The 575,438-nt window shown below is 45.4% G+C and overlaps 8 protein-coding genes and 3 long non-coding RNA genes across 13 annotated transcripts; 2 read left to right on the forward strand and 9 right to left on the reverse strand.

Annotated features, from left to right (window-relative positions):
- Positions 1-47,263: 47,263 nt before the first annotated feature.
- On the reverse strand, positions 47,264-53,236 carry LOC147646465 (maestro heat-like repeat-containing protein family member 7). Of its 2 annotated transcripts, none has more exons than XM_086873398.1 (16): positions 52,606-53,236; positions 52,351-52,506; positions 52,017-52,081; positions 51,755-51,907; positions 51,417-51,565; positions 50,965-51,112; positions 50,528-50,715; positions 50,301-50,438; positions 49,908-50,022; positions 49,599-49,736; positions 49,209-49,385; positions 48,917-49,072; positions 48,657-48,758; positions 48,331-48,433; positions 47,994-48,050; positions 47,264-47,703 (listed from the first exon to the last, which is right to left on the reverse strand). In XM_086873398.1, the coding sequence occupies exons 1-16, from the start codon at positions 52,727-52,729 to the stop codon at positions 47,504-47,506; spliced, it is 2,169 nt and encodes a 722-aa protein (XP_086729524.1). In that variant the 5' UTR covers positions 52,730-53,236; the 3' UTR covers positions 47,264-47,503. The 2 variants fall into 2 exon arrangements, with proteins under 2 accessions (XP_086729524.1, XP_086729525.1); XM_086873399.1 differs by having other exon boundaries at positions 52,017-52,075; positions 52,606-53,195.
- Positions 53,237-80,187: 26,951 nt separating this feature from the next.
- LOC147646466 (maestro heat-like repeat-containing protein family member 7) lies at positions 80,188-401,615 on the reverse strand. 2 transcript variants are annotated; one of them, XM_086873401.1, is made up of 17 exons: positions 400,985-401,615; positions 400,730-400,885; positions 400,396-400,460; positions 400,137-400,286; positions 399,799-399,947; positions 399,347-399,494; positions 398,910-399,097; positions 398,683-398,820; positions 398,290-398,404; positions 397,980-398,117; positions 397,590-397,766; positions 397,298-397,453; positions 397,038-397,139; positions 396,566-396,668; positions 396,230-396,286; positions 227,863-228,150; positions 80,188-80,338 (listed from the first exon to the last, which is right to left on the reverse strand). In XM_086873401.1, exons 1-16 carry the CDS (start codon positions 401,106-401,108, stop codon positions 227,951-227,953), a joined length of 2,166 nt encoding a protein of 721 aa, XP_086729527.1. In that variant the 5' UTR covers positions 401,109-401,615; the 3' UTR covers positions 80,188-80,338; positions 227,863-227,950. The 2 variants fall into 2 exon arrangements, with proteins under 2 accessions (XP_086729527.1, XP_086729528.1); XM_086873402.1 differs by lacking the exons at positions 80,188-80,338; positions 227,863-228,150; positions 396,230-396,286; ... (2 more) ...; positions 397,298-397,453; positions 397,590-397,766 and adding exons at positions 227,708-227,861; positions 292,080-292,370; positions 292,661-292,717; ... (2 more) ...; positions 293,582-293,737; positions 293,874-294,050 and having other exon boundaries at positions 400,985-401,574.
- Positions 96,219-98,467, reverse strand: LOC147646467 (uncharacterized). The gene is made up of 3 exons (XR_015281857.1): positions 98,261-98,467; positions 97,204-97,281; positions 96,219-96,540 (listed from the first exon to the last, which is right to left on the reverse strand). It is a non-coding gene; the product is annotated as an uncharacterized LOC147646467 (long non-coding RNA).
- LOC147646468 (maestro heat-like repeat-containing protein family member 7) lies at positions 121,763-129,486 on the forward strand. The gene is made up of 16 exons (XM_086873397.1): positions 121,763-124,140; positions 124,240-124,398; positions 124,668-124,732; positions 124,842-124,991; positions 125,181-125,329; positions 125,634-125,781; positions 126,031-126,218; positions 126,308-126,445; positions 126,724-126,838; positions 127,010-127,147; positions 127,361-127,537; positions 127,678-127,833; positions 127,992-128,093; positions 128,317-128,419; positions 128,700-128,756; positions 129,047-129,486. The coding sequence occupies exons 1-16, from the start codon at positions 124,017-124,019 to the stop codon at positions 129,244-129,246; spliced, it is 2,169 nt and encodes a 722-aa protein (XP_086729523.1). The 5' UTR covers positions 121,763-124,016; the 3' UTR covers positions 129,247-129,486.
- Positions 230,441-231,700, reverse strand: LOC147646469 (maestro heat-like repeat-containing protein family member 7). Its single transcript, XM_086873414.1, has 5 exons — positions 231,559-231,700; positions 231,122-231,309; positions 230,895-231,032; positions 230,502-230,616; positions 230,441-230,458 (listed from the first exon to the last, which is right to left on the reverse strand). Exons 1-5 carry the CDS (start codon positions 231,697-231,699, stop codon positions 230,441-230,443), a joined length of 600 nt encoding a protein of 199 aa, XP_086729540.1. The 5' UTR covers position 231,700.
- Positions 277,603-286,032, reverse strand: LOC147646470 (olfactory receptor 14I1-like). The gene is made up of 3 exons (XM_086873379.1): positions 282,406-286,032; positions 279,718-279,808; positions 277,603-278,633 (listed from the first exon to the last, which is right to left on the reverse strand). The coding sequence occupies exon 3, from the start codon at positions 278,608-278,610 to the stop codon at positions 277,678-277,680; it is 933 nt and encodes a 310-aa protein (XP_086729505.1). The 5' UTR covers positions 278,611-278,633; positions 279,718-279,808; positions 282,406-286,032; the 3' UTR covers positions 277,603-277,677.
- On the reverse strand, positions 294,269-295,105 carry LOC147646471 (uncharacterized). Its single transcript, XR_015281867.1, has 3 exons — positions 294,968-295,105; positions 294,574-294,688; positions 294,269-294,401 (listed from the first exon to the last, which is right to left on the reverse strand). It is a non-coding gene; the product is annotated as an uncharacterized LOC147646471 (long non-coding RNA).
- Positions 295,199-297,210, reverse strand: LOC147646472 (uncharacterized). The gene is made up of 4 exons (XM_086873382.1): positions 297,015-297,210; positions 296,681-296,745; positions 296,422-296,571; positions 295,199-296,232 (listed from the first exon to the last, which is right to left on the reverse strand). The coding sequence occupies exons 1-4, from the start codon at positions 297,208-297,210 to the stop codon at positions 295,663-295,665; spliced, it is 981 nt and encodes a 326-aa protein (XP_086729508.1). The 3' UTR covers positions 295,199-295,662.
- Positions 308,163-310,336, reverse strand: LOC147646473 (uncharacterized). Its single transcript, XR_015281862.1, has 3 exons — positions 310,205-310,336; positions 309,148-309,225; positions 308,163-308,484 (listed from the first exon to the last, which is right to left on the reverse strand). It is a non-coding gene; the product is annotated as an uncharacterized LOC147646473 (long non-coding RNA).
- Positions 337,785-352,004, forward strand: LOC147646474 (maestro heat-like repeat-containing protein family member 6). The gene is made up of 17 exons (XM_086873384.1): positions 337,785-338,199; positions 338,901-338,957; positions 346,771-346,926; positions 347,196-347,260; positions 347,370-347,519; positions 347,709-347,857; positions 348,162-348,309; positions 348,559-348,746; positions 348,831-348,968; positions 349,247-349,361; positions 349,534-349,671; positions 349,885-350,061; positions 350,198-350,353; positions 350,512-350,613; positions 350,837-350,939; positions 351,220-351,276; positions 351,567-352,004. The coding sequence occupies exons 1-17, from the start codon at positions 337,785-337,787 to the stop codon at positions 351,764-351,766; spliced, it is 2,514 nt and encodes an 837-aa protein (XP_086729510.1). The 3' UTR covers positions 351,767-352,004.
- Positions 401,616-466,970: 65,355 nt separating the features above from the next.
- On the reverse strand, positions 466,971-473,043 carry LOC147646475 (maestro heat-like repeat-containing protein family member 7). The gene is made up of 16 exons (XM_086873403.1): positions 472,457-473,043; positions 472,202-472,357; positions 471,868-471,932; positions 471,609-471,758; positions 471,271-471,419; positions 470,819-470,966; positions 470,384-470,571; positions 470,157-470,294; positions 469,763-469,877; positions 469,453-469,590; positions 469,063-469,239; positions 468,771-468,926; positions 468,511-468,612; positions 468,038-468,140; positions 467,701-467,757; positions 466,971-467,410 (listed from the first exon to the last, which is right to left on the reverse strand). Exons 1-16 carry the CDS (start codon positions 472,578-472,580, stop codon positions 467,211-467,213), a joined length of 2,166 nt encoding a protein of 721 aa, XP_086729529.1. The 5' UTR covers positions 472,581-473,043; the 3' UTR covers positions 466,971-467,210.
- Positions 473,044-575,438: the final 102,395 nt, after the last annotated feature.

A 575,438-nucleotide genomic window follows, 5' to 3' on the forward strand; every position in this document is an offset into this window, starting at 1 on the left:
TTTGTGAGATGTCTTTGGAATTTTGTAATGTTTGGAGAAGATTTAGGGAATTTTGTGAGGATTTTCCAGAATTTTGAGGGGCTTTCAAGAATTTTGTGGCAGTTTTCTTGACTTTTGTGGAAATTTGTTGAGATTTTTGTGAGATGGTTCTGGAATTTTGTGGGATATTGAGGACATTTAGTTAATTTTGTGGGATTTTTCTTGAATTATGTGGACATTCGTGGACATTTTGTGGGATGTTACAGGAATTTGGTAAGGTTTTCAGAAGATTTAGGGAATTGTGTGGGGCTTTTCCAGAATTTTGTGGGATTTTTCTTTGATAATGTGAAAATTGGTGGAGGTTTTGTGAGACGTCTCTGGAATTTTGTAATGTTTGGAGAAGATTTAGGGAATTTTGTGGCATTTTTCTGCAATTTTGTGGAATTTCTCTAGAATTTTCTGTGATATTGAGGAGATTTTGTGGGATGTTTCTGGAATTTTGTGGGATTTTTCTAGGATTTGGAGGAGACTTGAAGAATTTTGTGGGATTTTTCCCTAGATTTTGTGGAAATTGGTGGAGATTTTGTGAGATGTTGCAGGAATTTGGTTGGGTTTTGAGAAGATTCAGGGAATTTTGTGGGATGTTGCGGGAATTTTGTGGAATTTCTCTAGAATTTTGTGGGATATTGAGGAGATTTTGTGGGATTTTGTGGGATGTTTGTGGGATTTTGAGGAGACTTGAAGAATTGTGGGGGAATTTTTTTAGATTTTCTAGACATTTGTGGAGATTTTGTGGGATATTGCAGGAATATGGTTGGGTTTTGAGTAAATTTGGGGAATTTTTGAGATTTTTCTGCAATTTTGTGGGATTTTGTGGGATGTTTGTGGGATTTTGAGGAGACTTGAAGAATTTTGTGGGATTTTTCTTGAATTTTGTGGCAATTTGTGGACATTTTGTGGGATGTGGCTGGAGTTTGGTAGGGTTTTGAGAAGATCCAAGGAATTTTAAACCATTTTCCTGGAATTTTGAGGATTTCTCTTGAATTTTGTGGGATTTCGAGGAGACTTGAAGAATTTTGAGGGAATTTTCTTAGATTTGGTGGAAATTTGTAGACATTTTGTGAGATGTCTGTGGAGTTTTGTAATGTTTGGAGAAGGTTTAGGGAATTTTGTGGGTTTTTTTTAGAATTTTGAGGAGCTGTTCAAGAATTTTGTGGCAGTTTTCTTGAATTTTGTGGAAATTGGTGGAGACCTGAAGAATTTTGAGGGAATTTTCATAGATTTTGTGGAAATGTGTGGAGATTTTTTGAGATGTCTGGTATTTTGTAATGTTTTGGGAAGATTGTGGGAATTGTGTGGGATTTTTCTGGAATTTTGAGAGGCTTTCAAGAATTTTGTGGGAGTTTTCTTGAATTTTGTGGCAATTTGTTGAGATTTTTGTGAGATGGTTCTGGAATTTTGTGGGATATTGAGGAAATTTTGTGATTTTAGTGGGATTTTTCTTGAATTTTGTGGACATTTGTGGAGATTTTGTGAGATGTTGCAGGAATTTGGTAGAAATTTGAGAAGATTTAGAGAATTGTGTGGGGCTTTTCCAGAATTTTGTGCGATTTGGAGGAGACTTGAAGAATTTTGAGGGATTTTTCTTAGATTTTTCTGGAAATTGTTGGAGATTTTGTGAGATGGTGCAGGAATTTGGTTGTGTTTTGAGAAGACTGAGGGAATTTTGTGGGATTTTTCCTGGAATTTTGTGGAAATTCTCTAGAATTTTGTGGGATATTGAGGAGATTTTGTGGGATGTTTGTGGGATTTCGAGGAGACTTGAAGAATTTTGTGGTATTTTTCTTGAATTTTTTGGGAATTTGTGGACATTTTGTGGGATGTGGCTGGAGTTTGATCAGGTTTTCAGATGATTCAAGGAATTTTGTAGCATTTTCCTGGAATTTTGAGGATTTCTCTCAAATTCTGTGAGATTTGGAGGAGACTTGAAGAATTTTGAGGGAATTTTCTTAGATTTTGTGGGACATTTATGGAGATTTTGTGAGATGTCTGTGGAATTTTGTGGGATATTGAGGAAATTTAGTGATTTTTGTGGGATTTTTCTTGAATTTTGTGGACATTTGTGGAGATTTTGTAGGATGATGCAGGAATTTGGTTGTGTTTTGAGAAGATTCAGGGAATTTTGTGGGATTTTTGTGGAAATTTTCCTGGAATTTTGTGGGATATTGAGGAGATTTTGTGGGATGTTTGTGGGATGTTTGTGGGATTTGGAGGAGACTTGAAGAATTTTGAGGGAATTTTCTTAGATTTGGTGGAAATTTGTGGGGATTTTGTGAGATGTCTTTGGAATTTTGTAATGTTTGGAGAAGATTTAGGGAATTTTGTGAGGATTTTCCAGAATTTTGAGGGGCTTTCAAGAATTTTGTGGCAGTTTTCTTGACTTTTGTGGAAATTTGTTGAGATTTTTGTGAGATGGTTCTGGAATTTTGTGGGATATTGAGGACATTTAGTTAATTTTGTGGGATTTTTCTTGAATTATGTGGACATTCGTGGACATTTTGTGGGATGTTACAGGAATTTGGTAAGGTTTTCAGAAGATTTAGGGAATTGTGTGGGGCTTTTCCAGAATTTTGTGGGATTTTTCTTTGATAATGTGAAAATTGGTGGAGGTTTTGTGAGACGTCTCTGGAATTTTGTAATGTTTGGAGAAGATTTAGGGAATTTTGTGGCATTTTTCTGCAATTTTGTGGAATTTCTCTAGAATTTTCTGTGATATTGAGGAGATTTTGTGGGATGTTTCTGGAATTTTGTGGGATTTTTCTAGGATTTGGAGGAGACTTGAAGAATTTTGTGGGATTTTTCCCTAGATTTTGTGGAAATTGGTGGAGATTTTGTGAGATGTTGCAGGAATTTGGTTGGGTTTTGAGAAGATTCAGGGAATTTTGTGGGATGTTGCGGGAATTTTGTGGAATTTCTCTAGAATTTTGTGGGATATTGAGGAGATTTTGTGGGATTTTGTGGGATGTTTGTGGGATTTTGAGGAGACTTGAAGAATTGTGGGGGAATTTTTTTAGATTTTCTAGACATTTGTGGAGATTTTGTGGGATATTGCAGGAATATGGTTGGGTTTTGAGTAAATTTGGGGAATTTTTGAGATTTTTCTGCAATTTTGTGGGATTTTGTGGGATGTTTGTGGGATTTTGAGGAGACTTGAAGAATTTTGTGGGATTTTTCTTGAATTTTGTGGCAATTTGTGGACATTTTGTGGGATGTGGCTGGAGTTTGGTAGGGTTTTGAGAAGATCCAAGGAATTTTAAACCATTTTCCTGGAATTTTGAGGATTTCTCTTGAATTTTGTGGGATTTCGAGGAGACTTGAAGAATTTTGAGGGAATTTTCTTAGATTTGGTGGAAATTTGTAGACATTTTGTGAGATGTCTGTGGAGTTTTGTAATGTTTGGAGAAGGTTTAGGGAATTTTGTGGGTTTTTTTTAGAATTTTGAGGAGCTGTTCAAGAATTTTGTGGCAGTTTTCTTGAATTTTGTGGAAATTGGTGGAGACCTGAAGAATTTTGAGGGAATTTTCATAGATTTTGTGGAAATGTGTGGAGATTTTTTGAGATGTCTGGTATTTTGTAATGTTTTGGGAAGATTGTGGGAATTGTGTGGGATTTTTCTGGAATTTTGAGAGGCTTTCAAGAATTTTGTGGGAGTTTTCTTGAATTTTGTGGCAATTTGTTGAGATTTTTGTGAGATGGTTCTGGAATTTTGTGGGATATTGAGGAAATTTTGTGATTTTAGTGGGATTTTTCTTGAATTTTGTGGACATTTGTGGAGATTTTGTGAGATGTTGCAGGAATTTGGTAGAAATTTGAGAAGATTTAGAGAATTGTGTGGGGCTTTTCCAGAATTTTGTGCGATTTGGAGGAGACTTGAAGAATTTTGAGGGATTTTTCTTAGATTTTTCTGGAAATTGTTGGAGATTTTGTGAGATGGTGCAGGAATTTGGTTGTGTTTTGAGAAGACTGAGGGAATTTTGTGGGATTTTTCCTGGAATTTTGTGGAAATTCTCTAGAATTTTGTGGGATATTGAGGAGATTTTGTGGGATGTTTGTGGGATTTCGAGGAGACTTGAAGAATTTTGTGGTATTTTTCTTGAATTTTTTGGGAATTTGTGGACATTTTGTGGGATGTGGCTGGAGTTTGATCAGGTTTTCAGATGATTCAAGGAATTTTGTAGCATTTTCCTGGAATTTTGAGGATTTCTCTCAAATTCTGTGAGATTTGGAGGAGACTTGAAGAATTTTGAGGGAATTTTCTTAGATTTTGTGGGACATTTATGGAGATTTTGTGAGATGTCTGTGGAATTTTGTGGGATATTGAGGAAATTTAGTGATTTTTGTGGGATTTTTCTTGAATTTTGTGGACATTTGTGGAGATTTTGTAGGATGATGCAGGAATTTGGTTGTGTTTTGAGAAGATTCAGGGAATTTTGTGGGATTTTTGTGGAAATTTTCCTGGAATTTTGTGGGATATTGAGGAGATTTTGTGGGATGTTTGTGGGATGTTTGTGGGATTTGGAGGAGACTTGAAGAATTTTGAGGGAATTTTCTTAGATTTGGTGGAAATTTGTGGGGATTTTGTGAGATGTCTTTGGAATTTTGTAATGTTTGGAGAAGATTTAGGGAATTTTGTGAGGATTTTCCAGAATTTTGAGGGGCTTTCAAGAATTTTGTGGCAGTTTTCTTGAATTTTGTGGAAATTTGTTGAGATTTTTGTGAGATGGTTCTGGAATTTTGTGGGATATTGAGGACATTTAGTTAATTTTGTGGGATTTTTCTTGAATTATGTGGACATTCATGGACATTTTGTGGGATGTTACAGGAATTTGGTAAGGTTTTCAGAAGATTTAGGGAATTGTGTGGGGCTTTTCCAGAATTTTGTGGGATTTTTCTTTGATAATGTGAAAATTGGTGGAGGTTTTGTGAGACGTCTCTGGAATTTTGTAATGTTTGGAGAAGATTTAGGGAATTTTGTGGCATTTTTCTGCAATTTTGTGGAATTTCTCTAGAATTTTCTGTGATATTGAGGAGATTTTGTGGGATGTTTCTGGAATTTTGTGGGATTTTTCTAGGATTTGGAGGAGACTTGAAGAATTTTGTGGGATTTTTCCCTAGATTTTGTGGAAATTGGTGGAGATTTTGTGAGATGTTGCAGGAATTTGGTTGGGTTTTGAGAAGATTCAGGGAATTTTGTGGGATGTTGCGGGAATTTTGTGGAATTTCTCTAGAATTTTGTGGGATATTGAGGAGATTTTGTGGGATTTTGTGGGATGTTTGTGGGATTTTGAGGAGACTTGAAGAATTGTGGGGGAATTTTTTTAGATTTTCTAGACATTTGTGGAGATTTTGTGGGATATTGCAGGAATATGGTTGGGTTTTGAGTAAATTTGGGGAATTTTTGAGATTTTTCTGCAATTTTGTGGGATTTTGTGGGATGTTTGTGGGATTTTGAGGAGACTTGAAGAATTTTGTGGGATTTTTCTTGAATTTTGTGGACATTTGTGGACATTTTGTGGGATGTGGCTGGAGTTTGGTAGGGTTTTGAGAAGATCCAAGGAATTTTAAACCATTTTCCTGGAATTTTGAGGATTTCTCTTGAATTTTGTGGGATTTCGAGGAGACTTGAAGAATTTTGAGGGAATTTTCTTAGATTTGGTGGAAATTTGTAGACATTTTGTGAGATGTCTGTGGAGTTTTGTAATGTTTGGAGAAGGTTTAGGGAATTTTGTGGGTTTTTTTTAGAATTTTGAGGAGCTGTTCAAGAATTTTGTGGCAGTTTTCTTGAATTTTGTGGAAATTGGTGGAGACCTGAAGAATTTTGAGGGAATTTTCATAGATTTTGTGGAAATGTGTGGAGATTTTTTGAGATGTCTGGTATTTTGTAATGTTTTGGGAAGATTGTGGGAATTGTGTGGGATTTTTCTGGAATTTTGAGAGGCTTTCAAGAATTTTGTGGGAGTTTTCTTGAATTTTGTGGCAATTTGTTGAGATTTTTGTGAGATGGTTCTGGAATTTTGTGGGATATTGAGGAAATTTTGTGATTTTAGTGGGATTTTTCTTGAATTTTGTGGACATTTGTGGAGATTTTGTGAGATGTTGCAGGAATTTGGTAGAAATTTGAGAAGATTTAGAGAATTGTGTGGGGCTTTTCCAGAATTTTGTGCGATTTGGAGGAGACTTGAAGAATTTTGAGGGATTTTTCTTAGATTTTTCTGGAAATTGTTGGAGATTTTGTGAGATGGTGCAGGAATTTGGTTGTGTTTTGAGAAGACTGAGGGAATTTTGTGGGATTTTTCCTGGAATTTTGTGGAAATTCTCTAGAATTTTGTGGGATATTGAGGAGATTTTGTGGGATGTTTGTGGGATTTCGAGGAGACTTGAAGAATTTTGTGGTATTTTTCTTGAATTTTTTGGGAATTTGTGGACATTTTGTGGGATGTGGCTGGAGTTTGATCAGGTTTTCAGATGATTCAAGGAATTTTGTAGCATTTTCCTGGAATTTTGAGGATTTCTCTCAAATTCTGTGAGATTTGGAGGAGACTTGAAGAATTTTGAGGGATTTTTCTTAGATTTTGTGGGACATTTGTGGAGATTTTGTGAGATGTCTGTGGAATTTTGTGGGATATTGAGGAAATTTAGTGATTTTTGTGGGATTTTTCTTGAATTTTGTGGACATTTGTGGAGATTTTGTAGGATGATGCAGGAATTTGGTTGTGTTTTGAGAAGATTCAGGGAATTTTGTGGGATTTTTCTGGAATTTTGTGGAAATTTTCCTGGAATTTTGTGGGATATTGAGGAGATTTTGTGGGATGTTTGTGGGATGTTTGTGGGATTTGGAGGAGACTTGAAGAATTTTGAGGGAATTTTCTTAGATTTGGTGGAAATTGTTGGAGATTTTGTGGGATGTTGCTGGAGTTTGGTAGGATTTTGAGAAGATTGAAGGAATTTTGTAACATTTTCCTGGAATTTTGAGGATTTCTCTTGAATTTCTTGGAATCTGGAGGAGACTTGAAGAATTTTGAGGGAATTTTCTTAGATTTGGTGGAAATTTGTGGGGATTTTGTGAGATGTCTTTGGAATTTTGTAATGTTTGGAGAAGATTTAGGGAATTTTGTGAGGATTTTCCAGAATTTTGAGGGGCTTTCAAGAATTTTGTGGCAGTTTTCTTGAATTTTGTGGAAATTTGTTGAGATTTTTGTGAGATGGTTCTGGAATTTTGTGGGATATTGAGGACATTTAGTTAATTTTGTGGGATTTTTCTTGAATTATGTGGACATTCATGGACATTTTGTGGGATGTTACAGGAATTTGGTAAGGTTTTCAGAAGATTTAGGGAATTGTGTGGGGCTTTTCCAGAATTTTGTGGGATTTTTCTTTGATAATGTGAAAATTGGTGGAGGTTTTGTGAGACGTCTCTGGAATTTTGTAATGTTTGGAGAAGATTTAGGGAATTTTGTGGCATTTTTCTGCAATTTTGTGGAATTTCTCTAGAATTTTCTGTGATATTGAGGAGATTTTGTGGGATGTTTCTGGAATTTTGTGGGATTTTTCTAGGATTTGGAGGAGACTTGAAGAATTTTGTGGGATTTTTCCCTAGATTTTGTGGAAATTGGTGGAGATTTTGTGAGATGTTGCAGGAATTTGGTTGGGTTTTGAGAAGATTCAGGGAATTTTGTGGGATGTTGCGGGAATTTTGTGGAATTTCTCTAGAATTTTGTGGGATATTGAGGAGATTTTGTGGGATTTTGTGGGATGTTTGTGGGATTTTGAGGAGACTTGAAGAATTGTGGGGGAATTTTTTTAGATTTTCTAGACATTTGTGGAGATTTTGTGGGATATTGCAGGAATATGGTTGGGTTTTGAGTAAATTTGGGGAATTTTTGAGATTTTTCTGCAATTTTGTGGGATTTTGTGGGATGTTTGTGGGATTTTGAGGAGACTTGAAGAATTTTGTGGGATTTTTCTTGAATTTTGTGGCAATTTGTGGACATTTTGTGGGATGTGGCTGGAGTTTGGTAGGGTTTTGAGAAGATCCAAGGAATTTTAAACCATTTTCCTGGAATTTTGAGGATTTCTCTTGAATTTTGTGGGATTTCGAGGAGACTTGAAGAATTTTGAGGGAATTTTCTTAGATTTGGTGGAAATTTGTAGACATTTTGTGAGATGTCTGTGGAGTTTTGTAATGTTTGGAGAAGGTTTAGGGAATTTTGTGGGTTTTTTTTAGAATTTTGAGGAGCTGTTCAAGAATTTTGTGGCAGTTTTCTTGAATTTTGTGGAAATTGGTGGAGACCTGAAGAATTTTGAGGGAATTTTCATAGATTTTGTGGAAATGTGTGGAGATTTTTTGAGATGTCTGGTATTTTGTAATGTTTTGGGAAGATTGTGGGAATTGTGTGGGATTTTTCTGGAATTTTGAGAGGCTTTCAAGAATTTTGTGGGAGTTTTCTTGAATTTTGTGGCAATTTGTTGAGATTTTTGTGAGATGGTTCTGGAATTTTGTGGGATATTGAGGAAATTTTGTGATTTTAGTGGGATTTTTCTTGAATTTTGTGGACATTTGTGGAGATTTTGTGAGATGTTGCAGGAATTTGGTAGAAATTTGAGAAGATTTAGAGAATTGTGTGGGGCTTTTCCAGAATTTTGTGCGATTTGGAGGAGACTTGAAGAATTTTGAGGGATTTTTCTTAGATTTTTCTGGAAATTGTTGGAGATTTTGTGAGATGGTGCAGGAATTTGGTTGTGTTTTGAGAAGACTGAGGGAATTTTGTGGGATTTTTCCTGGAATTTTGTGGAAATTCTCTAGAATTTTGTGGGATATTGAGGAGATTTTGTGGGATGTTTGTGGGATTTCGAGGAGACTTGAAGAATTTTGTGGTATTTTTCTTGAATTTTTTGGGAATTTGTGGACATTTTGTGGGATGTGGCTGGAGTTTGATCAGGTTTTCAGATGATTCAAGGAATTTTGTAGCATTTTCCTGGAATTTTGAGGATTTCTCTCAAATTCTGTGAGATTTGGAGGAGACTTGAAGAATTTTGAGGGATTTTTCTTAGATTTTGTGGGACATTTGTGGAGATTTTGTGAGATGTCTGTGGAATTTTGTGGGATATTGAGGAAATTTAGTGATTTTTGTGGGATTTTTCTTGAATTTTGTGGACATTTGTGGAGATTTTGTAGGATGATGCAGGAATTTGGTTGTGTTTTGAGAAGATTCAGGGAATTTTGTGGGATTTTTGTGGAAATTTTCCTGGAATTTTGTGGGATATTGAGGAGATTTTGTGGGATGTTTGTGGGATGTTTGTGGGATTTGGAGGAGACTTGAAGAATTTTGAGGGAATTTTCTTAGATTTGGTGGAAATTGTTGGAGATTTTGTGGGATGTTGCTGGAGTTTGGTAGGATTTTGAGAAGATTGAAGGAATTTTGTAACATTTTCCTGGAATTTTGAGGATTTCTCTTGAATTTCTTGGAATCTGGAGGAGACTTGAAGAATTTTGAGGGAATTTTCTTAGATTTGGTGGAAATTTGTGGGGATTTTGTGAGATGTCTTTGGAATTTTGTAATGTTTGGAGAAGATTTAGGGAATTTTGTGAGGATTTTCCAGAATTTTGAGGGGCTTTCAAGAATTTTGTGGCAGTTTTCTTGAATTTTGTGGAAATTTGTTGAGATTTTTGTGAGATGGTTCTGGAATTTTGTGGGATATTGAGGACATTTAGTTAATTTTGTGGGATTTTTCTTGAATTATGTGGACATTCATGGACATTTTGTGGGATGTTACAGGAATTTGGTAAGGTTTTCAGAAGATTTAGGGAATTGTGTGGGGCTTTTCCAGAATTTTGTGGGATTTTTCTTTGATAATGTGAAAATTGGTGGAGGTTTTGTGAGACGTCTCTGGAATTTTGTAATGTTTGGAGAAGATTTAGGGAATTTTGTGGCATTTTTCTGCAATTTTGTGGAATTTCTCTAGAATTTTCTGTGATATTGAGGAGATTTTGTGGGATGTTTCTGGAATTTTGTGGGATTTTTCTAGGATTTGGAGGAGACTTGAAGAATTTTGTGGGATTTTTCCCTAGATTTTGTGGAAATTGGTGGAGATTTTGTGAGATGTTGCAGGAATTTGGTTGGGTTTTGAGAAGATTCAGGGAATTTTGTGGGATGTTGCGGGAATTTTGTGGAATTTCTCTAGAATTTTGTGGGATATTGAGGAGATTTTGTGGGATTTTGTGGGATGTTTGTGGGATTTTGAGGAGACTTGAAGAATTGTGGGGGAATTTTTTTAGATTTTCTAGACATTTGTGGAGATTTTGTGGGATATTGCAGGAATATGGTTGGGTTTTGAGTAAATTTGGGGAATTTTTGAGATTTTTCTGCAATTTTGTGGGATTTTGTGGGATGTTTGTGGGATTTTGAGGAGACTTGAAGAATTTTGTGGGATTTTTCTTGAATTTTGTGGCAATTTGTGGACATTTTGTGGGATGTGGCTGGAGTTTGGTAGGGTTTTGAGAAGATCCAAGGAATTTTGTAGCATTTTCCTGGAATTTTGAGGATTTCTCTTGAATTTTGTGGGATTTCGAGGAGACTTGAAGAATTTTGAGGGAATTTTCTTAGATTTGGTGGAAATTTGTAGACATTTTGTGAGATGTCTGTGGAGTTTTGTAATGTTTGGAGAAGGTTTAGGGAATTTTGTGGGTTTTTTTTAGAATTTTGAGGAGCTGTTCAAGAATTTTGTGGCAGTTTTCTTGAATTTTGTGGAAATTGGTGGAGACCTGAAGAATTTTGAGGGAATTTTCATAGATTTTGTGGAAATGTGTGGAGATTTTTTGAGATGTCTGGTATTTTGTAATGTTTTGGGAAGATTGTGGGAATTGTGTGGGATTTTTCTGGAATTTTGAGAGGCTTTCAAGAATTTTGTGGGAGTTTTCTTGAATTTTGTGGCAATTTGTTGAGATTTTTGTGAGATGGTTCTGGAATTTTGTGGGATATTGAGGAAATTTTGTGATTTTAGTGGGATTTTTCTTGAATTTTGTGGACATTTGTGGAGATTTTGTGAGATGTTGCAGGAATTTGGTAGAAATTTGAGAAGATTTAGAGAATTGTGTGGGGCTTTTCCAGAATTTTGTGCGATTTGGAGGAGACTTGAAGAATTTTGAGGGATTTTTCTTAGATTTTTCTGGAAATTGTTGGAGATTTTGTGAGATGGTGCAGGAATTTGGTTGTGTTTTGAGAAGACTGAGGGAATTTTGTGGGATTTTTCCTGGAATTTTGTGGAAATTCTCTAGAATTTTGTGGGATATTGAGGAGATTTTGTGGGATGTTTGTGGGATTTCGAGGAGACTTGAAGAATTTTGTGGTATTTTTCTTGAATTTTTTGGGAATTTGTGGACATTTTGTGGGATGTGGCTGGAGTTTGATCAGGTTTTCAGATGATTCAAGGAATTTTGTAGCATTTTCCTGGAATTTTGAGGATTTCTCTCAAATTCTGTGAGATTTGGAGGAGACTTGAAGAATTTTGAGGGATTTTTCTTAGATTTTGTGGGACATTTGTGGAGATTTTGTGAGATGTCTGTGGAATTTTGTGGGATATTGAGGAAATTTAGTGATTTTTGTGGGATTTTTCTTGAATTTTGTGGACATTTGTGGAGATTTTGTAGGATGATGCAGGAATTTGGTTGTGTTTTGAGAAGATTCAGGGAATTTTGTGGGATTTTTCTGGAATTTTGTGGAAATTTTCCTGGAATTTTGTGGGATATTGAGGAGATTTTGTGGGATGTTTGTGGGATGTTTGTGGGATTTGGAGGAGACTTGAAGAATTTTGAGGGAATTTTCTTAGATTTGGTGGAAATTGTTGGAGATTTTGTGGGATGTTGCTGGAGTTTGGTAGGATTTTGAGAAGATTGAAGGAATTTTGTAACATTTTCCTGGAATTTTGAGGATTTCTCTTGAATTTCTTGGAATCTGGAGGAGACTTGAAGAATTTTGAGGGAATTTTCTTAGATTTGGTGGAAATTTGTGGGGATTTTGTGAGATGTCTTTGGAATTTTGTAATGTTTGGAGAAGATTTAGGGAATTTTGTGAGGATTTTCCAGAATTTTGAGGGGCTTTCAAGAATTTTGTGGCAGTTTTCTTGAATTTTGTGGAAATTTGTTGAGATTTTTGTGAGATGGTTCTGGAATTTTGTGGGATATTGAGGACATTTAGTTAATTTTGTGGGATTTTTCTTGAATGATGTGGACATTCATGGACATTTTGTGGGATGTTACAGGAATTTGGTAAGGTTTTCAGAAGATTTAGGGAATTGTGTGGGGCTTTTCCAGAATTTTGTGGGATTTTTCTTTGATAATGTGAAAATTGGTGGAGGTTTTGTGAGACGTCTCTGGAATTTTGTAATGTTTGGAGAAGATTTAGGGAATTTTGTGGCATTTTTCTGCAATTTTGTGGAATTTCTCTAGAATTTTCTGTGATATTGAGGAGATTTTGTGGGATGTTTCTGGAATTTTGTGGGATTTTTCTAGGATTTGGAGGAGACTTGAAGAATTTTGTGGGATTTTTCCCTAGATTTTGTGGAAATTGGTGGAGATTTTGTGAGATGTTGCAGGAATTTGGTTGGGTTTTGAGAAGATTCAGGGAATTTTGTGGGATGTTGCGGGAATTTTGTGGAATTTCTCTAGAATTTTGTGGGATATTGAGGAGATTTTGTGGGATTTTGTGGGATGTTTGTGGGATTTTGAGGAGACTTGAAGAATTGTGGGGGAATTTTTTTAGATTTTCTAGACATTTGTGGAGATTTTGTGGGATATTGCAGGAATATGGTTGGGTTTTGAGTAAATTTGGGGAATTTTTGAGATTTTTCTGCAATTTTGTGGGATTTTGTGGGATGTTTGTGGGATTTTGAGGAGACTTGAAGAATTTTGTGGGATTTTTCTTGAATTTTGTGGCAATTTGTGGACATTTTGTGGGATGTGGCTGGAGTTTGGTAGGGTTTTGAGAAGATCCAAGGAATTTTGTAGCATTTTCCTGGAATTTTGAGGATTTCTCTTGAATTTTGTGGGATTTCGAGGAGACTTGAAGAATTTTGAGGGAATTTTCTTAGATTTGGTGGAAATTTGTAGACATTTTGTGAGATGTCTGTGGAGTTTTGTAATGTTTGGAGAAGGTTTAGGGAATTTTGTGGGTTTTTTTTAGAATTTTGAGGAGCTGTTCAAGAATTTTGTGGCAGTTTTCTTGAATTTTGTGGAAATTGGTGGAGACCTGAAGAATTTTGAGGGAATTTTCATAGATTTTGTGGAAATGTGTGGAGATTTTTTGAGATGTCTGGTATTTTGTAATGTTTTGGGAAGATTGTGGGAATTGTGTGGGATTTTTCTGGAATTTTGAGAGGCTTTCAAGAATTTTGTGGGAGTTTTCTTGAATTTTGTGGCAATTTGTTGAGATTTTTGTGAGATGGTTCTGGAATTTTGTGGGATATTGAGGAAATTTTGTGATTTTAGTGGGATTTTTCTTGAATTTTGTGGACATTTGTGGAGATTTTGTGAGATGTTGCAGGAATTTGGTAGAAATTTGAGAAGATTTAGAGAATTGTGTGGGGCTTTTCCAGAATTTTGTGCGATTTGGAGGAGACTTGAAGAATTTTGAGGGATTTTTCTTAGATTTTTCTGGAAATTGTTGGAGATTTTGTGAGATGGTGCAGGAATTTGGTTGTGTTTTGAGAAGACTGAGGGAATTTTGTGGGATTTTTCCTGGAATTTTGTGGAAATTCTCTAGAATTTTGTGGGATATTGAGGAGATTTTGTGGGATGTTTGTGGGATTTCGAGGAGACTTGAAGAATTTTGTGGTATTTTTCTTGAATTTTTTGGGAATTTGTGGACATTTTGTGGGATGTGGCTGGAGTTTGATCAGGTTTTCAGATGATTCAAGGAATTTTGTAGCATTTTCCTGGAATTTTGAGGATTTCTCTCAAATTCTGTGAGATTTGGAGGAGACTTGAAGAATTTTGAGGGATTTTTCTTAGATTTTGTGGGACATTTGTGGAGATTTTGTGAGATGTCTGTGGAATTTTGTGGGATATTGAGGAAATTTAGTGATTTTTGTGGGATTTTTCTTGAATTTTGTGGACATTTGTGGAGATTTTGTAGGATGATGCAGGAATTTGGTTGTGTTTTGAGAAGATTCAGGGAATTTTGTGGGATTTTTCTGGAATTTTGTGGAAATTTTCCTGGAATTTTGTGGGATATTGAGGAGATTTTGTGGGATGTTTGTGGGATGTTTGTGGGATTTGGAGGAGACTTGAAGAATTTTGAGGGAATTTTCTTAGATTTGGTGGAAATTGTTGGAGATTTTGTGGGATGTTGCTGGAGTTTGGTAGGATTTTGAGAAGATTGAAGGAATTTTGTAACATTTTCCTGGAATTTTGAGGATTTCTCTTGAATTTCTTGGAATCTGGAGGAGACTTGAAGAATTTTGAGGGAATTTTCTTAGATTTGGTGGAAATTTGTGGGGATTTTGTGAGATGTCTTTGGAATTTTGTAATGTTTGGAGAAGATTTAGGGAATTTTGTGAGGATTTTCCAGAATTTTGAGGGGCTTTCAAGAATTTTGTGGCAGTTTTCTTGAATTTTGTGGAAATTTGTTGAGATTTTTGTGAGATGGTTCTGGAATTTTGTGGGATATTGAGGACATTTAGTTAATTTTGTGGGATTTTTCTTGAATGATGTGGACATTCATGGACATTTTGTGGGATGTTACAGGAATTTGGTAAGGTTTTCAGAAGATTTAGGGAATTGTGTGGGGCTTTTCCAGAATTTTGTGGGATTTTTCTTTGATAATGTGAAAATTGGTGGAGGTTTTGTGAGACGTCTCTGGAATTTTGTAATGTTTGGAGAAGATTTAGGGAATTTTGTGGCATTTTTCTGCAATTTTGTGGAATTTCTCTAGAATTTTCTGTGATATTGAGGAGATTTTGTGGGATGTTTCTGGAATTTTGTGGGATTTTTCTAGGATTTGGAGGAGACTTGAAGAATTTTGTGGGATTTTTCCCTAGATTTTGTGGAAATTGGTGGAGATTTTGTGAGATGTTGCAGGAATTTGGTTGGGTTTTGAGAAGATTCAGGGAATTTTGTGGGATGTTGCGGGAATTTTGTGGAATTTCTCTAGAATTTTGTGGGATATTGAGGAGATTTTGTGGGATTTTGTGGGATGTTTGTGGGATTTTGAGGAGACTTGAAGAATTGTGGGGGAATTTTTTTAGATTTTCTAGACATTTGTGGAGATTTTGTGGGATATTGCAGGAATATGGTTGGGTTTTGAGTAAATTTGGGGAATTTTTGAGATTTTTCTGCAATTTTGTGGGATTTTGTGGGATGTTTGTGGGATTTTGAGGAGACTTGAAGAATTTTGTGGGATTTTTCTTGAATTTTGTGGCAATTTGTGGACATTTTGTGGGATGTGGCTGGAGTTTGGTAGGGTTTTGAGAAGATCCAAGGAATTTTGTAGCATTTTCCTGGAATTTTGAGGATTTCTCTTGAATTTTGTGGGATTTCGAGGAGACTTGAAGAATTTTGAGGGAATTTTCTTAGATTTGGTGGAAATTTGTAGACATTTTGTGAGATGTCTGTGGAGTTTTGTAATGTTTGGAGAAGGTTTAGGGAATTTTGTGGGTTTTTTTTAGAATTTTGAGGAGCTGTTCAAGAATTTTGTGGCAGTTTTCTTGAATTTTGTGGAAATTGGTGGAGACCTGAAGAATTTTGAGGGAATTTTCATAGATTTTGTGGAAATGTGTGGAGATTTTTTGAGATGTCTGGTATTTTGTAATGTTTTGGGAAGATTGTGGGAATTGTGTGGGATTTTTCTGGAATTTTGAGAGGCTTTCAAGAATTTTGTGGGAGTTTTCTTGAATTTTGTGGCAATTTGTTGAGATTTTTGTGAGATGGTTCTGGAATTTTGTGGGATATTGAGGAAATTTTGTTATTTTAGTGGGATTTTTCTTGAATTTTGTGGACATTTGTGGAGATTTTGTGAGATGTTGCAGGAATTTGGTAGAAATTTGAGAAGATTTAGAGAATTGTGTGGGGCTTTTCCAGAATTTTGTGCGATTTGGAGGAGACTTGAAGAATTTTGAGGGATTTTTCTTAGATTTTTCTGGAAATTGTTGGAGATTTTGTGAGATGGTGCAGGAATTTGGTTGTGTTTTGAGAAGACTGAGGGAATTTTGTGGGATTTTTCCTGGAATTTTGTGGAAATTCTCTAGAATTTTGTGGGATATTGAGGAGATTTTGTGGGATGTTTGTGGGATTTCGAGGAGACTTGAAGAATTTTGTGGTATTTTTCTTGAATTTTTTGGGAATTTGTGGACATTTTGTGGGATGTGGCTGGAGTTTGATCAGGTTTTCAGATGATTCAAGGAATTTTGTAGCATTTTCCTGGAATTTTGAGGATTTCTCTCAAATTCTGTGAGATTTGGAGGAGACTTGAAGAATTTTGAGGGATTTTTCTTAGATTTTGTGGGACATTTGTGGAGATTTTGTGAGATGTCTGTGGAATTTTGTGGGATATTGAGGAAATTTAGTGATTTTTGTGGGATTTTTCTTGAATTTTGTGGACATTTGTGGAGATTTTGTAGGATGATGCAGGAATTTGGTTGTGTTTTGAGAAGATTCAGGGAATTTTGTGGGATTTTTCTGGAATTTTGTGGAAATTTTCCTGGAATTTTGTGGGATATTGAGGAGATTTTGTGGGATGTTTGTGGGATGTTTGTGGGATTTGGAGGAGACTTGAAGAATTTTGAGGGAATTTTCTTAGATTTGGTGGAAATTGTTGGAGATTTTGTGGGATGTTGCTGGAGTTTGGTAGGATTTTGAGAAGATTGAAGGAATTTTGTAACATTTTCCTGGAATTTTGAGGATTTCTCTTGAATTTCTTGGAATCTGGAGGAGACTTGAAGAATTTTGAGGGAATTTTCTTAGATTTGGTGGAAATTTGTGGGGATTTTGTGAGATGTCTTTGGAATTTTGTAATGTTTGGAGAAGATTTAGGGAATTTTGTGAGGATTTTCCAGAATTTTGAGGGGCTTTCAAGAATTTTGTGGCAGTTTTCTTGAATTTTGTGGAAATTTGTTGAGATTTTTGTGAGATGGTTCTGGAATTTTGTGGGATATTGAGGACATTTAGTTAATTTTGTGGGATTTTTCTTGAATTATGTGGACATTCATGGACATTTTGTGGGATGTTACAGGAATTTGGTAAGGTTTTCAGAAGATTTAGGGAATTGTGTGGGGCTTTTCCAGAATTTTGTGGGATTTTTCTTTGATAATGTGAAAATTGGTGGAGGTTTTGTGAGACGTCTCTGGAATTTTGTAATGTTTGGAGAAGATTTAGGGAATTTTGTGGCATTTTTCTGCAATTTTGTGGAATTTCTCTAGAATTTTCTGTGATATTGAGGAGATTTTGTGGGATGTTTCTGGAATTTTGTGGGATTTTTCTAGGATTTGGAGGAGACTTGAAGAATTTTGTGGGATTTTTCCCTAGATTTTGTGGAAATTGGTGGAGATTTTGTGAGATGTTGCAGGAATTTGGTTGGGTTTTGAGAAGATTCAGGGAATTTTGTGGGATGTTGCGGGAATTTTGTGGAATTTCTCTAGAATTTTGTGGGATATTGAGGAGATTTTGTGGGATTTTGTGGGATGTTTGTGGGATTTTGAGGAGACTTGAAGAATTGTGGGGGAATTTTTTTAGATTTTCTAGACATTTGTGGAGATTTTGTGGGATATTGCAGGAATATGGTTGGGTTTTGAGTAAATTTGGGGAATTTTTGAGATTTTTCTGCAATTTTGTGGGATTTTGTGGGATGTTTGTGGGATTTTGAGGAGACTTGAAGAATTTTGTGGGATTTTTCTTGAATTTTGTGGCAATTTGTGGACATTTTGTGGGATGTGGCTGGAGTTTGGTAGGGTTTTGAGAAGATCCAAGGAATTTTAAACCATTTTCCTGGAATTTTGAGGATTTCTCTTGAATTTTGTGGGATTTCGAGGAGACTTGAAGAATTTTGAGGGAATTTTCTTAGATTTGGTGGAAATTTGTAGACATTTTGTGAGATGTCTGTGGAGTTTTGTAATGTTTGGAGAAGGTTTAGGGAATTTTGTGGGTTTTTTTTAGAATTTTGAGGAGCTGTTCAAGAATTTTGTGGCAGTTTTCTTGAATTTTGTGGAAATTGGTGGAGACCTGAAGAATTTTGAGGGAATTTTCATAGATTTTGTGGAAATGTGTGGAGATTTTTTGAGATGTCTGGTATTTTGTAATGTTTTGGGAAGATTGTGGGAATTGTGTGGGATTTTTCTGGAATTTTGAGAGGCTTTCAAGAATTTTGTGGGAGTTTTCTTGAATTTTGTGGCAATTTGTTGAGATTTTTGTGAGATGGTTCTGGAATTTTGTGGGATATTGAGGAAATTTTGTGATTTTAGTGGGATTTTTCTTGAATTTTGTGGACATTTGTGGAGATTTTGTGAGATGTTGCAGGAATTTGGTAGAAATTTGAGAAGATTTAGAGAATTGTGTGGGGCTTTTCCAGAATTTTGTGCGATTTGGAGGAGACTTGAAGAATTTTGAGGGATTTTTCTTAGATTTTTCTGGAAATTGTTGGAGATTTTGTGAGATGGTGCAGGAATTTGGTTGTGTTTTGAGAAGACTGAGGGAATTTTGTGGGATTTTTCCTGGAATTTTGTGGAAATTCTCTAGAATTTTGTGGGATATTGAGGAGATTTTGTGGGATGTTTGTGGGATTTCGAGGAGACTTGAAGAATTTTGTGGTATTTTTCTTGAATTTTTTGGGAATTTGTGGACATTTTGTGGGATGTGGCTGGAGTTTGATCAGGTTTTCAGATGATTCAAGGAATTTTGTAGCATTTTCCTGGAATTTTGAGGATTTCTCTCAAATTCTGTGAGATTTGGAGGAGACTTGAAGAATTTTGAGGGATTTTTCTTAGATTTTGTGGGACATTTGTGGAGATTTTGTGAGATGTCTGTGGAATTTTGTGGGATATTGAGGAAATTTAGTGATTTTTGTGGGATTTTTCTTTAATTTTGTGGACATTTGTGGAGATTTTGTAGGATGATGCAGGAATTTGGTTGTGTTTTGAGAAGATTCAGGGAATTTTGTGGGATTTTTGTGGAAATTTTCCTGGAATTTTGTGGGATATTGAGGAGATTTTGTGGGATGTTTGTGGGATGTTTGTGGGATTTGGAGGAGACTTGAAGAATTTTGAGGGAATTTTCTTAGATTTGGTGGAAATTGTTGGAGATTTTGTGGGATGTTGCTGGAGTTTGGTAGGATTTTGAGAAGATTGAAGGAATTTTGTAACATTTTCCTGGAATTTTGAGGATTTCTCTTGAATTTCTTGGAATCTGGAGGAGACTTGAAGAATTTTGAGGGAATTTTCTTAGATTTGGTGGAAATTTGTGGGGATTTTGTGAGATGTCTTTGGAATTTTGTAATGTTTGGAGAAGATTTAGGGAATTTTGTGAGGATTTTCCAGAATTTTGAGGGGCTTTCAAGAATTTTGTGGCAGTTTTCTTGAATTTTGTGGAAATTTGTTGAGATTTTTGTGAGATGGTTCTGGAATTTTGTGGGATATTGAGGACATTTAGTTAATTTTGTGGGATTTTTCTTGAATTATGTGGACATTCATGGACATTTTGTGGGATGTTACAGGAATTTGGTAAGGTTTTCAGAAGATTTAGGGAATTGTGTGGGGCTTTTCCAGAATTTTGTGGGATTTTTCTTTGATAATGTGAAAATTGGTGGAGGTTTTGTGAGACGTCTCTGGAATTTTGTAATGTTTGGAGAAGATTTAGGGAATTTTGTGGCATTTTTCTGCAATTTTGTGGAATTTCTCTAGAATTTTCTGTGATATTGAGGAGATTTTGTGGGATGTTTCTGGAATTTTGTGGGATTTTTCTAGGATTTGGAGGAGACTTGAAGAATTTTGTGGGATTTTTCCCTAGATTTTGTGGAAATTGGTGGAGATTTTGTGAGATGTTGCAGGAATTTGGTTGGGTTTTGAGAAGATTCAGGGAATTTTGTGGGATGTTGCGGGAATTTTGTGGAATTTCTCTAGAATTTTGTGGGATATTGAGGAGATTTTGTGGGATTTTGTGGGATGTTTGTGGGATTTTGAGGAGACTTGAAGAATTGTGGGGGAATTTTTTTAGATTTTCTAGACATTTGTGGAGATTTTGTGGGATATTGCAGGAATATGGTTGGGTTTTGAGTAAATTTGGGGAATTTTTGAGATTTTTCTGCAATTTTGTGGGATTTTGTGGGATGTTTGTGGGATTTTGAGGAGACTTGAAGAATTTTGTGGGATTTTTCTTGAATTTTGTGGCAATTTGTGGACATTTTGTGGGATGTGGCTGGAGTTTGGTAGGGTTTTGAGAAGATCCAAGGAATTTTGTAGCATTTTCCTGGAATTTTGAGGATTTCTCTTGAATTTTGTGGGATTTCGAGGAGACTTGAAGAATTTTGAGGGAATTTTCTTAGATTTGGTGGAAATTTGTAGACATTTTGTGAGATGTCTGTGGAGTTTTGTAATGTTTGGAGAAGGTTTAGGGAATTTTGTGGGTTTTTTTTAGAATTTTGAGGAGCTGTTCAAGAATTTTGTGGCAGTTTTCTTGAATTTTGTGGAAATTGGTGGAGACCTGAAGAATTTTGAGGGAATTTTCATAGATTTTGTGGAAATGTGTGGAGATTTTTTGAGATGTCTGGTATTTTGTAATGTTTTGGGAAGATTGTGGGAATTGTGTGGGATTTTTCTGGAATTTTGAGAGGCTTTCAAGAATTTTGTGGGAGTTTTCTTGAATTTTGTGGCAATTTGTTGAGATTTTTGTGAGATGGTTCTGGAATTTTGTGGGATATTGAGGAAATTTTGTGATTTTAGTGGGATTTTTCTTGAATTTTGTGGACATTTGTGGAGATTTTGTGAGATGTTGCAGGAATTTGGTAGAAATTTGAGAAGATTTAGAGAATTGTGTGGGGCTTTTCCAGAATTTTGTGCGATTTGGAGGAGACTTGAAGAATTTTGAGGGATTTTTCTTAGATTTTTCTGGAAATTGTTGGAGATTTTGTGAGATGGTGCAGGAATTTGGTTGTGTTTTGAGAAGACTGAGGGAATTTTGTGGGATTTTTCCTGGAATTTTGTGGAAATTCTCTAGAATTTTGTGGGATATTGAGGAGATTTTGTGGGATGTTTGTGGGATTTCGAGGAGACTTGAAGAATTTTGTGGTATTTTTCTTGAATTTTTTGGGAATTTGTGGACATTTTGTGGGATGTGGCTGGAGTTTGATCAGGTTTTCAGATGATTCAAGGAATTTTGTAGCATTTTCCTGGAATTTTGAGGATTTCTCTCAAATTCTGTGAGATTTGGAGGAGACTTGAAGAATTTTGAGGGATTTTTCTTAGATTTTGTGGGACATTTGTGGAGATTTTGTGAGATGTCTGTGGAATTTTGTGGGATATTGAGGAAATTTAGTGATTTTTGTGGGATTTTTCTTGAATTTTGTGGACATTTGTGGAGATTTTGTAGGATGATGCAGGAATTTGGTTGTGTTTTGAGAAGATTCAGGGAATTTTGTGGGATTTTTGTGGAAATTTTCCTGGAATTTTGTGGGATATTGAGGAGATTTTGTGGGATGTTTGTGGGATGTTTGTGGGATTTGGAGGAGACTTGAAGAATTTTGAGGGAATTTTCTTAGATTTGGTGGAAATTGTTGGAGATTTTGTGGGATGTTGCTGGAGTTTGGTAGGATTTTGAGAAGATTGAAGGAATTTTGTAACATTTTCCTGGAATTTTGAGGATTTCTCTTGAATTTCTTGGAATCTGGAGGAGACTTGAAGAATTTTGAGGGAATTTTCTTAGATTTGGTGGAAATTTGTGGGGATTTTGTGAGATGTCTTTGGAATTTTGTAATGTTTGGAGAAGATTTAGGGAATTTTGTGAGGATTTTCCAGAATTTTGAGGGGCTTTCAAGAATTTTGTGGCAGTTTTCTTGAATTTTGTGGAAATTTGTTGAGATTTTTGTGAGATGGTTCTGGAATTTTGTGGGATATTGAGGACATTTAGTTAATTTTGTGGGATTTTTCTTGAATGATGTGGACATTCATGGACATTTTGTGGGATGTTACAGGAATTTGGTAAGGTTTTCAGAAGATTTAGGGAATTGTGTGGGGCTTTTCCAGAATTTTGTGGGATTTTTCTTTGATAATGTGAAAATTGGTGGAGGTTTTGTGAGACGTCTCTGGAATTTTGTAATGTTTGGAGAAGATTTAGGGAATTTTGTGGCATTTTTCTGCAATTTTGTGGAATTTCTCTAGAATTTTCTGTGATATTGAGGAGATTTTGTGGGATGTTTCTGGAATTTTGTGGGATTTTTCTAGGATTTGGAGGAGACTTGAAGAATTTTGTGGGATTTTTCCCTAGATTTTGTGGAAATTGGTGGAGATTTTGTGAGATGTTGCAGGAATTTGGTTGGGTTTTGAGAAGATTCAGGGAATTTTGTGGGATGTTGCGGGAATTTTGTGGAATTTCTCTAGAATTTTGTGGGATATTGAGGAGATTTTGTGGGATTTTGTGGGATGTTTGTGGGATTTTGAGGAGACTTGAAGAATTGTGGGGGAATTTTTTTAGATTTTCTAGACATTTGTGGAGATTTTGTGGGATATTGCAGGAATATGGTTGGGTTTTGAGTAAATTTGGGGAATTTTTGAGATTTTTCTGCAATTTTGTGGGATTTTGTGGGATGTTTGTGGGATTTTGAGGAGACTTGAAGAATTTTGTGGGATTTTTCTTGAATTTTGTGGCAATTTGTGGACATTTTGTGGGATGTGGCTGGAGTTTGGTAGGGTTTTGAGAAGATCCAAGGAATTTTAAACCATTTTCCTGGAATTTTGAGGATTTCTCTTGAATTTTGTGGGATTTCGAGGAGACTTGAAGAATTTTGAGGGAATTTTCTTAGATTTGGTGGAAATTTGTAGACATTTTGTGAGATGTCTGTGGAGTTTTGTAATGTTTGGAGAAGGTTTAGGGAATTTTGTGGGTTTTTTTTAGAATTTTGAGGAGCTGTTCAAGAATTTTGTGGCAGTTTTCTTGAATTTTGTGGAAATTGGTGGAGACCTGAAGAATTTTGAGGGAATTTTCATAGATTTTGTGGAAATGTGTGGAGATTTTTTGAGATGTCTGGTATTTTGTAATGTTTTGGGAAGATTGTGGGAATTGTGTGGGATTTTTCTGGAATTTTGAGAGGCTTTCACGAATTTTGTGGGAGTTTTCTTGAATTTTGTGGCAATTTGTTGAGATTTTTGTGAGATGGTTCTGGAATTTTGTGGGATATTGAGGAAATTTTGTGATTTTAGTGGGATTTTTCTTGAATTTTGTGGACATTTGTGGAGATTTTGTGAGATGTTGCAGGAATTTGGTAGAAATTTGAGAAGATTTAGAGAATTGTGTGGGGCTTTTCCAGAATTTTGTGCGATTTGGAGGAGACTTGAAGAATTTTGAGGGATTTTTCTTAGATTTTTCTGGAAATTGTTGGAGATTTTGTGAGATGGTGCAGGAATTTGGTTGTGTTTTGAGAAGATTGAGGGAATTTTGTGGGATTTTTCCTGGAATTTTGTGGAATTTCTCTAGAATTTTGTGGGATATTGAGGAGATTTTGTGAGATGTTTGTGGGATTTTGAGAAGATTGAGGGAATTTTGAGGTATTTTTCTTGAATTTTGTGGCAATTTGTGGACATTTTGTGGGATGTGGCTGGAGTTTGGTCAGGTTTTCAGATGATTCAAGGAATTTTGTAGCATTTTCCTGGAATTTTGAGGATTTCTCTCAAATTCTGTGAGATTTGGAGAAGACTTGAAGAATTTTGAGGGATTTTTCTTAGATTTGGTGGAAATTTGTGGGGATTTTGTGAGATGTCTTTGGAATTTTGTAATGTTTGGAGAAGATTTAGGGAATTTTGTGAGGATTTTCCAGAATTTTGAGGGGCTTTCAAGAATTTTGTGGGAGTTTTCTTGAATTTTGTGGAAATTGGTGGAGACCTGAAGAATTTTGAGGGAATTTTCGTAGATTTGGTGGAAATTGTTGGAGATTTTGTGGGATGTTGCTGGAGTTTGGTAGGATTTTGAGAAGATTGAAGGAATTTTGTAACATTTTCCTGGAATTTTGAGGATTTCTCTTGAATTTCTTGGAATCTGGAGGAGACTTGAAGAATTTTGAGGGAATTTTCTTAGATTTGGTGGAAATTTGTGGGGATTTTGTGAGATGTCTTTGGAATTTTGTAATGTTTGGAGAAGATTTAGGGAATTTTGTGAGGATTTTCCAGAATTTTGAGGGGCTTTCAAGAATTTTGTGGCAGTTTTCTTGACTTTTGTGGAAATTTGTTGAGATTTTTGTGAGATGGTTCTGGAATTTTGTGGGATATTGAGGACATTTAGTTAATTTTGTGGGATTTTTCTTGAATTATGTGGACATTCGTGGACATTTTGTGGGATGTTACAGGAATTTAGTAAGGTTTTCAGAAGATTTAGGGAATTGTGTGGGGCTTTTCCAGAATTTTGTGGGATTTTTCTTTGATAATGTGAAAATTGGTGGAGGTTTTGTGAGACGTCTCTGGAATTTTGTAATGTTTGGAGAAGATTTAGGGAATTTTGTGGCATTTTTCTGCAATTTTGTGGAATTTCTCTAGAATTTTCTGTGATATTGAGGAGATTTTGTGGGATGTTTCTGGAATTTTGTGGGATTTTTCTAGGATTTGGAGGAGACTTGAAGAATTTTGTGGGATTTTTCCCTAGATTTTGTGGAAATTGGTGGAGATTTTGTGAGATGTTGCAGGAATTTGGTTGGGTTTTGAGAAGATTCAGGGAATTTTGTGGGATGTTGCGGGAATTTTGTGGAATTTCTCTAGAATTTTGTGGGATATTGAGGAGATTTTGTGGGATTTTGTGGGATGTTTGTGGGATTTTGAGGAGACTTGAAGAATTGTGGGGGAATTTTTTTAGATTTTCTAGACATTTGTGGAGATTTTGTGGGATATTGCAGGAATATGGTTGGGTTTTGAGTAAATTTGGGGAATTTTTGAGATTTTTCTGCAATTTTGTGGGATTTTGTGGGATGTTTGTGGGATTTTGAGGAGACTTGAAGAATTTTGTGGGATTTTTCTTGAATTTTGTGGCAATTTGTGGACATTTTGTGGGATGTGGCTGGAGTTTGGTAGGGTTTTGAGAAGATCCAAGGAATTTTAAACCATTTTCCTGGAATTTTGAGGATTTCTCTTGAATTTTGTGGGATTTCGAGGAGACTTGAAGAATTTTGAGGGAATTTTCTTAGATTTGGTGGAAATTTGTAGACATTTTGTGAGATGTCTGTGGAGTTTTGTAATGTTTGGAGAAGGTTTAGGGAATTTTGTGGGTTTTTTTTAGAATTTTGAGGAGCTGTTCAAGAATTTTGTGGCAGTTTTCTTGAATTTTGTGGAAATTGGTGGAGACCTGAAGAATTTTGAGGGAATTTTCATAGATTTTGTGGAAATGTGTGGAGATTTTTTGAGATGTCTGGTATTTTGTAATGTTTTGGGAAGATTGTGGGAATTGTGTGGGATTTTTCTGGAATTTTGAGAGGCTTTCACGAATTTTGTGGGAGTTTTCTTGAATTTTGTGGCAATTTGTTGAGATTTTTGTGAGATGGTTCTGGAATTTTGTGGGATATTGAGGAAATTTTGTGATTTTAGTGGGATTTTTCTTGAATTTTGTGGACATTTGTGGAGATTTTGTGAGATGTTGCAGGAATTTGGTAGAAATTTGAGAAGATTTAGAGAATTGTGTGGGGCTTTTCCAGAATTTTGTGCGATTTGGAGGAGACTTGAAGAATTTTGAGGGATTTTTCTTAGATTTTTCTGGAAATTGTTGGAGATTTTGTGAGATGGTGCAGGAATTTGGTTGTGTTTTGAGAAGATTGAGGGAATTTTGTGGGATTTTTCCTGGAATTTTGTGGAATTTCTCTAGAATTTTGTGGGATATTGAGGAGATTTTGTGAGATGTTTGTGGGATTTTGAGAAGATTGAGGGAATTTTGAGGTATTTTTCTTGAATTTTGTGGCAATTTGTGGACATTTTGTGGGATGTGGCTGGAGTTTGGTCAGGTTTTCAGATGATTCAAGGAATTTTGTAGCATTTTCCTGGAATTTTGAGGATTTCTCTCAAATTCTGTGAGATTTGGAGAAGACTTGAAGAATTTTGAGGGATTTTTCTTAGATTTGGTGGAAATTTGTGGGGATTTTGTGAGATGTCTTTGGAATTTTGTAATGTTTGGAGAAGATTTAGGGAATTTTGTGAGGATTTTCCAGAATTTTGAGGGGCTTTCAAGAATTTTGTGGGAGTTTTCTTGAATTTTGTGGAAATTGGTGGAGACCTGAAGAATTTTGAGGGAATTTTCGTAGATTTGGTGGAAATTGTTGGAGATTTTGTGGGATGTTGCTGGAGTTTGGTAGGATTTTGAGAAGATTGAAGGAATTTTGTAACATTTTCCTGGAATTTTGAGGATTTCTCTTGAATTTCTTGGAATCTGGAGGAGACTTGAAGAATTTTGAGGGAATTTTCTTAGATTTGGTGGAAATTTGTGGGGATTTTGTGAGATGTCTTTGGAATTTTGTAATGTTTGGAGAAGATTTAGGGAATTTTGTGAGGATTTTCCAGAATTTTGAGGGGCTTTCAAGAATTTTGTGGCAGTTTTCTTGAATTTTGTGGAAATTTGTTGAGATTTTTGTGAGATGGTTCTGGAATTTTGTGGGATATTGAGGACATTTAGTTAATTTTGTGGGATTTTTCTTGAATTATGTGGACATTCGTGGACATTTTGTGGGATGTTACAGGAATTTGGTAAGGTTTTCAGAAGATTTAGGGAATTGTGTGGGGCTTTTCCAGAATTTTGTGGGATTTTTCTTTGATAATGTGAAAATTGGTGGAGGTTTTGTGAGACGTCTCTGGAATTTTGTAATGTTTGGAGAAGATTTAGGGAATTTTGTGGCATTTTTCTGCAATTTTGTGGAATTTCTCTAGAATTTTCTGTGATATTGAGGAGATTTTGTGGGATGTTTCTGGAATTTTGTGGGATTTTTCTAGGATTTGGAGGAGACTTGAAGAATTTTGTGGGATTTTTCCCTAGATTTTGTGGAAATTGGTGGAGATTTTGTGAGATGTTGCAGGAATTTGGTTGGGTTTTGAGAAGATTCAGGGAATTTTGTGGGATGTTGCGGGAATTTTGTGGAATTTCTCTAGAATTTTGTGGGATATTGAGGAGATTTTGTGGGATTTTGTGGGATGTTTGTGGGATTTTGAGGAGACTTGAAGAATTGTGGGGGAATTTTTTTAGATTTTCTAGACATTTGTGGAGATTTTGTGGGATATTGCAGGAATATGGTTGGGTTTTGAGTAAATTTGGGGAATTTTTGAGATTTTTCTGCAATTTTGTGGGATTTTGTGGGATGTTTGTGGGATTTTGAGGAGACTTGAAGAATTTTGTGGGATTTTTCTTGAATTTTGTGGCAATTTGTGGACATTTTGTGGGATGTGGCTGGAGTTTGGTAGGGTTTTGAGAAGATCCAAGGAATTTTAAACCATTTTCCTGGAATTTTGAGGATTTCTCTTGAATTTTGTGGGATTTCGAGGAGACTTGAAGAATTTTGAGGGAATTTTCTTAGATTTGGTGGAAATTTGTAGACATTTTGTGAGATGTCTGTGGAGTTTTGTAATGTTTGGAGAAGGTTTAGGGAATTTTGTGGGTTTTTTTTAGAATTTTGAGGAGCTGTTCAAGAATTTTGTGGCAGTTTTCTTGAATTTTGTGGAAATTGGTGGAGACCTGAAGAATTTTGAGGGAATTTTCATAGATTTTGTGGAAATGTGTGGAGATTTTTTGAGATGTCTGGTATTTTGTAATGTTTTGGGAAGATTGTGGGAATTGTGTGGGATTTTTCTGGAATTTTGAGAGGCTTTCAAGAATTTTGTGGGAGTTTTCTTGAATTTTGTGGCAATTTGTTGAGATTTTTGTGAGATGGTTCTGGAATTTTGTGGGATATTGAGGAAATTTTGTGATTTTAGTGGGATTTTTCTTGAATTTTGTGGACATTTGTGGAGATTTTGTGAGATGTTGCAGGAATTTGGTAGAAATTTGAGAAGATTTAGAGAATTGTGTGGGGCTTTTCCAGAATTTTGTGCGATTTGGAGGAGACTTGAAGAATTTTGAGGGATTTTTCTTAGATTTTTCTGGAAATTGTTGGAGATTTTGTGAGATGGTGCAGGAATTTGGTTGTGTTTTGAGAAGACTGAGGGAATTTTGTGGGATTTTTCCTGGAATTTTGTGGAAATTCTCTAGAATTTTGTGGGATATTGAGGAGATTTTGTGGGATGTTTGTGGGATTTCGAGGAGACTTGAAGAATTTTGTGGTATTTTTCTTGAATTTTTTGGGAATTTGTGGACATTTTGTGGGATGTGGCTGGAGTTTGATCAGGTTTTCAGATGATTCAAGGAATTTTGTAGCATTTTCCTGGAATTTTGAGGATTTCTCTCAAATTCTGTGAGATTTGGAGGAGACTTGAAGAATTTTGAGGGATTTTTCTTAGATTTTGTGGGACATTTGTGGAGATTTTGTGAGATGTCTGTGGAATTTTGTGGGATATTGAGGAAATTTAGTGATTTTTGTGGGATTTTTCTTGAATTTTGTGGACATTTGTGGAGATTTTGTAGGATGATGCAGGAATTTGGTTGTGTTTTGAGAAGATTCAGGGAATTTTGTGGGATTTTTCTGGAATTTTGTGGAAATTTTCCTGGAATTTTGTGGGATATTGAGGAGATTTTGTGGGATGTTTGTGGGATGTTTGTGGGATTTGGAGGAGACTTGAAGAATTTTGAGGGAATTTTCTTAGATTTGGTGGAAATTTGTGGGGATTTTGTGAGATGTCTTTGGAATTTTGTAATGTTTGGAGAAGATTTAGGGAATTTTGTGAGGATTTTCCAGAATTTTGAGGGGCTTTCAAGAATTTTGTGGGAGTTTTCTTGAATTTTGTGGAAATTGGTGGAGACCTGAAGAATTTTGAGGGAATTTTCGTAGATTTTGTGGAAATGTGTGGAGATTTTTTGAGATGTCTGGTATTTTGTAATGTTTTGAGAAGATTGTGGGAATTGTGTGGGATTTTTCTGGAATTTTGAGAGGCTTTCAAGAATTTTGTGGGATTTTTCTTGATTGATGTGGACATTCGTGTAGATTTTGTGGGATGTTAAAGGAATTTGGTTGGGTTTTGAGAAGATTTAGGGAATTGTGTGGGGCTTTTCCAGAATTTTGTGGGATTTTTCTTTGATAATGTGAAAATTGGTGGAGGTTTTGTGAGACGTCTCTGGAATTTTGTAATGTTTGGAGAAGATTTAGGGAATTTTGTGGCGTTTTTCTGCAATTTTGTGGAATTTCTCTAGAATTTTCTGTGATATTGAGGAGATTTTGTGGGATGTTTCTGGAATTTTGTGGGATTTTTGTGGGATTTGGAGGCGACTTGAAGAATTTTGTGGGATTTTTCCTAGATTTTGTGGAAATTGGTGGAGATTTTGTGAGATGTTGCAGGAATTTGGTTGGGTTTGGAGAAGATTCAGGGAATTTTGTGGGATGTTGCTGGAATTTTGTGGAATTTCTCTAGAATTTTCTGTGATATTGAGGAGATTTTGTGGGATGTTTCTGGAATTTTGTAGGATTTTTCCTAGATTTTGTGGAAATTGGTGGAGATTTTGTGAGATGTTGCAGGAATTTGGTTGGGTTTGGAGAAGATTCAGGGAATTTTGTGGGATGTTGCTGGAATTTTGTGGAATTTCTCTAGAATTTTGAGGGATATTGAGGAGATTTTGTGAGATGTTTGTGGGATTTTGAGGAGACTTGAAGAATTTTTGAGATTTTTCTTGAATTTTGTGGACATTTGTGGACATTTTGTGGGATGTGGCTGGAGTTTGGTAGGATTTTGAGAAGATTGAAGGAATTTTGTAACATTTTCCTGGAATTTTGAGGATTTCTCTTGAATTTTGTGGGATTTCGAGGAGACTTGAAGAATTTTGAGGGAATTTTCTTAGATTTGGTGGAAATTTGTAGACATTTTGTGAGATGTCTGTGGAATTTTGTAATGTTTGGAGAAGGTTTAGGGAATTTTGTGGGATTTTTTTAGAATTTTGAGGAGCTTTTCAAGAATTTTGTGGCAGTTTTCTTGAATTTTGTGGAAATTGGTGGAGACTTGAAGAATTTTGAGGGAATTTTCTTAGATTTGGTGGAAATTTGTGGGGATTTTGTGAGATGTCTTTGGAATTTTGCAATGTTTGGAGAAGATTTAGGGAATTTTGTGAGGATTTTCCAGAATTTTGAGGGGCTTTCAAGAATTTTGTGGGAGTTTTCTTGAATTTTGTGGAAATTTGTTGAGATTTTGTGAGATGGTTCTGGAAATTTGTGGGATATTGAAGAAATTTGGGGATTTTTTTGGCATTTCTGTGGACATTCGTGTAGATTTTGTGGGATGTTGCAGGAATTTGGTTGGGTTTTGAGAAGATTTAGGGAATTGTGTGTGGCTTTTCCAGAATTTTGTGGGATTTGGAGGAGACTTGAAGAATTTTGAGGGATTTTTCCTAGATTTTGTGGAAATTGTTGGAGATTTTGTGGGATGTGGCTGGAGTTTGGTCAGGTTTTGAGAAAATTTAGAGAATTTTGTGGGATTTTTCTGGAATTGTGTGGGAAGTTTGTGGGATTTTGAGGAGACTTGAAGAATTTTGGGGGATTTTTCTTAGTTTTTTTTGGAAATTGTTGGAGATTTTGTGAGATGTTGCAGGGATTTGGTTGTGTTTTGAGAAGATTTAGGGAATTTTGTGGGATGTTGCTGGAATTTTGTGGAATTTCTCTAGAATTTTGTGGGATATTGAGGAGATTTTGTGGGACTTTGTGGGATGTTTGTGGGATTTTGAGGAGACTTGACGAATTATGGGGGAATTTTTTTAGATTTTCTGGACATTTGTGGAGATTTTGTGGGATATTGCAGGAATATGGTTGGGTTTTGAGTAAATTTGTGGAATTTTTTGAGATTTTTCTGCAATTTTTTGGGATGTTGTGGGATGTTTGTGGAATTTTGATGAGACATGAAGTATTTTGTGGGATTTTTCTTGAATTTTGTGGCAATTTGTGGACATTTTGTGGGATGTGGCTGGAGTTTGGTCAGGTTTTGAGAAGATTGAAAGAATTTTGTAACATTTTCCTGGAATTTTGAGGATTTCTCTTGAATTTCTTGGAATTTGGAGGAGACTTGAAGAATTTTGAGGGAATTTTCTTAGATTTTATGGAAATCTGTGGACATTTTGTGAGATGTCTGTGGAATTTTGTAATGTTTGGAGAAGGTTTAGGGAATTTTGTGGGATTTTTTTAGAATTTTGAGGAGCTTTTGAAGAATTTTGTGGCAGTTTTCTTGAATTTTATGGAAATTGGTGGAGACCTGAAGAATTTTGAGGGAATTTTCGTAGATTTTGTGGACATGTGTGGAGATTTTTTGAGATGTCTGGAATTTTGTAATGTTTTGAGAAGATTGTGGGAATTGTGTGGGATTTTTCTGGAATTTTGAGAGGCTTTCAAGAATTTTGTGGGAGTTTTCTTGAATTTTGTGGAAATTTGTTGAGATTTTGTGAGATGGTTCTGGAATTTTGTGGGATATTGCGGAAATTTAATGATTTTTGAGGGATTTTTCTTGAATTTTGTGGACATTTGTGGAGATTTTGTGAGATGTGGCAGGAATTTGGTAGAAATTTGAGAAGATTGAGGGAATTGTGTGGGGCTTTTCCAGAATTTTGTGGGATTTTGAGGAGACTTGAAGAATTTTGAGGGATTTTTCTTAGATAATATGGAAATTGGTGGAGAGTTTGTGGGACGTCTCTGGAATTTTGTAATGTTTTGAGAAGATTTAGGGAAGTTTGTGGCATTTTTCCGTAATTCTGTGGGGCTTTTCCAAAATTTTCTTTGATATTGAGGAGATTTTGTGGGATGTTTCTGGAATTTTGTGGGATTTTTGTGGGATTTGGTGGAGAGTTGAAGAATTTATGGGATTTTTCCTAGATTTTTTTGGAAATTGGTGGAGATTTTGTGAGATGTTGCAGGAATTTGGTTGGGTTTTGAGAAGATTCAGGGAATTTTGTGGGATGTTGCTGGAATTTTGTGGAATTTCTCTAGAATTTTGTGGGATATTGAGGAGATTTTGTGGGATGTTTGTGGGATTTTGAGGAGACTTGACGAATTATGGGGGAATTTTTTTAGATTTTCTAGACATTTGTGGAGATTTTGTGGGATATTGCAGAAATATGGTTGGGTTTTGAGTAAATTTGGGGAATTTTTGAGATTTTTCTGCAATTTTGTGGGATTTTGTGGGATGTTTGTGGGATTTTGAGGAGACTTGAAGAATTTTGTGGGATTTTTCTTGAATTTTGTGGACATTTGTGGAGATTTTGTGAGATGGTTCTGGAATTTTGTGGGATATTGCGGAAATTTAATGATTTTTGAGGGATTTTTCTTGAATTTTGTGGACATTTGTGGAGATTTTGTGAGATGTGGCAGGAATTTGGTAGAAATTTGAGAAGATTGAGGGAATTGTGTGGGGCTTTTCCAGAATTTTGTGGGATTTTGAGGAGACTTGAAGAATTTTGAGGGATTTTTCTTAGATAATATGGAAATTGGTGGAGAGTTTGTGGGACGTCTCTGGAATTTTGTAATGTTTTGAGAAGATTTAGGGAAGTTTGTGGCATTTTTCCGTAATTCTGTGGGGCTTTTCCAAAATTTTCTTTGATATTGAGGAGATTTTGTGGGATGTTTCTGGAATTTTGTGGGATTTTTGTGGGATTTGGTGGAGAGTTGAAGAATTTATGGGATTTTTCCTAGATTTTTTTGGAAATTGGTGGAGATTTTGTGAGATGTTGCAGGAATTTGGTTGGGTTTTGAGAAGATTCAGGGAATTTTGTGGGATGTTGCTGGAATTTTGTGGAATTTCTCTAGAATTTTGTGGGATATTGAGGAGATTTTGTGGGATGTTTGTGGGATTTTGAGGAGACTTGACGAATTATGGGGGAATTTTTTTAGATTTTCTAGACATTTGTGGAGATTTTGTGGGATATTGCAGAAATATGGTTGGGTTTTGAGTAAATTTGGGGAATTTTTGAGATTTTTCTGCAATTTTGTGGGATTTTGTGGGATGTTTGTGGGATTTTGAGGAGACTTGAAGAATTTTGTGGGATTTTTCTTGAATTTTGTGGACATTTGTGGAGATTTTGTGGGATGTGGCTGAAGTTTGGTAGGGTTTTGAGAATATCCAAGGAATTTTGTAACATTTTCCTGGAATTTTGAGGATTTCTCTTGAATTTTGTGGGATTTCGAGGAGACTTGAAGAATTTTGAGGGAATTTTCTTGAATTTTATGGCAATTTGTGGACATTTTGTGGGATGTGGCTGGAGTTTGGTAGGGTTTTGAGAAGATTCAAGGAATTTTGTAACATTTTCCTGGAATTTTGAGGATTTCTCTTGAATTTTGTGGGATTTCGAGGAGACTTGAAGAATTTTGAGGGAATTTTCTTAGATTTTGTGGAAATTTGTAGACATTTTGTGAGATGTCTGTGGAATTTTGTAATGTTTTGAGAAGATTCAGGGAATTTTGTGGGATTTTTCCTGGAATTTTGTGGAATTTCTCTAGAATTTTGTGGGATATTGAGGAGATTTTGTGGGATGTTTGTGGGATGTTTGTGGAATTTGGAGGAGACTTGAAGAATTTTGAGGGATTTTTCCTAGATTTTGTGGAAATTGTTGGAGATTTTGTGGGATGTGGCTGGAGTCTGGTCAGGTTTTGAGAAGATTGAAGGAATTTTGTAGCATTTTCCTGGAATTTTGAGGATTTCTCTTGAATTTCTTGGAATCTGGAGGAGACTTGAAGAATTTTGAGGGAATTTTCTTAGATTTGGTGGAAATTTGTGGGGATTTTGTGAGATGTCTTTGGAATTTTGTAATGTTTGGAGAAGATTTAGGGAATTTTGTGAGGATTTTCCAGAATTTTGAGGGGCTTTCAAGAATTTTGTGGGAGTTTTCTTGAATTTTGTGGAAATTTGTTGAGATTTTTGTGAGATGGTTCTGGAATTTTGTGGGATATTGAGGAAATTTAGTTAATTTTGTGGGATTTTTCTTGAATGATGTGGACATTCGTGGACATTTTGTGGGATGTTTGTGGGATTTTGAGGAGACTTGAAGAATTTTGAGGGAATTTTCTTAGATTTGGTGGAAATTTGTAGACATTTTGTGAGATGTCTGTGGAGTTTTGTAATGTTTGGAGAAGGTTTAGGGAATTTTGTGGGTTTTTTTTAGAATTTTGAGGAGCTGTTCAAGAATTTTGTGGCAGTTTTCTTGAATTTTGTGGAAATTGGTGGAGACCTGAAGAATTTTGAGGGAATTTTCATAGATTTTGTGGAAATGTGTGGAGATTTTTTGAGATGTCTGGTATTTTGTAATGTTTTGGGAAGATTGTGGGAATTGTGTGGGATTTTTCTGGAATTTTGAGAGGCTTTCACGAATTTTGTGGGAGTTTTCTTGAATTTTGTGGCAATTTGTTGAGATTTTTGTGAGATGGTTCTGGAATTTTGTGGGATATTGAGGAAATTTTGTGATTTTAGTGGGATTTTTCTTGAATTTTGTGGACATTTGTGGAGATTTTGTGAGATGTTGCAGGAATTTGGTAGAAATTTGAGAAGATTTAGAGAATTGTGTGGGGCTTTTCCAGAATTTTGTGCGATTTGGAGGAGACTTGAAGAATTTTGAGGGATTTTTCTTAGATTTTTCTGGAAATTGTTGGAGATTTTGTGAGATGGTGCAGGAATTTGGTTGTGTTTTGAGAAGATTGAGGGAATTTTGTGGGATTTTTCCTGGAATTTTGTGGAATTTCTCTAGAATTTTGTGGGATATTGAGGAGATTTTGTGAGATGTTTGTGGGATTTTGAGAAGATTGAGGGAATTTTGAGGTATTTTTCTTGAATTTTGTGGCAATTTGTGGACATTTTGTGGGATGTGGCTGGAGTTTGGTCAGGTTTTCAGATGATTCAAGGAATTTTGTAGCATTTTCCTGGAATTTTGAGGATTTCTCTCAAATTCTGTGAGATTTGGAGAAGACTTGAAGAATTTTGAGGGATTTTTCTTAGATTTTGTGGGACATTTGTGGAGATTTTGTGAGATGTCTGTGGAATTTTGTGGGATATTGAGGAAATTTAGTGATTTTTGAGGGATTTTTCTTGAATTTTGTGGACATTTGTGGAGATTTTGTAGGATGATGCAGGAATTTGGTTGTGTTTTGAGAAGATTCAGGGAATTTTGTGGGATTTTTCCTGGAATTTTGTGGAATTTCTCTAGAATTTTGTGGGATATTGAGGAGATTTTGTGGGATGTTTGTGGGATGTTTGTGGAATTTGGAGGAGACTTGAAGAATTTTGAGGGATTTTTCCTAGATTTTGCGGAAATTGTTGGAGATTTTGTGGGATGTTGCTGGAGTTTGGTAGGATTTTGAGAAGATTGAAGGAATTTTGTAACATTTTCCTGGAATTTTGAGGATTTCTCTTGAATTTCTTGGAATCTGGAGGAGACTTGAAGAATTTTGAGGGAATTTTCTTAGATTTGGTGGAAATTTGTGGGGATTTTGTGAGATGTCTTTGGAATTTTGTAATGTTTGGAGAAGATTTAGGGAATTTTGTGAGGATTTTCCAGAATTTTGAGGGGCTTTCAAGAATTTTGTGGGAGTTTTCTTGAATTTTGTGGAAATTTGTTTAGATTTTGTGAGATGTTTCTGGAATTTTGTGGGATATTGAGGACATTTAGTTAATTTTGTGGGATTTTTCTTGAATTATGTGGACATTCGTGGACATTTTGTGGGATGTTACAGGAATTTGGTAAGGTTTTCAGAAGATTTAGGGAATTGTGTGGGGCTTTTCCAGAATTTTGTGGGATTTTTCTTTGATAATGTGAAAATTGGTGGAGGTTTTGTGAGACGTCTCTGGAATTTTGTAATGTTTGGAGAAGATTTAGGGAATTTTGTGGCATTTTTCTGCAATTTTGTGGAATTTCTCTAGAATTTTCTGTGATATTGAGGAGATTTTGTGGGATGTTTCTGGAATTTTGTGGGATTTTTCTAGGATTTGGAGGAGACTTGAAGAATTTTGTGGGATTTTTGTGGAGATTTTGTGGAAATTGGTGGAGATTTTGTGAGATGTTGCAGGAATTTGGTTGGGTTTTGAGAAGACTCAGGGAATTTTGTGGGATGTTGCGGGAATTTTGTGGAATTTCTCTAGAATTTTGTGGGATATTGAGGAGATTTTGTGGGATTTTGTGGGATGTTTGTGGGATTTTGAGGAGACTTGAAGAATTGTGGGGGAATTTTTTTAGATTTTCTAGACATTTGTGGAGATTTTGTGGGATATTGCAGGAATTTGGTTGGGTTTTGAGAAGATTTAGGGAATTGTGTGGGGCTTTTCCAGAATTTTGTGGGATTTTTCTTTGATAATGTGAAAATTGGTGGAGGTTTTGTGAGACGTCTCTGGAATTTTGTAATGTTTGGAGAAGATTTAGGGAATTTTGTGGCGTTTTTCTGCAATTTTGTGGAATTTCTCTAGAATTTTCTGTGATATTGAGGAGATTTTGTGGGATGTTTCTGGAATTTTGTGGGATTTTTGTGGGATTTGGAGGAGACTTGAAGAATTTTGGGGGATTTTTCTTAGTTTTTTTTGGAAATTGTTGGAGATTTTGTGAGATGTTGCAGGGATTTGGTTGGGTTTTGAGAAGATTTAGGGAATTTTGTGGGATGTTGCTGGAATTTTGTGGAATTTCTCTAGAATTTTGTGGGATATTGAGGAGATTTTGTGGGATTTTGTGGGATGTTTGTGGGATTTTGAGGAGACTTGACGAATTATGGGGGAATTTTTTTAGATTTTCTAGACATTTGTGGAGATTTTGTGGGATATTGCAGGAATATGGTTGGGTTTTGAGTAAATTTGGGGAATTTTTGAGATTTTTCTGCAATTTTGTGGGATTTTGTGAGATGTTTGTGGGATTTTGAGGAGACTTGAAGAATTTTGTGGTATTTTTCTTGAATTTTGTGGCAATTTGTGGACATTTTGTGGGATGTGGCTGGAGTTTGGTCAGGTTTTGAGAAGATTCAAGGAATTTTGTAGCATTTTCCTGGGATTTTGAGGATTTCTCTCGAATTCTGTGAGATTTGGAGGAGACTTGAAGAATTTTGAGGGAATTTTCTTAGATTTTGTGGGACATTTGTGGAGATTTTGTGAGATGTCTGTGGAATTTTGTGGAATATTGAGGAAATTTAGTGATTTTTGTGGGATTTTTCTTGAATTTTGTGGACATTTGTGGAGATTTTGTGGGATGTTGCAGGAATTTGGTTGGGTTTTGAGAAGATTTAGGGAATTTTCTGGCAATTCCTGGAATTTTGACGATTTCTCTTGAATTTTTTGGGATTTGGAGGAGACTTGACGAATTTTGAGGGATTTTTCTTAGATTTTGAGGAAATTGGTGGAGATTTTGTGAGGCGTCGCTGGAATTTTGTAATGTTTGGAGAAGATTTAGGGAATTTTGTGGCATTTTTCTGCAATTTTGTGGGCTTTCTCTAGAATTTTCTGTGATATTGAGGAGTTTTTTTGGGATGTTTCTGGAATTTTGTGGGATTTTTCTGGGATTTGGAGGAGAGTCGGAAAATTGTGAGGGATTTTTCCTGGGTTTTTCGGAAATTGGTGGTGATTTTGTGAGATCTTGCAGGAATTTGGTGGGGTTTTGAAAAAAATTTAGGGGATTTTGTGGGTTTTTTCTTAAATTTTTTTGGAATTTGTGGAGATTTTATCAAATGTTTCTGGAATTTGGTTGGGGTTTGAGAAGTTTCAGGGAATTTTTTGTATTTTTGTGCAATTTCCTGGGATTTTTCTTGAATTTTGTGTATGTTGAGAAAACGTGAAGAATTTTGTGGTGTTTCACTGGATTTTTTTCTGGAATATTTCTGGAGTTTTTTCAAATTAGATTTTTGAGATATTTTTGGAATTTAGTGGAATTTTGTGTAATTGCATCAGATTTTTCTGTAATTTCTGGGGGTTTTGTGGAATTTTGTGAATTTTTTAAAGAATTTTGTGGGATATTTAAAAACTTTAGGGATTTTTGTGGGATATTTCTATTATTTTGTGAGATATTTCTGGAATTTTCAGGATTTTGAATCTGTTTGGTGAATTTGATGGTATTTTTCTGGAATTTTGTGGGCATTTCAGTAGGTTTTGTGGGATTTTTGTGGAATTTTGTGGAGTTTTTCTGGAATTTTGTAGGATTTTGAGAACAATTGGGGCAATTTTTATGAAGATTTTGATAAAAAAGCTGGGAAAAAAAGTGTTAAAACTGCTGAAATTTCAATAAACAAAGGAGAAAAGCAAAATCATATAAAGGGACCTAAACTGCGCGCTAAATCCGCATAGTTTGGCCTAACATCAGCCAAATGGGGTTAAAATCATCCCAAGGAGTCCCAAGTGCAACCACCAGGGCATAAAAATGCCCAAAGCGGTGTCAAACCCACTCCAAATGGCCTAAAATCACCCTGGGATCTCCCAAATGGGTGCAAGGTCCACCCTGAAAGTCGCTGGTTTTGCCTCAAATCACCCAAAGGGCCCCAACATCAGCCAAAGTGGCCTGAAACGCCCAAAAGGGACCTGAAATCACCCGAAAAGGGCTCGGTTCCAGCGGCACCGGGACTGGGAGCGAGACCCAGATGGAGACCGAGACCGAGACTGAGGCCTAGAGCGGGCCTGAGACTGGGACTGAATCCGGCACCGGCACCGAGAGCGGCACCGCTCCGGGACCGGGACTGAGACCGGGACCGGCACCGCTGCGCCATTGAGATCGACACCGGGACCGGAATCGGCTCCGGGAGTGCCCCGGGACTGCTCCGAGACTGAGAGCGAGGGCAGCACAGGGACTGGGATCAACACCAGGAGCGCTCCCAGAGCAGAACAGGGATCTCCGAGTGTTCTCAGTGTGGGAAGAGGTTTCCCAACAGATCCATTCTCTTCCGTCACTATCGGATTCACAGGGATGAGAGGCCTTTCCGCTGCCCCGACTGCGGGAAGGGCTTCAAGCACAACAGCAACCTGGTCAAGCAGCGGCGCATCCACAGCGGGGAGAGGCCCCACGAGTGTTCCCAGTGTGGGAAGAGCTTCTCACAGAGCTCTCACTTGACCCGACACCAACGGAAGGGAAGCCCTGCGAGTGCCCCGAGTGCGGGAAGAGCTTCATGCGCTGCTGCAGCTCCATCCCTCACTGGAGGAGCCACCTTGGGCACATTCCCTGGGATCCACCTTGGCAATACACCTGGCTGCTTATCCTTCTCCTTTGGCCACAGTTTGCTTCTCATCTCCATCTCTTTGCACTCCAAAAGCCAGGAGGGATCCATCTGTCACCTCAGAACAACTCAATCCCACGCAAAACAGCTCCATTTGACCCCAAAAGGGCTCGATCCCAACTCCAAAGGGCTTGTTCCACCTCAGAAAATCTTAATCCCAGGCTAAAAGAATGGATCTGAAGAAATGCAGAATGTCATTTATAACCTACACAACAGTAAGTGAGTAGAAATTTGCTCCTTGGAAGAAATGCTCCAGAGTATATAAAGATACAATATTGGGTTTCAATTACTTATGCTGAACAGCACTGGAAGAAATCCAGGTTGGAATTCTAATACCATTTCAGAGTGTCTTCATTCCTGCTCCTCTAAGAACATAAAAGCAATGATGCATTGACAGTCAAGGCAATGCACGATAAATGCAGTCTTAGGAAAAACCTTGAGATAATCCAAGTAAATTTGGAGAGCACACATTTCTCTATATGTTGTACAGTTCCAGACATATTGTTGTAATAAATATCTTTCCCATGGCATCAGTAATTACAGGAGCATGCAAGTAAAATGAGCATTGCCCTCTCCCCCACCAGTTTTACTCTTTAAATAGATCTTTTAGAGATCAATGTACTTATCCAAAAGAGGACTGAGGGGTTATTTGATCATAGTTTCTAACTGCCTTCTCAGGGTAAAAGTACAGGATATGAAATAACTCTTTCATCTAGCAGCAAACAATACTATGGGTACAAAAGATACAAAAATTCAGGAGAAAATACTTATCAAACTTTTTTTTTTTTTTTTTTTTTTGTAATGTGGAGTGAATGGCCAGTAAATCAAAACATGAAGAAAAGAGTAGATGCCTCATAACTCAATGTCATCAAAGCCAGACTGAATGCTTCTGTGGAAAATCCCAAGCACTAGGTCTAAGTTGTGGCCTTGCAATCAAAACTAACCGATGTGACTGGCCCTAATCGCTTGTGTCTTTAAAACCAACTTCTCCCTCTAATTTGCATTTCTACCTTGCCTTGTATAATGCTGATAGTTTTCATTCACCTATTGAAATACTTCTTCCATTCAAAGCAATGTATGTACTTGACCGTGAGAAATGCACAAACAATGCTGGGAAATATTTTCATATGTATCCTCTAATTTGGACAAGTAGATACACGGATAAAAGCTGAGATGGGCCAAATAAATTTAGCAGAAGCATGTGAGGACATAATCAGCAGAGTCTGCTGGTGATGCAGAATTGTAGAGGTCAACACTAAGAAAAAAAGTCAAGCTGGACACAAGTATAGGTTTGGACAGAAGTGGGGGGAGAGCAGCCCTACAGAAAAGGATCTGGGGGTGTTGGCTAAAGAGGAGTCAGCAGTGTGCCCCCAGGGAACGTCATGCTGGGGCAAATGAAACACAGCATCATTAATTGGTCAAAAGGGGGAATTACCCAGCAGTGCTGGCAGCTGGGGGAAATGAGGCTGAGCAGCAAACTCTTTGCTCTCTCCAAACACCTGAGGAAGGCAAGGTGCTGATCTCTTCTCCCCGGTATCCAGTGATAAGACAGATGGGAATGGTTCCAAACTGAGCTAGATGAGGTTTAGCAAGCATTTTTATCAATAGACATGGGTCAAACACTTCCTAACAGGCTTCCTAAAGAGATGATTGATGGTTCCAAGCCTGTCTGTTTGAGAGGTACTTGGACAATGAGCTGAATAACATTCTTAACATTTTGCTCAGCCCTGAATTGATTCAAGCAGCTGAAGGAGGCCATGGGACTGCTGGAGACCATGGATAGGATCAGAGGGCTGGAATACCTCTCCTACGATGACAAGCTGAGAGAGTTTGGTTTGTTCAGCCTGGAGAACAGAAGGCTCTGGGGCAACCTTAAAGCACCTTAAAGGGGGGCTCCAAGAAAGCTGGAGAGACTTTTAAAGGACATGTAGTGATAGGATAAGGGGAAATGGCTTGAAACCAAAAGAAAGTACATTTAGATGAAATGTTAGAAATTCTTTAGGGTGAGGCTGGTGAGGCACTGGAACAGGTTGCCCAGAGAAGCCGTGGGTGCTCCGTGCCTGAAAGTGTTCAAGAGCAGGCTGGACAAGGCTTGGAGTAACCTGCTCTAGAGGAAGGTGTCCCTGCCCGTGGCAGCGTGATTGGAACTAGATGATCTTCAAAGTCCCTTCCAACCCAAGCCATTCTATGATTCTGTCATTCTATGACTGGTGTAGGACTCTTCCAACTGAAATAGTTTTTTCCACTTTTTTTTGTTGTGTGACCTTCATGACTCACTGCTCAGCTCACTGAGGCAATCTGCCTTCCCAACAGGAACAGAAATGGAAAGCCCCATGAAACACTCATCTTAGATGATTTCACACAGCTCAGTCTCCTGGGAAAATACGGCTAAGCAGCTTTTCCAGTCCGTGCACAGTTCTTCATTGACATAATGCATGAATTTGAAGCAGGGCCATCACCTCAGGGTTACTGTAAACTTCCAGACATGGGTGTCACAAGAAACATCGGACTCATATTTGTATTCCAAGTCCATCAGTCTAAGAAAACAGATCTCCTTGCAGAACCACTCTATATCTCAAATATTGAGCTGCCTGCCTTTGCAGGAATAGCTCAAATTGTTCCTGTGTGAAGAAATGCCCTCATACGTAACTTAAATATATACTTTTACAGGAACTTGATCTCAAAGTATGGCTGAGTGGAGCACTTGGTGCTTAAAATGGCAGCAAACTTGTGTTAGTGCTATTCACAGATAGATCCATCCCGAGCAATTCCTTTGATCCTTAACTCTTTCACACTCCCATCCTTGTCATCTCCCTACTTAGCTGCCTACAGACACTCCATCTTAAAATTCAAATAGTTATGTTATTGGAGACACCTTTAATTTTCTGACACCTCTACTTCTCTGACACCTCTACATATTTTTCTTTACTGTTTGCCACAGACCCTGGAGCACTGTCCCATTCCTGCCCCTCCCTCCTCTCCTCCCCCCAATCCCAGACGAAAAATCCTATTTTAAGAAAAATCCTATTAAGAAAAAATCCTATTTTTTCTTACCTTCTATCCTCTTGTCTTTTTCCACCTCCATATATGCATCTAGAGACATACACACTATTTTTGTTTGGCTGTGGAAAGTTTGTCTTTTCAGTTCTTTACAAAGTATTTGAAAAGGTAGCATTTTTTTGCATTTAATTAAAGGCCATAAAATATCCCAAATGATGCCTTAGAGAAAAAGGCAGCAAACACTGTTGAAAGTCCTGGCTTGTGGTCACTGATGGAAATCCAGCCCCTTAGCCCAAGTGGAAGGGGCATAGCCCATGTATTTGGAATGACAGTTCTGTGTTCTCTTGGTTAGATTGTGCTCCTGTTATGGAATAAACTGATGAAGTCCTCCAAGAAAGATGAAGCTGTGGTTGGTTGTTTGGGCTTTTAAAAATGATGATTTTTAAATGACACATTGTGGCATCTCCCTATGGCCACAGACTTGCAGCCAGAAGTTACACAGAAAAAAAGGACTGTAGTCTGTCTGCTTTCAAATGTCACACCTGCACTGTGTGAAGAACTCCTGGTGACATTGAGGCCATTTAATTTTGGACCATCTATTCCTGTTATATGGCAGAGACTAATAACTTTGAACAGTAGCACAGGTCCCGGCAGGTGCCTTGTTTTCCTTGGGCAGCCTTGGCGAGGGGCAGGAGCTTGTGGGCACAGGTGGCTGGTGTGCTTTGTGTGCCTTGTGTGCCTGGCCTGGTGTGGGTTTTGTGCTTTGTGTGGCCTGTGTGCTGCTGGCTGTGGCTCCGAGTCCGCTGTGGCCATAGGCAGCCCTGGTGGCCGGGCTGTGTGCTCTGCGTGTCTGGGCTGTGTTGGTGAGGCTGCGGGGCACGGCAGGAAGGTGAGCGCTCCTGAGAGGGGAAGCAGCGCCTACGGCCAGAGCGCCCTGAGAGCGCCCGATCCCGCCTGATCTCGGAAGCTCAGCAGGGTCATGTAAATCATGTAGGACTTTTCTCCTAACATGAGTATCCTGGGGATTTCTCAGAGCTGTTTTAAAGGAAAATACAGGACAATGTCCTGGATTCCTTCTTTATGTTCCTAGAAAACCTTCTGCTAAGCTGCTTGCCTGTGTCTTCACTATCTAGCCTGAGACTTGGGTGACTAATCCTATTAATTAAGGCAGCATTATGATTAATAGCTCCTTGGATCAGTCAAAGGTAGATAACATGTTGGAGTCTGAGTGTGTCCCCTTGTTTTTAATACTTAGTTCTAGGATTCAAAGAAACACTGAATTTCATATAATACGAAATTCATGAGCATGTTTTCATGGTGATACATGAAAACAAATGTTAAAGTTAGATAGGAAAAGTGTGAGTGTGTAGATTAGAAAGTTTTCTAAATCACGGGGTGAAAAAGTAGTTTAGAGAACAAGAGACAAGATGGAGGATTTAGGGTTTTTTTCTCTTGTCCTTCTTCTTTCTTCTTCATGTTCTTCTCCTAGGGGTTTTTGGGTAGTAGGAGGTGATTAGATAGAAAATACCGTAGTGCAGCACACAGGTGTTGGGTCGTTGGGTCACTAAGAAAAATAACTTCCTGCAAAAGCTTACTAAATCTCCACCATTTCCCACTAAATCCAAGAAAAATCCCTCAAAATTCTTCAAGTCTCCTCCAAATCCCACAAAAATCCCACAAAATTCCAGAAACATTCCACAAAATCTCCTCAATATCCCACAAAATTCTGGAAAAGCCTCAAAAAATTCCAGAAAAATCCCACAACATTCCCTATAACTTCTCAAAATTCTACCAAATTCCAGCAACATCCACAACATATCCAAAAATGTCCACAAAATTTCACAAAATCCCACAAAATTCCAGGAAAATCTGATGAAATTGTTAGCATTCAGGAACACACATCATCACAGAATGATTATATGAAGGTGCTTTATTGAAGAGCTCTGGGTGTCAGAGATCAAAATCGGACCCATCTTGGTTTTGAGTTGAACATGTTTTATACTCTATCGTTATACAACTTAGATATTAATTATTAAGCTTACACTGTTCTACTGTATGCATTGTTTTTACCCAAGCATGGATTTCTCGTGTTCCCCTCTCAACCCCCTAACATTGTTCCTCATGTTCTTTAAACAATAATTATATCTAATCACATCTAACAATTCTATCATTTATCATATATTGATTACACAGGTGCAGTTTCACATGATCTTTAGCAAGCACAAGGCCTAACATTTCCAGGGCCTACTTTTCCCAGGGCTTGTCAAGCCTAACTTTCTTTCTGAGTTCCCGAATTTCCTAAGATTTTAAAATGTTTTACGATCACCTCCAGATACAAAGAGTCCTGCCTGAACAGTCACAGAGCTACACCTGTTTTTAACTGTAACTTTTATAAATTTTTCCAGAGCCTGCTGGCTGTGTTCAAGGTTTTCTCCCTATTTCCTCCCTAGTGCACATTCTCCAGAAACTCTGCTTTTACATCCTTTTGCATTGATTAAAGTTACCTGCAATGACGAGTCAATCCAAACCCTGGGAAAACTTGAACTTAAATGTGTACCTAGGCAAAATATTTACCTCCCACATCTGAAGCCATGAGCTGCCAAGTACTGTCCCCACTGTCATACCCTGTCCCCTGGAGCTCTGCTGATGCCATTTCAAAGGGGTTGCCAATGAAAACAAGTTTGAATATTTTTGTAGTTTCCACATTGGAATTAAAAGCCTTGACTAGAAAAATCACAAGTCAAGATTTCTAGGATTCTTCCATACCAAAGCTGTCATTCTCACCCTGGATTTTAGAGTGTCTGAACAGTCAGACAAGGTTTTAGTTTTAGACACTACAGACAAAGTCCCTGCTGTTCAGCGATCCCATTCCATCAGCATATAGTCCTGATGATTCCCTTAGGCAGGAGCAGCAAAGGCAAGAATGAGCCAAACAAGCTGTTCCTGTGTTCTCATGTCCGGCACAGCAGTAACTGGGAATTCAAGAATGGATTCAGGAGACAATGGGTGCACAGGGAGCCACCAAGGCTTTGGGATGCTGAAATGGACCAGCCTGGTGCCAGTGCCCGGGCTGCACCGCGCTGAGCTCCAACTGGACAATCTAACAAGGGTTGAATGGACACACCATGGGCCACTGGAGACTCCTACTCCTAGTTCTGCGAGCTACACTATTCACCTGTCATTCACCAGATGATTCTTTCATCTTTGCTTGAAATCCAGGAGAGGAAAAGGTCAACATGGAAAAGTGTTCTCCCAGTTCTAGTGACACCTTGTGCCTGCATACCACCTGTGCCCATGGCAGGGTGGCTGGAGACTGGATGATGTTGATGCTACTTTGCAACACCAAGTGCTCAGGGATTCTGGGATTGCCCAAGTGGAGAGCAAAACTGAGCCGTGTAAGTCCCTGCTTTTTTTCAGCGCATGCTGCTTCTTCCTTTGTTCCAAGCAAGTCCAGGATTTGGTTTCATGTGTCTTTAAGGTGCCTGGACAGATGAGAGGGAGGGCAGCTGCCCCATCAGACTCTCTCTCTCTCTCTCTCTCTCTCTCTCTCTCTCTCACTCAGGATGGTGCCAATGCCACTGCCTTGGGACACCTGAGTGTGGAAGGCGAGCTCGCCCTCAAGCACGGCCATCCAAGTCAGTCACGGGCACAGGCTGCAGCTGAAGCTGGCAAGTGTTGCTGTGAGGCTGCAAGTGAAGAGAAAGCCATTGTGGCCAACTCTGCTGAAGCCTTTTGCCAAAGCAAAGGCAATTGTGCCCACAGCCTCCCCCTGTTTGGCACTGGGCTGCTGCGGACGCCTCAGTGCGCAGGTGCCGACGTTGGGGCTGCTGCTGTTCCTGGGCACACTCTGCTGCTGTTTCTGTGGGCTCCAGAGCCGCTTGGGCAGCAGCCACTGGGCAGCCCTGCTGGAGGAGACATCGCCACCCTCCCCATGGTGGAAGCAGCTCTGTGGGCCCCGAGCTCTGTGTCAGGGGGGCCTCGGTCACAGCAGCGTGGCCTGGGCAGCCGCGAGGGCCCGGGCTGGCCCCCAGCCCTGCCTCTGCCCACTGCCCCTTCCTGGAGGCACCCAGTGGCCGTGGCCTGGCAGCACCCCCTGCCCTCCATGTCCCCAGCCAGCCCAGCCTGGGCACCTCGGGCTGTCCCCACCCTCCCGCTGGGGTGGTGTCCCAGCCTCCAGGCCTTCTGCTGCAGGCCTGGGGGACATTTTGGGGCAGCACCGGAGCAGCCGGGTGTCAGGGACCAGGCGGCTGCCCGGGGGCTGCTTATGGCCCTCTGACACCCAATTCCTCAGGGCTTCCCACCACCCCGGCTCCTCCAGGGCCTTCTGTCCCCTTGGAACCTCCTGCCACCCACTCCCTCACATATCCCCCTCGTGCCTTCCCACTGCCTTGTCCCGTCTGGGCCTCTGCAGCCCCTCATCCCTTCACGGCCGCCCAGCACCCCGTGCCCTCAGGGGCTCCCCCAGCCTGGCCCGGCAGCAGCGCCGCAGCCCCACAGGAGCTCCAGCAGCTCCTCAGCCATCACGGCAGCAACACACGGGCAGCAGGACACAGATGGCGCTTCCTGCCTGCCACAGGGCTTGTGGCTTCAGCACAACCACCAAAGGCCAAGGGGCTTCTGGCCATTTCCCCTGCACCACTGCATGCCCCGGCAGGTTGCTGAACACAAGAACCCTTTTCCCTCTCTTCCCCTATGCCCCTCACACCCTGGGCAGCAAAAGAAAGGTCTTGGGACTCTTGTGGTTTATAACATATCCTATATTATTTACATACTAGATGGAAACGAAACGAAGAAAAGAACAATCTCTATGAAAAAAAAAATAACAGATGGCCCATGTGGCCCCAGAAGATAGAGCCTCTCAGCCCTAACATATCCTATATTATTTACATACTAAAAAGAAAAAAACAGAAGAAAACAATTCTTATGAAATTAAAAATCCTGGCTTGCCCAGGTGGCCCCAGCAAACAGAACGTCCCAAATCATCTCTGAGCACATCTCCAGCAGTGCAGCCAGCCCAAGCCCGACAGACGAGGCCGTGTCCTCCATGCCCTGAGGATTTGGTCTTGCATCCTCTGCAGGATGGAATATCGGGCACTCTGGATGGCCCGGAGGACATACAGCGTCTCAAGTGCCAGGTCTGACACGGCACCGCTTCTGTCCTCCGTCAGGCGTTCGAGGGCTGCAAGAGAGACGAACAGAGCCACGGTCACACCCCAGAGCTGTGGGGGCCCAGCGAGAGCCCCCTGCCAGGGCCATGCCAGCCGGCTCTTGCCTTGGCCAGGAGGGAGCAGGGACCAAGGGGGTCAGCCCAAAGCTGCTGGCCACAAATGCCCCACGTGGCCCTGAAATCTCACTGTGCTCTGCCCACGCCATCCCTCATCGGGACAGGGAGCAGAGCCCTCCACAGCCTGGCCAGGGCTTGCAGCTGCCCCCGACAGCCACCGCTGTCAGCCCGCTGCCATGGCTCACCTCTGCACAACACCTGGAGCTCTGCGTGCTGCCCCCTCAGCTGCTCCCCGGCCATCCCTGAGAACACAGAGCCTGTCAGGGTCCCAGCAGCACAGCTCCCTGCCAGCGGCGCTGCCAGCCCTGTGGCCACACGGCCTCCTGCCCCGGCAGGGATCAGCCCGGGCCCTTGCCGCACCCTGACTCAGCCCAAGGGCACGGCTGCCAGAGGCCGGCAGCAGCAGCCCCGAGGGCAGCCGGGGCTCCAGGGCGCCGGGCCCGGGTGCCGCTGCCGGCGCAGCAGCCGGGGCTGGGGCCGAGCTGCGGCGGGGCGGGGAGGGAGCCCGGGCTCGGGACTCACCGATGACCCTGATGGCCGCCGCTCGCAGGGTCTCCTGTGGGTCCTGCAGGTACTGCAGGGCCCGGCGCAGGTGCTCGGCCAAGGGGATCCTGTGGTCGGCCAGCTGGAGAAAGCGGCAGGAGGGAAGGGTTGGCGCGGGCTCTGCCCCTCGGCCGGGCGCTGCAGCCTGCGGCCAGTCCCGGCCTCCCGTGCCCGGCCAGCCCTGAGAAGCCGTGCGGCCCCCGGGTGCAGCAGTGGGCAAGGGCACAGCTGCCAGCCCCACACACTGAGCACCGGGGCCAGGGGGCTTCTCTAGCCTTTGGCTGGCACTTGCAGACTGCCCTTACCACGAGCTTGGCAAACTTCCACAGTTTCTCCTTCCTCACAGGTTTTTCCAGGTCTGGCCTCTTCAGAAAGCCAGCCGCGCGAAGGAGCGTTGTCCGAGAGGCCTGGGGAGCAGCAGAGAGCCGCAAATGGCCCCACAAGCCAGGGCACAGGAGTGTCCCAGTGCCAAGGGCTGGAGGAGGCTGCAGCCTGCAAGCCCGCGTCAGGGCAGGAGGCAGCTGAGCCCCCTGCCAAGGCGCAGCAGCAGCCCAGGAGTCCTCACCTCTGCCACATGCCGATTCTCATCTTGGCAGTGGAAAAAGAGTGGGAGCAGGCTCTGGTACACTCGTTCCTTCAGGGGCTTTCTTCCTTCTTCTTCTGCCGAAGACATCACTCTTCGAAGGAGAGACATGGAGAGCAGCTGCACCTGGCTATGGGGCTGTATGAAAGGAAGGAAGGAAAAATGACCTCATCATTGGCTTCTTGTGGCCCACATTGGCGCAGGCCTGCAAATGCACAGGGCACAAAGTGTCCGGGCAGCAGGCAGTGGCCGTGGCTGGGGCACAGAGCCTTACATTGTCCAGGAGTTTCAGGAGCGGCTCAGCCAGCTGCAGGGCCCTGCGCCAGGATATTGGGGTGTCTTCATCCGTGAAAATATAGCTCAGGAGAGCAATGCTCATCCTGGCCACGTCACTGTCCAAGTCCCACAGGAGGTGCACTAGTCTTCCTGTCAGGCTCTGAATTCTTTCGGCCTGTGCAGAACACAAGGGTGTGAAAGCCCGGGCAGCTGCTGCAGGGCCCAGAGGCCAAAGCCCTTTCCCAAAGCACTCGGGCAGCTGAAGCAGGAGGCAGGAGAGCTGGGAGGAGCTGCCTCAGCGCCCAAGGCAAAGGCCAGCCAAGGCCAAGTGACAGCATTGCCCAGCCTCATGCTGCCCACACGGCTTCAGCTGCTGCCCCCTTCTCACCATGGAGGGACGGTCCCTTAGCAGGAGGAGAGCCCTGAGCACCTGGTGATGCATGTCTGTGGAATTGTACCACAGGTACTTATACAAGATGTCCATTAGGCTGTCACCACAGTCACTCAAGTCCAGGCAATCTAGGAGCTGAAAGGCACAGGGCAGTGAGAGGGGAGCCGGCCGCAGGAGCCTGGAAGTGCGCAGGGCTGGGCCCAGGCAGCAGCACAGGGCGCGGGTGCCGTCGCAGGCAGCTGTGGCTATGCAAGGGGACAGGGCTGGCAGGGAGCTGAGCAAGGTAGTGCTGGCCATCAGACTCACCTCCACAAGGAATGCCATGGCAGAGACATCCCAGAGTGGCAACGGTTTGCTGAGCACCTCAAGCAGGTAGCTTAAAATGCCTTTACACAAGTGGGCGGATGCACGGCGCATTACCCTGGAAGGCAGAAAATGGCACAAAGAGTCTCAGCAAGGGTGCGAAAAACCTCTCCCAGGACTGATGGACACAGTTGTCCTATTGCCCCAGCACCCTGTGAGGGGATGTGGGCCCGTGAGATGTGGCTGCTCCTGGGCACCCTCCTCTCACAGCCTTTTGCAGTCTCCTTGGCCATCCCTCGGTGACGAGGCCCTCAGGCCCATGGCCACGGGGACTGTGGGGGGCATCCCGGGCAGGGGGCACAAATGTCAGAGGCAGTGGGGAGAAGGGGGGCTCACCTGGCCAGCAGACCCACGGCATAGTGGTGGGTGTCAGCACAGAGCAGCGTGTCCCAGCCACGCTTGCGTTCCATTGCCACCACCACATGCTCCAAGTGGAGACTGCAGAGCAGGGCCTTCAGGGTCTGCACTGCAAACCTGTGTGCACAGCAAAGCCCAGGTGACGCTGGGAGCGCTGGCTCCGAGGCTCGGGAAGTGGCAGGGACAGGAGGAGTGGCATGGAGCACCTGTTGGGGCTGGTGGAGAGGCCGTGTTGCTCCTGGCATTCCTTCCAGAAGGTATGGACGTCCTCTGTCATATACAAAGTACTGAAGTACGTTTGGAAGAGCAGATGCACGAAGAGGCGGGGGAAATAGACTGTGAGGATCTGTGGGCAACAGGGCCCCTGGAGGATCTTCCACATCACCAGAGTTGCCTGCAGAGGACAAAGCAGCCCGAGACAGCGCTCAGTGCCGGGGCGTCCGTGTGGCAGGGCCTGAGCGTGGCAGGGAGAGGCCGGGGGAGACGCAGGGGGAGCAGCGGGCCTGGTGGCCCTAAAGCTGCCCCTAGGCCAGGTTTGTGGCCAGTGCCTGAAGCAGGGAGATGCAGTGGGGGAAGGAGGCAACAGAGCTGCTGGAGAGGCGGCCGGCCTTGCGGTGAGCAAAGGCCAGCTCCAGAAACTCACAGTCAGGGAAAAGACAGCCGTCTTGTCCCCATCAGAGGTGCCCAGGTTTTTCTGCGGCCAGCTCCCCACCACATTGACGAGGAGCGGTGTCACTTCCTCTGAAATCCAGGGTGAGAGCAAGATGGTCGTCCACATGGCCATAGCAGCTCTGCGGGGTCAGACACAGCACCGTGGGCTGGGCAGCAGCGGGAAGCTGAGCTGGCCGCCAGCTCTGCCTGTGCCCACTGGCCCTGAGCGGCAGCAGCAGCCAGGCAGCCCAGCCCTGTGGGGACAGGCCCCTGAGGGGCAGGCTGGCAGCACGGCAGCGGGCTCGGGGGCCGACTTTGTAGCAGGGCTGGCAAAGGGAGCAGCCAGAGGGCCCTGCAAGTCTGTGTTGCTCACAGCCCAGGGCCGGGCTGTACAGGGTGATGGGCTGGGGAGCCCTGAGGCCTCGGGGCAGCTGGGCCCCATACCTGTCACACGTTGGGGCCACCCGCAGGAGAGTGATGGCCACATCATCGGGCTCTGCCTCGGCCACTTGCATCAGGGCCCAGTCCATCCTGTGCTCAGCAGCCTCATTGGCCATGAGCCACTGGTGGATGTACCTCACCACGCCGGGCACCTGGAGAAGGCACAGGGAGACTTGGAATGCTAGCAGAGGGAGTCAGCAACGTGCCCAGCTTCTTCCCCAGACAAGTGCTTCTCTTCCAGCACGCTGCCATGGGCTCAAAAGCTCCAAGTGAGCAACAGGCGTGGCTTGGGAAAGCCAAGCAATTGCTGGAGGATCAAAGGCTGGCCACAGGCTGCTTACTTGCTCTGGATTGAAAAGAGCCGTCTCTACAAGCAGATCCAGCTGGGCAGCGCTGCTCTGTTCTACCAAGACCTCTGAGGATGTCTTGACCTCAGTGTCCATAGTCAAGCTGGTGTCTTCCTTGCCAATTCTCTTGATGTATTGGTAAAGAAACTGTAGGAGAAGGGCAGGAAGGCAGGGAAGTTGCATGGAGTGCTCCAAGTGCGGTGCTGGGCTGAGCAGTGCCAGCAGGCCCAGCGCAGGTGGGGATGGCTGCAGGTACCTGCGCTGCTCTGCGGAAGCGGCCACGGGCGGTGTCCTGCTCTTGTGTGCCGTCCATGGCTGCATCTGGCAAAGAGCAGCCAGAGCTGAGGTGCTGCAGGAGAGGCCGGAGAGCACAGCCCAGCCCTGCGTTCCCCAGGCAGGGACAGTCCTGGGATGCCCCAGGGGATGCAGCACGGCCACTGCTGCGGGGGCAGCCCCAGCCCCTTTTTTGTGCTGTCCATGGGTGTGTGTCCACAGGACAGTGTGGGATGGGATGAGATGGGATGCAATGGGATGGGATGGGGCCAAGATGGCCGCAGGCACCAGCCCTGTGGCCCAGCTCTGCCACTCACCCTCCTCCAGCGGCTGCAACTGCTGCACCTCTTCGGTCTCTGGTGCTGGGGCAGCTCCAGGGCCTTCTTCCTCTTCTTCCTCTTCCTCCTCCACCCAGGCCAGCTTGGGCACTCTTGGGGGTCGCTGCTCCGTATCTTCTTCCAGACTCTCCAATCCTTTCCATAGGAACAGCACCAGGGGATGGCATGGCATGGAATGGGATGGGGCCAAGCTGGCAACAGGCACTGGCCCTAAGGCCGAGCTCTGCAACTCACCCTCCTGTGGTGCCTGGAACTCCTGCACCTCTTCAGACTCCTGTGCCAGGACAGCTCCAGAGCCTTCTTCTTCCTCCTCCTCAAGCCAGGCCAACTTGGGCACTTTTGGGGGTCGCTGCTCCATGGCAGTGACTGGATTTATGGCTGCTTGCAGGAGAGATGGCTCGGAAAAGCTCGGAGTCAACAAGTCCTGCAGTCGTGCCTGGAAGGCACCTGCAAGACTCAAGTCCTGGCAAGATTGCAAGACAGCGAGTCCTGCACTTGGGTCTTGAGGGCTCCTGCCACAAGGACAGGAGGCTCCTCGACAGGGATTGTGGTCTGGTCTCAAGGGCAGAGACTGCAGGGATGGGCGACACGTCGGAAAAGCTCCGGGTCACCAAGTCCCACGGTCTGCCCTCAAGAGAACCTTAAGAAGGAAGGCTCAGCAAGGCCACAGGTCAGCAAGACCTGTGGTCTGGCCTCGAGGTCACCTGTAGGAACAGTGCTTCAGAAAAGCTCCAGGTCCGACACAAAGGAGTGCGCTGTGCGGGGGCTCCTCACAGCACCGCTCTGGCGCGTCCTGACCCGTCGCGTGCACCGAGCACTGTGGCGTTGCCCTGTCACCGCCAGCTCCTATGGCAGCACGTGTCACAAAGGGCCCTTTGACATCTGCTCCCGTTGCCACCATCCCACGGTGACCGTGCTGCAGCGTGTCACAAAGGGGCCTTGCACACCCTGCCCTCCGCCCTGGGGCCGCCCCCATCCCCCCCCAAGTGGCCCAGCTTGGAAGGAATCCCTTGCCCAAAGTGTCTAAGACAGCCTGACGGGATCTTTAGGAACAGCTTGTTAGAAATGAAATGGAGCCAAATTTATCAATAAGAATTTTATTGAAAACTTTGTAAAATTTACTCATGGAAATGTCTCGGTGTTGAGAGACAGGTGTCTGCTAGGGAGGGCAGGAGCCTCCCTTGGAATGAAAAATGTAGACCCCCCTCCCTCCGAATTATGATAATCTTGAAATCAAGGGGCTCTCAGGCAGAGATCTGGGGATAGGAATGACAGTTTTTTACTAATATTTATAACCAGGCAAACAAACAACAATAACTACAGCGTTAGCAAGAAAACAGAGCCAGGGACCCTGTGACAGCTTTCTGGGCTGAGACGGGAAAGGATGGAGGAGAGGCTTTGTTTCACAAACCCCCTCGGGTTGGCAGTCAGTGCTGGTGCTCCTGCAGGGCTCTGAGGAGCACTCAGCTGGAACAGCAGGGATGAGCTGAGATCCCGGGCCAGTGGCTGAGGTGGATCAGCAGCTCCGTGGCGGTGGCTGGCACTGCCACACGTCCCGGCAGGACAGGGGGTGCGAGGCCACCAATGAAGAGGGAAGAAGGAGAAGAAGCAGCAGCTCCATCTGGGTGATGGCGAAATTCCCTTCTCCCCACCACAACAGCTCTGTACCCAAAGTGTTCTTCTCCGAAGCTGAAGAAGCCACCAAACTGTCCCCACCCTCCCCTTTTCCTGCCCCCTTCCCCCCCTGGGCCCAGCCAAACTCTTTATCTTTCCTCAAGCACCCACCAAGTACCCGCAGTTAAGTTTTCCCTGCAAGTCATGAGTAAAAATTCCACAGGCAAGCCAGAACTAAATAGAAAATAAAGGACACCTAACCCCCAACACCTGTAAGTTGTATCTTGAGAGTCAGACAGGATCTTTGTTTGCCAGAAACACCTCTGAAGTTTAATCAAGGCATTAGTCATCAAAATTATTTTGAAAATTTAAAGATCAAAGTAGCCAAAATACTCAATGTAACTAATTGCTGGGTTTGTTCTCAGCTCAGGTTGGGAGGAATGGGGTTCCCTCGGAGGGCTCACCCTGTGGGGTGGCCAAAACTCTGTCAATGGGCTCTGACTCGTAACGAATCCAGTGCAGGGACACTCAGAGAAAACTGTGCTGTGGAACACAGGAATGCAATTATCAGTTTTACAGGATTGACTGAGCTTTCCCTTCCGGTAGAAACCAAGCCCTGTTCTAGCTGGAGGCCACAATGTGAAAGGATTTCTGTGCTTTACCATCACAAGCTTACTCATCCTTTTTCCTCACCCTCATTCACGTTAGGAACAATAATTCTGTTGTCCATGGAGCTGGCACCTTTTGAATTCCAGAATAATGTCTCCAAGGTCCTTTGCTGTTCAGCTTTAATGCGCTGTCTGTGGCTAACAAGGCTTGCTGGGGTCCTTTTCCCTTTGGCTGGAGAGGTGCCGGGTCCCAGTCCCTGAGGGACAGCCAGGCTCCTGTCTGGAATTGGTGTGGAAGTCCCTCAGGGTCACATCAGCCTTCACATGGAGCCCTGTGGATCTGAGCATTCTCCAAAGGGGCCGTTGGGGCAAACAGGGAGATTTGGTCTGGCAGGGTCTGTAAAACAATATCCCATCCCATCGACTTGTTCTGGCAGAGAACACTTGGCTGCAGGGACATATTCCCATTGTTCCTGCACAGGTCTCATGATTCAAACAGTGTTGTTTTTGCCCAGAGCTGTTCCTTCAGCTGGCTTGGGAGGGCCATTTGGCCTCTGGACCCACACTCTGGCTCCTTTATTAGGACTGCTGGGTCCAAACTCTTTTTATCCACAAATGGAGGCAATTTGAAGTGGATATTCTTTCTTCACAATTATTTTTCCAATTGCGATATCAATATTTCTTCTACCTTGTCATGGGGTTGAACAATCAAATCTTGTTCACTATTGTTTAACAGACTTACTTCAATTTCTCCTTGATAATCTGCATCAATTCCTCCTCCCATGACATGAACCCTTTGCAACGCCGAGCTCCAATGAGCAGTTATCAAACCAAAGTGTCCTGGAGGAATCTGAATTCTTATTCCTGTATTGTAAACTCTCATTTGCTTCTGATTTCTCCTAATGAATTCCAGTGCATGAAGGTCCAGCCCTGCAGCCTCTGGGGTGGCCCTGGCAGGGGCCATCACAGCCAGAACAATTTCCCAGGCAGTCCAAGTCTCACTGTCCATGGCTGTGTTTGCAAATTGGGTGCAGCCGTGCACACCCAGGGGTTTCCATTTCCCAGTGGGCCCATGGTTAAGGGCATGGAGCCCATCTGGGAGATGGGTTCTCCACCGGGACAGGTTCCCATCTCCCCATTTTATCAACTGCTCTTTTAACAATTGTTCAACCAATCCTGCAGCTTGTAGATAGTGTGTTACATGAAAAACCCAGCAGTCTTAATCACTGTGTTTTTCCCAGGAACAGACAAAGCATTCCACATCACAGCATCGGCAAACCCTATAAAAATAGCCAGTTTTATCCCTTCCTCCTTTATTCCTTGTATACAGTTCACAATGTTTACCATTGACATTTGGGTCTTTGCTAGTCCTTTTTTGTAGGGTATTTTAGTGTTACAGTGAGCAGCCAAAGGTAACAAATTGGAATTGTCAGCATTATTTCACATTATCGATTTTTAGTTAAATATATAAATATATATTACTGTGTTGTTATTACTATTATTATTGTTATTGTTATTGTTATTTTACTTGGACAAACAAGCCTAGGGTTGGAGAGCCACTCCAGACACTGGGAATTGCTGCAGGTGCCTCCAGCCACAGGTGAGGCTCCAACCCCGCTGTGAGAGAGGGCCCAGCTTTGATAGTGCTGAATAAACAAACTGACAGCACTTCTGGTGTGGGAACATCTGGTTTCATCCTCCTCTTGCGTCCCTGCCAAAGCCTGGCCAGGCCTCAAGGAGGAACCAAGGGGGTTGTCTCTGACCATACACCCCAAACAAGGCCAGATGTCAGATTTCATGGCCTTGTCTGGCTTCTAAACACAGAAAGGTCAATCCATGTTTCATTGATGAGTGGATACATCTATCACAGTGTTCATGACCATGAATATTTCAGTAATGAGCAGATGGACAGATAACCCTTGGTTGGAAGGTTCATTCAGAGATCACCTTTGGCTCAGGGCCTGTTGTTCAGGCCTCACTCAGGGCCTGTTGTGCAGACCTTGGCACTTCAGAAACGAGGTTTAGCGGGGGGCTTGACACTGCTGGGTGACTGGCTGGACTGGATGAGCTCAGAGGTCTTTTCCAGCAGAATGGATTCTATAATACCAGGATTCTATCTGCTGCATTCAGCTAGGTCCATTACTTAGCAGCATTACTTTAGTCCAAAGGCCCCCTCTTGCTCAGCTCTTGTGGCCTGAGGCTTCAGCTCCTTCAGCTCCTGGTGCTGAGCTGCTCAAGCTGAAGGAGACCACTCGGAGAGAAGAATAAGTTCATTCAATTCCTTCTGGGACACGGAGAGGGGAAATGTGAAAACAGGAGCATTGTTTGGTGTGGCCTCCTCTCTGCTCTTCACACTTTCAGTGCTTTGAACCAGCCAAGAGCTTTCTCCAGGATTCAATGAAGCAGCTGTTCCTGCTCCCAGCTCTGGCTCTTCCCAGTCTCTGACCTTGACTGGTTTTGTCCCTCTTGCTGTGCCCTCTGTTCCCCCAGGGGGCTGCCCCAGACTGAGGGATCAGATGCAGGCACTGCTGCTGCTCCCTCGGGACCAGCCCCAGTTTGGTTGTTGCTGTCAGTGCCAGCAGAAGCCGTGGCTGGAGCAGCGGGTGCTGACAGTGCCCCAAGGCCTGGGGCTGGAGGGGTCCCTGGGCTGGGGCTGGGAGGGAGCTGCCCCTTGTTCTCCCTCTGCCTCCCGCAGAGATGGGCCGGGCACAAGTGGGGCAGCAGAGCCAACAGGGAGCCTGCGAGTCTCTTGCAGCCGTGCCTGTTCAGAGTTTGGCCTTGGAGCTTCAGGTGGGCAAAGGCAGCTGCTCTGCTCCCTCTGCGTGTGCCCGTGTTCAGCACTGCTGCTCCATCAGTCTGTGCCCAGCAACGGGGAAAAGCCTCAGCCCTGCAGGGCCAGGAGCTGCTGGGCTCTGCCTGAGCAGCTCAGCCAGCGGGAAGGGAGCTGCTCCACACGGGAACCAGGAGCAAAGGACATGCCTTTTCTAGGACATGTTTTCTGTAAAAAAAACCAACAAAAACAACAAAAGCAAACAAAAAAACCCCGAAAAAAATATGAAAGATAAAAATTACCCCCAAAAATGTAGTGGAGAATCTTCTATAACACTGGAGTAAGAAAGAGGTAACTGATCTTTTGAAAAAGAGAACTCAGCTTTGATTTTAGTTCCTTAGTTTGTACCCGTGCTAGTGAAAAGGATCCATTAGCTGCCTTCCTTGAGAGATTTTATGGATGTTTTCCAATATTAAGATATTTTACACTGCAGTTAAATGAATAGAAAATTGAAATACATGTTCTTCATGACTGTGTCTTGAGTGTAAAAATTTTGCAGTTTGAAACTTGGACCTAAATGATGAGTTCGGCGGGAGAAATGCAGCACTCAATATGAATGATCAGCAAGTCTCATTTATTGGTAACTCTAAAACCACTTATATAGCATCAATAATTAGGCTCATACATAGTGCAAAAGCAAGCTCATTATTGGATATTTCATTTAAGGTCAACTCCACCTAATTCAACATTCCTGTGATCGCTCATCTATGCTGAATTCTCATTCTTCTGATCACAGCATCCTGTTCTCAGTTAACAGTTATCACTAAGGTCTTCCTGACCTTCAACATCTCACACCAACTGTACTCCATTGTCTCATTCTTGCTCAGCTAACTGCTGCATGGGAACATGATTCTCTAGCCATTCCTCTGTAATTCCCCTGTTTTCTTTTTGTACTAACAAAACTGTAGAAGTAGCCCTTTTCATCATGTTTTGCAAGCGTTGCAGTATGCAAGGAATAAACAGTAACACAATCACAATGATCAATATAACAACAATTGCCATTTGTGCCAAATATTTTAACCATCCTGTGAGACCTAGGGATTGAAACCATTCCTCTAATGGATTTGTTTCCATGGTTAATATTTTCATATTGTTCTGTAGTTGTCGGAGATGAGCATGAATAGACACTGAATGGTCAGAAATATTCATGCAGCACATCCCATCAAAGTCTTCACAGCCATGGCCCTGTGCTAATAGCAAAAAACCAATAGCAGCTCTATTCTGCAATACAGCACGCCTAACACTCTTCATATCCAAAAGCAAATCAGAGAAAACCTTTGATGTAATATTAAACTGTTTTCCTGTCCAACATGCCAGTCGTCGTAACTGTGTTAAGGCTTGAGCACTAGATACTCCAGGTGTAAAAATAGATGACACAATCACTGTAGGACGTTCCCGAAGTTCAACCTGATCCTTGCATTCTGGCCCCAATTGGAACACACTTCTCTTTGTTCGTAACCTGGTTCTATTGGCTCCTAATAGTTGCTGTATAGTGGGTGCAAACAATGTCAATTTCCCAAAATAACAAGGCCCTCCATAAATGTTTGCTGGCAGTCCTTGCCATGCACGATCTCCACAGATTAGAAAAATACCAGGTGGTAATTGTAGAGGTGAACTGCTAGAATTTACCCTGTGAGACCAATTGCCACAGTATGCATCATTATTCTGCAAATACATCAAATTTTGTGGAGAAATATTTGTACCATTTGGCCCATGAGACCTTTTTGCATGATTGTTCCTAGCCCAATTGACAAAAGTTAAACAATAATTGCTAGGGGTTGAGCCTAACAGTCTTAACTCTCGTGGCTCTGACCCGGTAACATTTAAACCTGTAGCAATGTACCAAATTTGAGCACCAATGGGATTTGCTGGGATTAAACCTGTGTCACAGATATTGATCCTGAATTTACCTGATGGAATTTCGCATAATGTTTTGTTTGCTTCTTCGGGCGTTTTCCAATTCTTTGTCCAGTTTTTAAACATTGTGGCATTGAGTGAATCGCCTAAAGGTGTACCCACTAAACAAGTTCGAAAAGGATCTGAAGGGGTGGCCATTGAAAGGCAAAAATTATCCTGTCCAGTTTGATTAGCCCACATTATCCACATATTTTGTCTCTCATCAATGTCAATCAAAAACCCTTCATTTCCCTTTATCATGGTAAACCACCATAACAACCTGATCAGAGGTAGTCCTTTAAGAACCTTAAAAGGATTGTGGCAGTTCAGCCAGCATCTTGGCTGGATCCCATGTGAGATCTTGATTCCCTTTTCTTTTACCCCTCTGCCTCGCCCGTCGATTCGGTTGCTTCGAACCACGGGCTGTTCCATCTTCTCAGCAGCAGGGATAACTTTTAGGGAAAGACCCTTTCTCTTGAGACTGCCGTTCTAAGAATTGCTCCCAATTTTTATTTTTTACCCCTGGAATATCACACCTGACCTGTGTAAGTGTTTTATGACAGCGCATTGTGGTTATTTCAATAATATACGGTAAAGGGGTATTAGGATGATAACAATAATTTTCTGGGTTTATCCCAAAAGCAAAAATCTCCCACCATCTATCAGATCCTTTTTCAAATTGTCCTGTTTGTATACCTTCCTGTAATGCAACCTCAGTGAAATTTCTTTCAAAGTTGTAACACTCTGTACAAATCCCTCTTGGGGATCGACCCCACTTAGAATGTGTCCACCACTTTTCTTTACACACCTTACAAATGTAACATACAAAAGAATAACATTCACACTCTGGTACTGTATACAAGATTTGCATGTGAGAGTTCATCAGATCCCGTCTCTATGTTGATGGTAGAGAGCGAGAAGTATCTGCAGAATTTTCTGGATCAGCTGAAGGTAAATCCCTGGGATCAGCAGGTTTAGTCCATCGGCTCGGCACCCAGACAGGCCCTGTGGGGGTAGACACACAAAGATAACCACGTCCCCAGTACAGTACCTTGCTGGGACATCCCCACAGTCCTGTTTTTGGATCTTTATAGACCAATCGGTTTGCCCTAGCATTTCTTTCTCCTAAACCCACATCCCATTTGTGACTACAAATATGGATAATAGCAAAGGCAGCAGTCCTCAACTTTACTGCTCTTTGAAGCTGCAAAAACAGTTCATATAAACAAGGATTTTTTACTTCCTTTATGTCTGCTTTTTCAATACGTTCACTCACTCCTGCAACATATAAAGAATCAGTTACCACATTAACAGGACCCTTAAACTGCACCAAAACCCAAACAACAGCGACTAATTCCAGAGTTTGTAATGTGTCCTCCTTTTGAGCTGGAATAATGTGATGATTCCATTGTCCTTGTGAATCTTGCCACGTAGCAGCAGCTGTGCGAGATTTCTTTCCAGCATCAGTGAACACCGTTGATGCCCCTGGTAACGGCAAAATGATCGTTTGGGCTTTTCAATCCAATTCTGCTGGCCTATCCATCGTAGTGGTATTCGAGGCACCTCCTCAGTACTGACCACACTGCTGTTGTCAAGCAATGCTTCTTGCAGTGTGGAGCTGTGAATTAAATACCAGTCTAAAGTGTCCTTTTTTATTGGTATCTGAATGACAGCTGGATCTGCACCCATAATTTGTCACAATCGCTTCTACCTTTGTTTTATTAAATCTGCTAAAATTTCAATTTTTTGAATTAAGGTATGTCTCTGTTGTAGTGGTGGCAACAACCACTCTAATACCCATATCTCCCCTGTTTCCTTTTGTTGCTGTGTTAAAGCACCGATGAGATGTTGAGGTCCAAACCATACAGTAAGGTTAATGTCCAAGTCTGGATCTCGCCTACAAACAACACCTGTCTGGATACAGTCCATTATTTTATTGAGAGCTTCTTGTTGTTCACTGGTGACCTGTATAGGTGCTGTAGGATCAGTACCTTTCAACAAAGGTCATAAGGGTTGTGAAAGTTCATTAGGAATACCCACAACAGGTTTAAGCCATTGTAAATCCCCCAGCAATCGCTGAGCATCATGAACAGTATGAAGTGACATGTTCAATGACAGTTTCTTAGGGGCAACATACTGCTCAGTTAAAGTCCCCCCGAGATATTTCCATGGGGATGACTGCTGTATTTTCTCAGGTGCAACAACCAGTCCATTCTGAAGTAGTTGTGTTTGAATGTCCTTAACTTGTTTATCTGCAAAAGGTTGTGACTGAGCAAAAAGAATATCATCCATATAGTGATAAATAATGGCTGTAGGCCATCGAACACGTAGTGGCTGCAAAGCATTATCAACATAAAGCTGGCACAAGGTAGGAGAATTACGCATACCCTGTGGTAAAACTGTCCATTCAAATCTCTTGTCTGGTTCTGCTCGATTTAATGAGGGCAAGGTAAAAGCAAATCTGCAAGTATCCTGTTCATGCAGTGAGATAGTGAAAAAACAGTCCTTTAAATCAATTATTAACAAGGGCCAATCTCTTGGCAACATTGCAGGATTGGGCAAAGCAGATTGCAGTGCCCCCATTGGCTCCATTTGTTCATTTACTGCACGTAAGTCGTGCAGCAATCGATATTTTCCAGATTTCTTTTTTATAACAAAAATAGGGGCATTCCAAGGACTTGTTGACAACTTTAAATGTCCTTGTTGATATTGTTCCAGCACTAATTGATGAGCTTGCTGCAGACTTTCCCTTTTTAAAGGCCACTGTTCAACCCGTACTGGTTCCTGAATTATCCATTTAAGTGGGAGTGGGAAAGTCCAAACAATGGCCTCTATTCTAAAGGGTGCTCATTGGTCAAAGTAACACCAAGTTGGGACAAAATATCTCGCCCTATTAGACATTGAACCTTGTCTGGTAATGGAACAATTGACAAAACAGAATTGATGACCTTCCCATCTAATTGAATCTGGATTTGTGGAGACCTTTTTGCCAAAGTTAAGCCTCCCACCCCTGTAACAGTAACCATACTGGACAACAAAGGCCATTCCTGGGGCCAATACTGTGGAGCAACAATACTTGAGTCTGTCCCAGTATCCAATAGTCCTTCTAATTGGTGGGATTCTCCGTTATAATTGAGAACAACTTTTTGCTTGGGTTGAGTCTTTAAGCCCAGGGTAAGCAATGTAAGTCCTCCTGTAGAACCAAATCCACCCGTACCCCGTGACTGATTTTTCAGTGGTGTCAATTGATGGGTATATTGTGGTACTGGCACCAGTTGTGCAATTCACTGTCCCTTATCAATTCTGGCTGGTGGTGCCAGTGTATATGCCATGATATATATTTCACCAGAACAGTCCACATCAATTACTCCAGGTAAAATAAACAATCCCATTAGACTAGCAGATGAACGTCCCAACACTATTGCACCCACAGCTTTTCCATTTATTATCACTGGTCCCATAATTCCCGTGGGAATCTTGTAGGGCTGAGATGTCAATAAATCCACAGTCACTGAGGCTGCCAGGTCCAGGCCGAGGCTCCCTGCTGTGGCAGGCTGGAGGGAAGTTGCACTGATGTTCTGGCAGCTGCTATTTGTGTCCTGGCGCGGCGGCTTCTCGCGCTGACCTTCCCGTTTCCCGATCTCCGGCGGCAAACACTATCAGTGTGGGTATTGGAGCGACACTGATTGCACCAAACAGATGGTACAGTACATTCCTTTCGAATATGTCCAAGGTTGCCACAGCAAAAACATTTGAGTCGGGAGGCTGGAATCCTGCCATTGTTGGTTGTAGCTGCTTGTAGGGGTGCAAGAGCTGCTAAAACCTGACTCTGATTCGATGCCAGTTCTTTAATTGCCTGGGCTAACATTGCCTGTGAGCCCACCGGTATATTAGACATCCTCTCTAATGCCTCCTCAATAGTCCAATTAGCATTTAGGGAATTTAAAACTGACCTGGTTGCTGGATTACAATTCTGTAATGCACATTGTTTTAATAATGCTCCCCTCATATATTCAGGAACACCTGCCTGTTCTATAGCTGCAGCTGCTTTATCAATAATTGCTCCAAATGGCTCATCTCGCCCTTGTTTAATACCCATATAAGATGGAATACCTCCTGGCTCCTTAATCCGATCAAATGCAGCTCGCACTAACCACATTCCTTCTCTCAACTTATCTGGTCCCAAAATAGCTTGTGCTTCCACTTGACTATATGCTCCTAATCCCCTAAGTTCTTCCAAAGTTAGCCCATGCAGTGGATCACCTGCCTGTCTTTGCACATTTACACTTTCTTGGCAATAAGTTTGCCAGTGTGCATTAAACAACAACTGCTGATGCTGACTAAGAATCAATTTCATAATACTCCTACAATCTGCAGGCAACAAAATCTGTGTACCCCACAAATAATCAATCATCTGTCTAACCGGTTCACTGGTCACTCCAAACTGACTGACTGTAGATCACAACTGTGATAACCATTTCCAATCTAAAGCTGTAATTTGAGCTTGTATTCCTCCCCCTTGCATCGGTGCAAAGGTTACAGGACATGCTACTTCCAATACAGCATCTGCTATTTCCTGATCTCCTTCTTGCAAAATATTCCGTGCTAATGCAGCCCATGTCTCCCTTCTTTCCCGTGCAATAGCCTCACCTAACTCACGCCCTACCCCAGGGACAGATTTATTTCCCATAGGGGAGGATGGTAACGGTGCCGAAGGCTCCGTTCCAGAATCAAGGTTAGTGGGTGAAGGAATTGGAGATGGCACAAAAGGATTAGCAGCGGCAGCAGGGGTCAGTGACTGCGTGGGGGGGGTCAAGATTACTGTGTTCGTGGCGGGTGGCAATGGACACTCATTAATTCCCTCTAATAATCTATTTTTTGACATGCTGCAGATGCCTTTGTAGCAGCTGCCTGTTCAGCCTGATACTGCAAAAGAACATTATGAACTGTCTGCCACAGTTTTCTCAATTTTTTAGCAGTTTTATCATCATCTAAAGTAGCTTCCCACAATTTATCTCCAAACTTTCGCCACTCACTTAATTCATGGACTGTATGGGGATTCTGAAAACAGCCCTGAGCATACCCATAAGCAAGAAGTCCAGGGAGCTCCTTGAGCAAATCAAAATCTTTAACCTGTCGCTATTCTAAAAAGCAGGTAAATAAATCATATGCTGCTTGCCTTTCCATCTTACCGTCAGCGCTGTTGCAGCCCCTACAAGGTTTCGGCAGCACGTTACAGCAGGACTCTCTGAGGTTGCCTGGGCGCGGCACCGTTGCTGTGTGATCAAAGCTGTTGCTGCAGAGGACCCGTCCCCTGACACCAACTCCCTTGGCCGACTCCAACTCCTTTTTAAGGTCCCAAAGGTCCCAAAGGTCCCAAAGGTCCCAAAGGTCCCTGCTGTTCGGGCGCCATTTGATGAGTTTGGCGGGAGAAATGCAGCACTCAATATGAATGATCAGCAAGTCTCATTTATTGGCAACTCTAAAACCACTTATATAGCATCAATAATCAGGCTCACACATAGTGCAAAAGCAAGCTCATTCTTGAATATTTTTATTTAAGTTCAATTCCACCTAGTCCCACATTCCTGTGATCGCTCATCTATGCTGAATTCACATTCTTCTGATCACAGCGTCCTGTTCTCAGTTAACAGTTATCACTAAGGCCTTCCTGACTTTGCAACATCTCACACCAACGGTACTCTACTGTCTAATTCTTTCTCAACTAATTGCTGCATAGGAATATGACATTTGCTAGCTAGCCATTCCTCGATAATATCCCACAAATTTCTAGAGAAATTCCACAAAATTCCTAAAAATCCCACGAAATTCCCTAAGTCTTTTCAAAACTAAACCTAATTCCTGCAAGATCTCAAAAAATCTCCACAAATTTCCAAAAAAATCTAAGAAAAATCCCCCAAAATTCTTCAAGTCTCCTCCAAATCCCAGAAAAATCTCACAAAATTCCATAAATTTTCTCAAAAGCCAACAAAATTCCTGCAACATCCCACAAAATGTCCACCAATTTCCACCAAATCAAAGAAAATTGCCTCAAAATTCTTCAAGTCTCCTCCAAATTCCATGAAATTCAAGAGAAATCCTCAAAATTCCAGGAAAATGTTACAAAATTCCTTGGATCTTCTCAAAACCCTACCAAACTCCAACCACATCCCACAAAATGTCCACAAACGTCCACAAAATTCAAGAAAAATCCCTCAAAAATCCTTCAAGTCTCCTCAAAATCCCACAAACATCTCACAAAATCTCACAAAATCTCCTCAATATCCCACAAAATTCTGGAAAACCCCACAAAATTGCAGAAAAATGCCACAGAACTCCCTCAGTCTTCTCAAAACCCAGCCAAATTCCTGCAACATCTCACAAAATCTCCTCCAATTTCCAGAAAATTCAGGAAAAATCCCACAAAAATTCATTAAATTTCCTCAATATCCTACAAAATTCCAGAACCATCTCACAAAATCTCTACACATTTCCACAAAATTCAAGAAAACTCCCACAAAATTCTTGAAAAGCCCCTCAAAATTCCAGAAAAATGCCACAAAATTCCCACAATCTTCTCAAAGCATTACAAAATTCCACAAACATCTCACAAAATCTCAACAAATTTCCACAAAATCTAAGAAAACCCCACAAAATTGCAGAAACATGCCACAAAATTCACTCAATCTTCTCAAAACCCAACCAAATTTCTGCAACATCTCACAAAATCTCCACCAATTTCCACAAAATCTAGGAAAAATCCCTCAAAATTCTTCAAGTCTCCTCCATATGCCAGAAAATTCTAGAAAAGCCCCACACAATTCCCTCAATCTTCTCAAATTTCTGCCAAATTCCTGCAACATCCCACAAAATCTCCACAAATGCCCACAAAATTCAAGAAAAAATCCGAAAAAATTCATTAAATTTCCTCAATATCCCACAAAATTCCAGAACCATCTCACAAAATCTCCACACATTTCCACAAACTAAAGAAAAGTCCCAAAATATTCTTGAAAAGCCCCTCAAAATTCCTAAAATATCCAACAAAATTCCCACAATCTTCTCAAAACATTACAAAATTCCACAGACATCTCCCAAAATCTCCACCAATTTCCACCAAATCCAGGAAAAATCCCTCAAAATTCTTCAAGTCTCCTCCAAATCCCACAAAATTCTTGAAAAGCCCCACACAGTTCCCTAAATCTTCTCAAATTTCTACCAAATTCCTGCAATATCCCACAAAATCTCCTCCAATTTCCAGAAAATTCAAGAAAAATCCTTCAAAAATTCTTCAAGTCTCCTCAAAATCCTACAAACATCTAACAAAATCCCACAAAATCTCACAAAATCTCCTCAATATCCCACAAAATTCTGGAATACCCCACAAAATTGCAGAAAAATGCCACAAAATTCTCTCAATCTTCTTAAATCCCAACCAAATTCCTGCAACATCTCCCAAAATCTCCACCAATTTCCACAAAATCTAGGAAAAATCCCTCACAATCCTTCAAGTATCTTCCAAATCCCACAATAATCCCACTAAATTACAGAAACATCCCACAAAATCTCCTCTATATCAAAAAAAATTCTGGAAAACCCCACAGAATTGCAGAAAAATTCCTCAACATTCCCTCAATCTTCTCAAAACCGTACCAAATTCCTGAAACATCTCAAAAAATCTCCTCCAATTTCCAGAAAATTCAAGAAAAATCCCACAAAAATTCATTAAATTTCTTCAATATCCTACAAAATTCCAGAACCATCTCACAAAATCACTACACATTTCCACAAAATTCAAGAAAACTCCCACAAAATTCTTCAAAAGCCCCACAAAATTCCAGAAAAATGCCACAAAATTCCCACAATCATCTCAAAACATTACAAAATTCCACAGATATCTCCCAAAAATCACCACCAATTTCCACAAAATCTAAGAAAATTGCCTCAAAATTCTTCAAGTCTCCTCCAAATTCCAAGAAATTCGAGGGAAATCCTCAAAATCTCCAGGAAAATGTTACAAAATTCCTTGGATCTTCTCAAAACCCTACCAAACTCCAGCAACATCCCACAAAATTTCCACAAATGTCCACAAAATTCAAGAAAAATCCCACAAAATTCTTCAAGTCTCCTCAAAATCCCACAAACATCTCACAAAATCTCCTCAATATCCCACAAAATTCTGGAATACCCCACAAAATTGCAGAAAAATGCCACAAAATTCTCCCAATCTTCTCAAATCCCAACCAAATTCCTGCAACATCTCACAAAATATCCACCCATTTCCACAAAATCTAGGAAAAATCCCTCAAAATTGTTCAAGTCTCCTCCGAATCCTACAAAATTCTGGAAAAGCCCCACACAATTCCCTAAACCTTCTCAAATTTCTACCAAATTACGCAGACATCCCACAAAATCTCCACTAATGTACACAAAATTCAAGAAAAAACCTACAATATTCATGAAATTTCCTCAATATCCCACAAAATTCCAGAACCATCTCACAAAATCTCCACACATTTCCACAAAATTCAAGAAAACTCTCCAAAAAATTCTTGAAAAGCCCCTCAAAATTCCAGAAATATCCAACACAATTCCCACAATCTTCTCAAAACATTACAAAATTCCACAGACATCTCACAAAATGTCTACAAATTTCCACAAAATCTAAGAAAATTCCACAAAATTCTTCAAGTCTCCTCCAAATCCCACAAAATTCAAGAGAAATCCTCAAAATTCCAGGAAAATGTTACAAAATTCCTTCAATCTTCTCAAAACCCTACCAGACTCCAACCACATCCCACAAAATCTCCACACATTTCCATAAAATTCAAGAAAACTCCCACAAAATTCTTGGAAGCCCCTCAAAATGCCAGAAAAATCCAAGAAAATTCCCTCAATCTTCTCAAAACATTATAAAATTCCACAGACATCTCGCAAAATCTCCACCAATTTCCACCAAATCTAAGAAAATTCCCTCAAAATTCTTCAAGTCTACTGCAAATCCCACAAAATTCTGGAAAAGCCCCACACAATTCCCTAAATCTTCTCAAATTTCTACCAAATTCCTGCAACATCCCACAAAATCTCCACAAATGTCCACAACGTTCAAGAAAAATCCCTCAAAAATTTATTAAATTTCCACAATATCCCACAAAATTCGTGAACCAGCTCACAAAATACCCACACATTTCCACAAAATTCAAGAAAACTCTCCAAAAAATTCTTTAAAAGCCTCTCAAAATTCCAGAAAAATCCCACACAATTCCCACAATCTTCCCAAAACATTACAAAATACCAGACATCTCAAAAAATCTCCACACATTTCCACAAAATCTACGAAAATTCCCTCAAAATTCTTCAGGTCTCCACCAATTTCCACAAAATTCAAGAAAACTGCCACAAAATTCTTGAAAAGCTCCTCAAAATTCTAAAAAAATCCAACAAAATTCCCTAAACCTTCTCCAAACATTACAAAATTCCACAGACATCTCACAAAATCCCCACAAATTTCCACCAAATCTAAGAAAATTCCCTCAAAATTCTTCAAGTCTCCTCCAAATCCCACAAAATTCAAGAGAAATCCTCAAAATTCCAGGAAAATGTTACAAAATTCCTTCAATCTTCTCAAAACCCTACCAAACTCCAGCCACATCCCACAAAATGTCCACAAATTGCCACAAAATTCAAGAAAAATCCCACAAAATTCTTCAAGTCTCCTCAAAATCCCACAAACATCCCACAAAATCCCACAAAATTGCAGAAAAATCTCAAAAATTCCCCAAATTTACTCAAAACCCAACCATATTCCTGCAATATCCCACAAAATCTCCACAAATGTCTAGAAAATCTAAAAAAATTCCCCCATAATTCTTCAAGTCTCCTCAAAATCCCACAAACATCCCACAAAATCCCACAAAATCTCCTCAATATCCCACAAAATTCTAGAGAAATTCCACAAAATTCCAGCAACATCCCACAAAATTCCCTGAATCTTCTCAAAACCCAACCAAATTCCTGCAACATCTCACAAAATCTCCACCAATTTCCACAAAATCTAGGAAAAATCCCACAAAATTCTTCAAGTCTCCTCCAAACCCTAGAAAAATCCCACAAAATTCCAGAAACATCCCACAAAATCTCCTCAATATCACAGAAAATTCTAGAGAAATTACACAAAATTCCAGGAAAAATCCCACAAAATTCCCTCAATCTTCTCGAAACATTACAAAATTCCAGAGACGTCTCACAAAATCTCCACCAATTTTCACATTATCAAAGAAAAATCCCACAAAATTCTGGAAAAGCCCCACACAATTCCCTAAATCTTCTGAAAACCTTACCAAATTCCTGTAACATCCCACAAAATGTCCACAAATGTCCACATCATTCAAGAAAAATCCCACAAAATTAACTAAATTTCCTCAATATCCCACAAAATTCCAGAACCATCTCACAAAAATCTCAACAAATTTCCACAAAATTCAAGAAAACTGCCACAAAATTCTTGAAAGCCCCTCAAAATTCTGGAAAATCCTCACAAAATTCCCTAAATCTTCTCAAAACATTACAAAATTCCAAAGACATCTCACAAAATCCCCACAAATTTCCACCAAATCTAAGAAAATTCCCTCAAAATTCTTCAAGTCTCCTCCAGATTCCAAGAAATTCAAGAGAAATCCTCAAAATTCCAGGAAAATGTTACAAAATTCCTTCAATCTTCTCAAAATCCTACCAAACTCCAGCCACATCCCACAAAATGTCCAACCATTTCCACAAAATCTACTAAAAATCCCTCAAAATTCTTCAAGTCTCCTCCAAATTCCACAAACATCCCTCAAACATCCCACAAAATCTCCTCAATATCACAAAATATTCTAGAGAATTTTCACAAAATTCCAGAAAAATCCCACAAAATTCCATAAATCTTCTCAAAACACAACCAAATTCCTGCACCATCCCACAAAATCTTCACAAATGTCCACAAAATTCAAGAAAAATCCCTCAAAAATCACTAAATTTCCTCAATATCCCACAAAATTCCACAGGCATCTCACAAAATCTCCACAAATGTCCCACAAAATCTAAGAAAATTCCCTCAAAATTCTTCAAGTCTCCTCCAAATCTCACAAAATTCAAGAGAAATCCTCAAAATTCCAGGAAATTGCTACAAAATTCCTTGAATCTTCTCAAAACCCTACCAAACTCCAGCCACATCCCACAAAATGTCCACAAATGTCCACAAAATTCAAGAAAAATCCCACAAAATACTTCATGTCTCCTCAAAATTCCACAAACATCCCACAACATCCCACAAAATTGCAGAAAAATCTCAAAAATTCCACAAATTTACTCAAAACCCAACCATATTCCTGCAATATCCCACAAAATCTCCACAAATGTCTAGAAAATCTAAAAAAATTCCCCCATAATTCTTCAAGTCTCCTCAAAATCCCACAAACATCCCACAAACATCCCACAAAATCTCCTCAATATCCCACAAAATTCTACAGAAATTCCACAAAATTCCAGCAACATCCCACAAAATTCCCTGAATCTTCTCAAAACCCAACCAAATTCCTGCAACATCTCACAAAATCTCCACCAATTTCCACAAAATCTAGGGAAAAATCCCACAAAATTCTTCAAGTCTCCTCCAAACCCTAGAAAAATCCCACAAAATTCCAGAAACATCCCACAAAATCTCCTCAATATCACAGAAAATTCTAGAGAAATTCCACAAAATTGCAGAAAAATGCCACAAAATTCCCTAAATCTTCTCCAAACATTACAAAATTCCAGAGACGTCTCACAAAATCTCCACCAATTTTCACATTATCAAAGAAAAATCCCACAAAATTCTGGAAAAGCCCCACACAATTCCCTAAATCTTCTGAAAACCTTACCAAATTCCTGTAACATCCCACAAAATGTCCACAAATGTCCACATCATTCAAGAAAAATCCCACAAAATTAACTAAATTTCCTCAATATCCCACAAAATTCCAGAACCATCTCACAAAATATCAACAAATTTCCACAAAATTCAGGAAAACTCCCACAAAATTCTTGAAAGCCCCTCAAAATTCTGGAAAATCCTCACAAAATTCCCTAAATCTTCTCAAAACATTACAAAATTCCAAAGACATCTCACAAAATCCCCACAAATTTCCACCAAATCTAAGAAAATTCCCTCAAAATTCTTCAAGTCTCCTCCAGATTCCAAGAAATTCAAGAGAAATCCTCAAAATTCCAGGAAAATGTTACAAAATTCCTTCAATCTTCTCAAAATCCTACCAAACTCCAGCAACATCCCACAAAATCTCCAACAATTTCCACAAAATCTAGGAAAAATCCCTCAAAATTCCTCAAGTCTCCTCAAAATTCCACAAACATCCCACAAACATCCCACAAAATCTCCTCAATATCCCACAAAATTCTAGAGAAATTCCACAAAATTCCAGAAAAATCCCACAAAATTCCCTAAATCTTCTCAAAACACAACCAAATTCCTGCATCATCCTACAAAATCTCCATAATTGTCCACAAAATTCAAGAAGAATCCCTCAAAAATCACTAAATTTCCTCAATATCCCACAAAATTCCACAGACATCTCAAAAAATCTCCACAAATGTCCCACAAAATCTAAGAAAATTCCCTCAAAATTCTTCAAGTCTTCTCCAAATCTCACAGAATTCAAGAGAAATCCTCAAAATTCCAGGAAAATGCTACAAAATTCCTTCAATCTTCTCAAAACCCTACCAAACTCCAGCCACATCCCACAAAATGTCCACAAATTGCCACAAAATTCAAGAAAAATACCACAAAATTCTTCAAGTCTCCTCAAAATCCCACAAACATCTCACAAAATCTCCTTAATATCCCACAAAATTCTAGAGAAATTCCACAAAATTCCAGGAAAATCACACAAAATTCCCTCAATCTTCTCAAAACACAATCAAATTCCTGCAACATCTCACAAAATCTCCAACAATTTCCAAAAAAATCTAAGTAAAATCCCCAAAAATTCTTCATGTCTCGTACAAATCCCACAAAAATCCCACAAAATTCCAGAAACATCCCACAAAATCTCCTCAATATCGCAAAAAATTCTGGGAAAGCCCCACAAAATTGCATAAAATGCAACAAACTTCCCTAAATCTTCTCAAAACATTACAAAATTCCAGAGACGTCGCAAAAAAATCTCCACGAACTTCCACATTATCTAGGAAAAATCCCTCAAAATTCTTCAAGTCTCCTCCAAATCCCACAAAATTCTGGAAAAGCCCCACACAATTCTCTAAATCTTCTCAAATTTCTACCAAATTCCTGCAACATCCCACAAAATCTACATGAATGTCCAAAAAATTCAAGAAGAATTTCTCAAAAATCACTAAATTTCCTCAATATCCCACAAAATTCCAGAACCATCTCACAAAATCTCCACAATTGTCCACACAATTTAAGAAAACTCCCACGAAATTTATAAGCCTCACAAATTTCCAGAGAAATCTCACAAATCCCCTAAATCTTCTCAAAACCCAACCAAATTCCTGAAACATCCCACAAAATCTCCATCAATTCACAGAAAATCTAAGAAAAATCCCCCAAAATTCTTCAAGTTACCTCAAAATCCCAGAAAATCTCACAAAAATCCCTAACTTTTTTCAAAACCCTACCAAATTCCACCAACATCCTACAAAATGTCCTCAAATATAAAAAAAATTCATGAAAAATCCCACAAAATTCCCTAAATCTCCTCAAAACCTTAACAAATTTTAGAAACATCCAACAAAATCTACACAAAGGTCCACAAAATTCCAGAAAAATCACACGAAATTTCCTAAATTTTCTCAAAACTCAAAACATTTAGCAAATGCCCCAATTTCTCATCTCCTATGGAATATTTTTGTTTTGGAGGCAAATTAAATTGAGATACATTAACTTTTAAAGATATTAATGCCATTGTTCTTTGCACTTCTCAAGCAATCTGTCGAGCTGTCCAGTCTGCCTTTCAATTCCCTTCACAAATTTTGGAGTTTCCTGATTGGTGTCCTTTGCAGTGCATAATTGCGACTTGTTCAGGTTTTGTATTGCTTTTATCAATTGCAGGACTGCATCTTGATGTTTAATGTGTGTACCTTGAGAAGACAGCAGTCTTCTTTCTTTCCACAGCACTCTGTGGACATGCACTACTCCAAAGCACACTCTGAGCCAGTCCAGATGTTTCCCCTTTTCCCTTTACTCAATTCTAGTGCTCTGCTTAAGGCAACCAGTTCTGCCCTCTGGGCAGATGCATTTGCTGATAATGCTTTTGCCTCCACTATTGCACTGACTGTTGTTACCGCATATCCAGCGTATCTGGTCCCGTTCTCCACCAAGCTGCTTCCATCTGTGAATAGCTCTCACTCTGGGTGCTCCAGTGGGATGTCTTTCAGGTCTTCTCTTGCCAAATAGGTGTCCTCTATTACTTCTACACAGTCATGCTCTAATGGGCCTTCTTCAGTTGTGGTACCCAGGAACAGAGCTGCATTCAAGAGGTCAGTTGTCTTTAGTGTGACATCATCCTGCTCAGTCAGGATTACCTGGAATTTCATCATCCTGCTTGGAGATAGCCAATGGCCCCTCTTTTGTTCTAAAACAGTGCTCACCATGTGTGGCACAGAGACATCTATGTGTCTACCCATGGTGAGTTTCCTGGCTTCTTGTGGCAGCATCACGCTGGCTGCAACTGCCCGCAGGCATGAAGGCCATCCAGCACTCCCCTTGTCAAGCTGTTTGGAAAAGCAGCCTACCGGCCTTTCCCAGCTTCCCAAACCTTGGCTCAGCACTCCCAGTGCTAGGTGTAGTCTTTCATGCACAAACAGCTGGAAATCTTTGGACAAATCTGGCAATCCGAACGCCGGAGCAGTTGTCAATGCCTCCTTCAGTTTGAGGAAGGCCTCCTTCTGTGCTCTGCCCCAGGTAAACGGCTGCGTCTTCTGGGCCTCATCCAGGGCTTTTGCAATTAGTCCATAGTCCATGATCCACAGGCAGCACCACCCTGTCATCCCAAGGAAGACTCGCAGCTCATGCACGTTCTGGGGTTCTGCAATAGCACAAATAGCTTGAATACAATTAGTACCCAGCTTACATTGCCCTGGTGAGATTTCACATCCCAGGGAAATCACAGTCTGCCAGGCAATTTGTGCCTTTTCTTTCGACTCCTTATATCCTCCCATTCCCAGCTGATTTCAAATTTCAATTGTTACCTTTATGCAGGTTGTTTTCTCTTCTGTAGCTATCAGTATATCATCAACATACTGTAACAGCAGGTATTGTTTTCTTGGTACTTGCCCGTTCTCGGTCCAAATCTCCAGCTCCTTCCCCAGCTGGCTTCCAAATAGGGTTGGACTGTTCTTGGATCCTTGTCAGAGTCATGTTCAGGTGAGCTGAGTTTTCCTTCCTATTTCTGGATTTTCCCACTCAAAGACAAACAGTTACCTACTTTTTTTGTCAAGGGGTATGCAGAAAAAGGCATCTTTTAAATCAAGTACAGTAAACCATTTCTCTTTCTCTTTTATAGATGTTAACAATGTGCAAGGATTAGCTACCACTGGGTAAATATCTTTAGTTATTCCATTTATTACTCTCAAATCCTGCACTAGTCTTTATTGGTCAACACAGAAATTTGGGCTCCAGTGTTAACTACAAAAGTAAAAAGTGGATGTATAGGACCCACTATTATTGAGAAACAGCTCAGACTATTCAGCCTAGTCTTCACAGAAGTATGGGGAACATCGTTTATTTCTATCTTTAGCACACTTTTATAGGGTTTTACAGGGTCCCCGGGCTAAGCAAGTTACTCTTGGTTAATCCACACAGGTTTACATTTTTTCTCTTATACACAAGGATATTGTTTTGCTTCATTCTCTCTGCTTCAGGAAAGTTTCAAGGACATGAGCCTTTAATATCACGACTTATACCAAAGGCTGGTTTGTGCAGACAGGCCTTTACTAAAATATCATGCCCACCTTCTGTTCAAATATTCTCTACACACTATTGCTGTAATCAGTATGTCTCCAGTTTTGTTATCTCTAGTGAGCATTTGAAATAAAAGCAACCTCTGCCTCTCTGCTCACCCATGAGAGGCACAGTTCCCAGTTTCCCTGATTCTGAGGCTCTTTGGGCTCCAATCCCAGAAGCTGAGAAGGAGACGGCTTTGGCTCACAGCCCAGAGCCTGTGGAGCTGTGCTGGGTTATCCAATGGGGCATTCCATACAATGAACTTGGGACAGTGCCAATTAGAAACAACTTCACTCAACTTTGAAGTGAGAAGCCATCTATTACCTTGCTGGGGACCCCCTTCTTTATCTCCAGTGACCACCAATACTGGCAGTGAGAGATTTCTTTTCTCTTGTCTGGGTTTTCCTTAAGAGAACCAATGCATCTAACACCTTTGCTTTCTCTGATTTTTCTTCTGCCATTTTTACAGGTCCATCATTTCTACTGGAATGAATTAGCTCTTTTGGAGGGTAAATTTGATTCAGGAGAGAGGTTTCCCCCTCTTCTTTCCTCAATTCTTTGCTTAAAGCCAGTTTTTGGAGCTGCTGTAAAACAAGCTCCCAAAACTGAGCAGAGTAGAGTTTGATTTTTGACCAATTTAAATTTTCTTTCATCTTGTAAAGAACACACTCTATCAATCACATTTTCCAAATTAAACCAGTAACTAAGCGCCTGCTTTTCCCCTCCCGGAGAAGGTCTGGCATTGTGTTTTGCTAACAGAGCATAAAATGCAGCTTTAACTTCTGCACTGCCCTTTTCAGTCATTTTTACAAAGGGAAAACCACTATAGGGAGGTATAAACTTCAATTATAAACACACACACACACACACCCACACCCACACCCACACTGCTTTTTGCTTCCCTGTGTGGGTAAAAAGACCAAATCTGCTCGGGAGGCACTCTTTCAGTTTAAAATTCTGATTGTCTCTTTGCTACACCAAGCACTCAAAATTCATACACACAACAACAACAAAAACATTCCCACCCTTTTGCACTAAGAGATCATTTGTGAAATTCTGCAGACAGAGCCCTCAAGTGAGTGTGGGGTGCTTTTCACCTCGGCGTGTGCAGTTTGTGGGAAATTCGAGTTGCCCCCCTTGCTTTCTAGACACCGCTCACTCTCTTGGGAGTGTCGGGCTGGGTGCGGCTGGAGCAAAACATCTTTCCCCTAATACAGACTGCACAACAAACCTGCAGCCCCTTCTGTCTGTCAGAAATCCTGTCCGTGACTCCAGTTTAAATGTCATGATTCGCTAACGCCAGTGGGAGTCGCGAGAAGTTTCTTTGATCTCAGAGGACAAAAAGAACACAAAAAGATTTCAGTTGAAATCACAACAGCAATAATGTACATTTATTTTAGTGACAACAAGTGTTATGTGATAGAGGAGGGGGAGAGAGAGAGAGAGAGAGAGAGAGAGATAAAGAAAACAAAGTAAAGAAAGAGAGCAGAGGAGGTTATCACTACCAACAGATGAGATGGGGACGCTGGAGTGTTTTTCCATGGGGAGATCTCGCCAAAATCAATTTAGCCTTATGGAATTCTTCCCCAAAGTGACCTTGTTTCCAATGTGCTAAGAAGCACCCCAAAGGAGAAGTTCCTGCTATGAGAGCATTGCTGCCCAAAACCCCTTTAAGCTTCTCCATGTCACAACTACAATACACCACAAATGCCGAACCTGCAACGCTTTCGCAGTCGTCTGACGGACGGCGCCCAGGCAATCCCAACAGGAATTCCTTTAGCCCAACCAAGCGCAGCTTTTGCTGCGTCTTATTGGCAGGCACCCAAACCAAAGTGAAAGCACCTTACCTCTTCTCCTGGGGACGCTGTGAGCAGCGCAGACGGTCGCGGCCGATGGGCTCCCCGAGAATCCCTCGGTGCCGGCTGGAGCAGGATCGGGTCGCGAGCTCGCTCAGCAGCACTCACAAGGTCCCATCTGGGTCACCAAAATGTTAGAGTTCAGGAACACACATCATCACACAATGATTATATGCAGGTGCTTTATTGAAGAGCTCTGGGTGTCAGGGGTACACAGACCCAAATCTGACCCATCTTGGTTTTGAGTTGAACATGTTTTATACTCTATCATTATATAACTTACATATTAATTATTAAACTTACATTGTTCTATTGTATGCATTGTTTTTATCCAAGCATGGATTTCTCGTGATCTGCCCCAGCCCCCTAACATTGTTCCTCATGTTCTTTAAACAATAATTATATCTAATCACATCTAACAATTCTATCATTTATCATATATTGATTACACAGGTGCAGTTTCACATGATCTTTAGCAAGCACAAGGCCTAACATTTCCAAGGGCCTACTTTTCCCAGGGCTTGCCAAGCCTAACTTTCTTCCTGAGTTCCCGAATTTCTTAAGGTTTTAAAATGTTCTACTATCACCTCCAGAGTGACACAAAGAGGCCTGCCTGAACAGTCAGACAGCTACATCTATTTTTAATTTTAACTTTTAGAATTTTTTTAGAGCCTGCTGGCTGTGTTCAAGGTTTTCTCCCTATTTCCTCCCTAGTGCACATTCTCCAGAAACTCTGCTTTTACATCCTTTTGCATTGATTAAAGTTACCTGCAATGACCAGTCAATCCAAACCATGGGAAAACTTGAACTTCGATCTCTACCCAGGCAAAATATCTGCCTCCCACATCTGAAGCCATGAGCTGCCAAGTACTGTCCCCACTGTCATACCCTGTCCCCTGGAGGTCTGATGATGCCATTTCAAAGGGGTTGCCAATGAAAACAAGTTTGAATACTTTCATAGTTTCCACATTGGCATTCAAATCCTTGACTAGAAAAATCACAAGTCAAGATTTCTAGGATTCTTCCATACCAAAGCTGTCATTCTCACCCTGGATTTTAGAGTGTCTGAACAGTCAGACAAGGTTTTAGTTTTAGACTCTAGAGACAAAGTCCCTGCTGTTCGGCGATCCCATTCCATCAGCATATAGTCCTGATGATTCCTTTAGGCAGGAGCAGCAAAGGCAAGAATGAGCCAAACAAGCTGTTCCTGTGTTCTCATGTCCTGCACAGCAGTAACTGGGAATTCAAGAATGGATTCAGGAGACAGTGGGTGCACAGGGAGCCACCAAGACTTTGGGATGCTGAAATGGACCAGCCTGGTGCCTGTGCCCGGGCTGCACCGCGCTGAGCTCCAACTGGACAATCTAACAATGGTTGAATGGACACACCATGGGCCACTGGAGACTCCTACTCCTAGTTCTGTGAGCTACACTATTCTCCTGTCATTCACCAGATGATTTTTTCATCTTTGCTTGAAATCCAGGAGTGGAAAAGGTCAAAATGGAAAAGTGTTCTCCCAATTCTAGTGACAGCTGTGCCTGCACACCACCTGTGCCCATGGCAGGATGGTTGGAGACTGCATGATGTTGATGATACTTTGCAACACGAAGTGCTCAGGGATTTTGGGATTGCCCAAGTGGAGAGCAAAACTGAGCCGTGTAAGTCCCTGCTTTTTTTCAGCACATGCTGCTTCTTCCTTTGTTCCAAGCAAGTCCAGGATTTGGTTTCATGTGTCTTTAAGGTGCCTGGACAGAAGAGAGGGAGGGCAGCTGCAGCACAGGGCTCCTGCCCCGTCAGTCTCTCTCTCTCTCTCTCTCTCTCTCTCTCACTCAGGATGGTGCCAATGCCGCTGCCTTGGGACACCTGAGTGTGGAAGGCGAGCTCGCCCTCAAGCACGGCCATCCAAGTCAGTCACGGGCACAGGCTGCAGCTGAAGCTGGCAAGCGTTGCTGTGAGGCTGCAAGTGAAGAGAAATCCATTGTGGCCAACTCTGCTGAAGCCTTTTGCCAAAGCAAAGGCAATTGTGCCCACAGCCTCCCCCTGTTTGGCACTGGGCTGCTGCGGACGCCTCAGTGCGCAGGTGCCGACGTTGGGGCTGCTGCTGTTCCTGGGCACGCTCTGCTGCTGTTTCTGTGGGCTCCAGAGCCGCTTGGGCAGCAGCCACTGGGCAGCCCTGCTGGAGGAGACATCGCCACCCTCCCCATGGTGACAGCAGCTCTGTGGGCCCCGAGCTCTGTGTCAGGGAGGCCTCGGTCACAGCAGCGTGGCCTGGGCAGCCACGAGGGCCTGGGCTGGCCGCCAGCCCTGCCTCTGCCCACTGCCCCTTCCTGGAGGCACCCAGTGGCCGTGGCCTGGCAGCACCCCCTGCCCTCCATGTCCCCAGCCAGCCCAGCCTGGGCACCTTGGGCTGTCCCCACCCTCCCGCTGGGGTGGTGTCCCAGCCTCCAGGCCTTCTGCTGCAGGCCTGGGGGACATATTGGGGCAGCACCGGAGCAGCCGGGTGTCAGGGACCAGGCGGCTGCCCGAGGGCTGCTTATGGCCTCTGACACCCAATTCCTCAGGGCTTCCCACCACCCCGGCTCCTCCAGGGCCTTCTGTCCCCTTGGAACCTCCTGCCACCCACTCCCTCACACATCCCCCTCGTGCCTTCCCACTGCCTTGTCCCATCTGGGCCTCTGCAGCCCCTCATCCCTTCACGGCCTCCCAGCACCCCGCGCCCTCAGGGGCTCCCCCAGCCTGGCCCGGCAGCAGCGCCACTGCCCCACAGGAGCTCCAGCAGCTCCTCAGCCATCACGGCACCAACACACGGGCAGCAGGACACAGATGGCGCTTCCTGCCTGCCACAGGGCTTGTGGCTTCAGCACAACCACCAAAGGCCAAGGGGCTTCTGGCCATTTCCCCTGCACCACTGCATGCCCTGGCAGGTTGCTGAACACAAGAACCCTTTTCCCTCTCTTCCCCTATGCCCCACACACCCGGGGCAGCAAAAGAAAGGTCTTGGGACTCTTGTGGTTTATAACATATCCTATATTATTTACATACTAGATGGAAACGAAACGAAGAAAAGAACAATCTCTATGAAACAAAAAATAACAGATGGCCCATGTGGCCCCAGAAGATAGAGCCTCTCAGCCCTAACATATCCTACATTATTTACATACTAAAAAGAAGAGAAAAATGGAAAAGAACAACCCTTATGATATCAAAAATCCTGGCTGGCCCATGTGGCCCCAGAAGACAGAGCCTCTCAGGTCAGCGCTGAGCACATCTCCAGCAGTGCAGCCAGCCCAGGCCCGACAGACGAGGCCGTGTCCTCCATGCCCTGAGGATTTGGTCTTGCATCCTCTGCAGGATGGAATATCGGGCACTCTGGATGGCCCGGAGGACATACAGCGTTTCAAGTGCCAGGTCTGACACGGCACCGCTTCTGTCCTCCGTCAGGCGTTCGAGGGCTGCAAGAGAGACGAACAGAGCCACGGTCAGATCCCAGAGCTGCGGGGGCCCAGCGAGAGCCCCCTGCCAGGGCCATGCCAGCCCGCTCTTGCCTTGGCCAGGAGGGAGCAGGGACCAAGGGGGTCAGCCCGAAGCTGCTGGCCACAAATGCCCCACGTGGCCCTGAAATCTCGCTGTGCTCTGCCCACGCCGCCCCTCATCGGCATAGGGAGCAGAGCCCTCCACAGCCTGGCCAGGGCTTGCAGCTGCCCCCGACAGCCACCGCTGTCAGCCCGCTGTCCTGGCTCACCTCTGCACAAAACCTGGAGCTCTGCCTGCTGCCCCCTCAGCTGCTCCCCGGCCATCCCTGAGAACACAGAGCCTGTCAGGGTCCCAGCAGCACAGCTCCCTGCCAGCGGCGCTGCCAGCCCTGTGGCCACACGGCCTCCTGCCCCGGCAGGGCTCAGCCCGGGCCCTTGCCGCACCCTGACTCAGCCCAAGGGCACGGCTGCCAGAGGCCGGCAGCAGCAGCCCCGAGGGCAGCCGGGGCTCCAGGGCGCCGGGCCCGGGTGCCGCTGCCGGGGCAGCAGCCGGGGCTGGGGCCGAGCTGCGGCGGGGCGGGGAGGGAGCCCGGGCTCGGGACTCACCGATGACCCTGATGGCCGCCGCTCGCAGGGTCTCCTGTGGGTCCTGCAGGTACTGCAGGGCCCGGCGCAGGTGCTCGGCCAAGGGGATCCTGTGGTCTGCCAGCTGGAGAGAGCGGCAGGAGGGAAGGGTTGGCGCGGGCTCTGCCCCTCGGCCGGGCGCTGCTGCCTGCGGCCAGCCCCGGCCTCCCGTGCCCGGCCAGCCCTGAGGCCCGGCCAGCAGCCGCTGGCGCCGGGCTCTGGAGGGGGCAGAGGGCCGGCTGCTGCCCGGGGAGCCGCGGTGCCGGCCCGGCCCGCAGCCCCGCTGGGCCGGGGCTCCATCAGCACCCGGCTCGGGGCCACAGGGGGCTGGAGAAGAAGCCGTGCGGCCCCCGGCTGCAGCAGTGGGCAGAGGCACAGCTGCCAGCCCCACACACTGAGCACCGGGGCCAGGGGGCTTCTCTAGTCTGATGCTGGCACTTCCAGGCCGTCCTTACCACGAGCTTGGCAAACTTCCACAGCTTCTCCTTCCTGACAGCTTTTTCCAGGTCTGGCCTCTTCAGGAAGTGAGCCGCGCGAAGGAGCGTTGTCCGAGAGGCCTGGGGAGCAGCAGAGAGCCGCAAATGGCCCCACAAGGCAGGGCACAGGAGTGTCCCAGTGCCAAGGGCTGGAGGAGGCTGCAGCCTGCAAGCCTGCGTCAGGGCAGGAGGCAGCTGAGCCCCCTGCCAAGGCGCAGCAGCAGCCCAGGAGTCCTCACCTCTGCCACATGCCGATTCTCATCTTGGCAGTGGAAAAAGAGTGGGAGCAGGCTCTGGTACACTCGTTCCTTCAGGGGCTTTCTTCCTTCTTCTTCTGCCGAAGACATCACTCTTCGAAGGAGAAACATGGAGAGCAGCTGCACCTGGCTATGGGGCTGTATGAAAGGAAGGAAGGAAAAATGACCTCATCATTGGCTTCTTGTGGCCCACATTGGCGCAGGCCTGCAAATGCACAGGGCACAAAGTGTCCGGGCAGCAGGCAGTGGCCGTGGCTGGGGCACAGAGCCTTACATTGTCCAGGAGTTTCAGGAGCGGCTCAGCCAGCTGCAGGGCCCTGCGCCAGGATATTGGGGTGTCTTCATCCTTGAAAATATAGCTCAGGAGAGCAATGCTCATCCTGGCCACGTCACTGTCCAAGTCCCACAGGAGGTGCACTAGTCTTCCTGTCAGGCTCTGAATTCTTTCGGCCTGTGCAGAACACAAGGGTGTGAAAGCCCGGGCAGCTGCCGCAGGGCCCAGAGGCCAAAGGGCTGTCCCAAAGCACTCGGGCAGCTGAAGCAGGAGGCAGGAGAGCTGCGAGGAGCTGCCTCAGCGCCCAAGGCAAAGGCCAGCCAAGGCCAAGGGACAGCATTGCCCAGCCTCATGCTGCCCACACGGCTTCAGCTGCTGCCCCCTTCTCACCATGGAGGGATGGTCCTTTAGCAGGAGGAGAGCCCTGAGAACCTGGTGATGCATCTCTGTGGAGTTGTACCACAGGTACTTATACAAGATCTCCATTAGGCTGTCACCACAGTCACTCAAGTCCAGGCAATCTAGGAGCTGAAAGGCACAGGGCAGTGAGAGGGGAGCTGGCCGGCAGGAGCCTGGAAGTGCGCAGGGCTGGGCCCAGGCAGCAGCACAGGGCGCGGTTGCCATCCCAGGCAGCTGTGGCTATGGCAGGGGACAGGGCTGGCAGGGAGCTGAGCGAGGTAGTGCTGGCCATCAGGCTCACCTCCACAAGGAATGCCATGGCAGAGACATCCCAGTGTGGCAACGGTTTGCTGAGCACCTCAAGCAGGTAGCTTAAGATGCCTTTACACAAGTGGCCAGATGCACGGCGCATTACCCTGGAAGGCAGAAAATGGCAGAAAGAGTCTCAGCAAGGGTGCGAAAAACCTCTCCCAGGACTGACTGACACAGTTGTCCTATTGCCCCAGCACCCTGTGAGGGGATTTGGGCCCTTGAGATGTGGCTGCTCCTGCGCACCCTCCTCTCACAGCCTTTTGCAGTCTCCTTGGCCATCCCTCACTGACGAGGCCCTCGGTGACGAGGCCCTCAGGCCCATGGCCATGGGGACTGTGGGGGGGCATCCCGGGCAGGTGGCACAAATGTCAGAGGCAGTGGGGAGAAGGGGGGCTCACCTGGCCAGCAGACCCATGGCATAGTGATGGGTGTCAGCACAGAGCAGCGTGTCCCAGCCACGCTTGCGTTCCATTGCCACCACCACATGCTCCAAGTGGAGACTGCAGAGCAGGGCCTTCAGGGTCTGCACTGCAAACCTGTGTGCACAGCAAAGCCCAGGTGATGCTGGGAGCACTGGCTCTGAGGCTGGGGAAGTGGCAGGGACAAGAGGACTGGCATGGAGCACCTGTTGGCGCTGGTGGAGAGGCTGTGTTGCTCCTGGCATTCCTTCCAGAAGGTATGGACGTCCTCTGTCATATACAAAGTACTGAAGTACGTTTGGAAGAGGAGATGCACAAAGAGGCGGGGGAAATAGACTGTGAGGATCTGTGGGCAACAGGGCCCCTGGAGGATCTTCCACATCACCAGAGTTGCCTGTAGAGGACAAAGCAGCCCGAGACAGCGCTCAGTGCCGGGGCGTCCGTGTGGCAGGGCCTGAGCGTGGCAGGGAGAGGCCAGGGGAGACGCAGGGGGAGCAGCGGGCCTGGTGGCCCTGAAGCTGCCCCTAGGCCAGGTTTGTGGCCAGTGCCTGAAGCAGGGAGATGCAGTGGGGGAAGGAGGCAACAGAGCTGCTGGAGAGGCGGCCGGCCTTGCGGTGAGCAAAGGCCAGCTCCCGGAACTCACAGTCAGTGAAAAGACAGCTGTCTTGTCCCCATCAGAGGTGCCCAGGTTTTTCTGCGGCCAGCTCCCCACCACATTGATGAGGAGCGGTGTCACTTCCTCTGAAATCCAGGGCGAGAGCAAGATGGTCGTCCACATGGCCATAGCAGCTCTGCGGGGTCAGACACAGCACCGTGGGCTGGGCAGCAGCGGGGACCTGAGCTGGCCGCCAGCTCTGCCTGTGCCCACTGGCCCTGAGCGGCAGCAGCAGCCAGGCAGCCCAGCCCTGTGGGGACAGGCCCCTGAGGGGCAGGCTGGCAGCACGGCAGCAGGCTCGGGGGCCGACTTTGTAGCAGGGCTGGCAAAGGGAGCAGCCAGAGGGCCCTGCAAGTCTGTGTTGCTCACAGCCCTGGGCCGGGCTGTACAGGGTGATGGGCTGGGGAGCCCTGAGGCCTCGGGGCAGCTGGGCCCCATACCTGTCACACGTTGGGGCCACCCGCAGGAGAGTGATGGCCACATCATCGGGCTCTGCCTCGGCCACTTGCATCAGGGCCCAGTCCATCCTGTGCTCAGCAGCCTCATTGGCCATGAGCCACTGGTGGATGTACCTCACCACGCCGGGCACCTGGAGAAGGCACAGGGCGACTTGGAATGCTAGCAGAGGGAGTCAGCAATGTGCCCAGCTTCTTCCCCAGACAAGTGCTTATCTTCCAGCCCACTGCCATGGCCTCAAAAGCTTCAAGTGAGCAGCAGGCGTGGCTTGGGAAAGCCAAGCAATTGCTGGAGGATCAAAGGCTGGCCACAGGCTGCTTACTTGCTCTGGATTGAAAAGAGCCGTCTCTACAAGCAGATCCAGCTGGGCAGCGCTGCTCTGTTCTGCCAAGACCTCTGAGGATGCCTTGACCTCAGTGTCCATAGGTCTGGTGTCTTCCTTGCCAATTCTCGTGATAAATTGGTAAAGAAACTGTAGGAGAAGGGCAGGAAGACAGGGAAGTTGCATGGAGTGCTCCAAGAGCAGTGCTGGGCTGAGCAGTGCCAGCAGGCCCAGCCCAGGTGGGGATGGCTGCAGGTACCTGCGCTGCTCTGCGGAAGCGGCCACGGGCGGTGTCCTGCTCTTGTGTGCCGTCCATGGCTGCATCTGGCAAAGAGCAGCCAGAGCTGAGGGGCTGCAGGAGAGGCCGGAGAGCACAGCCCAGCCCTGCGTTCCCCAGGCAGGGACAGTCCCGGGATGCCCCAGGGGATGCAGCACGGCCACTGCTGCGGGGGCAGCCCCAGCCCCTTTTTTGTGCTGTCCATGGGTGTGTGTCCACAGGACAGTGTGGGATGGGATGAGATGGGATGCAATGGGATGGGATGGGGCCAAGATGGCCGCAGGCACCAGCCCTGTGGCCCAGCTCTGCCACTCACCCTCCTCCAGCGGCTGCAACTGCTGCACCTCTTCGGTCTCTGGTGCTGGGGCAGTTCCAGGGCCTTCTTCCTCGACCTCCTCCTCTTCCTCCTCCACCCAGGCCAGCTTGGGCACTCTTGGGGGTCGCTGCTCCCTATCTTCTTTCGGACTCTCCCATCCTTTCCATAGGAACAGCACCAGGGGATGGCATGGCATGGAATGGGATGGGGCCAAGCTGGCAACAGGCACTAGCCCTAAGGCCGAGCTCTGCAACTCACCCTCCTGTGGTGCCTGGAACTCCTGCACCTCTTCAGACTCCTGTGCCAGGACAGCTCCAGAGCCTTCTTCTTCCACCTCCTCAAGCCAGGCCAACTTGGGCACTCTTGGGGGTCGCTGCTCCATGGCAGTGACTGGATTTATGGCTGCTTGCAGGAGAGATGGCTTGGAAAAGCTCAGAGTCAGCAAGTCCTGCAGTCGTGCCTGGAAGGCACCTGCAAGACTCAAGTCCTGGCAAGATTGCAAGACAGCGAGTCCTGCACTTGGGTCTTGAGGGCTCCTGCCACAAGGACAGGAGGCTCCTCGACAGGGATTGTGGTCTGGTCTCAAGGGCAGAGACTGCAGGGATGGGCGACACGTCGGAAAAGCTCCGGGTCACCAAGTCCCACGGTCTGCCCTCAAGAGAACCTTAAGATGGAAGGCTCAGCAAGGCCACAGGTCAGCAAGACCTGTGGTCTGGCCTCGAGGTCACCTGTAGGAATAATCCTTCAGAAAAGCTCCAGGTCCGACACTAAGGAGTGCGCTGTGCGGGGGCTCCTCACAGCAGCGCTCTGGCGCGTCCTGACCCGTCGCGTGCACCGAGCACTGTGGCGTGGCCCTGTCACCGCCAGCTCCTATGGCAGCACGTGTCACAAAGGGCCCTTTGACATCTGCTCCCGTTGCCACCATCCCACGGTGACCGTGCTGCAGCGTGTCACAAAGGGCCCTTGCACACCCTGCCCTCCGCCCTGGGGCCGCCCCCATCCCCCCCCAAGTGGCCCAGCTTGGAAGGAATCCCTTGCCCAAAGTGTCTAAGACAGCCTGACGGGATCTTTAGGAACAGCTTGTTAGAAATGAAATGGAGGCAAATTTATCAATAAGAATTTTATTGAAAACTTTGTAAAATTTACTCATGCAAATGTCTCAGTTTTTGGAGACAGGTGTCTGCTAGGGAGGGCAGGAGCCTCCCTTGGAATGAAAAATGTAGACCCCCTCCCTCCGAATTATGATAATCCTGAAATCAAGGGGCTCTCAGGCAGAGATCTGGGGATAGGAATGACAGTTTTTTACTAATATTTATAACCAGGCAAACAAACAACAATAACTACAGCGTTAGCAAGAAAACAGAACCAGGGACCCCGTGACAGCTTTCTGGGCTGAGACGGGAAAGGATGGAGGAGAGGCTTTGTTTCACAAACCCCCTCGGGTTGGCAGTCAGTGCTGGTGCTCCTGCAGGGCTCTGAGGAACACTCAGCTGGAACAGCAGGGATGAGCTGATATCCCGGGCCAGTGGCTGAGGTGGATCAGCAGCTCCGTGGCGGTGGCTGGCACTGCCAAACGTCCCGGCAGGACAGGGGGTGCGAGGCCACCAATGAAGAGGGAAGAAGGAGAAGAAGCAGCAGCTCCATCTGGGTGATGGCGAAATTCCCTTCTCCCCACCACAACAGCTCTGCACCCAAAGTGTTCTTCTCAGAAGCTGAAGAAGCCACCAAACTGTCCCCACCCTCCCCTTTTCCTGCCCCCTTCCCCCCCTGGGCCCAGCCAAACTCTTTATCTTTCCTCAAGCACCCACCAGGTACCCGCAGTTAAGTTTTCCCTGCAAGTCATGAGTAAAAATTCCACAGGCAAGCCAGAACTAAATAGAAAATAAAGGACACCTAACCCCCAACACCTGTAAGTTGTATCTTGAGAGTCAGACAGGATCTTTGTTTGCCAGAAACACCTCTGAAGTTTAATCAAGGCATTAGTCATCAAAATTATTTTGAAAATTTAAAGATCAAAGTAGCCAAAATACTCAATGTAACTAATTGCTGGGTATGTTCTCAGCTCAGGTTGGGAGGAATGGGGTTCCCTCGGAGGGCTCACCCTGTGGGGTGGCCAAAACTCTGTCAATGGGCTCTGACTCGTAACGGATCCAGTGCAGGGACACTGACAGAAAACTGTGCTGTGGAACACAGGAATGCAATTATCAGTTTTACAGGATTGACTGAGATTTCCCTTCATGAGATACCAAGCGCTGTTCTAGTTGGAGGCCACAATGTGAAAGGATTTCTGTGCTTTACCATCACAAGCTTACTCATTCTTTTTCCCTCACCCTCATTCACGGTAGGAACAATAATTCTGTTGTCCATGGAGCTGGCACCTTTTGAATTCCAGAATAATGTCCCCAAGGTCCTTTGCTGTTCAGCTTTACTGCGCTGTCTGTGGCTAACAAGGCTTGCTGGGGTCCTTTCCCCTTCGGCTGGAGAGGTGCCGGGTCCCAGTCCCTGAGGGACAGCCAGGCTCCTGTCTGGAATTGGTGTGGAAGTCCCTCAGGGTCACATCAGCCTTCACATGGAGCCCCGTGGATCTGAGCATTTTCCAAAGGGGCCGTTGGGGCAAACAGGGAGGTTTGGTCTGGCAGGGTCTGTAAAACAATATCCCATCCCATCGACTTGTTCTGGCAGAGAACACTTGGCTGCAGGGACATATTCCCATTGTTCCTGCTCAGGTCTCAGGATTCCAACAGAGTTGTCTTTGCCCAGAGCTGTTCCTTCAGCTGGCTTGGGAGGGCCATTTGGCCTCTGGACCCACAGTCTGGCTCCTTTATTAGGACTGCTGAGTCCAAACTCCTTTTATCCACAAATGGAGGCAATTTGAAGTGGATATCCTTTCTTCACAATTATTTTTCAAATTGCGATATCAATATTTCTTCTACCTTGTCATGGGGTTGAATAATCAAATCTTGTTCACTATTGTTTAACAGACTTACTTCAATTTCTCCTTGATAATCTGCATCAATTCCTCCTCCCATGACATGAACACTTTGCAAGGCCAAGCTCCAATGAGCAGTTATCAAACCAAAGTGTCCTGGAGGAATCTGAATTCTTATTCCTGTATTGTAAACTCTCATTTGCTTCTGATTTCTCCTAATGAATTCCAGTGCATGAAGGTCCAGCCCTGCAGCCTCTGGGCTGGCCCTGGCAGGGGCCATCACAGCCAGAACAATTTCCCAGGCAGTCCAAGTCTCACTGTCCATGGCTGTGTTTGCAAATTGGGTGCAGCCGTGCACACCCAGGGGTTTCCATTTCCCAGTGGGCCCATGGTTAAGGGCATGGAGCCCATCTGGGAGATGGGTTCTCCACCGGGACAGGTTCCCATCTCCTCGTTTTATCAGCTGCTCTTTGAACAGCCTCTTCAGCCATGGAACCAATCCTGCCATTTGTGGATAGTGTGTTACATGAAAAACCCAGCAGTTTTAATCACTGTATTTTTCACAGGAACAGACAAAGCATTCCACATCACAGCATCAGCAAGCCATATAAAAACAGCCAACTTCACCCCTTCCTCCTTTATTCTGTGTATACAATTCACAAAGTTTACCATTGACATTTGGGTCTTTGCTAGTCCTTTTTTGTAGGGTATTTAGTGTTACAGTGAGCAACCAAAGCTCACAGATTGGTATTGTCAACATTTTTTCACATTATCAATTTTTAATTTTGGATATAAATATATATTACTGATTATTATTATTATCATTATTATAATTATTACTATTATTATCATTATTATTATCATTATCATCATCATCATTGTTGTTTTTGTTGTTTCACTTGCACAAACAAACCTGAGCTCAAGACTAAAACCTGCTGTACCTTCACATGGGAACATTCCAAAAACAATTGTTCCTTCTCTTGGTGCTGTTTCCAATGTGCTGTTAACAAAATCCATCCTCATCTTCCCAAACCCACAAGTTCTTTTCCTTTTTCCACATGCAATTTTTGGCTGCATTCTAAGACTGATTTACTAAAATATGGATATGATCTAGTATCACTATCCAACTGAGACAAAGACTCTTGAACTGGTTTAGGGTTAAAAAGTGTATGATTATTAGCAGCGCTGGGCCGATGTGTCAGATCACCCCTTAATACACACGGCCCCGAATACAGGTGAATACAGGCTTTTTATTTCCAGAAATATGGAACACAAATGCATATTCATAACCCCGTTGCCACCCACACTCTGCTTCCTATGCTAATTAGGAAAAAAGCAATTAAGCATGCGTAGTTTGTTCCTTGAAATGGGTTGGTGGTCCTTTTATGAGGAGGGGTGAGAGAAGGGAGGGAAGCGATATGGCTCTTCCTCCTTCTGACCTTTCTACCTTTTCAATGCAAAGTGACAAATGGACCCTTGGCTGGGCTCCTAGTTTCATGTCTTCCAGGAGTTTCTGATTTGCAATTCTCTTCTGTTCTTCAAGTTCCTTACCAGATTCATTGCTTCTCATTATAAGCCCAGCTGAACAAGCATAGAGTTGACAGACAATTAGTTATTAGCCAATGATTAACCTCTAATTTTAGCAAAGCTTCTCTAGCTCCCTTTAATTTTAGCAAGGCCCATCTATTTATTTTGTTTAGATTTAGCAAGGCTTCTTTCTAATTAAGGCCTCGGCTTGTCTAAATTCTTAAATTCTTCAAAGTTTATGTCTCAGAGTTTTGACTGCTTTAAGGATCCAATGGAACCTCCATAGCCCCTGGCACCCCCAGAGTTCTGGCTGAGATGAAAAGATGAATGGGGAAATAAAGAAACACCTTCTGAAGCTGGTGATAGAAACTAAGATGCCAGCTCTTGCCACTGGCTTGGGCAAGAAGAAGGGCCAGACCCAGTGGGGATACTCAATTATCTCCCTTTGAACTGATGATTAGAATTCCTTATCCTGGTAATCCTCAGCCTTGAGAATTACCTGGGGGTAGGGATAAAGGATATCTATTGGAAACAATATGTAGCCTGGATAGTGTCTCTTGTAAAAGCTCTTTGACAAGAAGCTCAGCTAGCACAGAGCCTGCCTTTAGACTTTGCTGTTCACAACATCCAGCCAGGAGATTGAGTCCTAGTGAAGGAGTAGAGAGAAACAGCAGCAGCAGCAGCAAAGTAGTGTAGACCTGTGCAAGTGTTGCTGAGCACAGAAACAGCCGTCAGGAGAGCTGAACACGGGTAGAGCCATCCCTCTCGAGTCAAGGTCTCTAAGGCCCCAGAAATTCAGACATCTCAGCTAGAGGAGAAGCTCGGCAGGCTGCCACTGATGCTCCACAAGAGGGGACTGGAGCAGTAGCCAGGCCATCAACATCAGGGGAAGCCCCGTGTGCCTCCCACAGCCTGGCTGCTGAAATAGTTTGTGTGGGCATCCCTTCTCTCAAATCTCCAGTCATTAGAGGCCAATCCTCACTGTCATTGTTTTCTTTATGTTAAAGCTCTTTCTGTGCCTTCACTCGCCTCTACAGGTCATGTAAAGAGAACATGAAAGTAAAAGTTAGGAAATTAAATTACACCATTAAAATGTTTGCCTTAAGAATCTTACCTTGATATTGTCAGCCACTTGAAGTTGAAGCCAAAAGTAGAAAAGTAGTTTTTAACCATAAGAGAAGAAGTAGCAAATCCTTTTACCTGAAAAATTGTGAAGTCTGTGGAAGGCCAGGAAGATCTGAAGACTGGCTGTGGGTGGCCAGCCCAGTCAAACCTAACCAGTGAGTTAAGTCAATAATAAACAAGATTTTCAGATGAAGAAGGAAGTCTATGGTGGCTTCATTCTTCTGAAAAAAAGCATTTGTTGTCTAAATAGAACAAGAAGCACATACGTGGGAAAAAGCATTTCTGACTAGACTTTAGGTTCAGAGTGTTAGACCCCCAACTTCCCTCCTTATAATTGTTTCAGATATCAAGGCAAATAGAATCAAATGTATGTTAAGTTCACTACCAGCAGCTAAGCAAGGTGTTCCTTCCATAATTACCAAAAAGATTTTGAAGGCTATAAAGCAGAGGGGAAAGAGAAGGTTTTTTGGAGCCCTTATTTTTAAGCTGCCCCCAAAACAATTCCATAAGCAGGACACGTGTTGTCCGTGACGATCAGTAGAAGTAGCAACACTGAAACAAAACTTAAATCCTTTGTAATAGGTTCTGGTCCAGATCCAACAAAACAGATTTAAATGGAACTGCAGGTAGAAGCCTCGTGTGAGAGCTTAGAAATGCAAACACTGTCAGCAGAAGAAGGGAGAGTGTGGCAAATTAAATGATAGCTAAAAGGTGGTGAAAGAAATTACAAAAGCAATAGGAAAGTTAACTCATGTATCAGTCCAAACATAGAAAGAATTGAGAATAAGACATGTTTTTGTGGTTATTTAGTAAACTGTGGGTTTAAGAAATGCTTTTCTTGTGCTGTAGCAACTCTTATCTTTTAGCATGCGTGATCCCTTGCTTAATACAATTTCTGCAACATTTGATAAAGAGGATGCAGGTAGTAGCCATAGCTACTAATCCAGGAATAGCTACAAAAGGACAGAAATTGATGTCACTACAAATAATTGCAAAACAAAAAAAAAAAAAAATCGAGGAAAAGGAAATAAAGTCAATGATAACTAAAGTTTGTACAGACAATTAGTAAGAAATTTTTTTAAAAAAGAGAGGTTGAGAGGAATGAGAGATTTGTCTTTAAAAACAAGCTGTGGGTCTGCTAGTAAATAAAACTAGCACTGAGAGATAAAAGAAACAATGGGAAGGATTCCTCTGATTGATGAATGGAAAAAAGATATTTGCCTTTACAAACAAACTGTAAGTTTGCTGATAAATGAAATTTGATATTGAAAGATGAAAGAAACAATGGGGGAAAACCATAAATTCCAAAAGAATTAAAAATGAAGAAGGAGGGTTATACATTAGAGGGGAATCTTAGGTATCAGGCACTCTGGGGAGTCTGGACCTCTCAAGTACCTCAGCCAATGGGGAAAGAGACAGGGACGTGGCTGGGAAATTCGGATAAAAAGGAGGCTGTGTCCTCCAAAAATTTGAGAGACCCCAGGAGAATGGCCCATGGCCTCTCCCTTTATTCAAATCAAGTAAAAGGACTCCTCTGTCTCCTTTTTAGACATGCACCTCTGGTGTTTGTAGATGAATTTTCCTGACAAGGCCAACAACAGACTGAAATGGAAAAATCAGCATCAGAAACGTGTGAGATGGAAAACTTTTGGCTGTTTGAGATAAAAAATGCGGACTAAAAATCTCTATGGCAAAGAACAACCTTTCTCACAAGGGTTACTGCAGAAAAAGTGATGCAGGTGTTGGAATGACAGCCAGTGCCCTCAGCAAAGACAATTCCCTGTCCTGTGGGCTCCATAAACCACACGTGAACGTGGCACTCATCCTGATTAATCCCAAAGCACTTCTCTGCAAGAAGCACTAGAGAAGTGCATGGGGCAAGAGTTCTGCAAGTGCCAGGTTCTCGTGCAGCAGAAAAGTTGTAAAATCGGAAAGATTCTAGCAACCACAAAAAATCCATCATTTATGGCTTGTAAATATTCCAGTGAATCTCAGTTACTTCTGGGTAAAATCAAACACCAAGTAGGTTTCATAACAAAATCCCAGTTTGTCTGTTCCTGTTTGTGGCAGAGGATGAGGTTACAAGCTGGCCAGCTGAAGAAGCCAAGGAGGATCTCCACTTCCCTGTCATATTTTCCTACTGACACAGGAATGAAGACCAAGAATTTGGCTCATTGGAGGGGTAAAACCAGAGGATGGGTGAGGGTTTACATCCTAAGACTTCCTTTGCTAGAGTACAAACAGTTTAGCTGTGTGTGGATCTCCTTGCTAAACCTCTTTGTTTCCAAACTCCATTCCTCCATGGCAGAACTGAACAAGCTCCGTATGTCAGAGCTTCAAGTTCCAAGCTGTGTGCTGAGTTAATTGTAATGGATCCATTAGCAGTGCGTGGGGTTGCTGCCATGAGGAGCTCAGGTGGCTTCTTGAGATGAAAATCAATGTGCCCTTTGTCCCAGCTCCATGTGTCCTGGGACAGCCCTGGCTCCACGGGAGCACACGGAGTGTTCTCGTGCCATTTCTAAATGAAAATTGAACCTCCTCAAGAAGCCAGGCCAAAGTCACCAGACAGCAGTCACAAAAAGGAATTTAGGCACTTTGCTGGGTGTTGATCTAACAGCTACCACCTTCCCAAAGTCCAGGCTCCACTAAACAAGGCTCTTTCCTCTGTCAGCAGCCTTGCACTTGGTTGTGTTTGATACACGTACAGAAGAAGAAAAAGCCACTTGCACTGTGGAAACATGAGCTGCAGCTGTGCAGTAAGTTGTGCTCAGTAGCTGACCAGCTGATTTAATTCTGAGTGGGTATTAGACAGAACATACTACAATAAAATTTCACAGGACAGCTATCAAGTATCCAAAAAATGCAGTATTATGTTATTTTCTACCTCCAGTATTGCCAGCACACAGCTTAAGGAAGAAAGGTATTTACCAACCAGCACAAAAGAAAAAAATAAAAATGAAAAAAGGATTTTTAAGGATATCACAGCAATGGCCACCAGGCATTTTCCAGCTTTGCAGGCTATCAGTTCAAAGTCAATCTAAACAAGCCAGCATATGTCTAGCAAGAAAGAAATCACAGTTCATGTGTGCTCCTAAACCCAAGCTTTGCAATATCAAACATGGATGGTATCATTTTCCAGCTCTCAATAGAAGTGTCATAATTTATATATAAACAAAACCTCATGCATAGAAATAGATTAGTAAGGTAGGTAGGTGGGTAGGTAGGTAGATAGATAGATAGATAGATAGATAGACAGATAGATATTGAAAGAAAAATACACTGACAATGCAGAAAGAGATATTTGAATGCACTTGCCTGTATAACTTTGTACAGAAAGGGATGGGGAAGTGAGAGGTTATTCTTTTCCACACATGGAAAACCCTCTTTTTTCCAGTAGAATCAGCTTCCTCCCTCAGTGACCACCAGGCTCCCTGAAGACCCCACCAAGAAGGCCCTGTGATCCCCATGGCCTGTGCATGCAGCACTTCAAGAAAGCAATGCCTGCCTCTTAATATTACAGGGGTGTTCAAGAGATTTATTCCCAGCCATGGTGACAAGATGAAGAAACTGAAGTCAGTTACTGCAAAAGGCCTGAACCAGCAGCACCACAAATCACAGCCAAAAGTAGCAGGTCCCACACGGTGTCCCACAATCATGGCCCAAGCGGCCGCAGATCCTCCTTCAACCCCGGCTGCATTGCAGTCCCACTGAGCACCAAGAAGAAAAGGGCCTTTGTGAGAGCAAGCAAACTTAACCCTCTGCCAGGACACAAATTCAGAGGGCAAAAAATTGAAAAACCCCACAGCATCAGCCACACTTCCCAATGAGAAGGGTTGGAACTCTCTGCCCCTCCACACTTCCCCAGCAGGTTTACAAAGGGAACTGAGATCTAAGCTGTGCCCTCCAAACCAACAGAGCCATCCTCCCTTCAGGGTGAGAAGCCATGGCCTCAGTTCCAGCCCCGGGTGCCTCCTGTGCCCCAGAGAATGGCTGTGGCTGTAAATGTGTGTTTGGCCGCAGCACAGGGCCAGGGTGAAGCTCGGCAGCCTCATCAGAGCCCACGGCCACGGCCCTTCCCTGCCGGGGCCCTCACCTGGCCCGGCCCGGCCCGGCCCGAGCAGCCCGGACTGGCCTCAAGGGATGGGCTCTGCCTGCCCGCTGTGCCCACAGGCCGGGCCCAAGGGCTCGCAAGAGGCTTCCTCCCAGCTCTGCAAAACCTCAGCCAAGAGTGTCCCCTTTGCTGTGCTGAGAAGAGGAAAAAACCCTCTCAATTTCACCCCACTGCACACCTCATGGGGGATCCCTGCACACCTTAGCAGAGAGCCCAAATTAGCTCTGGGTGCCTCATGAGGTGCAGGCCCAGGTGATGCCACTGAAGGAAATGTGCCCTCACAGCCCAGGGACGCTCAGCATGGGCTCCCCCAGCCCCTCGTGGCCCCACCACTGGTCATGGCAGCCCCTGCCTGGCTCCTGCCTGTCCACACTTTGGACACCCCCGGCTACTCCAGGACATGGAGCTCAGCAGGGGCTGGTGCCATGTGGGCTTTGCTGGTGGTACCATCCAGACACTGAGGTGAAAGCTCCATCTCTTTATTGGAACAAAAACCATGGGCCAAGCCCTGCTCAGGTGGACAGGGGCTGCCCAATTTCAGTCCTGGCCAGGTACCAGGGCCAGGAGGCTCAGGGGCAGAGGCTCTCACTTTGCAGGTGTGGGTCTTGGGACGCCCTCAAGACAGGGATGGAGCCACAGCAGAGCAGAGGGAGACAGAGGTGAAGAGTGGGGATGAGAGGTCAGCTTCTCGGTGATTAAAGTCTTTGGCTGCTGTTCTGAAGGTGCAGAGGTGCTCCTGTGGAGAGAGGAGGTGGCTGAGGCCCCCAGCTGCCGCTGGCACGCAGGGACCCTCCTGCACAGCAGGGCCCAGAGCGGCCAAGGCTCCCCAGCACGGCTGGAGCTGCTGGCACAGCTTGGCCCAGCTGGACAGCTGCCCCTCAAGGCCCCGGCGAGCAGGGGATGGCTCTGGGCAGGGTCCCTGGCCAGGAGCGGGCCCCAGAGCGCCTCTGCCTTTCAAGGGCAATCTCGTCCCCGCTCTTTCTCCTGCCCACCTTGCTTTGCCTCTGCCCGCTGCTCCTGGGGCTGCTCTTGGCCAGGCAGCCTCAGTGGCAGCCAGCACTGGCTGCAGCCCCAGCGGGCTCCCCAGGACAAAGCCCAGCAATTAAGAGGCCAATTAAAGGCCTGGGCAGCAGCAGAACTCTTGGCAGAGTTATTTGGGCAACTAAGGACTAGTCACAAGTGCACAGCAGCGTCACTGGGAGTGCTTCCTGACTGCTTGAGGCCGAGATCAGCAAAACACTCACCGTTTTCTCTTCCAGCAATACCAGATTCCAGCATAGCACATCAGCAGGAAAAGTGCTCCACCAGCCACAGTGGCCATTAACTTAGTCAAACCATGTGTTCCCTGGTAGAAAACTCTTCTCATGCTCTCCCAGATCTTCTGAGCATGTCTTGTGGTGCCGGCTGCATCTGTGGGAGCAATGGGCAGCGTGAGCCTGTGCTGTGCTCCACTGCTGAGCTGGCAGCACGCTGGATACGGCCAGGACGTTCTCTGTTTCCCCCAGAGCTGGGGCCTGCAGGCACCTTGCCACCCCTTGGCACAAGACTGCTCAAGCCCTTGAGCTTGCATGGCACAATTTCTCTGTGCTGTGCTGGTCTTGTCCAGGCAATACTTTGCAAAAACATGGATAAGGATCAGGAAAATGCCCAGGCTTTTGAAGCTGCTCCACGGCCCTCCATCCTCCAAACAGCCCCTACACCTGATCTACCCTGAGACCGGGAAATTGCAGGGGATCTCAGGGTGTGCATGGCCTGTGCTGCTGTTTGGGCTCCCTGTCAGCTGATGCTAAATGCCTTCCTGCAGAGGCTGGGGAGAAGCTGCAGCCAGGCCAGGCTGGGAAAAAGCCTTGCAGGCCAGGAAAGCAGCAGTGGAGCAGTGAGGCTGCCATGGATCCCTTCCCGCTGTGCTGGGCATGGCGTGTCCAGATGTGCAGAGAAAGCCCCCGGCTGCTGAGTCTCAGGAGAAGGCTGAGGGACATGGACCCACCACGGCATCTCTCCAGATCACTCAGGATTATGTCCAGATGTTTGAATTCCTCCATTGGTCTCCCAGAAGGAAAGGCTTTGACCTACCCTCATCATCTTCCTCATTATCAGGCTCAGTAACTGATATGGACTGGGAATCCAGATCATCTTCATCATCAAGTTCATCTGCAAAGAAAGGCAGGGCAGAACAGCTCCCGTGACACTGCTGAAAATTCTCCTTCAGGCTGGAGTGGCAGTGAGTGCACCTGGGTGACTGGTGCCCTCCAAGGCACTCCCTCATCTCTGCCTTGCACTCCGGAGCAGGAGCAGGGGGACCACGTGCCTGCAGTGGGCCCACACTGGGATGGAAAGAGCCCCTTGCATGGCAGTCAGGAGAGGAAGGACTCCCTGGAGCTGCCAGCAGCTCTGAACTGAGCCCCAGGCAGGGCCAGGGCTTGGCAGCAGCAGTGGGAGCAGCTCAGGCTCCCTGGGGCTGGCAAAGGAGCCACACAAGGCACAGCCCTGGGGCACAGCCCTGGGCCTGGCCCCTTCCCTCTCTGCTCCTCTCCGTGGCTGCACAGAGCACATGGAAGGAGACACTGGCATTGCACACGGGAAGAAAATTGACAGCTAAATGCTCCTTCCTCCCACTGACAGCAATGCTGTGGGATCACTCAGGGCTCCAGAAGGGAGCAGGGCGACATTTCCAGAATCCATCAACCTTCAGACTCTTAAGGGAAATGGAACGTGAGAGTGCTCTTGCCACATTGACACTGATTATTCTGTGTGGAAAGGGACATAGAGAACTTGCCTCCAGCGTCTGGCAAGGTCTTCAAACCACCATTAACCAGCACTTTCAGATAATCCATGTCATGGTCCCAATCTAGAAGGCAGCACACATCAGAACCATTCCATGGTGTGCTGAGATCCCCTTCTGCCTTAGGGAACTGGGCACTGCAAGGGGTTTGGGTAAGGCTGTGGGAGCCAGATGTCAATGGACATGGCCAAAGCTGCAGAGGGGCCTGGGGAGCTCTGGGCTGGCTCTGGTTACTCTCAATACCCTTTCCATGCTCTGTGCAACATCCCTGAAGGGCAGGCACAGCCAAGCAGCAGAGATGGCAGCTCAAGCCTCAGCAGGGCTCAGGCCCAGAGGCACAGCAATTACCTCCTGTGACTGTGCCTGGCATGGCCTCCCTTCCTGCAGCAGAGGCTGCCCATGGGCCACTGCTTCCTCCGGGAAACGCCGCCTTCAGCAGAGCTTTTTGATCGTTCTCTGGAGAAAGGAAAAGGCACAGGTGGATCAGATGGAACTGAGAGTAAAAGGTCTTAAAATCTTAGAAAATCTGGGGACTTAGAAAGTTGGGTTTGGAAAGACGTGGGACAAGAAGGCCCTGGGAAATGTTAGGCCTTGTGCTTGCTAAAGATCATGTGAAACTGCACCTGTGTAATCAATATATGATAAATGACACAATTGTTAGATGTGATTAGATATAATTATTGTTTAAAGAACATGAGGAACAATGTTAGGAAGCTGGGGGGGATCACGAGAAATCCATGCTTGGGCAAAAACAATGCATACAATAGAACAATGTAAGTTTAATTGTTAATATCTAAGTTGTATAACGATAGAGTATAAAACATGTTCAGCTCAAAAGCAAGATGGGTCAGATTTGGGTCTGTGTACCCCTGACACCCAGAGCTCTTCAATGAAGCACCTTCATATAATCATTCTGTGATGATGTGTGTTCCTGAGCACTAATTTCATCAGATTTTACTGGAATTTTGTGGATTTCTCTTGAATTTTGTGGACTTTTGTGGACATTGTGTGGGATATTTCCAGAATTTGGTAGAGTTTTGAGAAGATTTAGGGAATTTTGTGGGATTTTTTTCTGGAATTTTGAGGGGCTTTTCAAAAATTTTTTGGGGTATTGAGGAGATTTATGGAATTTTGTGGGATTTTTCTGGAATTTTGAGGGGCTTTTCAGGAGTTTTGTGGGATATTGAAGAGATTTTTTGGGATGTTTCTGGAAATTTGTGGGATTTTTGTAAGATTTTGAGGAGACTGGAAGAATTTTGAAGGATTTTTCTTAGATTTTGAGGGAATTGGTGGAGATTTTGTGGCATGTTTCTGGAATTTGGCAGGGTTTTGAGAAGATTTAGGGAATTTTGTGGGATTTTTCATGAATTTTGTGGACATTTGTGGACATTTTGTGGGATGTTGCTGGAATTTTGAAGGGTTTTGAGAAGATTTAGGGATATTTTTTTATTCTTCTGTAATTTTTGGGATTTTGCTGGAATGTTGTGGAATTTTATGGAATGTTTTAGAATTTTCTGGAATTTTGTGGGATTTTGAAAAGAGTTGAAGAATTTTGAGGTATTTTTCTTAGATTTTGTGTTAATTTGTAAAGATTTTGTGGGATGTTTCCTGACTTTCGTGAAGTTTTGAGAAAATTTAAAAAATTTTTGGGGATTTTTCTGGTATTGTGTGGGGCTTTTTTTGAATTTTGTGGAAATTTGTGGACACTTTGTGGGATGTTTGTGGAATTTTGTGGGATATTGAGAAGATTTAGGGAATTTTGTGGCATTTTCCTGGAATTTTGAGGATTTCTCTTGAATTTTGTGGGATTTGGAAGAGACTTAAAGAATTTTGAGGAATTTTTCTTAGATTTTGTGGAAATTGGTAGAGATTTTGTAAGATGTTGCAGGAATTTGGTTGGGTTTTGAGAAGATTTAGGGAATTTTGTGGGATTTTTCTGGAATTTTGTGGAAATTTGTGGACATTTTGTTGGATGTTTCTGAAATTTTGTGGGATATTCAGGTGATTTATTGAATTTTTTTGGATTATATTGGAATTTTGTGGAATTTATCTGGAATTTTGTGGGATATTGAGGAGATTTTGTGGGATGTTTCTGGAATTTTATGGGATTTTTGTGTGATTTTTGTGGATTTTGAAGAGACTTGAAGAATTTTGAGGAATTTTTCTTAGATTTTGTGGGAATTAGAGATTTTGTTGGATGTTTCAGAAATTTGGTAGGGTTTTGAGAAGCCTTCAGGAGTTTTGTGGGATTTTTCTTGAATTTTGCAGAAATTTGTGGGATGTTTCTGGTATTTTGTGGGATATTTGTTGTCTTTTAAGCAAGGCAGACACCCTGGTTCCAGGAACAGCACGGTGGCCAGCATCTTTGGCCACTCGGTCCATTACCCACGACACCAATGTGATGGATGGCAGAATGGCGTTTATTGCTGGAGAATTTGACATTTTATAACCGAGGGTCACTATGTCAGTCCCATCTGCTTTCATCACAGCCAGGTGCTGTTGGCCAATTGCAGGGAGCATTACCATGCTCTGTGGAGGAGGGGGGGTTACTATCTTTCCGTTACATCCCGATATCTTCCGAGCGCTGGGCCTTAGCTTCCACACAACATCCCACAAAATATCCACAAATGTCCACCAAATTCAAGAAAAATCCCACAAAATTCACTAAATCTCCTCAATATCCCACAAAGTTCCGGAAACATACCACAAAATTCAACAGAAATTCTACAAAATTCAAAAAACATCATACAAAATTCTGGAAAAGCCCCACAAAATTCCAGAAAAATCCAACAAAAATCCCTAAATCCCCTCAAAACCCAACCAAACTCCTGCAACATCTCACGAAATCTCCACCAATTCCCACAAAATCTAAGAAAAATCCCACAAAATTCTTCAAGTCTCCTCTAAATGCCACAAAATTCTAGAGAAACTCCACAAAATTCCAGGAAAATTCCACAAATTTCCAAGAAAATGTCACAATATTCCTTAAACCTTCTCAAAATTCTTTCAAATTCATGAAACATCCGACAAAATCTCCAATTCCCACAAAATCTAAGAAATATTCCGCAAAATTCCACAGAAATTCCACAAAATTGCAGAAGAATCCCACAGAATTCCTTAAATCTTCGCAAAACATTACCAAATTCCAGAGACATCCCATAAAATGTCCACAAATGTCCACAAACTTCAAGAAAAATCCCACAAAATTCCATAAATCTACTCAATATCCAACAAAATTTCAGAAACATCCCACAAAATCTCCACAAATTTCCACAAAATTCAAGAAAAATTCCACAAAATTCAAGAAAAGCCCCACAGAATTCCAGAAAAATGCCACAAAATTCCCTAAATTTTCTCAAAACCCTTCCAAATTCCAGAAATGTCCAACAAAATCTCTAATTCATATAAAATTCAAAAGAAATAAAAATAAACTTTTGAAAATCCTACAAAATTCCACAAAAATCTCACAAAAATCCCTAAATCTCCTAAAGACCCAACCAAATTCCTGCAACATCTCACAAAATATCCACAAATTTTCACAAAATCTAATAAAAATCCCTCAAAATTCTTCAAGTATCCTCCAAATATGAAAAAATTCAAGAGAAAATTCCTCAAAATTCTACAACAATCCCACAAAATTCCCTAAATCTTCTCAAAACCCAACAAATTCCAGAAACATCCCACAAAATATCCACAAATTTCCACAAAATTCAAGAAAAATGCCACAAAATTCTTGAAAAGCCCCACAAAATTCCCGAAAAATTGCCTCAAAATTCCCTAAATCTCCTCAATATCACACAAAATTCCAGAAACCTCCCACAAAATCAGTACAAATTTCCACAAAATTCAAGAAAAATCACACAAAATTCCCTAAATATCCTCAAAACCAAACCAAATTCTAGAATCCTCCCACAAAATCTCCATAAAATCTAAGGAAAGTCCCTCAAAAGTCATTAAAAGCCCCACAAAATTCCAAAAAAAATCCCACAAAATCTCCTAAATCTTCTCAAAACCCTACCAAATTTCAGAGACATCCCATAATATCTAAACCAACTCCCATAAAATCTAAGAAAAATCCTTCAAAATTGTTCCACTCTTTTCAAAATCCCTCAAAATTCTTGAAAAGCCTCACAAAATCTCCAGAAAAATCCCACAAAATTCCCTAAATCTTCTCAAAACCTGACCAAATTCCAGAAACATCCCACAAAATCTCTACAAATTTCCACAAAATCTAAGAAAAATCCCTCAATATTCTTCAAGTCTTCTCAAAATCCCACACAAAATCCCCCGAAATTTCAGAGACATCCCACTGAATTCTTAAAATTTTCTCAAAATATCAAAAAATTCCAGACAAATCCCACAAAATTCACTAAATCTTCTCAAAATCCCACAAAATTCCAGAAACACCCACAAAATTCTGAAAACCCCTCAAAATCTCACAAATTTCTTGAAAAAACCCATAGAATTCCCTAAATCTTTTCGAATACCTGTCAAATTTTAGAAACATCTCACAAAATCTCCATCAATTCCTACAAAATTCCAGAAAAATCCCTCAAAATTCTTCAAGTTTCCTCAAAATCCCACAAATCTTAGAAAAATCTCACAAAATTCCGTAAATATCACACAAAATCTACTCAATATCCCACAAAATTCCAGAAACATCAAACAAAATTCCAGAAACATCTCACAAAATCTCCAATTCTTTCAAAATGTAAGAAAAATCTCTTAAAAATCTTCAAATTTCCTCAAAATCCTACAAAATTTCAGAAAATTTCACAAAATTCCAAAAAATCCCACAAAATTCCAGAAGCATCACAGAAAATTCTTTAAATTTTCTCAAAGTCCCACAAATCTCCAGAATAATCCCACAAAATTCCTGAAATCTTCTCAAAACCCTACCAAATTCTAGAAGCATCCCACAAAAGCCCAACAAATTTCCACAAAATCTAAGAAAAATCTCATAAAATTCTTCAAGTCTCCTCCAAATCCCACAAAATTCCAGAAAATCCCACAAAATTCCAGTAAAATCTGATGAAATTGTTGGCATTCAGGAACACAGATGATTTTTCCCCATGGCTGCTGTGGGGAGTGTGGCCATTATCTGAGCACAAAGCTGCAAGCTGCTATCTTTCCCTGCCTTTAGTGGCAGCCTGTGGTGAAACTGAGCAGCGGCACAAAGTGCAGGCCAGGCAGGGAGCGGCCTGGCCCGGCAGCCCCGCTGTGCAAGGCCCAGCCAAGCCTCTGAGAAGGGGCTCCTGGCACTTGCCAGTCTCCATCCTCCCCGGGAAGCGCAGAGCTGCGGCCAGCCCCGCTCCCCTCCTGTGGCCTTGGCTGGCCTGGGGGGAAGGAGGCTGAAGCTGAGCCCTGCTACCTCTTCAAAAGGCGCAAAGCAAAGAGAGCCAAGAGAAATTGCCGGCCTTAGGGCTTCAAGTGCTGTTCCCAGCTTGATGGCACTTTGCAATGGGCAAAACTGCTGGCACTTCTCAGCAATGGCCTCTTATGGGCCAGGAGAAAAACTCCTCTCAGCCTCCAGCAGCTTCAACTTCCTTAGGTGCTTCTCTTTGTTTTCTGAAGTGTCAGTCCATCAGACGTGGCATTTTGGGAAAATGTAGGAAATTTTGTGGGATTTTGGTGGAATTTTGTGGATTTTTTCTGGAATTTTGTGGGATTTTGATGAGATTTAGGTAATTTTGTAGAATTTTTCTGGAATTCTAGAGGATTTTGAGGAGATTTCAATAATTTTGTGGGATTATTCTGGAATTTTCTGGAATTTTGAGGAGGTGTATGGCATTTTGTAGAAGTTTTGTGGAATTTTGTGGGATCCATCTGGAATTTTGCAGGATTTTGGGGAGATTTAAATAATTTTGTGGGATTTTGAAGAGGTTTAGGGAATTTTGTAAGATTTTTGTGGAATCTTATGGGATTTTGAGGAAATGTATGGAATTTTGGGAATTTTTCTAGATTTTTGTGGAAATTTTCTAGATTTTTGTGGAAATTTTGAGGATATTTAAATGATTTTGTGGGATTTTTGTGGAATTTTGCGGAATTTCTCTGGAATTATTTTGGATTTTGATGGAATTTTGTGGATTTTTTCTGGAATTTTGTGGGATATTGAGAAAATGTAAAGTATTTTGTGGGATTTTTTCTGGATTTTTGTAGATTTTATGAAAATTTGAAGAATTCTGTGGCATTTTTGTAGAATTATGTGGGATTTTTGTGGAATGCTTGGGATTTTGGTGTCATTTTATCAGATTTTGCTGCAATTTTGTAAAATTTTTCTTGAATTCTGTGGGATTTTTGAGTAATTCTGTCAGATTTTACTGCAATTTTGTGGATTTTTTTGTGGAATTTTGAACAATTTTTGTGGAATTTTGTCGGAATTTGAAGAGACTTAAGGAATTCTGTGAGATTTTCCTGGATTTTTGTGGACTTTTGTGGGATTTTTGTGGAATTTTTCTGGAATTTTGTGGAATTTTGAGAAAATTTCAATATTTTTGTGGAATTCTTTTGGAATCTTGTAGGGTTTTTTTGAATTTTATGCAATTTTGAGAAAATTTAGGGAATTTCCAGGCAATTTGGGAAACCGTGAGATTTTTCTGAAATTTTGTAAGGATTTTGAGGAGATTTAGGGAATTTCATGGAATTTTTTCTGGAATTTTGTGGGATTTTTGTAAAGGTTTGGGGAACTTAGTGGGATTTTTGTGGGATTTTTTCTGGAACTTTGAAGGATTTTTCTTGAATTTTGTGGATTTTTTCTTGAATTTTGTGGGTTATTTCTGGCCGTCTGTGGAAACGAGGAGATTTTGTGGTATAGTTCTGGAATTTGCTGGGATTTTGAGTAGATCTAGGGAATTTTGTGGAGTTTTTCTGGAATTTTGCGGTAATTTGAGGTACGTTAGAGAATTTAGTTAAGTTTTTGTGTAGAATTTTGTGGATTATTTGTGGAATTTTTTGAAAGTTTTCAGGAATTTTGTGAGTTCTCTGAAACTTTGTGGGTTATTTCTGGCCATCTGTGGAAACTGGAGGAGATTTTGTGGTATAGTTTTGTGGAATTTGGTAAATTTTGAGTAGATTTAGGGAATTTTGTGGGATTTTTTCTGGATTTTTGTAGATTTTATGAAAATTTGAAGAATTCTGTGGCATTTTTGTAGAATTACGTGGGATTTTGTGGAATTCTTGGGATTTTTGTGTCATTTTATCAGATTTTACTGCAAATTTGTGGAATTTTTCTTGAATTCTGTGAGATTTTTGTGTAATTTTATCAGATTTTACTGGAGTTTTGTGGATTTTTTTCTAAAATTTTGAACATTTTTTGTGCAATTTTGTAGAATTTTGAAGAGACTTAAGGAATTCTGTGACATTTTCCTGGATTTTTGTGGACTTTTGTGGGATTTTTGCAGAATTTTTCTGGAATTTTGTGGAATTTTGAGAAAATTGAAATATTTTTGTGGAATTCTATTGGAATTTTGTAGGGTTTTTTTTAATTTTATGCAATTTTGAGAAAATGTAGGGAATTTTGAGGCGATTTGGGAAATTGTGAGATTTTTCTGAAATTTTGTGGGATTTTGTAAAGATTTGGGGAATTTAGTAAGATTTTTGTGGGATTTTTCTGGAACTTTGAAGGATTTTTCTGCAATTTGGTGGATTTTTTTCTGGAATTTTGTGGGTTATTTCTGGCCATCTGTGGAAACTGGAGGAGATTTTGTGGTATAGTTCTGGAATTTGCTGGGATTTTGAGTAGATCTAGAGAATTTTGTGGAGCTTTTCTGGAATTTTGCGGGAATATGAGGTAATTTAGAGAATTTAGTTAAGGTTTTTTGTAGAATTTTGTGGATTATTTGTGGAATTTTTTGAACGTTTTCAGGAATTTTGTGGAATTTTCTGAAATTTTGTGGGATTTTGAGGAGATTTCAAGAATTTTGAGGGATTTTTGTTGGATGTTGTGGGAAATTGAGGAGATTTAGGGAATTTTGTTGGTTTTTTGTGGAATTTTGTGCATTTTTTCTAGAATTTTATGGGATTTAAAGAAAAATTAAAGAATTATGAGATTTTTCATTAATTTTTATGGAATTCTGGAATTTTGTGGATTTTTTTCTGCAATTTCATGGATTTTTTCTGCAATTTGTGGGATTTTAACAAAATTTAGAGAATTTTGTGGGATTTTTGTAGGAATTTTGTCAGATTTTACTGGAATTTTGTGGGATTTTTTTATTAATGGAGAAGACAATGAATATTTTGCCAAACCTCCTTTCAAACAACAAAACTTGGGGCAGCACGACAGAAAAGAAGAAAAGAAAATCTTCCCCAGTTAGAACAGAGCCAGAGTCCCACCATTTTCCCCTCCACTTTCATTTCTTTTCTACATTTAGAGGCAAACCTTCCATCTCCAAAAGCTTCCATCTCTCACTTCCTGATGCCGTTTGCCACCCTTTAGCCTCGACCCCCACGGATCTGAGTGCTGTCCATGTGGGGCTGGGGATGCTCAGCCTGGAAAGAGAAGGGGCTGGGGAGGCCTCCCTGCAGCTCTAGGAAAGATGGGCACAGAGAGGAGAAGGCTTTCAACTGCAGAAGTGAGATTGAAGTTGGATCTAATGCAGCTGCTCTTTTCCACTCAGGCTGCTGGGCCACTGGCCCAGGCTGGGCACAGAGGCTGGGGATGCTCCATCCTTGGCAACATCCAAGGCCAGCTGGGAGCAGGGCTCTGAGCAACCTGTTCTGGGGGAAGATTGCTCAGCTTGGAACAAGATGGTCTTTAGGGTCCCTTCCAAGCCCAAGCACCCAGGGATTCCATCATTCTAGCATCTCCCTTGTCCACTTCAGCCTGGGCCTGGGCTCCTGGCACTGATGTCACAGTGCACGCTCCAGCTAGAACTTCCAGCATCCAGCAACGGCCACAACACAACCCTTGGCTCCTTGTGTCAGCACGCTCTTCACCCTGCTCCAGGCCTACCCCTGTCACCTTGTTGTCACCTGCTCCCTCATACCCCCAGCAGTCCCAAAAGCTCCCCGTTGAGTGCATTTTGCTCTCCATCCCTGCAGGATGTCTGCATTTGCTCCAAAGAAGGTATGGTACTATTCCACGGAGGTGGACACCCCGCAGCTGCCTGGCTGGGCTGGAGCTCTGTGGGATAGTGTGGGAAAGGGACCCCACTGGGAGATTTTGCTACCTCTGCAGGCTGTCACAGACACAGAGGAGGAGATGGAGATGGATGTGAAAGAGATGGAGGAAGAGATGGAAGTGGATTCACAGATTGATACAGAAGAGGACATGGAAGTGGATGGACAGGAGACGGGAGAGGAAGAAATGGAGGTGGACATGGAAGAGCACATTGAGGAGATGGATATTGATATGGAAGACGAGGAGGAGGACATGGTGTTGGGATGAAGACCCATGCCAGCAGCAGAACAGGCAGGTGCTCCCCACAGGCAGAGTGGGTCCCCTGCTGCCACGCTGGGGCTGGGCTGGGCACTCCCTGCTCAGGGACACGCTAGCCCATGCACTGGATTCTGCTGGCCATCCCTGGCCTGGCCTGGGCTTGCTTTGGGCCACACAAGCCCTGTTCCAGTGCCTGGGCCACAGCCCCCAGCCCCAGCCAGCCTCACTTCTGGCAGCAGAGTCCCACTGTGCCAGTGTCCCAGCCTGGCAGCACATGGAACACCCCTCCATGCCTGACTGCACTGACCGTGCTACTTGTTTTTCTTCCAGGACTGAGGCACATCCCGGACACAGATGCCACCCTGCTGTATATACGTTTTACAGTTGTTGTGTTCTGATAGACGTTTTGGAGTTTGCTGTAGTGTTCTGTAAATACGTTTCATGTAGTTTTGTTAGATATGTTCTTAGGCAAATAGGTTCTATAGTTCATTGTTGTTGGTTTTGTTACCAAGGCTTGGATGTCCCTGCAGGAGCTGGCACAGCCACCCCAGGAGTGGGCTCCCTGTGCACAGGGGGTCCCACTGACAGAGCTCACCCTCTCCTTGCAGTTTCTCTGCACACACTTGGTAGCTGGAGGGGCAAATCCCAGTGGGCCCTGACCCATGGCATCCCACATGGGAGCAGGGCTCAGCCTCATCCATGGCTCTTCCCTGGCTAGCCCCAGGGCTAAGGAGGCTGCACTGGGCTGCAGGCAGCCTGCTTCCTGGGCGCCCTGAGCGGCTGGAGCCAGCCTGGAGGGAGCCTCAGCACAGGGGCCTCTGGCCCACATGCACCAAGATTTCCTTTGGAAACCCCCTCTCTCACCACACTCTGCTACAAGCACAACATCAATTGTTCCTCCTAGTTAAAGGGGAGACCTTAATTGGCACAAATTTGTCCCTTGGACTTTCTAGCCCAGCAAATGTCAGCACTTGTAATCCCTGTTCTGCACTCCCTGCTCGGGCACCAAAACATTGGAACCTGCCAGAACATCTTGAATTAGCACCAACCTGCAGAGAGCTACAGGGGGAGAACAACCCCCAACCACACAGGGACATTGATGGGCTGGGGCAGAGCTGAAACTAAAGTATTTTAATGCCAAGAGACAGGATTTTTTATTGCTGAATTCATTCTCCCAGGACAAGAATGAAAGCTTTGTCTCCTCACCTGCCACACGTCTATTGCCAAGGTTTGCTTCTGAGTTATGACTGATTTTCACTAATCTGTTCAGAACTCTGATGCTCTTCCTGCCCTAGGTGCAGAGATGATATTTCAGCTATTTCAGAGCCAGGTGAGCTCAGCACAGCTTGTGCAACACGCAGAATTTCCAGACCCACAGATTCAGGCCATGCAAACTGATACTTTTTCATCTCTGTGCAAAGATCACTGCAAGGATGTCAGTGATGTACCACACACTGCTCAGAGCTGTCCCTTCTATCCAGCTCTCCCCAGTCACTTCACACACTTCACTCCAAGCACTTTCTGATAGAGTTCAGTAGCACATGGGATTTCATCCTGGCTTTTCTTCCTTTTCTCCTGAGCTGTCTCCAGACACAGTGTGTGGGCACTGCAGCAGCATGAACGTGGCACCTCCCTGACACTGAGATTCATGTCACAACTTTTCATCCAAAGCAGCAAAGAAATGATTCCCACTGGCTCCCACACGGCTCCCTGGCAACTTTGTGCTGCTGCAGCTCCAGCACCAGCCCTGGTGCACAGCAATTTCAGGAGGAGACACACCAAAGGAATCAGCCATTCTCAGAAAAGAAACATCTGTTTGCATGGCCCAAATCCCCACAGCACTGCAGACTGTGCTGACCCTGCACACTCTGCATTTGCACTTCAGCCTCTGTGCCTCACTTTTCCTCTCACTAAAGTCCCCCCAGTTTCCCTCATGCTCACATTCCCAAGAGAATTCAAAGCAGCATTAGGAGCAGGGAGTGATGATGGGAGCTGTCCCAAGGCTCAACAAAATTTCTCAGGCCTGACAATTCTAGCCAAGGACAGAGGAAAAACCTGCATGGAAGAGGTGTGAAATCAAAGCAGTCATCAAATTTAGGTAGAATGAGAGAAGCTGAAGAGGTTTTCAGTGTTTGCAACAAGATTAGCAGCTCCAGGCACAGGAGGGATGGGACATTTTCCCCACTGTAACAACTCTGGGATGCAAATTGCATCTCAAATCCCTCTCCCCAGCTCTGGGACTTGTTCAGCCACCAACTTGGTGCTGAATTTTTCAAGCAAAGTGGAAGCTGGTCAGAGAGGTGGCTTGCAAATCCAAATCACAGAGGACAGCTTGGAAGCAGCAGCCAGAGCCAAGAGAGGCAGAGCCTGGTCCTGGGGTGCAGCACAGCCACACAACACATGCCTGAAACTCTGAGAAATGAAAGAATTTGCCACAGGAGATACAGAAGGTACTTGATGGAATCCCTGCCTCCTTCATGATGCATCAGCATGCAGGAGAACACAAGGATGAAGATGACAGCACCTTCTGCTGCTGCTGCTTCCATCTCCTGAGTGAAGTCTCACCAAAATCTCTCACTCTTGGGCATTCCCAAAGCCTCAGATTCCCTCAGTCCTTGCAGGATTTCAGTGCTGAGGAACATGATGGGAGATAAAGGCACTTGCAGACACCAGAGATGCATTTTCTGCCTGAGGTGCATTTCACTGCCCAGCGTAGCTCCTCTAAAACCATTCCAATCAGCCCCTTGGACAGCACCAAGCCAGCAGCAGAACATCAGCGCCTGAAAATGCTTGGAAATGCCATTCTTTGAGATTTCTCTCCAGCTCTCCCATTTCATGGTGCCATTGCAGGGCTTTATCCCATCATTCAGCACTTGCAGCAAGTCTTGGCAACCAGCTTCAAATGGATTTGTAGTGCTGAGCAAATAAGAGGCAATTTGACTTTGTCTCCGGTGAATGAAATTTCACCTCAATCAGATGATCTCTGTGTTCTGTGATTGGCCACGTATAGAGCAATGGCTAGCTAGCAAAGGTCATGTTCCCATGCAGCAATTAGCTGAGAAAGAATTAAATAACAATAGAGTACCGTTGGTTTGAGATGTTGGAAGGTCAGAAAGATCTTGGTGATAACTGTGAACTGAGAACAGGACACTGTGATCAGAAGAATGAGAATTCAGCACAGATGAGAGACCACAAGAATGTGGGACTAGGTGGAGTCAACCTTAAATGAAATATCCAAGAATGAGCTTGCTTTTGCACTATGTATGAGCCTAATTATTGATGCTATATAAGTGGTTTTAGAGTTATCAATAACTGAGACTTGCTGATCATTCATATTGAGTGCTGCATTTCTCCCGCCGAACTCATCAAATGGCGCCCGAACAGCAGGGACCTTTGGGACCTTTGGGACCTTTGGGACCTTTGGGACCTTTGGGACCTTTGGGACGTTTGGGACATTTGGGACCTTAAAAAAGAGTTGGGAGTCGGCCATGGGAGTCGGCGACAGAGGACGGGTCCTCTGCAGCAAGGACAGTGAAACGCAACAGCTGTGCCGCGTTCCAGGCAACCTCACAGGAGAGTCCTGATCACACAGCAACGGTGCCGTGCCCAGGCGACCTCAGAGGAGAGTCCTGCCGTAACGTGCTGCCGAAACCTTGTAGGGGCTGCAACAGCGCTGACGGTAAGATGGAAAGGCAAGCAGCATATGATTTATTTACCTGCTTTTTAGAATAGCGACAGGTTAAAGATTTTGATTTGCTCAAGGAGCTCCCTGGACTTCTTGCTTATGGGTATGCTCAGGGCTGTTTTCAGAATCCCCATACAGTCCATGAATTAAGTGAGTGGCGAAAGTTTGGAGATAAATTGTGGGAAGCTACTTTAGATGATGATAAAACTGCTAAAAAATTGAGAAAACTGTGGCAGACAGTTCATAATGTTCTTTTGCAGTATCAGGCTGAACAGGCAGCTGCTACAAAGGCATCTGCAGCATGTCAAAAAATAGATTATTAGAGGGAATTAATGAGTGTCCATTGCCACCCGCCACGAACACAGTAATCTTGACCCCCCCCACGCAGTCACTGACCCCTGCTGCCGCTGCTAATCCTTTTGTGCCATCTCCAATTCCTTCACCCACTAACCTTGATTCTGGAACGGAGCCTTCGGCACCGTTACCATCCTCCCCTATGGGAAATAAATCTGTCCCTGGGGTAGGGCATGACTTAGGTGAGGCTATTGCACGGGAAAGAAGGGAGACATGGGCTGCATTAGCACGGAATATTTTGCAAGAAGGAGATCAGGAAATAGCAGATGCTGTATTGGAAGTAGCATGTCCTGTAACCTTTGCACCGATGCAAGGGGGAGGAATACAAGCTCAAATTACAGCTTTAGATTGGAAATGGTTATCACAGTTGTGATCTACAGTCAGTCAGTTTGGAGTGACCAGTGAACCGGTTAGACAGATGATTGATTATTTGTGGGGTACACAGATTTTGTTGCCTGCAGATTGTAGGAGTATTATGAAATTGATTCTTAGTCAGCATCAGCAGTTGTTGTTTAATGCACACTGGCAAACTTATTGCCAAGAAAGTGTAAATGTGCAAAGACAGGCAGGTGATCCACTGCATGGGCTAACTTTGGAAGAACTTAGGGGATTAGGAGCATATAGTCAAGTGGAAGCACAAGCTATTTTGGGACCAGATAAGTTGAGAGAAGGAATGTGGTTAGTGCGAGCTGCATTTGATCGGATTAAGGAGCCAGGAGGTATTCCATCTTATATGGGTATTAAACAAGGGCGAGATGAGCCATTTGGAGCATTTATTGATAAAGCAGCTGCAGCTATAGAACAGGCAGGTGTTCCTGAATATATGAGGGGAGCATTATTAAAACAATGTGCATTACAGAATTGTAATCCAGCAACCAGGTCAGTTTTAAATTCCCTAAATGCTAATTGAACTATTGAAGAGGCATTAGAAAGGATGTCTAATATACCGGTGGGCTCACAGGCAATGTTAGCCCAGGCAATTAAAGAACTAGCATCAAATCAGAGTCAGGTTTTAGCAGCTCTTGCACCCCTACAAGCAGCTACAACCAACAATGGCAGGATTCCAGCCTCCCGACTCAAATGTTTTTGCTGTGGCAACCTTGGACATATTCGAAAGGAATGTACTGTACCATCTGTTTGGTGCAATCAGTGTCGCTCCAATACCCACACTGATAGTGTTTGCCGCCGGAGATCGGGAAACGGGAAGGTCAGCGCGAGAAGCCGCCACGCCAGGACACAAATAGCAGCTGCCAGAACATCAGTGCAACTTCCCTCCAGCCTGCCACAGCAGGGAGCCTCGGCCTGGACCTGGCAGCCTCAGTGACTGTGGATTTATTGACATCTCAGCCCTACAAGATTCCCACGGGAATTATGGGACCAGTGATAATAAATGGAAAAGCTGTGGGTGCAATAGTGTTGGGACGTTCATCTGCTAGTCTAATGGGATTGTTTATTTTACCTGGAGTAATTGATGTGGACTATTCTGGTGAAATATATATCATGGCATATACACTGGCACCACCAGCCAGAATTGATAAGGGACAGCAAATTGCACAACTGGTGCCAGTACCACAATATACCCATCAATTGACACCATTGAAAAATCAATTACAGGGTACAGGTGGATTTGGTTCTACAGGAGGACTTACATTGCTTACCCTGGGCTTAAACACTTGACCCAAGCGAAAAGTTGTTCCCAATTATAACGGAGAATCCCACCAATTAGAAGGACTATTGGATACTGGAACAGACTCAAGTATTGTTGCTCCACAGTACTGGCCCCAGGAATGGCCTTTGTTGTCCAGTATGGTTACTGTTACAGGGGTGGGAGGCTTAACTTTGGCAAAAAGGTCTCCTCAAATCCAGACTCAATTAGATGGGAAGGTCATCAATTCTGTTTTGTCAATTGTTCCATTACCAGACAAGGTCCAATGTCTAATAGGGTGAGATATTTTGTCCCAACTTGGTGTTATTTTGACCAATGAGCACCCTTTAGAGTAGAGGCCATTGTTTGGACTTTCCCACTCCCATTTAAATGCATAATTCAGGAACCAGTATGGGTTGAACAGTGGCCTTTAAAAAGGGAAAGTCTGCAGCTAGCTCATCAATTAGTGCTGGAACAATATCAACAAGGACATTTAAAGTTGTCAACAAGTCCTTGGAATGCCCCTATTTTTGTAATTAAAAAGAAATCTGGGAAATATCGATTGCTGCACGACTTACGTGCACTAAATGAACAAATGGAGCCAATGGGGGCACTGCAATCTGCTTTGCCCAATCCTGCAATGTTGCCAAGAGATTGGCCCTTCTTAATAATTGATTTAGAGGACTGTTTTTTCACCATCTCACTGCATGAACAGGATACTTGCAGATTTGCTTTTACCTTGCCCTCATTAAATCGAGCAGAACCAGACAAGAGATTTGAATGGACAGTTTTACCACAGGGTATCCGTAATTGTCCTACCTTGTGCCAGCTTTATGTTGATAATGCTTTGCAGCCACTACGTGTTCGATGGCCTACAACCATTATTTATCACTATATGGATGACGTTCTTTTTGCTCAGTCACAACCTTTTGCCGATAAACAAGTTACAGACATTCAAACACAACTACTTCAGAATGGACTGGTTGTTGCATCTGAGAAAATACAGCAGTCATCCCCATGGAAATATTTCGGGGGGACTTTAACTGAGCAGTATGTTGCCCCTCAGAAACTGTCATTGAACATGTCACTTCATACTGTTCATGATGCTCAGCGATTGCTGGGGGATTTGCAATGCCTTAAACCTGTTGTGGGTATTCCTAATGAACTTTTACAACCCTTATGACCTTTGTTAAAAGGTACTGATCCTACAGCACCTATACAGGTCACCAGTGAACAACAAGAAGCTCTCAATAAAATAATGGACTGTATCCAGACAGGTGTTGTTTGTAGGCGAGATCCAGACTTGGACATTAACCTTTCTGTATCGTTTGGACCTCAACATCTCATCGGTGCCTGAATGCAACAACAAAAGAAAACGGGAAATATGGGTATTAGAGTGGTTGTTGCCACCACTACAACAGAGACATACCTTAATTCAAAAAATTGAAATTTTAGCAGATTTAATAAAACAAAGGTAGAAGCGATTGTGACAAATTATGGGTGCAGATCCAGCTGTAATTCAGATACCAATAAAAAAGGACACTTTAGACTGGTATTTAATTCACAGCTCCACACTGCAAGAAGCATTGCTTGACAACAGCAGTGTGGTCAGTACTGAGGAGGTGCCTCGAATACCACTACGATGGATAGGCCAGCAGAATTGGATTGAAAAGCCCAAACAATCATTTGTGCCGTTACCAGGGGCATCAACGGTGTTCACTGATGCTGGAAAGAAATCTCGCACAGCTGCTGCTACATGGCAAGATTCAGAAGGACAATGGAATCATCATATTATTCCAGCTCAAAAGGAGGACACATTACAAACTCTGGAATTAGTCGCTGTTGTTTGGGTTTTGGTGCAGTTTAAGGGTCCTGTTAATGTGGTAACTGATTCTTTATATGTTGCAGGAGTGAGTGAACGTATTGAAAATGCAGACATAAAGGAAGTAAAAAACCCGCCTTTATATGAACTGTTTTTGCAGCTTCAAAGAGCAGTAAAGTTGAGGACTGCTGCCTTTGCTATTATCCATATTCATAGCCAGAAATGGGATGTGGGTTTAGGAGAAGGAAATGCCAGGGCAGACCGATTGGTTTCATTGACACAAAATAGTCCTGTCCTACCACAGACATTAGCTAGAGAAGCTCATGCCATCTTTCATCAAAATGCAAATGGTCTCCATCGGGAGTTTCAGATACCTTTGGAGGAGGCTCGGGCTATTGTCAAAACATGTCCTATTTGTAGTTTTCAAAATCAAGGCAGTGGATTGGGTCTTGGGGTAAACCCTAGAGGATTACAGGCTAATGAGTTGTGGCAAATGGATATTACTCATGTTGCAGAATTTGGGAGAGTTAAGTATGTACATGTCACCATTGATACTTACAGTCATTACATCTGGGCCACAGCTCAATCTGGTGAGAAAGCACGGAATGTTGAGCGACATTTAGTAAGTTGTTTTGCAGTCATGGGAGTTCCACGTTCTATCAAAACAGACAATGGGCCTGCTTATTGTAGTAGTAGAATTAAGCAGGTGATGCAATCATGGGGAATCAGACACATAACAGGGATTCCTCATTCCCCCACAAGTCAGGCAATAGTAGAATGAGCTAATGGTACTTTAAAGCAATATCTGAACAAATTTAGAGAGATCAAAGATCCACAAGAATGATTATTGCATTGTTTGTTTAAAATTTTCTGTGTATTTTCGGAAACAGTGATTTGCCTGCAGCAATACGTCATAGTGCACCTGAAACAGAGAAAACTCAAGGTCTAATATGGGTTTGCTATAAGGATCCAAAAACAGGACTGTGGGGAGGTCCCAGCAAGGTACTGTATTGGGGACATGGTTATCTTTGTGTGTCTACCCCCACAGGGCCTGTCTGGGTGCCGAGCCGATGGACTAAACCTGCTGATCCCAGGGATTTATCTTCAGCTGATCCAGAAAATTCTGCAGATACTTCTCGCTCTCTGCCAGCAACATAGAGACGGGATCTGATGAACCCTCACATGAAAATCTTGTGTACAGTACCAGAGTGTGAATGTTATCCTTTTGTATTTTATATTTGTAAAGTGTGTAAAGAAAAGTGGTGGGCACATTCTAAGTGGGGTTGATCCCCAAGAGGGATTTGTACAGAGTGTTACAACTTTGAAAGAAATTTCAGTGAGGTTGCATTACAGGAAGGTGTGCAAACAGGACAATTTGAAAAAGGATCTGATAGATGGTGGGAGATTTATGCTTTTGGGATAAACCCAGAAAATTATTGTTATCATCCTAATACCCCTTTGCCATATATTATTGAAGTAACCACAATCCGCTGTCATAAAACACTTATAGAGGTCAGGTGTGATATTCCAGGGATAAAAAATAAAAATTGGGAGCAATTCTTAAAACGGCAGTCTCGAGAGAAAGGGTCTTTCCCTGAAAGTTATCCCTGCTGCCGAGAAGATGGAACACCCCGTGGTTCGAAGCAACCGAATCGACGGGCCAGGCAGAGGGGTAAAAGAAAAGGGAAGCAAGATCTCCCATGGGATCCAGCCAAGATGCTGGCTGAACTGCCACAATCTTTTTAAAGTCCTTAAGAGACTATCTCTGATTCGGTTGTTGTAGTGGTTTACCATGATAAAGGGAAATGAAGGGTTTTTGATTGACATGGATGAGAGACAAAATATGTGGATAATGTGGGCCAATCAAACTGGACAAGATAATTTTTGCCTTTCAATGGCCACCCCTTCAGATCCTTTTCGAACTTGTTTAGTGGGAGCACCTTTAGAGGATTCACTCAATGCCACAATGTTTAAAAAATGGACAAAGAATTGGAAAATGCCCGAAGAAGCAAACAAAACATTATGTGAAATCACATCAGGTAAATTCACGATCAGTATTTGTGATACAGGTTTAATCCCAGCAAATCCCATTGGTGCTCAAAATTAGTACGTTGCTACAGGTTTAAATGTTACCGGGTCAGAGCCACGAGAGTTAAGACTGTTAGGCTCAGCCCCTAGCAATTATTGTTTAACTTTTGTCAATTGGGCTAGGAACAATCATGCAAAAAGGTCTCATGGGCCAAATGGTACAAATGTTTCTCCACAAAATTTACTATATTTGCAAAATAATGATGCATACTGTGGCAATTGGTCTCACAAGATAAATTCTAGCAGTTCACCTCTACAATTACCACCTGGTATTTTTCTAATCTGTGGAGATCGTGCATGGCAAGGACTGCCAGCAAACATTTATGGAGGGCCTTGTTATTTTGGTAAACTGACATTGTTTGCACCCACTATACAGCAACTATTAAGAGCCAATAGAACCAGGTTACGAACAAAGAGAAGTGTGTTCCAATTGGGGCCAGAATGCAAGGATCAGGTTGAACTTTGGGAACGTCCTACAGTGATTGTGTCATCTGTTTTTACACCTGGAGTATCTAGTGCTCAAGCCTTAACACAGTTACGACGACTGGCATGTTGGACAGGAAAACAGTTTAATATTACATCAAAGGTTTTGTCCGATTTGCTTTTGGATATGAAGAGTGTTAGGCATGCTGTATTGCAGAATAGAGCTGCTATTGATTTTTTGCTATTAGCACAGGGCCATGGCTGTGAAGACTTTGATGGGATGTGTTGCATGAATCTTTCTGACCATTCAGTGTCTATTCATGCTCATCTCCGACAACTACAGAACAATATGAAAATATTAACCATGGAAACAAATCCATTAGAGGAATGGTTTCAATCCCTAGGTCTCACAGGATGGTTAAAATATTTGGCACAAATGGCAATTGTTGTTATATTGATCATTGTGATTGTGCTACTGTTTATTCCTTGCATACTGCAATGCTTGCAAAACATGATGAAAAGGGCTACTTCTACAGTTTCGGTAGTACAAAAAGAAAACAGGGGAATTGTAGAGGAATGGCTAGAGAGCAAAGGTCATGTTCCCATGCAGCAGTTAGCTGAGAAAGAATGAGACAATAGAGTACAGTTGGTGTGAGATGTTGCAAGGTCAGGAAGGCCTTAGTGATAACTGTTAACTGAGAACAGGATGCTGTGATCAGAAGAATGTGAATTCAGCATAGATGAGCGATCACAGGAATGTGGAATTAGGTGGAGTTGACCTTAAATAAAAATATCCAAGAATGAGCTTGCTTTTGCACTATGTATGAGCCTAATTATTGATGCTATATAAGTGGTTTTAGAGTTACCAATAAATGAGACTTGCTGATCATTCATATTGAGTGCTGCATTTCTCCCGCCGAACTCATCATTTAGGTCCAAGTTTCAAACTGCAAATTTTTACACTCAAGACACAGTCATGAAGAACATGTATTTCAATTTCCTATTCCTTTAACTGCAGTGTAAAATATCTTAATATTGGAAAACATCCATAAAATCTCTCAAAGAAGGCAGCTAATGGATTCTTTTCACTAGCACGGGTACAAACTAAGAACTAAAATCAAAGCTGAGTTCTCTTCTTCAAAAGATCAGTTACCTCTGTCTTACTCCAGTGTTATAGAAGATTTTTCACTACACACTTGGGGGTAATTTTTATCTTTCATATTTTTGGGGGTTTTTTTTTGTTTGCTTTTGATGTTTTTGTTGGTTTTTTTTACAGAAAACATGTCCTAGAAAAGGCATGTCCTTTGCTCCTGGTTCCCGTGTGGAGCAGCTCCCTTCCCGCTGGCTGAGCTGCTCAGGCAGAGCCCGGCAGCTCCTGGCCCTGCAGGGCTGAGGCTTTTCCCCGTTGCTGGGCACAGACTGATGGAGCAGCAGTGCTGAACACGGGCACACGCAGAGGGAGCAGAGCAGCTGCCTTTGCCCACCTGAAGCTCCAAGGCCAAACTCTGAGCAGGCACGGCTGCAAGAGACTCGCAGGCTCCCTGTTGGCTCTGCTGCCCCACTTGTGCCCGGCCCAGCTCTGTGGGAGGCAGAGGGAGAACAAGGGGCAGCTCCCTCCCAGCCCCAGCCCAGGGACCCCTCCAGCCCCGGGCCTTGGGCCACTGTCAGCACCCGGTGCTCCAGCCACGGCTTCTGCTGACACTGACAGCAACAACCAAACTGGGGCTGGTCCCGAGGGAGCAGCAGCAGTGCCTGGATCTGATCCCTCAGTCTGGGGCAGCCCCCTGGGGGAACAGAGGGCACAGCAAGAGGGACAAAACCAGTCAAGGTCAGAGACTGGGAAGAGCCAGAGCTGGGAGCAGGAACAGCTGCTTCATTGAATCCTGGAGAAAGCTCTTGGCTGGTTCAAAGCACTGAAAGTGTGAAGAGCAGAAGAGGAGGCCACACCAAACAATGCTCCTGTTTTCACATTTCCCCTCTCCGTGTCCCAGAAGGAATTGAATGAACTTATTCTTCTCTCCGAGTGGTCTCCTTCAGCTTGAGCAGCTCAGCACCAGGAGCTGAAGGAGCTGAAGCCTCAGGCCACAAGAGCTGAGCAAGATGGGGCTTTTGGACTAAAGTAATGTTGCTAAGTAATGGACCTAGCTGAATGCAGCAGATAGAATCCTGGTATTATAGAATCCATTCTGCTGGAAAAGACCTCTGAGCTCATCCAGTCCAGCCAGTCACCCAGCAGTGTCAAGCCCCCCACTAAACCTCGTTTCTGAAGTGCCAAGGTCTGCAAAACAGGCCCTGAGTGAGGCCTGAACAACAGGCCCTGAGCCAAAGGTGATCTCTGGATGAACCTTCCAACCAAGGGTTATCTGTCCATCTGCTCATTACTGAAATATGCATGGTCATGAACACTGTGATAGATGTATCCACTCATCAATGAAACATGGATTGACCTTTCTGTGTTTAGAAGCCAGACAAGGCCATGAAATCCCACATCTGGCCTTGTTTGGGGTGTATGGTCAGGGTCGACTCCCTTGGTTCCTCCTTGAGGCCTGGCCAGGCTTTGGCAGGGACCCAAGAGGAGGATGAAACCAGATATTCCCACACCAGAAGTGCTGTCAGTTTGTTTATTCAGCACTATCAAAGCTGGGCCCTCTCTCACAGCGGGGTTGGAGCCTCATCTGTGGCTGGAGGCACCTGCAGGAATTCCCAGTGTCTGGAGTGGCTCTCCAGCCCTTGGCTGTGACAGCTTCCCCAGCTGATAGGTGGATCTGGGGATGGCAAAGTCTGAGGGGAACTGGTGCTGGATCTTTGTTAATCCCTGCAGGCAATCTTTGGCACTGATGATTGGATTCATTGCTGAGCTGCTCCTTTTGTCATCCTTTGCTGCTTGGAGCTGCAGTAAGTGACACTGATTCCTTCAGGTGGAGTTTGTGCCTTTGGTGCTGACTCTGCCCGCTGCTGAAACAAAACTGGCAAAGTCTAGCCAGATCACAACAAAATGTCACTTTTAAAATGTAAATGTAAGGAATCAGTCCCATCTGTAATTCCCAGAAAGGAAGCTCTCCCCGGAGTTCGCTGGCTCTGGAGTGGGGCTGAGGTCGGAGCACCGTGCGAGCAGTGGGGCAGTCGGTTAAAAGAGGCTGAACCGCTGGATGTCTTAAAATGCATCCAGACATTGCATATGGGAAAATGAAAAGAACTCATGGGTTTGGGAAGACGAGGATGGATTTTGTTAACAGCACAAAGAGAAGGAACAATTGTTTTCGGAATGCTCCCACGTGGAGTGACAGAAGAAGGTTTTAGTCTTTAGCTCAGGTTTGTTTGTCCAAGTAAAATAATAATAACAATAACAATAATAATAGTAATAATAACACAATAATATATATTTATATATATAACTAAAAATCAAAAATGTGAAATAATGTTGACAATTCCAATTTGTTAGCTTTGGCTGCTCACTGTAACACTAAAATACCCTACAAAAAAGGACTAGCAAAGACCCAAATGTCAATGGTAAACTTTGTGAATTGTATACAAGGAATAAAGGAGGAAGGGATAAAACTGGCTATTTTTATAGGGTTTGCCGATGCTGTGATGTGGAATGCTTTGTCTGTTCCTGGGAAAAACACAGTGATTAAGACTGCTGGGTATTTCATGTAACACACTATCTACAAGTTGCAGGATTGGTTGAACAATTGTTAAAAGAGCAGTTGATAAAATGAGGAGATGGGAACCTGTCCCGGTGGAGAACCCATCTCCCAGATGGGCTCCATGCCCTTAACAATGGGCCCACTGGGAAATGGAAACCCCTGGGTGTGCACGGCTGCACCCAATTTGCAAACACAGCCATGGACAGTGAGACTTGGACTGCCTGGGAAATTGTTCTGGCTGTGATGGCCCCTGCCAGGGCCACCCCAGAGGCTGCAGGGCTGGACCTTCATGCACCGGAATTCATTAGGAGAAATCAGAAGCAAATGAGAGCTTACAATGCAGGAATAAGAATTCAGATGCCTCCAGGACACTTTGGTTTGATAACTGCTCACTGGAGCTTGGCCTTGCAAAGGGTTCATGTCATGGGAGGAGGAATTGATGCAGATTATCAAGGAGAAATTGAAGTAAGTCTGTTAAACAATAATGAACAAGATTTGATTGTTCAACCCCATGACAAGGTAGAAGAAATATTGATATCGCAATTGAAAAAATAATTGTGAAGAAAGAATATCCACTTCAAATTGCCTCCATTTGTGGATAAAAAGAGTTTGGACCCAGCAGTCCTAATAAAGGAGCCAGAGTGTGGGTCCAGAGGCCAAATGGCCTTCCCGAGCCAGCTGAAGGAACAGCTCTGGGCAAAGACAACACTGTTGGAATCCTGAGACCTGGGCAGGAACAATGGGAATATGTCCCTGCAGCCAAGTGTTCTCTGCCAGAACAAGTCAATGAGATGGGATATTGTTTTACAGCTGCTGCCAGACCAAATCTCCCTGTTTGCCCCAACGGCCCCTTTGGAAAATGCTCAGATCCACGGGGCTCCATGTGAAGGCTGATGTGACCCTGAGGGACTTCCACACCAATTCCAGCCAGGAGCCTGGCTGTCCCTCAGGGACTGGGACCCGGCACCTCTCCAGCCGAAGGGAAAAGGACCCCAGCAAGCCTTGTTAGCCACAGACAGCGCGGTAAAGCTGAACAGCAAAGGACCTTGGGGACATTATTCTGGAATTCAAAAGGTGCCAGCTCCATGGACAACAGAATTATTGTTCCTAACGTGAATGAGGGTGAGGAAAAAGAATGAGTAAGCTTGTGATGGTAAAGCACAGAAATCCTTTCACATTGTGGCCTCCAACTAGAACAGGGCTTGGTTTCTCCGGAAGGGAAATCTCAGTCAATCCTGTAAAACTGATAATTGCATTCCTGTGTTCCACAGCACAGTTTTCTGTCAGTGTCCCTGCACTGGATCCGTTACAAGTCAGAGCCCATTGACAGAGTTTTGGGCACCCCACAGGGTGAGCCCTCCGAGGGAACCCCATTCCTCCCAACCTGAGCTGAGAACATACCCAGCAATTAGTTACATTGAGTATTTTGGCTACTTTGATCTTTAAATTTTCAAAATAATTTTGATGACTAATGCCTTGATTAAACTTCAGAGGTGTTTCTGGCAAACAAAGATCCTGGCTGACTCTCAAGATACAACTTACAGGTGTTGGGGGTTAGGTGTCCTTTATTTTCTATTTAGTTCTGGCTTGCCTGTGGAATTTTTACTCATGACTTGCAGGGAAAACTTAACTGCGGGTACTTGGTGGGTGCTTGAGGAAAGATAAAGAGTTTGGCTGGGCCCAGGGGGGGAAGGGGGCAGGAAAAGGGGAGGTTGGGGACAGTTTGGTGGCTTCTTCAGCTTCGGAGAAGAACACTTTGGGTGCAGAGCTGTTGTGGTGGGGAGAAGGGAATTTCGCCATCACCCAGATGGAGCTGCTGCTTCTTCTCCTTCTTCCCTCTTCATTGGTGGCCTCGCACCCCCTGTCCTGCCGGGACGTGTGGCAGTGCCAGCCATCGCCACGGAGCTGCTGATCCACCTCAGCCACTGGCCCGGGATCTCAGCTCATCCCTGCTGTTCCAGCTGAGTGTTCCTCAGAGCCCTGCAGGAGCACCAGCACTGACTGCCAACCCGAGGGGGTTTGTGAAACAAAGCCTCTCCTCCATCCTTTCCCGTCTCAGCCCAGAAAGCTGTCACGGGGTCCCTGGCTCTGTTTTCTTGCTAATGCTGTAGTTATTGTTGTTTGTTTGCCTGGTTATAAATACTAGTGAAGAACTGTCATTCCTATCCCCAGATCTCTGCCTGAGAGCCCCTTGATTTCAGGATTATCATAATTCGGAGGGAGGGGGTCCACATTTTTCATTCCAAGGGAGGCTCCTGCCCTCCCTAGCAGACACCTGTCTCCAAAAACCGAGACATTTGCATGAGAAAATTTTACAAAGTTTTCAATAAAATTCTTATTGATAAATTTGACTCCATTTCTAACAAGCTGTTCCTAAAGATCCCGTCAGGCTGTCTTAGACACTTTGGGCAAGGGATTCCTTCCAAGCTGGGCCACTTGGGGGGGGATGGGGGCGGCCCCAGGGCGGAGGGCAGGGTGTGCAAGGGCCCTTTGTGACACGCTGCAGCACGGTCACCGTGGGATGGTGGCAACGGGAGCAGATGTCAAAGGGCCCTTTGTGACACGTGCTGCCATAGGAGCTGGCGGTGACAGGGCCACGCCACAGTGCTCGGTGCACGCGACGGGTCAGGACGCGCCAGAGCGGTGCTGTGAGGAGCCCCCGCACAGCGCACTCCTTTGTGTCGGACCTGGAGCTTTTCTGAAGCACTATTCCTACAGGTGACCTCGAGGCCAGACCACAGGTCTTGCTGACTTGTGGCCTTCCCGAGGCTTCCTTCTTAAGGTTCTCTTGAGGGCAGACCGTGGGACTTGGTGACCCGGAGCTTTTCCGACGTGTTGCCCATCCCTGCAGTCTCTGCCCTTGAGACCAGACCACAGTCCCTGTCGAGGAGCCTCCTGTCCTTGTGGCAGGAGCCCTCAAGACCCAAGTGCAGGACTCGCTGTCTTGCAGTCTTGCCAGGACTTGAGTCTTGCAGGTGCCTTCCAGGCACGACTGCAGGACTTGCTGACTCCGACCTTTTCCGAGCCATCTCTCCTGCAAGTAGCCAGAAATCCAGTCACTGCCATGGAGCAGCGACCCCCAAGAGTGCCCAAGTTGGCCTGGCTTGAGGAGCAGGAAGAAGAAGGCTCTGAAGCTGTCCTGGCACAGGAGTCTGAAGAGGTGCAGGAGTTCCAGGCACCACAGGAGGGTGAGTTGCAGAGCTCGGCCTTAGGGCTAGTGCCTGTTGCCAGCTTGGCCCTATCCCATTCCATGCCATGCCATCCCCTGGTGCTGTTCCTATGGAAAGGATTGGAGAGTCTGGAGGAAGATATGGAGCAGCGACCCCCAAGAGTGCCCAAACTGGCCTGGGTGGAGGAGGAAGAGGAGGAGGTCGAGGAAGAAGGCCCTGGAGCTGCCCCAGCACCAGAGACCGAAGAGGTGCAGCAGTTGCAGCCGCTGGAGGAGGGTGAGTGGCAGAGCTGGGCCCCAGGGCTGGTGCCTGCGGCCATCTTGGCCCCATCCCATCCCATTGCATCCCATCTCATCCCATCCCACACTGTCCTGTGGACACACACCCATGGACAGCACAAAAAAGGGGCTGGGGATGCCCCCACAGCAGTGGCCGTGCTGCATCCCCTGGGGCATCCCGGGACTGTCCCTGCCTGGGGAACGCAGGGCTGGGCTGTGCTCTCCCGCCTCTCCTGCAGCCCCTCAGCTCTGGCTGCTCTTTGCCAGATGCAGCCATGGACGGCGCACAAGAGCAGGACACCGCCCGTGGCCGCTTCCGCAGAGCAGCGCAGGTACCTGCAGCCATCCCCACCTGCGCTGGACCTGCTGGCACTGCTCAGCCCAGCACCGCACTTGGAGCACTCCATGCAACTTCCCTGCCTTCCTGCCCTTCTCCTACAGTTTCTTTACCAATACATCAAGAGGATTGGCAAGGAAGAGACCAGTCCCATGGACACTGAGATCAAAGCATCCTCAGAGGTCTTGGTAGAAGAAAGCAGCGCTGCCCAGCTGGATCTGCTTGTAGAGACGGCTCTTTTCAATCCAGAGCAAGTAAGCAGCCTGTTGCCAACCTTTGATCCTCCAGCAATTGCTTGGCTTTCCCAAGCCACGCCTGCTGCTCACTTGAAGCTTTTGAGGCCATGGCAGCGTGCTGGAAGAGAAGCACTTGTCTGGGGAAGAAGCTGGGCACATTGCTGACTCCCTCTGCTAGCATTCCAAGTCTCCCTGTGCCTTCTCCAGGTGCCCGGCGTGGTGAGGTACATCCACCAGTGGCTCATGGCCAATGAGGCTGCTGAGCACAGGATGGACTGGGCCCTGATGCAAGTGGCCGAGGCAGAGCCTGATGATGTGGCCATCACTCTCCTGCGGGTGGCCCCAACGTGTGACAGGTATGGGGCCCAGCTGCCCCGAGGCCTCAGGGCTCCCCAGCCCATCACCCTGTACAGCCCGGCCCAGGGCTGTGAGCAACACAGACTTCCAGGGCCCTCTGGCTGCTCCCTTTGCCAGCCCTGCTACAAAGTCGGCCCCCGAGCCTGCTGCCGTGCTGCCAGCCTGCCCCTCAGGGGCCTGTCCCCACAGGGCTGGGCTGCCTGGCTGCTGCTGCCGCTCAGGGCCAGTGGGCACAGGCAGAGCTGGCGGCCAGCTCAGCTCCCCGCTGCTGCCCAGCCCACGGTGCTGTGTCTGACCCCGCAGAGCTGCTATGGCCATGTGGACGACCATCTTGCTCTCGCCCTGGATTTCAGAGGAAGTGACACCGCTCCTCGTCAATGTGGTGGGGAGCTGGCCGCAGAAAAACCTGGGCACCTCTGATGGGGACAAGACGGCTGTCTTTTCCCTGACTGTAAGTTTCTGGAGCTGGCCTTTGCTCACCGCAAGGCCGGCCGCCTCTCCAGCAGCTCTGTTGCCTCCTTCCCCCACTGCATCTCCCTGCTTCAGGCACTGGCCACAAACCTGGCCTAGGGGCAGCTTCAGGGCCACCAGGCCCGCTGCTCCCCCTGCGTCTCCCCCGGCCTCTCCCTGCCACGCTCAGGCCCTGCCACACGGACGCCCCGGCACTGAGCGCTGTCTCGGGCTGCTTTGTCCTCTGCAGGCAACTCTGGTGATGTGGAAGATCCTCCAGGGGCCCTGTTGCCCACAGATCCTCACAGTCTATTTCCCCCGCCTCTTCGTGCATCTGCTCTTCCAAACGTACTTCAGTACTTTGTATATGACAGAGGACGTCCATACCTTCTGGAAGGAATGCCAGGAGCAACACGGCCTCTCCACCAGCCCCAACAGGTGCTCCATGCCACTCCTCCTGTCCCTGCCACTTCCCGAGCCTCGGAGCCAGCGCTCCCAGCGTCACCTGGGCTTTGCTGTGCACACAGGTTTGCAGTGCAGACCCTGAAGGCCCTGCTCTGCAGTCTCCACTTGGAGCATGTGGTGGTGGCAATGGAACGCAAGCGTGGCTGGGACACGCTGCTCTGTGCTGACACCCACCACTATGCCGTGGGTCTGCTGGCCAGGTGAGTCCCCCTTCTCCCCACAGCCTCCGACATTTGTGCCCCCTGCCCGGGATGCCCCCCACAGTCCCCGTGGCCATGGGCCTGAGGGCCTCGTCACCGAGGGATGGCCAAGGAGACTGCAAAAGGCTGTGAGAGGAGGGTGCCCAGGAGCAGCCACATCTCACGGGCCCACATCCCCTCACAGGGTGCTGGGGCAATAGGACAACTGTGTCCATCAGTCCTGGGAGAGGTTTTTCGCACCCTTGCTGAGACTCTTTGTGCCATTTTCTGCCTTCCAGGGTAATGCGCCGTGCATCCGCCCACTTGTGTAAAGGCATTTTAAGCTACCTGCTTGAGGTGCTCAGCAAACCGTTGCCACTCTGGGATGTCTCTGCCATGGCATTCCTTGTGGAGGTGAGTCTGATGGCCAGCACTACCTTGCTCAGCTCCCTGCCAGCCCTGTCCCCTTGCATAGCCACAGCTGCCTGCGACGGCACCCGCGCCCTGTGCTGCTGCCTGGGCCCAGCCCTGCGCACTTCCAGGCTCCTGCGGCCGGCTCCCCTCTCACTGCCCTGTGCCTTTCAGCTCCTAGATTGCCTGGACTTGAGTGACTGTGGTGACAGCCTAATGGAGATCTTGTATAAGTACCTGTGGTACAATTCCACAGACATGTATCACCAGGTGCTCAGGGCTCTCCTCCTGCTAAGGGACCGTCCCTCCATGGTGAGAAGGGGGCAGCAGCTGAAGCCGTGTGGGCAGCATGAGGCTGGGCAATGCTGTCACTTGGCCTTGGCTGGCCTTTGCCTTGGGCGCTGAGGCAGCTCCTCCCAGCTCTCCTGCCTCCTGCTTCAGCTGCCCGAGTGCTTTGGGAAAGGGCTTTGGCCTCTGGGCCCTGCAGCAGCTGCCCGGGCTTTCACACCCTTGTGTTCTGCACAGGCCGAAAGAATTCAGAGCCTGACAGGAAGACTAGTGCACCTCCTGTGGGACTTGGACAGTGACGTGGCCAGGATGAGCATTGCTCTCCTGAGCTATATTTTCCTGGATGAAGACACCCCAATATCCTGGCGCAGGGCCCTGCAGCTGGCTGAGCCGCTCCTGAAACTCCTGGACAATGTAAGGCTCTGTGCCCCAGCCACGGCCACTGCCTGCTGCCCGGACACTTTGTGCCCTGTGCATTTGCAGGCCTGCGCCAATGTGGGCCACAAGAAGCCAATGATGAGGTCATTTTTCCTTCCTTCCTTCCTTTCATACAGCCTGATAGCCAGGTGCAGCTGCTCTCCATGTCTCTCCTTCGAAGAGTGATGTCTTCAGCAGAAGAAGAAGGAAGAAAGCCCCTGAAGGAACGAGTGTACCAGAGCCTGCTCCCACTCTTTTTCCACTGCCAAGATGAGAATCGGCATGTGGCAGAGGTGAGGACTCCTGGGCTGCTGCTGCGCCTTGGCAGGGGGCTCAGCTGCCTCCTGCCCTGACGCAGGCTTGCAGGCTGCAGCCTCCTCCAGCCCTTGGCACTGGGACACTCCTGTGCCCTGGCTTGTGGGGCCATTTGCGGCTCTCTGCTGCTCCCCAGGCCTCTCGGACAACGCTCCTTCGCGCGGCTGGCTTTCTGAAGAGGCCAGACCTGGAAAAACCTGTGAGGAAGGAGAAACTGTGGAAGTTTGCCAAGCTCGTGGTAAGGGCAGTCTGCAAGTGCCAGCCAAAGGCTAGAGAAGCCCCCTGGCCCCGGTGCTCAGTGTGTGGGGCTGGCAGCTGTGCCCTTGCCCACTGCTGCACCCGGGCGCCGCACGGCTTCTCAGGGCTGGCCGGGCACGGGAGGCCGGGACTGGCCGCAGGCTGCAGCGCCCGGCCGAGGGGCAGAGCCCGCGCCAACCCTTCCCTCCTGCCGCTTTCTCCAGCTGGCCGACCACAGGATCCCCTTGGCCGAGCACCTGCGCCGGGCCCTGCAGTACCTGCAGGACCCACAGGAGACCCTGCGAGCGGCGGCCATCAGGGTCATCGGTGAGTCCCGAGCCCGGGCTCCCTCCCCGCCCCGCCGCAGCTCGGCCCCAGCCCCGGCTGCTGCGCCGGCAGCGGCACCCGGGCCCGGCGCCCTGGAGCCCCGGCTGCCCTCGGGGCTGCTGCTGCCGGCCTCTGGCAGCCGTGCCCTTGGGCTGAGTCAGGGTGCGGCAAGGGCCCGGGCTGATCCCTGCCGGGGCAGGAGGCCGTGTGGCCACAGGGCTGGCAGCGTCGCTGGCAGGGATCTGTGCTGCTGGGACCCTGACAGGCTCTGTGTTCTCAGGGATGGCCGGGGAGCAGCTGAGGGGGCAGCAGGCAGAGCTCCAGGTGTTGTGCAGAGGTGAGCCAGGACAGCGGGCTGACAGCGGTGGCTGTCGGGGGCAGCTGCAAGCCCTGGCCAGGCTGTGGAGGGCTCTGCTCCCTGTCCCGATGAGGGGCGGCGTGGGCAGAGCACAGTGAGATTTCAGGGCCACGTGGGGCATTTGTGGCCAGCAGCTTCGGGCTGACCCCCTTGGTCCCTGCTCCCTCCTGGCCAAGGCAAGAGCCGGCTGGCATGGCCCTGGCAGGGGGCTCTCGCTGGGCCCCCACAGCTCTGGGGTGTGACCGTGGCTCTGTTTGTCTCTCTTGCAGCCCTCGAACGCCTGACGGAGGACAGAAGCGGTGCCGTGTCAGACCTGGCACTTGAGACGCTGTATGTCCTCCGGGCCATCCAGAGTGCCCGATATTCCATCGTGCAGAGGATGCAAGACCAAATCCTCAGGGCATGGAGGACACGGCCTCGTCTGTCGGGCTTGGGCTGGCTGCACTGCTGGAGATGTGCTCAGAGATGATTTGGGACGTTCTGTTTGCTGGGGCCACCTGGGCAAGCCAGGATTTTTAATTTCATAAGAATTGTTTTCTTCTGTTTTTTTCTTTTTAGTATGTAAATAATATAGGATATGTTAGGGCTGAGAGGCTCTATCTTCTGGGGCCACATGGGCCATCTGTTATTTTTTTTTTCATAGAGATTGTTCTTTTCTTCGTTTCGTTTCCATCTAGTATGTAAATAATATAGGATATGTTATAAACCACAAGAGTCCCAAGACCTTTCTTTTGCTGCCCAGGGTGTGAGGGGCATAGGGGAAGAGAGGGAAAAGGGTTCTTGTGTTCAGCAACCTGCCGGGGCGTGCAGTGGCGCAGGGGAAATGGCCAGAAGCCCCTTGGCCTTTGGTGGTTGTGCTGAAGCCACAAGCCCTGTGGCAGGCAGGAAGCGCCATCTGTGTCCTGCTGCCCGTGTGTTGCTGCCGTGATGGCTGAGGAGCTGCTGGAGCTCCTGTGGGGCTGCAGCGCTGCTGCCGGGCCAGGCTGGGGGAGCCCCTGAGGGCACGGGGTGCTGGGCGGCCGTGAAGGGATGAACGGCTGCAGAGGCCCAGATGGGACAAGGCAGTGGGAAGGCACGAGGGGGATATGTGAGGGAGTGGGTGGCAGGAGGTTCCAAGGGGACAGAAGGCCCTGGAGGAGCCGGGGTGGTGGGAAGCCCTGAGGAATTGGGTGTCAGAGGGCCATAAGCAGCCCCCGGGCAGCCGCCTGGTCCCTGACACCCGGCTGCTCCGGTGCTGCCCCAAAATGTCCCCCAGGCCTGCAGCAGAAGGCCTGGAGGCTGGGACACCACCCCAGCGGGAGGGTGGGGACAGCCCGAGGTGCCCAGGCTGGGCTGGCTGGGGACATGGAGGGCAGGGGGGTGCTGCCAGGCCACGGCCACTGGGTGCCTCCAGGAAGGGGCAGTGGGCAGTGGCAGGACTGGCGGCCAGTCCGGGCCCTCGCGGCTGCCCAGGCCACGCTGCTGTGACCGAGGCCCCCCTGACACAGAGCTCGGGGCCCACAGAGCTGCTTCCACCATGGGGAGGGTGGCGATGTCTCCTCCAGCAGGGCTGCCCAGTGGCTGCTGCCCAAGCGGCTCTGGAGCCCACAGAAACAGCAGCAGAGTGTGCCCAGGAACAGCAGCAGCCCCAACGTCGGCACCTGCGCACTGAGGCGTCCGCAGCAGCCGGGTGCCAAACAGGGGGAGGCTGTGGGCACAATTGCCTTTGCTTTGGCAAAAGGCTTCAGCAGAGTTGGCCACAATGGCTTTCTCTTCACTTGCAGCCTCACAGCAACACTTGCCAGCTTCAGCTGCAGCCTGTGCCCGTGACTGACTTGGATGGCCGTGCTTGAGGGCGAGCTCGCCTTCCACACTCAGGTGTCCCAAGGCAGTGGCATTGGCACCATCCTGAGTGAGAGAGAGAGAGAGAGAGAGAGAGAGAGAGAGAGAGTCTGATGGGGCAGCTGCCCTCCCTCTCATCTGTCCAGGCACCTTAAAGACACATGAAACCAAATCCTGGACTTGCTTGGAACAAAGGAAGAAGCAGCATGCGCTGAAAAAAAGCAGGGACTTACACGGCTCAGTTTTGCTCTCCACTTGGGCAATCCCAGAATCCCTGAGCACTTGGTGTTGCAAAGTAGCATCAACATCATCCAGTCTCCAGCCACCCTGCCATGGGCACAGGTGGTATGCAGGCACAAGGTGTCACTAGAACTGGGAGAACACTTTTCCATGTTGACCTTTTCCTCTCCTGGATTTCAAGCAAAGATGAAAGAATCATCTGGTGAATGACAGGTGAATAGTGTAGCTCACAGAACTAGGAGTAGGAGTCTCCAGTGGCCCATGGTGTGTCCATTCAACCCTTGTTAGATTGTCCAGTTGGAGCTCAGCGCGGTGCAGCCCGGGCACTGGCACCAGGCTGGTCCATTTCAGCATCCCAAAGCCTTGGTGGCTCCCTGTGCACCCATTGTCTCCTGAATCCATTCTTGAATTCCCAGTTACTGCTGTGCCGGACATGAGAACACAGGAACAGCTTGTTTGGCTCATTCTTGCCTTTGCTGCTCCTGCCTAAGGGAATCATCAGGACTATATGCTGATGGAATGGGATCACCGAACAGCAGGGACTTTGTCTGTAGTGTCTAAAACTAAAACCTTGTCTGACTGTTCAGACACTCTAAAATCCAGGGTGAGAATGACAGCTTTGGTATGGAAGAATCCTAGAAATCTTGACTTGTGATTTATCTAGTCAAGGATTTGAATGCCAATGTGGAAACTACAAAAATATTCAAACTTGTTTTCATTGGCAACCCCTTTGAAATGGCATCAGCAGACCTCCAGGGGACAGGGTATGACAGTGGGGACAGTACTTGGCAGCTCATGGCTTCAGATGTGGGAGGTAAATATTTTGCCTAGGTACACATTTAAGTTCAAGTTTTCCCAGGGTTTGGATTGACTCGTCATTGCAGGTAACTTTAATCAATGCAAAAGGATGTAAAAGCAGAGTTTCTGGAGAATGTGCACTAGGGAGGAAATAGGGAGAAAACCTTGAACACAGCCAGCAGGCTCTGGAAAAATTTATAAAAGTTACAGTTAAAAACAGGTGTAGCTCTGTGACTGTTCAGGCAGGACTCTTTGTATCTGGAGGTGATCGTAAAACATTTTAAAATCTTAGGAAATTCGGGAACTCAGAAAGAAAGTTAGGCTTGACAAGCCCTGGGAAAAGTAGGCCCTGGAAATGTTAGGCCTTGTGCTTGCTAAAGATCATGTGAAACTGCACCTGTCTAATCAATATATGATAAATGATAGAATTGTTAGATGTGATTAGATATAATTATTGTTTAAAGAACATGAGGAACAATGTTAGGGGGTTGAGAGGGGAACACGAGAAATCCATGCTTGGGTAAAAACAATGCATACAATAGAACAATGTAAGCTTAATAATTAATATCTAAGTTGTATAACGATAGAGTATAAAACATGTTCAACTCAAAACCAAGATGGGTCCGATTTTGATCTCTGACACCCAGAGCTCTTCAATAAAGCACCTTCATATAATCATTCTGTGATGATGTGTGTTCCTGAATGCTAACAATTTCATCAGATTTTCCTGGAATTTTGTGGGATTTTGTGAAATTTTGTGGACATTTTTGGATATGTTGTGGATGTTGCTGGAATTTGGTAGAATTTTGAGAAGTTATAGGGAATGTTGTGGGATTTTTCTGGAATTTTTTGAGGCTTTTCCAGAATTTTGTGGGATATTGAGGAGATTTTGTGGGATGTTTCTGGAATTTTGTGGGATTTTTGTGGGATTTGGAGGAGACTTGAAGAATTTTGAGGGATTTTTCTTAGATTTAGTGGGAAATGGTGGAGATTTAGTAAGCTTTTGCAGGAAGTTATTTTTCTTAGTGACCCAACGACCCAACACCTGTGTGCTGCACTACGGTATTTTCTATCCAATCACCTCCTACTACCCAAAAACCCCTAGGAGAAGAACATGAAGAAGAAAGAAAAAGGACAAGAGAAAAACCCTAAATCCTCCATCTTGTCTCTTGTTCTCTAAACTACTTTTTCACCCAGTGATTTAGAAAACTTTCTAATCTACACACTCACACTTTTCCTATCTAACTTTAACATTTGTTTTCATGTATCACCATGAAAACATGCTCATGAATTTCGTATTGTATGAAATTCAGTGTTTCTTTGAATCCTAGAAGTAAGTATTAAAAACAAGGGGACACACTCAGACTCCAACATGTTATCTACCTTTGACTGATCCAAGGAGCTATTAATCATAATGCTGCCTTAATAGGATTAGTCACCCAAGTCTCAGGCTAGATAGTGAAGACACAGGCAAGCAGCTTAGCAGAAGGTTTTCTAGGAACATAAAGAAGGAATCCAGGACATTGTCCTGTATTTTCCTTTAAAACAGCTCTGAGAAATCCCCAGGATACTCATGTTAGGAGAAAAGTCCTACATGATTTACATGACCCTGCTGAGCTTCCGAGATCAGGCGGGATCGGGCGCTCTCAGGGCGCTCTGGCCGTAGGCGCTGCTTCCCCTCTCAGGAGCGCTCACCTTCCTGCCCTGCCCCGCAGCCTCACCAACACAGCCCAGACACGCAGAGCACACAGCCCGGCCACCAGGGCTGCCTATGGCCACAGCGGACTCGGAGCCACAGCCAGCAGCACACAGGCCACACAAAGCACAAAACCCACACCAGGCCAGGCACACAAGGCACACAAAGCACACCAGCCACCTGTGCCCACAGGCTCCTGCCCCTCGCCAAGGCTGCCCAAGGAAAACAAGGCACCTGCCGGGACCTGTGCTACTGTTCAAAGTTATTAGTCTCTGCCATATAACAGGAATAGATGGTCCAAAATTAAATGGCCTCAATGTCACCAGGAGTTCTTCACACAGTGCAGGTGTGACATTTGAAAGCAGACAGACTACAGTCCTTTTTTTCTGTGTAACTTCTGGCTGCAAGTCTGTGGCCATAGGGAGATGCCACAATGTGTCATTTAAAAATCATCATTTTTAAAAGCCCAAACAACCAACCACAGCTTCATCTTTCTTGGAGGACTTCATCAGTTTATTCCATAACAGGAGCACAATCTAACCAAGAGAACACAGAACTGTCATTCCAAATACATGGGCTATGCCCCTTCCACTTGGGCTAAGGGGCTGGATTTCCATCAGTGACCACAAGCCAGGACTTTCAACAGTGTTTGCTGCCTTTTTCTCTAAGGCATCATTTGGGATATTTTATGGCCTTTAATTAAATGCAAAAAAATGCTACCTTTTCAAATACTTTGTAAGGAACTGAAAAGACAAACTTTCCACAGCCAAACAAAAATAGTGTGCATGTCTCTAGATGCATATATGGAGGTGGAAAAAGACAAGAGGATGGAAGATAAGAAAAAATAGGATTTTTTCTTAATAGGATTTTTCTTAAAATAGGATTTTTCGTCTGGGACTGGGGGGAGGAGAGGAGGGAGGGGCAGGAATGGGACAGTGCTCCAGGGTCTGTGGCAAACAGTAAAGAAAAATATGGAGAGGTGTCAGAGAAGTAGAGGTGTCAGAAAATTAAAGGTGTCTCCAATAACATAACTATTTGAATTTTAAGATGGAGTGTCTGTAGGCAGCTAAGCAGGGAGATGACAAGGATGGGAGTGTGAAAGAGTTAAGGATCAAAGGAATTGCTCGGGATGGATCTATCTGTGAATAGCACTAACACAAGTTTGCTGCCATTTTAAGCACCAAGTGCTCCACTCAGCCATACTTTGAGATCAAGTTCCTGTAAAAGTATATATTTAAGTTACGTATGAGGGCATTTCTTCACACAGGAACAATTTGAGCTATTCCTGCAAAGGCAGGCAGCTCAATATTTGAGATATAGAGTGGTTCTGCAAGGAGATCTGTTTTCTTAGACTGATGGACTTGGAATACAAATATGAGTCCGATGTTTCTTGTGACACCCATGTCTGGAAGTTTACAGTAACCCTGAGGTGATGGCCCTGCTTCAAATTCATGCATTATGTCAATGAAGAACTGTGCACGGACTGGAAAAGCTGCTTAGCCGTATTTTCCCAGGAGACTGAGCTGTGTGAAATCATCTAAGATGAGTGTTTCATGGGGCTTTCCATTTCTGTTCCTGTTGGGAAGGCAGATTGCCTCAGTGAGCTGAGCAGTGAGTCATGAAGGTCACACAACCAAAAAAAAGTGGAAAAAACTATTTCAGTTGGAAGAGTCCAACACCAGTCATAGAATGACAGAATCATAGAATGGCTTGGGTTGAAAGGGACTTTGAAGATCATCTAGTTCCAATCACGCTGCCACGGGCAGGGACACCTTCCTCTAGAGCAGGTTACTCCAAGCCTTGTCCAGCCTGCTCTTGAACACTTTCAGGCACGGAGCACCCACGGCTTCTCTGGGCAGCCTGTTCCAGTGCCTCACCAGCCTGACCCTAAAGAATTTCTAACATTTCATCTAAATGTACTTTCTTTTGGTTTCAAGCCATTTCCCCTTATCCTATCACTACATGTCCTTTAAAAGTCTCTCCAGCTTTCTTGGAGCCCCCCTTTCAGGTGCTTTAAGGTTGCCCCAGAGCCTTCTGTTCTCCAGGCTGAACAAACCAAACTCTCTCAGCTTGTCATCGTAGGAGAGGTATTCCAGCCCTCTGATCCTATCCATGGTCTCCAGCAGTCCCATGGCCTCCTTCAGCTGCTTGAATCAATTCAGGGCTGAGCAAAATGTTAAGAATGTTATTCAGCTCATTGTCCAAGTACCTCTCAAACAGACAGGCTTGGAACCATCAATCATCTCTTTAGGAAGCCTGTTAGGAAGTGTTTGACCCATGTCTATTGATAAAAATGCTTGCTAAACCTCATCTAGCTCAGTTTGGAACCATTCCCATCTGTCTTATCACTGGATACCGGGGAGAAGAGATCAGCACCTTGCCTTCCTCAGGTGTTTGGAGAGAGCAAAGAGTTTGCTGCTCAGCCTCATTTCCCCCAGCTGCCAGCACTGCTGGGTAATTCCCCCTTTTGACCAATTAATGATGCTGTGTTTCATTTGCCCCAGCATGACGTTCCCTGGGGGCACACTGCTGACTCCTCTTTAGCCAACACCCCCAGATCCTTTTCTGTAGGGCTGCTCTCCCCCCACTTCTGTCCAAACCTATACTTGTGTCCAGCTTGACTTTTTTCTTAGTGTTGACCTCTACAATTCTGCATCACCAGCAGACTCTGCTGATTATGTCCTCACATGCTTCTGCTAAATTTATTTGGCCTATCTCAGCTTTTATCCGTGTATCTACTTGTCCAAATTAGAGGATACATATGAAAATATTTCCCAGCCTTGTTTGTGCATTTATCACGGTCAAATACATCCATTGCTTTGAATTGAAGAAGTATTTCAATAGGTGAATGAAAACTATCAGCAATATACAAGGCAAGGTAGAAATGCAAATTAGAGGGAGAAGTTGGTTTTAAAGACACAAGCGATTAGGGCCAGTCACATCGGTTAGTTTTGATTGCAAGGCCACAACTTAGACCTAGTGCTTGGGATTTTCCACAGAAGCATTCAGTCTGGCTTTGATGACATTGAGTTATGAGGCATCTACTCTTTTCTTCATGTTTTGATTTACTGGCCATTCACTCCACATTAAAAAAAAAAAAAAAATAATAAAAAAGTTTGATAAGTATTTTCTCCTGAATTTTTGTATCTTTTGTACCCATAGTATTGTTTGCTGCTAGATGAAACAGTTATTTCATATCCTGTACTTTTACCCTGAGAAGGCAGTTAGAAACTATGATCAAATAACCCCTCAGTCCTCTTTTTGATATTGATCTCTAAAAGATCTATTTAAAGAGTAAAACTGGGGGGGAGAGGGCAATGATCATTTTACTTGCATGCTCCTGTAATTACTGATGCCATGGGAAAGATATTTATTACAACAATATGTCTGGAACTGTACAACATACAGAGAAATGTGTGCTCTCCAAATTTACTTGGATTATCTCAAGGTTTTTCCTAAGACTGCATTTATCTTGCATTGCCTTGACTGTCAATACATCATTGCTTTTATGTTCTTAGAGGAGCAGGAAGGAAGACACTCTGAAATGGTATTAGAATTCCAACCGGGATTTCTTCCAGTGCTGTTCAGCATAAGTAATTGAAACCCAATATTGTATTTTTATATACTCTGGAGCATTTCTTCCAAGGGGCAAATTTCTACTCAATTACTGTTGTGTAGGTTATAAATGACATTGTGCATTTCTCCGGATCCATTCTTTTAGCCTGGGATTGAGATTTTCTGAGGTGGAACAAGCCCTTTGGAGTTGGGATTGAGCCCTTTTAGGGTCAAATGGAGCTGTTTTGCGTGGGATTGAGTTGTTTTGAGGTGACAGATGGATCCCTCCTGGCTTTTGGAGTGCAAAGAGATGGAGATGAGAAGCAAACTGTGGCCAAAGGAGAAGGATAAGCAGCCAGGTGTATTGCCAAGGTGGATTCCAGGAATGTGCCCAAGGTGGCTCCTCCAGTGAGGGATGGAGCTGCAGCAGCGCACGAAGCTCTTCCCGCACTCGGGGCACTCGCAGGGCTTCCCTTCCGTTGGTGTCGGGTCAAGTGAGAGCTCTGTGAGAAGCTCTTCCCACACTGGGAACACTCGTGGGGCCTCTCCCCGCTGTGGATGCGCCGCTGCTTGACCAGGTTGCTGTTGTGCTTGAAGCCCTTCCCGCAGTCGGGGCAGCGGAAAGGCCTCTCATCCCTGTGAATCCGATAGTGCTGGAAGAGAATGGATCTGTTGGGAAACCTCTTCCCACACTGAGAACACTCGGAGATCCCTGTTCTGCTCTGGGAGCGCTCCTGGTGTTGATCCCAGTCCCTGTGCTGGCCTCGCTCTCAGTCTCGGAGCAGTCCCGGGGCACTCCCGGAGCCGATTCCGGTCCCGGTGTCGATCTCAATGGCGCAGCGGTGCCGGTCCCGGTCTCAGTCCCGGTCCCGGAGCGGTGCCGCTCTCGGTGCCGGTGCCGGATTCAGTCCCAGTCTCAGGCCCGCTCTAGGCCTCAGTCTCGATCTCGGTCTCCATCTGGGTCTCGCTCCCAGTCCCGGTGCCGCTGGAACCGAGCCTTTTTCAGGTGATTTCAGGTCCCTTTTGGGCGTTTCAGGCCACTTTGGCTGATGTTGGGGCCTTTTGGGTGATTTGAGGCAAAACCAGCGACTTTCAGGGTGGACCTTGCACCCATTTGGGAGATCCCAGGGTGATTTTAGGCCATTTGGAGTGGGTTTGACACCGCTTTGGGCATTTTTATGCCCTGGTGGTTGCACTTGGGACTCCTTGGGATGATTTTAACCCCATTTGGCTGATGTTAGGCCAAACCATGCGGATTTAGTGCGCAGTTTAGGTCCCTTTATATGATTTTGCTTTTCTCCTTTGTTTATTGAAATTTCAGCAGTTTTAACACTTTTTTCCCCACTTTTTTATCAAAATCTTCATAAAAATTGCCCCAATTGTTCTCAAAATCCTACAAAATTCCAGAAAAACTCCACAAAATTCCACAAAAATCCCACAAAACCTACTGAAATTCCCACAAAATTCCAGAAAAATACCATCAAATTCACCAAACAGATTCAAAATCCTGAAAATTCCAGAAATATCTCACAAAATTATAGAAATATCCCACAAAAATCCCTAAAGCTTTTAAATATCCCACAAAATTCTTTAAAAAATTCACAAAATTCCACAAAACCCCCAGAAATTACAGAAAAATCTGATGCAATTACACAAAATTCCACTAAATTCCAAAAATATCTCAAAAATCTAATTTGAAAAAACGCCAGAAATATTCCAGAAAAAAATCCAGTGAAACACCACAAAATTCTTCACGTTTTCTCAACATACACAAAATTCAAGAAAAATCCCAGGAAATTGCACAAAAATACAAAAAATTCCCTGAAACTTCTCAAACCCCAACCAAATTCCAGAAACATTTGATAAAATCTCCACAAATTCCAAAAAAATTTAAGAAAAAACCCACAAAATCCCCTAAATTTTTTTCAAAACCCCACCAAATTCCTGCAAGATCTCACAAAATCTCCACCAATTTCCGAAAAACCCAGGAAAAATCCCTCACAATTTTCCGACTCTCCTCCAAATCCCAGAAAAATCCCACAAAATTCCAGAAACATCCTACAAAATCTCATCAATATCACAGAAAATTCTAGAGAAAGTCCACAAAATTGCAGAAAAATGCCACAAAATTCCCTAAATCTTCTCCAAACATTACAAAATTCCAGAGACGCCTCACAAAATCTCCACCAATTTCCTCAAAATCTAAGAAAAATCCCTCAAAATTCGTCAAGACTCCTCCAAATCCCACAAAATTCAAGAGAAATCGTCAAAATTCCAGGAATTGCCAGAAAATTCCCTAAATCTTCTCAAAACCCAACCAAATTACTGCAACATCCCACAAAATCTCCACAAATGTCCACAAAATTCAAGAAAAATCCCACAAAAATCACTAAATTTCCTCAATATCCCACAAAATTCCACAGACATCTCACAAAATCTCCACAAATGTCCCACAAAATCTAAGAAAATTCCCTCAAAATTCTTCAAGTCTCCTCCAGATTCCAAGAAATTCAAGAGAAATCCTCAAAATTCCAGGAAAATGCTACAGAATTCCTTGAATCTTCTCAAAACCCTACCAAACTCCAGCCACATCCCACAAAATGTCCACAAATTGCCACAAAATTCAAGAAAAATACCACAAAATTCTTCAAGTCTCCTCAAAATCCCACAAACATCCCACAAAATCCCACAAAATTGCAGAAAAATCTCAAAAATTCCCCAAATTTACTCAAAACCCAACCATATTCCTGCAATATCCCACAAAATCTCCACAAATGTCTAGAATATCTAAAAAAATTCCCCCATAATTCTTCAAGTCTCCTCAAAATCCCACAAACATCCCTCAAAATCTCCTCAATATCCCACAAAATTCTAGAGAAATTCCACAAAATTGCAGAAAAATGCCACAAAATTCCCTAAATCTTCTCCAAACATCACAAAATTCCAGAGACGTCTGACAAAATCTCCACCAATTTTCACATTATCAAAGAAAAATCCCACAAAATTCTGGAAAAGCCCCACACAATTCCCTCAATCTTCTGAAAACCTTACCAAATTCCTGTAACATCCCACAAAATGTCCACGAATGTCCACATCATTCAAGAAAAATCCCACAAAATTAACTAAATTTCCTCAATATCCCACAAAATTCCAGAACCATCTCACAAAATCTAAACAAATTTCCACAAAATTCAAGAAAACTCCCACAAAATTATTGACAAGCCCCTCAAAATTCTGGAAAATCCTCACAAAATTCCCTAAATCTTCTCAAAACATTACAAAATTCCAAAGACATCTCACAAAATCCCCACAAATTTCCACCAAATCTAAGAAAATTCCCTCAAAATTCTTCAAGTCTCCTCCAGATTCCAAGAAATTCAAGAGAAATCCTCAAAATTCCAGGAAAATGTTACAAAATTCCTTCAATCTTCTCAAAATCCTACCAAACTCCAGCAACATCCCACAAAATCTCCAACAATTTCCACAAAATCTAGGAAAAATCCCTCAAAATTCTTCAAGTCTCCTCAAAATTCCACAAACATCCCACAAAATTCTAGAGAATTTCCACAAAATTCCAGAAAAATCCCACAAAATTCCCTGAATCTTCTCAAAACACAACCAAATTCCTGCATCATCCTACAAAATCTCCACAAATGTCCACAAAATTCAAGAAAAATCCCACAAAAATCACTAAATTTCCTCAATATCCCACAAAATTCCACAGACATCTCACAAAATCTCCACAAATGTCCCACAAAATCGAAGAAAATTCCCTCAAAATTCTTCAAGTCTCCTCCAAATCTCACAGAATTCGAGAGAAATCCTCAAAATTCCCACAAAATGCTACAGAATTCCTTGAATCTTCTCAAAACCTGACCAAACTCCAGCCAAATCCCACAAAATGTCCACAAATTGCCACAAAATTCCAGAAAAATCCCACAAAATTCTTCAAGTCTCCTCAAAATCCCACAAACATCTCACAAAATCTCCTCAATATCCCACAAAATTCTAGAGAAATTCCACAAAATTCCAGGAAAAATCCCACAAAATTCCCTCAATCTTCTCAAAACACAACCAAATTCCTGCACCATCTCACAAAATCTCCAACAATTTCCAGAAAAATCTAAGAAAATTCCCTCAAAATTCTTCAAGTCTCCTCCAGATTCCAAGAAATTCAAGAGAAATCCTCAAAATTCCAGGAAAATGTTACAAAATTCCTTCAATCTTCTCAAAATCCTACCAAACTCCAGCAACATCCCACAAAATCTCCAACAATTTCCACAAAATCTAGGAAAAATCCCTCAAAATTCTTCAAGTCTCCTCAAAATTCCACAAACATCCCACAAAATCTATTCAATATCCCACAAAATTCTAGAGAATTTCCACAAAATTCCAGAAAAATCCCACAAAATTCCCTGAATCTTCTCAAAACACAACCAAATTCCTGCATCATCCTACAAAATCTCCACAAATGTCCACAAAATTCAAGAAAAATCCCACAAAAATCACTAAATTTCCTCAATATCCCACAAAATTCCACAGACATGTCACAAAATCTCCACAAATGTCCCACAAAATCTAAGAAAATTCCCTCAAAATTCTTCAAGTCTCCTCCAAATCTCACAGAATTCGAGAGAAATCCTCAAAATTCCAGGAAAATGCTACAGAATTCCTTGAATCTTCTCAAAACCTGACCAAACTCCAGCCACATCCCACAAAATGTCTATAAATTGCCACAAAATTCAAGAAAAATACCACAAAATTCTTCAAGTCTCCTCAAAATCCCACAAACATCTCACAAAATCTCCTCAATATCCCACAAAATTCTAGAGGAATTCCACAAAATTCCAGGAAAAATCCCACAAAATTCCCTCAATCTTCTCAAAACACAACCAAATTCCTGCACCATCTCACAAAATCTCCAACAATTTCCAGAAAAATCTAAGAAAAATCCCTCAAAATTCTTCAAGTCTTCTCCAAATCGCACAAAATTCTGGAAAAGCCCCACACAATTCCCTAAATCTTCTCAAAACCCTACCAAATTCCTGCAACATCTCACAACATCTCCACGAATGTCCACAAAATTCAAGAAAAATCCCACTAAAATCACTAAATTTCCTCAATATCCCACAAAATTCCAGAACCATCTCACAAAAATCTCAACAAATTTCCACAAAATTCAAGAAAACTCCCACAAAATTCTTGAAAGCCTCTCAAAATTCCAGAAAAATCCCACACAATTCCCACAATCTTCTCAAAACATTACAAAATACCAGACATCTCAAAAAATCTCCACACATTTCCTCAAAATCTACGAAAATTCCCTCAAAATTCTTCTGGTCTCCACCAATTTCCACAAAATTCAAGAAAACTGCCACAAAATTCTTGAAAAGCTCCTCAAAATTCTAAAAAAATCCCACAAAATTCCCTAAACCTTCTCCAAACATTGCAAAATTCCACAGACATCTCACAAAATGTCTACAAATTTCCACAAAATCTAAGAAAATTCCCTCAAAATTCTTCAAGTCTCCTCGAAATCCCACAAAATTCAAGAGAAATCCTCAAAATTCCAGGAAAATGTTACAAAATTCCTTCAATCTTCTCAAAACCCTACCAAACACCAGCCACATCCCACAAAATGTCCACAAATTGCCACAAAATTCAAGAAAACTCCCACAAAATTATTGACAAACCCCTCAAAATTCTGGAAAATCCTCACAAAATTCCCTAAATCTTCTCAAAACATTACAAAATTCCAAAGACATCTCACAAAATCCCCACAAATTTCCACCAAATCTAAGAAAATTCCCTCAAAATTCTTCAAGTCTCCTCCAAATCTCACAGAATTCAAGAGAAATCCTCAAAATTCCAGGAAAATGCTAAAAAATTCCTTGAATCTTCTCAAAACCTGACCAAACGCCAGCCACATCCCACAAAATGTCCACAAATGTCCACAAAATTCCAGAAAAATCCCACAAAATTCTTCAAGTCTCCTCAAAATCCCACAAACATCCCACAAAATCCCACAAAATTGCAGAAAAATCTCAAAAATTCCCCAAATTTACTCAAAACCCAACCATATTCCTGCAATATCCCACAAAATCTCCACAAATGTCTAGAAAATCTAAAAAAATTCTCCCATAATTCTTCAAGTCTCCTCAAAATCCCACAAACATCTCACAAAATCTCCTCAATATCCCACAAAATTCTAGAGAAATTCCACAAAATTCCAGCAACATCCCACAAAATTCCCTGAATCTTCTCAAAACCCAAACAAATTCCTGCAACATCTCACAAAATCTCCACCAATTTCCACAAAATCTAGGAAAAATCGCACAAAATTCTTCAAGTCTCCTCCAAACCCTAGAAAAATCCCACAAAATTCCAGAAGCATCCCACAAAATCTCCTCAATATCACAGAAAATTCTAGAGAAATTCCACAAAATTGCAGAAAAATGCCACAAAATTCCCTAAATCTTCTCCAAACATCACAAAATTCCAGAGACGTCTCACAAAATCTCCACCAATTTTCACATTATCAAAGAAAAATCCCACAAAATTCTGGAAAAGCCCCACACAATTCCCTCAATCTTCTGAAAACCTTACCAAATTCCTGTAGCATCCCACAAAATGTCCACGAATGTCCACATCATTCAAGAAAAATCCCACAAAATTAACTAAATTTCCTCAATATCCCACAAAATTCCAGAACCATCTCACAAAATCTAAACAAATTTCCACAAAATTCAAGAAAACTCCCACTAAATTATTGACAAGCCCCTCAAAATTCTGGAAAATCCTCACAAAATTCCCTAAATCTTCTCAAAACATTACAAAATTCCAAAGACATGTCACAAAATCCCCACAAATTTCCACCAAATCTAAGAAAATTCCGTCAAAATTCTTCAAGTCTCCTCCAGATTCCAAGAAATTCAAGAGAAATCCTCAAAATTCCAGGAAAATGTTACAAAATTCCTTCAATCTTCTCAAAATCCTACCAAACTCCAGCAACATCCCACAAAATCTCCAACAATTTCAACAAAATCTAGGAAAAATCCCTCAAAATACTTCAAGTCTCCTCAAAATTCCACAAACATCCAACAAAATCTCTTCAATATCCCACAAAATTCTAGAGAATTTCCACAAAATTCCAGAAAAATCCCACAAAATTCCCTGAATCTTCTCAAAACACAACCAAATTCCTGCATCATCCTACAAAATCTCCACAAATGTCCACAAAATTCAAGAAAAATCCCACAAAAATCACTAAATTTCCTCAATATCCCACAAAATTCCAGAACCATCTCACAAAATCTAAACAAATTTCCACAAAATTCAAGAAAACTCCCACTAAATTATTGACAAGCCCCTCAAAATTCTGGAAAATCCTCACAAAATTCCCTAAATCTTCTCAAAACATTACAAAATTCCAAAGACATGTCACAAAATCTCCACAAATGTCCCACAAAATCTAAGAAAATTCCCTCAAAATTCTTCAAGTCTCCTCCAAATCTCACAGAATTCGAGAGAAATCCTCAAAATTCCAGGAAAATGCTACAGAATTCCTTGAATCTTCTCAAAACCTGACCAAACTCCAGCCAAATCCCACAAAATGTCCACAAATTGCCACAAAATTCAAGAAAAATACCACAAAATTCTTCAAGTCTCCTAAAAATCCCACAAACATCTCACAAAATCTCCTCAATATCCCACAAAATTCTAGAGAAATTCCACAAAATTCCAGGAAAAATCCCACAAAATTCCCTCAATCTTCTCAAAACACAACCAAATTCCTGCACCATCTCACAAAATCTCCAACAATTTCCAGAAAAATCTAAGAAAAATCCCTCAAAATTCTTCAAGTCTCCTCCAAATCGCACAAAATTCTGGAAAAGCCCCACACAATTCCCTAAATCTTCTCAAAACCCTACCAAATTCCTGCAACATCGCACAAAATCTCCACAAATGTCCACAAAATTCAAGAAAAATCCCACTAAAATCACTAAATTTCCTCAATATCTCACAAAATTCCAGAACCATCTCACAAAAATCTCAACAAATTTCCACAAAATTCAAGAAAACTCCCACAAAATTCTTGAAAGCCTCTCAAAATTCCAGAAAAATCCCACACAATTCCCACAATCTTCTCAAAATATTACAAAATACCAGACATCTCAAAAAATCTCCACACATTTCCACAAAATCTTCGAAAATTCCCTCAAAATTCTTCAGGTCTCCACCAATTTCCACAAAATTCAAGAAAACTGCCACAAAATTCTTGAAAAGCTCCTCAAAATTCTAAAAAAATCCCACAAAATTCCCTAAACCTTCTCCAAACATTACAAAATTCCACAGACATCTCACAAAATGTCTACAAATTTCCACAAAATCTAAGAAAAATCCCTCAAAATTCTTCAAGTCTCCTCGAAATCCCACAAAATTCAAGAGAAATCCTCAAAATTCCAGGAAAATGTTACAAAATTCCTTCAATCTTCTCAAAACCCTACCAAACTCCAGCCACATCCCGCAAAATGTCCACAAATGTCCACAAAATTCAAGAAAAATCCCTCAAAATTCTTCAAGTCTCCTCAAAATCCCACAAACATCCCACAAAATCCCACAAAATTGCAGAAAAATCTCAAAAATTCCCCAAATTTACTCAAAACCCAACCATATTCCTGCAATATCCCACAAAATCTCCAGAAATGTCTAGAAAATCTAAAAAAATTCCCCCATAATTCTTCAAGTCTCCTCAAAATCCCACAGACATCCCACAAAGTCCCACAAAATCTCCTCAATATCCCACAAAATTCTAGAGAAATTCCACAAAATTCCAGCAACATCCCACAAAATTCCCTGAATCTTCTCAAAACCCAAACAAATTCCTGCAACATCTCACAAAATCTCCACCAATTTCCACAAAATCTAGGAAAAATCCCACAAAATTCTTCAAGTCTCCTCCAAATCCTAGAAAAATCCCACAAAATTCCAGAAACATCCCACAAAATCTCCTCAATATCACAGAAAATTCTAGAGAAATTGCACAAAATTGTAGAAAAATGCCACAAAATTCCCTAAATCTTCTCCAAACATTACAAAATTCCAAAGACGTCTCACAAAATCTCCACCAATTTTCACATTATCAAAGAAAAATCCCACAAAATTCTGGAAAAGCCCCACACAATTCCCTCAATCTTCTGAAAACCTTACCAAATTCCTGTAACATCCCACAAAATGTCCACGAATGTCCACATAATTCAAGAAAAATCCCACAAAATTAACTAAATTTCCTCAATATCCCACAAAATTCCAGAACCATCTCAAAAAATCTCCACAAATGTCCCACAAAATCTAAGAAAATTCCCTCAAAATTCTTCAAGTCTCCTCGAAATCTCACAGAATTCGAGAGAAATCCTCAAAATTCCAGGAAAATGCTACAAAATTCCTTGAATCTTCTCAAAACCTGACCAAACTCCAGCCACATCCCACAAAATGTCCGCAAATTGCCACAAAATTCAAGAAAAATACCACAAAATTCTTCAAGTCTCCTCAAAATCCCACAAACATCTCACAAAATCTCCTCAATATCCCACAAAATTCTAGAGAAATTCCACAAAATTCCAGGAAAAATCCCACAAAATTCCCTCAATCTTCTAAAAACACAACCAAATTCCTGCACCATCTCACAAAATCTCCAACAATTTCCAGAAAAATCTAAGAAAAATCCCTCAAAATTCTTCAAGTCTCCTCCAAATCGCACAAAATTCTGGAAAAGCCCCACACAATTCTCTAAATCTTCTCAAATTTCTACCAAATTCCTGCAACATCTCACAAAATCTCCACGAATGTCCACAAAATTCAAGAAAAATCCCACTAAATTCACTAAATTTCCTCAATATCCCACAAAATTCCAGAACCGTCTCACAAAAATCTCAACAAATTTCCACAAAATTCAAGAGAACTCCCACAAAATTCTTGAAAGCCTCTCAAAATTCCAGGAAAATCCCACACAATTCCCACAATCTTCCCAAAACATTACAAAATACCAGACATCTCAAAAAATCTCCACAAATTTCCACAAAATCTACGAAAATTCCCTCAAAATTCTTCAGGTCTCCACCAATTTCCACAAAATTCAAGAAAACTGCCACAAAATTCTTGAAAAGCTCCTCAAAATTCTAAAAAAATCCCACAAAATTCCCTAAACCGTCTCCAAACATTACAAAATTCCACAGACATCACACAAAATGTCTACAAATTTCCACCAAATCTAAGAAAATTCCCTCAAAATTCTTCAAGTCTCCTTGAAATCCCACAAAATTCAAGAGAAATCCTCAAAATTCCAGAAAAATGCTACAAAATTCCATGAATCTTCTCAAAACCCTACCAAACTCCAGCCACATCCCACAAAATGTCCACAAATGCCCACAAAATTCAAGAAAAATCCCTCAAAATTCTTCAAGTCTCCTCAAAATCCCACAAACATCCCACAAAATCCCACAAAATTGCAGAAAAATCTCAAAAATTCCCCAAATTTACTCAAAACCCAACCATATTCCTGCAATATCCCACAAAATCTCCACAAATGTCTAGAAAATCTAAAAAAATTCCCCCATAATTCTTCAAGTCTCCTCAAAATCCCACAAACATCCCACAAAATGTCCACGAATGTCCACATCATTCAAGAAAAATCCCACAAAATTAACTAAATTTCCTCAATATCCCACAAAATTCCAGAACCATCTCACAAAAATCTCAACAAATTTCCACAAAATTCAAGAAAACTCCCACAAAATTCTTGAAAGCCCCTCAAAATTCTGGAAAATCCTCACAAAATTCCCTAAATCTTCTCAAAACATTACAAAATTCCAAAGACATCTCACAAAATCCCCACAAATTTCCACCAAATCTAAGAAAATTCCCTCAAAATTCTTCAAGTCTCCTCCAGATTCCAAGAAATTCAAGAGAAATCCTCAAAATTCCAGGAAAATGTTACAAAATTCCTTCAATCTTCTCAAAATCCTACCAAACTCCAGCAACATCCCACAAAATCTCCAACAATTTCCACAAAATCTAGGAAAAATCCCTCAAAATTCTTCAAGTCTCCTCAAAATTCCACAAACATCCCACAAACATCCCACAAAATCTCCTCAATATCCCACAAAATTCTAGAGAATTTCCACAAAATTCCAGAAAAATCCCACAAAATTCCCACAATCTTCTCAAAACACAACCAAATTCCTGCATCATCCTACAAAATCTCCACAAATGTCCACAAAATTCAAGAAAAATCCCACAAAAATCACTAAATTTAATCAATATCCCACAAAATTCCACAGGCATCTCACAAAATCTCCACAAATGTCCCACAAAATCTAAGAAAATTCCCTCAAAATTCTTCAAGTCTCCTCCAAATCTCACAGAATTCGAGAGAAATCCTCAAAATTCCAGGAAAATGCTACAGAATTCCTTGAATCTTCTCAAAACCTGACCAAACTCCAGCCACATCCCACAAAATGTCTACAAATTGCCACAAAATTCAAGAAAAATACCACAAAATTCTTCAAGTCTCCTCAAAATCCCACAAACATCCCACAAAATCCCACAAAATTGCAGAAAAATCTCAAAAATTCCCCAAATTTACTCAAAACCCAACCATATTCCTGCAATATCCCACAAAATCTCCACAAATGTCTAGAAAATCTAAAAAAATTCCCCCATAATTCTTCAAGTCTCCTCAAAATCCCACAGACATCCCACAAAGTCCCACAAAATCTCCTCAATATCCCACAAAATTCTAGAGAAATTCCACAAAATTCCAGCAACATCCCACAAAATTCCCTGAATCTTCTCAAAACCCAAACAAATTCCTGCAACATCTCACAAAATCTCCACCAATTTCCACAAAATCTAGGAAAAATCCCACAAAATTCTTCAAGTCTCCTCCAAATCCTAGAAAAATCCCACAAAATTCCAGAAACATCCCACAAAATCTCCTCAATATCACAGAAAATTCTAGAGAAATTCCACAAAATTGCAGAAAAATGCCACAAAATTCCCTAAATGTTCTCCAAACATCACAAAATTCCAGAGACGTCTCACAAAATCTCCACCAATTTTCACATTATCAAAGAAAAATCCCACAAAATTCTGGAAAAGCCCCACACAATTCCCTCAATCTTCTGAAAACCTTACCAAATTCCTGTAACATCCCACAAAATGTCCACGAATGTCCACATCATGCAAGAAAAATCCCACAAAATTAACTAAATTTCCTCAATATCCCACAAAATTCCAGAACCATCTCACAAAATCTCAACAAATGTCCCACAAAATCTAAGAAAATTCCCTCAAAATTCTTCAAGTCTCCTCCAAATCTCACAGAATTCGTGAGAAATCCTCAAAATTCCAGGAAAATGCTACAAAATTCCTTGAATCTTCTCAAAACCTGACCAAACTCCAGCCACATCCCACAAAATGTCCACAAATTGCCACAAAATTCAAGAAAAATACCACAAAATTCTTCAAGTCTCCTCAAAATCCCACAAACATCTCACAAAATCTCCTCAATATCCCACAAAATTCTAGAGAAATTCCACAAAATTCCAGGAAAAATCCCACAAAATTCCCTGAATCTTCTCAAAACACAACCAAATTCCTGCACCATCTCACAAAATCTCCAACAATTTCCAGAAAAATCTAAGAAAAATCCCTCAAAATTCTTCAAGTCTCCTCCAAATCGCACAAAATTCTGGAAAAGCCCCACACAATTCTCTAAATCTTCTCAAATTTCTACCAAATTCCTGCAACATCTCACAAAATCTCCACGAATGTCCACAAAATTCAAGAAAAATCCCACTAAAATCACTAAATTTCCTCAATATCCCACAAAATTCCAGAACCGTCTCACAAAAATCTCAACAAATTTCCACAAAATTCAAGAAAACTCCCACAAAATTCTTGAAAGCCTATCAAAATTCCAGAAAAATCCCACACAATTCCCACAATCTTCCCAAAACATTACAAAATACCAGACATCTCAAAAAATCTCCACACATTTCCACAAAATCTACGAAAATTCCCTCAAAATTCTTCAGGTCTCCACCAATTTCCACAAAATTCAAGAAAACTGCCACAAAATTCTTGAAAAGCTCCTCAAAATTCTAAAAAAATCCCACAAATTTCCCTATACCTTCTCCAAACATTACAAAATTCCACAGACATCTCACAAAATGTCTACAAATTTCCACCAAATCTAAGAAAATTCCCTCAAAATTCTTCAAGTCTCCTCGAAATCCCACAAAATTCAAGAGAAATCCTCAAAATTCCAGGAAAATGTTACAAAATTCCTTCAATCTTCTCAAAACCCTACCAAACTCCAGCCACATCCCACAAAATGTCCACAAATGTCCACAAAATTCAAGAAAAATCCCTCAAAATTCTTCAAGTCTCCTCAAAATCCCACAAACATCCCACAAAATCCCACAAAATTGCAGAAAAATCTCAAAAATTCCCCAAATTTACTCAAAACCCAACCATATTCCTGCAATATCCCACAAAATCTCCACAAATGTCTAGAAAACCTAAAAAAATTCCCCCATAACTCTTCAAGTCTCCTCAAAATCCCACAGACATCCCACAAAATCCCACAAAATCTCCTCAATATCCCACAAAATTCTAGAGAAATTCCACAAAATTCCAGCAACATCCCACAAAATTCCCTGAATCTTCTCAAAACCCAACCAAATTCCTGCAACATCTCACAAAATCTCCACCAATTTCCACAAAATCTAGGAAAAATCCCACAAAATTCTTCAAGTCTCCTCCAAATCCTAGAAAAATCCTACAAAATTCCAGAAGCATCCCACAAAATCTCCTCAATATCACAGAAAATTCTAGAGAAATTCCAAAAAAATTGCAGAAAAATGCCAAAAAATTACCTCAATCTTCTCCAAGCATTACAAAATTCCAGAGACGTCTCACAAAACCTCCACCAATTTTCACATTATCAAAGAAAAATCCCACAAAATTCTGGAAAAGCCCCACACAATTCCCTAAATCTTCTGAAAACCTTACCAAATTCCTGTAACATCCCACAAAATCTCCACGAATGTCCACGTAATTCAAGAAAAATCCCACAAAATTAACTAAATTTCCTCAATATCCCACAAAATTCCAGAACCATCTCACAAAATCTCAACAAATTTCCACAAAATTCAAGAAAACTCCCACAAAATTATTGAAAAGCCCCTCAAAATACTGGAAAATCCTCACAAAATTCCCTAAAACTTCTCAAAACATTACAAAATTTCAAAGACATCTCACAAAATCCATACAAATTTCCACCAAATCTAAGAAAATTCCCTCAAAATTCTTCAAGTCTCCTCCAGATTCCAAGAAATTCAAGAGAAATCCTCAAAATTCCAGGAAAATGCTACAAAATTCCATGAATCTTCTCAAAACCTGACCAAACTCCAGCCACATCCCACAAAATGTCCACAAATTGCCACAAAATTCAAGAAAAATACCACAAAATTCTTCAAGTCTCCTCAAAATCCCACAAACATCTCACAAAATCTCCTCAATATCCCACAAAATTCTAGAGAAATTCCACAAAATTCCAGGAAAAATCCCACAAAATTCCCTCAATCTTCTCAAAACACAACCAAATTCCTGCACCATCTCACAAAATCTCCAACAATTTCCAGAAAAATCTAAGAAAAATCCCTCAAAATTCTTCAAGTCTCCTCCAAATCGCACAAAATTCTGGAAAAGCCCCACACAATTCTCTAAATCTTCTCAAATTTCTACCAAATTCCTGCAACATCTCACAAAATCTCCGCGAATGTCCACAAAATTCAAGAAAAATCCCACTAAAATAACTAAATTTCCTCAATATCCCACAAAATTCCAGAACTATCTCACAAAAATCTCAACAAATTTCCACAAAATTCAAAAAAACTCCCACAAAATTCTTGAAAGCCTCTCAAAATTCCAGAAAAATCCCACACAATTCCCACAATCTTCTCAAAACATTACAAAATACCAGACTTCTCAAAAAATCTCCACACATTTCCACAAAATCTACGAAAATTCCCTCAAAATTCTTCAGGTCTCCACCAATTTCCACAAAATTCAAAAAAACTGCCACAAAATTCTTGAAAAGCTCCTCAAAATTCTAAAAAAATCCCACAAATTTCCCTATACCTTCTCCAAACATTACAAAATTCCACAGACATCTCACAAAATGTCTACAAATTTCCACCAAATCTAAGAAAATTCCCTCAAAATTCTTCAAGTCTCCTCGAAATCCCACAAAATTCAAGAGAAATCCTCAAAATTCCAGGAAAATGTTACAAAATTCCTTCAATCTTCTCAAAACCCTACCAAACTCCAGCCACATCCCACAAAATGTCCACAAATGTCCACAAAATTCAAGAAAAATCCCTCAAAATTCTTCAAGTCTCCTCAAAATCCCACAAACATCCCACAAAATCCCACAAAATTGCAGAAAAATCTCAAAAATTCCCCAAATTTACTCAAAACCCAACCATATTCCTGCAATATCCCACAAAATCTCCACAAATGTCCAGAAAATCTAAAAAAATTCCCCCATAATTCTTCAAGTCTCCTCAAAATCCCACAAACATCCCACAAAATCCCACAAAATCTCCTCAATATCCCACAAAATTCTAGAGAAATTCCACAAAATTCCAGCAACATCCCACAAAATTCCCTGAATCTTCTCAAAACCCAACCAAATTCCTGCAACATCTCACAAAATCTCCACCAATTTCCACAAAATCTAGGAAAAATCCCACAAAATTCTTCAAGTCTCCTCCAAATCCTAGAAAAATCCTACAAAATTCCAGAAGCATCCCACAAAATCTCCTCAATATCACAGAAAATTCTAGAAAAATTACACAAAATTGCAGAAAAATGCCACAAAATTCCCTAAATCTTCTCCAAACATTACAAAATTCCAGAGACGTCTCACAAAACCTCCACCAATTTTCACATTATCAAAGAAAAATCCCACAAAATTCTGGAAAAGCCCCACACAATTCCCTAAATCTTCTGAAAACCTTACCAAATTCCTGTAACATCCCACAAAATCTCCACGAATGTCCACGTAATTCAAGAAAAATCCCACAAAATTAACTAAATTTCCTCAATATCCCACAAAATTCCAGAACCATCTCACAAAATCTCAACAAATTTCCACAAAATTCAAGAAAACTCCCACAAAATTATTGAAAAGCCCCTCAAAATACTGGAAAATCCTCACAAAATTCCCTAAAACTTCTCAAAACATTACAAAATTTCAAAGACATCTCACAAAATCCATACAAATTTCCACCAAATCTAAGAAAATTCCCTCAAAATTCTTCAAGTCTGCTCCAGATTCCAAGAAATTCAAGAGAAATCCTCAAAATTCCAGGAAAATGCTACAAAATTCCATGAATCTTCTCAAAACCTGACCAAACTCCAGCCACATCCCACAAAATGTCCACAAATTGCCACAAAATTCAAGAAAAATACCACAAAATTCTTCAAGTCTCCTCAAAATCCCACAAACATCTCACAAAATCTCCTCAATATCCCACAAAATTCTAGAGAAATTCCACAAAATTCCAGGAAAATCCCACAAAATTCCCTCAATCTTCTCAAAACACAACCAAATTCCTGCACCATCTCACAAAATCTCCAACAATTTCCAGAAAAATCTAAGAAAAATCCCTCAAAATTCTTCAAGTCTCCTCCAAATCGCACAAAATTCTGGAAAAGCCCCACACAATTCCCTAAATCTTCTGAAAACCTTACCAAATTCCTGTAACATCCCAACAAAACGTCCACGAATGTCCACATCATTCAAGAAAAATCCCACAAAATTAACTAAATTTCCTCAATATCCCACAAAATTCCAGAACCATCTCACAAAAATCTCAACAAATTTCCACAAAATTCAAGAAAACTCCCACAAAATTCTTGAAAGCCCCTCAAAATTCTGGAAAATCCTCACAAAATTCCCTAAATCTTCTCAAAACATTACAAAATTCCAAAGACATCTCACAAAATCCCCACAAATTTCCACCAAATCTAGGAAAAATCCCTCAAAATTCTTCAAGTCTTCTCCAGATTCCAAGAAATTCAAGAGAAATCCTCAAAATTCCAGGAAAATGTTACAAAATTCCTTCAATCTTCTCAAAATCCTACCAAACTCCAGCAACATCCCACAAAATCTCCAACAATTTCCACAAAATCTAGGAAAAATCCCACACAATTCTTCAAGTCTCCTCAAAATTCCACAAACATCCCACAAACATCCCACAAAATCTCCTCAATATCCCACAAAATTCTAGAGAAATTCCACAAAATTCCAGGAAAAATCCCACAAAATTCCCTGAATCTTCTCAAAACACAACCAAATTCCTGCATCATCCTACAAAATCTCCACAAATGTCCAAAAAATTCAAGAAAAATCCCACTAAAATCACTAAATTTCCTCAATATCCCACAAAATTCCACAGGCATCTCACAAAATCTCCACAAATGTCCCACAAAATCTAAGAAAATTCCCTCAAAATTCTTCAAGTCTCCTCCAAATCTCACAGAATTCAAGAGAAATCCTGAAAATTCCAGGAAAATGCTACAAAATTCCTTGAATCTTCTCAAAACCTGACCAAACTCCAGCCACATCCCACAAAATGTCCACAAATTGCCACAAAATTCCAGAAAAATCCCACAAAATTCTTCAAGTCTCCTCAAAATCCCACAAACATCTCACAAAATCTCCTCAATATCCCACAAAATTCTAGAGAAATTCCACAAAATTCCAGGAAAAATCCCACAAAATTCCCTCAATCTTCTCAAAACACAACCAAATTCCTGCACCATCTCACAAAATCTCCAACAATTTCCAGAAAAATCTAAGAAAAATCCCTCAAAATTCTTCAAGTCTCCTCCAAATCGCACAAAATTCTGGAAAAGCCCCACACAATTCTCTAAATCTTCTCAAATTTCTACCAAATTCCTGCAACATCTCACAAAATCTCCACGAATGTCCACAAAATTCAAAAAAACTCCCACAAAATTCTTGAAAGCCTCTCAAAATTCCAGAAAAATCCCACACAATTCCCACAATCTTCCCAAAACATTACAAAATACCAGACTTCTCAAAAAATCTCCACACATTTCCACAAAATCTACGAAAATTCCCTCAAAATTCTTCAGGTCTCCACCAATTTCCACAAAATTCAAGAAAACTGCCACAAAATTCTTGAAAAGCTCCTCAAAATTCTAAAAAAATCCCAAAAATTTCCCTATACCTTCTCCAAACATTACAAAATTCCACAGACATCTCACAAAATGTCTACAAATTTCCACAAAATCTAAGAAAATTCCCTCAAAATTCTTCAAGTCTCCTCCAAATCGCACAAAATTCTGGAAAAGCCCCACACAATTCTCTAAATCTTCTCAAATTTCTACTAAATTCCTGCAACATCTCACAAAATCTCCGCGAATGTCCACAAAATTCAAGAAAAATCCCACTAAAATAACTAAATTTCCTCAATATCCCACAAAATTCCAGAACTATCTCACAAAAATCTCAACAAATTTCCACAAAATTCAAAAAAACTCCCACAAAATTCTTGAAAGCCTCTCAAAATTCCAGAAAAATCCCACACAATTCCCACAATCTTCCCAAAACATTACAAAATACCAGACTTCTCAAAAAATCTCCACACATTTCCACAAAATCTACGAAAATTCCCTCAAAATTCTTCAGGTCTCCACCAATTTCCACAAAATTCAAGAAAACTGCCACAAAATTCTTGAAAAGCTCCTCAAAATTCTAAAAAAATCCCAAAAATTTCCCTATACCTTCTCCAAACATTACAAAATTCCACAGACATCTCAAAAAATGTCTACAAATTTCCACAAAATCTAAGAAAATTCCCTCAAAATTCTTCAAGTCTCCTCCAAATCCCACAAAATTCAAGAGAAATCCTCAAAATTCCAGGAAAATGTTACAAAATTCCTTCAATCTTCTCAAAATCCTACCAAACTCCAGCCACATCCCGCAAAATGTCCACAAATGTCCACAAAATTCAAGAAAAATCCCTCAAAATTCTTCAAGTCTCCTCAAAATCCCACAAACATCCCACAAAATCCCACAAAATTGCAGAAAAATCTCAAAAATTCCCCAAATTTACTCAAAACCCAACCATATTCCTGCAATATCCCACAAAATCTCCACAAATGTCCAGAAAATCTAAAAAAATTCCCCCATAATTCTTCAAGTCTCCTCAAAATCCCACAAACATCCCACAAAATCCCACAAAATCTCCTCAATATCCCACAAAATTCTAGAGAAATTCCACAAAATTCCAGCAACATCCCACAAAATTCCCTGAATCTTCTCAAAACCCAACCAAATTCCTGCAACATCTCACAAAATCTCCACCAATTTCCACAAAATCTAGGAAAAATCCCACAAAATTCTTCAAGTCTCCTCCAAACCCTAGAAAAATCCTCAAAATTCCAGAAACATCCCACAAAATCTCCTCAATATCACAGAAAATTCTAGAGAAATTCCACAAAATTGCAGAAAAATGCCACAAAATTCCCTAAATCTTCTCCAAACATTACAAAATTCCAGAGACGTCTCACAAAACCTCCACCAATTTTCACATTATCAAAGAAAAATCCCACAAAATTCTGGAAAAGCCCCACACAATTCCCTAAATCTTCTGAAAACCTTACCAAATTCCTGTAACATCCCAACAAAACGTCCACGAATGTCCACATCATTCAAGAAAAATCCCACAAAATTAACTAAATTTCCTCAATATCCCACAAAATTCCAGAACCATCTCACAAAAATCTCAACAAATTTCCACAAAATTCAAGAAAACTCCCACAAAATTCTTGAAAGCCCCTCAAAATTCTGGAAAATCCTCACAAAATTCCCTAAATCTTCTCAAAACATTACAAAATTCCAAAGACATCTCACAAAATCCCCACAAATTTCCACCAAATCTAGGAAAAATCCCTCAAAATTCTTCAAGTCTTCTCCAGATTCCAAGAAATTCAAGAGAAATCCTCAAAATTCCAGGAAAATGTTACAAAATTCCTTCAATCTTCTCAAAATCCTACCAAACTCCAGCAACATCCCACAAAATCTCCAACAATTTCCACAAAATCTAGGAAAAATCCCACACAATTCTTCAAGTCTCCTCAAAATTCCACAAACATCCCACAAACATCCCACAAAATCTCCTCAATATCCCACAAAATTCTAGAGAAATTCCACAAAATTCCAGGAAAAATCCCACAAAATTCCCTGAATCTTCTCAAAACACAACCAAATTCCTGCATCATCCTACAAAATCTCCACAAATGTCCAAAAAATTCAAGAAAAATCCCACTAAAATCACTAAATTTCCTCAATATCCCACAAAATTCCACAGGCATCTCACAAAATCTCCACAAATGTCCCACAAAATCTAAGAAAATTCCCTCAAAATTCTTCAAGTCTCCTCCAAATCTCACAGAATTCAAGAGAAATCCTGAAAATTCCAGGAAAATGCTACAAAATTCCTTGAATCTTCTCAAAACCTGACCAAACTCCAGCCACATCCCACAAAATGTCCACAAATTGCCACAAAATTCCAGAAAAATCCCACAAAATTCTTCAAGTCTCCTCAAAATCCCACAAACATCTCACAAAATCTCCTCAATATCCCACAAAATTCTAGAGAAATTCCACAAAATTCCAGGAAAAATCCCACAAAATTCCCTCAATCTTCTCAAAACACAACCAAATTCCTGCACCATCTCACAAAATCTCCAACAATTTCCAGAAAAATCTAAGAAAAATCCCTCAAAATTCTTCAAGTCTCCTCCAAATCGCACAAAATTCTGGAAAAGCCCCACACAATTCTCTAAATCTTCTCAAATTTCTACCAAATTCCTGCAACATCTCACAAAATCTCCACGAATATCCACAAAATTCAAAAAAACTCCCACAAAATTCTTGAAAGCCTCTCAAAATTCCAGAAAAATCCCACACAATTCCCACAATCTTCCCAAAACATTACAAAATACCAGACTTCTCAAAAAATCTCCACACATTTCCACAAAATCTACGAAAATTCCCTCAAAATTCTTCAGGTCTCCACCAATTTCCACAAAATTCAAGAAAACTGCCACAAAATTCTTGAAAAGCTCCTCAAAATTCTAAAAAAATCCCAAAAATTTCCCTATACCTTCTCCAAACATTACAAAATTCCACAGACATCTCACAAAATGTCTACAAATTTCCACAAAATCTAAGAAAATTCCCTCAAAATTCTTCAAGTCTCCTCCAAATCGCACAAAATTCTGGAAAAGCCCCACACAATTCTCTAAATCTTCTCAAATTTCTACTAAATTCCTGCAACATCTCACAAAATCTCCGCGAATGTCCACAAAATTCAAGAAAAATCCCACTAAAATAACTAAATTTCCTCAATATCCCACAAAATTCCAGAACTATCTCACAAAAATCTCAACAAATTTCCACAAAATTCAAAAAAACTCCCACAAAATTCTTGAAAGCCTCTCAAAATTCCAGAAAAATCCCACACAATTCCCACAATCTTCCCAAAACATTACAAAATACCAGACTTCTCAAAAAATCTCCACACATTTCCACAAAATCTACGAAAATTCCCTCAAAATTCTTCAGGTCTCCACCAATTTCCACAAAATTCAAGAAAACTGCCACAAAATTCTTGAAAAGCTCCTCAAAATTCTAAAAAAATCCCAAAAATTTCCCTATACCTTCTCCAAACATTACAAAATTCCACAGACATCTCAAAAAATGTCTACAAATTTCCACAAAATCTAAGAAAATTCCCTCAAAATTCTTCAAGTCTCCTCCAAATCCCACAAAATTCAAGAGAAATCCTCAAAATTCCAGGAAAATGTTACAAAATTCCTTCAATCTTCTCAAAATCCTACCAAACTCCAGCCACATCCCGCAAAATGTCCACAAATGTCCACAAAATTCAAGAAAAATCCCTCAAAATTCTTCAAGTCTCCTCAAAATCCCACAAACATCCCACAAAATCCCACAAAATTGCAGAAAAATCTCAAAAATTCCCCAAATTTACTCAAAACCCAACCATATTCCTGCAATATCCCACAAAATCTCCACAAATGTCCAGAAAATCTAAAAAAATTCCCCCATAATTCTTCAAGTCTCCTCAAAATCCCACAAACATCCCACAAAATCCCACAAAATCTCCTCAATATCCCACAAAATTCTAGAGAAATTCCACAAAATTCCAGCAACATCCCACAAAATTCCCTGAATCTTCTCAAAACCCAACCAAATTCCTGCAACATCTCACAAAATCTCCACCAATTTCCACAAAATCTAGGAAAAATCCCACAAAATTCTTCAAGTCTCCTCCAAACCCTAGAAAAATCCTCAAAATTCCAGAAACATCCCACAAAATCTCCTCAATATCACAGAAAATTCTAGAGAAATTCCACAAAATTGCAGAAAAATGCCACAAAATTCCCTAAATCTTCTCCAAACATTACAAAATTCCAGAGACGTCTCACAAAACCTCCACCAATTTTCACATTATCAAAGAAAAATCCCACAAAATTCTGGAAAAGCCCCACACAATTCCCTAAATCTTCTGAAAACCTTACCAAATTCCTGTAACATCCCAACAAAACGTCCACGAATGTCCACATCATTCAAGAAAAATCCCACAAAATTAACTAAATTTCCTCAATATCCCACAAAATTCCAGAACCATCTCACAAAAATCTCAACAAATTTCCACAAAATTCAAGAAAACTCCCACAAAATTCTTGAAAGCCCCTCAAAATTCTGGAAAATCCTCACAAAATTCCCTAAATCTTCTCAAAACATTACAAAATTCCAAAGACATCTCACAAAATCCCCACAAATTTCCACCAAATCTAGGAAAAATCCCTCAAAATTCTTCAAGTCTTCTCCAGATTCCAAGAAATTCAAGAGAAATCCTCAAAATTCCAGGAAAATGTTACAAAATTCCTTCAATCTTCTCAAAATCCTACCAAACTCCAGCAACATCCCACAAAATCTCCAACAATTTCCACAAAATCTAGGAAAAATCCCACACAATTCTTCAAGTCTCCTCAAAATTCCACAAACATCCCACAAACATCCCACAAAATCTCCTCAATATCCCACAAAATTCTAGAGAAATTCCACAAAATTCCAGGAAAAATCCCACAAAATTCCCTGAATCTTCTCAAAACACAACCAAATTCCTGCATCATCCTACAAAATCTCCACAAATGTCCAAAAAATTCAAGAAAAATCCCACTAAAATCACTAAATTTCCTCAATATCCCACAAAATTCCACAGGCATCTCACAAAATCTCCACAAATGTCCCACAAAATCTAAGAAAATTCCCTCAAAATTCTTCAAGTCTCCTCCAAATCTCACAGAATTCAAGAGAAATCCTGAAAATTCCAGGAAAATGCTACAAAATTCCTTGAATCTTCTCAAAACCTGACCAAACTCCAGCCACATCCCACAAAATGTCCACAAATTGCCACAAAATTCCAGAAAAATCCCACAAAATTCTTCAAGTCTCCTCAAAATCCCACAAACATCTCACAAAATCTCCTCAATATCCCACAAAATTCTAGAGAAATTCCACAAAATTCCAGGAAAAATCCCACAAAATTCCCTCAATCTTCTCAAAACACAACCAAATTCCTGCACCATCTCACAAAATCTCCAACAATTTCCAGAAAAATCTAAGAAAAATCCCTCAAAATTCTTCAAGTCTCCTCCAAATCGCACAAAATTCTGGAAAAGCCCCACACAATTCTCTAAATCTTCTCAAATTTCTACCAAATTCCTGCAACATCTCACAAAATCTCCACGAATATCCACAAAATTCAAAAAAACTCCCACAAAATTCTTGAAAGCCTCTCAAAATTCCAGAAAAATCCCACACAATTCCCACAATCTTCCCAAAACATTACAAAATACCAGACTTCTCAAAAAATCTCCACACATTTCCACAAAATCTACGAAAATTCCCTCAAAATTCTTCAGGTCTCCACCAATTTCCACAAAATTCAAGAAAACTGCCACAAAATTCTTGAAAAGCTCCTCAAAATTCTAAAAAAATCCCAAAAATTTCCCTATACCTTCTCCAAACATTACAAAATTCCACAGACATCTCACAAAATGTCTACAAATTTCCACCAAATCTAAGAAAATTCCCTCAAAATTCTTCAAGTCTCCTCGAAATCCCACAAAATTCAAGAGAAATCCTCAAAATTCCAGGAAAATGTTACAAAATTCCTTCAATCTTCTCAAAACCCTACCAAACTCCAGCCACATCCCACAAAATGTCCACAAATGTCCACAAAATTCAAGAAAAATCCCACAAAATTCTTCAAGTCTCCTCAAAATCCCACAAACATCCCACAAAATCCCACAAAATTGCAGAAAAATCTCAAAAATTCCCCAAATTTACTCAAAACCCAACCATATTCCTGCAATATCCCACAAAATCTCCACAAATGTCCAGAAAATCTAAAAAAATTCCCCCATAATTCTTCAAGTCTCCTCAAAATCCCACAAACATCCCACAAAATCCCACAAAATCTCCTCAATATCCCACAAAATTCTAGAGAAATTCCACAAAATTCCAGCAACATCCCACAAAATTCCCTGAATCTTCTCAAAACCCAACCAAATTCCTGCAACATCTCACAAAATCTCCACCAATTTCCACAAAATCTAGGAAAAATCCCACAAAATTCTTCAAGTCTCCTCCAAATCCTAGAAAAATCCTACAAAATTCCAGAAGCATCCCACAAAATCTCCTCAATATCACAGAAAATTCTAGAAAAATTACACAAAATTGCAGAAAAATGCCACAAAATTCCCTAAATCTTCTCCAAGCATTACAAAATTCCAGAGACGTCTCACAAAACCTCCACCAATTTTCACATTATCAAAGAAAAATCCCACAAAATTCTGGAAAAGCCCCACACAATTCCCTAAATCTTCTGAAAACCTTACCAAATTCCTGTAACATCCCACAAAATCTCCACGAATGTCCACGTAATTCAAGAAAAATCCCACAAAATTAACTAAATTTCCTCAATATCCCACAAAATTCCAGAACCATCTCACAAAATCTAAACAAATTTCCACAAAATTCAAGAAAACTCCCACAAAATTATTGAAAAGCCCCTCAAAATACTGGAAAATCCTCACAAAATTCCCTAAATCTTCTCAAAACATTACAAAATTTCAAAGACATCTCACAAAATCCATACAAATTTCCACCAAATCTAAGAAAATTCCCTCAAAATTCTTCAAGTCTGCTCCAGATTCCAAGAAATTCAAGAGAAATCCTCAAAATTCCAGGAAAATGCTACAAAATTCCATGAATCTTCTCAAAACCTGACCAAACTCCAGCCACATCCCACAAAATGTCCACAAATTGCCACAAAATTCAAGAAAAATACCACAAAATTCTTGAGGTCTCCTCAAAATCCCACAAACATCTCACAAAATCTCCTCAATATCCCACAAAATTCTAGAGAAATTCCACAAAATTCCAGGAAAATCCCACAAAATTCCCTCAATCTTCTCAAAACACAACCAAATTCCTGCACCATCTCACAAAATCTCCAACAATTTCCAGAAAAATCTAAGAAAAATCCCTCAAAATTCTTCAAGTCTCCTCCAAATCGCACAAAATTCTGGAAAAGCCCCACACAATTCTCTAAATCTTCTCAAATTTCCACTAAATTCCTGCAACATCTCACAAAATCTCCGCGAATGTCCACAAAATTCAAGAAAAATCCCACTAAAATAACTAAATTTCCTCAATATCCCACAAAATTCCAGAACTATCTCACAAAAATCTCAACAAATTTCCACAAAATTCAAAAAAACTCCCACAAAATTCTTGAAAGCCTCTCAAAATTCCAGAAAAATCCCACACAATTCCCACAATCTTCCCAAAACATTACAAAATACCAGACATCTCAAAAAATCTCCACGCATTTCCACAAAATCTACGAAAATTCCCTCAAAATTCTTCAGGTCTCCACCAATTTCCACAAAATTCAAGAAAACTGCCACAAAATTCTTGAAAAGCTCCTCAAAATTCTAAAAAAATCCCACAAATTTCCCTATACCTTCTCCAAACATTACAAAATTCCACAGACATCTCACAAAATGTCTACAAATTTCCACCAAATCTAAGAAAATTCCCTCAAAATTCTTCAAGTCTCCTCGAAATCCCACAAAATTCAAGAGAAATCCTCAAAATTCCAGGAAAATGTTACAAAATTCCTTCAATCTTCTCAAAACCCTACCAAACTCCAGCCACATCCCGCAAAATGTCCACAAATGTCCACAAAATTCAAGAAAAATCGCTCAAAATTCTTCAAGTCTCCTCAAAATCCCACAAACATCCCACAAATCCCACAAAATTGCAGAAAAATCTCAAAAATTCCCCAAATTTACTCAAAACCCAACCATATTCCTGCAATATCCCACAAAATCTCCACAAATGTCTAGAAAATCTAAAAAAATTCCCCCATAATTCTTCAAGTCTCCTCAAAATCCCACAAACATCCCACAAAATGTCCACGAATGTCCACATCATTCAAGAAAAATCCCACAAAATTAACTAAATTTCCTCAATATCCCACAAAATTCCAGAACCATCTCACAAAAATCTCAACAAATTTCCACAAAATTCAAGAAAACTCCCACAAAATTCTTGAAAGCCCCTCAAAATTCTGGAAAATCCTCACAAAATTCCCTAAATCTTCTCAAAACATTACAAAATTCCAAAGACATCTCACAAAATCCCCACAAATTTCCACCAAATCTAAGAAAATTCCCTCAAAATTCTTCAAGTCTCCTCCAGATTCCAAGAAATTCAAGAGAAATCCTCAAAATTCCAGGAAAATGTTACAAAATTCCTTCAATCTTCTCAAAATCCTACCAAACTCCAGCAACATCCCACAAAATCTCCAACAATTTCCACAAAATCTAGGAAAAATCCCTCAAAATTCTTCAAGTCTCCTCAAAATTCCACAAACATCCCACAAACATCCCACAAAATCTCCTCAATATCCCACAAAATTCTAGAGAATTTCCACAAAATTCCAGAAAAATCCCACAAAATTCCCACAATCTTCTCAAAACACAACCAAATTCCTGCATCATCCTACAAAATCTCCACAAATGTCCACAAAATTCAAGAAAAATCCCACAAAAATCACTAAATTTAATCAATATCCCACAAAATTCCACAGGCATCTCACAAAATCTCCACAAATGTCCCACAAAATCTAAGAAAATTCCCTCAAAATTCTTCAAGTCTCCTCCAAATCTCACAGAATTCGAGAGAAATCCTCAAAATTCCAGGAAAATGCTACAGAATTCCTTGAATCTTCTCAAAACCTGACCAAACTCCAGCCACATCCCACAAAATGTCTACAAATTGCCACAAAATTCAAGAAAAATACCACAAAATTCTTCAAGTCTCCTCAAAATCCCACAAACATCCCACAAAATCCCACAAAATTGCAGAAAAATCTCAAAAATTCCCCAAATTTACTCAAAACCCAACCATATTCCTGCAATATCCCACAAAATCTCCACAAATGTCTAGAAAATCTAAAAAAATTCCCCCATAATTCTTCAAGTCTCCTCAAAATCCCACAGACATCCCACAAAGTCCCACAAAATCTCCTCAATATCACAGAAAATTCTAGAGAAATTCCACAAAATTCCAGCAACATCCCACAAAATTCCCTGAATCTTCTCAAAACCCAACCAAATTCCTGCAACATCTCACAAAATCTCCACCAATTTCCACAAAATCTAGGAAAAATCCCACAAAATTCTTCAAGTCTCCTCCAAATCCTAGAAAAATCCCACAAAATTCCAGAAACATCCCACAAAATCTCCTCAATATCACAGAAAATTCTAGAGAAATTGCACAAAATTGTAGAAAAATGCCACAAAATTCCCTAAATCTTCTCCAAACATTACAAAATTCCAAAGACGTCTCACAAAATCTCCACCAATTTTCACATTATCAAAGAAAAATCCCACAAAATTCTGGAAAAGCCCCACACAATTCCCTCAATCTTCTGAAAACCTTACCAAATTCCTGTAACATCCCACAAAATGTCCACGAATGTCCACATAATTCAAGAAAAATCCCACAAAATTAACTAAATTTCCTCAATATCCCACAAAATTCCAGAACCATCTCACAAAATCTCCACAAATGTCCCACAAAATCTAAGAAAATTCCCTCAAAATTCTTCAAGTCTCCTCCAAATCTCACAGAATTCGAGAGAAATCCTCAAAATTCCAGGAAAATGCTACAAAATTCCTTGAATCTTCTCAAAACCTGACCAAACTCCAGCCACATCCCACAAAATGTCCACAAATTGCCACAAAATTCAAGAAAAATACCACAAAATTCTTCAAGTCTCCTCAAAATCCCACAAACATCTCACAAAATCTCCTCAATATCCCACAAAATTCTAGAGAAATTCCACAAAATTCCAGGAAAAATCCCACAAAATTCCCTCAATCTTCTCAAAACACAACCAAATTCCTGCAACATCTCACAAAATCTCCACGAATGTCCACAAAATTCAAGAAGAATCCCACTAAAATCACTAAATTTCCTCAATATCCCACAAAATTCCAGAACCATCTCACAAAAATCTCAACAAATTTCCACAAAATTCAAGAAAACTCCCACAAAATTCTTGAAAGCCTCTCAAAATTCCAGGAAAATCCCACACAATTCCCACAATCTTCCCAAAACATTACAAAATACCAGACATCTCAAAAAATCTCCACACATTTCCACAAAATCTACGAAAATTCCCTCAAAATTCTTCAGGTCTCCACCAATTTCCACAAAATTCAAGAAAACTGCCACAAAATTCTTGAAAAGCTCCTCAAAATTCTAAAAAAATCCCACAAAATTCCCTAAACCTTCTCCAAACATTACAAAATTCCACAGACATCTCACAAAATGTCTACAAATTTCCACCAAATCTAAGAAAAATCCCTCAAAATTCTTCAAGTCTCCTCGAAATCCCACAAAATTCAAGAGAAATCCTCAAAATTCCAGGAAAATGTTACAAAATTCCTTCAATCTTCTCAAAACCCTACCAAGCTCCAGCCACATCCCACAAAATGTCCACAAATGTCCACAAAATTCAAGAAAAATCCCACAAAATTCTTCAAGTCTCCTCAAAATCCCACAAACATCCCACAAAATCCCACAAAATTGCAGAAAAATCTCAAAAATTCCCCAAATTTACTCAAAACCCAACCATATTCCTGCAATATCCCACAAAATCTCCACAAATGTCTAGAAAATCTAAAAAAATTCTCCCATAAATCTTCAAGTCTCCTCAAAATCCCACAAACATCCCACAAAATGTCCACGAATGTCCACATCATTCAAGAAAAATCCCACAAAATTAACTAAATTTCCTCAATATCCCACAAAATTCCAGAACCATCTCACAAAAATCTCAACAAATTTCCACAAAATTCAAGAAAACTCCCACAAAATTCTTGAAAGCCCCTCAAAATTCTGGAAAATCCTCACAAAATTCCCTAAATCTTCTCAAAACATTACAAAATTCCAAAGACATCTCACAAAATCCCCACAAATTTCCACCAAATCTAAGAAAATTCCCTCAAAATTCTTCAAGTCTCCTCCAAATTCCAAGAAATTCAAGAGAAATCCTCAAAATTCCAGGAAAATGCTACAAAATTCCTTCAATCTTCTCAAAACCTGACCAAACTCCAGCCACATCCCACAAAATGTCCACAAATTGCCACAAAATTCCAGAAAAATCCCACAAAATTCTTCAAGTCTCCTCAAAATCCCACAAACATCTCACAAAATCTACTCAATATCCCACAAAATTCTAGAGAAATTCCACAAAATTCCAGGAAAAATCCCACAAAATTCCCTCAATCTTCTCAAAACACAACCAAATTCCTGCACCATCTCACAAAATCTCCAACAATTTCCAGAAAAATCTAAGAAAAATCCCTCAAAATTCTTCAAGTCTCCTCCAAATCGCACAAAATTCTGGAAAAGCCCCACACAATTCTCTAAATCTTCTCAAATTTCTACCAAATTCCTGCAACATCTCACAAAATCTCCACGAATGTCCACAAAATTCAAAAAAACTCCCACAAAATTCTTGAAAGCCTCTCAAAATTCCAGAAAAATCCCACACAATTCCCACAATCTTCCCAAAACATTACAAAATACCAGACTTCTCAAAAAATCTCCACACATTTCCACAAAATCTACGAAAATTCCCTCAAAATTCTTCAGGTCTCCACCAATTTCCACAAAATTCAAGAAAACTGCCACAAAATTCTTGAAAAGCTCCTCAAAATTCTAAAAAAATCCCAAAAATTTCCCTATACCTTCTCCAAACATTACAAAATTCCACAGACATCTCACAAAATGTCTACAAATTTCCACCAAATCTAAGAAAATTCCCTCAAAATTCTTCAAGTCTCCTCGAAATCCCACAAAATTCAAGAGAAATCCTCAAAATTCCAGGAAAATGTTACAAAATTCCTTCAATCTTCTCAAAACCCTACCAAACTCCAGCCACATCCCGCAAAATGTCCACAAATGTCCACAAAATTCAAGAAAAATCCCTCAAAATTCTTCAAGTCTCCTCAAAATCCCACAAACATCCCACAAAATCCCACAAAATTGCAGAAAAATCTCAAAAATTCCCCAAATTTACTCAAAACCCAACCATATTCCTGCAATATCCCACAAAATCTCCACTAATGTCTAGAAAATCTAAAAAAATTCCCCCATAACTCTTCAAGTCTCCTCAAAATCCCACAAACATCCCACAAAATCCCACAAAATCTCCTCAATATCCCACAAAATTCTAGAGAAATTCCACAAAATTCCAGCAACATCCCACAAAATTCCCTGAATCTTCTCAAAACCCAACCAAATTCCTGCAACATCTCACAAAATCTCCACCAATTTCCACAAAATCTAGGAAAAATCCCACAAAATTCTTCAAGTCTCCTCCAAATCCTAGAAAAATCCTACAAAATTCCAGAAGCATCCCACAAAATCTCCTCAATATCACAGAAAATTCTAGAAAAATTACACAAAATTGCAGAAAAATGCCACAAAATTCCCTCAATCTTCTCCAAGCATTACAAAATTCCAGAGACGTCTCACAAAACCTCCACCAATTTTCACATTATCAAAGAAAAATCCCACAAAATTCTGGAAAAGCCCCACACAATTCCCTGAATCTTCTGAAAACCTTACCAAATTCCTGTAACATCCCACAAAATCTCCACGAATGTCCACGTAATTCAAGAAAAATCCCACAAAATTAACTAAATTTCCTCAATATCCCACAAAATTCCAGAACCATCTCACAAAATCTCAACAAATTTCCACAAAATTCAAGAAAACTCCCACAAAATTATTGAAAAGCCCCTCAAAATACTGGAAAATCCTCACAAAATTCCCTAAAACTTCTCAAAACATTACAAAATTTCAAAGACATCTCACAAAATCCATACAAATTTCCACCAAATCTAAGAAAATTCCCTCAAAATTCTTCAAGTCTCCTCCAGATTCCAAGAAATTCAAGAGAAATCCTCAAAATTCCAGGAAAATGCTACAAAATTCCATGAATCTTCTCAAAACCTGACCAAACTCCAGCCACATCCCACAAAATGTCCACAAATTGCCACAAAATTCCAGAAAAATCCCACAAAATTCTTCAAGTCTCCTCAAAATCCCACAAACATCTCACAAAATCTCCTCAATATCCCACAAAATTCTAGAGAAATTCCACAAAATTCCAGGAAAAATCCCACAAAATTCCCTCAATCTTCTCAAAACACAACCAAATTCCTGCACCATCTCACAAAATCTCCAACAATTTCCAGAAAAATCTAAGAAAAATCCCTCAAAATTCTTCAAGTCTCCTCCAAATCGCACAAAATTCTGGAAAAGCCCCACACAATTCTCTAAATCTTCTCAAATTTCTACCAAATTCCTGCAACATCTCACAAAATCTCCGCGAATGTCCACAAAATTCAAGAAAAATCCCACTAAAATAACTAAATTTCCTCAATATCCCACAAAATTCCAGAACTATCTCACAAAAATCTCAACAAATTTCCACAAAATTCAAAAAAACTCCCAGAAAATTCTTGAAAGCCTCTCAAAATTCCAGAAAAATCCCACACAATTCCCACAATCTTCCCAAAACATTACAAAATACCAGACTTCTCAAAAAATCTCCACACATTTCCACAAAATCTACGAAAATTCCCTCAAAATTCTTCAGGTCTCCACCAATTTCCACAAAATTCAAGAAAACTGCCACAAAATTCTTGAAAAGCTCCTCAAAATTCTAAAAAAATCCCACAAATTTCCCTATACCTTCTCCAAACATTACAAAATTCCACAGACATCTCACAAAATGTCTACAAATTTCCACCAAATCTAAGAAAATTCCCTCAAAATTCTTCAAGTCTCCTCGAAATCCCACAAAATTCAAGAGAAATCCTCAAAATTCCAGGAAAATGTTACAAAATTCCTTCAATCTTCTCAAAACCCTACCAAACTCCAGCCACATCCCGCAAAATGTCCACAAATGTCCACAAAATTCAAGAAAAATCGCTCAAAATTCTTCAAGTCTCCTCAAAATCCCACAAACATCCCACAAAATCCCACAAAATTGCAGAAAAATCTCAAAAATTCCCCAAATTTACTCAAAACCCAACCATATTCCTGCAATATCCCACAAAATCTCCACAAATGTCCAGAAAATCTAAAAAAATTCCCCCATAATTCTTCAAGTCTCCTCAAAATCCCACAAACATCCCACAAAATCCCACAAAATTGCAGAAAAATCTCAAAAATTCCCCAAATTTACTCAAAACCCAACCATATTCCTGCAATATCCCACAAAATCTCCACAAATGTCTAGAAAATCTAAAAAAATTCCCCCATAATTCTTCAAGTCTCCTCAAAATCCCACAAACATCCCACAAAGTCCCACAAAATCTCCTCAATATCCCACAAAATTCTAGAGAAATTCCACAAAATTCCAGCCACATCCCACAAAATTCCCTGAATCTTCTCAAAACCCAAACAAATTCCTGCAACATCTCACAAAATCTCCACCAATTTCCACAAAATCTAGGAAAAATCGCACAAAATTCTTCAAGTCTCCTCCAAATCCTAGAAAAATCCCACAAAATTCCAGAAACATCCCACAAAATCTCCTCAATATCACAGAAAATTCTAGAGAAATTGCACAAAATTGTAGAAAAATGCCACAAAATTCCCTAAATGTTCTCCAAACATTACAAAATTCCAAAGACGTCTCACAAAATCTCCACCAATTTTCACATTATCAAAGAAAAATCCCACAAAATTCTGGAAAAGCCCCACACAATTCCCTCAATCTTCTGAAAACCTTACCAAATTCCTGTAACATCCCACAAAATGTCCACGAATGTCCACATAATTCAAGAAAAATCCCACAAAATTAACTAAATTTCCTCAATATCCCACAAAATTCCAGAACCATCTCACAAAATCTCCACAAATGTCCCACAAAATCTAAGAAAATTCCCTCAAAATTCTTCAAGTCTCCTCCAAATCTCACAGAATTCGAGAGAAATCCTCAAAATTCCAGGAAAATGCTACAAAATTCCTTGAATCTTCTCAAAACCTGACCAAACTCCAGCCACATCCCACAAAATGTCCACAAATTGCCACAAAATTCAAGAAAAATACCACAAAATTCTTCAAGTCTCCTCAAAATCCCACAAACATCTCACAAAATCTCCTCAATATCCCACAAAATTCTAGAGAAATTCCACAAAATTCCAGGAAAATCCCACAAAATTCCCTCAATCTTCTCAAAACACAACCAAATTCCTGCACCATCTCACAAAATCTCCAACAATTTCCAGAAAAATCTAAGAAAAATCCCTCAAAATTCTTCAAGTCTCCTCCAAATCGCACAAAATTCTGGAAAAGCCCCACACAATTCTCTAAATCTTCTCAAATTTCTACCAAATTCCTGCAACATCTCACAAAATCTCCGCGAATGTCCACAAAATTCAAGAAAAATCCCACTAAAATCACTAAATTTCCTCAATATCCCACAAAATTCCAGAACCGTCTCACAAAAATCTCAACAAATTTCCACAAAATTCAAGAAAACTCCCACAAAATTCTTGAAAGCCTCTCAAAATTCCAGAAAAATCCCACACAATTCCCACAATCTTCCCAAAACATTACAAAATACCAGACATCTCAAAAAATCTCCACACATTTCCACAAAATCTACGAAAATTCCCTCAAAATTCTTCAGGTCTCCACCAATTTCCACAAAATTCAAGAAAACTGCCACAAAATTCTTGAAAAGCTCCTCAAAATTCTAAAAAAATCCCACAAAATTCCCTAAACCTTCTCCAAACATTACAAAATTCCACAGACATCTCACAAAATGTCTACAAATTTCCACCAAATCTAAGAAAATTCCCTCAAAATTCTTCAAGTCTCCTCCAAATCCCACAAAATTCAAGAGAAATCCTCAAAATTCCAGGAAAATGTTACAAAATTCCTTCAATCTTCTCAAAACCCTACCAAACTCCAGCCACATCCCACAAAATGTCCACAAATGTCCACAAAATTCAAGAAAAATCCCACAAAATTCTTCAAGTCTCCTCAAAATCCCACAAACATCCCACAAAATCCCACAAAATTGCAGAAAAATCTCAAAAATTCCCCAAATTTACTCAAAACCCAACCATATTCCTGCAATATCCCACAAAATCTCCACAAATGTCTAGAAAATCTAAAAAAATTCTCCCATAATTCTTCAAGTCTCCTCAAAATCCCACAAACATCCCACAAAATGTCCACGAATGTCCACATCATTCAAGAAAAATCCCACAAAATTAACTAAATTTCCTCAATATCCCACAAAATTCCAGAACCATCTCACAAAAATCTCAACAAATTTCCACAAAATTCAAGAAAACTCCCACAAAATTCTTGAAAGCCCCTCAAAATTCTGGAAAATCCTCACAAAATTCCCTAAATCTTCTCAAAACATTACAAAATTCCAAAGACATCTCACAAAATCCCCACAAATTTCCACCAAATCTAAGAAAATTCCCTCAAAATTCTTCAAGTCTCCTCCAAATTCCAAGAAATTCAAGAGAAATCCTCAAAATTCCAGGAAAATGCTACAAAATTCCTTCAATCTTCTCAAAACCTGACCAAACTCCAGCCACATCCCACAAAATGTCCACAAATTGCCACAAAATTCCAGAAAAATCCCACAAAATTCTTCAAGTCTCCTCAAAATCCCACAAACATCTCACAAAATCTACTCAATATCCCACAAAATTCTAGAGAAATTCCACAAAATTCCAGGAAAAATCCCACAAAATTCCCTCAATCTTCTCAAAACACAACCAAATTCCTGCACCATCTCACAAAATCTCCAACAATTTCCAGAAAAATCTAAGAAAAATCCCTCAAAATTCTTCAAGTCTCCTCCAAATCGCACAAAATTCTGGAAAAGCCCCACACAATTCTCTAAATCTTCTCAAATTTCTACCAAATTCCTGCAACATCTCACAAAATCTCCACGAATGTCCACAAAATTCAAGAAAACTCCCACAAAATTCTTGAAAGCCTCTCAAAATTCCAGAAAAATCCCACACAATTCCCACAATCTTCCCAAAACATTACAAAATACCAGACTTCTCAAAAAATCTCCACACATTTCCACAAAATCTACGAAAATTCCCTCAAAATTCTTCAGGTCTCCACCAATTTCCACAAAATTCAAGAAAACTGCCACAAAATTCTTGAAAAGCTCCTCAAAATTCTAAAAAAATCCCACAAATTTCCCTATACCTTCTCCAAACATTACAAAATTCCACAGACATCTCACAAAATGTCTACAAATTTCCACCAAATCTAAGAAAATTCCCTCAAAATTCTTCAAGTCTCCTCCAAATCCCACAAAATTCAAGAGAAATCCTCAAAATTCCAGGAAAATGTTACAAAATTCCTTCAATCTTCTCAAAACCCTACCAAACTCCAGCCACATCCCGCAAAATGTCCACAAATGTCCACAAAATTCAAGAAAAATCCCTCAAAATTCTTCAAGTCTCCTCAAAATCCCACAAACATCCCACAAAATCCCACAAAATTGCAGAAAAATCTCAAAAATTCCCCAAATTTACTCAAAACCCAACCATATTCCTGCAATATCCCACAAAATCTCCACAAATGTCTAGAAAATCTAAAAAAATTCCCCCATAACTCTTCAAGTCTCCTCAAAATCCCACAAACATCCCACAAAATCCCACAAAATCTCCTCAATATCCCACAAAATTCTAGAGAAATTCCACAAAATTCCAGCAACATCCCACAAAATTCCCTGAATCTTCTCAAAACCCAACCAAATTCCTGCAACATCTCACAAAATCTCCACCAATTTCCACAAAATCTAGGAAAAATCCCACAAAATTCTTCAAGTCTCCTCCAAATCCTAGAAAAATCCTACAAAATTCCAGAAGCATCCCACAAAATCTCCTCAATATCACAGAAAATTCTAGAAAAATTACACAAAATTGCAGAAAAATGCCACAAAATTCCCTAAATCTTCTCCAAGCATTACAAAATTCCAGAGACGTCTCACAAAACCTCCACCAATTTTCACATTATCAAAGAAAAATCCCACAAAATTCTGGAAAAGCCCCACACAATTCCCTAAATCTTCTGAAAACCTTACCAAATTCCTGTAACATCCCACAAAATCTCCACGAATGTCCACGTAATTCAAGAAAAATCCCACAAAATTAACTAAATTTCCTCAATATCCCACAAAATTCCAGAACCATCTCACAAAATCTAAACAAATTTCCACAAAATTCAAGAAAACTCCCACAAAATTATTGAAAAGCCCCTCAAAATACTGGAAAATCCTCACAAAATTCCCTAAAACTTCTCAAAACATTACAAAATTTCAAAGACATCTCACAAAATCCATACAAATTTCCACCAAATCTAAGAAAATTCCCTCAAAATTCTTCAAGTCTCCTCCAGATTCCAAGAAATTCAAGAGAAATCCTCAAAATTCCAGGAAAATGCTACAAAATTCCATGAATCTTCTCAAAACCTGACCAAACTCCAGCCACATCCCACAAAATGTCCACAAATTGCCACAAAATTCCAGAAAAATCCCACAAAATTCTTCAAGTCTCCTCAAAATCCCACAAACATCTCACAAAATCTCCTCAATATCCCACAAAATTCTAGAGAAATTCCACAAAATTCCAGGAAAAATCCCACAAAATTCCCTCAATCTTCTCAAAACACAACCAAATTCCTGCACCATCTCACAAAATGTCCAACAATTTCCAGAAAAATCTAAGAAAAATCCCTCAAAATTCTTCAAGTCTCCTCCAAATCGCACAAAATTCTGGAAAAGCCCCACACAATTCTCTAAATCTTCTCAAATTTCTACCAAATTCCTGCAACATCTCACAAAATCTCCGCGAATGTCCACAAAATTCAAGAAAAATCCCACTAAAATAACTAAATTTCCTCAATATCCCACAAAATTCTAGAACTATCTCACAAAAATCTCAACAAATTTCCACAAAATTCAAAAAAACTCCCACAAAATTCTTGAAAGCCTCTCAAAATTCCAGAAAAATCCCACACAATTCCCACAATCTTCCCAAAACATTACAAAATACCAGACTTCTCAAAAAATCTCCACACATTTCCACAAAATCTACGAAAATTCCCTCAAAATTCTTCAGGTCTCCACCAATTTCCACAAAATTCAAAAAAACTACCAAAAATTCTTGAAAAGCTCCTCAAAATTCTAAAAAAATCCCACAAATTTCCCTATACCTTCTCCAAACATTACAAAATTCCACAGACATCTCACAAAATGTCTACAAATTTCCACCAAATCTAAGAAAATTCCCTCAAAATTCTTCAAGTCTCCTCCAAATCCCACAAAATTCAAGAGAAATCCTCAAAATTCCAGGAAAATGTTACAAAATTCCTTCAATCTTCTCAAAATCCTACCAAACTCCAGCCACATCCCGCAAAATGTCCACAAATGTCCACAAAATTCAAGAAAAATCCCACAAAATTCTTCAAGTCTCCTCAAAATCCCACAAACATCCCACAAAATCCCACAAAATTGCAGAAAAATCTCAAAAATTCCCCAAATTTACTCAAAACCCAACCATATTCCTGCAATATCCCACAAAATCTCCACAAATGTCCAGAAAATCTAAAAAAGTTCCCCCATAATTCTTCAAGTCTCCTCAAAATCCCACAAACATCCCACAAAATCCCACAAAATCTCCTCAATATCCCACAAAATTCTAGAGAAATTCCACAAAATTCCAGCAACATCCCACAAAATTCCCTGAATCTTCTCAAAACCCAACCAAATTCCTGCAACATCCTACAAAATCTCCACCAATTTCCACAAAATCTAGGAAAAATCCCACAAAATTCTTCAAGTCTCCTCCAAACCCTAGAAAAATCCCACAAAATTCCAGAAACATCCCACAAAATCTCCTCAATATCACAGAAAATTCTAGAGAAATTCCACAAAATTGCAGAAAAATGCCACAAAATTCCCTAAATCTTCTCCAAACATTACAAAATTCCAGAGACGTCTCACAAAACCTCCACCAATTTTCACATTATCAAAGAAAAATCCCACAAAATTCTGGAAAAGCCCCACACAATTCCCTAAATCTTCTGAAAACCTTACCAAATTCCTGCAACATCTCACAAAATCTCCACGAATGTCCACAAAATTCAAGAAAAATCCCACTAAAATCACTAAATATCCTCAATATCCCACAAAATTCCAGAACCATCTCACAAAAATCTCAACAAATTTCCACAAAATTCAAGAAAACTCCCACAAAATTCTTGAAAGCCTCTCAAAATTCCAGAAAAATCCCACACAATTCCCACAATCTTCCCAAAACATTACAAAATACCAGACATCTCAAAAAATCTCCACACATTTCCACAAAATCTACGAAAATTCCCTCAAAATTCTTCAGGTCTCCACCAATTTCCACAAAATTCAAGAAAACTGCCACAAAATTCTTGAAAAGCTCCTCAAAATCCTAAAAAAATCCCACAAAATTCCCTAAACCTTCTCCAAACATTACAAAATTCCAGAGACGTCTCACAAAACCTCCACCAATTTTCACATTATCAAAGAAAAATCCCACAAAATTCTGGAAAAGCCCCACACAATTCCCTAAATCTTCTGAAAACCTTACCAAATTCCTGCAACATCTCACAAAATCTCCACGAATGTCCACAAAATTCAAGAAAAATCCCACTAAAATCACTAAATTTCCTCAATATCCCACAAAATTCCAGAACCATCTCACAAAAATCTCAACAAATTTCCACAAAATTCAAGAAAACTCCCACAAAATTCTTGAAAGCCTCTCAAAATTCCAGAAAAATCCCACACAATTCCCACAATCTTCCCAAAACATTACAAAATACCAGACATCTCAAAAAATCTCCACACATTTCCACAAAATCTACGAAAATTCCCTCAAAATTCTTCAGGTCTCCACCAATTTCCACAAAATTCAAGAAAACTGCCACAAAATTCTTGAAAAGCTCCTCAAAATTCTAAAAAAATCCCACAAAATTCCCTAAACCTTCTCCAAACATTACAAAATTCCACAGACATCTCACAAAATGTCTACAAATTTCCACAAAATCTAAGAAAAATCCCTCAAAATTCTTCAAGTCTCCTCGAAATCCCACAAAATTCAAGAGAAATCCTCAAAATTCCAGGAAAATGTTACAAAATTCCTTCAATCTTCTCAAAACCCTACCAAACTCCAGCCACATCCCACAAAATGTCCACAAATTGCCACAAAATTCAAGAAAAATCCCACAAAATTCTTCAAGTCTCCTCAAAATCCCACAAACATCCCACAAAATCCCACAAAATTGCAGAAAAATCTCAAAAATTCCCCAAATTTACTCAAAACCCAACCATATTCCTGCAATATCCCACAAAATCTCCACAAATGTCTAGAAAATCTAAAAAAATTCCCCCATAATTCTTCAAGTCTCCTCAAAATCCCACAAACATCCCACAAAATGTCCACGAATGTCCACATCATTCAAGAAAAATCCCACAAAATTAACTAAATTTCCTCAATATCCCACAAAATTCCAGAACCATCTCACAAAAATCTCAACAAATTTCCACAAAATTCAAGAAAACTCCCACAAAATTCTTGAAAGCCCCTCAAAATTCTGGAAAATCCTCACAAAATTCCCTAAATCTTCTCAAAACATTACAAAATTCCAAAGACATCTCACAAAATCCCCACAAATTTCCACCAAATCTAAGAAAATTCCCTCAAAATTCTTCAAGTCTCCTCCAAATTCCAAGAAATTCAAGAGAAATCCTCAAAATTCCAGGAAAATGCTACAAAATTCCTTCAATCTTCTCAAAACCTGACCAAACTCCAGCCACATCCCACAAAATGTCCACAAATTGCCACAAAATTCAAGAAAAATACCACAAAATTCTTCAAGTCTCCTCAAAATCCCACAAACATCTCACAAAATCTACTCAATATCCCACAAAATTCTAGAGAAATTCCACAAAATTCCAGGAAAAATCCCACAAAATTCCCTCAATCTTCTCAAAACACAACCAAATTCCTGCACCATCTCACAAAATCTCCAACAATTTCCAGAAAAATCTAAGAAAAATCCCTCAAAATTCTTCAAGTCTCCTCCAAATCGCACAAAATTCTGGAAAAGCCCCACACAATTCTCTAAATCTTCTCAAATTTCTACCAAATTCCTGCAACATCTCACAAAATCTCCACGAATGTCCACAAAATTCAAAAAAACTCCCAGAAAATTCTTGAAAGCCTCTCAAAATTCCAGAAAAATCCCACACAATTCCCACAATCTTCCCAAAACATTACAAAATACCAGACTTCTCAAAAAATCTCCACACATTTCCACAAAATCTACGAAAATTCCCTCAAAATTCTTCAGGTCTCCACCAATTTCCACAAAATTCAAGAAAACTGCCACAAAATTCTTGAAAAGCTCCTCAAAATTCTAAAAAAATCCCAAAAATTTCCCTATACCTTCTCCAAACATTACAAAATTCCACAGACATCTCACAAAATGTCTACAAATTTCCACCAAATCTAAGAAAATTCCCTCAAAATTCTTCAAGTCTCCTCGAAATCCCACAAAATTCAAGAGAAATCCTCAAAATTCCAGGAAAATGTTACAAAATTCCTTCAATCTTCTCAAAACCCTACCAAACTCCAGCCACATCCCACAAAATGTCCACAAATGTCCACAAAATTCAAGAAAAATCCCACAAAATTCTTCAAGTCTCCTCAAAATCCCACGAACATCCCACAAAATCCCACAAAATTGCAGAAAAATCTCAAAAATTCCCCAAATTTACTCAAAACCCAACCATATTCCTGCAATATCCCACAAAATCTCCACAAATGTCCAGAAAATCTAAAAAAATTCCCCCATAATTCTTCAAGTCTCCTCAAAATCCCACAAACATCCCACAAAATCCCACAAAATCTCCTCAATATCCCACAAAATTCTAGAGAAATTCCACAAAATTCCAGCAACATCCCACAAAATTCCCTGAATCTTCTCAAAACCCAAACAAATTCCTGCAACATCTCACAAAATCTCCACCAATTTCCACAAAATCTAGGGAAAATCCCACAAAATTCTTCAAGTCTCCTCCAAATCCTAGAAAAATCCTACAAAATTCCAGAAACATCCCACAAAATCTCCTCAATATCACAGAAAATTCTAGAAAAATTACACAAAATTGCAGAAAAATGCCACAAAATTCCCTCAATCTTCTCCAAGCATTACAAAATTCCAGAGACGTCTCACAAAACCTCCACCAATTTTCACATTATCAAAGAAAAATCCCACAAAATTCTGGAAAAGCCCCACACAATTCCCTAAATCTTCTGAAAACCTTACCAAATTCCTGTAACATCCCACAAAATCTCCACGAATGTCCACGTAATTCAAGAAAAATCCCACAAAATTAACTAAATTTCCTCAATATCCCACAAAATTCCAGAACCATCTCACAAAATCTAAACAAATTTCCACAAAATTCAAGAAAACTCCCACAAAATTATTGAAAAGCCCCTCAAAATACTGGAAAATCCTCACAAAATTCCCTAAATCTTCTCAAAACATTACAAAATTTCAAAGACATCTCACAAAATCCATACAAATTTCCACCAAATCTAAGAAAATTCCCTCAAAATTCTTCAAGTCTGCTCCAGATTCCAAGAAATTCAAGAGAAATCCTCAAAATTCCAGGAAAATGCTACAAAATTCCATGAATCTTCTCAAAACCTGACCAAACTCCAGCCACATCCCACAAAATGTCCACAAATTGCCACAAAATTCAAGAAAAATACCACAAAATTCTTCAAGTCTCCTCAAAATCCCACAAACATCTCACAAAATCTCCTCAATATCCCACAAAATTCTAGAGAAATTCCACAAAATTCCAGGAAAATCCCACAAAATTCCCTCAATCTTCTCAAAACACAACCAAATTCCTGCCCCATCTCAAAAAATCTCCAACAATTTCCAGAAAAATCTAAGAAAAATCCCTCAAAATTCTTCAAGTCTCCTCCAAATTGCACAAAATTCTGGAAAAGCCCCACACAATTCTCTAAATCTTCTCAAATTTCTACTAAATTCCTGCAACATCTCACAAAATCTCCACGAATGTCCACAAAATTCAAGAAAAATCCCACTAAAATCACTAAATTTCCTCAATATCCCACAAAATTCCAGAACCATCTCACAAAAATCTCAACAAATTTCCACAAAATTCAAAAAAACTCCCACAAAATTCTTGAAAGCCTCTCAAAATTCCAGAAAAATCCCACACAATTCCCACAATCTTCCCAAAACATTACAAAATACCAGACTTCTCAAAAAATCTCCACACATTTCCACAAAATCTACGAAAATTCCCTCAAAATTCTTCAGGTCTCCACCAATTTCCACAAAATTCAAGAAAACTGCCACAAAATTCTTGAAAAGCTCCTCAAAATTCTAAAAAAATCCCAAAAATTTCCCTATACCTTCTCCAAACATTACAAAATTCCACAGACATCTCACAAAATGTCTACAAATTTCCACCAAATCTAAGAAAATTCCCTCAAAATTCTTCAAGTCTCCTCGAAATCCCACAAAATTCAAGAGAAATCCTCAAAATTCCAGGAAAATGTTACAAAATTCCTTCAATCTTCTCAAAACCCTACCAAACTCCAGCCACATCCCACAAAATGTCCACAAATGTCCACAAAATTCAAGAAAAATCCCACAAAATTCTTCAAGTCTCCTCAAAATCCCACAAACATCCCACAAAATCCCACAAAATCTCCTCAATATCCCACAAAATTCTAGAGAAATTCCACAAAATTCCAGCAACATCCCACAAAATTCCCTGAATCTTCTCAAAACCCAACCAAATTCCTGCAACATCTCACAAAATCTCCACCAATTTCCACAAAATCTAGGAAAAATCCCACAAAATTCTTCAAGTCTCCTCCAAACCCTAGAAAAATCCTCAAAATTCCAGAAACATCCCACAAAATCTCCTCAATATCACAGAAAATTCTAGAGAAATTCCACAAAATTGCAGAAAAATGCCACAAAATTCCCTAAATCTTCTCCAAACATTACAAAATTCCAGAGACGTCTCACAAAACCTCCACCAATTTTCACATTATCAAAGAAAAATCCCACAAAATTCTGGAAAAGCCCCACACAATTCCCTAAATCTTCTGAAAACCTTACCAAATTCCTGTAACATCCCAACAAAACGTCCACGAATGTCCACATCATTCAAGAAAAATCCCACAAAATTAACTAAATTTCCTCAATATCCCACAAAATTCCAGAACCATCTCACAAAAATCTCAACAAATTTCCACAAAATTCAAGAAAACTCCCACAAAATTCTTGAAAGCCTCTCAAAATTCTGGAAAATCCTCACAAAATTCCCTAAATCTTCTCAAAACATTACAAAATTCCAAAGACATCTCACAAAATCCCCACAAATTTCCACCAAATCTAGGAAAAATCCCTCAAAATTCTTCAAGTCTGCTCCAGATTCCAAGAAATTCAAGAGAAATCCTCAAAATTCCAGGAAAATGTTACAAAATTCCTTCAATCTTCTCAAAATCCTACCAAACTCCAGCAACATCCCACAAAATCTCCAACAATTTCCACAAAATCTAGGAAAAATCCCACACAATTCTTCAAGTCTCCTCAAAATTCCACAAACATCCCACAAACATCCCACAAAATCTCCTCAATATCCCACAAAATTCTAGAGAAATTCCACAAAATTCCAGGAAAAATCCCACAAAATTCCCTGAATCTTCTCAAAACACAACCAAATTCCTGCATCATCCTACAAAATCTCCACAAATGTCCAAAAAATTCAAGAAAAATCCCACTAAAATCACTAAATTTCCTCAATATCCCACAAAATTCCACAGGCATCTCACAAAATCTCCACAAATGTCCCACAAAATCTAAGAAAATTCCCTCAAAATTCTTCAAGTCTCCTCCAAATCTCACAGAATTCAAGAGAAATCCTGAAAATTCCAGGAAAATGCTACAAAATTCCTTCAATCTTCTCAAAACCTGACCAAACTCCAGCCACATCCCACAAAATGTCCACAAATTGCCACAAAATTCCAGAAAAATCCCACAAAATTCTTCAAGTCTCCTCAAAATCCCACAAACATCTCACAAAATCTCCTCAATATCCCACAAAATTCTAGAGAAATTCCACAAAATTCCAGGAAAAATCCCACAAAATTCCCTCAATCTTCTCAAAACACAACCAAATTCCTGCACCATCTCACAAAATCTCCAACAATTTCCAGAAAAATCTAAGAAAAATCCCTCAAAATTCTTCAAGTCTCCTCCAAATCGCACAAAATTCTGGAAAAGCCCCACACAATTCTCTAAATCTTCTCAAATTTCTACCAAATTCCTGCAACATCTCACAAAATCTCCACGAATGTCCACAAAATTCAAAAAAACTCCCACAAAATTCTTGAAAGCCTCTCAAAATTCCAGAAAAATCCCACACAATTCCCACAATCTTCCCAAAACATTACAAAATACCAGACTTCTCAAAAAATCTCCACACATTTCCACAAAATCTACGAAAATTCCCTCAAAATTCTTCAGGTCTCCACCAATTTCCACAAAATTCAAGAAAACTGCCACAAAATTCTTGAAAAGCTCCTCAAAATTCTAAAAAAATCCCAAAAATTTCCCTATACCTTCTCCAAACATTACAAAATTCCACAGACATCTCACAAAATGTCTACAAATTTCCACCAAATCTAAGAAAATTCCCTCAAAATTCTTCAAGTCTCCTCGAAATCCCACAAAATTCAAGAGAAATCCTCAAAATTCCAGGAAAATGTTACAAAATTCCTTCAATCTTCTCAAAACCCTACCAAACTCCAGCCACATCCCACAAAATGTCCACAAATTGCCACAAAATTCAAGAAAAATCCCACAAAATTCTTCAAGTCTCCTCAAAATCCCACAAACATCCCACAAAATCCCACAAAATCTCCTCAATATCCCACAAAATTCTAGAGAAATTCCACAAAATTCCAGCAACATCCCACAAAATTCCCTGAATCTTCTCAAAACCCAACCAAATTCCTGCAACATCTCACAAAATCTCCACCAATTTCCACAAAATCTAGGAAAAATCCCACAAAATTCTTCAAGTCTCCTCCAAATCCTAGAAAAATCCTACAAAATTCCAGAAGCATCCCACAAAATCTCCTCAATATCACAGAAAATTCTAGAAAAATTACACAAAATTGCAGAAAAATGCCACAAAATTCCCTAAATCTTCTCCAAGCATTACAAAATTCCAGAGACGTCTCACAAAACCTCCACCAATTTTCACATTATCAAAGAAAAATCCCACAAAATTCTGGAAAAGCCCCACACAATTCCCTAAATCTTCTGAAAACCTTACCAAATTCCTGTAACATCCCACAAAATCTCCACGAATGTCCACGTAATTCAAGAAAAATCCCACAAAATTAACTAAATTTCCTCAATATCCCACAAAATTCCAGAACCATCTCACAAAATCTAAACAAATTTCCACAAAATTCAAGAAAACTCCCACAAAATTATTGAAAAGCCCCTCAAAATACTGGAAAATCCTCACAAAATTCCCTAAATCTTCTCAAAACATTACAAAATTTCAAAGACATCTCACAAAATCCATACAAATTTCCACCAAATCTAAGAAAATTCCCTCAAAATTCTTCAAGTCTGCTCCAGATTCCAAGAAATTCAAGAGAAATCCTCAAAATTCCAGGAAAATGCTACAAAATTCCATGAATCTTCTCAAAACCTGACCAAACTCCAGCCACATCCCACAAAATGTCCACAAATTGCCACAAAATTCCAGAAAAATACCACAAAATTCTTCAAGTCTCCTCAAAATCCCACAAACATCTCACAAAATCTCCTCAATATCCCACAAAATTCTAGAGAAATTCCACAAAATTCCAGGAAAATCCCACAAAATTCCCTCAATCTTCTCAAAACACAACCAAATTCCTGCCCCATCTCAAAAAATCTCCAACAATTTCCAGAAAAATCTAAGAAAAATCCCTCAAAATTCTTCAAGTCTCCTCCAAATCGCACAAAATTCTGGAAAAGCCCCACACAATTCTCTAAATCTTCTCAAATTTCTACTAAATTCCTGCAACATCTCACAAAATCTCCGCGAATGTCCACAAAATTCAAGAAAAATCCCACTAAAATCACTAAATTTCCTCAATATCCCACAAAATTCCAGAACTATCTCACAAAAATCTCAACAAATTTCCACAAAATTCAAAAAAACTCCCACAGAATTCTTGAAAGCCTCTCAAAATTCCAGAAAAATCCCACACAATTCCCACAATCTTCCCAAAACATTACAAAATACCAGACTTCTCAAAAAATCTCCACACATTTCCACAAAATCTACGAAAATTCCCTCAAAATTCTTCAGGTCTCCACCAATTTCCACAAAATTCAAGAAAACTGCCACAAAATTCTTGAAAAGCTCCTCAAAATTCTAAAAAAATCCCAAAAATTTCCCTATACCTTCTCCAAACATTACAAAATTCCACAGACATCTCAAAAAATGTCTACAAATTTCCACAAAATCTAAGAAAATTCCCTCAAAATTCTTCAAGTCTCCTCCAAATCCCACAAAATTCAAGAGAAATCCTCAAAATTCCAGGAAAATGTTACAAAATTCCTTCAATCTTCTCAAAATCCTACCAAACTCCAGCCACATCCCGCAAAATGTCCACAAATGTCCACAAAATTCAAGAAAAATCCCTCAAAATTCTTCAAGTCTCCTCAAAATCCCACAAACATCCCATAAAATCCCACAAAATTGCAGAAAAATCTCAAAAATTCCCCAAATTTACTCAAAACCCAACCATATTCCTGCAATATCCCACAAAATCTCCACAAATGTCCAGAAAATCTAAAAAAATTCCCCCATAATTCTTCAAGTCTCCTCAAAATCCCACAAACATCCCACAAAATCCCACAAAATCTCCTCAATATCCCACAAAATTCTAGAGAAATTCCACAAAATTCCAGCAACATCCCACAAAATTCCCTGAATCTTCTCAAAACCCAACCAAATTCCTGCAACATCTCACAAAATCTCCACCAATTTCCACAAAATCTAGGAAAAATCCCACAAAATTCTTCAAGTCTCCTCCAAATCCTAGAAAAATCCTCAAAATTCCAGAAACATCCCACAAAATCTCCTCAATATCACAGAAAATTCTAGAGAAATTCCACAAAATTGCAGAAAAATGCCACAAAATTCCCTCAATCTTCTCCAAACATTACAAAATTCCAGAGACGTCTCACAAAACCTCCACCAATTTTCACATTATCAAAGAAAAATCCCACAAAATTCTGGAAAAGCCCCACACAATTCCCTAAATCTTCTGAAAACCTTACCAAATTCCTGTAACATCCCAACAAAACGTCCACGAATGTCCACATCATTCAAGAAAAATCCCACAAAATTAACTAAATTTCCTCAATATCCCACAAAATTCCAGAACCATCTCACAAAAATCTCAACAAATTTCCACAAAATTCAAGAAAACTCCCACAAAATTCTTGAAAGCCCCTCAAAATTCTGGAAAATCCTCACAAAATTCCCTAAATCTTCTCAAAACATTACAAAATTCCAAAGACATCTCACAAAATCCCCACAAATTTCCACCAAATCTAGGAAAAATCCCTCAAAATTCTTCAAGTCTGCTCCAGATTCCAAGAAATTCAAGAGAAATCCTCAAAATTCCAGGAAAATGTTACAAAATTCCTTCAATCTTCTCAAAATCCTACCAAACTCCAGCAACATCCCACAAAATCTCCAACAATTTCCACAAAATCTAGGAAAAATCCCACACAATTCTTCAAGTCTCCTCAAAATTCCACAAACATCCCACAAACATCCCACAAAATCTCCTCAATATCCCACAAAATTCTAGAGAAATTTCACAAAATTCCAGGAAAAATCCCACAAAATTCCCTGAATCTTCTCAAAACACAACCAAATTCCTGCATCATCCTACAAAATCTCCACAAATGTCCAAAAAATTCAAGAAAAATCCCACTAAAATCACTAAATTTCCTCAATATCCCACAAAATTCCACAGGCATCTCACAAAATCTCCACAAATGTCCCACAAAATCTAAGAAAATTCCCTCAAAATTCTTCAAGTCTCCTCCAAATCTCACAGAATTCAAGAGAAATCCTGAAAATTCCAGGAAAATGCTACAAAATTCCTTGAATCTTCTCAAAACCTGACCAAACTCCAGCCACATCCCACAAAATGTCCACAAATTGCCACAAATTCCAGAAAAATCCCACAAAATTCTTCAAGTCTCCTCAAAATCCCACAAACATCTCACAAAATCTCCTCAATATCCCACAAAATTCTAGAGAAATTCCACAAAATTCCAGGAAAAATCCCACAAAATTCCCTCAATCTTCTCAAAACACAACCAAATTCCTGCCCCATCTCACAAAATCTCCAACAATTTCCAGAAAAATCTAAGAAAAATCCCTCAAAATTCTTCAAGTCTCCTCCAAATCGCACAAAATTCTGGAAAAGCCCCACACAATTCTCTAAATCTTCTCAAATTTCTACCAAATTCCTGCAACATCTCACAAAATCTCCACGAATGTCCACAAAATTCAAAAAAACTCCCACAAAATTCTTGAAAGCCTCTCAAAATTCCAGAAAAATCCCACACAATTCCCACAATCTTCCCAAAACATTACAAAATACCAGACTTCTCAAAAAATCTCCACACATTTCCACAAAATCTACGAAAATTCCCTCAAAATTCTTCAGGTCTCCACCAATTTCCACAAAATTCAAGAAAACTGCCACAAAATTCTTGAAAAGCTCCTCAAAATTCTAAAAAAATCCCAAAAATTTCCCTATACCTTCTCCAAACATTACAAAATTCCACAGACATCTCACAAAATGTCTACAAATTTCCACAAAATCTAAGAAAATTCCCTCAAAATTCTTCAAGTCTCCTCGAAATCCCACAAAATTCAAGAGAAATCCTCAAAATTCCAGGAAAATGTTACAAAATTCCTTCAATCTTCTCAAAACCCTACCAAACTCCAGCCACATCCCACAAAATGTCCACAAATGTCCACAAAATTCAAGAAAAATCCCACAAAATTCTTCAAGTCTCCTCAAAATCCCACAAACATCCCACAAAATCCCACAAAATTGCAGAAAAATCTCAAAAATTCCCCAAATTTACTCAAAACCCAACCATATTCCTGCAATATCCCACAAAATCTCCACAAATGTCCAGAAAATCTAAAAAAATTCCCCCATAATTCTTCAAGTCTCCTCAAAATCCCACAAACATCCCACAAAATCCCACAAAATCTCCTCAATATCCCACAAAATTCTAGAGAAATTCCACAAAATTCCAGCAACATCCCACAAAATTCCCTGAATCTTCTCAAAACCCAACCAAATTCCTGCAACATCTCACAAAATCTCCACCAATTTCCACAAAATCTAGGAAAAATCCCACAAAATTCTTCAAGTCTCCTCCAAATCCTAGAAAAATCCTACAAAATTCCAGAAGCATCCCACAAAATCTCCTCAATATCACAGAAAATTCTAGAAAAATTACACAAAATTGCAGAAAAATGCCACAAAATTCCCTCAATCTTCTCCAAGCATTACAAAATTCCAGAGACGTCTCACAAAACCTCCACCAATTTTCACATTATCAAAGAAAAATCCCACAAAATTCTGGAAAAGCCCCACACAATTCCCTAAATCTTCTGAAAACCTTACCAAATTCCTGTAACATCCCACAAAATCTCCACGAATGTCCACGTAATTCAAGAAAAATCCCACAAAATTAACTAAATTTCCTCAATATCCCACAAAATTCCAGAACCATCTCACAAAATCTAAACAAATTTCCACAAAATTCAAGAAAACTCCCACAAAATTCTTGAAAAGCCCCTCAAAATACTGGAAAATCCTCACAAAATTCCCTAAAACTTCTCAAAACATTACAAAATTTCAAAGACATCTCACAAAATCCATACAAATTTCCACCAAATCTAAGAAAATTCCCTCAAAATTCTTCAAGTCTCCTCCAGATTCCAAGAAATTCAAGAGAAATCCTCAAAATTCCAGGAAAATGCTACAAAATTCCATGAATCTTCTCAAAACCTGACCAAACTCCAGCCACATCCCACAAAATGTCCACAAATTGCCACAAAATTCCAGAAAAATCCCACAAAATTCTTCAAGTCTCCTCAAAATCCCACAAACATCTCACAAAATCTCCTCAATATCCCACAAAATTCTAGAGAAATTCCACAAAATTCCAGGAAAAATCCCACAAAATTCCCTCAATCTTCTCAAAACACAACCAAATTCCTGCACCATCTCACAAAATCTCCAACAATTTCCAGAAAAATCTAAGAAAAATCCCTCAAAATTCTTCAAGTCTCCTCCAAATCGCACAAAATTCTGGAAAAGCCCCACACAATTCTCTAAATCTTCTCAAATTTCTACTAAATTCCTGCAACATCTCACAAAATCTCCGCGAATGTCCACAAAATTCAAGAAAAATCCCACTAAAATCACTAAATTTCCTCAATATCCCACAAAATTCCAGAACTATCTCACAAAAATCTCAACAAATTTCCACAAAATTCAAAAAAACTCCCACAGAATTCTTGAAAGCCTCTCAAAATTCCAGAAAAATCCCACACAATTCCCACAATCTTCCCAAAACATTACAAAATACCAGACTTCTCAAAAAATCTCCACACATTTCCACAAAATCTACGAAAATTCCCTCAAAATTCTTCAGGTCTCCACCAATTTCCACAAAATTCAAGAAAACTGCCACAAAATTCTTGAAAAGCTCCTCAAAATTCTAAAAAAATCCCAAAAATTTCCCTATACCTTCTCCAAACATTACAAAATTCCACAGACATCTCAAAAAATGTCTACAAATTTCCACAAAATCTAAGAAAATTCCCTCAAAATTCTTCAAGTCTCCTCCAAATCCCACAAAATTCAAGAGAAATCCTCAAAATTCCAGGAAAATGTTACAAAATTCCTTCAATCTTCTCAAAATCCTACCAAACTCCAGCCACATCCCGCAAAATGTCCACAAATGTCCACAAAATTCAAGAAAAATCCCTCAAAATTCTTCAAGTCTCCTCAAAATCCCACAAACATCCCACAAAATCCCACAAAATTGCAGAAAAATCTCAAAAATTCCCCAAATTTACTCAAAACCCAACCATATTCCTGCAATATCCCACAAAATCTCCACAAATGTCCAGAAAATCTAAAAAAATTCCCCCATAATTCTTCAAGTCTCCTCAAAATCCCACAAACATCCCACAAAATCCCACAAAATCTCCTCAATATCCCACAAAATTCTAGAGAAATTCCACAAAATTCCAGCAACATCCCACAAAATTCCCTGAATCTTCTCAAAACCCAACCAAATTCCTGCAACATCTCACAAAATCTCCACCAATTTCCACAAAATCTAGGAAAAATCCCACAAAATTCTTCAAGTCTCCTCCAAATCCTAGAAAAATCCTCAAAATTCCAGAAACATCCCACAAAATCTCCTCAATATCACAGAAAATTCTAGAGAAATTCCACAAAATTGCAGAAAAATGCCACAAAATTCCCTCAATCTTCTCCAAACATTACAAAATTCCAGAGACGTCTCACAAAACCTCCACCAATTTTCACATTATCAAAGAAAAATCCCACAAAATTCTGGAAAAGCCCCACACAATTCCCTCAATCTTCTGAAAACCTTACCAAATTCCTGTAACATCCCACAAAATGTCCACGAATGTCCACATCATTCAAGAAAAATCCCACAAAATTAACTAAATTTCCTCAATATCCCACAAAATTCCAGAACCATCTCACAAAAATCTCAACAAATTTCCACAAAATTCAAGAAAACTCCCACAAAATTCTTGAAAGCCCCTCAAAATTCTGGAAAATCCTCACAAAATTCCCTAAATCTTCTCAAAACATTACAAAATTCCAAAGACATCTCACAAAATCCCCACAAATTTCCACCAAATCTAGGAAAAATCCCTCAAAATTCTTCAAGTCTGCTCCAGATTCCAAGAAATTCAAGAGAAATCCTCAAAATTCCAGGAAAATGTTACAAAATTCCTTCAATCTTCTCAAAATCCTACCAAACTCCAGCAACATCCCACAAAATCTCCAACAATTTCCACAAAATCTAGGAAAAATCCCACACAATTCTTCAAGTCTCCTCAAAATTCCACAAACATCCCACAAACATCCCACAAAATCTCCTCAATATCCCACAAAATTCTAGAGAAATTCCACAAAATTCCAGGAAAAATCCCACAAAATTCCCTGAATCTTCTCAAAACACAACCAAATTCCTGCATCATCCTACAAAATCTCCACAAATGTCCAAAAAATTCAAGAAAAATCCCACTAAAATCACTAAATTTCCTCAATATCCCACAAAATTCCACAGGCATCTCACAAAATCTCCACAAATGTCCCACAAAATCTAAGAAAATTCCCTCAAAATTCTTCAAGTCTCCTCCAAATCTCACAGAATTCAAGAGAAATCCTGAAAATTCCAGGAAAATGCTACAAAATTCCTTGAATCTTCTCAAAACCTGACCAAACTCCAGCCACATCCCACAAAATGTCCACAAATTGCCACAAATTCCAGAAAAATCCCACAAAATTCTTCAAGTCTCCTCAAAATCCCACAAACATCTCACAAAATCTCCTCAATATCCCACAAAATTCTAGAGAAATTCCACAAAATTCCAGGAAAAATCCCACAAAATTCCCTCAATCTTCTCAAAACACAACCAAATTCCTGCACCATCTCACAAAATCTCCAACAATTTCCAGAAAAATCTAAGAAAAATCCCTCAAAATTCTTCAAGTCTCCTCCAAATCGCACAAAATTCTGGAAAAGCCCCACACAATTCTCTAAATCTTCTCAAATTTCTACCAAATTCCTGCAACATCTCACAAAATCTCCACGAATGTCCACAAAATTCAAAAAAACTCCCACAAAATTCTTGAAAGCCTCTCAAAATTCCAGAAAAATCCCACACAATTCCCACAATCTTCCCAAAACATTACAAAATACCAGACTTCTCAAAAAATCTCCACACATTTCCACAAAATCTACGAAAATTCCCTCAAAATTCTTCAGGTCTCCACCAATTTCCACAAAATTCAAGAAAACTGCCACAAAATTCTTGAAAAGCTCCTCAAAATTCTAAAAAAATCCCAAAAATTTCCCTATACCTTCTCCAAACATTACAAAATTCCACAGACATCTCACAAAATGTCTACAAATTTCCACAAAATCTAAGAAAATTCCCTCAAAATTCTTCAAGTCTCCTCGAAATCCCACAAAATTCAAGAGAAATCCTCAAAATTCCAGGAAAATGTTACAAAATTCCTTCAATCTTCTCAAAACCCTACCAAACTCCAGCCACATCCCACAAAATGTCCACAAATGTCCACAAAATTCAAGAAAAATCCCTCAAAATTCTTCAAGTCTCCTCAAAATCCCACAAACATCCCACAAAATCCCACAAAATTGCAGAAAAATCTCAAAAATTCCCCAAATTTACTCAAAACCCAACCATATTCCTGCAATATCCCACAAAATCTCCACAAATGTCCAGAAAATCTAAAAAAATTCCCCCATAATTCTTCAAGTCTCCTCAAAATCCCACAAACATCCCACAAAATCCCACAAAATCTCCTCAATATCCCACAAAATTCTAGAGAAATTCCACAAAATTCCAGCAACATCCCACAAAATTCCCTGAATCTTCTCAAAACCCAACCAAATTCCTGCAACATCTCACAAAATCTCCACCAATTTCCACAAAATCTAGGAAAAATCCCACAAAATTCTTCAAGTCTCCTCCAAATCCTAGAAAAATCCTACAAAATTCCAGAAGCATCCCACAAAATCTCAATATCACAGAAAATTCTAGAAAAATTACACAAAATTGCAGAAAAATGCCACAAAATTCCCTCAATCTTCTCCAAGCATTACAAAATTCCAGAGACGTCTCACAAAACCTCCACCAATTTTCACATTATCAAAGAAAAATCCCACAAAATTCTGGAAAAGCCCCACACAATTCCCTAAATCTGAAAACCTTACCAAATTCCTGTAACATCCCACAAAATCTCCACGAATGTCCACGTAATTCAAGAAAAATCCCACAAAATTAACTAAATTTCCTCAATATCCCACAAAATTCCAGAACCATCTCACAAAATCTAAACAAATTTCCACAAAATTCAAGAAAACTCCCACAAAATTATTGAAAAGCCCCTCAAAATACTGGAAAATCCTCACAAAATTCCCTAAAACTTCTCAAAACATTACAAAATTTCAAAGACATCTCACAAAATCCATACAAATTTCCACCAAATCTAAGAAAATTCCCTCAAAATTCTTCAAGTCTCCTCCAGATTCCAAGAAATTCAAGAGAAATCCTCAAAATTCCAGGAAAATGCTACAAAATTCCATGAATCTTCTCAAAACCTGACCAAACTCCAGCCACATCCCACAAAATGTCCACAAATTGCCACAAAATTCCAGAAAAATCCCACAAAATTCTTCAAGTCTCCTCAAAATCCCACAAACATCTCACAAAATCTCCTCAATATCCCACAAAATTCTAGAGAAATTCCACAAAATTCCAGGAAAAATCCCACAAAATTCCCTCAATCTTCTCAAAACACAACCAAATTCCTGCACCATCTCACAAAATCTCCAACAATTTCCAGAAAAATCTAAGAAAAATCCCTCAAAATTCTTCAAGTCTCCTCCAAATCGCACAAAATTCTGGAAAAGCCCCACACAATTCTCTAAATCTTCTCAAATTTCTACTAAATTCCTGCAACATCTCACAAAATCTCCGCGAATGTCCACAAAATTCAAGAAAAATCCCACTAAAATAACTAAATTTCCTCAATATCCCACAAAATTCCAGAACTATCTCACAAAAATCTCAACAAATTTCCACAAAATTCAAAAAAACTCCCACAAAATTCTTGAAAGCCTCTCAAAATTCCAGAAAAATCCCACACAATTCCCACAATCTTCCCAAAACATTATAAAATACCAGACTTCTCAAAAAATCTCCACACATTTCCACAAAATCTACGAAAATTCCCTCAAAATTCTTCAGGTCTCCACCAATTTCCACAAAATTCAAGAAAACTGCCACAAAATTCTTGAAAAGCTCCTCAAAATTCTAAAAAAATCCCAAAAATTTCCCTATACCTTCTCCAAACATTACAAAATTCCACAGACATCTCAAAAAATGTCTACAAATTTCCACCAAATCTAAGAAAATTCCCTCAAAATTCTTCAAGTCTCCTCGAAATCCCACAAAATTCAAGAGAAATCCTCAAAATTCCAGGAAAATGTTACAAAATTCCTTCAATCTTCTCAAAATCCTACCAAACTCCAGCCACATCCCGCAAAATGTCCACAAATGTCCACAAAATTCAAGAAAAATCCCTCAAAATTCTTCAAGTCTCCTCAAAATCCCACAAACATCCCACAAAATCCCACAAAATTGCAGAAAAATCTCAAAAATTCCCCAAATTTACTCAAAACCCAACCATATTCCTGCAATATCCCACAAAATCTCCACAAATGTCCAGAAAATCTAAAAAAATTCCCCCATAATTCTTCAAGTCTCCTCAAAATCCCACAAACATCCCACAAAATCCCACAAAATCTCCTCAATATCCCACAAAATTCTAGAGAAATTCCACAAAATTCCAGCAACATCCCACAAAATTCCCTGAATCTTCTCAAAACCCAACCAAATTCCTGCAACATCTCACAAAATCTCCACCAATTTCCACAAAATCTAGGAAAAATCCCACAAAATTCTTCAAGTCTCCTCCAAACCCTAGAAAAATCCTCAAAATTCCAGAAACATCCCACAAAATCTCCTCAATATCACAGAAAATTCTAGAGAAATTCCACAAAATTGCAGAAAAATGCCACAAAATTCCCTAAATCTTCTCCAAACATTACAAAATTCCAGAGACGTCTCACAAAACCTCCACCAATTTTCACATTATCAAAGAAAAATCCCACAAAATTCTGGAAAAGCCCCACACAATTCCCTAAATCTTCTGAAAACCTTACCAAATTCCTGTAACATCCCAACAAAACGTCCACGAATGTCCACATCATTCAAGAAAAATCCCACAAAATTAACTAAATTTCCTCAATATCCCACAAAATTCCAGAACCATCTCACAAAAATCTCAACAAATTTCCACAAAATTCAAGAAAACTCCCACAAAATTCTTGAAAGCCCCTCAAAATTCTGGAAAATCCTCACAAAATTCCCTAAATCTTCTCAAAACATTACAAAATTCCAAAGACATCTCACAAAATCCCCACAAATTTCCACCAAATCTAGGAAAAATCCCTCAAAATTCTTCAAGTCTGCTCCAGATTCCAAGAAATTCAAGAGAAATCCTCAAAATTCCAGGAAAATGTTACAAAATTCCTTCAATCTTCTCAAAATCCTACCAAACTCCAGCAACATCCCACAAAATCTCCAACAATTTCCACAAAATCTAGGAAAAATCCCACACAATTCTTCAAGTCTCCTCAAAATTCCACAAACATCCCACAAACATCCCACAAAATCTCCTCAATATCCCACAAAATTCTAGAGAAATTCCACAAAATTCCAGGAAAAATCCCACAAAATTCCCTGAATCTTCTCAAAACACAAGCAAATTCCTGCATCATCCTACAAAATCTCCACAAATGTCCAAAAAATTCAAGAAAAATCCCACTAAAATCACTAAATTTCCTCAATATCCCACAAAATTCCACAGGCATCTCACAAAATCTCCACAAATGTCCCACAAAATCTAAGAAAATTCCCTCAAAATTCTTCAAGTCTCCTCCAAATCTCACAGAATTCAAGAGAAATCCTGAAAATTCCAGGAAAATGCTACAAAATTCCTTGAATCTTCTCAAAACCTGACCAAACTCCAGCCACATCCCACAAAATGTCCACAAATTGCCACAAATTCCAGAAAAATCCCACAAAATTCTTCAAGTCTCCTCAAAATCCCACAAACATCTCACAAAATCTCCTCAATATCCCACAAAATTCTAGAGAAATTCCACAAAATTCCAGGAAAAATCCCACAAAATTCCCTCAATCTTCTCAAAACACAACCAAATTCCTGCACCATCTCACAAAATCTCCAACAATTTCCAGAAAAATCTAAGAAAAATCCCTCAAAATTCTTCAAGTCTCCTCCAAATCGCACAAAATTCTGGAAAAGCCCCACACAATTCTCTAAATCTTCTCAAATTTCTACCAAATTCCTGCAACATCTCACAAAATCTCCACGAATGTCCACAAAATTCAAAAAAACTCCCACAAAATTCTTGAAAGCCTCTCAAAATTCCAGAAAAATCCCACACAATTCCCACAATCTTCCCAAAACATTACAAAATACCAGACTTCTCAAAAAATCTCCACACATTTCCACAAAATCTACGAAAATTCCCTCAAAATTCTTCAGGTCTCCACCACTTTCCACAAAATTCAAGAAAACTGCCACAAAATTCTTGAAAAGCTCCTCAAAATTCTAAAAAAAATCCCACAAAATTCCCTAAACCTTCTCCAAACATTACAAAATTCCACAGACATCTCACAAAATGTCTACAAATTTCCACCAAATCTAGGAAAAATCCCTCAAAATTCTTCAAGTCTGCTCCAGATTCCAAGAAATTCAAGAGAAATCCTCAAAATTCCAGGAAAATGTTACAAAATTCCTTCAATCTTCTCAAAACCCTACCAAACTCCAGCCACATCCCACAAAATATCCACAAATGCCCACAAAATTCAAGAAAAATCCCACAAAATTCTTCAAGTCTCCTCAAAATCCCACAAACATCCCACAAAATTGCAGAAAAATCTCAAAAATTCCCCAAATTTACTCAAAACCCAACCATATTCCTGCAATATCCCACAAAATCTCCACAAATGTCCAGAAAATCTAAAAAAATTCCCCCATAATTCTTCAAGTCTCCTCAAAATCCCACAAACATCCCACAAAATCCCACAAAATCTCCTCAATATCACAGAAAATTCTAGAAAAATTACACAAAATTGCAGAAAAATGCCACAAAATTCCCTCAATCTTCTCCAAGCATTACAAAATTCCAGAGACGTCTCACAAAACCTCCACCAATTTTCACATTATCAAAGAAAAATCCCACAAAATTCTGGAAAAGCCCCACACAATTCCCTAAATCTTCTGAAAACCTTACCAAATTCCTGTAACATCCCACAAAATCTCCACGAATGTCCACGTAATTCAAGAAAAATCCCACAAAATTAACTAAATTTCCTCAATATCCCACAAAATTCCAGAACCATCTCACAAAATCTCAACAAATTTCCACAAAATTCAAGAAAACTCCCACAAAATTATTGAAAAGCCCCTCAAAATACTGGAAAATCCTCACAAAATTCCCTAAAACTTCTCAAAACATTACAAAATTTCAAAGACATCTCACAAAATCCATACAAATTTCCACCAAATCTAAGAAAATTCCCTCAAAATTCTTCAAGTCTCCTCCAGATTCCAAGAAATTCAAGAGAAATCCTCAAAATTCCAGGAAAATGCTACAAAATTCCATGAATCTTCTCAAAACCTGACCAAACTCCAGCCACATCCCACAAAATGTCCACAAATTGCCACAAAATTCAAGAAAAATACCACAAAATTCTTCAAGTCTCCTCAAAATCCCACAAACATCTCACAAAATCTCCTCAATATCCCACAAAATTCTAGAGAAATTCCACAAAATTCCAGGAAAATCCCACAAAATTCCCTCAATCTTCTCAAAACACAACCAAATTCCTGCACCATCTCACAAAATCTCCAACAATTTCCAGAAAAATCTAAGAAAAATCCCTCAAAATTCTTCAAGTCTCCTCCAAATCGCACAAAATTCTGGAAAAGCCCCACACAATTCTCTAAATCTTCTCAAATTTCTACCAAATTCCTGCAACATCTCACAAAATCTCCGCGAATGTCCACAAAATTCAAGAAAAATCCCACAAAAATCACTAAATTTCCTCAATATCCCACAAAATTCCAGAACCATCTCACGAAAATTTCAACAAATTTCCACAAAATTCAAGAAAACTCCCACAAAATTCTTGAAAGCCTCTCAAAATTCCAGAAAAATCCCACACAATTCCCACAATCTTCCCAAAACATTACAAAATACCAGACATCTCAAAAAATCTCCACACATTTCCACAAAATCTACGAAAATTCCCTCAAAATTCTTCAGGTCTCCACCAATTTCCACAAAATTCAAGAAAACTGCCACAAAATTCTTGAAAAGCTCCTCAAAATTCTAAAAAAATCCCACAAATTTCCCTATACCTTCTCCAAACATTACAAAATTCCACAGACATCTCACAAAATGTCTACAAATTTCCACAAAATCTAAGAAAATTCCCTCAAAATTCTTCAAGTCTCCTCCAAATCCCACAAAATTCAAGAGAAATCCTCAAAATTCCAGGAAAATGTTACAAAATTCCTTCAATCTTCTCAAAATCCTACCAAACTCCAGCCACATCCCACAAAATGTCCACAAATGTCCACAAAATTCAAGAAAAATCCCACAAAATTCTTCAAGTCTCCTCAAAATCCCACAAACATCCCACAAAATCCCACAAAATTGCAGAAAAATCTCAAAAATTCCCCAAATTTACTCAAAACCCAACCATATTCCTGCAATATCCCACAAAATCTCCACAAATGTCCAGAAAATCTAAAAAAATTCCCCCATAATTCTTCAAGTCTCCTCAAAATCCCACAAACATCCCACAAAATCCCGCAAAATCTCCTCAATATCCCACAAAATTCTAGAGAAATTCCACAAAATTCCAGCAACATCCCACAAAATTCCCTGAATCTTCTCAAAACCCAACCAAATTCCTGCAACATCTCACAAAATCTCCACCAATTTCCACAAAATCTAGGAAAAATCCCACAAAATTCTTCAAGTCTCCTCCAAATCCTAGAAAAATCCTACAAAATTCCAGAAGCATCGCACAAAATCTCCTCAATATCACAGAAAATTCTAGAAAAATTACACAAAATTGCAGAAAAATGCCACAAAATTCCCTCAATCTTCTCCAAGCATTACAAAATTCCAGAGACGTCTCACAAAACCTCCACCAATTTTCACATTATCAAAGAAAAATCCCACAAAATTCTGGAAAAGCCCCACACAATTCCCTAAATCTTCTGAAAACCTTACCAAATTCCTGTAACATCCCAACAAAACGTCCACGAATGTCCACATCATTCAAGAAAAATCCCACAAAATTAACTAAATTTCCTCAATATCCCACAAAATTCCAGAACCATCTCACAAAAATCTCAACAAATTTCCACAAAATTCAAGAAAACTCCCACAAAATTCTTGAAAGCCCCTCAAAATTCTGGAAAATCCTCACAAAATTCCCTAAATCTTCTCAAAACATTACAAAATTCCAAAGACATCTCACAAAATCCCCACAAATTTCCACCAAATCTAGGAAAAATCCCTCAAAATTCTTCAAGTCTGCTCCAGATTCCAAGAAATTCAAGAGAAATCCTCAAAATTCCAGGAAAATGTTACAAAATTCCTTCAATCTTCTCAAAATCCTACCAAACTCCAGCAACATCCCACAAAATCTCCAACAATTTCCACAAAATCTAGGAAAAATCCCACACAATTCTTCAAGTCTCCTCAAAATTCCACAAACATCCCACAAACATCCCACAAAATCTCCTCAATATCCCACAAAATTCTAGAGAAATTCCACAAAATTCCAGGAAAAATCCCACAAAATTCCCTGAATCTTCTCAAAACACAACCAAATTCCTGCATCATCCTACAAAATCTCCACAAATGTCCAAAAAATTCAAGAAAAATCCCACTAAAATCACTAAATTTCCTCAATATCCCACAAAATTCCACAGGCATCTCACAAAATCTCCACAAATGTCCCACAAAATCTAAGAAAATTCCCTCAAAATTCTTCAAGTCTCCTCCAAATCTCACAGAATTCAAGAGAAATCCTGAAAATTCCAGGAAAATGCTACAAAATTCCTTGAATCTTCTCAAAACCTGACCAAACTCCAGCCACATCCCACAAAATGTCCACAAATTGCCACAAAATTCCAGAAAAATCCCACAAAATTCTTCAAGTCTCCTCAAAATCCCACAAACATCTCACAAAATCTCCTCAATATCCCACAAAATTCTAGAGAAATTCCACAAAATTCCAGGAAAAATCCCACAAAATTCCCTCAATCTTCTCAAAACACAACCAAATTCCTGCACCATCTCACAAAATCTCCAACAATTTCCAGAAAAATCTAAGAAAAATCCCTCAAAATTCTTCAAGTCTCCTCCAAATCGCACAAAATTCTGGAAAAGCCCCACACAATTCTCTAAATCTTCTCAAATTTCTACCAAATTCCTGCAACATCTCACAAAATCTCCGCGAATGTCCACAAAATTCAAGAAAAATCCCACTAAAATAACTAAATTTCCTCAATATCCCACAAAATTCCAGAACTATCTCACAAAAATCTCAACAAATTTCCACAAAATTCAAAAAAACTCCCACAAAATTCTTGAAAGCCTCTCAAAATTCCAGAAAAATCCCACACAATTCCCACAATCTTCCCAAAACATTACAAAATACCAGACTTCTCAAAAAATCTCCACACATTTCCACAAAATCTACGAAAATTCCCTCAAAATTCTTCAGGTCTCCACCAATTTCCACAAAATTCAAGAAAACTGCCACAAAATTCTTGAAAAGCTCCTCAAAATTCTAAAAAAATCCCAAAAATTTCCCTATACCTTCTCCAAACATTACAAAATTCCACAGACATCTCAAAAAATGTCTACAAATTTCCACAAAATCTAAGAAAATTCCCTCAAAATTCTTCAAGTCTCCTCGAAATCCCACAAAATTCAAGAGAAATCCTCAAAATTCCAGGAAAATGCTACAAAATTCCTTCAATCTTCTCAAAATCCTACCAAACTCCAGCCACATCCCGCAAAATGTCCACAAATGTCCACAAAATTCAAGAAAAATCCCTCAAAATTCTTCAAGTCTCCTCAAAATCCCACAAACATCCCACAAAATCCCACAAAATTGCAGAAAAATCTCAAAAATTCCCCAAATTTACTCAAAACCCAACCATATTCCTGCAATATCCCACAAAATCTCCACAAATGTCCAGAAAATCTAAAAAAATTCCCCCATAATTCTTCAAGTCTCCTCAAAATCCCACAAACATCCCACAAAATCCCACAAAATCTCCTCAATATCCCACAAAATTCTAGAGAAATTCCACAAAATTCCAGCAACATCCCACAAAATTCCCTGAATCTTCTCAAAACCCAACCAAATTCCTGCAACATCTCACAAAATCTCCACCAATTTCCACAAAATCTAGGAAAAATCCCACAAAATTCTTCAAGTCTCCTCCAAATCCTAGAAAAATCCTACAAAATTCCAGAAGCATCCCACAAAATCTCCTCAATATCACAGAAAATTCTAGAAAAATTACACAAAATTGCAGAAAAATGCCACAAAATTCCCTAAATCTTCTCCAAGCATTACAAAATTCCAGAGACGTCTCACAAAACCTCCACCAATTTTCACATTATCAAAGAAAAATCCCACAAAATTCTGGAAAAGCCCCACACAATTCCCTAAATCTTCTGAAAACCTTACCAAATTCCTGTAACATCTCACAAAATCTCCACGAATGTCCACGTAATTCAGGAAAAATCCCACAAAATTAACTAAATTTCCTCAATATCCCACAAAATTCCAGAACCATCTCACAAAATCTAAACAAATTTCCACAAAATTCAAGAAAACTCCCACAAAATTATTGACAAGCCCCTCAAAATACTGGAAAATCCTCACAAAATTCCCTAAATCTTCTCAAAACATTACAAAATTTCAAAGACATCTCACAAAATCCATACAAATTTCCACCAAATCTAAGAAAATTCCCTCAAAATTCTTCAAGTCTTCTCCAGATTCCAAGAAATTCAAGAGAAATCCTCAAAATTCCAGGAAAATGCTACAAAATTCCATGAATCTTCTCAAAACCTGACCAAACTCCAGCCACATCCCACAAAATGTCCACAAATTGCTACAAAATTCAAGAAAAATACCACAAAATTCTTCAAGTCTCCTCAAAATCCCACAAACATCTCACAAAATCTCCTCAATATCCCACAAAATTCTAGAGAAATTCCACAAAATTCCAGGAAAATCCCACAAAATTCCCTCAATCTTCTCAAAACACAACCAAATTCCTGCACCATCTCACAAAATCTCCAACAATTTCCAGAAAAATCTAAGAAAAATCCCTCAAAATTCTTCAAGTCTCCTCCAAATCGCACAAAATTCTGGAAAAGCCCCACACAATTCTCTAAATCTTCTCAAATTTCTACCAAATTCCTGCAACATCTCACAAAATCTCCGCGAATGTCCACAAAATTCAAGAAAAATCCCACAAAAATCACTAAATTTCCTCAATATCCCACAAAATTCCAGAACCATCTCACGAAAATCTCAACAAATTTCCACAAAATTCAAAAAAACTCCCACAAAATTCTTGAAAGCCTCTCAAAATTCCAGAAAAATCCCACACAATTCCCACAATCTTCCCAAAACATTGCAAAATACCAGACATCTCAAAAAATCTCCACACATTTCCACAAAATCTACGAAAATTCCCTCAAAATTCTTCAGGTCTCCACCAATTTCCACAAAATTCAAGAAAACTGCCACAAAATTCTTGAAAAGCTCCTCAAAATTCTAAAAAAATCCCACAAATTTCCCTATACCTTCTCCAAACATTACAAAATTCCACAGACATCTCACAAAATGTCTACAAATTTCCACAAAATCTAAGAAAATTCCCTCAAAATTCTTCAAGTCTCCTCGAAATCCCACAAAATTCAAGAGAAATCCTCAAAATTCCAGGAAAATGTTACAAAATTCCTTCAATCTTCTCAAAACCCTACCAAACTCCAGCCACATCCCACAAAATGTCCACAAATGTCCACAAAATTCAAGAAAAATCCCACAAAATTCTTCAAGTCTCCTCAAAATCCCACAAACATCCCACAAAATCCCACAAAATTGCAGAAAAATCTCAAAAATTCCCCAAATTTACTCAAAACCCAACCATATTCCTGCAATATCCCACAAAATCTCCACAAATGTCCAGAAAATCTAAAAAAATTCCCCCATAATTCTTCAAGTCTCCTCAAAATCCCACAAACATCCCACAAAATCCCGCAAAATCTCCTCAATATCCCACAAAATTCTAGAGAAATTCCACAAAATTCCAGCAACATCCCACAAAATTCCCTGAATCTTCTCAAAACCCAACCAAATTCCTGCAACATCTCACAAAATCTCCACCAATTTCCACAAAATCTAGGAAAAATCCCACAAAATTCTTCAAGTCTCCTCCAAATCCTAGAAAAATCCTACAAAATTCCAGAAGCATCCCACAAAATCTCCTCAATATCACAGAAAATTCTAGAAAACTCCCACAAAATTGCAGAAAATTGCCACAAAATTCCCTCAATCTTCTCCAAGCATTACAAAATTCCAGAGACGTCTCACAAAACCTCCACCAATTTTCACATTATCAAAGAAAAATCCCACAAAATTCTGGAAAAGCCCCACACAATTCCCTAAATCTTCTGAAAACCTTACCAAATTCCTGTAACATCCCAACAAAACGTCCACGAATGTCCACATCATTCAAGAAAAATCCCACAAAATTAACTAAATTTCCTCAATATCCCACAAAATTCCAGAACCATCTCACAAAAATCTCAACAAATTTCCACAAAATTCAAGAAAACTTCCACAAAATTCTTGAAAGCCCCTCAAAATTCTGGAAAATCCTCACAAAATTCCCACAATCTTCTCAAAACATTACAAAATTCCAAAGACATCTCACAAAATCCCCACAAATTTCCACCAAATCTAGGAAAAATCCCTCAAAATTCTTCAAGTCTGCTCCAGATTCCAAGAAATTCAAGAGAAATCCTCAAAATTCCAGGAAAATGTTACAAAATTCCTTCAATCTTCTCAAAATCCTACCAAACTCCAGCAACATCCCACAAAATCTCCAACAATTTCCACAAAATCTAGGAAAAATCCCACACAATTCTTCAAGTCTCCTCAAAATTCCACAAACATCCCACAAACATCCCACAAAATCTCCTCAATATCCCACAAAATTCTAGAGAAATTCCACAAAATTCCAGGAAAAATCCCACAAAATTCCCTGAATCTTCTCAAAACACAACCAAATTCCTGCATCATCCTACAAAATCTCCACAAATGTCCAAAAAATTCAAGAAAAATCCCACTAAAATCACTAAATTTCCTCAATATCCCACAAAATTCCACAGGCATCTCACAAAATCTCCACAAATGTCCCACAAAATCTAAGAAAATTCCCTCAAAATTCTTCAAGTCTCCTCCAAATCTCACAGAATTCAAGAGAAATCCTGAAAATTCCAGGAAAATGCTACAAAATTCCTTGAATCTTCTCAAAACCTGACCAAACTCCAGCCACATCCCACAAAATGTCCACAAATTGCCACAAAATTCCAGAAAAATCCCACAAAATTCTTCAAGTCTCCTCAAAATCCCACAAACATCTCACAAAATCTCCTCAATATCCCACAAAATTCTAGAGAAATTCCACAAAATTCCAGGAAAAATCCCACAAAATTCCCTCAATCTTCTCAAAACACAACCAAATTCCTGCCCCATCTCACAAAATCTCCAACAATTTCCAGAAAAATCTAAGAAAAATCCCTCAAAATTCTTCAAGTCTCCTCCAAATCGCACAAAATTCTGGAAAAGCCCCACACAATTCTCTAAATCTTCTCAAATTTCTACCAAATTCCTGCAACATCTCACAAAATCTCCACGAATGTCCACAAAATTCAAAAAAACTCCCACAAAATTCTTGAAAGCCTCTCAAAATTCCAGAAAAATCCCACACAATTCCCACAATCTTCCCAAAACATTACAAAATACCAGACTTCTCAAAAAATCTCCACACATTTCCACAAAATCTACGAAAATTCCCTCAAAATTCTTCAGGTCTCCACCAATTTCCACAAAATTCAAGAAAACTGCCACAAAATTCTTGAAAAGCTCCTCAAAATTCTAAAAAAATCCCAAAAATTTCCCTATACCTTCTCCAAACATTACAAAATTCCACAGACATCTCACAAAATGTCTACAAATTTCCACCAAATCTAAGAAAATTCCCTCAAAATTCTTCAAGTCTCCTCGAAATCCCACAAAATTCAAGAGAAATCCTCAAAATTCCAGGAAAATGTTACAAAATTCCTTCAATCTTCTCAAAACCCTACCAAACTCCAGCCACATCCCACAAAATGTCCACAAATGTCCACAAAATTCAAGAAAAATCCCACAAAATTCTTCAAGTCTCCTCAAAATCCCACAAACATCCCACAAAATCCCACAAAATTGCAGAAAAATCTCAAAAATTCCCCAAATTTACTCAAAACCCAACCATATTCCTGCAATATCCCACAAAATCTCCACAAATGTCCAGAAAATCTAAAAAAATTCCCCCATAATTCTTCAAGTCTCCTCAAAATCCCACAAACATCCCACAAAATCCCACAAAATCTCCTCAATATCCCACAAAATTCTAGAGAAATTCCACAAAATTCCAGCAACATCCCACAAAATTCCCTGAATCTTCTCAAAACCCAACCAAATTCCTGCAACATCTCACAAAATCTCCACCAATTTCCACAAAATCTAGGAAAAATCCCACAAAATTCTTCAAGTCTCCTCCAAATCCTAGAAAAATCCTACAAAATTCCAGAAGCATCCCACAAAATCTCCTCAATATCACAGAAAATTCTAGAAAAATTACACAAAATTGCAGAAAAATGCCACAAAATTCCCTCAATCTTCTCCAAGCATTACAAAATTCCAGAGACGTCTCACAAAACCTCCACCAATTTTCACATTATCAAAGAAAAATCCCACAAAATTCTGGAAAAGCCCCACACAATTCCCTAAATCTTCTGAAAACCTTACCAAATTCCTGTAACATCCCAACAAAACGTCCACGAATGTCCACATCATTCAAGAAAAATCCCACAAAATTAACTAAATTTCCTCAATATCCCACAAAATTCCAGAACCATCTCACAAAAATCTCAACAAATTTCCCCAAAATTCAAGAAAACTCCCACAAAATTCTTGAAAGCCCCTCAAAATTCTGGAAAATCCTCACAAAATTCCCTAAATCTTCTCAAAACATTACAAAATTCCAAAGACATCTCACAAAATCCCCACAAATTTCCACCAAATCTAGGAAAAATCCCTCAAAATTCTTCAAGTCTGCTCCAGATTCCAAGAAATTCAAGAGAAATCCTCAAAATTCCAGGAAAATGTTACAAAATTCCTTCAATCTTCTCAAAATCCTACCAAACTCCAGCAACATCCCACAAAATCTCCAACAATTTCCACAAAATCTAGGAAAAATCCCACACAATTCTTCAAGTCTCCTCAAAATTCCACAAACATCCCACAAACATCCCACAAAATCTCCTCAATATCCCACAAAATTCTAGAGAAATTCCACAAAATTCCAGGAAAAATCCCACAAAATTCCCTGAATCTTCTCAAAACACAACCAAATTCCTGCATCATCCTACAAAATCTCCACAAATGTCCAAAAAATTCAAGAAAAATCCCACTAAAATCACTAAATTTCCTCAATATCCCACAAAATTCCACAGGCATCTCACAAAATCTCCACAAATGTCCCACAAAATCTAAGAAAATTCCCTCAAAATTCTTCAAGTCTCCTCCAAATCTCACAGAATTCAAGAGAAATCCTGAAAATTCCAGGAAAATGCTACAAAATTCCTTGAATCTTCTCAAAACCTGACCAAACTCCAGCCACATCCCACAAAATGTCCACAAATTGCCACAAAATTCCAGAAAAATACCACAAAATTCTTCAAGTCTCCTCAAAATCCCACAAACATCTCACAAAATCTCCTCAATATCCCACAAAATTCTAGAGAAATTCCACAAAATTCCAGGAAAATCCCACAAAATTCCCTCAATCTTCTCAAAACACAACCAAATTCCTGCACCATCTCACAAAATCTCCAACAATTTCCAGAAAAATCTAAGAAAAATCCCTCAAAATTCTTCAAGTCTCCTCCAAATCGCACAAAATTCTGGAAAAGCCCCACACAATTCTCTAAATCTTCTCAAATTTCTACTAAATTCCTGCAACATCTCACAAAATCTCCGCGAATGTCCACAAAATTCAAGAAAAATCCCACTAAAATAACTAAATTTCCTCAATATCCCACAAAATTCCAGAACTATCTCACAAAAATCTCAACAAATTTCCACAAAATTCAAAAAAACTCCCACAAAATTCTTGAAAGCCTCTCAAAATTCCAGAAAAATCCCACACAATTCCCACAATCTTCCCAAAACATTACAAAATACCAGACTTCTCAAAAAATCTCCACACATTTCCACAAAATCTACGAAAATTCCCTCAAAATTCTTCAGGTCTCCACCACTTTCCACAAAATTCAAGAAAACTGCCACAAAATTCTTGAAAAGCTCCTCAAAATTCTAAAAAAAATCCCACAAAATTCCCTAAACCTTCTCCAAACATTACAAAATTCCACAGACATCTCACAAAATGTCTACAAATTTCCACAAAATCTAAGAAAATTCCCTCAAAATTCTTCAAGTCTCCTCGAAATCCCACAAAATTCAAGAGAAATCCTCAAAATTCCAGGAAAATGTTACAAAATTCCTTCAATCTTCTCAAAACCCTACCAAACTCCAGCCACATCCCACAAAATATCCACAAATGCCCACAAAATTCAAGAAAAATCCCTCAAAATTCTTCAAGTCTCCTCAAAATCCCACAAACATCCCACAAAATCCCACAAAATTGCAGAAAAATCTCAAAAATTCCCCAAATTTACTCAAAACCCAACCATATTCCTGCAATATCCCACAAAATCTCCACAAATGTCCAGAAAATCTAAAAAAATTCCCCCATAATTCTTCAAGTCTCCTCAAAATCCCACAAACATCCCACAAAATCCCACAAAATCTCCTCAATATCCCACAAAATTCTAGAGAAATTCCACAAAATTCCAGCAACATCCCACAAAATTCCCTGAATCTTCTCAAAACCCAACCAAATTCCTGCAACATCTCACAAAATCTCCACCAATTTCCACAAAATCTAGGAAAAATCCCACAAAATTCTTCAAGTCTCCTCCAAATCCTAGAAAAATCCTACAAAATTCCAGAAGCATCCCACAAAATCTCCTCAATATCACAGAAAATTCTAGAAAACTCCCACAAAATTGCAGAAAAATGCCACAAAATTCCCTCAATCTTCTCCAAGCATTACAAAATTCCAGAGACGTCTCACAAAACCTCCACCAATTTTCACATTATCAAAGAAAAATCCCACAAAATTCTGGAAAAGCCCCACACAATTCCCTAAATCTTCTGAAAACCCTACCAAATTCCTGTAACATCCCACAAAATCTCCACGAATGTCCACGTAATTCAAGAAAAATCCCACAAAATTAACTAAATTTCCTCAATATCCCACAAAATTCCAGAACCATCTCACAAAATCTAAACAAATTTCCACAAAATTCAAGAAAACTCCCACAAAATTATTGAAAAGCCCCTCAAAATACTGGAAAATCCTCACAAAATTCCCTAAAACTTCTCAAAACATTACAAAATTTCAAAGACATCTCACAAAATCCATACAAATTTCCACCAAATCTAAGAAAATTCCCTCAAAATTCTTCAAGTCTGCTCCAGATTCCAAGAAATTCAAGAGAAATCCTCAAAATTCCAGGAAAATGCTACAAAATTCCATGAATCTTCTCAAAACCTGACCAAACTCCAGCCACATCCCACAAAATGTCCACAAATTGCCACAAAATTCAAGAAAAATACCACAAAATTCTTCAAGTCTCCTCAAAATCCCACAAACATCTCACAAAATCTCCTCAATATCCCACAAAATTCTAGAGAAATTCCACAAAATTCCAGGAAAATCCCACAAAATTCCCTCAATCTTCTCAAAACACAACCAAATTCCTGCACCATCTCACAAAATCTCCAACAATTTCCAGAAAAATCTAAGAAAAATCCCTCAAAATTCTTCAAGTCTCCTCCAAATCGCACAAAATTCTGGAAAACCCCCACACAATTCTCTAAATCTTCTCAAATTTCTACCAAATTCCTGCAACATCTCAGAAAATCTCCGCGAATGTCCACAAAATTCAAGAAAAATCCCACTAAAATAACTAAATTTCCTCAATATCCCACAAAATTCCAGAACTATCTCACAAAAATCTCAACAAATTTCCACAAAATTCAAAAAAACTCCCACAAAATTCTTGAAAGCCTCTCAAAATTCCAGAAAAATCCCACACAATTCCCACAATCTTCCCAAAACATTACAAAATACCAGACTTCTCAAAAAATCTCCACACATTTCCACAAAATCTACGAAAATTCCCTCAAAATTCTTCAGGTCTCCACCAATTTCCACAAAATTCAAGAAAACTGCCACAAAATTCTTGAAAAGCTCCTCAAAATTCTAAAAAAATCCCACAAATTTCCCTATACCTTCTCCAAACATTACAAAATTCCACAGACATCTCACAAAATGTCTACAAATTTCCACCAAATCTAAGAAAATTCCCTCAAAATTCTTCAAGTCTCCTCCAAATCCCACAAAATTCAAGAGAAATCCTCAAAATTCCAGGAAAATGTTACAAAATTCCTTCAATCTTCTCAAAACCCTACCAAACTCCAGCCACATCCCGCAAAATGTCCACAAATGTCCACAAAATTCAAGAAAAATCCCTCAAAATTCTTCAAGTCTCCTCAAAATCCCACAAACATCCCACAAAATCCCACAAAATTGCAGAAAAATCTCAAAAATTCCCCAAATTTACTCAAAACCCAACCATATTCCTGCAATATCCCACAAAATCTCCACAAATGTCCAGAAAATCTAAAAAAATTCCCCCATAATTCTTCAAGTCTCCTCAAAATCCCACAAACATCCCACAAAATCCCGCAAAATCTCCTCAATATCCCACAAAATTCTAGAGAAATTCCACAAAATTCCAGCAACATCCCACAAAATTCCCTGAATCTTCTCAAAACCCAACCAAATTCCTGCAACATCTCACAAAATCTCCACCAATTTCCACAAAATCTAGGAAAAATCCCACAAAATTCTTCAAGTCTCCTCCAAATCCTAGAAAAATCCTACAAAATTCCAGAAGCATCCCACAAAATCTCCTCAATATCACAGAAAATTCTAGAAAAATTACACAAAATTGCAGAAAAATGCCACAAAATTCCCTCAATCTTCTCCAAGCATTACAAAATTCCAGAGACGTCTCACAAAACCTCCACCAATTTTCACATTATCAAAGAAAAATCCCACAAAATTCTGGAAAAGCCCCACACAATTCCCTAAATCTTCTGAAAACCTTACCAAATTCCTGTAACATCCCACAAAATCTCCACGAATGTCCACGTAATTCAAGAAAAATCCCACAAAATTAACTAAATTTCCTCAATATCCCACAAAATTCCAGAACCATCTCACAAAATCTCAACAAATTTCCACAAAATTCAAGAAAACTCCCACAAAATTATTGAAAAGCCCCTCAAAATACTGGAAAATCCTCACAAAATTCCCTAAAACTTCTCAAAACATTACAAAATTTCAAAGACATCTCACAAAATCCATACAAATTTCCACCAAATCTAAGAAAATTCCCTCAAAATTCTTCAAGTCTCCTCCAGATTCCAAGAAATTCAAGAGAAATCCTCAAAATTCCAGGAAAATGCTACAAAATTCCATGAATCTTCTCAAAACCTGACCAAACTCCAGCCACATCCCACAAAATGTCCACAAATTGCCACAAAATTCAAGAAAAATACCACAAAATTCTTGAGGTCTCCTCAAAATCCCACAAACATCTCACAAAATCTCCTCAATATCCCACAAAATTCTAGAGAAATTCCACAAAATTCCAGGAAAATCCCACAAAATTCCCTCAATCTTCTCAAAACACAACCAAATTCCTGCACCATCTCACAAAATCTCCAACAATTTCCAGAAAAATCTAAGAAAAATCCCTCAAAATTCTTCAAGTCTCCTCCAAATCGCACAAAATTCTGGAAAAGCCCCAAACAATTCTCTAAATCTTCTCAAATTTCCACTAAATTCCTGCAACATCTCACAAAATCTCCGCGAATGTCCACAAAATTCAAGAAAAATCCCACTAAAATAACTAAATTTCCTCAATATCCCACAAAATTCCAGAACTATCTCACAAAAATCTCAACAAATTTCCACAAAATTCAAAAAAACTCCCACAAAATTCTTGAAAGCCTCTCAAAATTCCAGAAAAATCCCACTCAATTCCCACAATCTTCCCAAAACATTACAAAATACCAGACATCTCAAAAAATCTCCACACATTTCCACAAAATCTACGAAAATTCCCTCAAAATTCTTCAGGTCTCCACCACTTTCCACAAAATTCAAGAAAACTGCCACAAAATTCTTGAAAAGCTCCTCAAAATTCTAAAAAAAATCCCACAAAATTCCCTAAACCTTCTCCAAACATTACAAAATTCCACAGACATCTCACAAAATGTCTACAAATTTCCACAAAATCTAAGAAAATTCCCTCAAAATTCTTCAAGTCTCCTCCAAATCCCACAAAATTCAAGAGAAATCCTCAAAATTCCAGGAAAATGTTACAAAATTCCTTCAATCTTCTCAAAACCCTACCAAACTCCAGCCACATCCCACAAAATATCCACAAATGTCCACAAAATTCAAGAAAAATCCCACAAAATTCTTCAAGTCTCCTCAAAATCCCACAAACATCCCACAAACATCCCACAAAATGTCCTCAATATCCCACAAAATTCTAGAGAAATTCCACAAAATTCCAGGAAAAATCCCACAAAATTCCCTGAATCTTCTCAAAACACAACCAAATTCCTGCATCATCCTACAAAATCTCCACAAATGTCCAAAAAATTCAAGAAAAATCCCACTAAAATCACTAAATTTCCTCAATATCCCACAAAATTCCACAGGCATCTCACAAAATCTCCACAAATGTCCCACAAAATCTAAGAAAATTCCCTCAAAATTCTTCAAGTCTCCTCCAAATCTCACAGAATTCAAGAGAAATCCTGAAAATTCCAGGAAAATGCTACAAAATTCCTTGAATCTTCTCAAAACCTGACCAAACTCCAGCCACATCCCACAAAATGTCCACAAATTGCCACAAAATTCCAGAAAAATCCCACAAAATTCTTCAAGTCTCCTCAAAATCCCACAAACATCTCACAAAATCTCCTCAATATCCCACAAAATTCTAGAGAAATTCCACAAAATTCCAGGAAAAATCCCACAAAATTCCCTCAATCTTCTCAAAACACAACCAAATTCCTGCACCATCTCACAAAATCTCCAACAATTTCCAGAAAAATCTAAGAAAAATCCCTCAAAATTCTTCAAGTCTCCTCCAAATCGCACAAAATTCTGGAAAAGCCCCACACAATTCTCTAAATCTTCTCAAATTTCTACCAAATTCCTGCAACATCTCACAAAATCTCCACGAATGTCCACAAAATTCAAAAAAACTCCCACAAAATTCTTGAAAGCCTCTCAAAATTCCAGAAAAATCCCACACAATTCCCACAATCTTCCCAAAACATTACAAAATACCAGACATCTCAAAAAATCTCCACACATTTCCACAAAATCTACGAAAATTCCCTCAAAATTCTTCAGGTCTCCACCACTTTCCACAAAATTCAAGAAAACTGCCACAAAATTCTTGAAAAGCTCCTCAAAATTCTAAAAAAAATCCCACAAAATTCCCTAAACCTTCTCCAAACATTACAAAATTCCACAGACATCTCACAAAATGTCTACAAATTTCCACAAAATCTAAGAAAATTCCCTCAAAATTCTTCAAGTCTCCTCGAAATCCCACAAAATTCAAGAGAAATCCTCAAAATTCCAGGAAAATGTTACAAAATTCCTTCAATCTTCTCAAAACCCTACCAAACTCCAGCCACATCCCGCAAAATGTCCACAAATGTCCACAAAATTCAAGAAAAATCCCTCAAAATTCTTCAAGTCTCCTCAAAATCCCACAAACATCCCACAAAATCCCACAAAATTGCAGAAAAATCTCAAAAATTCCCCAAATTTACTCAAAACCCAACCATATTCCTGCAATATCCCACAAAATCTCCACAAATGTCCAGAAAATCTAAAAAAATTCCCCCATAATTCTTCAAGTCTCCTCAAAATCCCACAAACATCCCACAAAATCCCGCAAAATCTCCTCAATATCCCACAAAATTCTAGAGAAATTCCACAAAATTCCAGCAACATCCCACAAAATTCCCTGAATCTTCTCAAAACCCAACCAAATTCCTGCAACATCTCACAAAATCTCCACCAATTTCCACAAAATCTAGGAAAAATCCCACAAAATTCTTCAAGTCTCCTCCAAATCCTAGAAAAATCCTACAAAATTCCAGAAGCATCCCACAAAATCTCCTCAATATCACAGAAAATTCTAGAAAAATTACACAAAATTGCAGAAAAATGCCACAAAATTCCCTCAATCTTCTCCAAGCATTACAAAATTCCAGAGACGTCTCACAAAACCTCCACCAATTTTCACATTATCAAAGAAAAATCCCACAAAATTCTGGAAAAGCCCCACACAATTCCCTAAATCTTCTGAAAACCTTACCAAATTCCTGTAACATCCCACAAAATCTCCACGAATGTCCACGTAATTCAAGAAAAATCCCACAAAATTAACTAAATTTCCTCAATATCCCACAAAATTCCAGAACCATCTCACAAAATCTCAACAAATTTCCACAAAATTCAAGAAAACTCCCACAAAATTATTGAAAAGCCCCTCAAAATACTGGAAAATCCTCACAAAATTCCCTAAAACTTCTCAAAACATTACAAAATTTCAAAGACATCTCACAAAATCCATACAAATTTCCACCAAATCTAAGAAAATTCCCTCAAAATTCTTCAAGTCTCCTCCAGATTCCAAGAAATTCAAGAGAAATCCTCAAAATTCCAGGAAAATGCTACAAAATTCCATGAATCTTCTCAAAACCTGACCAAACTCCAGCCACATCCCACAAAATGTCCACAAATTGCCACAAAATTCAAGAAAAATACCACAAAATTCTTGAGGTCTCCTCAAAATCCCACAAACATCTCACAAAATCTCCTCAATATCCCACAAAATTCTAGAGAAATTCCACAAAATTCCAGGAAAATCCCACAAAATTCCCTCAATCTTCTCAAAACACAACCAAATTCCTGCAACATCTCACAAAATCTCCAACAATTTCCAGAAAAATCTAAGAAAAATCCCTCAAAATTCTTCAAGTCTCCTCCAAATCGCACAAAATTCTGGAAAAGCCCCACACAATTCTCTAAATCTTCTCAAATTTCTACCAAATTCCTGCAACATCTCACAAAATCTCCGCGAATGTCCACAAAATTCAAGAAAAATCCCACTAAAATAACTAAATTTCCTCAATATCCCACAAAATTCCAGAACTATCTCACAAAAATCTCAACAAATTTCCACAAAATTCAAGAAAACTCCCACAAAATTCTTGAAAGCCTCTCAAAATTCCAGAAAAATCCCACTCAATTCCCACAATCTTCCCAAAACATTACAAAATACCAGACATCTCAAAAAATCTCCACACATTTCCACAAAATCTACGAAAATTCCCTCAAAATTCTTCAGGTCTCCACCACTTTCCACAAAATTCAAGAAAACTGCCACAAAATTCTTGAAAAGCTCCTCAAAATTCTAAAAAAAATCCCACAAAATTCCCTAAACCTTCTCCAAACATTACAAAATTCCACAGACATCTCAAAAAATGTCTACAAATTTCCACAAAATCTAAGAAAATTCCCTCAAAATTCTTCAAGTCTCCTCCAAATCCCACAAAATTCAAGAGAAATCCTCAAAATTCCAGGAAAATGTTACAAAATTCCTTCAATCTTCTCAAAACCCTACCAAACTCCAGCCACATCCCACAAAATATCCACAAATGTCCACAAAATTCAAGAAAAATCCCACAAAATTCTTCAAGTCTCCTCAAAATTCCACAAACATCCCACAAACATCCCACAAAATCTCCTCAATATCCCACAAAATTCTAGAGAAATTCCACAAAATTCCAGGAAAAATCCCACAAAATTCCCTGAATCTTCTCAAAACACAACCAAATTCCTGCATCATCCTACAAAATCTCCACAAATGTCCAAAAAATTCAAGAAAAATCCCACTAAAATCACTAAATTTCCTCAATATCCCACAAAATTCCACAGGCATCTCACAAAATCTCCACAAATGTCCCACAAAATCTAAGAAAATTCCCTCAAAATTCTTCAAGTCTCCTCCAAATCTCACAGAATTCAAGAGAAATCCTGAAAATTCCAGGAAAATGCTACAAAATTCCTTGAATCTTCTCAAAACCTGACCAAACTCCAGCCACATCCCACAAAATGTCCACAAATTGCCACAAAATTCAAGAAAAATCCCACAAAATTCTTCAAGTCTCCTCAAAATCCCACAAACATCTCACAAAATCTCCTCAATATCCCACAAAATTCTAGAGAAATTCCACAAAATTCCAGGAAAAATCCCACAAAATTCCCTCAATCTTCTCAAAACACAACCAAATTCCTGCACCATCTCACAAAATCTCCAACAATTTCCAGAAAAATCTAAGAAAAATCCCTCAAAATTCTTCAAGTCTCCTCCAAATCGCACAAAATTCTGGAAAAGCCCCACACAATTCTCTAAATCTTCTCAAATTTCTACCAAATTCCTGCAACATCTCACAAAATCTCCACGAATGTCCACAAAATTCAAAAAAACTCCCACAAAATTCTTGAAAGCCTCTCAAAATTCCAGAAAAATCCCACACAATTCCCACAATCTTCCCAAAACATTACAAAATACCAGACTTCTCAAAAAATCTCCACACATTTCCACAAAATCTACGAAAATTCCCTCAAAATTCTTCAGGTCTCCACCACTTTCCACAAAATTCAAGAAAACTGCCACAAAATTCTTGAAAAGCTCCTCAAAATTCTAAAAAAAATCCCACAAAAATCCCTAAACCTTCTCCAAACATTACAAAATTCCACAGACATCTCACAAAATGTCTACAAATTTCCACAAAATCTAAGAAAATTCCCTCAAAATTCTTCAAGTCTCCTCGAAATCCCACAAAATTCAAGAGAAATCCTCAAAATTCCAGGAAAATGTTACAAAATTCCTTCAATCTTCTCAAAACCCTACCAAACTCCAGCCACATCCCACAAAATGTCCACAAATTGCCACAAAATTCAAGAAAAATCCCACAAAATTCTTCAAGTCTCCTCAAAATCCCACAAACATCCCACAAAATCCCACAAAATTGCAGAAAAATCTCAAAAATTCCCCAAATTTACTCAAAACCCAACCATATTCCTGCAATATCCCACAAAATCTCCACAAATGTCCAGAAAATCTAAAAAAATTCCCCCATAATTCTTCAAGTCTCCTCAAAATCCCACAAACATCCCACAAAATCCCACAAAATCTCCTCAATATCCCACAAAATTCTAGAGAAATTCCACAAAATTCCAGCAACATCCCACAAAATTCCCTGAATCTTCTCAAAACCCAACCAAATTCCTGCAACATCTCACAAAATCTCCACCAATTTCCACAAAATCTAGGAAAAATCCCACAAAATTCTTCAAGTCTCCTCCAAATCCTAGAAAAATCCTACAAAATTCCAGAAGCATCCCACAAAATCTCCTCAATATCACAGAAAATTCTAGAAAAATTACACAAAATTGCAGAAAAATGCCACAAAATTCCCTCAATCTTCTCCAAGCATTACAAAATTCCAGAGACGTCTCACAAAACCTCCACCAATTTTCACATTATCAAAGAAAAATCCCACAAAATTCTGGAAAAGCCCCACACAATTCCCTAAATCTTCTGAAAACCTTACCAAATTCCTGTAACATCCCACAAAATCTCCACGAATGTCCACGTAATTCAAGAAAAATCCCACAAAATTAACTAAATTTCCTCAATATCCCACAAAATTCCAGAACCATCTCACAAAATCTAAACAAATTTCCACAAAATTCAAGAAAACTCCCACAAAATTATTGAAAAGCCCCTCAAAATACTGGAAAATCCTCACAAAATTCCCTAAATCTTCTCAAAACATTACAAAATTTCAAAGACATCTCACAAAATCCATACAAATTTCCACCAAATCTAAGAAATGTCCCTCAAAATTCTTCAAGTCTCCTCCAGATTCCAAGAAATTCAAGAGAAATCCTCAAAATTCCAGGAAAATGCTACAAAATTCCGTGAATCTTCTCAAAACCTGACCAAACTCCAGCCACATCCCACAAAATGTCCACAAATTGCCACAAAATTCAAGAAAAATACCACAAAATTCTTCAAGTCTCCTCAAAATCCCACAAACATCCCACAAAATGTCCTCAATATCCCACAAAATTCTAGAGAAATTCCACAAAATTCCAGGAAAAATCCCACAAAATTCCCTGAATCTTCTCAAAACACAACCAAATTCCTGCATCATCCTACAAAATCTCCACAAATGTCCAAAAAATTCAAGAAAAATCCCACTAAAATCACTAAATTTCCTCAATATCCCACAAAATTCCACAGGCATCTCACAAAATCTCCACAAATGTCCCACAAAATCTAAGAAAATTCCCTCAAAATTCTTCAAGTCTCCTCCAAATCACACAGAATTCGAGAGAAATCCTCAAAATTCCAGGAAAATGCTACAAAATTCCTTGAATCTTCTCAGAACTCGACCAAACTCCAGCCACATCCCACCAAATGTTCACAAATTGCCACAAAATTCAAGAAAAATACCACAAAATTCTTCAAGTCTTCTCAAAATCCCAGAAACATCTCACAAAATCTCCTCAATATCCCACAAAATTCTAGAGAAATTCCACAAAATTCCAGGAAAAATCCCACAAAATTCCCTCAGTCTTCTCAAAACACAACCAAATTCCTGCAACATCTCACAAAATCTCCAACAATTTCCAGAAAAATCTAAGAAAAATCCCTCAAAATTCTTCAAGTCTCCTCCAAATCGCACAAAATTCTGGAAAAGCCCCACACAATTCTCTAAATCTTCTCAAATTTCTACCAAATTCCTGCAACATCTCACAAAATCTCCGCGAATGTCCACAAAATTCAAGAAAAATCCCATAAAAATCACTAAATTTCCTCAATATCCCACAAAATTCCAGAACCATCTCACGAAAATCTCAACAAATTTCCACAAAATTCAAGAAAACTCCCACAAAATTCTTGAAAGCCTCTCAAAATTCCAGAAAAATCCCACACAATTCCCACAATCTTCTCAAAACATTACAAAATACCAGACATCTCAAAAAATCTCCACACATTTCCACAAAATCTACGAAAATTCCCTCAAAATTCTTCAGGTCTCCACCAATTTCCACAAAATTCAAGAAAACTGCCACAAAATTCTTGAAAAGCTCCTCAAAATTCTAAAAAAATCCCACAAATTTCCCTATACCTTCTCCAAACATTACAAAATTCCACAGACATCTCACAAAATGTCTACAAATTTCCACAAAATCTAAGAAAATTCCCTCAAAATTCTTCAAGTCTCCTCCAAATCCCACAAAATTCAAGAGAAATCCTCAAAATTCCAGGAAAATGTTACAAAATTCCTTCAATCTTCTCAAAACCCTACCAAACTCCAGCCACATCCCACAAAATGTCCACAAATGTCCACAAAATTCAAGAAAAATCCCACAAAATTCTTCAAGTCTCCTCAAAATCCCACAAACATCCCACAAAATCCCACAAAATTGCAGAAAAATCTCAAAAATTCCCCAAATTTACTCAAAACCCAACCATATTCCTGCAATATCCCACAAAATCTCCACAAATGTCCAGAAAATCTAAAAAAATTCCCCCATAATTCTTCAAGTCTCCTCAAAATCCCACAAACATCCCACAAAATCCCGCAAAATCTCCTCAATATCCCACAAAATTCTAGAGAAATTCCACAAAATTCCAGCAACATCCCACAAAATTCCCTGAATCTTCTCAAAACCCAACCAAATTCCTGCAACATCTCACAAAATCTCCACCAATTTCCACAAAATCTAGGAAAAATCCCACAAAATTCTTCAAGTCTCCTCCAAATCCTAGAAAAATCCTACAAAATTCCAGAAGCATCCCACAAAATCTCCTCAATATCACAGAAAATTCTAGAAAAATTACACAAAATTGCAGAAAAATGCCACAAAATTCCCTCAATCTTCTCCAAGCATTACAAAATTCCAGAGACGTCTCACAAAACCTCCACCAATTTTCACATTATCAAAGAAAAATCCCACAAAATTCTGGAAAAGCCCCACACAATTCCCTAAATCTTCTGAAAACCTTACCAAATTCCTGTAACATCTCACAAAATCTCCACGAATGTCCACAAAATTCAAGAAAAATCCCACAAAATTAACTAAATTTCTTCAATATCCCACAAAATTCCAGAACCATCTCACAAAATCTAAACAAATTTCCACAAAATTCAAGAAAACTCCCACAAAATTATTGACAAGCCCCTCAAAATTCTGGAAAATCCTCACAAAATTCCCTAAATCTTCTCAAAACATTACAAAATTCCAAAGACATCTCACAAAATCCATACAAATTTCCACCAAATCTAAGAAAATTCCCTCAAAATTCTTCAAGTCTCCTCCAGACTCCAAGAAATTCAAGAGAAATCCTCAAAATTCCCGGAAAATGTTACAAAATTCCTTCCATCTTCTCAAAATCCTACCAAACTCCAGCAACATCCCACAAAATCTCCAACAATTTCCACAAAATCTAGGAAAAATCCCTCAAAATTCTTCAAGTCTCCTCAAAATTCCACAAACATCCCACAAACATCCCACAAAATCTCCTCAATATCCCACAAAATTCTAGAGAAATTCCACAAAATTCCAGGAAAAATCCCACAAAATTCCCTGAATCTTCTCAAAACACAACCAAATTCCTGCATCATCCTACAAAATCTCCACAAATGTCCACAAAATTCAAGAAAAATCCCACTAAAATCACTAAATTTCCTCAATATCCCACAAAATTCCACAGACATCTCACAAAATCTCCACAAATGTCCCACAAAATCTAAGAAAATTCCCTCAAAATTCTTCAAGTCTTCTCCAAATCTCACAGAATTCGAGAGAAATCCTCAAAATTCCAGGAAAATGCTACAAAATTCCTTCAATCTTCTCAAAACCTGACCAAACTCCAGCCACATCCCACAAAATGTCCACAAATTGCCACAAAATTCAAGAAAACTCTCACAAAATTCTTCAAGTCTCCTCAAAATCCCACAAACATCTCACAAAATCTCCTCAATATCCCACCAAATTCTAGAGAAATTCCACAAAATTCCAGGAAAATCCCACAAAATTCCCTCAATCTTCTAAAAACACAACCAAATTCCTGCAACATCTCACAAAATCTCCAACAATTTCAAAAAAAATCTAAGAAAAATCCCCCAAGATTATTCATGTCTCGTACAAATCCCACAAAAATCCCACAAAATTCCAGAAACATCCCACAAAATCTCCTCAATATCGCAAAAAATTCTGGGAGAGCCCCACAAAATTGCATAAAATGCAACAAACTTCCCTAAATCTCCTCAAAACATTACAAAATTCCAGAGACATCGCAAAAAAATCTCCACAAACTTCCACATTATCTAGCAAAAATCCCTCAAAATTCTTCAAGTCTCCTCCAAATCCCACAAAATTATGGAAAAGCCCCACACAATTCCCTAAATCTTCTCCAATTTCTACCAAATTCCTGCAACATCCCACAAAATCTACACGAATGTCCACAAAATTCAAGAAGAATTTCTCAAAAATCACTAAATTTCCTCAATATCCCACAAAATTCCAGGACCATCTCACAAAATCTCCACAAATGTCCACACAATTTGAGAAAAATCCCACAAAATTTATAAGCCCCACAAATTTCCAGAGAAATCTCACAAATCCCCTAAATCTTCTCAAAACCCAACCAAATTCCTGAAACATCCCACAAAATCTCCATCAATTCACAGAAAATCTAAGAAAATCCCTCAAAATTCTTCAAGTTACCTCAAAATCCCAGAAAACCTCACAAAAATCACTAACTTTTTTCAAAACCCTACCAAATTCCAGCAACATCCTACAAAATGTCCTCAAATATAAAAAAAATTCATGAAAAATCCCACAAAATTCCCTAAATCTCCTCAAAACCTTAACAAATTCCAGAAACATCCAACAAAATCTACACAAAGGTCGACAAAATTCCAGAAAAATCACACGAAATTCCCTAAATCTCCTCAATTTCCCACAAAATTCCATGAAAATCCCACGAAATTCCCTAAATTGTCTCAAAACTCAAAACATTTAGCAAATGCCCCAATTTCTCATCTCCTATTGAATATTTCGGTTTTGGAGGCAAATTAAATTGGGATACATTAACTTTTAAAGATATCAATGCCATTGTTCTTTGCCCTTTTCGAGCAATCTGTCGAGCTCAAGTCTGCTTTTCCATTTTCTTCACATATTTTGGAGTTGGTGTCCTTTGCAGTGCATAATTGCTACTTGTTCAGGTTTTTGTATTGCTTTTATCAATTGCAGGACTGCATCTTGATGTTTAATGTGTGTGCCTTGAGCAGACAGCAGTCTTCTTTCCTTCCACAGCACTCTGTGGACATGCACTACTCCAAAGCACACTCTGAGCCAGTCCAGATGTTTCCCCTTTTCCCTTTACTCAATTCTAGTGCTCTGCTTAAGGCAACCAGTTCTGTCCTCTGGGCAGATGCATTTGCTGATAATGCTTTTGCCTCCACTATTGCACTGACTGTTGTTACCGCATATCCAGCGTATCTGGTCCCGTTCTCCACCAAGCTGCTTCCATCTGTGAATAGCTCTCACTCTGCTTGCTCCAGTGGGATGTCTTTCAGGTCTTCTCTTGCCAAATAGGTGTCCTCTATTACTTCTACACAGTCATGCTCTAATGGGCCTTCTTCAGTTGTGGTACCCAGGAACAGAGCTGCATTCAAGAGGTCAGTTGTCTTTAGTGTGACATCATCCTGCCCAGTCAGGATTACCTGGAATTTCATCATCCTGCTTGGAGATAGCCAATGGCCCCTCTTTTGTTCTAAAACAGTGCTCACCATGTGTGGCACACAGACATCTATGTGTCTACCCATGGTGAGTTTCCTGGCTTCTTGTGGCAGCATCACGCTGGCTGCAACTGCCCGCAGGCATGAAGGCCATCCAGCACTCCCCTTGTCAAGCTGTTTGGAAAAGCAGCCTACCGGCCTTTCCCAGCTTCCCAAACCTTGGCTCAGCACTCCCAGTGCTAGGTGTAGTCTTTCATGCACAAACAGCTGGAAATCTTTGGACAAACCTGGCAATCCGAACGCCGGAGCAGTTGTCAATGCCTCCTTCAGTTTGAGGAAGGCCTCCTTCTGTGCTCTGCCCCAGGTAAATGGCTGCGTCTTCTGGGCCCCATCCAGGGCTTTTGCAATTAGTCCATAGTCCATGATCCACAGGCAGCACCACCCTGTCATCCCAAGGAAGACTCGCAGCTCATGCACGTTCTGGGGTTCTGGAATAGCACAAATAGCTTGAATACAATTAGTACCCAGCTTACATTGCCCGTGTGAGATTTCACATCCCAGGGAAATCACACTCTGCCAGGCAATTTGTGCCTTTTCTTTCAACTCCTTATATCCTCCCATTCCCAGCTGATTTCAAATTTCAATTGGTACCTTTATGCAGGTTGTTTTCTCTTCTGTAGCTATCAGTATATCCTCAACATACTGTAACAGCAGGTATTGTTTTCTCAGTACTTGCCTGTTCTCAGTCCAAATCTCCAGCTCCTTCCCCAGCTGCCTTCCAAATAGGGTTGGACTGTTCTTGTATCCTTGTGGGAGTCGTGTTCAGGTGAGCTGAGTTTTCCTTCTATTTTCTGGACTTTCCCACTCAAAGACAAACAGTTTCCTACTTTTTTTGTCAAGGGGTGTGCAGAAAAAGGCATCTTTTAAATCAACCAGTAAACCATTTCTATTTCTCTTTTATAGATGTTAACAATGTGCAAGGATTAGCTACCACTGGGTAAATATCTTTAGTTATTCCATATATTGCTCTCAAATCCTGCACTAGTCTTTATTGGTCAACACAGAAATTTGGGCTCCAGTGTTAACTACAAAAGTAAAAAGTGGATGTATAGGACCCACTATTATTGAGAAACCGCTCAGACTATTCAGCCTAGTCTTCACAGAAGTATGGAGAACACCATTTATTTCTATCTTCAGCACACTTTTATAGGGTTTTACAGGGTTCCCGAGCTAAGCAAGTTACTCTTGGTTAATCCACACAGGTTTACATTTTTGCTCTTACACGCAAGGATGTTGTTTTGCTTCATTCTCTCTGCTTCAGGAAAGTTTCAAGAACATGAGCCTTTAATATCACAACTTATACCAAAAGCTGGTTTGTGCAGACAGGCCTTTACTAAAATATCATGCCCACCTTCTGTTCAAATATTCTCTACACACTATTGCTGTAATCAGTATGTCTCCAGTTTTGTTATTTCTCGTGAGCATTTGAAATAAAAGCAACCTCTGCCTCTCTGCTCACCCATGAGAGGCAGAGTTCCCAGTTTCCCTGATTCTGAGGCTCTTTGGGCTCCACTCCCAGAAGCTGAGAAGGAGACGGCTTTGGCTCACAGCCCAGAGCCTGTGGAGCTGTGCTGGGTTATCCAATGGGGCATTCCATACAATGAACTTGGGACAGTGCCAATTAGAAACAACTTCACTCAACTTTGAAGTGAGAAGCCATCTATTACCTTGCTGGGGACCCCCTTCTTTATCTCCAGTGACCACCAATACTGGCAGTGAGAGATTTCTTTTCTCTTGTCTGGGTTTTCCTTAAGAGAGCCAATGCATTTAACACCTTTGCTTTCTCTGATTTTTCTTCTGCCATTTTTACAGATCCATCATTTCTACTGGAATGAATTAGCTCTTTTGGAGGGTAAATTTGATTCAGGACAGGGGTTTCCCCCTCTTCTGTTTCTTTTAGCAAGTAAGCATTTTTGAATTTTCATCCTGGAGGGCTGCTCGCAAGAGATGGATCTTACTCTTTTCTTCATTGAATTGTTTTTGCAAAATTTCAACTAGGTTCTGGAGGGAGTCTATTCTAGTTCTTTCCTCACTTCTTTGCTTAAAGCCAGTTTCTAGAGCTGCTGTAAAACAAGCTCCCAAAACTGAGCAGAGTAGAGTTTGATTTTTGCCCAGTTTAAATTTTTTTTCATCTTGTAAAGAACACACTCTATCAATCACATTTTCCAAATTAAACCAGGAACTAAGGGCCCACTTTTCCCCTCTTGGAGCAGGTCTGGCATTGTGTTTTGCTAACAGAGCATAAAATGCAGCTTTAACTTCTGCACTGCCCTTTTCAGTCATTTTTACAAAGGGAAAACCACTACAGGGAGGTATAAACTTCAATTACACACACACACACACACACACACACACACACACTGCTTTTTGCTTCCCTGTGTGGGTAAAAAGACCAAATATGCTCGGGTGGCACTCTTTCAGTTTAAAATTCTGATTGTCTCTTCGCTACACCAAGCACTCAAAATTCATACACACAACAACAACAAAAACATTCCCACCCTTTTGCACTAAGAGATCATTTGTGAAATTCTGCAGACAGAGCCCTCAAGTGAGTGTGGGGTGCTTTTCACCTCGGCGTGTGCAGTTTGTGGGAAATTTGAGTTGCCCCCCTTGCTTTCTAGACACCGCTCACTCTCTTGGGAGTGTCGGGCTGGGTGCGGCTGGAGCATAACATCTTTCCCCTAATACAGACTGCACAACAAACCTGCAGCCCCTTCTGTCTGTCAGAAATCCTGCCCGTGACTCCAGTTTAAATGTCACGATTCGCTAACGCCAGTGGGAGTCGCGAGAAGTTTCTTTGATCTCAGAGGGCAAAAAGGACACAAGGGATTTCAGTTGAAATCACAACAGCAATAATGTACATTTATTTTAGTGATAACAAGGGTTATGTGATAGAGGAGAGGGAGTGAGAGAGGAGAAAGAAAACAAAGTAAAGAAAGAGAGAGGTTATAGCTACCAACAGATGAGACAGTGTCACAGGGGTCTTTTTCCATGGGGAGATCTCACCAAAATCAATTCAGCCTTATGTAATTCTTCCCCAAAGTGACCTTGTTTCCAGTGTGCTAATAAGCACCCCAAAGGAGAAGTACCTGCTATGAGAGCATTGCTGCCCAAAACCCCTTTAAGCTTCTCCATGTCACAACTACAATACACCACAAATGCCAAACCTGCGACGCTTTCGCAGTCGTCTGACAGACGGCGCCCAGGCAATCCCAACAGGAATTCCTTTAGCCCAACCAAGCGCAGCTTTTGCTGCGTCTTATTGGCAGGCACCCAAACCAAAGTGAAAGCACCTTACCTCTTCTCCTGGGGACGCTGTGAGCAGCGCAGACGGTCGCGGCCGATGGGCTCCCCGAGAATCCCTCGGTGCCGGCTGGAGCAGGATCGGGTCGCCAGCTCGCTCAGCAGCACTCACAAGGTCCCATCTGGGTCACCAAAATGTTAGAGTTCAGGAACACACATCATCACACAATGATTATATGCAGGTACTTTATTGAAGAGCTCTGGGTGTCAGGGGTACACAGACCCAAATCTGACCCATCTTGGTTTTGAGTTGAACATGTTTTATACTCTATCGTTATACAACTTAGATATTAATTATTAAACTTACATTGTTCCATTGTATGCATTGTTTTTACCCAAGCATGGATTTCTCGTGATCCCACCCCAGCCCCCTAACATTGTTCCTCATGTTCTTTAAACAATAATTATATCTAATCACATCTAACAATTCTATCATTTATCATATATTGATTACACAGGTGCAGTTTCACATGATCTTTAGCAAGCACAAGGCCTAACATTTCCCCGGGCCTACTTTTCCCAGGGCTTGCCAAGCCTAACTTTCTTTCTGAGTTCCCGAATTTCCTAAGATTTTAAAATGTTTTACGATCACCTCCAGACACAAAGAGTCCTGTCTGAACAGTCACAAAGCTACATCTATTTTTAATTTTAATTTTTATAAATTTTTCCAGAGCCTGCTGGCTGTGTTCAAGGTTTTCTCCCTATTTCCTCCCTAGTGCACATTCTCCAGGAACGGTGCTTTTACATCCTTTTGCATTGATTAAAGTTACCTGCAATGACCAGTCAATCCAAACCATGGGAAAACTTGAACTTCAATGTGTACCTAGGCAAAATATTTACCTCCCACATCTGAAGCCATGAGCTGCCAAGTACTGTCCCCACTGTCATACCCTGTCCCCTGGAGCTCTGCTGATGCCATTTCAAAGGGGTTGCCAATGAAAACAAGTTTGAATATTTTGGTAGTTTCCACATTGGCATTCAAATCCTTGACTAGAAAAATCACAAGTCAAGATTTCTAGGATTCTTCCATACCAAAGCTGTCATTCTCACCCTGGATTTTAGAGTGTCTGAACAGTCAGACAAGGTTTTAGTTTTAGACTCTACAGACAAAGTCCCTGCTGTTCGGCGATCCCATTCCATCAGCATATAGTCCTGATGATTCCTTTAGGCGGGAGCAGCAAAGGCAAGAATGAGCCAAACAAGCTGTTCCTGTGTTCTCATGTCTGGCACAGCAGTAACTGGGAGTTCAAGAATGGATTCAGGAGACAATGGGTGCACAGGGAGCCACCAAGGCTTTGGGATGCTGAAATGGACCAGCCTGGTGCCTGTGCCCGGGCTGCACCGCGCTGAGCTCCAACTGGACAATCTAACAATGGTTGAATGGACACACCATGGGCCACTGGAGACTCCTACTCCTAGTTCTGTGACCTACACTATTCACCTGTCATTCACCAGATGATGTTTTCATCTTTGCTTGAAATCCAGGAGAGGAAAAGGTCAACAAGGAAAAGTGTTCTCCCAATTCTAGTGACACCTGTGCCTGCACACCACCTGTGCCCATGGCAGGGTGGTTGGAGACTGCATGATGTTGATGCTACTTTGCAACACCAAGTGCTCAGGGATTCTGGGATTGCCCAAGTGCAGAGCAAAACTGAGCCGTGTAAGTCCCTGCTTTTTTTCAGCACATGCTGCTTCTTCCTTTGTTCCAAGCAAGTCCAGGATTTGGTTTCATGTGTCTTTAAGGTGCCTGGACAGATGAGAGGGAGGGCAGCTGCCCCATCAGACTCTCTCTCTCTCTCTCTCTCTCTCTTTCTCAGGATGGTGCCAGTGCCTCTGCTTTGGGGCACCTGAGTGTGGAAGGCGAGCTCGCCCTCAAGCACGGCCATCCAAGTCAGTCACGGGCACAGGCTGCAGCTGAAGCTGGCAAGCGTTGCTGTGAGGCTGCAAGTGAAGAGAAAGCCATTGTGGCCAACTCTGCTGAAGCCTTTTGCCAAAGCAAAGGCAATTGTGCCCACAGCCTCCCCCTGTTTGGCACCCGGCTGCTGCGGACGCCTCAGTGCGCAGGTGCCGACGTTGGGGCTGCTGCTGTTCCTGGGCACACTCTGCTGCTGTTTCTGTGGGCTCCAGAGCCGCTTGGGCAGCAGCCACTGGGCAGCCCTGCCAGAGGAGACATCGCCACCCTCCCCATGGTGGCAGCAGCTCTGTGGGCCCCGAGCTCTGTGTCAGGGGGGCCTCGGTCACAGCAGCGTGGCATGGGCAGCCGTGACGGCCCGGGCTGGCCGCCAGCCCTGCCTCTGCCCACTGCCCCTTCCTGGAGGCACCCAGTGGCCGTGGCCTGGCAGCTCGCCCCTGCCCTCCATGTCCCCAGCCAGTCCAGCCTGGGCACCTCGGGCTGTCCCCACCCTCCCGCTGGGGTGGTGTCCCAGCCTCCAGGCCTTCTGCTGCAGGCCTCGGGGACATTTTGGGGCAGCACCGGAGCAGCCAGGTGTAAGGGACCAGGCGGCTGCCCGGGGGCTGCTTATGGCCTCTGACACCCAATTCCTCAGGGCTTCCCACCACCCCGGCTCCTCCAGGGCCTTCTGTCCCCTTGGAACCTCCTGCCACCCACTCCCTCACACATCCCCCTCGTGCCTTCCCACTGCCTTGTCCCGTCTGGGCCTCCGCAGCCCCTCATCCCCTCACGGCCTCCCAGCACCCCGTGCCCTCAGGGGCTCCCCCAGCCTGGCCCGGCAGCAGCGCCGCAGCCCCACAGGAGCTCCAGCAGCTCCTCAGCCATCACGGCAGCAACACACGGGCAGCAGGACACAGATGGCGCTTCCTGCCTGCCACAGGGCTTGTGGCTTCAGCACAACCACCAAAGGCCAAGGGGCTTCTGGCCATTTCCCCTGCACACTGCACGCCTTGGCAGGTTGCTGAGCACAAGAACCCTTTTCCCTCTCTTCCCCTATGCCCCACACAACCTGGGCAGCAAAAGAAAGGTCTTGGGACTCTTGTGGTTTATAACATATCCTATATTATTTACATACTAGATGGAAACGAAACGAAGAAAAGAATAATCTCTATGAAAAAAAATATAACAGATGGCCCATGTGGCCCCAGAAGATAGAGCCTCTCAGCCCTAACATATCCTATATTATTTACATACTAAAAAGAAAAAAATAGAAGAAAACAATCCTTATGAAATAAAAACTCCTGGCTGGCCCAGGTGGCCCCAGCAAACAGAACGTCCCAAATCAGCGCTGAGCACATCTCCAGCAGCGCAGCCAGCCCAAGCCTGACAGACGAGGCCGTGTCCTCCATGCCCTGAGGATTTGGTCTTCCATCCTCTGGAGAATGGAGTAACGGGCACTCTGGATGGCCCGGAGGACATACAGTGTCTCAAGTGCCAGGTCTGACACGGCACCGCTTCTGTCCTCCGTCAGGCGTTCGAGGGCTGCAAGAGAGACGAACAGAGCCACGGTCACACCCCAGAGCTGTGGGGGCCCAGCGAGAGCCCCCTGCCAGGGCCATGCCAGCCGGCTCTTGCCTTGGCCAGGAGGGAGCAGGGACCAAGGGGGTCAGCCCGAAGCTGCTGGCCACAAATGCCCCACGTGGCCCTGAAATCTCACTGTGCTCTGCCCACGCCGTCCCTCACCGGGACAGGGAGCAGAGCCCTCCACAGCTTGGCCAGGGCTTGCAGCTGCCCCCGACAGCCAACACTGTCAGCCCGCTGCCCTGGCTCACCTCTGCACAACACCTGGAGCTCTGCCTGCTGCCCCCTCAGCTGCTCCCCGGCCATCCCTGAGAACACAGAGCCTGTCAGGGTCCCAGCAGCACAGCTCTCTGCCAGCGGCGCTGCCAGCCCTGTGGCCACACGGCCTCCTGCCTCGGCAGGGCTCAGCCCGGGCCCTTGCCGCATCCTGACTCAGCCCAAGGGCACGGCTGCCAGAGGCCGGCAGCAGCAGCCCCGAGGACAGCCGGGGATCCAGGGCGCCGGGCCCGGGTGCCGCTGCCGGGGCAGCAGCCGGGGCTGGGGCCGAGCTGCGGCGGGGCGGGGAGGGAGCCCGGGCTCGGGACTCACCGATGACCCTGATGGCCGCCGCTCGCAGGGTCTCCTGTGGGTCCTGCAGGTACTGCAGGGCCCGGCGCAGGTGCTCGGCCAAGGGGATCCTGTGGTCGGCCAGCTGGAGAGAGCGGCAGGAGGGAAGGGTTGGCGCGGGCTCTGCCCTTCGGCCGGGCGCTGCTGCCTGCGGCCAGTCGCGCCCTCCCGTGCCCGGCCAGCCCTGAGGCCCGGCCAGCAGCCGCTGGCGCCGGGCTCTGGAGGGGGCAGAGGGCCGGCTGCTGCCCGGGGAGCCGCGGTGCCGGCCCGGCCCGCAGCCCCGCTGGGCCGGGGCTCCATCGGCACCCGGCTCGGGGCCACAGGGGGCTGGAGAAGAAGCCGTGCGGCCCCCGGGTGCAGCAGTGGGCAGGGGCACAGCTGCCTGCCCCACACACTGAGCACCGGGGCCAGGGGGCTTCTCTAGTCTGAGACTGGGACTTCCAGCCGTCCTTACCACGAGCCTGGCAAACTTCCACAGCTTCTCCTTTCTGACAGCTTTTTCCAGGTCTGGCCTCTTCAGGAAGTGAGCCGCGCGAAGGAGCGTTGTCCGAGAGGCCTGGGGAGCAGCAGAGAGCCGCAAATGGCCCCACAAGGCAGGGCACAGGAGTGTCCCAGTGCCAAGGGCTGGAGGAGGCTGCAGCCTGCAAGCCTGCGTCAGGGCAGGAGGCAGCTGAGCCCCCTGCCAAGGCGCAGCAGCAGCCCAGGAGTCCTCACCTCTGCCACATGCCGATTCTCATCTTGGCAGTGGAAAAAGAGTGGGAGCAGGCTCTGGTACACTCGTTCCTTCAGGGGCTTTCTTCCTTCTTCTTCTGCTGAAGACATCACTCTTCGAAGGAGAAACATGGAGAGCAGCTGCACCTGGCTATGGGGCTGTATGAAAGGAAGGAAGGAAAAATGACCTCATCATTGGCTTCTTGTGGCCCACATTGGCGCAGGCCTGCAAATGCACAGGGCACAAAGTGTCCGGGCAGCAGGCAGTGGCCGTGGCTGGGGCACAGAGCCTTACATTTTCCAGGAGTTTCAGGAGCGGCTCAGCCAGCTGCAGGGCCCTGCGCCAGGATATTGGGGTGTCTTCATCTGTGAAAATATGGCTCAGGAGAGCAATGCTCATCCTGGCCACGTCACTGTCCAGGTCCCACAGGAGGTGCACTAGTCTTCCTGTCAGGCTCTGAATTCTTTCGGCCTGTGCAGAACACAAGTGTGTGAAAGCCCGGGCAGCTGCCGCAGGGCCCAGAGGCCAAAGGGCTGTCCCAAAGCACTCGGGCAGCTGAAGCAGGAGACAGGAGAGCTGCGAGGAGCTGCCTCAGCGCCCAAGGCAACGGCCAGCCAAGGCCAAGGGACAGCATTGCCCAGCCTCATGCTGCCCACACGGCTTCAGCTGCTGCCCCCTTCTCACCATGGAGGGATGGTCCTTTAGCAGGAGGAGAGCCCTGAGCACCTGGTGATGCATCTCTGTGGAATTGTACCACAGGTACTTATACAAGATCTCCATTAGGCTGTCACCACAGTCACTCAAGTCCAGGCAATCTAGGAGCTGAAAGGCACAGGGCAGTGAGAGGGGAGCCGGCCAGCAGGAGCCTGGAAGTGCGTAGGGCTGGGCCCAGGTAGCAGCACAGGGCACGGGTGCTGTCCCAGGCAGCTGTGGCTATGGCAGGGGACAGGGCTGGCAGGGAGCTGAGCGAGGTAGTGCTGGCCATCAGGCTCACCTCCACAAGGAATGCCATGGCAGAGACATCCCAGTGTGGCAACGGTTTGCTGAGCACCTCAAGCAGGTAGCTTAAGATGCCTTTACACAAGTGGGCGGATGCACGGCGCATTACCCTGGAAGGCAGAAAATGGCAGAAAGAGTCTCAGCAAGGGCGTGAAAAACCTCTCCCAGGACTGATGGACACAGTTGTCCTATTGCCCCAGCACCCTGTGAGGGTATTTGGGCCCTTGAGATGTGGCTGCTCCTGGGCACCCTCCTCTCACAGCCTTTTGCAGTCTCCTTGGCCATCCCTCGGTGACGAGGCCCTCAGGCCCATGGCCACGGGGACTGTGGGGGGCATCCTGGTCATGGGGCACAAATGTCAGAGGCAGTGGGGAGAAGGGGGACTCACCTGGCCAGCAGACCCACGGCATAGTGGTGGGTGTCAGCACAGAGCAGCGTGTCCCAGCCACGCTTGCGTTCCATTGCCACCACCACATGCTCCAAGTGGAGACTGCAGAGCAGGGCCTTCAGGGTCTGCACTGCAAACCTGTGTGCACAGCAAAGCCCAGGTGACGCTGGGAGCGCTGGCTCTGAGGCTGGGGAAGTGGCAGGGACAAGAGGAGTGGCATGGAGCACCTGTTGGGGCTGGTGGAGAGGCCGTGTTGCTCCTGGCATTCCTTCCAGAAGGTATGGACGTCTTCTGTCATATACAAAGTACTGAAGTACGTTTGGAAGAGCAGATGCACAAAGAGGCGGGGGAAATAGACTGTGAGGATCTGTGGGCAACAGGGCCCCTGGAGGATCTTCCACATCACCAGAGTTGCCTGCAGAGGACAAAGCAGCCCGAGACAGCGCTCAGTGCCGGGGCGTCCGTGTGGCAGGGCCTGAGCGTGGCAGGGAGAGGCCGGGGGAGACGCAGGGGGAGCAACGGGCCTGGTGGCCCTGAAGCTGCCCCTAGGCCAGGTTTGTGGCCAGTGCCTGAAGCAGGGAGATGCAGTGGGGGAAGGAGGTAACAGAGCTGCTGGAGAGGCGTCCGGCCTTGCGGTGAGCAAAGGCCAGCTCCAGAAACTCACAGTCAGGGAAAAGACAGCCGTCTTGTCCCCATCAGAGGTGCCCAGGTTTTTCTGCGGCCAGCTCCCCACCACATTGATGAGGAGCGGTGTCACTTCCTCTGAAATCCAGGGCGAGAGCAAGATGGTCGTCCACATGGCCATAGCAGCTCTGCGGGGTCAGACACAGCACCGTGGGCTGGGCAGCAGCGGGGAGCTGAGCTGGCCGCCAGCTCTGCCTGTGCCCACTGGCCCTGAGCAGCAGCAGCAGCCAGGCAGCCCAGCCCTGTGGGGACAGGCCCCTGAGGGGCAGGCTGGCAGCACGGCAGCAGGCTCGTCTTTGTAGCAGGGCTGGCAAAGGGAGCAGCCAGAGGGCCCTGCAAGTCTGTGTTGCTCACAGCCCTGGGCCGGGCTGTACAGGGTGATGGGCTGGGGAGCCCTGAGGCCTCGGGGCAGCTGGGCCCCATACCTGTCACACGTTGGGGCCACCCGCAGGAGAGTGATGGCCACATCATCGGGCTCTGCCTCGGCCACTTGCATCAGGGCCCAGTCCATCCTGTGCTCAGCAGCCTCATTGGCCATGAGCCACTGGTGGATGTACCTCACCACGCCGGGCACCTGGAGAAGGCACAGGGAGACTTGGAATGCTAGCAGAGGGAGTCAGCAATGTGCCCAGCTTCTTCCCCAGACAAGTGCTTCTCTTCCAGCCCACTGCCATGGCCTCAAAAGCTTCAAGTGAGCAGCAGGCGTGGCTTGGGAAAGCCAAGCAATTGCTGGAGGATCAAAGGCTGGCCACAGGCTGCTTACTTGCTCTGGATTGAAAAGAGCCGTCTCTACAAGCAGATCCAGCTGGGCAGCGCTGCTCTGTTCTACCAAGACCTCTGAGGATGCTTTGACCTCAGTGTCCGTAGGTCTGGTGTCTTCCTTGCCAATTCTCGTGATGAATTGGTAAAGAAACTGTAGGAGAAGGGCAGGAAGGCAGGGAAGTTGCATGGAGTGCTCCAAGTGCGGTGCTGGGCTGAGCAGTGCCAGCAGGCCCAGCGCTGGTGGGGATGGCTGCAGGTACCTGCGCTGCTCTGCGGAAGCGGCCACGGGCGGTGTCCTGCTCTTGTGTGCCATCCATGGCTGCATCTGGCAAAGAGCAGCCAGAGCTGAGGGGCTGCGGGAGAGGTGGGAGAGTACAGCCCAGCCCTGCGTTCCCCAGGCAGGGACAGTCCCGGGATGCCCCAGGGGATGCAGCACGGCCACTGCTGCGGGGGCAGCCCCAGCCCCTTTTTTGTGCTGTCCATGGGTGTGTCTCCACAGGACAGTGTGGGATGGGATGAGATGGGATGCAATGGGATGGGATGGGGCCAAGATGGCCGCAGGCACCAGCCCTGTGGCCCAGCTCTGCCACTCACCCTCCTCCAGCGGCTGCAACTGCTGCACCTCTTCGGTCTCTGGTGCTGGGGCAGCTCCAGGGCCTTCTTCCTCGACCTCCTCCTCCTCCTCCTCCACCCAGGCCAGCTTGGGCACTCTTGGGGGTCGCTGCTCCCTATCTTCTTCCAGACTCTCCAATCCTTTCCATAGGAACAGCACCAGGGGATGGCATGGCATGTAATGGGATGGGGCCAAGCTGGCAACAGGCACTAGCCCTAAGGCCGAGCTCTGCAACTCACCCTCCTGTGGTGCCTGGAACTCCTGCACCTCTTCAGACTCCTGTGCCAGGACAGCTCCAGAGCCTTCTTCTTCCTGCTCCTCAAGCCAGGCCAACTTGGGCACTCTTGGGGGTCTCTGCTCCATGGCAGTGACTGGATTTATGGCTTCTTGCAGGAGAGATGGCTCAGAAAAGCTCAGAGTCAGCAAGTCCTGCAGTCGTGCCTGGAAGGCACCTGCAAGACTCAAGTCCTGGCAAGATTGCAAGACAGCGAGTCCTGCACTTGGGTCTTGAGGGCTCCTGCCACAAGGACAGGAGGCTCCTCAACAGGGATTGTGGTCTGGTCTCAAGGGCAGAGACTGCAGGGATGGGCGACACGTCGGAAAAGCTCCGGGTCACCAAGTCCCACGGTCTGCCCTCAAGAGAACCTTAAGAAGGAAGGCTCAGCAAGGCCACAGGTCAGCAAGACCTGTGGTCTGGCCTCGAGGTCACCTGTAGTAATAGTGCTTCAGAAAAGCTCCAGGTCCGACACAAAGGAGTGCGCTGTGCGGGGGCTCCTCACAGCACCGCTCTGGCGCGTCCTGACCCGTCGCGTGCACCGAGCACTGTGGCGTGGCCCTGTCACCGCCAGCTCCTATGTCAGCACGTGTCACAAAGGGCCCTTTGACATCTGCTCCCGTTGCCACCATCCCACGGTGACCGTGCTGCAGCGTGTCACAAAGGGGCCTTGCACACCCTGCCCTCCGCCCTGGGGCCGCCCCCATCCCCCCCCAAGTGGCCCAGCTTGGAAGGAATCCCTTGCCCAAAGTGTCTAAGACAGCCTGACGGGATCTTTAGGAACAGCTTGTTAGAAATGAAATGGAGGCAAATTTATCAATAAGAATTTTATTGAAAACTTTGTAAAATTTACTCATGGAAATGTCTCAGTGTTGAGAGACAGGTGTCTGCTAGGGAGGGCAGGAGCCTCCCTTGGAATGAAAAATGTAGACCCCCTCCCTCCGAATTATGATAACCTTGAAATCAAGGGGCTCTCAGGCAGAGATCTGGGGATAGGAATAACAGTTCTTTACTAATATTTATAACCAGGCAAACAAACAACAATAACTACAGCGTTAGCAAGAAAACAGAGCCAGGGACCCCGTGACAGCTTTCTGGGCTGAGACGGGAAAGGATGGAGGAGAGGCTTTGTTTCACAAACCCCCTCGGGTTGGCAGTCAGTGCTGGTGCTCCTGCAGGGCTCTGAGGAACACTCAGCTGGGAACAGCAGGGATGAGCTGAGATCCCGGGCCAGTGGCTGAGGTGGATCAGCAGCTCCGTGGCGGTGGCTGGCACTGCCACACGTCCCGGCAGGACAGGGGGTGCGAGGCCACCAACGAAGAGGGAAGAAGGAGAAGAAGCAGCAGCTCCATCTGGGTGATGGCGAAATTCCCTTCTCCCCACCACAACAGCTCTGCACCCAAAGTGTTCTTCTCCGAAGCTGAAGAAGCCACCAAACTGTCCCCACCCTCCCCTTTTCCTGCCCCCTTCCCCCCCTGGGCCCAGCCAAATTCTTTATCTTTCCTCAAGCACCCACCAGGTACCCGCAATTAAGTTTTCCCTGCAAGTCATGAGTAAAAATTCCACAGGCAAGCCAGAACTAAATAGAAAATAAATGACACCTAACCCCCAACACCTGTAAGTTGTATCTTGAGAGTCAGCCAGGATCTTTGTTTGCCAGAAACACCTCTGAAGTTTAATCAAGGCATTAGTCATCAAAATTATTTTGAAAATTTAAAGATCAAAGTAGCCAAAATACTCAATGTAACTAATTGCTGGGTATGTTCTCAGCTCAGGTTGGGAGGAATGGGGTTCCCTCGGAGGGCTCACCCTGTGGGGTGGCCAAAACTCTGTCAATGGGCTCTGACTCGTAACGGATCCAGTGCAGGGACACTGACAGAAAACTGTGCTGTGGAACACAGGAATGCAATTATCAGTTTTACAGGATTGTCTGAGATTTCCCTTCCGGAGAAACCAAGCCCTGTTCTAGTTGGAGGCCACAATGTGAAAGGATTTCTGTGCTTTACCATCACAAGCTTACTCATTCTTTTTCCTCACCCTCATTCACGTTAGGAACAATACTTCTGTTGTCCATGGAGCTGGCATTTTTTGAATTCCAGAATAATGTCCCCAAGGTCCTTTGCTGTTCAGCTTTACCGCGCTGTCTGTGGCTAACAAGGCTTGCTGGGGTCCTTTTCCCTTCGGCTGGAGAGGTGCTGGGTCCCAGTCCCTGAGGGACAGCCAGGCTCCTGTCTGGTATTGGTGTGGAAGTCCCTCAGGGTCACATCAGCCTTTATTAGGACTTTATTAGTCCTTTATTAGGACTGCTGGATCCATACCTTTTATCTCCACAAATGGAGGTGATTTCAGGTGGATGTCCTTTTTTTACAATTTTTTTTAAAACTGCAATATTGATAACTGTATTACCCTGCATTGTGGTGGAAAACCAAATCTTGTTCACTATTGTTTAACAGACTTACTTCAATTTCTCCTTGATAATCTGCATCAATTCCTCCTCCCGTGACATGAACCCTTTGCAACGCCAAGCTCCAGTGAGAAGTTATCAAACCAAAGTGTCCTGGAGGAATCTGAATTCTTATTCTTGTATTGTAAACTGTCATTTGCTTCTGATTTCTCCTAATGAATTCCAGTGCATGAAGGTCCAGCCCTGCAGCCTCTGGGGTGGCCCTGGCAGGGGCCATCACAGCCAGAACAATTTCCCAGGCAGTCCAAGTCTCACTGTCCATGGCTGTGTTTGCAAATTGGGTGCAGCCGTGCACACCCAGGGGTTTCCATTTCCCAGTGGGCCCATTGTTAAGGGCATGGAGCCCATCTGGGAGATGGGTTCTCCACCGGGACAGGTTCCCATCTCCTCATTTTATCAACTGCTCTATTAACAGCCTCTTCAGCCATGGAACCAATCCTGCCATTTTTGGATAGTGTGGTACATGAAAAACCCAGCAGTTTTAATCACTGTATTTTTCCCAGGAACAGACAAAGCATTCCACATCACAGCATCAGCAAACCATATAAAAACAGCCAACTTCACCCCTTCCTCCTTTATTCTGTGTATACAATTCACAAAATTTACCATTGACATTTGGGCCTTTGCTAGTCCTTTTTTGTAGGGTATTTAGTGTTACAGTGAGCAACCTAAGCTCACAAATTAGTATTGTCAACATTATTGCACATTATCAATTTTTAATTTTGGATATAAATATATATTATTGATTATTATTATTATCATTATTATCATTATTACTATTATTATCATTATTATTATCATTATCATCATCATCACCGTTGTTGTTGTTGTTTCACTTGGACAAACAAACCTGAGCTCAAGACTAAAACCTGCTGTACCTTCACATGGGAGCATTCCAAAAACAATTGTTCCTTCTCTTGGTGCTGTTTCCAATGTGCTGTTAACAAAATCCATCCTCATCTTCCCAAACCTACCAGTTCTTTTCCTTTTTACACATGCAATTTTTGGCTGCATTCTAAGACTGATTTACTAAAATATGGATATGATCTAGTATCACTATCCAACTGAGACAGACAAAGACTCTTGAACTGGTTTAGGGTTAAAAAGTGTATGATTATTAGCAGCGCTGGGCCGATGTGTCAGATCAACCCTTAATACACACGGCCCCGAATACTGGTGAATACAGGCTTTTTATTTCCAGAAATATGGAACACAAATGCATATTCATAACCCCGTTGCCACCCACACTCTGCTTCCTATGCTAATTAGGAAAAAAGCAATTAAGCATGCGTAGTTTGTTCCTTGAAATGAGTTGGTGGTCCTTTTATGAGGAGGGGTGAGAGAAGGGAGGGAAGGGATATGGCTCTTCCTCCTTCTGACCTTTCTACCTTTTCAATGCAAAGTGACAAATGGACCCTTGGCTGGGCTCCTAGTTTCATGTCTTCCAGGAGTTTCTGATTTGCAATTCTCTTCTGTTCTTCAAGTTCCTTACCAGATTCATTGCTTCTCATTATAAGCCCAGCTGAACAAGCATAGAGTTGACAGACAATTAGTTATTAGCCAACGATTAACCTCTAATTTTAGCAAAGTTTCTCTAGCTCCCTTTAATTTTAGCAAGGCCCATCTATTTATTTTGTTTAGATTTAGCAAGGCTTCTTTCTAATGAAGGCCTCGGCTTCTCTAAATTCTTAAATTCTTCAAAGTTTATGTCTCAGAGTTTTGACTGCTTTAAGGATCCAATGGAACCTCCATAGCCCCTGGCACCCCCAGAGTTCTGGCTGAGATGAAAAGATGAATGGGGAAATAAAGAAACACCTTCTGAAGCTGGTGATAGAAACTAAGATGCCAGCTCTTGCCACTGGCTTGGGCAAGAAGAAGGGCCAGACCCAGTGGGGATACTCAATTATCTCCCTTTGAACTGATGTTTAGAATTCCTTATCCTGGTAATCCTCAGCCTTGAGAATTACCTGGGGGTAGGGATAAAGGATATCTATTGGAAACAATATGTAGCCTGGATAGTGTCTCTTGTAAAAGCTCTTTGACAAGAAGCTCAGCTAGCACAGAGCCTGCCTTTAGACTTTGCTGTTCACAACATCCAGCCAGGAGATTGAGTCCTAGTGAAGGAGTAGAGAGAAGCAGCAGCAGCAGCAGCAAAGTAGTGTAGACCTGTGCAAGTGTTGCTGAGCACAGAAACAGCCGTCAGGAGAGCTGAACACGGGTAGAGCCATCCCTCTCGAGTCAAGGTCTCTAAGGCCCCAGAAATTCAGACATCTCAGCTAGAGGAGAAGCTCGGCAGGCTGCCACTGATGCTCCACAAGAGGGGACTGGAGCAGTAGCCAGGCCATCAACATCAGGGGAAGCCCCGTGTGCCTCCCACAGCCTGGCTGCTGAAATAGTTTGTGTGGGCATCCCTTCTCTCAAATCTCCAGTCATTAGAGGCCAATCCTCACTGTCATTGTTTTCTTTATGTTAAAGCTCTTTCTGTGCCTTCACTCGCCTCTACAGGTCGTGTAAAGACAACATGAAAGTAAAAGTTAAGTTAGGAAATTAAATTACACCATTAAAATGTCTGCCTTAATAATCTTACCTTGATATTGTCAGCCACTTGAAGTTGAAACCAAAAGTAGAAAAGTAATTTTTAACCATAAGAGAAGAAGTAGCAAATCCTTTTACCTGAAAAATTGTGAAGTCTGTGGAAGGCCAGGAAGATCTGAAGACTGGCCGTGGCTGCCCAGCACAGTCAAACCTAAACAACGAGTTAAGTCCATAATAAACAAGATTTTGAGATGAAGAACGAAGTCTATGGTGGCTTCATTCTTCTGAAAAAAGCATTTATTGTCTAAATAGAACAAGAAGCACATACGTGGGAAAAAGCATTTCTGACTAGACTTTAGGTTCAGAGTGTTAGACCCCCAGCTTCCCTCCTTATAATTGTTTCAGATATCAAGGCAAATAGAATCAAATGTTTGTTAAGTTCACCACCAGCAGCTAAGCAAGGTGTTCCTTCCATAATTACCAAAAAGATTTTGAAGGCTATAAAGCAGAGGGGAAAGAGAAGGTTTTTTGGAGCCCTTATTTTTAAGCTGCCCCCAAAACAATTCCATAAGCAGGACACGTGTTGTCCGTGATGATCAGTAGAAGTAGCAACACTGAAACAAAACTCAAATCCTTTGTAATAGGTTCTGGTCCAGATCCAACAAAACAGATTTAAATGGAACTGCAGGTAGAAGCTTCGTGTGAGAGCTTAGAAATGCAAACACTGTCAGCAGAAGAAGGGAGAGTGGGGCAAATTAAATGATAGCTAAAAGGTGGTGAAACAAATTACAAAAGCAATAGGAAAGTTAACTCATGTATCAGTCCAAACATGGAAAGAATGAGAATAAGATATGTTTTCGTGGTTATCTAGTAAACTGTGGGTTTAAGAAATGCTTTTCTTGTGCTGTAGCAACTCTAATCTTTTTAGCATGCATGATCCCTTGCTTAGTACAATTTCTTAAACGTGTGCTAAAAAGGATGCAGGTAGTAGCCATAGCTACTAATCCAGGAATAGCTACAAAAGGACAGAAATTGATGTCACTGCAAATAATTGCAAAACAAAAAAAAAATCGAGGAATAGGAAATAAAGGCAATGATAACTAAAGTTTGTAAAGACAATTAGTAAGAAATTTTTTTTAAAAAGAGAGGTTGAGAGGAATGAGAGATTTGTCTTTAGAAACAAGCTGTGGGTCTGCTGGTAAATAAAACTAGCACTGAGAGATAAAAGAAACAATGGGAAGGATTCCTCTGATTGATGAATGGAAGAAAGATATTTGCCTTTACAAACAAACTGTAAGTTTGCTGATAAATGAAATTTGATATTGAAAGATGAAAGAAACAATGGGGGAAAACCATAAATTCCATAAGAATTAAAAATGAAGAAGGAGGGTTATACATTAGAGGGGAATCTTGGGTATCAGGCAGTCCGGGGAGTCTGGACCTCTCAAGTACCTCAGCCAGTGGGGAAAGAGACAGGGACGTGGCTGGGAAATTCGGATAAAAAGGAGGCTGTGTCCTCCAAAAATTTGAGAGACCCCAGGAGAATGGCCCATGGCCTCTCCCTTTATTCAAATCAAGTAAAAGGACTCCTCTGTCTCCTTTTTAGACATAAACCTCTGGTGTTTGTAGATGAATTTTCCTGACAAGGCCAACAACAGACTGGAATGGAAAAATCAGCATCAGAAACCTGTGAGATGGAAAAGTTTTGGCTGTTTGAGATAAAAAATGTGGACTAAAAATCTCTATGGCAAAGAACAACCTTTTTCACAAGGATTACTGTAGAAAAAGTGATGCAGGTTTTGGAATGACAGCCAGTGCCCTCAGCAAAGACAATTCCCTGTCCTGTGGGCTCCATAAACCACACGTGAATGTGGCACTCATCCTGATTAATCCCAAAGCACTTCTCTGCAAGAAGCACTAGAGAAGTGCATGGGGCAAGAGTTCTGCAAGTGCCAGGTTCTCGTGCAGCAGAAAAGTTGTAAAATCGGAAAGATTCTAGCAACCACAAAAAATCCATCATTTATGGCTTGTAAATATTTCAGTGAATCTCAGTTACTTCTGGGTAAAATCAAACACCAAGTAAGTTTCATAACAAAATCCCAGTTTGTCTGTTCCTGTTTGTGGCAGAGGATGAGGTTACAAGCTGGCCAGCTGAAGAAGCCAAGGAAAATCTCCACTTCCCTGTCATATTTTCCTACTGACACAGGAATGAAGACCAAGAATTTGGCTCAATGGAGGGGTAAAACCAGAGGATGGGTGAGGTTTTGCATCCTAAGACTTCCTTTGCTAGAGTACAAAGAGTTTAGCTGTGCGTGGATCTCCTTGCTAAACCTCTTTGTTTTCAAACTCCATTCCTCCATGGCAGAACTGAACAAGCTCCGTATGTCAGAGCTTCAAGTTCCAAGCTGTGTGCTGAGTTAATTGTAATGGATCCATTAGCAGTGCGTGGGGTTGCTGCCATGAGGAGCTCAGGTGGCTTCTTGAGATGAAAATCAATGTGCCGTTTGTCCCAGCTCCATGTGTCCTGGGACAGCCCTGGCTCCACGGGAGCACACGGAGTGTTCTCGTGCCATTTCTAAATGAAAATTGAACCTCCTCAAGAAGCCAGGCCAAAGTCACCAGACAGCAGTCACAAAAAGGAATTTAGGCAGTTTGCTGGGTGTTGATCTAACAGCTACCACCTTCCCAAAGTCCAGGCTCCACTAAACAAGGCTCTTTCCTCTGTCAGCAGCCTTGCACTTGGTTGTGTTTGATACACGTACAGAAGAAGAAAAAGCCACTTGCACTGTGGAAACATGAGCTGCAGCTGTGCAGTAAGTTGTGCTCAGTAGCTGACCAGCTGATTTAATTCTGAGTGGGTATTAGACAGAACATACTACAATAAAATTTCACAGGACAGCTATCAAGTATCCAAAAAATGCAGTATTATGTTATTTTCTACCTCCAGTATTGCCAGCACACAGCTCAAGGAAGAAAGGTATTTACCAACCAGCACAAAAGAAAAAAATAAAAATGAAAAAAGGATTTTTAAGGATATCACAGCAATGGCCACCAGGCATTTTCCAGCTTTGCAGGATATCAGTTCAAAGTCAATCTAAACAAGCCAGCATATGTCTAGCAAGAAAGAAATCACAGTTCATGTGTGTTCCTAAACCTAAGCTTTGCTATATCAAGCATGGATGGTATCATTTTCCAGCTCTCAATAGAAGTGTCATAATTTATAAATAAACAAAACCTCATGCATAGAAATAGATTAGTAAGGTAGGTAGGTAGGTAGATAGATAGATAGATAGATAGATAGATAGATAGATAGATAGATAGATAGATAGATAGTTATAGAAAGAAACATAGTTTGACATGGCAGATAGAGATATTTGAATGCACTTGCCTGTATAACTTTGTACAGAAAGGGATGGAGAAGTGAGAGGTTATTCTTTTCCACACATGGAAAACCCTCTTTTGTCCAGTAGAATCAGCTTCCTCCCTCAATGACCACCAGGCTCCCTGAAGACCCCACCAAGAAGGCCCTGTGATCCCCATGGTCTGTGTATGCAGCACTTCAAGAAAGTAATGCCTGCCTCTTAATACTACAGGGGTGTTCAAGAGATTTATTCCCAGCCATGGTGACAAGATGAACGAACTGAAGCCAGTTACTGTAAAAGGCCTGAACCAGCAGCACCACAAAGCACAGCCAAAAGCAGCAGGTCCCACACGGTGTCCCACAATCATGGCCCGAGCGGCTGCAGATCCTCCTTCAACCCCGGCTGCATTGCAGTCCCACTGAGCACCAAGAAGAAAAGGGCCTTTGTGAGAGCAAGCAAACTTAACCCTCTTCCAGGACACAAATTCAGAGGGCAAAAAATTGAAAAACCCCACAGCATCAGCCACACTTCCCAATGAGAAGGGTTGGAACTCTCTGCCCCTCCACACTTCCCCAGCAGGTTTACAAAAGGAACTGGGATCTAAGCTGTGCCCTCCAAACCAAGAGAGCCAGCCTCCCTTCAGGGTGAGAAGTCATGGCCTCAGTTCTAGCCCTGGGGGCCTCCTGTGCCCCAGAGAATGGCTGTGGCTGTAAATGTGTGTTTGGCTGCAGCACAGGGCCAGGGTGAAGCTCGGCAGCCTCATCAGAGCCCACGGCCATGGCCCTTCCCTGCCGGGGCCCTCACCTGGCCCGGCCCGGCCCGGCCCGAGCAGCCCGGACTGGCCTCAAGGGATGGGCTCTGCCTGCCCGCTGTGCCCACAGGCCGGGCCCAAGGGCTCGCAAGAGGCTTCCTCCCAGCTCTGCAAAACCTCAGCCAAGAGTGTCCCCTTTGCTGTGCTGAGAAGAGGAAAAAACCCTCTCAATTTCACCCCACTGCACACCTCATGGGGGATCCCTGCACACCTTAGTAGAGAGCCCAAATTAGCCCTGGGTGCCTCATGAGGTGCAGGCCCAGGTGATGCCACTGAAGGAAATGTGCCCTCACAGCCCAGGGACGCTCAGCATGGGCTCCCCCAGCCCCTCGTGGCCCCACCACTGGTCATGGCAGCCCCTGCCTGGCTCCTGCCTGTCCACACTGTGGGCACACCCGGCTGCTCCTGGACATGGAGCTCAGCAGGGGCTGGTGCATGAGGGCTTTGCTGGTGGTACCAGCCAGACACTGAGGTGAAATCTCCATCTCTTTATTGGAACAAAAACCATAGGCCAAGCCCTGCTCTGGTGGACAGGGGCTGCCCAATTTCAGTCCTGGCCAGGTACCAGGGCCAGGGGGCTCAGGGGCAGAGGGTCTCACTTTGCAGGTGTGGGTCTTGGGACGCACTCAAGATGGGGATGGAGCCGCAGCAGAGCAGAGGGAGACAGAGGTGAAGAGTGGGGATGAGAGGTCAGCTTCTCGGTGATTAAAGTCTTTGGCTATTCTTCTGAAGGTGCAGAGGTGCTCCTGTGGAGAGAGGAGGTGGCTGAGGCCCCCAGCTGCCGCTGGCACGCAGGGACCCTCCTGCACAGCAGGGCCCAGAGCGGCCAAGGCTCCCCAGCACGGCTGGAGCTGCTGGCACAGCTTGGCCCAGCTGGACAGCTGCCCCTCAAGGCCCCGGCGAGCAGGGGATGGCTCTGGGCAGGGTCCCTGGCAAGGAGCGGGCCCCAGAGCGCCTCTGCCTTTCAAGGGCAATCTCGTCCCCGCTCTTTCTCCTGCCCACCTTGCTTTGCCTCTGCCCGCTGCTCCTGGGGCTGCTCTTGGCCAGGAAGCCTCAGTGGCAGCCAGCACTGGCTGCAGCCCCAGCGGGCTCCCCAGGACAAGGCCCAGCAATTAAGAGGCCAATTAAAGGCCTGGGCAGCAGCAGAACTCTTGGCAGAGTTATTTGGGCAACTAAGGACTAATCACAAGTGCACAGCAGCCTCACTGGGAGTGCTTCCCGACTGCTTGAGGCCAAGATCAGCAAAACACTCACCCTTTTCTCTTCCAGCAATACCAGATTCCAGCATAGCACATCATCAGGAAAAGTGCTCCACCAGCCACAATGGCCATTAACTTAGTCAAACCATGTGTTCCCTGGTAGAAAACTCTTCTCATGCTCTCCCAGATCTTCTGAGCATGTCTTGTGGTGCCGGCTGCATCTGTGGGAGCAATGGGCAGCGTGAGCCTGTGCTGTGCTCCACTGCTGAGCTGGCAGCACGCTGGATACGGCCAGGACGTTCTCTGTTTCCCCCAGAGCTGGGGCCTGCAGGCACCTTGCCACCCCTTGGCACAGGCTGTGCCCCCCAACAGAGCCCAGAAAGCTGAGAGCAGAGCCCGGGGGCTGCACAGCTGATTTGGGCAGTGGCTCCTTCCAGGGACACGGGCCAAACCCATCCCTGAGCAGCCACTGCCACTCCTGACCCTCCCTTCCCTGTGACAGCTCCCCCAGCCCAAGGAGAAAAAAAAACTGTCCAAAAGTTCCTTTGTTTATTCCCATTACCTGGAGGGTCCTGTATGTAGTAATGGTTGAGGATCTGATTCTTTTCAATGGTGTTTGTTTTTGGTTTTTTTTGATATTGAGACAGATGAGGCAGCCTTATTGGTTTTAGATTTTGTAGGTCTATTTTTTCTTAGTATGTTTGTTTTCTTATAAATCCACATGTTAACTTATTTTTATTTAGATATTTTTGTTTCCTAAGCAATTAACTTGACAATCTGTTGTTCACTTCTTAGTTAATGTTCTATCTATAAACAATTTTGACTCTGTTTTTATAGGAATAAAAAAGATCTCAGAAAGCTGTATTCTTAATTTTGTTCACATTCTCTCTCCCCGCTCCCAACATTTACTATGATACTTTTGGAAACATCCCTGACGGTAACTAGAGTTATTTGGGAAATGCTTGGCTTAACCTGGGAAATGGATTATTATTTTTGCTGCTCTAAACCTACATTGTTCCAAGCTTCACAGCCACTGTCCTGATGGATGCCTGTGTGAATTAAAACAATGTTTGTGAGGCAGCTGAAGAGCTCAGACTTCAGGGATTAAAATACCTTGGAGAAGGAGGAGGAGGAAAGGATAGAACAGCCTGTTTCCATGGCTGTTTTTTCATTTCTAGTATGCCAGAAGTATGGTAGGCTACAGCTGTCTTCAAATGTCATTGAATTAGAGAAAAACTCTCTCCAGGGCAAATGATGCAACATTTTGCCTCACAATCCATCAGCCTTAATTACAATTAATTATATGGTCTTAATTATACTCTGATAAATTACGGTCTTAATTATAATCGGATTAGTGCAAATCAACATTGTGTGAGTGGCAAGAAGAATTTGCTTGTCAACAGATGAATATGTCCCACTGAAGAATGAACAAAATCTGCCTTTACTTGGAAGAAAGGAGACATGGAGCAATGCAGTATTTGGGTTTTATCCAGTGGTAAATGGGGCAAGAAGCTGTAACAGCTCACCTGTTTTACAGAACACAAGCACTGATACAGCCAATAGTGCACCCACACTGAAGGGATCTTCAGAACATTGCTTTATTTCTTAACAAGAAATGGGCAGCAAAATGCTGGCATTTATCTGAGCTGGAAGCCCTGTTCCTCTCCTGTTTCTCCTTGAGCACACTGTTCTCTGCAGACTTCACTGTGCAGCCCATCAATCCTCTCTTGGCCAACAGCTAAATGGCACAACTACCGAAACACAGGTGCCAGCATCATCACCCCAGCATTACTCCAGCACTGCTCTGCTGGTGCACAGCAGCACAGAATGGCTTGGCTTGGAAGGGACATTTAAAGGCCATCTAGTGCAGTCCCCTGCAGTGAGCAGGGACACCTTTGGATCAGGTTGCTCAGAGAATGAGCTTGAATGTCAGCAGGGATGGATGCCCACCTCTCTGGGCAACCTGTGCCAGGGTTTCAAAACCCACAGTGTAAAAAACATCTTCATTAGGTCTAGTCTGAATCTACTGTCTTTTAGATTGAAAACATTCCCCCTCAGTCTTGTCACAACAGGCCCTACTAAAAGTTCTGTCCTGTCTTTTTTACAAGCCCCCTTAAAGTACTGAAAGGTAGCAATCAGGTCTGCGTGGAGCCTTCCCTCTTCCAGGCTGAACACCCCCAGCTATCCCAGCCTGTCTCCAAAGCAGAGGGCCTCCAGCCCTCAGAGCATTTTGTCCCTCCTCTGGACTAGCTCCAACAGGACCATGTCCTTCCTGTGCTGGGCACCCAGAGGTGGATGCAGTACTCCAGGTGGGCTCACACCAGAGCAGAGGGGTGGTGGAATCACCTCCTTCAAGCTGCTGGGCAGCCTCCTTTGGAGGCACATGGCTGGCTCATGTCCAGCCTCTCTCCTTGCAGCAGCCACAAGTCCTTCTCAGCAGGGCTGCTCTCCATCCCTTCATCCCCCAGCCTGTGGGATCAGCTGGGCTGGGACCCTGTCATAGCCCTTGGGCAGAGCTGCTGGGCAGGATGAGCTCCCTAGTGAAGAAGGCAGATCCCACTCCCCACACAATTCCACCCTGGCCATGAGGTCACAGCAGCCTGTGGGGTGACAGCAGGCTGAGGTGACAGCAGGCTCTGAGGTCACAGAGGTCCCAGAGCCCCGTGGTTGCACAGCACCACGAGGACCGAGCAGTCAGTCCTTGACCACGACTGTTGCGGCAGCAGCGGCGGCGGCAGCAGCGGTGCTGACATTGGGACAGCGGTGTCAGGACAGCGGTGGCAGCAAGAGCTGCAGGACTGGCAGAGGGCAAGGCACCATGGCCTTTGCTCTGCGCCTCCTCCTCCTGCTCTTCCTGGCAGTGGCCCTGCCTGACAGGGCTGCCCAGGCTGCTCCACAGCGAGCACAGGGAGCAGGTGAGCCCGTGGCCTGGCTTCCCTTTCCTGGGACAGCACTTCCTTCTCCTGGGAAGAGTTGGGGATGGTTTTCCACAGGGCTTTAGGGAGGGTTTCCTCTGTGGGAGGGAGAGAGTCCCCAGGGGCCCTGGGCTGGTCCTGCTGCCTCCCCAGGGATGTTGCACAGGGCCTGCAAAGAGGGTGGAGAGTGACCAGAGCCAGCCCAGAGCTCCCCAGCCCCTCTGCAGCTTTGGCCATGTCCATTGACATCTGGCTCCCACAGCCTTACCCAAACCCCTCGCAGTGCCCAGTTCCCTAAGGCAGAAGGGGATCCCAGCGCACCATGGCCATGGTTCTGATCTGTGCTTCTTTCTAGATTGGGATCATGACTTGAATTATTTGGGATCGGTGGTGAATGAGACTTTGAAAATCTCGGAGAATGCTGGAGGTAAGTTCTGAATTGCCACTTGTACTGACAGAATAATCTGTCAAGGTGGGAAGTGCTCACTTATGTGCCGTTTGTGTTAAGGTCATGTGAGGGCTGAAGGATTCTGGAAATTTTTCTCTGCTCCCTTCTGGAGCCTTGAGTGATCCCACAGCATCGCTGTCAGTGGGAGGAAGGAGCATTTAGCTGTCAGTCTTCTACCTGTGTGCAATGCCAGTGTCTCCTTCCATGTGCTCTGTGCAGCCACGGAGAGGAGCAGAGAGGGAAGGGGCTGTGCCCAGGGCTTTGCCTTGCACAGCTCCTTTGCCAGCCCCAGGGAGCCTGAGGATCTCCTACAGCCACGGGAGCTCTTCTGTCCTGCCTTTCCTTGCAGCCAAGCCTCTTGCTGAAGGTGATCTGGCTTCCCAACCCACGTCCAGGACTGAGGCTCTGGGAGATGGCGAGGGTAGGTGAAGGCCTTTCCCCCTGGGAGAGCTGCCAGCTCAGAGCCCAAAGCTCAACCAGGGCAGCATCGCTGCAGGTGTCAGGACAGAGCCGTGCACGTTTGTGCCCCCGTCCTGTGCTATCCCCTCACCTCTCCCATGGCTCAGTGCTGCCTGTGCAGATGAGCAGAGGTGACAGAAGCTTCTGTGGCTGTTGAGTTACAGGTGTGCCTGCAGGGAGGACTTTCCCAGCTCCTGGGTTGGTAACTGTACGCAAGCCCGGCTCCCATCGCAGGGGTGAGTCGTGTGTCCCTCCTGACCCCACAGGCTGAGCACTGGTTTTCTGGGATCCATTCCTGCAAAGGGGAACTATTTTCACTTAAGGTCCTCCAAGTGGAAAGAACAAAGCTGCAGGACACCAGAAACTCCATGTGCTATCGAAACCCATGAGGAAAATGCTAAAGAAAATGCTGCAGGGAGGACAAGGTGGGTCCATGTCCCTCAGCCTTCTCCTGAGACTCAGCAGCCAGGGGCTTTCTTTGCACAGCAGGAAGCGGATCCATGGCAGCCTCGCTGCCCCACTGTTGCTTTCATGGCCTGCAAGGCTGTTTCCCAGCCTGGCCTGGCTGCAGCTTCTCCCCAGCCTCTGCAGGAAGGCATTTGGCATCAGCAGGCAGGGAGCCCAAAGTGCAGCAGGGGTCATACTCACACTGAGATCCCCTGCAATTTCTCGGTCCCCAGGTAGATCAGAAAGGGCAGCTGTTTTGATAGTGTAGGCCCTGGCCAATGCCAAAAAATTTTCAGGGATTCTTGATCCTTAACCATGCCTTTGACAAGCATTGCCTCATGAAGTTTCCCCAGTGGGGAATGGTTCCATCTGATCCAGCTGCCCCTTTCTGCAGAAGTGGACAGAGCGGCTGTGCTGAAGGCGGCGTTTCCCGGAGGAAGCAGTGGCCCATGGGCAGCCTCTGCTGCAGGAAGGGAGGCCATGCCAGGCACAGTCACAGGAGGTAATTGCTGTGCCTCTGGGCCTGAGCCCTGCTGAGGCTTGAGCTGCCATCTCTGCTGCTTGGCAGTGCAGGCACAGCCCGGCCAAGACTGGCACAGCCCAGAGGAATTATCCCCAGCAGGCTCAGGGCACTCGGCTACTGAGCAGTCCTGCTGGGGTCCATCCATGGGAGACACGTCCCAAAACCTGGCAGCGACTGCAAAGGGGTGCCCGTGGTGGGGAATGGGCAGAGGGGGAGGCCAAGGCTCCAGTGTGTCCTGAGAGGGCCTGGCTCTGCCCCCTTGGGCTGGGAGAGCTGTCCCAGGGAAAAGAGGGGTGGAGACAGAGAGGAAGGCAGGAAGGGAGGGAGAGAGGGCAGGAGTGAGGGAGGGATAGTTGTGCAACTGCCTGCTGCAGTTTTTCCCCATTGCTTTAGCAAGACTTTCAGCTGTAGCCGTGAGAGAGCCCCAGTGGGCCTTGGGCTGCTCCAGCCACCTCTTCCAGGGATGTTGCACAGGGCTTGCAAAGAGCTTGGAGAGTGACCAGACACCAACCCAGAGGTCCTCTGGCCCCTGTGCAGCTTTGGCCATTGTCCTCTAACATTTGGCACCCAGGGTCTTACCTGACACCCTTGCAGTGCCCAGCTGTCAAAAGTAGAAGGGGATCTCAGCACACCATGGCAGGGTTCTGATCTGGGCTTCCTTCTAGATTGGAATCACAACTTGCATTATCCAGAGGCCCTGCTGGATGATGGCTTGAAACACTTGAGAAATGCTGGAGGTAAGTTCTCAATGGTCCTTTCCTGGCAGAATAAGCAGTTTCAATGTCCTGGCACCACTGCAGGTGTCAGGACAGAGCTGTGCATGTGTGTGCCCTCACCCATCGCGTTCCCCTCACCACTGCTGTGGCTCAGTGCTGCCTGTGCAGATGAGCAGAGGTGATAGAAGCTTCTATGGCTGTTGAGTTACAGGTGTGTCTGCAGGCAGGACTTTCCCAGCCCCTGGGTTGGTAACTGTACGCAAGCCCGGCTCCCATCGCAGGGGTGAGTGGTGTGTCCCTCCTGACCCCACAGGCTGAGCACTGGTTTTCTGGGATCCATTCCTGCAAAGGGGAACTGTTTTCTCTTAAGGTCCTCCAAGTGGAAAGAACAAAGCTGCAGGACACCAGAAACCCCATGTGCCATCAAAACCCATGAGGCAAATGCTGAAGGAAATGCTGCAGGGAGGACAAGGTGGGTCCATGTCCCTCAGCCTTCTCCTGAGACTCAACAGCCAGGACCCCTGCTCTGGCCCTGTCACCCCCCACCAGGGATGTTGCACAGGGCCTGCAAAGAGGGTGGAGAGTGACCAGAGCCAGCCCAGAGCTCCCCAGGCCCCTCTGCAGCTTTGGCCATGTCCATCGACATCTGGTACTCACGATCTAACCCAAACCCCTTGCAGTGCCCACTACCCCAAGGCAGAAGTGGATCCCAGCGCACCATGGACGTGGCTCTGATCTGTACTGGCTTCTAGACTGGGATCAGGACATGGATTATCTGGAAGCCCAGCTAGATGACAGCTGGCAAGACTTGGAGAATGCTCGAGGCAAGTTCTCAATGTGCTTTTCCTGATGGAATAATGTCAAGGTGGCAAGAGCTCACTCATGTGCCATATCCCTTAACATAATCTCAGGGCTGAAGGATTCTGGAAGCCTTGCCCTGCTCCCTTCTGGAGCCCTGAGTGATCCCACAGCATCGCTGTCAGTGGGAGGAAGGAGCATTTAGCTGTCAATCTTCTACCTGTGTGCAATACCAGTGTCTCCTTCCATGTGCTCTGTGCAGCCACGGAGAGGAGCAGAGAGGGAAGGGGCTGTGCCCCGGGGCTGTGCCTTGCGCAGCTCCTTTGCCAGCCCCAGGGAGCCTGAGGATCTCCTACAGAGCCACAGGAGCTCTTCTGTCCTGCCTTTCCTTGCAGCCAAGCCTCCTGGTGAAGGTGATCTGGCTTCCCAACCCACGTCCAGGACTGAGGCTCGGGGAGATGGCGAGGGTAGGTGAAGGCCTTTCCCTCTGGGAGAGCTGCCAGCTCAGAGCCCAAAGCTCAGCCAGGGCAGCATCGCTGCAGGTGTCAGGACAGAGCCGTGCACGTGTGTGCCCTCACCCTGCACAATCCCCTCACTACTCCTCAGAATTGGCAGCTTTTTGGAGGAGGGAGGGCCCTGGCCCTGGCCCAAAAGCCAAGGCATTTTTTGAACCTTATCCCCGTATTTGACAAGCATGAGGTCCTGAAAATGCCAGCACCCAAATCAAGAACTTCTCCATCTGGTTCAGCTGTGCCTCTTCCTTTCTCAAGGGATGGACCAAAAGACCATGCAGGTGGAGACGGTTCCCAGAGGAAGCAGTGGCTCATTGGCAGGAAAGAAGGCAATGCCAGGCACAGGCCCAGACACAGGAGGTAATTGCTGTGCTGGGCTCAGCCCTTGGCGGGGCTGTGTGCCAGCAGCTCTTCCCCTAGGGCTGGCCCTTGTGTGACCCAGCAGCAGCCAAAGCTGGAGGCACCTCGGCTTCCAGGACTCTGGAGCTCGTTTCCAGCTCCTGGGAAATGGGACTCATGCACCAACATCTATCCCACTGCAGCTGCTCCCAGAGGTAGCCGTGAGTGCCCAGAAGCCCAAAGCACAGGAGCAGCCCCGAGCGGGAGCCCTGCCACGAGCCCAGGGCCACAGCCAGCCCTGGCTCCCAACTGGGCAGGGGCTGCACTGGCCCCTGACAGGGCCTGGCTCTGTCCCCTTGGGCTGGGGGAGATGTCATGGAGAAGGGAGGCTCAGGGGTGGCAGTGGCTGCTCAGGGATGGGTTTGGCCCGTGTCCCTGGCAGGAGCCACTGCCCAAGCAGCTGTGCTGTCCCCCGGGCTCTGCTCCCGGCCTTCTGGGCTTTGTTGGGTGGCACAGCCTGTGCCAAGGGCCAACAAGGTGCCTGCAGGCCCCAGCTCTGGGGGAAACAGAGAACATCCTGGACATTCCCACCATGCTGCCAGCTCAGCAGAGCAGCACAGCACAGGCTCTCACTGCCGATTGCTCCTACAGATGCAGCCGGCACCACAACACGTGTTCCCAATTCCCAGAAGGACATCGGAAGAGGTTTCTGTCAGGGAACACGCTGTTGGCCAGAATTAATGGCAGGCCTGATTTGTTTGGTGCATTTACTCGTTTTATGCGGTGTTGGAATCTGGTATTGCTGGAAGACAAAACGGTGAGTGTTTTGTTCATCTTTCCCTCAAACAGCTTCTTTTGAAAGTCTATTGTAGAATAGAAACATTCCCGGTGAGTCTGCTGTGGACCTGTAGATAGTCAGTGGTTGTCCAAATAACTCTGCCAAAAGTTCTGCTGCTGCCCAGGCTTTTAATTGGTCTCTTAATTGCTGGGCCTTGTCCTGGGGAGCCCGCTGGGGCTGCAGCCAGTGCTGGCTCCCACTGAGGCTGCCTGGCCAAGAGCAGCCCCAGGAGCAGCGGGCAGAGGCAAAGCAAGGTGGGCAGGAGAAAGAGCGGGGACGAGATTGCCCTTGAAAGGCAGAGGCGCTCTGGGGCCCGCTCCTGGCCAGGGACCCTGCCCAGAGCCATCCCCTGCTCGCCGGGGCCTTGAGGGGCAGCTGTCCAGCTGGGCCAAGCTGTGCCAGCAGCTCCAGCCGTGCTGGGGAGCCTTGGCCGCTCTGGGCCCTGCTGTGCAGGAGGGTCCCTGCGTGCCAGCGGCAGCTGGGGGCCTCAGCCACCTCCTCTCTCCACAGGAGCACCTCTGCACCTCCAGATGTCCTGCCAAACACATTAGTCTGGGAGACCTGCACCTGTCATCCTCCATCTCTAAGCCAGTGTCCGTTGTCCCTGCCACAGCTGCATTATCAGTTTATTGCTGTGCCGCCACCACCCAGAACAGGACCCTCTGTCCCTGCAGGTGCTGGCCCTGGTGCCTGGCCAGGCCTGAATGTGGGCCCCTCCTGCCAGGGAAGGGCTTGAGCAACACCTTTGGGCTTCTGCTCTGGGCTCTGGCTGGTACCACCAGCACTGGCACAGCTGCTTGGCTGGCCACAGCCTTGGCTGGGCAGGCAGCAGCCGGGCATGGGGCACTATGTCGTATTTGTTTTTCATTTGTAGAGATTAGAAATTTTTAGAACTCTTTAGAATTATTATTGGTAGAAAGTAAACCCCAAATATTTCTTCCCAATTTCCATAGTTGTTTAGTATTTTTCAAATTAGTTTTAGAATTCTGAAAAGGCAACCCGCTTTTGTCTTTGATTTTCATTCATAGAAATATGAAACTTTTAGAAATATTTAGAAATATTTTTTGTAGAAAGAAATCTACAAACATTTTTTTACTTTTTTCCATAGTAGTTCAGGATTTTTTAAGGTAGTTTTAGAATTCAGAAAAACTTGGAACATTTTTACACTTCTAGAATAAAAACTGAAATTGCATTAAATTGGTGATCTTTATTCTAGGAAGAACTAAGACACCCCAAAACACCCAGCCTACTGGAGAGGCTCTTTTCCCGCTGGAGATTTGTACCTAGTCTCAACAACTAACTTAAGACCTTTCCCCAGATATTTTTTGGGACTTCTGACAAGCTCCCCTCTTAGGCTTCAGAGGGAATCTTTGAGCACAGTGAGAATCCCCCGCTGTGCAGGACGGTCCCTGTGTGCCAGCTGCAGCTGGGATCTCAGCCATCTCCTCTCTCAATAGGTGCCCCTCTGCAGCTTCACAAGAAAGGCCAAACACCTCCCTCAGGGACACCCGCACCACACATTTCACATCTCCATGCCCATGCCCAATGTCCCTGGCACAGCTGCATTACCAGCTTGCTGCTGTGCAGATGCTGCCACCACCCACAGCAAGGCCCTGTGTCCCTGAAGGGACCCGCCCTGCTCTGTGGCCTGGACTGAAGGTGGGTCCCTCCTGCCAGGGCAGGGCCCAGCACAGCTCTTCTGTTCCAATAAAGAGATGGAGCTCTCACCCCAGTGTCCAGCTGGTACCACCAGCAAAGCCCACACAGCACCAGCCCTGGCTGAGCCCCATGTCCAGGAGCAGGCAGGGCTGACCAGAGTGTGGGTGGCAGGAGCCAGGCAGGGGCTGCTGTGACCAGCAGCGGGGCACTGAGGGGCTGGGGGAGTCCGTGTTGAGCGTCCCTGGGATGAGGGCACATTTCCTTCAGTGGCATCACCTGGGCCTGGACCTCCTCCAGTGCCATGACCAGGAAAAGAGGAAACCATCAAGAGCATCTCCCGGGACACTGCCTGACCAGCAATGTCAGCAGGCAAAACCAAGGTTTTGTTTAGCAATGACCCTTTGAAGAAGTCAAAGATTGACAGTCAGGGCAGTCCAGTAGTACAGATGGGAGTACTTCCCTCTGGGAAGGGGCTCCTGTCACTTCACAGTCTCCATCCCCCGCCGGGAACCGCAGAACTCCGGCCAGCCCTGCTCCCCCCGTGCCCTTGTCAGACCTGGGGGGAGGAGGCTGAACCGGAGCCCTGTGACCTCTTCAAAAGCCAGAAACCAAAGAGAAAGAGAAATTCCTGGGATTAAGGTTTAAAGGGTGGTGTTCACAGGTTGATGTCACTCTTCAATGGTTAAGACTACCGTCAGTTCTCAGAAATGGCCAGTTACTGGCCAGGAGGAAAAACTCCCATCAGCCTCCAGCAACCTTAACTTCCATAGCTGTTTCTCTTTTTTTTTAAATGTCAATATATCAAACACCACAGCAGTAACAGCCCCAGTGTTCCACTCTCTCTGACACCACAGCAGTGACAGCCCCAATTTCCTCCTCCCTGTTACACCTGTCGTGGTTTTAAAGCATTAGTTCAAAAATCACTGGAAAAATTATTCATTTCTTGCTGTGAGATGTGGATTATGAGAAGGGCAAAAGATGCTTAAAACTTAAAAGGAATAGAGTAAGTGTCGTGGTTTTAAAGCAGTAACTAAAAAAAATTACTAGAAAACTCACTTATTTCTTCCTATGAGATATGGATTAGAACAAGAGCAAAACAGGCTTAAAACTTCAAAGGAATAAATAAAGTTTATTAATAAAACTACAAGAATAATAAGAACACCAGAAAAAACTTCCAGAAAACACTTTTAACCCCCACTACTCACCATTCTCTTGTTCACATGATAACATAGAGACAAAAAACTTTGGAACTTTGGTGTTTAAAAAGTCCCAATTCCTGTTAGAGTCTTTTCATCAGACTTTGTATAGTAAAAGAAGTCTTCTGCTAATCTATGGAGTTTTTCACACGAAAACCATTTCTGTTATAGTTTTCTATTTTCCTGATGCCAGCTGCCCAGAAATCTGTCACCAGTTCACTCCTCCCATTTCACATCACTCTGAGGTGTGTATGGGTCAATGAGTCTAGGGGTGTCATTTTTAAGGATGAGTTATTCAAAGGCAAAAGTTCTCTTCATCTGTCTCTGTGAGCTTCCCTGGAAACAGAAGTTTTCTCTTTGCCTCTCAAAATGCATCAAATCTTCAACTATTACTTCTCCCCGCTCTGTTCCAGCACCTCACTGTATCACAATTACTCCACCTCTTGCTCAAAATCCACACTTTGAACACTCCATTCCTCCCAATATACTCTGTCATGAATTAAAGGAGTTTTTTCAGGACACTATTGTCCATCTCCATAGCTTTAACAGACAAATATTTCAGCTTATAAAGCATCTCCTTATTCTCTCTTCCCCATCTAAAACTTAACTCTTTTCCTCTCTGTCTTTGGTAGTTTTATGATGTCTTCTTCATGTTGATTGTCTGTCTCTCTCTGTCTCTCTGGGAAAAAGGAGTAATCTGTATGTTTTATCCAGGTAGTAAAAGAGTTAAAGTCTTGGAGAGCTGCAGATGTTGATGGTGTCAGGTTTCAGTCCAGCAGCAGAAACTGCAAACCAAGCCAGGCCGGCCGGCTCCGTTTCTCCCCCCCCGCCCTCTGCGGCCTTGTCCGGCCTGGAGGGGGGAGGAGGCCGAGACAGAGCCTGTTACCTCGTCAGAAGCCAGAAACCAAAGAGAACAAGAGAGCCCTGGCTTTACAGCTCAAGGTGGTGTTCACAAGTTGATCTCACTTTTCAATGGTCAAAACTGCTGTCAGTTCTTAGAAATGACCAATAACTGGTCACAAGAAAAGACTCCCATCAGCCTCTCGCAGCTTCAACTTCCTCCCAGCTCCCAAAGCTATCTTAAAGGTCAAGTCACTCCATGAAAAAGCCCTACCAAATTCATGAACCATCTCAAAAATCTCCACATATTTCCACAAAATTCACGAAAAATCCCCCAAAATTCCCTAAATCTTTTCAATATCCCACAAAATTCCAGAAGCATCCCAAAAAATCTCCACAAATCTCCACAAAGTTCAAGGAAAATGCATCAAAATTCTTCAAGTCTCCTCCAAATTCTACAGAATTCAAGAGAAATTCCACAAAAATACAGAAAAATCCCACAAAATTCCCTAAATCTTCTCAAAACCCCTCCAATTCCAGAGACATCCCACCAAATCTCCACAAAATTCCACAAAATCTAAGAAAAATCCCACAAAATTCTTCAAGTCTCTTCAAAATCCCTCAAGATTCCAGAAAAATCGCATAAAATTATTTAAACTTTTGCAAAATCCCATAAAACTCAAAAAAATCTCAACGAAATTGCAAAAACTAAAAAAAAGTCCTAAAATTTCCCCAAACTGTACTAAATTCCAGAAACATCCCACCAAATCTCCATAAATTTCCACAAAATCTAAGAAAATACCTTAAAATTCTTCATGTCTTCGCAAAATCCCAGAAAATTACAGAAACATCTCACAAAATCACTTGAATATCCAAAAAAATTCAAGAAAAATCCCACAAAATTCAAGAATAATTCCACAGAATTGCAGAAATCTTCTCAGAACCCCACTAAATTCCAGAAACATCCCACAAAATCTCCACATATTTCCACAAAATTCCAGAAAAATTCCTCAAAATTCTTCCTGTCTCCTCAAAATCTAAAAAAATTCTAAAAAAATCCCTCAAAATTCAAGTCTCCTTAATATCCCACAAAATTATGAAAAAATCCCACATAATTCCCTAAAAGTTCTCAAAACCCCACCAAATTCCAGAAACATCCCACAAAATCTCCTCAAATTTCCACTAAATTCCACAAAAATCTCACAAAATTCAAGAAAAATACCTCAGAATTCCCACAAAATATATTTAGAAAGAAAGATCCCACAAAATTATTTAAATCTGCTCAAAATCCCACAAAATTTCAGAAAAATCCCACAAAATTTGAGAAAAGTCCCACAAAATTATTTAACCTACATTTGCCTTGGCAGTTTTAGATCCTGGCTGCTCTTGCCCCTCTTCTGCTTGCCACCTGAATTTTAGCAGTACAGCTGCAATTGCCTCTTCCAATCAATGCTACCCACTGTGCTTTTGTGATGGGGAACTCAGGATTTTTGTTTCAGGCATCATGAGTAGCAGACATTAAAATGCTCCCAAGTCCCTGAGCACTAAGTCGAGGGGAATTAAAGCCACACAGGTCACATTTGCAGTGCTCAAACACAGCCCTGTTGCTGCTGCTGAAATAGAATCAACTGACAGAGGCCATCACTGAAATTGCCTCCACAGTGGCAAATAAAATGAAAAAATCCACCAGGAGAAAGAAAAACCAGAACTTCCCAATTCACTTCATTGTTTCTTCTGAGCAGCAGAAGAAAAAGGAACAGGGCACCTTTCAGGCAGTTCCACAAGCTCAGGGTTCTCATTTCCTGGGGAATCGGAGATGCAATTGGTCTTGTTAAAAGGATAAAAGCAAAGGGAATGAATTGGGAATTATTAGGAAAAAATGACCCTTCTTACACACAAAGTTCACCAAGTCATTCCCTGCATTTCTCCTTTTCACAGTCTTTCTGTCATCCACTGAGAGGTCCAGCTTATCATGTTCTGCTGCTTATCATCAACTGATTGTGCTCTTGATTTCTACCACTGCAAAAGATATAGAATCATCTAAACTGAACACAGAAACAAACTCTCTCTGTCAGCCCATCTTCATGTTCCAGATCACTTTCAACATGTCCATGGGGCTGTTGGAATGATGAGCTCTCCACTGCTGGCTGCAGGCTCTGGAGATTCTTTCTCCACATTCAGCCAGGCCTGTATTCCCTCACAATTCCTGGTACCTCATCATGTTTTCTTTGGCTAGAAGAGTAACGATGAAAACCTTAGCAATGGCACAACTCCCCAGTGCACAAGGAAAAGAAAGAACAAGTTGTCAGGTTCTTCAACCATTTGTCCTGCTTTGCTGCAAGAGTTGTGCTGCACTCACAGTGTGGGGAGCCAAGAGAAGCTGCAGCTGGGGGCACATCTTGTGACAGGAGCTGCGCCTCGTTCTCCAGGACAGGTTTTTGGAAAGACCAGATGGGACTGTGGAGAAAATTCTGGGAAAACTGAAACAGCTTTTTAAAGAAATGAAAATAAAATCAAAAGAGACAACCAATATGTTTTTCTCTATTTTTCTCTATTTATTTTTATGTTCTCCTTTTCCATCTTGCACTGTTTCTCCATCCCATTCATTCCAAGTGGATCTCACCTCTAAGATTTGAGACTTGGCAAGTTTTAGACACTGTAAAATACCATGAGCTATACCCAGTTTGCCTTGCCCTGTTTTCCTTGGAAAGCAATGCTGGAGACACAAGTGCAGTGCTTGGCTCAGGTACAAATTCTGCATTCAGGGAATGTGCTCAGACAGTGTTTGACGCTCAGCAGGGACAAGGCACAGCAGCAGCCAAGGGCATTGCTGTGTCCCTGTGCAGGAGTCCAGACTCTGGCTCTCGGCTCACCAGGGCAAAGTTCCCGTGTTTGGCCAGGCTCAGGGGCTGCCCGGGGAGCGCGGGGCTCGGCGCGGGGCCGAGCAGGCAACGGACAAACGGACACGGGGACAAACGGCCCCGGTGCTTCAGTTGCAGCGGCAGCAGCGGCAGCAGCGGCAGCAGCGGCAGCAGCGGCAAGAAGAGAATTTAGCAATTTTCTGTCTTTCCTCTCCCTCTCCCGCAGTCCCGCATCCTCTCCTGGTCTCCCTTTCCCAGTGCTCCCTCCTCTCCAAGCCTCCCTCTCCCTGTGCCCGGCTGGGCCATGCCCCCAGCCCGCCCCCGGCCCCAGGTGGGGCTGCCCCGTCCCCGTCCCCATCCCCGTCCCCGTCCCCGTCCCCGTCTGTCCCGCGGAGGTTTCCTCTTTGCCTGGCTCTGGCTGTGCTGGGTGGGCATCAGTGCCTGGGGCTGGGGCAGCATTGCCACCCTTTGGCTCCGCCTGCCCTGCCCTGGGCCCCAGCCCCGATGCAGGCTCCGGTTCCGGTTCTGGTTCGGGCCCCGGCCCCGGCTCCTCCCGGGGCCCGCGGAGGACACAGACGGCGCGGCCGCTGTCGCCGCCTCCGCTGCGGCTTCCCCGGCCCGAGCTCCGCCGCTCAGCGGTGCAGCCGCCGGTCCCGAGCTGCTGCTGTCGCGTTCCAATGAGGGAACACCTGCGAATGCCCGGCCCGGGGAGGTCGGGGAGCGCTCGGGGGCCGTTCCTGGCCCCGGGCCGAGCGCTGACGGCAGCGTCTCTTCCCCAGGGAAGGCGCAACAGGCCCTGCAGCAGCACTAGAGGATCGACCTGCTGCTGGGCCGCGGTGGCTTCAGCAGAGTTTTCGCGGCCACGAGGCTCTCGGACGGACTCCCGATGAGCGGTGGAGCCGGTGGTGGGCCGAGGAGGAGGAAAGGGCAGACGAGGAGGAGGGAGCAGAGGAGTAGGATGGAGCTGGATGTGGTGGGCGGCGAGCTGAATCCGCTGTTCCTTTTGGCTTGCAGGTGGCCATCAAAAAGGTGCCACGGAACCACGTCCGGCACTGGGGCGAGCTGGTGAGTGAGCGGGGCCAGCGGCAGAAGCTGGGGAGTGCCAGGCGGGGATGAGCTGGGGCCTGTAAGGGTGGGAGCCGCCAGGACACCTGGAGGGAGAGCGGGAATGGGGCCAGTGGAGGGTGCAGAGCATCCCGGGCTGGCTGAGAGCTTCCCAAGCCCTGGCACAGCCTCAGCCCCACTGACGGCACCGTGCTCCTCCCGCAGCCCGACGGCACCAGCGCACCTCTGGAGATCGTGCTGCTGGACAAGGTGTCCACAGGCTTCCCCAATGTGGTGCAGCTGCTGGAGTGGTTTGAGCTCCCCAACGTCATCGTGATGGTGCTGGAGCGCCCGGAGCGGTGTCAGGACCTGCAACATTTCATTCATGCACAGAGGTTCCTCTCTGAGGCATCTAAAATCCCTGGACTCTCTGCCCCTGAGGCCAGACCACAGTCCGTGACCAGGAGCCTCCTGTCCTTGTGGAAGGAGCCCTCAAGACCCAAGTGCAGGACTTGCTGTCTTGCAGTCTTGCCAGGACTTGAGTCTTGCAGGTGCCTTCCAGGCACGACTGCAGGACTTGCTGACTCCGAGCTTTTCCGAGCCATCTTTCCTGAAAGTAGCCATAAATCCAGTCACTGCCATGGAGCAGCGACCCCCAAGAGTGCCCAAGTTGGCCTGGCTTGCGGAGGAGGAAGAAGGTGGCCGTGGAGCTGTCCTGGCACAGGAGTCTGAAGAGGTGCAGGAGTTCCAGGCACCACAGGAGAGTGAGTTGCAGAGCTCGGCCTTAGGGCTAGTGCCTGTTGCCAGCTTGGCCCCATCCCATTACATGCCATGCCATCCCCTGGTGCTGTTCCTATGGAAAGGATGGGAGAGTCTGGAAGAAGATATGGAGCAGTGACCCCCAAGAGTGCCCAAGCTGACCTGGGTGGAGGAGGAAGAGGAGGAAGAGGAAGAAGGCCCTGGAGCTGCCCCAGCACCAGAGACCGAAGAGGTGCAGCAGTTGCAGCCGCTGGAGGAGGGTGAGTGGCAGAGCTGGGCCACAGGGCTGGTGCCTGCAGCCATCTTGGCCCCATCCCATCCCATTGCATCCCATCTCATCCCATCCCACACTGTCCTGTGGACACACACCCATGGACAGCACAAAAAAGGGGCTGGGGCTGCCCCCGCAGCAGTGGCCGTGCTGCATCCCCTGGGGCATCCCGGGACTGTCCCTGCCTGGGGAACGCAGGGCTGGGCTGTGCCGCCTCTCCAGCAGCTCTGTTGCCTCCTTCCCCCACTGCATCTCCCTGCTTCAGGCACTGGCCACAAACCTGGCCTAGGGGCAGCTTCAGGGCCACCAGGCCCGCTGCTCCCCTTGCGTCTCCCCCTGCCTCTCCCTGCCACGCTCAGGCCCTGCCACACGGACGCCCCGGCACTGAGCGCTGTCTCGGGCTGCTTTGTCCTCCGCAGGCAACTCTGGTGATGTGGAAGATCCTCCAGGGGCCCTGTTGCCCACAGATCCTCACAGTCTATTTCCCCCGCCTCTTTGTGCATCTCCTCTTCCAAACATACTTCAGTACTTTGTATAGGACAGAGGACGTCCATACCTTCTGGAAGGAATGCCAGGAGCAACACGGCCTCTCCACCAGCCCCAACAGGTGCTCCATGCCACTCCTCCTGTCCCTGCCACTTCCCCAGCCTCGGAGCCAGGGCTCCCAGCGTCACCTGGGCTTTGCTGTGCACACAGGTTTGCAGTGCAGACCCTGAAGGCCCTGCTCTGCAGTCTCCACTTGGAGCATGTGGTGGTGGCAATGGAACGCAAGCGTGGCTGGGACACGCTGCTCTGTGCTGACACCCACCACTATGCCGTGGGTCTGCTGGCCAGGTGAGCCCCCTTTCTCCCCACTGCCTCTGGCATTTGTGCCCCCTGCCCGGGATGCCCCCCACAGTCCCCGTGGCCATGGGCCTGAGGGCCTCGTCAGCGAGGGATGGCCAAGGAGACTGGAAAAGGCTGCGAGAGGAGCGTGTCCAGGAGCAGCCACATCTCAAGGGCCCAAATCGCCTCACAGGGTGCTGGGGCAATAGGACAACTGTGTCAGTCAGTCCTGGGAGAGGTTTCTCGCACCCTTGCTGAGACTCTTTCTGCCATTTTCCGCCTTCCAGGGTAATGCGCCGTGCATCCATCCACTTGTGCAAAAGCATCTTAAGCTACCTGCTTGAGGTGCTCAGCAAACCGTTGCCACTCTGGGATGTCTCTGCCATGGCATTCCTTGTGGAGGTGAGCCTGATGGCCAGCACTACCTCGCTCAGCTCCCTGCCAGCCCTGTCCCCTGGCATAGCCACAGCTGCCTGGGACGGCACCTGCGCCCTGTGCTGCTGCCTGAACCCAGCCCTGCGCACTTCCAGGCTCCTGCCGGCCGGCTCCCCTCTCACTGCCCTGTGCCTTTCAGCTCCTAGATTGCCTGGACTTGAGTGACTGTGGTGACAGCCTAATGGAGATCTTGTATAAGTACCTGTGGTACAACTCCAGAGAGATGCATCACCAGGTTCTCAGGGCTCTCCTCCTGCTAAGGGACCGTCCCTCCATGGTGAGAAGGGGGCAGCAGCTGAAGCCGTGTGGGCAGCATGAGGCTGGGCAATGCTGTCACTTGGCCTTGGCTGGCCTTTGCCTTGGGCGCTGAGGCAGCTCCTCCCAGCTCTCCTGCCTCCTGCTTCAGCTGCCCGAATGCTTTGGGACAGCCCTTTGGCCTCTGGGCCCTGCGGCAGCTGCCCGGGCTTTCACACACTTGTGTTCTGCACAGGCCAAAAGAATGCAGAGCCTGACAGGAAGACTAGTGCACCTCCTGTGGGACTTAAACAGTGACGTGGCCAGGATGAGCACTGCTCTTCTGAGCCATATTTTCCTGAAAGAAGACACCCCAATATCCTGGCGCAGGGCCCTGCAACTGGCTGAGCCGCTCCTGAAACTCCTGGACAATGTAAGGCTCTGTGCCCCAGCCACAGCCACTGCCTGCTGCCCGGACACTTTGTGCCCTGTGCATTTGCAGACCTGTGCCGATGTGGGCCAGAAGAAGCCAATGATAAGGTCATTTTTCCTTCCTTCCTTTCATACAGCCTGATAGCCAGGTGCAGCTGTTCTCCATGTCTCTCCTTCGAAGAGTGATGTCTCCGGCAGAAGAAGAAGGAATAAAGCCCCTGAAGGAACGAGTGTACCAGAGCCTGCTCCCACTCTTTTTCCACTGCCAAGATGAGAATCGGCATGTGGCAGAGGTGAGGACTCCTGGGCTGCTGCTGCGCCTTGGCAGGGGGCTCAGCTGCCTCCTGCCCTGACGCAGGCTTGCAGGCTGCAGCCTCCTCCAGCCCTTGGCACTGGGACACTCCTGTGCCCTGCCTTGTGGGGCCATTTGCGGCTCTGCTGCTCCCCAGGCCTCTCGGACAACGCTCCTTCGCGCGGCTGACTTCCTGAAGAGGCCAGACCTGGAGAAAGCTGTGAGGAAGGAGAAGCTGTGGAAGTTTGCCAAGCTCGTGGTAAGGACAGCCTGGAAGTCCCAGCCTCAAGCTACAGAAGCCCCCTGGCCCCGGTGCTCGGTGTGTGGGGCTGGCAGCTGTGCCCCTGCCCACTGCTGCAGCCGGGGGCCGCACGGCTTCTTCTCCAGCCCCCTGTGGCCCCGAGTCGGGTGCCGATGGAGCCCCGGCCCAGCGGGGCTGCGGGCCGGGCCGGCACCGCGGCTCCCCGGGCAGCAGCCGGCCCTCTGCCCCCTCCAGAGCCCGGCGCCAGCGGCTGCTGGCCGGGCCTCAGGGCTGGCCGGGCACGGGAGGCCGGGACTGGCCGCAGGCAGCAGCGCCCGGCCGAGGGACAGAGCCCGCGCCAACCCTTCCCTCCTGCCGCTCTCTCCAGCTGGCAGACCACAGGATCCCCTTGGCCGAGCACCTGCGCCGGGCCCTGCAGTACCTGCAGGACCCACAGGAGACCCTGCGAGCGGCGGCCATCAGGGTCATCGGTGAGTCCCGAGCCCGGGCTCCCTCCCCGCCCCGCCGCAGCTCGGCCCCAGCCCCGGCTGCTGCCCCGGCAGCGGCACCCGGGCCCGGCGCCCTGGAGCCCCGGCTGCCCTCGGGGCTGCTGCTGCCGGCCTCTGGCAGCCGTGCCCTTGGGCTGGGTCAGGGTGCGGCAAGGGCCCGGGCTGAGCCCTGCCGGGGCAGGAGGCCGTGTGGCCACAGGGCTGGCAGCGCCGCTGGCAGGGAGCTGTGCTGCTGGGACCCTGACAGGCTCTGTGTTCTCAGGGATGGCCGGGGAGCAGCTGAGGGGGCAGCACGCAGAGCTCCAGGTGTTGTGCAGAGGTGAGCCAGGGCAGCGGGCTGACAGCGGTGGCTGTCGGGGGCAGCTGCAAGCCCTGGCCTGGCTGTGGAGGGCTCTGCTCCCTGTCCCGATGAGGGGCGGCGTGGGCATAGCACAGTGAGATTTCAGGGCCACGTGGGGCATTTGTGGCCAGCAGCTTCGGGCTGACCCCCTTGGTCCCTGCTCCCTCCTGGCCAAGGCAAGAGCCGGCTGGCATGGCCCTGGCTGGGGGCTCTCGCTGGGCCCCCACAGCTCTGGGGTGTGACCGTGGCTCTGTTCGTCTCTCTTGCAGCCCTCGAACGCCTGACGGAGGACAGAAGCGGTGCCGTGTCAGACCTGGCACTTGAGACGCTGTATGTCCTCCGGGCCATCCAGAGTGCCCGATATTCCATCCTCCAGAGGGTGCACGATCAATTCCTCAGGGCATGGAGGACACGGCCTCGTCTGTCGGGCTTGGGCTGGCTGCGCTGCTGGAGATGTGCTCAGCGCTGATTTGGGACGTTCTGTTTGCTGGGGCCACCTGGGCCAGCCAGGAGTTTTTATTTCATAAGGATTGTTTTCTTCTATTTTTTTCTTTTTAGTATGTAAATAATATAGGATATGTTAGGGCTGAGAGGCTCTATCTTCTGGGGCCACATGGGCCATCTGTTATTTTTTTTTTCATAGAGATTATTCTTTTCTTCGTTTCGTTTCCATCTAGTATGTAAATAATATAGGATATGTTATAAACCACAAGAGTCCCAAGACCTTTCTTTTGCTGCCCAGGTTGTGTGGGGCATAGGGGAAGAGAGGGAAAAGGGTTCTTGTGCTCAGCAACCTGCCAAGGCGTGCAGTGTGCAGGGGAAATGGCCAGAAGCCCCTTGGCCTTTGGTGGTTGTGCTGAAGCCACAAGCCCTGTGGCAGGCAGGAAGCGCCATCTGTGTCCTGCTGCCCGTGTGTTGCTGCCGTGATGGCTGAGGAGCTGCTGGAGCTCCTGTGGGGCTGCGGCGCTGCTGCCGGGCCAGGCTGGGGGAGCCCCTGAGGGCACGGGGTGCTGGGAGGCCGTGAAGGGATGAGGGGCTGCGGAGGCCCAGACAGGACAAGGCAGTGGCAAGGCACGAGGGGGATGTGTGAGGGAGTGGGTGGCAGGAGGTTCCAAGGGGACAGAAGGCCCTGGAGGAGCCGGGGTGGTGGGAAGCCCTGAGGAATTGGGTGTCAGAGGGCCATAAGCAGCCCCCGGGCAGCCGCCTGGTCCCTGACACCCGGCTGCTCCGGTGCTGCCCCAAAATGTCCCCCAGGCCTGCAGCAGAAGGCCTGGAGGCTGGGACACCACCCCAGCGAGAGGGTGGGGACAGCCCGAGGTGCCCAGGCTGGGCTAGCTGGGGACATGAAGGGCAGGGGGTGCTGCCAGGCCACGGCCACTGGGTGCCTCCAGGAAGGGGCAGTGGGCAGAGGCAGGGCTGGTGGCCAGCCCGGGCCCTCGCGGCTGCCCAGGCCACGCTGCTGTGACCGAGGCCCCCCTGACACAGAGCTCGGGGCCCACAGAGCTGCTGCCACCATGGGGAGGGTGGCGATGTCTCCTCCGGCAGGGCTGCCCAGTGGCTGCTGCCCAAGTGGCTCTGGAGCCCACAGAAACAGCAGCAGAGTGTGCCCAGGAACAGCAGCAGCCCCAACGTCAGCACCTGCGCACTGAGGCGTCCGCAGCAGCCGGGTGCCAAACAGGGAGAGGCTGTGGGCACAATTGCTTTTGCTTTGGCAAAAGGCTTCAGCAGAGTTGGCCACAATGGCTTTCTCTTCACTTGCAGCCTCACAGCAACGCTTGCCAGCTTCAACTGCAGCCTGTACCCGTGACTGACTTGGATGGCCGGGCTTGAGGGCGAGCTCGCCTTCCACACTCAGGTGTCCCAAGGCAGAGGCACTGGCACCATCCTGAGAAAGAGAGAGAGAGAGAGAGAGAGAGAGAGAGAGAGAGAGAGAGAGAGTCTGACGGGGCAGGAGCCCTATGCTGCAGCTGCCCTCCCTCTCATCTGTCCAGGCACCTTAAAGACACATGAAACCAAATCCTGGACTTGCTTGGAACAAAGGAAGAATCAGCATGCGCTGAAAAAAAGCAGGGACTTACACAGCTCAGTTTTGCTCTCCACTTGGGCAATCCCAGAATCCCTGAGCACTTGGTGTTGCAAAGTATCATCAACATCATGCAGTCTCCAACCATTCTGCCATGGGCACAGGTGGTGTGCAGGCACAGCTGTCACTAGAACTGGGAGAACACTTTTCCATGTTGACCTTTTCCTCTCCTGGATTTCAAGCAAAGATGAAAAAATCATCTGGTGAATGACAGGTGAATAGTGTAGCTCACAGAACTAGGAGTAGGAGTCTCCAGTGGCCCATGGTGTGTCCATTCAACCATTGTTAGATCGTCCATTTGGAGCTCGGGCACAGGCACCAGGCTGGTCCATTTCAGCATCCCAAAGTCTTGGTGGCTCCCTGTGCACCCATTGTCTCCTGAATCCATTCTTGATCTCCCAGTTACTGCTGTGCAGGACACGAGAACACAGGAGCAGCTTGTTTGGCTCATTCTTGCCTTTGCTGCTCCTGCCTAAAGGAATCATCAGGACTATATGCTGATGGAATGGGATCGCCGAACAGCAGGGACTTTGTCTGTAGTGTCTGAAACTAAAACCTTGTCTGACTGTTCAGACACTCTAAAATCCAGGGTGAGAATGACAGCTTTGGTATGGAAGAATCCTAGAAATCTTGACTTGTGATTTTTCTAGTCAAGGATTTGAATGCCAATGTGGAAACTACCAAAATATTCAAACTTGTTTTCATTGGCAACCCCTTTGAAATGGCATCAGCAGACCTCCAGGGGACAGGGTATGACAGTGGGGACAGTACTTGGCAGCTCATGGCTTCAGATGTGGGAGGTAAATATTTTGCCTAGGTACACATTTAAGTTCAAGTTTTCCCAGGGTTTGGATTGACTGGTCATTGCAGGTAACTTTAATCAATGCAAAAGGATGTAAAAGCACAATTTCTGGAGAATGTGCACTAGGGAGGAAATAGGGAGAAAACCTTGAACACAGCCAGCAGGCTCTGGAAAAATTTATAAAAGTTAAAATTAAAAATAGGTGTAGCTTTGTGACTGTTCAGACAGGACTCTTTGTGTCTGGAGGTGATCGTAAAACATTTTAAAATCTTAGGAAGTTCGGGAACTCAGAAAGAAAGTTAGGCTTGGCAAGCCCTGGGAAAAGTAGGCCCTGGAAATGTTAGGCCTTGTGCTTGCTAAAGATCATGTGAAACTGCACCTGTGTAATCAATATATGATAAATGATAGAATTGTTAGATGTGATTAGATATAATTATTGTTTAAAGAACATGAGGAACAATGTTAGGGGGCTGGGGTGGGATCACAAGAAATCCATGCTTGGGTAAAAACAATGCATACAATAGAACAATGTAAGTTTAATAATTAATATCTAAGTTGTATAACCATAGAGTATAAAACATGTTCAACTCAAAAACAAATCGGGTCAGATTTGGGTCTGTGTACCCCTGACACCCAGAGCTCTTCAATAAAGCACCTGCATATAATCATTCTGTGATGATGTGTGTTCCTGAACTCTAACATTTCGGTGACCCAGATGGGACCTTGTGAGTGCTGCTGAGCGAGCTCGCGACCCGATCCTGCTCCAGCCGGCACCGAGGGATTCTCGGGGAGCCCATCGGCCGCGACCGTCTGTGCTGCTCACAGCGTCCCCAGGAGAAGAGGTAAGGTGCTTTCACTTTGGTTTGGGTGCCTGCCAATAAGACGCAGCAAAAGCTGTGCTTGGTTGGGCTAAAGGAATTCCTGTTGGGATTGCCTGGGCGCCGTCCGTCAGACGACTGCGAAAGCGTCGCAGGTTCGGCATTTGTGGTGTATTGTAGTTGTGACATGGAGAAGCTTAAAGGGGTTTTGGGCAGCAATGCTCTCATAGCAGGAACTTCTCCTTTGGGGTGCTTCTTAGCACATTGGAAACAAGGTCACTTTGGGGAAGAATTACATAAGGCTGAATTGATTTTGGTGAGATCTCCCCACGGAAAAAGACCCCTGTGACACTGTCTCATCTGTTGGTAGCTATAACCTCTCTCTTTCTTTACTTTGTTTCTCCTCTCTCTCTCTCTCACTCCCTCTCCTCTATCACATAACCCTTGTTATCACTAAAATAAATGTACATTATTGCTGTTGTGATTTAAACTGAAATCCCTTGTGTCCTTTTTGCCCTCTGAGATCAAAGAAACTTCTCGCGACTCCCACTGGCGTTAGCGAATCGTGACATTTAAACTGGAGTCACGGACAGGATTTCTGACAGACAGAAGGGGCTGCAGGTTTGTTGTGCAGTCTGTATTAGGGGAAAGATGTTTTGCTCCAGCCGCACCCAGCCCGACACTCCCAAGAGAGTGAGCGGTGTCTAGAAAGCAAGGGGGGCAACTCGAATTTCCCACAAACTGCACACGCCGAGGTGAAAAGCACCCCACACTCACTTGAGGGCTCTGTCTGCAGAATTTCACAAAAGATCTCTTAGTGCAAAAGGGTGGGAATGTTTTTGTTGTTGTTGTGTGTGTGAATTTTGAGTGCTTGGTGTAGCAAAGAGACAATCAGAATTTTAAACTGAAAGAGTGCCTCCCGAGCAGATTTGGTCTTTTTACCCATACAGGGAAGCAAAAAGCAGTGTGTGTGTGTGTGTGTGTGTGTGTGTGTATAATTGAAGTTTATACCTCCCTGTAGTGGTTTTCCCTTTGTAAAAATGACTGAAAAGGGCAGTGCAGAAGTTAAAGCTGCATTTTATGCTCTGTTAGCAAAACACAATGCCAGACCTTCTCCAAGAGGGGAAAAGTGGGCGCTTAGTTACTGGTTTAATTTGGAAAATGTGATTGATAGAGTATGTTCTTTACAAGGTGAAAGAAAATTTAAACTGGGCAAAAATCAAACTCTACTCTGCTCAGTTTTGGGAGCTTGTTTTACAGCAGCTCTAAAAACTGGCTTTAAGCAAGGAAGTGAGGAAAGAACTAGAATAGACTCCCTCCAAAACCTAGTTGAAATTTTGCAAAAACAATTCAATGAAGAAAAGAGTAAGATCAATCTGTTGCGAGCAGCCCTCCATGATGAAAATTCATAAATGCTGACTCGCTAAAAGAAACAGAAGAGGGGGAAACCCCTCTCATGGATCAAATTTACCCTCCAAAAGAGCTAATTCATTCCAGTAGAAATGATGGACCTGTAAAAATGGCAGAAGAAAAATCAGAGAAAGCAAAGGTGTTAGATGCATTGGTTCTCTTAAGGAAAACCCAGACAAGAGAAAAGAAATCTCTCACTGCCAGTATTGGTGGTCACTGGAGATAAAGAAGGGGGTCCCCAGCAAGGTAATAGATGGCTTCTCACTTCAAAGTTGAGTGAAGTTGTTTCTAATTGGCACTGTCCCAAGTTCATTGTATGGAATGCCCCATTGGATAACCCAGCACAGCTCCACAGGCTCTGGGCTGTGAGCCAAAGCCATCTCCTTCTCAGCTTCTGGGAGTGGAGCCCAAAGAGCCTCAGGATCAGGGAAACTGGGAACTCTGCCTCTCCTGGGTGAGCAGAGAGGCAGAGGTTGCTTTTATTTCAAGTGCTCACGAGAAATAACAAAACTGGAGACATACTGATTACAGCAATAGTGTGTAGAGAATATTTGAAGAGAAGGTGGGCATGATATTTTAGTAAAGGCCTGTCTGCACAAACCAGCCTTTGGTATAAGTTGTGATATTAAAGGCTCATGTCCTTGAAACTTTCCTGAAGCAGAGAGAATGAAGCAAAACAACATCCTTGCGTATAAGAGCAAAAATGTAAACCAGTGTGGATTAACCAAGAGTAACTTGCTTAGCCCGGGGACCCTGTAAAACCCTATAAAAGTGTGCTAAAAATAGAAATAAACGATGTTCTCCATACTTCTGTGAAGACTAGGCTGAATAGTCTGAGCAGTTTCTCAATAATAGTGGGTCCTATACATCCACTTTTTACTTTTGTAGTTAACACTGGAGCCCAAATTTCTGTGTTGACCAATAAAGACTAGTGCAGGATTTGAGAGCAATATATGGAATAACTGAAGATATTTACCCAGTGGTAGCTAATCCTTGCACATTGTTAACATCTATAAAAGAGAAATAGAAATGGTTTACTGTACTTGATTTAAAAGATGCCTTTTTCTGCACACCCCTTGAAAAAAAAAGTAGGAAACTGTTTACCTTTGAATGGGAAAATCCAGAAAATGGAAGGAAAACTCAGCTCACTTGGACACGACTTCCACAAGGATACAAGAACAGTCCAACCCTATTTGGAAGCCAGCTGGGTAAGGAGCTGGAGATTTGGACCGAGAACAGGCAAGTACTGAGAAAACAATACCTGCTGTTACAGTATGTTGAGGATATACTGATAGCTACAGAAGAGAGAACAACCTGCATAAAGGTAACAATTGAAATTTGAGATCAGCTGGGAATGGGAGGATATAAGGAGTCTAAAGAAAAGGCACAAATTGCCTGGCAGACTGTGATTTCCCTGGGATGTGAAATCTCACCAGGGCAATGTAAGCTGGGTACTAATTGTATTCAATCTATTTGTGCTATTCCAGAACCCCAGAACGTGCATGAGCTGCGAGTCTTCCTTGGGATGACAGGGTGGTGCTGCCTGTGGATCATGGACTATGGACTAATTGCAAAAGCCCTGGATGAGGGGGATGAGTGCTGCGGAAAGAAAGAAGACTGCTGTCTTCTCAAGGTACACACATTAAACATCAAGATGAAGTCCTGCAATTGATAAAAGCAATACAAATACCTGAACAAGTAGCAATTATGCACTGCAAAGGACACCAATCAGGAAACTCCAAAATTTGTGAAGAAAATGGAAAAGCAGACTGGACAGCTCGACAGATTGCTTGAAAAGGGCAAAGAACAATGGCATTGATATCTTTAAAAGTTTATGCATCTCACTTTAATTTGCCTCCAAAACAAAAATATTCAATAGGAGATGATAAATTGGGGCATTTGCTAAATGTTTTGAGTTTTGAGACAATTTAGGGAATTTTGTGGGATTTTAATGAAATTTTGTGGGAAATTGAGATTTAGGGAATTTCGTGTGATTTTTCTGGAATTTTGTGGACCTTTGTGTAGATTTTGTGGGATGTTTCTGGAATTTGTTAAGGTTTTGATGAGATTTAGAGAATTTTGTGGGATTTTTCATGAATTTTTTTTATATTTGAGGACATTTTGTAGGATGTTGCTGGAATTTGGTAGGGTTTTGAAAAAAGTTAGGGATTTTTGTGAGATTTTCTGGGATTTTGAGGTAACTTGAAGAATTTTGAGGGAATTTTCTTAGATTTTCTGTGAATTGATGGAGATTTTGTGGGAGGTTTCAGGAATTTCGTTGGGTTTTGAGAAAATTTAGGGGATTTGTGGGATTTCTCTGGAAATTTGAGGTGCTTATCATAAATTTTGTGGGATTTTTCTTAAATTTTGTGGACATTTGTTGAGATTTTGTGAGATGGTTCTGGAATTTCGTGGGATATTGAGGAAATTTAGTGATTTTTGAGGGATTTTTCTTGAATTTTGTGGACATTCGTGTAGATTTTGTGGGATGTGCCAGGAATTTGGTAGGGTTTTGAGAAGATTTAGGGAATTGTGAGGGGCTTTTCCAGAATTTTGTGGGATTTGGAGGAGACTTGAAGAATTTTGAGGGATTTCTCCTAGATAATGTGGAAATTTGTGGAGATTTTTTTGCGACGTCTCTGGAATTTTGTAATGTTTTGAGAAGATTTAGGGAAGTTTGTTGCATTCTATGCAATTTTGTGGGGCTTTCCCAGAATTTTTTGCGATATTGAGGAGATTTTGTGGGATGTTTCTGGAATTTTGTGGGATTTTTGTGGGATTTGTACGAGACATGAAGAATTTTTGGGGATTTTTCTTAGATTTTTCTGGAAATTGTTGGAGATTTTGTGAGATGGTGCAGGAATTTGGTTGTGTTTTGAGAAGATTGAGGGAATTTTGTGGGATTTTCCTGGAATTTTGTGGAATTTCTCTAGAATTTTGTGGGATATTGAGGAGACTTGAAGAATTTTGTGGTATTTTTCTTGAATTTTGTGGCAATTTGTGGACATTTTGTGGGATGTGGCTGGAGTTTGGTCAGGTTTTGAGAAGATTCAAGGAATTTAGTAGCATTTTCCTGGAATTTTGAGGATTTCTCTTGAATTTCTTGGAATTTGGAAGAGACTTGAAGAATTTTGAGGGAATTTTCTTAGATTTTGTGGGACATTTGTGGAGATTTTGTGAGATGTCTGTGGAATTTTGTGGGATATTGAAAAAATTTAGTGATTTTTGTGGGATTTTTCTTGAATTTTGTGGACATTAGTGGAGATTTTGTAGGATGATGCAGGAATTTGGTTGTGTTTTGAGAAGATTGAGGAAATTTTGTGGGATTTTTCTGGAATTTTGTGGAAATTCTCTAGAATTTTGTGGGATATTGAGGAGATTTTGTGGGCTGTTTGTAAGATGTTTGTGGAATTTTGAGGAGACTTGAAGAATTTTGAGGGATTTTTCTTGAATTTTGTGGACGTTTGTGGACATTTTGTGGGATGTGGCTGGAGTTTGGTAGGATTTTGAGAAGATTGAAGGAATTTTGTAACATTTTCCTGGAATTTTGAGGATTTTTCTTGAATTTCTTAAAATCTGGAGGAGACTTGAAGAATTTTGAGGGAATTTTCTTAGATTTGGTGGAAATTTGTGGGGATTTTGTGAAATATCTTTGGAATTTTGTAATGTTTTGAGAAGATTTAGGGAATTTTGTGAGGATTTTCCAGAATTTTGAGGGGCTTTCAAGAATTTTGTGGAATTTCTCTTGAATTTTGTGGGATTTGGAGGAGACTTGAAGAATTTTGAGGGAATTTTCTTAGATTTGGTGGAAATTTGTAGACATTTTGTGAGATGTCTGTGGAATTTTGTAATGTTTGGAGAAGGTTTAGGGAATTTTGTGGGATTTTTTTAGAATTTTGAGGAGCTTTTCAAGAATTTTGTGGCAGTTTTCTTGAATTTTGTGGAAATTGGTGGAGACCTGAAGAATTTTGAGGGAATTTTCGTAGATTTTGTGGAAATGTGTGGAGATTTTTTGAGATGTCTGGTATTTTGTAATGTTTTGAGAAGATTTAGGGAATTGTGTGGGATTTTTCTGGAATTTTGAGAGGCTTTCAAGAATTTTGTGGGAGTTTTCTTGAATTTTGTGGAAATTTGTTGAGATTTTTGTGAGATGGTTCTGGAATTTTGTGGGATATTGAGGAAATTTAGTGATTTTAGTGGGATTTTTCTTGAATTTTGTGGACATTCGCGGAGATTTTGTGGGATGTTGCAGGAATTTGGTAGAAATTTGAGAAGATTTAGAGAATTGTGTGGGGCTTTTCCAGAATTTTGTGCGATTTGGAGGAGACTTGAAGAATTTTGAGGGATTTTTCTTAGATTTTTCTGGAAATTGTTGGAGATTTTGTGAGATGTTGCAGGAATTTGGTTGTGTTTTGAGAAGATTGAGGGAATTTTGTGGGATTTTTCCTGGAATTTTGCAGAATTTCTCTAGAATTTTGTGGGATATTGAGGAGATTTTGTGAGATGTTTGTGGGATTTTGAGGAGACTTGAAGAATTTTGTGGTATTTTTCTGGAATTTTGTGGCAATTTGTGGACATTTTGTGGGATGTGGCTGGAGTTTGGTAGGGTTTTGAGAAGATTGAAGGAATTTTGTAGCATTTTCCTGGAATTTTGAGGATTTCTCTCGAATTCTGTGAGATTTGGAGGAGACTTGAAGAATTTTGAGGGAATTTTCTTAGATTTTGTGGGACATTTGTGGAGATTTTGTGAGATGTCTGTGGAATTTTGTGGGATATTGAGGAAATTTAGTGATTTTTATGGGATTTTTCTTGAATTTTGTGGACATTAGTGGAGATTTTGTAGGATGATGCAGGAATTTGGTTGTGTTTTGAGAAGATTTAGGGAATTTTGTGGGATTTTTCTGGAATTTTGTGGAAATTCTCTAGAATTTTGTGGGATATTGAGATTTTGTGGGATGTTTGTGGGATGTTTGTAGGATTTTGAGGAGACTTGAAGAATTTTGAGGGATTTTTCCTAGATTTTGTGGAAATTGTTGGAGATTTTGTGGGATGTTGCTGGAGTTTGGTAGGATTTTGAGAAGATTGAAGTAATTTTGTAACATTTTCCTGGAATTTTGAGGATTTCTCTTGAATTTCTTGGAATCTGGAGGAGACTTGAAGAATTTTGAGGGAATTTTCTTAGATTTGGTGGAAATTTGTGGGGATTTTGTGAGATGTCTTTGGAATTTTGTAATGTTTTGAGAAGATTTAGGGAATTTTGTGAGGATTTTCCAGAATTTTGAGGGGCTTTCAAGAATTTTGTGGGAGTTTTCTTGAATTTTGTGGAAATTTGTTTAGATTTTGTGAGATAGTGTAAGAGACGGTCCGAAGATTCCCTCATCTGTCTCAGAACCGTCTCAAGGACAGAGACTGAGACCCTGAATATCACAAGGGACTTGGTTTGGGGGTTTGGGCCTAGCTGAGATGGATGTTTGCTCAGTGATTGTTTGCAGGTGGTTGCACGGTACACTGCTCTCGTTCCTGCTGGTGAGCAGAGGCTTGTGCATGGTAACCTGCACAACGGGATCTCCATGACTCACGGCTCTCGTTCCTGCTGGTGAGCAGAGGCTTGCAAGACATGGATCGCTCTGTACCCTACACCTGCCCCTGCGCAATGGAATTCATCACAATGATCATCAGTTGTTGGGGAGGGTGAAACAGGGAACCCTTATGAATGTGATTGTTTGGCAGAAGATTCTAAAATATGAAGGCTAGAATCGAAGTAGCAAGGAAAGTCTGCTTTGAGTCATAGGATACTGAGTACTGGTTAACCAAAGAACAATAGCCTAGCCAGCTAGAGAAGAATCCCTGTTGATAAAACAATGTCCTTCTGCTGATAGAAAGTCCAAAGGTCAAGAAGCAAGGAAAGAACTTGTAAAGCTTTGTAGAATTTAAAATGCAACACTCTATGTTAATATAGGGAAGCTCATAGGCTGTATGTAAATTCTTTACTGGGTGTGTCTCATAGTGATTGGTTACTGGGAATTAGAATATTCATTATAGAAAAAGATATATTGGATTGTAACAAGAACTTTGCTCTCTTAACTATTCTCTCCTACCTCTGAACCCCTCTCCCTCACCTCTTACCCCTTTACCCCTCTCCCCCACTCTTAACTCTCAGCCCCCTCTCCCTGCTCCTACCCCTCTCACTAGTCTTTCCTGCTCTCTCCCTCTGGTTTTTCCCTCTTTCCCTCTGTTGCTCTTACTCCCTCCCTCCCCTTTCCCTCTGTTGCTCTCTTACTCCCTCCCTCCCCTTTTCCAACCTCCTCTGCTCTGCCCGCTCTCTCCCTCCTCCTCCTGACCACATGGACGCCGAGGCTGGTGGCGGACACGGGTCTCCCCTCTTTTTACCCTTATAATAAATTGCTTATACTTGAACAGCTTGACCCTGGAGAAGTCTCACCGCAAGCGAGTGTTTTTACACAACAATAATCAGTCTCCTCTTGTTTTGGTCCTGTGCCCCTCGCTTTGCAAAAGACTATAAAATCACACCCCAAACTGACCTTCCTTTGAGATCTCCCCAATGGACAGAAGACTGCATCGTTGGACGGCTGAGTGGACTTTGACGTTGGTAGCTATAATCCCCTTACTCTCTTTTCCTTAGGCTTTGCTTTCTCCTCTTTTCCCTCTATTGCATATTAGTGCTGATGAGCACTCAATAAAGTGTGTTTTGCTGTTTAAGTCCTTGGTTTGCTGATAATCTTTTGTACTCTAAGACCGGCTAAAAGAACCACATCACGAATCCCACCTTGCGGATTGTGACATGCATTGCACTGAGGGAAGAATGTTGTGTATATGCAGATCACACAGGAATAGTGAGGGACACCACGGCCAAATTACGAGAAGGATTAGAAAAGCGGAAAAGAGAACGGGAAGCACAGCAGAATCGGTTTACATCATGGTTTGACCATTCACTGTGGCTGGCCACTCTCATATCTACCTTAGCAGGACCGGTCATAATGATTGTGGTAGCATTGATTTTTGGACCCTGTATATTGAATAAGCTTGTGTCATTTGTTAAAAGTCGCCTAGAGAAAGTTAGCATCATGTTGATAGAATGCCAGCAATTGGTTTAAAAATGTTCTTGTTTGAAATTCCCTTTAGCTATTCCCAGTTACACCCCGGTTATCTCTTGCTTAACATACCTTATGCTTTTAATATGAGTTTGTAATTGTTATAAAGCATAGAATAAAAATAGGATGCTTTTAGTATGTTAAGATTGTTATCTGGTTAAGATTGTTATGATGTTAAGATTATTAAGATGTTAAGAACGTTAAGACTGTTATGTCTTAGCCAAGGTAATTGTGCATAGGGAGGGGGGAAATGTAGTTAGTTAAGGTCTGGCAGTCGGAAGATATCACGCTGTACGGGAAGGTAGGGCCCCTCTCCTGATAGCCAGCAGAGTTTATTTTGTGATGTTAGCAGACGGAAGTGATGTAATGGACACATACTATAGAATGATGTATCTTTTACCAATAAATGCCATTTGCCATCCACCACATTGGGGTCTGCGAGCACATGGACCGAGCGACCTAGGGTTGGTCACGGTGCCGTTCCTGAACCAGGTCACCACGCCACCGAAGGCAACACCTCAGCCATGGGGGAAGGTGCTTGGCCAAGGGAAAAGGAGGCTCCCTGGGTGCCCTGCTCCCCTCTCCCTGAGGCGCTGAGAGCTCTGCAGCCCCTCCTGCCATCCCACCTGCCCAGGCCAGCACAACAGCCCTGGCCTTGGGGCCCTCAAGAGCTGCTCCTGCTCCAGGTCCAGGGACCATCCCAAAGCTGGGGCAGCCAGGAATCTGTGTCCAATCCTGTTCATTTCTGTTGTAATGGTGAGGGATCCTCAGCCACTTGGAGGTTGTTGATCAATTTTACTATTCCAGAGGCCACCTCTTTCTTGGGCTCATGGAACCAAGAGGGCCCTGTGACACTGCAGGGCCTTGTGGAACCATGCAGAGCATTGCAACAGAGCAGGACCTCGTGTCATGAGGCCCATGCCACTGGGACACTGCAGGGCCCCATGGAACCAAGGGGCCAGTGTTGCACCTCAGGGACTCATGGAATGAAGGAAACATGTTTGACACCATGGTGCCCAAGAGGCCCAGTGGTGACAGTGTGGAACCAAGGAGAGCATTGCTGCACTGTGAGACCTCATGGAACCAAGGATCTACTGTGACACTGTGGGGCCTTGGGGGACCAAGGCGCCATTGTGACACTGCGGGGCCCAAGGATCCATGGGACTTTGTGACACCAAGGGGTCCCATGGAACCAAAGGGACATTGTGACCCTGGGAGGCCTCATGGAATCATGGAGACCATTGGGACACTCCAGGGCCCCATAGAACCGTGGTGACACCAAGTTGGTGTGCTGGGAGTGTTGATGTGCTGCAGGGTAGGAGGGCTCTGCACAGGGACCTGGACAGGCTGGATCCAGGGGCCAAACCCAACAAGATGAGGTTTAACAAGTCCAAGTGCCGGGTCCTGCACTTTGGCCCCAATGACCCCTGCAGTGCTCCAGGCTGGGGCCAGAGTGGCTGGACAGCAGCCAGGCAGAAAGGGACCTGGGGCACTGATGGACAGCAGGCTGGACATGAGCCAGCAGTGTGCCCAGGTGGCCAAGGAGGCCCCTGGCCTGGATCAGGAATGGTGTGGCCAGCAGGAGCAGAGCTTCAGTGCCACCCCTGACTTGTCCCCAGCTCTACACACAGACATTGCTGCTGCAGCTCCAGAGAAGGGAACAAAAGGCAGATCTCTGGAGAAAACTTTGCTGGGATACCCTTTAGTTCATTTAAAGCCACCAAGAGCTCAGCCCCTCATTGACACAGTGTGTGGCCACAGGGAAGGTGGAGAGAAACAAAATGAGAAATGGCACAAACAATGACATTTATTTGTGGACAAGATTTAAACGTAAAACAAAGAAAAAGAATCTCCAAAACGAAAACAAAAACTATCAAAGATGACTTTTATTACAAGTGATTTGCAGAAACAGGCCAGCAGTTTAATGTTTCTGAAATTGTCCAGTCATCAGTGTCCACACTGCAGCCTTGAGCTCCTGGTTCCTCAGGCTGTAGATGAGGGGGTTCAGGGCTGGAGCCACCACTGAGTACAGAACTGACAGTGCCAGATCCAGGGATGGGGAGGAGATGGAGGGAGGCTTCAGGTTGGCAAATGTGCCAGTGCTGACAAACAGGGAGACCACAGCCAGGTGAGGGAGGCAGGTGGAAAAGGCTTTGTGCCGTCCCTGCTCAGAGGGGATCCTCAGCACAGCCCTGAAGATCTGCACATAGGAGAAAACAATGAAGACAAAACAGCCAAGTGCTAAACAGACACTAACAGCAAGAAGCCCCAGTTCCCTGAGGTTTGAGTGTGAACAGGAGAGCTTGAGGATGTGTGGGATTTCACAGAAGAACTGGTCCAGGGCATTGCCCTGGCACAGGGGCAGGGAAAATGTATTGGCCGTGTGCAGCAGTGAATAGAGAAAGGCACTGGCCCAGGCAGCTGCTGCCATGTGGGCACAAGCTCTGCTGCCCAGGAGGGTCTCATAGTGCAGGGGTTTGCAGATGGACACGTAGCGGTCGTAGCACATGATGGTCAGGAGGAAATATTCTGATCCAAGGAAGAACAGAAAGAAAAAGAGCTGTGCAGCACATCCTGTGTAGGAGATGTCTCTGGTGTCCCAGAGGGAATTGTGCATGGCTTTGGGCACAATGGTGCAGATGGAGCCCAGGTCAGTGAGGGCCAGGTTGAGCAGGAAGAAGAACATGGGGCTGTGCAGGTGGTGGCTGCAGGCTACGGCGCTGATGATGAGGCCGTTGCCCAGGAGGGCAGCCAGGGAGATGCCCAGGAAGAGGCAGAAGTGCAGGAGCTGCAGCTGCCACGTGTCTGCCAGTGCCAGCAGCAGGAAGTGGCTGATGGAGCTGCTGTTGGACATTTGCTGTGGCTGCACATGGGGACCTGTTCATGGATAAAGGACAGTGACAAGTCAGGAGAGGCTGGGACTCTCCTTTGTTCCTGCTCTGGGAAAACCTTCACCCAGGTCCCTGCCTAAGCTCCAGCTGTGCTGAGTATGCCAGGAGCAGCCAGGCCTGTGCCTGGGGGCTCTCCAGGAGCCATCCCTGCCCTGCTGCCCTGGGTTTGTGGCCATGTGGCAGAGGAACAAGGCTGGAAATTCAGGATTTGTCAGGGGAATCACTCCTAAAGCTGAAGGGCTTGGTACCACCTGCACACACAGTTCTAAAGTATGGCAGGAGATGGTTTTAGGAATTGCTCTCCTGCCCACACATCATTCCTGGTTCTCTGAGGTCAGAAATCCCCAGCATTTCTGCTGCACTCAGAGTTTGCCACTGAGAGATGTGAGAGGCAAAGGATTCCCTGTGGCTTTGGGAAGGTGAGGGGCTGGATGGGCTTGTTCCCAACTGCCCTGGCTTTGCACCTTTGGCTGGAATCAGAGCACAATCACACTCCTGTGTCACCCTGGCATAAACCAGACCCTGCCCAGGGCAGAGGGATCCCTGAATGTCTCACCCTCTCTAAAGGTCTCTGGGCAAGGTCTCAGCACCTCCTCTGCCAAGGACACTCACGGCTCCCTTGGCAAAGCCAGCAGCATTTCCTCAGCTATGACATCTCTGCCCTTCCCCGTGGGACATTCAGGGAAGTCCAAGAGGCTCTGGCACAGATTTGCAGCCAGGAGGGCAGCTCAGAGCTTGGAAGGACACAGCAAGGAGATCCCCAGGTGTGCCCATGATGGGATCTCAGGGAGGGGACTCAGCTCATTCCCCTTTCCCATGGACTGCTTTGCCCACAGCCCCACAGGTCACAGGGAAGCTGGGACACCCCATTCCCATGGACACACCTGCCTGGCAGCAATCCCAAGGGCAGGGCCTGACTCAGCTGCTGCAGATGCCAGAGCCTCCCTGAGAGCCCCAGGTAACAATGACAATATCAGAGCAGTGCATTTAGCCATTTAGGAGGCTCCCAGCAGAGAGACTGAGCACCCAAAGTTACAATTCTGGCATCTCTGTAAATGTTCCAACATTACTTTGCTGATCCTGGTGTGTCCCTTTCAACTCAGAATGTTCTGTGATTCTGGGATTACAATTCCTCTTCTGCTTCTCTCATCACCCTGTTGTCTATAATCAAAAGAGAAAAAAACCACAAATTTTTAACAGTATTAGAACAGTAAAGTAAAAACCAATTTAATTGGAAGCTTCCAGGTGTCCCAGTGGGGATGTGGCATACCCAGCCACTTATTTCAACAATTTAAGAAGGTTGATTAATTAGGATATTTAACAGAAACATTCAATAGGAGATTCATTGCCCCAGCTACACGCCCCTGACTCAACCCATTCGAGTAGGTCCGAGGGTTTCTTTGCCCCACTTTTTGTTATGACTGCTCACATTCCAGTTAAAAAGCAAAATGTTCTTCTTGTAGCTCCTCTTTCTGATGATAAGACTATATAGTATTTCAGAAATCTATTTAGAAAGTCACTTTATTGTTCTAAAATCTAAGAGAAAGGTTAGGAAATGGACTGGAGCTAAATCAGGATAACAGTTATAGAAGTATATAATAGTAGTTTAATAGAGTTACTTAAGGATTATGATTTTATAACTATATAATAATAGTTTACAAATCTAAAAATATATTTAAAATATATAAAAAGTAAAAATCCTTTTGTCATCATTGCAACTTTCCCACCCTGCTTAAAGAAAGAAACTGAAAACACTCAGGAAATCTCCTGATCTTTACAGCAATCCCATTCTCACCTTCCTTTGGGAAGTGTCCTCCGGAGCTGTGTCCAGGCAGGTCTGGAGCTGGGAGCAGCCCTGCCCCACACAGCCCCTCTCAGCAGCAGCCCCTGCCCTGCTCAGGGTGGCTCCTTCCCCCCACAGCTTCTCCCCAGCGCTGGGAGCAGCTCCCCGGGCCGGCTGAGAGCTGTCCCTGGCAGGCAGCAGAGTCCCTGCCCCAGCACAGCGCCCTGGGCTGCAGGACCCTGCTCTGCAGGACAGCCCTGGGCACCCCTGGCTGCTCTGCACGAGGGACAGGCAGAGAATGTACTCACAGAGTCTGTAGGCACTGGCATGTTCCAGCTTCAGGAGATGGCTCCAGGAGCTGCAGCTGCATTGTCCTGCAGCCAGAGGCTTCCTGTGTCAAGGGCTGGCAGTGATTCTGCCCCAGGCACTTCTCAGCACCTTCCCAGCCCTGACTGATTGAAGCTCTCTGTGCCTCTGGGCTGTGCCTAGGGTGGCTGCAGGCAGTGCCCCAGCCCTGCTGGGCTGGCAGAAGAGCTGCTCAGCAAGAGAAATGTGCTTTTGAAGCTCTTCTTGGTTTCCAGGAGCTGCCTCTGTGCCAGGAGCCCGGCCCAGCTCAGCAGCACAGACACAGCAGCAGGACTTTAATGAGCCTCTTGGGGCTTTGTGCTGAGGCCCTGAACATCAGTCCCTGAGAGGCAGGGGAAGAAACCTGTCAAGAACTCCAAGTCAGAATGGAACTCCAAAGTTTCTTTTCCTTTTAATGGGTCCCACTGAGGGATGTGACTGAGAAAGTGTCCCCAGGCTCCAGGCAGAGCAGAGAACTGGAGGCACTGATGACAGGTGGGGACAAAAAGAAGCCAAGTCTTGGTGCCCTGGGCCACAGCAGCCTCTGTGCCAGCAAGGGCTGTGAGGAGACACCTTGTCCTGAGGCCCTGGGGCCTCCTGGCACAGCCCCAGCAAGGCTGGCCACTGTCACCCCCTTGGCCTGCCCTCAGCATCCCCCCTAGCCCACATGCCAGTGGCCTCAGGGATCTGCTGGAAGGAGTCCCTGGGGAGCCTTGCTCAGGAATGGCCCTGGGGGCTCCTTCATGCTCCCAGCAACTGCAGCTTTTTCAAAGGACTTTGGCTTTTGCCTTGGAGTCTTTTAAGAGCTTGTGCAATCCTGGCCTCCAATTATCTGCTGTAATTAGTCTCTTGAGAGGCTTTGTCAGTAACAACACTCAGTGGAGATCATTAATGCTTCAAGGTACTTCAGGTTCTTAAGGTACTTTCCTTTTTCCTTCCCACACTGAATCTCTGAGAAGTTTGTGCCATCATGGCCCCAATTATCTGCTTTAATGAGTCCCTTGGGAGCTTTGCATTGACACTCAGTGGGGCTCATCAATACTTTGAGATACTCAGGGCTTTTTCAGCTGCTTTGGATTGTCCTTTCCACACTGAGTCTCTGAGAGGTTTCTGTGCAATCCTGGCCTCCAGTTCTCTCCTCCAAGGAGTCCATGAGGAGCCTGTGCTGGGGATGGACCTCAGTGGCACCCATTAATCTTTGGAGAAACTTTGGATATTTTCCTCTGACTTGGACTCCTGGAAAGGTTTGTGCAATCTCCTCTCAGGCCCTGAGGTTCCAGGGCTCAGCTCCAAATGCACCACGGGGCTCATTAGGATCAAGCAAGTCCCAACAAACCATGGCTGTGCCTTGATTTCCCTCTGGTCTGGTGCAGTTCTTAGGAAAGTTTCCTGCAATAGTTATGGAGAAATAGTTCAAAGAACTTCTAGGAAATATGTGTTCCTATTTTAAAGGGTGTCTTTTATTCCTGTTCACTTTAGAGCAGAGGTGATTGCAGCATTCAGTGATCATTATTGATCCAGGGTCTCTCCTAAGGAGGTCTGGCCAGGTCAGAGAAGCTGTGTCTTGAGATCTGACCCAGTGTGGACAACCTTGCTCCACATTCCCCAGCCCCATCCTGTCTCTCCTCACTCCTCTGGGATCTGCTTTGCTCACACAACTGGTTGCACTCAGGCAAAGAGGGGTTTTCTTCTTTCATTTTAGCAGTCTAAAACTGCTGAGTTTCCCCGTGGAAAACAGACACCCTCCTCAAGTGTGTGCCAGCCCAAGGTGCCACCAAGGAGGTTCCCCTTCCCCAAGGCAGAACCAGGCAAGGAATGTTTCAGACACACAGGAAGCTCTGTAATAAACACAAACCCAGAGTTGGGTGAAGGCAGAATTAGAGCAGCTGCTGAAGGACAGACAAGCTTTGAACTCCTTGCAGCTGAAAGCACCAAGTGGGTGGTTGGGAGGTGTGTGAGTGAGGCAAGAGTGAGGGAAGGGAAATGCAGAGAGCCCTGGAAGTGCTTCTGTGCAGCCAAGCTGTGGGGAAGGGCACTGCAGAGCTGCCCTGGGCCAGATGTGAGGGTGGATTATCATCCCAACCTGCCCTGGGCCATTGCAAGGGGCTGTTGCCATGGTCACTGCACTGACCCCACTGTGCCAGCCCTTTGCTCAGGGCTGCTGTCACTGCCCAGAGCCAGAGGGGATCCCTTGCTGGGGGCTTGTGCCACGGCCACCTGCCCTGTGCCGCGCTGGCTGGTCAGGCGTCGTGGAACCAGCAGCAAACGCCACTGCCAGGGCCAAAGGTCAGCTCAGCCAGACAGAAAGGGTCAGTGCTGCCACCTGTTTCCATGGCAACCCTCACTGGGACACCACACCTGGGTCACCTGTCCTGGCAATTGCCATGGAAACCCAGCTCATTGGAAATGCAACAGTGGACAAAGGTTTTAGTGGGGCCTGCCACAACAGGACAAAGGGTGGTTGTTGCAGTGTGTTTCTTGTTCATGGTATGTTCTGTTACTGCCCCAGTTGAAGGTTTGGTCCAAATGAGACCCTCCCACCCCACTTGGTTAATTTACCCTGAGTCACCTGTAAATTCTACCTTAGACCCACTGCATGCTTGGAATTCCACTTCAGAAATCCCCTAAATTTCGATGTTTGATTAGTCCATGTGACCCAATTTCCCCCCATACCTCCTTCATTGGAGGATGATTTTGTGAACCTTGCCTTTTACCCTCCCCAGGATATCTCTGATTAGCTGATGCTTTGTACCCTCCCTTTGAACCACCTCCCTATTTCAGCTGTTGCACGCTCGCATTTTCTGTCTTTTGCCCCCAAGATTCCCCAGAGCAATAAATCCTCTGTTATCCCATGCAAAAGACCTCCCTCTCATCCTTGTCTCCTCAGAGCACAGACTGACAGCCAAAAGCCATAGAGCGAGTGCTCCAGTCACAGCTGGGCTCATCCTGCTCCTGGGCTGTGACCCACTCCTGGTGCGGCCCAAAGTGACAGAGCCAGATCAGCTCCTGCCCAAGGTGTTACAGAGTGACTCTTGCCAAGGAACTTTGTGCTGCTGTCACTTAATATTAAATCTGGTTTTTGCTGCTCCCTTGCCGGGGATTTTTCAAACGCTCTCAAGTCCTCGTTGGTGACAGGGTGAAGGAGCCCTGGCCCAGGCTCTGGCCCTGGGGGACACAGGGATGCTCCTGGGGGTCCCTGTCCCCCCGTCCCACCCCCACGGCCCCAGCCCCGTCCCTGTGTCAGGCTCTGGGGTCGATCTGATGGAACATCCTCTGGGGAAGGCTGCGGCACCAGGGGTGGGGGAACCCGGGGGGACAGGGGACCCCGCTGTGCAGGAGCAGCGTTGGACTTCTCTGGGGGGAACTGTGAGAGGGGCTGGGGTGGAGTGACCTCCCCAGTGACCTCACATTTCCCCCTGTGATGTCACACTGCCCCTGTGATGTCACACAGACACCTGTGACCTCACATTTCCCCCTGTGATGTCACACTGCCCCTGTGATGTCACACTGCTCCCTGTGATGTCACACAGACACCTGGGATGTCACACTGCCCCCTGTGATGTCACAGCCCACTCTGGGCAGCCCTTGTGATGTCACAGAGCCAACTCTGGGATGTCATCCTGTGACGTCATACAGCTGTGGTGGGATGTCACAGAAGACTGTAATGTCACAAAGACAGCAGATATTGTCACAGTCTACTGTGATGTCACAGCCTGATCTATGATGCTACACAGTGACACTCTGATGTCACAAACCACTCTCAGATGTCACAGAGCCACCCTCTATGATGGCAGAGTGTGCTCTATGGCCTCACACCCTCCACTGTGATGTCACAGCCAGCTCTGTGATGTCACAACCCCATCAGTGATGTCACTCAGCCCTCTTTGTGATGTCATACAGACACCTTGTGATGTCACCGAACACACTTTGATCTCACAGCCAGGTCTGTGATGTCATACAGCCATGCCATGATGTCACAGCCTGCTCTGTGATGTCATGTATCTAATGTCTAATGTCACAGTCCTCTCTGTGATGTCACAGAATCCCCTCTATGATGCTGTAGCTGCTCAGTGACCTCACACAACAAACTCTGTGATGTCACAGACCCATCTGTGCTGTCACACAGCCCCTTTCTGACATCCCAGCTGCTCTGGGGCTCCCAGACACAGCCCCAGAGGTGCCGCTGTGACACAGCCCCCTCTGGGACATCACACAGCCCCTGCCAGTGCTGAGCCCCTGGGAGCTCTGTCTGGGCCTGCTCGTGTCCCTGAGCTGCCCTGGCAGGGCCCCAGCCCTGCTGGGCTGTGCTCAGGAGCTGCTCCTGGCCAGAGCTGTCTCTCTGCAGCGCTGCCCTTGCCAGGAGCTGCCTCTGGGCCAGGAGCCCGGCCCAGCTCAGCAGCACAGACACAGCACCAGCACTTTCATCACCCTCTCGGGCCTTTGGGGCTCTTTGCATCACACTCAGTCCCTCAGAGTGTGCTCCAGAAACTTCTCAAGAGCTCAAAGTCAGATGGAAACACTGAAGTTTCTTGTAGTTGAAATGAGAGACACGAGTGAGAAAGCGTCCCCAGGTTCCAGGCAGAGCAGAACACTGCAGGCCCTGATGGCAGCTGGGGACAAGCAAGGGAAAGGTGTCTGTGGTGCTGAGCAAAGCTGGATGTGTTTCAGGGATGCCAAGGGCCAAGGGCTGAGCCCCAGCCCCTGGCAAGGCAGATGCTGTCCCTCCCTCATTGCTCAGGGCTCTTCCCGGGCCACTGGCACGTGGGGATGTGCAATGCCAAGGGCAGCACCATGGGGCGGCCCCTGCCAGGCTGCTGGGCAGGGACAAGGAGGCAATGAGGCCCCAGGGCTGCCAGGGTCACTTGTCCCCTGCTGGCCTCAGGCCCAGGCCCAGCAGCCATGGCCAAAGGCTGCACAAGTTGCCTCTGGCAGGGCCTTGAAGCTGCTGCCCATCCCTGTGCCCTCTCCAGCCCAGGCTGTCCTACGGTGTTGTGATAGATTGGCATGAAAGAAAACAAAGTCAAACACCTAAGGAGGTAAAAATCGCTGGTGGCTGATGGGAGTTTGTCTCCTCGCCAACAGCTGGCCATTTCTAAGAATTGACAGCAGTTTTAAGCACTGCAAAGTGAGATCAAGCTGTGAACAGCAGCTTAAGCCCTAAGGCTGGGAATTTCTTTGTCTCTTGGTTTGCTGGCTGTGAAAGGTAACTGAGCTCCAGCTGGCTTCCCGTCCCCGGCCCAGCCCATGCGGCCCGGGCAGGGGCTGGGCTGGGCCTGCCGCGGCTCCCGGCCGGGAGATGGGGCCTGCGGGGCTTGCCCCGGGCTCTGGCCGGGCCAGGCCGCTCCCTGGCTCGGCTGCACTTTTTGCTGCGACTGAATTCACCACAGACTGCCCAGGAAAGAAAGAAAAAGCTCTTGAGCTGCGGCGGGCTGAGACAGTGACCACACTCTCCAGAGCAGCCATGAAGAATCTTCCAGCGCACACAGCTCCAGCCGCTGCTCCGGCAGAGATCACAGAACCATCTACAAAGCCTGGGCAAGATTTTAACCTTTTCATTACCCAGATGAGACTTGCAGATTAATCCTTTTACCCAGAGAGAGAAAAAGAGAGGAATCAACATGTAAAGAGACTTTATAAACTATTAGAGACAGTAAAGAAAAGAATTAAGCTTCAGAAGAGGTAGAGAATAAGGAGATGCTTTAATTAAGCTGAAATATTTTTCTGTTAAAGCTATGGAGATGGACAATAGTGTTCTGAAAAAAACTCCTTTAATTCATGACAGAGTATATTGGGAGGAATGGAGTGTTCAAAGTGTGGATTTTCAGCAAGAGGTGGAGTAATTGTGATACAGTGAGGTGCTGGAACAGAGCGGGGAGAAGTAATAGTTGAAGATTTGAGGCCTTGAGAGGCAAAGAGAAAACTTCTGTTTCCAGGGAAGCTCACAGAGACAGATGAAGAGAACTTTTGCCTTTGAATAACTCATCCTTAAAAACGACACCCCTAGACTCATTGACCCATACACACCTCAGAGTGATGTGAAATGGGAGGAGTGAACTGCTGACAGGATTTCTGGGCAGCTGGCATCAGGAAAATAGAAAACTGTAACAGAAATGGTTTTCTTGTGAAAAACTCCACAAATTAGCAGAAGAAGACTTGTGTTTCTCTACAAAGACTGATGAAAAGAGTCTAGCAGGAATTAGGACATTTTAAACACCAAAGTTCCAAGGTTTTTTGTCTCTATGTTGCCATGTGAACAAGGGAATGGTTCGGTAGTGGGGGAGAAAGAGGTTTTCTGGAGGTTTATTCTGGTGTTCTTGTAGTTTGTTAATAAAATTTCTTTATTCCTTTTAAGTTTTAAGCCTGTTTTTCTCCTGCTCTAATCCATATCTCACAGCAAAAAATAAGTGAGTTTTCTAGTAATTTTTTAGTTACTGCCTCAAAACCACGACATTTATTGGGTGCATTAGCCGGAAAAATGAAATTAGCAAATCTAAACCAATACAAAAGAAACTCCTCAAAATTCCAGGAAAATGCCAAAAAATTCCTTAAATCTTCTCAAAACATTACCAAATTCCAGAGACATCTCACAAAATGACCACAAATATCCACAAAATTCAAGAAAAATCCCACAAAATTCTTGAAAAGCACCACAAAATTCCTTAAATCTTCTCAAAACCCTACCAAATTCCAGAAACATCTCACAAAATCTCCACTGATTTCCCCAAAATCTAAGCAAAATTCCTCAAAATTTCCACAAATTTTCACTAAATTTTAGAGAAATTCTACCATATTCCAGAAAAATCCCAGAAAATGTTCACAAAATACAGGAAAAACCACACAAAATTCCCTAAATCATCCCAAAACCCAACCAAATACCTGAAACATCTCACAAAATCTCCACAAATTTCCAGAAAATCTAAGAAAAGTCCCTCAAAATACTTCAGGTCTCCTACAAGTCCCACAAAATTCTGGAAAAGCTCCACAAAATTCCAGAAAAATTCCACAAAATTCCCTTAATCTTCTCAAAACCTTACCAAATTCAAGAAATATCTCACAAAATTGCCACAAATGTCCAGCAAATTCAAGAAAAATCCCACAAAATTCCCTAAATCTTCTCAAAACCCTACCAAACTCCAGCAACATCCCACAAAATCTCCACTAATTTCCACAAAATCTAAGAAAAATTCCTCAAAACTCTTCAAGTCTCCAAATCCCACACATTCCCACAAAATTCCTGAAACATCCCGCAAAATCTTCACAATTTTCCACAAAACTCCAGAAAAACCTCACAAAATTCTGGAAAAGCCCTTCAGAATTACAGAAAAATACCACAGAATTCCTAAAAACTTCTCAAAACCCAACCAGATTCCTTCAACGTCTCACAAAATCTTCACAGATTCCCACAAAATCTTAGAAAAATCCCTCAGAATTCTTCAAATCTCCTCCAAATCCCACAAAATTCTAGAGAAATTCTCAAAATTCCAGGAAATTCCATAAAATTCCTTAAATCTTCTCAAAACCCAACCAAATTCCTGCAACATCCCACAAAATGTCCACAAGCGTCCACAAAATTCAAGACAAATCCCACAGATTCCCCTAAATCTTTACAATATTCCATATAATTCCAGAAACAACCCACAAAATTCCTTAAACTTTCCAAGACCGAACCAAATTTCTGCAGTATCTCAGAAAATCTCCACAGATTTACACAAAATTCAAGAAAAATCCCACAAAATTCTTGAAAGCCCCATGAAATTCGAGAAAAATATCACAAAATTCCCTAAATCTTCTCAAAACTCATCTAAATTCCTGCAACATCTCAAAAAAACTCGATCCATTTCCACAAAATCTAAGAAAAACTCCTCAAAATTCCTCAGGCCTCCTCCAAATCTCACAAAATTCCAGAGAAATCTTCAAAATTCCAGAAAATATCTCGCAAAATTCCCTAAATTTTTTCAAAACCTACACAATTACAGCAACATCCCTCAAAATCTCCTCAAATGTCCACAAAATTCACGAAAAGTCCCACAAATTTCCCTAAATCAACTCAATATCCCACAAAATTCCAGAACCATCTCACAAAATCTCCTCAATACCCCATAAAATTCTAGAGAAATTCCACAAAATTCCAGAAAAATGACACAAATTTCCTTAAATCTTCTCAAAACATTACAAAATTCCAGCGACATCTCACAAAATGTCTACAAATGTCCACAACGTTCAAGAAAAATCCCAGATTTCCCTGAATCTCATCAATATCCCACAAAATTCTACAAAAAAAATCCACAAAATTCCAGAAATGTCCCACACAATTCCAGTAAAATCTGATGAAATTGTTAGAGATCTGGAACACACATCATCACAGAATGATTCTATGCAGGTGCTTTATTGAAGAACTCTGGGTGTCAGGGGTACACAGACCCAAATCTGACCTGATTTGCTTTTGAGCTGAACATATTTTATACTCTATCGTTATACAACTTAGATATTAATTATTAAACTTACATTGATCTATTGTATGCATTGTTTTTACCCAAGCATGGATTTCTCGTTAACCCACCCCAGCCCCCTAACATTGTTCCTCATGTTCTTTAAACAATAATTATATCTAATCACATCTAACAATTCTATCATTTATCATATATTGATTACACAGGTACGGTTTCACATAATCTTTAGCAAGCCTAACTTACTTCCTGAGTTCCCGAATTTCCTAAGATTTTAAAATGTTTTACAATCACCTCCAGACACAAATAGTCCTGCCTGGACAGTCACAGAGCTACATCTATTTTTAGTTTTAATTTTTTAGATTTTTCCAGAGCCTGCTGGCTGTGTTCAAGGTTTTCTCCCTATTTCCTCCCTAGTGCACATTCTCCAGAAATTGTGCTTTTACATCCTTTTGCATTGATTAAAGTTACCTGCAATGACGAGTCAATCCAAACCCTGGGAAAACTTGAACTTCAATGTGTACCCACGCAAAATATCTGCCTCCCACATGTGAAGCCATGAGCTGCCAAGTACTGTCCCCACTGTCATACCCTGTCCCCTGGAGCTCTGCTGATGCCATTTCAAAAGGGTTGCCAATGAAAAAAAGTTTGAATATTTTGGTAGTTTCCACACTGGCATTCAAATCCTTGACTAGAAAAATCACAAGTCAAGATTTCTAGGATTCTTCCATACCAAAGCTGTCATTCTCACCCGTGATTTTAGAGTGTCTGAACAGTCAGACAAGGTTTTAGTTTTAGACCCTACAGACAAAGTCCCTGCTGTTCGGCGATCCCATTCCATCAGCATATAGTCCTGATGATTCCTTTAGGCAGGAGCAGCAAAGGCAAGAATGAGCCAAACAAGCTGCTCCTGTGTTCTCATGTCCTGCACAGCAGTAACTGGGAGTTCAAGAATGGATTCAGGAGACAGTGGGTGCACAGGGAGCCACCAAGACTTTGGGATGCTGAAATGGACCAGCCTGGTGCCTGTGCCCGGGCTGCACCGCGCTGAGCTCCAACTGGACAATCTAACAATGGTTGAATGGACACACCATGGGCCACTGGAGACTCCTACTCCTAGTTCTGTGAGCTACACTATTCACCTGTCATTCACCAGATGATTTTTTCATCTTTGCTTGAAATCCAGGAGAGGAAAAGGTCAACATGGAAAAGTGTTCTCCCAATTCTAGTGACACCTGTGCCTGCACACCACCTGTGCCCATGGCAGGGTGCTTGGAGACTGGATGATGTTGATGATACTTTGCAACACCAAGTGCTCTTGGATTCTGGGATTGCCCAAGTGGAGAGCAAAACTGAGCCGTGTAAGTCCCTGCTTTTTTTCAGCACATGCTGCTTCTTCCTTTGTTCCAAGCAAGTCCAGGATTTGGTTTCATATGTCTTTAAGGTGCCTGGACAGATGAGAGGGAGGGCAGCTGCCCCATCAGACTCTCTCTCTCTCTCTCTCTCTCTCTCTCTCTCTCTCTCTCTTTCTCAGGATGGTGCCAATGCCGCTGCCTTGGGACACCTGAGTGTGGAAGGCGAGCTCGCCCTCAAGCATGGCCATCCAAGTCAGTCACGGGCACAGGCTGCAGTTGAAGCTGGCAAGCGTTGTTGTAAGGCTGCAAGTGAAGAGAAAGCCATTGTGGCCAACTCTGCTGAAGCCTTTTGCCAAAGCAAAGGCAATTGTGCCCACAGCCTCCCCCTGTTTGGCACCTGGCTGCTGCGGACGCCTCAGTGCACAGGTGCCGACGTTGGGGCTGCTGCTGTTCCTGGGCACACTCTGCTGCTGTTTCTGTGGGCTCCAGAGCCGCTTGGGCAGCAGCCACTGGGCAGCCCTGCTGGAGGAGACATCGCCACCCTCCCCATGGTGGAAGCAGCTCTGTGGGCCCCGAGCTCTGTGTCAGGGGGGCCTCGGTCACAGCAGCGTGGCCTGGGCAGCCGCGAGGGCCCGGGATGGCCGCCAGCCCTGCCTCTGCCCACTGCCCCTTCCTGGAGGCACCCAGTGGCCATGGCCTGGCAGCACCCCCTGCCCTCCATGTCCCCAGCCAGCCCAGCCTGGGTACCTCGGGCTGTCCCCACCCTCCCGCTGGGGTGGTGTCCCAGCCTCCAGGCCTTCTGCTGCAGGCCTGGGGGACATTTTGGGGACACACCGGAGCAGCCGGGTGTCAGGGACCAGGCGGCTGCCCGGGGGCTGCTTATGGCCTCTGACACCCAATTCCTCAGGGCTTCCCACCACCCCGGCTCCTCCAGGGCCTTCTGTCCCCTTGGAAACTCCTGCCACCCACTCCTTCACACATCCCCCTCGTGCCTTCCCACTGCCTTGTCCCGTCTGGGCCTCCGCAGCCCCTCATCCCTTCACGGCCTCCCAGCACCCCGTGCCCTCAGGGGCACCCCCAGCCTGGCCCGGCAGCAGCGCCGCAGCCCCACAGGAGCTCCAGCAGCTCCTCAGCCATCACGGCAGCAACACACGGGCAGCAGGACACAGATGGCGCTTCCTGCCTGCCACAGGGCTTGTGGCTTCAGCACAACCACCAAAGGCCAAGGGGCTTCTGGCCATTTCCCCTGCACCACTGCACGCCCCGGCAGGTTGCTGAACACAAGAACCCTTTTCCCTCTCTTCCCCTATGTCCCGCACACCCTGGGCAGCAAAAGAAAGGTCTTGGGACTCTTGTGGTTTATAACATATCCTATATTATTTACATACTAGATGGAAACGAAACAAAGAACAATCTCTATGAAACAAAAACTAACAGATGGCCCATGTGGCCCCAGAAGACAGAGCCTCTCAGCCCTAACATATCCTATATTATTTACATACTCAAAAGAAGAGAAAAAAGGAAAAGAACAACCCTTATGAAATAAAAAATCCTGGCTGGCCCATGTGGCCCCAGAAGACAGAGCCTCTCAGGTCAGCTCTGAGTATACCTCCAGCAGTGCAGCCAGCCCAGGCCCGACAGACGAGGCCGTGTCCTCCATGCCCTGAGGATTTGGTCTTGCATCCTCTGCAGGATGGAATATCGGGCACTCTGGATGGCCCGGAGGACATACAGCGTTTCAAGTGCCAGGTCTGACACGGCACCGCTTCTGTCCTCCGTCAGGCGTTCGAGGGCTGCAAGAGAGACGAACAGAGCCACGGTCACACCCCAGAGCTGTGGGGGCCCAGCGAGAGCCCCCTGCCAGGGCCATGCCAGCCGGCTCTTGCCTTGGCCAGGAGGGAGCAGGGACCAAGGGGGTCAGCCCGAAGCTGCTGGCCACAAATGCCCCACGTGGCCCTGAAATCTCACTGTGCTCTGCCCACGCCGCCCCTCATCGGGACAGGGAGCAGAGCCCTCCACAGCCTGGCCAGGGCTTGCAGCTGCCCCCAACAGCCAACACTGTCAGCCCGCTGCCATGGCTCACCTCTGCACAACACCTGGAGCTCTGCCTGCTGCCCCCTTAGCTGCTCCCCGGCCATCCCTGAGAACACAGAGCCTGTCAGGGTCCCAGCAGCACAGCTCCCTGACAGCGGCGCTGCCAGCCCTGTGGCCACATGGCCTCCTGCCCCGGCAGGGCTCAGCCCGGGCCCTTACCGCATCCTAACCCAGCCCAAGGGCACGGCTGCCAGAGGCCGGCAGCAGCAGCCCCGAGGGCAGCCGGGGCTCCAGGGCGCCGGGCCCGGGTGCCGCTGCCGGGGCAGCAGCCGGGGCTGGGGCCGAGCTGCGGCGGGGCGGGGAGGGAGCCCGGGCTCGGGACTCACCGATGACCCTGATGGCCGCCGCTCGCAGGGTCTCCTGTGGGTCCTGCAGGTACTGCAGGGCCCGGCGCAGGTGCTCGGCCAAGGGGATCCTGTGGTCGGCCAGCTGGAGAGAGCGGCAGGAGGGAAGGGTTGGCGCGGGCTCTGCCCCTCGGCCGGGCGCTGCTGCCTGCGGCTAGCCCCGGCCTCCCGTGCCCGGCCAGCCCTGAGAAGCCGTGCGGCCCCCGGGTGCAGCAGTGGGCAGGGGCACAGCTGCCAGCCCCACACACTGAACACCGGGGCCAGGGGGCTTCTCTAGCCTTTGGCTGGCACTTGCAGGCTGCCCTTACCACGAGCTTGGCAAACTTCCACAGCTTCTCCTTCCTCACAGCTTTTTCCAGGTCTGGCCTCTTCAGGAAGTCAGCCGCGCGAAGGAGCGTTGTCCGAGAGGCCTGGGGAGCAGCAGAGCCGCAAATGGCCCCACAAGGCAGGGCACAGGAGTGTCCCAGTGCCAAGGGCTGGAGGAGGCTGCAGCCTGCAAGCCTGCGTCAGGGCAGGAGGCAGCTGAGCCCCCTGCCAAGGCGCAGCAGCAGCCCAGGAGTCCTCACCTCTGCCACATGCCGATTCTCATCTTGGCAGTGGAAAAAGAGTGGGAGCAGGCTCTGGTACACTCGTTCCTTCAGGGGCTTTCTTCCTTCTTCTTCTGCTGAAGACATCACTCTTCGAAGGAGAGACATGGAGAGCAGCTGCACCTGGCTATCAGGCTGTATGAAAGGAAGGAAGGAAAAATGACCTCATCATTGGCTTCTTGTGGCCCACATTGGCGCAGGCCTGCAAATGCACAGGGCACAAAGTGTCCGGGCAGCAGGCAGTGGCCGTGGCTGGGGCACAGAGCCTTACATTGTCCAGGAGTTTCAGGAGCGGCTCAGCCAGCTGCAGGGCCCTGCGCCAGGATATTGGGGTGTCTTCATCCAGGAAAATATGGCTCAGGAGAGCAATGCTCATCCTGGCCACGTCACTGTCCAAGTCCCACAGGAGGTGCACTAGTCTTCCTGTCAGGCTCTGAATTCTTTCGGCCTGTGCAGAACACAAGGGTGTGAAAGCCCGGGCAGCTGCCGCAGGGCCCAGAGGCCAAAGGGCTGTCCCAAAACACTCGGGCAGCTGAAGCAGGAGGCAGGAGAGCTGGGAGGAGCTGCCTCAGCGCCCAAGGCAAAGGCCAGCCAAGGCCAAGTGACAGCATTGCCCAGCCTCATGCTGCCCACATGGCTTCAGCTGCTGCCCCCTTCTCACCATGGAGGGACGGTCCCTTAGGAGGAGGAGAGCCCTGAGAACCTGGTGATGCATCTCTCTGGAGTTGTACCACAGGTACTTATACAAGATCTCCATTAGGCTGTCACCACAGTCACTCAAGTCCAGGCAATCTAGGAGCTGAAAGGCACAGGGCAGTGAGAGAGGAGCTGGCCGGCAGGAGCCTGGAAGTGCGCAGGGCTGGGTTCAGGCAGCAGCACAGGGCGCAGGTGCCGTCCCAGGCAGCTGTGGCTATGCCAGGGGACAGGGCTGGCAGGGAGCTGAGCGAGGTAGTGCTGGCCATCAGACTCACCTCCACAAGGAATGCCATGGCAGAGACATCCCAGTGTGGCAACGGTTTGCTGAGCACCTCAAGCAGGTAGCTTAAGATGCTTTTGCACAAGTGGACGGATGCACGGCGCATTACCCTGGAAGGCAGAAAACGGCATAAAGAGTCTCAGCAAGGGTGCGAAAAACCTCTCCCAGGACTGACTGACACAGTTGTCCTATTGCCCCAGCACTCTGTGACAGGATGGGGGCCCGTGAGATGTGGCTGCTCCTGGGCACCCTCCTCTCGCAGCCTTTTGCAGTCTCCTTGGCCATCCCTCGGTGACAAGGCCCTCAGGCCCATGGCCATGGGGACTGTGGGGGGGCATCCCGGGACGGGGGCACAAATGTCAGAGGCAGTGGGGAGAAGGGGGGCTCACCTGGCCAGCAGACCCATGGCATAATGGTGGGTGCCAGCACAGAGCAGCGTGTCCCAGCCACACTTGCGTTCCATTGCCACTACCACATGTTCCAAGTGGAGACTGCAGAGCAGGGCCTTCAGGGTCTGCACTGCAAACCTGTGTGCACAGCAAAGCCCAGGTGACGCTGGGAGCGCTGGCTCTGAGGCTGGGGAAGTGGCAGGGACAGGAGGAGTGGCATGGAGCACCTGTTGGGGCTGGTGGAGAGGCCGTGTTGCTCCTGGCATTCCTTCCAGAAGGTATGGACGTCCTCTGTCATATACAAAGTACTGAAGTACGTTTGGAAGAGGAGATGCACAAAGAGGCGGGGGAAATAGACTGTGAGGATCTGTGGGCAACAGGGCCCCTGGAGGATCTTCCACATCACCAGCGTTGCCTGCAGAGGACAAAGCAGCCCGAGACAGCGCTCAGTGCCGGGGCGTCCGTGTGGCAGGGCCTGAGCGTGGCAGGGAGAGGCCGGGGCAGACGCAGGGGGAGCAGCGGGCCTGGTGGCCCTGAAGCTGCCCCTAGGCCAGGTTTGTGGCCAGTGCCTGAAGCAGGGAGATGCAGTGGGGGAAGGAGGCAACAGAGCTGCTGGAGAGGCGGCCGGCCTTGCGGTGAGCAAAGGCCAGCTCCAGAAACTCACAGTCAGGGAAAAGACAGCCGTCTTGTCCCCATCAGAGGTGCCCAGGTTTTTCTGCGGCCAGCTCCCCACCACATTGATGAGGAGCGGTGTCACTTCCTCTGAAATCCAGGGCGAGAGCAAGATGGTCGTCCACATGGCCATAGCAGCTCTGCAGGGTCAGACACAGCACCGTGGGCTGGGCAGCAGCGGGGAGCTGAGCTGGCCGCCAGCTCTGCCTGTGCCCACTGCCCCTGAGCGGCAGCAGCAGCCAGGCAGCCCAGCCCTGTGGGGACAGGCCCCTGAGGGGCAGGCTGGCAGCACGGCAGCGGGCTCGGGGGCCGACTTTGTAGCAGGGCTGGCAAAAGGAGCAGCCAGAGGGCCCTGGAAGTCTGTGTTGCTCACAGCCCTGGGCCGGGCTGTACAGGGTGATGGGCTGGGGAGCCCTGAGGCCTCGGGGCAGCTGGGCCCCATACCTGTCACACGTTGGGGCCACCCGCAGGAGAGTGATGGCCACATCATCGGGCTCTGCCTCGGCCACTTGCATCAGGGCCCAGTCCATCCTGTGCTCAGCAGCCTCATTGGCCATGAGCCACTGGTGGATGTACCTCACCACGCCGGGCACCTGGAGAAGGCACAGGGAGACTTGGAATGCTAGCAGAGGGAGTCAGCAATGTGCCCAGCTTCTTCCCCAGACAAGTGCTTCTCTTCCAGCACGCTGCCATGGCCTCAAAAGCTTCAAGTGACCAGCAGGCGTGGCTTGGGAAAGCCAAGCAATTGCTGGAGGATCAAAGGTTGGCCACAGGTTGCTTACTTGCTCTGGATTGAAAAGAGCCGTCTCTACAAGCAGATCCAGCTGGGCAGCGCTGCTCTGTTCTACCAAGACCTCTGAGGATGCTTTGACCTCAGTGTCCATAGGTCTGGTGTCTTCCTTGCCAATTCTCGTGATGAATTGGTAAAGAAACTGTAGGAGAAGGGCAGGAAGGCAGGGAAGTTGCATGGAGTGCTCCAAGTGCGGTGCTGGGCTGAGCAGTGCCAGCAGGCCCAGCGCAGGTGGGGATGGCTGCAGGTACCTGCGCTGCTCTGCGGAAGCGGCCACGGGCGGTGTCCTGCTCTTGTGTGCCGTCCATGGCTGCATCTGGCAAAGAGCAGCCAGAGCTGAGGGGCTGCGGGAGAGGCCGGAGAGCACAGCCCAGCCCTGCGTTCCCCAGGCAGGGACAGTTCCGGGATGCCCCAGGGGATGCAGCACGGCCACTGCTGCGGGGGCAGCCCCAGCCCCTTTTTTGTGCTGTCCATGGGTGTGTGTCCACAGGACAGTGTGGGATGGGATGAGATGGGATGCAATGGGATGGGATGGGGCCAAGATGGCCGCAGGCACCAGCCCTGTGGCCCAGCTCTGCCACTCACCCTCCTCCAGCGGCTGCAACTGCTGCACCTCTTCGGTCTCTGGTGCTGGGGCAGCTCCAGGGCCTTCTTCCTCGACCTCCTCCTCCTCCTCCTCCACCCAGGCCAGCTTGGGCACTCTTGGGGGTCGCTGCTCCAAATCTTCTTCCAGACTCTCCAATCCTTTCCATAGGAACAGCACCAGGGGATGGCATGGCATGTAATGGGATGGGGCCAAGCTGGCAACAGACACTAGCCCTAATGCCGAGCTCTGCAACTCACCCTCCTGTGGTGCCTGGAACTCCTGCACCTCTTCAGACTCCTGTGCCAGGACAGCTCCAGAGCCTTCTTCTTCCTGCTCCTCAAGCCAGGCCAACTTGGGCACTCTTGGGGGTCGCTGCTCCATGGCAGTGACTGGATTTATGGCTGCTTGCAGGAGAGATGGCTCGGAAAATCTCGGAGTCAGCAAGTCCTGCAGTCGTGCCTGGAAGGCACCTGCAAGACTCAAGTCCTGGCTAGATTGCAAGACAGCGAGTCCTGCACTTGGGTCTTGAGGGCTCCTGCAACAAGGACAGGAGTCTCCTCGACAGGGATTGTGGTCTGGTCTCAAGGGCAGAGACTGCAGGGATGGGCAACACGTCGGAAAAGCTCCGGGTCACCAAGTCCCACGGTCTGCCCTCAAGAGAACCTTAAGAAGGAAGGCTCAGCAAGGCCACAGGTCAGCAAGACCTGTGGTCTGGCCTCGAGGTCACCTGTAGTAATAGTGCTTCAGAAAAGCTCCAGGTCCGACACAAAGGAGTGCGCTGTGCGGGGGCTCCTCACAGCACCGCTCTGGCGCGTCCTGACCCGTCGCGTGCACCGAGCACTGTGGCGTGGCCCTGTCACTGCCAGCTCCTATGTCAGCACGTGTCACAAAGGGCCCTTTGACATCTGCTCCCGTTGCCACCATCCCACGGTGACCGTGCTGCAGCGTGTCACAAAGGGCCCTTGCACACCCTGCCCTCTGCCCTGGGGCCGCCCCCATCCCCCCCAAGTGGCCCAGCTTGGAAGGAATCCCTTGCCCAAAGTGTCTAAGACAGCCTGACGGGATCTTTAGGAACAGCTTGTTAGAAATGAAATGGAGGCAAATTTATCAATAAGAATTTTATTGAAAACTTTGTAAAATTTTCTCATGCAAATGTCTCGGTTTTTGGAGACAGGTGTCTGCTAGGGAGGGCAGGAGCCTCCCTTGGAATGAAAAATGTAGACCCCCTCCCTCCGAATTATGATAATCTTGAAATCAAGGGGCTCTCAGGCAGAGATCTGGGGATAGGAATGACAGTTTTTTACTAATATTTATAACCAGGCAAACAAACAACAATAACTACAGCGTTAGCAAGAAAACAGAACCAGGGACCCCGTGACAGCTTTCTGGGCTGAGACGGGAAAGGATGGAGGAGAGGCTTTGTTTCACAAACCCCCTCGGGTTGGCAGTCAGTGCTGGTGCTCCTGCAGGGCTCTGAGGAACACTCAGCTGGAACAGCAGGGATGAGCTGAGATCCCGGGCCAGTGGCTGAGGTGGATCAGCAGCTCCGTGGCGGTGGCTGGCACTGCCACACGTCCCGGCAGGACAGGGGGTGCGAGGCCACCAATGAAGAGGGAAGAAGGAGAAGAAGCAGCAGCTCCATCTGGGTGATGGTGAAATTCCCTTCTCCCCACCACAACAGCTCTGCACCCAAAGTGTTCTTCTCCGAAGCTGAAGAAGCCACCAAACTGTCCCCACCCTCCCCTTTTCCTGCCCCCTTCCCCCCCTGGGCCCAGCCAAACTCTTTGTTTTTCCTCAAGCACCCACCAGGTACCCGCAGTTAAGTTTTCCCTGCAAGTCATGAGTAAAAATTCCACAGGCAAGCCAGAACTCAATAGAAAATAAAGGACACCTAACCCCCAACACCTGTAAGTTGTATCTTGAGAGTCAGCCAGGATCTTTGTTTGCCAGAAACACCTCTGAAGTTTAATCAAGGCATTAGTCATCAAAATTATTTTGAAAATTTAAAGATCAAAGTAGCCAAAATACTCAATGTAACTAATTGCTGGGTATGTTCTCAGCTCAGGTTGGGAGGAATGGGGTTCCCTCGGAGGGCTCACCCTGTGGGGTGGCCAAAACTCTGTCAATGGGCTCTGACTTGTAACGGATCCAGTGCAGGGACACTGACAGAAAACTGTGCTGTGGAACACAGGAATGCAATTATCAGTTTTACAGGATTGACTGAGATTTCCCTTCATGAGAAACCAAGCCCTGTTCTAGTTGGAGGCCACAATGTGAAAGGATTTCTGTGCTTTACCATCACAAGCTTACTCATTCTTTTTCCCTCACCCTCATTCACGTTAGGAACAATAATTCTGTTGTCCATGGAGCTGGCACCTTTTGAATTCCAGAATAATGTCCCCAAGGTCCTTTGCTGTTCAGCTTTACCGCGCTGTCTGTGGCTAACAAGGCTTGCTGGGGTCCTTTTCCCTTTGGCTGGAGAGGTGCTGGGTCCCAGTCCCTGAGGGACAGCCAGGCTCCTGGCTGGAATTGGTGTGGAAGTCCCTCAGGGTCACATCAGCCTTCACATGTAGCCCTGTGGATCTGAGCATTTTCCAAAGGGGCCGTTGGGGCAAACAGGGAGATTTGGTCTGGCAGGGTCTGTAAAACAATATCCCATCCCATCGACTTGTTCTGGCAGAGAACACTTGGCTGCAGGGACATATTCCCATTGTTCCTGCCCAGGTCTCAGGATTCCAACAGTGTTGTCTTTGCCCAGAGCTGTTCCTTCAGCTGGCTTGGGAGGGCCATTTGGCCTCTGGACCCACACTCTGGCTCCTTTATTAGGACTGCTGGGTCCAAACTCTTTTTATCCACAAATGGAGGCAATTTGAAGTGGATATCCTTTCTTCACAATTATTTTTTCAATTGCGATATCAATATTTCTTCTACCTTGTCATGGGGTTGAATAATCAAATCTTGTTCACTATTGTTTAACAGACTTACTTCAATTTCTCCTTGATAATCTGCATCAATTCCTCCTCCCATGACATGAACACTTTGCAAGGCCAAGCTCCAATGAGCAGTTATCAAACCAAAGTGTCCTGGAGGAATCTGAATTCTTATTCCTGTATTGTAAACTCTCATTTGCTTCTGATTTCTCCTAATGAATTCCAGTGCATGAAGGTCCAGCCCTGCAGCCTCTGGGATGGCCCTGGCAGGGGCCATCACAGCCAGAACAATTTCCCAGGCAGTCCAAGTCTCACTGTCCATGGCTGTGTTTGCAAATTGGGTGCAGCCGTGCACACCCAGGGGTTTCCATTTCCCAGTGGGCCCATTGTTAAGGGCATGGAGCCCATCTGGGAGATGGGTTCTCCACCGGGACAGGTTCCCATCTCCTCGTTTTATCAGCTGCTCTTTGAACAGCCTCTTCAGCCATGGAACCAATCCTGCCATTTGTGGATAGTGTGGTACATGAAAAACCCAGCAGTTTTAATCACTGTATTTTTCACAGGAACAGACAAAGCATTCCACATCACAGCATCAGCAAGCCATATAAAAACAGCCAACTTCACCCCTTCCTCCTTTATTCTGTGTATACAATTCACAAAGTTTACCATTGACATTTGGGTCTTTGCTAGTCCTTTTTTGTAGGGTATTTAGTGTTACAGTGAGCAACCAAAGCTCACAGATTAGTATTGTCAACATTTTTTCACATTATCAATTTTTAATTTTGGATATAAATATATATTACTGATTATTATTATTATCATTATTATAATTATTACTATTATTATCATTATTATTATCATTATCATCATCATCATTGTTGTTTTTGTTGTTTCACTTGCACAAACAAACCTGAGCTCAAGACTAAAACCTGCTGTACCTTCACATGGGAGCATTCCAAAAACAATTGTTCCTTCTCTTGGTGCTGTTTCCAATGTGCTGTTAACAAAATCCATCCTCATCTTCCCAAACCCACAAGTTCTTTTCCTTTTTCCACATGCAATTTTTGGCTGCATTCTAAGACTGATTTACTAAAATATGGATATGATCTAGTATCACTATCCAACTGAGACAAAGACTCTTGAACTGGTTTAGGGTTAAAAAGTGTATGATTATTAGCAGCGCTGGGCCGATGTGTCAGATCACCCCTTAATACACAGGGCCCCGAATACTGGTGAATACAGGCTTTTTATTTCCAGAAATATGGAACACAAATGCATATTCATAACCCCGTTGCCACCCACACTCTGCTTCCTATGCTAATTAGGAAAAAAGCAATTAAGCATGCGTAGTTTGTTCCTTGAAATGGGTTGGTGGTCCTTTTATGAGGAGGGGTGAGAGAAGGGAGGGAAGGGATATGGCTCTTCCTCCTTCTGACCTTTCTACCTTTTCAATGCAAAGTGACAAATGGACCCTTGGCTGGGCCCCTAGTTTCATGTCTTCCAGGAGTTTCTGATTTGCAATTCTCTTCTGTTCTTCAAGTTCCTTACCAGATTCATTGCTTCTCATTATAAGCCCAGCTGAACAAGCATAGAGTTGACAGACAATTAGTTATTAGCCAATGATTAACCTCTAATTTTAGCAAAGCTTCTCTAGCTCCCTTTAATTTTAGCAAGGCCCATCTATTTATTTTATTTAGATTTAGCAAGGCTTCTTTCTAATGAAGGCCTCAGCTTCTCTAAAATCTTAAATTCTTCAAAGTTTATGTCTCAGAGTTTTGACTGCTTTACGGATCCAATGGAACCTCCATAGCCCCTGGCACCCCCAGAGTTCTGTCTGAGATGAAAAGATGAATGGGGAAATAAAGAAACACCTTCTGAAGCTGGTGATAGAAACTAAGATGCCGGCTCTTGCCACTGGCTTGGGCAAGAAGAAGGGCCAGACCCAGTGGGGATACTCAATTATCTCCCTTTGAACTGCTGTTTAGAATTCCTTATCCTGGTAATCCTCAGCCTTGAGAATTACCTGGGGGTAGGGATAAAGGATATCTATTGGAAACAATATGTAGCCTGGATAGTGTCTCTTGTAAAAGCTCTTTGACAAGAAGCTCAGCTAGCACAGAGCCTGCCTTTAGACTTTGCTGTTCACAACATCCAGCCAGGAGATTGAGTCCTAGTGAAGGAGTAGAGAGAAGCAGCAGCAGCAGCAGCAAAGTAGTGTAGACCTGTGCAAGTGTTGCTGAGCACAGAAACAGCCGTCAGGAGAGCTGAACACGGGTAGAGCCATCCCTCTCGAGTCAAGGTCTCTAAGGCCCCAGAAATTCAGACATCTCAGCTAGAGGAGAAGCTCGGCAGGCTGCCACTGATGCTCCACAAGAGGGGACTGGAGCAGTAGCCAGGCCATCAACATCAGGGGAAGCCCCGTGTGCCTCCCACAGCCTGGCTGCTGAAATAGTTTGTGTGGGCATCCCTTCTCTCAAATCTCCAGTCATTAGAGGCCAATCCTCACTGTCATTGTTTTCTTTATGTTAAAGCTCTTTCTGTGCCTTCACTCGCCTTTACAGGTCGTGTAAAGACAACATGAAAGTAAAAGTTAAGTTAGGAAATTAAATTACACCATTAAAATGTTTGCCTTAAGAATCTTACCTTGATATTGTCAGCCAGTTGAAGTTGAAGCCAAAAGTAGAAAAGCAATTTTTAACCATAGGAGAAGAAGTAGCAAATCCTTTTACCTGAAAAATTGTGAAGTCTGTGGAAGGCCAGGAAGATCTGAAGACTGGCCGTGGGTGGCCAGCCCAGTCAAACCTAACCAACGAGTTAAGTCCATAATAAACAGGATTTTGAGATGAAGAAGGAAGTCTATGGTGGCTTCATTCTTCTGAAAAAAAGCATTTATTGTCTAAATAGAACAAGAAGCACATACGTGGGAAAAAGCATTTCTGACCAGACTTTAGGTTCAGAGTGTTAGACCCCCAGCTTCCCTCCTTATAATTGTTTCAGATATCAAGGCAAATAGAATCAAATGTATGTTAAGGTCACTACCAGCAGCTAAGCAAGGTGTTCCTTCCATAATTACCAAAAAGATTTTGAAGGCTATAAAGCAGAGGGGAAAGAGAAGGTTTTTTGGAGCCCTTATTTTTAAGCTGCCCCCAAAACAATTCCACAAGCAGGACACGTGTTGTCCGTGATGATCAGTAGAAGTAGCAACACTGAAACAAAACTCAAATCCTTTGTAATAGGTTCTGGTCCAGATCCAACAAAACAGATTTAAATGGAACTGCAGGTAGAAGCTTCGTGTGAGAGCTTAGAAATGCAAACGCTGTCAGCAGAAGAAGGGAGAGTGTGGCAAATTAACTGATAACTAAAAGGTGGTGAAACAAATTACAAAAGCAATAGGAAAGTTAACTCATGTATCAGTCCAAACATGGAAAGAATGAGAATAAGACGTGTTTTCGTGGTTATCTAGTAAACTGTGGGTTTAACAAATGCTTTTCTTGTGCTGTAGCAACTCTTATCTTTTAGCATGCATGATCCCTTGCTTAATACAATTTCTGCAACATTTGATAAAGAGGATGCAGGTAGTAGCCATAGCTACTAATCCAGGAATAGCTACAAAAGGACAGAAATTGATGTCACTGCAAATAATTGCAAAACAAAAAAAAAAAAATCGAGGAAAAGGAAATAAAGTCAATGATAACTAAAGTTTGTAAAGACAATTAGTAAGAAATTTTTTTAAAAAAGAGAGGTTGAGAGGAATGAGAGATTTGTCTTTAGAAACAAGCTGTGGGTCTGCTGGTAAATAAAACTAGCACTGAGAGATAAAAGAAACAATGGGAAGGATTCCTCTGATTGATGAATGGAAAAAAGATATTTGCCTTTACAAACAAACTGTAAGTTTGCTGATAAATGAAATTTGATATTGAAAGATGAAAGAAACAATGGGGGAAAACCATAAATTCCATAAGAATTAAAAATGAAGAAGGAGGGTTATACATTAGAGGGGAATCTTAGGTATCAGGCAGTCCAGGGAGTCTGGACCTCTCAAGTACCTCAGCTAATGGGGAAAGAGACAGGGACGTGGCTGGGAAATTCGGATAAAAAGGAGGCTGTGTCCTCCAAAAATTTGAGAGACCCCAGGAGAATGGCCCATGGCCTCTCCCTTTATTCAAATCAAGTAAAAGGACTCCTCTGTCTCCTTTTTAGACATAAACCTCTGGTGTTTGTAGATGAATTTTCCTGACAAGGCCAACAACAGACTGGAATGGAAAAATCAGCATCAGAAACCTGTGAGATGGAAAAGTTTTGGCTGTTTGAGATAAAAAATGTGGACTAAAAATCTCTATGGCAAAGAACAACCTTTCTCACAAGGATTACTGTAGAAAAAGTGATGCAGGTGTTGGAATGACAGCCAGTGCCCTCAGCAAAGACAATTCCCTGTCCTGTGGGCTCCATAAACCACACGTGAACGTGGCACTCATCCTGATTAATCCCAAAGCACTTCTCTGCAAGAAGCACTAGAGAAGTGCATGGGGCAAGAGTTCTGCAAGTGCCAGGTTCTCGTGCAGCAGAAAAGTTGTAAAATCGGAAAGATTCTAGCAACCACAAAAAATCCATCATTTATGGCTTGTAAATATTCCAGTGAATCTCAGTTACTTCTGGGTAAAATCAAACACCAAGTAGGTTTCATAACAAAATCCCAGTTTGTCTGTTCCTGTTTGTGGCAGAGGATGAAGTTACAAGCTGGCCAGCTGAAGAAGCCAAGGAGGATCTCCACTTCCCTGTCATATTTTCCTACTGACACAGGAATGAAGACCAAGAATTTGGCTCAATGGAGGGGTAAAACCAGAGGATGGGTGAGGGTTTGCATCCTAAGACTTCCTTCGCTAGAGTACAAAGAGTTTAGCTGTGTGTGAATCTCCTTGCTAAACCTCTTTGTTTCCAAACTCCATTCCTCCGTGGCAGAACTGAACAAGCTCCGTATGTCAGAGCTTCAAGTTCCAAGCTGTGTGCTGAGTTAATTGTAATGGATCCATTAGCAGTGCGTGGGGTTGCTGCCATGAGGAGCTCAGGTGGCTTCTTGAGATGAGAATCAATGTGCCCTTTGTCCCAGCTCCATGTGTCCTGGGACAGCCCTGGCTCCACGGGAGCACACGGAGTGTTCTCGTGCCATTTCTAAATGAAAATTGAACCTCCTCAAGAAGCCAGGCCAAAGTCACCAGACAGCAGTCACAAAAAGGAATTTAGGCAGTTTGCTGGGTGTTGATCTAACAGCTACCACCTTCCCAAAGTCCAGGCTCCACTAAACAAGGCTCTTTCCTCTGTCAGCAGCCTTGCACTTGGTTGTGTTTGATACACATGCAGAAGAAGAAAAAGCCACTTGCACTGTGGAAACATGAGCTGCAGCTGTGCAGTAAGTTGTGCTCAGTAGCTGACCAGCTGATTTAATTCTGAGTGGGTATTAGACAGAACATACTACAATAAAATTTCACAGGACAGCTATCAAGTATCTAAAAGATGCAGTATTCTGTTATTTTCTACTTCCAATATTGCCAGCACACAGCTCAAGGAAGAAAGGTATTTACCAACCAGCACAGAGGAAAAAAAATAAAAATGAAAAAAGGATTTTAAAGGATATCACAGCAATGGCAACCAGGCATTTTCCAGCTTTGCAGGATATCAGTTCATAGTCAATCTAAACGAGCCAGCATATGTCTAGCAAGAAAGAAATCACACTTCATGTGTGTTCCTAAACCCAAGCTTTGCTATATCAATCATGGATGGTATCATTTTCCAGCTCTCAATACATGTGTCATAATTTATATATAAACAAAATCTCGTGCATGAAAATATTTCATAGATTAGTAAAGTAGATAGATAGATAGATAGATAGATAGATAGATAGATAGATAGATAGATAAAGATAGATAGGTAGTGTTGGTTTTTCAAGCAAGGCAAACACCCTAGTTCAGAAGCCAGCACGGTGTCTCCCCCTTGCCCACTCGGACTATTCTACCCACAAGACATCAATGGTGATGGTGAAGCAATAGCGTTTATTGCAGGAGAATTTGACCTTTTATAACCTAGGAGGTTACTCCCATCTGCTCATGTCACACTTGAGTGCTATTGGCTAATTACAGAAGGTTTTACTATCCTAACAGAGAGGGGTTTTTGCTAACTTTCCGTTACATCCCAGTTTCTTCCACATCGCCAGGCCTTAAACTACAACAAGATAGATAGATAGATAGATAGATAGATAGATAGATAGATAGATAGATAGATAGATATAGAAAGAAAAATAGTTTGACATGGCAGATAGAGATATTTGAATGCACTTGCCTGTATAACTTTGTATAGAAAGGGATGAGGAAGTGAGAGGTTATTCTTTTCCACACATGGAAAACCCTCTTTTTTCCAGTAGAATCAGCTTCCTCCCTCAATGACCACCAGGCTCCCTGAAGTCCCCACCAAGAAGGCCCTGTGATCCCCATGGCCTGTGCATGCTGCACTTCAAGAAAGCAATGCCTGCCTCTTAATACTACAGGGGTGTTCAAGAGATTTATTCCCAACCTTTGGTGACAAGATGAACGAACTGAAGTCAGTTACTGTAAAAGGCCTGAACCAGCAGCACCACAAATCACAGCCAAAAGTAGCAGGTCCCACACGGTGTCCCACAATCATGGCCCAAGCGGCCACAGATCCTCCTTCAACCCCGGCTGCATTGCAGTCCCACTGAGCACCAAGAAGAAAAGGGCCTTTGTGAGAGCAAGCAAACTTAACCCTCTGCCAGGACACAAATTCAGAGGGCAAAAAATTGAAAAACCCCACAGCATCAGCCACACTTCCCAATGAGAAGGGTTGGAACTCTCTGCCCCTCCACACTTACCCAGCAGGTTTACAAAGGGAACTGGGATCTAAGCTGTGCCCTCCAAACCAAGAGAGCCAGCCTCCCTTCAGGGTGAGAAGCCATGGCCTCAGTTCCAGCCCCGGGTGCCTCCTGTGCCCCAGAGAATGCTGTGGCTGTAAATGTGTGTTTGGCTGCAGCACAGGGCCAGGGTGAAGCTCGGCAGCCTCATCAGAGCCCACGGCCACGGCCCTTCCCTGCCGGGGCCCTCACCTGGCCCGGCCCGGCCCGGCCCGAGCAGCCCGGACTGGCCTCAAGGGATGGGCTCTGCCTGCCCGCTGTGCCCACAGGCCGGGCCCAAGGGCTCGCAAGAGGCTTCCTCCCAGCTCTGCAAAACCTCAGCCAAGAGTGTCCCCTTTGCTGTGCTGAGAAGAGGAAAAAACCCTCTCAATTTAACCCCGCTGCACACCTCATGGGGGATCCCTGCACACCTTAGCAGAGAGCCCAAATTAGCCCTGGGTGCCTCATGAGGTGCAGGCCCAGGTGATGCCACTGAAGGAAATGTGCCCTCACAGCCCAGGGACGCTCAGCATGGGCTCCCCCAGCCCCTCGTGGCCCCACCACTGGTCATGGCAGCCCCTGCCTGGCTCCTGCCTGCCCACACTGTGGACACCCCCGGCTGCTCCTGGACATGGAGTTCAGCCAGGGCTGGTGCTATGAGGGCTTTGCTGGTGGTACCATCCAGACACTGAGATGAAAGCTCCATCTCTTTATTTGAAGAAAAACAATGGGCCAAGCCCTGCTCTGGTGGACAGGGGCTGCCCAATTTCAGTCCTGGCCAGGGACCAGGACCAGGGGGCTCAGGGGCAGAGGCTCTCACTTTGCAGGTGTGGGTCTTGGGACGCACTCAAGACGGGGATGGAGCCACAGCAGAGCAGAGGGAGACAGAGGTGAAGAGCGGGGATGAGAGGTCAACTTCTCGGTGATTAAAGTCTTTGGCTGCTGTTCTGAAGGTGCAGAGGTGCTCCTGTGGAGAGAGGAGGTGGCTGAGGCCCCCAGCTGCCGCTGGCACGCAGGGACCCTCCTGCACAGCAGGGCCCAGAGCGGCCAAGGCTCCCCAGCACGGCTGGAGCTGCTGGCCCAGCTTGGCCCAGCTGGACAGCTGCCCCTCAAGGCCCCGGCGAGCAGGGGATGGCTCTGGGCAGGGTCCCTGGCCAGGAGCGGGCCCCAGAGCGCCTCTGCCTTTCAAGGGCAATCTCGTCCCCGCTCTTTCTCCTGCCCACCTTGCTTTGCCTCTGCCCGCTGCTCCTGGGGCTGCTCTTGGCCAGGCAGCCTCAGTGGCAGCCAGCACTGGCTGCAGCCCCAGCGGGCTCCCCAGGACAAAGCCCAGCAATTAAGAGGCCAATTAAAGGCCTGGGCAGCAGCAGAACTCTTGGCAGAGTTATTTGGGCAACTAAGGACTAGTCACAAGTGCACAGCAGCGTCACTGGGAGTGCTTCCTGACTGCTTGAGGCCGAGATCAGCAAAACACTCACCGTTTTCTCTTCCAGCAATACCAGATTCCAGCATAGCACATCAGCAGGAAAAGTGCTCCACCAGCCACAGTGGCCATTAACTTAGTCAAACCATGTGTTCCCTGGTAGAAAACTCTTCTCATGCTCTCCCAGATCTTCTGAGCATGTCTTGTGGTGCCGGCTGCATCTGTGGGAGCAATGGGCAGCGTGAGCCTGTGCTGTGCTCCACTGCTGAGCTGGCAGCACGCTGGATACGGCCAGGACGTTCTCTGTTTCCCCCAGAGCTGGGGCCTGCAGGCACCTTGCCACCCCTTGGCACAAGACTGCTCAAGCCCTTGAGCTTGCATGGCACAATTTCTCTGTGCTGTGCTGGTCTTGTCCAGGCAATACTTTGCAAAAACATGGATAAGGATCAGGAAAATGCCCAGGCTTTTGAAGCTGCTCCACGGCCCTCCATCCTCCAAACAGCCCCTACACCTGATCTACCCTGAGACCGGGAAATTGCAGGGGATCTCAGGGTGTGCATGGCCTGTGCTGCTGTTTGGGCTCCCTGTCAGCTGATGCTAAATGCCTTCCTGCAGAGGCTGGGGAGAAGCTGCAGCCAGGCCAGGCTGGGAAAAAGCCTTGCAGGCCAGGAAAGCAGCAGTGGAGCAGTGAGGCTGCCATGGATCCCTTCCCGCTGTGCTGGGCATGGCGTGTCCAGATGTGCAGAGAAAGCCCCCGGCTGCTGAGTCTCAGGAGAAGGCTGAGGGACATGGACCCACCACGGCATCTCTCCAGATCACTCAGGATTATGTCCAGATGTTTGAATTCCTCCATTGGTCTCCCAGAAGGAAAGGCTTTGACCTACCCTCATCATCTTCCTCATTATCAGGCTCAGTAACTGATATGGACTGGGAATCCAGATCATCTTCATCATCAAGTTCATCTGCAAAGAAAGGCAGGGCAGAACAGCTCCCGTGACACTGCTGAAAATTCTCCTTCAGGCTGGAGTGGCAGTGAGTGCACCTGGGTGACTGGTGCCCTCCAAGGCACTCCCTCATCTCTGCCTTGCACTCCGGAGCAGGAGCAGGGGGACCACGTGCCTGCAGTGGGCCCACACTGGGATGGAAAGAGCCCCTTGCATGGCAGTCAGGAGAGGAAGGACTCCCTGGAGCTGCCAGCAGCTCTGAACTGAGCCCCAGGCAGGGCCAGGGCTTGGCAGCAGCAGTGGGAGCAGCTCAGGCTCCCTGGGGCTGGCAAAGGAGCCACACAAGGCACAGCCCTGGGGCACAGCCCTGGGCCTGGCCCCTTCCCTCTCTGCTCCTCTCCGTGGCTGCACAGAGCACATGGAAGGAGACACTGGCATTGCACACGGGAAGAAAATTGACAGCTAAATGCTCCTTCCTCCCACTGACAGCAATGCTGTGGGATCACTCAGGGCTCCAGAAGGGAGCAGGGCGACATTTCCAGAATCCATCAACCTTCAGACTCTTAAGGGAAATGGAACGTGAGAGTGCTCTTGCCACATTGACACTGATTATTCTGTGTGGAAAGGGACATAGAGAACTTGCCTCCAGCGTCTGGCAAGGTCTTCAAACCACCATTAACCAGCACTTTCAGATAATCCATGTCATGGTCCCAATCTAGAAGGCAGCACACATCAGAACCATTCCATGGTGTGCTGAGATCCCCTTCTGCCTTAGGGAACTGGGCACTGCAAGGGGTTTGGGTAAGGCTGTGGGAGCCAGATGTCAATGGACATGGCCAAAGCTGCAGAGGGGCCTGGGGAGCTCTGGGCTGGCTCTGGTTACTCTCAATACCCTTTCCATGCTCTGTGCAACATCCCTGAAGGGCAGGCACAGCCAAGCAGCAGAGATGGCAGCTCAAGCCTCAGCAGGGCTCAGGCCCAGAGGCACAGCAATTACCTCCTGTGACTGTGCCTGGCATGGCCTCCCTTCCTGCAGCAGAGGCTGCCCATGGGCCACTGCTTCCTCCGGGAAACGCCGCCTTCAGCAGAGCTTTTTGATCGTTCTCTGGAGAAAGGAAAAGGCACAGGTGGATCAGATGGAACTGAGAGTAAAAGGTCTTAAAATCTTAGAAAATCTGGGGACTTAGAAAGTTGGGTTTGGAAAGACGTGGGACAAGTAGGCCCTGGAAATGTTAGGCCTTGTGCTTGCTAAAGATCATGTGAAACTGCACCTGTGGAATCAATATATGATAAATGATAGAATTGTTAGATGTGATTAGATATAATTATTGTTTAAAGAACATGAGGAACAATGCTAGGAAGCTGGGGGGGATCACGAGAAATCCATGCTTGGGCAAAAACAATGCATACAATAGAACAATGTAAGTTTAATTGTTAATATCTAAGTTGTATAACGATAGAGTATAAAACATGTTCAACTCAAAAGCAAGATGGGTCAGATTTGGGTCTGTGTACCCCTGACACCCAGAGCTCTTCAATGAAGCACCTGCATATAATCATTCTGTGATGATGTGTGTTCCTGAACACTAATTTCATCAGATTTTACTGGAATTTTGTGGATTTCTCTTGAATTTTGTGGACATTTGTGGACATTGTGTAGGATATTTCCAGAATTTGGTAGAGTTTTGAGAAGATTTAGGGAATTTTGTGGGATTTTTTTCTGGAATTTTGAGGGGCTTTTCAAAAATTTTTGGGGGTATTGAGGAGATTTATGGAATTTTGTGGGATTTTTCTGGAATTTTGAGGGGCTTTTCAGGAGTTTTGTGGGATATTGAAGAGATTTTTTGGGATGTTTCTGGAAATTTGTGGGATTTTTGTAAGATTTTGAGGAGACTGGAAGAATTTTGAAGGATTTTTCTTAGATTTTGAGGGAATTGGTGAAGATTTTGTGGCATGTTTCTGGAATTTGGCAGGGTTTTGAGAAGATTTAGGGAATTTTGTGGGATTTTTCATGAATTTTGTGGACATTTGTGGACATTTTGTGGGATGTTGCTGGAATTTTGAAGGGTTTTGAGAAGATTTAGGGATATTTTTTTATTCCTCTGTAATTTTTGGGATTTTGCTGGAATGTTGTGGAATTTTATGGAATGTTTTAGAATTTTCTGGAATTTTGTGGGATTTTGAAAAGAGTTGAAGAATTTTGAGGTATTTTTTTTAGATTTTGTGTTAATTTGTAAAGATTTTGTGGGATGTTTCCTGACTTTCGTGAAGTTTTGAGAAAAGTTAAAAAATTTTTGGGGATTTTTCTGGTATTGTGTGGGGCTTTTTTTGAATTTTGTGGAAATTTGTGGACACTTTGTGGAATGTTTGTGGAATTTTGTGGGATATTGAGAAGATTTAGGGAATTTTGTGGCATTTTCCTGGAATTTTGAGGATTTCTCTTGAATTTTGTGGGATTTGGAAGAGACTTAAAGAATTTTGAGGAATTTTTCTTAGATTTTGTGGAAATTGGTAGAGATTTTGTGAGATGTTGCAGGAATTTGGTTGGGTTTTGAGAAGATTGAGGGAATTTTGTGGGATTTTTTTAGAATTTTGTGGAAATTTGTGAGATTTTGTTGGATGTTTCTGAAATTTGGTAGGGTTTTGAGAAGCCTTCGGGAATTTTGTGGGATTTTTCTTGAATTTTGCAGAAATTTGTGGGATGTTTCTGGTATTTTGTGGGATATTTGTTGTCTTTTAAGCAAGGCAGACACCCTGGTTCCAGGAACAGCACGGTGGCCAGCATCTTTGGCCACTCGGTCCATTACCCACGACACCAATGTGATGGATGGCAGAATGGCGTTTATTGCTGGAGAATTTGACATTTTATAACCGAGGGTCACTATGTCAGTCCCATCTGCTTTCATCACAGCCAGGTGCTGTTGGCCAATTGCAGGGAGCATTACCATGCTCTGTGGAGGAGGGGGGGTTACTATCTTTCCGTTACATCCCGATATCTTCCGAGCGCTAGGCCTTAGCTTCCACACAACATCCCACAAAATATCCACAAATGTCCACCAAATTCAGGAAAAATCCCACAAAATTCACTAAATCTCCTCAATATCCCACAAAGTTCCGGAAACATACCACAAAATTCAACAGAAATTCTACAAAATTCAAAAAACATCATACAAAATTCTGGAAAAGCCCCACAAAATTCCAGAAAAATCCAATAAAAATCCCTAAATCCCCTCAAAACCCAACCAAACTCCTGCAACATCTCACGAAATCTCCACCAATTCCCACAAAATCTAAGAAAAATCCCACAAATTCTTCAAGTCTCCTCTAAATGCCACAAAATTCTAGAGAAACTCCACAAAATTCCAGGAAAATTCCACAAATTTCCAAGAAAATGTCACAATATTCCTTAAACCTTCTCAAAATTCTTTCAAATTCATGAAACATCCGACAAAATCTCCAATTCCCACAAAATCTAAGAAATATTCCGCAAAATTCTAGAGAAATTCCACAAAATTGCAGAAGAATCCCACAAAATTCCTTAAATCTTCGCAAAACATTACCAAATTCCAGAGACATCCCATAAAATGTCCACAAATGTCCACAAACTTCAAGAAAAATCCCACAAAATTCCATAAATCTACTCAATATCCAACAAAATTTCAGAAACATCCCACAAAATCTCCACAAATTTCCACAAAATTCCAGAAAAATTCCACAAAATTCAAGAAAAGCCCTACAGAATTCCAGAAAAATGCCACAAAATTCCCTAAATTTTCTCAAAACCCTTCCAAAATCCAGAAATGTCCAACAAAATCTCTAATTCATATAAAATTCAAAAGAAATAAAAATAAACTTTTGAAAATCCTACAAAATTCCACAAAAATCCCACAAAAATCCCTAAATCTCCTAAAGACCCAACCAAATTCCTGCAACATCTCACAAAATATCCACAAATTTCCACAAAATCTAATAAAAATCCCTCAAAATTCTTCAAGTATCCTCCAAATACGAAAAAATTCAAGAGAAAATTCCTCAAAATTCTACAACAATCCAACAAAATTCCCTAAATCTTCTCAAAACCCAACAAATTCCAGAAACATCCCACAAAATATCCACAAATTTCCACAAAATTCAAGAAAAATGCCACAAAATTCTTGAAAAGCCCCACAAAATTCCCGAAAAATTGCCTCAAAATGCCCTAAATCTCCTCAATATCACACAAAATTCCAGAAACCTCCCACAAAATCAGTACAAATTTCCACAAAATTCAAGAAAAATCACACAAAATTCCCTAAATTTCCTCAATATCTCAAAATATCAGAAACATTTCACAAAATCGCCACCAATATCACAAAATTGAGGAAAAATCCCTCAAAATTCTTCAAGTCTCATCCAAATTCCACAAAATTCTGAAAAAGCCCCACAAAATTCCAGGAAAATCCCACAAAATTCCCTAAATCTTCTAATTATCCCACAAAATTTCTGAAACATGCAACAAAATCTCCACAAATTCCCACAAAATTCCAGAAAAATCCCACAAAATTCTCCAAATATCCTCAAAACCAGACCAAATTCTAGAATCCTCCCACAAAATCTCCATAAAATCTAAGAAAAGTCCCTCAAAAGTCATTAAAAGCCCCACAAAATTCCAAAAAAAAATCCCACAAAATCTCCTAAATCTTCTCAAAACCCTACCAAATTTCAGAGACATCCCATAATATCTAAACCAACTCCCACAAAATCTAAGAAATGTCCTTCAAAATTTTTCAAGTCTCCTCTAAATCCCACAAAATTCTTAAAAGCCCCACAAAAATCCATGAAAATCCCACAAAATTCCCTAAATCTTCTCAAAAACTTTCCAAATTCCAGAAATATCCCTCAAAATCTACAAAAATTTCCACAAAATGTAAGAAAAATCCTTCAAAATTGTTCCACTCTTTTCAAAATCCCTCAAAATTCTTGAAAAGCCTTAGAATATTCCAGAAAAAGAATCCCACAAAATTCCCTAAATCTTATTAAAACTCTACGATAATCCGGAAACATCCCACAAAATGTCCTCAAATGTCCACAGAATTCCAGAAAAATCCTGCAAAATCACCATCAATTCCCACAAAATCTAAGAAAAGTCTCAAAAAATTCTTCAAGTCTCTTCAAAATCCCCCAAAATTCCAAAAACATACCACGGAATTCTTAAAATTTTCTTAAAATCCCACAAAATTCCAGAAACATCTCACAAAATCACCACCAATTCCCCCAAAATCTAAGAAATATCCCACAAAATTCTTTAAATTTTCTCAAAATCCCACAAAATTCCAGAACCATCTCATAAAATCTCAACAAATTTCTACAAAATCTAAGAAATATCTCACAAAATTCTTCAAGTCTTCTCTAAATCCCACAAAATTCCTGAAAAGCCCCACAAAATTCCAGGAAAATCCCACAAAAGTCCCTAAATCTTCACAAAAACTTTCCAAATTCCAGAAATATCCCTCACAATCTACAAAAATTTCCATAAAATCTAAGAAAAATCCTTCAAAATGCTTCCACTCTTTTCAAAATCCCTCAAAATTCTTGAAAAGCCTCACAAAATCTCCAGAAAAATCCCACAAAATTCCCTAAATCTTCTCAAAACCTGACCAAATTCCAGAAACATCCCACAAAATCTCTACAAATTTCCACAAAATCTAAGAAAAATCCCTCAATATTCTTCAAGTCTTCTCAAAATCCCACACAAAATCCCCCGAAATTTCAGAGACATCCCACTGAATTCTTAAAATTTTCTCAAAATATCAAAAAATTCCAGACAAATCCCACAAAATTCACTGAATCTCCTCAAAATCCCACAAAATTCCAGAAACACCCACAAAATTCTGAAAATCCCTTAAAATCTCACAAATTTCTTGAAAATACCCCACAAAATTCCCTAAATCTTCTCAAATACCTATCAAATTTTAGAAACATCTCACAAAACCTCCACCAATTCCTACAAAATTCCAGAAAAATCCCTCAAAAATTCTTCAATTCTCCTCTAAATCCCACAAAATTCCTGAAAATACCCAAAAAATTCCAGAAAAATCCCTCAAAATTCTTCAATTCTCCTCTAAATCCCACAAAATTCCTGAAAATACCCAAAAAATTCCAGAAAAATCCCTCAAAATTTTTCAATTCTCCTCTAAATCCCACAAAATTCCTGAAAATACCCAAAAAATTCCAGAAAAATCCCACATAATTCCCTAAATCTTCTCAAAATTCCACAAAATTCCAGAAATATCCCGCAAAATGTCCACAAATTTCCACAAAATCTAAGAAAAATCTCATAAAATTCTTCAAGTCTCCTCCAAATCCCACAAAATTCCAGTAAAATCGGATGAAATTGTTGGCATTCAGGAACACAGATGATTTTTCCCCATGGCTGCTGTGGGGAGTGTGGCCATTATCTGAGCACAAAGCTGCAAGCTGCTATCTTTCCCTGCCTTTAGTGGCAGCCTGTGGTGAAACTGAGCAGCGGCACAAAGTGCAGGCCAGGCAGGGAGCGGCCTGGCCCGGCAGCCCCGCTGTGCAAGGCCCAGCCAAGCCTCTGAGAAGGGGCTCCTGGCACTTGCCAGTCTCCATCCTCCCCGGGAAGCGCAGAGCTGCGGCCAGCCCCGCTCCCCTCCCGTGGCCTTGGCTGGCCTGGGGGGAAGGAGGCTGAAGCCGAGCCCTGCTACCTCTTCAAAAGGCGCAAAGCAAAGAGAGCCAAGAGAAATTGCCGGCCTTAGGGCTTCAAGTGCTGTTCCCAGCTTGATGGCACTTTGCAATGGGAAAAACTGCTGGCACTTCTCAGCAATGGCCTCTTATGGGCCAGGAGAAAAACTCCTCTCAGCCTCCAGCAGCTTCAACTTCCTTAGGTGTTTGTTTTTTGAAATGTCAGTCCATCACACGTGACATTTTGAGAAAATGTAGGAAATTTTGTGGGAATTTTGTGGAAGTTTCTGGAATTTCTCTGGAATTTTGTGGGATTTTTGTGGAATTTTGTGTATTTTTTGTGGAATTTTGCGGGATATTGCAGAGATTTATGGAATTTTGTGGAAGTTTTGTGGAATTTTGTGGGATTTTGAGGTGGTTTAGGGAATTTTGTGGAGTTTTTCTGGAATTTTGTTGGACTTTGAGATAATTTACAGAATTTAGTTAAGGTTTTTTGTAGGGTGCATTTTATGGACTATTTGTGGAATTTTTCAAAGTTTTCAGGAATTTTGTGGAATTTTCTGAAATTTAGTGGGATTTTGAGGAGATTTCAAGAATTTTGAGGGAATTTGTTGGATGTTGTGGGAATTTGAAGAGATTTAGGGAATTTTGTTGGGTTTTTTGTGGAATTTTGTGCACTTTTTCAAGAATTCTGCGGGATTTAAAGAAAAATTAAAGCATTATGGGGTTTTTCCAGTACTTTTGGTGGAATTCTTCTGCAATTTTGTGGATTTTTGTGGAATTTGTGGGATTTAAACAAAATTTAGGGAATTTTGTGGTGTTTTTCTGCCATTTTGTGGGATTTTTGTGGGAATTTTGTCAGATTTTGCTGGAATTTTGTGCGATTTTTTTATTAATGGAGAAGACAATGAATATTTTGCCAAACCTCCTTTCAAACAACAAAACTTGGGGCAGCACGACAGAAAAGAAGAGAAGAAAATCTTCCCCAGTTAGAACAGAGCCAGAGTCCCACCATTTTCCCCTCCACTTTCATTTCTTTTCTACATTTAGAGGCAAACCTTCCATCTCCAAAAGCTTCCATCTCTCACTTCCTGATGCCGTTTGCCACCCTTTAGCCTCGACCCCCACGGATCTGAGTGCTGTCCATGTGGGGCTGCGGATGCTCAGCCTGGAAAGAGAAGGGGCTGGGGAGGCCTCCCTGCAGCTCTAGGAAAGATGGGCACAGAGAGGAGAAGGCTTTCAACTGCAGGAGTGAGATTGAAGTTGGATCTAATGCAGCTGCTCTTTTCCACTCAGGCTGCTGGGCCACTGGCCCAGGCTGGGCACAGAGGCTGGGGATGCTCCATCCTTGGCAACATCCAAGGCCAGCTGGGAGCAGGGCTCTGAGCAACCTGTTCTGGGGGAAGATTGCTCAGCTTGGAACAAGATGGTCTTTAGGGTCCCTTCCAAGCCCAAGCACCCAGGGATTCCATCATTCTAGCATCTCCCTTGTCCACTTCAGCCTGGGCCTGGGCTCCTGGCACTGATGTCACAGTGCACGCTCCAGCTAGAACTTCCAGCATCCAGCAACGGCCACAACACAACCCTTGGCTCCTTGTGTCAGCACGCTCTTCACCCTGCTCCAGGCCTACCCCTGTCACCTTGTTGTCACCTGCTCCCTCATACCCCCAGCAGTCCCAAAAGCTCCCCGTTGAGTGCATTTTGCTCTCCATCCCTGCAGGATGTCTGCATTTGCTCCAAAGAAGGTATGGTACCATTCCACAGAGGTGGACACCCCGCAGCTGCCTGGCTGGGCTGGAGCTCTGTGGGATAGTGTGGGAAAGGGACCCCACTGGGAGATTTTGCTACCTCTGCAGGCTGGCACAGACACAGAGGAGGAGATGGAGGTGGATGTGAAGGAGGTGGAGGAAGAGATGGAAGTGGATACACAGATGGATACAGAAGAGGAAATGGAAGTGGATGGACAGGAGACGGGAGAGGAAGAAATGGAGGTGGACATGGAAGAGCACATTGAGGAGATGGATATTGATATGGAAGATGAGGAGGAGGACATGGTGTTGGGATAAAGAGCGATGCCAGCAGCAGAACAGGCAGGTGCTCCCCACAGGCAGAGTGGGTCCCCTGCTGCCAGCCTGGGGCTGGGCTGGGCACTCCCTGCTCAGGCACATGCTAGCCCATGCACTGGATTCTGCTGGCCATCCCTGGCCTGGCCTGGGCTTGCTTTGGGCCACACAAGCCCTGTTCCAGTGCCTGGGCCACAGCCCCCAGCCCCAGCCAGCCTCACTTCTGGCAGCAGAGTCTCACTGTGCCAGTGTCCCAGCCTGGCAGCACATGGAACACCCCTCCATGCCTGACTGCACTGACCGTGCTACTTGTTTTTCTTCCAGGACTGAGGCACATCCCGGACACAGATGCCACCCTGCTGTATATACGTTTTACAGTTGTTGTGTTCTGATAGATGTTTTAGAGTTTGCTTAAGTGTTCTGTAAATAAGTTTCATGTAGTTTTGTTAGATATGTTCTTAGGTAAATAGGTTCTATAGTTTATTGTTGTTGTTACCAATATTCTTACAATGTAAATATGTTGTGTAGTTCATTCTTGTTCCTTTTCTTCTACCAATAAACATTCTTTGCAAAACCCCAGTTCTCTTTGCATTTGCCTCGGGCACATTTGCAAAGTTGTGCTTTCCACTCGCTCCAGGTTCCCAGGGCTGGATGTCCCTGCAGGAGCTGGCACAGCCACCCCAGGAGTGGGCTCCCTGTGCACAGGGGGTCCCACTGACAGAGCTCACCCTCTCCTTGCAGTTTCTCTGCACACACTTGATAGCTGGAGGGGCAAATCCCAGTGGGCCCTGTCCCATGGCATCCCACATGGGAGCAGGGCTCAGCCTCATCCATGGCTCTTCCCTGGCTAGCCCCAGGGCTAAGGAGGCTGCACTGGGCTGCGGGCAGCCTGCTTCCTGGGCACCCTGAGGGGCTGGAGCCAGCCTGGAGGGAGCCTCAGCACAGGGGCCTCTGGCCCACATGCACCAAGATTTCCTTTGGAAACCCCCTCTCTCACCACACTCTGCTACAAGCACAACATCAATTGTTCCTCCTAGTTAAAGGGGAGACCTTAATTGGCACAAATTTGTCCCTTGGACTTTCTAGCCCAGCAAATGTCAGCACTTGTAATCCCTGTTCTGCACTCCCTGCTTGGGCACCAAAACATTGGAACCTGCCAGAACATCTTGAATTAGCACCAACCTGCAGAGAGCTACAGGGGGAGAACCTACCCCCAACCACACAGGGACATTGATGGGCTGGGGCAGAGCTGAAACTAAAGTATTTTAATGCCAAGAGAGAGGACTTTTTATTGCTGAATTCATTCTCCCAGGACAAGAATGAAAGCTTTCAGTCTCACCTGCCACACACGTCTATTGCCAAGGTTTGCTTCTGGGTTATGACAGATTTTTATTCATCTCTTCAGAACTCTGATGCTCTTCCTGCCCTAGGTGCAGAGATGATATTTCAGCTATTTCAGAGCCAGATGAGCTCAGCACAGCTTGTGCAACACGCAGAATTTCCAGACCCAGAGAATACAGAGATTCAGGCCATGCAAACTGATACTTTTTCATCTCTGTGCAAAGATCACTGCAAGGATGTCAGTGATGTGCCACACACTGCTCACAGCTCTCCCTTCTATCCAGCTCTCCCCAGTCACTTCACACACTACACTCCAAGCACTTTCTGATAGAGTTCAGTAGCACATGGGATTTCATCCTGGCCTTTCTTCCTTTTCTCCTGAGCTGTCTCCAGACACAGTGTGTGGGCACTGCAGCAGCATGAACGTGGCACCTCCCTGACACTGAGATTCATGTCACAACTTTTCATCCAAAGCAGCAAAGAAATGATTCCCACTGGCTCCCACACGGCTCCCTGGCAACTTTGTGCTGCTGCAGCTCCAGCACCAGCCCTGGTGCACAGCAATTTCAGGAGGAGACACACCAAAGGAATCAGCCATTCCCAGAGAAGAAACATCTGTTTGCATGGCCCAAATCCCCACAACACTGCAGACTGTGCTGACCCTGCACACTCTGCATTTGCACTTCAGCCTCTGTGCCTCACTTTTCCTCTCACTAAAGTCCCCCCAGTTTCCCTCATGCTCACATTCCCAAGAGAATTCAAAGCAGCATTAGGAGCAGGGATAGATGATGGGAGCTGTCCCAAGGCTCAACAAAATTTCTCAGGCCTGACAATTCTAGCCAAGGACAGAGGAAAAACCTGCATGAAAGAGGTGTGAAATCAAAGCAGTCATCAAATTTAGGTAGAATGAGAGAAGCTAAAGAGGTTTTCAATATTTGCAACAAGATTAGCAGCTCCAGGCACAGGAGGGATGCGACATTTTCCCCACTGTAACAACTCTGGGATGCAAATTGCATCTCAAATCCTTCTCCCCAGCTCTGGGACTTGTTCAGCCACCAACATGGTGCTGAATTTTTCAAGCAAAGTGGAAGCTGGTCAGAGAGGTGGCTTGCAAATCCAAATCACAGAGGACAGCTTGGAAGCAGCAGCCAGAGCCAAGAGAGGCAGAGCCTGGCCCTGGGGTGCAGCACAATGTTGTGGTTTAGATTTGCTAATTTCGTTTCCCGGCCAACGCACCAAATAAATGTCATGGTTTTAAAGCAGTAGCTAAAAAATTACAAGAAAACTTACTTATTTCTTGCTGTGAGATATACATTAGAACAAGAGCAAAAGAGACTTAAAAGGAATAAAGAAAGTTTTTTAACAGAACTACAAGAATAAGAAAACCAGAATAACTTCCAGAAAACCTCTTTCTCCCCCACTACCGAACCATTCCTTTGTTCACATGACAACATAGAGACAAAAAACTTGGAACTTTGGTGTTTAAAACACTCCAAATTCCTGCTAGAGTCTTTTCATCAGCTTTATAGAGAAACAGAAGTCTTCTGCTAATCTATGGAGTTTTTCACAAGAAAACCATTTCTGTTATAGCTTTCTATTTCTCTGATGCCAGCTGCCTGGAAAAAATCTGTCAGCAGTTCACTCCTCCCATTTCACATCACTCTGAGGTGTGTTAAGGGTCAAATGAGTCTTGGGATGTCATTTTTAAGGATGAGTTATTCAAAGGCAAAAGTTCTCTTCATCTGTCTCTGTGAGCCTCCCTGGAAAGAGAAGTTTTCTCTTTGCCTCTCAAAAGGCCACAAATCTTCAACTATTACTTCTCCCTCTGTTTCAGTATCTCACAGCATCACAATCGCTTCACTATTTGCTCAAAATCCACACTTTGAACACTCCATTCCTCCCAATATACTCTGTCATGAATTAAAGGAGCTCTTTTTCAGAACACTATTGTCCATCTCCATAGCTTTAACAGAAAAATATTTCAGTTTAATTGAAGCATCTCCTTATTCTCTCTTCCGCATCTAAAACTTAACTCCTTTCATCACAGTTTTTGATGGTTTTATGATGTCGTCTTTATGTTGATTGTCTGTCTCTCTCTGTCTCTCTGGGAAAAAGGAGTAATCTGTATGTTTTATCCAGGTAGTAAAAGAGTTAAAGTCTTGGAAAGCTGCAGATGTTGATGGTGTCAGGTTTCAGTTCAGCAGCAGAAACTGCAAACCAAGCCAGGCCGGCCGGCTCCGTTTCTCCCCCCCCGCCCTCTGCGGCCTTGTCCGGCCTGGAGGGGGAAGGAGGCCGAGACAGAGCCTGTTACCTTGTCAGAAGCCAGAAACCAAAGAGAACAAGAGAGCTGTCATAGGGTAGCTTTACTTTTAAGACAGCTTAGAAAGAAGAGAAGTTGAAGCTGCTAGTGGCTGATGGGAGTTTTTCCTCCTGACCAATTATCAGTCATTGACAGCAGATCTGACTATTAAAAAGTGAATTCAACTTGTAAACACCCCCTTAAGAAGTACAGACAGAATTCTCTTATTCTCTTTGGTTTCCGGCTTCTGAGGAGGTAACAAGGCTCTGTCTCAGCCTCCTCCCCCCCTCTCCAGGCCGACAAGGCCTCGGGGTGGAAGAGGGGAGGGGGAAGAGAAGCAGCGCTCGTCAGCCGAGCTTGGTTTTCAGTTTTAGCTGCTAGACTGAAACTTAACACCATGAACTCTTGCAGTTTTCCTAAAGCTTTTAATTCTTTTACTACCTGGATAAACGTACAGATTACTCCTTTTGTCAGAAAAACAGAGAGAGACAATCAACATAGAGAAGACATCATAGAACCACCAAAAACAGTGAAGAAAAGAGTTAAGTTTAAATAAGAAAGAGAGAATAAGGAGATGCTTTACAGCTGAAATATCTTTCTGTTAAAGCTATGGAGATAGACAATTATAGTATAAAAAGACTCCTTTAATTCATGATAAGAGTATTGGGAGGGATAAGATATTCAAAGTGTAACTTTTGAGCAGAAGAGAGAGAGAGTACTTGTGATACTGTGAGTCGCTGGAATTGAGTTAAGTGAAGATTTTGAAGCTTTGAGGAGCAAAGAGAAAACTGTTTTCCAGGAAGGCTCACAGAGACAGATGAAGAAGACTTCTGCCTTTGAATGACTTATCCTTAAAAATAAAATCCCTAAGCTCAGTGACCCATACACACCTCGGAGATGTGAAATGGGAGGAGAAGATCTAATGACAGATTTCCGGGCAGCTGGCATTAGAGAAATAGAAAACTATGACAAAAAATAGTTTTCTTGTGAGAAACTCCGTAAGTTAACAGAAAGAGACTTCTGTTTCTCTACAAAGACTGATGAAAAGACTGTAGCAAGAATTAAGACTGTTTTTAACCACCAAAGTCCTAAAGTTATTTGTCTCTATGTTGTCATGCGTACAGAAGAATAGTTAAGATGTGGAAGATAAGGGGGTTTTCTGAAAGTTTATTCTGGTGTTCTTATTCTTGTAGTTTGTTAATAAACTGTCTTTATTCCTTTTAAGTTTTAAGCCTGTTTTGCTCTTGTTCTAATCCATATCTCACAACAAGAAATAAGTAATTTTTTACTTACTGGTTTAAAACCACGACACCTGGCAGCCTCAGTGACTGTGGATTTATTGACATCTCAGCCCTACAAGATTCCCACGGGAATTATGGGACCAGTGATAATAAATGGAAAAGCTGTGGGCGCAATAGTGTTGGGACGTTCATCTGCTAGTCTAATGGGACTGTTTATTTTACCTGGAGTAATTGATGTGGACTATTCTGGTGAAATATATATCGTGGCATATACACTGGCACCACCAGCCAGAATTGATAAGGGACAGCGAATTGCACAACTGGTGCCACTACCACAATATACCCATCAATTGACACCATTGCAAAATCAATTACAGGGTACAGGTGGATTTGGTTCTACAGGAGGACTTACATTGCTTACCCTCGGCTTAAACACTCGACCCAAGCGAAAAGTTGTTCCCAATTATAACGGAGAATCCCACCAATTAGAAGGACTATTGGATACTGGGACAGACTCAAGTATTGTTGCTCCACAGTATTGGCCCCAGGAATGGCCTTTGTTGTCCAGTATGGTTACTGTTACAGGGGTGGGAGGCTTAACTTTGGCAAAAAGGTCTCCTCAAATCCATATTCAATTAGATGGGAAGGTCATCAGTTCTGTTTTGTCAATTGTTCCATTACCAGACAAGGTTCAATGTCTAATAGGGCGAGATATTTTGTCACAACTTGGTGTTATTTTGACCAATGAGCACCCTTTAGAGTAGAGGCCATTGTTTGGACTTTCCCATTCCCACTTAAATGGATAATTCAGGAACCAGTATGGGTTGAACAGTGGCATTTAAAAAGGGAAAGTCTGCAACGAGCTCATCTATTAGTGCTGGAACAATATCAACAAGGACATTTAAAGTTGTCAACAAGTCCTTGGAATGCCCCTATTTTTGTTATAAAAAAGAAATCTGGAAAATATCGATTGCAGCATGACTTACGTGCAGTAAATGAACAAATGGAGCCAATGGGGGCGCTACAACCTGGTTTACCCAATCCTGCAATGTTGCCAAAAGATTGGCCCTTGTTAATAATTGATTTAAAGGATTGTTTTTTCACTATCTCACTGCATGAACAGGATACTTGCAGATTTGCTTTTACCTTGCCCTCATTAAATCGAGCAGAACCAGACAAGAGATTTGAATGGACAGTTTTACCACAGGGTATGCGTAATTCTCCTACCTTGTGCCAGCTTTATGTTGATAATGCTTTGCAGCCACTGCGTGTTCGATGGCCTACAACCATTATTTATCACTACATGGATGATATTCTTTTTGCTCAGTCACAACCTTTTGCAGATTAACAAGTTAAAGACATTCAAACACAACTACTTCAGAATGGACTGATTGTTGCACCTGAGAAAATAGAGCAGTCATCCCCATGGAAATATCTCGGGGGGACTTTAACTGAGCAGTATGTTGCCCCTCAGAAACTGTCATTGAACATGTCACTTCATACTGTTCATGATGCTCAGCGATTGCTGGGGGATTTGCAATGCCTTAAACCTGTTGTGGGTATTCCTAATGAACTTTTACAACCCTTATGACCTTTGTTAAAAGGTACTGATCCTACAGCACCTATACAGATCACCAGTGAACAACAAGAAGCTCTCAATAAAATAATGGACTGTATCCAGACAGGTGTTGTTTGTAGGCGAGATCCAGACTTGGACATTAACCTTACTGTATGGTTTGGACCTCAACATCTCATCAGTGCTTTAACACAGCAACAAAAGCAAACAGGGGAGATATGGGTGTTAGAGTGGTTGTTGCCACCACTACAACAGAGACATACCTTAATTCAAAAAATTGAAATTTTAGCAAATTTAATAAAACAAAGGTAGAAGTGATTGTGACAAATTATGGGTGCAGATCCAGCTGTAATTCAGATACCAATAAAAAAGGACACTTTAGACTGGTATTTAATTCACAGCTCCACACTGCAAGAAGCATTGCTTGACAACAGCAGTGTGGTCAGTACTGAGGAGGTGCCTCGAATACCACTACGATGGATAGGCCAGCAGAATTGGATTGAAAAGCCCAAACGATCATTTTGCCGTTACCAGGGGCATCAACGGTGTTCACTGATGCTGGAAAGAAATCTCCCACAGCTGCTGCTACATGGCAAAATTCAGAAGGACAATGGAATCATCACATTATGCCAGCTCAAAATGAGGATACATTACAAACTCTGGAATTAGTCGCTGTTGTTTGGGTTTTGGTGAAGTTTAAGGGTCCTGTTAATGTGGTAACTGATTCTTTATATGTTGCAAGAGTGAGTGAACGTATTGAAAAAGCAGACATAAAGGAAGTAAAAAACCCTCGTTTATATGAACTGTTTTTGCAGCTTCAAAGAGCAGTAAAGTTGAGGACTGCTGCCTTTGCTATTATCCATATTCGTAGCCACAAATGGGACGTGGGTTTAGGAGAAGCAAATGCTAGGGCAGATCAATTGGTTTCTTTGACACAAAATAGTCCTGTCCCACCACAGACATTAGCTAGAGAAGCTCATGCCATCTTTCATCAAAATGCAAGTGGTCTCCATCGAGAGTTTCAGATACCTTTGGAGGAGGCTCAGGCTATTGTCAAAGCATGTCCTATTTGTAGTTTTCATAATCAAGGCAGTGGATTGGGTCTTGGGGTAAACCCTAGAGGATTACAGGCTAATGGGTTGTGGCAAATGGATATTACTCATGTTGCAGAATTTGGGAGAGTTAAGTATGTACATGTCACCATTGATACTTACAGTCATTACATCTGGGCCACAGCTCAATCTGGTGAGAAAGCACGGAATATTGAGTGACATTTAGTAAGTTGTTTTGCAGTCATGGGAGTTCCACGTTCTATCAAAACAGACAATGGGCCTGCTTATTGTAGTAGTAGAATTAAGCAGGTGATGCAATCATGGGGAATCAGACACATAACAGGGATTCCACATTCCCCCACAAGTCAGGCAATAGTAGAACGAGCTAATGGTACTTTAAAGCAATATCTGAACAAATTTAGAGAGATCAAAGATCCACAAGAATGATTATTGCATTGTTTGTTTAAAATTTTCTGTGTATTTTCGGAAACAGTGATTTGCCTGCAGCAATACGTCATAGTGCACCTAAAGCAGAGAAAACTCAAAGTCCAATATGGGTTCGCTATAAGGATCCAAAAACAGGACTGTGGGGAGGTTCCAGCAAAGTACTGTATTGGGGACGTGGTTATCTTTGTGTGTCTACCCCCACAGGGCCTGTCTGGGTGCCGAGCCGATGGACTAAACCTGCTGATCCCAGGGATTTACCTGCAGCTGATCCAGAAAATTCTACAGATACTTCTCGCTCTCTGCCAGCAACATAGAGACGGGATCTGATGAACTCTCACATGCAAATCTTGTATACAGTACCAGAGTGTGAATGTCATCCTTTTGTATGTTACATTTGTAAAGTGTGTAAAGAAAAGTGGTGGGCACATTCTAAGTGGGGTCGATCCCCAAGAGGGATTTGTACAGAGTGTTACAACTTTGAAAGAAATTTCATTGAGGTTGCATTACAGGAAGGTATACAAACAGGACAATTTGAAAAAGGATCTGATAGATGGTGGGAGATTTTTGCTTTTGGGATAAACCCAGAAAATTATTGTTATCATCCTAATACCCCTTTGCCATATATTATTGAAATAACCACAATACGCTGTCGTAAAACACTTACACAGGTCAGGTGTGATATTCCAGGGGTAAAAAATAAAAATTGGGAGCAATTCTTAAAACGGCAGTCTCGAGAGAAAGGGTCTTTCCCTGAAAGTTATCCCTGCTGCTGAGAAGATGGAACAGCCCGTGGTTTGAAGCAACTGAATCGACGGGCGAGGCAGAGGGGTAAAAGAAAAGGGAAGCAAGATCTCACATGGGATCCAGCCAAGATGCTGGCTGAACTGCCACAATCTTTTTAAAGTCCTTAAGAGACTATCTCTGATTCGGTTGTTGTAGTGGTTTACCATGGTAAAGGGAAATGAAGGGCTCTTGATTGACATTGATGAAAGACAAAATATGTGGATAATGTGGGCCAATCAAACTGGACAAGATAATTTTTGCCTTTCAGTGGCTACCCCTTCAGATCCTTTTCGAACTTGTTTAGTGGGTGCACCTTTAGAGGATTCACTCAATGCCAAAATGTTTAAAAAATGGACAAAGAATTGGAAAATGCCCAAGGAAGCAAACAAAACATTATGTGAAATCCCATCAGGTAAATTCACGATCAATATCTGTGACACAAGTTTAATCCCAGCAAATCCCATTGGTGCTCAAATTTGGTACATTGCTACAGGTTTAAATGTTACCGGGTCAGAATCACAAGAGTTAAGACTGTTAGGCTCAGCCCCTAGCAATTATTGTTTAACTTTTGTCAATTGGGCTAGGAACAATCATGCAAAAAGGTCTCATGGGCCAAATGGTACAAATGTTTCTCCACAAAATTTGCTGTATTTGCAAAATAATGATGAATATTGTGGCAATTGGTCTCACAAGGTAAATTCTAGCAGTTCACCTCTACAATTACCACCTGGTATTTTTCTAATCTGTGGAGATCGCGTATGGCAAAGGACTGCCAGCAAACATTTATGGAGGGCCTTGTTATTTTGGGAAATTGACATTGTTTGCACCCACTATACAGCAACTATTAGGAGCCAATAGAACCAGGTTACGAACAAAGAGAAGTGTGTTCCAATTTGGGCCAGAATGCAAGGATCAGGTTGAACTTTGGGAACGTCCTACAGTGATTGTGTCATCTATTTTTACACCTGGAGTATCTAGTGATCAAGCCTTAACACAGTTACGACGACTGGCATGTTGGACAGGAAAACAGTTTAATATTACATCAAAGGTTTTGTCTGATTTGCTTTTGGATATGAAGAGTGTTAGGCATGCTGTATTGCAGAATAGAGCTGCTATTGATTTTTTGCTATTAGCACAGGGCCATGGCTGTGAAGACTTTGATGGGATGTGTTGCATGAATCTTTCTGACCATTCAGTGTCTATTCATGCTCATCTCCGACAACTACAGAACAATATGAAAATATTAACCATGGAAACAAATCCATTAGAGGAATGGTTTCAATCCCTAGGTCTCACAGGATGGTTAAAATATTTGGCACAAATGGCAATTGTTGTTATATTGATCATTGTGATTGTGCTACTGTTTATTCCTTGCATACTGCAATGCTTGCAAAACATGATGAAAAGGGCTACTTCTACAGTTTTGTTAGTACAAAAGGAAAACAGGGGAATTACAGAGGAATGGCTAGAGAGCAAAGGTCATGTTCCCATGCAGCAGTTAGCTGGGAAAGAATGAGACAATAGAGTACAGTTGGTGTGAGATGTTGCAAGGTCAGGAAGGCCTTAGTGATAACTGTTAACTGAGAACAGGACGCTGTGATCAGAAGAATGTGAATTCAGCATAGATGAGCGATCACAGGAATGTGGAATTAGGTGGAGTTGACCTTAAATAAAAATATCCAATAATGAGCTTGCTTTTGCACTATGTATGAGCCTAATTATTGATGCTATATAAGTGGTTTTAGAGTTACCAATAAATGAGACTTGCTGATCATTCATATTGAGTGCTGCATTTCTCCCGCCGAACTCATCATTTAGGTCCAAGTTCCAAACTGCAAATTTTTACACTCAAGACACAGTCATGAAGAACATGTATTTCAATTTTCTATTCCTTTAACTGCAGTGTAAAATATCTTAATATTGGAAAACATCCATAAAATCTCTCAAGGAAGGCAGCTAATGGATCCTTTTCACTAGCATGTGAACAAACTAAGGAACTAAAATCAAAGCTGAGTTCTCTTTTTCAAAAGATCAGTTACCTCTTTCTTACTCCAGTGTTATAGAAGATTTTTCACTACACATTTGGGGGTAATTTTTATCTTTCATATTTTTGGGGGGGGTTTTTTTGCTTGCTTTTGTTGTTTTTGTTGGTTTTTTTTACAGAAAACATGTCCTAGAAAAGGCATGTCCTTTGCTCCTGGTTCCCGTGTGGAGCAGCTCCCTTCCCGCTGGCTGAGCTGCTCAGGCAGAGCCCGGCAGCTCCTGGCCCTGCAGGGCTGAGGCTTTTCCCCGTTGCTGGGCACAGACTGATGGAGCAGCAGTGCTGAACACGGGCACACGCAGAGGGAGCAGAGCAGCTGCCTTTGCCCACCTGAAGCTCCAAGGCCAAACTCTGAGCAGGCACGGCTGCAAGAGACTCGCAGGCTCCCTGTTGGCTCTGCTGCCCCACTTGTGCCCGGCCCAGCTCTGTGGGAGGCAGAGGGAGAACAAGGGGCAGCTCCCTCCCAGCCCCAGCCCAGGGACCCCTCCAGCCCCGGGCCTTGGGCCACTGTCAGCACCCGCTGCTCCAGCCACGGCTTCTGCTGGCACTGACAGCAACAACCAAACTGGGGCTGGTCCCGAGGGAGCAGCAGCAGTGCCTGCATCTGATCCCTCAGTCTGGGGCAGCCCCCTGGGGGAACAGAGGGCACAGCAAGAGGGACAAAACCAGTCAAGGTCAGAGACTGGGAAGAGCCAGAGCTGGGAGCAGGAACAGCTGCTTCATTGAATCCTGGAGAAAGCTCTTGGCTGGGTCAAAGCACTGAAAGGTGTGAAGAGCAGAGAGGAGGCCACACCAAACAATGCTCCTGTTTTCACATTTCCCCTCTCTGTGTCCCAGAAGGAATTGAATGAACTTATTCTTCTCTCCCAGTTGTCTCCTTCAGCTTGAGCAGCTCAGCACCAGGAGCTGAAGGAGCTGAAGCCTCAGGCCACAAGAGCTGAGCAAGAGGGGGCTTTTGGACTAAAGTAATGCTGCTAAGTAATGGACCTAGCTGAATGCAGCAGATAGAATCCTGGTATTATAGAATCCATTCTGCTGGAAAAGACCTCTGAGTTCATCCAGTCCAGCCAGACACCCAGCAGTGTCAAGCCCCCCACTAAACCTCGTTTCTGAAGTGCCAAGGTCTGCACAACAGGCCCTGAGTGAGGCCTGAACAACAGGCCCTGAGCCAAAGGTGATCTCTGAATGAACCTTCCAGCCAAAGGTTACCTGTCCATCTGCTCATTACTGAAATATTCATGGTCATGAACACTGTGATAGATGTATCCACTCATCAATGAAACATGGATTGACCTTTCTGTGTTTAGAAGCCAGACAAGGCCATGAAATCCGACATCTGGCCTTGTTTGGGGTGTATGGTCAGGGTCGACTCCCTTGGTTCCTCCTTGAGCCCTGGCCAGGCTTCTGTAGGGAACCAAGAGGAGGATGAAACCAGAGGTTCCCACACCAGAAGTGCTGTCAGTTTGTTTATTCAGCACTATCAAAGCTGGGCCCTCTCTCACAGCGGGGTTGGAGCCTCACCTGTGGCTGGAGGCACCTGCAGGAATTCCCAGTGTCTGGAGTGGCTCTCCAGCCCTTGGCTGTGACAGCTTCCCCAGCTGATGGGTGGATCTGGGGATGGCAAAGTCTGAGGGGAACTGGTGCTGGATCTTTGTTAATCCCTGCAGGCAATCTTTGGCACTGATGATTGGATTCATTGCTGAGCTGCTCCTTTTGTCATCTTTTGCTGCTTGGAGCTGCAGTGACACTGATTCCTTCAGGTGGTGTTTGTGCCTTTGGTGCTGACTCTGCCTGCTGCTGAAACAAAACTGGCAAAGTCTAGCCAGATCACAACAAAATGTCACTTTTAAAATGTAAATGTAAGGAATCAGTCCCATCTGTAATTCCCAGAAGGGAAGCTCTCCCCAGAGTTCGCTGGCTCTGGAGTGGGGCTGAGGTCGGAGCACCGTGCGAGCAGTGGGGCAGTCGGTTAAAAGAGGCTGAACCGCTGGATGTCTTAAAATGCATCCAAACATTGCATATGGAAAAAGGAAAAGAACTCAAGGGTTTGGGAAGACAAGGAGGGATTTTGTTAACAGCACCAACAGAAGGAACAATTGTTTTTGGAATGCTCCCACGTGGAGTGGTTTTAGTCTTTAGCTCAGGTTTGTTTGTCCAAGTAAAATAATAATAACAATAACAATAATAATAGCAATAACAACACAATAATATATATTTATATATATAACTAAAAATCAAAAATGTGAAATAATGCTGACAATTCCAATTTGTTACCTTTGGCTGCTCACTGTAACACTAAAATACCCTACAAAAAAGGACTAGCAAAGACCCAAATGTCAATGGTAAACTTTGTGAATTGTATACAAGGAATAAAGGAGGAAGGGATAAAACTGGCAATTTTTATAGGGTTTGGTGATGCTGTGATGTGGAATGCTTTGTCTGTTCCTGTGAAAAACACAGTGATTAAGACTGCTGGGTTTTTCATGTAACACACTATCTACAAGCTACAGGATTGGTTGAACAATTGTTAAAAGAGCAGTTGATAAAATGAGGAGATGGGAACCTGTCCCGGTGGAGAACCCATCTCCCAGATGAGCTCCATGCCCTTAACAATGGGCCCACTGGGAAATGGAAACCCCTGGGTGTGCACGGCTGCACCCAATTTGCAAACACAGCCATGGACAGTGAGACTTGGACTGCCTGGGAAATTGTTCTGGCTGTGATGGCCCCTGCCAGGGCCAGCCCAGAGGCTGCAGGGCTGGACCTTCATGCACTGGAATTCATTAGGAGAAATCAGAAGCAAATGAGAGTTTACAATACAGGAATAAGAATTCAGATTCCTCCAGGACACTTTGGTTTGATAACTGCTCACTGGAGCTTGGCCTTGCAAAGGGTTCATGTCACGGGAGGAGGAATTGATGCAGATTATCAAGGAGAAATTGAAGTAAGTCTGTTAAACAATAGTGAAAAAGATTTGATTGTTCAACCCCATGACAAGGTAGAAGAAATATTGATATTGCAATTGAAAAAATAATTGTGAAGAAAGAATATCCACTTTGTAATAAAGAATTGGATGAATAAAAATTCGAAAGAAAAGGTTTAAATAAAGTATATGTAATTGTAAATGATGAAAATATGGAATGAGAAATCCTCCTCCAGGTCGAGGCAGGATTTCTCTTCCAAAGCAACAGATTGCAGCCAAGCACCCAGATAACAATTGCAAGCAGGCACATCAGCGCCGAAAGAATGGGCAGGACACGGGCCATCGAACAAACAAAGGAACGGGCCCGGACGAGATATCGCCGAGCCCGAGCATCTCCGCCCTGACCACCTGTGCTGGAGAAATGGAGAAACTAGACAAAGGAAGAGGAGCCAGCCGAGATAGCCATCGGCTCCAGGATGGGTGCCACCACTCCACCCTAATGGCCCGGACCAAAATGATATCAAAAAGACATCCTGGACCTCTTTACATATGAGGAGCCTCTGCCCAACGTCTATTGACTCTATTCTCCAGTGCCAGGAAATCTATTCTTCGAACAATCAAGAACCTCTTAGCAAAGGGTGCCTGCTTGGAATTTGGCCTCGGGACACAAACTTCCTATAAAAACCCAGGCCAAAGGACTCTCAGGCGTGGATTTGGGAGCATCTATACCTTGCGTATAGACCCTGTCCACCCAGCGCTGCGCTGCTTATTTTATTGTGGTTTTTTTTTCTCTTTGTTCGAATTTATTATTGTTTGATAATAAATTTTCTCTTTTATATAACCCGAAATTGCCTTTGCATTTATAACAGATTGGTGCCGTGACTCGGATCGGAGAAATTGCAGGAGAATCTCACTACCCAGGACGGGTACCCCCGCTGATTTTAGCGGCCTGGTGAGTCGAGAATCTCCGCAGCTCATTCCGACATCCAAACCAAATTTAGGCTAAGGTAAAAACCACAATAAAAAGGAAAAAGGATCCAGAGAGCTCGGGAAGGCGAGGAGCCTTTGAGAAAGCCGCAGCTTGGTAGCTCGTAAAAAGTCATCTGTGCACGAAGACACCCTCGCAGGAAAATAGCTGTAAGTATTGTGAGGTTGAGCTGATGATTGGGCGATTGTGTGAGACGTGATCTGATCACGAAGCGAGTGCGGACTTCAAGGTCGCGGTTCCATCCTCCCGCGAGGGAATTGGCCGGCCGAGAAGGAAGCGATTCGGGGTGAAAAAGTTCTCTCTTTACACGATTGTAAAAACCTGGGACGAAGGAGGTCCTGGGGAACCGATCACAGGAGGCTGAAAGGGGAAGAGGACGTCCTGTCGAGCTCGGGAATTAGTAAACCCTTTCAGTCAACGGACCTAGGCAAAGGTCCAAGAGAGAATCGAAGTGCTGAATACAAGAGACTCCAGTACAGCTAACTGCGAGGTGAGTATTAGCAAAGACTTTGATTCATCTGGTAAAGGCGGAACGAACACAACGCAAGAAAGGTAAGATATTTTTCAATATGGGACAAAGAAAAAGTAAGATGCAGAAAAAGAGTAATGAAAAGGGTCCCTCTGAGAGAGAGAAGGGATCACTAGACATCCCACCGGAAAGTCCCTTGGGATGGATGTTAAAATATTGGGAAAATTGCTCTGAGAGAAAAAAGAAATCTAAGGCAAAAATGATCTGGTATTGTGCCGAAGTCTGGGGAGGGCAAGAACTGAGAAACCACCTCACTTAGCCTGTGGTGGGCACATTTGAAAGGTGGACGTGTAACGAGTATATTTGCGAAGTATAGAGCAGAGAAAAAGTAAGCTACAAAGAAAGAGCACAGGGAAAAATCCCTCCAATCCGGAGGAGAGAGATCACCAGACATCCCGCTGGAAAGTCCCTTGAAGTAAATGTTAAAACACTGGGAAGATTGTCCCCTGAGGAAAGGGAAATCGAAAGAAAAATTAATACATTATTGTATAGAAGTTTGGGGAAGACAGGAGTTGAGAAGTCACCTTACTTAGCCAGTGTTAGGCACATCTGAAAAAATAAACCTGTAATAAGTTGTTCTCCTATGTGGAGAACAAGGACCCCTCGGACCCCGAGGAGAGGGAATATGCTAAGCTCTGGTTAAACGCCAGGGTAGGGCTGTTCCCAATGAAACAAAAACAAAAACGTGAGTCGAAAACTGAATCCTAGGAACCTCTTGACCACTTACCTCCCCCGTACCATGGACTGGCTGGGCCGTCGTCCCCAGATCAAGTGGTGCCTTCAGCACCTTCGGGCCCCCGAGACCAACCCACTGAGATGCATGTGTCTCAAGCGGGAGACTCGGTGCTGGCAGCGATGCTGGCAGCCCTTCCCCTTTCCCAGCCTGCAAACACTGCAGCCACAGGAGTCTCCTCAGAGGTTTCTCCGGCACAAGGCTGGGGACAGCTCTATCCGTCCTTGCCGGTCCGGCCGCCACAGCCGGGACCCTCACACTTAACTGAAGGGGTCCCTACCGGTAACCGGGTGGCAGGGGAGTTCCCACAATCAACAAAAGAGAAAACCCCCACAAACCTCAGTTCCCCTCCTGCAAGTAGAACTCGTTTGAAAGCAAAAATGATGGGCGAGGAGGGGGGAGAGAGTAGTGAGAATGAGCACCGGTCGTTCCCTCTCAGGGAAGTACCGACAGCCCCGGGAGTGATTGGATTTGTGAATGTTCCTCTTAACTCCGGGGATGTGCTAGCGTTTAAAAAGGAGATGGGGCGATTGTTAGACGATCCTTTGGTGTGGCTGAAAAGCTGGATAACTTTTTAGGAAGTAGTATTTACACATACGATGATCTTATGACCATCCTGAGATCGCCTGTTTAATCAAGAGGAAAGAGAAATGATTAAACAAGCCGGTATCAGAGACTGGGACCGACGCAGTCCACAGGGGACACCAGGTGACCAGAAATGGCCTAGCGTGAGCCCGAGCTGGAATGCCCAGGGAGGAGGGCAGGCAGAGCATGGTGGATTTAAGAAACATTATTGTTCAGGGAATAAGAGAGGCAGTTCCCCGAGGTCAAAACATTAGTAAAGTGTTCGGGGAATGCCAAGGGAAGGAGGAATCGCCCACGGAATGGGTAGAGAGGTTGTGGCGAAGTTTTCAGATCTACTCTGGAACTGACCCGAACTCTCCCGTGGGGGAAGTCTTACTAAAAACACAATTTGTTGCCAAATCCTGGGAAAACATTAGGAGGAAATTAGAAAATATTGACAGGTAACAAGATAAAAGCCTCCAAGAGCTTCTGAGGGAAGCTCAAAAAGTATATATGAGAAGGGAGGATGAAAAACAGAGACTGTAAGCTAAGGTTTTGGTAGCTGCGGTCAAAGAAGTCCAAAACCAAGAACAAACACAAGGTAAGTTTAAAACACTACCTAGAAAACAGAAAAGCACTCACAAGGCAGCCCCTACCCCACGGAGAGAGGTCCCCGAATGTTACTACTGTAAGAAAGTAAGACACATTCAGCAGGATTGCAGGCAAAGAATAAAAAAAAAAAAAAATGAAAAGATTTTTCAAGAAGATTAGGGCTGTCAGAGGCTCTTTAATTTGGAGACAAGAACATCCAAGGAGCCCTTGATAAAATTAAAAGTGAGTCCCCAATGGCAGGAAGTAAGCTTTTTAGTGGACACTAGAACAGAGAGAGGTACTCTGCAGAAATTGCCAGAGGGGTGTGTGACAAGCAAGGAAAAAGTTTTTGTAATTAGAATCAAGGGGGATCCTTTCAAAGTATCTGTAATAGAGAATGTAGAAATAGAATCGGAAAATAAAATTTGTTTAAGAAATTTATTGCTTGTAGAAAAAGCAGATTATAATTCATTAAGAAGAGATATGATTGTTGCATTAAGAATTAATATCGTTGTTAAAAACTCTGAATTAGTAGTAAAAATATTCAAACTGACTCCCAAAGACGAAGAAGAAATTAACCCTAGAGTGTGGCACTCAAAAGGAGAAATAGAGAAATTAGATATCAAGCCTATTAAAATAGAAATCGAGGACCCTGAAGACCCTATAAGGATCAAGCAATACTCCATCCCGATGGAAGGGAGAAGGGGATTAAAACAAGTAATTGCCGACCTCCTTAAAGGGGTACCCTGAAACCCTGTATGTCTCAGCATAACACCCCCATCCTGGCTGTAAGAAAAACAGATAGCAGTTTACGATTGGTTCAGGACCTCAGAGCTGTAAATGTTAGAACCCGAACCAGATTCCTGGTGGTGGCCAGTCCTTACACTTTACTGAACAGGCTCTCACCTAAAGATGTATGGTATAGTGTAATCGATTTAAAAGATGCTTTTGGACTTGCCCTCTAGATGAAAAGAGTAGAAATTTCTTCGCCTTTCAGTGGGAGGACCCGGACACAAACCGAAAGCAACAGCTGAGGTGGACGGTCCTCCCGCAGGGGTTTGTAGAATCCCCAAATCTGTTCAGACAAGCTCTGGAACAACTACTCACCCAATTCATTCCAGAGGAGGGGACAAAATTGTTACAATATGTAGATGACTTGTTAATTGCCGGAACGACGGAAGAAAAGGTGAAGAAAAGCACGATTTCTTTACTGAATTTCTTGAGACGGAAGGGGTTAAAAGTATCTAAATCCAAATTGCAATTCACAGAGCCCGAAGTAAAATACCTTGGTCATTGGATATCTCAAGGGAAAAAGAAATTAGACCCTGAGAGAGTAGCAGGGATTCTTGCACTCCCTGCCCCAAAAACAAAAAAGACAGATAAGACAATTTTTGGGGCTCCTGAGATATTGCAGACAATGAATTAAAGGATTTAGTGAAAAAGTAAAATTTCTGTATGAAAGGTTAAACACTGATAAGTTGAAATAGACTGAGCAAAATGAATTTAATTTTCAGAAATTAAAGGATGCTGTTGGGAAGGTAGAATTAGAAAGAAATTATAAATATGACTTTGTAGCCAGAAAGGCTAAGGAAGAAATACAAATGATAGCACGGTTTGAATAATTCAAAGAAACCAACCGGGCTGGTATGCCAGAACACATTCTTTCCTGCAATAAAACCAAGCTGAGGCCCCTCATCCCAGCCTTATAAGGAAAGGTCTGAAGGACCCTGAGATAACTAAAAATATGCAAAAATAGCGATTTCTATAGGTTGTACACAAATGTTACTATATTAGTATACTTAGAAAGATTGGTTAGAAAAGGAATAGAATATTCAAAGGTATAGGTTATATAAGTAGTGGTATAGAAGAGCTCGGTCCCTTTTTTCTCTTGCTTGCTCTTTTTTTCCGTCTCTTTTGCGCTCTCTCTCTTGCCCTCTCTTGCTCTCTCTCTCTACCTCTCTACCCCACGCCCTGAAATAAACTTCTAACACTTAACTTGATTATAGAGGTCTTTGCCGTGTCTCTGACCGTCCCCAGAAAGCGTCTCCTACAGATTGGCGAGCCAGTACCAATTGGCGAGCGAGTTGGGCCGAAGCTCTTTAAAGTTGCAAGGGGAGTTCCTGAGTCCAGAGACGCTGAGGATCGGTGTCTTTTGGAGCTCTGGGAGACTCAGCCCGGGAGTGGAGCACAGCGAGGTGCCTGGCACCGCTTGGTGCTGTGCTGGAAAGGGGTTCTGAGCTCGCTGCAGTGTTGCAAAGCAACAGCTAGAAGCGGAGCTTGGTGAAGGAACCCGAAAAGCAGCGTCTGGAGCCGCAGCAGGGGAGCCTGGCCAGCCCCCACGAGAAGCTGGGATTGGATACGCTGTTTTCTCCGGTACTGAGGTTAGTGCGCACAAGTTTTAATCATGGGACAATCTTACTCTATTCACGACAGAGACCTCTATAAGCGACTAAAACATTTATTACGCTCTGAGTCCAATAATTTACCGAAACAAGAGCTAAAAGATCTTTTAGAATGGACTCTACTTAACTTCCCCAACGCTGACCGTTCAGCTGTATTTACTAGAGATTTTTGGGACACGGTCGGTATTAAACTCTTTAATAATATCTCACACCGCGATATGACAGCCGCACAGCTGGTCCCAGCGTGTAGAACTCTCGTAGAACTCTTTCATAATAAGCAACAACCATCAGTGGCTGTTGCGTCGGATCCAGTCCCTACTATGCGTTTGTCCCTGGCCACGGAGACCCGAAACGTGGCCAGGCCCGTTCCGGCCCCCCGAAACTCAGTGACTCCGGCATCCGCAGTTTCGCGCGTCCCTTCCCCACCCCCCCCAGCCCCCGTGATTTCGCAATCTGTTCCGGTGACCCCATCCCCCTCGGCAGACCCTGCGGCCCCCGCCCCTGCTCCCCCTCCCCCTCCCGATACTGTTCCCGCCCCCAGTGTGGCAAGCGGCGAGCTCCCCGTTCCCTCAAGAAACCCCGTCTCCGCTGTCACAACCCCCGCGCTGCCCACCCCCGGCTCTGCCCTTGCGGTGCACCCCGCCCCTCCCGCTCCCGTCACCGGTGCGACCCCGCCCCTTGACTCCGCCCCTGCGCCTCCGCCCAGCGATGTCATCGTGGCTCCTCCCCCCGTCGGTGCTGTCGCCTCAACTCCACCACCCCTCCTCCCCACCGGAGAATCTCCCGCTCCTCCCCCGCTGCACCCTGCGGCCGTCATCGCGGCTACCGCTTATATTCTATCTGCGCTACAAAACCACACTGCAGCCTCTTCCCTAACTCCTCCACTACCTCCTGTCACCGCTGAGTCAGCCCCGCCGTCAGCAGCGGGTCACACCTCGGCCCCTGAGCCGACACAGACCACTGCTGCCTCGAACATCTCGTTGTTTCATTTTTCTCCACCTCCCGTTTTGCCGCGGCCCGCAGACGTTCCAGCCTCCGCTGCCCGGTCCACCCCGGCCCCCTCAGCTCCTTCTGCTGTTTCTCTCTGGCCACGCGGTCCCGAGCCGCAGCAGGTCCCGGTTCTGCCTGCCACAAGGGCCGCCACCACTGACCCTGGACCGGAACTTACACAAACGCAGTGTCAGCCACATGTTTCCACACGGTCACAAAACACCGCGCTACTCCCGCCAGCGTCTGGTCCTGTGTATTCCCCCGATCCTCTACCAGACCCGGCTGTAATATCACCAAGAACTGCCGCTTCGCTGTCAGATGCCCCCGCGCATTATAACCGCGAACAACCGAAACCTGCTTCCCTGCCCTCGGCCGTGCCGCAGCTCCCAGAGGCTTATCCGCAAGTGCAGCATCCCGTTCTGCCCCCTGACCGTCCCCTATCGCAGCTACTGTCAGCCGACACTACAACTACAAGGCCGCCGCTACACCTGGCTACACAAAAGGTACAAAAGGAAGGGGGAATTTCTAACACAGTATCTGCATTAATAAATACAGGAGAGACAGTGAACTATTCTATGCATGCAACAGCTAATCCCCTGACTTTACCACTTCAAAGTGAGATTGTAAAATTCGAAGCTCCACTACACATAAATTCCCAAGAATGTTATGATGATAGCCAACTTACAAACTGGCTGGAAGTCAAAAGACAAATTTGCAAAGAAGAAAACATAAACCCCCTAGCAATGCCGGTGTTATTTAGTCAGCAGGCGGGCGGTCCAAGAACATGGACAGCTATTTCACCCCAGGAGATAAAAGAACTGCGAAAAGCGATAAAGGACAGTGGCATTTGCTCTCCATATTTTAAACAACTGCTGAAAAGTACACTAGAAGAGCATACTCTCACGCCCAATGACTGCAAACATCTTGCTAGCATCACCCTTACAGATTCGCAATTTATGCTATGGGAATTGAAATGGAAGAGACTACTCAGAAATGTATTGGACAATTATAGACGTAGTAATGATCCAGATTTGCGTGCTCTCACCCTGTCAAAGCTCACAGGTGAACCTCCAGATGACCGAAATGAAAATCAGATAAACTTGCCTAGGGTAGCATTAGATGACATCAAAAAAATGGCATGGCGAGCCTTCTTGCAAATTCAGCCTGCCGGAACTTTTGAAAAAGCTTATAACCTTATTAGCCAAGAAGCCTCTGGGCCATTCACAACATTTGTGGATCGTATAATTCAAGCTGCTGAACGCCAGTGTGGTGATGATATAGCCCGTCCAATTATGATACGGGACATTATCGAAAATAATGCTAATGCCGAATGTAAGAAGGTGATCAAAGCCCTGGGAAAAGAAAAGCCAACAGTGCCAGAAATGATAGACGCTTGTAACAAAATAGGAAGTCCACAACATGTAGCAGCAATTCAAGCAACTGAATTGGGGAGAACCTTAGGGGAGAAGCTGGAAAAAGCTCTTTTAGCACAAACATCACAAGCTGCAGTAATCGCGGCTCAAGCAGAGGCACGAGATCAAAAGCTCACTAAAACCCTACTGCACATCGAAGTCTGCTGAAACCTCCACACCAGCCAGTGACCCTGCAAAAAAGAGCCAAGAAGCAGACGCCCAAGCCTGATCTACGCAGAATCTTCAAGAAGAAAGTGATCTACCAGAAGCAGCTCAAGAAAAAAAAAAAATGGAGTTCTGTCGTTTACCCAAGTGCATGTTGTTTTTATCTTTTTGTTTTAATCTGTATAGTGATAATTGTAGTTTTAATAGCTATACCTTGTATACTCCAATGCATGCAGAAACTAATGAGTAGAACCGTATCTAATATCTTAGTTATTCATAGACAAAACGGGGGAGATGTTGGGAAGGTAGAATTAGAAAGAAATTATAAATATGACTTTGTAGCCAGAAAGGCTAAGGAAGAAATACAAATGATAGCACGGTTTGAATAATTCAAAGAAACCAACCGGGCTGGTATGCCAGAACACATTCTTTCCTGCAATAAAACCAAGCTGAGGCCCCTCATCCCAGCCTTATAAGGAAAGGTCTGAAGGACCCTGAGATAACTAAAAATATGCAAAAATAGCGATTTCTATAGGTTGTACACAAATGTTACTATATTAGTATACTTAGAAAGATTGGTTAGAAAAGGAATAGAATATTCAAAGGTATAGGTTATATAAGTAGTGGTATAGAAGAGCTCGGTCTCTTTTTTTCTCTTGCTTGCTCTTTTTTTCCGTCTCTCTTGCGCTCTCTCTCTTGCCCTCTCTTGCTCTCTCTCTCTACCTCTCTACCCCACGCCCTGAAATAAACTTCTAACACTTAACTCGATTATAGAGGTCTTTGCCGTGTCTCTGACCGTCCCCAGAAAGCGTCTCTTACAGATGCACTCATAACTGCCCCCGTACTAACTTTACTGGATACCAATAAGAATTTCAATTATTCGTAGATGTGAATAGACAAGCAGCACAAGGAGTTCTGACCCAAGAGTGGGCAGAAAAAAGAAGCCCATAAGGTTTCTCTCAAAATTTTTAGACTCGGTTAGTCGGGGTTGGCCTACTTGTTTGCAAGCAATTGTGGCAGTGGCTTTATTAGTAAGAGAAGAAAAAAAAAAAAAGGGGTAACTTTCAGAGCTCCCTTGATAGTCTACATGATGTAAGAAATATCTTACAACAAAAAGCGGAAAAGTGGTTGACTGATTTGAGGCTTCTGAAATATGAAGCCATCTTAATCAGCTCGCCTAGTTTAGAATTAAGAACCACTACTGCGCAGAATCCTGCGCAGTTCCTGTTTGGGGAACCAACAGAGAAACTATTACACAATTGCATTGAAACTGTGGAATTGCAAACTAAAGTTAAACCAGATTTAGAAAATCAGGAGTTAGAAAAAGGAGAAAAGTAGTTTATAGAAAGATCCTCGAAAGTTGTTGAGAGAAAAAGAAAGTCAGGATATGCTAGAGTAAATGGCATATCAGGAAGCATTGTGAAATCAGGCCCCCTGAAAGCAAGCTGGTCTGCACAAGCTTGCGAGCTTTATGCTCTCCTGAGAGCCCTCCAGGGGTTGAAAAGAAAGAGGGGGATCATCTATACAAATTCGCGGTATGCTTTTAAGGTAGTACATACTTTTAAGAAAATTTGAGAAAAAGAAGTCTGATAAATACGAAAAAAAAAAGAGTTAATCCATAGGGAAATCATTCGACAAATTCTACAGGCTGTCAGAGAACCAAAGGAAATATCAGTTGTCCATGTAAAAGGACACCAAACAGGATGGCAGTTCCACACCCGAAGTAACAACCTGGCAGACAAAGAGGAAAAACGAGCGGCTTTGTTAACCAGTCTGCAGAAAAGAGGACTGATTCCCCAAAGCACAACACTGGGATTTGCCATACACCAAATGCAGCCTGGGGATAAAGTCCTGATCAAAGCTTAGAAAGAGCTCCCCCTCAACCCTCACTGGGAAGGACCGTTTCTCGTCCTCCTGACCACAGACACAGCTGTCCGGACTGCAGAAAAGAACTGGACACACTCACCTCGAGTGAAAAAAGTAACGGATTACAACTCCTCCGAGGGGAAAGTCACCACACCTCCGAGAGAGCTGAAAATCAAACGCCGGCGTCATCACAAATGACAAGTGACGACCAGATAAGTTGTATTAATCCTGATTGTAATTGTTTTCCATTTATCCACTTCGAGTGTGCTTATTGTAAACAGATTTGGGTAGCCCACTGTTTAAGAGGGTACAAACCTAAAGGATTGTGCACAAAGTGTCTAGAGAAAGAACAGGAGGAGACTAGCCGTTTCTTAACACTTGCCACCCGGGCGGGGTCCTTGGAACTAAACTCTCCTGAGTGGTTCCTATTGTTCCAAAAGGGGTTAAGAGGCCAGTTAGATTCCAAAGCCAAGGCTTTAGAAATCGAGTGCCGAAAAACAATTAAAGTTTAAAGTACTGTGTAGGACAGACCCAACTAAATTGTCTCGGTGGGCTACTTTCAAAAGAAGGTACGCCTTAAGGACTACAAGGGCCCCTGAAGACAGTCCCTGCTGCCGAGAAGATGGTAATCCCCGCCGTATGTTCCTATACGGGCGAAGGGCAAGGCAGAGAGATGCAATGGTGGGGAATCCTGATAGTCCTGAACCTAGCCGTGTGCTTGGCCGAGGGAACGAGTCCCGAGGTACCTCCAGGGGGAGAGTCCCCTGGGGAAGTGTGAGCAGTGTCAGACTGCCACAGAAACCGGACGAAAGATTGACTGTCCTCCAGAACTGCAGAAGGGGATGTGTTTTTCCAACGGCACTCAGTATAAGATCTGTAAATTAAAGGGGGAGGTCTGGTGTTACTGCTCAAAGGCAAGTTTTAAAGACGGGCAGTTTCAAACTCCTGAAAGACAAAAGATCAAAACTACCCACTTCAGGTACAAGAGAGAAGTGGGAGGGATTCCTCCGATTTCAATTTATAGTCAATGTAATAAAACCATCTAGATCAGAAGAAAAAGACAATCCACCTTTGTAGCATATTACAAAATCAATCCTATGTTACAATAAAGCGAACTTGAAAACGTGTACTATAAGTGGAAAAATGTATTAAGAAGATAGAAATTTAAAACATGAAACAAAAGCTTCCTTCAATAATGAACCAATAATTTTAGATTTGTTAAAAAGTGAAGTTGACCGGGTATGTTTACAATTTGACCAAGTATTCTGTTTCTCCAGAGATGAAGACGAGTTAAATCCTAAAAGCAAAATATCAGACTGGGAGAAAAGTGAATGTGGTTAATCTCACACTCATCCCTCTGTAAGATTGAATAAAATAATACGAATTTTTAATGTGGTCAAATTATTAGGTGGGGGACTGTAATAAAGAATTGGATGAATAAAAATTCGAAAGAAAAGGTTTAAATAAAGTATATGTAATTGTAAATGATGAAAATATGGAATGAGAAATCCTCCTCCAGGTCGAGGCAGGATTTCTCTTCCAAAGCAACAGATTGCAGCCAAGCACCCAGATAACAATTGCAAGCAGGCACATCAGCGCCGAAAGAATGGGCAGGACACGGGCCATCGAACAAACAAAGGAACGGGCCCGGACGAGATATCGCCGAGCCCGAGCATCTCCGCCCTGACCACCTGTGCTGGAGAAATGGAGAAACTAGACAAAGGAAGAGGAGCCAGCCGAGATAGCCATCGGCTCCAGGATGGGTGCCACCACTCCACCCTAATGGCCCGGACCAAAATGATATCAAAAAGACATCCTGGACCTCTTTACATATGAGGAGCCTCTGCCCAACGTCTATTGACTCTATTCCCCAGTGCCAGGAAATCTATTCTTCGAACAATCAAGAACCTCTTAGCAAAGGGTGCCTGCTTGGAATTTGGCCTCAGGACACAAACTTCCTATAAAAACCCAGGCCAAAGGACTCTCAGGCGTGGATTTGGGAGCATCTATACCTTGCGTATAGACCCTGTCCACCCAGCGCTGCGCTGCTTATTTTATTGTGGTTTTTTTTTTCTCTTTGTTCGAATTTATTATTGTTTGATAATAAATTTTCTCTTTTATATAACCCGAAATTGCCTTTGCATTTATAACACCTTCAAATTGCCTCCATTTGTGGATAAAAAGAGTTTGGACCCAGCAGTCCTAATAAAGGAGCCAGAGTGTGGGTCCAGAGGCCAAATGGCCCTCCCAAGCCAGCTGAAGGAACAGCTCTGGGCAAAGACAACACTGTTGGAATCCTGAGACCTGGGCAGGAACAATGGGAATATGTCCCTGCAGCCAAGTGTTCTCTGCCAGAACAAGTCGATGGGATGGGATATTGTTTTACAGACCCTGCCAGACCAAATCTCCCTGTTTGCCCCAACGGCCCCTTTGGAAAATGCTCAGATCCATGGGGCTCCATGTGAAGGCTGATGTGACCCTGAGGGACTTCCACACCAATTCCAGACAGGAGCCTGGCTGTCCCTCAGGGACTGGGACCCAGCACCTCTCCAGCCGAAGGGGAAAGGACCCCAGCAAGCCTTGTTAGCCACAGACAGTGCGGTAAAGCTGAACAGCAAAGGACCTTGGGGACATTATTCTGGAATTCAAAAGGTGCCAGCTCCATGGACAACAGAATTATTGTTCCTAACGTGAATGAGGGTGAGGAAAAAGGATGAGTAGGCTTGTGATGGTAAAGCACAGAAATCCTTTCACATTGTGGTCTCCAACTAGAACAGGGCTTGGTTTCTTCGGAAGGGAAATCTCAGTCAATCCTGTAAAACTGATAATTGCATTCCTGTGTTCCACAGCACAGTTTTCTGTCAGTGTCCCTGAACTGGATCCGTTACAAGTCAGAGCCCATTGACAGAGTTTTGGCCACCCCACAGGGTGAGCCCTCCGAGGGAACCCCATTCCTCCCAACCTGAGCTGAGAACATACCCAGCAATTAGTTACATTGAGTATTTTGGCTACTTTGATCTTTAAATTTTCAAAATAATTTTGATTACTAATGCCTTGATTAAACTTCAGAGGTGTTTCTGGCAAACAAAGATCCTGGCTGACTCTCAAGATACAACTTACAGGTGTTGGGGGTTAGGTGTCCTTTATTTTCTATTTAGTTCTGGCTTGCCTGTGGAATTTTTACTCATGACTTGCAGGGAAAACTTAACTGCGGGTACCTGGTGGGTGCTTGAGGAAAGATAAAGAGTTTGGCTGGGCCCAGGGGGGGAAGGGGGCAGGAAAAGGGGAGGGTGGGGACAGTTTGGTGGCTTCTTCAGCTTCGGAGAAGAACACTTTGGGTGCAGAGCTGTTGTGGTGGGGAGAAGGGAATTTCGCCATCACCCAGATGGAGCTGCTGCTTCTTCTCCTTCTTCCCTCTTCATTGGTGGCCTCGCACCCCCTGTCCTGCCGGGACGTGTGGCACTGCCAGCCACCGCCACGGAGCTGCTGATCCACCTCAGCCACTGGCCCGGGATCTCAGCTCATCCCTGCTGTTCCAGCTGAGTGTTCCTCAGAGCCCTGCAGGAGCACCAGCACTGACTGCCAACCCGAGGGGGTTTGTGAAACAAAGCCTCTCCTCCATCCTTTCCCGTCTCAGCCCAGAAAGCTGTCACGGGGTCCCTGGCTCTGTTTTCTTGCTAACGCTGTAGTTATTGTTGTTTGTTTGCCTGGGTATAAATATTAGTAAAAAACTGTTATTCCTATCCCCAGATCTCTGCCTGAGAGCCCCTTGATTTCAAGATTATCATAATTCGGAGGGAGGGGGTCTACATTTTTCATTCCAAGGGAGGCTCCTGCCCTCCCTAGCAGACACCTGTCTCTCAACACTGAGACATTTGCATGAGTAAATTTTACAAAGTTTTCAATAAAATTCTTATTGATAAATTTGCCTCCATTTCATTTCTAACAAGCTGTTCCTAAAGATCCCGTCAGGCTGTCTTAGACACTTTGGGCAAGGGATTCCTTCCAAGCTGGGCCACTTGGGGGGGGGATGGGGGCGGCCCCAGGGCGGAGGGCAGGGTGTGCAAGGGCCCTTTGTGACACGCTGCAGCACGGTCACCGTGGGATGGTGGCAACGGGAGCAGATGTCAAAGGGCCCTTTGTGACATGTGCTGCCATAGGAGCTGGCGGTGACAGGGCCACGCCACAGTGCTCGGTGCACGCGACGGGTCAGGACGCGCCAGAGCGGTGCTGTGAGGAGCCCCCGCACAGCGCACTCCTTTGTGTCGGACCTGGAGCTTTTCTGAAGCACTATTACTACAGGTGACCTCGAGGCCAGACCACAGGTCTTGCTGACCTGTGGCCTTGCTGAGCCTTCCTTCTTAAGGTTCTCTTGAGGGCAGACCGTGGGACTTGGTGACCGTCGGAGCTTTTCCGACGTGTCGCCCATCCCTGCAGTCTCTGCCCTTGAGACCAGACCACAATCCCTGTCGAGGAGCCTCCTGTCCTTGTGGCAGGGGCCCTCAACACCCAAGTGCAGGACTCGCTGTCTTGCAATCTTGCCAGGACTTGAGTCTTGCAGGTGCCTTCCAGGCACAACTGCAGGACTTGCTGACACTGAGTTTTTCCGAGCCATCTCTCCTGCAAGCAGCCATAAATCCAGTCACTGCCATGGAGCAGCGACCCCCAAGAGTGCCCAAGTTGGCCTGGCTTGAGGAGCAGGAAGAAGAAGGCTCTGGAGCTGTCCTGGCACAGGAGTCTGAAGAGGTGCAGGAGTTCCAGGCACCACAGGAGGGTGAGTTGCAGAGCTCAGCCTTAGGGCTAGTGCCTGTTGCCAGCTTGGCCCCATCCCATTACATGCCATGCCATCCCCTGGTGCTGTTCCTATGGAAAGGATTGGAGAGTCTGGAAGATTTGGAGCAGCGACCCCCAAGAGTGCCCAAACAGGCCTGGGTGGAGGAGGAGGAAGAGGAGGTCGAGGAAGAAGGTCCTGGAGCTGCCCCAGCACCAGAGACCGAAGAGGTGCAGCAGTTGCAGCCGCTGGAGGAGGGTGAGTGGCAGAGCTGGGCCACAGGGCTGGTGCCTGCGGCCATCTTGGCCCCATCCCATCCCATTGCATCCCATCTCATCCCATCCCACACTGTCCTGTGGAGACACACCCATGGACAGCACAAAAAAGGGGCTGGGGCTGCCCCCGCAGCAGTGGCCGTGCTGCATCCCCTGGGGCATCCCGGGACTGTCCCTGCCTGGGGAACGCAGGGCTGGGCTGTGCTCTCCGGCCTCTCCCGCAGCCCCTCAGCTCTGGCTGCTCTTTGCCAGATGCAGCCATGGACGGCACACAAGAGCAGGACACCGCCCGTGGCCGCTTCCGCAGAGCAGCGCAGGTACCTGCAGCCATCCCCACCTGCGCTGGGCCTGCTGGCACTGCTCAGCCCAGCACCGCACTTGGAGCACTCCATGCAACTTCTCTGCCTTCCTGCCCTTCTCCTACAGTTTCTTTACCAATACATCAAGAGAATTGGCAAGGAAGACACCAGACCTATGGACACTGAGGTCAAGACATCCTCAGAGGTCTTGGTAGAACAGAGCAGCGCTGCCCAGCTGGATCTGCTTGTAGAGACGGCTCTTTTCAATCCAGAGCAAGTAAGCAGCCTGTGGCCAGCCTTTGATCCTCCAGCAATTGCTTGGCTTTCCCAAGCCACGCCTGCTGCTCACTTGGAGCTTTTGAGGCCATGGCAGCGTGCTGGAAGAGAAGCACTTGTCTGAGGAAGAAGCTGGGCACATTGCTGACTCCCTCTGCTGGCATTCCAAGTCTCCCTGTGCCTTCTCCAGGTGCCCGGCGTGGTGAGGTACATCCACCAGTGGCTCATGGCCAATGAGGCTGCTGAGCACAGGATGGACTGGGCCCTGATGCAAGTGGCCGAGGCAGAGCCCGATGATGTGGCCATCACTCTCCTGCGGGTGGCCCCAACGTGTGACAGGTATGGGGCCCAGCTGCCCCGAGGCCTCAGGGCTCCCCAGCCCATCACCCTGTACAGCCCGGCCCTGGGCTGTGAGCAACACAGACTTCCAGGGCCCTCTGGCTGCTCCCTTTGCCAGCCCTGCTACAAAGTCGGCCCCCGAGCCCGCTGCCGTGCTGCCAGCCTGCCCCTCGGGGGCCTGTCCCCACAGGGCTGGGCTGCCTGGCTGCTGCTGCCGCTCAGGGGCAGTGGGCACAGGCAGAGCTGGCGGCCAGCTCAGCTCCCCGCTGCTGCCCAGCCCACGGTGCTGTGTCTGACCCCGCAGAGCTGCTATGGCCATGTGGACGACCATCTTGCTCTCGCCCTGGATTTCAGAGGAAGTGACACCGCTCCTCATCAATGTGGTGGGGAGCTGGCCGCAGAAAAACCTGGGCACCTCTGATGGGGACAAGACGGCTGTCTTTTCCCTGACTGTGAGTTTCTGGAGCTGGCCTTTGCTCACCGCAAGGCCGGCCGCCTCTCCAGCAGCTCTGTTGCCTCCTTCCCCCACTGCATCTCCCTGCTTCAGGCACTGGCCACAAACCTGGCCTAGGGGCAGCTTCAGGGCCACCAGGCCCGCTGCTCCCCCTGTGTCTGCCCCGGCCTCTCCCTGCCACGCTCAGGCCCTGCCACACGGACGCCCCGGCACTGAGCGCTGTCTCAGGCTGCTTTGTCCTCTGCAGGCAACTCTGGTGATGTGGAAGATCCTCCAGGGGCCCTGTTGCCCACAGATCCTCACAGTCTATTTCCCCCGCCTCTTTGTGCATCTCCTCTTCCAAACGTACTTCAGTACTTTGTATATGACAGAGGACGTCCATACCTTCTGGAAGGAATGCCAGGAGCAACACGGCCTCTCCACCAGCCCCAACAGGTATGCCACTCCTCCTGTCCCTGCCACTTCCCCAGCCTCACAGCCAGCGCTCCCAGCGTCACCTGGGCTTTGCTGTGCACACAGGTTTGCAGTGCAGACCCTGAAGGCCCTGCTCTCCAGTCTCCACTTGGAGCATGTGGTGGTGGCAATGGAACGCAAGCGTGGCTGGGACACGCTGCTCTGTGCTGACACCCACCACTATGCCGTGGGTCTGCTGGCCAGGTGAGCCCCCCTTCTCCCCACTGCCTCTGACGTTTGTGCCCCCTGCCCGGGATGCCCCCCACAGTCCCCGTGGCCATGGGCCTGAGGACCTCGTCACCGAGGGATGGCCAAGGAGACTGCAAAAGGCTGTGAGAGGAGGGTGCCCAGGAGCAGCCACATCTGAAGGGCCCAAATACCCTCACAGGGTGCTGGGGCAATAGGACAACTGTGTCAGTCAGTCCTGGGAGAGGTTTTTTGCACCCTTGCTGAGACTCTTTCTGCCATTTTCTGCCTTCCAGGGTAATGCGCCGTGCATCCGCCCACTTGTGCAAAAGCATCTTAAGCTACCTGCTTGAGGTGCTCAGCAAACCGTTGCCACACTGGGATGTCTCTGCCATGGCATTCCTTGTGGAGGTGAGCCTGATGGCCAGCACTACCTCGCTCAGCTCCCTGCCAGCCCTGTCCCCTGGCATAGCCACAGCTGCCTGGGACGGCACCCGCGCCCTGTGCTACTGCCTGGGCCCAGCCCTGCGCACTTCCAGGCTCCTGCCGGCCAGCTCCCCTCTCACTGCCCTGTGCCTTTCAGCTCCTAGATTGCCTGGACTTGAGTGACTGTGGTGACAGCCTAATGGAGATCTTGTATAAGTACCTGTGGTACAATTCCACAGAGATGCATCACCAGGTGCTCAGGGCTCTCCTCCTGCTAAAGGACCGTCCCTCCATGGTGAGAAGGGGGCAGCAGCTGAAGCCGTGTGGGCAGCATGAGGCTGGGCAATGCTGTCACTTGGCCTTGGCTGGCCTTTGCCTTGGGCGCTGAGGCAGCTCCTCGCAGCTCTCCTGCCTCCTGCTTCAGCTGCCCGAGTGCTTTGGGACAGCCCTTTGGCCTCTGGGCCCTGCGGCAGCTGCCCGGGCTTTCACACCCTTGTGTTCTGCACAGGCCGAAAGAATTCAGAGCCTGACAGGAAGACTAGTGCACCTCCTGTGGGACTTGGACAGTGACGTGGCCAGGATGAGCATTGCTCTCCTGAGCTATATTTTCCTGGATGAAGAAACCCCAATATCCTGGCGCAGGGCCCTGCAGCTGGCTGAGCCGCTCCTGAAACTCCTGGACAATGTAAGGCTCTGTGCCCCAGCCACGGCCACTGCCTGCTGCCCGGACACTTTGTGCCCTGTGCATTTGCAGGCCTGCGCCAATGTGGGCCACAAGAAGCCAATGATGAGGTCATTTTTCCTTCCTTCCTTTCATACAGCCTGATAGCCAGGTGCAGCTGCTCTCCATGTCTCTCCTTCGAAGAATGATGTCGTCGGCAGAAGAAGAAGGAAGAAAGCCCCTGAAGGAACGAGTGTACCAGAGCCTGCTCCCACTCTTTTTCCACTGCCAAGATGAGAATCGGCATGTGGCAGAGGTGAGGACTCCTGGGCTGCTGCTGCGCCTTGGCAGGGGGCTCAGCTGCCTCCTGCCCTGACGCAGGCTTGCAGGCTGCAGCCTCCTCCAGCCCTTGGCACTGGGACACTCCTTAGCCCTGCCTTGAGGGGCCATTTGCGGCTCTCTGCTGCTCCCCAGGCCTCTCGGACAACGCTCCTTCGCGCGGCTGGCTTTCTGAAGAGGCCAGACCTGGAAAAAGCTGTGAGGAAGGAGAAGCTGTGGAAGTTTGCCAAGCTCGTGGTAAGGGCGGGCTGCAAGTGCCAGCCAAAGGCTAGAGAAGCCCCCTGGCCCCGGTGCTCAGTGTGTGGGGCTGGCAGCTGTGCCCCTGCCCACTGCTGCACCCGGGGGCCGCACGGCTTCTCAGGGCTGGCCGGGCACGGGAGGCCGGGGCTGGCCGCAGGCAGCAGCGCCCGGCCGAGGGGCAGAGCCCGCGCCAACCCTTCCCTCCTGCCGCTCTCTCCAGCTGGCAGACCACAGGATCCCCTTGGCCGAGCACCTGCGCCGGGCCCTGCAGTACCTGCAGGACCCACAGGAGACCCTGCGAGCGGCGGCCATCAGGGTCATCGGTGAGTCCCGAGCCCGGGCTCCCTCCCCGCCCCGCCGCAGCTCGGCCCCAGCCCCGGCTGCTGCCCCGGCAGCGGCACCCGGGCCCGGCGCCCTGGAGCCCCGGCTGCCCTCGGGGCTGCTGCTGCCGGCCTCTGGCAGCCGTGCCCTTGGGCTGGGTTAGGATGCGGTAAGGGCCCGGGCTGAGCCCTGCCGGGGCAGGAGGCCGTGTGGCCGCAGGGCTGGCAGCGCCGCTGGCAGGGAGCTGTGCTGCTGGGACCCTGACAGGCTCTGTGTTCTCAGGGATGGCCGGGGAGCAGCTAAGGGGGCAGCACGCAGAGCTCCAGGTGTTGTGCAGAGGTGAGCCACGGCAGCAGGCTGACAGTGGTGGCTGTCGGGGGCAGCTGCAAGCCCTGGCCAGGCTGTGGAGGGCTCTGCTCCCTGTGCCGATGAGGGACGGCGTGGGCAGAGCACAGTGAGATTTCAGGGCCACGTGGGGCATTTGTGGCCAGCAGCTTCGGGCTGACCCCCTTGGTCCCTGCTCCCTCCTGGCCAAGGCAAGAGCCGGCTGGCATGGCCCTGGCAGGGGGCTCTCGATGGGCCCCCACAGCTCTGGGGTCTGACCGTGGCTCTGTTCGTCTCTCTTGCAGCCCTCGAACGCCTGACGGAGGACAGAAGCGGTGCCGTGTCAGATCTGGCACTTGAAACGCTGTATGTCCTCCGGGCCATCCAGAGTGCCCGTTACTCCATTCTCCAGAGGATGCAAGACCAAATCCTCAGGGCATGGAGGACACGGCCTCGTCTGTCGGGCCTGGGCTGGCTGCGCTGCTGGAGGTGTACTCAGAGCTGACCTGAGAGGCTCTGTCTTCTGGGGCCACATGGGCCAGCCAGGATTTTTTTTTTCATAAGGGTTGTTCTTTTCCTTTTTTCTCTTCTTTTTACTATGTAAATAATGTAGGATATGTTAGGGCTGAGAGGCTCTGTCTTCTGGGGCCACATGGGCCATCTGTTAGTTTTTGTTTGATAGAGATTGTTCTTTGTTTCGTTTCCATCTAGTATGTAAATAATATAGGATATGTTATAAACCACAAGAGTCCCAAGACCTTTCTTTTGCTGCCCAGGGTGTGCGGGGCATAGGGGAAGAGAGGGAAAAGGGTTCTTGTGTTCAGCAACCTGCCAGGGCATGCAGTGGTGCAGGGGAAATGGCCAGAAGCCCCTTGGCCTTTGGTGGTTGTGCTGAAGCCACAAGCCCTGTGGCAGGCAGGAAGCGCCATCTGTGTCCTGCTGCCCGTGTGTTGGTGCCGTGATGGCTGAGGAGCTGCTGGAGCTCCTGTGGGGCTGCGGCGCTGCTGCCGGGCCAGGCTGGGGGAGACCCTGAGGGCACGGGGTGCTGGGAGGCCGTGAAGGGATGAGGGGCTGCGGAGGCCCAGACGGGACAAGGCAGTGGGAAGGCACGAGGGGGATGTGTGAGGGAGTGGGTGGCAGGAGGTTCCAAGGGGACAGAAGGCCCTGGAGGAGCCGGGGTGGTGGGAAGCCCTGAGGAATTGGGTGTCAGAGGCCATAAGCAGCCCCCGGGCAGCCGCCTGGTCCCTGACACCCGGCTGCTCCGGTGCTGTCCCAAAATGTCCCCCAGGCCTGCAGCAGAAGGCCTGGAGGCTGGGACACCACCCCAGCGGGAGGGTGGGGACAGCCCGAGGTGCCCAGGCTGGGCTGGCTGGGGACATGGAGGGCAGGGGGTGCTGCCAGGCCACGGCCACTGGGTGCCTTCAGGAAGGGGCAGTGGGCAGAGGCAGGGCTAACAGCCAGCCCGGGCCCTCGCGGCTGCCCAGGCCACGCTGCTGTGACTGAGGCCCCCCTGACACAGAGCTCGGGGCCCACAGAGCTGCTGCCACCATGGGGAGGGTGGCGATGTCTCCTCCAGCAGGGCTGCCCAGTGGCTGCTGCCCAAGCGGCTCTGGAGCCCACAGAAACAGCAGCAGAGTGTGCCCAGGAACAGCAGCAGCCCCAACGTCAGCACCTGCGCACTGAGGCGTCCGCAGCAGCCGGGTGCCAAACAGGGGGAGGCTTTGGGCACAATTGCCTTTGCTTTGGCAAAAGGCTTCAGCAGAGTTGGCCACAATGGCTTTCTCTTCACTTGCAGCCTCACAGCAACGCTTGGCAGCTTCAGCTGCAGCCTGTGCCTGTGACTGACTTGGATGGCCGTGCTTGAGGGCGAGCTCGCCTTCCACACTCAGGTGCCCCAAGGCAGAGGCACTGGCACCATCCTGAGAAAGAGAGAGAGAGAGAGAGAGAGAGAGAGAGAGAGAGAGAGAGAGAGAGAGAGTCTGACGGGGCAGGAGCCCTATGCTGCAGCTGCCCTCCCTCTCATCTGTCCAAGCACCTTAAAGACACATGAAACCAAATCCTGGACTTGCTTGGAACAAAGGAAGAAGCAGCATGCGCTGAAAAAAAGCAGGGACTTACACAGCTCAGTTTTGCTCTCCACTTGGGCAATCCCAGAATCCCTGAGCACTTGGTGTTGCAAAGTATCATCAACATCATGCAGTCTCCAACCACCCTGCCATGGGCACAGGTGGTGTGCAGGCACAGGTGTCACTAGAATTGGGAGAACACTTTTCCATGTTGACCTTTTCCTCTCCTGGATTTCAAGCAAAGATGAAAAAATCATCTGGTGAATGACAGGTGAATAGTGTAGCTCACAGAACTAGGAGTAGGAGTCTCCAGTGGCCCATGGTGTGTCCATTCAACCATTGTTAGATTGTCCAGTTGGAGCTGAGCCCGGTGCAGCCCGGGCACTGGCACCAGGCTGGTCCATTTCAGCATCCCAAAGTCTTGGTGGCTCCCTGTGCACCCACTGTCTCCTGAATCCATTCTTGAACTCCCAGTTACTGCTGTGCAGGACATGAGAACACAGGAGCAGCTTGTTTGGCTCATTCTTGCCTTTGCTGCTCCTGCCTAAAGGAATCATCAGGACTATATGCTGATGGAATGGGATCGCCGAACAGCAGGGACTTTGTCTGTAGTGTCTGAAACTAAAACTTTGTCTGACTGTTCAGACACTCTAAAATCACGGGTGAGAATGACAGCTTTGGTATGGAAGAATCCTAGAAATCTTGACTTGTGATTTTTCTAGTCAAGGATTTGAATGCCAATGTAGAAACTACCAAAATATTCAAACTTGTTTTCATTGGCAACCCCTTTGAAATGGCATCAGCAGAGCCCCAGGGGACAGGGTATGACAGTGGGGACAGTACTTGGCAGCTCATGGCTTCAGATGTGGGAGGTAAATATTTTGCCTAGGTACACATTGAAGTTCAAGTTTTCTAATGGTTTGGATTGACTGGTCATTGCAGGTAACTTTAATCAATGCAAAAGGATGTAAAAGCAGAGTTTCTGGAGAATGTGCACTAGGGAGGAAATAAGGAGAAAACCTTGAACACAGCCAGCAGGCTCTGGAAAAATTTATAAAAGTTAAAATTAAAAATAGATGTAGCTTTGTGACTGTTCAGACAGGACTCTTTGTGTCTGGAGGTGATCGTAAAACATTTTAAAATCTTAGGAAATTCGGGAACTCAGAAAGAAAGTTAGGCTTGGCAAGCCCTGGGAAAAGTAGGCCCTGGAAATGTTAGGCCTTGTGCTTGCTAAAGATCATGTGAAACTGCACCTGTGTAATCAATATATGATAAATGATAGAATTGTTAGATGTGATTAGATATAATTATTGTTTGAAGAACATGAGGAACAATGTTAGGGGGTTGAGGTGGGATAACGAGAAATCCATGCTTGGGTAAAAACAATGCATACAATAGAACAATGTAAGTTTAATAATTAATATGTAAGTTGTATAACGATAGAGTATAAAATATATTCAGCTCAAAACCAAGATGGGTCAGATTTGGGTCTGTGTACCCCTGACACCCAGAGTTCTTCAATAAAGCACCTGCATAGAATCATTCTGTGATGATGTATGTTCCAGATCTCTAACAATTTCATCAGATTTTACTGGAATTGTGTGGGACATTTCTGGAATTTTGTGGATTTTTTTTGTAGAATTTTGTGGGATATTGATGAGATTCAGGGAAATCTGGGATATTTCTTGAACTTTGTGAACATTTGTAGACATTTTGTGAGATGTCGCTGGAATTCTGTAATGTTTTGAGAAGATTTAAGGAATTTTGTGGGATTTTTCTTGAATTTGCTGGACATTTGTGGCAATTTTGTGAGATATTTCTTGAATTTGGTAAGGTTTTGAGATGATTAAGGGAATTTTGTGGAATTTTTCTGGAATTTTGTGGAGCTTTTCCAGAATTTTGTTGGACTTGTAGGAGACCTGAAGTATTTTGAGGGACTTTTCTTAGATTTTCTGGAAATTTGTGGAGATTTTGTGAGATGTTTCAGGTATTTGGTTGGGTTTTGGGATGATATAGGGAATTTTGTGTGGTTTTTCCTGTATTTTGTGAAGATTTTCTGGGATTTTTCTGGAATATGGTAGAATTTCTCTAAAATTTAGTGAAAATTTGTGGAAATTTTGAGGAATTTTGCTTAGATTTTGGGGAATGCAGTGGAGATTTTGTGAGATGTTTCTGGAATTTGGTAGGGTTTTGAGAAGATTCAGGGAATTTTGTGGGAGTTTTTTGCAATTTTGTGGACATTTCTACAGATTTTGTGGGATGTTTCTGGAATTTGGTAGGGTTTTGAAAAGATTTAAGGAATTTTGTGGTGCTTTTCAAGAATTTTGTGGGATTTTTCTTGAATTTTGTGGATATTTGTGGTCATTTTGTGAGATGTCTCTGGAATTTGGTAATGTTTTGAGAAGATTTAAGGAATTTTTTGGCATTTTCCTGGAATTTTGAGGAGTTTCTTTTGTAATGGTTTAGATTTGCTAATTTCATTTTTCCGGCTAATGCACCCAATAAATGTCGTGTTTTAGAGGCAGTAACTAAAAAATTACTAGAAAACTCACTTATTTTTTGCTGTGAGATATGGATTAGAGCAGGAGAAAAACAGACTTAAAACTTAAAAGGAATAAAGAAATTTTATTAACAAACTACAAGAATAAGAACACCAGAATAAACCGCCAGAAAACCCTTTTTTCCCCCACTACCGAACCATTCCCTTGTTCACATGGCAACATAGAGACAAAAAACCTTGGAACTTTGGTGTTTAAAATGTCCTAATTCCTGCTAGAGTCTTTTCATCAGTCTTTGTAGAGAAACAGAAGTCTTCTTCTGCTAATTTGTGGAGTTTTTCACAGGAAAATTATTTCTGTTATAGTTTTCTATTTCTCTGATGCCAGCTGCCCAGAAATCCTGTCAGCAGTTCACTCCTCCCATTTCACATCACTCTGAGGTGTGTATGGGTCAATGAGTCTAGGGGTGTCATTTTAAGGATGACACCTTTATTCAAAGGCAAAAGTTCTCTTCATCTGTCTCTGTGAGCTTCCCTGGAAACAGAAGTTTTCTCTTTGCCTCTCAAGGCCGCAAATCTTCAACTATTACTTCTCCCCGCTCTGTTCCAGCACCTCACTGTATCACAATTACTCCACCTCTTGCTGAAAATCCACACTTTGAACACTCCATTCCTCCCAATATATCCTGTCATGAATTAAAGGAGTTTTTTCAGGACCTTATTATCCATCCCCGTAGCTTTAACAGAAAAATATTTCAGCTTAATTAAAGCATCTCCTTATTCTCTACCTCTTCTGAAGCTTAATTCTTTTCTTTACTGTCTCTAATAGTTTATAAAGTCTCTTTACATGTTGATTCCTCTCTTTTTCTCTTTCTGGGTAAAAGGATTAATCTGCAAGTCTCATCTGGGTAATGAAAAGGTTAAAATCTTGCCCAGGCTTTGTAGATGGTTCTGTGATCTCTGCCGGAGCAGCGGCTGGAGCTGTGTGCGCTGGAAGATTCTTCATGGCTGCTCTGGAGAGTGTGGTCACTGTCTCAGCCCGCCGCAGCTCAAGAGCTTTTTCTTTCTTTCCTGGGCAGTCTGTGGTGAATTCAGTCGCAGCAAAAAGTGCAGCCGAGCCAGGGAGCGGCCTGGCCCGGCCAGAGCCCGGGGCAAGCCCCGCAGGCCCCATCTCCCGGCCGGGAGCCGCGGCAGGCCCAGCCCAGCCCCTGCCCGGGCCGCATGGGCTGGGCCGGGGACGGGAAGCCAGCTGGAGCTCAGTTACCTTTCACAGCCAGCAAACCAAGAGACAAAGAAATTCCCAGCCTTAGGGCTTAAGCTGCTGTTCACAGCTTGATCTCACTTTGCAGTGCTTAAAACTGCTGCCAATTCTTAGAAATGGCCAGCTGTTGGCGAGGAGACAAACTCCCATCAGCCGCCAGCAGTTTGAACTTCCTTAGGTGTTTCTCTTTGTTTTCTTCAATGCCAATCTATCACAAAACCCAACCAAATTCCAGAAACATCCCACAAAATCCCCACAAATGCCAAAAAATTCCAGAAAAGTCCCTCAGAATGCTTCAGCTCTCCTCAAAATCCCACAAAATCCCATAAAAGTCCCACAAAATTCCCTAAATCTTCTCAAAAGTCTACCAAATTCCAGCAACATCCACCAAAATGTCCTCAAATGTCAAAAAAATTCAACAAAAATGCCCTAAAATTCCCTAAATATCCTCCTTATCCCACAAAATTCATGAAACATCTCACAAAATCTCCACAATTTTCCATAAAATTCCAGAAAAATCTCATAAAATTCTTGAAACATCCCACAAAATTCCCAAAGAATTCTAAAAAATTACCTAAATCTTCTCAAAATCTTTCCAAATTCCAGGGACATCCCAAAAAATCTACACAAAAATCCACAAAATTTCAGAAAATTCCCACAAAATTCCCTAAATCTCCTCAAAATCCCACAAAATTCTTGAAAAGCCTTAGACTATTCCAGAAAAAAATCCCTCAACATTCTTCAAATCTTTTCAAACTCTCCCAAAATTCGATAAAAATACCACAAAATTCCAGAAACATCCCACAAAATGTCTTCCAATTTCCACAAAATCTAAGAAAATACCTCAAAATTCTTCATGTCTCCTCAAAATCCCAGAAAATTACAGAAACATCCCAAGAAATCTCCTCCAATTTCCACAAAATTCCAGAATATCCCACAAAATTGAAGAAAAATCCCACACTATTCCCTAAATGTTCTGAAAACCCTACCAAATTCCAGAAACATCCCACAAAATCTCCACAAATGTTCACAAAATCTAAGAAAAATCCCTCAAAATTCTTCCTGTCTCCTCAAAATCCAAAAAAATTCTAAAAAAATCCCTCAAAATTCAAGTCTCTTTAATATCCCACAAAATTATGAAAAAATCCCCCATAATTCCCTAAATCTTCTCAATACCTTACCAAATTCCAGAAACATCCCACAAAATCTCCTCAAATTTCCACTAAATTCCACAAAAATCTCACAAAATTCAAGAAAAATACCTCAGAATTCCCACAAAATATATTTAGAAAGAAAGATCCCACAAAATTATTTAAATCTTCTCAATATCCCACAAAATTTCAGAAAAATCCCACAAAATTTGAGTAAAGTCCCACAAAATTATTTAACCTACATTTGTCTTGGCAGTTTTAGATCCTGGCTGCTCTTGCCCCTCTTCTGCTTGCCACCTGAATTTTAGCAGTACAGCTGCAATTGCCTCTTCCAATCACTGCTACCCACTGTGCTTTTGTCACGGGGAACTCAGGATTTTTGTTTCAGGCATCATGAGTAGCAGACATTAAAATGCTCCCAAGTCCCTGAGCACTAAGTCGAGGGGAATTAAAGCCACACAGGTCACATTTGCAGTGCTCAAACACAGCCCTGTTGCTGCTGCTGCTGCTGAAATAGAATCAACTGACAGAGGCCATCACAGAAATTGCCTCCACAGTGGCAAATAAAATGAAAAAATCCACCAGGAGAAAGAAAAACCAGAACTTCCCAATTCACTTCATTGTTTCTTCTGAGCAGCAGAAGAAAAAGGAACAGGGCACCTTTCAGGCAGTTCCACAAGCTTAGGGTTCTCATTTCCTGGGGAATCGGAGATGCAATTGGTCTTGTTAAAAGGATAAAAGCAAAGGGAATGAATTGGGAATTATTCGGAAAAAAAGACCCTTCTTACACACAAAGTTCACCAAGTCATTCCCTGCATTTCTCCTTTTCACAGTCTTTCTGTCATCCACTGAGAGGTCCAGCTTATCATGTTCTGCTGCTTATCATCCACTGATTGTGCTCTTGATTTCTACCACTGCAAAAGATATAGAATCATCTCAACTGAACACAGAAACAAACTCTCTCTGTCAGCCCATTTTCATGTTCCAGATCACTTTCAACATGTCCATGGGGCTGTTGGAATGATGAGCTCTCCACTGCTGGCTGCAGGCTCTGGAGATTCTTTCTCCACATTCAGCCAGGCTTGTATTCCCTAACAATTCCTGGTACCTCATCATGTTTTCTTTGGCTAGAAGAGTAACGATGAAAACCTTAGCAATGGCGCAACTCCCCAGTGCACAAGGAAAAGAAAGAACAAGTTGTCAGGTTCTTCAACCATTTGTCCTGCTTTGCTGCAAGAGTTGTGCTGCACTCACAGTGTGGGGAGCCAAGAGAAGCTGCAGCTGGGGGCACATCTTGTGACAGGAGCTGCGCCTCATTCTCCAGGACAGGTTTTTGGAAAGAACAGATGGGACTGTGGAGAAAATTCTGGGAAAATTGAAACAGCTTTTTATAGAAATGAAAATAAAATCAAAAGAAACAACCAATATGTTTTTCTCTATATTTCTCTATTTATTTTTATGTTCCCCTTTTCCATCTTGCACTGTTTCTCTATCCCATTCATTCCAAATGGATCTCACCTCTAAGATTTGAGACTTGGCAAGTTTTAGACACTGTAAAATACCATGAGCTATACCCAGTTTGCCTTCCCCTGTTTTACTTGGAAAGCAATGCTGGAGACACAAGTGCAGTGCTTGGGTCAGGTACAAATTCTGCATTCAGGGAATGTGCTCAGACAGTGTTTGACGCTCAGCAGGGACAAGGCACAGCAGCAGCCAAGGGCATTGCTGTGTCCCTGTGCGGGAGTCCAGACTCTGGCTCTTGGCTCACCAGGGCAAAGTTCCCGTGTTTGGCCAGGCTCAGGGGCTGCCCGGGGAGCGCGGGGCTCGGCGCGGGGCCGAGCAGGCAACGGACAAACGGACACGGGGACAAACGGCCCCGGTGCTTCAGTTGCAGCGGCAGCAGCGGCAGCAGCGGCAGCAGCGGCAGCAGCGGCAGCCGCGGCAGCAGCGGCAGCCGCGGCAAGAAGAGAATTTAGCAATTTTCTGTCTCTCCTCTCCCTCTCCCGCAGTCCCGCATCCTCTCCCGGTCTCCCTTTCCCAGTGCCCCCTCCTCTCCAAGCCTCCCTCTCCCCGTGCCCGGCTGGGCCATGCCCCCGGCCCACCCCCGGCCGCAGGTGGGGCTGCCCCGTCCCCGTCCCTGTCCCTGTCCCTGTCCCCGTCCCCGTCCCCACCCGTCCCGTGGAGGTCTCCTCTTTGCCTGGGTCTCTGGCTGTGCTGGGTGGGCATCAGTGCCTGGGGCTGGGGTGGCATTGCCACCCTTTGGCTCCACCTGCCCTGCCCTGGGCTCCAGCCCCGATGCAGGCTCCGGTTCCGGTTCTGGTTCGGGCCCCGGCCCCGGCTCCTCCCGGGGCCCGCGGAGGACACAGACGGCGCGGCCGCTGTCGCCGCCTCCACTGCGGCTTCCCGAGCCTGAGCTCCGCCACTGTCGCGTTCCAATGAGGGAACGCCTGCGAATGCCCGGCCCGGGGAGGTCGGGGAGCGCTCGGGGGCCGTTCCTGGCCCCGGGCCGAGCGCTGACGGCAGCGTCTCTTCCCCAGGGAAGGCGCAGCAGGCCCTGCAGCAGCACTACAGGATCGACTCGCTGCTGGGCCGCGGTGTCACTTTGACAGTGACGTGGCCAGGATGAGCATTGCTCTCCTGAGCTATATTTTCATGGATGAAGACACCCCAATATCCTGGCGCAGGGCCCTGCAGCTGGCTGAGCCGCTCCTGAAACTCCTGGACAATGTAAGGCTCTGTGCCCCAGCCACGGCCACTGCCTGCTGCCCGGACACTGTGTGTCCTGTGCATTTGCAGGCCTGCGCCAATGTGGGCCACAAGAAGCCAATGATGAGGTCATTTTTCCTTCCTTCCGTTCATACAGCCCCATAGCCAGGTGCAGCTGCTCTCCATGTCTCTCCTTCGAAGAGTGATGTCTTCAGCAGAAGAAGAAGGAAGAAAGCCCCTGAAGGAACGAGTGTACCAGAGCCTGCTCCCACTCTTTTTCCACTGCCAAGATGAGAATCGGCATGTGGCAGAGGTGAGGACTCCTGGGCTGCTGCTGCGCCTTGGCAGGGGGCTCAGCTGCCTCCTGCCCTGACGCAGGCTTGCAGGCTGCAGCCTCCTCCAGCCCTTGGCACTGGGACACTCCTGTGCCCTGCCTTGTGGGGCCATTTGCGGCTCTCTGCTGCTCCCCAGGCCTCTCGGACAACGCTCCTTCGCGCGGCGGGCTTTCTGAAGAGGCCAGACCTGGAAAAAGCTGTGAGGAAGGAGAAACTGTGGAAGTTTGCCAGGCTCGTGGTAAGGACGGCCTGGAAGTGCCAGCCTCAGGCTAGAGAAGCCCCCTGGCCCCGGTGCTCAGTGTGTGGGGCTGGCAGCTGTGCCTCTGCCCACTGCTGCACCCGGGGGCCGCACGGCTTCTTCTCCAGCCCCCTGTGGCCCCGAGCCGGGTGCCGATGGAGCCCCGGCCCAGCGGGGCTGCGGGCCGGGCCGGCACCGCGGCTCCCCGGGCAGCAGCCGGCCCTCTGCCCCCTCCAGAGCCCGGCGCCAGCGGCTGCTGGCCGGGCCTCAGGGCTGGCCGGGCACGGGAGGCCGGGGCTGGCCGCAGGCAGCAGCGCCCGGCCGAGGGACAGAGCCCGCGCCAACCCTTCCCTCCTGCCGCTCTCTCCAGCTGGCAGACCACAGGATCCCCTTGGCCGAGCACCTGCGCCGGGCCCTGCAGTACCTGCAGGACCCACAGGAGACCCTGCGAGCGGCGGCCATCAGGGTCATCGGTGAGTCCCGAGCCCGGGCTCCCTCCCCGCCCCGCCGCAGCTCGGCCCCAGCCCCGGCTGCTGCCCCGGCAGCGGCACCTGGGCCCGGCGCCCTGGAGCCCCGGCTGCCCTCGGGGCTGCTGCTGCCGGCCTCTGGCAGCCGTGCCCTTGGGCTGGGTCAGGATGCGGCAAGGGCCCGGGCTGAGCCCTGCCGGGGCAGGAGGCCGTGTGGCCACAGGGCTGGCAGCGCCGCTGGCAGGGAGCTGTGCTGCTGGGACCCTGACAGGCTCTGTGTTCTCAGGGATGGCCGGGGAGCAGCTGAGGGGGCAGCAGGCAGAGCTCCAGGTCTTGTGCAGGGGTGAGCCACGGCAGCAGGCTGACAGTGGTGGCTGTCGGGGGCAGCTGCAAGCCCTGGCCAGGCTGTGGAGGGCTCTGCTCCCTGTGCCGATGAGGGGCGGCGTGGGCAGAGCACAGTGAGATTTCAGGGCCACGTGGGGCATTTGTGGCCAGCAGCTTCGGGCTGACCCCCTTGGGCCCTGCTCCCTCCTGGCCAAGGCAAGAGCCGGCTGGCATGGCCCTGGCAGGGGGCTCTCGCTGGGCCCCCTCAGCTCTGGGGTGTGACCGTGGCTCTGTTTGTCTCTCTTGCAGCCCTCGAACGCCTGACGGAGGACAGAAGCGGTGCCGTATCAGACCTGGCACTTGAAACGCTGTATGTCCTCCGGGCCATCCAGAGTGCCCGATATTCCATCCTGCAGAGGATGCAAGACCAAATCCTCAGGGCATGGAGGACACGGCCTCGTCTGTCGGGCTTGGGCTGGCTGCGTTGCTGGAGATGTGCTCAGCGCTGATTTAGGATGTTCTGTTTGCTGGGGCCATCTGGGCAAGCCAGGATTTTTTATTTCATAAGAATTGTTTTCTTCTATTTTTTTCTTTTTACTGTGTAAATAATATAGGATATGTTAGGGCTGAGAGGCTCTATCTTCTGGGGCCACATGGGCCATCTGTTAGTTTTTGTTTCATAGAGATTGTTCTTTTCTTCGTTTCGTTTCCATCTAGTATGTAAATAATATAGGATATGTTATAAACCACAAGAGTCCCAAGACCTTTCTTTTGCTGCCCAGGGTGTGTGGGGCATAGGGGAAGAGAGGGAAAAGGGTTCTTGTGTTCAGCAACCTGCCGGGGCGTTCAGTGGTGCAGGGCAAATGGCCAGAAGCCCCTTGGCCTTTGGTGGTTGTGCTGAAGCCACAAGCCCTGTGGCAGGCAGGAAGCGCCATCTGTGTCCTGCTGCCCGTGTGTTGCTGCCGTGATGGCTGAGGAGCTGCTGGAGCTCCTGTGGGACTGCGGCGCTGCTGCTGGGCCCGGCTGGGGGAGCCCCTGAGGACACGGGGTGCTGGGAGGCCGTGAAGGGATGAGGGGCTGCGGAGGCCCAGACGGGACAAGGCAGTGGGAAGGCACGAGGGGGATGTGTGAGGGAGTGGGTGGCAGGAGGTTCCAAGGGGACAGAAGGCCCTGGAGGAGCCGGGGTGGTGGGAAGCCCTGAGGAATTGGGTGTCAGAGGCCATAAGCAGCCCCCGGGCAGCCGCCTGGTCCCTGACACCCGGCTGCTCCGGTGCTGCCCCAAAATGTCCCCGAGGCCTGCAGCAGAAGGCCTGGAGGCTGGGACACCACACCAGCGGGTGGGTGGGGACAGCCCGAGGTGCCCAGGCTGGGCTGGCTGGGGACATGGAGGGCAGGGGGTGCTGCCAGGCCACGGCCACTGGGTGCCTCCAGGAAGGGGCAGTGGGCAGAGGCAGGGCTGGCGGCCAGCCCGGGCCCTCGCGGCTGCCCAGGCCACGCTGCTGTGACCGAGGCCCCCCTGACACAGATCTCGGGGCCCACAGAGCTGCTGCCACCATGGGGAGGGTGGCGATGTCTCCTCCGGCAGGGCTGCCCAGTGGCTGCTGCCCAAGCGGCTCTGGAGCCCACAGAAACAGCAGCAGAGTGTGCCCAGGAACAGCAGCAGCCCCAACGTCGGCACCTGCGCACTGAGGCGTCCGCAGCAGCCGGGTGCCAAACAGGGGGAGGCTGTGGGCACAATTGCCTTTGCTTTGGCAAAAGGCTTCAGCAGAGTTGGCCACAATGGCTTTCTCTTCACTTGCAGCCTCACAGCAACGCTTGCCAGCTTCAGCTGCAGCCTGTGCCTGTGACTGACTTGGATGGCCGTGCCTGAGGGCGAGCTTGCCTTCCACACTCAGGTGCCCCAAGGCAGCGGCATTGGCGCCATCCTGAGTGAGAGAGAGAGAGAGAGAGAGAGAGAGAGAGAGAGAGAGAGGTAGAGAGAGAGAGAGAGAGAGAGAGAGTCTGATGGGGCAGCTGCCCTCCCTCTCATCTGTCCAGGCACCTTAAAGACACATGAAACCAAATCCTGCACTTGCTTGGAACAAAGGAAGAAGCAGCATGTGCTGAAAAAAAGCAGGGACTTACACGGCTCAGTTTTGCTCTCCACTTGGGCGATCCCAGAATCCCGGAGCACTTGGTGTTGCAAAGTATCATCAACATCATCCAGTCTCCAAGCACCCTGCCATGGGCACAGGTGGTGTGCAGGCACAGGTGTCACTAGAATTGGGAGAACACTTTTCCTTGTTGACCTTTTCCTCTCCTGGGTTTCAAGCAAAGATGAAAACATCATCTGGTGAATGACAGGTGAATAGTGTAGCTCACAGAACTAGGAGTAGGAGTCTCCAGTGGCCCATGGTGTGTCCATTCCACCACTGTTAGATTGTCCAGTTGGAGCTCAGCGCGGTGCAGCCCGGGCACAGGCACCAGGCTGGTCCATTTCAGCATCCCAAAGTCTTGGTGGCTCCCTGTGCACCCACTGTCTCCTGAATCCATTCTTGAACTCCCAGTTACTGCTGTGCAGGACATGAGAACACAGGAACAGCTTGTTTGGCTCATTCTTGCCTTTGCTGCTCCTGCCTAAAGGAATCATCAGGACTATATGCTGATGGAATGGGATCGCCGAACAGCAGGGACTTTGTCTCTAGTGTCTGAAACTAAAACCTTGTCTGACTGTTCAGACACTCTAAAATCCAGGGTGAGAATGACAGCTTTGGTATGGAAGAATCCTAGAAATCTTGACTTGTGATTTTTCTAGTCAAGGATTTGAATGCCAATGTGGAAACTACCAAAATATTCAAACTTGTTTTCATTGGCAACCCCTTTGAAATGGCATCAGCTCACCTCCAGGGGACAGGGTATGACAGTGGGGACAGTACTTGGCAGCTCATGGCTTCAGATGTGGGAGGTAAATATTTTGCCTAGGTACACATTTAAGTTCAAGTTTTCCCAGGGTTTGGATTGACTCGTCATTGCAGGTAACTTTAATCAATGCAAAAGGATGTAAAAGCAGAGTTTCTGGAGAATGTGCACTAGGGAGGAAATAGGGAGAAAACCTTGAACACAGCCAGCAGGCTCTGGAAAAATTTATAAAAGTTAAAACTAAAAATAGATGTAGCTTTGTGACTGTTCAGGCAGGATTCTTTGTGTCTGGAGGTGATCGTAAAACATTTTAAAATCTTAGGAAATTCGGGAACTCAGAAAGAAAGTTAGGCTTGACAAGCCCAGGGAAAAGTAGGCCCTGGAAATGTTAGGCCTTGTGCTTGCTAAAGATCATGTGAAACTGCACCTGTGGAATCAATATATGATAAATGATAGAATTGTTAGATGTGATTAGATATAATTATTGTTTAAAGAACATGAGGAACAATGTTAGGGGGCTGGGGTGGGATCACAAGAAATCCATGCTTGGGTAAAAACAATGCATAAAATAGAATAATGTAAGTTTAATAATTAATATTTAAGTTGTATAACAATAGAGTATAAAACATGTTCAACTCAAAACCAAGATGGGTCAGATTTGGGTCTGTGTACCCCTGACACCCAGAGCTCTTCAATAAAGCACCTGCATATAATCATTGTGTGATGATGTGTGTTCCTGAACTCTAACATTTTGGTGCCCCAGATGGGACCTTGTGAGTGCTGCTGAGCGAGCTCACGATCCGATCCTGCTCCAGCCGGCACCGAGGGATTCTCGGGGAGCCCATCGGCCGCGACCGTCTGCGCTGCTCACAGCGTCCCCAGGAGAAGAGGTAAGGTGCTTTCACTTTGGTTTGGGTGCCTGCCAATAAGACGCAGCAAAAGCTGCGCTTGGTTGGGCTAAAGGAATTCCTGTTGGGATTGCCCGGGCGCCGTCCGTCAGACGACTGCGAAAGCGTTGCAGGTTCGGCATTTGTGGTGTATTGTAGTTGTGACATGGAGAAGCTTAAAGGGGTTTTGGGCAGCAATGCTCTCATAGCAGGTACTTCTCCTTTGGGGTGCTTCTTAGCACACTGGAAACAAGGTCACTTTGGGGAAGAATTACATAAGGCTAAATTAATTTTGGTGAGATCTCCCCACGGAAAAAGACCCCTGTGACACTGTCTCATCTGTTGGTAGCTATAACCTCTCTCTTTCTTTACTTTGTTTTCTTTCTCCTCCCTCTCTCTCTCTCTTTCTCCCTCTCCTCTATCACATAACCCTTGTTATCACTAAAATAAATGTACATTATTGCTGTTGTGATTTCAACTGAAATCCCTTGTGTCCTTTTTGCCCTCTGAGATCAAACAAACTTCTCGCGACTCCCACTGGCGTTAGCGAATCGTGACATTTAAACTGGAGTCACGGACAGGATTTGTGACAGACAGAAGGGGCTGCAGGTTTGTTGTGCAGTCTGTATTAGGGGAAAGATGTTTTGCTCCAGCCGCACCCAGCCCGACACTCCCAAAAGAGTGAGCGGTGTCTAGAAAGCAAGGGGGGCAACACGAATTTCCCGCAAACTGCACACGCCGAGGTGAAAAGCACCCCACACTCACTTGAAGGCTCTGTCTGCAGAATTTCACAAAAGATCTCTTAGTGCAAAAGGGTGGGAATGTTTTTGTTGTTGTGTGTGTGAATTTTGAGTGCTTGGTGTAGTGAAGAGACAATCAGAATTTTAAACTGAAAGAGTGCCTCCCGAGCAGATTTGGTCTTTTTACCCACACAGGGAAGCAAAAAGCAGTGTGGGTGTGGGTGTGGGTGTGTGTGTGTATAATTGAAGTTTATACCTCCCTGTAGTGGTTTTCCCTTTGTAAAAATGACTGAAAAGGGCAGTGCAGAAGTTAAAGCTGCATTTTATGCTCTGTTAGCAAAACACAATGCCAGACCTTCTCCAAGAGGGAAAAAGCAGGCGCTTAGTTCCTGGTTTAATTTGGAAAATGTGATTGATAGAGTATGTTCTTTACAAGGTGAAAGAAAATTTAAACTGGTCAAAAATAAAACTCTACTCTGCTCAGTTTTGGGAGCTTGTTTTACAGCAGCTCTAGAAACTGGCTTTAAGCAAAGAAGTGAGGAAAGAACTAGAATAGACTCCTTCTAAAACCTAATTGAAATTTTGCAAAAACAATTCAATGAAGAAAAGAGTAAGATCCATCTGTTGCGAGCAGCCCTCCAGGATGAAAATTCAAAAATGCTGACTCGCTAAAAGAAACAGAAGAGGGGGAAACCCCTCTCCTGAATCAAATTTACCCTCCAAAAGAGCTAATTCATTCCAGTAGAAATGATGGACCTGTAAAAATGGCAGAAGAAAAATCAGAGAAAGCAAAGGTGTTAGATGCATTGGTTCTCTTAAGGAAAACCCAGACAAGAGAAAAGAAATCTCTCACTGCCAGTATTGGTGGTCACTGGAGATAAAGAAGGGGGTCCCCAGCAAGGTAATAGATGGCTTCTCACTTCAAAGTTGAGTGAAGTTGTTTCTAATTGGCACTGTCCCAAGTTCATTGTATGGAATGCCCCATTGGATAACCCAGCACAGCTCCACAGGCTCTGGGCTGTGAGCCAAAGCCATCTCCTTCTCAGCTTCTGGGAGTGGAGCCCAAAGAGCCTCAGAATCAGGGAAACTGGGAACTCTGCTTCTCCTGGGTGAGCAGAGAGGCAGAGGTTGCTTTTATTTCAAGTGCTCACGAGAAATAACAAAACTGGAGACATACTGATTACAGCAATAGTGTGTAGAGAATATTTGAACAGAAGGTGGGCATGATATTTTAGTAAAGGCCTGTCTGCATAAACCAGCTTTTGGTATAAGTTGTGATATTAAAGGCTCATGTCCTTGAAACTTTCCTGAAGCAGAGAGAATGAAGCAAAACAATATCCTTGCGTATAAGAGAAAAAATGTAAACCTGTGTGGATTAACCAAGAGTAACTTGCTTAGCCCAGGGACCCTGTAAAACCCTATAAAAGTGTGCTAAAGATAGAAATAAATGGTGTTCTCCATACTTCTGTGAAGACTAGGCTGAATAGTCTGAGCTGTTTCTCAATAATAGTGGGTCCTATACATCCACTTTTTACTTTTGTAGTTAACACTGGAGCCCAAATTTCTGTGTTGACCAATAAAGACTAGTGCAGGATTTGAGAGCAATATATGGAATAACTAAAGATATTTACCCAGTGGTAGCTAATCCTTGCACATTGTTAACATCTATAAAAGAGAAATAGAAATGGTTTACTGTACTTGATTTAAAAGATGCCTTTTTCTGCATACCCCTTGACAAAAAAAGTAGGAAACTGTTTACCTTTGAATGGGAAAATCCAGAAATAGGAAGGAAAACTCAGCTCACCTGAACATGACTCCCACAAGGACACAAGAACAGTCCAACCCTATTTGGAAGGCAGCTGGTGAAGGAGCTGGAGATTTGGACTGAGAACGGGCAAGTACCGAGAAAACAATACCTGCTGTTACAGTATGTTGATGGTGTACTGATAGCTCCAGATTAGAGAACAACCTGCATAAAGGTACCAATTGAAATTTGAAATCAGCTGGGAATGGGAGGATATAAGGAGTCGAAAGAAAAGGCACAAATTGCCTGGCAGAGTGTGATTTCCCTGGGATGTGAAATCTCACCAGGGCAATGTAAGCTGGGTACTAATTGTATTCAAGCTATTTGTGCTATTGCAGAACCCCAGAACGTGCATGAGCTGCGAGTCTTCCTTGGGATGACAGGGTGGTGCTGCCTGTGGATCATGGACTATGGGCTAATTGCAAAAGCCCTGGATGAGGCCCAGAAGACGCAGCCGTTTACCTGGGGCAGAGCACAGAAGGAGGCCTTCCTCAAACTGAAGGAGGCATTGACAACTCTCTGGCGTTCGGATTGCCAGATTCGTCCAAAGATTTCCAGCTGTTTGTGCATGAAAGACTACACCTAGCCCTGGGAGTGCTGAGCCAAGGTTTGAGAAGCTGGGAAAGGCCGGTAGGCTGCTTTTCCAAACAGCTTGACAAGGGGAGTGCTGGATGGCCTTCATGCCTGCGGGCAGTTGCAGCCAACGTGATGCTGCCACAAGAAGCCAGGAAACTCACCATGGGTAGACACATAGATGTCTCTGTGCCACACATGGTGAGCACTGTTTTAGAACAAAAGAGGGGCCATTGGCTATCTCCAAGCAGGATGATGAAATTCCAGGTAATCCTGACTGAGCAGGATGATGTCACATTAAAGACAACTGACCTCTTGAATGCAGCTCTGTTCCTGGGTACCACAACTGAAGAAGGCCCATTAGAGCATGACTGTGTAGAAGTAATAGAGGACACCTATTTGGCAAGAGAAGACCTGAAAGACATCCCACTGGAGCAAGCAGAGTGAGAGCTATTCACAGATGGAAGCAGCTTGGTGGAGAACGGGACCAGATACGCTGGATATGCGGTAACAACAGTCAGTGCAATAGTGGAGGCAAAAGCATTATCAGCAAATGCATCTGCCCAGAGGGCAGAACTGGTTGCCTTAAGCAGAGCACTAGAATTGAGTAAAGGGAAAAGGGGAAACATCTGGACTGGCTCAGAGTATGCTTTGGAGTAGTGCATGTCCACAGAGTGCTGTGGAAAGAAAGAAGACTGCTGTCTGCTCAAGGTACACACATTAAACATCAAGATGCAGTCCTGCAATTGATAAAAGCAATACAAAACCTGAACAAGTAGCAATTGTGCACTGCAAAGGACACCAATCAGGAAACTCCAAAATTTGTGAAGAAAATAGAAAAGCAGACTGGACAGCTCGACAGATTGCTCGAGAAGTGCAAAGAACAATGGCATTGATATCTTTAAAAGTTAATGTATCTCAATTTAATTTGCCTCCAAAACAAATATATTCAATAGGAGATGAGAAATTGGGGCATTTGCTAAATGTTCTGAGTTTTGAGACAATTTAGGGAATTTTGTGGGATTTTCATGGAAGTTGTGAGAAATTGAGGAGATTTAGGGAATTTCGTGTGATTTTTCTGGAATTTTGTGGACCTTTGTGTAGATTTTGTTGGATGTTTCTGGAATTTGTTAAGGTTTTGAGAAGATTTAGGGAATTTTGTGGGATTTTTCATGATTTTTTTTTATATTTGAGGACATTTTGTGGGATGTTGCAGGAATTTGGTAGGGTTTTGAAAAAAGTTAGGGATTTTTGTGAGATTTTCTGGGATTTTGAGGGATTTCTCTTAGATTTTCTGTGAATTGATGGAGATTTTGTGGGATGTTTCAGGAATTTGGTTGGGTTTTGAGAAAATTTAGGGGATTTGTGGGATTTCTCTGGAAATTTATGGGGCTTATCATAAATTTTGTGGGAATTTTCTTAAATTTTGTGGACATTTGTTGAGATTTTGTGAGATGGTTCTGGAATTTTGTGAGATATTGAGGAAATTTAGTGATTTTTGAGGGATTTTTCTTGAATTTTGTGGACATTTGTGGAGATTTTGTGAGATGTTGCAGGAATTTGGTAGAAATTTGAGAAGATTGAGGGAATTGTGAGGGGCTTTTCCAGAATTTTGTGGGATTTCGAGGAGACTTGAAGAATTTTGAGGGATTTTTCTTAGATAATATGGAAATTGGTGGAGAGTTTGTGGGACGTCTCTGGAATTTTGTAATGTTTTGAGAAGATTTAGGGAAGTTTGTGGCATTTTTCTGTAATTCTGTGGGGCTTTTCCATAATTTTCTTTGATATTGAGGAGATTTTGTGGGATGTTTCTGGAATTTTGTGGGATTTTTGTGGGATTTGGTGGAGAGTTGAAGAATTTATGGGATTTTTCCTAGATTTTTTTGGAAATTGGTGGATATTTTGTGAGATGTTGCAGGAATCTGGTTGGGTTTTGAGAAGATGGATGGAATTTTGTGGGATTTTCGTGGAATTTTGTGGAATTTCTGTAGAATTTTGTGGGATATTGAGGAGATTTTGTGGGATTTTGTGGGATGTTTGTGGGATTTTGAGGAGACTTGAAGAATTTTGTGAGAGTTTTCTTGAATTTTGTGGGAATTTGTTGAGATTTTGTGAGATGGTTCTGGAAATTTGTGGGATATTGAAGAAATTTGGGGATTTTTTTGGCATTTCTGTGGACATTCGTGTAGATTTTGTGGGATGTTGCAGGAATTTGGTTGGGTTTTGAGAAGATTTAGGGAATTGTGTGGGGCTTTTCCAGAATTTTGTGGGATTTGGAGGAGACTTGAAGAATTTTGAGGGATTTTTCCTAGATTTTGAGGAAATTGGTGGAGATTTTGTGAGACGTCTCTGGAATTTTGTAATGTTTGGAGAAGATTTAGGGAATTTTGTGGCATTTTTCTGCAATTTTGTGGACTTTCTCTAGAATTTTCTGTGATATTGAGGAGATTTTGTGGGATGTTTCTGGAATTTTGTGGGATTTTTGTGGGATTTGGAGGAGACTTGAGGAATTTTGAGGGACTTTTCCTAGATTTTGTGGAAATTGGTGGAGATTTTGTGACATCTTGCAGGAATCTGGTAGGGTTTTGAGAAAATTTAGAGAATTTTGTGGGATTTTTCTGGAATTGTGTGGGAAGTTTGTGGGATTTTGAGGAGACTTGAAGAATTTTGGGGGATTTTTCTTAGTTTTTTTTGGAAATTGTTGGAGATTTTGTGAGATGTTGCAGGAATTTGGCTGGGTTTTGAGAAAATTTAAGGAATTGTGTGGGGCTTTTCCAGAATAGTTTGGTATTTGGTGGAGACCTGAAGAATTCTGAGGGAATTTTCGTAGATTTTGTGGAAATTTGTTGAGATTTTTTGAGATGTCTGTGGAATTTTGTAATGTTTTGAGAAGATTTAGGGAATTGTGTGGGATTTTTCTGGAATTTTGAGGGGCTTTCAAGAATTTTGTGGGAGTTTTCTTGAATTCTGTGGAAATTTGTTGAGATTTTGTGAGATGGTTCTGGAATTTTGTGGGATATTGAGGAAATTCAGTGAATTTTGAGGGATTTTTCCTAGATCTTGTGGAAATTGTTGGAGATTTTGTGAGATGTTGCAGGAATTTGGTTGGATTTTGAGAAGATTGAGGGAATTTTGTGGGATGTTGCTGGAATTTTGTGGAATTCCTCTAGAATTTTGTGGGATATTGAGGAGATTTTGTGGGACTTTGTGGGATGTTTGTGGGATTTTGAGGAGACTTGAAGAATTACGGGGGAATTTTTTTAGATTTTCTGGACATTTGTGGAGATTTTGTGGGATATTGCAGGAATATGGTTGGGTTTTGAGTAAATTTGTGGAATTTTGTGAGATTTTTCTGCAATTTTGTGGGATGTTGTGGGATGTTTGTAGAAATTTTGAGGAGACATGAATTATTTTGTGGGATTTTTCTTGAATTTTGTGGACATTTGTGGACATTTTGTGGGATGTGGCTGGAGTTTGGTAGGGTTTTGAGAAGATTGAAGGAATTTTGTAACATTTTCCTGGAATTTTGAGGATTTCTCTTGAATTTCCTGGAATTTGGAGGAGACTTGAAGAATTTTGAGGCAATTTTCTTAGATTTTGTGGAAATCTGTGGACATTTTGTGAAATGTCTGTGGAATTTTGTAATGTTTGGAGAAGGTTTAGGGAATTTTGTGGGATTTTTTTAGAATTTTGAGGAGCTTTTGAAGAATTTTGTGGCAGTTTTCTTGAATTTTGTGGAAACTGGTGGAGACCTGAAGAATTTTGAGGGAATTTTCGTAGATTTTATGGAAATGTGTGGAGATTTTTTGAGATGTCTGGAATTTTGTAATGTTTTGAGAAGATTGTGGGAATTGTGTGGGATTTTTCTGGAATTTTGAGAGTCTTTCAAGAATTTTGTGGGTGTTTTCTTGAATTTTGTGGAAATTTGTTGAGATTTTGTGAGATGGTTCTGGAATTTTGTGGGATATTGCGGAAATTTAATGATTTTTGAGGGATTTTTCTTGAATTTTGTGGACATTTGTGGAGATTTTGTGAGATGTTGCAGGAATTTGGTAGAAATTTGAGAAGATTGAGGGAATTGTGAGGGGCTTTTCCAGAATTTTGTGGGATTTCGAGGAGACTTGAAGAATTTTGAGGGATTTTTCTTAGATAATATGGAAATTGGTGGAGAGTTTGTGGGACGTCTCTGGAATTTTGTAATGTTTTGAGAAGATTTAGGGAAGTTTGTGGCATTTTTCTGTAATTCTGTGGGGCTTTTCCATAATTTTCTTTGATATTGAGGAGATTTTGTGGGATGTTTCTGGAATTTTGTGGGATTTTTGTGGGATTTGGTGGAGAGTTGAAGAATTTATGGGATTTTTCCTAGATTTTTTTGGAAATTGGTGGATATTTTGTGAGAAGTTGCAGGAATCTGGTTGGGTTTTGAGAAGATGGATGGAATTTTGTGGGATTTTCGTGGAATTTTGTGGAATTTCTGTAGAATTTTGTGGGATATTGAGGAGATTTTGTGGGATTTTGTGGGATGTTTGTGGGATTTTGAGAAGACTTGAAGAATTTTGTGAGAGTTTTCTTGAATTTTGTGGGAATTTGTTGAGATTTTGTGCGATGGTTCTGTAAATTTGTGGGATATTGAAGCAATTTGGGGATTTTTTTGGCATTTCTGTGGACATTCGTGTAGATTTTGTGGGATGTTGCAGGAATTTGGTTGGGTTTTGAGAAGATTTAGGGAATTTTGTGGCAATTCCTGGAATTTTGAGGATTTCTCTTGAATTTTGTGGGATTTGGAGGAGACTTGAGGAATTTTGAGGGATTTTTCTTAGATTTTGAGGAAATTGGTGGAGATTTTGTGAGACGTCTCTGGAATTTTGTAATGTTTGGAGAAGATTTAGGGAAGTTTGTGGCATTTTTCTACAATTTTGTGGACTTCCTCTAGAATTTTCTGTGAAATTGAGGAGATTTTGTGGGATGTTTCTGGAATTTTGTGGGATTTTTGTGGGATTTGGAGGAGACTTGAGGAATTTTAAGGGATTTTTTCCTAGATTTTGTGGAAATTGGTGGAGATTTTGTGAGATGTTACAGGAATTTGGTTGGGTTTTGAGAAAATTTAGGGAATTGTGTGGGGCTTTTCTAGAATATTTTGGGATTTGGTGGAGACCTGAAGCATTTTGATGGAATTTTCGTAGCTTTTGTGGAAATGTGTGGAGATTTTTTGAGATGTCTGTGGAATTTTGTAATGTTTTGAGAAGATTCAGGGAATTGTGTGGGATTTTTTTCTGGAATTTTGAGGCTTTTTCAAGAATTTTGTGGGAGTTTTCTTGAAGTTTGTGGAAATTTGTTGAGATTTTGTGAGATGGTTCTGGAATTTTGTGGGATATTGAGGAAATTTAATGAATTTTGAGGGATTTTTCTTGAATTTTGTGGACATTTGTGGAGATTTTTTGAGATGTTGCAGGAATTTGGTAGAAATTTGAGAAGATTGAGGGAATTGTGTGGGGCTTTTCAGAATTTTGTATAATTTGGAGGAGACTTGAAGAATTTTGACGGAATTTCCTTAGTTTTTTTGGAAATTTGTGGAGGTTTTGTGAGATGTTGCAGGAATTTGGTAATGTTTCCAGAAGATTTAGGGAATTTTGTGGCATTTTTCTGCAATTTTGTGGAATTTCTCTAGAATTTTCTGTGATATTGAGGAGATTTTGTGGGATGTTTCTGGAATTTTGTAGGATTTTTGTGGGATTTGGAGGAGACTTGAAGAATTTTGCGGGATTTTTCCTAGATTTTGTGGAAATTGGTGGAGATTTTGTGAGATGTTGCAGGAATTTGGTTGGGTTTTGAAAAAATTTAGGGGATTTTGTGGGTTTTTTCTTAAATTTTGTGAGAATTTGTGGAGATTTTATCAAATGTTTCTGGAATTTGGTTTGGGTTTGAGAAGTTTCAGGGAATTTTTTGGTATTTTTCTGCAATTTCCTGGGATTTTTCTTGAATTTTGTGGATGTTGAGAAAATGTGAAGAATTTTGTGGTGTTTCACTGGATTTTTTTCTGGAATATTTCTGGAGTTTTTTCAAATTAGAGTAGATTTTTGGGATATTTTTGGAATTTAGTGGAATTTTGTGTAATTGCATCAGATTTTTCTGTAATTTATGGTGGTTTTGTGGAATTTTGTGAATTTTTTAAAGAATTTTGTGGGATATTTAAAAGCTTTAGGGATTTTTGTGGGATATTTCTATAATTTTGTGAGATATTTCTGGAATTTTCAGGATTTTGAATCTGTTTGGTGAATTTGATGGTATTTTTCTGGAATTCTGTGGGAATTTCAGTAGGTTTTGTGGGATTTTTGTGGAATTTTGTGGAGTTTTTCTGGAATTTTTAGGATTTTGAGAACATTTGGGGCAATTTTTATGAAGATTTTGATAAAAAAGCGGGGAAAAAAGTGTTAAAACTGCTGAAATTTCAATAAACAAAGGAGAAAAGCAAAATCATCCCAAGGGACCTAAACTGCGCGCTAAATCCGCATGGTTTGGCCTAACATCAGCCAAATGGGGTTAAAATCATCCCAAGGAGTCCCAAGTGCAACCACCAGGGCATAAAAATGCCCAAAGCGGTGTCAAACCCACTCCAAATGGCCTAAAATCCCCCTGGGATCTCCCAAATGGGTGCAAGGTCCACCCTGAAAGTCGCTGGTTTTGCCTCAAATCACCCAAAGGGCCCCAACATCAGCCAAAGTGGCCTGAAACGCCCAAAAGGGACCTGAAATCACCTGAAAAGGGCTCGGTTCGAGCAGCACCGGGACTGGGAGCGAGACCCAGATGGAGACCGAGACCGAGACTGAGGCCTAGAGCGGGCCTGAGACTGGGACTGAATCCGGCACCGGCACCGAGAGCGGCACCGCTCCGGGACCGGGACTGAGACCGGGACCGGCACCGCTGCGCCATTGAGATCGACACCGGGACCGGAATCGGCTCCGGGAGTGCCCCGGGACTGCTCCGAGACTGAGAGCGAGGCCAGCACAGGGACTGGGATCAACACCAGGAGCGCTCCCAGAGCAGAACAGGGATCTCCGAGTGTTCTCAGTGTGGGAAGAGGTTTCCCAACAGATCCATTCTCTTCCGGCACTATCGGATTCACAGGGATGAGAGGCCTTTCCGCTGCCCCGACTGCGGGAAGGGCTTCAAGCACAACAGCAACCTGGTCAAGCAGCGGCGCATCCACAGCGGGGAGAGGCCCCACGAGCGTTCCCAGTGTGGGAAGAGCTTCTCACAGAGCTCTCACTTGACCCGACACCAACGGAAGGGAAGCCCTGCGAGTGCCCCGAGTGCGGGAAGAGCTTCGTGCGCTGCTGCAGCTCCATCCCCCACTGGAGGAGCCACCTTGGGCACATTCCTGGGATCCACCTTGGCAATACACCTGGCTGCTTATCCTTCTCCTTTGGCCACAGTTTGCTTCTCATCTCCATCTCTTTGCACTCCAAAAGCCAGGAGGGATCCATCTGTCACCTCAGAACAACTCAATCCCACGCAAAACAGCTCCATTTGACCCCAAAAGGGCTCGATCCCAACTCCAAAGGGCTTGTTCCACCTCAGAAAATCTTAATCCCAGGCTAAAAGAATGGATCTGAAGAAATGCAGAATGTCATTTATAACCTACACAACAGTAAGTGAGTAGAAATTTGCTCCTTGGAAGAAATGCTCCAGAGTATATAAAGATACAATATTGGGTTTCAATTACTTACGCTGAACAGCACTGGAAGAAATCCAGGTTGGAATTCTAATACCATTTCAGAGTGTCTTCATTCTTGCTCCTCTAAGAACATAAAAGCAATGATGCATTGACAGTCAAGGCAATGCAAGATAAATGCAGTCTTAGGAAAAACCTTGAGATAATCCAAGTAAATTTGGAGAGCACACATTTCTCTGTATGTTGTACAGTTCCAGACATATTGTTGTAATAAATATCTTTCCCATGGCATCAGTAATTACAGGAGCATGCAAGTAAAATGATCATTGCCCTCTCCCCCCCCAGTTTTACTCTTTAAATAGATCTTTTAGAGATCAATGTACTTACCAAAAAGAGGACTGAGGGGTTATTTGATCATAGTTTCTAACTGCCTTCTCAGGGTAAAAGTACAGGATATGAAATAACTCTTTCATCTAGCAGCAAACAATACTATGGGTACAAAAGATACAAAAATTCAGGAGAAAATACTTATCAAACTTTTTTTTTTTTTTTTTTTTTGTAATGTGGAGTGAATGGCCAGTAAATCAAAACATGAAGAAAAGAGTAGATGCCTCATAACTCAATGTCATCAAAGCCAGACTGAATGCTTCTGTGGAAAATCCCAAGCACTAGGTCTAAGTTGTGGCCTTGCAATCAAAACTAACCGATGTGACTGGCCCTAATCGCTTGTGTCTTTAAAACCAACTTCTCCCTCTAATTTGCATTTCTACCTTGCCTTGTATAATGCTGATAGTTTTCATTCACCTATTGAAATACTTCTTCAATTCAAAGCAATGTATGTACTTGACCGTGAGAAATGCACAAACAAGGCTGGGAAATATTTTCATATGTATCCTCTGATTTGGACAAGTAGATACACGGATAAAAGCTGAGATGGGCCAAATAAATTTAGCAGAAGCATGTGAGGACATAATCAGCAGAGTCTGCTGGTGATGCAGAATTGTAGAGGTCAACACTAAGAAAAAAGTCAAGCTGGACACAAGTATAGGTTTGGACAGAAGTGGGGGGAGAGCAGCCCTACAGAAAAGGATCTGGGGGTGTTGGCTAAAGAGGAGTCAGCAGTGTGCCCCCAGGGAACGTCATGCTGGGGCAAATGAAACACAGCATCATTAATTGGTCAAAAGGGGGAATTACCCAGCAGTGCTGGCAGCTGGGGGAAATGAGGCTGAGCAGCAAACTCTTTGCTCTCTCCAAACACCTGAGGAAGGCAAGGTGCTGATCTCTTCTCCCCGGTATCCAGTGATAAGACAGATGGGAATGGTTCCAAACTGAGCTAGATGAGGTTTAGCAAGCATTTTTATCAATAGACATGGGTCAAACACTTCCTAACAGGCTTCCTAAAGAGATGATTGATGGTTCCAAGCCTGTCTGTTTGAGAGGTACTTGGACAATGAGCTGAATAACATTCTTAACATTTTGCTCAGCCCTGAATTGATTCAAGCAGCTGAAGGAGGCCATGGGACTGCTGGAGACCATGGATAGGATCAGAGGGCTGGAATACCTCTCCTACGATGACAAGCTGAGAGAGTTTGGTTTGTTCAGCCTGGAGAACAGAAGGCTCTGGGGCAACCTTAAAGCACCTTAAAGGGGGGCTCCAAGAAAGCTGGAGAGACTTTTAAAGGACATGTAGTGATAGGATAAGGGGAAATGGCTTGAAACCAAAAGAAAGTACATTTAGATGAAATGTTAGAAATTCTTTAGGGTGAGGCTGGTGAGGCACTGGAACAGGTTGCCCAGAGAAGCCGTGGGTGCTCCGTGCCTGAAAGTGTTCAAGAGCAGGCTGGACAAGGCTTGGAGTAACCTGCTCTAGAGGAAGGTGTCCCTGCCCGTGGCAGCGTGATTGGAACTAGATGATCTTCAAAGTCCCTTCCAACCCAAGCCATTCTATGATTCTGTCATTCTATGACTGGTGTAGGACTCTTCCAACTGAAATAGTTTTTTCCACTTTTTTTTGGTTGTGTGACCTTCATGACTCACTGCTCAGCTCACTGAGGCAATCTGCCTTCCCAACAGGAACAGAAATGGAAAGCCCCATGAAACACTCATCTTAGATGATTTCACACAGCTCAGTCTCCTGGGAAAATACGGCTAAGCAGCTTTTCCAGTCTGTGCACAGTTCTTCATTGACATAATGCATGAATTTGAAGCAGGGCCATCACCTCAGGGTTACTGTAAACTTCCAGACATGGGTGTCACAAGAAACATCGGACTCATATTTGTATTCCAAGTCCATCAGTCTAAGAAAACAGATCTCCTTGCAGAACCACTCTATATCTCAAATATTGAGCTGCCTGCCTTTGCAGGAATAGCTCAAATTGTTCCTGTGTGAAGAAATGCCCTCATACGTAACTTAAATATATACTTTTACAGGAACTTGATCTCAAAGTATGGCTGAGTGGAGCACTTGGTGCTTAAAATGGCAGCAAACTTGTGTTAGTGCTATTCACAGATAGATCCATCCCGAGCAATTCCTTTGATCCTTAACTCTTTCACACTCCCATCCTTGTCATCTCCCTGCTTAGCTGCCTACAGACACTCCATCTTAAAATTCAAATAGTTATGTTATTGGAGACACCTTTAATTTTCTGACACCTCTACTTCTCTGACACCTCTCCATATTTTTCTTTACTGTTTGCCACAGACCCTGGAGCACTGTCCCATTCCTGCCCCTCCCTCCTTTCCTCCCCCCAATCCCAGACGAAAAAATCCTATTTTAAGAAAAATCCTATTAAGAAAAAATCCTATTTTTTCTTACCTTCTATCCTCTTGTCTTTTTCCACCTCCATATATGCATCTAGAGACATACACACTATTTTTGTTTGGCTGTGGAAAGTTTGTCTTTTCAGTTCCTTACAAAGTATTTGAAAAGGTAGCATTTTTTTGCATTTAATTAAAGGCCATAAAATATCCCAAATGATGCCTTAGAGAAAAAGGCAGCAAACACTGTTGAAAGTCCTGGCTTGTGGTCACTGATGGAAATCCAGCCCCTTAGCCCAAGTGGAAGGGGCATAGCCCATGTATTTGGAATGACAGTTCTGTGTTCTCTTGGTTAGATTGTGCTCCTGTTATGGAATAAACTGATGAAGTCCTCCAAGAAAGATGAAGCTGTGGTTGGTTGTTTGGGCTTTTAAAAATGATGATTTTTAAATGACACATTGTGGCATCTCCCTATGGCCACAGACTTGCAGCCAGAAGTTACACAGAAAAAAAGGACTGTAGTCTGTCTGCTTTCAAATGTCACACCTGCACTGTGTGAAGAACTCCTGGTGACATTGAGGCCATTTAATTTTGGACCATCTCTTCCTGTTATATGGCAGAGACTAATAACTTTGAACAGTAGCACAGGTCCCGGCAGGTGCCTTGTTTTCCTTGGGCAGCCTTGGCGAGGGGCAGGAGCTTGTGGGCACAGGTGGCTGGTGTGCTTTGTGTGCCTTGTGTGCCTGGCCTGGTGTGGGTTTTGTGCTTTGTGTGGCCTGTGTGCTGCTGGCTGTGGCTCCGAGTCCGCTGTGGCCATAGGCAGCCCTGGTGGCCGGGCTGTGTGCTCTGCGTGTCTGGGCTGTGTTGGTGAGGCTGCGGGGCACGGCAGGAAGGTGAGCGCTCCTGAGAGGGGAAGCAGCGCCTACGGCCAGAGCGCCCTGAGAGCGCCCGATCCCGCCCGATCTCGGAAGCTCAGCAGGGTCATGTAAATCATGTAGGACTTTTCTCCTAACATGAGTATCCTGGGGATTTCTCAGAGCTGTTTTAAAGGAAAATACAGGACAATGTCCTGGATTCCTTCTTTATGTTCCTAGAAAACCTTCTGCTAAGGTGCTTGCCTGTGCCTTCACTATCTAGCCTGAGACTTGGGTGACTAATCCTATTAATTAAGGCAGCATTATGATTAATAGCTCCTTGGATCAATCAAAGGTAGATAACATGTTGGAGTCCGAGTGTGTCCCCTTGTTTTTAATACTTACTTTTAGGATTCAAAGAAACACTGAATTTCATATAATACGAAATTCATGAGCATGTTTTCATGGTGATACATGAAAACAAATGTTGAAGTTAGATAGGAAAAGTGTGAGTGTGTAGATTAGAAAGTTTTCTAAATCACTGGGTGAAAAAGTAGTTTAGAGAACAAGAGACAAGATGGAGGATTTAGGGTTTTTCTCTTGTCCTTCTTCTTTCTTCTTCATGTTCTTCTCCTAGGGGTTTTTGGGTAGTAGGAGGTGATTGGATAGAAAATACCGTAGTGCAGCACACAGGTGTTGGGTCGTTGGGTCACTAAGAAAAATAACTTCCTGCAAAAGCTTATTAAATCTCCACCATTTCCCACTAAATCCAAGAAAAATCCCTCAAAATTCTTCAAGTCTCCTCCAAATCCCACAAAAATCCCACAAAATTCCAGAAACATCCCACAAAATCTCCTCAATATCCCACAAAATTCTGGAAAAGCCTCAAAAAATTCCAGAAAAATGCCACAACATTCCCTATAACTTCTCAAAATTCTACCAAATTCCAGCAACATCCACAACATATCCAAAAATGTCCACAAAATTTCACAAAATCCCACAAAATTCCAGTAAAATCTGATGAAATTAGTGTTCAGGAACACACATCATCACAGAATGATTATATGAAGGTGCTTTATTGAACAGCTCTGGGTGTCAGGGGTACACAGACCCAAATCTGACCCATCTTGCTTTTGAGCTGAACATGTTTTATACTCTATCGTTATATAACTTACATATTAATTATTAAACTTACATTGATCTATTGTATGCATTGTTTTTACCCAAGCATGGATTTCTCGTGTTCCCCTCTCAACCCCCTAACATTGTTCCTCATGTTCTTTAAACAATAATTATATCTAATCACATCTAACAATTCTATCATTTATCATATATTGATTACACAGGTGCAGTTTCACATGATCTTTAGCAAGCACAAGGCCTAACATTTCCCAGGGCCTACTCATCTTGAGCTTTCCAAGCCTAATTTTCTTTCTGAGTCCCCAAATTTTCTATGATTTTAGAACCTTTTACTATCATTCCCCCCTTTGAAAGCATTTTCACTTCACTGTAAGTGCAAATGTTTGCACTTGACACAGTCCTTTGTTTCTGAGTTTACACTCGATGTTCTTCGAATCCTTGATTGATGTAAACGTTGTCCTGGATGCTGTCAGGAACTGGAGAACCAGAAGATGGTGGGGGTGGATCTTGTGTCAGTGCCTTTATTATTTTCTGGTTCCAGGATGTTTTCTTCTTTATTTCTCCCTTGAAGATGCTGTGAATTAACCAAATTGCTAAGAATACAATTAGTAAGATGATCACACTCTCAATGATAGATTTAATCCATGAACTCACATTCCACCCTAACCCTTTGAAGATTTTGCCTAACCAACTTGTAGTCAAATCCTTTTGCTCTTCCTGTGCTTTGTGCTCTATTTGTTGCAACTGATTGATGTCATGTTCTACATCTGCAGTCACATTTGGGATGTGGACACAGCAATGATCAATCCATCCATTTAAAAACCCACACACTCCATGCTCTTTCAGGAGTAATAAATTGTAATTGTACATTTAGTTCTTTAAATCTTTCCCAGCTCACTCTTGCCAATTTCTCTACCTGACCTGTAGGTTTGTACAACATTTCTTTATTCTGATAGTTTGCTCTAGGACCGAGCAAAGACTCTAGGGCCCAGCCAAATTTCACTCTACAAGAGGGTTCTTGCCAAGTGTCATCCTGATTCTGTTCCTATCCTAATCTTCCCTAGCTATGCCTGTGTCTAGCCACTGAGTTGTTTTTAAGCACATTTCACATTTTGACATTACTGATTTTACCATTGTTAGCATCTGTACCGAGATTAATTTTTGTTTCATCCATTTTACCAATGCCTCTGCACCCCAATGACATTTGTTATGTTTCATTTATAGAATTTCTCTCATTATCAATGGGGTAAACACTATTTGTCTTTGTGCAGTTACATACCACTCTTCTGAATTCTTTTGTGCATTTAGAAAATGTCCCAATTTCTCATCTCCTATTGAATATTTCGGTTTTGGAGGCAAATTAAATTGAGATACATTAACTTTTAAAGATATCAATGCCATTGTTCTTTGCCCTTTTCAAGCAATCTGTCAAGCTGTCCAGTCTGCTTTCCGATTTTCTTCACAAATTTTGGAGCTTCCTGATTGGTGTCCTTTGCAGTGCATAATTGCTACTTGTTCAGGTTTTGTATTGCTTTTATCAATTGCAGGACTGCATCTTGATGTTTAATGTGTGTACCTTGAGCAGACAGCAGTCTTCTTTCTTTCCACAGCACTCTGTGGACATGCACTACTCCAAAGCATACTCTGAGCCAGTCCAGATGTTTCCTCTTTTCCCTTTACTCAGTTCTAGTGCTCTGCTTAAGGCAACCAGTTCTGCCCTCTGGGCAGATGCATTTGCTGATAATGCTTTTGCCTCCACTATTGCACTGACTGTTGTTACCGCATATCCAGCGTATCTGGTCCCGTTCTCCACCAAGCTGCTTCCATCTGTGAATAGCTCTCACTCTGCTTGCTCCAGTGGGATGTCTTTCAGGTCTTCTCTTGCCAAATAGGTGTCCTCTATTACTTCTACACAGTCATGCTCTAATGGGCCTTCTTCAGTTGTGGTACCCAGGAACAGAGCTGCATTCAAGAGGTCAGTTGTCTTTAGTGTGACATCATCCTGCTCAGTCAGGATTACCTGGAATTTCATCATCCTGCTTGGAGATAGCCAATGGCCCCTCTTTTGTTCTAAAACAGTGCTCACCATGTGTGGCACAGAGACATCTATGTGTCTACCCATGGTGAGTTTCCTGGCTTCTTGTGTCAGCATCACGTTGGCTGCAACTGCCCGCAGGCATGAAGGCCATCCAGCACTCCCCTTGTCAAGCTGTTTGGAAAAGCAGCCTACCGGCCTTTCCCAGCTTCCCAAACCTTGGCTCAGCACTCCTAGTGCTAGGTGTAGCCTTTCATGCACAAACAGCTGGAAATCTTTGGACAAATCTGGCAATCCGAACGCCGGAGCAGTTGTCAATGCCTCCTTCAGTTTGAGGAAGGCCTCCTTCTGTGCTCTGCCCCAGGTAAACGGCTGCGTCTTCTGGGCCTCATCCAGGGCTTTTGCAATTAGTCCATAGTCCATGATCCACAGGCAGCACCACCCTGTCATCCCAAGGAAGACTCGCAGCTCATGCACGTTCTGGGGTTCTGGAATAGCACAAATAGCTTGAATACAATTAGTACCCAGCTTACATTGCCCGTGTGAGATTTCACATCCCAGGGAAATCACACTCTGCCAGGCAATTTGTGCCTTTTCTTTAGACTCCTTATATCCTCCCATTCCCAGCTGATTTCAAATTTCAATTGGTACCTTTATGCAGGTTGTTTTCTCTTCTGTAGCTATCAGTATATCATCAACATACTGTAACAGCAGGTATTGTTTTCTCAGTACTTGCCCGTTCTCGGTCCAAATCTCCAGCTCCTTCCCCAGCTGGCTTCCAAATAGGGTTGGACCGTTCTTGTATCCTTGTGGGAGTCGTGTTCAGGTGAAGTTTTCCTTCTATTTTCTGGACTTTCCCACTCAAAGACAAACAGTTTCCTACTTTTTTTGTCAAGGGGTGTGCAGAAAAAGGCATCTTTTAAATCAAATACAGTAAACCATTTCTATTTCTCTTTTATAGATGTTAACAATGTGCAAGGATTAGCTACCACTGGGTAAATATCTTAACTTGTTCTATTTATTGCTCTCAAATCCTGCACTAGTCTTTATTGGTCAACACAGAAATTTGGGCTCCAGTGTTAACTACAAAAGTAAAAAGTGGATGTATAGGACCCACTATTATTGAGAAACCGCTCAGACTATTCAGCCTAGTCTTCACAGAAGTATGGAGAACACCATTTATTTCTATCTTCAGCACACTTTTATAGGGTTTTACAGGGTTCCCGGGCTAAGCAAGTTACTCTTGGTTAATCCACACAGGTTTACATTTTTGCTCTTATACGCAAGGATGTTGTTTTGCTTCATTCTCTGTTGAAAGACCCCCGAGCTGTTCACCAGTCTTCACAGAAGTAATTGTGAATGCTGTTTATTTCTATTATTAACACACCTTTTATAGGGTTCTACAGGGTCTGCGGGCAGAGCAAGCTACTATTGGCTAACACACACAGGTTTACATTCTTATCCTTGTACACAAGGATATTGTTTTGCTTTACTCTCTCTTCTGCAGGCAAGTTTCAAGGATTTTAGCCCTTAATATCACGACTTATTTCAAAGGCTGGTTTGTGCATACAGGCCTTTACTAATATATAAAATATAGCAACAATTCCCCCTTTCTCTTTTTGCACAAACCAGGCTTTGGATAAGGTAACACACAACTTAGGCTGTCATCCCAATTAACACTATAAGTAAAGTCCGTCCCCCTGCTAGCACAAGAGACCTCAACCATCCGGTGTTGCCCCAGCTGGCGAACCAGCTTCCAGTGGGGTCACTATCTTCTTTCAGGGCATGTAACACATCCTGTAGCTGTTGCAGTTGCTTATGGATGGAAGCTGAATGATCAGTAAGATCCAAGCAGCACATGCCTTCAAACTCCCCACAACCACGTCCCTGCGCCAAGAGCAAAAGGTCCATTGCAGCTCGATTTCATAATATTGCATGACATACACTACTCACATTGGCTGAAAGCTCACTTAACATTGTGGATGTTAAATTCAATCCTTCCTTAGTCCAGCAAGCGAGCCTTTTTAGGGTGGCTAAACTTTAATTCATTCAGGCTTCGCTTTGACTGTTTGATGTTCTTCATTTTGCTAGCTATATTCAACAATTGGTGTTAGCTTGGGTGGAACAAAGTTAAATTTCCCAAGATAACAGGGTCTTCTATGTGGACTAGCAGGAATCCCATTCCATGCCCTATCCCCACAGATTAGGAAGATGGAACTAGGTAATCGCTTTGGTAATTGCCCTGTGAGATTGTACCACGAACAAAGGCTTTACTTTCTATGGTAGTAACGAGATCAGCTATAGGGTTGACTGCAGCTCAGGGCTACATTACTTTGTTAGAATGACTTTTTGTCGGGGGTTCAAACATTATCCATCCACCTGAGGTATTGGTGGAACTTAACAAATCTAATTCTTCTGAGGGTTGTAACGTTGAGAACTTTGGTAATTTTTTGCTTGCCAACAGGCTTCAGTCTGTCTTGATGTGAAGCAAACAGTGCAATTGCACTCTTGCAACATTGCCAATCAATTCAGTCGAGTCTCATTACTAATTAAATATTTAAATGCTGGAGGATCCCATTCAGGGACTCCTACGAGACAGGTGCGAAAGGATCTCCAGGTGTGGCTAGGCTTAGACACATTGACCTTTGGCCAGTTCAGTGTGCCAGAGTGACCCACATGTTCTGCCTCTTTTGGATGTTAGTTAGCAGACAGTTGGTTGGGACTATACACAGCACAATTACCATAAGCAGTTTGTTCCATGCAAATGACACCATATTTGCAAACTTACAGCTAAAACTCCAATCGTTAAATGAACTTTCAAAGATGCTTACACTAGCTCTTGAAGGGGGAATACTTATACTTTATCCTAACAACAATTACTACACAGGATAAACTCTTTATCTTAACCTATTATAGAACTACTTTTAACACACGTGCTTTGGTATATATGTAGTCTAAGCGTGAAAGCAATTTGCTGAAAGGGTAAACACACACCTACAATTTGCTTTATATACAGTTAGGTGGAGTCTCTACACTTCTTAGATCTTCTACAGAATTTCTCTAACACGATTCAGTCCTGGAACGTTCACTGCTCCCGTGATGTCAGCTGGCAGCTGATCGGTGACTGAGGGTTTGGATGTTCAAGTTGTTCTTCAGATCCTTCTAAATCTTGAAACAAAGGATACCTGAAAAATTGGTAGAGACATAACATCATAATAACAACATAAAATTTCTGTTGGCAACTGTCTGTGTAGTGTTCAGACACAACTGTGTCCTGACAGGTCCACTTCTGATCCATGTCTGGAGTACCAAGGCTGTGTGATGACTTCTCTGTTCACTGGATCTCATGTGTTCAGAGGCACACAGTCTGGTCAGATGGACAGGTGACCTTTCTGAACCTGCCAACAAAACACAGGCACTTCTCTCCTTGAAGTTAATGAATTACACTAATCAAATGTTTTTAGGGCATCCATTTCCCCTGTTTTCTTAAAAAAAAATAAAATGAGATGTACTTCTGTTATAAACATCAACAGCAACACAAAACCATATACACAATTAATAAGAACTTATACCGGTTAAAAATCAATTAAATCATAAACATTATTAATAACACATGTAATATAAAACTACTATTAATTACTAAAACACTGCACCAGCATCCCATAGTTAGCAAGCAAACAGAAACAAAACAATCAGTGAAGGATTGGGTAATCACCTCCGGAAATGATTCTCCAAGCTCACTTCAAAACTGATCCAGCTGTCATATCAACATGGTCAAATTGCTGAGTCAAAAAGTGACTCAAATACTGATTTGGGACAGAAAACATCTGGATCTGATGGCAAACATTCCCTCCAGGTAAAGTCAAGGCTTGGCCAGGGCCTGGCTTTAAACTGGAAAGATGCCTCTTAACATATTTCTAGAACAAGGTTCTCAATAGTAGCAGCTATGAGATGCTTACAGCACAGCAAACTGTTAAAATACATTTGTACAAATCAAATGATCAGAAGCCTTAGGTACCAGACCAATTAAACCATGCAGCAGTTGGTTTAATCTGAAGCCTCTCCTATGGCAGCTGATCCTCAGCAATGATACATCTTCTTAAAATTCTGGAAACACTGAAAAATATGAAAGCTATAACAAACAAAACTGCAGAGATTGCAACAACCAATAGAACTCCTGATGAAGTCAAGGGTGTCACAGACTGCATTCCCTTCTATCCACAAGCAGGTGTTCACCAGTGTTCCATCACTGCTGTTTCAGTTGTGGCTGTCTTCATCTCTCTAGGAAAATAACTATACTTTTCAGTTTAAACAAGTGTCTCCAATAAAACACAAAACAATTTAAATTAAACAATATTTAAACCTAACAATAATTATATATGATAAAAGGAAATAACAAACTTAACCTTAAAAGAATATCTAAGTTAGAAAACTTAACTTAAAAACATTCAAGCCTAAACATTATAAAACTTAACTATCCTTAATTCTATTAACACTTAATCTATATTAAATAAAATCATAACTTAATATTATTCTGTTAGTACAAAAAGGCAACTAAAAGTTTGATATATACTTTTTAAACACAATATAACAGTAACATGAATTCACTATAAAGATTATAAGAATGTAACAAATACATCACAATTCTATGTCATCTAACTTTGAGAATAACCCACAATAACTGCAAATGTTACTAAAAATACTTATTCATAACAGGAATTTGCCTAGTATATGCTTAAATTGGTTAGGATTTGAAAGTGCAGTTTTTCTAGAGAAAAACCACAACACAGGATTTGGTGAGTTGCCATCCAGCTTTGTAGCACTTTTCAAAAGTACTACATTTACATTTTTTCAGAAACACCAAGTCCAATTCTTAAACTAAAACCCAAAATCCAGATTGGTGTATATGCAGTTATATGTGCTTTATATAACAAAAGGACTCACATTAAAATTACCTTATTAAAATTGTGAAAAAAACAAGCAAATAGATAATATATACTTTAACTTAACTTTGTCTTGTACAGTAAAGTTCTCTTAACTAATTATTTTTTAAACCACAAATCTCTTCTGTAGATATCATTAATTGGAAGGTTTTCCTAGAAGCTGTAAATCATACCATGTTTAAACACTTTCTTTCTCTCTCTTTTTTTCTCTTTTTTTTTTTTTTTTTTTTTCTTAAACGTTCAAAGAATCACAATAACTTCTCTAGTAAAATCTTAAAAACTGCAATTGCATAAACTCATAATTACTTAAAACACAAAATTAACTCTACAATGGTATATAAAAACATTTTGAAAACCCAATAAATTATGACTTTTTCACAAACTGGGTATTATCTGGGTGCTTCTTCTTAGAGAGGGAGCAGGGGGGGCGGACTGCCCACCCTACTGCTGCTGCAGTTCTGCTCTTATCTTCCTTCACATTCTCTACATACTCTTGCAGCGAGGAAAACAGAGAGAAAGGAAAAGAAAAACCTCACAAAGTTAACTTTAACAAATGCAGGTTTTTTTTTTCTCTCAATCTCTCTTGTTGTTTGCTGATAGAGGAAAAAAGGGCACGATTTTACAAGAGCAGGCGATGTTACACGAAAAGTCTCTCAGGCCAGGTGCTAACAGCGGCGATCATTGCAGCTTATCAGCGTGGCCTTGGAACTTTTCTTGCTGCTGCTTCTACCCCCAGGGTGCCTTTGTTCTCACAGAGCCCACTTCTGTGCTCCCCCATGTCCCCCTGGTTCGGGTGGAAACTAGACTAAATTTGGCTTCTTTTCTTCCAGGGTGGTGAAGATGGAACTTTAATAAGATTGTAATGCTAAAAGTGACTCCAAAAATGAAGCAAATATTTCTGGATGTATCACATCCTGCCATAACTGAACAGATTCTGTTCGTTGTTTCAGCGTTCGCTGTGGAACTTTTTTTTTTTTTTCTTCTTTTTTTTTTTTCTTTTTTTTTTTCTCTTTTTTTTTTTTCTTCTCTTTGACTCTCCCTCCCTCTCTCCATGGGCAGCATAGATAGGAGTGCTTGTCCAGCAGTGGGAGGTAAAGGCATCTGCCGCTGTGACGCAGGTGGAATTACGGGGCTCACAGCCTCAGCATATCTCACTTTTCTGTCTTTTAAGGTATTAATTGCAATCTGCCAAGTTCGACCGAGAGACGCAGTGTCCTTGCTCTTTTCTGTAATTGCCATTTCCCATATCAGAGCCGACATACCAGTCCGTTCTTGCACCGCAAAAAGCAGTGTGAGCACTGCAAATGCCCATGACAATTAGCCCATATAATGAGCATATCCAGATCCTTTTCCTGGGCTGCTTCGCCTCGTTTAACGAGGATGCAGAGAAGCAGTTTTTTAACCGCCGCAAACTCTGCCTCCATGCTGACGGCCACCCGCAAGGGGGAAGGTTGCGACCCTTCTACCACGCCCTTGCCTTCCTGGGCCCCCCCCAGCAGCCTGACTTTCCACGTCCTACCGCTCAGCGTTTCACCACGCTCAGGCTGCCTATCCGGTGCCGATCCAAGCCCGCGACGTCTAATGCCCAGATCCACTCCGCTGACTCCAAAGCCCCTCTGCCCGCAGGGGTGTCCTTGGTCGGAGCGCCAGATGTTGAAAGACCCCCGAGCTGTTCACCAGTCTTCACAGAAGTAATTGTGAATGCCGTTTATTTCTATTATTAACACACCTTTTATAGGGTTCTACAGGGTCTGCGGGCAGAGCAAGCTACTATTGGCTAACACACACAGGTTTACATTCTTATCCTTGTACACAAGGATATTGTTTTGCTTTACTCTCTCTTCTGCAGGCAAGTTTCAAGGATTTTAGCCCTTAATATCACGACTTATTTCAAAGGCTGGTTTGTGCATACAGGCCTTTACTAATATATAAAATATAGCAACAATTCTCTCTGCTTCAGGAAAGTTTCAAGGACATGAGCCTTTAATATCACAACTTATACCAAAAGCTGGTTTGTGCAGACAGGCCTTTACTAAAATATCATGCCCACCTTCTGTTCAAATATTCTCTACACACTATTGCTGTAATCAATATGTCTCCAGTTTTGTTATTTCTCGTGAGCATTTGAAATAAAAGCAACCTCTGCCTCTCTGCTCACCCAGGAGAAGCAGAGTTCCCAGTTTCCCTGATTCTGAGGCTCTTTGGGCTCCACTCCCAGAAGCTGAGAAGGAGACGGCTTTGGCTCACAGCCCAGAGCCCATGGAGCTGTGCTGGGTTATCCAATGGGGCATTCCATACAATGAACTTGGGACAGTGCCAATTAGAAACAACTTCACTCAACTTTGAAGTGAGAAGCCATCTATTACCTTGCTGGGGACCCCCTTCTTTATCTCCAGTGACCACCAATACTGGCAGTGAGAGATTCCTTTTCTCTTGTCTGGGTTTTCCTTAAGAGAACCAATGCATCTAACACCTTTGCTTTCTCTGATTTTTCTTCTGCCATTTTTACAGGTCCATCATTTCTACTGGAATGAATTAGCTCTTTTGGAGGGTAAATTTGATTCAGAAGAGAGGTTTCCCCCTCTTCTTTCCTCACTTCTTTGCTTAAAGCCAATTTCTAGAGCTGCAGTAAAACAAGCTCCCAAAACTGAGCAGAGTAGAGTTTGATTTTTGACCAATTTAAATTTTCTTTCATCTTGTAAAGAACACACTCTATCAATCACATTTTCCAAATTAAACCAGTAACTAAGCGCCCGCTTTTCCCCTCCCGGAGAAGGTCTGGCATTGTGTTTTGCTAACAGAGCATAAAATGCAGCTTTAACTTCTGCACTGCCCTTTTCAGTCATTTTTACAAAGGGAAAACCACTACAGGGAGGTATAAACTTCAATTATACACACACCCACACCCACACCCACACCCACACCCACACCCACACCCACACTGCTTTTTGCTTCCCTGTGTGGGTAAAAAGACCAAATCTGCTCGGGAGGCACTCTTTCAGTTTAAAATTCTGATTGTCTCTTTGCTACACCAAGCACTCAAAATTCATACACACAACAACAACAAAAACATTCCCACCCTTTTGCACTAAGAGATCTTTTGTGAAATTCTGCAGACAGAGCCCTCAAGTGAGTGTGGGGTGCTTTTCACCTCGGCGTGTGCAGTTTGTGGGAAATTCGAGTTGCCCCCCTTGCTTTCTAGACACCACTCACTCTCTTGGGAGTGTCGGGCTGGGTGCAGCTGGAGCAAAACATCTTTCCCCTAATACAGACTGCACAACAAACCTGCAGCCCCTTCTGTCTGTCACAAATCCTGTCCGTGACTCCAGTTTAAATGTCACGATTCGCTAACGCCAGTGGGAGTCGCGAGAAGTTTCTTTGATCTCAGAGGGCACAAAGGACACAAGGGATTTCAGTTGAAATCACAACAGCAATAATGTACATTTATTTTAGTGATAACAAGGGTTATGTGATAGAGGAGAGGGAGTGAGAGAGAGAGAGAGGAGAAAGAAAACAAAGTAAAGAAAGAGAGAGGTTATAGCTACCAACAGATGAGACAGTGTCACAGGGGTCTTTTTCCATGGGGAGATCTCACCAAAATCAATTCAGCCTTATGTAATTCTTCCCCAAAGTGACCTTGTTTCCAATGTGCTAATAAGCACCCCAAAGGAGAAGTTCCTGCTATGAGAGCATTGCTGCCCAAAACCCCTTTAAGCTTCTCCATGTCACAACTACAATACACCACAAATGCCAAACCTGCGACGCTTTCGCAGTCGTCTGACGGACAGCGCCCAGGCAATCCCAACAGGAATTCCTTTAGCCCAACCAAGCGCAGCTTTTGCTGCGTCTTATTGGCAGGCACCCAAACCAAAGTGAAAGCACCTTACCTCTTCTCCTGGGGACGCTGTGAGCAGCGCAGACGGTCGCGGCCGATGGGCTCCCCGAGAATCCCTCGGTGCCGGCTGGAGCAGGATCGGGTCGCCAGCTCGCTCAGCAGCACTCACAAGGTCCCATCTGGGTCACCAAAATGTTAGAGTTCAGGAACACACATCATCACACAATGATTATATGCAGGTACTTTATTGAAGAGCTCTGGGTGTCAGGGGTACACAGACCCAAATCTGACCCATCTTGGTTTTGAGTTGAACATGTTTTATACTCTATCGTTATACAACTTACATATTAATTATTAAACTTACATTGTTCCATTGTATGCATTGTTTTTACCCAAGCATGGATTTCTCGTGATCCCACCCCAGCCCCCTAACATTGTTCCTCATGTTCTTTAAACAATAATTATATCTAATCACATCTAACAATTCTATCATTTATCATATATTGATTACACAGATGCAGTTTCACATGATCTTTAGCAAGCACAAGGCCTAACATTTCCAGGGCCTACTTTTCCCAGGGCTTGCCAAGCCTAACTTTCTTTCTGAGTTCCCGAATTTCCTAAGATTTTAAAATGTTTTACGATCACCTCCAGACACAAAGAGTCCTGTCTGAACAGTCACAAAGCTACATCTATTTTTAATTTTAATTTTTATAAATTTTTCCAGAGCCTGCTGGCTGTGTTCAAGGTTTTCTCCCTATTTCCTCCCTAGTGCACATTCTCCAGGAACGGTGCTTTTACATCCTTTTGCATTGATTAAAGTTACCTGCAATGACCAGTCAATCCAAACCATGGGAAAACTTGAACTTCAATGTGTACCTAGGCAAAATATTTACCTCCCACATCTGAAGCCATGAGCTGCCAAGTACTGTCCCCACTGTCATACCCTGTCCCCTGGAGGTGTGCTGATGCCATTTCAAAGGGGTTGCCAATGAAAACAATTTGAATATTTTGGTAGTTTCCACATTGGCATTCAAATCCTTGACTAGAAAAATCACAAGTCAAGATTTCTAGGATTCTTCCATACCAAAGCTGTCATTCTCACCCTGGATTTTAGAGTGTCTGAACAGTCAGACAAGGTTTTAGTTTTAGACTCTACAGACAAAGTCCCTGCTGTTCGGCGATCCCATTCCATCAGCATATAGTCCTGATGATTCCTTTAGGCAGGAGCAGCAAAGGCAAGAATGAGCCAAACAAGCTGTTCCTGTGTTCTCATGTCTGGCACAGCAGTAACTGGGAGTTCAAGAATGGATTCAGGAGACAATGGGTGCACAGGGAGCCACCAAGGCTTTGGGATGCTGAAATGGACCAGCCTGGTGCCTGTGCCCGGGCTGCACCGTGCTGAGCTCCAACTGGACAATCTAACAATGGTTGAATGGACACACCATGGGCCACTGGAGACTCCTACTCCTAGTTCTGTGAGCTACACTATTCACCTGCCATTCACCAGATGATGTTTTCATCTTTGATTGAAATCCAGGAGAGGAAAAGGTCAACAAGGAAAAGTGTTCTCCCAATTCTAGTGACACCTGTGCCTGCACACCACCTGTGCCCATGGCAGGGTGCTTGGAGACTGCATGATGCTGATGCTACTTTGCAACACCAAGTGCTCAGGGATTCTGGGATTGCCCAAGTGGAAAGCAAAACTGAGCCGTGTAAGTCCCTGCTTTTTTTCAGCACATGCTGCTTCTTCCTTTGTTCCAAGCAAGTCCAGGATTTGGTTTCATGTGTCTTTAAGGTGCCTGGACAGATGAGAGGGAGGGCAGCTGCCCCATCAGACTCTCTCTCTCTCTCTCTCTCTCTCTCTCTTTCTCAGGATGGTGCCAGTGCCTCTGCTTTGGGGCACCTGAGTGTGGAAGGCGAGCTCGCCCTCAAGCACGGCCATCCAAGTCAGTCACGGGCACAGGCTGCAGCTGAAGCTGGCAAGCGTTGCTGTGAGGCTGCAAGTGAAGAGAAAGCCATTGTGGCCAACTCTGCTGAAGCCTTTTGCCAAAGCAAAGGCAATTGTGCCCACAGCCTCCCCCTGTTTGGCACCCGGCTGCTGCGGACGCCTCAGTGCGCAGGTGCCGACGTTGGGGCTGCTGCTGTTCCTGGGCACACTCTGCTGCTGTTTCTGTGGGCTCCAGAGCCGCTTGGGCAGCAGCCACTGGGCAGCCCTGCCAGAGGAGACATCGCCTCCCTCCCCATGGTGGCAGCAGCTCTGTGGGCCCCGAGCTCTGTGTCAGGGGGGCCTCGGTCACAGCAGCGTGGCCTGGGCAGCCGCGAGGGCCCGGGCTGGCCGCCAGCCCTGCCTCTGCCCACTGCCCCTTCCTGGAGGCACCCAGTGGCCGTGGCCTGGCAGCACCCCCTGCCCTCCATGTCCCCAGCCAGCCCAGCCTGGGCACCTCAGGCTGTCCCCACCCTCCCGCTGGGGTGGTGTCCCAGCCTCCAGGCATTCTGCTGCAGGCCTGGGGGACATTTTGGGGCAGCACCAGAGCAGCCGGGTGTCAGGGACCAGGCGGCTGCCCGGGGGCTGCTTATGGCCTCTGACACCCAATTCCTCAGGGCTTCCCACCACCCCGGCTCCTCCAGGGCCTTCTGTCCCCTTGGAACCTCCTGCCACCCACTCCCTCACACATCCCCCTCGTGCCTTCCCACTGCCTTGTCCCGTCTGGGCCTCTGCAGCCCCTCATCCCTTCACGGCCTCCCAGCACCCCGTGCCCTCAGGGGCTCCCCCAGCCTGGCCCGGCAGCAGCGCTGCAGCCCCACAGGAGCTCCAGCAGCTCCTCAGCCATCACGGCACCAACACACGGGCAGCAGGACACAGATGGCGCTTCCTGCCTGCCACAGGGCTTGTGGCTTCAGCACAACCACCAAAGGCCAAGGGGCTTCTGGCCATTTCCCCTGCACCACTGCATGCCCCGGCAGGTTGCTGAACACAAGAACCCTTTTCCCTCTCTTCCCCTATGCCCCGCACACCCTGGGCAGCAAAAGAAAGGTCTTGGGACTCTTGTGGTTTATAACATATCCTATATTATTTACATACTAGATGGAAACGAAACGAAGAAAAAAACAATCTCTATGAAAAAAAAAATAACAGATGGCCCATGTGGCCCCAGAAGACAGAGCCTCTCAGCCCTAACATATCCTATATTATTTACATAGTAAAAAGAAGAGAAAAAAGGAAAATAACAACCCTTATGAAATAAAAAATCCTGGCTGGCCCATGTGGCACCAGAAGACAGAGCCTCTCAGGTCAGCGCTGAGCACATCTCCAGCAGCGCAGCCAGCCCAAGCCTGACAGACGAGGCCGTGTCCTCCATGCCCTGAGGATTTGGTCTTCCATCCTCTGGAGAATGGAGTAACGGGCACTCTGGATGGCCCGGAGGACATACAGCGTCTCAAGTGCCAGGTCTGACACGGCACCGCTTCTGTCCTCCGTCAGGCGTTCGAGGGCTGCAAGAGAGACGAACAGAGCCACGGTCACACCCCAGAGCTGTGGGGGCCCAGCGAGAGCCCCCTGCCAGGGCCATGCCAGCCGGCTCTTGCCTTGGCCAGGAGGGAGCAGGGACCAAGGGGGTCAGCCCAAAGCTGCTGGCCACAAATGCCCCACGTGGCCCTGAAATCTCACTGTGCTCTGCCCACGCCGCCCCTCATCGGCACAGGGAGCAGAGCCCTCCACAGCTTGGCCAGGGCTTGCAGCTGCCCCCGACAGCCACCACTGTCAGCCTGCTGCCGTGGCTCACCTCTGCACAAAACCTGGAGCTCTGCCTGCTGCCCCCTCAGCTGCTCCCCGGCCATCCCTGAGAACACAGAGCCTGTCAGGGTCCCAGCAGCACAGCTCTCTGCCAGCGGCGCTGCCAGCCCTGTGGCCACACGGCCTCCTGCCCCGGCAGGGCTCAGCCCGGGCCCTTGCCGCATCCTGACTCAGCCCAAGGGCACGGCTGCCAGAGGCCGGCAGCAGCAGCCCCGAGGACAGCCGGGGCTCCAGGCGCCGGGCCCGGGTGCCGCTGCCGGGGCAGCAGCCGGGGCTGGGGCCGAGCTGCGGCGGGACGGGGAGGGAGCCCGGGCTCGGGACTCACCGATGACCCTGATGGCCGCCGCTCGCAGGGTCTCCTGTGGGTCCTGCAGGTACTGCAGGGCCCGGCGCAGGTGCTCGGCCAAGGGGATCCTGTGGTCGGCCAGCTGGAGAGAGCGGCAGGAGGGAAGGGTTGGCGCGGGCTCTGTCCCTCGGCCGGGCGCTGCTGCCTGCGGCCAGTCGCGCCCTCCCGTGCCCGGCCAGCCCTGAGGCCCGGCCAGCAGCCGCTGGCGCCGGGCTCTGGAGGGGGCAGAGGGCCGGCTGCTGCCCGGGGAGCCGCGGTGCCGGCCCGGCCCGCAGCCCCGCTGGGCCGGGGCTCCATCGGAACCCGGCTCGGGGCCACAGGGGGCTGGAGAAGAAGCCGTGCGGCCCCCGGCTGCAGCAGTGGGCAGGGGCACAGCTGCCAGCCCCACACACTGAGCACCGGGGCCAGGGGGCTTCTCTAGTCTGAGACTGGGACTTCCAGCCGTCCTTACCACGAGCCTGGCAAACTTCCACAGCTTCTCCTTCCTGACAGCTTTTTCCAGGTCTGGCCTCTTCAGAAAGCCAGCCGCGCGAAGGAGCGTTGTCCGAGAGGCCTGGGGAGCAGCAGAGAGCAGCAAATGGCCCCACAAGGCAGGGCACAGGAGTGTCCCAGTGCCAAGGGCTGGAGGAGGCTGCAGCCTGCAAGCCTGCGTCAGGGCAGGAGGCAGCTGAGCCCCCTGCCAAGGCGCAGCAGCAGCCCAGGAGTCCTCACCTCTGCCACATGCCGATTCTCATCTTGGCAGTGGAAAAAGAGTGGGAGCAGGCTCTGGTACACTCGTTCCTTCAGGGGCTTTCTTCCTTCTTCTTCTGCTGAAGACATCACTCTTCGAAGGAGAAACATGGAGAGCAGCTGCACCTGGCTATGGGGCTGTATGAAAGGAAGGAAGGAAAAATGACCTCATCATTGGCTTCTTGTGGCCCACATTGGCACAGGCCTGCAAATGCACAGGGCACAAAGTGTCCGGGCAGCAGGCAGTGGCCGTGGCTGGGGCACAGAGCCTTACATTGTCCAGGAGTTTCAGGAGCGGCTCAGCCAGCTGCAGGGCCCTGCGCCAGGATATTGGGGTGTTTTCATCTGTGAAAATATGGCTCAGGAGAGCAATGCTCATCCTGGCCACGTCACTGTCCAAGTCCCACAGGAGGTGCACTAGTCTTCCTGTCAGGCTCTGAATTCTTTCGGCCTGTGCAGAACACAAGTGTGTGAAAGCCCGGGCAGCTGCCGCAGGGCCCAGAGGCCAAAGGGCTGTCCCAAAGCACTCGGGCAGCTGAAGCAGGAGACAGGAGAGCTGCGAGGAGCTGCCTCAGCGCCCAAGGCAAAGGCCAGCCAAGGCCAAGGGACAGCATTGCCCAGCCTCATGCTGCCCACACGGCTTCAGCTGCTGCCCCCTTCTCACCATGGAGGGATGGTCCTTTAGCAGGAGGAGAGCCCTGAGAACCTGGTGATGCATCTCTGTGGAATTGTACCACAGGTACTTATACAAGATCTCCATTAGGCTGTCACCACAGTCACTCAAGTCCAGGCAATCTAGGAGCTGAAAGGCACAGGGCAGTGAGAGGGGAGCCGGCCAGCAGGAGCCTGGAAGTGCGTAGGGCTGGGCCCAGGTAGCAGCACAGGGCACGGGTGCCGTCCCAGGCAGCTGTGGCTATGCCAGGGGACAGGGCTGGCAGGGAGCTGAGCGAGGTAGTGCTGGCCATCAGGCTCACCTCCACAAGGAATGCCATGGCAGAGACATCCCAGTGTGGCAACGGTTTGCTGAGCACCTCAAGCAGGTAGCTTAAGATGCCTTTACACAAGTGGGCGGATGCACGGCGCATTACCCTGGAAGGCAGAAAATGGCAGAAAGAGTCTCAGCAAGGGCGTGAAAAACCTCTCCCAGGACTGATGGACACAGTTGTCCTATTGCCCCAGCACCCTGTGAGGGGATTTGGGCCCTTGAGATGTGGCTGCTCCTGGGCACCCTCCTCTCACAGCCTTTTGCAGTCTCCTTGGCCATCCCTCGGTGACGAGGCCCTCAGGCCCATGGCCACGGGGACTGTGGGGGGCATCCTGGTCATGGGGCACAAATGTCAGAGGCAGTGGGGACAAGGGGGTCTCACCTGGCCAGCAGACCCATGGCATAGTGGTGGGTGTCAGCACAGAGCAGCGTGTCCCAGCCACGCTTGCGTTCCATTGCCACCACCACATGCTCCAAGTGGAGACTGCAGAGCAGGGCCTTCAGGGTCTGCACTGCAAACCTGTGTGCACAGCAAAGCCCAGGTGACGCTGGGAGCGCTGGCTCTGAGGCTGGGGAAGTGGCAGGGACAAGAGGAGTGGCATGGAGCACCTGTTGGGGCTGGTGGAGAGGCCGTGTTGCTCCTGGCATTCCTTCCAGAAGGTATGGACGTCCTCTGTCATATACAAAGTACTGAAGTACGTTTGGAAGAGGAGATGCACAAAGAGGCGGGGGAAATAGACTGTGAGGATCTGTGGGCAACAGGGCCCCTGGAGGATCTTCCACATCACCAGAGTTGCCTGCAGAGGACAAAGCAGCCCGAGACAGCGCTCAGTGCCGGGGCGTCTGTGTGGCAGGGCCTGAGCGTGGCAGGGAGAGGCCGGGGCAGACGCAGGGGGAGCAGCGGGCCTGGTGGCCCTGAAGCTGCCCCTAGGCCAGGTTTGTGGCCAGTGCCTGAAGCAGGGAGATGCAGTGGGGGAAGGAGGTAACAGAGCTGCTGGAGAGGCGTCCGGCCTTGCGGTGAGCAAAGGCCAGCTCCAGAAACTCACAGTCAGGGAAAAGACAGCCGTCTTGTCCCCATCAGAGGTGCCCAGGTTTTTCTGCGGCCAGCTCCCCACCACATTGATGAGGAGCGGTGTCACTTCCTCTGAAATCCAGGGCGAGAGCAAGATGGTCGTCCACATGGCCATAGCAGCTCTGCGGGGTCAGACACAGCACCGTGGGCTGGGCAGCAGCGGGGAGCTGAGCTGGCCGCCAGCTCTGCCTGTGCCCACTGGCCCTGAGCGGCAGCAGCAGCCAGGCAGCCCAGCCCTGTGGGGACAGGCCCCTGAGGGGCATGCTGGCAGCACAGCAGCAGGCTCGGGGGCCGACTTTGTAGCAGGGCTGGCAAAGGGAGCAGCCAGAGGGCCCTGGAAGTCTGTGTTGCTCACAGCCCAGGGCCGGGCTGTACAGGGTGATGGGCTGGGGAGCCCTGAGGCCTCGGGGCAGCTGGGCCCCATACCTGTCACACGTTGGGGCCACCCGCAGGAGAGTGATGGCCACATCATCGGGCTCTGCCTCGGCCACTTGCATCAGGGCCCAGTCCATCCTGTGCTCAGCAGCCTCATTGGCCATGAGCCACTGGTGGATGTACCTCACCACGCCGGGCACCTGGAGAAGGCACAGGGAGACTTGGAATGCTAGCAGAGGGAGTCAGCAATGTGCCCAGCTTCTTCCCCAGACAAGTGCTTCTCTTCCAGCCCACTGCCATGGCCTCAAAAGCTTCAAGTGAGCAGCAGGCGTGGCTTGGGAAAGCCAAGCAATTGCTGGAGGATCAAAGGCTGGCCACAGGCTGCTTACTTGCTCTGGATTGAAAAGAGCCGTCTCTACAAGCAGATCCAGCTGGGCAGCGCTGCTCTGTTCTACCAAGACCTCTGAGGATGCTTTGACCTCAGTGTCCATAGGTCTGGTGTCTTCCTTGCCAATTCTCGTGATGAATTGGTAAAGAAACTGTAGGAGAAGGGCAGGAAGGCAGGGAAGTTGCATGGAGTGCTCCAAGTGCGGTGCTGGGCTGAGCAGTGCCAGCAGGCCCAGCCCAGGTGGGGATGGCTGCAGGTACCTGCGCTGCTCTGCGGAAGCGGCCATGGGCGGTGTCCTGCTCTTGTGTGCCGTCCATGGCTGCATCTGGCAAAGAGCAGCCAGAGCTGAGGGGCTGCGGGAGAGGCCGGAGAGCACAGCCCAGCCCTGTGTTCCCCAGGCAGGGACAGTCCCGGGATGCCCCAGGGGATGCAGCACGGCCACTGCTGCGGGGGCAGCCCCAGCCCCTTTTTTGTGCTGTCCATGGGTGTGTGTCCACCGGACAGTGTGGGATGGGATGAGATGGGATGCAATGGGATGGGATGGGGCCAAGATGGCCGCAGGCACCAGCCCTGTGGCCCAGCTCTGCCACTCACCCTCCTCCAGCGGCTGCAACTGCTGCACCTCTTCGGTCTCTGGTGCTGGGGCAGCTCCAGGGCCTTCTTCCTCTTCCTCCTCTTCCTCCTCCACCCAGGCCAGCTTGGGCACTCTTGGGGGTCGCTGCTCCAAATCTTCTTCCAGGCTCTCCCATCCTTTCCATAGGAACAGCACCAGGGGATGGCATGGCATGGAATGGGATGGGGCCAAGCTGGCAACAGGCACTAGCCCTAAGGCCGAGCTCTGCAACTCACCCTTCTGTGGTGCCTGGAACTCCTGCACCTCTTCAGTCTCCTGTGCCAGGACAGCTCCAGAGCCTTCTTCTTCCTCCTCCTCAAGCCAGGCCAACTTGGGCACTCTTGGGGGTCGCTGCTCCATGGCAGTGACTGGATTTATGGCTGCTTGCAGGAGAGATGGCTCGGAAAAGCTCAGAGTCAGCAAGTCCTGCAGTCGTGCCTGGAAGGCACCTGCAAGACTCAAGTCCTGGCAAGATTGCAAGACAGCGAGTCCTGCACTTGGGTCTTGAGGGCTTCTGCCACAAGGACAGGAGGCTCCTCAACAGGGACTGTGGTCTGGTCTCAAGGGCAGAGACTGCAGGGATGGGCGACACGTCGGAAAAGCTCCGGGTCACCAAGTCCCACGGTCTGCCCTCAAGAGAACCTTAAGAAGGAAGGCTCAGCAAGGCCACAGGTCAGCAAGACCTGTGGTCTGGCCTCGAGGTCACCTGTAGGAATAGTGCTTCAGAAAAGCTCCAGGTCCGACACAAAGGAGTGCGCTGTGCGGGGGCTCCTCACAGCACCGCTCTGGCGCGTCCTGACCCGTCGCGTGCACCGAGCACTGTGGCGTGGCCCTGTCACCGCCAGCTCCTATGGCAGCACGTGTCACAAAGGGCCCTTTGACATCTGCTCCCGTTGCCACCATCCCACGGTGACCGTGCTGCAGCGTGTCACAAAGGGCCCTTGCACACCCTGCCCTCCGCCCTGGGGCCGCCCCCATCCCCCCCCAAGTGGCCCAGCTTGGAAGGAATCCCTTGCCCAAAGTGTCTAAGACAGCCTGACGGGATCTTTAGGAACAGCTTGTTAGAAATGAAATGGAGTCAAATTTATCAATAAGAATTTTATTGAAAACTTTGTAAAATTTACTCATGGAAATGTCACGGTGTTGAGAGACAGGTGTCTGCTAGGGAGGGCAGGAGCCTCCCTTGGAATGAAAAATGTAGACCCCCTCCCTCCGAATTATGATAATCCTGAAATCAAGGGGCTTTCAGGCAGAGATCTGGGGATAGGAATGACAGTTTTTTACTAATATTTATAACCAGGCAAACAAACAACAATAACTACAGCGTTAGCAAGAAAACAGAGCCAGGGACCCCGTGACAGCTTTCTGGGCTGAGACGGGAAAGGATGGAGGAGAGGCTTTGTTTCACAAACCCCCTCGGGTTGGCAGTCAGTGCTGGTGCTCCTGCAGGGCTCTGAGGAACACTCAGCTGGAACAGCAGGGATGAGATGAGATCCCGGGCCAGTGGCTGAGGTGGATCAGCAGCTCCGTGGCGGTGGCTGGCACTGCCACACGTCCCGGCAGGACAGGGGGTGCGAGGCCACCAATGAAGAGGGAAGAAGGAGAAGAAGCAGCAGCTCCATCTGGGTGATGGCGAAATTCCCTTCTCCCCACCACAACAGCTCTGTACCCAAAGTGTTCTTCTCCGAAGCTGAAGAAGCCACCAAGCTGTCCCCACCCTCCCCTTTTCCTGCCCCCTTCCCCCCCTGGGCCCAGCCAAACTCTTTATCTTTCCTCAAGCACCCACCAAGTACCCGCAGTTAAGTTTTCCCTGCAAGTCATGAGTAAAAATTCCACAGGCAAGCCAGAACTAAATCGAAAATAAAGGACACCTAACCCCCAACACCTGTAAGTTGTATCTTGAGAGTCAGACAGGATCTTTGTTTGCCAGAAACACCTCTGAAGTTTAATCAAGGCATTAGTCATCAAAATTATTTTGAAAATTTAAAGATCAAAGTAGCCAAAATACTCAATGTAACTAATTGCTGGGTTTGTTCTCAGCTCAGGTTGGGAGGAATGGGGTTCCCTCGGAGGGCTCACCCTGTGGGGTGGCCAAAACTCTGTCAATGGGCTCTGACTCGTAACGGATCCAGTGCAGGGACACTCAGAGAAAACTGTGCTGTGGAACACAGGAATGCAATTATCAGTTTTACAGGATTGACTGAGCTTTCCCTTCCGGTAGAAACCAAGCCCTGTTCTAGCTGGAGGCCACAATGTGAAAGGATTTCTGTGCTTTACCATCACAAGCTTACTCATCCTTTTTCCTCACCCTCATTCACGTTAGGAACAATAATTCTGTTGTCCATGGAGCTGGCACCTTTTGAATTCCAGAATAATTTCCCCAAGGTCCTTTGCTGTTCAGCTTTACCGCGCTGTCTGTGGCTAACAAGGCTTGCTGGGGTCCTTTTCCCTTCGGCTGGAGAGGTGCCGGGTCCCAGTCCCTGAGGGACAGCCAGGTTCCTGTCTGGAATTGGTGTGGAAGTCCCTCAGGGTCACATCAGCCTTCACATGGAGCCCTGTGGATCTGAGCATTCTCCAAAGGGGCCGTTGGGGCAAACAGGGAGATTTGGTCTGGCAGGGTCTGTAAAACAATATCCCATCTCATTGACTTGTTCTGGCAGAGAACACTTGGCTGCAGGGACATATTCCCATTGTTCCTGCCCAGGTCTCATGATTCAAACAGTGTTGTTTTTGCCCAGAGCTGTTCCTTCAGCTGGCTTGGGAGGGCCATTTGGCCTCTGGACCCACACTCTGGCTCCTTTATTAGGACTGCTGGGTCCAAACTATTTTTATCCACAAATGGAGGCAATTTGAAGTGGATATTCTTTCTTCACAATTATTTTTCCAATTGCGATATCAATATTTCTTCTACCTTGTCATGGGGTTGAACAATCAAATCTTGTTCACTATTGTTTAACAGACTTACTTCAATTTCTCCTTGATAATCTGCATCAATTCCTCCTCCCGTGACATGAACCCTTTGCAAGGCCAAGCTCCAGTGAGCAGTTATCAAACCAAAGTGTCCTGGAAGAATCTGAATTCTTATTCCTGCATTGTAAACTCTCATTTGCTTCTGATTTCTCCTAATGAATTCCAGTGCATGAAGGTCCAGCCCTGCAGCCTCTGGGGTGGCCCTGGCAGGGGCCATCACAGCCAGAACAATTTCCCAGGCAGTCCAAGTCTCACTGTCCATGGCTGTGTTTGCAAATTGGGTGCAGCCGTGCACACCCAGGGGTTTCCATTTCCCAGTGGGCCCATTGTTAAGGGCATGGAGCCCATCTGGGAGATGGGTTCTCCACCGGGACAGGTTCCCATCTCCCCATTTTATCAACTGCTCTTTTAACAATTGTTCAACCAATCCTGCAGCTTGTAGATAGTGTGTTACATGAAAAACCCAGCAGTCTTAATCACTGTGTTTTTCCCAGGAACAGACAAAGCATTCCACATCACAGCATCACCAAACCCTATAAAAATAGCCAGTTTTATCCCTTCCTCCTTTATTCCTTGTATACAGTTCACAATGTTTACCATTGACATTTGGGTCTTTGCTAGTCCTTTTTTGTAGGGTATTTTAGTGTTACAGTGAGCAGCCAAAGGTAACAAATTGGAATTGTCAGCATTATTTCACATTATCGATTTTTAGTTATATATATAAATATATATTATTGTGTTGTTATTACTATTATTATTGTTATTGTTATTGTTATTTTACTTGGACAAACAAGCCTAGGGTTGGAGAGCCACTCCAGACACTGGGAATTCCTGCAGGTGCCTCCAGCCACAGGTGAGGCTCCAACCCCGCTGTGAGAGAGGGCCCAGCTTTGATAGTGCTGAATAAACCAACTGACAGCACTTCTGGTGTGGGAACATCTGGTTTCATCCTCCTCTTGCGTCCCTGCCAAAGCCTGGCCAGGCCTCAAGGAGGAACCAAGGGGGTTGTCTCTGACCATACACCCCAAACAAGGCCAGATGTCAGATTTCATGGCCTTGTCTGGCTTCTAAACACAGAAAGGTCAATCCATGTTTCATTGATGAGTGGATACATCTATCACAGTGTTCATGACCATGAATATTTCAGTAATGAGCAGATGGACAGATAACCCTTGGTTGGAAGGTTCATTCAGAGATCACCTTTGGCTCAGGGCCTGTTGTTCAGGCCTCACTCAGGGCCTGTTGTGCAGACCTTGGCACTTCAGAAACGAGGTTTAGCGGGGGGCTTGACACTGCTGGGTGACTGGCTGGACTGGATGAGCTCAGAGGTCTTTTCCAGCAGAATGGATTCTATAATACCAGGATTCTATCTGCTGCATTCAGCTAGGTCCATTACTTAGCAGCATTACTTTAGTCCAAAGGCCCCCTCTTGCTCAGCTCTTGTGGCCTGAGGCTTCAGCTCCTTCAGCTCCTGGTGCTGAGCTGCTCAAGCTGAAGGAGACCACTTGGAGAGAAGAATAAGTTCATTCAATTCCTTCTGGGACACGGAGAGGGGAAATGTGAAAACAGGAGCATTGTTTGGTGTGGCCTCCTCTCTGCTCTTCACACTTTCAGTGCTTTGACCCAGCCAAGAGCTTTCTCCAGGATTCAATGAAGCAGCTGTTCCTGCTCCCAGCTCTGGCTCTTCCCAGTCTCTGACCTTGACTGGTTTTGTCCCTCTTGCTGTGCCCTCTGTTCCCCCAGGGGGCTGCCCCAGACTGAGGGATCAGATGCAGGCACTGCTGCTGCTCCCTCGGGACCAGCCCCAGTTTGGTTGTTGCTGTCAGTGGCAGAAGAAGCCGTGGCTGGAGCAGCGGGTGCTGACAGTGGCCCAAGGCCCGGGGCTGGAGGGGTCCCTGGGCTGGGGCTGGGAGGGAGCTGCCCCTTGTTCTCCCTCTGCCTCCCACAGAGCTGGGCCGGGCACAAGTGGGGCAGCAGAGCCAACAGGGAGCCTGCGAGTCTCTTGCAGCCGTGCCTGTTCAGAGTTTGGCCTTGGAGCTTCAGGTGGGCAAAGGCAGCTGCTCTGCTCCCTCTGCGTGTGCCCGTGTTCAGCAGTGCTGCTCCATCAGTCTGTGCCCAGCAACGGGGAAAAGCCTCAGCCCTGCAGGGCCAGGAGCTGCCGGGCTCTGCCTGAGCAGCTCAGCCAGCGGGAAGGGAGCTGCTCCACACGGGAACCAGGAGCAAAGGACATGCCTTTTCTAGGACATGTTTTCTGTAAAAAAAACCAACAAAAACAACAAAAGCAAACAAAAAAACCCCGAAAAAAATATGAAAGATAAAAATTACCCCCAAAAATGTAGTGGAGAATCTTCTATAACACTGGAGTAAGACAGAGGTAACTGATCTTTTGAAAAAGAGAACTCAGCTTTGATTTTAGTTCCTTAGTTTGTACCCGTGCTAGTGAAAAGGATCCATTAGCTGCCTTCCTTGAGAGATTTTATGGATGTTTTCCAATATTAAGATATTTTACACTGCAGTTAAAGGAATAGAAAATTGAAATACATGTTCTTCATGACTGTGTCTTGAGTGTAAAAATTTTGCAGTTTGAAACTTGGACCTAAATGATGAGTTCGGCGGGAGAAATGCAGCACTCAATATGAATGATCAGCAAGTCTCATTTATTGGTAACTCTAAAACCACTTATATAGCATCAATAATTAGGCTCATACATAGTGCAAAAGCAAGCTCATTATTGGATATTTCAGTTAAGGTCCACTCCACCTAATTCAACATTCCTGTGATCGCTCATCTATGCTGAATTCACATTCTTCTGATCACAGCATCCTGTTCTCAGTTAACAGTTATCACTAAGGTCTTCCTGACCTTCAACATCTCACACCAACTGTACTCCATTGTCTCATTCTTGCTCAGCTAACTGCTGCATGGGAACATGATTCTCTAGCCATTCCTCTGTAATTCCCCTGTTTTCTTTTTGTACTAACAAAACTGTAGAAGTAGCCCTTTTCATCATGTTTTGCAAGCATTGCAGTATGCAAGGAATAAACAGTAGCACAATCACAATGATCAATATAACAACAATTGCCATTTGTGCCAAATATTTTAACCATCCTGTGAGACCTAGGGATTGAAACCATTCCTCTAATGGATTTGTTTCCATGGTTAATATTTTCATATTGTTCTGTAGTTGTCGGAGATGAGCATGAATAGACACTGAATGGTCAGAAAGATTCATGCAACACATCCCATCAAAGTCTTCACAGACATGGCCCTGTGCTAATAGCAAAAAATCAATAGCAGCTCTATTCTGCAATACAGCATGCCTAACACTCTTCGTATCCAAAAGCAAATCAGACAAAACCTTTGATGTAATATTAAACTGTTTTCCTGTCCAACATGCCAGTCGTCGTAACTGTGTTAAGGCTTGAGCACTAGATACTCCAGGTGTAAAAACAAATGACACAATCACTGTAGGACGTTCCCAAAGTTCAACCTGATCCTTGCATTCTGGCCCCAATTGGAACACACTTCTCTTTGTTCATAACCTGATTCTATTGGCTCCTCATAGTTGCTGTATAGTGGGTGCAAACAACATCAATTTCCCAAAATAACAAGGCACTCCATAAATGTTTGCTGGCAGTCCTTGCCATGCACGATGTCCACAGATTAGAAAAATACCAGGTGGTAATTGTAGAGGTGAACTGCTAGAATTTACCCTGTGAGACCAATTGCCACAGTATGCACCATTATTTTGCAAATACAGCAAATTTTGTGGAGAAACATTTGTACCATTTGGCCCATGAGACCTTTTTGCATGATTGTTCCTAGCCCAATTGACAAAAGTTAAACAATAATTGCTAGGGGCTGAGCCTAACAGTCTTAACTCTTGTGATTCTGACCCGGTAACATTTAAACCTGTAGCAATGTACTAATTTTGAGCATCAATGGGATTTGCTGGGATTAAACCTGTGTCACAAATATTGATCGTGAATTTACCTGATGGGATTTCACATAATGTTTTGTTTGCTTCCTTGGGCATTTTCCAATTCTTTGTCCATTTTTTAAACATTGTGGCATTGAGTGAATCCTCTAAAGGTGCACCCACTAAACAAGTTCGAAAAGGATCTGAAGGGGTAGCCATTGAAAGGCAAAAATTATCTTGTCCAGTTTGATTGGCCCACATTATCCACATATTTTGTCTTTCATCAATGTCAATCAAGAGCCCTTCATTTCCCTTTATCATGGTAAACCACTACAACAACCGAATCAGAGATAGTCTCTTAAGGACTTTAAAAAGATTGTAGGCAATTCAGCCAGCATCTTGGCTGGATCCCATGGGAGATCTTGCTTCCCTTTTCTTTTACCCCTCTGCCTGGCCCGTCGATTCGGTTGCTTCGAACCACGGGCTGTTCCATCTTCTCAGCAGCAGGGATAACTTTCAGGGAAAGACCCTTTCTCTCGAGACTGCCGTTTTAAGAATTGCTCCCAATTTTTATTTTTTACCCCTGGAATATCACACCTGACCTGTGTGTTTTATGACAGCGTATTGTGGTTATTTCAATAATATACGGCAAAGGGGTATTCGGATGATAACAATAATTTTCTGGGTTTATCCCAAAAGCATAAATCTCCCACCATCTAACAGATCCTTTTTCAAATTGTCCTGTTTGTATACCTCCCTGTAATGCAACCTCAGTCAAATTTCTTTCAAAGTTGTAACACTCTGTACAAATCCCTCTTGGGGATGGACCCCACTTAGAATGTGTACACCACTTTTCTTTACACACTTTACAAATGTAACATACAAAAGGATAACATTCACACTCTGGTACTGTATACAAGATTTGCATGTGAGAGTTCATCAGATCCCATCTCTATGTTGATGGTAGAGAGTGAGAAGTATCTGCAGAATTTTCTGGATCAGCTGAAGGTAAATCCCTGGGATCAGCAGGTTTAGTCCATCGGCTCGGCACCCAGACAGGCCCTGTGGGGGTAGACACACAAAGATAACCACGTCCCCAATACAGTACCTTGCTGGGACCTCCCCATAGTCCTGTTTTTGGATCTTTAGAAACCAATCGGTTTGCCCTAGCATTTCTTTCTCCTAAACCCACATCCCATTTGTGACTACAAATATGGATAATAGCAAAGGCAGCAGTCCTCAACTTTACTGCGCTTTGAAGCTGCAAAAACAGTTCATATAAACGAGGATTTTTTACTTCCTTTATGTCTGCTTTTTCAATACGTTCACTCACTCCTGCAACATATAAAGAATCAGTTACCACATTAACAGGACCCTTAAACTGCACCAAAACCCAAACAATAGCGACTAATTCCAGAGTTTGTTATGTGTCCTCCTTTTGAGCTGGCATAATATGATGATTCCATTGTCCTTGTGAATTTTGCCATGTAGCAGCAGCTGTGCGAGATTTCTTTCCAGCATCAGTGAACACCGTTGATGCCCCTGGTAACGGCACAAATGATCGTTTGGGCTTTTCAATCCAATTCTGCTGGCCTATCCATCGTAGTGGTATTCCAGGCACCTCCTCAGTACTGACCACACTGCTGTTGTCAAGCACTGCTTCTTGCAGTGTGGAGCTGTGAATTAAATACCAGTCTAAAGTGTCCTTTTTTATTGGTATTTGAATTACAGCTGGATCTGCACCCATAATTTGTCACAATCGCTTCTACCTTTGTTTTATTAAATCTGCTAAAATTTCAATTTTTTGAATTAAGGTATGTCTCTGTTGTAGTGGTGGCAACAACCACTCTAGTACCCATATCTCCCCTGTTTCCTTTTGTTGCTGTGTTAAAGCACTGATGAGATGTTGAGGTCCAAACCATACAGTAAAGTTAATGTCCAAGTCTGGATCTCGCCTACGAACAACACCTGTCTGGATACTGTCCATTATTTTATTGAGAGCTTCTTGTTGCTCACTGGTGACCTCTATAGGTGCTGTAGGATCGGTACCTTTTAACAAAGGTCATAAGGATTGTAAAAGTTCATTAGGAATACCCACAACAGGTTTAAGGCATTGCAAATCTCCCAGCAATCGCTGAGCATCATGAACAGTATGAAGTGACGTGTTCAATGACAGTTTCTTAGGGGCAACATACTGCTCAGTTAAAGTCCCCCCGAGATATTTCCATGGGGATGACTGCTCTATTTTCTCAGGTGCAACAACCAGTCCATTCTGAAGTAGTTGTGTTTGAATGTCCTTAACTTGTTTATCTGCAAAAGGTTGTGACCGAGCAAAAAGAATATCATCCATATAGTGATAAATAATGGCTGTAGGCCATCGAACACGTAGTGGCTGCAAAGCATTATCAACATAAAGCTGGCACAAGGTAGGAGAATTACGCATACCCTGTCGTAAAACTGTCCATTCAAATCTCTTGTCGGGTTCTGCTCGATTTAATGAAGGCAAGGTAAAAGCAAATCTGCAAGTATCCTGTTCATGCAGTGAGATAGTGAAAAAACAGTCCTTTAAACCAATTATTAACAAGGGCCAATCTCTTGGCAACATTGCAGGATTGGGCAAAGCAGATTGCAGTGCCCCCATTGGCTCCATTTGTTCATTTAGTGCATGTAAGTAGTGCAATAATCGATATTTTCCAGATTTCTTTTTAATAACAAAAATAGGAGTATTCCAAGTGTCGTTCCGATTGGGAACGGCGATAAAGAACAACACTGGACTCTCAAGGGATTCACGACACGAGAATTCCTTAGTTTATTGCTTCAGGCCTGTCTTATAGACAGATACGTGGAAAGGTACAGAAAAGAAACTCTTATTGGTTAGCAAAGTGCTACATCACTATCATTGGTCAGTGGGGCTCACCACCCTCTGACTTTCTCTTGCAAGGAAAACAAGGGACAGACAAACAGCACCTGGCAGTTGTTTTCTGTCTCTGAGGATTGTTTTGAAATCCTCCTTTGAATTCCCAGGCTAGCTTCTCAGGCAGGACTGAGAGGCTATGGGCCTGCAGTCTCTGCAGCTCCTTGCAGCCTGTTCCAAAGCTAGCATCCATAACTCACCCTTTTCTGTTAGAAAAAATAAAAAAGGCAGTGTTTGTTATATCCTACTGGGCCCTTGTAGGACAGAGAACAAACACAGCTCAAGAGGTTTCTTTACTAGAACTTTGAATGGATGCTGATCTAGAATTAATTTAGAATTTTGGCTTATGTTTTGGTATTTAAGAATTGTTCTCCTTGCAAGGACTTGATGGTTGACTCCAATGTTTCTAATTCAGTGAATTAGTACACACACTATATACAACACTATATACAACATTGTTAGTCTGTTCGAATTGACAGTCTAACTTGTCAATAGAGTAGTTTGAAAGAACACCAAAGTGATAAAAACAATGCACAATGCAATTTATGCTGCTTTGATCCCCTCTTCTTATCCCGTTTTTTTTTTTTTGGTTTTTTTTTTTGTTTGTTTGTTTTTTGTTTTTTTGGGTTTTTTTCTGGATTTTTTCTTCAAATATAATTGAGGGGGTTTTTGAGGGATTTATAAAGTTTACATGGTTGCTGTTATTGTTCATCGGGTTTGAACAGTAGTTCATGAATTCCAGGAAGGTTCAGGGAACTTGAAGTTACCATCTCTTCGCGGCTGGTTGTCAGTTCTGTAAGCACAAGACTTAAAAGGTACAAAGTGAGTAAATTTGGGTCCCGCAGTGACTGCAGGACTTTGGTTTGCTCAGGTCGCCGGAGCTGACGGACTCGTTGAGGTATTTCTTTGGGTTGGTGCAGAAGGTCCCGGTGGAGGGGCCTGCCGCTGTCTTTCTCTCCCCCCGCCACCTTTATGGGTGCGGGGGGGCTTCTGTTAGAGCTCAGATTGGGAGAGCAGCACGGCAAGCGCTCTCTCTCCCTCCCGCGCCTCCCCGCTGGAGCGCGGGGGGAGCGCAAGGGTGAGCGCAGCCGAGCACAGAGGAAGCGAGGTGGGCGCAGGGCTAGCGCGTCCCGCGCACGCGCGGGGCGAGCGAGGTTCGCCGGCCTCCCCTGCCGCTTTTTCGCCGGTACTTCGGACGCGGGCGAGCGCGAGATGAGTGCGGATTCGCGAATGCGCGGGTCGCGCAGGCGCGCATGGGGGGAGCGAGGCTCGCTCCCCTCCCCCACTCCGCACCTCTCCGCTGGAGCGCGGGAGAGCGCAGGGGAGGCCTGGGCTCTCCCCCCCTCCCTCCCCCGCCGCTTCTCCGCCAGCACCTCGGATGGGCCGCAGCGGGGGTGTTTGCGCTTCTGTTCGCGGCACAGAAGGAAGAAGCTCGGACAGCGCGGAGGGGCTGGAGGAAGGAGGTTGTGCGGCGGCCGGCGGTGGCGCTTTTGGCGCCGGCGGAGGCTTTGCGGGTGGCACAGGCGGAGGCGGGCAGTCTCTTCTTGCCTGCCGCTTTCCCGTTGGCAAAGCCCGCGCGCCCAGCTCCATGGGTGACGGGCGCTCAAACTTTTCTGGAGAGGGAGATCTCTGGTTCGCAAACTGCTCCTGCCCGCGGTTAAAGTTCTCTAAGGGTCCAGGCAGAGCCGCGGGAGCGCTACGCTGCTCATCTACGGTCTTATCTCCCAGTTTCTCATCTTGTACAAAGGAGGCACCTCCGGCATCTAAGTTTTTCATCCCGGTTTCACTGTCCTCAGACTGGCTCCATTTCAGCGCTTTAAAAAGCACTCCCCAGGTGGCTGCCAGGCTACACACGCTGATATCTCCGTTAATGAATTCCAACCATAAATGGTTCTCTATCGACAGCCAAAGTTCGAGATCAAAGGCATTGTCCATAGTTATATCAAAACCTTGCTCTTTAACCCACTGAAATAAAGCACGCATGGCATCTTCAGAAACACTGAGTCCCATGCGGGGCAGGGCATCCTGCCATGCAAGGTAGGCAAGCTGTTCATCAGCTGAAGTACAGTTCCCCATTATGAGGACTTTATCTTGGCGGCTCCGCGAATGCAATTATGCACACGCTATCGGCTCAGACCCAGGATTTTGAGCTCTGCTTCACCAAGACAGCCGTTCCAAGCCCGCTCACCGGCAGGGCTCCACTATCCCGTTGGTTTCCAGAACCAGCTTCCTCTTGGAAAGCCCGGGAGAATTCCACTTACCCCTCTAGGGGGAAGGGCTGGCTTTTTCCCGCTCGCTGCTTACCCTCAGGGGATTAGCAGAAGTCACGTTGGTTGCTTTCTGACCTCGGGGGTCGGCTGCAGTTTATGTCGGGTTACCGGACCTCGGGGGTCGGTTCAACTTCACGTCGGCGGTCACCAGATGTCGTTCCAATTGGGAACGGCAAGAAAGAACGACACGGGACTCTCAAGGGAGTCACAACATGAGAATTCCTTAGTTTATTGCTTCAGGCCTGTCTTATAGCCAGATACGTGGGAAGTACAGAAAGGAAACTCTTATTGGTTAACAAAGTGCTACATCACCATCATTGGTCAGGGGCACTCTACCCCTCTGACTCCCTCCTGCAAGGGAAAACAAGAGACTGCAAGGCTGTTTAGTGTCCCTGAGAATTGTTTTAATTCCTTCTCATATTTTTCCCAGGATACTTTCTCAGGCAGCCTGAGGAGCCATGCGGCCTGCAATTTGTACAGGCACTGTGGTTCAGATTTAGCATCCATACAGACACCTCTTCCAGGGATGTTGCACAGGGACTGCAAAGAGCTTGGAGAGTGACCAGACACCAACCCAGAGGTCCTCTGGCCCCTGTGCAGCTTTGGCCATTGTCCTCTAACATTTGGTACCCAGGGTCTTACCCGACACCCTTGCAGTGCCCAGTTGTCAAAAGTAGAAGGGGATCTCAGCACACCATGGCAGGGTTCTGATCTGGGCTCCCTCCTAGATTGGAATCACAACTTGCATTATCCAGAGGCCCTGCTGGATGATGGCTTGAAACACTTGAGAAATGCTGGACGTAAGTTCTCAATGGTCCTTTCCTGGCAGAATAAGCAGTTTCAATGTCCTGGCACCACTGCAGGTGTCAGAACAGAGACATACACGTGTGTGCCCTCGCCCATCGCGTTCCCCTCACCACTGCTGTGGCTCAGTGCTGCCTGTGCAGATGAGCAGAGGTGACAGAAGCTTCTGTGGCTGTTGAGTTACAGGTGTGTCTGCAGGCAGGACTTTCCCAGCTCCTGGGTTGGTAACTGTACGCAAGCCCGGCTCCCATCGCAGGGGTGAGTGGTGTGTCCCTCCTGACCCCACAGGCTGAGCACTGGTTTTCTGGGATCCATTCCTGCAAAGGGGAACTGTTTTCTCTTAAGGTCCTCCAAGTGGAAAGAACAAAGCTGCAGGACACCAGAAACTCCATGTGCCATCAAAACCCATGAAACAAATGCTGAAGGAAATGCTGCAGGGAGGACAAGGTGGGTCCATGTCCCTCAGCCTTCTCCTGAGACTCAGCAGCCAGGACCCCTGCTCTGGCCCTGTCACCCCCCACCAGGGATGTTGCACAGGGACTGCAAAGAGGGTGGAGAGTGACCAGAGCCAGCCCAGAGCTCCCCAGGCCCCTCTGCAGCTTTCGCCATGTCCACTGACATCTGGTACTCACGATCTAACCCAAACCCCTTGCAGTGCCCACTACCCCAAGGCAGAAGTGGATCCCAGCGCACCATGGACGTGGTTCTGATCTGTACTGGCTTCTAGACTGGGATCAGGACATGGATTATCTGGAAGCCCAGCTAGATGACGGCTGGCAAGACTTGGAGAATGCTGGAGGCAAGTTCTCAATGTGCTTTTCCTGATGGGATAATGTCAAGGTGGCAAGAGCTCACTCATGTGCCATATCCCTTAACATAATCTCAGGGCTGAAGGATTCTGGAAGCCTTGCCCTGCTCCCTTCTGGAGCCTTGAGTGATCCCCCAGCATCGCTGTCAGTGGGAGGAAGGAGCATTTAGCTGTCAATCTTCTTCCCATGTGCAATGCCAGTGTCTCCTTCCATGTGCTCTGTGCAGCCACGGAGAGGAGCAGAGAGGGAAGTGGCTGTTGCCCCTGGGCTGGGCTTTGTGAAGCTCCTTTGCCAGCCCCAGGGAGCCTGAGGATCTCCTACAGAGCCACGGGAGCTCTTCTGTCCTGCCTTTCCTTGCAGCCAAGCCTCCTGGTGAAGGTGATCTGGCTTCCCAACCCACGTCCAGGACTGAGGCCCTGGGAGATGGCGAGGGTAGGTGAAGGCCTTTCCCCCTGGGAGAGCTGCCAGCTCAGAGCCCAAAGCTCAGCCAGGGCAGCATCGCTGCAGGTGTCAGGACAGAGCCGTGCACGTGTGTGCCCTCACCCTGCACAATCCCCTCACTACTGCTCAGAATTGGCAGCTTTTTGGAGGAGGGAGGGCCCTGGCCCTGGCCCAAAAGCCAAGGCATTTTTTGAACCTTATCCCCATATTTGACAAGCATGAGGTCCTGAAAATGCCAGCACCCAAATCAAGAACTTCTCCATCTGATTCAGCTGTGCCTCTTCCTTTCTCAAGGGATGGACCAAAAGACCATGCAGGTGGAAATGTTTCCCAGAGGAAGCAGTGGCTCATTTTCAGGAAAGAAGGCGATGCCAGGCACAGGCCCAGACACAGGAGGTAATTACTGTGCTGGGCTCAGCCCTTGGCGGGGCTGTGTGCCAGCAGCTCTTCCCCTAGGGCTGGCCCTTGCATGACCCAGCAGCAGCCAAAGCTGGAGGCACCTCAGCTTCCAGGCCTCTGGAGCTCGTTTCCAGCTCCTGGGAAATGGGACTCATGCACCAACATCTATCCCACTGCAGCTGCTCTCAGAGGTAGCCGTGAGCGCCCAGAGGCGCAAGGCACAGGAGCAGCCCCGAGCGGGAGCCCTGCCACGAGCCCAGGGCCACAGCCAGCCCTGGCTCCCAACTGGGCAGGGGCTGCACTGGCCCCTGACAGGGCCTGGCTCTGTCCCCTTGGGCTGGGGGAGATGTCATGGAGAAGGGAGGCTCAGGGGTGGCAGTGGCTGCTCAGGGATGGGTTTGGCCCATGTCCCTGGAAGGAGCCCAAGCAGCTGTGCTGTCCCTGGGCTCTGCTCCCGGCCTTCTGGGCTTTGCTGGGTGGCACAGCCTGTGCCAAGGGCCAACAAGGTGCCTGCAGGCCCCAGCTCTGGGGGAAACAGAGAACATCCTGGACATACCCACCGTGCTGCCAGCTCAGCAGCGCAGCACAGCACGGGCTCTCACTGCCCATTGCTCCCACAGATGCAGCCAGCACCACAACACGTGTTCCCAATTCCCAGAAGGACATCGGAAGAGGTTTCTGTCAGGGAACACGCTGTTGGCCAGAATTAATGGCAGGCCTGATTTGTTTGGTGCATGTACTCGTTTTATGCGGTGTTGGAATCTGGTATTGCTGGAAGACAAAATGGTGAGTGTTTTGTTCATCTTTCCCTCAAACAGCTTCTTTTGAAAGTCTATTGTAGAATAGAAACATTCCCAGTGAGGCTGCTGTGGACCTGTAGATAGTCAGTGGTTGTCCAAATAACTCTGCCAAGAGTTCTGCTGCTGCCCAGGCCTTTAATTGGCCTCTTAATTGCTGGGCCTTGTCCTGGGGAGCCCGCTGGGGCTGCAGCCAGTGCTGGCTCCCACTGAGGCTGCCTGGCCAAGAGCAGCCCCAGGAGCAGCGGGCAGAGGCAAAGCAAGGTGGGCAGGAGAAAGAGCGGGGACGAGATTGCCCTTGAAAGGCAGAGGCGCTCTGGGGCCCGCTCCTGGCCAGGGACCCTGCCCAGAGCCATCCCCTGCTCGCCGGGGCCTTGAGGGGCAGCTGTCCAGCTGGGCCAAGCTGTGCCAGCAGCTCCAGCCGTGCTGGGGAGCCTTGGCCGCTCTGGGCCCTGCTGTGCAGGAGGGTCCCTGTGTGCCAGCGGCAGCTGGGGGCCTCAGCCACCTCCTCTCTCCACAGGAGCACCTCTGCACCTCCAGATGTCCTGCCAAACACGTTAGTCTGGGAGACCTGCACCTGTCATCCTCCATCTCCAAGCCAGTGTCCATTGTCCCTGCCACAGTTGCATTATCAGTTTATTGCTGTGCCGCCACCACCCAGAACAGGACCCTCTGTCCCTGCAGGTGCTGGCCCTGGTGCCTGGCCAGGCCTGAATGTGGGCCCCTCCTGCCAGGGAAGGGCTTGAGCAACACCTTTGGGCTTCTGCTCTGGGCTCTGGCTGGTACCACCAGCACTGGCACAGCTGCTTGGCTGGCCACAGCCTTGGCTGGGCAGGCAGCAGCCGGGCATGGGGTACCACGTCATCTTTGTTTTTCATTTTCAGAAATTAGAAACTTTTAGAACTCTTTAGAATTATTATTGCTAGAAAGTAAACCCCAAATATTTCTTCCCAATTTCCATAGTTCTTTAGGATTTTTCAAACGAGTGTTAGAATTCTGAAAAGGCGACCTCGTTTTGTCTTTGCTTTTCATTTTTAGAAATATGAAATTTTTAGAAATATTTAGAAATATTTTTTGTAGAAAGAAATCTACAAATATTTTTTTACTTATTTCCATAGTAGTTCAGGATTTTTCAAGGTAGTTTTAGAATTCAGATAATCTTGGAACATTTTTACACTTCTAGAATAAAAACTGAAATTGCATTAAATTGGTGATCTTTATTCTAGGAAGAACTAAGACACCCCAAAACACCCAGCCTACTGGAGAGGCTCTTTTCCCGCTGGAGATTTGTACCTTGTCTCAACAACTAACCTAAGACCTTTCCCCAGATATTTTTCGGGACTTCTGACAAGCTCCCCTCTTAGGCTTCAGAGGGAATCTTTGAGCACAGTGAGAATCTCCCGCTGTGCAGGAGGGTCCCTGTGTGCCAGCTGCAGCTGGGACCTCAGCCATCTCCTCTCTCAATAGGTGCCCCTCTGCAGCTTCACAAGAACGACCAAACACCTCCCTCAGGGACACCTGCACCACACATTTCACATCTCCATGCCCATGCCCAATGTCCCTGGCACAGCTGCATTACCAGCTTGCTGCTGCTGTGCAGATGCTGCCACCACCCACAGCAAGGCCCTGTGTCCCTGAAGGGACCCGCCCTGCTCTGTGGCCTGGACTGAAGGTGGGTCCCTCCTGCCAGGGCAGGGCCCAGCACACCTCTTCTGTTCCAATAAAGAGATGGAGCTCTCACCCCAGTGTCCAGCTGGTACCACCAGCAAAGCCAACACAGCACCAGCCCTGGCTGAGCTCCATGTCCAGGAGCAGGCAGGGCTGACCAGAGTGTGGGTGGCAGGAGCCAGGCAGGGGCTGCTGTGACCAGCAGCGGGGCACTGAGGGGCTGGGGGAGTCCGTGTTGAGCGTCCCTGGGATGAGGGCACATTTCCTTCAGTGGCATCACCTGGGCCTGGACCTCCTCCAGTGCCATGACCAGGAAAAGAGGAAACCATCAAGAGCATCTCCTGGGACACTGCCTGACCAGCAATGTCAGCAGGCAAAACCAAGGTTTTGTTTAGCAATAACCCTTTGAAGAAGTCAAAGATTGACAGTCAGGGCAGTCCAGTAGTACAGATGGGAGTACTTCCCTCTGGGAAGGGGCTCCTGTCACTTCACAGTCTCCATCCCCCGCCGGGAACCGCAGAACTCAGGCCAGCCCTGCTCCCCCCCGTGCCCTTGTCAGACCTGGGGGGGAGGAGGCTGAACCGGAGCCCTGTGACCTCTTCAAAAGCCAGAAACCAAAGAGAAAGAGAAATTCCTGGGATTAAGGTTTAAAGGGTGGTGTTCACAGGTTGATGTCACTCTTCAATGGTTAAAACTACCATCAGTTCTCAGAAATGGCCAGTTACTGGCCAGGAGGAAAAACTCCCATCAGCCTCCAGCAACCTTAACTTCCATAGCTGTTTCTCTTTTTTTTTTAAATCTCAATATATCAAACACCACAGCAGTAACAGCCCCAGTGTTCCACTCTCTCTGACACCACAGCAGTGACAGCCCCAATTTCCTCCTCCCTGTTACACCTGTCGTGGTTTTAAAGCATTAGTTCAAAAATCACTGGAAAACTTATTCATTTCTTGCTGTGAGATGTGGATTATGAGAAGGGCAAAAGATGTTTAAAACTTAAAAGGAATAGAGGAGTGTCGTGGTTTTAAAGAAGTAACTAAAAGAAATTACTAGAAAACTCACATATTTCTTCCTATGAGATATGGATTAGAACAAGAGCAAAACAGGCTTAAAACTTCAAAGGAATAAATAAAGTTTATTAATAAAACTACAAGAATAAGAAGACCAGAATAAACCTCCAGAAAACCCCTTTATCCCCCACTACCCAACCATTCTCTTGTTTCCATGACAACATAGAGACAAAAAAACTTGGAACTTTGGTGTTTAAAACAGTCCCAATTCCTGTTAGAGTCTTTTCATCAGACTTTGTATAGTAAAAGAAGTCTTCTGCTAATTTGTGGAGTTTTTCACAGGAAAACCATTTCTGTTATAGTTTTCTATTTTCCTGATGCCAGCTGCCCAGAAATCTGTCGTCAGTTCACTCCTCCCATTTTCACATCACTCTGAGGTGTGTATGGGTCAATGAGTCTAGGGGTGTCATTTTAAGAATGAGTTATTCAAAGGCAAAAGTTCTCTTCATCTGTCTCTGTGAGCCTCCCTGGAAAGAGAAGTTTTCTCTTTGCCTCTCAAAAGGCCACAAATCTTCAACTATTACTTCTCCCTCTGTTTCAGTATCTCACAGCATCACAATCGCTTCACTATTTGCTCAAAATCCACAATTTGAACATCCATTCTATTTATTTTTATGTTCCCCTTTTCCATCTTGCACTGTTTCTCTATCTCATTCATTCCAAATGGATCTCACCTCTAAGATTTGAGACTTGGCAAGTTTTAGACACTGTAAAATACCATGAGCTATACCCAGTTTGCCTTCCCCTGTTTTCCTTGGAAAGCAATGCTGGAGACACAAGTGCAGTGCTTGGGTCAGGTACAAATTCTGCATTCAGGGAATGTGCTCAGACAGTGTTTGACGCTCAGCAGGGACAAGGCACAGCAGCAGCCAAGGGCATTGCTGTGTCCCTGTGCAGGAGTCCAGACTCTGGCTCTTGGCTCACCAGGGCAAAGTTCCCGTGTTTGGCCAGGCTCAGGGGCTGCCCGGGGAGCGCGGGGCTCGGCGCGGGGCCGAGCGGGCAGCGGACAAACGGACACGGGGACAAACGGCCCCGGTGCTTCAGTTGCAGCGGCAGCAGCGGCGGCAGCGGCGGCAGCGGCGGCAGCGGCAGCAGCGGCAAGAAGAGAATTTAGCAATTTTCTGTCTCTCCTCTCCCTCTCCCGCAGTCCCGCATCCTCTCCTGGTCTCCCTTTCCCGGTGCCCCCTCCTCTCCAAGCTTCCCTCTCCCCGTGCCCGGCTGGGCCATGCCCCCGGCCCACCCCCGGCCCCAGGTGGGGCTGCCCCATCCCCGTCCCCGTCCCCATCCCTGCCCGTCCCGCGGAGGTCTCCTCTTTGCCTGGCTCTGGCTGTGCTGGGCGGGCATCAGTGCCTGGGGCTGGGGCGGCATTGCCACCCTTTGGCTCCGCCTGCCCTGCCCTCCGCTCCAGCCCCGATGCAGGCTCCGGTTCCGGTTCTGGTTCGGGCCCCGGCCCTGGCTCCTCCTGGGCCCCGCGAAGGACACAGACGGCGCGGCCGCTGTCGCCGCCTCCGCTGCGGCTTCCCCGGCCCGAGCTCCGCCGCTCAGCGGTGCAGCCGCCGGTCCCGAGCTGCTGCTGTCGCGTTCCAATGAGGGAACGCCTGCGGATGCCCGGCCCGGGGAGGTCGGGGAGCGCTCGGGGGCCGTTCCTGGCCCCGAGCCGAGCGCTGACGGCCGCGTCTCTTCTCCAGGGAAGGCGCAGCAGGCCCTGCAGCAGCGCTACAGGATCGACTCGCTGCTGGGCCGCGGTGGCTTCGGCAGAGTTTTCACGGCCACGAGGCTCTCGGACGAACTCCCGATGAGCGGTGGGGCCGGTGGCGGGCCGAGGAGGAGGAGAGGGCAGAAGAGGAGGAGGGAGCAGAGGAGTAGGATGGGGCTGGATGTGGTGGGCAGCGAGCTGAATCCGCTGTTCCTTTTGGCCTGCAGGTGGCCATCAAAAAGGTGCCACGGAACCGCATCCGGCAATGGGGCGAGCTGGTGAGTGAGCGGGGCCAGCGGCAGAAGCCGGGGAGTGCCAGGCGGGGATGAGCTGGGGCCTGGAAGGGTGGGAGCCGCCAGGACACCTGGAGGGAGAGCGGGCATGGGGCCAGTGGAGGGTGCAGAGCATCCCGGGCTGGCTGAGAGCTTCCCAAGCCCTGGCACGGCCTCAGCCCCACTGACGGCACCGTGCTCCTCCCGCAGCCCGACGGCACCAGTGCACCTCTGGAGATTGTGCTGCTGGACAAGGTGTCCACAGGCTTCCCCAATGTGGTGCAGCTGCTGGAGTGGTTTGAGCTCCCCAACGCCATCGTGATGGTGCTGGAGCGCCCGGAGCGGTGTCAGGACCTGCAACATTTCATTCATTCACGGAGGTTCCTGTCTGAGGCATCTAAAATCCCTGCAGTCTCTGCCCCTGAGGCCAGACCACAATCCGTGACCAGGAGCCTCCTGTCCTTGTGGAAGGAGCCCTCAAGACCCAAGTGCAGGACTCGCTGTCTTGCAGTCTTGCCAGGACTTGAGTCTTGCAGGTGCCTTCCAGGCACGACTGCAGGACTTGCTGACTCCGAGCTTTTCCGAGCCATCTCTCCTGCAAGTAGCCAGAAATCCAGTCACTGCCATGGAGCAGCGACCCCCAAGAGTGCCCAAGTTGGCCTGGCTTGCGGAGGAGGAAGAAGACGGCCGTGGAGCTGTCCTGGCACAGGAGTCTGAAGAGGTGCAGGACTTCCAGGCACCACAGGAGGGTGAGTTGCAGAGCTCGGCCTTAGGGCTAGTGCCTGTTGCCAGCTTGGCCCCATCCCATTCCATGCCATGCCATCCCCTGGTGCTGTTCCTATGGAAAGGATGGGAGAGTCTGGAAGAAGGTAGGGAGCAGCGACCCCCAAGAGTGCCCAAGCTGGCCTGGGTTGAGGAGGAAGAGGAGGAAGAGGAAGAAGGCCCTGGAGCTGCCCCAGCACCAGAGACCAAAGAGGTGCAGCAGTTGCAGCCGCTGGAGGAGGGTGAGTGGCAGAGCTGGGCCACAGGGCTGGTGCCTGCGGCCATCTTGGCCCCATCCCATCCCATTGCATCCCATCTCATCCCATCCCACACTGTCCTGTGGACACACACCCATGGACAGCACAAAAAAGGGGCTGGGGCTGCCCCCGCAGCAGTGGCCGTGCTGCATCCCCTGGGGCATCCCTAGAGTGTCCCTGCCTGGGGAACGCAGGGCTGGGCTGTGCTCTCCGGCCTCTCCCGCAGCCCCTCAGCTCTGGCTGCTCTTTGCCAGATGCAGCCATGGACGGCACACAAGAGCAGGACACCGCCCGTGGCCGCTTCCGCAGAGCAGCGCAGGTACCTGCAGCCATCCCCACCTGCGCTGGGCCTGCTGGCACTGCTCAGCCCAGCACCGCACTTGGAGCACTCCATGCAACTTCCCTGCCTTCCTGCCCTTCTCCTACAGTTTCTTTACCAATACATCACCAGAATTGGCAAGGAAGACACCAGTCCCATGGACACTGAGGTCAAAGCATCCTCAGAGGTCTTGGTAGAACAGAGCAGCGCTGCCCAGCTGGATCTGCTTGTAGAGACGGCTCTTTTCAATCCAGAGCAAGTAAGCAGCCTGTGGCCAGCCTTTGATCCTCCAGCAATTGCTTGGCTTTCCCAAGCCACGCCTGCTGCTCACTTGAAGCTTTTGAGGCCATGGCAGCGTGCTGGAAGAGAAGCACTTGTCTGGGGAAGAAGCTGGGCACATTGCTGACTCCCTCTGCTAGCATTCCAAGTCTCCCTGTGCCTTCTCCAGGTGCCCGGCGTGGTGAGGTACATCCACCAGTGGCTCATGGCCAATGAGGCTGCTGAGCACAGGATGGACTGGGCCCTGATGCAAGTGGCCGAGGCAGAGCCCGATGATGTGGCCATCACTCTCCTGCGGGTGGCCCCAACGTGTGACAGGTATGGGGCCCAGCTGCCCCGAGGCCTCAGGGCTCCCCAGCCCATCACCCTGTACAGCCTGGCCCAGGGCTGTGAGCAACACAGACTTGCAGGGCCCTCTGGCTGCTCCCTTTGCCAGCCCTGCTACAAAGTCGGCCCCCGAGCCCACTGCCGTGCTGCCAGCCTGCCCCTCAGGGGCCTGTCCCCACAGGGCTGGGCTGCCTGGCTGCTGCTGCCGCTCAGGGCCAGTGGGCACAGGCAGAGCTGGCGGCCAGCTCAGCTCCCCGCTGCTGCCCAGCCCACGGTGATGTGTCTGACCCCGCAGAGCTGCTATGGCCATGTGGACGACCATCTTGCTCTCGCCCTGGATTTCAGAGGAAGTGACACCGCTCCTCATCAATGTGGTGGGGAGCTGGCCGCAGAAAAACCTGGGCACCTCTGATGGGGACAAGACGGCTGTCTTTTCCCTGACTGTGAGTTTTGGGAGCTGGCCTTTGCTCACCGCAAGGCCGGCCGCCTCTCCAGCAGCTCTGTTGCCTCCTTCCCCCACTGCATCTCCCTGCTTCAGGCACTGGCCACAAACCTGGCCTAGGGGCAGCTTCAGGGCCACCAGGCCCGCTGCTCCCCCTGCGTCTCCCCCAGCCTCTCCCTGCCATGCTCAGGCCCTGCCACACGGACGCCCCGGCACTGAGCGCTGTCTCGGGCTGCTTTGTCCTCTGCAGGCAACTCTGGTGATGTGGAAGATCCTCCAGGGGCCCTGTTGCCCACAGATCCTCACAGTCTATTTCCCCCGCCTCTTTGTGCATCTCCTCTTCCAAACGTACTTCAGTACTTTGTATATGACAGAGGACGTCCATACCTTCTGGAAGGAATGCCAGGAGCAACACAGCCTCTCCACCAGCCCCAACAGGTGCTTCATGCCACTCCTCCTGTCCCTGCCACTTCCCCAGCCTCGGAGCCAGCGCTCCCAGCGTCACCTGGGCTTTGCTGTGCACACAGGTTTGCAGTGCAGACCCTGAAGGCCCTGCTCTGCAGTCTCCACTTGGAGCATGTGGTGGTGGCAATGGAACGCAAGCGTGGCTGGGACACGCTGCTCTGTGCTGACACCCACCACTATTCCGTGGGTCTGCTGGCCAGGTGAGCCCCCCTTCTCCCCACTGCCTCTGACATTTGTGCCCCCTGCCCGGGATGCCCCCCACAGTCCCCGTGGCCATGGGCCAGAGGGCCTCGTCACCGAGGGATGGCCAAGGAGACTGCAAAAGGCTGTGAGAGGAGGGTGCCCAGGAGCAGCCACCTCTCAAGGGCCCAAATCCCCTCATAGGGTGCTGGGGCAATATGACAACTGTGTCCATCAGTCCTGGGAGAGGTTTTTTGCACCCTTGCTGAGACTCTTTCTGCCTTTTTCTGCCTTCCAGGGTAATGCGCCGTGCATCCGTCCACAAAAGCATCTTAAGCTACCTGCTTGAGGTGCTCAGCAAACCGTTGCCACTCTGGGATGTCTCTGCCATGGCATTCCTTGTGGAGGTGAGCCTGATGGCCAGCACTACCTCGCTCAGCTCCCTGCCAGCCCTGTCCCCTGGCATAGCCACAGCTGCCTGGGACGGCACCCGCGCCCTGTGCTGCTGCCTGAACCCAGCCCTGCGCACTTCCAGGCTCCTGCCGGCCGGCTCCCCTCTCACTGCCCTGTGCCTTTCAGCTCCTAGATTGCCTGGACTTGAGTGACTGTGGTGACAGCCTAATGGAGATCTTGTATAAGTACCTGTGGTACAACTCCACAGAGATGCATCACCAGGTGCTCAGGGTTCTCCTCCTGCTAAAGGACCATCCCTCCATGGTGAGAAGGGGGCAGCAGCTGAAGCCGTGTGGGCAGCATGAGGCTGGGCAATGCTGTCCCTTGGCCTTGGCTGGCCTTTGCCTTGGGCGCTGAGGCAGCTCCTCGCAGCTCTCCTGCCTCCTGCTTCAGCTGCCCGAGTGCTTTGGGACAGCCCTTTGGCCTCTGGGCCCTGCGGCAGCTGCCCGGGCTTTCACACCCTTGTGTTCTGCACAGGCCGAAAGAATGCAGAGCCTGACAGGAAGACTAGTGCACCTCCTGTGGGACCTGGACAGTGACGTGGCCAGGATGAGCATTGCTCTCCTGAGCTATATTTTCACGGATGAAGACACCCCAATATCCTGGCGCAGGGCCCTGCAGCTGGCTGAGCCGCTCCTGAAACTCCTGGACAATGTAAGGCTTTGTGCCCCAGCCACGGCCACTGCCTGCTGCCCGGACACTTTGTGCCCTGTGCATTTGCAGGCCTGCGCCAATGTGGGCCACAAGAAGCCAATGATGAGGTCATTTTTCCTTCCTTCCGTTCATACAGCCCCATAGCCAGGTGCAGCTGCTCTCCATGTCTCTCCTTCAAAGAGTGATGTCTTCAGCAGAAGAAGAAGGAAGAAAGCCCCTGAAGGAACGAGTGTACCAGAGCCTGCTCCCACTCTTTTTCCACTGCCAAGATGAGAATCGGCATGTGGCAGAGGTGAGGACTCCTGGGCTGCTGCTGCGCCTTGGCAGGGGGCTCAGCTGCCTCCTGCCCTGACGCAGGCTTGCAGGCTGCAGCCTCCTCCAGCCCTTGGCACTGGGACACTCCTGTGCCCTGCCTTGTGGGGCCATTTGCGGCTCTCTGCTGCTCCCCAGGCCTCTCGGACAACGCTCCTTCGCGCGGCTGGCTTTCTGAAGAGGCCAGACCTAGAAAAAGCTGTCAGGAAGGAGAAGCTGTGGAAGTTTGCCAAGCTCGTGGTAAGGACGGCCTGGAAGTGCCAGCCTCAGACTAGAGAAGCCCCCTGGCCCCGGTGCTCAGTGTGTGGGGCTGGCAGCTGTGCCCGTGCCCCCTGCTGCTCCCGGGGGCCGCACGGCTTCTTCTCCAGCCCCCTGTGGCCCCGAGCCGGGTGCCGATGGGGCCCCGGCCCAGCGGGGCTGCGGGCCGGGCAGGCACCGCGGCTCCCCGGGCAGCAGCAGGCCCTCTGCCCCCTCCAGAGCCCGGCGCCAGCGGCTGCTGGCCGGGCCTCAGGGCTGGCCGGGCACGGGAGGCCGGGACTGGCCGCAGGCAGCAGCGCCCGGCCGAGGGACAGAGCCCGCGCCAACCCTTCCCTCCTACCGCTCTCTCCAGCTGGCCGACCACAGGATCCCCTTGGCCGAGCACCTGCGCCGGGCCCTGCAGTACCTGCAGGACCCACAGGAGACCCTGCGAGCGGCGGCCATCAGGGTCATCGGTGAGTCCCGAGCCCGGGCTCCCTCCCCGCCCCGCCGCAGCTCGGCCCCAGCCCCGGCTGCTGCCCCGGCAGCGGCACCCGGGCCCGGCGCCCTGGAGCCCCGGCTGCCCTCGGGACTGCTGCTGCCGGACTCTGGCAGCCGTGCCCTTGGGCTGGGTCAGGGTGCGGCAAGGGCCCGGGCTGAGCCCTGCCGGGGCAGGAGGCCGTGTGGCCACAGGGCTGGCAGCGCCGCTGGCAGGGAGCTGTGCTGATGGGACCCTGACAGGCTCTGTGTTCTCAGGGATGGCCGGGGAGCAGCTGAGGGGGCAGCAGGCAGAGCTCCAGGTTTTGTGCAGAGGTGAGCCACGGCAGCAGGCTGACAGTGTTGGCTGTCGGGGGCAGGTGCTGGCCCTGGCCAGGCTGTGGAGGGCTCTGCTCCCTGTCCCGATGAGGGGCGGCGTGGGCATAGAACAGTGAGATTTCAGGGCCACGTGGGGCATTTGTGGCCAGCAGCTTTGGGCTGACCCCCTTGGGCCCTGCTCCCTCCTGGCCAAGGCAAGAGCCGGCTGGCATGGCCCTGGCTGGGGGCTCTCGCTGGGCCCCCACAGCTCTGGGATCTGACCGTGGCTCTGTTTGTCTCTCTTGCAGCCCTCGAACGCCTGATGGAGGACAGAAGCGGTGCCGTGTCAGACCTGGCACTTGAAACGCTGTATGTCCTCCGGGCCATCCAGAGTGCCCGATATTCCATCCTGCAGAGGATGCAAGACCAAATCCTCAGGGCATGGAGGACACGGCCTCGTCTGTCGGGCTTGGGCTGGCTGCGCTGCTGGAGATGTGCTCAGCGCTGACCTGAGAGGCTCTGTCTTCTGGGGCCACATGGACCAGCCAGGATTTTTTATTTCATAAGGGTTGTTCTTTTCCTTTTTTCTCTTCTTTTTACTATGTAAATAATATAGGATATGTTAGGGCTGAGAAGCTCTGTCTTCTGGGGCCACATGGGCCATCTGTTATTTTTTTTTTCATAGAGATTGTTCTTTTCTTCGTTTCGTTTCCATCTAGTATGTAAATAATATAGGATATGTTATAAACCACAAGAGTCCCAAGACCTTTCTTTTGCTGCCCAGGGTGTGAGGGGCATAGGGGAAGAGAGGGAAAAGGGTTCTTGTGTTCAGCAACCTGCCAGGGCATGCAGTGGTGCAGGGGAAATGGCCAGAAGCCCCTTGGCCTTTGGTGGTTGTGCTGAAGCCACAAGCCCTGTGGCAGGCAGGAAGCGCCATCTGTGTCCTGCTGCCCGTGTGTTGCTGCCGTGATGGCTGAGGAGCTGCTGGAGCTCCTGTGGGGCTGCGGCGCTGCTGCCGGGCCAGGCTGGGGGAGCCCCTGAGGGCACGGGGTGCTGGGAGGCCGTGAAGGGATGAGGGGCTGCGGAGGCCCAGACGGGACAAGGCAGTGGGAAGGCACGAGGGGGATGTGTGAGGGAGTGGGTGGCAGGAGGTTCCAAGGGGACAGAAGGCCCTGGAGGAGCCGGGGTGGTGGGAAGCCCTGAGGAATTGGGTGTCAGAGGCCATAAGCAGCCCCCGGGCAGCCGCCTGGTCCCTGACACGAGGCTGCTCCGGTGCTGCCCCAAAATGTCCCCCAGGCCTGCAGCAGAAGGCCTGGAGGCTGGGACACCACACCAGCGGGAGGGTGGGGACAGCCTGAGGTGCCCAGGCTGGGCTGGCTGGGGACATGGAGGGCAGGGGGTGCTACCAGGCCACGGCCACTGGGTGCCTCCAGGAAGGGGCAGTGGGCAGAGGCAGGGCTGGCGGCCAGCCCAGGCCCTCGCGGCTGCCCAGGCCACGCTGCTGTGACCGAGGCCCCCCTGACACAGAGCTCGGGGCCCACAGAGCTGCTGCCACCATGAGGAGGGTGGCGATGTCTCCTCCGGCAGGGCTGCCCAGTGGCTGCTGCCCAAGTGGCTCTGGAGCCCACAGAAACAGCAGCAGAGTGTGCCCAGGAACAGCAGCAGCCCCAACATCGGCACCTGCGCACTGAGGCGTCCGCAGCAGCCAGGTGCCAAACAGGGGGAGGCTGTGGGCACAATTGCCTTTGCTTTGGAAAAAGGCTTCAGCAGAGTTGGCCACAATGGCTTTCTCTTCACTTGCAGCCTTACAACAACGCTTGCCAGCTTCAGCTGCAGCCTGTGCCCGTGACTGACTTGGATGGCCGTGCTTGAGGGCGAGCTCGCCTTCCACACTCAGGTGTCCCAAGGCAGCGACATTGGCACCATCCTGAGTGAGAGAGAGAGAGAGAGAGAGAGAGACAGAGGGAGAGTCTGACGGGGCAGGAGGCCTGTGCTGCAGCTGCCCTCCCTCTCTTCTGTCCAGGCACCTTAAAGATACATGAAACCAAATCCTGGACTTGCTTGGAACAAAGGAAGAAGCAGCATGCGCTGAAAAAAAGCAGGGACTTACACGGCTCAGTTTTGCTCTCCACTTGGGCAATCCCAGAATCCCTGAGCACTTGGTGTTGCAAAGTATCATCAAACATTATCCAGTCTCCAAGCACACTGCCATGGGCACAGGTGGTGTGCAGGCACAAGGTGTCACTAGAATTGGGAGAACACTTTTCCATGTTGACCTTTTCCTCTCCTGGGTTTCAAGCAAAGATGAAAAAATCATCTGGTGAATGACAGGTGAATAGTGTAGCACACAGAACTAGGAGTAGGAGTCTCCAGTGGCCCATGGTGTGTCCATTCAACCATTGTTAGATTGTCCAGTTGGAGCTCAGCGCGGTGCAGCCCGGGCACAGGCACCAGGCTGGTCCATTTCAGCATCCCAAAGTCTTGGTGGCTCCCTGTGCACCCATTGTCTCCTGAATCCATTCTTGAACTCCCAGTTACTGCTGTGCAGGACATGAGAACACAGGAGCAGCTTGTTTGGCTCATTCTTGCCTTTGCTGCTCCTGCCTAAAGGAATCATCAGGACTATATGCTGATGGAATGGGATCGCCGAACAGCAGGGACTTTTTTGTAGTTTCTAAAACTAAAACCTTGTCTGACTGTTCAGACACTCTAAAATCCAGGGTGAGAATGACAGCTTTGGTATGGAAGAATCCTAGAAATCTTGACTTGTGATTTTTCTAGTCAAGGATTTGAATGCCAGTGTGGAAATTACCAAAATATTCAAACTTGTTTTCATTGGCAACCCCTTTGAAATGGCATCAGCAGAGCTCCAGGGGACAGGGTATGACAGTGGGGACAGTACTTGGCAGCTCATGGCTTCAGATGTGGGAGGTAAATATTTTGCCTAGGTACACATTTAAGTTCGAGTTTTCCCAGGATTTGGATTGACTCGTCATTGCAGGTAACTTTAATCAATGCAAAAGGATGTAAAAGCAGAGTTTCTGGAGAATGTGCACTAGGGAGGAAATAAAGAGAAAACCTTGAACACAGCCAGCAGGCTCTGGAAAAATTTATAAAAGTTACAGTTAAAAATAGATGTAGCTCTCTGACTGTTCAGGCAAGACTCTTTGTGTCTGGAGGTGATCGTAAGATGCTTTAAAATCTTAGGAAATTCAGGAACTCAGAAAGAATTTAGGCTTGGCAAGCCCTGGGAAAAGTAGTCCCAGGGAAATGTTAGGCCTTGTGCTTGCTAAAGATCATGTGAAACTGCACCTGTGTAATCAATATATGATAAATGACACAATTGTTAGATGTGATTAGATATAATTATTGTTTAAAGAACATGAGGAACAATATTAGGGGGCTGAGGTGGGATCACGAGAAATCCATGCTTGGGTAAAAACAATGCATACAATAGAACAATGTAAGTTTAATAATTAATATCTAAGTTGTATAACGATAGAGTATAAAACATGTTCAACTCAAGAGCAAGATGGGTCAGATTTGGGTCTGTGTACCCCTGACACCCAGAGCTCTTCAATAAAGCACCTGCATATAATCATTGTGTGATGATGTGTGTTCCTGAACTCTAACATTTTGGTGCCCCAGATGGGACCTTGTGAGTGCTGCTGAGCGAGCTCACGACCCGATCCTGCTCCAGCCGGCACCGAGGGATTCTCGGGGAGCCCATCGGCCGCGACCGTCTGCGCTGCTCACAGAGTCCCCAGGAGAAGAGGTAAGGTGCTTTCACTTTGGTTTGGGTGCCTGCCAATAAGACGCAGCAAAAGCTGCGCTTGGTTGGGCTAAAGGAATTCCTGTTGGGATTGCCTGGGCGCCGTCCGTCAGACGACTGCGAAAGCGTTGCAGGTTCGGCATTTGTGGTGTATTGTAGTTGTGACATGGAGAAGCTTAAAGGGGTTTTGGGCAGCAATTCTCTCATAGCAGGTACTTCTCCTTTGGGGTGCTTATTAGCACACTGGAAACAAGGTCACTTTGGGGAAGAATTACATAAGGCTGAATTGATTTTGGTGAGATCTCCCCATGGAAAAAGACCCCTGTGACACTGTCTCATCTGTTGGTAGCTATAACCTCTCTCTTTCTTTACTTTGTTTTCTTTCTCCTCTCTCTCTCTCTCTCCCTCTCCTCTATCACATAACCCTTGTTATCACTAAAATAAATGTACATTATTGCTGTTGTGATTTCAACTGAAATCCCTTGTGTCCTTTTTGCCCTTTGAGATCAAACAAACTTCTCGCGACTCCCACTGGCGTTAGCGAATCGTGACATTTAAACTGGAGTCACGGAAAGGATTTCTGACAGACAGAAGGGGCTGCAGGTTTGTTGTGCAGTCTGTATTAGGGGAAAGATGTTTTGCTCCAGCCGCACCCAGCCTGACACTCCCAAGAGAGTGAGCGGTGTCTAGAAAGCAAGGGGGGCAACTCGAATTTCCCACAAACTGCACACGCCGAGGTGAAAAGCACCCCACACTCACTTGAGGGCTCTGTCTGCAGAATTTCACAAAAGATCTCTTAGTGCAAAAGGGTGGGAATGTTTTTGTTGTTGTTGTGTGTGTGAATTTTGAGTGCTTGGTGTAGCAAAGAGACAATCAGAATTTTAAACTGAAAGAGTGCCTCCCGAGCAGATTTGGTCTTTTTACCCACACAGGGAAGCAAAAAGCAGTGTGGGTGTGGGTGTGGGTGTGGGTGTGGGTGTGGGTGTGGGTGTGTGTGTGGGTGTGTGTGTATAATTGAAGTTTATACCTCCCTGTAGTGGTTTTCCCTTTGTAAAAATGACTGAAAAGGGCAGTGCAGAAGTTAAAGCTGCATTTTATGCTCTGTTAGCAAAACACAATGCCAGACCTTCTCCGGGAGGGGAAAAGCAGGCGCTTAGTTACTGGTTTAATTTGGAAAATGTGATTGATAGAGTATGTTCTTTACAAGGTGAAAGAAAATTTAAACTGGGCAAAAATCAAACTCTACTCTTCTCAGTTTTGGGAGCTTGTTTTACAGCAGCTCTAAAAACTGGCTTTAAGCAAAGAAGTGAGGAAAGAACTAGAATAGACTCCTTCTAAAACCTAGTTGAAATTTTGCAAAAACAATTAAATGAAGAAAAGAGTAAGATCAATCTGTTGCGAGCAGCCCTTCAGGATGAAAATTCAAAAATGCTGACTCGCTAAAAGAAACAGAAGAGGGGGAAACCCCTCTCCTGAATCAAATTTACCCTCCAAAAGAGCTAATTCATTCCAGTAGAAATGATGGACCTGTAAAAATGGCAGAAGAAAAATCAGAGAAAGCAAAGGTGTTAGATGCATTGGTTCTCTTAAGGAAAACCCAGACAAGAGAAAAGAAATCTCTCACTGCCAGTATTGGTGGTCACTGGAGATAAAGAAAGGGGTCCCCAGCAAGGTAATAGATGGCTTCTCACTTCCAAGTTGAGTGAAGTTGTTTCTAATTGGCACTGTCCCAAGTTCATTGTATGGAATGCTCCATTGGATAACCCAGCACAGCTCCACAGGCTCTGGGCTGTGAGCCAAAGCCGTCTCCTTCTCAGCTGCTGGGAGTGGAGCCCAAAGAGCCTCAGAATCAGGGAAACTGGGAACTCTGCCTCTCCTGGGTGAGCAGAGAGGCAGAGGTTGCTTTTATTTCAAATGCTCACTAGAAATAACAAAACTGGAGACATACTGATTACAGCAATAGTGTGTAGAGAATATTTGAACAGAAGGTGGGCATGATATTTTAGTAAAGGCCTGTCTGCACAAACCAGCCTTTGGTATAAGTTGTGATATTAAAGGCTCATGTCCTTGAAACTTTCCTGAAGCAGAGAGAATGAAGCAAAACAATATCCTTGTGTATAAGAGAAAAAATGTAAACCTGTGTGGATTAACCAAGAGTAACTTGCTTAGCCCGGGGACCCTGTAAAACCCTATAAAAGTGTGCTAAAAATAGAAATAAACGATGTTCTCCATACTTCTGTGAAGACTAGGCTGAATAGTCTGAGCGGTTTCTCAATAATAGTGGGTCCTATACATCCACTTTTTACTTTTGTAGTTAACACTGGAGCCCAAATTTCTGTGTTGACCAATAAAGACTAGTGCAGGATTTGAGAGCAATATATGGAATAACTAAAGATATTTACCCAGTGGTAGCTAATCCTTGCACATTGTTAACATCTATAAAAGAGAAAGAGAAATGGTTTACTGTACTTGATTTAAAAGATGCCTTTTTCTGCATACCCCTTGACAAAAAAAGCAGGAAACTGTTTACCTTTGAATGGGAAAATCCAGAAATAGGAAGGAAAACTCAGCTCACTTGGACACAACTCCCACAAGGCTACAAGAACAGTCCAACCCTATTTGGAAGCCAGCTGGGGAAGGAGCTGGAGATTTGGACCGAGAACGGGCAAGTACTGAGAAAACAATACCTGCTGTTACAGTATGTTGATGGTGTACTGATAGCTACAGAAGAGAGAACAACCTGCATAAAGGTACCAATTGAAATTTGAAATCAGCTGGGAATGGGAGGATATAAGGAGTCGAAAGAAAAGGCACAAATTGCCTGGCAGAGTGTGATTTCCCTGGGATGTGAAATCTCACCAGGGCAATGTAAGTTGGGTACTAATTGTATTCAAGCTATTTGTGCTATTCCAGAACCCCAGAACGTGCATGAGCTGCGAGTCTTCCTTGGGATGACAGGGTGGTGCTGCCTGTGGATCATGGACTATGGACTAATTGCAAAAGCCCTGGATGAGGCCCAGAAGACGCAGCCGTTTACCCGGGGCAGAGCACAGAAGGAGGCCTTCCTCAAACTGAAGGAGGCATTGACAACTGCTCCGGCGTTCGGATTGCCAGATTTGTCCAAAGATTTCCAGCTGTTTGTGCATGAAAGGCTACACCTAGCACTGGGAGTGCTGAGCCAAGGTTTGGGAAGCTGGGAAAGGCCGGTCGGCTGCTTTTCCAAACAGCTTGACAAGGGGAGTGCTGGATGGCCTTCATGCCTGCGGGCAGTTGCAGCCAGTGTGATGCTGCCACAAGAAGCCAGGAAACTCACCATGGGTAGACACATAGATGTCTCTGTGCCACACATGGTGAGCACTGTTTTAGAACAAAAGAGGGGCCATTGGCTATCTCCAAGCAGGATGATGAAATTCCAGGTAATCCTGACTGTCGTTCTGATTGGGAACGGCTTTAAAGAACGACAATGGACTCTCAAGGGAGTAACAACACGAGAATTCCTTAGTTTATTGCTTTAGCCCTGTCTTATAGACAGATACGTGGGAAGTACAGAAAGGAAACTCTTACTGGTTAACGAAGTACTACATCACCATCATTGGTCAGGGGCACTTTGCCCCCCCTGACTCTCTCCTGCAAGGAGAAACAACAGGCTCAAAACAACACCTGCAAGGCTGTTTAGTATCTCTGAGAATTGTTTTAATTCCTTCTCATGAATTTCTCAGGCTAGGCTTCAGTCAGGCCTGAGAGCTATGTGGCCTGTAATAACTACAGGCACTCTGGTTCAGATCTAGCATCCATAATTCACCTTTTTCGCTTAGGAAAAAAAAAATAAAAATGTACCGTGTTTGTAATTTCCTGTTGGGCCCTTCAGGAAAAGGAACAAACACAGCACAAGAGGTTTCTTTTACTAGAAATTAGAATGGATGCTGATGTAGAATTAATTTAGAATTTTGGTTTATGTTTTGGTATTTAGGATTTGTTCTCTTTGCAAGGACTTGATGGTTGAGTCTAACATTTCTAATTCAGTGAATTAATACACACACTATACAAAACTATATACAACATTGTTAGTCTGTTCGAATTGACAGTCTAACATGTCAATAGAGTAGTTTGAAAGAATACTAAAGTGATAAAAACAATGCACAATGCAATTTATATGCAATTTATGCTGCTTGATCCCCTCTTCTTATCCGGCTTTTTTTTTTTTTTTTTTTTTTTCTTTTTTTCTTTTTTTCAAATACAATTGAGGAATTTTTGAGGGATTTATAAAGTTTTCATGGTTGCTGTTATTGTTCATCGGGTTTGAACAGTAGTTCATGAATTTCAGGAAGGTTTAGGGAATTTGAAGTTACCATCTCTTCACGGGTGTTTGTCAGTTCTGTAAACACAAAATTTAAAAGATACAAAGTGAGTTAGTTTTGGGTCCCACAGGGACTGCAGGACACTGGCACGGCACAGGCCGCTGGAGCCGACGGGCTCGTTGAGGCATCTCCTCGGGTCGATGCAGAAGGTCCCGGTGGAGTGGCCCGCCGTTGTCTTTCTCTCCCCCCGCCACCTTTATGGGTGCGGGGGGACCGCTGTTAGAGTTCAGATCGGGAGCGGAGCACGGCAAGCGCTCTCTCTCCCTCCCGCGCCTCCCCGCTGGAGCGCGGGGGGAGCGAAGTGGGCGCAGGGCTAGCGCGTCCCGCACACGCGCGGGGCGAGTGAGGTTCGCCGGCCCCCCCCGCGCTTTCTCGCCGGTGCTTCGGATGCGCGGGGGGGGCGATGCCTGCCACGGGCCTGGCCCCGGCCCCAGATCTGGGCTTGAGTTCGGGTTTTTCGGGGTTCTCGCGGCCGGCGCCGGCGGGCAGGCGCAGGGGGAAGGCGAGGTTGCTGTTTCCCCTCTCCCCCCCGCTCCTCATGCGGGGCAGGGCATCCTGCCATGCAAGGTAGGCCAGCTGTTCATCAGCTGAAGTACAGTCCTTCATTATGAGGACTTTATCTTGGCGGCTCCGTGAATGCAATTATGCACACGCTATCGGCTCGGACCTGGGATTTTGAGCTCTGCTTCGCCAAGACGACCGTTCCAAACCCACTCACCGGCAGGCTCCACTATCCCGTTGGTTTCCAGAACCAGCTTCCTCTTGGAAAGCCCCGGAGAATTCCACTTACCCCTCTAGGGGGAAGGGCTGGCTTTTTCCCGCTCGCTGCTTACCCTCAGGGGATTAGCAGAAGTCACGTCGGTTGCTCTCTGACCTCGGGGGTCGGCTGCAGTTTATGTCGGGTTACCGGACCTCAGGGGTCGGTGTAGCATCATGTCGGGCGGTCACCAGATGTCGTTCCAATTGGGAACGGCTTTAAAGAACGACAATGGACTCTCAAGGGAGTCACAACACGAGAATTCCTTAGTTTATTGCTTTAGCCCTGTCTTATAGACAGATACGTGGAAAGTACAGGAAGGAAACTCTTATTGGTTAACAAAGTGCTACATCACCATCATTGGTCAGGGGCACTTTGCCCCCCCTGACTCTCTCCTGCAAGGAGAAACAACAGGCTGCAAAACAACACCTGCAAGGCTGTTTAGTATCTCTGAGAATTGTTTTAATTCCTTCTCATGAATTTCTCAGGCTAGGCTTCAGTCAGGCCTGAGAGCTATGTGGCCTGTAATAACTACAGGCACTCTGGTTCAGATTTAGCATCCATACCTGACTGAGCAGGATGATGTCACACTAAAGACAACTGACCTCTTGAATGCAGCTCTGTTCCTGGGTACCACAACTGAAGAAGGCCCATTAGAGCATGACTGTGTAGAAGTAATAGAGGGCACCTATTTGGCAAGAGAAGACCTGAAAGACATCCCACTGGAGCACCCAGAGTGAGAGCTATTCACAGATGGAAGCAGCTTGGTGGAGAACGGGACCAGATACGCTGGATATGCGGTAACAACAGTCAGTGCAATAGTGGAGGCAAAAGCATTATCAGCAAATGCATCTGCCCAGAGGGCAGAACTGGTTGCCTTAAGCAGAGCACTAGAATTGAGTAAAGGGAAAAGGGGAAACATCTGGACTGGCTCAGAGTATGCTTTGGAGTAGTGCATGTCCACAGAGTGCTGTGGAAAGAAAGAAGACTGCTGTCTGCTCAAGGTACACACATTAAACATCAAGATGCAATCCTGCCATTGATAAAAGCAATACAAAGCCTGAACAAGTAGCAATTGTGCACTGCAAAGGACACCAATCAGGAAACTCCAAAATTTGTGAAGGGAATTGAAAGGCAGACTGGACAGCTCGACAGATTGCTCAAAAAGGGCAAAGAACAATGGCATTGATATCTTTAAAAGTTTATGCATCTCACTTTAATTTGCCTCCAAAACAAAAATATTCAATAGGAGATGAGAAATTGGGGCATTTGCTAAATGTTTTGAGTTTTGAGACAATTTAGGAAATTTCGTGTAATTTTCATGGAATTTTGTGAACCTTTGTGTAGATTTTGTAGGATGTTTCTGGAATTTGGTAAGGTTTTGAGGAGATTTAGGGAATTTTGTGGGATTTTTCATGAATTTTTTTTATATTTGAGGACATTTTGTAGGATGTTGCAGGAATTTGGTAAGGATTTGAAAAAAGTTAGGGATTTTTGTGAGATTTTCTGGGATTTTGAGGTAACTTGAAGAATTTTGAGGGATTTTTTTTAGATTTTCTGTGAATTGATGGAGATTATGTGGGATGTTTCAGGAATTTGGTTGGGTTTTCAGAAGATTTAGGGGATTTGTGGGATTTCTCTGGAAATTTATGGGGCTTATCATAAATTTTGTGGGAATTTTCTTAAATTTTGTGGACATTTGTTGAGATTTTGTGAGATGGTTCTGGAATTTTGTGAGATATTGAGGAAATTTAGTGATTTTTGAGGGATTTTTCTTGAATTTTGTGGACATTCGTGTAGATTTTCTGGGATGTTGCAGGAATTTGGTAGAAATTTGAGAATATTTTGGGAATTGTGTGGGGCTTTTCCAGAATTTTGTGGGATTTGGAGGAGACTTGAGGAATTTTGAGGGACTTTTCCTAGATAATGTGGAAATTTGTAGAGATTTTTTCGCGACGTCTCTGGAATTTTGTAATGTTTTGAGAAGATTTAGGGAAGTTTGTGGAATTTTTCTGCAATTTTGTGGTGCTTTTCCATAATTTTCTTTGATATTGAGGCGATTTTGTGGGATGTTTCTGGAATTTTGTGGGATTTTTGTGGGATTTGTACGAGACATGAAGAATTTTTGGGGATTTTTCTTTGATTTTTTTGGAAATTGTTGGAGATTTTGTGAGATGTTGCAGGAATTTGGTTGTGTTTTGAGAAAATTTAGGGAATTCTGTGGGATTTTTATGGAATTTTGTGGAATTTCTCTAGAATTTTGTGGGATATTGAGGAGATTTTGTGAGATGTTTGTGGGATTTTGAAAAGACTTGAAGAATTTTGTGGGATTTTTCTTGAATTTTGTGGCCATTTGTGGAGATTTTGTGGGATGTTGCTGGAGTTTGGTAGGGTTTTGAGCAGATTGAAGGAATTTTGTAACATTTTCCTAGAATTTTGAGGATTTTTCTTGAATTTTGTGGGATTTGGAGGAGACTTGAAGAATTTTGAGGGATTTTTCTTAGATTTTGTGGACATTTGTTGGGATTTTATGAGATGCTTCTGGAATTTTGTGGGATATGGAAGAAATTTAGGGATTTTTGAGGGATTTTTCTTGAATTTCTTTGGGACATTTGTGGAGATTTTGTAGGATGTTGCAGGAATTTGGTTGTGTTTTGAGAAGATTTATGGAATTATGTGGGATTTTTCTGGAATTTTGTGGAAATTCTGAAGAATTTTCTGTGATATTGAGGAGAATTTGTGGGATGTGTCTGGAATTTTGTGGGATTTTTGTGGGATTTGGGGAAGAGTTGAAGAATTTACAGGATTTTTCCTAGATTTTGTGGAAATTGGTGGAGATTTTGTGAGATGTAGTAGGAATCTGGTTGGGTTTTCAGAAGATTGAGGGAATTTTGTGGGATTTTTCTGGAATTGTGTGGGAAGTTTGTGGGATTTGGAGGAGACTTGAAGAATTTTGGGGGATTTTTCTTAGTTTTTTTTGGAAATTGTTGGAGATTTTGTGAGATGTTGCAGGAATTTGGTTGGGTTTTGAGAAAATTTAGGGAATTGTGTGGGGCTTTTCCAGAATAGTTTGGGATTTGGTGGAGACCTGAAGAATTCTGAGGGAATTTTTGTAGATTTTGTGGAAATTTGTTGAGATTTTTTGAGATGTCTGTGGAATTTTGTAATGTTTTGAGAAGATTCAGGGAATTTTGTGGGGTTTTTCTGCAATTTTGAGGGGCTTTCAAGAATTTTGTGGGAGTTTTCTTGAATTCTGTGGAAATTTGTTGAGATTTTGTGAGATGGTTCTGGAATTTTGTGGGATATTGAGGAAATTCAGTGAATTTTGAGGGATTTTTCCTAGATCTTGTGGAAATTGTTGGAGATTTTGTGAGATGTTGCAGGAATTTGGTTGGATTTTGAGAAGATTGAGGGAATTTTGTGGGATGTTGCTGGAATTTTGTGGAATTCCTCTAGAATTTTGTGGGATATTGAGGAGATTTTGTGGGACTTTGTGGGATGTTTGTGGGATTTTGAGGAGACTTGAAGAATTGTGGGGGAATTTTTTTAGATTTTCTGGACATTTGTGGAGATTTTGTGGGATATTGCAGGAATATGGTTGGGTTTTGAGTAAATTTGGGGAATTTTGTGAGATTTTTCTGCAATTTTGTGGGATGTTGTGGGATGTTTGTGGGATTTTGAGGAGACATGAAGAATTTTGTGGGATTTTTCTTGAATTTTGTGGACATTTGTGGACATTTTGTGGGATGTGGCTGGAGTTTGGTGGGGTTTTGAGAAGATTGAAGGAATTTTGTAACATTTTCCTGGAATTTTGAGGATTTCTCTTGAATTTCTTGGAATTTGGAGGAGGCTTGAAGAATTTTGAGGCAATTTTCTTAGATTTTGTGGAAATCTGTGGACATTTTGTGAGATGTCTGTGGAATTTTGTAATGTTTGGAGAAGGTTTAGGGAATTTTGTGGGATTTTTTTAGAATTTTGAGGAGCTTTTGAAGAATTTTGTGGCAGTTTTCTTGAATTTTGTGGAAATTGGTGGAGACCTGAAGAATTTTGAGGGAATTTTCTTAGATTTTGTGGAAATGTGTGGAGATTTTTTGAGATGTCTGGAATTTTGTAATGTTTTGAGAAGATTGTGGGAATTGTGTGGGATTTTTCTGGAATTTTGAGAGTCTTTCAAGAATTTTGTGGGTGTTTTCTTGAATTTTGTGGAAATTTGTTGAGATTTTGTGAGATGGTTCTGGAATTTTGTGGGATATTGCGGAAATTTAATGATTTTTGAGGGATTTTTCTTGAATTTTGTGGACATTTGTGGAGATTTTGTGAGATGTTGCAGGAATTTGGTAGAAATTTGAGAAGATTGAGGGAATTGTGAGGGGCTTTTCCAGAATTTTGTGGGATTTGGAGGAGACTTGAAGAATTTTGAGGGATTTTTCTTAGATAATATGGAAATTGGTGGAGAGTTTGTGGGACGTCTCTGGAATTTTGTAATGTTTTGAGAAGATTTAGGGAAGTTTGTGGCATTTTTCTGTAATTCTGTGGGGCTTTTCCATAATTTTCTTTGATATTGAGGCGATTTTGTGGGATGTTTCTGGAATTTTGTGGGATTTTTGTGGGATTTGGTGGAGAGTTGAAGAATTTATGGGATTTTTCCTAGATTTTTTTGGAAATTGGTGGATATTTTGTGAGATGTTGCAGGAATCTGGTTGGGTTTTGAGAAGATGGATGGAATTTTGTGGGATTTTCGTGGAATTTTGTGGAATTTCTGTAGAATTTTGTGGGATATTGAGGAGATTTTGTGGGATTTTGTGGTATGTTTGTGGGATTTGGAGGAGACTTGAAGAATTTTGTGAGAGTTTTCTTGAATTTTGTGGGAATTTGTTGAGATTTTGTGAGATGGTTCTGGAAATTTGTGGGATATTGAAGAAATTTGGGGATTTTTTGGGCATTTCTGTGGACATTCGTGTAGATTTTGTGGGATGTTGCAGGAATTTGCTTGGGTTTTGAGAAGATTTAGGGAATTGTGTGGGGCTTTTCCAGAATTTTGTGGGATTTGGAGGAGACTTGAAGAATTTTGAGGGATTTTTCCTAGATTTTGAGGAAATTGGTGGAGATTTTGTGAGATGTCTCTGGAATTTTGTAATGTTTGGAGAAGATTTAGGGAATTTTGTGGCATTTTTCTGCAATTTTGTGGACTTTCTCTAGAATTTTCTGTGATATTGAGGAGATTTTGTGGGATGTTTCTGGAATTTTGTGGGATTTTTGTGGGATTTGGAGGAGACTTGAGGAATTTTGAGGGATTTTTCCTAGATTTTGTGGAAATTGTTGGAGATTTTGTGAGATGTTGCAGGAATTTGGCTGGGTTTTGAGAAAATTTAGAGAATTTTGTGGGATTTTTCTGGAATTGTGTGGGAAGTTTGTGGGATTTTGAGGAGACTTGAAGAATTTTGGGGGATTTTTCTTAGTTTTTTTTGGAAATTGTTGGAGATTTTGTGAGATGTTGCAGGAATTTGGCTGGGTTTTGAGAAAATTTAAGGAATTGTGTGGGGCTTTTCCAGAATAGTTTGGTATTTGGTGGAGACCTGAAGAATTCTGAGGGAATTTTCTTAGATTTTGTGGAAATTTGTTGAGATTTTTTGAGATGTCTGTGGAATTTTGTAATGTTTTGAGAAGATTTAGGGAATTGTGTGGGATTTTTCTGGAATTTTGAGGGGCTTTCAAGAATTTTGTGGGAGTTTTCTTGAATTCTGTGGAAATTTCTTGAGATTTTGTGAGATGGTTCTGGAATTTTGTGGGATATTGAGGAAATTCAGTGAATTTTGAGGGATTTTTCCTAGATCTTGTGGAAATTGTTGGAGATTTTGTGAGATGTTGCAGGAATTTGGTTGGATTTTGAGAAGATCGAGGGAATTTTGTGGGATGTTGCTGGAATTTTGTGGAATTCCTCTAGAATTTTGTGGGATATTGAGGAGATTTTGTGGGACTTTGTGGGATGTTTGTGGGATTTTGAGGAGACTTGAAGAATTATGGGGGAATTTTTTTAGATTTTCTGGACATTTGTGGAGATTTTGTGGTATATTGCAGGAATATGGTTGGGTTTTGAGTAAATTTGTGGAATTTTGTGAGATTTTTCTGCAATTTTGTGGGATGTTGTGGGATGTTTGTAGAAATTTTGAGGAGACATGAAGTATTTTGTGGGATTTTTCTTGAATTTTGTGGACATTTGTGGACATTTTGTGGGATGTGGCTGGAGTTTGGTAGGGTTTTGAGAAGATTGAAGGAATTTTGAAACATTTTCCTGGAATTTTGAGGATTTCTCTTGAATTTCTTGGAATTTGGAGGAGACTTGAAGAATTTTGAGGCAATTTTCTTAGATTTTGTGGAAATCTGTGGACATTTTGTGAGATGTCTGTGGAATTTTGTAATGTTTTGAGAAGGTTTAGGGAATTTTGTGTGATTTTTTTTTAATTTTGAGGAGCTTTTGAAGAATTTTGTGGCAGTTTTCTAGAATTTTGTGGAAATTGGTGGGGACCTGAAGAATTTTGAGGGAATTTTCGTAGATTTTGTGGAAATGTGTGGAGATTTTTTGAGATGTCTGGTATTTTGTAATGTTTTGGGAAGATTGTGGGAATTGAGTGGGATTTTTCTGGAATTTTGAGAGGCTTTCAAGAATTTTGTGGGAGTTTTCTTGAATTTTGTGGAAATTTGTTGAGATTTTTGTGAGATAGTTCTGGAATTTTGTGGGATATTGAGGAAATTTAGTGATTTTAGTGGGATTTTTCTTGAATTTTGTGGACATTCGTGGAGATTTTGTGAGATGTTGCAGGAATTTGGTAGAAATTTGAGAAAATTTAGAGAATTGTGTGGGGCTTTTCCAGAATATTGTGCGATTTGGAGGAGACTTGAAGAATTTTGAGGGATTTTTCTTAGATTTTTCTGGAAATTGTTGGAGATTTTGTGCGATGGTGCAGGAATTTGGTTGTGTTTTGAGAAGATTAAGGGAATTTTGTGGGTTTTTTCCTGGAATTTTGTGGAATTTCTCTAGAATTTTGTGGGATATTGAGGAGATTTTGTGAGATGTTTGTGGGATTTTGAGGAGACTTGAAGAATTTTGTGGTATTTTTCTTGAATTTTGTGGCAATTTGTGGACATTTTGTGGGATGCGGCTGGAGTTTGGTCAGGTTTTGAGAAGATTCAAGGAATTTTGTAGCATTTTCCTGGAATTTTGAGGATTTCTCTCGAATTCTGTGAGATTTGGAGGAGACTTGAAGAATTTTGAGGGAATTTTCTTAGATTTTGTGGGACATTTGTGGAGATTTTGTGAGATGTCTGTGGAAGTTTGTGGGATATTGAGGAAATTTATTGATTTTTGTGGCATTTTTCTTGAATTTTGTGGACATTTGTGGAGATTTTGTAGGATGATGCAGGAATTTGGTTGTGTTTTGAGAAGATTTAGGGGATTTTGTGGGATTTTTCCGGAATTTTGTGGAAATTCTCTAGAATTTTGTGGGATATTGAAGAGATTTTGTGGGATGTTTGTGGGATGTTTGTGGAATTTGGAGGAGACTTGAAGAATTTTGAGGGATTTTTCCTAGATTTTGTGGAAATTGTTGGAGATTTTGTGGGATGTTGCTGGAGTTTGGTAGGATTTTGAGAAGATTGAAGGAATTTTGTAACATTTTCCGGGAATTTTGAGGATTTCTCTTGAATTTCTTGGAATCTGGAGGAGACTTGAAGAATTTTGAGGGAATTTTCTTAGATTTGGTGGAAATTTGTGGGGATTTTGTGAGATGTCTTTGGAATTTTGTAATGTTTGGAGAAGATTTAGGGAATTTTGTGAGGATTTTCCAGAATTTTGAGGGGCTTCCAAAAATTTTGTGGGAGTTTTCCTGAATTTTGTGGAAATTTGTTGATATTTTCTGAGATGGTTCTGGAATTTTGTGGGATATTGAGGAAATTTAGTTAATTTTGTGGGATTTTTCTTGAATTTTGTGGACATCCGTGGAGATTTTGTGGGATGTTACAGGAATTTGGTAAGGTTTTCAGAAGATTGAGGGAATTGTGTGAGGCTTTTCCAGAATTTTGTGGGATTTTTCTTAGATAATGTGGAAATTGGTGGAGATTTTGTGGGACGTATCTGGAATTTTGTAATGTTTTGAGAAGATTGAGGGAATTTTCTGGCATTTTCCTGGAATTTTGTGGGGCTTTTCCATAATTTTCTTTGATATTGAGGAGATTTTGTGGGATGTTTCTGGAATTTTGTGGGATTTTTGTGGGATTTGGAGGAGACTTGAGGAATTTTAAGGGATTTTTTCCTAGATTTTGTGGAAATTGGTGGAGATTTTGTGAGATGTTACAGGAATTTGGTTGGGTTTTGAGAAAATTTAGGGAATTGTGTGGGGCTTTTCTAGAATATTTTGGGATTTGGTGGAGACCTGAAGCATTTTGATGGAATTTTCGTAGCTTTTGTGGAAATGTGTGGAGATTTTTTGAGATGTCTGTGGAATTTTGTAATGTTTTGAGAAGATTCAGGGAATTGTGTGGGATTTTTTTCTGGAATTTTGAGGCTTTTTCAAGAATTTTGTGGGAGTTTTCTTGAAGTTTGTGGAAATTTGTTGAGATTTTGTGAGATGGTTCTGGAATTTTGTGGGATATTGAGGAAATTTAATGAATTTTGAGGGATTTTTCTTGAATTTTGTGGACATTTGTGGAGATTTTTTGAGATGTTGCAGGAATTTGGTAGAAATTTGAGAAGATTGAGGGAATTGTGTGGGGCTTTTCAGAATTTTGTATAATTTGGAGGAGACTTGAAGAATTTTGACGGAATTTCCTTAGTTTTTTTGGAAATTTGTGGAGGTTTTGTGAGATGTTGCAGGAATTTGGTAATGTTTCCAGAAGATTTAGGGAATTTTGTGGCATTTTTCTGCAATTTTGTGGAATTTCTCTAGAATTTTCTGTGATATTGAGGAGATTTTGTGGGATGTTTCTGGAATTTTGTAGGATTTTTGTGGGATTTGGAGGAGACTTGAAGAATTTTGCGGGATTTTTCCTAGATTTTGTGGAAATTGGTGGAGATTTTGTGAGATGTTGCAGGAATTTGGTTGGGTTTTGAAAAAATTTAGGGGATTTTGTGGGTTTTTTCTTAAATTTTGTGAGAATTTGTGGAGATTTTATCAAATGTTTCTGGAATTTGGTTTGGGTTTGAGAAGTTTCAGGGAATTTTTTGGTATTTTTCTGCAATTTCCTGGGATTTTTCTTGAATTTTGTGGATGTTGAGAAAATGTGAAGAATTTTGTGGTGTTTCACTGGATTTTTTTCTGGAATATTTCTGGAGTTTTTTCAAATTAGAGTAGATTTTTGGGATATTTTTGGAATTTAGTGGAATTTTGTGTAATTGCATCAGATTTTTCTGTAATTTATGGTGGTTTTGTGGAATTTTGTGAATTTTTTAAAGAATTTTGTGGGATATTTAAAAGCTTTAGGGATTTTTGTGGGATATTTCTATAATTTTGTGAGATATTTCTGGAATTTTCAGGATTTTGAATCTGTTTGGTGAATTTGATGGTATTTTTCTGGAATTTTGTGGGAATTTCAGTAGGTTTTGTGGGATTTTTGTGGAATTTTGTGGAGTTTTTCTGGAATTTTTAGGATTTTGAGAACATTTGGGGCAATTTTTATGAAGATTTTGATAAAAAAGCGGGGAAAAAAGTGTTAAAACTGCTGAAATTTCAATAAACAAAGGAGAAAAGCAAAATCATCCCAAGGGACCTAAACTGCGCGCTAAATCCGCATGGTTTGGCCTAACATCAGCCAAATGGGGTTAAAATCATCCCAAGGAGTCCCAAGTGCAACCACCAGGGCATAAAAATGCCCAAAGCGGTGTCAAACCCACTCCAAATGGCCTAAAATCCCCCTGGGATCTCCCAAATGGGTGCAAGGTCCACCCTGAAAGTCGCTGGTTTTGCCTCAAATCACCCAAAGGGCCCCAACATCAGCCAAAGTGGCCTGAAACGCCCAAAAGGGACCTGAAATCACCTGAAAAGGGCTCGGTTCGAGCAGCACCGGGACTGGGAGCGAGACCCAGATGGAGACCGAGACCGAGACTGAGGCCTAGAGCGGGCCTGAGACTGGGACTGAATCCGGCACCGGCACCGAGAGCGGCACCGCTCCGGGACCGGGACTGAGACCGGGACCGGCACCGCTGCGCCATTGAGATCGACACCGGGACCGGAATCGGCTCCGGGAGTGCCCCGGGACTGCTCCGAGACTGAGAGCGAGGCCAGCACAGGGACTGGGATCAACACCAGGAGCGCTCCCAGAGCAGAACAGGGATCTCCGAGTGTTCTCAGTGTGGGAAGAGGTTTCCCAACAGATCCATTCTCTTCCGGCACTATCGGATTCACAGGGATGAGAGGCCTTTCCGCTGCCCCGACTGCGGGAAGGGCTTCAAGCACAACAGCAACCTGGTCAAGCAGCGGCGCATCCACAGCGGGGAGAGGCCCCACGAGTGTTCCCAGTGTGGGAAGAGCTTCTCACAGAGCTCTCACTTGACCCGACACCAACGGAAGGGAAGCCCTGCGAGTGCCCCGAGTGCGGGAAGAGCTTCGTGCGCTGCTGCAGCTCCATCCCCCACTGGAGGAGCCACCTTGGGCACATTCCTGGGATCCACCTTGGCAATACACCTGGCTGCTTATCCTTCTCCTTTGGCCACAGTTTGCTTCTCATCTCCATCTCTTTGCACTCCAAAAGCCAGGAGGGATCCATCTGTCACCTCAAAACAACTCAATCCCACGCAAAACAGCTCCATTTGACCCCAAAAGGGCTCGATCCCAACTCCAAAGTGCTTGTTCCACCTCAGAAAATCTCAATCCCAGGTTAAAAGAATGGATCCGGAGAAATGCACAATGTCATTTATAACCTACACAACAGTAAGTGAGTAGAAATTTGCCCCTTGGAAGAAATGCTCCAGAGTATATAAAAATACAATATTGGGTTTCAATTACTTACGCTGAACAGCACTGGAAGAAATCCCGGTTGGAATTCTAATACCATTTCAGAGTGTCTTCGTTCTTGCTCCTCTAAGAACATAAAAGCAATGATGCATTGACAGTCAAGGCAATGCAAGATAAATGCAGTCTTAGGAAAAACCTTGAGATAATCCAAGTAAATTTGGAGAGCACACATTTCTCTGTATGTTGTACAGTTCCAGACATATTGTTATAATAAATATCTTTCCCATGGCATCAGTAATTACAGGAGCATGCAAGTAAAATGATCATTGCCCTCTCCCCCACCAGTTTTACTCTTTAAGTAGATCTTTTAGAGATCAATGTACTTATCCAAAAGAGGACTGAGGGGTTATTTGATCATAGTTTCTAACTGCCTTCTCAGGGTAAAAGTACAGGATATGAAATAACTGTTTCATCTAGCAGCAAACAATACTATGGGTACAAAAGATACAAAAATTCAGGAGAAAATACTTATCAAATTTTTTTTTTTTTTTTTTTAATGTGGAGTGAATGGCCAGTAAATCAAAACATGAAGAAAAGAGTAGATGCCTCATAACTCAATGTCATCAAAGCCAGACTGAATGCTTCTGTGGAAAATCCCAAGCACTAGGTCTAAGTTGTGGCCTTGCAATCAAAACTAACCGATGTGACTGGCCCTAATCGCTTGTGTCTTTAAAACCAACTTCTCCCTCTAATTTGCATTTCTACCTTGCCTTGTATAATGCTGATAGTTTTCATTCACCTATTGAAATACTTCTTCCATTCAAAGCAATGTATGTACTTGACCGTGAGAAATGCACAAACAAGGCTGGGAAATATTTTCATATGTATCCTCTGATTTGGACAAGTAGATACACGGATAAAAGCTGAGATGGGCCAAATAAATTTAGCAGAAGCATGTGAGGACATAATCAGCAGAGTCTGCTGGTGATGCAGAATGGTAGAGGTCAACACTAAGAAAAAAAGTCAAGCTGGACACAAGTATAGGTTTGGACAGAAGTGGGGGGAGAGCAGCCCTACAGAAAAGGATCTGGGGGTGTTGGCTAAAGAGGAGTCAGCAGTGTGCCCCCAGGGAACGTCATGCTGGAGCAAATGAAACACAGCATCATTAATTGGTCAAAAGGGGGAATTACCCAGCAGTGCTGGCAGCTGGGGGAAATGAGGCTGAGCAGCAAACTCTTTGCTCTCTCCAAACACCTGAGGAAGGCAAGGTGCTGATCTCTTCTCCCCGGTATCCAGTGATAAGACAGATGGGAATGGTTCCAAACTGAGCTAGATGAGGTTTAGCAAGCATTTTTATCAATAGACATGGGTCAAACACTTCCTAACAGGCTTCCTAAAGAGATGATTGATGGTTCCAAGCCTGTCTGTTTGAGAGGTACTTGGACAATGAGCTGAATAACATTCTTAACATTTTGCTCAGCCCTGAATTGATTCAAGCAGCTGAAGGAGGCCATGGGACTGCTGGAGACCATGGATAGGATCAGAGGGCTGGAATACCTCTCCTACGATGACAAGCTGAGAGAGTTTGGTTTGTTCAGCCTGGAGAACAGAAGGTTCTGGGGCAACCTTAAAGCACCTTAAAGGGGGGCTCCAAGAAAGCTGGAGAGACTTTTAAAGGACATGTAGTGATAGGATAAGGGGAAATGGCTTGAAACCAAAAGAAAGTACATTTAGATGAAATGTTAGAAATTCTTTAGGGTGAGGCTGGTGAGGCACTGGAACAGGTTGCCCAGAGAAGCCGTGGGTGCTCCGTGCCTGAAAGTGTTCAAGAGCAGGCTGGAAAAGGCTTGGAGTAACCTGCTCTAGAGGAAGGTGTCCCTGCCCGTGGCAGTGTGATTGGAACTAGATGATCTTCAAAGTCCCTTCCAACCCAAGCCATTCTATGATTCTGTCATTCTATGACTGGTGTAGGACTCTTCCAACTGAAATAGTTTTTTCCGCTTTTTTTTGGTTGTGTGACCTTCATGACTCACTGCTCAGCTCACTGAGGCAATCTGCCTTCCCAACAGGAACAGAAATGGAAAGCCCCATGAAACACTCATCTTAGATGATTTCACACAGCTCAGTCTCCTGGGAAAATACGGCTAAGCAGCTTTTCCAGTCCGTGCACAGTTCTTCATTGACATCATGCATGAATTTGAAGCAGGGCCATCACCTCAGGGTTACTGTAAACTTCCAGACATGGGTGTCACAAGAAACATCAGACTCACATTTGTATTCCAAGTCCATCAGTCTAAGAAAACAGATCTCCTTGCAGAACCACTCTATATCTCAAATATTGAGCTGCCTGCCTTTGCAGGAATAGCTCAAATTGTTCCTGTGTGAAGAAATGCCCTCATACGTAACTGAAATATGTACTTTTACAGGAACTTGATCTCAAAGTATGGCTGAGTGGAGCACTTGGTGCTTAAAATGGCAGCAAACTTGTGTTAGTGCTATTCACAGATAGATCCATCCCGAGCAATTCCTTTGATCCTTAACTCTTTCACACTCCCATCCTTGTCATCTCCCTGCTTAGCTGCCTACAGACACTCCATCTTAAAATTCAAATAGTTATGTTATTGGAGACACCTTTAATTTTCTGACACCTCTACTTCTCTGACACCTCTCCATATTTTTCTTTACTGTTTGCCACAGACCCTGGAGCACTGTCCCATTCCTGCCCCTCCCTCCTCTCCTCCCCCCAATCCCAGACGAAAAAATCCTATTTTAAGAAAAATCCTATTAAGAAAAAATCCTATTTTTTCTTACCTTCTATCCTCTTGTCTTTTTCCACCTCCATATATGCATCTAGAGACATACACACTATTTTTGTTTGGCTGTGGAAAGTTTGTCTTTTCAGTTCCTTACAAAGTATTTGAAAAGGTAGCATTTTTTTACATTTAATTAAAGGCCATAAAATATCCCAAATGATGCCTTAGAGAAAAAGGCAGCAAACACTGTTGAAAGTCCTGGCTTGTGGTCACTGATGGAAATCCAGCCCCTTAGCCCAAGTGGAAGGGGCATAGCCCATGTATTTGGAATGACAGTTCTGTGTTCTCTTGGTTAGATTGTGCTCCTGTTATGGAATAAACTGATAAAGTCCTCCCAGAAAGATGAAGCTGTGGTTGGTTGTTTGGGCTTTTAAAAATGATGATTTTTAAATGACACATTGTGGCATCTCCCTATGGCCACAGACTTGCAGCCAGAAGTTACACAGAAAAAAAGGACTGTAGTCTGTCTGCTTTCAAATGTCACACCTGCACTGTGTGAAGAACTCCTGGTGACATTGAGGCCATTTAATTTTGGACCATCTCTTCCTGTTATATGGCAGAGACTAATAACTTTGAACAGTAGCACAGGTCCCGGCAGGTGCCTTGTTTTCCTTGGGCAGCCTTGGCGAGGGGCAGGAGCTTGTGGGCACAGGTGGCTGGTGTGCTTTGTGTGCCTTGTGTGCCTGGCCTGGTGTGGGTTTTGTGCTTTGTGTGGCCTGTGTGCTGCTGGCTGTGGCTCCGAGTCCGCTGTGGCCATAGGCAGCCCTGGTGGCCGGGCTGTGTGCTCTGCGTGTCTGGGCTGTGTTGGTGAGGCTGCGGGGCACGGCAGGAAGGTGAGCGCTCCTGAGAGGGGAAGCAGCGCCTACGGCCAGAGCGCCCTGAGAGCGCCCGATCCCGCCTGATCTCGGAAGCTCAGCAGGGTCATGTAAATCATGTAGGACTTTTCTCCTAAAATGAGTATCCTGGGGATTTCTCAGAGCTGTTTTAAAGGAAAATACAGGACAATGTCCTGGATTCCTTCTTTATGTTCCTAGAAAACCTTCTGCTAAGCTGCTTGCCTGTGTCTTCACTCTCTAGCCTGAGACATGGGTGACTAATCCTATTAATTAAGGCAGCATTATGATTAATAGCTCCTTGGATCAGTCAAAGGTAGATAACATGTTGGAGTCTGAGTGTGTCCCCTTGTTTTTAATACTTACTTCTAGGATTCAAAGAAACACTGAATTTCATATAATACGAAATTCATGAGCATGTTTTCATGGTGATACATGAAAACAAATGTTAAAGTTAGATAGGAAAAGTGTGAGTGTGTAGATTAGAAAGTTTTCTAAATCACTGGGTGAAAAAGTAGTTTAGAGAACAAGAGACAAGATGGAGGATTTAGGGTTTTTCTCTTGTCCTTCTTCTTTCTTCGTCATGTTCTTCTCCTATGGGTTTTTTGGGTAGTAGGAGGTGATTGGATAGAAAATACCGTAGTGTATTAGTGCACACAGGTGTTGGGTCATTGGGTCACTAAGAAAAATAACTCCCTGCAAAAGCTTACTAAATCTCCACCATTTCCCACTAAATCCAAGAAAAATCCCTCAAAATGCTTCAAGTCTCCTCCAAATCCCACAAAAATCCCACAAAATTCCAGAAACATCCCACAAAATCTCCTCAATATCCCACAAAATTCTGGAAAAGCCTCAAAAAATTCCAGAAAAATGCCACAACATTCCCTAGAACTTCTCAAAATTCTACCAAATTCCAGCAACATCCACAACATATCCAAAAATGTCCACAAAATTTCACAAAATCCCACAAAATTCCAGTAAAATCTGATGAAATTGTTAGAGTTCAGGAACACACATCATCACACAATGATTATATGCAGGTGCTTTATTGAAGAGCTCTGGGTGTCAGGGGTACACAGACCCAAATCTGACCCATCTTGGTTTTGAGTTGAACATGTTTTATACTCTATCATTATACAACTTACATATTAATTATTAAACTTACATTGTTCTATTGTATGCATTGTTTTTGCCCAAGCATGGATTTCTCGTGATCCCACCCCAGCCCCCTAACATTGTTCCTCATGTTCTTTAAACAATAATTATATCTAATCACATCTAACAATTGTGTCATTTATCATATATTGATTCCACAGGTGCAGATTCACATGATCTTTAGCAAGCACAAGGCCTAACATTTCCCAGGACCTACTTTTCCCAGGGCTTGCCAAGCCTAACTTTCTTTCTAAGTCCCCAAATTTTCTATGATTTTAGAACCTTTTACTATCATTCCCCCCCTTGAAAGCATTTTCACTTCACTGTAAGTGCAAATGTTTTCACTTGACACAGTCCTTTGTTTCTGAGTTTACACTCGATGTTCTTCGAATCCTTGATTGATGTAAACGTTGTCCTGGATGCTGTCAGGAACTGGAGAACCAGAAGATGGTGGGGGTGGATCTTGTGTCAGTGCCTTTATTATTTTCTGGTTCCAGGATGTTTTCTTCTGTATTTCTCCCTTGAAGATGCTGTAAACTAACCAAATTGCTAAGAATACAATTAGTAAGATTATCACACTCTCAATGATAGATTTAATCCATGAACTCACATTCCACCCTAACCCTTTGAAGATTTTGCCTAACCAACTTGTAGTCAAATCCTTTTGCTCTTCCTGTGCTTTGTGCTCTATTTGTTGCAACTGATTGCTGTCATATTCTACATCTGCAGTCACATTTGGGATGTGGACACAGCAATGATCAATCCATCCCTTAAAAAACCCACACACTCCATGCTCTTTCAGGAGTAATAAATTGTAATTGTACATTTAGTTCTTTAAATCTTTCCCAGCTCACTCTTGCCAATTTCTCTACCTGACCTGTAGGGTTGTAAAACATTTCTTTATTCTGATAGTTTGCTCTAGGACCGAGCAAAGACTCTAGGGCCCAGCCAAATTTCACTCTACAAGAGGGTTCTTGCCAAGTGGCATCCTGATTCTGTTCCTATCCTAATCTTCCCTAGCTATGCCTGTGTCTAGCCACTGAGTTGTTTTTAAGCACGTTTCACATTTTGACATTACTGATTTTACCATTGTTAGCATCTGTACCGAGATTAATTTTTGTTTCATCCATTTCACCAATGCCTCTGCACCCCAATGACATTTGTTATGTTTCATTTATAGAATTTCTCTCATTATCAAGGGGGTAAACACTATTTGTCTTTGTGCAGTTACATACCTCTCTTCTGAAATCTTTTGTGCATTTAGAAGATGTCCCAATTTCTCATCTTCTATGGAATATTTTGGTTTTGGAGGCAAATTAAATTGAGATACATTAACTTTTAAAGATATCAATGCCATTGTTCTTTGCCCTTTTCAAGCAATCTGTCGAGCTGTCCAGTCTGCTTTTCGATTTTCTTCACAAATTTTGGAGTTTCCTGATTGGTGTCCTTTGCAGTGCATAATTGCTACTTGTTCAGGTTTTGTATTGCTTTTATCAATTGCAGGACTGCATCTTGATGTTTAATGTGTGTGTCTTGAGCAGACAGCAGTCTTCTTTCTTTCCACAGCACTCTGTGGACATGCACTACTCCAAAGCATACTCTGAGCCAGTCCAGATGTTTCCCCTTTTCCCTTTACTCAATTCTAGTGCTCTGCTTAAGGCAACCAGTTCTGCCCTCTGGGCAGATGCATTTGCTGATAATGCTTTTGCCTCCACTATTGTACTGACTGTTGTTACCGCATATCCAGCGTATCTGGTCCCGTTCTCCACCAAGCTGCTTCCATCTGTGAATAGCTCTCACTCTGCTTGCTCCAGTGGGATGTCTTTCAGGTCTTCTCTTGCCAAATAGGTGTCCTCTATTACTTCTACACAGTCATGCTCTAATGGGCCTTCTTCAGTTGTGGTACTGTCATAGAGTTACTTTACCTTTAAGGGAGTTGGAGTTGCTGGGAAGTGTTTGGAGTCTTTTCTCCTGACTAATTATCGGTCATTGCTGGGAATTGACAGCAGTTTAGGCCATTGAGAAGTGAGATCAACTTGTGAACCCTACCTTAAAATGTAAAAGCAGAGCTCTCTGGGTTCTCTTTGTTTTTTGGCTGTGAAGGGTGGCAGAGCTTCAGGCCTCCCGTCTCTGCCCAGGCCATGCGGCCGGGCGGGGATGGGGCCGGGCCTGCCCCGTCTCCCGGCCGGGAGATGGGGGGGCCAGGGGAAGGTTTTCCTCGGGCCCGGGCCGGGCTGAGCCGATCTCTGGCTCGGCTGCAGGTTTTGCTGTAACTAATTCACTAAAAACTGTCCAGTGAAGAAAGAGAAAGGCTCTGGACTTGCAGCGAGTTAGAACAGCGACCACACGCTCCAGAGCAGCCATGAGGAACTTTTCATCACAGACGGCTCCAGCTCCTGTTCGGCAGAGATCTCCGAACCATCTACAAAAGCCTGGGCAAGATTTTAACTCTTTCATTACTCAGATGAGACTTGCGGATTAATCTTTTTATCCAGAGAGAGAGAGAGAGAGAGATCAACATGAAAAGAGACTTTATAAACTACCAGTGACAGGAAAGAAAAGAAGCTTCAAGAAAAGTAGAGAATTAAGAAGATGCTTTAATTAAGCTGAAATATCTCCCTGTTAAAACTATGGAGATGGACAATGAAGTCCTGAAAAGAACTCCTTTAATTCATGATATAAGATCTAGAGAGGAATAGTGTTCAAAGTGTAAATTTGAGTAAAGAGTAATTATAGTATAGTGAAGTACTGGGAGATTAAAAGCCTTGAGAGGCCATGAAAAAACTGTTGAGAGATTTGAAGCCCTGAGAGGCCATGAGAAAACTGTTTTCTGGTGAAGCTCACAGAAACAGATGAAGAAGACTTTTTTTTCTTTTTTTGCCTTTGAATAACTTATCCTTAAAAATGCTATCTCTAGACGCATGGCCCATACACACCTCAGAGTGATGTGAGAATGGGAGAAGTGAACTCTAATAATAGCATCTCTGGACAGCTAACATTAGGGCAATAGAAAACTATAACAAAAATAGTTTTCTTGTGAGAATCTCCATAAATTAACAGGAAGAAACTTCTGTTTCTCTATAAAGACTGGTGAACATACTAGCAAGAATTGAGACTGTTTTAACCATCAGAGTTCCAGAGTTTTTGTCTCTGTTGTCATGTGAACAAGAGAATAGTGGGTGGATAAGAGATAGAAAGGTTTTTCTGGAAGTTTATTCTGGTGTTCTTATTATTGTGGTTTGTCAAAAAAATTTCTTTTTTTTTCCCTTTTAAGTTGTATGCCTGTTTTGCTCTTATTCTAATCCATATCTCACAGCAAAAAGTAAGTAATTTTCTTAGTTAGTGGTTTAAAACCACGACAGGTACCCAGGAACAGAGCTGCATTCAAGAGGTCAGTTGTCTTTAGTGTGACATCATCCTGCTCAGTCAGGATTACCTGGAATTTCATCATCCTGCTTGGAGATAGCCAATGGCCCCTCTTTTGTTCTAAAACAGTGCTCACCATGTGTGGCACAGAGACATCTATGTGTCTACCCATGGTGAGTTTCCTGGCTTCTTGTGGCAGCATCACGCTGGCTGCAACTGCCCGCAGGCATGAAGGCCATCCAGCACTCCCCTTGTCAAGCTGTTTGGAAAAGCAGCCTACCAGCCTTTCCCAGCTTCCCAAACCTTGGCTCAGCACTCCCAGTGCTAGGTGTAGTCTTTCATGCACAAACAGCTGGAAATCTTTGGACAAATCTGGCAATCCGAACGCCGGAGCAGTTGTCAATGCCTCCTTCAGTTTGAGGAAGGCCTCCTTCTGTGCTCTGCCCCAGGTAAACGGCTGCATCTTCTGGGCCTCATCCAGGGCTTTTGCAATTAGTCCATAGTCCATGATCCACAGGCAGCACCACCCTGTCATCCCAAGGAAGACTCGCAGCTCATGCACGTTCTGGGGTTCTGGAATAGCACAAATAGCTTGAATACAATTAGTACCCAGCTTACATTGCCCTGGTGAGATTTCACATCCCAGGGAAATCACAGTCTGCCAGGCAATTTGTGCCTTTTCTTTCGACTCCTTATATCCTCCCATTCCCAGCAGATTTAAAATTTCAATTGGTACCTTTATGCAGGTTGTTCTCTCTTCTGTAGCTATCAGTATATCCTCAACATACTGTAACAGCAGGTATTGTTTTCTCAGTACTTGCCCGTTCTCGGTCCAAATCTCCAGCTCCTTCCCCAGCTGGCTTCCAAATAGGGTTGGACTGTTCTTGTATCCTTGTGGAAGTCGTGTCCAAGTGAGCTGAGTTTTCCTTCTGATTTCTGGATTTTCCCATTCAAAGATAAACAGTTTCCTACTTTTTTTGTCAAGGGGTGTGCAGAAAAAGGCATCTTTTAAATCAAGTACAGTAAACCATTTCTATTTCTCTTTTATAGATGTTAACAATGTGCAAGGATTAGCTACCACTGGGTAAATATCTTTAGTTATTCCATTTATTACTCTCAAATCCTGCACTAGTCTTTATTGGTCAACACAGAAATTTGGGCTCCAGTGTTAACTACAAAAGTAAAAAGTGGATGTATAGGACCCACTATTATTGAGAAACAGCTCAGACTATTCAGCCTAGTCTTCACAGAAGTATGGAGAACATAATTTATTTCTATTTTTAGCACACTTTTATAGGGTTTTACAGGGTCCCCGGGCTAAGCAAGTTACTCTTGGTTAATCCACACAGGTTTACATTTTTTCTCTTATACACAAGGATGTTGTTTTGCTTCATTCTCTCTGCTTCAGGAAAGTTTCAAGGACATGAGCCTTTAATATCACAACTTATACCAAAGGCTGGTTTGTGCAGACAGGCCTTTACTAAAATATCATGCCCACCTTCTCTTCAAATATTCTCTACACACTATTGCTGTAATCAGTATGTCTCCAGTTTTGTTATTTCTCGTGAGCATTTGAAATAAAAGCAACCTCTGCCTCTCTGCTCACCCATGAGAGGCACAGTTCCCAGTTTCCCTGATTCTGAGGCTCTTTGGGCTCCACTCCCAGAAGCTGAGAAGGAGACGGCTTTGGCTCACAGCCCAGAGCCTGTGGAGCTGTGCTGGGTTATCCAATGGGGCATTCCATACAATGAACTTGGGACAATGCCAATTAGAAACAACTTCACTCAACTTGGAAGTGAGAAGCCATCTATTACCTTGCTGGGGACCCCCTTCTTTATCTCCAGTGACCACCAATACTGGCAGTGAGAGATTTCTTTTCTCTTGTCTGGGTTTTCCCAGACACACAAACACACTGCTTTTTGCTTCCCTGTGTGGGTAAAAAGACCAAATCTGCTCGGGAGGCACTCTTTCAGTTTAAAATTCTGATTGTCTCTTCACTACACCAAGCACTCAAAATTCACACACACAACAACAACAAAAACATTCCCACCCTTTTGCACTAAGAGATCATTTGTGAAATTCTGCAGACAGAGCCCTCAAGTGAGTGTGGGGTGCTTTTCACCTCGGCGTGTGCAGTTTGTGGGAAATTCGAGTTGCCCCCCTTGCTTTCTAGACACCGCTCACTCTCTTGGGAGTGTCGGGCTGGGTGCGGCTGGAGCAAAACATCTTTCCCCTAATACAGACTGCACAACAAACCTACAGCCCCTTCTGTCTGTCAGAAATCCTGTCCGTGACTCCAGTTTAAATGTCACAATTCGCTAACGCCAGTGGGAGTCGCGAGAAGTTTGTTTGATCTCAGAGTGCAAAAAGAACACAAAGGGATTTCAGTTGAAATCACAACAGCAATAATGTACATTTATTTTAGTGATAAGTGTTATGTGATAGAGGAGAGGGTGTGAGAGAGAGAGAGAGGAGAAAGAAAACAAAGTAAAGAAAGAGAGAGGTTATAGCTACTATAGCTACCAACAGATGAGACAGTGTCACAGGGGTCTTTTTCCGTGGGGAGATCTCACCAAAATTAATTTAGCCTTATGTAATTCTTCCCCAAAGTGACCTTGTTTCCAATGTGCTAAGAAGCACCCCAAAGGAGAAGTTCCTGCTATGAGAGCATTGCTGCCCAAAACCCCTTTAAGCTTCTCCATGTCACAACTACAATACACCACAAATGCCGAACCTGCAACGCTTTCGCAGTCGTCTGACGGACGGCGCCCAGGCAATCCCAACAGGAATTCCTTTAGCCCAACCAAGCGCAGCTTTTGCTGCGTCTTATTGGCAGGCACCCAAACCAAAGTGAAAGCACCTTACCTCTTCTCCTGGGGACGCTGTGAGCAGCGCAGACGGTCGCGGCCGATGGGCTCCCCGAGAATCCCTCGGTGCCGGCTGGAGCAGGATCGGGTCGCGAGCTCGCTCAGCAGCACTCACAAGGTCCCATCTGGGTCACCAAAATATTAGAGTTCAGGAACACACATCATCACACAATGATTATATGCAGGTGCTTTATTGAAGAGCTCTGGGTGTCAGGGGTACACAGACCCAAATCTGACTGTTGAGGGTCAGGTGTCCTTTTTTTTTTGTTTTGTCCTTCTGGCCTGCCCAGGGAATTTTTACCCATTAAAAGGTTGTGCTGGGACAACCTAACTACCGGTACTTAGGGGTGCTCACAACGGACAATGAGTGGCCGGGCCCAGGGCGGGGAAGGGGGCAGAAAAGGAGGGTGGGGACAGTTTTTGGGCTGGTTCTTCTTTGGTTTTTCGGGGAAGGACGTTTGTGTGCTGGGTCGCAGAGCTGCTGCGGTGGAGAGAAGGGAACTTTACCATCACCCAGACGGAGCGGCTGCTTCTTCTCCTTCTCCCCTCTTTGTTGGTGGCCTTGCACCCCCTGTCCTGCCGGGACGTGTAGCAGTGCCAGCCACCGCCGCAGAGCTGCTGATACACCTCATCCACCAGCCCAGGATCTCAGCTCATCCCTGCTGTTCCAGTCGACTGTTCCTCGGAGCCCTGCAAGAGCACCGGGACTGACTGCCCGAGGGGTTTGTGAAAACAAAGCCTCTCCTCCATCCCATCTCAGCCGAGAAGGCTGTCCCGGGGTCCCTGTTTCTGTCTTCTTGTTATTGCTGTAGTTATTGTTTGTTTGTTTGCCTGGTTATACTAGTAAAGAACTGTTATTCCTATCCCCAGATCTCTGCCTGAAAGCCCCCTTGATTTCAAATTTATAATAATTTGGAGAGAGAGGGTCTACATTCTTTCATCCCAAGGGAGGCTTCTGCTCTCCCTAGCGGACACCTGTCTTCTAGAACCAAGACAGATTTTGGCGCCCAACGTGGGGCACTGAGAAGAAAAGGGCAATAAAGGAATAACAGTTCTTAAATAACCTAACTTTTGTGTGCTGGATTTAGAAATCTTGTTAGGTAGAACCATGCTGTTGAGCTTACCCAGGTTCGCGGGGCATGTGGTCACATGTATATTTCTCCCATTTTCTGTACCTTGCCTAAATATGGGTCCTATAACTAAGGCTACTGTGGCTATTATCCAGCTTGTTTTGTGGATTGATAAGGTGAGGAATTCATGGATGTTTAACGTCCTCTGGACGGTGGGCTCATGGATTCAGAGCTGTCACACACTAACTGGATGGTTTTTGGGTTACTTTAATAATGGTACCTACTGGGAGAAAAAGACAGTTGGGGAAATTTTCTCCCAACCTTTCACCCAGTTCCTTGGGCCTACACAGCCAGTTTTCGAAGGGTTAAAATCTTCTCTGAATGCTAATGACATCGTACAGTGGCTGGTGTTGCTGATAGGCCTGTTCTACTTAGCCTTCAGAGACAAAGGGAAAGAGACAGGGGGTAATGTCCCAGAGCCTGGCACAGCCCCAGAGACAGAGAGTGCTGCCCCAGAGCCTGGCACAGCCCCAGAGACAGGGGGTAATGTCCCAGAGCCTAGCACAGCCCCAGAGACAGCGAGTGCTGCCCCAGAGCCTGGCACAGCCCCAGAGACAGGGGGTGCTGCACCAGAGCCTGCCCCTACCCCACAGCCCACCTCAGAAATGAACCATCCAGAGTGGGTGGGGGTTCTGGTCAAGGAGATACGTGAGATGCTAAAGGGATGCATTTCCTCAGCTGCTGGGAAACCCTCCCCCTGCCTCGAAGAGAGAGAGTCTGATAGTGCTGCAGTGGAACCCACAGATGTTACAACCGTCCAGGTTCCAGCTGAACCACAAGAGCAGTCACAGCCAGCAGCTGTTGCTCCTGTGGAAACGAGGAAGTCTAAGATGAAATCACAGCACCCTGTTGATAAGGATAAGAAAGGAGGGTCCTCACAACCCACGGGGGAACCAGAAGTTGAAATCATCACTGAGTCTCTGACATATGACAGTCTCCGTAAGTTACAAAAAGACATTGTGAGGCGGGGGCTTGAGCCTTATACAACCTGGTTACTTCGGGTCTGGGACCTTATGGGTACAGGCGTGCAGCTGGATGGTGGTGAGGCAAGGAATGTGGGACCCTTGACGCAGGACTCAGGTGTGAATCAGATATTCGTCAGGGAGCAAGGGCCCCTTTCCCTCTGGGAGCGGCTTTTGATGAGTGTAAGAGAGAGGTTTGTCCACAGAGAGAGAATGGAAGAGCACTATCGTAGAAGAGAATGGAAAACCATTGAGGAAGAGATCCAACAGCTGAGAGAAGTGGCAATATTAGAGGTCCTTTTTGGGAGGGGTGGACAGCATGATAATGACCCCGACAAAGTCAGGTGCACTGGGCAGATGTTGTGGAGTCTGGCAAATCTAGGGCCACGTGACTACACCACCTATATTGCAACGATTAATGCCGATAACAGCCGAGAGACGGTGAGTTCTGTCTCCACCAGGCTTAGACATTTCGCCAGTATGGTCCATGGCCCACATCAGGCTAAGATTTCTGCTGTGATTAAGGAACTCAAAGAAGAGATGAGGGAAATGAGGGAAGAGATGAGAAAGAACAGTTCCCATATAGCACCAGTGCGAGTCACAAGCCCAAAACTCCAAGCCCCACGTCCCCCAGCTAGAGAGAGAGGGTACACCTCACGAACTGAGCTGTGGCTCTTTCTACGTGACCATGGGGAAGACATGGGAAAGTGGGATGGGAAACCCACTTCTGCCCTGGCAGCACAAGTGCGTCAACTCAGGCAGAGAACCAGTAACCAGAAAGGTTCCACTAAAGTGAAAGTAGCCTCAACCTCCCGTGACCAAACTGGCAGATATTACAGAAAAGAAGATGATCCCCTTGAAAGAACCTCTAGCATGTATGCCCAAAAAAGAGAAGATGACCAGTGCTAGAGAGGCCCTGCCTCTAGCCAGGAAGAAGCACGGGAAAACCGGGTCTTTTGGACGGTGTAGATCCGATGGCCTGGCACATCAGAGCCACAAAAATATGAAGCTTTAGTTGATACTGGTGCACAGTGTACCCTAATGCCATCAGGACATGTGGAGGCAGAACCTGTTTCCATTGCTAGAGTGACGGGGAGATCGCAGCAATTGACTCTGTTGGAAGCTGAGGTGAGCCTGACTGGGAAGGAGTGGCAGAAACATCCCATTGTGACTGGCCCAGAGGCCCTGTGTATTCTGGGCATAGACTTCCTTAGAAATGGCTATTACAAAGACCCAAAGAGACTCAGGTGGGCTTTTGGAATAGCTGCTGTGGAGGCAGAAGACATTAAGCAATTGAACACCTTGCCTGGACTATCAGAGAACCCATCTGCAGTAAGACTCCTGAAGGTGGAAGAACAGCGGGTACCAATTACCACCTCGACAGTGCACCGCCGGCAGTATAAGACAAATCAAAATGCTGTGATCCCCATCCACAAGATGATCAGAGAGCTGGAGAGCCAAAGAGTGGTCAACAAAACCCACTCACCCTTCAACAGCCCCATCTGGCCTGTGCACAAGTCTGACAGAGAATAGAGATTAACTGTGGACTATCGTGCATTGAATGAAGTGACTCCACCGCTGAGCGCTGCCGTGCCGGACATGCTGGAGCTCCAGTACGAGCTGGAGTCCAAAGCAGCGAAGTGGTACGCCACAATTGATATTGCTAATGCATTTTTCTCCATTCCTCTGGCAGCAGAATGCAGGCCTCAGTTTGCCTTCACCTGGAGGGGAGTGCAGTACACCTGGAACCGACTGCCCCAGGGGTGGAAGCACAGCCCCACCATCTGCCATAGACTGATCCAGTCTGCCCTGGAAAAAGGTGAGGCTCCAGAACATCTGCAGTACATTGATGACATCATTGTGTGAGGGAACACAGCAGTGGAAGTATTTGAGAAAGGAGAAAAGATTATCCAGATTCTGCTACAAGCCGGCTTTGCCATCAAGAAGAACAAAGTCAAAGGACCTGCTCGAGAGATCCAGTTCCTGGGAGTAAAGTGGTAAGACGGACAGCGTCAGATTCCCACTGAGGTCATCAATAAGATCACAGCAATGTCTCCGCCCACTAGCAAGAAGGAAACGCAAGCTTTCCTAGGTGCCATAGGTTTTTGGAGGATGCACATTCCTGAGTACAGCCAGATTGTGAGCCCTCTTTACCTGGTCACCCGCAAAAAGAACACTTTCCAGTGGGGCCCTGAACAACAACAAGCCTTTACTCAGATCAAACAGGAGATCGCTTATGCAGTAGCCCTTGGCCCAGTCAGAACAGAACCAGATGTGAAGAACTTGCTCTACTCTGCAGCCAGGAGCCACGGCCTGTCCTGGAGCCTTTGGCAGAAAGTGCCTGAGGAGACTCGAGGCCGACCACTGGGATTCTGGAGCCAAAGTTACAGAGGGTCCGACGCCAACTACACTCCCACAGAGAAGGAAATTTTAGCCGCCTATGAAGGAGTTCAAGCCGCCTCAGAAGTGATTGGCACAGAAGCACAACTCCTCCTGGCACCCTGACTGCCAGTGCTGGGGTGGATGTTTAAAGGAAAGGTTCCTGCTACCCACCACGCCACTGACGCTACATGGAGCAAGTGGATCACCCTCATCACGCAGCACGCCCGTATTGGAAACCCAAATCGCCCTGGGATTTTGGAGATAATCACAAACTGACCAGAAGGTGAAAACTTTGGTCTCACTGATGAAGAGGAGCAGGAACAAGTAACACAGGCTGAAGAAGCTCCACCGTACAACCAACTGCCAGCAGAAGAAACACGCTACGCTCTGTTTACTGATGGTTCCTGTCGCGTCGTAGGGATAAACCGGAAGTGGAAAGCAGCCGTATGGAGCCCCACACGACAGGTCGCAGAGGCCACTGAAGGAGAAGGTGGATCAAGCCAACTTGCTGAACTCAAAGCTGTTCAACTAGCCCTGAACATTGCTGAAAGAGAGAAGTGGCCAAAGCTCTACCTCTACACGGATTCATGGATGGTAGCCAATGCTCTGTGGGGATGGCTGGAAAGATGGAAAAAGGCCAAGTGGCAACGCAGAGGAAAGCCAATCTGAGCTGCTGATGAGTAGAAAGACATCGCCACCAGGGTAGAGAAACTGTCTGTGAGGGTCCGTCATGTAGATGCCCATGTCCCCAAGAGTAGGGCTAATGAAGAGCACCAAAACAATGAGCAGGTAGATCAGGCTGCAAAGATAGAGGTGTCAAAGATAGACTTAGATTGGCAACACAAGGGAGAGTTGTTCCTAGCTTGATGGGCCCATGATGCCTCAGGTCATCAGGGGAGAGATGCCACCTATAAGTGGGCACGAGACCGAGGAGTGAACCTAACCATAGACAGTATTTCCCAAGTTATCCATGACTGTGAGACGTGTGCCACGATCAAGCAGGCCAAGCGGTTGAAGCCGCTATGGTATGGTGGGCGTTGGTCCAAATATAGGTATGGAGAAGCCTGGCAGATTGACTACATCACACTGCCCCAAACCCGCCAAAGCAAGCGCTACGTGCTCACGATGGTAGAAGCCACCACTGGATGGTTAGAAACCTACCCTGTGCCTCATGCCACTGCCCGGAACACCATCCTGAGACTTGAAAAGCAGGTCCTTTGGAGGCATGGTACCCCTGAGATTGAGTCAGACAATGGGACTCATTTCAAGAACAGCCTTATAAATAGCTGGGCTAGGGAACATGGCATTGAGTGGGTGTACCATATCCCCTACCATGCACCTGCTGCTAGAAACGTTGAACGGTGCAATGGCTTGCTTAAAACCAGCTTGAAGGCACTGGGTGGGGGAACTTTCAAGAACTGGGAAATTAATTTAGCAAAAGCCACATAGTTGGTGAACACCCGAAGTTCCACTAACAGAGCAAACCCTGCCCAATCTGAGCCCTTTAGAGCGAAAGATGGAGATAAGGTTCCAGTGGTACATATGAGAGGTATGCTGGGAAAAACTGTTTGGGTTAATTCTGCCTCCAGCAAAGACAGTCCAATCCGTGGAGTTGTCTTTGCTCAAGGACCGGGTTGCACTTGGTGGGTGATGCAAAAAGATGGAGAGACCCGGTGCATACCCCAAGGGGACCTGGTTTTAGGGTGAACTACCCATGACACTGTGCTTGTATCTGTATCTGCATGTACATATGCATATAGTTAAAGTAGTATGTGTTCGTGTATAATTTAAAGGTTTAATATTTGATGTAACATTTTGGTATGGGAAAAAATTCGGGGTGGATAGTGTTGAGGGTTAGGTGTCCTTTTTTTTTTGTTTTGTCCTTCTGGCCTGCCCGGGGAATTTTTACCCATTATGTGCTGGGACAACCTAACTACCGGTACTTAGGGGTGCTCACAACGGACAATGAGTGGCCGGGCCCAGGGCGGGGAAGGGGGCAGAAAAGGAGGGTGGGGACAGTTTTTGGGCTGGTTCTTCTTTGGTTTTTCGGGGAAGGACGTTTGTGTGCTGGGTCGCAGAGCTGCTGCGGTGGAGAGAAGGGAACTTTACCATCACCCAGACGGAGCGGCTGCTTCTTCTCCTTCTCCCCTCTTTGTTGGTGGCCTTGCACCCCCTGTCCTGCCGGGACGTGTAGCAGTGCCAGCCACCGCCGCAGAGCTGCTGATACACCTCATCCACCAGCCCAGGATCTCAGCTCATCCCTGCTGTTCCAGCCGACTGTTCCTCGGAGCCCTGCAAGAGCACTGGGACTGACTGCCCGAGGAGTTTGTGAAAACAAAGCCTCTCCTCCATCCCATCTCAGCCGAGAAGGTTGTCCTGGGGTCCCTGTTTCTGTCTTCTTGTTATTGCTGTAGTTATTGTTTGTTTGTTTGCCTGGTTATACTAGTAAAGAACTGTTATTCCTATCCCCAGATCTCTGCCTGAAAGCCCCCTTGATTTCAAATTTATAATAATTTGGAGAGAGAGAGTCTACATTCTTTCATCCCAAGGGAGGCTCCTGCTCTCCCTAGCGGACACCTGTCTTCTAGAACCAAGACACTGACCCATCTTGGTATTGAGCTGAACATGTTTTATACGCTATCATTATACAACTTACATATTAATTATTAAACTTACATTGTTCTATTGTATGCATTGTTTTTACCCAAGCATGGATTTCTCTTGATCCGCCCCAGCCCCCTAACATTGTTCCTCATGTTCTTTAAACAATAATTATATCTAATTACATCTAACAATTCTATCATTTATCATATATTGATTCCACAGGTGCAGTTTCACATGATCTTTAGCAAGCACAAGGCCTAACATTTCCCAGGGCCTACTTTTCCTGGGCTTGCCAAGCCTAACTTTCTTTCTGAGTTCCCGAATTTCTTAAGATTTTAAAATGTTTTACTATCACCCCCAGAGTGACACAAAGAGGCCTGCCTGAACAGTCAGAGAGCTACATCTATTTTTAATTTTAACTTTTATAAATTTTTCCAGAGCCTGCTGGCTGTGTTCAAGGTTTTCTCCCTATTTCCTCCCTAGTGCACATTCTCCAGAAACTCTGCTTTTACATCCTTTTGCATTGATTAAAGTTACCTGCAATGACCAGTCAATCCAAATCATGGGAAAACTTGAACTTCGATCTCTACCCAGGCAAAATATCTGCCTCCCACATCTGAAGCCATGAGCTGCCAAGTACTGTCCCCACTGTCATACCCTGTCCCCTGGAGGTGTGCTGATGCCATTTCAAAGGGGTTGCCAATGAAAACAAGTTTGAATATTTTGGTAGTTTCCACATTGGCATTCAAATCCTTGACTAGAAAAATCACAAGTCAAGATTTCTAGGATTCTTCCATACCAAAGCTGTCATTCTCACCCTGGATTTTAGAGTGCCTGAACAGTCGGACAAGGTTTTAGTTTTAGACACTACAAAGTCCCTGCTGTTCGGCGATCCCATTCCATCAGCATATAGTCCTGATGATTCCTTTAGGCAGGAGCAGCAAAGGCAAGAATGAGCCAAACAAGCTGTTCCTGTGTTCTCATGTCCGGCACAGCAGTAACTGGGAGTTCAAGAATGGATTCAGGAGACAATGGCTGCACAGGGAGCCACCAAGACTTTGGGATGCTGAAATGGACCAGCCTGGTGCCTGTGCCCGGGCTGCATCGGGCTGAGCTCCAACTGGACAATCTAACAATGGTTGAATGGACACACCATGGGCCACTGGAGACTCCTACTCCTAGTTCTGTGAGCTACACTATTCACCTGCCATTCACCAGATGATTTTTTCATCTTTGCTTGAAATCCAGGAGAAGAAAAGGTCAACATGGAAAAGTGTTCTCCCAATTCTAGTGACACCTGTGCCTGCACACCACCTGTGCCCATGGCAGGGTGGCTGGAGACTGGATGATGTTGATGCTACTTTGCAACACCAAGTGCTCAGGGATTCTGGGATTGCCCAAGTGGAGAGCAAAACTGAGCCGTGTAAGTCCCTGCTTTTTTTCAGCGCATGATGCTTCTTCCTTTGTTCCAAGCAAGTCCAGGATTTGGTTTCATGTGTCTTTAAGGTGTCTGGACAGAAGAGAGGGAGGGCAGCTGCAGCACAGGGCTCCTGCCCCGTCAGACTCTCTCTCTCTCTCTCTCTTTCTCAGGATGGCGCCAATGCCGCTGCCTTGGGACACCTGAGTGTGGAAGGCGAGCTCGCCCTCAAGCACGGCCATCCAAGTCAGTCACGGGCACAGGCTGCAGCTGAAGCTGGCAAGCGTTGCTGTGAGGCTGCAAGTGAAGAGAAAGCCATTGTGGCCAACTCTGCTGAAGCCTTTTGCCAAAGCAAAGGCAATTGTGCCCACAGCCTCCCCCTGTTTGGCACCTGGCTGCTGCGGACGCCTCAGTGCGCAGGTGCCGACGTTGGGGCTGCTGCTGTTCCTGGGCACACTCTGCTGCTGTTTCTGTGGGCTCCAGAGCCGCTTGGGCAGCAGCCACTGGGCAGCCCTGCTGGAGGAGACATCGCCACCCTCCCCATGGTGGCAGCAGCTCTGTGGGCCCCGAGCTCTGTGTCAGGGGGGCCTCGGTCACAGCAGCGTGGCCTGGGCAGCCGCGAGGGCCCGGGCTGGCCGCCAGCCCTGCCTCTGCCCACTGCCCCTTCCTGGAGGCACCCAGTGGCCGTGGCCTGGCAGCACCCCCTGCCCTCCATGTCCCCAGCCAGTCCAGCCTGGGCACCTCGGGCTGTCCCCACCCTCCCGCTGGGTTGATGTCCCAGCCTCCAGGCCTTCTGCTGCAGGCCTGGGGGACATTTTGGGGAAGCACCGGAGCAGCCGGGTGTCAGGGACCAGGCGGCTGCCCAGGGGCTGCTTATGGCCTCTGACACCCAATTCCTCAGGGCTTCCCACCACCCCGGCTCCTCCAGGGCCTTCTGTCCCCTTGGAACCTCCTGCCACCCACTCCCTCACACATCCCCCTCGTGCCTTCCCACTGCCTTGTCCCGTCTGGGCCTCCGCAGCCCCTCATCCCTTCACGGCCTCCCAGCACCCCGTGTCCTCAGGGGCTCCCCCAGCCTGGCCCGGCAGCAGCGCCGCAGCCCCACAGGAGCTCCAGCAGCTCCTCAGCCATCACGGCAGCAACACACGGGCAGCAGGACACAGATGGCGCTTCCTGCCTGCCACAGGGCTTGTGGCTTCAGCACAACCACCAAACGCCAAGGGGCTTCTGGCCATTTCCCCTGCACCACTGCACGCCCCGGCAGGTTGCTGAACACAAGAACCCTTTTCCCTCTCTTCCCCTATGCCCCACACAACCTGGGCAGCAAAAGAAAGGTCTTGGGACTCTTGTGGTTTATAACATATCCTATATTATTTACATACTAGATGGAAACGAAACGAAGAAAAGAATAATCTCTATGAAAAAAAAAATAACAGATGGCCCATGTGGCCCCAGAAGATAGAGCCTCTCAGCCCTAACATATCCTATATTATTTACATAGTAAAAAGAAAAAAATAGAAGAAAACAATCCTTATGAAATAAAAACTCCCGGCTGGCCCAGGTGGCCCCAGCAAACAGAACGTCCCATATCAGCCTTGAGCACATCTGCAGCAGCGCAGCCAGCCCAGGCCCGACAGACGAGGCCGTGTCCTCCATGCCCTGAGGAATTGATCGTGCACCCTCTGGAGGATGGAATATCGGGCACTCTGGATGGCCCGGAGGACATACAGCGTCTCAAGTGCCAGGTCTGACACGGCACCGCTTCTGTCCTCCGTCAGGCGTTCGAGGGCTGCAAGAGAGACGAACAGAGCCACGGTCACACCCCAGAGCTGTGGGGGCCCAGCGAGAGCCCCCTGCCAGGGCCATGCCAGCCGGCTCTTGCCTTGGCCAGGAGGGAGCAGGGACCAAGGGGGTCAGCCCGAAGCTGCTGGCCACAAATGCCCCACGTGGCCCTGAAATCTCACTGTGCTATGCCCACGCCGCCCCTCATCGGGACAGGGAGCAGAGTCCTCCACAGCCTGGCCAGGGCTTGCAGCTGCCCCCGACAGCCACTGCTGTCAGCCCGCTGCCCTGGCTCACCTCTGCACAACACCTGGAGCTCTGCGTGCTGCCCCCTCAGCTGCTCCCCGGCCATCCCTGAGAACACAGAGCCTGTCAGGGTCCCAGCAGCACAGCTCCCTGCCAGCGGCGCTGCCAGCCCTGTGGCCACACGGCCTCCTGCCCCGGCAGGGCTCAGCCCGGGCCCTTGCCGCATCCTGACCCAGCCCAAGGGCACGGCTGCCAGAGGCCGGCAGCAGCAGCCCCGAGGACAGCCGGGGCTCCAGGGCGCCGGGCCCGGGTGCCGCTGCCGGGGCAGCAGCCGGGGCTGGGGCCGAGCTGCGGCGGGGCGGGGAGGGAGCCCGGGCTCGAGACTCACCGATGACCCTGATGGCCGCCGCTCGCAGGGTCTCCTGTGGGTCCTGCAGGTACTGCAGGGCCCGACGCAGGTGCTTGGCCAAGGGGATCCTGTGGTCTGCCAGCTGGAGAGAGCGGCAGGAGGGAAGGGTTGGCGCGGGCTCTGCCCTTCGGCCGGGCGCTGCTGCCTGCGGCCAGCCCCGGCCTCCCGTGCCCGGCCAACCCTGAGGCCCGGCCAGCAGCCGCTGGCGCCGGGCTCTGGAGGGGGCAGAGGGCCGGCTGCTGCCCGGGGAGCCGCGGTGCTGGCCCGGCCCGCAGCCCCGCTGGGCCGGGGCTCCATCGGCACCCGGCTCGGGGCCACAGGGGGCTGGAGAAGAAGCCGTGCGGCCCCCGGCTGCAGCAGTGGGCAGGGGCACAGCTGTTAGCCCCACACACTGAGCACCGGGGCCAGGGGGCTTCTGTAGCTTGAGGCTGGGACTTCCAGGCTGTCCTTACCACGAGCCTGGCAAACTTCCACAGCTTCTCCTTCCTCACAGCTTTCTCCAGGTCTGGCCTCTTCAGGAAGCCAGCCGCGCGAAGGAGCGTTGTCCGAGAGGCCTGGGGAGCAGCAGAGAGCCGCAAATGGCCCCACAAGGCAGGGCACAGGAGTGTCCCAGTGCCAAGGGCTGGAGGAGGCTGCAGCCTGCAAGCCTGCGTCAGGGCAGGAGGCAGCTGAGCCCCCTGCCAAGGCGCAGCAGCAACCCAGGAATCTTCACCTCTGCCACATGCCGATTCTCATCTTGGCAGTGGAAAAAGAGTGGGAGCAGGCTCTGGTACACTCGTTCCTTCAGGGGCTTTCTTCCTTCTTCTTCTGCTGAAGACATCACTCTTCGAAGGAGAGACATGGAGAGCAGCTGCACCTGGCTATCAGGCTGTATGAAAGGAAGGAAGGAAAAATGACCTTATCATTGGCTTCTTATGGCCCACATCGGCACAGGTCTGCAAATGCACAGGGCACAAAGTGTCCGGGCAGCAGGCAGTGGCTGTGGCTGGGGCACAGAGCCTTACATTGTCCAGGAGTTTCAGGAGCGGCTCAGCCAGCTGCAGGGCCCTGCGCCAGGATATTGGGATGTCTTCTTTCAGGAAAATATGGCTCAGAAGAGCAGTGCTCATCCTGGCCACGTCACTGTCCAAGTCCCACAGGAGGTGCACTAGTCTTCCTGTCAGGCTCTGAATTCTTTCGGCCTGTGCAGAACACAAGTGTGTGAAAGCCCGGGCAGCTGCCGCAGGGCCCAGAGGCCAAAGGGCTGTCCCAAAGCACTCGGGCAGCTGAAGCAGGAGGCAGGAGAGCTGGGAGGAGCTGCCTCAGCGCCCAAGGCAAAGGCCAGCCAAGGCCAAGTGACAGCATTGCCCAGCCTCATGCTGCCCACACGGCCTCAGCTGCTGCCCCCTTCTCACCATGGAGGGACGGTCCTTTAGCAGGAGGAGAGCCCTGAGAACCTGGTGATGCATCTCTGTGGAATTGTACCACAGGTACTTATACAAGATCTCCATTAGGCTGTCACCACAGTCACTCAAGTCCAGGCAATCTAGGAGCTGAAAGGCACAGGGCAGTGAGAGGGGAGCTGGCCAGCAGGAGCCTGGAAGTGCGCAGGGCTGGGCCCAGGCAGCAGCACAGGGCGCGGGTGCCGTCCCAGGCAGCTGTGGCTGTGCCAGGGGACAGGGCTGGCAGGGAGCTGAGCGAGGTAGTGCTGGCCATCAGACTCACCTCCACAAGGAATGCCATGGCAGAGACATCCCAGAGTGGCAACGGTTTGCTGAGCACCTCAAGCAGGTAGCTTAAGATGCTTTTACACAAGTGGGCAGATGCACGGCGCATTACCCTGGAAGGCGGAAAATGGCAGAAAGAGTCTCAGCAAGGGTGCGAGAAACCTCTCCCAGGACTGATGGACACAGTTGTCCTATTGCCCCAGCACCCTGTGAGGCGATTTGGGCCCTTGAGATGTGGCTGCTCCTGGACAGGTTCCTCTCGCAGCCTTTTGCAGTCTCCTTGGCCATCCCTCGCTGACGAGGCCCTCAGGCCCATGGCCACGGGGACTGTGGGGGGGCATCCCGGGCAGGGGGCACAAATGTCAGAGGCAGTGGGGAGAAGGGGGGCTCACCTGGCCAGCAGACCCACGGCATAGTGGTGGGTGTCAGCACAGAGCAGCGTGTCCCAGCCACGCTTGCGTTCCATTGCCACCACCACATGCTCCAAGTGGAGACTGCAGAGCAGGGCCTTCAGGGTCTGCACTGCAAACCTGTGTGCACAGCAAAGCCCAGGTGACGCTGGGAGCGCTGGCTCCGAGGCTGGGGAAGTGGCAGGGACAGGAGGAGTGGCATGGAGCACCTGTTGGGGCTGGTGGAGAGGCCGTGTTGCTCCTGGCATTCCTTCCAGAAGGTATGGACGTCCTCTGTCATATACAAAGTACTGAAGTATGTTTGGAAGAGGAGATGCACAAAGAGGCGGGGGAAATAGACTGTGAGGATCTGTGGGCAACAGGGCCCCTGGAGGATCTTCCACATCACCAGAGTTGCCTGCAGAGGACAAAGCAGCCCGAGACAGCGCTCAGTGCCGGGGCGTCCGTGTGGCAGGGCCTGAGCATGGCAGGGAGAAGCCGGGGGAGACACGGGGAGCAGCGGGCCTGGTGGCCCTGAAGCTGCCCCTAGGCCAGGTTTGTGGCCAGTGCCTGAAGCAGGGAGATGCAGTGGGGGAAGGAGGCAACAGAGCTGCTGGAGAGGCGGCCGGCCTTGCGGTGAGCAAAGGCCAGCTCCAGAAACTCACAGTCAGGGAAAAGACAGCCGTCTTGTCCCCATCAGAGGTGCCCAGGTTTTTCTGCGGCCAGCTCCCCACCACATTGATGAGGAGCGGTGTCACTTCCTCTGAAATCCAGGGCGAGAGCAAGATGGTCGTCCACATGGCCATAGCAGCTCTGCGGGGTCAGACACAGCACCGTGGGCTGGGCAGCAGCGGGGAGCTGAGCTGGCCGCCAGCTCTGCCTGTGCCCACTGGCCCTGAGCGGCAGCAGCAGCCAGGCAGCCCAGCCCTGTGGGGACAGGCCCCTGAGGGGCAGGATGGCAGCACGGCAGCGGGCTCGGGGGCCAACTTTGTAGCAGGGCTGGCAAAGGGAGCAGCCAGAGGGCCCTGGAAGTCTGTGTTGCTCACAGCCCTGGGCCAGGCTGTACAGGATGATGGGCTGGGGAACCATGAGGCCTCGGGGCAGCTGGGCCCCATACCTGTCACACGTTGGGGCCACCCGCAGGAGAGTGATGGCCACATCATCGGGCTCTGCCTCGGCCACTTGCATCAGGGCCCAGTCCATCCTGTGCTCAGCAGCCTCATTGGCCATGAGCCACTGGTGGATGTACCTCACCACGGCGGGCACCTGGAGAAGGCACAGGGAAACTTGGAATGCTAGCAGAGGGAGTCAGCAATGTGCCCAGCTTCTTCCCCAGACAAGTGCTTCTCTTCCAGCCCACTGCCATGGCCTCAAAAGCTTCAAGTGAGCAGCAGGCGTGGCTTGGGAAAGCCAAGCAATTGCTGGAGGATCAAAGGCTGGCCACAGGCTGCTTACTTGCTCTGGATTGAAAAGAGCCGTCTCTACAAGCAGATCCAGCTGGGCAGCGCTGCTCTGTTCTACCAAGACCTCTGAGGATGCTTTGACCTCAGTGTCCATAGGTCTGGTGTCTTCCTTGCCAATTCTCGTGATGAATTGGTAAAGAAACTGTAGGAGAAGGGCAGGAAGGCAGGGAAGTTGCATGGAGTGCTCCAAGTGCGGTGCTGGGCTGAGCAGTGCCAGCAGGCCCAGCGCAGGTGGGGATGGCTGCAGGTACCTGCGCTGCTCTGCGGAAGCGGCCACGGGCGGTGTCCTGCTCTTGTGTGCCGTCCATGGCTGCATCTGGCAAAGAGCAGCCAGAGCTGAGGGGCTGCGGGAGAGGCCGGAGAGCACAGCCCAGCCCTGCGTTCCCCAGGCAGGGACAGTCCTGGGATGCCCCAGGGAATGCAGCACGGCCACTGCTGCGAGGGCAGTCCCAGCCCCTTTTTTGTGCTGTCCATGGGTGTGTCTCCACAGGACAGTGTGGGATGGGATGAGATGGGATGCAATGGGATGGGATGGGGCCAAGATGGCCGCAGGCACCAGCCCTGTGGCCCAGCTCTGCCACTCACCCTCCTCCAGCGGCTGCAACTGCTGCACCTCTTCGGTCTCTGGTGCTGAGGCAGCTCCAGGGCCTTCTTCCTCTTCTTCCTCTTCCTCCTCCACCCAGGCCAGCTTGGGCACTCTTGGGGGTCGCTGCTCCGTGTCTTCTTCCAGACTCTCCAATCCTTTCCATAGGAACAGCACCAGAGGATGGCATGGCATGGAATGGGATGGGGCCAAGCTGGCAACAGGCACTAGCCCTAAGGCCGAGCTCTGCAACTCACCCTCCTGTGGTGCCTGGAAGTCCTGCACCTCTTCAGACTCCTGTGCCAGGACAGCTCCAGAGCCTTCTTCTTCCTCCTCCTCAAGCCAGGCCAACTTGGGCACTCTTGGGGGTCGCTGCTCCATGGCAGTGACTGGATTTATGGCTGCTTGCAGGAGAGATGGCTCGGAAAAGCTCGGAGTCAGCAAGTCCTGCAGTCGTGCCTGGAAGGCACCTGCAAGACTCAAGTCCTGGCAAGATTGCAAGACAGCGAGTCCTGCACTTGGGTCTTGAGGGCTCCTGCCACAAGGACAGGAGGCTCCTCGACAGGGATTGTGGTCTGGTCTCAAGGGCAGAGACTGCAGGGATGGGCGACACGTCGGAAAAGCTCCGGGTCACCAAGTCCCACGGTCTGCCCTCAAGAGAACCTTAAGAAGGAAGGCTCAGCAAGGCCACAGGTCAGCAAGACCTGTGGTCTGGCCTCGAGGTCACCTGTAGGAACAGTGCTTCAGAAAAGCTCCAGGTCCGACACAAAGGAGTGCGCTGTGCGGGGGCTCCTCACAGCACCGCTCTGGCGCGTCCTGACCCGTCGCGTGCACCGAGCACTGTGGCGTGGCCCTGTCACCGCCAGCTCCTATGTCAGCACGTGTCACAAAGGGCCCTTTGACATCTGCTCCCGTTGCCACCATCCCACGGTGACCGTGCTGCAGCGTGTCACAAAGGGCCCTTGTACACCCTGCCCTCCGCCCTGGGGCCGCCCCCATCCCCCCCCCAAGTGGCCCAGCTTGGAAGGAATCCCTTGCCCAAAGTGTCTAAGACAGCCTGACGGGATCTTTAGGAACAGCTTGTTAGAAATGAAATGGAGTCAAATTTATCAATAGGAATTTTATTGAAAACTTTGTAAAATTTACTCATGGAAATGTCTCGGTGTTGAGAGACAGGTGTCTGCTAGGGAGGGCAGGAGCCTTCCTTGGAATGAAAAATGTAGACCCCCCCCTCCGAATTATGATAATCCTGAAATCAAGGGGCTCTCAGGCAGAGATCTGGGGATAGGAATGACAGTTCTTTACTAATATTTATAACCAGGCAAACAAACAACAATAACTACAGCGTTAGCAAGAAAACAGAACCAGGGACCCCGTGACAGCTTTCTGGGCTGAGACGGGAAAGGATGGAGGAGAGGCTTTGTTTCACAAACCCCCTCGGGTTGGCAGTCAGTGCTGGTGCTCCTGCAGGGCTCTGAGGAACACTCAGCTGGAACAGCAGGGATGAGCTGAGATCCCGGGCCAGTGGCTGAGGTGGATCAGCAGCTCCGTGGTGGTGGCTGGCACTGCCACACGTCCCGGCAGGACAGGGGGTGCGAGGCCACCAACGAAGAGGGAAGAAGGAGAAGAAGCAGCAGCTCCATCTGGGTGATGGCGAAATTCCCATCTCCCCACCACAACAGCTCTGTACCCAAAGTGTTCTTCTCCGAAGCTGAAGAAGACACCAAACTGTCCCCACCCTCCCCTTTTCCTGCCCCCTTCCCCCCCTGGGCCCAGCCAAACTCTTTATCTTTCCTCAAGCACACACCAGGTACCCGCAGTTAAGTTTTCCCTGCAAGTCATGAGTAAAAATTCCACAGGCAAGCCAGAACTAAATAGAAAATAAAGGACACGTAACCCCCAACACCTGTAAGTTGTATCTTGAGAGTCAGCCAGGATCTTTGTTTGCCAGAAACACCTCTGAAGTTTAATCAAGGCATTAGTCATCAAAATTATTTTGAAAATTTAAAGATCAAAGTAGCCAAAATACTCAATGTAACTAATTGCTGGGTATGTTCTCAGCTCAGTTTGGGAGGAATGGGGTTCCCTCGGAGGGCTCACCCTGTGGGGTGGCCAAAACTCTGTCAATGGGCTCTGACTTGTAACGGATCCAGTGCAGGGACACTGACAGAAAACTGTGCTGTGGAACACAGGAATGCAATTATCAGTTTTACAGGATTGACTGAGATTTCCCTTCCGGAGAAACCAAGCCCTGTTCTAGCTGGAGGGCACAATGTGAAAGGATTTCTGTGCTTTACCATCACAAGCTTACTCCTTCTTTTTCCTCACTCTCATTCATGTTAGGAACAATAATTCTGTTGTCCATGGAGCTGGCACCTTTTGAATTCCAGAATAATGTCCCCAAGGTCCTTTGCTGTTCAGCTTTACCGCGCTGTCTGTGGCTAACAAGGCTTGCTGGGGTCCTTTTCCCTTCGGCTGGAGAGGTGCCGGGTCCCAGTCCCTGCGGGACAGCCAGGCTCCTGGCTGGAATTGGTGTGGAAGTCCCTCAGGGTCACATCAGCCTTCACATGGAGCCCCGTGGATCTGAGCATTCTCCAAAGGGGCCGTTGGGGCAAACAGGGAGATTTGGTCTGGCAGGGTCTGTAAAACAATATCCCATCCCATCGACTTGTTCTGGCAGAGAACACTTGGCTGCAGGGACATATTCCCATTGTTCCTGCCCAGGTCTCAGGATTCAAACAGTGTTGTCTTTGCCCAGAGCTGTTCCTTCAGCTGGCTTGGGAGGGCCATTTGGCCTCTGGACCCACACTCTGGCTCCTTTATTAGGACTGCTGGGTCCAAACTCTTTTTATCCACAAATGGAGGCAATTTGAAGTGGATATTCTTTCTTCACAATTATTTTTTCAATTGCGATATCAATATTTCTTCTACCTTGTCATGGGGTTGAACAATCAAATCTTGTTCACTATTGTTTAACAGACTTACTTCAATTTCTCCTTGATAATCTGCATCAATTCCTCCTCCCGTGACATGAGCCCTTTGCAAGGCCAAGCTCCAGTGAGCAGTTATCAAACCAAAGTGTCCTGGAGGAATCTTAATTCTTATTCCTGTATTGTAAACTGTCATTTGCTTCTGATTTCTCCTAATGAATTCCAGTGCATGAAGGTCCAGCCCTGCAGCCTCTGGGGTGGCCCTGGCAGGGGCCATCACAGCCAGAACAATTTCCCAGGCAGTCCAAGTCTCACTGTCCATGGCTGTGTTTGCACATTGGGTGCAGCCATGCACACCCAGGGGTTTCCATTTCCCAGTGGGCCCATTGTTAAGGGCATGGAGCCCATCTGGGAGATGGGTTCTCCACCGGGACAGGTTCCCATCTCCTCATTTTATCAACTGCTCTTTTAACAATTGTTCAACCAATCCTGTAGCTTGTAGATAGTGTGATACATGAAAAACCCAGCAGTCTTAATCACTGTATTTTTCACAGGAACAGACAAAGCATTCCACATCACAGCATCAGCAAACCCTATAAAAATAGCCAGTTTTATCCCTTCCTCCTTTATTCCTTGTATACAATTCACAAAGTTTACCATTGACATTTGGGTCTTTGCTAGTCCTTTTTTGTAGGGTATTTTAGTGTTACAGTGAGCAGCCAAAGCTAACAAATTGGAATTGTCATCATTATTTCACATTATCGATTTTTAGTTATATATATAAATATATATTATTGTGTTGTTATAATTATTGTTGTTATTGCTATTGTTATTATTATTTTACTTGGACAAACAAACCTGAGCTAAAGACTAAAACCCTCTTCTGTCACTCCACGTGGGAGCATTCCGAAAACAATTGTTCCTTCTGTTGGTGCTGTTAACAGAATCCCTCCTTGTCTTCCCAAACCCATGAGTTCTTTTCCTTTTTCCATATGCAATGTTTGGATGCATTTTAAGACATCCAGCGGTTCAGCCTCTTTTAACCGACTGCCCCACTGCTCGCACGGTGCTCCGACCTCAGCCCCACTCCAGAGCCAGCGAACTCTGGGGAGGGCTTCCCTTCTGGGAATTACAGATGGGACTGATTCCTTACATTTACATTTTAAAAGTGACATTTTGTTGTGATCTGGCTAGACTTTGCCAGTTTTGTTTCACCAGCAGGCAGAGTCAGCACCAAAGGCACAAACTCCACCTGAAGGAATCAGTGTCACTTACTGCAGCTCCAAGCAGCAAAGGATGACAAAAGGAGCAGCTCAGCAATGAATCCAATCATCAGTGCCAAAGATTGCCTGCAGGGATTAACAAAGATCCAGCACCAGTTCCCCTCAGACTTTGCCATCCCCAGATCCACCCATCAGCTGGGGAAGCTGTCACAGCCAAGGGCTGGAGAGCCACTCCAGACACTGGGAATTCCTGCAGGTGCCTCCAGCCACAGGTGAGGATCCAACCCCGCTGTGAGAGAGGGCCAACTTTGATAGTGCTGAATAAACAAACTGACAGCACTTCTGGTGTGGGAATATCTGGTTTCATCCTCCTCTTGGGTCCCTACCAAAGGCTGGCCAGGGCTCAAGGAGGAACCAAGGGAGTCGACCCTGACCATACACCCCAAACAAGGCCAGATGTGGGATTTCATGGCCTTGTCTGGCTTCTAAACACAGAAAGGTCAATCCATGTTTCATTGATGAGTGGATACATCTATCACAGCGTTCATGACCATGCATATTTCAGTAATGAGCAGATGGACAGGTAACCTTTGGCTGGAAGGTTCATTCAGAGGTCACCTTTGGCTCAGGGCCTGTTGTTCAGGCCTCACTCAGGGCCTGTTGTGCAGACCTTGGCACTTCAGGAACGAGGTTTAGTGCTGGGCTTGACACTGCTGGGTGACTGGCTGGACTGGATGAGCTCAGAGGTCTTTTCCAGCAGAATGGATTCTATAATACCAGGATTCTATCTGCTGCATTCAGCTAGGTCCATTACTTAGCAGCATTACTTTAGTCCAAAAGCCCCCTCTTGCTCAGCTCTTGTGGCCTGAGGCTTCAGCTCCTTCAGCTCCTGGTGCTGAGCTGCTCAAGCTGAAGGAGACCACTTGGAGAGAAGAATAAGTTCATTCAATTCCTTCTGGGACATGGAGAGGGGAAATGTGAAAACAGGAGCATTGTTTGGTGTGGCCTCCACTCTGCTCTTCACACTTTCAGTGCTTTGAACCAGCCAAGAGCTTTCTCCAGGATTCAATGAAGCAGCTGTTCCTGCTCCCAGCTCTGGCTCTTCCCAGTCTCTGACCTTGACTGGTTTTGTCCCTCTTGCTGTGCCCTCTGTTCCCCCAGGGGGCTGCCCCAGACTGAGGGATCAGATGCAGGCACTGCTGCTGCTCCCTCGGGACCAGCCCCAGTTTGGTTGTTGCTGTCAGTGCCAGCAGAAGCCGTGGCTGGAGTAGCAGGTGCTGACAGTGCCCCAAGGCCCGGGGCTGGAGGGGTCCCTGGGCTGGGGCTGGGAGGGAGCTGCCCCTTGTTCTCCCTCTGCCTCCCGCAGAGCTGGGCCGGGCACAAGTGGGGCAGCAGAGCCAACAGGGAGCCTGCGAGTCTCTTCCAGCCGTGCCTGCTCAGAGTTTGGCCTTGGAGCTTCAGGTGGGCAAAGGCAGCTGCTCTGCTCCCTCTGCGTGTGCCCGTGTTCAGCACTGCTGCTCCATCAGTCTGTGCCCAGCAACGGGGAAAATGCATCAGCCCTGCAGGGCCAGGAGCTGCCGGGCTCTGCCTGAGCAGCTCAGCCAGCGGGAAGGGAGCTGCTCCACACGGGAACCAGGAGCAAAGGACATGCCTTTTCTAGGACATGTTTTCTGTAAAAAAAACCAACAAAAACATCAAAAGCAAACAAAAAAAAACCCCCCAAAAATATGAAAGATAAAAATTACCCCCAAATGTGTAGTGAAAAATCTTCTATAACACTGGAGTAAGAAAGAGGTAACTGATCTTTTGAAAAAGAGAACTCAGCTTTGATTTTAGTTCCTTAGTTTGTTCACGTGCTAGTGAAAAGGATCCATTAGCTGCCTTCCTTGAGAGATTTTATGGATGTTTTCCAATATTAAGATATTTTACACTGCAGTTAAAGGAATAGGAAATTGAAATACATGTTCTTCATGACTGTGTCTTGAGTGTAAAAATTTGCAGTTTGGAACTTGGACCTAAATGATGAGTTCGGCAGGAGAAATGCAGCACTCAATATGAATGATCAGCAAGTCTCATTTATTGGTAACTCTGCAACCACTTATATAGCATCAATAATTAGGCTCATACATAGTGCAAAAGCAAGCTCATTATTGGATATTTTTATTTAAGGTCAACTCCACCTAATTCCACATTCCTGTGATCGCTCATCTATGCTGAATTCACATTCTTCTGATCACAGCGTCCTGTTCTCAGTTAACAGTTATCACTAAGGCCTTCCTGACCTTGCAACATCTCACACCAACTGTACTCTATTGTCTCATTCTTTCCCAGCTAACTGCTGCATGGGAGCATGACCTTTGCTCTCTAGCCATTCCTCTACAATTCCCCTGTTTTCTTTTTGTACTAACAAAACTGTAGAAGTAGCCCTTTTCATCATGTTTTGCAAGCATTGCAGTATGCAAGGAATAAACAGTAGCACAATCACAATGATCAATATAACAACAATTGCCATTTGTGCCAAATATTTTAACCATCCTGTGAGACCTAGGGATTGAAACCATTCCTCTAATGGATTTGTTTCCATGGTTAATATTTTCATATTGTTCTGTAGTTGTCGGAGATGAGCATGAATAGACACTGAATGGTCAGAAAGATTCATGCAACACATCCCCTCAAAGTCTTCACAGCCATGGCCCTGTGCTAATAGCAAAAAATCAATAGCAGTTCTATTCTGCAATACAGCATGCCTAACACTCTTCGTATCCAAAAGCAAATCAGACAAAACCTTTGATGTAATATTAAACTGTTTTCCTGTCCAACATGCCAGTCGTCGTAACTGTGTTAAGGCTTGAGCACTAGATACTCCAGGTGTAAAAAGAGATGACACAATCACTGTAGGACGTTCCCAAAGTTCAACCTGATCCTTGCATTCTGGCCCCAATTGGAACACACTTCTCTTTGTTCGTAACCTGGTTCTATTGGCTCCTCATAGTTGCTGTATAGTGGGTGCAAACAACATCAATTTCCCAAAATAAAAAGGCCCTCCATAAATGTTTGCTGGCAGTCCTTGCCATGCACGATCTCCACAGATTAGAAAAATACCAGGTGGTAATTGTAGAGGTGAACTGCTAGAATTTACCCTGTGAGACCAATTGCCACAGTATGCATCATTATTTTGCAAATACAGCAAATTTTGTGGAGAAACATTTGTACCATTTGGCCCATGAGACCTTTTTGCATGATTGTTCCTAGCCCAATTGACAAAAGTTAAACAATAATTGCTAGGGGCTGAGCCTAACCGTCTTAACTCTTGTGATTCTGACCCGGTAACATTTAAACCTGTAGCAATGTACTAATTTCGAGCATCAATGGGATTTGCTGGGATTAAACCTGTGTCACAAATATTGATCGTGAATTTACCTGATGGGATTTCACATAATGTTTTGTTTGCTTCTTCGGGCGTTTTCCAATTCTTTGTCCATTTTTTAAACATTGTGGCATTGAGTGAATCCTCTAAAGGTGCACCCACTAAACAAGTTCGAAAAGGATCTGAAGGGGTAGCCATTGAAAGGCAAAAATTATCTTGTCCAGTTTGATTGGCCCACATTATCCACATATTTTGTCTTTCATCAATGTCAATCAAGAGCCCTTCATTTCCCTTTATCATGGTAAACCACTACAACAACCGAATCAGAGATAGTCTCTTAAGGACTTTAAAAAGATTGTAGGCAATTCAGCCAGCATCTTGGCTGGATCCCATGGGAGATCTTGCTTCCCTTTTCTTTTACCCCTCTGCCTCGCGCGTCGATTCAGTTGCTTCGAACCACGGGCTGTTCCATCTTCTCGGCAGCAGGGATAACTTTCAGGGAAAGACCCTTTCTCTCGAGACTGCCGTTTTAAGAATTGCTCCCAATTTTTATTTTTTACCCCTGGAATATCACACCTGACCTGTGTAAGTGTTTTATGACAGCGGATTGTGGTTATTTCAATAATATACGGCAAAGGGGTATTCGGATGATAACAATAATTTTCTGGGTTTATCCCAAAAGCATAAATCTCCCACCATCTCTCAGATCCTTTTTCAAATTGTCCTGTTTGTATACCTCCCTGTAATGCAACCTCAGTCAAATTTCTTTCAAAGTTGTAACACTCTGTACAAATCCCTCTTGGGGATCGACCCCACTTAGAATGTGCCCACCACTTTTCTTTACACACTTTACAAATGTAACATACAAAAGGATAACATTCACACTCTGGTACTGTATACAAGATTTGCATGTGAGAGTTCATCAGATCCCATCTCTATGTTGATGGTAGAGAGCGAGAAGTATCTGCAGAATTTTCTGGATCAGCTGAAGGTAAATCCCTGGGATCAGCAGGTTTAGTCCATCGGCTCGGCACCCAGACAGGCCCTGTGGGGGTAGACACACAAAGATAACCACGTCCCCAATACAGTACCTTGCTGGGACCTCCCCACAGTCCTGTTTTTGGATCTTTATAAACCAATCGGTTTGCCCTAGCATTTCTTTCTCCTAAACCCACATCCCATTTGTGACTACAAATATGGATAATAGCAAAGGCAGCAGTCCTCAACTTTACTGCTCTTTGAAGCTGCAAAAACAGTTCATATAAACGAGGATTTTTTACTTCCTTTATGTCTGCTTTTTCAATACATTCACTCACTCCTGCAACATATAAAGAATCAGTTACCACATTAACAGGACCCTTAAACTACACCAAAACCCAAACAACAGCGACTAATTCCAGAGTTTGTAACGTGTCCTCCTTTTGAGCTGGAATAATGTGATGATTCCATTGTCCTTGTGAATTTTGCCATGTAGCAGCAGCTGTGCGAGATTTCTTTCCAGCATCAGTGAACACCGTTGATGCCCCTGGTAACGGCACAAATGATCGTTTGGGCTTTTCAATCCAATTCTGCTGGCCTATCCATCGTAGTGGTATTCCAGGCACCTCCTCAGTACTGACCACACTGCTGTTGTCAAGCAATGCTTCTTGCAGTGTGGAGCTGTGAATTAAATACCAGTCTAAAGTGTCCTTTTTTATTGGTATCTGAATTACAGCTGGATCTGCACCCATAATTTGTCACAATCGCTTCTACCTTTGTTTTATTAAATCTGCTAAAATTTCAATTTTTTGAATTAAGGTATGTCTCTGTTGTAGTGGTGGCAACAACCACTCTAATACCCATATCTCCCCTGTTTGCTTTTGTTGCTGTGTTAAAGCACCGATGAGATGTTGAGGTCCAAACCATACAGTAAGGTTGATGTCCAAGTCTGGATCTCGCCTACAAACAACACCTGTCTGGATACCGTCCATTATTTTATTGAGAGCTTCTTGTTGTTCACTGGTGACCTGTATAGGTGCTGTAGGATCAGTACCTTTTAACAAAGGTCATAAGGATTGTGAAAGTTCATTAGGAATACCCACAACAGGTTTAAGGCATTGCAAATCCCCCAGCAATCGCTGAGCATCATGAACAGTATGAAGTGACATGTTCAATGACAGTTTCTGAGGGGCAACATACTGCTCAGTTCAAGTCCCCCCGAGATATTTCCATGGGGATGACTGCTCTATTTTCTCAGGTGCAACAATCAGTCCATTCTGAAGTAGTTGTGTTTGAATGTCTTTAACTTGTTAATCTGCAAAAGGTTGTGACTGAGCAAAAAGAATATCATCCATATAGTGATAAATAATAGTTGTAGGCCATCGAACACGTAGTGGCTGCAAAGCATTATCAACATAAAGCTGGCACAAGGTAGGAGAATTACACATACCCTGTGGTAAAACTGTCCATTCAAATCTCTTGTCTGGTTCTGCTCGATTTAATGAAGGCAAGGTAAAAGCAGATCTGCAAGTATCCTGTTCATGCAGTGAGATGGTGAAAACACAGTCCTTTAAATCAATTATTAACAAGGGCCAATCTCTTGGCAACATTGCAGTATTGGGCAAAGCAGATTGCAGTGCCACCATTGGCTCCATTTGTTCATTTACTGCATGTAAGTCGTGCAGCAATCTATATTTCCCAGATTTCTTTTTAATAACAAAAATAGGGGTATTCCAAGGACTTGTTGACAACTTTAAATGTCCTTGTTGATATTGTTCCAGCACTAATTGATGAGCTTGCTGCAGACTTCCCTTTTTAAAGGCCACTGTTCAACCCATACTGGTTCCTGAATTATCCATTTAAGTGGGAGTGGGAAAGTCCAAACAATGGCCTCTACTCTAAAGGGTGCTCATTGGTCAAAATAACACCAAGTTGTGACAAAATATCTCGCCCTATTAGACATTGAACCTTGTCTGGTAATGGAACAATTGACAAAACAGAATTAATGACCTTCCCATCTAATTGAGTCTGGAATTGTGGAGACCTTTTTGCCAAAGTTAAGCCTCCCACCCCTGTAACAGTAACCATACTGGACAACAAAGGCCATTCCTGGGGCCAATACTGTGGAGCAACAATACTTGAGTCTGTCCCAGTATCCAATAGTCCTTCTAATTGGTGGGATTCTCCGTTATAATTGGGAACAACTTTTCGCTTGGGTCGAGTGTTTAAGCCCAGGGTAAGCAATGTAAGTCCTCCTGTAGAACCAAATCCACCTGTACCCTGTAATTGATTTTTCAGTGGTTTCAATTGATGGGTATATTGTGGTACTGGCACCAGTTGTGCAATTTGCTGTCCCTTATCAATTCTGGCTGGTGGTGCCAGTGTATATGCCATGATATATATTTCACCAGAATAGTCCACATCAATTACTCCAGGTAAAATAAACAATCCCATTAGACTAGCAGATGAATGTCCCAACACTATTGCACCCACAGCTTTTCCATTTATTATCACTGGTCCCATAATTCCCGTGGGAATCTTGTAGGGCTGAGATGTCAATAAATCCACAGTCACTGAGGCTGCCAGGTCCAGGCCGAGGCTCCCTGCTGTGGCAGGCTGGAGGGAAGTTGCACTGATGTTCTGGCAGCTGCTATTTGTGTCCTGGTGCGGCGGCTTCTCGCGCTGACCTTCCCGTTTCCCGATCTCCGGCGGCAAACACTATCAGTGTGGGTATTGGAGCGACACTGATTGCACCAAACAGATGGTACAGTACATTCCTTCCGAATATGTCCAAGGTTTCCACAGCGAAAACATTTGAATCGGGAGGCTGGAATCCTGCCATTGTTGGTTGTAGCTGCTTGTAGGGGTGCAAGAGCTGCTAAAACCTGACTCTGATTTGATGCCAGATCTTTAATTGCCTGGGCTAACATTGCCTGTGAGCCCACCGGTATATTAGACATCCTCTCTAATGCCTCCTCAATAGTCCAATTAGCATTTAGGGAATTTAAAACTGACCTGGTTGCTGGATTACAATTCTGTAATGCACATTGTCTTAATAATGCTCCCCTCATATATTCAGGAACACCTGCCCTCTCTATAGCTGCAGCTGCTTTATCAATAAATGCTCCAAATGGCTCATCTCACCCTTGTTTAATACCCATATAAGATGGAATACCTCCTGGCTCCTTAATCCGATCAAATGCAGCTCGTGCCAACCGCATTCCTTCTCTCAACTTACCTGGCCCCAAAATAGCTTGTGCTTCCACTTGACTCTATGCTCCTAATCCCCTAAGTTCTTCCAAAGTTAGCCCATGCAGTGGATCACCTGCCTTTCTTTGCACATTTACACTTTCTTGGCAATAAGCTTGCCAGTGCACATTAAACAACAACTGCTGATGCTGACTAAGAATCAATTTCATAATACTCCTACAATCTGCAGGCAACAAAATCTGTGTACCCCACAAATAATCAATCATCTGTCTAACCGGTTCACTGGTCACTCCAAACTGACTGACTGTAGATCACAACTGTGATAACCATTTCCAATCTAAAGCTGTAATTGGAGCTTGTATTCCTCCCCCTTGCATCAGTGCAAAGGTTACGGGACATGCTACTTCCAATACAGCATCTGCTATTTCCTGATCTCCTTCTTGCAAAATATTTCGTGCCAACGTAGCCCATGTCTCCCTTCTTTCCCGTGCAATAGCCTCACCTAACTCACGCCCTACCCCAGGGACAGATTTATTTTCCATAGGGGAGGATGGTAACGGTGCCGAAGGCTCCGTTCCAGAATCAAGGTTAGTAGGTGAAGGAATTTGAGATGGCACAAAAGGATTAGCAGCTGCAGCAGAGGACAGTGACTGTGTGGGGGGGGTCAAGATTACTGTGTTCGTGGCGGGTGGCAATGGACACTCATTAATTCCCTCTAATAATCTATTTTTTGACATAGCTGCAGATGCTTTTGTGGCAGCTGCCTGTTCAGCCTGATACTGCAAAAGAACATTATGAACTGTCTGCCACAGTTTTCTCAATTTTTTAGCAGTTTTATCATCATCTAAAGTAGCTTCCCACAATTTATCTCCAAATTTTCGCCACTCATTTAATTCATGGACTGTATGGGGATTCTGAAAACAACCCTGAGCATACCCATAAGCAAGAAGTCCAGGGAGCTCCTTGCGCAAATCAAAGTCTTTAACCTGTCACTTTTCTAAAAAGCAGGTAAATAAATCATATGCTGCTTGCCTTTCCATCTTACCGTCAGCGCTGTTGCAGCCCCTACAAGGTTTCGGCAGCACGTTACGGCAGGACTCTCCTCTGAGGTCGCCTGGGGCACGGCACCGTTGCTGTGTGATCAGGACTCTCCTGTGAGGTTGCCTGGAACACGGCACAGCTGTTGCATTTCACCGTCCTTGCTGCAGAGGACCCATCCCCTGTCACCAACTCCCTTGGCCGACTCCAACTCCTTTTTAAGGTCCCAAGGGTCCCAAAGGTCCCAAGGGTCCCAAAGGTTCCAAAGGTCCCAGAGGTCCCAAAGGTCCCAAAGGTCCCAAAGGTTCCAAAGGTCCCAAAGGTTCCAAAGGTCCCAAAGGTCCCAAAGGTCCCAAAGGTTCCAAAGGTTCCAAAGGTCCCAAAGGTCCCAAAGGTTCCAAAGGTCCCAAAGGTCCCAAAGGTCCCAAAGGTCCCTGCTGTTCGGGCGCCATTTGATGAGTTCGGCGGGAGAAATGCAGCACTCAATATGAATGATCAGCAAGTCTCATTTATTGGCAACTCTAAAACCACTTATATAGCATCAATAATTAGGCTCATACATAGTGCAAAAGCAAGCTCATTCTTGGATATTTCATTTAAGGTTGACTCCACCTAGTCCCACATTCTTGTGGTCTCTCATTTGTGCTGAATTCTCATTCTTCTGATCACAGTGTCCTGTTCTCAGTTAACAGTTATCACTAAGGTCTTTCTGACCTTCCAACATCTCAAACCAACGGTACTCTATTGTTATTTAATTCTTTCTCAGCTAATTGCTGCATGGGAACATGACCTTTGCTAGCTAGCCATTGCTCTATACATGGCCAATCACAGAACACAGAGTTCATCTGATTGAGGTGAAATTTCATTCACTGGAGACAAAGTCAAATTGCCTCTTATTTGCTCAGCACTACAAATCCATTTGAAGCTGGTTGCCAAGACTTGCTGCAAGTGCTGAGTGATGGGATAAAGCCCTGCAATGGCACCATGAAATGGGAGAGCTGCAGAGAAATCTCAAAGAATGGCATTTCCAAGCATTTTCAGGCGCTGATGTTCTGCTGCTGGCTTGGTGCTGTCCAAGGGGCTGATTGGAATGGTTTTAGAGGAGCTACGCTGGGCAGTGAAATGCACCTCAGGCAGAAAATGCATCTCTGGTGTCTGCAAGTGCCTTTATCTCCCATCATGTTCCTCAGCACTGAAATCCTGCAAGGACTGAGTGAATCTGAGGCTTTGGGAATGCCCAAGAGTGAGAGATTTTGGTGAGATTTGACTCAGGAGATGGAAGCAGCAGCAGCAGAAGGTGCTGTCATCTTCATCCTTGTGTTCTCCTGCATGCTGATGCATCATGAAGGAGGCAGGGATTCCATCAAGTACCTTCTGTATCTCCTGTGGCAAATTCTTTCATTTCTCAGAGTTTCAGGCATGTGTTGTGTGGCTGTGCTGCACCCCAGGGCCAGGCTCTGCCTCTCTTGGCTCTGGCTGCTGCTTCCAAGCTGTCCTCTGTGATTTGGATTTGCAAGCCACCTCTCTGACCAGCTTCCACTTTGCTTGAAAAATTCAGCACCATGTTGGCGGCTGAACAAGTCCCAGAGCTGGGGAGAAGGATTTGAGATGCAATTTGCATCCCAGAGTTGTTACAGTGGGGAAAATGTCGCATCCCTCCTGTGCCTGGAGCTGCTAATCTTGTTGCAAACATTGAAAAGCTCTTCAGCTTCTCTCATTCTACCTAAATTTGATGACTGCTTTGATTTCACACCTCTTCCATGCAGGTTTTTCCTCTGTCCTTGGCTAGAATTGTCAGGCCTGAGAAATTTTGTTGAGCCTTGGGACAGCTCCCATCATCTATCCCTGCTCCTAATGCTGCTTTGAATTCTCTTGGGAATGTGAGCATGAGGGAAACTGGGGGAACTTTAGTGAGAGGAAAAGTGAGGCACAGAGGCTGAAGTGCAAATGCAGAGTGTGCAGGGTCAGCACAGTCTGCAGTGTTGTGGGGATTTGGGCCATGCAAACAGATGTTTCTTCTCTGGGAATGGCTGATTCCTTTGGTGTGTCTCCTCCTGAAATTGCTGTGCACCAGGGCTGGTGCTGGAGCTGCAGCAGCACAAAGTTGCCAGGGAGCCGTGTGGGAGCCAGTGGGAATCATTTCTTTGCTCCTTTGGATGAAAAGTTGTGACATGAATCTCAGTGTCAGGGAGGTGCCACGTTCATGCTGCTGCAGTGCCCACACACTGTGTCTGGAGACAGCTCAGGAGAAAAGGAAGAAAAGCCAGGATGAAATCCCATCTGCTACTGAACTCTATCAGAAAGTGCTTGGAGTGAAGTGTGTGAAGTGACTGGGGAGAGCTGGATAGAAGGGACAGCTCTGAGCAGTGTGTGGTACATCATGACATCCTTGCAGTGATCTTTGCACAGAGATGAAAAAGTATCAGTTTGCATGGCCTGAATCTGTGGGTCTGGAAATTCTGCGTGTTGCACAAGCTGTGCTGAGCTCACCTGGCTCTAAAATATCTGAAATATCATCTCTGCACCTTAGGCAGGAAGAGCATCAGAGTTCTGAAGAGATGAATAAAAATCTGTCATAACCCAGAAGCAAACCTTGGCAATAGACATGTGTGGCAGGTGAGGAGACAAAGCTTTCATTCTTGTCCTGGGAGAATGAATTCAGCAATAAAAAATCCTGTCTCTTGGCATTAAAATACTTTAGTTTCAGCTCTGCCCCAGCCCATCAATGTCCCTGTATGGTTGGGGGTTGTTCTCCCCCTGTAGCTCTCTGCAGGTTGGTGCTAATTCAAGATGTTCTGGCAGGTTCCAAGGTTTTGGTGCCCGAGCAGGGAGTGCAGAACAGGGATTACAAGTGCTGACATTTGCTGTGCTAGAAAGTCCAAGGGACAAATTTGTGCCAATTAAGGTCTCCCCTTTAACTAGGAGGAACAATTGATGTTGTGCTTGTAGCAGAGTGTGGTGAGAGAGGGGGTTTCCAAAGGAAATCTTGGTGCATGTGGGCCAGAGGCCCCTGTGCTGAGGCTCCCTCCAGGCTGGCTCCAGCCCCTCAGGGTGCCCAGGAAGCAGGCTGCCCGCAGCTCAGTGCAGCCTCCTTAGCCCTGGGGCGAGCCAGGGAAGAGCCATGGATGAGGCTGAGCCCTGCTCCCATGTGGGATGCCATGGGACAGGGCCCACTGGGATTTGCCCCTCCAGCTACCAAGTGTGTGCAGAGAAACTGCAAGGAGAGGTTGAGCTCTGTCAGTGGGACCCCCTGTGCACAGGGAGCCCACTCCTGGGGTGGCTGTGCCAGCTCCCGCAGGGACATCCAAGCCTTGGTAACAACAACAACAATAAACTATAGAACCTATTTACCTAAGAACATATCTAACAAAACTACATGAAACGTATTTACAGAACACTTAAGCAAACCCTAAAACGTCTATCAGAACACAACAACTGTAAAACGTATATACAGCAGGGTGGCATCTGTGTCCGGGATGTGCCTCAGTCCTGGAAGAAAAACAAGTAGCACGGTCAGTGCAGTCAGGCATGGAGGGGTGTTCCATGTGCTGCCAGGCTGGGACACTGGCACAGTGGGACTCTGCTGCCAGAAGTGAGGCTGGCTGGGGCTGGGGGCTGTGGCCCAGGCACTGGAACAGGGCTTGTGTGGCCCAAAGCAAGCCCAGGCCAGGCCAGGGATGGCCAGCAGAATCCAGTGCATGGGCTAGCGTGTCCCTGAGCAGGGCGTGCCCTGCCCAGCCCCAGGCTGGCAGCAGGGGACCCACTCTGCCTGTGGGGAGCACCTGCCTGTTCTGCTGCTGGCATCGGTCTTCATCCCAACACCATGTCCTCCTCCTCGTCTTTTACATCAATATCCATCTCCTCAATATTGTCTTCCATGTCCACCTCCATTTCTACTTCCATCTGATCCACATCCACATCCATCTCTTCCTCTCTGGTGTTCTCTCCATCCACTTCCATTTTCTTGTCCGTATCCATCTGTGTATCCACCTCCATCTCCTCCTCTGTGTCTGTACCAGCCTGCAGAGGTAGCAAAATCTCCCAGTGGGGTCCCTTTCCCACACTATCCCGCAGAGCTCCAGCCCAGCCAGGCAGCTGCGGGGTGTCCACCTCCGTGGAATAGTACCATACCTTCTTTGGAGCAAATGCAGACATCCTGCAGGGATGGAGAGCAAAATGCACTCAACGGGGAGCTTTTGGGACTGCTGGGGGTATGAGGGAGCAGGTGACAACAAGGTGACAGGGGTAGGCCTGGAGCAGGGTGAAGAGCGTGCTGACACAAGGAGCCAAGGGTTGTGTTGTGGCCGTTGCTGGATGCTGGAAGTTCTAGCTGGAGCGTGCACTGTGACATCAGTGCCAGGAGCCCAGGCCCAGGCTGAAGTGGACAAGGGAGATGCTAGAATGATGGAATCCCTGGGTGCTTGGGCTTGGATGGGACCCTAAAGACCATCTTGTTCCAAGCTGAGCAATCTTCCCCCAGAACAGGTTGCTCAGAGCCCTGCTCCCAGCTGGCCTTGGATGTTGCCAAGGATGGAGCATCCCCAGCCTCTGTGCCCAGCCTGGGCCAGTGGCCCAGCAGCCTGAGTGGAAAAGAGCAGCTGCATTAGATCCAACTTCAATCTCACTCCTGCAGTTGAAAGCCTTCTCCTCTCTGTGCCCATCTTTCCTAGAGCTGCAGGGAGGCCTCCCCAGCCCCTTCTCTTTCCAGGCTGAGCATCCCCAGCCCCACATGGACAGCACTCAGATCCGTGGGGGTCGAGGCTAAAGGGTGGCAAACGGCATCAGGAAGTGAGAGATGGAAGCTTTTGGAGATGGAAGGTTTGCCTCTAAATGGAGAAAAGAAATGAAAGTGGAGGGGAAAATGGTGGGACTCTGGCTCTGTTCTAACTGGGGATGATTTTCTTCTCTTCTTTTCTGTTGTGCTGCCCCAAGTTTTGTTGTTTGAAAGGAGGTTTGGCAAAATATCCATTGTCTTCTCCATTAATAAAAAAATCCCACAAAATTCCAGTTAAATCTGACAAAATTCCCATAAAAATCCCAAAAATTGTAGAAAAAATCCACATAATTCCCTAATTTTGTTAAAATCCCACAAATTGCAGAAAAAATCCACAAAATTGCAGAAAAAATTCACAAAATTCCTGAAGAATTCTACAAAAATTAATGAGAAATCAAATAATTCTTTAATTTTTCTTGAAATCCCCCAAAATTCTAGAAAAATTGCACAAAATTCCACAAAAAACCCAACAAAATTCCCTAAATCTCCTCAAATTCCCGCAACATCCAACAAAAATCCTTCAAAATTCTTGAAATTTCCTGAAAATCCCACAAAATTTCAGAAAATTCCACAAAATTCCTGAAAACTTTCAAAAAATTCCACAAATAATCCACAAAATTCTACAGAAAACCTTAAGTAAATTCTCTAAATTACCTCAAATTCCCACAAAATTCCAGAAAACTCAACAAAATTCTCTAAATCTACACAAAATCCCACCAAATTCCAGAACTATACCACAAAATCTCCTCCAGTTTCCACAGACGGCCAGAAATAACCCACAAAATTCCAGAAAAAATCAACAAAATTCCATAAAAATCCATCAAAGTTCCACAAAAATCCCACAAAAATCCCACTAAGTTCCCCAAATCCTTACAAAATCCCACAAAGTTTCAGAAAAATCCCACAGTTTCCGAAATCACCTCAAATTTCCTCACAATACCATAAATTTTCTCAAAATTGCATAGAATTCAAAAAAACCCTACAAAATTCCACAAGAATTCCTTGAAAATATTTAAATTTTCTCAGAATTCCACAAAATTCCAGAAAAATTACGCAAAAATCCCACAAAAGTCCACAAAAATCCAGGAAAACCTCACAGAATTCCTTAAGTCTCTTCAAATTCCGACAAAATTCCACACAAAATGTTCAAAATTCCACAAAAAAATCCACAAAATTGTAGTAAAATCTGACAGAATTACACAAAAATCCCACAGAATTAAAAAAAAAGTCCACAAAATTGCAGTAAAATCTGATAAAATGACACCAAAATCCCAAGAATTCCACAAAAACCCCACGTAATTCTACAAGAATGCCACAGAATTCTTCAAATTTTCATAAAATCTACAAAAATCCAGAAAAATTCCAACAAAATACTTTACATTTTCTCAATATCCCACAAAATTCCAGAAAAAATCCACAAAATTCCATCAAAATCCAAAGGAATTCCAGAGAAATTCCAGAAACTTCCACACAAATCCCACAAAATTTCCTACATTTTCTCAAAATCCCACGTCTGATGGACTGACATTTCAGGAAACAAAGAGAAGCACCTAAGGAAGTTGAAGCTGCTGGAGGCTGAGAGGAGTTTTTCTCCTGGCCCATAAGAGGCCATTGCTGAGAAGTGCCAGCAGTTTTGACTCTGTCAAAAATCTCCAAAAATCCCACAAAATTCCACAAAAATCCCAGAAAACAATTTAGATCTCCTCAAAATATTTACAAAAAATCTAGAAAACTTCCAGAAAATTCTAGAAAAATTCCAAAAATTCCATACATTTCCTCAAAATCCCATGATTCCACAAAAATCTTACAAAATTCACTAAACCTCTTCAAAATCACACAAAATTATTTAAATCTCCCCAAAATCCTGCAAAATTCCCGATGAATCCCACAAAATTCTACAAAATTCCACAAAACTTCTACAAAATTCCATACATCTCCTCAAAATTCCAGAAAATTCCTGAATAATCCCACAAAATTATTTAAATCTCCTCAAAATCCTCTAGAATTCCAGAAAAATTCTACAAAATTACCTAAATCTCATCAAAATCCCACAAAATTCCAGAAAAAATCCACAAAATTCCACCAAAATCCCACAAAATTCCCTACATTTTCTCAAAATGCCACGTCTGATGGACTGACATTTCAGAAAACCAAGAGAAGCACCTAAGGAAGTTGAAGCTGCTGGAGGCCGAGAGGAGTTTTTCTCCTGGCCCATAAGAGGCCATTGCTGAGAAGTGCCAGCAGTTTTGCCCATTGCAAAGTGCCATCAAGCTGGGAACAGCACTTGAAGCCCTAAGGCCGGCAATTTCTCTTGGCTTTCTTTGCTTTGCGCCTTTTGAAGAGGTAGCAGGGCTCGGCTTCAGCCTCCTTCCCCCCAGGCCAGCCAAGGCCACGGGAGGGGAGCGGGGCTGGCCGCAGCTCTGCGCTTCCCGGGGAGGATGGAGACTGGCAAGTGCCAGGAGCCCCTTCTCAGAGGCTTGGCTGGGCCTTGCACAGCGGGGCTGCCGGGCCAGGCCGCTCCCTGCCTGGCCTGCACTTTGTGCCGCTGCTCAGTTTCACCACAGGCTGCCACTAAAGGCAGGGAAAGATAGCAGCTTGCAGCTTTGTGCTCAGATAATGGCCACACTCCCCACAGCAGCCATGGGGAAAAATCATCTGTGTTCCTGAATGCCAACAATTTCATCAGATTTCACTGGAATTTTGTGGGATTTGGAGGAGACTTGAAGAATTTTATGAGATTTTTCTTAGATTTACTGGGAGTTGGTTTAGATTTTGTGGAATGTTTCTGGAGTTTGGTATGGTTCTGGGAAGATTTAGGGAATTTTGTAGGATTTTTCTTGAATTTTTTTGACATTTGTGGAGATTTTCTGGGTTGTTTCTGGAAATTTTTTGGATAATGAGATGATTTAGAGAATTTTGTAGGATTTTTTCTGGAATATTCTAAAGCTTTTCAAGAATTTCTTGGTATTTTGAGCAGCTGTGGGAATTTTGTAGGATTTTTCAAAAATATTGGCATTTCTGTAGATTTTGTGGGATGTTTTTGGAATTTGTTAGGCTATTGGGAAAATTTAGGGAATTTTGTAGGATTTTTCTTAAATTTTGTGGATTTTTGTGTAGGTTTTGTGGAATGTCTCTGGAATTTGGAAGGGTTTGGAAAAGATTTAGGTAATTTTTTGGGATTCTTCGGGAATTTTGTGGGATGTTTCAAGAATTTTGTGGGATTTTTCTGGAATTTTGTGGAAAATTGTGGAGATTTTGTGAGATGTTTCATGAATTTTGTGGGATAAAGAAAATATTTAGGGAATTTTAGGGCATTTTTGTTGAATTTTTTTGACATTTGAGGACATTTTGGTGGATGTTGCTGGAATTTGGTAGACTTTTGAGAAGATTTAGGGAATTTTGTGGGATTTTTATGGGATTTTGTGGGATTTTGAGGAGAGCTGAAGAATTTTGAGGGATTTTTCTGGCATTTTGTGGCATTTGTGGGGATTTTGTGGGATGTTTCTGGAACTTGGTAGGGTTTTGTGATAGATGGCATTGAAGAAAACAAAGAGAAACACCTAAGGAAGTTCAAACTGCTGGCGGCTGATGGGAGTTTGTCTCCTCGCCAACAGCTGGCCATTTCTAAGAATTGACAGCAGTTTTAAGCACTGCAAAGTGAGATCAAGCTGTGAACAGCACTTAAGCCCTAAGGCTGGGAATTTCTTTGTCTCTTGGTTTGCTGGCTGTGAAAGGTAACTGAGCTCCAGCTGGCTTCCCGTCCCCGGCCCAGCCCATGCGGCCCGGGCAGGGGCTGGGCTGGGCCTGCCGCGGCTCCCGGCCGGGAGATGGGGCCTGCGGGGCTTGCCCCGGGCTCTGGCCGGGCCAGGCCGCTCCCTGGCTCGGCTGCACTTTTTGCTGCGACTGAATTCACCACAGACTGCCCAGGAAAGAAAGAAAAAGCTCTTGAGCTGCGGCGGGCTGAGACAGTGACCACACTCTCCAGAGCAGCCATGAAGAATCTTCCAGCGCACACAGCTCCAGCCGCTGCTCCGGCAGAGATCACAGAACCATCTACAAAGCCTGGGCAAGATTTTAACCTTTTCATTACCCAGATGAGACTTGCAGATTAATCCTTTTACCCAGAGAGAGAAAAAGAGAGGAATCAACATGTAAAGAGACTTCATAAACTATAAGAGACAGTAAAGAAAAGAATTAAGCTTCAGAAGAGGTGGAGAATAAGGAGAAGCTTTAATTAAGCTGAAATATTTTTCTGTTAAAGCTATGGAGATGGACAATAGTGATCTGAAAAAAAACTCCTTTAATTCATGACAGAGTATATTGGGAGGAATGGAGTGTTCAAAGTGTGGATTTTGGGCAAAAGGTGGAGTAATTGTGATACAGTGAGGTGCTGGAACAGGGGGGGAAGTAGTAATAGTTGAAGATTTGAGGCCTTGAGAGGCAAAGAGAAAACTTCTGTTTCCAGGGAAGCTCACAGAGACAGATGAAGAGAACTTTTGCCTTTGAATAATTTATCCTTAAAATGACACCCCTATTGACCCATACACACCTCAGAGTGATGTGAAATGGGAGGAGTGAACTGGTGACAAATTTCTGGGCAGCTGGCATCAGAGAAATAGAAAACTATAACAGAAATAATTTTCTCATGAAAATTCCATAGATTAGCAGAAGACTTCTGTTTTTCTACAAAGGGTGATGAAAAGACTCTAGCAAGAATTAGGACTGTTTTAAACACCAAAGTTCCAAGGTTTTTTGTCTCTATATTGTCATGTTAACAAGGGAATGGTTAGGTAGTGGGGGTTAAAAGGGTTGATCTGGAAGTTTATTCTGGTTTTCTTATTCTTGTAGTTTTGTTAACAAAATTTCTTTATTTCTTTTAAGTTTTAAGCCTGTTTTGCTCTTGCTCTAATCCATATCTCACAGCAAGAAATAAGTAAGTTTTCTAGTAATTTTTCAGTTACTGCTTTAAAACCACGACATAACTTTGGTGCTCCACCTGGGAAAATGAAATTAGCAAATCTAAACCACTACACTTACTCCTGTGTGCCCGTGAGTAACCTTCCACGTGCATGGAGGAGATTGTGGACAGGACAATTGATTGCGGCATTGCCATTTGGCTTCACTGCCACTCAGTTGAACATGGTCCTTATCTAAGAAGGACTTCCAAGAAATTGGTAGGAGTTTTGGCTGTGAGAGTAGCAGAAAGCACATTTTCTACAGCAAATTGCTAGCTGATGCAGTTTCCCTGCCAAAATCGTGATTGCCATTCATCTTCCTGGGAAGAATGTGAAGACCCATTCAGAGATGCCAGGTTCAGCTGGCCTGTGGCTTTGTGTACCTCATTTCACGTGTCCAATTTCAAGGGCCACTAAAAGAGGCTCATGTTTGCCTTGCTACCCAGAAGTGCTGTAGGTATTTCCAGGAGAAAAAGAAAAAAATCGCTGTCCTGTGTTGTGGTAGAAATGCCAGCACAATTGTGACTCTGTGAGCAAAGAGAGCCAGTGCTTTTTGGGGCTGCAGCAGCTGAGAGTATGGCAGAGCGGTTTTGATATTCTTTTTAGAGTCCTGAAAACATTGTTCTCAAAACAGTCTTTCTCTCCTGTCTTCTGTCCTAAACTGTGGAGCAGAGAAAATGGAAAGTAGCAGAGGTTGGTTTCAATTGGCTTTTTTATTTTGAAGTCTTCAAATAGTGTCAGCCTGATGCATGATCCTTTAGAAATTGGATGAGTAGCACCTATTTCATCCCAGCAGAGAGGTGGGATTGAAGACTTCCAACAACAGAAGTACTGGATGTGTAAGAGCTCAGGTTTCCACCCCTCACACCCTGGAATCTCGCTGGACTATTTAAAGCAGCCTCAGCCAGATACATTAAAATACTGCTTCAAACAACAACAGAATAAAAATGTTCCACCAAATGGGGAAAAATAAGAAAGGTGGGTGGCAGCCCTTTCTGAAGAGCTCGTGTTGATTTTGCAAAGTCAGATGCAAACAAGTTTTGCCATGTTTCTTTCCTAGAAAAATGTAGCTATTTGATAGAAATCGATCTCTGAGGCTGCTAAGTTTGGTATGATTTTAGATCTGGGAGGAACAGAACAGGTTGCAGAGAAGCTGTGATTGTCTCACCCTTGGAAGGGTTCAAGGCCAGGTTGGATGGGGCTTGGAGCAAACTGGTCTAGGGGAAGGTGTCCTGAGTGTGCTGAGAGTTGGAACAAGAGGAGCTTTAAGGTCCCTTCCAAGCCAACACATCCTGGGAGTCCATGGAGAGAAACTGTGAGTTTTCCTGAGATGCTGCCTTTGCAAGGACAAGTCCCAAACACCCCAGGGAGTTTGAAATGCCCTGAGCAGAACCCAGCTGTGCTTTCTCATAGGTTGTCGCGGCGGTGGAGGTGTCAGGGGTGCCGCGACTCCCGGGGAAGCGTTCCGCGGTTGGGCTGCCCGGGGCACAGACACATCCTCTGCCCGGCCAGTGATTTCAGCTCAGCTCAGCTCGGCGGCAGCGTGCAGGCGACACGGAGGGAGAGAGCAGAGCGCTGTGTGGCGTTCCGCAGAGAACTGGCCTTTATTACAGCCGGGCCCTCGGCGAAGGGAGCCAGTGACAGCAGCTCTCTGGAACAGGGAAAAAACTGGGGGATTTATAGGGGAGGAGAGGGGCGGGGGAAACTGGGATACAGGTATGGGGTGGGATGGCAGGGGAGAACAGCAATGGAGTGTAACAGTTTAACAGAACTAACTCAAAGATTGCTGGCAGTGATACTTTTCTCTCTCTTAGAGCAAAGTGCCTTGCCTCCAAGGGAGGGCCAGGATCTCTGAATTAGCTGATTTCCTGGCCCCCACAACTCCCCCTTCTTTACTTCTTAAAAAGGCATCTCCCAGAGATTTGGCTAATAACTTCTTAAAACAGGAAAACATACATAGGAAAATAATAATGATTAGGAAAACCCAAAAACTGTTTTTGAGGAGGGAGGCAACCCATCCTTTGAGTCCCCAGCTCCCAAAAAGGTCTTCAGACCACTGGGGCTCCTTTTCAGTCTGGAGTTCCTGGAGCGCGTGTTGGAGTCTCTGGATGCGGGCGTGAATGCCTTCGCTGGGGCAGGCAGGGTGACAGAGGGTTGGTGGCGCTGCCCATGGACAAGCACACGTGCTCTTGTTTGAGAGTCTTTGCCAGGGTGATCCACACGTTCTCGTGGGGCTGTGCTACTAGCCAGGCATCCACAGATGATGTTTTCAGGAGCATCCAGATGGTCAGGAACGTCAGGAACTCAAGGATGGTTTTGCTCTCCATTTTCTATAACAAAGCATAAAAGATTAGCTCTGACCTTTTTTTTGGGGGGAGGAATATTTTCTTTTTCCCCTTCCTCTCCTGTCTTCCCCCTCTTTCTAAAAAAAATAACTATAAGTGAGGAACGGGTATTGGGGATGAGGTGTTGTTTGCTGGTGGGGCTGTTTTGTGCATCGGGGACACATGACCAGACACCAGCAGCAGCACTGAGGTGCATTTTGGTGTAAATTGGCAATTTGGGTTAGGTAATGAGGGTAAGAAGGGAAGTTTAATAATTGATATGTAAATTATACAACAAGAGAGTATAAAACATGTTCAGCTCAAAACCAAGTGGGGTCAGATGTGGGTCTGTGTACCCCTGACACCCAGATCCCTTAATAAAGCACCTGCATATAATCATTCTGTGATTATGAGTGTTCCTGAATGCTAAAATTTCATCAGATTTTACTGGAATTTTGTGGGATATTTCTGGAATTTGGTGGAAATTGGAGGAGATTTTGTGAGATGTTTCTAGAATTCGGTAGGGTTTTGAGAAGATTTCTCTAATTTTGTGGATTTTTCTGGAATTTTGTGGAATGTTTCTGCAATTTTGTTGGATGTTTCTGGAATTTTGTGGGAATTTCTTGGAATGCTGTGGAATTTTCTGCAATTTTGTAGGATTTTTAAAAGACTTGAAGAATTTTGAGGGATTTTTCTTAGATTTTGTGGAAATTTGTGGAGATTTTGTGGGATTTTTCTTGAATTTTGTGGGGCATATAAATAATTTTGTGGGGTGTTTCTGGAATTTTTGGGGCTTTTCAAGAATTTTGAGGGATTTTTCTGGAATTTTGTGGAAACTGGAGGACATTTTGTGGGATATTTCCTGGAATTTGGTAAGGTTTTGAGAAGATTTAAGGAATTTTGTGGGGTTTTTTAGTATTTTGTGGATTTTTCTATTATTTTGTGGGATTTTGAGGAGATTTAAGGAATTTTGAGGGATTTTTGTGGTATTTTGAGGGATTTTGAAGAGATTTTCTAGGATTTTTTTGAGGTTTATGGAATTTTGTGGAAAATTTGTGGAATTTTGTGGGATTCCTGTGCAATTTTGTAGGAATGCAAGAAAATTTAAATAATTTTGTGGGACTTTTGTGGGATTCTTTAGGATTTTGAGGAGATTTGAGGAATTTTGAAGGGTTTTTGTGGAATTTTGTAGGATTTTGTGAGATTTATGGAATTTTGTAGAAATTTTGTGGAATTTCATAGAAATTTGTGGAAATTTATGGGATTCATCTGGAATTTTGTACGGATTTGAAGAGATTTAAATAATTTTGTGGGCTTTTGGATTTTGTGGGATTTTGTGGGACTTTTATGAAAAATAATTTTGTGGGATTTTTGTTGAATTTTGTGGGAATTTTGTGGATTTTCCTTGCATTTTTAATGGAATTTTTGGGGATTTTTGTGGGATTATTAAAAAATTTAACTAGTTTTGTGGGATTTTTGTGGAATTTTGTTGGATTATTCAAGAAATTTAGAGTATTTTGTAGAATTTTTGTAAAATTTTGTGGGATTTTGAGGGATTTCTGGGAATTTTTAGGGATTTCTGTGGAATTTTTTGGATTTTGAGGAATTTTTGGAATTCTTGTGAAATTTTGTGCGGTTTGTGTGGAATTTGTTGGGTTTTTGAGGAGATTTTAAAATTTTTTTGAGGATTTCTGAGGAATTTTGTCTGATTTTGAGGAGATTTATGGGATTTCATGGAATTTTGTGGGATGTTTCTGGAAATTTGTGGGACTTTGAGGAGATCTAAATAATTTTGTGGTATTTCTGTAAAATTTTGTGGGATTTTGAGGAGATTTAAATAATTTTGTGGGATCTTAGTGTAACTTTTGCAGAATTTTGAAAGATTTTTCTGGAATTTTGTGGGATTCTTGTGGAATTTTGTGGGATTTTGACGAGATTTGGGGAATTTTGTGGGATGTTTCTTGAATTTTGTGAGATTTTAAAAAGATTTAAATAATTTTGTGGGATTCTTGTGGAATTTAGTAGGATCTTGTGGAGGTTTATGGAATTTTGTGGAAAATTTGTAGTTTTGTAGAAATTTCGTGGAATTTTGTGAGATTCATCTGGAATGTTTTAGGAATTTGAGAAAATTTAAATGATTTTGTGGGATTTTTGTGGGATTTTGTTGGATTTTGAGAAGATTTAGGGAATTTTATGGAATTTTAGTGGGATGTTTCTGGGATTTTGTGGGATGTTTCTTGAATTTGGTGGATTTTGAGGAGATTGAAATAGTTTTGTGTGATTTTGTGGGGATTTATCGAATTTTGTGGAAATTTTCTCGGATTCTTATCAAAATTTGTGGGATGTTTCTGGAATTTTGTGGATTTTTTTCTGTAATTTTGTGGGATTTTTAGGAGATTTAAATAAATTTGTGGGATTTTGTGGAGATTTAGGTTGTTATTTTCTTGTGGTTTTAAAGCAGTAACTAAAAAAATTACTAGAAAACTCACTTATTTCTTGCTGTGAGATAGGGATTAGAACAAGAGCAAAACAGGCTTAAAACTTAAAAAGGAATAAAGAACGTTTATTAACAAATCTACAAGAATAAGAACACCAGAATAAACCTTCAGAAAACCCCTTTATCCCCCACTACCCAACCATTCTCTTGTTCACATGACAACATAGAGACAAAAAACATTGGAACTTTGATGTTTAAACCAATTCCTGCTAGAGTCTTTTCATCAGCATTTGTAGAGAAACAGAAGTCGTCTTCTGCTAATCTATGGAGTTTCTCACAAGAAAACTATTTCTGTTATAGCTTTCTATTTCTCTGGTGCCAGATGTCTGGAAATCTGCCATCAGATTTTCTCCTCCCATTTCACATCACTCTGAGGTGTGTATGGGCCATGAGTTTAGGGATGTCATTTTAAGGATGAGTTATTCAAAGGCAAAAGTTCTCTTCATCTCTCTGTGAACTCTACTGGAAAACAGTTTTCTCATTGCCCCCCAAGGCTTCAAATTTTCGCTTCACTCTGTTCCAGCACTTCACTGTATCACAATTACTCTACTTTTTACTCAAAATCCACCCTTTGAACACTCCATTCCTCCCTATATACTCTGTCATGAATTAAAGGAGTTTTTTCAGAACACTATTGTCCATCTCCATAGCTTAAACAGAAAAATATTTCAGATTAATTAAAGCATCTCCTTATTCTCTACCTCTTCTGAAGCTTAATTCTTTTCTTTACTGTCTCTTATAGTTTATAAAGTCTCTTTACATGTTGATTCCTCTCTTTTTCTCTCTCTGGGTAAAAGGATTAATCTGCAAGTCTCATCTGGGTAATGAAAAGGTTAAAATCTTGCCCAGGCTTTGTAGATGGTTCTGTGATCTCTGCCGGAGCAGCGGCTGGAGCTGTGTGCGCTGGAAGATTCTTCATGGCTGCTCTGGAGAGTGTGGTCACTGTCTCAGCCCGCCGCAGCTCAAGAGCTTTTTCTTTCTTTCCTGGGCAGTCTGTGGTGAATTCAGTCGCAGCAAAAAGTGCAGCCGAGCCAGGGAGCGGCCTGGCCCGGCCAGAGCCCGGGGCAAGCCCCGCAGGCCCCATCTCCCGGCTGGGAGCCGCGGCAGGCCCAGCCCAGCCCCTGCCCGGGCCGCATGGGCTGGGCCGGGGACGGGAAGCCAGCTGGAGCTCAGTTACCTTTCACAGCCAGCAAACCAAGAGACAAAGAAATTCCCAGCCTTAGGGCTTAAGCTGCTGTTCACAGCTTGATCTCACTTTGCAGTGCTTAAAACTGCTGTCAATTCTTAGAAATGGCCAGCTGTTGGCGAGGAGACAAACTCCCATCAGCCGCCAGCAGTTTGAACTTCCTTAGGTGTTTCTCTTTGTTTTCTTCATTGCCAATCTATCACAAAACCCGACCAAATTCCAGAAACATCCCACAAAATCCCCACAAATGCCACAAAATGCCAGAAAAATCCCTCAAAATTCTTCAGCTCTCCTCAAAATCCCACAAAATCCCATAAAAATCCCACAAAATTCCCTAAATCTTCTCAAAAGTCTACCAAATTCCAGCAACATCCACCAAAATGTCCTCAAATGTCAAAAAAATTCAACAAAAATGCCCTAAAATTCCCTAAATATTTCCTTTATCCCACAAAATTCATGAAACATCTCACAAAATCTCCACAATTTTCCACAAAATTCCAGAAAAATCCCACAAAATTCTTGATACATCCCACAAAATTCCCGAAGAATCCCAAAAAATTACCTAAATCTTCTCCAAACCCTTCCAAATTCCAGAGACATTCCACAAAACCTACACAAAAATCCACAAAATTTCAGAAAAATCCTACAAAATTCCATAAATTTTCCCAATAGCCTAACAAATTCCAAAAACATCCCACAAAATCTACAGAAATGCCAATATTTTTGAAAAATCCTACAAAATTCCCACAGCTCCTCAAAATCCCAAGAAATTCTTGAAAAGCTTTAGAATATTCCAGAAAAAATCCTACAAAATTCTCTAAATCATCTCATTATCCAAAAAATTTCCAGAAACAACCCAGAAAATCTCCACAAATGTCAAAAAAATTCAAGAAAAATCCTACAAAATTCCCTAAATCTTCCCAGAACCATACCAAACTCCAGAAACATTCCACAAAATCTAAACCAACTCCCAGTATATCTAAGAAAAATCTCATAAAATTCTTCAAGTCTCTTCCAAATCCCACAAAATTCCAGTGAAATCTGATGAAATTGTTGGCATTCAGGAACACAGATGATTTTTCCCCATGGCTGCTGTGGGGAGTGTGGCCATTATCTGAGCACAAAGCTGCAAGCTGCTATCTTTCCCTGCCTTTAGTGGCAGCCTGTGGTGAAACTGAGCAGCGGCACAAAGTGCAGGCCAGGCAGGGAGCGGCCTGGCCCGGCAGCCCCGCTGTGCAAGGCCCAGCCAAGCCTCTGAGAAGGGGCTCCTGGCACTTGCCAGTCTCCATCCTCCCCGGGAAGCGCAGAGCTGCGGCCAGCCCCGCTCCCCTCCCGTGGCCTTGGCTGGCCTGGGGGGAAGGAGGCTGAAGCCGAGCCCTGCTACCTCTTCAAAAGGCGCAAAGCAAAGAGAGCCAAGAGAAATTGCCGGCCTTAGGGCTTCAAGTGCTGTTCCCAGCTTGATGGCACTTTGCAATGGGCAAAACTGCTGGCACTTCTCAGCAATGGCCTCTTATGGGCCAGGAGAAAAACTCCTCTCGGCCTCCAGCAGCTTCAACTTCCTTAGGTGTTTGTTTTTTGAAATGTCAGTCCATCAGACGTGGGATTTTGAGAAAATGTAGGATATTCTGTGGTATTTTTGTGGAAGTTTTTGGAATTTCTCTGGAATTTCTTGGGACTTTTTTGGAATTTTGTGGATTTTTTCTGGAATTTTGTGGGATTTTGAGAAAATGTAAAGTATTTTGTGGGATTTTTTCTGGATTTTTGTAGATTTTATGAAAATTTGAAGAATTCTGTGGCATTTTTGTAGAATTACATGGGATTTTGTGGAATTCTTGGGATTTTTGTGTCATTTTATCAGATTTTACTGCAATTTTGTGGAATTTTTTTTTTTAATTCTGTGAGATTTTTCTGTAATTTTATCAAATTTTACTGGAGTTCTGTGGAATTTTTCTGGTATTTTGTGGAATTCTGAGAAAATTTAAATATTTTTGTGGACTTCTTGTGGAATTATTGTAGGGTTTTTTTGAATTTTATGCAATTTTGAGAAAATGTAGGGAATTTTGAGGAATTTTGAGGCGATTTGTGAAACCATGGGATTTTTCTGGAACTTTGAAGGCTTTCCTGGAATTTTGTGGATTTCTTCTGGAATTTTGAAGGTTATTTCTGGCCGTCTGTGGAAACTAGAGGAGATTTTGTGGTATAGTTCTGGAATTTGCTGGGATTTTGAGTAGATTTAGGGAATTTTGACCAGTTTTTCTGGAATTTTGTTTGAATTTGAGTTAATTTAGAGAATTTAGTTAAGGTTTTTTGTCGAATTTTGTGGATTATTTGTGGAACTTTTTGAATGTTTTCAGGAATTTTGTGGCATTTTCTGAAATTTTGTGGGATTTTGAGGACATTTCAAGAATTTTGAGGGATTTTTGTTGGATGGAGTTTGGAGTTTAGTTGTGGGAATTTGAGGAGATTCAGGGAATTTTGTTGGTTTTTTTGTGGAATTTTGTGCATTTTTTCTAGAATGTTGTAGGATTTAATAAAAAATTAAAGAATTATGGGATTTTTCATTAATTTTTGTGGAATTCTTCTGGAATTTTGTGGATATTTTCTGCAATTTTGTGGAATTTTTCCTGCAATTTGTGGGATTGAAACAAAATTTAGGGAATTTTGTGGGATTTTTCCGCCATTTTGTGGGATTTTGGTGGGAATTTTGTCAGATTTTACTGGAATTTGGTGGGATTTTTTTATTAGTGGAGAAGACAATGGATATTTTGCCAAACCTCCTTTCAAACAACAATACATCGATCAGCACAACAGAAAAGAGGAAAAGAAAATCTTCCCCAGTTAGAACAGAGCCTGAGTCCCACCATTTTCCCCTCCACTTTCATTTCTTTTCTACATTTAGAGGCAAACCTTCCATCTCCAAAAGCTTCCATCTCTCACTTCCTGATGCCGTTTGCCACCCTTTAGCCTCGACCCCCACGGATCTGAGTGCTGTCCATGTGGGGCTGGGGATGCTCAGCCTGGAAAGAGAAGGGGCTGGGGAGGCCTCCCTGCAGCTCTAGGAAAGATGGGCACAGAGAGGAGAAGGCTTTCAACTGCAGGAGTGAGATTGAAGTTGGATCTAATGCAGCTGCTCTTTTCCACTCAGGCTGCTGGGCCACTGGCCCAGGCTGGGCACAGAGGCTGGGGATGCTCCATCCTTGGCAACATCCAAGGCCAGCTGGGAGCAGGGCTCTGAGCAACCTATTCTGGGGGAAGATTGCTCAGCTTGGAACAAGATGGTCTTTAGGGTCCCTTCCAAGCCCAAGCACCCAGGGATTCCATCATTCTGGCATCTCCCTTGTCCACTTCAGCCTGGGCCTGGGCTCCTGGCACTGATGTCACAGTGCACGCTCCAGCTAGAACTTCCAGCATCCAGCAACGGCCACAACACAACCCTTGGCTCCTTGTGTCAGCACGCTCTTCACCCTGCTCCAGGCCTACCCCTGTCACCTTGTTGTCACCTGCTCCCTCATACCCCCAGCAGTCCCAAAAGCTCCCCGTTGAGTGCATTTTGCTCTCCATCCCTGCAGGATGTCTGCATTTGCTCCAAAGAAGGTATGGTACCATTCCACGGAGGTGGACAGCCTGCAGCTGCCTGGCTGGGCTGGAGCTCTGTGGGATAGTGTGGGAAAAGGACCCCACTGGGAGATTTTGCTACCTCTGCAGGCTGGCACAGACACAGAGGAGGAGATGGAGGTGGATACACAGATGGATACGGACAAGAAAATGGAAGTGGATGGAGAGAACACCAGAGAGGAAGAGATGGATGTGGATGTGACAGAGGAAGAAATGGAGGTGGACGTGGAAGACAGTATTGAGGAGATGGAGATTGATATGGAAGACGAGGAGGAGGACATGGTGTTGGGATGAAGACCCATGCCAGCAGCAGAACAGGCAGGTGCTCCCCACAGTCAGAGTGGGTCCCCTGCTGCCAGCCTGGGGCTGGGCTGGGCACTCCCTGCTCAGGGACACGCTAGCCCATGCACTGGATTCTGCTGGCCATCCCTGGCCTGGCCTGGGCTTGCTTTGGGCCACACAAGCCCTGTTCCAGTGCCTGGGCCACAGCCCCCAGCCCCAGCCAGCCTCACTTCTGGCAGCAGAGTCCCACTGTGCCAGTGTCCCAGCCTGGCAGCACAGGGAACACCCCTCCATGCCTGACTGCACTGACCGTGCTACTTGTTTTTCTTCCAGGACTGAGGCACATCCCGGACACAGATGCCACCCTGCTGTATATACGTTTTACAGTTGTTGTGTTCTGATAGACATTTTAGGGTTTGCTGTAGTGTTCTGTAAATACATTTCATGTAGTTTTGTTAGATATGTTCTTAGGTAAATAGGTTCTATAGTTTATTGTTGTTGTTGTTGTTACCAAGGCTTGGATGTCCCTGCGGGAGCTGGCACAGCCACCCCAGGAGTGGGCTCCCTGTGCACAGGGGTCCCACTGTCAGAGCTCACCCTCTCCTTGCAGTTTCTCTGCACACACTTGGTAGCTGGAGGGGCAAATCCCAGTGGGCCCTGTCGCATGGCATCCCACATGGGAGCAGGGCTCAGCCTCATCCATGGCTCTTCCCTGGCTAGCCCCAGGGCTAAGGAGGCTGCACGGGGCTGCGGGCAGCCTGCTTCCTGGGCACCCTGAGGGGCTGGAGCCAGCCTGGAGGGAGCCTCAGCACAGGGGCCTCTGGCCCACATGCACCAAGATTTCCTTTGGAAACCCCCTCTGTCACCACACTCTACTACAAGCACAACATCAATTGTTCCTTCTAGTTAAAGGGGAGACCTTAATTGGCACAAATTTGTCCCTTGGACTTTCTAGCCCAGCAAATGTCAGCACTTGTAATCCCTGTTCTGCACTCCCTGCTCGGGCACCAAAACATTGGAACCTGCCAGAACATCTTGAATTAGCACCAACCTGCAGAGAGCTACAGGGGGAGAACCTACCCCCAACCACACAGGGACATTGATGGGCTGGGGCAGAGCTGAAACTAAAGTATTTTAATGCCAAGAGACAGGATTTCTTATTGCTGAATTCATTCTCCCAGGACAAGAATGAAAGCTTTCAGTCTCCTCACCTGCCACACGTCTATTGCCAAGGTTTGCTTCTGGGTTATGACTGATTTTTATTCATCTCTTCACAACTCTGATGCTCTTCCTGCCTAAGGTGCAGAGATGATATTTCAGCTATTTCAGAGCCAGGTGAGCTCAGCACAGCTTGTGCAACACGCAGAACTTCCAGACCCACAGATTCAGGCCATGCAAACTGATACTTTTTCATCTCTGTGCAAAGATCACTGCAAGGATGTCAGTGATGTACCACACACTGCTCAGAGCTGTCCCTTCTATCCAGCTCTCCCCAGTCACTTCACACACTTCACTCCAAGCACTTTCTGATAGAGTTCAGTAGCACATGGGATTTCATCCTGGCTTTTCTTCCTTTTCTCCTGAGCTGTCTCCAGACACAGTGTGTGGGCACTGCAGCAGCACGAACATGGCACCTCCCTGACACAGAGATTCATGTCACAACTTTTCATCCAAAGCAGCAAAGAAATGATTCCCACTGGCTCCCACACGGCTCCCTGGCAACTTTGTGCTGCTGCAGCTCCAGCACCAGCCCTGGTGCACAGCAATTTCAGGAGGAGACACACCAAAGGAATCAGCCATTCCCAGAGAAGAAACATCTGTTTGCATGGCCCAAATCCCCACAACACTGCAGACTGTGCTGACCCTGCACACTCTGCATTTGCACTTCAGCCTCTGTGCCTCACTTTTCCTCTCACTAAAGTCCCCCCAGTTTCCCTCATGCTTACATTCCCAAGAGAATTCAAAGCAGCATTAGGAGCAGGGAGAGATGGTGGGAGCTGTCCCAAGGCTCAACAAAATTTCTCAGGCCTGACAATTCTAGCCAAGGACAGAGGAAAAACCTGCATGGAAGAGGTGTGAAATCAAAGCAGTCATCAAATTTAGGTAGAATGAGAGAAGTTGAAGAGGTTTTCAATGTTTGCAACAAGATTAGCAGCTCCAGGCACAGGAGGGATGCGACATTTTCCCCACTGTAACAACTCTGGGATGCAAATTGCATCTCAAATCCTTCTCCCCAGCTCTGGGACTTGTTCAGCCGCCAACATGGTGCTGAATTTTTCAAGCAAAGTGGAAGCTGGTCAGAGAGGTGGCTTGCAAATAAAAATCACAAAGGACAGCTTGGAAGTAGCAGCCAGAGCCAAGAGAGGCAGAGCCTGGCCCTGGGGTGCAGCACAATGTTGTGGTTTAGATTTGCTAATTTCGTTTCCCGGCCAACGCACCAAATAAATGTCATGGTTTTAAAGCAGTAGCTAAAAAATTACTAGAAAACTTACTTACTTCTTGCTGTGAGATGTGGATTCGAACAAGGTCAAAACAGGCTTAAAACTTAAAAGGAATAAAGAAAGTTTATTAACAGAACTACAAGAATAAGAACACCAGAAGAACTTCCAGAAAACCTCTTTCTCCCCCACTACCCAACCATTCCTTTGTTCACATGACAACATAGAGACAAAAAACTTGGAACTTTGGTGTTTAAATCAGTCCCATATCTTGTTAGAGTCTTTTCATCAGAACTTGTAGAGAAACAGAAGTCTTCTTCTGCTAATCTATGGAGTTTTTCACACAAAAACCATTTCTGTTATAGTTTTCTATTTTCCTGATGCCAGCTGCCCAGAAATCTGTCAGCAGTTCACTCCTCCCATTTCACATCACTCTGAGGTGTGTATGGGTCAATGAGTCTTGGGATGTCATTTTTAAGGATGAGTTATTCAAGGGCAAAAGTTCTCTTCATCTGTCTCTGTGAGCTTCTCTGGAAACAGAAGTTTGCTCTTTGCCTCTCAAAAGGCCACAAATCTTCAACTAATACTTCTCCCTCTGTTTCAGTATCTCACAGCATCACAATTACTCCACCTTTTGCTTTAAATCCACCCTTTGAACACTCCATTCCTCCCAATATACTCTGTCATGAATTAAAGGAGCTCTTTTTCAGAACACTGTTGTCCATCTCCATAGCTTTAACAGAAAAATATTTCAGTTTAATTAAAGCATCTCCTTATTCTCTCTTCCCCATCTAAAACTTAACTCTTTTCTTCACTGTTTTCGATGGTTTTATCATGTCTTCTTCATGTTATCTCTCTCTCTCATCCTTCTCTCTCTCTCAGAAAAAGAGTAATCTGCAAGTCTCATCCAGGTAGTAAAAGAGTTAAAGTCTTGGAAAGCTGCAGATGTTGATGGTGTCAGGTTTCAGTCCAGCAGCAGAAACTGCAAACCAAGCCAGGCCGGCCGGCTCCGTTTCTCCCCCCCCCGCCCTCTGCGGCCTTGTCCGGCCTGGAGGGGGGAGGAGGCCGAGACAGAGCCTGTTACCTCGTCAGAAGCCAGAAACCAAAGAGAACAAGAGAGCCCTGGCTTTACATCTCAAGGTGGTGTTCACAAGTTGATCTCACTTTTCAATGGTCAAAACTGCTGTCAGTTCTTAGAAATGACCAATAATTGGTCACAAGAAAAGACTCCCATCAGCCTCTCGCAGCTTCAACTTCCTCCCAGCTCCCAAAGCTGTCTTAAAGGTAAAGTCACCCCATGACACACCTGTCTTCCAAAACAAAGACAGATGGGGAGTTTCTCCATCTTCCTTACCTTTGTAGGGCCGGTAGAGGTCTTGGTTCCCCATGTTCTTTTTGTGGGGCTTTTTGTGTCTGTCCCCCTCCACTATGGGGGGCTCGAGTTGTGTCTGTGCCCCTCCGACTTAGGGGGACAGGGGATATTTGCTGCCCCCTTTCTGCTTCTGGGAAGCCTGTGCGGGCTCTTTGTCCCTCTCTGATTTGGGGGGTGCCAGTGTTGTCACCATCCTGGCAGCCCCCAACCGCTCTTTGACCTTTTCCAGACCAAGGGTGTTCTCTGTCCCGTTGCAATTTGCGGGGCTGGCACAGCCACAATTCCCCTCCTCTTTGGGGGGGCTGGCAGTCTCCCCTTCCCACTCGCACTTGGGGGCTACTCTGGGCTACATTAATCTCTTATTTTGGGGGGGCTGGGTATTTATCTCCCTTCAGTTTGGGGGGCCCAGGGATCGTCTCCATCCTCCTCCAGTTTTGTGGGGCCTGGGAGTAGTCTCTGCCTCTCACCGATTTGGGGGGACTGGTGCAGGCTCCACCCCCCTCTGATTTTGAGGGACAACCTGGAGGAAAGGCATCAAAAGCTTGACAAAGGCTGAAGGGAACGCTCTGATTACCCCTTTTGCCAAGAGGTTCCCTTAGCTGAAGTTGCTAACAAGGACCAGACTCGCCAGCCCACAGTGGCTTTTGGGTTGTTTTATTTCCTGGGCCCTCAGTCCTGCGTGGGACACGGGAACTGGGTGCTGCAGAGGCTGCGGCAAGGCATCAGAAATGCCCGCCCAACACCCAAGGATGGTAGAAGATCTGCTCCAGCACTGGCCGATCCATGGGGTGCTTGGACAAACACCAGCGGATCAGATGTTGGCACTCTGGGGAGAGAAGGCAGAAAGCAGCGCTCACTTGCAGAAGGCTCCTGCCCAGCTGCTCCCGGTGCCTGCAGAAGCCGGGCCACGCTGCGTGTGCTCGGAGCTGCCCTGGGCGGGAGAGCGGCACGGCAGGATAAGCCGTGGCCTTGATTGGGAGGTGGCCCCTGCCTGGACCCACCACCGCTGTTTGGCATCCCCGGGCCCGCCGTGCTGGGCCTTGCACGCTGAGCCCACGCCCGCTGCCTGCAGCCACATCCCACCCTCAGCCCCGGCCATATCCCTGCTTGCCACAGCCCGCTCTGTCCCGCTGTCCCCGCTCACTCACCAGCTCGTCCCACGGCAGGACCGTGTCCTGGGCCACGCACTTGATGGCCACCTGGCAAGCCGTGGAGAGAGGCGGGCTGAGCTCAAGCCTGGCTCCAGGACACTTGCTGCTCCTCCACCTGCTCCTGAGATGGCTCCCCTGGATCAGGCTGGGCTCCCACTTGGACCTGTGGGCTTTCCCTGGCCATGTCAGTGGTCAGGGCTGCACCCGTGTTCTTGAGGTCCAAGGGTCCAAGGGAGCTGGGAGACCTGTCCCTGGGCTCTGCACCTTCTGCAGGCTGACAGGTCTGGCTGAGCCTCTCTGAGGGATGGAGGCTGTCAGAGATAGCGGAGGCTCCTGGCACCATGGACATTCTCTGACAGCCCGAGCTTCTTGCATGGGTGGCAGGTGTTTTCTGCTGTGCCATCCTTGCAAGGGTTGAGGCTCTCCCAGGGATGGTGAATCTTGCTGGGAGCAGCCTCCTGAAGGGATGGCGGCTTCTGGAGAAGCTGGGTGAACCACAGCAGGACACGTGGCCTCACTTCATCAGCTTCTCCAGTTCTTTCCACATTGCCTGCCACATCCCAAAGAAGAGCGGCACAAATGTCCCGTTGTGTGCCCAGTGCTGGATCATCACTTCCTGCAGCTCTAGGGCCACTGCCACGCAGGGACTGCAGCTGCAGGAGCTCTCCAGAGGGCTTGCGGGAGCACCTGGCCACTTGTGAAGGGTCGCCCGAGGCCTGGAGAACCTGGGAGCTGCAGGGGCTGCTCGGTTCCTCCATGAGCCTCTGGGCCTAACCCTGGGGTGCTTCCATCTCCTCCTCGTCTGCTGTCTCCGTGGTTTCCAGTGGCCAATGGCCCACCAGCCACAGCAACCAGCAGCAGGACAAGTGCAGGCATCGGGATGCCACCGTCACACATGGCTACGGCACGTCCCATGGTGACTGCACTGGCAGCTGCGGGGGCTGGCCCTGTTTATATAGGGCTGGCGTGGTGATGTCACAGTGCTGTGGCCAGGACAGCTGTGTGACATCATGGCCCTGCATCACCCCAGTGCTCAGCTCCTTTGTGACATCACGGCCCCACCCAATTCAAGGATCACACAACTGGCTCATCCCTGAAGATGAACATGGCCAGGAAAAGCCTGGAAATCAGAACCGGAGCTCAGCCCCTTGCAATGAATCCTTCCCTGGAGCAAGTGGCAGCACATCAGGAAGAGTGCTGCTGCCACCTGTGTCAAGCCCCAGCTCCCAGAATGCTGCAGCTGCACCAACTTCAAACAACCACTACTCTGTGCTGGAGAAGATCCCCCAGAGACAAAGGGAGGTGAAGTTCCTCTGTCTCTGGGGAGATCTCCTGAAATGGCTGGCGAGGACTGCAAGAGTTTTTTCTTAGCAGCTCACCAACTTCTGCAGAGCCTCTGTTGTAAATCAATCAGGATATTCCAAAGAGCGCTCATTCTTGTCCCACTGCTCTGGTTTTGACTGCCATAGGGTTCCTTTCTTCCCAATAGCTGGCACATGCTGCGTTTGGATTCAAGATGGGAATGCTGTGGTTCACTCAGGGGTGGTTTGTTTTCTGCTGAGGAGGGCTTGCCCTTTTCCAGGACTTTGCAGTGTCCCTTGGTATAATGCATGTTTTCCACTGGGAAGGGATGGGTGAGATGCAAAGAGGGATGGAAAGAATGCATTAGAAAACCTGTACAGTGTCTGTGTCCGTGTTTGTCAGGTGACCATCCACATCCTGGAAGGGGATGATTTAATTTCTATATTTTTTTAATAAATGTATTTAACAAGTCAATTTTTATTGTGCCTCACATTTTTGGCCACCTTCACCTCCAGCTGAGCTTTCACTGCACCAAATTTCTTGCTACAGTGGCAAGAAGCATCTCTGTATTCTTCTCCTGACCTTCATTCCTTGTCCTCTACCCGTCCCATCCCGCACCAGGGAGCGGGGACCTTCCTGGGGCAGATGCAGGAGGATATCCAGGACGGTCCTTGCCTGGGACGGGTGTCAAGGAGATCCAGGAGGGTTCAGTGTCCAGCTCTAAGTCCTGGGACACCCTGTGCCGTGCTCCTAACAGCCCCGATTTTCAGGAAGGAGCCACAGCAGCCTCCTGGCCATCCATGAATTTTTCTCCCAGGAATTCGCTGTGGAGCTTGTTTCTGTTTTCCTGCTCTTTGTGAGCTCCTGTCCACATGGCATGGAGCTGGAAGAGGTGGGGCGGGGGCAGAACACACAGCTGGGGAACTCTTGAGGGCTGCTGTGTTTCTGGCACCCTGCTTTCCTCCTCTCCTTTCGTGTAGCTGTGGGCCGGGACGGAGCATTTTTCTGCGGGAGCTCACGGTGCCCTGGATCCCTGCCCTGAAAGGGGAGAGCCTAGAGCCGGCATCTCTGCCCTGCCCCACGCAGCCAGGCTGTCCCACAGAGCTCCTGCAAAGCCCTGCTCCTGCCCGCCAGGGCATTAATTAGCGAGGTTTTAATGAGGGAGGAAGGAACGGCGTTCATTAGGGAGGGGAGGGCGGGGAGCCGCTCCGAGCCGAGGGGGCGAGGCCTGAGCGGGGGGCGGGGCCAGCGCTGAGGGGAAAAAGGGCGGCAAAAGGCTCAGCCCTGCTGAGGGGAAACGTCGGGAAGGAGAAGACAGAGTGAAATTGTTGGGGAAAAGGGAGACACGCACCCCGAACGGTGGCTGGGGAAAGCTCCATACACTGCAGCCTGCATAGCCCAGCCCCAAACCCAGGGGAAGCCCTGGCTAAAATCCAGGATAAACAGTGCTGAGGATCCAAGGAATCAGAGCCATGATCCGTGTGGAGAGTGTCCCTGACAGGAGGAACGTAAATGGAAGTGAGCGAGGCTGGGGCAGGAGGGTCAGAGCGAGCAGAGAAGGGGGAGCCTCTGTCCATGGCAAGGCCCAGGGCAGCCCTGTCCCAGCAAGTGAGCAGGGAGCGGATCCTTGAGCTGCTGCACGTTTGTGCTGCCCTCGCTCAGCCGGGAACCCCCTCATTGCCCGGGGGGAGCTGGTGGCAGTGGGGAGTGGGAGAGGAAAGAAGCAGAACACAAGGATCTGTCCTACAGCCACGTGGACTGCAATGCCGTGTTCATGGGCTGTGCCAAATGGCTGCCCTGTTGGGAACAGAACCAGAAACCTCCACCAACATCCTAATTTACTGCTCTAGGGAAAGAAAAAATTCCCAACTTTAATTCCAGGGAGGATAATTTAATATCTCCTTGGCATCTGGAGATCTATTACCTGAATCCAGTCATGAGTTTCCTTCAGGTCTTCACCCTCAGGACCAGTTAAAAGACAGTGGGGTTAAACTCTTTCCCACTTGTTAAATCTGGATCATCCTGTTCTGTGAGGGACTTTCTTGGTTGCCACAGCCTTAACTTGCTGTGAGGCTTTAAGGATTAGAGAGCCTCCTACTCTCCTCACTTACCATTAAAGCCGTGGCTGCACAAGTTTACAAACAATGGGGCCACCTCTCGCCAAGTGGTCTAACATTTTAGAAAAAGGGGCCATTGGTCTTCAAGAACTGCCCTGTAGTGTTTTGCACTAGAACTCCTTTGGCCTGCTTCTGTTCAACACCCACATAAAATTCAAATTCTTTTTCCCTGTTTGGAAGGGCTAGGGCAGGTTCTTCAGTTCATCTGCTGTTTAAGACTTCAAAATTCTGACAGTAGTTTTGCCCATTGAAAAGTGACATCAACCTGTGAACACCACCCTTTAAAAGTTAATCCCGGGAATTTCTCTTTCTCTTTGGTTTCTCGCTTTTGAAGAGGTCACAGGGCTCCGGTTCATCCTCTCCCCGCCAGGCTGGACAAGGGCACGGGGGGAGCAGGGCTGGCCGGAGTTCTGCGGTTCCCGGCGGGGGATGGAGACTGTGAAGTGACAGGAGCCCCTTCCCAGAGGGAAGTACTCCCATCGGTACTACTGGAGTGCCCTGACTGTCAATCTTTGACTTCTTCAAAGGGTCATTGCTAAACAAAACCTTGGTTTTGCCTGCTGACATTGCTGGTCAGGCAGTGTCCTGGGAGATGCTCTTGATGGTTTCCTCTTTTCCTGGGCTTGGCACTGGAGGAGGTCCAGGCCCAGGTGATGCCACTGAAGGAAATGTGTCCTCATCCCAGGGACGCTCAACACGGACTCCCCCAGCCCCTCAGTGCCCCGCTGCTGGTCACAGCAGCCCCTGCCTGGCTCCTGCCACCCACACTCTGGTCAGCCCTGCCTGCTCCTGGACATGGGGCTCAGCCAGGGCTGGTGCTGTGTGGGCTTTGCTGGTGGTACCAGCTGGACACTGGGGTGAGAGCTCCATCTCTTTATTGGAACAGAAGAGCTGTGCTGGGCCCTGCCCTGGCAGGAGGGACCCACCTTCAGTCCAGGCCACAGAGCAGGGCGGGTCCCTTCAGGGACACAGGGCCTTGCTGTGGGTGCTGGCAGCATCTGCACAGCAGCAAGCTGGTAATGCAGCTGTGCCAGAGACAGTGGGCATGGGCATGGAGATGTGAAATGTGTGGTGCGGGTGTCCCTGAGGGAGGTGTTTGGCCTTTCTTGTGAAGCTGCAGAGGGGCACCTATTGAGAGAGGAGATGGCTGAGGTCCCAGCTGCAGCTAGCACACAGGGACCCTCCTGCACAGCGGGAGATTCTCACTGTGCTCAAAGATTCCCTCTGAAGCCTAAGAGGGGAGCTTGTCAGAAGTCCCGAAAAATATCTGGGGAAAGGTCTTAGGTTAGTTGTTGAGACTAGGTACAAATCTCCAGTGGGAAAAGAGCCTCTCCAGTAGGCTGGGTGTTTTGGGGTGTCTTAGTTCTTCCTAGAATAAAGATTACCAATTGAATGCAATTTCAGTTTTTATTCTAGAAGTGTAAAATGTTCCAAGTTTTTCTGAATTCTAAAACTACCTTGAAAAATCCAGAACTACTAAGGAAATAAGTAAAAAAATGTTTGTAGATTTCTTTCTACAAAAAATATTTCTAAATATTTCTAAAAGTTTCAAATTTCTAAGAATGAAAAGCAAAGACAAAATGGGGTCGCCTTTACAGAATTCTAAAACTAATTTGAAAAATTCTAAACGACTATGGAAATTGGGAAGACATATTTGGGGTTTACTTTCTACCAATAATAATTCTAAAGAGTTGTAAAAGTTTCTAATTTCTAAAAATGAAAAACAAAGTCAACATGGTGCCCCATGCCCGGCTGCTGCCTGCCCAGCCAAGGCTGTGGCCAGCCAAGCAGCTGTGCCAGTGCTGGTGGTACCAGCCAGAGCCCAGAGCAGAAGCCCAAAGGTGTTGCTCAAGCCCTTCCCTGGCAGGAGGGGCCCACATTCAGGCCTGGCCAGGCACCAGGGCCAGCACCTTCAGGGGCAGAGGGTCCTGTTCTGGGTGGTGGCGGCACAGCAATAAGCTGATAATGCAGCTGTGGCAGGGACAATGGACACTGGCTTGGAGATGGAGAATGACAGGTGCAGGTCTCCCAGACTAACGTGTTTGGCAGGACATCTGGAGGTGCAGAGGTGCTCCTGTGGAGAGAGGAGGTGGCTGAGGCCCCCAGCTGCCGCTGGCACGCAGGGACCCTCCTGCACAGCAGGGCCCAGAGCGGCCAAGGCTCCCCAGCACGGCTGGAGCTGCTGGCACAGCTTGGCCCAGCTGGACAGCTGCCCCTCAAGGCCCCGGTGAGCAGGGGATGGCTCTGGGCTGGGTCCCTGGCCAGGAGCGGGCCCCAGAGCGCCTCTGCCTTTCAAGGGCAATCTCGTCCCCGCTCTTTCTCCTGCCCACCTTGCTTTGCCTCTGCCCGCTGCTCCTGGGGCTGCTCTTGGCCAGGCAGCCTCAGTGGGAGCCAGCACTGGCTGCAGCCCCAGCGGGCTCCCCAGGACAAGGCCCAGCAATTAAGAGGCCAATTAAAGGCCTGGGCAGCAGCAGAACTCTTGGCAGAGTTATTTGGACAACCACTGACTATCTACAGGTCCACAGCAGCCTCACTGGGAATGTTTCTATTCTACAATAGACTTTCAAAAGAAGTTGTTTGAGGGAAAGGTGAACAAAACACTCACCGTTTTGTCTTCCAGCAATACCAGATTCCAACACCACATAAAACGAAGAAATGCACCAAAAAAATCAGGCCTGCCATTACTTCTGGCCAACAGCGTGTTCCCTGACAGAAACCTCTTCCGATGTCCTTCTGGGAATTGGGAACACGTGTTGTGGTGCTGGCTGCATCTGTGGGAGCAATGGGCAGTGAGAGCCCGTGCTGTGCTGCGCTGCTGAGCTGGCAGCATGGTGGGTATGTCCAGGATGTTCTCTGTTTCCCCCAGAGCTGGGGCCTGCAGGCACCTTGTTGGCCCTTGGCACAGGCTGTGCCACCCAGCAAAGCCCAGAAGGCCGGGAGCAGAGCCCGGGGGACAGCACAGCTGCTTGGGCAGTGGCTCCTTCCAGGGACACAGGCCAAACCCATCCCTGAGCCACTGCCACCCCTGACCCTCCCTTCTCCATGACATCTCCCCCAACCCAAGGGGACAGAGCCAGGCCCTGTCAGGGGCCAGTGCAGCCCCTGCCCAGTTGGGAGCCAAGGCTGGCTGTGGCCCTGGGCTCGTGGCAGGGCTCCCGCTCGGGGCTGCTCCTGTGCCTTGGGCCTCTGGGCACTCACGGCTACCTCTGGGAGCAGCTGCACTGGGATAGATGTTGGTGCATGAGTCCCATTTCCCAGGAGCTGGAAACGAGCTCCAGAGGCCTGGAAGCCGAGGTGCCTCCAGCTTTGGCTGCTGCTGGGTCATGCAAGGGCCAGCCCTAGGGGAAAAGCTGCTGGCACACAGCCCCGCCAAGGGCTGAGCCCAGCACAGCAATTACCTCCTGTGTCTGGGCCTGTGCCTGGCATTGCCTTCTTTCCTGCCAATGAGCCACTGCTTCCTCTGGGAAACGTCTCCACCTGCATGGTCTTTTGGTCCATCCCTTGAGAAAGGAAGAGGCACAGCTGAACCAGATGGAAAAGTTCTTGATTTGGGTGCTGGCATTTTCAGGACCTCATGCTTGTCAAATATGGGGATAAGGTTCAAAAAATGCCTTGGCTTTTGGGCCAGGGCCAGGGCCCTCCCTCCTCCAAAAAGCTGCCAATTCTGAGCAGTAGTGAGGGGATTGTGCAGGGTGAGGGCACACACGTGCACGGCTCTGTCCTGACACCTGCAGCGATGCTGCCCTGGCTGAGCTTTGGGCTCTGAGCTGGCAGCTCTCCCAGGGGGAAAGGCCTTCACCTACCCTCGCCATCTCCCAAAGCCTCAGTCCTGGACGTGGGTTGGGAAGCCAGATCACCTTCACCAAGAGGCTTGGCTGCAAGGAAAGGCAGGACAGAAGAGCTCCCGTGGATCTGTAGGAGATCCTCAGGCTCCCTGGGGCTGGCAAAGGAGCTGCACAAGGCACAGCCCTGGGCACAGCCCCTTCCCTCTCTGCTCCTCTCCGTGGCTGCACAGAGCACACGGAAGGAGACACTGGCATTGCACATGGGAAGAAGATTGACAGCTAAATGCTCCTTTCTCCCACTGACAGCGATGCTGTGGGATCACTCAGAGCTCCAGAAGGGAGCAGGGCAAGGCTTCCAGAATCCTTCAGCCCTGAGATTATGTTAAGGCATATGGCACATGAGTGAGCTCTTGCCACCTTGACATTATTCCATCAGGAAAAGCACATTGAGAACTTGCCTCCAGCATTCTCCAAGTCTTGCCAGCTGTCATCTAGCTGGGCTTCCAGATAATCCATGTCCTGATCCCAGTCTAGAAGCCAGTACAGATCAGAACCACGTCCATGGTGCGCTGGGATCCACTTCTGCCTTGGGGTAGTGGGCACTGCAAGGGGTTTGGGTTAGATCGTGAGTACCAGATGTCGATGGACATGGCCAAAGCTGCAGAGGGGCCTGGGGAGCTCTGGGCTGGATCCTGGTCACTCTCCACCCTCTTTGCAGGCCCTGTGCAACATCCCTGGTGGGGGGTGACAGGGCCAGAGCAGGGGTCCTGGCTGCTGAGACAAAGGAGAAGGCTGAGGGACATGGACCCACCTTGTCCTCCCTGCAGCATTTCCTTCAGCATTTGCGGAGTGATTTTGGATGGCACATGGAGTTTCTGGTGTCCTGCAGCTTTGTTCTTTCCACTTGGAGGACCTTAAGAGAAAATAGTTCCCCTTTGCAGGAATGGATCCCAGAAAACCAGTGCTCAGCCTGTGGGGTCAGGAGGGACACACCACTCACCCCTGCGATGGGAGCCGGGCTTGCGTACAGTTACCAACCCAGGAGCTGGGAAAGTCCTCCCTGCAGGCACATCTGTAACTCAACAGCCACAGGAGCTTCTGTCACCTCTGCTCATCTGCACAGGCAGCACTGAGCCACGGGAGAGGTGAGGGGAACGTGATGGGCGAGGGCACACACGTGTATGTCTCTGTTTTGATACCTGCAGTGGTGCCAGGACATTGAAACTGCTTATTCTGCCAGGAAAGGACCATTGAGAACTTACCTCCAGCATTTCTCAAGTATTTCAAGCCATCATCCAGCAGGGCCTCTGGATAATGCAAGTTGTGATTCCAATCTAGAAGGGAGCCCAGATCAGAACCCTGCCATGGTGTGCTGAGATCCCCTTCTACTTTTGACAACTGGGCACTGCAAGGGTGTCGGGTAAGACCCTGGGTACCAAATGTTAGAGGACAATGGCCAAAGCTGCACAGGGGCCAGAGGACCTCTGGGTTGGTGTCTTGTCACTCTCCAAGCTCTTTGCAGTCCCTGTGCAACATCCCTGGAAGAGGTGTCTGTATGGATGCTAAATCTGAACCACAGTGCCTGTACAAATTGCAGGCCGCATGGCTCCTCCGGCTGCCTGAGAAAGTATCCTGGGAAAAATATGAGAAGGAATTAAAACAATTCTCAGGGACACTAAACAGCCTTGCAGGTGTTGTTTTGCAGTCTCTTGTTTTCCCTTGCAGGAGGGAGTCAGAGGGGTAGAGTGCCCCTGACCAATGATGGTGATGTAGCACTTTGTTAACCAATAAGAGTTTCCTTTCTGTACTTTCCACGTATCTGTCTATAAGACAGGCCTGAAGCAATAAACTAAGGAATTCTCATGTTGTGACTCCCCTGAGAGTCCCGTGTCGTTCTTTCTTGCCGTTCCCAATTGGAACGACATCTGGTGACCGCCGACGTGAAGTTGAAAAGACCCCCAAGGTCCGGTAACCCGACGTAAAGTGCAGCCGACCCCCGAGGTCAGAAAGCAACCGACGTGACTTCTGCTAATCCCCTGAGGGTAAGCAGCGAGCGGGAAAAAGCCAGCCCTTCCCCCTAGAGGGGTAAGTGGAATTCTTCCGGGCTTCCCTAGAGGAAGCTGGTTCTGGAAACCAACGGGATAGTGGAGCCCTGCCGGTGAGCGGGCTTGGAATGGCCTATCTTGGTGAAGCAGAGCTCAAAATCCCGGGTCCGAGCCATTAGCGTGTGCATAATTGCATTCGCGGAGCCGCCAAGATAAAGTCCTCATAATAGGGAACTGTACTTCAGCTGATGAACAGCTTGCCTACCTTGCATGGCAGGATGCCCTGCCCTGCATGGGACTCAGTGTTTCTGAAGATGCCATGCGTGCTTTATTTCAGTGGGTGAAAGAGCAAGGTTTTGATATAACTATGGACAATGCCTTTGATCTCGAGACTTGGTCGTCGATAGGTGACTATTTATGGTCGGAATTGACTAACGGAGATACCAGCGTGGGTGGCCTGGCGGCCACCTGGGGAGCGCTTTTTAAAGCGCTGAAACGGAGCCAGTCTGAGGACAGTGAAACTGGGAGGAGAAACTTTGATGCCGAAAGTTCCTCCGTTGTACAAGATAAGGGACCGGGAGATGAAACCGTAGATGAGCTGCATAGTGCTCTTTTAGCTCTGCCCAGACCTTCAGATGACTTTAGCGGCGAGCGGGAGCAATCTACAGCCCGAAAATCTCCCTCTCCAGAGAGGTTTGAGCGGCCGCCATCTGCGGAGCTTGGCGCGCGAGCTTTGCCAACGGGAAAGCGGCAGGAAAGCAGAGACTGCCCGCCTCCGCCTGTGCCACCCGCAGAGCCTCCGCCGGCACCAAAAGCGCCACCGCCGGCCGCCGCAGAACATCCTTTCTCCAGCGCCTCCGCGCTGTCCGAGCTTCTTCCTTCTGTGCCGCGAACAGAAGCACAGACATCCCCGCTGCGGCCCGTCAGCGCGGCGGGGGAGGGGGAGAGAGTCAGCACTCAACTCCCCCGTGCCCGGCGCGCGGGGAGCCGCTGGAGAGTCCGAGCGCAGCTCCGAAACACGGCGGGCCGCTGCCGCCGCCGAGGGGGGGAGGGGCCCGCCCAAACAGACCCCCCGTGTACCAACGCGGCGGGGCACGCGGCTCCCCCCGGCAGAAAAACGGCAGGGGGGACCGGCGGCTTCGCTCGCCCCGCGCGTGCGCAAACCAATCCCCCCGGTACCAACGCGGCGGGGCGCGCGGCTTCCCCCGGCAGAGGAGCGGCGGGGGGAAGGAAAACAACAACCTCGCCTTCCCCCTGCGCCTGCCCGCCGGCGCCGGCCGCGAGAACCCCGAAAAACCCGAACTCAAGCCCAGATCTGGGGCCGGGGCCAAGCCCGTGGCAGGCATCGCCCCCCCCGCGCGTCCGAAGCACCGGCGAGAAAGCGCGGGGGGGGCCGGCGAACCTCACTCGCCCCGTGCGTGCGCGGGAGGCGCTAGCCCTGCGCCCACTTCGCTCCCCCCGCGCTCCAGCGGGGAGGCGCGGGAGAGAGAGAGAGCACTTGCCGTGCTGCGCTCCCAATCTGAGCTCTAACAGCGGCCCCCCCGCACCCATAAAGGTGGCGGGGGGAGAGAAAGACAACGGCGGGCCACTCCACCGGGACCTTCTGCATCGACCCGAGGAGATGCCTCAATGAGTCCGTCGGCTCCAGCGGCCTGAGCCGTGCCAGCATCCATTCAGTCCTGCAGTCCCTGCGGGACCCAAACTTACTCACTAATTTGTATCTTTTAAATTTTGTGTTTACAGAACTGACAAACAGCCGTGAAGAGATGGTAACTTCAAATTCCCTAAACCTTCCTGAAATTCATGAACTACTGTTCAAACCCGACGAACAATAACAGGAACAACAATAAAAACTTTATAAATCCCTCAAAAATCCCTCAATTGTATTTGAAAAAAGAAAAAAAAAAAAAAGCGGGATAAGAAGAGGGGATCAAAGCAGCATAAATTGCATATAAATTGCATTGTGCATTGTTTTTATCACTTTAGTGTTCTTTCAAACTACTCTATTGACATGTTAGACTGTCAATTCGAACAGACTAACAATGTTGTATATAGTTTTGTATAGTGTGTGTATTAATTCACTGAATTAGAAATATTAGACTCAACCATCAAGTCCTTGCAAAGAGAACAAATCCTAAATACCAAAACATAAACCAAAATTCTAAATTAATTCTAGATCAGCATCCATTCAAAGTTCTAGCAAAAAACCTCTTGAGCTGTGTTTGTTCTTTATTCTACAAGGGCCCAGTAGAATATAGAACAAACACTGCTTTTTTATTTAACAGAAAAGGGTGAGTTATGGATGCTAAATTTGAACCAGAGTGCCTGTAGTTATTACAGGCCACATAGCTCTCAGGCCTGACTGAAGGCTAGCCTGAGAAATTCATGAGAAAGAATTAAAACAATTCTCAGAGATACTAAACAGCCTTGCAGGTGTTGTTTTGCAGCCTGTTGTTTCTCCTTGCAGGAGAGAGTCAGGGGGGGCAAAGTGCCCCTGACCAATGATGGTGATGTAGTACTTTGTTAACCAATAAGAGTTTCCTTTCTGTACTTTCCACGTATCTGTCTATAAGACAGGGCTGAAGCAATAAACTGGGAATTCTCGTGTCGTGACTCCCTTGAGAGTCCATTGTCGTTCTTTAAAGCCGTTCCCAATCGGAACGACAGTTTTGAGAATATTGAGAGAATTTTGTGAATTTTTTCTGGAATATTCTAAGGATTTTCATGAATTGTGTATGATTTTGAAGAGCTGTGGGAATTTTGTGTGATTTTTCTTCAATATTATGGGCATCTGTGGAGATTTTATGGGATGTTGCTGGAATTTGAGAGGGGTTTGGGAAAATGTAGGGAATTCTGTGAGATTTTCCTGGAATTTTGTGGGGCTTTTCAAGAATTTTGTGAGATTTTGAGGAGACTTGAAGAATTTTGAGGCATTTTTCTTAGATTTGGTGGGAGTTGGTTTAGATTTTGTGGGATGCATCTGGAGTTTGGTATGGTTCTGGGAAGATTTCGGGAATTTTGTAGGATTTTTCTTGAATTTTTCTGACATTTGTGGAGATTTTCTGGGTTGTTTCTGGAATTTTCTGGGATATTGAGATGATTTAGGGAATTTTGTAGAATTTTTTCTGGAATATTCTAAGGCTTTTCAAGAATTTCTTGGGATTTTGAGGAGCTGTGGGAATTTTGTAGGATTTTTCAAAAATGTTGGCATTTGTGTAGATTTTATGGGATGTTTTTTGAATTTGTTAGGGTATTGGGAAAATTTAGGGAATTTTGTAGGATTTTTCTGAAATTTTGTGGATTTTTGTGTAGGTTTTGTGGGATTTCTCTGGAATTTGGAAGGGTTTTGAAAAGATTTAGGTAATTTCTTGGGATTCTTTGGGAATTTTGTGGGATGTTTCAAGAATTTTGTGGGATTTTTCTGGAATTTTGTGGAAAATTGAGGAGTTTTTGTGAGATGTTTCATGAATTTTGTGGGATAAGGAGGATATTTAGGGAATTTTAGGGCATTTTTGTTGAATTTTTTTGACATTTGAGGACATTTTGGTGGATGTTGCTGGAATTTGGTAGACTTTTGAGAAGATTTAGGGAATTTTGTGGGACTTTTATGGGATTTTGAGGAGAGCTGAAGCATTTTGAGGGATTTTTCTGGCATTTTGTGGCATTTGTGGGGATTTTGTGGGATGTTTCTGGAATTTGGTAGGGTTTTGTGATTGATTGGCAATGAAGAAAACAAAGAGAAACACCTAAGGAAGTTCAAACTGCTGGCGGCTGATGGGAGTTTGTCTCCTAGCCAACAGCTGGCCATTTCTAAGAATTGACAGCAGTTTCAAGCACTGCAAAGTGAGATCAAGCTGTGAACAGCAGCTTAAGCCCTAAGGCTGGGAATTTCTTTGTCTCTTGGTTTGCTGGCTGTGAAAGGTAACTGAGCTCCAGCTGGCTTCCCGTCTCCGGCCCAGCCCATGCGGCCCGGGCAGGGGCTGGGCTGGGCCTGCCGCGGCTCCCGGCCGGGAGATGGGGCCTGCGGGGCTTGCCCCGGGCTCTGGCCGGGCCAGGCCGCTCCCTGGCTCGGCTGCACTTTTTGCTGCGACTGAATTCACCACAGACTGCCCAGGAAAGAAAGAAAAAGCTCCTGAGCTGCGGCGGGCTGAGACAGTGACCACACTCTCCAGAGCAGCCATGAAGAATCTTCCAGCGCACACAGCTCCAGCCGCTGCTCCGGCAGAGATCACAGAACCATCTACAAAGCCTGGGCAAGATTTTAACCTTTTCATTACCCAGATGAGACTTGCAGATTAATCCTTTTACCCAGAGAGAGAAAAAGAGAGGAATCAACATGTAAAGAGACTTTATAAACTATCAGAGACAGTAAAGGAAAGAATTAAGCTTCAGAAGAGGTGGAGAATAAGGAGATGCTTTAATTAAGCTGAAATATTTTTCTGTTAAAGCTATGGAGATGGACAATAATGTTCTGAAAAAACTCCTTTAATTCATGACAGAGTATATTGGGAGGAATGGAGTGTTCAAAGTGTGGATTTTCAGCAAGAGGTGGAGTAATTGTGATACAGTGAGGTGCTGGAACAGAGCGGGGAGAAGTAATAGTTGAAGATTTGAGGCCTTGAGAGGCAAAGAGAAAACTTCTGTTTCCAGAGAAGCTCACAGAGACAGATGAAGAGAACTTTTGCCTTTGAATAACTCATCCTTAAAAATGACATCCCTAGACTCATTGACCCATACACACCTCAGAGTGATGTGAAATGGGAGGAGTGAACTGCTGACAGATTTCAGGGCAGCTGGCATCAGAGAAATAGAAAACTATAACAGAAATAATTTTCTCATGAGAAACTCCATAGATTAGCAAAAGACTTCTGTTTTTCTACATGAAAAGACTCTAGCAAGAATTAGGACTGTTTTAAACACCAAAGTTCCAAGGTTTTTTGTCTCTATATTGTCATGTTAACAAGGGAATGGTTAGGTAGTGGGGGTTAAAAGGGTTGTTCTGGAAGTTTATTCTGGTGTTCTTATCCTTGTAGTTTTGTTAATAAATTTTCTTTATTTCTTTTAAGTTTTAAGCCTGTTTTGCTCTTGTTCTAATCCATATCTCACAGCAAGAAATAAGTAAGTTTTCTAGTAATTTTTCAGTTACTGCTTTAAAACCACGACATAACTTTGGTGCTCCACCTGGGAAAATGAAATTAGCAAATCTAAACCACTACACTTACTCCTGTGTGCCCGTGAGTAACCTTCCACGTGGATGGAGGAGATTGTGGACAGGACAATTGATTCCTGGATTGCCATTTGGCTTCACTGCCACTCAGTTGAACATGGTCCTTATCTAAGAAGGACTTCCAAGAAATGGGTAGGAGTTTTGGCTGTGAGAGGAGCAGAAAGCACATTTTCTACAGCAAATTGCTAGCTGATGCACTTTCCTCCCTGCCAAAATAGTGATTGCCATTCATCTTCCTGGGGAGAATGTGAAGACCCATTCAGAGATGCCAGGTTCAGCTGGCCTGTGGCTTTGTGTACCTCATTTCACATGTCCAATTTCAAGAGCCACTAAAAGAGGCTCATGTTTGCCTTGCTACCCAGAAGTGCTGTAGGTATTTCCAGGAGAAAAAGAAAAAAATCGCTGTCCTGTGGTGTGGTAGAAATGCCAGCACAATTGTGACTCTGTGAGCAAAGAGAGCCAGTGCTTTTTGGGGCTGCAGCAGCTGAGAGTGTGGCAGAGCGGTTTTGATATTCTCTTTAGAGTCCTGAAACCATTGTTCCCAAAACAATCCACAACTTTGCAAATGTGCCCGAAGCAAATGCAAAGAGACCTGGGGTGTGAAAAACAAAGAATGTTGATTGGTAGAAGAAAAGGAACAAGAATGAGCTACACAACATATTTACATTGTAAGAATATTGGTAACAACAACAACAAACTATAGAACCTATTTACCTAAGAACATTTGTAACAAAACTACATGAAAAGTATTTACAGAACACTTAAGCAAACTCCAAAACGTCTATCAGAACACAACAACTGTAAAACATATATACAGCAGGGTGGCATCTGTGTCCGGGATGTGCCTCAGTCCTGGAAGAAAAACAAGTAGCACGGTCAGTGCAGTCAGGCATGGAGGGGTGTTCCCTGTGCTGCCAGGCTGGGACACTGGCACAGTGGGACTCTGCTGCCAGAAGTGAGGCTGGCTGGGGCTGGGGGCTGTGGCCCAGGCACTGGAACAGGGCTTGTGTGGCCCAAAGCAAGCCCAGGCCAGGCCAGGGATGGCCAGCAGAATCCAGTGCATGGGCTAGCGTGTCCCTGAGCAGTGAGTGCCCAGCCCAGCCCCAGCCGGGCAGCAGGGGACCCACTCTGCCTGTGGGGAGCACCTGCCTGTTCTGCTGCTGGCATCGCTCTTCATCCCAACACCATGTCCTCCTCCTCGTCTTCTACATCAATATCCATCTCCTCAATGTGCTCTTCCATGTCCACCTCCATTTCTACTTCCGTCTGATCCACATCCACATCCATCTCTTCCTCTCTGGTGTTCTCTCCATCCACTTCCATTTTCTTGTCCGTATCCATCTGTGTATCCACCTCCATCTCCTCCTCTGTGTCTGTGCCAGCCTGCAGAGGTAGCAAAATCTCCCAGTGGGGTCCCTTTCCCACACTATCCCACAGAGCTCCAGCCCAGCCAGGCAGCTGCGGGGTGTCCACCTCCGTGGAATAGTACCACACCTTCTTTGGAGCAAATGCAGACATCCTGCAGGGATGGAGAGCAAAATGCACACAACGGGGAGCTTTTGGGACTGCTGGGGGTATGAGGGAGCAGGTGACAACAAGGTGACAGGGCTAGGCCTGGAGCAGGGTGAAGAGCGTGCTGGCACAAGGAGCCAAGGGTTGTGTTGTGGCCGTTGCTGGATGCTGGAAGTTCTAGCTGGAGCGTGCACTGTGACATCAGTGCCAGGAGCCCAGGCCCAGGCTGAAGTGGACAAGGGAGATGCTAGAATGATGGAATCCCTGGGTGCTTGGGCTTGGAAGGGAGCCTAAAGACCATCTTGTTCCAAGCTGAGCAATCTTCCCCCAGAACAGGTTGCTCAGAGCCCTGCTCCCAGCTGGCCTTGGATGTTGCCAAGGATGGAGCATCCCCAGCCTCTGTGCCCAGCCTGGGCCAGTGGCCCAGCAGCCTGAGTGGAAAAGAGCAGCTTCATTAGATCCAACTTCAATCTCACTCCTGCAGTTGAAAGCCTTCTCCTCTCTGTGCCCATCTTTCCTAGAGCTGCAGGGAGGCCTCCCCAGCCCCTTCTCTTTCCAGGCTGAGCATCCCCAGCCCCACATGGACAGCACTCAGATCCGTGGGGGTCGAGGCTAAAGGGTGGCAAACGGCATCAGGAAGTGAGAGATGGAAGCTTTTGGAGATGGAAGGTTTGCCTCTAAATGGAGAAAAGAAATGAAAGTGGAGGGGAAAATGGTGGGACTCTGGCTCTGTTCTAACTGGGGAAGATTTTCTTTTCTTCTTTTCTGTCGTGCTGCCCCAAGTTTTGTTGTTTGAAAGGAGGTTTGGCAAAATATTCATTGTCTTCTCCATTAATAAAAAAATCCCACAAAATTCCAGTAAAATCTGACAAAATTCCTACAAAAATCCCACAAAATTCTCTAAATTTTGTTAAAATCCCACAAATTGCAGAAAAAATCCATGAAATTGCTGAAAAAAATCCACAAAATTCCAGAATTCCATAAAAATTAATGAAAAATCTCATAATTCTTTAATTTTTCTTTAAATCCCATAAAATTCTAGAAAAAATGCACAAAATTCCACAAAAACCCAACAAAATTCCCTAAATCTCCTCAATTTCCCACAACATCCAAGAAAAATCCCTCAAAATTCTTGAAATCTCCTCAAAATCCCACAAAATTTCAGAAAATTCCACAAAATTCCTGAAAACATTCAAAAAATTCCACAAATAATCCACAAAATTCTACAAAAGACTTTAAGTAAATTCTCTAAATTACCTCATATTCCCGCAAAATTCCAGAAAAGCTCCACAAAATTCTCTAGACCTACTCAAAATCCCAGCAAATTCCAGAACTATACCACAAAATCTCCTCCAGTTTCCACAGACGGCCAGAAATAACCCACAAAATTCCAGAAAAAAATCCACCAAATTGCAGAAAAATCCTTCAAAGTTCCAGAAAAATCCCACAAAAATCTTACTAAATTCCCCAAATCTTTACAAAATCCCACAAAATTTCAGAAAAATCTCACAATTTCCCAAATCGCCTCAAAATTCCCTACATTTTCTCAAAATTGCATAAAATTAAAAAAACCCTACAAAATTCCAATAGAATTCCACAAAAATATTTAAATTTTCTCAAAATTCCACAAAATTCCAGAAAAATTCTGCAAAAATCCCACAAAAGTCCACAAAAATCCAGGAAAATGTTACAGAATTCCTTAAGTCTCTTCAAAATTCTACAAAATTGCACAAAAAATGTTCAAAATTCCACAAAAAAATCCACAAAATCAAGTAAAATCTGATAAAATTACACAAAAATCTCACAGAATTCAAGACAAATTCCACAAAATTGCAGTAAAAATTGATAAAATGACACAAAAATCCCAATAATTCTACGTAAAATTCTACAAAAATCCCACAGAATTCTTCAAATTTTCATAAAATCTACAAAAATCCAGAAAAAATTCCACAAAATACTTTACATTTTCTCAATATCCCACAAAATTCCAGAAAAAATCCACAAAATCCCACAAAAATAAAAAAAAAATCCAGAAAAAATCCCATAAGATTCCACAAAAATCTTACAAAATTCCCTAAACCTCTTCAAAATCCCACAAAATTATTTGAATCTTCCCAAAACTCTGCAAAATTCCGGATGAATCCCACAAAATTCCACAAAACTTCTACAAAATTCCATACATCTCCTCAAAATTCCAGAAAATTCCCGAATAATCCCACAAAATTATTTAAATCTCCTCAAAATCCTCTAGAATTCCAGAAAAATTCTACAAAATTACCTAAATCTCATCAAAATCCCACAAAATTCCAGAAAAAATCCACAAAATTCCACCAAAATCCCACAAAATTTCCTACATTTTCCCAAAATGCCACGTCTGATGGGTTGACGTTTCAGAAAAGAAAGAGAAGCACCTAAGGAAGTTGAAGCTGCTGGAGGCCGAGAGGAGTTTTTCTCCTGGCCCATAAGAGGCCATTGCTGAGAAGTGCCAGCAGTTTTGCCCATTGCAAAGTGCCATCAAGCTGGGAACAGCACTTGAAGCCCTAAGGCCGGCAATTTCTCTTGGCTCTCTTTGCTTTGCGCCTTTTGAAGAGGTAGCAGGGCTCGGCTTCAGCCTCCTTCCCCCCAGGCCAGCCAAGGCCACGGGAGGGGAGCGGGGCTGGCCGCAGCTCTGCGCTTCCCGGGGAGGATGGAGACTGGCAAGTGCCAGGAGCCCCTTCTCAGAGGCTTGGCTGGGCCTTGCACAGCGGGGCTGCCGGGCCAGGCCGCTCCCTGCCTGGCCTGCACTTTGTGCCGCTGCTCAGTTTCACCACAGGCTGCCACTAAAGGCAGGGAAAGATAGCAGCTTGCAGCTTTGTGCTCAGATAATGGCCACACTCCCCACAGCAGCCATGGGGAAAAATCATCTGTGTTCCTGAATGCCAACAATTTCATCAGATTTCACTGGAATTTTGTGGGATTCTCTGGAATTTTGTGGGATTCTCTGGAATTTTGTGGGATTTTGAGGAAACTTGAAGAATTTTATGAGATTTTTCTTAGATTTTGTGGAAATTTGTTGGGCTTTTGTGGGATGCTTCTAGAATTTGGTAGGGTTTTGAGAAGATTTAGGGAATTCTGAGGGATTTTTGTTGGAATTTTGAGGGGATTTTCAAGAATTTTGTTCTAGGTTTCTGGAATTTTGAGGAAATTTATGGAGATTTTGTGGGATGTTCCTGGAATTTTGTGGGGTTTTAAGAAGAATTAGGGAATTTTGTGGGATTTTTCTGGAATTTTGTGGAAATTTGTGTGGATTTTGTGACATGTTTCTGGAATTTGGCAAGATTCTGCGAAGATTTAGGGACTTTTGTGGGATTTTTTTTGAATTTTCTGGGATTGTGACGAGACTTGAAGAATTTTGAGGGATTTTCCTTAGATTTTAGGGAAATTTGTGAAGATTTTGTGGGATGTTCCTGGAGTTTGGTAGGGTTTTGAACAGATTTAGGGAATTCATTGCGATTTTTCTGGAATTTTTGGGCGCTTTTCAAGAATTTTGTGGCAATTTTTAGGAGACTTGAAGAATTTTGAGGGATTTTTCTTAGATTTTGCTGGAATTTGTGGTAATTCAGTGGGATTTTTTTGGAATTTTGTGGGGGTTTTCAAGAATTTTGTGGGAATTTTATGGAATTTTGTTGAAATTTGTAAAGATTTTGTGGGATGTTTCTGGAATTTGGCCGGATATTCAGGAAATCTGAAGAATTTTGGGGGATTTTTTTTAGATTTTGTGGAAATTGGTGGAGATTTTTTGGGATGTTTCTGGAATTTTGTGGGGTTTTAAGTAAATTTAGGGAATTTTGTGAGATTTTTCTTGACTTTTTTTGACATTTCAAGACATTTAGTGGGATGTTGCTGGAATTTGGTAGAATTTTGAGAAAATATATGGAATTTTGTGGGATGTTTTTGGAATTTTAAGGGATTTTTATGGAATTTTGAAGAGATTTGAAGAATTTTGAGGGATTTTTTTCTGGAATTTTGTTGGGCTTTTCAAGAGTTCTGTGGGATTTTGAGAAGATTTAGGGAATTTTGTGGGATTTTTCAGAAATTTTGTGGGATTTTTATGGGATTTTGTAGGAGATTGAGGAGAGCTGAAGGATTTTGAGGGATTTTTCTGGAATGTTCTGGATTTTTGGTAGATTTTGCGGGATGTTTCTGGAATTTGGTAGGGTTTTGTGATAGATTGGCATTGAAGAAAACAAAGAAAAACACCTAAGGAAGTTAAAACTGCTGGCGGCTGATGGGAGTTTGTCTCCTCGCCAACAGCTGGCCATTTCTTAGAATTGACAGCAGTTTTAAGCACTGCAAAGTGAGATCAAGCTGTGAACAGCAGCTTAAGCCCTAAGGCTGGGAATTTCTTTGTCTCTTGGTTTGCTGGCTGTGAAAGGTAACTGAGCTCCAGCTGGCTTCCCGTCCCCGGCCCAGCCCATGCGGCCCGGGCAGGGGCTGGGCTGGGCCTGCCGCGGCTCCCGGCCGGGAGATGGGGCCTGCGGGGCTTGCCCCGGGCTCTGGCCGGGCCAGGCCGCTCCCTGGCTCGGCTGCACTTTTTGCTGCGACTGAATTCACCACAGACTGCCCAGGAAAGAAAGAAAAAGCTCTTGAGCTGCGGCGGGCTGAGACAGTGACCACACTCTCCAGAGCAGCCATGAAGAATCTTCCAGCGCACACAGCTCCAGCCGCTGCTCCGGCAGAGATCACACAACCATCTACAAAGCCTGGGCAAGATTTTAACCTTTTCATTACCCAGATGAGACTTGCAGATTATCCTTTTACCCAGAGAGAGAAAAAGAGAGGAATCAACATGTAAAGAGACTTTATAAACTATCAGAGACAGTAAAGAAAAGAATTAAGCTTCAGAAGAGGTAGAGAATAAGGAGATGCTTTAATTAATCTGAAATATTTTTCTGTTTAAGCTATGGAGATGGACAATAGTGTCCTGAAAAAACTCCTTTAATTCATGACAGAGACTATTGGGAGGAATGGAGTGTTCAAAGTGTGGATTTTCAGCAAGAGGTGGAGTAATTGTGATACAGTGAGGTGCTGGAACAGAGCGGGGAGAAGTAATAGTTGAAGATTTGAGGCCTTGAGAGGCAAAGAGAAAACTTCTGTTTCCAGAGAAGCTCACAGAGACAGATGAAGAGAACTTTTGCCTTTGAATAACTCATCCTTAAAATGCCATCCCTAGACTCATTGACCCATACACACCTCAGAGTGATGTGAAATGGGAGGAGTGAACTGCTGACAGGATTTCTGGGCAGCTGGCATCAGGAAAATAGAAAACTGTAACAGAAATAATTTTCTCATGAAAAACTCCATAGATTAGCAGAAGACGACTTCTGTTTCTCTACAAAGGGTGATGAAAAGACTCTAGCAGGAATTGGGACTGATTTAAACACCAAAGTTCCAAAGTTTTTTATCTGTATGTTATAATGGGAACAAGAGAATGGTTGGGTAGTGGGGGTTAAAAGGGTTGTTCTGGAAGTTTATTCTGGTTTTCTTATTCTTGTAGTTTTGTTAATAAACTTTATTTATTCCTTTGAAGTTTTAAGCCTGTTTTGCTCTTGTTCTAATCCCTATCTCACAGCAAAAAGTAACTACGTTTTCTAGTAGTTATTTAATTTCAGTTTTAAAACCACGTCAATGTCTCATCAAAATCCCACAAAATTCCACAAAAATCCACAAAATTCTACAAACATCCCAGAAAATCTCCACCACTTTCCACAAAAACTAAGAAGAATCCCTCAAATTCTTCAAATCTCCTCAAAATCCCACAGGATTCCTGAAAATTCCACAACATTCTAAAAAAATAGCACAAAATTCTGGAAATCTTCTCAAAACCCTACCAAATTCCTGCAATTTCTCACAAAATGTCCACAAATTTCCACAATAACCCTCAAAATTCTTAAAAAGACCCACAAAAGTACAAAAAATATCCCACAAAATTCCCTAAATCTTCTCAAAACCCTGCCGAATTCCAGCAACATCCCACAAAATGTCCACAAACGTCCACAAATGTCCACACAATTTCAGAAAAATCCCACAAATTTCCCTAAATCTTTTCAATATCGCTCAAAATTCTAGAAACATCTCACAAAAATTCCACCAATTTTCACAAAATCTAAGAAAAATCCCTCAAAATTATTGAAAAGCCACAAAAAAATCCAGAAAAATCCCTCAAAATTCCCTAAATCTTCTCAAAACCCTTCCAAATTCCAGCAACGTCCCACAAAATGTCCAAAAATGTCCACACAATTATGGAAAAAATCCCACAAATTTCCTCACATCTCCTCAATATCCCACAAAATTCCAGCAACATCTCATAAAATGTCCACCAATTCCCACAAAATCTAACAGAAAAATCCCACAAATTTCCCTAAATCTCAATGTCCCAAAAAATTCCTGAAACATCCCAAAAAATTTACTAAGTCTTGTCAAAATCCTACCAAATTCCAGCAACATCCCACAAAATGTCCACAAATGTCCACAAAATTATGGAAAAATCAAACTAAAATCTTGAAACGCCACAGAAAATTACAGAAAAATCCCATAAAATTCCCTAAATTTTCTCAAAACCCTACCAGATTCCTGAAACATCTCACAAAATCTCCACAAATTTCCACAAAATTCCAGAAAAATCTCTCAAAATTCTTCATTTCCTCTAAATCCCACAAAATTCTTGAAAAGCCCCACAAAATTCCCGGTAAATCCCACAAAATTCCCTAAATTTTCTCACAACACTACCAAATTCCAGAAACATCCCACAAAATCTACACAAATCTCCACAAAAATTCAAAAACCATCCCACAAAATTTTTAAAATTTTCTTAATATCCCACAAAATTCCAGAAACATCCCACAATATTCCCTAAATCTTCTCAAAATTCTACCAAATTCCAGAAACATCCCAGAAAATCTCCACACATTTCCACAAAATTCTATAAAAATCCCTCAGAATTCTTCAAGTCTCCTCAAAACCCCACAAAATTCTTAAAAAGCCCCACAGAATTCCAGGAAAATCCCACAAAATTTACTAAATCTTCTCAAAACCTTACGAAACTCCAGAAATATCCCACAAAATGTCCTCAAATGACCACCAAATTCAAGAAAAATCCCACAAAATTCACTAAATCTTCTCATTATTTCACAAAATTCCTGAAATATACAACAAAATCTCCTCAAATTCCCACAAAATCCCCTAAATCTTCTCAAAACCCTACCAAATTCCAGAGACATCCCCAAAAATCTAAACCAACTCCCACAAAATCTAAGAAAAGTCCTTCAAAATTTTTCAAGTCTCCTCAAAATTCCACAAAATTCTTTAAAAGCCCCACAAAATTCCAGGAAAATCACACGAAATTCCCTATACATTTTCAAAACCCTAACAGATTCCAGAAACATCTCACAAAATCTACACAAATGTCCACAAAATTCCAGAAAAATCCCACAAAATTCCCACAGCTCCTAAAAATCCCACAAAATTCTTGAAAAGCCTTAGAATATTCCAGAAAAATAATCCCACAAAATTCCCTAAATGTTATTAAAACCCCACAAAAATCCAGAAACATCCCACAAAATGTCCTCAAATGTCCACAGAATTCCAGAAAAATCCCGCAAAATCACCTTCAATTCCCACACAATCTAAGAAAAGTCTCACAAAATTCTTCAAGTCTCCTCAAAATCCCACAAAATTCCAGAAACATCTCTCAAAACCTCCACCAATTCCCTCAAAATCTAAGAAAAATCCCTCAAACTTCTTCAAATTTCCTCAAAATCCCACAAAATTCCAGAAATTTTCACAAAATTCAAAAAAAACCCACCAAATTCCAGAAACATCCCAGAAAATTCTTTAAATTTTCTCAAAATCCAACTAAATTCCAGAATAATACCACAAAATTCCCACAATCTTCTCAAAATCCTACCAAATTCCAGAAACATCCCACAAAAGCCCAACAAATTTCCACAAAATCTAAGAAAAGTCCGTCAAAATTCTTCAAGTCTCCTCCAAATCCCACAAAATTCCAGAGAATCCCACAAAATTCCAGTGAAATCGGATGAAATTGTTGGCATTCAGGAACACAGATGATTTTTCCCCATGGCTGCTGTGGGGAGTGTGGCCATTATCTGAGCACAAAGCTGCAAGCTGCTATCTTTCCCTGCCTTTAGTGGCAGCCTGTGGTGAAACTGAGCAGCGGCACAAAGTGCAGGCCAGGCAGGGAGCGGCCTGGCCCGGCAGCCCCGCTGTGCAAGGCCCAGCCAAGCCTCTGAGAAGGGGCTCCTGGCACTTGCCAGTCTCCATCCTCCCCGGGAAGCGCAGAGCTGCGGCCAGCCCCGCTCCCCTCCCGTGGCCTTGGCTGGCCTGGGGGGAAGGAGGCTGAAGCCGAGCCCTGCTACCTCTTCAAAAGGCGCAAAGCAAAGAGAGCCAAGAGAAATTGCCGGCCTTAGGGCTTCAAGTGCTGTTCCCAGCTTGATGGCACTTTGCAATGGGCAAAACTGCTGGCACTTCTCAGCAATGGCCTCTTATGGGCCAGGAGAAAAACTCCTCTCAGCCTCCAGCAGCTTCAACTTCCTTAGGTGCTTCTCTTGGTTTTCTGAACTCTCAGTCCATCAGACGTGGGATTTTGAGAAAATGTAGGAAATTTTGTGGGATTTTTGTGGAATTTGGTGTATTTTTTGTGGAATTTTGTGGGATATTGCAGAGATTTATGGAATTTTGTGGAAGTTTTGTGGAATTTTGTGGGATTTTGAGGTGATTTAGGGAATTTTGTGGAGTTTTTCTGGAATTTTGTGGGATTTTGATGAGATTTAGGTAATTTTGTAGAATTTTTCTGGAATTCTAGAGGATTTTGAGGAGATTTAAGTAATTTTGTGGGATTATTCGGGAATTTTCTGTAATTTTGAGGAGACGTATGGAATTTTGTAGAAGTTTTGTGGAATTTTGTGGGATCCATCGGGAATTTTGCAGGATTTTGGGGAGATTTAAATAATTTTGTGTGATTTTGAAGAGCTTTAGGGAATTTTGTAAGATTTTTGTGGAATCTTATGGGATTTTGAGGAAATGTATGTAATTTTTGGAATTTTTCTAGAATTTTGTGGAAATTTTCTAGATTTTTGTGGAAATTTTGAGGATATTTAAATGATTTTGTGGGATTTTTGTGGAATTTTGTGGGATTTTTGGAGATTTTTGACAGAGTCAAAACTGCTGGCACTTCTCAGCAATGGCCTCTTATGGGCCAGGAGAAAAACTCCTCTCAGCCTCCAGCAGCTTCAACTTCCTTAGGTGCTTCTCTTTCTTTTCTGAAATGTCAACCCATCAGACGTGGGATTTTGGGAAAATGTAGGAAATTTTGTGGGATTTTGGTGGAATTTTGTGGATTTTTTCTGGAATTTTGTGGGATTTTGATGAGATTTAGGTAATTTTGTAGAATTTTTCTGGAATTCTAGAGGATTTTGAGGAGATTTAAATAATTTTGTGGGATTATTCTGGAATTTTCTGGAATTTTGAGGAGATGTATGGAATTTTGTAAAAGTTTTGTGGAATTTTGTGGGATCCATCTGGATTTTTGCAGGATTTTGAGGAGATTTAAATAATTTTGTGGGATTTTGAAGAGGTTTAGGGAATTTTGTAAGATTTTGTGGAATCTTATGGGATTTTGAAGAAATGTATGGAATTTTGGGGATTTTTCTAGATTTTTGTGGAAATTTTCTAGATTTTTGTGGAAATTTTGGGGAGATTTAAATGATTTTGTGGGATTTTTGTGGAATTTTGTGGAATTTCTCTGGAATTATTTTGGATTTTGATGGAATTTTGTGGATTTTTTCTGGAATTTTGTGGGATATTGAGAAAATGTAAAGTATTTTGTGGGATTTTTCCTGGATTTTTGTAGATTTTATGAAAATTTAAAGAATTCTGTGGCATTTTTGTAGAATTACATGGGATTTTGTGGAATTCTTGGGATTTTTGTGTCATTTTATCAGATTTTACTGCAATTTTGTGAAATTTTTCTTGAATTCTGTGAGATTTTTGTAGAATTTTATCAGATTTTACTGGAGTTTTGTGAATTTTGGTGGAATTTTGAACATTTTTTGTGGAATTTTGTGGGATTTTGAAGAGACTTAAGGAATTCTGTGAGATTTTCCTGGATTTTTGTGGACTTTGGTGGGATTTTTGTGGAATTTCTCTGGAATTTTGTGGAATTTTGAGAAAATTTCAATATTTTTGTGGAATTCTTTTGGAATTTTGTAGGGTTTTTTTGAATTTTATGCAATTTTGAGAAAATTTAGGGAATATCGAGAAATTTTGAGGTGATTTGGGAAACCGTGAGATTTTTCTGAAATTTTGTAAGGACTTAGAGGAGATTTAGGGAATTTCATGGAATTTTTTCTGGAATTTTTTGGGATTTTCAGTAGATTTGGGGAATTTAGTGGGATTTTTGTGGGATTTTTGTGGGATTTTTGTGGAACTTTGAAGGATTTTTCTGGAATTTTGTGGTTTTTTTCTGGAATATTGAGGGTTATTTCTGGCCGTATGTGGATACTGGAGGAGATTTTGTGGTATAGTTCTGGAATTTGCTGGGATTTTGAGTAGATTTAGAAAATTTTGTGGAGTTTTTCTGGGATTCTGTGGTATTTTGAGGAGATTTCAAGAATTTTGAGGGATTTTGGTTCGATTTTGTGGGAATTTGAGGAGATTTACGGAATTTTCTTGGGTTTTTTGTGGAATTTTATGCATTTTTTCTAGAATGTTGAGGGATTTAAAGAAAAATTAAAGAATAGTGGGATTTTCCAGTACTTTTTGTGGAATTCTTCTGCAATTTTGTGGATTTTTTCTGCAGTTCTGTGCATTTTTTCTGCAATTTGTGGGATTTTTGTAGGAATTTTATCAGATTTTACTGGAATTTTGTGGGTTTTCTTTATTAATGGAGAAGACAGTGAATATTTTGCCAAACCTCCTTTCAAACAACAAAACTTGGGGCAGCACGACAGAAAAGTAGAAGAGAAAATCTTCCCCAGTTAGAACAGAGCCAGAGTCCCACCATTTTCCCCTCCACTTTCATTTCTTTTCTCCATTTAGAGGCAAACCTTCCATCTCCAAAAGCTTCCATCTCTCACTTCCTGATGCCGTTTGCCACCCGTTAGCCTCGACCCCCACGGATCTGAGTGCTGTCCATGTGGGGCTGGGGATGCTCAGCCTGGAAAGAGAAGGGGCTGGGGAGGCCTCCCTGCAGCTCTAGGAAAGATGGGCACAGAGAGGAGAAGGCTTTCAACTGCAGGAGTGAGATTGAAGTTGGGTCTAATGCAGCTGCTCTTTTCCACTCAGGCTGCTGGGCCACTGGCCCAGGCTGGGCACAGAGGCTGGGGATGCTCCATCCTTGGCAACATCCAAGGCCAGCTGGGAGCAGGGCTCTGAGCAACCTGTTCTGGGGGAAGATTGCTCAGCTTGGAACAAGATGGTCTTTAGGCTCCCTTCCAAGCCCAAGCACCCAGGGATTCCATCATTCTAGCATCTCCCTTGTCCACTTCAGCCTGGGCCTGGGCTCCTGGCACTGATGTCACAGTGCACGCTCCAGCTAGAACTTCCAGCATCCAGCAACGGCCACAACACAACCCTTGGCTCCTTGTGTCAGCACGCTCTTCACCCTGCTCCAGGCCTACCCCTGTCACCTTGTTGTCACCTGCTCCCTCATACCCCCAGCAGTCCCCAAAGCTCCCCGTTGAGTGCATTTTGCTCTCCATCCCTGCAGGATGTCTGCATTTGCTCCAAAGAAGGTATGGTACCATTCCACAGAGATGGACACCCCGCAGCTGCCTGGCTGGGCTGGAGCTCTGTGGGATAGTGTGGGAAAGGGACCCCACTGGGAGATTTTGCTACCTCTGCAGGCTGGCACAGACACAGAGGAGGAGATGGAGGTGGATGTGAAGGAGGTGGAGGAAGAGATGGAAGTGGATACACAGATGGATACAGAAGAGGACATGGAAGTGGATGGACAGGAGACGGGAGAGGAAGAAATGGAGGTGGACATGGAAGAGCACATTGAGAAGATGGATATTGATATGGAAGACGAGGAGGAGGACATGGTGTTGGGATGAAGAGCGATGCCAGCAGCAGAACAGGCAGGTGCTCCCCACAGGCAGAGTGGGTCCCCTGCTGCCAGCCTGGGGCTGGGCTGGGCACTCCCTGCTCAGGGACACGCTAGCCCATGCACTGGATTCTGGTGGCCATCCCTGGCCTGGCCTGGGCTTGCTTTGGGCCACACAAGCCCTGTTCCAGTGCCTGGGCCACAGCCCCCAGCCCCAGCCAGCCTCACTTCTGGCAGCAGAGTCCCACTGTGCCAGTGTCCCAGCCTGGCAGCACATGGAACACCCCTCCATGCCTGACTGCACTGACCGTGCTACTTGTTTTTCTTCCAGGACTGAGGCACATCCCGGACACAGATGCCACCCTGCTGTATATACGTTTTACAGTTGTTGTGTTCTGATAGATGTTTTAGAGTTTGCTGTAGTGTTCTGTAAATACGTTTCATGTAGTTTTGTTAGATATGTTCTTAGGTAAATAGGTTCTATAGTTTGTTGTTGTTGTTACCAATATTCTTACAATGTAAATATGTTGTGTAGTTCATTCTTGTTCCTTTTCTTCCACCAATAAACATTCTTTGTTTTTCACACCCCAGTTTCTCTTTGCATTTGCCTCGGGCACATTTGCAAAGTTGTGCTTTCCACTCGCTCCAGGTTCCCAGGGCTGGATGTCCCTGCGGGAGCTGGCACAGCCACCCCAGGAGTGGGCTCCCTGTGCACAGGGGTCCCACTGTCAGAGCTCACCCTCTCCTTGCAGTTTCTCTGCACACACTTGGTAGCTGGAGGGGCAAATCCCAGTGGGCCCTGTCCCATGGCATCCCACATGGGAGCAGGGCTCAGTCTCATCCATGGCTCTTCCCTGGCTAGCCCCAGGGCTAAGGAGGCTGCACTGGGCTGCGGGCAGCCTGCTTCCTGGGCACCCTGAGCGGCTGGAGCCAGCCTGGAGGGAGCCTCAGCACAGGGGCCTCTGGCCCACATGCACCAAGATTTCCTTTGGAAACCCCCTCTCTCACCACACTCTGCTGCAAGCACAACATCAATCGTTCCTCCTAGTTAAAGGGGAGACCTTAATCGGCACAAATTTGTCCCTTGGACTTTCTAGCCCAGCAAATGTCAGCACTTGTAATCCCTGTTCTGCACTCCCTGCTCGGGCACCAAAACATTGGAACCTGCCAGAACATCTTGAATTAGCACCAACCTGCAGAGAGCTACAGGGGAAGAACAACCCCCAACCACACAGGGACATTGATGGGCTGGGGCAGAGCTGAAACTAAAGTATTTTAATGCCAAGAGACAGGATTTTTTATTGCTGAATTCATTCTCCCAGGACAAGAATGAAAGCTTTCAGTCTCCTCACCTGCCACACGTCTATTGCCAAGGTTTGCTTCTGGGTTATGACTGATTTTTATTCATCTCTTCAGAACTCTGATGCTCTTCCTGCCTAAGGTGCAGAGATGATATTTCAGCTATTTCAGAACCAGGTGAGCTCAGCACAGCTTGTGCAACACGCAGAATTTCCAGACCCACAGATTCAGGCCATGCAAACTGATACTTTTTCATTGCTGTGCAAAGATCACTGCAAGGATGTCAGTGATGCACCACACACTGCTCAGAGCTGTCCCTTCTATCCAGCTCTCCCCAGTCACTTCACACACTTCACTCCAAGCACTTTCTGATAGAGTTCAGTAGCAGATGGGATTTCATCCTGGCCTTTCTTCATTTTCTCCTGAGCTGTCTCCAGACACAGTGTGTGGGCACTGCAGCAGCATGAACGTGGCACCTCCCTGACACAGAGATTCATGTCACAACTTTTCATCCAAAGCAGCAAAGAAATGATTCCCACTGGCTCCCACACGGCTCCCTGGCAACTTTGTGCTGCTGCAGCTCCAGCACCAGCCCTGGTGCACAGCAATTTCAGGAGGAGACACACCAAAGGAATCAGCCATTCCCAGAGAAGAAACATCTGTTTGCATGGCCCAAATCCCCACAACACTGCAGACTGTGCTGACCCTGCACACTCTGCATTTGCACTTCAGCCTCTGTGTCTCACTTTTCCTCTCACTAAAGTCCCCCCAGTTTCCCTCATGCTCACATTCCCAAGAGAATTCAAAGCAGCATTAGGAGCAGGGATAGATGATGGGAGCTGTCCCAAGGCTCAACAAAATTTCTCAGGCCTGACAATTCTAGCCAAGGACAGAGGAAAAACCTGCATGGAAGAGGTGTGAAATCAAAGCAGTCATCAAATTTAGGTAGAATGAGAGAAGCTAAAGAGGTTTTCAATATTTGCAACAAGATTAGCAGCTCCAGGCACAGGAGGGATGTGACATTTTCCCCACTGTAACAACTCTGGGATGCAAATTGCATCTCAAATCCTTCTCCCCAGCTCTGGGACTTGTTCAGCCACCCACATGGTGCTGAATTTTTCAAGCAAAGTGGAAGCTGGTCAGAGAGGTGGCTTGCAAATCCAAATCACAGAGGACAGCTTGGAAGCAGCAGCCAGAGCAAAGAGAGGCAGAGCCTGGCCCTGGGGTGCAGCACAATGTTGTGGTTTAGATTTGCTAATTTCGTTTCCCAGCCAACGCACCAAATAAATGTCATGGTTTTAAAGCAGTAGCTAAAAAATTACAAGAAAACTTACTTATTTCTTGCTGTGAGATATACATTAGAACAAGAGCAAAAGAGACTTAAAAGGAATAAAGAAAGTTTTTTAACAGAACTACAAGAATAAGAAAACCAGAATAACTTCCAGAAAACCTCTTTCTCCCCCACTACCCAACCATTCCTTTGTTCACATGAAAACATAGAGACAAAAAACTTGGAACTTTGGTGTTTAAAACACTCCCAATTACTGCTAGAGTCTTTTCATCAGCTTTGTAGAGAAACAGAAGTCTTCTGCTAATCTATGGAGTTTTTCGCAAGAAAACCATTTCTGTTATAGCTTTCTATTTCTCTGATGCCAGCTGCCTGGAAAAAATCTGTCAGCAGTTCACTCCTCCCATTTCACATCACTCTGAGGTGTGTTATGGGTCAAATGAGTCTTGGGATGTCATTTTTAAGGATGAGTTATTCAAAGGCAAAAGTTCTCTTCATCTGTCTCTGTGAGCCTCCCTGGAAAGAGAAGTTTTCTCTTTGCCTCTCAAAAGGCCACAAATCTTCAACTATTACTTCTCCCTCTGTTTCAGTATCTCACAGCGTCACAATCACTTCACTATTTGCTCAAATTCCACACTTTGAACACTCCATTCCTCCCAATATACTCTGTCATGAATTAAAGGAGCTCTTTTTCAGAACACTATTGTCCATCTCCATAGCTTTAACAGAAAAATATTTCAGTTTAATTAAAGCATCTCCTTATTCTCTCTTCCGCATCTAAAACTTAACTCCTTTCATCACAGTTTTTGATGGTTTTATGATGTCGTCTTTATGTTGATTGTCTGTCTCTCTCTGTCTCTCTGGGAAAAAGGAGTAATCTGTACGTTTTATCCAGGTAGTAAAAGAGTTAAAGTCTTGGAAAGCTGCAGATGTTGATGGTGTCAGGTTTCAGTCCAGCAGCAGAAACTGCAAACCAAGCCAGGCCGGCCGGCTCCGTTTCTCCCCCCCCGCCCTCTGCGGCCTTGTCCGGCCTGGAGAGGGGAGGAGGCCGAGACAGAGCCTGTTACCTCGTCAGAAGCCAGAAACCAAAGAGAACAAGAGAGCTGTCATAGGGTAGCTTTACTTTTAAGACAGCTTAGAAAGAAGAGAAGTTGAAGCTGCTAGTGGCTGATGGGAGTTTTTCCTCCTGACCAATTATCAGTCATTTCCAAGAATTGACAGCAGATCTGACTATTAAAAAGTGAATTCAACTTGTAAACACCCCCTTAAGAAGTACAGACAGAATTCTCTTATTCTCTTTGGTTTCCGGCTTCTGAGGAGGTAACAAGGCTCTGTCTCAGCCTCCTCCCTCCCTCTCCAGGCCGACAAGGCCTCGGGGTGGAGGAGGGGAGGGGGAAGAGAAGCAGCGCTCGTCAGCCAAGCTTGGTTTTCAGTTTTAGCTGCTAGACTGAAACTTAACACCATGAACTCTTGCAGTTTTCCTAAAGCTTTTAATTCTTTTACTACCTGGATAAACATACAGATTACTCCTTTTCTCAGAAAAACAGAGAGAGACAATCAACATAGAGAAGACATCATAGAACCACCAAAAACAGTGAAGAAAAGAGTTAAGTTTAAATAAGAAAGAGAGAATAAGGAGATGCTTTACAGCTGAAATATCTTTCTGGTAAAGCTATGGAGATAGAAAATAATAGTATAAAAAGACTCCTTTAATTCATGATGAGTGTTGGGAAGAATAGAGTATTCAAAGTGTAACTTTTGAGCAAAAGACAGAGAGTACTTGTGATACTGTGAGTTGCTGGAATTGAGTTGAGTGAAGATTTTGAAGCTTTGGGGGGCAAAGAGAAAACTGTTTTCCAGGAAGGCTCACAGAGACAGATGAAGAAGATTTCTGCCTTTGAATGATTTATCCTTAAAAACATCGGAGAGATGTGAAATGGGAGGAGAAGATCTAATGACAGATTTCTGGGCAGCAGGCATTAGAGAAATAGAAAACTATGACAAAAAATAGTTTTCTTGTGAGAAACTCCGTAAGTTAACAGAAAGAGACTTCTGTTTCTCTACAAAGACTGATGAAAAGACTGTAGCAAGAATTAAGACTGCTTTTAACCACCAAAGTCCTAAAGTTATTTGTCTCTATGTTGTCATGTGTACAGAAGAATAGTTAAGATGTGGAAGATAAGGGGGTTTTCTGAAAGTTTATTCTGGTGTTCTTATTCTTGTAGTTTGTTAATAAACTGTCTTTATTCTTTTTAAGTTTTAAGCCTGTTTTGCTCTTGTTCTAATCCATATCTCACAACAAGAAATAAGTAATTTTTTACTTACTGGTTTAAAACCACGACACCTGGCAGCCTCAGTGACTGTGGATTTATTGACATCTCAGCCCTACAAGATTCCCATGGGAATTATGGGACCAGTGATAATAAATGGAAAAGCTGTGGGCGCAATAGTGTTGGGACATTCATCTGCTAGTCTAATGGGACTGTTTATTTTACCTGGAGTAATTGATGTGGACTATTCTGGTGAAATATATATCATGGCATATACACTGGCACCACCAGTCAGAATTGATAAGGGACAGCGAATTGCACAACTGGTGCCAGTACCACAATATACCCATCAATTGAAACCACTGAAAAATCAATTACAGGGTACGGGTGGATTTGGTTCTACAGGAGGACTTACATTGCTTACCCTGGGCTTAAACACTCGACCCAAGCGAAAAGTTGTTCCCAATTATAACGGAGAATCCCACCAATTAGAAGGACTATTGGATACTGGGACAGACACAAGTATTGTTGCTCCACAGTATTGGCCCCAGGAATGGCCTTTGTTGTCCAGTATGGTTACTGTTACAGGGGTGGGAGGCTTAACTTTGGCAAAAAGGTCTCCACAAATCCAGATTCAATTAGATGGGAAGGTCATCAATTCTGTTTTGTCAATTGTTCCATTACCAGACAAGGTTCAATGTCTAATAGGGCGAGATATTTTGTCCCAACTTGGTGTTATTTTGACCAATGAGCACCCTTTAGAATAGAGGCCATTGTTTGGACTTTCCCACTCCCACGTAAATGGATAATTCAGGAACCAGTATGGGTTGAACAGTGGCCTTTAAAAAGGGAAAGTCTGCAACAAGCTCATCTATTAGTGCTGGAACAATATCAACAAGGACATTTAAAGTTGTCAACAAGTCCTTGGAATGCCCCTATTTTTGTTATAAAAAAAAAATCTGGAAAATATCGATTGCTGCATGACTTACGTGCAGTAAATGAACAAATGGAGCCAATGGGGGCGCTACAACCTGGTTTGCCCAATCCTGCAATGTTTCCAAAAGATTGGCCCTTGTTAATAATTGATTTAAAGGATTGTTTTTACACTATCTCACTGCATGAACAGGATACTTGCAGATTTGCTTTTACCTTGCCCTCATTAAATCGAGCAGAACCAGACAAGAGATTTGAATGGACAGTTTTACCACAGGGTATGCGTAATTCTCCTACTTTGTGCCAGCTTTATGTTGATAATGCTTTGCAGCCACTACGTGTTCGATGGCCTACAACTATTATTTATCATTATATGGATGACGTTCTTTTTGCTCAGTCACAACCTTTTGCAGATTAACAAGTTACAGACATTCAAACACAACTACTTCAGAATGGACTGGTTGTTGCACCTGAGAAAATACAGCAGTCATCCCCATGGAAATATCTCGGGGGGACTTGAACTGAGCAGTATGTTGCCCCTCAGAAACTGTCATTGAACATGTCACTTCATACTGTTCATGATGCTCAGCGATTGCTGGGAGATTTGCAATGCCTTAAACCTGTTGTGAGTATTTCTAATGAACTTTTACAACCCTTATGACCTTTGTTGAAAGGTACTGATCCTACAGCACCTATACAGGTCACCAGTGAACAACAAGAAGCTCTCAATAAAATAATGGACGGTATCCAGACAGGTGTTGTTCGTAGGCGAGATCCAGACTTGGACATTAACCTTTCTGTATGGTTTCGACCTCAACATCTCATCGGTGCTTTAACACAGCAACAAAAGGAAACAGGGGAGATATGGGTACTAGAGTGGTTGTTGCCACCACTACAACAGAGACATACCTTAATTCAAAAAATTGAAATTTTAGCAGATTTAATAAAACAAAGGTAGAAGTGATTGTGACAAATTATGGGTGCAGATCCAGCTGTAATTCAGATACCAATAAAAAAGGACACTTTAGACTGGTATTTAATTCACAGCTCCACACTGCAAGAAGCATTGCTTGACAACAGCAGTGTGGTCAGTACTGAGGAGGTGCCTCGAATACCACTACGATGGATAGGCCAGCAGAATTGGATTGAAAAGCCCAAACGATCATTTGTGCTGTTACCAGGGGCATCAACGGTGTTCACTGATGCTGGAAAGAAATCTCCCACAGCTGCTGCTACATGGCAAAATTCAGAAGGACAATGGAATCATCACATTATTCCAGCTCAAAAGGAGGACACATTACAAACTCTGGAATTAGTCGCTGTTGTTTGGGTTTTGGTGCAGTTTAAGGGTCCTGTTAATGTGGTAACTGATTCTTTATATGTTGCAGGAGTGAGTGAACGTATTTAAAAAGCAGACATAAAGGAAGTAAAAAATCCTTGTTTATATGAAGTGTTTTTGCAGCTTCAAAGAGCAGTAAAGTTGAGGACTGCTGCCTTTGCTATTATCCATATTTGTAGTCACAAATGGGATGTGGGTTTAGGAGAAAGAAATGCTAGGGCAAACCGATTGGTCTATAAAGATCCAAAAACAGGACTGTGGGGAGGTCCCAGCAAGGTACTGTATTGGGGACGTGGTTATCTTTGTGTGTCTACCCCCACAGGGCCTGTCTGGGTGCCGAGCCGATGGACTAAACCTGCTGATCCCAGGGATTTACCTTCAGCTGATCCAGAAAATTCTGCAGATACTTCTCGCTCTCTACCATCAACATAGAGACGGGATCTGATGGACTCTCACATGCAAATCTTGTGTACAGTACCAGAGTGTGAATGTTATCCTTTTGTATGTTACATTTGTAAAGTGTGTAAAGAAAAGTGGTGGGCACATTCTAAGTGGGGTCGATCCCCAAGAGGGATTTGTACAGAGTGTTACAACTTTGAAAGAAATTTCACTGAGGTTGCATTACAGGAAGATGTGCAAACAGGACAATTTGAAAAGGATCTGATAGATGGTGAGAGATTTTTGCTTTTGTGATAAATCCAGAAAATTATTGTTATCATCCTAATACCCCTTTGCCGTATATTATTGAAATAACCACAATACACTGTCATAAAACACTTACACAGGTCAGGTGTGATATTCCAGGGGTAAAAAATAAAAATTGGGAGCAATTCTTAAAACGGCAGTCTCGAGAGAAAGGGTCTTTCCCTGAAAGTTATCCCTGCTGCTGAGAAGATGGAACAGCCCGTGGTTCGAAGCAACCGAATCGACGGGCAAGGCAGAGGGGTAAAAGAAAAGGGAAGCAAGATCTCCCATGGGATCCAGCCAAGATGCTGGCTGAACTGCCACAATCTTTTTAAGGTTCTTAAAGGACTACCTCTGATCAAGTTGTTATGGTGGTTTACCATGATAAAGGGAAATGAAGGGTTTTTGATTGACATGGAAGAGAGACAAAATACGTGGGTAACGTGGGCTAATCAAACTAGACAGGATAATTTTTGCCTTTCAATGGCCACCCCTTCAGATCCTTTTCGAACTTGTTTAGTGGGCGCACCTTTAGAGGATTCACTCAATGCCACAATGTTTAAAAAATGGACAAAGAATTGGAAAATGCCCAAGGAAGCAAACAAAACATTATGTGAAATTCCATCAGGTAGATTCACGATCAATATTTGTGACACAGGTTTAATCCCAGCAAATCCCATTGGTGCTCAAATTTGGTACATTGCTACAGGTTTAAATGTTACCGGGTCAGAGCCACGAGAGTTAAGACTGTTAGGCTCAGCCCCTGGCAATTATTGGTTAACTTTTGTCAATTGGGCTAGGAACAATCATGCAAAAAGGTCTCATGGGCCAAATGGTACAAATGTTTCTCCACAAAATTTGCTGTATTTGCAAAATAATGATGCATACTGTGGCAATTGGTCTCACAAGGTAAATTCTAGCAGTTCACCTCTGCAATTACCACCTGGTATTTTTCTAATCTGTGGACATCGTGCATGGCAAGGACTGCCAGCAAACATTTATGGAGGGCCTTGTTATTTTGGGAAATTGACATTGTTTGCACCCACTATACAGCAACTATTAGGAGCCAATAGAACCAGGTTACGAACAAAGAGAAGTGTGTTCCAATTGGGGCCAGAATGCAAGGATCAGGTTGAACTTTGGGAACGTCCTACAGTGATTGTGTCATCTCTTTTTACACCTGGAGTATCTAGTGCTCAAGCCTTAACACAGTTACGACGACTGGCATGTTGGACAGGAAAACAGTTTAATATTACATCAAAGGTTTTCTCTGATTTGCTTTTGGAAATGAAGAGTGTTAGGCATGCTGTATTGCAGAATAGAGCTGCTATTGATTTTTTGCTATTAGCACAGGGCCATGGCTGTGAAGACTTTGATGGAATGTGTTGCATGAATATTTCTGACCATTCAGTGTCTATTCATGCTCATCTCCGACAACTACAGAACAATATGAAAATATTAACCATGGAAACAAATCCATTAGAGGAATGGTTTCAATCCCTAGGTCTCACAGGATGGTTAAAATATTTGGCACAAATGGCAATTGTTGTTATATTGATCATTGTGATTGTGTTACTGTTTATTCCTTGCATACTGCAATGCTTGCAAAACATGATGAAAAGGGCTACTTCTACAGTTTTGTTAGTACAAAAGGAAAACAGGGGAATTACAGAGGAATGGCTAGAGAGCAAAGGTCATGTTCCCATGCAGCAGTTAGCTGGGAAAGAATGAGACAATAGAGTACCGTTGGTGTGAGATGTTGCAAGGTCAGGAAGGCCTTAGTGATAACTGTTAACAGAGAACAGGACGCTGTGATCAGAAGAATGTGAATTCAGCATAGAAGAACAATCACAGGAATGTGGAATTAGGTGGAGTTGACCTTAAATAAAAATATCCAATAATGAGCTTGTTTTTACACTTTGTATGAGCCTAATTATTGATGCTATATAAGTGGTTTTAGAGTTACCAATAAATGAGACTTGCTGATCATTCATATTGAGTGCTGCATTTCTCCCGCCGAACTCATCATTTAGGTCCAAGTTCCAAACTGCAAATTTTTACACTCAAGACACAGTCATGAAGAACATGTATTTCAATTTTCTATTCCTTTAACTGCAGTGTAAAATATCTTAATATTGGAAAACATCCATAAAATCTCTCAAGGAAGGCAGCTAATGGATCCTTTTCACTAGCACGTGAACAAACTAAGGAACTAAAATCAAAGCTGAGTTCTCTTTTTCAAAAGATCAGTTACCTCTTTCTTACTCCAGTGTTATAGAAGATTCTTCACTACACTTTTGGGGGTAATTTTTATCTTTCATATTTTTGGGGGGGGTTTTTTTGCTTGCTTTTGTTGTTTTTGTTGGTTTTTTTTACAGAAAACATGTCCTAGAAAAGGCATGTCCTTTGCTCCTGGTTCCCGTGTGGAGCAGCTCCCTTCCCGCTGGCTGAGCTGCTCAGGCAGAGCCCGGCAGCTCCTGGCCCTGCAGGGCTGAGGCTTTTCCCCGTTGCTGGGCACAGACTGATGGAGCAGCAGTGCTGAACACGGGCACACGCAGAGGGAGCAGAGCAGCTGCCTTTGCCCACCTGAAGCTCCAAGGCCAAACTCTGAGCAGGCACGGCTGCAAGAGACTCGCTGGCTCCCTGTTGGCTCTGCTGCCCCACTTGTGCCCGGCCCAGCTCTGCGGGAGGCAGAGGGAGAACAAGGGGCAGCTCCCTCCCAGCCCCAGCCCAGGGACCCCTCCAGCCCCGGGCCTTGGGGCACTGTCAGCACCCGCTGCTCCAGCCACGGCTTCTGCTGGCACTGACAGCAACAACCAAACTGGGGCTGGTCCCGAGGGAGCAGCAGCAGTGCCTGGATCTGATCCCTCAGTCTGGGGCAGCCCCCTGGGGGAACAGAGGGCACAGCAAGAGGGACAAAACCATTCAAGGTCAGAGACTGGGAAGAGCCAGAGCTGGGAGCAGGAACAGCTGCTTCATTGAATCCTGGAGAAAGCTCTTGGCTGGGTCAAAGCACTGAAAGGTGTGAAGAGCAGAGAGGAGGCCACACCAAGCAATGCTCCTGTTTTCACATTTCCCCTCTCCGTGTCCCAGAAGGAATTGAATGAACTTATTCTTCTCTCCCAGTTGTCTCCTTCAGCTTGAGCAGCTCAGCACCGGGAGCTGAAGGAGCTGAAGCCTCAGGCCACAAGAGCTGAGCAAGAGGGGGCTTTTGGACTAAAGTAATGCTGCTAAGTAATGGACCTAGCTGAATGCAGCAGATAGAATCCTGGTATTATAGAATCCATTCTGCTGGAAAAGACCTCTGAGTTCATCCAGTCCAGCCAGTCACCCAGCAGTGTCAAGCCCCCCACTAAACCTCGTTTCTGAAGTGCCAAGGTCTGCACAACAGGCCCTGAGTGAGGCCTGAACAACAGGCCCTGAGCCAAAGGTGATCTCTGAATGAACCTTCCAGCCAAAGGTTACCTGTCCATCTGCTCATTACTGAAATATTCATGGTCATGAACACTGTGATAGATGTATCCACTCATCAATGAAACATGGATTGACCTTTCTGTGTTTAGAAGCCAGACAAGGCCATGAAATCCCACATCTGGCCTTGTTTGGGGTGTATGGTCAGGGTCGACTCCCTTGGTTCCTCCTTGAGGCCTGGCCAGGCTTTGGCAGGGACGCAAGAGGAGGATGAAACCAGATGTTCCCACACCAGAAGTGCTGTCAGTTTGTTTATTCAGCACTATCAAAGCTGGGCCCTCTCTCACAGCGGGGTTGGAGCCTCACCTGTGGCTGGAGGCACCTGCAGCAATTCCCAGTGTCTGGAGTGGCTCTCCAGCCCTTGGCTGTGACAGCTTCCCCAGCTGATGGGTGGATCTGGGGATGGCAAAGTCTGAGGGGAACTGGTGCTGGATCTTTGTTAATCCCTGCAGGCAATCTTTGGCACTGATGATTGGATTCATTGCTGAGCTGCTCCTTTTGTCATCCTTTGCTGCTTGGAGCTGCAGTAAGTGACACTGATTCCTTCAGGTGGAGTTTGTGCCTTTGGTGCTGACTCTGCCCGCTGGTGAAACAAAACTGGCAAAGTCTAGCCAGATCACAACAAAATGTCACTTTTAAAATGTAAATGTAAGGAATCAGTCCCATCTGTAATTCCCAGAAGGGAAGCTCTCCCCAGAGTTCACTGGCTCTGGAGTGGGGCTGAGGTCAGAGCACCGTGCGAGCAGTGGGGCAGTCGGTTAAAAGAGGCTGAACCGCTGGATGTCTTAAAATGCATCCAAACACTGCATATGGGAAAATGAAAAGAACTCATGGGTTTGGGAAGACAAGGAGGGATTTTGTTAACAGCACCAACAGAAGGAACAATTGTTTTCGGAATGCTCCCACGTGGAGTGACAGAAGAAGTCACTTAGTCTTTAGCTAAGGTTTGTTTGTCCAAGTAAAATAATAATAACAATAACAATAATAATAGTAATAACAACACAATAATATATATTTATATATATAACTAAAAATCAAAAATGTGAAATAATGCTGACAATTCCAATTTGTTACCTTTGGCTGCTCACTGTAACACTAAAATACCCTACAAAAAAGGACTAGCAAAGACCCAAATGTCAATGGTAAACATTGTGAACTGTATACAAGGAATAAAGGAGGAAGGGATAAAACTGGCTATTTTTATAGGGTTTGCTGATGCTGTGATGTGGAATGCTTTGTCTGTTCCTGTGAAAAACACAGTGATTAAGACTGCTGCGTTTTTCATGTACCACACGATCTACAAGCTAGAGGATTGGTTGAACAATTGTTAAAAGAGCAGTTGATAAAATGAGGAGATGGGAACCTGTCCCGGTGGAGAACCCATCTCCCAGATGGGCTCCATGCCCTTAACAATGGGCCCACTGGGAAATGGAAACCCCTGGGTGTGCACAGCTGCACCCAATTTGCAAACACAGCCATGGACAGTGAGACTTGGGCTGCCTGGGAAATTGTTCTGGCTGTGATGGCCCCTGCCAGGGCCACCCCAGAGGCTGCAGGGCTGGACCTTCATGCACTGGAATTCATTAGGAGAAATCAGAAGCAAATGAGAGTTTACAATACAGGAATAAGAATTCAGATTCCTCCAGGACACTTTGGTTTGATAACTGCTCACTGGAGCTTGGCCTTGCAAAGGGTTCATGTCACGGGAGGAGGAATTGATGCAGATTATCAAGGAGAAATTGAAGTAAGTCTGTTAAACAATAGTGAACAAGATTTGATTGTTCAACCCCATGACAAGGTAGAAGAAATATTGATATCGCAATTGAAAAAATAATTGTGAAGAAAGAATATCCACTTCAAATTGCCTCCATTTGTGGATAAAAAGAGTTTGGACCCAGCAGTCCTAATAAAGGAGCCAGAGTGTGGGTCCAGAGGCCAAATGGCCCTCCCAAGCCAGCTGAAGGAACAGCTCTGGGCAAAGACTACACTGTTTGAATCCTGAGACCTGGGCAGGAACAATGGGAATATGTCCCTGCAGCCAAGTGTTCTCTGCCAGAACAAGTCGATGGGATGGGATATTGTTTTACAGACCCTGCCAGACCAAATCTCCCTGTTTGCCCCAACGGCCCCTTTGGAAAATGCTCAGATCCACAGGGCTCCATGTGAAGGCTGATGTGACCCTGAGGGACTTCCACACCAATTCCAGCCAGGAGCCTGGCTGTCCCTCAGGGACTGGGACCCGGCACCTCTCCAGCCGAAGGGGAAAGGACCCCAGCAAGCCTTGTTAGCCACAGACAGCGCGGTAAAGCTGAACAGCAAAGGACCTTGGGGACATTATTCTGGAATTCAAAAGGTGCCAGCTCCATGGACAACAGAATTATTGTTCCTAACGTGAATGAGAGTGAGGAAAAAGGATGAGTAAGCCTGTGATGGTAAAGCACAGAAATCCTTTCACATTGTGGCCTCCAACTAGAACACTGAAGGTTTCTCCTGAAGGGAAATCTCAGTCAATCCTGTAAAACTGATAATTGCATTCCTGTGTTCCACAGCACAGTTTTCTGTCAGTGTCCCTGCACTGGATCCGTTACGAGTCAGAGCCCATTGACAGAGTTTTGGCCACCCCACAGGGTGAGCCCTCCGAGGGAACCCCATTCCTCCCAACCTGAGCTGAGAACATACCCAGCAATTAGTTACATTGAGTATTTTGGCTACTTTGATCTTTAAATTTTCAAAATAATTTTGATGACTAATGCCTTGATTAAACTTCAGAGGTGTTTCTGGCAAACAAAGATCCTGGCTGACTCTCAAGATACAACTTACAGGTGTTGGGGGTTCGGTGTCCTTTATTTTCTATTTAGTTCTGGCTTGCCTGTGGAATTTTTACTCATGACTTGCAGGGAAAACTTAACTGCGGGTACCTGGTGGGTGCTTGAGGAAAAACAAAGAGTTTGGCTGGGCCCAGGGGGGGAAGGGGGCAGGAAGAGGGGAGGGTGGGGACAGTTTGGTGGCTTCTTCAGTTTCGGAGAAGAACACTTTGGGTGCAGAGCTGTTGTGGTGGGGAGAAGGGAATTTCGCCATCACCCAGATGGAGCTGCTGCTTCTTCTCCTTCTTTCCTCTTCATTGGTGGCCTCGCACTCCCTGTCCTGCCGGGACGTGTGGCAGTGCCAGCCACCACCGTGGAGCTGCTGATCCACCTCAGCCACTGGCCCGGGATCTCAGCTCATCCCTGCTGTTCCAGCTGAGTGTTCCTCAGAGCCCTGCAGGAGCACCAGCACTGACTGCCAACCCGAGGGGGTTTGTGAAACAAAGCCTCTCCTCCATCCTTTCCCGTCTCAGCCCAGAAAGCTGTCACGGGGTCCTTGGCTCTGTTTTCTTGCTAACGCTGTAGTTATTGTTGTTTGTTTGCTTGCTTATAAATATTAGTAAAAAACTGTCATTCCTATCCCCAGATCTCTGCCTGAGAGCCCCTTGATTTCAAGATTATCATAATTTGGAGGGAGGGGGTCTACATTTTTCATTCCAAGGGAGGCTCCTGCCCTCCCTAGCAGACACCTGTCTCTCAACACTGAGACATTTCCATGAGTAAATTTTACAAAGTTTTCAATAAAATTCTTATTGATAAATTTGCCTCCATTTCATTTCTAACAAGCTGTTCCGAAAGATCCCGTCAGGCTGTCTTAGACACTTTGGGCAAGGGATTCCTTCCAAGCTGGGCCACTTGGGGGGGGGATGCGGGCGGCCCCAGGGCGGAGGGCAGGGTGTGCAAGGGCCCTTTGTGACACGCTGCAGCACGGTCACCGTGGGATGGTGGCAACGGGAGCAGATGTCAAAGGGCCCTTTGTGACACGTGCTGCCATAGGAGCTGGTGGTGACAGGGCCACGCCACAGTGCTCGGTGCACGCGACGGGTCAGGACGCGCCAGAGCGGTGCTGTGAGGAGCCCCCGCACAGCGCACTCCTTTGTGTCGGACCTGGAGCTTTTCTGAAGCACTATTACTGCAGGTGACCTCGAGGCCAGACCACAGGTCTTGCTGACCTGTGGCCTTGCTGACCCTTCCTTCTTAAGGTTCTCTTGAGGGCAGACCGTGGGACTTGGTGACCCGGAGCTTTTCCGACGTGTCGCCCATCCCTGCAGTCTCTGCCCTTGAGACCAGACCACAATCCTTGTCGAGGAGCCTCCTGTCCTTCTGGCAGGAGCCCTCAAGACCCAAGTGCAGGACTCGCTGTCTTGCAATCTTGCCAGGACTTGAGTCTTGCAGGTGCCTTCCAGGCACGACTGCAGGACTTGCTGACTCTGAGCTTTTCCGAGCCATCTCTCCTGCAAGCAGCCAGAAATCCAGTCACTGCCATGGAGCAGAGACCCCCAAGAGTGCCCAAGTTGGCCTGGCTTGAGGAGCAGGAAGAAGAAGGCTCTGGAGCTGTCCTGGCACAGGAGTCTGAAGAGGTGCAGGAGTTCCAGGCACCACAGGAGGGTGAGTTGCAGAGCTCGGCCTTAGGGCCAGTGCCTGTTGCCAGCTTGGCCCCATCCCATTCCATGCCATGCCATCCCCTGGTGCTGTTCCTATGGAAAGGATTGGAGAGTCTGGAAGATTTGGAGCAGCGACCCCCAGGAGTGCCCAAACTGGCCTGGGTGGAGAAGGAGGAAGAGGAGGTCGAGGAAGAAGGCCCTGGAGCTGCCCCAGCACCAGAGACCGAAGAGGTGCAGCAGTTGCAGCCGCTGGAGGAGGGTGAGTGGCAGAGCTGGGCCACAGGGCTGGTGCCTGCGGCCATCTTGGCCCCATCCCATCCCATTGCATCCCATCTCATCCCATCCCACACTGTCCTGTGGACACACACCCATGGACAGCACAAAAAAGGGGCTGGGGCTGCCCCCGCAGCAGTGGCCGTGCTGCATCCCCTGGGGCATCCCTAGAGTGTCCCTGCCTAGGGAACGCAGGGCTGGGCTGTGCTCTCCAGCCTCTCCCGCAGCCCCTCAGCTCTGGCTGCTCTTTGCCAGATGCAGCCATGGACGGCACACAAGAGCAGGACACCGCCCGTGGCCGCTTCCGCAGAGCAGCGCAGGTACCTGCAGCCATCCCCACCTGCGCTGGGCCTGCTGGCACTGCTCAGCCCAGCACCGCACTTGGAGCACTCCATGCAACTTCCCTGCCTTCCTGCCCTTCTCCTACAGTTTCTTTACCAATACATCAAGAGAATTGGCAAGGAAGACACCAGACCTATGGACACTGAGGTCAAGACATCCTCAGAGGTCTTGGTAGAACAGAGCAGCGCTGCCCAGCTGGATCTGCTTGTAGAGACGGCTCTTTTCAATCCAGAGCAAGTAAGCAGCCTGTGGCCAGCCTTTGATCCTCCAGCAATTGCTTGGCTTTCCCAAGCCACACCTGCTGTTCACTTGGAGCTTTTGAGGCCATGGCAGCGTGCTGGAAGAGAAGCACTTGTCTGAGGAAGAAGCTGGGCACATTGCTGACTCCCTCTGCTAGCATTCCAAGTCTCCCTGTGCCTTCTCCAGGTGCCTGGCGTGGTGAGGTACATCCACCAGTGGCTCATGGCCAATGAGGCTGCTGAGCACAGGATGGACTGGGCCCTGATGCAAGTGGCCGAGGCAGAGCCCGATGATGTGGCCATCACTCTCCTGCGGGTGGCCCCAACGTGTGACAGGTATGGGGCCCAGCTGCCCCGAGGCCTCAGGGCTCCCCAGCCCATCACCCTGTACAGCCCGGCCCTGGGCTGTGAGCAACACAGACTTGCAGGGCCCTCTGGCTGCTCCCTTTGCCAGCCCTGCTACAAAGTCGGCCCCCGAGCCTGCTGCCGTGCTGCCAGCCTGCCCCTCAGGGGCCTGTCCCCACAGGGCTGGGCTGCCTGGCTGCTGCTGCCGCTCAGGGGCAGTGGGCACAGGCAGAGCTGACGGCCAGCTCAGCTCCCCGCTGCTGCCCAGCCCACGGTGCTGTGTCTGACCCCGCAGAGCTGCTATGGCCATGTGGACGACCATCTTGCTCTCGCCCTGGATTTCAGAGGAAGTGACACCGCTCCTCATCAATGTGGTGGGGAGCTGGCCGCAGAAAAACCTGGGCACCTCTGATGGGGACAAGACGGCTGTCTTTTCCCTGACTGTGAGTTTCTGGAGCTGGCCTTTGCTCACCGCAAGGCCGGCCGCCTCTCCAGCAACTCTGTTGCCTCCTTCCCCCACTGCATCTCCCTGCTTCAGGCACTGGCCACAAACCTGGCCTAGGGGCAGCTTCAGGGCCACCAGGCCCGCTGCTCCCCCTGCGTCTCCCCCGGCCTCTCCCTGCCACGCTCAGGCCCTGCCACACGGACGCCCCGGCACTGAGTGCTGTCTCGGGCTGCTTTGTCCTCTGCAGGCAACTCTGGTGATGTGGAAGATCCTCCAGGGGCCCTGTTGCCCACAGATCCTCACAGTCTATTTCCCCCGCCTCTTTGTGCATCTGCTCTTCCAAACATACTTCAGTACTTTGTATATGACAGAGGACGTCCATACCTTCTGGAAGGAATGCCAGGAGCAACACGGCCTCTCCACCAGCCCCAACAGGTGCTCCATGCCACTCCTCCTGTCCCTGCCACTTCCCCAGCCTCAGAGCCAGCGCTCCCAGCGTCACCTGGGCTTTGCTGTGCACACAGGTTTGCAGTGCAGACCCTGAAGGCCCTGCTCTGCAGTCTCCACTTGGAGCATGTGGTGGTGGCAATGGAACGCAAGCGTGGCTGGGACACGCTGCTCTGTGCTGACACCCACCACTATGCCATGGGTCTGCTGGCCAGGTGAGCCCCCCTTCTCCCCACTGCCTCTGACATTTGTGCCCCCTGCCCGGGATGCCCCCCACAGTCCCCATGGCCATGGGCCTGAGGACCTCGTCACCGAGGGATGGCCAAGGAGACTGGAAAAGGCTGTGAGAGGAGGGTGCCCAGGAGCAGCCACATCTCACGGGCCCAAATACCCTCACAGGGCGCTGGGGCAATAGGACAACTGTGTCAGTCAGTCCTGGGAGAGGTTTTTCGCACCCTTGCTGAGACTCTTTCTGCCATTTTCTGCCTTCCAGGGTAATGCGCCGTGCATCCGCCCACTTGTGCAAAAGCATCTTAAGCTACCTGCTTGAGGTGCTCAGCAAACCGTTGCCACACTGGGATGTCTCTGCCATGGCATTCCTTGTGGAGGTGAGCCTGATGGCCAGCACTACCTCGCTCAGCTCCCTGCCAGCCCTGTCCCCTGGCATAGCCACAGCTGCCTGGGATGGCACCCGCGCCCTGTGCTACTGCCTGGGCCCAGCCCTGCGCACTTCCAGGCTCCTGCCGGCCAGCTCCCCTCTCACTGCCCTGTGCCTTTCAGCTCCTAGATTGCCTGGACTTGAGTGACTGTGGTGACAGCCTAATGGACATCTTGTATAAGTACCTGTGGTACAACTCCAGAGAGATGCATCACCAGGTTCTCAGGGCTCTCCTCCTGCTACGGGACCGTCCCTCCATGGTGAGAAGGGGGCAGCAGCTGAAGCCGTGTGGGCAGCATGAGGCTGGGCAATGCTGTCACTTGGCCTTGGCTGGCCTTTGCCTTGGGCGCTGAGGCAGCTCCTCCCAGCTCTCCTGCCTCCTGCTTCAGCTGCCCAAGTGCTTTGGGACAGCCCTTTGGCCTCTGGGCCCTGCGGCAGCTGCCCGGGCTTTCACACCCTTGTGTTCTGCACAGGCCGAAAGAATTCAGAGCCTGACAGGAAGACTAGTGCACCTCCTGTGGGACTTGGACAGTGACGTGGCCAGGATGAGCATTGCTCTCCTGAGCTATATTTTCACGGATGAAGACACCCCAATATCCTGGCGCAGGGCCCTGCAGCTGGCTGAGCCGCTCCTGAAACTCCTGGACAATGTAAGGCTCTGTGCCCCAGCCACGGCCACTGCCTGCTGCCCGGACACTTTGTGCCCTGTGCATTTGCAGGCCTGCGCCAATGTGGGCCACAAGAAGCCAATGATGAGGTCATTTTTCCTTCCTTCCTTTCATACAGCCCCATAGCCAGGTGCAGCTGCTCTCCATGTTTCTCCTTCGAAGAGTGATGTCTTCAGCAGAAGAAGAAGGAAGAAAGCCCCTGAAGGAACGAGTGTACCAGAGCCTGCTCCCACTCTTTTTCCACTGCCAAGATGAGAATCGGCATGTGGCAGAGGTGAGGACGCCTGGGCTGCTGCTGCGCCTTGGCAGGGGGCTCAGCTGCCTCCTGCCCTGACGCAGGCTTGCAGGCTGCAGCCTCCTCCAGCCCTTGGCACTGGGACACTCCTGTGCCCTGCCTTGTGGGGCCATTTGCGGCTCTCTGCTGCTCCCCAGGCCTCTCGGACAACGCTCCTTCGCGCGGCTGGCTTTCTGAAGAGGACAGACCTGGAAAAAGCTGTCAGGAAGGAGAAACTGTGGAAGTTTGCCAGGCTTGTGGTAAGGACAGCCTGGAAGTGCCAGCCTCAGGCTACAGAAGCCCCCTGGCCCCGGTGTTCAGTGTGTGGGGCTGGCAGCTGTGCCCCTGCCCACTGCTGCACCCGGGGGCCGCACGGCTTCTCAGGGCTGGCCGGGCACGGGAGGCCGGGGCTGGCCGCAGGCAGCAGCGCCCGGCCGAGGGGCAGAGCCCGCGCCAACCCTTCCCTCCTGCCGCTCTCTCCAGCTGGCCGACCACAGGATCCCCTTGGCCGAGCACCTGCGCCGGGCCCTGCAGTACCTGCAGGACCCACAGGAGACCCTGCGAGCGGCGGCCATCAGGGTCATCGGTGAGTCCCGAGCCCGGGCTCCCTCCCCGCCCCGCCGCAGCTCGGCCCCAGCCCCGGCTGCTGCCCCGGCAGCGGCACCCGGGCCCGGCGCCCTGGAGCCCCGGCTGCCCTCGGGGCTGCTGCTGCCGGCCTCTGGCAGCCGTGCCCTTGGGCTGGGTTAGGATGCGGTAAGGGCCCGGGCTGAGCCCTGCCGGGGCAGGAGGCCGTGTGGCCACAGGGCTGGCAGGGAGCTGTGCTGCTGGGACCCTGACAGGCTCTGTGTTCTCAGGGATGGCCGGGGAGCAGCTAAGGGGGCAGCACGCAGAGCTCCAGGTCTTGTGCAGAGGTGAGCCATGGCAGCGGGCTGACAGTGTTGGCTGTTGGGGGCAGCTGCAAGCCCTGGCCAGGCTGTGGAGGGCTCTGCTCCCTGTGCCGATGAGGGGCGGCGTGGGCAGAGCACAGCGAGATTTCAGGGCCACGTGGGGCATTTGTGGCCAGCAGCTTCGGGCTGACCCCCTTGGTCCCTGCTCCCTCCTGGCCAAGGCAAGAGCCGGCTGGCATGGCCCTGGCAGGGGGCTCTCGCTGGGCCCCCACAGCTCTGGGATCTGACCGTGGCTCTGTTCGTCTCTCTTGCAGCCCTCGAACGCCTGATGGAGGACAGAAGCGGTGCTGTGTCAGACCTGGCACTTGAAACGCTGTATGTCCTCCGGGCCATCCAGAGTGCCCGTTACTCCATTCTCCAGAGGATGCAAGACCAAATCCTCAGGGCATGGAGGACACGGCCTCGTCTGTCGGGCCTGGGCTGGCTGCACTGCTGGAGGTGTACTCAGAGCTGACCTGGGAGGCTCTGTCTTCTGGGGCCACATGGGCCAGCCAGGATTTTTTATTTCATAAGGGTTGTTCTTTTCCTTTTTTCTCTTCTTTTTACTATGTAAATAATGTAGGATATGTTAGGGCTGAGAGGCTCTGTCTTCTGGGGCCACATGGGCCATCTGTTAGTTTTTGTTTCATAGAGATTGTTCTTTGTTTCGTTTCCATCTAGTATGTAAATAATATAGGATATGTTATAAACCACAAGAGTCCCAAGACCTTTCTTTTGCTGCCCAGGGTGTGTGGGGCATAGGGGAAGAGAGGGAAAAGGGTTCTTGTGTTCAGCAACCTGCCGGGGCATGCAGTGGTGCAGGGGAAATGGCCAGAAGCCCCTTGGCCTTTGGTGGTTGTGCTGAAGCCACAAGCCCTGTGGCAGGCAGGAAGCGCCATCTGTGTCCTGCTGCCCGTGTGTTGCTGCCGTGATGGCTGAGGAGCTGCTGGAGCTCCTGTGGGGCTGCGGCGCTGCTGCCGGGCCAGGCTGGGGGAGCCCCTGAGGGCACGGGGTGCTGGGAGGCCGTGAAGGGATGAGGGGCTGCGGAGGCCCAGACGGGACAAGGCAGTGGGAAGGCACAAGGGGGATGTGTGAGGGAGTGGGTGGCAGGAGGTTCCAAGGGGACAGAAGGCCCTGGAGGAGCCGGGGTGGTGGGAAGCCCTGAGGAATTGGGTGTCAGAGGCCATAAGCAGCCCCCGGGCAGCCGCCTGGTCCCTGACACGAGGCTGCTCCGGTGCTGCCCCAAAATGTCCCCCAGGCCTGCAGCAGAAGGCCTGGAGGCTGGGACACCACCCCAGCAGGAGGGTGGGGACAGCCCGAGGTGCCCAGGCTGGGCTGGCTGGGGACATGGAGGGCAGGGGGTGCTGCCAGGCCACGGCCACTGGGTGCCTCCAGGAAGGGGCAGTGGGCAGAGGCAGGGCTGGCGGCCAGCCCGGGCCCTCGCGGCTGCCCAGGCCACGCTGCTGTGACCGAGGCCACCCTGACACAGAGCTCGGGGCCCACAGAGCTGCTGCCACCATGGGGAGGGTGGCGATGTCTCCTCCAGCAGGGCTGCCCAGTGGCTGCTGCCCAAGCGGCTCTGGAGCCCACAGAAACAGCAGCAGAGTGTGCCCAGGAACAGCAGCAGCCCCAACGTCGGCACCTGCGCACTGAGGCGTCCGCAGCAGCCGGGTGCCAAACAGGGGGATGCTTTGGGCACAATTGCCTTTGCTTTGGCAAAAGGCTTCAGCAGAGTTGGCCACAATGGCTTTCTCTTCACTTGCAGCCTTACAACAACGCTTGCCAGCTTCAGCTGCAGCCTGTGCCCGTGACTGACTTGGATGGCCGTGCTTGAGGGTGAGCTCACCTTCCACACTCAGGTGTCCCAAGGCAGCGGCATTGGCACCATCCTGAGTGAGAGAGAGAGAGAGAGAGAGAGAGAGAGAGAGAGTCTGATGGGGCAGCTGCCCTCCCTCTCATCTGTCCAGGCACCTTAAAGACACATGAAACCAAATCCTGCACTTGCTTGGAACAAAGGAAGAAGCAGCATGTGCTGAAAAAAAGCAGGGACTTACACGGCTCAGTTTTGCTCTCCACTTGGGCAATCCCAGAATCCCTGAGCACTTGGTGTTGCAAAGTATCATCAACATCATCCAGTCTCCAAGCACCCTGCCATGGGCACAGGTGGTGTGCAGGCACAGGTGTCACTAGAATTGGGAGAACACTTTTCCATGTTGACATTTTCCTCTCCTGGATTTCAAGCAAAGATGAAAAAATCATCTGGTGAATGACAGGTGAATAGTGTAGCTCACAGAACTAGGAGTAGGAGTCTCCAGTGGCCCATGGTGTGTCCATTCAACCATTGTTAGATTGTCCAGTTGGAGCTCAGCGCGGTGCAGCCCGGGCACGGGCACCAGGCTGGTCCATTTCAGCATCCCAAAGTCTTGGTGGCTCCCTGTGCACCCATTGTCTCCTGAATCCATTCTTGAATTCCCAGTTACTGCTGTGCAGGACATGAGAACACAGGAGCAGCTTGTTTGGCTCATTCTTGCCTTTGCTGCTCCTGCCTAAAGGAATCATCAGGACTATATGCTGATGGAATGGGATCGCCGAACAGCAGGGACTTTGTCTGTAGGGTCTAAAACTAAAACCTTGTCTGACTGTTCAGACACTCTAAAATCCAGGGTGAGAATGACAGCTTTGGTATGGAAGAATCCTAGAAATCTTGACTTGTGATTTTTCTAGTCAAGGATTTGAATGCCAGTGTGGAAACTACCAAAATATTCAAACTTGTTTTCATTGGCAACCCTTTTGAAATGGCATCAGCAGAGCTCCAGGGGACAGGGTATGACAGTGGGGACAGTACTTGGCAGCTCATGGCTTCAGATGTGGGAGGTAAATATGTTGCCTAGGTACACATTTAAGTTCAAGTTTTCCCAGGGTTTGGATTGACTGGTCATTGCAGGTAACTTTAATCAATGCAAAAGGATGTAAAAGCAGAGTTTCTGGAGAATGTGCACTAGGGAGGAAATAGGGAGAAAACCTTGAACACAGCCAGCAGGCTCTGGAAAAATTGATAAAAGTTAAAATTAAAAATAGATGTAGCTTTGTGACTGTTCAGACAGGACTCTTTGTGTCTGGAGGTGATCGTAAAACATTTTAAAATCTTAGGAAATTCGGGAACTCAGAAAGAAAGTTAGGCTTGACAAGCCCTGGGAAAAGTAGGCCCTGGAAATGTTAGGCCTTGTGCTTGCTAAAGATCATGTGAAACTGCACCTGTGGAATCAATATATGATAAATGATAGAATTGTTAGATGTGATTAGATATAATTATTGTTTAAAGAACATGAGGAACAATGTTAGGGGGCTGGGGTGGGATCACGAGAAATCCATGCTTGGGTAAAAACAATGCATACGATAGAACAATGTAAGTTTAATAATTAATATCTAAGTTGTATAACGATAGAGTATAAAACATGTTCAACTCAAAAACAAATCGGGTCAGATTTGGGTCTGTGTACCCCTGACACCCAGAGCTCTTCAATAAAGCACCTTCATATAATCATTGTGTGATGATGTGTGTTCCTGAACTCTAACATTTTGGTGACCCAGATGGGACCTTGTGAGTGCTGCTGAGCGAGCTGGCGACCCGATCCTGCTCCAGCCGGCACCGAGGGATTCTCGGGGAGCCCATCGGCCGCGACCGTCTGCGCTGCTCACAGCGTCCCCAGGAGAAGAGGTAAGGTGCTTTCACTTTGGTTTGGGTGCCTGCCAATAAGACGCAGCAAAAGCTGCGCTTGGTTGGGCTAAAGGAATTCCTGTTGGGATTGCCTGGGCGCCGTCCGTCAGACGACTGCGAAAGCGTTGCAGGTTCGGCATTTGTGGTGTATTGTAGTTGTGACATGGAGAAGCTTAAAGGGGTTTTGGGCAGCAATGCTCTCATAGCAGGTACTTCTCCTTTGGGGTGCTTCTTAGCACATTGGAAACAAGGTCACTTTGGGGAAGAATTACATAAGGCTAAATTAATTTTGGTGAGATCTCCCCATGGAAAAAGACCCCTGTGACACTGTCTCATCTGTTGGCAGCTATAACCTCTCTCTTTCTTTACTTTGTTTTCTTTCTCCTCTCTCTCTCTCTCACTCCCTCTCCTCTATCACATAACCCTTGTTATCACTAAAATAAAGGCACATTATTGCTGTTGTGATTTCAACTGAAATCCCTTTGTGTTCTTTTTGCACTCTGAGATCAAAGAAACTTCTCGCGACTCCCACTGGCGTTAGCGAATCGTGACATTTAAACTGGAGTCACGGGCAGGATTTCTGACAGACAGAAGGGGCTGCAGGTTTGTTGTGCAGTCTGTATTAGGGGAAAGATGTTTTGCTCCAGCCGCACCCAGCCCGACACTCCCAAGAGAGTGAGCGGTGTCTAGAAAGCAAGGGGGGCAACTCAAATTTCCCACAAACTGCACACGCCGAGGTGAAAAGCACCCCACACTCACTTGAGGGCTCTGTCTGCAGAATTTCACAAATGATCTCTTAGTGCAAAAGGGCGGGAATGCTTTTGTTGTTGTTGTGTGTGTGAATTTTGAGTGCTTGGTGTAGCAAAGAGACAATCAGAATTTTAAACTGAAAGAGTGCCTCCCAAGCAGATTTGGTCTTTTTACCCACACAGGGAAGCAAAAAGCAGTGTGTGTGTGTGTGTGTGTGTGTGTGTGTGTGTGTGTGTGTATAATTGAAGTTTATACCTCCCTGTAGTGGTTTTCCCTTTGTAAAAATGACTGAAAAGGGCAGTGCAGAAGTTAAAGCTGCATTTTATGCTCTGTTAGCAAAACACAATGCCAGACCTTCTCCAAGAGGGGAAAAGTGGGCGCTTAGTTACTGGTTTAATTTGGAAAATGTGATTGATAGAGTGTGTTCTTTACAAGATGAAAAAAAATTTAAACTGGGCAAAAATCAAACTCTACTCTGCTCAGTTTTGGGAGCTTGTTTTACAGCAGCTCCAAAAACTGGCTTTAAGCAAAGAAGTGAGGAAAGAACTAGAATAGACTCCTTCTAAAGCTTAGTTGAAATTTTGCAAAAACAATTAAATGAAGAAAAGAGTAAGATCAATCTGTTGCGAGCAGCCCTCCATGATGAAAATTCAAAAATGCTGACTTGCTAAAAGAAACAGAAGAGGGGGAAACCCCTGTCCTGAATCAAATTTACCCTCCAAAAGAGCTAATTCATTCCAGTAGAAATGATGGACCTGTAAAAATGGCAGAAGAAAAATCAGAGAAAGCAAAGGTGTTAGATGCATTGGTTCTCTTAAGGAAAACCCAGACAAGAGAAAAGAAATCTCTCACTGCCAGTATTGGTGGTCACTGGAGATAAAGAAGGGGGTCCCCAGCAAGGTAATAGATGGCTTCTCACTTCAAAGTTGAGTGAAGTTGTTTCTAATTGGCACTGTCCCAAGTTCATTGTATGGAATGCCCCATTGGATAACCCAGCACAGCTCCACAGGCTCTGGGCTGTGAGCCAAAGCCGTCTCCTTCTCAGCTTCTGGGAGTGGAGCCCAAAGAGCCTCAGAATCAGGGAAACTGGGAACTCTGCTTCTCCTGGGTGAGCAGAGAGGCAGAGGTTGCTTTTATTTCAAATGCTCACGAGAAATAACAAAACTGGAGACATATTGATTACAGCAATAGTGTGTAGAGAATATTTGAACAGAAGGTGGGCATGATATTTTAGTAAAGGCCTGTCTGCACAAACCAGCCTTTGGTATAAGTCGTGATATTAAAGGCTCATGTCCTTGAAACTTTCCTGAAGCAGAGAGAATGAAGCAAAACAACATCCTTGCGTATAAGAGCAAAAATGTAAACCTGTGTGGATTAACCAAGAGTAACTTGCTTAGCCCGGGAACCCTGTAAAACCCTATAAAAGTGTGCTGCAGATAGAAATAAATGGTGTTCTCCATACTTCTGTGAAGACTAGGCTGAATAGTCTGAGCGGTTTCTCAATAATAGTGGGTCCTATACATCCACTTTTTACTTTTGTAGTTAACACTGGAGCCCAAATTTCTGTGTTGACCAATAAAGACTAGTGCAGGATTTGAGAGTAATATATGGAATAACTAAAGATATTTACCCAGTGGTAGCTAATCCTTGCTCATTGTTAACATCTATAAAAGAGAAATAGAAATGGTTTACTGTACTTGATTTAAAAGATGCCTTTTTCTGCATACCCCTTGACAAAAAAAAGTAGGAAACTGTTTGTCTTTGAGTGGGAAAGTCCAGAAAATAGAAGGAAAACTCAGCTCACCTGAACACGACTCCCACAAGGATACAAGAACAGTCCAACCCTATTTGGAAGGCAGCTGGGGAAGGAGCTGGAGATTTGGACCGAGAACGGGCAAGTACCGAGAAAACAATACCTGCTGTTACGGTATGTTGATGATATACTGATAGCTACAGAAGAGAAAACAACCTGCATAAAGGTACCAATTGAAATTTGAAATCAGCTGGGAATGGGAGGATATAAGGAGCCTAAAGAAAAGGCACAAATTGCCTGGCAGAGTGTGATTTCCCTGGGATGTGAAATCTCACCAAGGCAATGTAAGCTGGGTACTAATTGTATTCAAGCTATTTGTGCTATTCCAGAACCCCAGAACGTGCATGAGCTGCGAGTCTTCCTTGGGATGACAGGGTGGTGCTGCCTGTGGATCATGGACTATGGACTAATTGCAAACGCCCTGGATGAGGCCCAGAAGACGCAGCCGTTTACCTGGGGCAGAGCACAGAAGGAGGCCTTCCTCAAACTGAAGGAGGCATTGACAACTGCTCCGGCGTTTGGATTGCCAGATTTGTCCAAAGATTTCCAGCTGTTTGTGCATGAAAGACTACACCTAGCACTGGGAGTGCTGAGCCAAGGTTTGGGAAGCTGGGAAAGGCCGGTAGGCTGCTTTTCCAAACAGCTTGACAAGGGGAGTGCTGGATGGCCTTCATGCCTGCGGGCAGTTGCAGCCAGCGTGATGCTGCCACAAGAAGCCAGGAAACTCACCATGGGTAGACACATAGATGTCTCTGTGCCACACATGGTGAGCACTGTTTTAGAACAAAAGAGGGGCCATTGGCTATCTCCAAGCAGGATGATGAAATTCCAGGTAATCCTGACTGAGCAGGATGATGTCACACTAAAGACAACTGACCTCTTGAATGCAGCTCTGTTCCTGGGTACCACAACTGAAGAAGGCCCATTAGAGCATGACTGTGTAGAAGTTATAGAGGACACCTATTTGGCAAGAGAAGACCTGAAAGACATCCCACTGGAGCAAGCAGAGTGAGAGCTATTCACAGATGGAAGCAGCTTGGTGGAGAATGGGACCAGATACGCTGGATATGCGGTAACAACAGTCAGTGCAATAGTGGAGGCAAAAGCATTATCAGCAAATGCATCTGCCCAGAGGGCAGAACTGGTTGCCTTAAGCAGAGCACTAGAATTGAGTAAAGGGAAAAGGGGAAACATCTGGACTGGCTCAGAGTATGCTTTGGAGTAGTGCATGTCCACAGAGTGCTGTGGAAAGAAAGAAGACTGCTGTCTGCTCAAGGCACACACATTAAACATCAAGATGCAGTCCTGCAATTGATAAAAGCAATACAAAACCTGAACAAGTAGCAATTATGCACTGCAAAGGACACCAATCAGGAAACTCCAAAATTTGTGAAGGGAATTGAAAGGCAGACTGGACAGCTCGACAGATTGCTTGAGAAGTGCAAAGAACAATGGCATTGATATCTTTAAAAGTTAATGTATCTCAATTTAATTTGCCTCCAAAACAAAAATATTCCATAGGAGATGAGAAATTGGGGCATTTGCTAAATGTTTTGAGTTTTGAGAAAATTTAGGAAATTTCGTGTGATTTTTCTGGAATTTTGTGGACCTTTGTGTAGATTTTGTTGGATGTTTCTGGAATTTGTTAAGGTTTTGAGGAGATTTCGGGAATTTTGTGGGATTTTTCATGAATTTTTTTTATATTTGAGGACATTTTGTAGGATGTTGGTGGAATTTGGTAGGGTTTTGAAAAAAGTTAGGGATTTTTGTGAGATTTTCTGGGATTTTGAGGTAACTAGAAGAATTTTGGGGGATTTTTTTTAGATTTTCTGTGAATTGATGGAGATTTTGTGGGATGTTTCAGGAATTTGGTTGGGTTTTGAGAAGATTTAGGGGATTTGTGAGATTTCTCTGGAAATTTGTGAGGCTTATAAATTTCGTGGGATTTTTCTTAAATTGTGTGGACAATTGTGGAGATTTTGTGAGATGGTCCTGGAATTTTGTGGGATATTGAGGAAATTTAGTGATTTTTGAGGGATTTTTCTTGAATTTTTTGGACATTCGTGTAGATTTTGTGGGATGTTGCAGGAATTTGGTAGAAATTTGAGAAGATTTAGGGAATTGTGTGGGGCTTTTCCAGAATTTTGTGGGATTTGGAGGAGACTTGAAGAATTTTGAGGGATTTTTCCTAGACAATGTGGAAATTCGTGGAGATTTTTTTGCGACGTCTCTGGAATTTTGTAATGTTTTGAGAAGATTTAGGGAAGTTTGTTGCATTTTATGCAATTTTGTGGGGCTTTCCCAGAATTTTTTGCGATATTGAGGAGATTTTGTGGGATGTTTCTGGAATTTTGTGGGATTTTTGTGGGATTTGTACGAGACATGAAGAATTTTTGGGGATTTTACTTAGATTTTTTTGGAAATTGTTGGAGATTTTGTGAGATGTTGCATGAATTTGATTGTGTTTTGAGAAGATTGAGGGAATTTTGTGTGATTTTCCTGGAATTTTGTGGAATTTCTCTAGAATTTTGTGGGATATTGAGGAGATTTTGTGAGATGTTTGTGGGATTTTGAGGAGACTTGAAGAATTTTGTGGTATTTTTCTTGAATTTTGTGGCAATTTGTGGACATTTTGTGGGATGTGGCTGGAGTTTGGTAGGGTTTTGAGAAGATTGAAGGAATTTTGTAGCATTTTCCTGGAATTTTGAGGATTTCTCTTGAATTCTGTGAGATTTGGAGAAGACTTGAAGAATTTTGAGGGAATTTTCTTAGATTTTGTGGGACATTTGTGGAGATTTTTTGAGATGTCTGTGGAATTTTGTGGGATATTGAGGAAATTTAGTGATTTTTGAGGGATTTTTCTTGAATTTTGTGGACATTTGTGGAGATTTTGTGGGATGGTGCAGGAATTTGGTTGTGTTTTGAGAAGATTTAGGGAATTTTATGGGATTTTTCTGGAATTTTGTGGAATTTCTCTAGAATTTTGTGGGATATAAGGAGATTTTGTGGGATGTTTGTGGGATGTTTGTGGAATTTTGAGGAGACTTGAGGAATTTTGAGGGATTTTTCCTAGATTTTGTGGAAATTGTTGGAGATTTTGTGGGATGTTGCTGGAGTTTGGTAGGATTTTGAGAAGATTGAAGGAATTTTGTAACATTTTCCTGGAGATTTTGAGGATTTCTCTTGAATTTCTTGGAATCTGGAGGAGACTTGAAGAATTTTGAGGGAATTTTCTTAGATTTGGTGGAAATTTGTGGGGATTTTGTGAGATGTCTTTGGAATTTTGTAATGTTTTGAGAAGATTGTGGGAATTTTGTGAGGATTTTCCAGAATTTTGAGGGGCTTTCAAGAATTTTGTGGGAGTTTTCTTGAATTTTGTGGAAATTTGTTGAGATTTTTGTGAGATGGTTCTGGAATTTTGTGGGATATTGAGGAAATTCAGTTAATTTTGTGGGATTTTTCTTGAATGATGTGGACATTTGTGGACATTTTGTGGGATGTTACAGGAACTTGGTAAGGTTTTCAGAAGATTTAGGGAATTGTGTGGGGCTTTTCCAGAATTTTGTGGGATTTTTCTTTGATAATGTGAAAATTGGTGGAGATTTTGTGAGACGTCTCTGGAATTTTGTAATGCTTGGAGAAGATTGAGGGAATTTTGTGGCATTTTTCTGCAATTTTGTGGACTTTCTCTAGAATTTTCTGTGATATTGAGGAGATTTTGTGGGATGTTTCTGGAATTTTGTGGGATTTTTCTAGGGTTTGGAGGAGACTTGAAGAATTTTGTGGGATTTTTCCCTAGATTTTGTGGAAATTGGTGGAGATTTTGTGAGATGTTGCAGGAATTTGGTTGGGTTTTGAGAAGATTCAGGGAATTTTGTGGGATGTTGCTGGAATTTTGTGGAATTTCTGTAGAATTTTGTGGGATATTGAGGAGATTTTGTGGGATGTTTGTAGGATGTTTGTGGGATTTTGAGGAGACTTGAAGAATTATGGGGGAATTTTTTTAGATTTTCTAGACATTTGTGGAGATTTTGTGGGATATTGCAGGAATATGGTTGGGTTTTGAGTAAATTTGTGGAATTTTGTGAGATTTTTCTGCAATTTTGTGGGATGTTGTGGGATGTTTGTGGAATTTTGAGGAGACATGAAGTATTTTGTGGGATTTTTCTTGAATTTTGTGGACATTTGTGGACATTTTGTGGGATGTGGCTGGAGTTTGGTAGGGTTTTGAGAAGATTGAAGGAATTTTGTAGCATTTTCCTGGAATTTTGAGGATTTCTCTTGAATTTTGTGAGATTTGGAGGAGACTTGAAGAATTTTGAGGGAATTTTCTTAGATTTTGTGGAAATTTGTAGACATTTTGTGAGATGTCTGTGGAATTTTGTAATGTTTGGAGAAGGTTTAGGGAATTTTGTGGGATTTTTTTAGAATTTTGAGGAGCTTTTCAAGAATTTTGTGGCAGTTTTCTTGAATTTTGTGGAAATTGGTGGAGACCTGAAGAATTTTGAGGGAATTTTCGTAGATTTTGTGGAAATGTGTGGAGATTTTTTGAGATGTCTGGTATTTTGTAATGTTTTGGGAAGATTGTGGGAATTGTGTGGGATTTTCTGGAATTTTGAAAGGCTTTGAAGAATTTTGTGGGAGTTTTCTTGAATTTTGTGGAAATTTGTTGAGATTTTTGTGAGATGGTTCTGGAATTTTGTGGGATATTGAGGAAATTTAGTGATTTTAGTGGGATTTTTCTTGAATTTTGTGGACATTCGTGGAGATTTTGTGAGATGTTGCAGGAATTTGGTAGAAATTTGAGAAGATTTAGAGAATTGTGTGGGGCTTTTCCAGAATTTTGTGCGATTTGGAGGAGACTTGAAGAATTTTGAGGGATTTTTCTTAGATTTTTCTGGAATTTGTTGGAGATTTTGTGAGATGGTGCAGGAATTTGGTTGGGTTTGGAGAAGATTGAGGGAATTTTGTGGGATTTTTCCTGGAATTTTGTGGAATTTCTCTAGAATTTTCTGTGATATTGAGGAGATTTTGTGGGATTTTGTGGAATTTTGTGGGATTTTTCTAGGGTTTGGAGGAGACTTGAAGAATTTTGTGGGATTTTTCCTAGATTTTGTGGAAATTGGTGGAGATTTTGTGAGATGTTGCAGGAATTTGGTTGGGTTTTGAGAAGATTCAGGGAATTTTGTGGGATGTTGCTGGAATTTTGTGGAATTTCTCTAGAATTTTGTGGGATATTGAGGAGATTTTGTGGGATTTTGTGGGATGTTTGTGGGATTTTGAGGAGACTTGAAGAATTATGGGGGAATTTTTTTAGATTTTCTAGACATTTGTGGAGATTTTGTGGGATATTGCAGGAATATGGTTGGGTTTTGAGTAAATTTGGGGAATTTTTGAGATTTTTCTGCAATTTTGTGGGATTTTGTGGGATGTTTGTGGGATTTTGAGGAGACTTGAAGAATTTTGTGGGATTTTTCTTGAATTTTGTGGGACATTTGTGGAGATTTTGTGAGATGTCTGTGGAATTTTGTGCGATATTGAGGAAATTTAGTGATTTTTGTGGGATTTTTTTTGAATTTTGTGGACATTTGTGGACATTTTGTGGGATGTGGCTGGAGTTTGGTAGGGTTTTGAGAAGATTGAAGGAATTTTGTAACATTTTCCTGGAATTTTGAGGATTTCTCTTGAATTTTGTGGGATTTCGAGGAGACTTGAAGAATTTTGAGGGAATTTTCTTAGATTTGGTGGAAATTTGTAGACATTTTGTGAGATGTCTGTGGAATTTTGTAATGTTTGGAGAAGGTTTAGGGAATTTTGTGGGATTTTTTTAGAATTTTGAGGAGCTTTTCAAGAATTTTGTGGCAGTTTTCTTGAATTTTGTGGAAATTGGTGGAGACCTGAAGAATTTTGAGGGAATTTTCGTAGATTTTGTGGAAATGTGTGGAGATTTTTTGAGATGTCTGGTATTTTGTAATGTTTTGGGAAGATTGTGGGAATTGTGTGGGATTTTTCTGGAATTTTTAGAGGCTTTTAAAGAATTTTTTGGAGAGTTTTCTTGAATTTTGTGGAAATGTGTGGGTATTTTGTGAGCTGGTTCACGAATTTTGTGGGATATTGTGGAAATTTAATAAATTTTTGAGGGATTTTTCTTGAACGTTGTGGACATTTGTGGAGATTTTGTGGGATGTTGCAGGAGTTTGGTAGAAATTTGAGAAGATTTAGGGAATTGTGTGGGGCTTTTCCAGAATTTTGTGGGATTTGCAGGAGACTTGAAAAATTTGGGGGAATTTTCTTAGATTTGGTGGAAATTGGTGGAGATTTTGCGAGATGTCTGTGGAATTTTATAATGTTTTGAGAAGATTGAGGGAATTTTCTGGGATTTTTCTGGCATTTTGAGGGGCTTCCAAGAATTTTGTGGGAGTTTTCTTGAATTTTATGGAAATGTGTGGAGATTTTGTGGGATGTGGTTGGAGTCTGGTAGGGTTTTGAGAAGATTGAAGGAATTTTGTAACATTTTCCTGGAATTTTGAGGATTTCTCTTGAATTTTGTGGGATTTGGAGGAGACTTGAAGAATTTTGTGGAATTTTCTTAGATTTTGTGGAAATTTGTAGACATTTTGTGAGATGTCTGTGGAATTTTGTAATGTTTTGAGAAGATTGTGGGAATTGTGTTGGATATTTCTGGAATTTTGAGGGGCTTTTCAAGAATTTTTTGGAGAGTTTTCTTGAATTTTGTGGAAATGTGTGGAGATTTTGTGAGATGGTTCTGGAATTTTGTGGGATATTGAGGAAATTTCATGAATATTGTAGGATTTTTCTTGAATTTTGTGTACATTAGTGGAGATTTTGTGGGATGTCTGCGTAATTTGGTAGAAATTTGAGAAGGTTTAGGGAATTGTGTGGGGCTTTTCCAGAATTTTGTAGGATTCGGAGGAGACTTGAACAATTTTGAGGGATTTTTCCTAGATTTTGTGGAAATGGGTGGATATTTTGTGAGATGTTGCAGGAATTTGGTTGGGATTTGAGAAGATTGAGAGAATTTTGTGGCATTTTTCTGCAATTTTGTGGGGTATTCCAGAATTTTGTGGGATATTGAGGAGATTTTGTGAGATGTTTGTGGGATTTTGAGGAGACTTGAAGAATTTTGTGGTATTTTTCTTGAATTTTGTGGACATTTGTGGAAATTTTGTGGGATGTTGCTGGAGTTTGGTAGGGTTTTGAGAAGATCCAAGGAATTTTGTAACATTTTCCTCCAGATTTTGAGGATTTCCCTCGAATTTCTTGGAATTTGGAGGAGACTTGAAGAATTTTGAGGCAATGTTCTTAGATTTTGTGGAAATTGGTGGTGATTTTGGGAGATATCTGTGGAATTTTGTAATGTTTTGAGAAGATTGTGGGAATTTTGTGGCATTTTTCTGGAATTTTGTGGGGCTTTTGAAGAATTTTGTGGGAGTTTTCTTGAATTTTGTGGAAATGTGTATTGATTTTGTGAGATGGTTCTGGAATTTTGTAGGATATTGAAGAAATTTAATGAATTTTTGTGGGATTTTTCTTGAATTTTCTGGAAATTGGAGGAGATTTTTTGAGATGTTTCAGGAATTTGGTACGGTTTTGAGAAGATTGAGGGAATGTTGAGGAATTTTTCTGCAATTCTGTGGGGTTTTCCAGAATTTTTTTTGATATAGAGGAGATTTTGTGGGATGTTTCTGTAATTTAGTGGGATTATTGTGGGATTTGGAAGATACTTGAAGGATTGTGAGGGATTTTTCCTAGATTTTGTGGAAATTGGTGGAGATTTTGGGAGATGTTGCAGGAATTTGGTTGGGATTTAAGAAGATTGAGAGAATTTTGTGGCATTTTTCTGCAATTTTGTGGGGTATTCCAGAATTTTGTGGGATATTGAGGAGATTTTGTGAGATTTTGTGGGATTTTGTTAGATGTTTGTAGGATTTTGAGGAGACTTGAAGAATTTTTGAAGGATTTTTCTTGAATTTTCTGGAAATTGGAGGAGATTTTGTGGGATATTGCAGGAATTTGGTAGAAATTTGAGAAGATTTAGGGAACTGTGTGGGGCTTTTCAAGAATTTTGTGGGATTTGGAGGAGACTTGAAGAATTTTGAGGGATTTTTCCTGGATTTCATGGAAATTGGTGGAGATTTTGGGAGATGTCTGTGGAATTTTGTAATGTTTTGAGAAGATTGTGGGAATTTTGTTGGATATTTTAGGAATTTTGAGGGGCTTTTCAAGAACATTTTGGGAGTTTTCTTTAGTTTGTGGAAATGTGTGGAGATTTTGTGAGATGGTTCTGGAATTTTGTGGGATATTGAGGAAATTTAATGAATTTTTTCGGATTTTTTCTTGAATTTTGTGGGCATTTGTGGAGATTTTGTGGGATGTTGCAGGAATTTGGCAGAAATTTGAGAAGATTGAGGGAATTGTGTGGGGCTTTTCTAGAATTTTGTGGCATATGGAGGAGACTTGAAGAATTTTGAGGGATTTTTCCTAGATTTTGTGGAAATTGGTGGAGATTTTGTGAGATGTTGCAGAAATTTGGTTGGGTTTTGAGAAGATTGAGTGAATTTTGTGGCATGTTTCTGCAATTTTGTGGGGTTTTCTTAGATTTTGTGGAAATTTGTTGAGATTTTGTGAGATGTTTGTGGAATTTTGTAATGCTTTGAGAAGATTGTGGGAATTTTGTGGCATTTTTCTGGAATTTTGAGGGGCTTTTCAAGAATTTTGTGGGAGTTTTCTTGAATTTTGTGGAAATGTGTAGAGATTTTGTGAGATGGTTCTGGAATTTTGTAGGATATTGAGGAAATTTAATGAATTTTTGTGGGATTTTTCCTGAATTTTCTGGAAATTGGAGGAGATTTTGTGAGATGTTGCAGGAATTTGGCTGGGTTTTGAGAAGACTGTGGGAGTTCTGTGGCATTTTTCTGCAATTTTGTGGGGTTTTCCAGAATTTTGTGGGATATTGAGGAGATTTTGTGAGATTTTGTGAGATGTTTGTGGGATTTTGAGGAGACTTGAAGAATTTTTGAGGGATTTTTCTTGAATTTTGTGGACGTTTGTGGACATTTTGTGGGATGTGGTTGGAGTCTGGTAGGGTTTTGAGAAGATCCAAGGAATTTTGTAACATTTTCCTGGAATTTTGAGGATTTCTCTTGAATTTCATGGAATTTGGAAAAGACTTGAAAAATTTTGAGGCAATTTTCTTTGATTTGGTGGAAATTGGTGGACATTTTGTGGGATGTTGCAGGAATTTTGTTGGCTTTTGAGAAAATTTATGGAATTTTGAGAGATTTTTCTGGGATTTGGAGGAGACTTGAAGAATTTTGGGGGATTTTTCTTAGATTTTTTTGGAAATTTGTGGAGATTTTTTGAGATCTTGCAGGAATTAGGTTTAGTTTTGAAAAGACTTAGGGAATTTCGTGGGATTTTTAGGAATTTTGTGGAATTTCTCTAGAAATTTGTGGGATATTGTCGAGGAATGGCTAGCTAGCAAATGTCATATTCCTATGCAGCAATTAGTTGAGAAAGAATTAGACAGTAGAGTACCGTTGGTGTGAGATGTTGCAAAGTCAGGAAGGCCTTAGTGATAACTGTTAACTGAGAACAGGACACTGTGATCAGAAGAATGTGAATTCAGCATAGATGAGCGATCACAGGAATGTGGGACTAGGTGGAATTGAACTTAAATAAAAATATCCAAGAATGAGCTTGCTTTTGCACTATGTATGAGCCTAATTATTGATGCTATATAAGTGGTTTTAGAGTTGCCAATAAATGAGACTTGCTGATCATTCATATTGAGTGCTGCATTTCTCCCGCCAAACTCATCAAATGGCTCCCGAACAACAGGGACCTTTGGGACCTTTGGGACCTTTGGGACCTTTGGGACCTTAAAAAGGAGTTGGAGTCGGCCAAGGGAGTTGGTGTCAGGGGACGGGTCCTCTGCAGCAACAGCTGTGATCACACAGCAACGGTGCCGCGCCCAGGCGACCTCAGAGGAGAGTCCTGCCGTAACGTGCTGCCGAAACCTTGTAGGGGCTGCAACAGCGCTGACGGTAAGATGGAAAGGCAAGCAGCATATGATTTATTTACCTGCTTTTTAGAAAAGCGACAGGTTAAAGACTTTGATTTGCGCAAGGAGCTCCCTCGACTTCTTGCTTATGGGTATGCCCAGGGTTGTTTTCAGAATCCCCATACAGTCCATGAATTAAGTGAGTGGCGAAAGTTTAGAGATAAATTGTGGGAAGCTACTTTAGATGATGATAAAACTGCTAAAAAATTGAGAAAACTGTGGCGGACAGTTCATAATGTTCTTTTGCAGTATCAGGCTGAACAGGCAGCTGCTACAAAGGCATCTGCAGCATGTCAAAAAATAGATTATTAGAGGGAATTAATGAGTGTCCATTGCCACCCGCCACGAACACAGTAATCTTGACCCCCCCCACGCAGTCACTGTCCTCTGCTGCAGCTGCTAATCCTTTTGTGCCATCTCCAATTCCTTCACCCACTAACCTTGATTCTGGAACGGAGCCTTCGGCACCGTTACCATCCTCCCCTATGGGAAATAAATCTGTCCCTGGGGTAGGGCATGACTTAGGTGAGGCTATTGCACGGGAAAGAAGGGAGACATGGGCTGCATTAGCACGGAATATTTTGCAAGAAGGAGATCAGGAAATAGCAGATGCTGTATTGGAAGTAGCATGTCCTGTAACCTTTGCACCGATGCAAGGGGGAGGAATACAAGCTCAAATTACAGCTTTAGATTGGAAATGGTTATCACAGTTGCGATCTACAGTCAGTCAGTTTGGAGTGACCAGTGAACCGGTTAGACAGATGATTGATTATTTGTGGGGTACACAGATTTTGTTGCCTGCAGATTGTAGGAGTATTATGAAATTGATTCTTAGTCAGCATCAGCAGTTGTTGTTTAATGAACACTGGCAAGCTTATTGCCAAGAAAGTGTAAATGTGCAAAGACAGGCAGGTGATCCACTGCATGGGCTAACTTTGGAAGAACTTAGGGGATTAGGAGCATATAGTCAAGTGGAAGCACAAGCTATTTTGGGACCAGATAAGTTGAGAGAAGGAATGTGGTTAGTGCGAGCTGCATTTGATCGGATTAAGGAGCCAGGAGGTATTCCATCTT

This window comes from Cyanistes caeruleus, unplaced genomic scaffold (genome assembly GCF_971803275.1).
Source record: "Cyanistes caeruleus unplaced genomic scaffold, bCyaCae1.hap1.1 HAP1_SCAFFOLD_96, whole genome shotgun sequence".
NCBI lineage: Eukaryota > Metazoa > Chordata > Aves > Passeriformes > Paridae > Cyanistes > Cyanistes caeruleus.

Coding starts and splice junctions, on each gene's coding strand:
- LOC147646465 (XM_086873398.1), bottom strand. CDS start 52,729: ATGGAGCAGCGACCCCCAAAAGTGCCCAAGTTGGCCTGGCTTGAGGAG. Junction 52,082..52,350: donor GTTGCAGCCGCTGGAGGAGG/GTGAGTGGCAGA, acceptor GCTCTTTGCCAG/ATGCAGCCATGGACGGCACA. Junction 49,386..49,598: donor TAAGGGACCGTCCCTCCATG/GTGAGAAGGGGG, acceptor TGTTCTGCACAG/GCCGAAAGAATTCAGAGCCT.
- LOC147646468 (XM_086873397.1), top strand. CDS start 124,017: ATGGAGCAGCGACCCCCAAGAGTGCCCAAGTTGGCCTGGCTTGAGGAG. Junction 126,446..126,723: donor GCCGTGGGTCTGCTGGCCAG/GTGAGTCCCCCT, acceptor TCTGCCTTCCAG/GGTAATGCGCCGTGCATCCG. Junction 127,834..127,991: donor AGAATCGGCATGTGGCAGAG/GTGAGGACTCCT, acceptor GCTGCTCCCCAG/GCCTCTCGGACAACGCTCCT.
- LOC147646469 (XM_086873414.1), bottom strand. CDS start 231,699: ATGGCCATGTGGACGACCATCTTGCTCTCGCCCTGGATTTCAGAGGAA. Junction 231,310..231,558: donor CGGCTGTCTTTTCCCTGACT/GTGAGTTTCTGG, acceptor TGTCCTCTGCAG/GCAACTCTGGTGATGTGGAA. Junction 230,617..230,894: donor GCCGTGGGTCTGCTGGCCAG/GTGAGTCCCCCT, acceptor TCTGCCTTCCAG/GGTAATGCGCCGTGCATCCG.
- LOC147646470 (XM_086873379.1), bottom strand. CDS start 278,610: ATGTCCAACAGCAGCTCCATCAGCCACTTCCTGCTGCTGGCACTGGCA.
- LOC147646472 (XM_086873382.1), bottom strand. CDS start 297,210: ATGCCATGCCATCCCCTGGTGCTGTTCCTATGGAAAGGATTGGAGAGT. Junction 296,746..297,014: donor GTTGCAGCCGCTGGAGGAGG/GTGAGTGGCAGA, acceptor GCTCTTTGCCAG/ATGCAGCCATGGACGGCACA. Junction 296,572..296,680: donor GCTTCCGCAGAGCAGCGCAG/GTACCTGCAGCC, acceptor CTTCTCCTACAG/TTTCTTTACCAATTCATCAC.
- LOC147646474 (XM_086873384.1), top strand. CDS start 337,785: ATGCGTTTGTCCCTGGCCACGGAGACCCGAAACGTGGCCAGGCCCGTT. Junction 349,672..349,884: donor TAAAGGACCGTCCCTCCATG/GTGAGAAGGGGG, acceptor TGTTCTGCACAG/GCCGAAAGAATTCAGAGCCT. Junction 350,062..350,197: donor TCCTGAAACTCCTGGACAAT/GTAAGGCTCTGT, acceptor CCTTTCATACAG/CCTGATAGCCAGGTGCAGCT.
- LOC147646466 (XM_086873401.1), bottom strand. CDS start 401,108: ATGGAGCAGCGACCCCCAAGAGTGCCCAAGTTGGCCTGGCTTGAGGAG. Junction 398,821..398,909: donor CTCTCCACCAGCCCCAACAG/GTGCTCCATGCC, acceptor CTGTGCACACAG/GTTTGCAGTGCAGACCCTGA. Junction 398,118..398,289: donor CCATGGCATTCCTTGTGGAG/GTGAGCCTGATG, acceptor TGTGCCTTTCAG/CTCCTAGATTGCCTGGACTT.
- LOC147646475 (XM_086873403.1), bottom strand. CDS start 472,580: ATGGAGCAGCGACCCCCAAGAGTGCCCAAGTTGGCCTGGCTTGAGGAG. Junction 471,420..471,608: donor CTCTTTTCAATCCAGAGCAA/GTAAGCAGCCTG, acceptor TGCCTTCTCCAG/GTGCCCGCCGTGGTGAGGTA. Junction 469,240..469,452: donor TAAAGGACCGTCCCTCCATG/GTGAGAAGGGGG, acceptor TGTTCTGCACAG/GCCGAAAGAATTCAGAGCCT.